Raw genomic sequence first — 576,716 nt, 5'->3', positions numbered from 1 at the left:
CCAGGGATGGGGACTCCAGCACCTCCCAAGGCAGCCATTCCAGAACTTTATCACTCTTTCTGTAAAAATCTTTTTCCTGATATCCAACCTGCATTTCTCTTGGTGCAGCTGGAGACAAGCTCAAGGTCAGAGCAGGTGAGCAGGCAGGGGTGTCTGTTTAGGAAATCTTTAACTTCCCATTAAGGTTGATTTATCCTTTTTTTCCCAGGCCCAGAAATTCCCATGCAAACACATCCTCTGCTATTGTATTTTCTGTCAAATTAACCCCTCTGCACCCCACCCTGGGGTACCGCTGGTGCTCCTGGGGCACTGTGGCACCACCTCTCAGGGAATGCATTGCCCCTGGGGCCACCAGGGCTTAGTTAAGCGCTATTTCTGCATGCTTGATTACCAATTGGAGTTAATTAATGGGCTGCATGTGATCTCTATTAATTAGAGCGTGCTCAAGCCTTGATAAAGTGTGTGTCCTCTTAGCAGAGCATAATGGCTTCACAAAACCCCTACAAACTGTGGTTAATTAGAAGTGCTTTAGGATTTCAGTGTTTAAGGGATGAGGAAAAAAAAGATAAAAAACCCTTTTTTAATGGTTTTTAAGTGGTTCTAAGAAAAGCTTTCCATGAAGTGAAGGTAAGGATGGGGTTTTTTTTAAAGATTAAACGATTTGGTGGAAACAATTTTTCCCTGATTTGACAGCTTTGCTCTGACTGTGTTATGTGTGGGAAGAGCAAGCTTAGGATGGAATAAAAAAAAGGCAGGGGGACACATTGCTTCAGCAGAGGAGAGGAAAGACAGTAATCTATAGTTGTTATTTCCTTAAATTTGATAGTCAGCTCTACCCAGCTGTGCAAACTCCAGGGAGGGCTCAGCTCCCACTTCTACCAGCCCCAGCTCCAGGCAGAAATCCTTTTTTGTCCTGTAATTAACATTTCCTGCTCATTGTCCTTGGTTTCAACCCATCTGATGCTGCACTTAGAGGCAAACCTGCCCAAACCTGACAGCAGGACACCACACATTTGAAAATAGGAACAGCTAATTAACCTTTCACTGGTGGAGTGTGTTTTCTTATTTTGATTTACCTGCCAGTAGAGCTGAGGGCAGGATTATCAGCTCAGTCTCTGTTCATGCCCTTTTGGCTCCTGCATTACCACAAAGCTCCTGTGATTGGTGTGGGGTCCAAGCAGCAGAATATTTGTGTTGCATCCATAGAAACTTCCACATTTTTTCTGTTTTTATTGACCCAAACCCTGAAGTTCTTTGCCCTTATTCTGGCACAGCTGCCCTTACAGCCTACAAGAGTTTAGGTCAAGCATACAGAAGGTCTTTGTTCCACTGGGTTCCATAAAACTCTTAAAAAAATAATAGCTCTGAGCACTAAAGATAAAGGTTAATATATTTATTATTTACACATATGTAAATTATACATGATATTTATTAAAATCAAAATTTCATGAGCTGTGTGGAACTGGCCATGTTTAAATGAGGGTTTTGCTCTTTCCCTCAGCTTTCTGGAGCACAGAGCCCTTCTGCACCATTGGGAATTGTGTGTTTACACTGATTCCCTGTGGCACCACTTGAACTCTTCAACTCCTCCTCTCCCAAGGATGAAATCCTGTGGCATGGAAACTCCAATGCAATGGTGAGCTCAAATATAGATGTGAAATTAATATCAAAGCAGATTAAGGAGTATTTGCTCAGCTGTTGTCTACCCAAGTCATTTTGCAGGACACAAAAAGCAATCAGCTTCATTTTTAGCAGGGCTGTTTCACTTAGCAAGCAGCTTGATTAAGGCAGATGCAAATGCAGCTCTGGCTATGTTTAAAATGGTGGCTGAGAATGATTCTTTTAATCTAGGCCCTCATCTCAAATGGCTGCAGGAAATGGAATGGTTGCTGGGGAAAAGTAACATGTGCTGTGTGGACAAAGTATTTGCCTGAGTAGACAAACAGCTTTTAGAAAAAGGAAAAAAAGAGGGGAAAATTAGAAAAAACAAAACCAAACAGCAAAAAGGAAGAAGTAATAAAAAGCTGGGGGTGTTTAGGCTGAAGAAAAGGAGGCTCAGAGGTGACCCTATCACTCTGTACAGCTCCTGAAAGGTGCCTGTGCTCAGGTGGGGTTGGGCTCTTTCTCCAGGCAGCACTGACAGAACCAGAGCTCACAACCTCAGGCTGTGCCAAGTGAAATACAGGTTGGATATTAGGAAAAAGTTTTTATAGAAAGGGTGATAAGGTTTTGGAACGGCTGCCTGGGGAGGTGCTGGAGTCCCCATCCCTGGGTGTGTTTAACAAAGCGTGGATGCCATTGTGCTGTGGTTTAGTTGAAGTGTTGGGGTTGGGTTGGACTTGATGTTGAAAGTCTCTTCCAACCTTGTGATTCTGTGGATTCTGTGAAAAAAGCCCCTGGCATCTCAGTAGCACCTAAGATTACCCAATATTTCTTCCAACAAAGCAGGAGGAATGATTCCCAGCACTGTTGACTCAAACCATCATAAAAGACATGTTTAGTGCATTGTAAAAGCAAGATCAACTTTTCCAGCTCCCTGCAGAAACAAGTGCCAGCCTCGAAGCACAGCAAATTCCTCCTGATGTGACTTCTTGTCCTCAAACCTCCCTGGAGGGTGGGCACACCTCCCTGCTCACAAAACTCAGGGGTGTTCAGAGGATCTCATTCCTCTGCAGACCCAGGTGGGACTGGGATTCCTCCCTTTTCCCTGGAATAGGAAGGTGGGAAGGGCCACGAATGGTTTGGAATTCACCTGCAGCACCAAGAGGGACAGCCAGGGGAGGTAGATGGGTAGGTGAGGATGCTTCCTCTGCTTTTTCTGACCTAAAAACAGAGGTCAGACAAAACTAAGAGGATAAAAAGGATTTTATTTATATTTATTGAAGGGCCTTCAGGTGCATTTAGGGCAGACAAAGCCCCCCAGAGCCTACACCCAAAAATGGAAGATGGGTCATGGGTTTGCACACTTTTATAAGTTTGGTCCATTTGCATACTGGGGGTTAATTGTCCAATTCCAGCTTCAGGTAATGAAGTAATTTACCCCAGTTTGCTCCCCCCAACTCACTTTTGTTTCCATCTCTGGGGCCTGAGGCAGTGAGGTGTCCTTGACTGCCAGGCCTGGAGAGGAATTGTTGTGTCTGCCCAAAATGGGAAAGCAGCAGCTCACACTGTGTGTGGAGTTCAGAGTTATACACTAAATAATTGCAGGATTACAAATATTGAAAAATCTAACAGCTAAAATCTTAAGGCATCAAGGAGGGGCTAATTCTGGGAGCTGAGAGCAGGAGGCAGGAGCACAGAGCTGCACTTCCCAGTAGATGGCTCCGTGGTATTCCAGACCTGGCTTGGCCTCCTTTAATCAAACCTTTCACTCCAAACAGATGCACCCAGCTCTGCCTTTTCTGTCGGGCACTGCTGCCATGTTGAGGTGTCTTTTTTTTTTTTTTTTTTTTTTTTGTTATGATTGCTGCTTTTCCCTCTGATCACAACACCAGAAACTTCCCCAGCGGCATCCCAGGGCATGGAATAGTCCAGCCCTGGGCTGAGTGGGGACCAACAGCTGATTCAGCCCTGTTGAATTATTGGCTGCACATCTAACCAGATAAAATTTAACAGAGCCAATTAAAGCCTTCAGTGTAACCCAAGGACACTTCACAAATGGTATTCCCAGATTCAGAATTTTTGTTGTTTTCTTGTTTGGATTTTTTTGTTTTTTTTACAAAGAGGACAATATGGGATTGATGAGTCTTGTTATTTTGCCTATAAAGAGAGGTCTTAAATGCTTACAAAAGCCTGCCAAGTGCAGCCATTCAGTTCTACACTACAGAACCAGATGAGTTTTGCTCGAGTTATAAAATGCATTAATTCAAGATTATACCCCTGTATGCTGTGGAACATATGTAGGTACAGCACAAAGCTGACAATTTGTCAGGCCCTTTTCCAAGCCCTTCTCATGAAGAATGAGGTCCCATTTGGATCAATTACAAGTGAATAGGCATTACACACTGAAAATCATGCCTTTGTTGCTTAACAGTGCAAAATATCGTTGGGATAATTATTTTTGTGTAGTCCTCTTGCCCTGTGGCATGGAGCCAAATGTGATTCCAGCTCCACCTGGCTCTAACCCAAAACCACTCCACATCAGGCCCTCAGGATCCTCATTCTCTCATCCAACTGACTATGACCAGTGTCTGTGTGGTTTTGGTTCAACACAGACTGGTACGTGCAGGGAAATCCAAACATTTTTCCAGTGGCAGTGGTGTTCTCCAAAAAATTTGCCACATTTCCTGTGCCATGCCAGGTCTTAATGAGTTTTGTATTTGGTGCTTTAAAGTTCTGTATTCCTGAGTCTTGTTATGTGCCACTATTTCTGCACTTTGGCCCCTGATATTTTTTAAGCTCTTTGATCATTCTGATTTTAAATCTCTGATTACATACAAGCAGCCAAACTGCCCAGCTTTGCTAAGAAATAACTTGCAAGAAATGCCTCTTCATGCTACACAACATAAACAATTGCTAAAATATGCAGATCAGGGAAACTAATGATGTGTAATGCTACAATGTTTAAAATGTCTTAATTTAGTTTATAGGCACTCCAAAAAAAAATCAAATAAAACAAAAAAACCAACCCACTTAGGGAGCCAAGCATCAATAACTTGAGTCTGCTCTAGCTGAGTAATCACCTCTCGGTGATGAATTCTTAAATATTAATTTGCTGGATGCTATTCATCATGTGCAACAGTGAAGGCAAGGCAGAATCAAGGCTCCAAAAGGAGAGAGAGGGTTTTTTTCAGCCAAGGTGCAGAGTTACCATTCTTTATGATGCCTCAGGTTTGAGCTTTTCTATTTTTCACACTCTGTGCTGCTTTAGTGTGTGGGTCTGGGCTCACATCAGGGGATGCTGAGCTCTGTGCACAGAGCAGGGACACAAAACAATTCCTGCTCCAGCTGGGCACCAAGGACAAATGACCCAAATCTCAGCCCCAGAGCACAAACACCGTGGGCTGGAGAGAGAAAAACAAGCAGGGTGGGATTGCAGGGGCTAAAGCTGCAATGGGACAATGAACTGCAAGGTGCAAATGGAGCAGAGCTGATCCCAGGGAGAGACCCCGGGAGCGCTCGAGCATTTTGGGGCCATTTTGGTTCATCCTGGGTTCATTTTGGGGCCATTTTGGTTCATCCTGGGTTCATTTTGGGGCCATTTTGGTTCATCTTGGGTTCATTTTGGGGCCATTTTGGTTCATCTTGGGTTCGTTTTGGAGCCATTTTGGTTCATCTTGGGTTCATTTTGGGGCCATTTTGGTTCATCTTGGTTGCAGCCCTGGCTGAGCTCTTGTGCTGTCCAAGGTGGATCCATGGAGGAGATCCTTTTAATAAGTCCCTTTAGCTCTGCTCAGCCTCTTCTCTGGCTCAGCCTTCCCAAGGCATCATTCAGGCTGGCCTGTCCCCCTCTTGCTGCCATCCATGGCTCTGACCCAGCTCCCAGAGGCTGTTTGCTGGCAGGGGAAAGCAGAGGTGACATCCCCGTGTCCCTTCTGAGGTGCAGGGACCACCTTGAGGTGCTGCAGGAGGTGTGAATGTCCCTCAGGTTTATCGCTGTGCTCCTGAATCACTGCCCATTCCCTGTGAGGTGGCCAAAGCCATGCTGAGGGGTTGAATTTCAACTTTTGAAAGAAGTGCAGCTCCTGTTGGAGGGATCAGGGAATATCTCTGGAATATCTCTGCAGAACAGCTCCTCTGTGATAGGGAGTGTTTGCAAATTGCCCCAGATTTTAGGTTTAGAGCCAGCTCAATTCAGCTGAGGAGGGTCAGGCTCTAAAGGTATTTCAGCTGTAACCCTGTACAACAACCCTGTCTTGTAGAATGTATGAAAAATACCCAAGATTTAACACTGACTTCTGAAATGTCATATTTTAAATGGATCTAAGGTGATTCCTCATGCTTTTCCTCTAGGAAATATTCACTCCTTGGACTTCATCCCTTCCTTGACCTATGAGAGAGGCACTTAGTACCTGAGACAGGTGAGCAGGAGGGAAAAGTGATTTATTTCATACCCCCTGAAAATAAAAGGAACTGATTTGGGGAATTTTCTCCTGTGCTGAGCAGTATTTTAATGCACAGCTGTGTTCTGCTGCTGTGGTAAAGGTTGTGCTGTGGTAACACTTTTTTAGGCTTTTGCTGTGGTTCCTGAGTTTTCAGATCTCTGGCTTGAGGGACAGAGAAAGGTCAAGCCTGGTGGAAATTTTTTGTTCTGCTATTAAGAAATTTTCTACAAGTAGCCCAATGTGCTTACTAGACAATGCCAGTACACACTGGGGTGGAAAACATACAGAATTCTGCTTTTGCTACTTATAGGTGTGGGATTATTGAGAAGTGATTTCAGCCACTCAGGGCCTCAAGGGTCTAATTAAAGTGACAAGTCTCCTCAGAGCCTGTGATGTTACAATACTTAGTGGCAGAAACAGGAATAAAAATCCCTCCCTTTTCATTGTCTTGCTGTTAAAATGTGTCATTTGACAGGAGAGAGGCATCAGGGTGGGCATTTTCACTCATTTGGGAAGCAGTGGACACCCAAAAGTGAGCAGAGAGAAGGATCAATCATTTTCTGTCTCTCACAAAGGTTTATCCAGCAGTAAAATAGAGATAATTCTAGCTGCATTCCAGCTGCATTCTAGTAGGATTTCTGTGGAGTGCAGGAGTTTTCCTGCAGTTTTCCATGGTTTATAGGCCTAGCTGTGAATCCATGGGTGGGGTTGTGCAGCTCTGTACCAGGTTTTGCCTCTCCTCCCTTTTGGGCTGCTGTGAAGTTGATAACAAAACTCCAAATAAAATCTGCTGGAAAAGCTTCTCCAGCTGGCCTCAGTTGTCCCATCTGTGGCCTTTTCTCAGAGCATTCCTGTCCCCTTTTCTCGTGCATTCCCTGCTCGTGCTTCCCACCCCCAGCAATGAGAGCACCCAACATTTGTGCCATAAATCCACTCCTTTATTAAGGACTTGCTGATGGAAGAGAAATCACATTCTGAATCATCAATTCCTCCAAGAGCAAAGCCTCTCAGGACCAAATATTGCAAAATGAGGCAGCACTCACACCTTTCTCTGCTCCTTGGGCTGCTCCCCCAGGGAACCACGTTTTCCAATCCTGCATCACCCACTTGGGGAGTTGTTTACTTTTCTTTAGCACAAATTTTTTTTTTAAATGATGCTTAATCACACCAAAGAGCTTTCTTTTCCTCAGACAAATTGTGTATTTACATACAATTCTCTAATTGCTTGCAACATGTTGTCTTCCAAGTGTAACACCTGCTTGGGGAGGCTGCTAATTTAGATATAACAAGATAGACAGTGGAGTTCTGGGTTTTGTAAGGAAGGCAGAAGAAAAGTAATTTTAAAAATATAATTAATTAAGATGACATAATAATTGGGATTATTTTTTTTCATATTCCATGGCAGCTTTCATAGAAAATTATTTATTTTCCTACTGAAGAAAGGAAAATTTATGTGAAAATTTGGCCTCATTATGGGACAGAAAAGAGAAAGAAAAATCATGCCTTCTGTTTAAAAATTAGGAGCCTTTAAAGTCAGTTTTAGAGCCAAAGAAGAGCCTATTTCTTGGCATAGGAGAATCAAGGAGGAAGAGTTCTCCTCTCCCATTTTCCCTTTGCCTTTCTTTCCAGCTGTGCCCACCAGAGGTGTGATGGAACTCACTGAGTTTTCCATCTTTGCTTTTTGCTTTCTGTCCCTTTCCCAGCCCTCGCTGCAGAGGCCTCTCCAAATCCATTTTTCTTCCATTTGAGGCCCCCTGTGCAGTGCAGTGGGGAGTAAATGTCCTTGGAGGCTGCAGGGGCAAGGCTGGGTAATTGCTGGCAGGTGGAGCTGTGTCTGTCCCAGTGAAATCTTGCTTCCCTTATTGACAAAAGTGGGTTTCTATTGCCCTGATTCTGCTCATCTCCTTCTGCTCTGTGTGTCATAAACTAAAGGGAAGATTTGCTTCTGCTTGCAAAAATGCTGGTGGAGATGGAGCACAGGGAAATGGCCTGGGCTGAGAAAATAACTTTGATTTTCACTAACCATGTCTTGTGTACTGTCTGAGAGCATTCGTAGGAAATAACTGTGTGGGGACTTTGTGTCATTTTTTTATTTCTACCATTCAATTTCATTTGTGGCTTTTCTCCCTCCCTAGGATGTAACTTTTCTCTTCTGAGTATCTAGATGGGCGCTTCATAAATTGTTTTTCTCTCAAGCTTGTATGCATTTAAATGCAGTTTGTCTCCTTTTTTAAAATGGAAGGAAAGCAGGATCCCACTCTGTCCAGGTAGATGGGTTCTCACCTCCAAGCTTAGTTCTGGTCCATTCCCAAATTTGGAAAGCCAGTTTCCTATGGCTCCAGAAATGTTTTTCCCTTTTAACTGTGGCCTCTATATCTGTTTTTCACATTCTTTATGTGGACATCCTTATCTGTTCTTCATATCCATGCCACAGCACGTTCCTGGCTGTGCTGCATATTTCAAAGGAAATATGATAAAACCTGATACCCAAACTCAGCCACCACAGAAAGGGTTCAACTGATATTTGGGGACTCAAATGAGTCTGAAGAGAAATCAGATCTGGTGTTTTCAGCATTTGCTTCCACCGTGGAGAACTCCCGTGTCTGTAAAGAGCAGAACTCAGATATTTTGTTTTCAGCATTTGCCCGTAAAGATGGCTCTGTTATTATTAAATTCACTGCAGTGCCTTTGATAACTGTGCTGTGACAAATTGTAGTTATGCCACACAATTCAGGGCTCTGATTGTATTTAAAAATATTTACAGAATTGTTTAAAGTCACTTCATATATATTTTATTTTTTTTTCCCCTTGAGGAAGGTATTTCATTTTACATCTGGGTCAGGCTACATCCTAAATGAATCCATATGGAAGGTGCAGGAGGGGGCTGTGGGATACCAGAGGCTTTTTCTTTGCACTTGGAGCCCATCCTGGGCTGTGAGAAGCAAACAGCTTTGCCACCTGCAGCTATTTGCAAGCCAAAATGAAATGAGCTGATGTTCTCTGTCCTTTTCCAAGCATCCAGGTGTCCACTGGATGGAAGTGTTATTGCCACTGTTAGAGCCCAGCACAGAACCCAAATGGCTCTGTCTGGAAATTGCCCTTTGCTCTGCTCTGGGGTGCCAGGCTCTGCCTCATTACCAGGGACACAATTCCTGTCTGAATGCTCCTGCTTCAGCCATGAATAGGATCCAAAGTTCATTAAATCACTGAGCTCTGGTTATTGAATTCAAAAGCATTTAAACAAGGTCTTGGACTCCTTTTTAGGGAAGATACATGTGGTGGCAGTGTTCACAGGGGTCCCAGGATGAGGGAAGAGACGAGGATCTGACTCCATGTTTCAGAAGGCTGATTTATTATTTTATGATATATATTACATTAAAACTATACTAAAAGAATAGAAGAAAGGATTTCATGAGAAGGCTAGCAAGCAAGAAGAATGATAACAAAATCTTGTGTCTGAGAGTCTGAGCCAGCTGACTGTGATTGGCCATTAATTAGAAACAACCCCATGAGACCAATCCCAGATGCACCTGTTGCATCCCACAGCAGCAGATAACCATTGTTTACATTTTGTTCCTGAGGCCTCTCAGCTTCTCAGGAGGAAAACTCCTCAGGAAAGGATTTTTCATAAAATGTGTCTGTGACAGATGCAGAGCTTCATTTGCAGGATACACCAGACTCCCTCCATCCTCACCCATCTTCTGGTCTCTGACAGTGTTGTTAAATACAATTTTTAGAATAATGGAGTGGCTTGGCCTGGAAGAGACTTTTAAACGTCCCAACTCCCTATAATCTTCCACTGGATCAGGCTGCTCAAGCCAACCTGACCTGGAATGTTCCCAGGGCTAGGGCACCCACCCCCTCTCTGAGCCTGTCTCCGGGCCTCACCACCCTCACAAAAAACTCACTCCTTATATCCACTCAGCACAGCCTGCTGGAATTTTGTGGAAAAAAATGCAGATGTTGAAATGAAAACTGTTTTTTGGGGGATGTATTTGCCAGTTTTGACAGGAAGCATTTCAGGCGTAATGCCGGGTTTTTTCTGTTTAGGTGACCTGGAAAGGCCCGGGGTGGCCTTGGACAACCTGCGCTTCAAAGGATGAGAAGAGGCTCCAAATCTTTTCTCAGTCTCGGTGTTTATTAATTGTTTATCTAAAAGATTTTCTCTCGGCCCGACAGAGGTCTGCACAGCAGTCAGCCATGAGCACATTGAGAGCCCCCGGGGCGGTCACCTATCTTTATACTCGAAGTTACGTGTACAATATTTATCATTTTTCCCCAATACCTTTTACCCTTATTAACCAGTGCACTTTTAGTAATAACCAATCCCAAAGTGCCACCATCACCACAGAAGATGGAGGCCAAGAAAAAGAAGAAGAACAACAGGACACGCCCCAATTCCTCCATCTTACTTCTTCAGACCCCCCCTGTACAGAAATCCTAAACCCTGTGTTTTACACTCTAATTAACTTATCCCTTCACCATTCACCCAGTGAAATCCTCCCATCCTCATACAGGTGTTGTCTCCTGTGTAGGATCAAAGTCCAGCCACCAGACACTTCTGGCAACGTTCCAGGACTCCCGAGCCCCCCAAGGGTGGTCTCGGTGCCTCTGCACCTCAGCCCTGAGGTGCTGAGATCCCACAAGCGTAAAGCTGAATTTCATTGCTGTGTTCAGCCTATTCAGAAAAGGAGGCAAGGCAGTGAACGTAGGAGGTTTCCATGCTGACAAGACACAAAGTTTTATTCGTGAGTGATTAATTATAAGCATATTCATGGACCAGAATAATCTGCCTTTCCTCCTTTCTGTTGCCTGCAAGATTCTAATTTTTTTTCCAATAATTTTGTGATTCCTGCCCTCTGCTTCATTCAAAAGTCTTGGACTCTTGCTACTGTTATTATTTTTTTTTTTTTGAAACTTCAGGTTAGTTACAAAATTCAGCTCTGAAAATGAGATTTTACAAGTCTTACAACTCTTCTCATGCTGTTATTAAATCTGGAGAAAGGTGACTTTAATTTCATCTGCTGCTCTTTTAGTTTTATTGTTGGCTTGTGAGCAGGACTGGAGAGAGAACACAGACAGAAAGCAGCAGCAGCTGAGAATCCCCTCCACCTGAAAGGTGATCCAGGTCAGAGGTGGGAGAATTGCAAGCAGAGGCAGAGCAGCAGCTGGGGAATCAGCAAAATAACAAAGCCTGGCTGAGGCAAGAGAGAAAAAACACCACCAGCCATGCAAATCAGGAGAGAAATGCAGGAGAAAAACACACATTGAGGAGCTAACAGAAAAATCATGTTATCGTTGGGTTGGGAACCCCATCAAATGCACTTGGCAGAAGGAATTTATTTAGATATAGCTTCAGAAATCCCACCAAGGATCCACTGTGGCACTCTGCATTGTTTCCCAGCACAGAGCTGGCTTTGGGGTGCCACATGCTGCACAGCAGATGTCCCTCTGTCCCTCTTGCTGTGCCCACTGTGACTCTGACAGTGCAACAGATCCAGGAAAGGCTGTTTGTCTGATGCTTGTGCTGTGAAGTGAGCGTTGCAAACAGAATATCTGGATTGTTTTCATTGCTCATTCGGGGGTAGTTCAGCTGGCTTCCTGCTTTTATTCCCATAAAACCACTTAATATAATTGTGGGGACTGAGCCATGGCCAAATGAGCCACTGTTCTGTTGACATCATTGCCCAGTTTTGGTCCTTGGTACAAATTTCATTAGCTCAGAATGCGCAAGCACAATCAGAAGCAGCAATCGATACTTGAGCAGTACTTCCTGAAGCCCCACATCAAATATTTCCATAAGTGATTAAAACTTGTGCTGTGCTAAATCACAATGTGCACCAACAATGCTGCACAGGGCATTTGTCAGCACTGCCTGAGCATTGCTGCAACTCAGACAGGGCTCAAGAAACTGCAACAAAACAGAGCCACTAAGCAGGAACTCCTGCCTGCAGTGACAGGGTTTTGCTTAGAGTTTCACTGGGTTTTGTGGTTGTTTTCTCTTTCCTTTTTTTTTTTTTTTTTTTTTTTTTTTAATGGATGACAGTGATTGTGAAACAAGCAACCCCCTTGTCAGCTGTACCCATTTCTGTACTCTGAGACTCTTAGAGTTTAGTTACTCAGAACAGCTCTTTTGGAAGATCATAACTGTGGTTGTTGAAATAACATAGTGAAATATATGAATAGATATAGAAATAATATCATTAAATATATGAAGCATGGTATATACAGTATAGTATATAGTGAAATAACTGTGGTTTTTTCAGTGGTTATTGAAATAGTATATTGAAATATATTAGTATATTAATATATATAGAAATCATATAGTGAAATAAATGATGTATAGTTTATAAACTATAATTCACTATACTATATGAATTATAGTATATATAGTATGGTATATCTAGTATAATATATAATGAAATACAGTGGTTATTGAAATAATATAGGGAAATATATTAGTATATTAATATATAGAGAAAATATCATGAAATATATGAAGTATAGTAGATATAGTATAGTATATAGTGAAATAACTGTGGTTATTTCAGTGGTTATTGAAATAATGTAGGGAATTATTAATATATATAGAAGTAATTTAGTGAAATATATGAAGTATAGTATATAGAGAAATAACTGTGATTTCAATCTCTGTGGGAAATGCCTGCTGTGCTCCTGACCCACACCAGGGTCTCAAACTTGCCCATTTGTGATGTGATTATCGTGGCCTCATGGTCCTGTGGTCTGGGTGACACTGGTGGGATGGATCACACAGGACATCACCAAATCCATGGGAACAGAACTACAGCTCTTTGCACAAATTTCAGCAGGATTTGGATCAGCTCCTCAATAAAAAAAGGAGTTTTTCCATTTCTCCATCTGCATGCAGAGTCCCCATCTCCCAAGCTGTGCAGCATCCTGTGGAAGGATTTGTAAACACTTGAGCACTTTCATTGCTATGCTGCTGCCTGTCCAGTCCTTCACAGAAATCCATTCTGATTTCCCATTTCTGCAGGGATATTTGCTTATCTTCTTTCAGCTGTCTTGGCCTTCAGGAAATTGAAACAGAAGGGCTCAGACCCCCTGCCAGAGATTTTGTTTCACAGTGCTCTGGTGCTCTTTATGGCTGAGTGATGAATACCAATTTAATTATACTTGGGAGCCCTGGCTGAGTTTTCTTTTGTTAAGTCAGAAGTGTGGAAATGAGTTCCAGCTACTGTTAAAGAATTGTTACAGTGCTACCACCATAAAATACAGAATTTCCACTGTACATAGCTTGTTCTACAGCCCTTCTAAATTGAACTCAATTAAGCTGCATGTCTGCTCCTCTGTCAGGGATATCAAACTGCTCCAGTCACGTGTGGCATGTGGGAATGCATTAAATCAGGAGATTGTCACCTCCACACCGTGTCCTAAGGTGCCCTTTGCTGAAGCTCCTTTTAAATTACTGTGAATGGCTGCAGGTGTAATAAACACATCTCTATATTCAGGGCATTTACTATGGAAAGGAACCATGGTTTTGCTGCTTTAAGGTTTGTGAGCAATGTTTGTGAGCAGAGGTGGATAAATGAGTATGATCACTGTGAAATTCCTGCTGTGGAAAGGGTGAGGATCCTTTATGTGGACAGACTTTGTTGGAATTTTTACTTTCTACAACATATGCTTCTGAAATAAGCTGGTGCATTTCCAGACATTTCAGTGGAGTTTCATCCCCTAACATTGGCAGAAAATTCGAACTTGTTTTAGGAAAAGAATAACAACAGAGCAGAACATGTAAGAACCTGATGCAAAATACCTTTAAATTCTCAGTGACCTCTATGGGCACTTCATGAAGCACTAACATTATTCATAATATCTGGTTTTGAGTACGTTTCTCTCTCTCATTGCTGCTTCTTTCCCCAGCCTTCTTAAAATTTACAAAGCAAGACTGGTACTGAAATGGTATTTCCTAATATATGTGTTCTGGCTGACAAAATGTCAGCAGACTGTTAAACACAAAAAACCAAAAAAGAGGAAATTTTATTTCTTTCTCCCTGCAGAAGTGGGAGGAGATGAAGAGCCCCATTGTCAGGCACCTCTCAGAGTAGGCAATTAAGGAGCAGCAGTGTACTATTCACATTCAGAGCATAATTCAATAAATACATACTGCATGCTCACATTCCACAACTGGTAATTACACACAGATGCAATCAACAGGTCTTTTCCAACATTTTTACAAACCTCATTGAACTGCTAAGAAACCTCAAAGGGCAGCACATCCATCCCACACACTCTCTGCTCTAAATCTAACCATAAATAAATTTATAAATAGAAAAAAAAAAAAAAAAAAAAACAGAAAAAACTGTGGTCAGAAAGGATTTATCCAAGGAGAGAATTAAAATATCAGCATGATTTTAATTATAGGCAAGTTCCTTAGATGTCACCTTTTAAAACAATGCCTATCACTTCCCATGGGGTGTGGGAATGTTTGGGGTTCTCTGCGATGCAGAGGTGTGAGGTGAGAAGGATGAGCCAGAACAGAGGCTGGACAGAGCTACAGAATACAGCAGGGATTTATTAAAAGGATCTCCTCCATGGATTGGGCAGCACAAGAGCCCAGCCAGGGCTGCACCCAAGGTGAACCAAAATGGTCCCAAAATGAACCCAAGATGAACCAAAATGGCCCCAAAATGAACCCAAGTTGACCCAAAATGGCCCCAAAATGAACCCAGGATGAACCAAAATGACCCCAAAATGAACCCAAGATGAACCAAAATGGCCCCAAAATGCTCAAGCGCTCCCGGGGTCTCTCCCTGGGATCAGCTCTGCTCCATTTGCACCTTGCAGTTCATTGTCCCATTCCAGCTTTAGCCCCTGCAGTCCCACCCTGCTTGTTTTTCTCTCTCCAGCCCACGGTGTTTGTGCTCCTGGGCTGAGATTTGGATCATTTGTCCTTGGTGCCCAGCTGGAGCAGGAATTGTTTTGTGTCCCTGCTCTGTGCACAGAGCTCAGCATCCCCTGATGTGAGCCCAGACCCACACACTAAAGCAGCACAGAATGTGAAAAATAGAAAAGCCAAACCCTGAGGCATGAAAGGCAGAGCATCGCTGTGCCCAGGCTGCTCTGCACTCCCAACACCCAGGGGATGGAGGTGCTGAGGAGGAGGACACATGCAAAAGGAGCTTTCCTTATTCCTCCTCTTGGCTTCAAAGGTGTCACTCAGAACTGCCATTATTTGCTTGAAGTGTGGGAGCAGCAATGCCTGTGCAAATCAAAATATTATTTTCATGCATTTTAACAGCTGTTGAAACACAACTGACACTTGTGGTTCCAGCCACAGTTTTCCCTCTGTGCTCTCAGACAGAATCAAACATGAAATTTTGATTACAAGATGTGTTGTTTGCTTTTCTGAGTGGTGCAGAGCTCTCAAATCCCTCATGATCAGGATAAAATGAAAGACCTAAGAAGTCCTGGTGACTCTGAGCAGACCATGAGGGAATGATCTGAGGGGGAATTAGTGTTTTGCTGCGGTTTTCTTTCCCATAGTTCTGAAAGTTTGCAGCTTCCTTATCACTTTCTTGGCTCCAAAGAGAGCAGGGAATTTTCTCACCCTCTACTTCATTTGCTGCAAAATTGATAAAAATTTGTAGCTAATGGGAGTGTGTGGAACACAGATGGATGAGGCACTGGGAGAGGCATCAGGAGCTATAACACTGATTTATGGGACAAGTGGCTTGGGCTCACTTGCAGTAAACCACTTGAGCATTGTTCACAATCTTTAAATTACATCCCCAAAGAATTCCAGCTGAGGGTTGCAGTCCCCAGGCTGTGCTTTCTGCTGCTCCCATTCCTCGCTGAATCCTAAACCCCTCAAGGCCCAGCTTTAAGAGGACATTTGGAGGGTAGTGTTCATTTTGTGACAGTCTTTCCTCCTCTGAAATCCACATTTCCAGACCCTTTCCAAGCCCCTAGGATATGATTTTTCTGGGAAAACTCACTGGACTACATTTTTAGGAGAAAAGCCCTTGGGGTGATCAGCTGGAATGTTGATGGACATCTCATTTCTGCACTTGGTCATGCTGGGTGTGAGTGGGAGCTGTTTCTAGGCCAGCAGATGGAAATTTTATTTTTCCCAAACTCTAGGTAATGGTGGTTTTAGAAACTCATGGGACATAATATATCCCACAGGGAAAAGCTGGTACCAACTAGTGATGAGCAGAATTACCACCCTCTGCGAGGCCCAGGAAAAGGGACCAGGTTGCACCAAGTAAAAAAATAGTGCTGAATGCTGTGTTTGTAATTGTGTGTAAGTTGTTCAGCCTGAACTAGGAGCAAGAAATGTGTTCCTCTCAAAAAAAAAAAAAAAAAAAAGAAAAAGAAAAAGAAAAAAAAGAGATGATTCGGCACCATATGCTATGAAATTGAATTTTCAGGTACTCAGTGAAATTTTGAGTAAAAGCTGCATTACCTCTGTGAAGGATGGTCCTGAAGGACAGCAGGAGGGAGCAGGAGTGCTCTTTGTGGTACTCACAGTCTGCTTCAGCTTCATTTCATAATCCCCTATAATTGGATGTCATTTTTCCCCACGTCTTGAGCGCTCGTTTACCTTTGGAAAGGGTTTTGTGCTCAATGGGTGGAAGGTGTTCATTAAGCACGAATTATCACTTTGTTTAGCTGCTGATTGAGCTGAGGGCTTTGCACAGGTTTGTAGCAGAGCATAAACCAAGGCAGAGAGAGAGAAACAATCCTTCAGTTCAATTAGAGATGGAGAGAGGAGCAGCTTTGCTGCTGAGTCACTCGAGCTCCATGAATTGCACCTCATTTTCCACCTCTCTGCTATCAGAGCAAGGACTGATGTTGTTTTCTTCACATCTCAAACACACCAGCCTCAGAGAACACACTAACCTCCTTCATCCCAGCCATCCCAAGGTGTTCAGAGGCTTTGTAGGGGAATCACTCCCTGTGGGACAGAGGGGGATGATTGCTCACTGGGAGCATTCTGGGCTGTCTGAGGTGGATGTGTGGCTCAGAATCTGTTACCCAAGGGCAAAACTGGGCCCACTGCTCAGATGTATCAGAACAGAACTTCTTTAGTGTTGTCTGAAGAGACCTTTGCAGGTGTGACAGGGATTTGTTTCTGGGTGATATCCCCCAGACCAGCCAGAAGGGTGTGAAACTCTCCAAGGTATTCGTGACACATAGTCTAGTTTCAAACTGGAGCACCAAGCCAGCAGTAGAACAAGGACAATTCCCTGAATTGCTGCAGGCCAGGCCCCAAATGGTTTTTCCATAATTTTTTTCTGAACTGAGCAGTGATCCTGATCTCCTCACCCTGGCTGTGTGGCCACTGAGCCACCAGCCTTTAATTTACCAGAGCTCATCCATCCTTGCCACATCTGTACCTTCATCTGATGCCCTGTGAAGGCTGGGCTGGAACAGAGGCTGGACAGAGCTACAGAATACAGCAGGCATTTATTAAAAGGATCTCCTCCATGGATCCACCTTGGACAGCACAAGAGCCCAGCCAAGGCTGCACCCAAGGTGAACCAAAATGAACCCAGGATGAACCAAAATGGCCCCAAAATGAACCCAGGATGAACCAAAATGGCCCCAAAATGAACCCAGGATGAACCAAAATGGTCCCAAAATGCTCGAGCGCTCCCGGGGTCTCTCCCTGGGATCAGCTCTGCTCCATTTGCACCTTGCAGTTCATTGTCCCATCCCAGCTTTAGCCCCTGCAGTCCCACCCTGCTTGTTTTTCTCTCTCCAGCCCACGGTGTTTGTGCTCCTGGGCTGAGATTTGGATCATTTGTCCTTGGTGCCCAGCTGGAGCAGGAATTGTTTTGTCTCCCTGCTCTGTGCAGAGCTCACCATCCCCTGATATGAAGCACAGAATGTGAAAATATAAAAGCCAAAACCTGAGGAATCACATGCAGCAGGCTGAAATTTCCTCATTTCTCATGTTTCCCCAAAAGCATCCATCCATGAGCTCACTGGCTGTCCCAGACTCTTTTAAGGCACCCCCACCTCTGCTGTCTCTGCATTCAGGCAGACACAAGGATCAGCAGTTTCCCACACCTCCATTTCCTCCTCATCTCCTGCTCTGCTTCTTCCAGCCTGGGCCAATTTTTCATTAAGGAGAGCTCAGCAGTGGAAAGAGCACACGAGGCAGCACAAGCAGAGTGGTTTATTCCCTTTCCCACTGCCATATGATTCTTTGTTTTGAAATGTAAGCACAACATGGGGCATGCTGTTCTTCAAGCCACTGAATTGGTGACTCTCCTCTCTGTGTGTTGTCACCAGCAATCAGGGATGGGGGAAAGGCAATCTCTCCCACTACTGATCCTTCCTGGGCAAAGGTAATGGAAACCTGAAAGATTATTCATCCTCTTCTACTCAGTCTCATATGGCGATTTTTTTTTTTTATTAAAATACAAAAATATTTAAAATTTGCACCATCAGGAGGCTGTCTAAGCACTGCAGTTTATTTCATGCTTTTAAATCAGAGCTGCATTAATCAAAATATTTGCCTTGGAATTGAACAACCACTTTACTGCTTAACCTGGGCTGTCCCTTGGAATGCTCACATGTGGATTAAATGAAAAGTAGAGCCCCAGGGTTTGATTTGTTCCTACTCATGTTGGGGTCCAGAGCTGAAAGCATTTAGTCCTGGGGTTCTAAAATGTCAGGTGTCACAATACAACATGAAATGAATGACACTCGCATGCTGAGATGTCCAAGGTAAAAAAGTGTGTTTATTTGGGGATTTTGATATTTATAGAATTCTAAACTCTATTTTGGATTTTGGTATTTATAGAATTCTAATTCTAAATCCAATCCATGGATTGGAGGATGAAATTGCCACCTCTCCCACCACACTGTTGTTGACTGTTGGTCAAACCAGCAGTCCATCGATTCTCTCCTCCTCCAGAAAGGAAAGCAGAACAATCATTATTTACATGAAAAGTGCACAAGAAACTCCATTGCAAAAATGTAATCATCAAAAAGCTTAGAAGAACTTTAGAAGAACAGAGTCAGGGGGGGAATTCTGGTTCTTTCCACACAGAGCAAGGGTCACTCTGGATTGTGGTGGGTGGCCACCCTCAGTCTGTGGCACAAGAGAGAGACTCATCTGGAGGGGATTGCAGTGGGATGAAGCCCTGAATTAACCACATTTTGGGAATGCACAGCTGGGAGGCAGCCCAGGGGCAGAGCCTGAACACCCTAATTTCAACCCAGGGATTTCAAATCACCCCTCACACCCTTTGCTGGGGCCTCCTGGAGAACACCCTCCCAGAAGGAGATGCTGCCATGGGAACAGCAAAAGGAGCCCTTTAATATTCCGTGCATTGAGCAGCCTTGCTATCAATATGCTTTTGGGATGGCAGCATTGCTGAGTTTAATGATTAAAGATGCAAAAGTGCAGTTCAGTTCTGTACTTCCCAATGAAAATTAGACCCTCCAGAGATTATGGATAAATGACTACATATCCCAGAAAGTAATTTGAGCAAGTTCCAGATCACTGACCAGAAGAAAATTCAACTACTGAACACAAAGACACGTTTGCAGCCGTGAACACTATCTGACAGGGTAACTAGATTATGTCAGATTCTGCTTACAGGCAACTGAAAATAAATAAACCTGAAAAATTACTTCACAGTGGGTGACTGTAGGTGGTGAAAAATACCACTCATGAAGAATTATGATCCAAACCAGAATTACCTTTATGCTCCTAATCTGCTCTCAAGGCTTTCTTTTTGTCTTTAAAATAATAATAATAATAATAATAATACTAAAAAAAAAAAAGCTACAACCTTAATATTTCTTACATGTCAGCTCAGACCCCCTTGGGTTAATACATTCTGCAGTCTTGTTGTTTACTTCTCATTAAGCTAAATGTTTTATGCAAATCATCTGACATAAAGCCAGACGACCAATCTAGAAAGGCTGTAATTCCATCTGATGAGTTCATTCAACTGAAATCTGTACTTAATTTCCATAATTATACTACCCTATTCTCATAATGTGAACTGATTGCTGCAAAAACACAAAATAACTGAAATGAGTTCAGATTTAAAATATGAAAATGATATGTCCCTTTGGGCACAAGAGTTATGTTTTACAAACAGTTTCTCTATTTTCTTTATTTTCTCCAACAAAATATCTCTTTATTTAAGGCTTTGCCAGCCTCATTTAAAGACTATTAAAACGATAAGAGCTATTTCTAATGCAGTGTTGCCTTGCTAGTAAGAAAAAAAAAAAAAGAAAATTAAAAATAAGAAAAAAGCAGGGGGAAAGAGAAGAAAATTGAGGGGAAAAAAACCCACCAAACCAACACAGCAGGACATTAATAATTATATTAATGCATTATGCTCAAAAGCCCGAAGATTGCTGTCTTGTCATGGAGCTTAAACTCAGAACAAACTGGCTGTGCTCTTGCTGACAAGTCTAAGTATCTTTTTAATTATAGAGTCAGACAAATGAAGTTGCTGCTGCACCAAGAGAAGTCTGAGAGTAGTTTGGCCTGAAGGAGCTGCCAAGGGACTGAACTTCCCTTGAGAAGCTCAAACCTTCCAAAAGTCGCTCAAATATCTCAGAACCAGAGAGGAAAGCTGTGCTCCAGCTTTGGGTTGGGTTTATAGAGGTAATTGAAGGAATCTAGTTTATAGAACAGTGATAATTTTCAGTATGCCCCTAAAAATGAAGTCACTAAATCACCAGAAGACCAGGATTTTTATGATTTTTGGTGTTTTTCTTCTGCCTGGTTGTATAACCACAGTTGTCTTATTGACAACAACGATTACAAAAAGTTGTAGTGAAATGGAGCAACACTCAGGACACCTGATGGGAAGGGCAGGGTGCACAAGAGGTGTTTGAAGAGGTTAAATGACATTAACCTGATGGTGTCACCAACCCCTCCCTCTCACCTGTAGAGAGGTGCTGTGACATTCAGAAATGTGAATTTCCATGCAAAAAAAAAAAAAAAAAGAAGTGCATTTTATTATTTTTCTGTCTCTTGCATAGAACAAACCAAATATTTCCTTGGAATACTCAGAAAAGCAGTGGCTATTTTTATGTAAAAATCACTGATCCCTGCCTCAGGTTGACCCAAGAATTGGAGTTTCCTTCTCCAGTGTTGTCCTGGAGAAGGAATTTCTACCAAAATTGCCCTGGGTTCAGGCAATTTTGGGAGAAAAACCTCCAGAGGAGTTTCCTCCAGAAAAGGAAATTCAAGTGGGCCCTCCCCCTGCTGGTTCAGGTAAAAGATTGGAGAAAAGTGGAAAAAATGTTTATTTAATGAGCAAAGCATTTACCAGCACAAAAAATTGAACAATATTAAATTGGGGGGTTCTTGAATATATCCCAATTTGTGACCAGCCATTTGTCTGTCCCCATGGATTGGTGTCAGCAAATAAATTTTTTTATCTAGGTGTAACTCTCTCTTTAGGAAGCTTGCAGCAATCCAGCTCTGCTAATGATAATTGCAACACTGCTTTGAAACCCTCCTTCCTTCTCTGTGGGGGGAAAAAGGCGAAGCTGCAGCACTTTTATTTCTGTTATTTTTTAATCACTTTTTCTGAGGAGTTTCTGAACTTTTCTGGGTGGTGGCTGGATTCAGGCTTGGCCTGAACTCTGTGTGCTCTTAACTTGAGAGGAGCTGAAAAATGCAGCTCGATTTCTTTTTTAAACCTTCCGGAGGTTGGAGTGTGCAGCAGACAGTTCTGGATGGTGAAACCAGTTTAATGTGCCACACTGCTGTGAGCCTGGGCAAAGAGACTGCTGCAGGAATTCCATGGGATGCAGATAATTCTGCTCTCACCATGATGACCTTCTGGGAAAAAAAAATAAATAAAAAAAAAAAAGATGGCAGAATCACTTTATAGCTTTCTAATAAAAATAAGAAGTAATCCTGTTAAATTCAAGCTCATCCAGCTAAATCACTTGAGCTTTCCCATATCCCTGCTTTAAATATCCTCAGCTGGCTTTGCTGAAATGAGAAACACTCCTGGGTACACAGCAGCTGTCCCCGGCACATCTGTCAGTGCTGGGAGATGCAGAATTACACTTTGGGGCCTGGAATTTGAGAATTTCTTGAAGAACTGGGGCAAAGTTGGGAGCTCTGTGAAGTTGCCCACATCTCCCGTCCATGGTTTGCTCTGTTTGTGCTCTCAGCCCCTTGCTGGGACTCTCAGAAGGAAGAGTGTCACTTGCTTAATTGCCACTATCACTTCCTGGAGCAACTGGTTGTTCTGGTGGAATGAATGCTCATTTGTTTAATTAGCTTAATGGCCTGGAAGTGTCTAAACCCAAAAAGCTCTGTTCCAGCTAACTGGAAAGATCTCTGTGCTGAAAACGAAGGTTGCTGACAGCCTCATGGATTATTAAGTTTACATTTTTTTAATCAGGAAAAGAAAAAATTATTCCATAAGCCAAGTCCTAGGAATTTTACAGTTGAGAGAAGTCCCTTTAAGAAATTAAACTGCATTTTGCTTTTCTGCAGGAAAGGCTAATGAGGCCAATTTAAAGGGATGTGATTTGTTCTGAAAGTGTTGGCCATTGTAGATTCCTCCATCTCTTGGAGGGAATGACCTGATTTTACTCCAGATGAGCCTGCTTTGGATCCAGCAGTTTGGATTTTTGTGCACTGAGTGATTCTGCTTTTACTGGGCTTATTTGCATGAAGCAATTTGGATGGAGTTTGGCCATAAAAAGACTCTTGCCTGTATTTTCCTGCAGTTTTTTAAGTGATAAACTGTAGTATTTACCTAATGAGGAGCATAAGATTATTTTTCATTGTCAGTGGCTCCCTGATATTTACCTGAATCAACCTCAGTGTTTTATTGAAACAGTGTTCACCAAATAGATATTTTTGTTTATATCTCTCCCCTATTCCATTTCCTGCCCCTCCAAATTACAATAATTCAGATAGGTTGGGTTTATATTAGACAAAATTTCCATCGGTTGCAGCATGGATTTGCACTCCAGGTGATCAGAGTAAACCATTAATGGTATTTTTATTGTGGTTACAGGTACTAACATTTCAATTTACCACACAAATAACATTGCTTTTATTTTTATCTTGAATTTTCCCTTACTGAGATATCTGTGTGCCTCCCAGAGCTGTTGGTTTGTGATCTGGGGAATGGAGGGGATGAAGCTGCTGGGATCATTCTCTTGTCACCACAGCTCTTCTCCTTCCAGTCCTGTTCCCACCTGGCTGCTCTGCCTGGAAATTCTTATTTCTTGTTTATTTAATGTTTATTCTTGTTTATGTAATTTGCAAAGTGCCTATTTAAAATAATATCCAACATATAATAACAGAGAACGTGGTTCTTAAGTCTTATCTGGAGATCTTCTAAATATCAGGCACTGGGAGCAGAGGGAGTTGAATAATCACCAAGAAAATGCCTCAGAGAAGGATTTTCAGAATTTCACTTAGGCACATGTTTCTGCCTCTTTACAGTCCAACAGGGCTTTAAACCCATCCCTTAAAAATGAGTTTTTAATGTTGTTTGCACCAGTGGAACCAAAATAGCTAGGATGAAATAAAGGGCTAAAGAGAGATTTGGGGGTTAGAGGGGTACCATTACATAGAGAGAAAATATTTAGTAGGACAATAAGTACTCAGGAATATCTGCTAATAGTATTGCATTTTACCTGAAGCTCCTCTGGTAACAGCTTGATGTTTTTCCAGGCTAAAGGGAAATTCACTGGTAGGATCTCTGCTTTGCTGGATGATCTTTCTGGAGAAGGAGGAGGGAGACGGAGCTGTCTCTGGGGAGGGAAAAGGGATTAAATTGAGGTGTGTGGGTGGAAATCTCCTCTGCAGCCTTACATCAGTTTTACAAACCCACAAATTAATTGAAGTGGTTCAGGACAGCTTAAACCATTGGAAGGTTTTACTCACTCCTGGTCTGAAAGGTTTCAATGAAAATTTACTCTGAATACTGGCTCAGTAATTGGAATTCATGTACTGGCTACCAACTGAATGCCTAATCAGAATCTATTACTGCAGCTCTTCCTAACAAAAAAAATATATGTTCTGGAGTGTAATTCCACTCAAATTATCTGCCATGTCTATAGATTCAGCCCCCCTAATCTTCAGAGGAACAATTGTGCAGAGCAAATATTGGCACATCTTGTGCACGTCAAGCTGCCATCTCCATTGTTCTGGGCATTGCGTTGCATTTGGAAAATAAACTTGATTTTCATTTTTCTCCAAACATCATGTGATAATCCCTGCACGTTTGCTTTACAAAGATGCTGTCTAATTAGTAGAATTCTAATTAAGTTCGTATGCAAAATGGTTCTATCAGGTGCCCATTTCAAGCGTGAGAACCTTTGGAACTCCCAGAGTTTCTCATGGCCTCGAGTGACATTCCCATTTGCATGAGGTGTTTTAAAGCCCTTTGAGTTCATGTGCTGCTGCTTGATGGATTCAGTAACAGATCTTGCAGTGCTGCTGCAAGCTGAACCTGGAGAAGCCTGATCAGGCTGAGCTGCCCAAGATCCTTGGGATCATCCCCAGCGTCTCCATTTGGCTGCAAATTAACTGACACAACCAACCCCACACACAGGATCCTAAAGCTTTGTTGTACAGGTGAAGGCAAACACTGGTGTGAGAAAGATGATTCAAAGAATTTTAAAAGGTTATTAAAACCTTATAAAAAAACACAACAGATGAATGAATAGAGAAAATATTACAGTGCCGGGGCAGAGGATCTTTCCCACCATGTGCTCACCCGCACAATGGAAGTTTTGCCTTTTAATTCTTTAGCCCCTCCCAAAGTTCTGTCCATCAAATCCTTCATTGTCCAGTGGTGGAAATCAGTTCCTTAAATCTTTTCAGGAGTGTGCCATTCACATTCTCTGAAAAAATCCCTTTGCCCGGGATTTTCCTCCTGGAAAGCCTCAGAGTAAAGGAAAACAATTCTGATCTCATTTGCTTCTCCTGTGTTTCGCTCCTTTGGAATGTGTTTGGAGATTTTTTACCCACAGGTGATTGTTCCACTGGGTTCTGCTGTGAGTTGTTTTCACTCTTTGGCCAATCAGGGCCAAGCTGTGTCAGGACTCTGGAGAGAGTCATGAGTTTTCATTATTATCTTTGTAATATTCTGTAAGTATCCTTTCTGTATTCTTTAGTATAGTATAGTATACTATATATTCTATATATACTATAGTATTCTTTAATATGTGTATAAAGTATGTATATGTTTTATATATATACTTTATATATATATTTATATATATATATATACTTTATATATTTACATATATACTTTATATATATATAGTATATATAAATAAAGTATATATATATATCTTTATGATATCTATATATAATATAGATATCATAAATTAATAAATTAGCCTTCTGAGACCATGGGGTCAAATTCATCACTCCTGCCTTCATCAGGGCATTCCCTGCAAATACAATACTGGAGGGCAGGTGCTGCCATAGTAATGAGCCAACCCAAATGTCCCAAACCCAGGCCACCCCTAATAACAACACAAGGGGGTAAAACAGCTATAAATCTATAAAACTTCTCTTAACATATACATGATATTTGCCTTTTAATTGTGAGAGCCAACCATCCCATTACTCACTCATCACACCTGCCCAAAAGTCACAGAACTAGGCACTGTGCTGTGAGGATGGGATGGGAATCAGGAATTCTCTGTTTTTCTGCTGCTGGGGCAGCACAAGGAGCAGTGCCCTGAGGTTCCTGTGCCCAGCAGAGCTATGCAGGGATCCCTAGGGCAGATCAGCATCCTGATATACCCTGCTGCTGCCATCCCTGTGCTGCTGCCCAATCCTGCCTGCTCCCCCTGCCCCTCTAAAACACCTCCCACAGCTTCCCAGGGCAGAGCTGGCTCTGCCTGCACTGCCTGCAGCTCTACACGAGCCTGCATTGTGCAGCGAGAGGAATAAACCCATTATCTGCTTAGTCCCACTGCTGACAGTGTGGCCATGAATAATGAGAGCAGAATTTGGTTGTTAATCCTTCATGTGCAATTAATTTCTCTTTCAAGTACATGTTCAGTGCCTCCTTGAGCCCGTGTAAATTACTGGCATCTGTAGCATCCTTTTGCAATTGTTTCCCAGCCCTGCTGTGTGTGGTGGGAGGAATTACCTCTTTTCAGGAGTGTGGAATTTGCTCCTGGCCATTTACTCCACGTTCCTGCTTTTCCATGGATGCAGGAGTGAACAGTTATGAGAAGTTATTGCCTCTCCATCCTTTCAAATTTGGCACACTTCTGTCACATCCCACCAAATGATTCTTTTCCTAGGCTGAGTAGTCCCAACTTATTCTATTATTGCTTTTATGGAGAGTTATTAGGCAGCCTAGTTTCCACTTTCTGAATTTTTTCCACTTGTAATGTACTCATTTTGAGATGAGAGAACCAGCCCTGTGCCCAGTATCCACAGTCTTTCTGGGATGTGGTGCACAGGATTCCTGTGGCTTCCCTTTCTTCAGGGCTGAGATATTCAGGTCTCTGGGATGTCCCTCCCAAGGGCTTTTAGACTTGCTTTGGCTTCTAAATAATCTTTTTTATTTTTCCTTTATTTCTTTGTCTTTTGTAGGCGTTCCAAGAATATTTCAGAAATATTGTTTTTCTCTCTACACAATTTGTCTGTATGTTTTTTGTGGTGTGCGCCCTTTACTAAATAATTATTATCAAGAGGAATCATGAAATAATTAGAGCCAGCACTTCCCCCCTTTTGGAATTGCTGAGGAACGTGGTTACTTGGAAGCCACTTGTGTCTCTGGAGCTTTCCTTATTCTTTTTATTCACTGAAGAGCAAAAAAAATTAATGAAAACACAAAATCTGAAATTTTGTTCTCAACATGAACCTTGGATCTCTCTCTATTGTTACCCAGTCATTGTTATGGATGAAATCCAATATCCTCAAAATTCCAGCTCATCTAAACTTGCAGCAGCAGATGGGTTGGGGGAACATTCTCCCTCATAGTTCCTGGATATTCAGCTGCCACTGGCACCCACAGTTGTGCACCAACATGTAAAACAGAAATGATTCCCTCCTTGTGAGCTCCAGATGAGCTTTGCTCTGTTCTCAGTGAGCCTCCCCCATTTTGTGCAGGAATGTTCACCTGTGAGGCCACAGTGAGCACGTTCAAAGCCAGGGATATTTCACTTGGATCCTCTGAAGGGATGAAAAGCTCTCTGTATAATCAGAATGGCTTGGCCAGCCAACCTCAGCAGGAGCTGATTTTCTACTTCTAGTTCATTTATAATCCATACAATATTTCACTGCTCTTCCTCTAAGGATATAGCTTCACTTTTATATATATTTTATATGGACTTTACATTATGGCTTCTTAGATGAGAGTCTTAATGTGAGATCATGCATACATTACCCACATGCAAATAAATTATACATGTTCTATTAATTCTCCTTTTCCTTCCTCACCTCTCATGTACAAGCTGAGTTACAAAAATGTCTGTTAAATGCCTGCTCAGGGTATTCCCAATTTTCTGACACATTGCTTACTTCTGTTTCTTGGTCTAGAATGGAGATTAAAATTGGAAAAGATATTTTCATAGTTTGTCTGCTTTGGGAGAGAAATCAAAGAGAACAAACTGATTACGGCATCAATGGAGACACAGATTTAGTGTTAGATTGCAGGAGGGACTGCTTGGAAAGAGGAATGAATTGGGTTGGTAGCTCACATTTATGATGGATTGTAAACCACAGTGATTTACTATTTAATGCAGGAGGAAGAACTGTGGCATTTCCAAGCTTTGATTCAGGGAAGAAGTGAAATATTCACACACAAGTGGCCCATGTTATTCTAATAAAAGTCCCCACAGGTTGTAAGTCAGGCTCCGGCCTTGGCAGCAGGCAGGGCTTTGTGGCAACCTGACTTTTTAATGGCAGCCACTGGAGGGAATGAAGGATGCTGGAGTGAATCATCTGCTGAATGGCTGGGTAATTAAGTGCCCTGTTTCTGAACACAATATTCTGGTGGACTTGGAGACATCAGGAGGGCTTGCTGCAAAAAGAAGAGTGGCAGAAATATCCAAGAGCTGTGATGAGCAGAACAGTGAGAATCTTGGGTTTTTCTACTGCTCAGGGAGAAAATTAAACAGGTAACTACCCAGAGATCCCAGGTCAGCCAGAGCAATCCTGCCAGAGCAATCCTCTCTCAGCAACAATTGGCCATCGTGGAATATGGCAAGTGCAGGATGACTGCCTCTCCCTGGAAGATGCATTTCAGGTTGTTAATTAGGATTCCTTGGTGAAGTACAGCTACACTGCAAAATATTTATCCTCTCAGTGCGTGTGCTGGGGTTTGGATCAAGGACTTTGGGGGAAATAGTATGATTTTTGAGGAAAATACAATGATTTCAGAGGAAAATACAATTATTTTTGAGGAAAATACAATGATTTTTGAGGAAAATAGCATGATTTTGGTGCCTCACTGTGCTGTGGCTGCACTGAAAGCTGGTAGAATACTTTTCATTTCCCACTCCCACCATCCCTCTTGAGATCTTATTTAAGTTCTGAATAGAACTTCCATCAAAATTGAGTTCAGTCCTTCTCCAGACTTCATTTCTTGTGAGTCTCCCACCAAGCAATTTTAATCACAATTGCCAACCTAAGAGTAATTTTAACAGAAGGCACATTTGTAACTGTCAGTGTTCATTCCAGAAACCTTGACCTGGATGTTAAATGTGGGGAAACACAAACATACAATAAATTCCATGCATGCAGCCAAAACAATTTATATTCTTCATACTGAACATTTGTAAGTGAGCACCCAGGCAATAACTATTCAAATGAATTTATTGGAGCTGAAATAACGTCAGAAACTCAGGAGCTGTTCATGTACAATTCAACACAAGGACAGAGGTGAAATAATGTACAATTGAAACCTGAAATTTCTACACCAAGACATTCTGGCTTGCTCTCATTTTCCCTGTCTGCCTCCATTAGTAGCAGAATCCTTTCTGGAGAGGTTTCCTCAGTGCCACAGTGCTGCGTGTGTGTGATAATGTGCTGAGACTTTACTCATAAGAGATCAAAATGACTCCTTAGATCCAATTCCTCAATGCTCCAACTGATCTGAGTCGTGTGCCTGCTGTAAATAAATTCATTTTCACTCCCTCCCTCTGGAGATGGCTTGGATCATTGTGGGAGAGGAAATCCAAAGCAGTGAGGGCTCCTCCTTGGTGGCTGTTTGCCATTCATTTTATTTAATTTCATTTCCAGCACCAGCTGTGGCTCAGAGGAGCAGGAGGTGTTTTGGGGGAACAGGTTCTGCTCCAAGCTCTCCCCCAGACCCATTGCCATTGGTGGGTCTGGGTTGTGCACAGCCAGGGTGGGGCTGGAGGCTCAAACCAGCCAAGTTCAAGGAGTTTCAAACACAACTTTCACTCCTTCTTTGGTTGGGACAGACACACCAGAGCAGCGCTTACCCCCTGTTCCTGCACTGCACCATGGCACTGTGGCTCTCCTCCAAATGCTCTGCCTCCAGAGGTTTTGGGAGTGAGCTCACACAGTGGTTATGGAACCGGGGAAAAAAATTGTACTTCCATGGAAAATGCTGCAGATAGAAAATGCATTTCCTTCTTGCAATGCTATCCAGTAAGAAAATGGTCTCCCAGTGATGCCTTGTGAGGGCTGAGCTGGAACAGAGGCTGGAGAGAGCTAAAGAATAAAGCAGGGATTTATTAAAAGGATCTCCTCCATGGATCCACCTTGGGCAGCACAAGAGCCCAGCCAGCGCTGCACCCAAGGTGAACCAAAATGGCCCCAAAATGAACCCAAGATGAACCAAAATGGCCCCAAAATGAACCCAAGATGAACAAAAATGGCCCCAAAATGAACCCAGGATGAACCAAAATGGCCCCAAAATAAACCCAAGATGAACAAAAATGGCCCCAAAATGAACCCAGGATGAACCAAAATGGCCCCAAAATGAACCCAAGATGAACAAAAATGGCCCCAAAATGCTCGAGCGCTCCCGGGGTCTCTCCCTGGGATCAGCTCTGCTCCATTTGCACCTTGCAGTTCATTGTCCCATTGCAGCTTTAGCCCCTGCAGTCCCACCCTGCTTGTTTTTCTCTCTCCAGCCCACGGTGTTTGTGCTCCTGGGCTGAGATTGGGATCATTTGTCCTTGGTGCCCAGCTGGAGCAGGAATTGTTTTGTGTCCCTGCTCTGTGCACAGAGCTCAGCATCCCCTGATGTGAGCCCAGACCCACACACTAAAGCAGTACAGAATGGGAAAAATATCAAAGCTAAAACCTGAGGCAGCACCAACAAATTCCATCATCCAGAAAGCAGCACAAAGCAGTCTGTGCTCTGCAGTCCTACATCCTTTTCCCTCACCCCATTATGTGAATGGCAGCACTCTAGAATTAAATTTGCAGCATTATAGAAATAGACTCTACTTCTTACACTGAGCATTCCTTTCCTGCAGAGTTGCTCAACACCTTTTCTTTCTTCTCTTTTTTTTCAGTTTTTTTTTTGTGCAGCAGCAGCTACAATCTGTCTGTTCACATCTGTTCATGCCATGGCCCTAATTTATGAAGACCCCTCTCCTTGCCAGTAGATTTTTTCCCCTTATATTCTCTTTTAAAATAATAATTCTCAATAAGGACCATGAAATAATCTGGTGTTAAACACAACATGGGATTCAGTGGCTTTATTACCAGCTGTGGAGTGGAGTCCATTGCAGATGTGTGGATCAGACAAGGTGCAAGGAAACCTCTGCATTTTCTTTGATTTCTACAACAAGCATGCATAAATAAATTCTTAAATGCTCCACTCCTCCCTCAGAAATGTAAAGATAGATGTCATTTAGCTCTGAGCTCCTTTTTGGTTGTTCCATCAATCATTAGCACAAATTGAGAGTCAGGTCAAGGGTGAGTAGAGCAAAGTTGTTGTGCTGCCTCCCTTTGGAAGCTGAAAAAAAGAAATTAAAGGGACCTGGGACAGTCTCATTTTGGATTCAGTGTCCAACAGCAAGATGTGAGCAGCCTTGGCAGGGAGAAGCATTCTTGTCTCCCCAAATTACAGCCCTGAGCCAAAAAGGGAGCACTGGAGAGCATTGGCAGAGCAGGAGTGGAAGCCACCTCATTGCTGTAGACAAGAAAAATCTTTAATTAGGAAAAGGAGACATTTATGGGATGAGAAAGTTGCAGAAGGCCTTGTAGAATATCTGAAGACAAAGAAAAAGATGCAGCCTTTGCTGTTTATGTGAAAATAGGTGTTTTTTGTGGTTGGAAATGTAATTTTTGGACTGTGTGGCACTAAACCATCACACTACCCACATCCTCCACTTCCAACACAGATATTGCAGGTGGGGTTTGTCTGCTGGAGCAGTGTCCAACCCTAAAGGGAAATATAGGAACAAAGGTGGGCAGGGTGGAAGTTCCTTCAGGGTTAGACCTGACTTGAGCCTGCACCTGGCCTCTGCTGATCTAAACCTTCCAAGAAAACAAAATTATCATGAATTTCCTCCACACTGCTCTTGCTGAGGAGTTTTTTACCCAAATCCTTTCTGTGCAGACACATCCAGACTGAATCTGAGAAAAAAAGAGTGTTTAACTTTTTTGGGCTTCTATTCCTTTTTCTTATCTTCCTGTCTTTTATTCCACCAGATGAAATAAAAACTGGAGGACATGGCATTTTTATCTCCTCCTTCATCCTGAGACACCTCTTTTCTTTGCCATGATAAGGTAAATGGAGTGAGCCTTTAAGCACCCCATTGTAAAGCATCTGCTTGACTGCAAGAGTTTCTCTATCACAGTGCTCAGGGGGAGATAAAAATCACATTTCTGCTCCTGCTCACATTGCCTCTGTTTATATAAAGATTTCATTGGTGCTTTTTGTTGCAGCATCATCCTGCAAAGTCATCCACGCAGCTCCAAAGCCACTTGGAGCAGCAAATCTTTTTGGAGTAATTCATTTCCAGGCTGTAAATCCTCTGTGGCATTGGGATAGGCATGGCCAGCATTCCTTGTTTGTTGCATTTCCCTGTCTCCTTTGCTTGGATTCCCCCAATTTACCAAGCAGTTCTGTGCAGGATTTTACCAAATTTCCTCTCAAGCAGCAGCTAGAGCAGCCTCCAATTTTGTCAGTAGTGATTTTATATTTAATTCTGGATCACTGATGAAAAGATTGAATTCCAGGAGGCAGCCATGCACTAAAATTCCATTTTTCCATGACAACTTTCCTTGAAAACAGGTTTGTAAAATCTGCCATATGGCTGGTTACTGATGTACTTAATGTTTATATGAAGATGGTGAAATACTAAATTTAAACGGAATATTGTAAATTGCACTGCTGTAACATTACATTTACAGGAAGTTAAGGGTTTTACCTCCATAAACTGCACTTGTAATTCTACCAGGATATGAAATTGGGTTAGTCTGGCAAATCTTTCCTCCACAGAACCACAGTGACTCACAGTCCCTTTTAATTCTTTATCAGATCAATTCCTTTTCATATTTTTGGTGCTAAGCAAACAAGCTCTGGCTGAGTCATTTCACTGAGTCAATCTTCCTGGCTCACCATTTCCACTCTTACATTTTTCCAAAATTTTTTGATGGTTTGCTTGAATAGTTGAGATATCTCCTGAGCCTGTTCTCATCAAACTCTTGCAAGATTTCTTTCTGATTTTTGATATTCTGACGGACTCTATTGAACATGCTCTTGGAAAGAATTTAATCCCTATGACTGGAAAGCACTTCCAAGTTTCTTTCACTACTGCATAAAAATATCATAAAAATAAGATTTAAATAAAAGCCAGTCACTTGTTGTTGGATCTCCCTTGCGCTTTGTTCCCTTTCTTTTTTCCTGACCAATTAAAGTAAAAATATAAGCATTTGTTTTGCTGAAAGAACCCTCCTGTCTCTCAGGCTTTCCTCCTGCTTGTAAAGTTCTGCAATACTTGTTTAGAAAGACTTTTGGGGCATGCTAATTTCAGTAAATTCAGTTTATATCTGTAGTCTTTGAGCTGAAGTCAGCTGGGCACTGGGAATTTAAAAGAAAAGCCATAGGAACAAAACAGTTTGTGAAGGAAGGGAGAAAAAAAATCTCCTTTACAAAGCAGAGAGTTCTTTTTCTGCTTTTCCCTGGATACATTTAATGAGAGGAAAAGGACTCTTGCAGTGACACCTAATTGCTTTTGTTCCTGTGTATTCCCCCTGCAAAATATTAGAAGCTGCAGATCTTTTGCTGGATTTGAGGACAGTTGTCAATCACTTTTACTGACAAAAAGACAAAGAAAGGATCATCAGCCCCCTTAGGCATCAAAAATCTTATATTTTCTGGATTTTTTGGCATGGCATTTTTTCATATTTCTGCACACAGGCTCATTTCAGAGCTCACATTCCCTCCATCACCTGTAGGACTTGCACCAGTGGGCCAAAAAATGTCACACCTTGGACATTTCTGTATTTGCACAATTCCATTTCTAACAGGGTGGAAAATATCACGCACATCATGCTTTTCCTTTTTAAGTAGAAGGGCAGTTTAGAGTACAGAAGTCCCCAAGCCTGTGTATTAGGGATGTGTGATCTGGTGGAGAAGATAAAATAGGAGTCAGATGTGGCCAAGGATGGCCTTGCCTGATCTAGAGCCCATCTCAGCTGAACATAGGGAGCACCCTGATGATAACAGGGTGCTCTGCCCCTAAATCTGAGCAGGCCATCAAAAATCTTATATTTTCTGGATTTTCTGGCATGGCATTTTTTCATATTTCTGCACACAGGCTCATTTCAGAGTTCACATTCCCTCCATCACCTGTAGGACTTGCACCAGTGGGCCAAAAAATGTCACACCTTGGACATTTCTGTATTTGCACAGTTCCATTTCTAACAGGGTGGAAAATATCACACATCATGCTTTTCCTTTTTAAGTAGAAGGGCAGTTTAGAGCACAGAAATCCCCAAGCCTGTGTATTAGGGATGTGTGACCTGGTGGAGAAGATGAAATAGGAGCCAGATGTGGCAGCAGATGTGGCAGAAGAGCAGCAAACCCTCTCAGCTCCCCTGATTACAGGGTGCTCTGCCCCAAATCTGAGCAGGGTGTTCCTACCAAAGCCTTCTTCCCACCTCAGTGCACAAAACCATCTTTTCAAGCTTTAGTGTTGGTCTGGGATTTTATTTGCGGGGTGCCCCGTGGCAGGAAGGAAATGATGAATCTGACTCCATGTGTTCAGAACGTTAGTTTATTATTTTGTGATATTATATTATATTAAATAATACTAAATTAAACTATACTAAAGAATACAGAAAGGATACAAACAGAAGGCTAAAAAGATAATGAAAACTTGTGACTCTTTCCAGAGTCCTGACACAGCTTGGCCCTGATTGGCCAAAGAGTGAAAACAAGTCACATGAAACCAATGAAACAATCACCTGTTGGATAAACAATCTCCAAACACATTCCACATGAGGAAAGCATAGGAGAAGCAAATCAGATAATTATTGTTTTCATTTTTCTCCGAGGCTTCTCAGCCTCCCAGGAGCAAAATCCTGAGTGAAAGGAATTTTTCCAGAAAATGTGAATGCCACAGTGGATGTTAGGAAGAAGTTTTTTACAGAAAGGTGATAAAGTTCTGGAATGTTCTGCCTGGGGAGGTGGTGGAGTCACCATCCCTGGGTGTGTTTAACAAAGCCTGGATGTGGCACTGGGTGCCAGGGTTGAATTGAGCTGTTGGGGCTGGGTTGGACTCGATGATCTTGAAGGTCTCTTCCAACCTGGTCATTCTGTGGTTGATCTTGCTTTTACAATGCACTAAAAATGTCTTTTGTGATGGTTTGAGTCAACAGTGCAGGGAACCATTCCTCCTGCTTTGTTGGAAGAAATATTGGGTAATCTTAGGTGCTACTGCGGTGCCAGGGGCTTTTTTCACAGCGCTGTTTTGGGTGTGCTGCAGGAACTGTGGAGTTCAAGTGGTTCTTTACCCCAGCCTGGCCTTGCCCAGCCCACTGTGCGTCATTCTGCCCTGCAGGCGGGTGGGTGAGAGTTTTCTGGAAGCTGGTTTCATTTCTGTGCCTCCATTTCAAGGATTCCGCTGCTGGCTGTCCCAACCCAGCTCTGTTTAACCTGATTTACACCCAGCTCGGTTTAACCTGATTTCCACCCAAGCACTCAGTCCTTGCCCAGCCCTGGGGATTGTAATGAACTCCTCCTTTCCTCCAGCTCCCACTCCTCAGCCCCTCCCTTCCCCAAACATTCCTTTTATTTTCAGAATTGAGTTGAAATGTCAGTGCTTCCCACTGACACGCTCCAGTCTCTGATGGATTCATTTCTCCTCTGCCTCTCTGTATTTCTTTTCATTTGTTCTGTGTGAGGAAAAGGTAATAACTAAATCAGATTTCCAGGGTTAACCTCTTGTGTGTAATTTATAATTTGAAGGACCTTATGTGGTGCTAAATGGGAATAACCCTTTGGGCAGTTTGAAAAGGTTCTCTCACAGAACTTTTTATGATTGTTTCCTTTGGTTGCTGTTGGGATTTCTTAGGCAATCACCTTTTTTCTTCTTTTTTCAACATATATTAGCAAGAGATACTGATTTTTCTGCTGAATCCTGTTTCCTGTTACTGAAACACATGCCCTTTTTTTAAAAGAAATCCCAAAACTGTTAGAATAATGAGAAACAAAAATAGTCCTTTTTGTTTGTGGTTTTTTTGGCCTTTTTTTTTTTTTTTTTTTTGTATTTTTAACTGCCTTCCAGCATCTCCACAGCTGTGCAGCCTCATTTCAATAATGGGCCTTGAAGCCATTCAGTGAAAGGTGCTCCAAGAGGGCAAATTATAAAGAAGCTGCAATTTGCAAAGCTACACTGACACCAAGTATTAATTCACAATTTGAAGAGTTGAGGCCTCAGCAAAATGAGATGAAGAACAATCCTCGTAAGTTTCTTTGTACTTTTAAAGTTATCTCTCCATTGTAAAATTTATTTTCCAATAGCATCATATGCATGTCTCAGAGTGCGTTGCCAGGGTCCTTTGTTTGCTGTTAGAAATTACCCAGGCTCAATTTTCCCCACAGTTCAGTTCCATGGAGCAGCTGTAGGAGGCATTGATTCTCTGTGATATACAGGAGAAAAGTTTGGGGGGTTTTTCAGCCAAAATTCTCCCACTGTTAATCAATAGGTAATAGCAAGGACAAAGCACTCTCATATTCCTCCAATTCCTTTAGAATTCTTCAGTGGTTCTGCCCTCCATTTCATTAAATCATTAAAACCCTGTAAATTTTAGGCATAATGGGGAGAAGAGAATATTTTTCTCATTTGCTCTGGGCCTGTCACATACAAATGATTTATTTGGGCTTGCACAGCTCCACTTCCAACAGGGTAAAAAATATCGACCACATTACACATTTCCCTTTCAAGCAGAAGGACAATTTAGATTACACAAATCCCCAGGCTTGTTTTATGGATATGTGACCTGGTGAGGAAGATAAAAGAGGAACCCAGCTCTTCCTGCAATGTGAGATGGATCTGGGAGAACAGGTTTAAAACTGCTCAAAGATTCACTCCCTCACAATCCTCTGCCTCCTCCTCCTGAGAAGGGCAAGGGATCTATTTCTGGGAGCTGCTTAGCACTTGTAACCTCCTCTGTATTCCCTGGGTTTGAAGCTGAATAGTGAAATTCACCTGTACACTGAAAGCAGCACTTCTTTTATCCTATTTAATGGGTCTCCTGTATAGGAGTAAGAAAAAAAAAAAAAAAGGCACAAAAATGTGTCAGATTAACTTTGCAGTAATGTGTATTAGAAATACCACAAGGAAATCTGCTTAAGGTAGAAAGGTCCAATTTCAAAATATTTTTACATTTTTAATGAGAATTCCAGCCAAGCTCAGTATGCTCAAGATTTCTGCCTAATTTCTCCACAGTCTAATGTTCTAAAAAGGGTAATTATAAAGATTTCATTAATATGATCCTATAGACTCCCTTAGCAGGGAGAGTAGACAGGACTCAGGCCATGATACAGAGATGGTTCTTCAAATCCTGTCATTCCATAAAATTCATCCTTAACTGGGCTGTGTGATGTTGTTATACCCATCAACCAAATAAACTGACGCATAGCCAGCTTGTCATAATTTAAAAAATTATTATTAATCTCCTTTTGTGCTGACTGAGCCCTGCAATCCTCGCTGCCCTCAGCAGCCTTCATACTTGGGCCCAGGGGAATTCAGGAATTCTTCATCCTTGGACATGGGAGCAGTCAGGAATTCTTCATCCTTGGACCCAGGAATTCTTCATCCTTGGACATGGGGGCAGTCAGGAATTCTTCATTCTTGGACATGGGAGCAGTCAGGAATTCTTCATCCTTGGGCCCAGGAATTCTTCATCCTTGGGCCCAAGGGCAGTCAGGAATTCTTCATCCTTGGACCCAGGAGTTCTTCATCCTTGGACATGGGGGCAGTCAGGAATTCTTCATTCTTGGACATGGGAGCAGTCAGGAATTCTTCATCCTTGGACATGGGAGCAGTCAGGAATTCTTCATTCTTGGGCCCAAGGGCAGTCAGGAATTCTGCTCTCCTGGCCGAAAAACGCTGGGGAATCTGGCTGATGGCTGCTAAAAACTGGCACTTTCAGTATTATTTCCTGCACAAACAGAGCACAAGGATGTGCCATCTTTGCCTGCCTTAAAATTTCATTCAGGCAATTTAAAAAAAAGGTGCAAAAATGTAATCAAGAGCTGCCAAGCCGCAGTAAGTTATTCAGGTTCTCGATTAGAAGGGGGATGTGAAGAAATAAGATTTGTTGGTGTTTCCAGTTTGTGTTGTCTTGCTGTGGCAATTATACTTTCAAACACGACGTGCAGGGATTCTGTGCATCCCTGATTGATTGGAGAGGCTGGGGATGAGCTGCCTGTGCTAATTTGGGGCAGGGAGAAGGTTCTGGAACAGCCCCATGGCTCATGTTTGGGGTGAGGGTAGAGCTCCGTGCCCTCTGACAGATTTGAATTTATTTTTATAAGCTCATCCTAAGGAGCTTCTTGCTGGTATTAAACCAGCTGGACTTCTTGAGGATTTTTTAAAAATTATTATTTTATTTCGTTACTTGTCATGAGAGGACAACCTCTGCCTTGGGTCCCTTGGCCTTTTGTCCTTCATGCAAATGCACCAAGAGAGCTCCAAAAGGGCTTTACAAATGCTGGATAGAAGGGAGCCTGGAGCTGAGAGCTTTTAGAAACTCTTAGAAAAAAGTCTGGATGAGACAGCAGCAAGGTGAAAAATTCACCCCTTGCATTCATACCTCATATAACTCGTGGCTTTTCAGGTACACTCTCAGCCCAGCAATCTCCAGTAGTTTCCTGGACTGTATTATATTATATTATATTATATTATATTATATTACTCCCAAAAAAAGGGAGTTTAGCCCCATCATCCCTTTCCTCAGAAACAAATCACACCCTGGCTCTTGCCCCTCCTTGATGGATTTATTTCCTTTTCTGGCAGGTAACGAGTAGAATTAGGATGAATACAATTACATATTGGGGTGCTGGACACAGACAGATTCCTTTTTTCCTCCTATCTATTCCAGCTGCCAGAAGGGCTGCACATGAATGCTCTGGTTTGTGTCAGCACCTGGATCATCCATCCTGGGGCAGCAGCCACACTTTCAGCTTCCTGGAGAATGTGGCTTGTCCCTTAGCATTGCCTGTTTGAGGGAATTTAGCATTTTACACTGTTTTGCTTTAGTTGTTTTTTTCCCCCCTTCTCTCAAACTGTCAGGGATCCTCTTAACAGAAGTGGGAAATTAATTTCTGCTTCAGGAGTTGCTTTGAAATAGACAATATACTGCAATTTGATTTTTTGGCATAACATCTTTCCTACATGCTGAACTTATACCTCTTCAGTAATTTTGCCATTATGAAAACAATGGATAGTACAGTTTATCCACCCCCCTCCTTCCCCCCACATCTATTTAAAACTTAGAAAATAGCCTAAGGAGTTTGTTCTTCATACCCAACATTTAGAATCATTATCATCGCATCTTTTACAGGCTGGACATTATCTTGTCTTAGCATCACTTCCCAAGATATAAAGCACTGGGGGGTTAAGGAATGACTTGCCAGAGCTCATGGCCAGAGCAGTTAAATGACTCTGTTACATCCCCCATAAAAAGAGATTTTCATGCATTACTCCCAGCACACTGAGACATGAATGTCTGCCTGTCTACATCTTAAGGTGTCCTTGAGAAATCTCCCTGTGACAAGAATGATTTGTTCCAAGAGCTTCAAAAATTCACTCCCAGGGAAAAAAAAAAAAAAAAAAAAGCAGCAGGGAGCACATCCCTGGCACTGAGACAGCAAATGGGGCTGGTGTTTTCAGGGGTGCTCCTTTGTCAAGGGGGTAAAGCAGAGAAGCCAGGGATGGAGAGTTTCCCCTTCAGGTATCACTCCTTCAGCCCTGAGCATTTCAAAGCCAAGGCTTACAGGAGCAACAGGATCTACATATTTTAAGGGCGAATGTAAATGGACCCTTCTCAAGGCTCCTGAGGAGCACTTGGTGGTGTGCACAGGAGGAGAATCATTATTGGTGCTTCTCAAGGCTCTGAGGAACTTCAAACACCCAGGAACTCTGTGGTAGCTCCTCTTCCCTTGAGACACAGGCAAGGATTTTCAGTGGTTGTGAGCAGGAGAGCCAGAAGTGATGGGGAAAGCAAAAGGAGCAAATCAAATCCAGGAGTTCATGTTCTGTAGCATCCCTGTGGTTGGGACAGCAGTGGAAAAGGATGCTCTGAAATCAGAGCTGCCCTTTAGGCTGTTTTGTAGGATTCATACCCAAAATGGGACAAATCCCAGGGGAAATCTGAGTTCTGTAGGAATTCTGTCGTTGCTGTTGTGGGTGGCCCTCAGTCAAAGCAGGCAGTTCCATGCAATGCCTTGGAAATTAATATTGTGGTGCTTGGAAAAAGAACAGGAACATGAGAGTCAAGCAATGACATTTTTGCCTTCAGTTTTAAAAGAGGACTAGTTGAAAACCTTAACCTCAGGAAAAAAAAAAAAAAAAGAAGTGGAATAAGGGAATCTAATTAAAGAGCTCAAACCTTGTAGTGGTAGAGCTAATGTCAGCATTATTCATACCTCAACGTGGAAAATTTGACAAAAGAGCACAAATGGAATTTAAATTGAAATAAAGACACAGGGGAGCATCTTCTCTGTCTGAAAGTAATAAATGTTTGGAGCGAGCTCCCTGTCAGGGTTTGGGAGGTGATGACACCCAGGGCATTTTCAGGAAGCTCCTGACTTCTGCTGTGTGGAAACAAGGCATGAATATGGATGGGCTCAGGTGAGCCCAGGGTTCTCAGGTGTTTGCTGCCAGCCCCTCCTGAGCACAGAGTGACAGTGCAACATCACCACCGAGGGATTGCAGAGGCTGGGGATGAGCTGCCCGTGCTGATCTGGGGCAGGGAGAAGGTTCTGGAACAGCCCTGGCCTGGGGCGCCCATGGCTCACGTTTGGGGTGCAGGTAGAACTCAAATCTCTGACGGATTTAAATTTATTTTTATCAGTTTAACCTAAGGAGCTTTTGATGGGAAAGAAGTATTAAACCAGTTGGACTTTGTGAGGCTTTTTAAAAAATTATTATTTTATTTCATGACAAGTCTCATGCTGCTGGCACAGGCCAGGCTCTGCAGTGGAGAGAATTTCTTTGGATTTTTGAGATCTTTGTGAAAATGCTTTTCTCCCTGGTGTTGGACTGTTTTCCAGCCCATAAATACACCCCAGAAATATTTGGCAGCCAAGGTAAAAATTATTTAATTTATTTCTGTTGCCACAGAGCTAAAATAGGTCATTTGTTATTTGTTCATAAAAATGAAGAAGGAAAGGGGACGAGAATGGTTTGGAGTCAGCTTTACAAAAAGATCATTTAAAGATGAGTTTTTACCTTTTGCTGGCCCTTATTGACACCTTTTCTCACACATTAGAGTTCATCACTGATCCCAGGTGAAATGCTGCCCATCTCCTGATTTACCATTTACCAATTGGGGCCATCTCCTGAATTACCTCTTGCATGGCTTAGTACTTCCCTGATTAATTCTCTTCTGCTTTAGACTGTTTTTATTCTCAAATTCAGGCCACTGCTAAAATTTTAGGAGCCTCAGAGAGGAGTTTAATTCCATGTAATGACACGATGGAGGTTGTTTTGACAGCTCTTTGTGGATTCTGTGTAAACACAGTTGTTCTGCAGGAATTGCAGCTTCATTTTCTTCCATTAATTCAGTGGAAATTTAAAAAAAAAATTAAAAAATCTTCAATCCATGATCACCCCCCATTATGAGCTTCCAAGATAAAAAGAATGCAAGGAGCATTTTTGGGATTTAGGGACTGAAGGCCAAGCCTGGTAAAGTCAAGTGGAGTCTTTCAATCTTCTTTCACAGTCTGAGAGTGGGACCTGTTTCCATTTGGATAAATTGATCCTTTTTTTTCATACACATCCAAATTAATGAAATTCCTTGTGTAAACATAGACTGATTGCAGCACTTTGAATTCCTCATTTATTTTTTGGAGGACTCTTGCATGCTTCAGTAAATATTTGCTCATTCACAGAAAGTTTTTTGAGAATCCCCAGAGTGATTATTTCAGGGCAATTGAGACATTCACAATAGCAGATTTTTTGCAAAAAAAATTAAAATAAAAATAAATTACCATACAAGTGGAATATACAAGGTTGTTTCCTCAGCTGCCATGAAAATCATCATTACATCCATCTGTGAGTGTTTGTCAACATGATTTGTTTCTAACAGGCCAATTTAGGGGCTGTTTGGAAGCCCAGACTCATCTGACACCCATCTGGTGAGGATGCACCCACACAAACACAGCTCAGGACTGTTCTTCATCCTTTCCCACAAAACCCAGCCAGGAATCTGCAGATCCCAAATCCAGAATCTCCTGCAGCTCCTGGAAGAAATTCAGGTGGGTTTTAGTTGCGCCATCAAGATTTATTTCATTGCTCATCGTGTTGGTGTCAGCTAAATTTCATTTTTGTGCTTTCAAATGATGTTCTATTATTGGAGAAATTCTCATTGTCCCTAAACACAAAGTTAGATTGTGTTTTTATCCTTACAGTTTATGGGAAATTTCTTTACTTCTATAAGTTTGGTCCTTTACAAATTCCTTTAGCTTGCTCAAGAGAGCAGGAGGCAAGATTGTTTAGAAAACAACATTTTTATTATTGTTATTTTTTATTTGTTGGGTTGGCAAAACATGCAGAAATCTACCTTCCAGAAAAAAACCAAATTAAGTACCTATAGAAAAATAAAATGTTGCAAAAAAGAAGCAGCAAGCACAACAGAAGAACAGCTTCCTATGGCTGAATGGTATTTTTAGTATTTTTTAGCAGATTCCTACTTTTAGTTAGCAACAATGGAACTGTCAGTTCAACTAATGCAGTGCTTCAAATTTAATCACCTGAATTTATTCACACTGACCAGAAACAGAAATACAGGGTCCTTTTAATTAAATAACAGTCCCTCAGAATACAGGGGAAAAATATATATCCATAGGGGATTATTATTCCAAGTTTCCTGCTTTCAGCAAGGACTTTCAAAACCCTCAAGAGTCACTTATGGTCCTTTCCTATTAATGAAATGATTAATAGAATATCATAATTACTCTTTAACAAGGCAAGACATACTTCCCTCAGAGTCAAGGGGAAAAGTGAAACAAGGATTATCCTAAAAAAGTTGGTCAAACAACTGAGAGGTAAAGAGAGGAAAATAAAAACCAAGTAAACAAACTAAAGCTAAAATCCCCCAAAACCCCAAAACTAGCCCAAAACCTGAGCCCTCTTTAACTGAAATATTGGATTCTTTGAATTCTTCCTTTGCAAATCCCACCTGAAGGCAACATCCTCATGCAAGTCCTATTTCTGCAGGGTGATAGGAGTTATATTGAGGAATTAAATTTTAGCATTTACTGGAAATTGAGACATTTCCCTGCTCTTTCACCTCCATTTTATTTGTTCCTTTTCTTATTAAAACCAGGCTATCAGAGTACTTAAACCTAGGAATGAGCAATGAATCAGAGCTTTCAAATGATGCTCAGACATCCCTGGAACAGGGTGCCAAGGGTTTGAAATCCCCTTTTTCTGGGCAGGGCAGGTCCTGGATCCAGCCTGGGCTCAGGGCAGCAGTGAGCAGCCTTCAGGAACCAGACAAATTCACTTTCAGACTCTCTGTGTAATTTCAGGGCAAGCCACTCAACCCCTTCTGGCTGCTTTTGTCACCTGCTGGCTGGTGGTTGATGGTGTAAAACAAAAAAATAATTCCAGTGAAAAGGAATATTGTTGAAAAGAACAAGGGGAGAGCCAGAAGCTCACACATTTCATGGCTCTGACTCCTGGGTGGTGCTCTCCAAAAATCCCAGGGTGTCTGCAGGAGTCACAAATTACTCCAGTTAGAATGGATTATAAATCTCAAGTAAAGCCCAGTCAATTCTACAAGTGATATATTTCTTTTATTACTGACCCTTTATTGCTTCTCTCTCTCACACACATCTATCTTTATCTATCTTTTGTTCCTGGGCACAGGGGGTGTTGTGCTGCATTAATATTCCTCTCTGCAGCTTTTCTAGCCAGCCCCATTTTCTCTCCTTCTTGCATCAAGAAATTTGAGTTTTTAAAAAAATATTTTAATTTTTTTTTTTTATGGATTTTTCTTGGCTATGGAACAAAATATAGGGATATGAGAATTGGGATGGGATGGGGATGGGGTGGAGACTGGGATGGGGATGGGGTGGAGACTGGGATGGGGATGGGGTGGAGATGGGGATGTGATGGGAATTGGGATGAGATGGAGACTGGGACTGGGATGGGATGGAGAGGAAAAGAAAAGAAAAGAAAAGAAAAGAAAAGAAAAGAAAAGAAAAGAAAAGAAAAGAAAAGGGCTCGGCTCTCTGGTAACTGCACTCATGAGCCATAACCCCAGAGTTCTGCAGAGCTGTTTAAAAGCCAGGTTGGACCTTCCAGCCTGAGCAACCAGAAAATGCCAAATTGAACCCACATGGACACTGAGAGAACATGTAAGGTCGAGTCTGTACCAGAGAGAAACAGGAGAGACAAACCTTCCATGCCATGTCCAGGATGGCACACCATGTTGTCCCTTTATTTTACACCAGAAATTCTTGCTCCACTCCTGGCAGCAGGAGAGGAAAGTTCAGCTCTCCAAGCCCACACCATTGTGATGCCTGAATGTGAAAATCTCTTGGAACAAATACACAGAACGGAGAGAGACAAATCTCTCATCTACCCTCGGGGACCAAATGCAACTTACAACTGCTGAGTGAATAATTAGTGTTAATTAGCAGTAGAAATTGATGCCTTTGGAGATAGTCTGCCAAGTTTTTAAGCACTTTAATACTAATGGATTTTTTTTTCTCTGGGATAAATCTTTATAGAGGAAGCGAGTGCAAATTGATTTTTAAAGAGCCTGTCCAATGCTGAATTTATCTTACGAAAACATTGGTTTTAAAAACAATTACATTTGCTTTCAGTGTATTTTAATGCTTTTTCCAATGGATTAATTTCTCTTTAAATATTTTTGCTATCATTTTTTTGCCTAGTTTCTTGGAAAAGGAGTCCGTGGAGTACATTTGCATGTTTGGAAGTTGTTAGGATAAAATATGCCACCATGTCAGGCTACTTAGTTCCTAAATCATTCTTCAATTATGAGGAAGTATTCAGCTGTAATGATAATGGCAGTCTAATGACACTTTGAATCACAAGAGTAAAGTTCACTGAGCAGAGGCAAAGACCTAAGAGTTAAGAAAATTTTCCAAGCAATTTCATGTTCTCTCTGTTCAAACACTTGCTGTCTGAACCCAGAATCCTGATTTAGGTTTCTTTTCACATCCTTCAAGCTAAAATCAAGTAATGGGGCCAATAGGATTTGGAGCAAGGGTTTGAAAGTGCCCTTCTGACTCAGATGGCATTTGGGATTTGGGCATTTCCATGGGGAAATCAATATTTCAGGGATTCAGGGCTGGCTGGCACACTGACAGTGACACACCAGTGGCACTGCCCTGCTGGGCCTGGGCAGGGGCAGCAGAATCTGACTGAAAAGTCAAGGATAAACAGAATATCTTGATTTCCAGAAGTTTTGGTCACCTTGGTTTCTCCCTGAAGTTTCTGAGAGAGGTGTTTATTCAGGACATCAAAACTCTGATGGAGAAAGCTTAGAGCTGTTTGCAGGCAGTTGATATGGAAAGCTCTAAACCAGCACAGAATAAAAGCTGTTTCTTGCATTATACTGCAGCCAGGAGTCAGAGAAGTAAATCAGTGCAGGAATTTCTTTGTTGTTATTGCCAGAAACACATTGAGGACTTTCTGGAGAAATCGGTGCTGAGGGGAAGGTTTGAAACAGATACATGTTCAATATTAAGCACATTAATTCCCATAAAACTGTGTAACTTTTCTAACAGGTGCTGTAGCAGTTCCAGGTTCTGTGAAAAGCTTGCTGTATTTCTTTCTAACACTGTGCAAAATGTGCAGGCAACATAAAAACCAAATTCATTTCCTGCAGCACGAAAGAAGTTTGCTTTCTCCGGTTTAGATTTAGAGGGGAAAATGGCTCTATTTTGCACTGCTTGAAACCTCAGAATATTTGTTCACAGAGGTACAAATATGAGAGTCACAAAATGAGCAATGGCAGCCAAGAGCATCTCTGCTTCTCCCTTTCTTCCACTTTTAGGATTATTTAGAATATTTTCTTATAGATCATGATCCAAAGCCAGCTCAAATCCATGAAGTACTACCAGTGGTTTCCATAACGTTTAGATGAGGCTTTATTTGAAAATCACTGGGTGCTCCACAAGAGCAGACAATTCTGTGACCCTCCAGGGAACTGCTGAAGTTACATTTGCCTTAATGACAAATTGAATTTTTGTTCATGATGTGCCTAAAAGGGAGACAAGGCACAGAATTGATCTGGTGCCTCACAGCAGTGGTGAATTAAAACCTTGAATTCAAACCTGTCACCAAAGCCCACAGACCATTTTTGCAGTCTAGTTTCTGATCGCAGTGCATAAATAAATTGGAGATTTTTTTTTTTTTTTTGAATAAACATGTTTTTGTGTTCGTCTTCCAGATGAATATGTGGTGCATGTGTTCTGCATGGGTTTCCATGCAAAATTAAAGAATTTGGGACACAAAGTGCCTGTGACAGAGAGGAAAGAGTGTGAGACCTGGCAGAACAGGTGATGTGGAGCTGGCCCAGCCTCTGTGGTTTCACTGCTGGAAAAACCCATTCAAGAACAAACTTTTCTCAAGAGAAGCCTTTCAAATATTTACAGAAAAGTAATTTTCAGGTACACTGAGATTCTGTACATTTTTAAATCCTGATACACCATAATCCTTTGAGAGAATAGGTGTTGTTTTGGGTTGTGTGTATACTTTAGAGCAGCACTTGTTAAGTTTATTTTCCCTCTTAATACTAGAGACAGCAGTGACTTGAGTTTAAAATAAAAATAAATCAAATTAAAAGTAATTGTTGCACAGGATATTTTACCCAAATACCCAAACACTCTGGTTTGTACACAGATTTTAGTGATTCAAAGCCTCCTCACACAGCCCTTGTCCCTCCTCTGTGATTTTATCAGGAATTTCAGACACACAGCTCTGAGGATGTGCATTTATGCTTGGCTGGGCTCAGGCTCTGGGAAGTTGTTTGGTTGTGAACAAAACATGAAAGGAAACAAGCAGTGGCCATGGAATTATTTCTGTTTGTACCAGCTAACACCAGAGGCTTTGGGGATCACAAATATGTTGTGTGCTGGTATTAGGGAATTCACCACTTTATCAAAATGTTGGGTTTACAGGCCCCTGGAGAGTGACAGCTTTTCCTGGCTTTCAGTGAAAATGAAAATGTTGGTGTGAGCCAACCCTCTGTGCTCACACCTTTCCCTGCCTGCACCTCCCCTGTTCAATAACATCCTTTGCCCTCTGGGTGTATTAAACACAGCTTGATTACTCTAGAGAATATTTTTCTCCTTTTTTTTTTTTTTTTTTAAATTGCTTTTGACTCTTTATTACTGCTCATTAGAATGTTATTAACTCGTTTTGGGCTGTGACAGTCCTCAACAGCTGCCTCACACAACAAAGCATTTCCTTCCCTGGGCCTTGGGTGCTTCCCTTTGGCTGGGCTGAGAGGAGCAGCAGAGAGCAGCAAACTTGGATTTTCTCACTACCCATCTCTTGCCCCTCTTCGTTCACAAAAATGTGATTATTGCTCACAAATAGGTGATTTTGAGTCACAACAAGGTGAGAGGTGTTTCATTTGTGCCGCATCAAGGATCCTGTTAATGACCTGAGGTGTGTTTTTGTGTTTGCCACCCTGACCCTGGCGATTATTTTGGGACAGTCGGTGATGTGAGTGGGGTTTCAGTGGGAAAAGCGGCAGGGTTGTGTCTGCTGTGAACTGAAATGGATTTTCCTGTGAAAAACCTCCCTGGAGAGAGCACAGACATTGGTTGGGCTTGACTGGAGTGTCCCAAAGGCCACCAGGGCTCTGCAAAAACCTGCTTGGGATTTGCTTCCACCACAGCTTGGCACAGAAGGGTCACTGCTCCTCTTGGCTCAGGGAAGGCCGAGCTAAAATCAGAATTTCTCTTTTTATGAGAGATTTATTTAAATTATTGCAAAGCAGAGAGCTGTAGGAGGAAAGGAAAAACATGAAAGAAATGAAGAGCATCAGGTGAGGCAATGCTGTGACAACACCTGGAACCTGAGAACTGAGGAAAGTTGCATTTTTGGGGACTGTAATTCACAGAAATGCTTCCCCACCTGTCTCTGTATAGCTCAAAAATTACGTTAATTTAATTAAATTATAAATAAAATTACATAAATTATGCATACATACCTTTATACATACCTTGTTACATAAAGTATGTATATACCTAGATATAATTTATAATTATATATTATACATATTATAAATATAATATATATAAATATAAAATACTATTATATTACATACTATGTATATGGCCACATATTATATATTATGCATATTACCACATAATATATGATATATTATGTGGTAAATTATATTATATTAATTTTACATATATTATAGTATATATTTATTTATATATTAAAATATATACATTAATTTTATATAGATAAATAAATATATATTTATATGATGTATATTTATTTTACATATATTGCAGTACATTACATAAAGTATGTTGATATACCATATTTTAATATGTAAATTATAAATCACTTAAATTATAAATTTAATTACAGCTCACAAATAAAGCCCACAAGTGTTTGCAGGCTTCCTCCTTTTCTCTTTAGTCAGAGTTTTTCATTTTTCAAAGCTGGAGTGAAAACACAGCAACATCCCCAGAGAGGACAGCAAGGGCAGGGGATCAGGGCAGGATATAAACGTATCCACACAATTTAGATTTTGTTTTTACTGAATTATGCAGTAGCAGAGCTCTCGAACCTCGTGCACTGATAATCCCAAACCAGTGCTGTGGGAATTGCCAGAATTTGTGAGGAAATATGACGATCTCGAAAGTCTATTTTTACCAAAACGAGATGCAGGCAGCTGGAGTGCAAAGTCGTAATAAAAAATAAACTTCATAGCCCTTTTTGTGCATTAAAATTAGCCATTAATGAAAGAGTTTTGGATCAGGTCTGACCTCCAGCATGTACAAAACTCCTGTGTCTTTTTATTTTTATTGTTGCTCTGTTCCTGAATTCTTTTGATCTGAGACCTATATTTATTCCCAGGCTTTCCACTGTGGGTTTGTCTCTTGTTTGCTTTTTGTTTTGCTTTGAGATAAAATATTGAATTGAGTTCAAATGTGCAAATAATGGATTTTAAATGTATTATTTGATATCATAAAATAGAAAGAAAAAGGGGATTTTTTATTGCCTTCTAAAAAGGCCATGTTAGAGGAAATTTGACATTTCCTTGGTAAACTGAAAATGTATCATTTAAAGTCATTGTAGTTTATCTGCTTTACCTCTAAGCAATTATACAAATCTTAACCAATCAACATTTCAAATGGAAAAATTGTGGAATTGAAAATTCACTCATATTTTCTGAAAAATGCAGCCACTGAATATGTATATTTTTTAGCATTCAGAGTGCAGTTTATGCAAGAAAAATTAGCTAAAAATTAATAGTTGCTGGATGTCTTTTTGCCAGTTTGTGCCCAACTGCAGGACTTGTTTATTGTTTGTCTGTTGGTGTCCTGGGAATGGGAGCACAAGGAATTCAGGGTTTCTTTCCCTGTGTGTGTACTGGGAGTGTAGGAGCCCTTTGGAGCAGAGAACTGCAAAATTTTGATTTTACAGCGAGTTCTGAGCAGCTTTTAAACATCCCACTGCTGGTGGATGCACTCATCGTGTAGAGATGATGATAAAAAAATCAGGGTTTTTATTGATAGCCTGAACTTTTGCACCCAATCTGCCCAGATGTTTTGGTGTCTGGAGGTGGGGAAATACTGAAGGCAGAATATTTCCAAGGCCAGCAGAATGTGACCTGGGGCAGAATGTGGCAGCTCTAAATGTCCCACGTGTCCCAGAATTCCAGAATAGCCCTGCACCATTTTCTGTTCCTTTCCAAAGGGAAAAGAGAGAGAATTTTCCAGTGCCCAGCCCTGGAGTCACCAACATCACCAATATATTTCAACCAATATTTGTCCATCTGAACTGAAAAGGAATTAACTTTCCAGCCTTTCAAACACAATTCTGTGCCCCATTTGATACTTTTTGGGGTTTATTTTTGGCATCCTTGATAGTAATGGATATTTCTGTGCCCAGTTTTCTTTGCATTGCTCACCACCCATCTCTTGCCCCTCTCCATTCACAATAATGTGATTATTAGTCACAATAATGTGATTTTTCGTCACAATGAGGGCTGGATCAAGTGATTGTGCTGCAGGAACTGAGGCTCCATCCATTTGTTTTTAATGAGCTGCTTTTTTGTCTTTTTTCTTCTCAAGGCTATAAGGCAGCCATGAAATAGCACTGAGACAGCAGAAGGTCATAATTTGGGAAGGCTTTTTATTTTTAAAGAAATATTGATACAGTGGAATTGATTGTTTTGAAGATAAATGAGGTGACAGGCACTTTTTGTTTCTTTTTCTATGAATTTTCTGTCTCAGCATAATAGTGACCCTTTTTTACCTTAGAAAATAAAAAGTGATGTTTTCAGCTTGGAATTCTATAATGGAGATGGCTTCAAAAATCAAATTGATGTCTGTGGAAGTAAATTTTTGTGGGGGGAGATGAATGGAATTATTATGTGATGTAATTAATAAGTAAATTTGGGAAAAGGAGAGATAACTGAATTTCAAATTGGGAACAGAACAAGAATTTGGCAGAGAAAGGTGGTGAATCCCAGAAAGCCCCAAGTGCCACATCCACGTGGATTTTAAATCCCTCCAGGAAAGGTGAATCCATTCTCTTTGGGCTGCCAGTTCCAGGTGAAGAAATTTGTCCAAATATCCAACTTAACCCTCCCCATGCACAACTTGAGGTTGTGGTTGTCATTATTAAGGATAATTCTGTGTCTCAGCACTGCTGAACCCCGCTGAGCTGCCCAGTAAAACAGAACTGATGATTTTTTTACTCACTTGAGCATGAACAGAAACCTTCAAGTAACAAAAATATCAAAAGGCCAGCTGGGAATTGTGTTTTTTCTCCATGACTAAACTGGCCAACAACAGGATGATAATTAGATGGAGAATAAGTCACACTTTTAAATCTCTTGTTGCTCTCCTTAGCAAAAGAGAAAAATCATGGACACACGGTGAGAGTAAGGCATTTAATCTGATAAATATCAGATTTTTCCCTTCAGCCACAGGGAAATGCAGCAATTGGCCAAAATAAACCTCATGTGTCCCTATGATTGATACAAGAAAGGCTGAAAGTCCCTAAATATTTCTTGAGAAAAGAGGAAAAACCCATTAAATTTGTGTTCTGTGGGGTGTGCAGTCCAGGCTGGACAATAAACAGCTGCCACTCCCAAGTGCTGCAGCACATTAAAGCCATATTTTATTGCCCTTCAGTTGGGATTGCATTGCACTTCTGCCTGTGTGTCCGGTTCCCATATTGACAGAGAGATTTGTGCTTGGTTCTGCTTTTCATTCCTGTTTTCATTCCTGGTTTTCATTCTGCTTTTCATTCTGCTTTTCATTCTGCTTTTCATTCTGCTTTTCATTCCTGGTTTTCATTCCTGTTTTCATTCCTGGTTTTCATTCTGTTTTCCATTCCTGGTTTTCATTCTGGTTCTCATTCCTGATTTTCATTCCTGATTTTCATTCCTGGTTTTCATTCCTGGTTTTCAATCCTGGTTTTCAATCCTGCTTTTCATTCTGGTTTTCAGTTCCTGTTTTTCAGTTCCTGGTTTTCATTCTGCTTTTCATTCTGGTTTTCATTCTTGGTTTTCATTCTGGTTTTCATTCTGGTTCTCATTCCTGATTTTCATTCCTGTTTTCATTCCTGGTTTTCATTCCTGGTTTTCATTCCTGTTTTCATTCCTGGTTTTCATTCTGCTTTTCATTCCTGGTTTTCATTCCTGGTTTTCAATCCTGGTTTTCAATCCTGCTTTTCATTCTGGTTTTCAGCTCCTGTTTTTCAGTTCCTAGTTTTCATTCCTGGTATTCATTCTGGTTTTCATTCCTGGTTTTCATTCCTGGTTTTCATTCTGGTTTTCATTCTGGTTCTCATTCCTGGTTTTCATTCTGGTTCTCATTCCTGGTTTTCATTCCTGGTTTTCATTCTGGTTTTCATTCCTGCTTTTCATTCTGCTTTTCATTCCTGCTTTTCATTCCTGTTTTCATTCCTGGTTTTCATTCCTGGTTTTCATTCCTGGTTTTCATTCCTGGTTTTCATTCTGGTATTCATTCTGCTTTTCATTCCTGGTTTTCATTCTGGTTTTCATTCCTGCTTTTCCCAAATGTCCTCCACCTCATGGCACATCAGAGCAACAAAAGGACGCCCAACAGATGCTGTTTCTTGCTATTTTTGTATTTTATCTTTGAGGGCTTTTTATCTGAGGGCTGTGTAATAAAGTGATGTTAATTTTTATTAATTTTTGATTGATTTTTAATTGGTTTCAATAATTACACTACACCATAAAACCATCCTGGTTTTCCTCACTGTCCTCCAATGAAATACTTGTTTTTGAAGTTCATTATTCTATCAGAGGTGAGTGATGCAGAAAGCCCAAATGCTCTTTTTTGGGCACAGACTTTAGTTGTTCATCCAGCATTTTTCCCACACTGTTCTCTCCTTCCTGGGCTTTCCAGACCCAAGAAATGAGTGCAGATTTCTGAGAGTTGCCAGCCCAAGATGACACAGAGCTGACCCCTTTTTTTCCATTCAGGACACTGCTGTCTTGTTTGTGCAGTTGCCATTTTTAATTTCATATTTCTGTGAGAAATAATTGGGTTTTTTTGCATATTTCTAAACCAAGCAAAGAGTTATCTGCAGACCAGAAGGCTTTGTTAATCAGTGTGGAATGTGCAGTGGAAAAGTGTTTGCCAGCTTTTGCTCCTGGAAAATCAGGAGCCTGACAGAATTATGCCATAACTACAGTCTGGACAATTTTATTTCTTCTCTTTTTTATGTGTTTCATTAGGCATCACATTTTACAGACATGCAGAACAAACCAGGGAAATGGGTGAAAAGAAGATAAATGTTCTCTTTATTCTCTACAAAGACACACAAAAAAGGAAGATCTTAAAAATTGGATTTTGTTAACATCTTCTTTCCCCTCACTTTTCCTTTGCTTCTTTGTTTCCCTTCTCATTCTATGAAGAAATTGATTTCTTTTGTTACCAATTTTTGGGGTGTTTCTTTTGTTTGCTCGATTTTTATGTTTTAACTAGAAATATGTTTGCACACAGCTTTGTGTTCTCACGCAGACAACTCCCCCCACACCTTCATAAAACCATTTTCTCCTGCCATGTGAATATTTCCTAATGCCATTGCTGCAGTGATCAGAGCACAATAATGCTCCCCCTGTAGAAATGTTTATGGCAAACTCTATTATTGTCACAGAAACAATCACTCTCTTTTGATTCCTGTGAAAAATTGACACATTTCCTGCAGACTTTATTTTCATTTCCCTCGGATATCATGGAAGTCAAATCAAATCAAATCAGCCCCAATTTATTACAGCATTTAACACCACTCACTTGTTGGGAGCTCTTTTTGAAACTCAGTCCTTTCCCCACCTCCTCCTTTAAATAATGCAGGAACCAGAAAAAACCCAAGGATTCCAGATAGGAGGATAATTTGGAATTCTGCTGCCTGAAAATTGGCTGGAATTTAAATTTAAATTTTAAAATTTTTAGTTTAATTTTTAAAATTTTAATTGCCTGAAAATTAGCAGGAGTTGGAGTCTTCCCAGTGCCATTGGGAGCTCTGGGTCACACCTGAATTTTCTGGAAAATGCCATTCCCAGTGAGCTGGATTTCCATGGCACAGCTTCATTTACTGCACCTTCACCATATTGTCAAGCTTGATGGTTTTTCTCCCCACATTTTGAAGCGTTTATCAGACAAAATTACAAATTAAGTTTTATCAGTCTTCCAAATGCCAAGACTTTTTGTGGTTTTTTCTGCACATGGATCCAGAATAAAACTACTGCAGAGAGCAGGGCTGGGAGAGGAGCCAGGATTTTGTTTGATTAATACTTTGGGCACATTCCTAGATTAAATATATATGTGTGTGTATAAATATATATATGAAAACATTTAATAATAACCTTTTTCCTGGCTGAGATGCTGTGCTTGGCATTTTATTCTCATCCATTTCTGAGGCTGCTGGTTTGATTCCTGAGTCAGGGTTGGTTTGGGTGCTGCATTTCTCAGGCCACACAAACATGGGCTTTTATTTGAGCTGGAAAATCTCTTTGCAGCTGCAGCAGGGTGGTTCTGGCAGCAGCACAGGTTATTATCCCTCAGGTGCTGAGGTGGTGAAATGACTTTAAATTAGTGGGCAGCAATCCTTTCTGCCAAGGCAGGTAGTTCAGAGACATTAAAAATTCCCTCCAAAAATAATATTAAACGTTTTGCAGCAACTAATCTGCCTTGTAGCAGCACTGCAGCTCATCTGGGCTGGGTTTGCAGCTGAAATTCTGATTTAATGTGGATTTGTACTGAGGGAACCGTGCTGTGTGTGGCTGGGTGAGGGAATTCCGGCACAGGAATCAGCTGCTGTGGGATGGATCCAAACAGGAGATCAGGTTGTTCTGTGAGAATGTCCTTTAGAGCAGAAATGATCCCATTTCCCGGGCACAGCTTGAGCAGGGAACCTGCAAATACAATGGGTTAAATACAGAGCAGGCATTGCCTCACACAGGGCCAGGGTGAGAGAATTCCCAGCTCCGAGTGCGGATCAGAGCCTTCCCTAGGGCTGGAATATCAGATATCAGATCTCAGCAGAATGACAGGGCAGCGAGGCCATCACCTGGAATATCCATATTTTCATCTATCTATTGCACAAGAATTTATAGTGAATTATAGAAGAATTATGAAGAAAATACCTTTCTTAGATATTCTGGCTGAGCAGTGTTGCTATTATTTAATAATTAATGCCACTGAGAGTTTGTGCACAGCTGTCCATCCAGCTGTGGCCCAGGGGATTTGGGGACATTGTGCTGGCAGCACACAGACTTTACACCTTTGCCAAGCGCTGCAACTTTGGAAATGTTAAAATATTGGACAAATCCAAGCAAACTCAAGGAGCTCACAGATTTATTAGGGAGCCTGAAACACTCAAAAGGAACCTTAACAATATTATTTCCTCACTGATAAGATCCCCAAATCCCTTGCAGTTCAAAAATTACAGAGGATTTAAAAGGCTCCATGCTGCAGGTTATAAAGTGCCAGTGAGCCAGTCAGAGCGAGGAGTTCTGGCTCACAGAGCCACTGTTACCTGGAGCTTTTAATTCTCTGCACCCTGAGCCTTGACAGGTGGCTGTGAAGAGCAGCCAGAAATGTCACCTGTCCCACCCCTATCCTGGCTGAGTTATTTACTTGAGTGCTTCCCACAGCATCCTCCCATAGAGGGTTGAAATCCAGAGGAAATCTGTCCAGAGAGCTCAGTGAGGGCTCCTGATCCACCAGGGGATTCCTGAGGGACACAAACACTCTGGATGCTGCAGGGGGAAATCACAACAGCAGCACAGGTTTGGGGAAGGGCAAACAGAGATTTATTCATTTATCCATCCATCTATCCAGGAATGGGCCACACTAAAACTTGGCACTAAAGGATAGATCCGTCAAGAGCTCCTGGTGCAATTCTGCCCATTAAACCTCGAGCTTTCTTTCTTTCTTTTCTTTCTTGTTTTGTTTTCTTCCTTTCCTTCTTCCTTTCCTTCTTCCTTTCCTTCTTCCTTTCCTTCTTCCTTTCCTTCTTCCTTTCCTTCTTCCTTTCCTTCTTCCTTTCCTTCTTCCTTTCCTTCTTCCTTTCCTTCTTCCTTTCCTTCTTCCTTTCCTTCTTCCTTCCTTCTTCCTTTCCTTCTTCCTTTCCTTCTTCCTTTCCTTCTTCCTTTCCTTCTTCCTTTCCTTCTTCCTTTCCTTCTTCCTTTCCTTCTTCCTTTCCTTCTTCCTTTCCTTCTTCCTTTCCTTCTTCCTTTCCTTCTTCCTTTCCTTCTTCCTTTCCTTCTTCCTTTCCTTCTTCCTTTCCTTCTTCCTTTCCTTCTTCCTTTCCTTCTTCCTTTCCTTCTTCCTTTCCTTCTTCCTTTCCTTCTTCCTTTCCTTCTTCCTTTCCTTCTTCCTTTCCTTCTTCCTTTCCTTCTTCCTTTCCTTCTTCCTTTCCTTCTTCCTTTCCTTCTTCCTTTCCTTCTTCCTTTCCTTCTTCCTTTCCTTCTTCCTTTCCTTCTTCCTTTCCTTCTTCCTTTCCTTCTTCCTTTCCTTCTTCCTTTCCTTCTTCCTTTCCTTTCCTTTCCTTTCCTTTCCTTTCCTTTCCTTTCCTTTCCTTTCCTTTCCTTTCCTTTCCTTTCCTTTCCTTTCCTTTCCTTTCCTTTCCTTTCCTTTCCTTTCCTTTCCTTTCCTGCTCTGTGCTGCTGGTAACTTTCTGGGTGCTGGTCCCAACAAAAAGGGGAGAGCAGGGGCAGAGAGGGCAGAGTTTTGTTGACTCCTGTGTGCAGGCGCATCCTCTGCCTGCTCCAGAATTGCCCAGAAAAGGCATTTTTCTCCCTGGCTCTGGAGTCCATTTATGCCATTCAGTCACAGTGCACAGAACCCAAAAGGAGCTCAGCTAACAGTGAACAAATGTTAGTTTGTTGGCTTTGATTAATATTTTTATTGCTTTAATTTTAATGTTTTATTTAATATATTTAACCTATCCCTAGGTTAAATATATTAAATACATTGTTATAGATACTTAATATAGAATTAGTTGTATATTATAGGTAATATTACTATATTTATTATATTTTATAATTATATTAATTATATATAATATATAGTTCATATATGTTATTATATACTCTATATTGCAAATATATAATATATAAATATATATAACTGTGTAAAATATATAATTAATATAGAATATATATTAATATAGATATATATTAATCTATAATATAATAATATGCTATATATGTAGCATAGATAATACATATTATTATGTTATATTATTATATAAGTAATATATATTAATACGTTGTATTATTATATAATTAATATATATTATATAATATATTAATTATATATTATATATTATACATATATAATTATGTATAAAATATATCTCAACATAAATATATATCTATTTCAAATATCTATATCTAATCTATATCTATATATAGATTAGATACATATATAATCTATATCTATAATAGATATCTGTATATATATAAGATATGTATATTATAATATATATAGATATCTCTATGTATTTATAATATCTATATCTAATATCTATCTATATCTATATATGCATTTAATCTTTGGCAATTTGACGTTAATGGGCAAGATCTGCCGTAAATTCAGAGGAGTTTTCTGGGAGCAAACATTCAGTGCAAGTTTGCTTTGTGCGTGTTTGCTTTGTTCTGAGCTGCAGTCCCCAAAGCACAGGCAGACCCCCGAGCCAACCCTGCAGAGCTCCTGGGTGTGCTCAGGAAGGAGCAACCTAATGGGGCAAAACTGCTGAATTCTGCTTTTCTGGAGAAGGGAATGCTGATTTAATGAGGGTGGGTGCCTTGGATAACTGGCTCCCTCCGTGGTTTTAGCTGTTGATATTAGTTACACTCCAGCTGCCTTCCTGAGCTCACTCTTTTTCCATCAGGATGGTTCTCCTCACAAATGTTTTGCATTTAACTGTTCCATAAGTATAGAGAAAACAAACACAGGCCTCCCCTGAGGAAAATAACTGAATTGTTTTGTCTAAAATAGTATTTTTCCACATGGATTACTACCCACAACAGCAGTTCATGGATTCCACACTTGGAGAAGGGTTTTCAGCACACTCCATGAGTGAAAGGGCTTTGTAGACCTTAATTAACGCCCCAAAAAGTGTTTTCCCCTAAGGGAGAACACCTGGGCCAGGCACCTGAGTCCAATGAATATTTTCTGCTGGGCAAAAGTTCTGGGGTAGTTCAGAGGCTGCAGGTAAAACTCCAGGATGGGAGAGCTGCAAACCTAATAAAACAAAAGGTTTGCTAAGGATTTTTTCTCATAAAAGCACTTTTTCTGAGCAGTTTCTGTGCTGTTCTGGGACTGCACACTCCTGGTTCCTGCAGCTGGGGTGTGGATTTCCTGCCCATCTCCCTGTTAGAGGTAAGGTGTGAACTCCTAAATTTTACATATTCCCATATTTGATCACCAAAATCAGAAATTTGGGAGTGAGGAACAAAATGCAGCTTAGTCCTTTAACTGCCTACAGGGCTTTTTTTTTCCTCTCATTTCCCTCATCTTTGTTTTTTTATTTTCTTTCCTTGAGAGTAGAGAAAATTAAGTTGCTTATGGGTAATTCATGAGCTAGAGACTGAAAATTTGGATTAAATATTTAAGATTTTTTCTAAACAGTTTAATGAAATGAGCAAATACTGTATAGGTATTTTTCTTCCACATGTCAATCATTCTCAAATTCTGTTAGCTCCTTAAATTCTTTTTCCATGTTAATGACATCTCATTATTCTATTAATGGTCTGCAGCAGGATTATCTGTATTTTTTTTCCATTAGTGCTTTTGCATCTTGGTATGCCTGAAAAAGCATTAAAAAGTCAAACTTTCCTTGGAAACCTGGGAGAGGTGAAATTTCTCACAGTATCGACATTGGAATGCTAATTTTTATTTTATTTGTTTTTTGTTTTTTGGGGGGTTTTTTTGGTTTTTTTTTTGGGTTTTTTTTTTGAGGAGTGAAGTCAGTAAGTTTGTTTGAGGCAGTGAAAAATGGAGCATTTGTCACTTTGGTGGTTTGGTTTATTTTTACATTTGCTGCTGAAGACAGCCTGGAATGAGTTCCAGTTTAGCACCAGTTTAATTTTGCTCTTGTGATTTCCTGAGCTTGGTCCAAGCTCTGACAAGACCAAAATCTTCTGGAATAGATGTATGGATTTTTTGAAAGAAACCGAATATATTTGATGATGCTGAGGTGTGTATGTCCAATTCTGCAGGTGAATGAAATTATTCCAGCAAGAGCACAGGCTGTAGGGTGAGAGTTTCCACATTTCATTTAAACTTTTATAAAAGTAAATTAATGGCTGATAAGGATTTGGTGGTGCCTCTACAGGACATGATTACAACACAGTTTTTCTTTTTAAATATTTCAGCTTTTTTTTTCCCTTTAAAATATTTCTCAGCTTGACCTCCTTTTCCCCTCTGTGTTGCTCTGCAGCACTCCCCACAAGCCATCTGGACAGAAATATTCTCTGACCAGGCTGATTTGCAGCATTCCCATGTTGGCTGTGGCTGGGGGCTCCTGGGACACCCTGGCAAAGCACACACCTTATTTATTCTGTACATTTATCAAATAAAGCTTGACATGAAGCCATTGGGTTTGACAGGAGATTTATGGGGGTCTCAGCTGGCTTTGCAGTAGCCCCATGACATTTTTTTGATAACCTGTTGAACAGAATTAGTTAAAAGCACTTTTTTTGGTTTTTTTTAAGGCCTTCTGTATAAGCAAAACAGCTCATGGACTCTCACACAGCTAACCCCTATTAAACTTATAAATGTAGCCCAATATTTTTTTAACATTATTTACAATTTTTGTGAATTCTATAGAATCTTATGTGCTGCTGGTCCCCATGCTCCCCATCTTGGCATTTGACCCCATGAGATGCTGTTTCCCCCTTCACTTTCTTTTCTCTAAAAATCATCTGAAGTCTTGGAGAAATGCATTTAAAATATGATTTTGGCTTTAATAAAGAGGAACAAGGTGTGGTAGAGAGAAGGATGGAAAAGAAACATAATGATAATTTTAAAAAACCTAAAACCCAATTCTAGAGCCCCTTCTGATCTTGCATGTAGACTTTGTGTGCAAAACCTTTCCATCAGAGAGCTGTTCACGTTGACTGTGATGATTACAACATTTCTGTGCTGTAAAACCACCTCTCTAATCCCACAGAACATCAAGATTCAGTCTTTCACTAAGTTCTGAATTTCCTTTCTACACACCAGGGTTAGATCAAGGCAAGCTGATGGATTTTCTGGTAATGTTTGCGTCCAATCTGTGGCTAATTTACCTGAAGAAAATGAATATTTCCTCCCCTGCAGCATTATATCAGGATGTTCTGAGGGCTTGAATTTTCCTGCCAGCTTGATTTGTACCAGAGTTTTGTTTGATATCTGATTAGAGACATAATTTGGTTTGGTGGTGGCTGCTTTGAAAACCCAACTCCCCACCATGAGGTGAGGTTTTGTGGGATTCAGTGGAAATGCTGAGAGAATGGAAATAAATGGAAATAAATGTCCCTGTGGGAGGTGTCAGCTGTGCCAGAATTTACAAATCTATCTCCTGAACTGTTCCAAAAATCTGCTGTTTTCCCAGGTTTGCTTCCCCCACCTGCCCACTTCCCTGTACGTGTTCAGCTGATGCAGCAGGAAGGTGTCAAAAATTCTCAAAAATTCAACTGCATCCAAACAAATTCTCAAAAATTCAGCTCCATCAAAACAAATTCTCAAAAATTCAGCTCCATCAAAACAGATTCTCAAAAATTCAGCTCCATCCAAACAAATTCTCAAAAACTGAGCTGCGTGAAAAACAAATTCTCAGAAATTCAGCTGCATCAAAAACAAATTCTTAAGAATTCAACTGCATCAAAACAAATTCTGCCACGAAAAGCTGCAAAACTTTGGTTTGCTCTGAGTCAGATTTTAAAGTCACCCAAATGTTGATTTGTTTGCTACAACCAGCACCTCCTGCATCCCAGAATGGTTTTAAAGAGAGGTGGCAACTATGAATGCACAGCCTGAGCTCCCTGAGCTCTCTTTAATTGCAATAAATCAGCAGAGGAAAAATAAATATGTATTTAACATAGAAATTTAAAAAATGCTTTCCTGGCCAAAAAAGATGACATTTTGTCACTGTCCCATACATGCACCAGCTGAGTTGCTGTTCCCAGGGATATCCAGAGAATTTTATATTTTTCCCTCTCCCAGGTGAATTTATAAACCTTGCTCCCAACCTCCTTATAGGAAACTGTGCTCAGAACCACAAGAAAGTCCCTGGAACTGCGTTCCCTTGGTGCCACATTTGAGTGACTTTTCTTGGCTACAGTGGAGAACAAACTCAGATTTATTGCACATTCCAGAAGCACTCCTCACATTGCTTTGCAGCATTCATTTTTTTCCAGCATCAGCAATCAGTTGCACCCCAAATTCATCAACAATTTTACTTTTTCTCTGGCTCTGCTCTACCTCCCTGCATGGCACTTGCTGAGAGGTGATTTTTACCCATCACTTTGCAGAAGGTCCCACGCAAGTTGTAAATAAGGAGCTGGCCAGAGGGAATTGTGGAATTATTCTACCTTGCAGCCTAATTAATGCCTTCCCTGCAATGGAGAGGTGCAGGGTGGTAATTTGGAGGTGGCAAAGCTGGGATTTATTGTCAGCTCAGGAGGCTGTGAGTGCCAGCTCTGCAGTTCTCTCCACCTCAGCTCACATCTGGGATCAATACTGCAGCTCCACGTGTATTTTTTATTTATGGAACACATATTTCGAAACTCCCTTTTTTCCCCCCTGTTGTTTTTAAAGAGTTACTGATGCTTTGGTTTAGGCTAGCCAGGATTTATTTTGCTTTTTTTGGGAAGTGGTACAACAGCTGCCAGTGCTGGTGTTTGGGGTTTGTGCACCTTTGCCTGGATGTTCCTGGAGGCACATGGAACCTGCCGCTCTCAAGTCCATTTAATTTAATTTCTCCTTCTGCCTCCCCCGGCAATGCTTTTGTCATGAGCACATCCCATGGCTAGCAGGATGGAATATGAAAAAAATATAATGATATATAAAAAATATAATGATAATTTAAAAAAACACAAAACCCAATTCTGGAACCTGTTTGGATCTTGTATTCAGACTTTGTGTGCAAAATGTTTCCATCAGAGAGCTGTTCATGTTGACTGTGATGATTACAGCATTGCTGTGCTATGAAACCACTTCTCTAATCCCACAGAACATCAAGATTCAGTCTGAGTAATTCAGTGTTTCACTAAGGTCTGAATTTCCTTTCCACACACAGGATTTGGATATGCTTTTTAATAAATTTCTCCATTAAATACGTATTTCTTTCTCCTCTGCTGATTTATTGCAGTCAGAGAGAGCTCAGGCTGTGCCTTCACACTTTTCCACCTCTCTGAAGCCATTCTGGGATGCAGGAGGTGCTGGTGTAGGACACATTAAAACCTTTGGTGTGTGTGAGAAATGTGCTTTGGCCGGATCTGGAGAATGGCAGTGAGCTTGGTGAGCAAGCGATGGCAGAGGTTTATTTAACCCAAACCTGCAGCTCCTCCTCCACGTGCTGGCACTCACAGCTGTGCTGGATCTTCTGTTTCCTGAGCAGGTATCAGGGAGTGAGCATTAAATGGGAATTGCTGCTTCCAAATTTTCCACACTACTCACTCTGTGCGTGAATATTTATAAAATATGCAGAAATAAACTTTGGGTAGATGCCGGAGTTGTCCAGGTTCAAGGCTTTTGGAGTTTTACACTTCTCAGCCTTAATTTTGCCTTTACAAAAAAGAATCATACAATTAATGATAATCTAATAAACCCATCTTGAGAAGGATTTTTTGAATTTTAACTTAGTTGCTTTTGTTCTGTATGCCCTGGTTATTGAGCTCTAATAAATCCCTGTGAATTTTAACTCTTTTCCTTCCTCTTTTTATTCCCCTTCCTCTGTTTTTTCCTCCTTCCTCTGTTTTTTCCTCCTTCCTCTGTTTTTTCCTCCTTCCTCTGTTTTTTCCTCCTTCCTCTTTTCTTTTTTTGTCCAGCAATATCACCTGGACAAAATGGAGATCAGGCAGTTCCAATTTTCCTCCTTTTCAGCTACTGCATTCCCACTCTCTGGATTTTGTGGCTCTGTTCAGGCCAGTTGTGAAATCCTTAAATCTCAGGGCTTCAGGAAAAAACTTAGGCCTTAAAAAAAACTTTAATTCAATCCCTCTTTTTGCCACCAGCCATGCACTCTGCCCCCACACCTGAGGGCTATATTTTGATTTTCTATCCTATAAAACCACAGCCTAACAGCTGAGCTGGTGCCTACAATGCACCAGGATGGAAGCCTGGCTGTAGCTTTGATATATTGCAGGAAGGCTGCACTCATGAATTGTGAATAAGAGCAACAATTCCTCAAATATATATTGTCAAAGCCATTTTCTCTCCAATAACACTGCCCATAAAATGTAACAAGTGTAATGGCTGTTTTACTCACACTTAAAAAGTGCATACAATTGTAATATATCAGTTGTTGTTAAAATGACATCTGGGAATACAGGGAGATTTTTCTTGCCCTTTTTCCAGCTTCTTTACTACCAGTGTTTCCTGGTAAAGGTATTAATATTAAAGAATTGCTAGAGAGGATGGCAGCTACATACCTAAGTGTATATTCACATAAATATATATATATATGTGTGTATTTGTTAAAATGGATATTATTGGCTGTGGAGTGACACAATAATTTCCCTGTGGGTCAAATAATGGGAATCTCTGTGTAATTTCACTCAAATCTGTCAATCCAGATTGAAAAGTTGGTTGTTCCCAATCTGAAAAGTTGGTTGTTCCCAAACCCCATGGGAGGAAAGGGTTGGTGCTCCAAAGATCACAAAACTGGAAGGGATGGTCTTGATTTTGACTGATTCATTTGCAGTCAAATTAATTCTTTAACTGCAGTTCAAAAGCTTTCCAAAGCAGTTTTTTAGAGCTCGGGAGGTCTGACAGAGGATGCAAAGTGCCTTGAGAAGGATTTCTGTGCTCAGCCTGCAATCCTCCAGCAGCTCGGGGCAAAGGCAAAGCTCCTTCTGCTGAGGCCAGGATTTCACCCACACCCTGGGATTTTGGGGTCCTTCTCAGCACAGATGTTTGAAACCTTTAACAGGTGTAGAAATGTTGAAAATCCCTCTCGGCTCCCAGAGCCTCGTGTTCTCCATTCCATATTTCCCAGATCCTCTCATAAATCACTGCTTAACCCAAACCCTCATTCCTGCCCTGTCCTCCATCCTGCAGGGGGTTTTACTCACAGAACTCATCCAGAATCAGCTCTAGGGACTCCTCTATGGACTGGGATGATTTATTTGTGGGGAATTTTAGAAGGAATTTGAGATGGGACTTTGGAATTGGTTTCGGTGATGTGGTTTATTTTTTTATTTTCTACATAGGTAGGAAAGGTGAATTCAGCTTACATTGTTATAGTAAGGTTAGAAGGTTACAAGACCCTTAGTTTTGAGATCTTTTAAGGATTTATCAACTAATAAAACACTTAATAGGATATTTATGGTTTTGATCTAATTCTTAAATAATTTGTTTTATGGACTTCTGCTACAGTGTAAGATTTTTTAGCTAATCATGTTATGATACACAAACTTGCATAGCAGCTTTTTTAGCTGTTTTCCCTGACGACCCTCTAGCAGCTTTTATTGATTCTCCAGAAAAGTCCTACCTGCTTATAGGATCAGGGCTCTCCAGTATTTAGTAATGAAGCAGAAAACCCTATTTATATATTTAATGATGTGTCCTGGACCATCTGAAAATAAATGTCAAAGTTTCCTGTTCGAGGTTTATTCAACTGTTGCTCGATGGAAAGTTTGGGCTCTGGGAAAAAAAAAAAAAAAAAAAAAAAAAAAAAAAAAAAAAAAAAAACCAAAATTCAAGGAGATGAGGGGAAGTATCTGAGCAGCTCTGAAATCACTGCTAGTGTGAAAAGAGGAACCACGAGAGCCTGGAGGGAAGAATTTGTGCTTTGAGCATTTGCAATGGCAGTAGAATAAGCAGCTCTTTCATATCTGCTTTCAGAAGCTGAGTGGTGAAGGGAGACACAGGAGTTTTGTTGAGCAGTGAATTAATGGATCATGGTCTGTTAATATGAATGTTGTTTGTTGTTATATTGCAGATTTAAAACAAGTTATTATTCTGCAATTTTTACTTCTTTGTGTGTGTGTGTGATTTCAATCCATCTTCTTTTCCGCTTTGCCATTTTGATACATGGTAGGAGAAAAAAAAAAAGGGCAAGGAAAATAACAAAAATCTTGAGGAAGAAATGAAACTTTTCAAAAGCTTTCCATAGGGAAAAAAAAATAAATTTCTTTTTCATCTTGCTGTAAGTAAAGCTGGTATGAAGCTGGCTCATCCTCGCTTTGCTCAGAATCCCTGCCATGGTATCAGGAGCTAATGACTCCTCTTTCCCTATTGAGATAGTGGGAAATTCTATTTACTGTTGTGCCTGGAACAGCGGGGGCAGCCGGGGATGAGAGAGGCCGGGATAATCTCGGAAAGGCAGCGTTTAACACCTGTCTGGGAGCAGATAATTGCTGCATCCCCGGGGATTAGCACAGGGAGCTTTTCCGAGGGGAGAGAATCCCCGCTCTGCTCCCTCTGCCCAGGTGGGTGTCAGGAAACGCCGAGCACGGAATGAATAAAAGCAACAAAGCACGGATGAAATGCGCCTCAAAACTGGGGAGAGGTTTTTCATTCTCAGCTGTCCCGGCTCAGAAGGGCTTGGGGAGCGCTTGGGAATGAGTGAAGTGGTGCCTGTGATGAGGAGGAAGGGGCTGGGCATGAGAAAAATGCTCTGCCACTCACTCACCCACAGCAGGGAACTGCAGGGTGGATTTGGGATGGATTGGCCACAAAAAAACAGCCTCAAGAGGAGCAAAAGCAGCAGTTTCATAACTTTGGGATGGATTGGCCCCAAAAAACAGCCTCAAGAGGAGCAAAAGCAGCAGTTTCATAACTTTGGGATGGATTGACCCCAAAAAACAGCCTCAAGAGCAGCAAAAGCTCCAGAGTTTCAGTTTTGGGATGGATTGGCCTCAAAACAGCCTCAAGAGTAACAAAAGTTGCAGAGTTTCTCAGCAGGGTGGATTTGGGATGGATTGACCCCAAAAAACAGCCTCAAGAGCAGCAAAAGCTCCAGAGTTTCAGTTTTGGGATGGATTGGCCTCAAAACAGCCTCAAGAGTAACAGAAGTTGCAGAGTTTCTCAGCAGGGTGGATTTGGGATGGATTGTCCCCAAAACCAGCCTCAACTGCAGCAAAAACTGCAGAATTTCACAATAGTGTGGCTTTTGGATAGAATGGCCCCAAAACCAGCTCAAGAGAAGCAAAAGCTGCAGAGTTTCATAGCTTTGGGATGGATTGGCCCCAAAACCCAACTTCAACTGCAGCAAAAGGTGCAGTTTCACATCTTTGGGGTGGATTGGCCCCAAAACCAACCTCAACTGCCCCAAAAGTTGCATTTTCACAGCACTATTGCTTTGGGATGGATTGGCCCCCAAAAATACCCTCAACATCAGCAAAAGCTGGAGAATTTCACAACAGTGTGGATTTGGGATGGATTGGCCCCAAAGAATAAGCTCAGTCAGAAGCCTTGGGTTTGGTTTTGACACTAAATTTGCAGTACAGAATTATTTTAACAATTTGATTTTAACTGTTTAATAACCTTCACTCTGCTCAACAGCCGAAAGTCACTGAGAGATTTGCGACAGACACAGGATTTTAGGAGAGAGGAAGAGCTGTTTGGTAGTTTTCTGAAGAACAATCCCAGAAAACCACATTGCCTGGCACAGCATTTTAATTTAGGAGTGAAATAAAGCCCCAGGGAGATTTGCAGCTCTGTTGCAGCCCTGTGACCACTGTCAGAATTTACAGCACTGTGTGAGCACAGGGTTCCTGACCTGCTGGGAGGGCACAGGACCCGAATTTCTGCATCGTTTGACCCTGCAAGGAGCAGGGCTGGACTCAGGGATCCTTGTGGGTCCCTTCCAAGATGGGATGTGGCACTCAGGGCCACGCTCTGGCTGTCAGGGGGGTGTTAGGTCATGGTCTTGATGGTCTCAAAGGTCTTTTGGTCTTGATGGTCTCAAAGGTCTTTTCCAACCTGATTAATTCTGTGATTGTCTTGATGGTCTCAAAGGTCTTTTCCAACCTGATTAATTCTGTGATTCTGGATATCCTGTGACTCTCTGCTGTTGTCTGTTTAATTGGAAGCCAACAGCCCAGCTTGGTGGGCTTTATCCTGATCTTCACCCACTCTGTTTTCCAATACAATGTATTTTATCATGCTGTGGTGATCCTTGTTGAATGACCACAAATCTCTGATTGTAACCAAATCTCAAAATGAGAAATTTCATTGTGTAATGTGGGTGTGTTGTTTCTAAATGCGCTGCCTCAGATGAAATTGCAAATATCGTTGGAAATGTCTCAGGAATGAGAATAATTCTGAATTCTCCTCATCCTGGCATCCTTTGAAAATTGTCTCCCCCCTTGCTGCTGTGCTGGGAATTACCTCTTGTTTGGCAGCTAAGTCGTGACCCAACAAACCACTGAGGTCTGATTGTAGAATAAAGATTTAATCAGAGCGTGGAGGCAGAAAATGAACTGTTTATGTTCCAGTTGCTTCCCTGTCACACCGTGTGAGTGGTGTTAATAGAGGGGGGACCTGGGCTACCCAAGGTGTCTGCAGCTCCTGTGTTCTGCTTTGCGTGTGGAACCGGCAGCAAAGAATGCTGATTGCATTCTGACTAAATACAGCTTTGTCTGTCTTGTCAAAAGGCAAAAACTGAGTTTTTTAGACTCACAGTTTTATGGACAGTTCCAAGAAGGTTGGACCTGCTTGGTCCTTAATCAACACCATTGGCTAATTAGGGACTGCACCCTTCTTGTAAACATCTTACAAGAAACAGCAAGTTCAAAACACCACCTGCAGAATTGTCTTAATTCTTTCTCTGAGCCTTCTCAAAACTTTCCAGGGTTTTTCCAGTTGCTTTCCTGTCCCACTGTGTGAGTGGTGTTAATAGAGAGGGGACATGGGCTACCCAAGGTGTCTGCAGCTCCTGTGTTCTGCTTTGCATTTGGAGCAGGCAGCAAAAATGCTGATTGCATCCTGACCAAATACAGCTTTGTCTGGGCATCAGCTGGGTTTGTCATTGTCAGAGGGGCACAGACAGGAAAAACCCTTTGTCTTTACCTGATTTGAATGTTTTTGTTTTTTTTTTTTTTTTTAATTTTAAAATCATTCCTTTCACACTGTAAATACAGCTTTGTCTGGGCATCAGCTGGGTTTATCATTGTCATTCTCACAAACAGAGAAAAGCCCATTGACTTTACCTGATTTGAATATTTGGGATTTTTCTTTAAATTTTAAAACCACTCCTTTCACTCTGTAAATAGATATTTGCCTTGGCATCAGCTGGGTTTGTCATTGTCATTCTCACAAACAGCGAAAAGCCCTTTGTCTTTACCAGATTTGAATATTTTGGTTTTGTTTTTAATTTTAAAACCACTCCTTCCACGCTGGAAGCATTCTGCACCAGCACTAATTTCTGGTGAAACCAAAGGATCAGAAAATGGGGACTGGCAATCAGAGGCAGGAGTGGAGTTTAATTCATTTTGCTGGAGAGCCCTTGCCAAGGCTGCCATGGAGAGCTCTCTGCCTCTCCAAAAGTCACTTGTGCTTATGATAATTAGAGTTCCAATGATCTGGAACTGCTTGATTCAGCTAAAGTTTTGGCAGGTGGTTGACACAAAGAAGACTATTGAAACACTGTGCTAGCCTTGAAAAAGTCGTTTCAAATTATTTGCATGCCTGTAATACTGTTACAGCATCAAAAAAAAAAAAAAAAACCAAACCCACAATGGTCAATCTATTAGCTATGGATGTGTGGTTATAGTTTTCTGTCACATAAAACACATGAATTACGGATTTTGGGGGATAAATGGATCGAGAAAGTTCACTTGGTTAGCTGCATTAAACATTGTGCTATTATAAATTAAATTGTTCCTCTCAATATTTTGATGTATGATAGCTCAAGCTCACTTGGCACTCTTAGTGAGCCTTCCTATCTGGAACTGTGCCTGATGAGCAGGTCTAAATGTGGAATTGCCCAAAAATGCATGAGAAGTGTGTCCTTCCTCTTCCAATTAAAAAAAAAAAAAAAAATCCACCTATGAAAAACTCATAATAAATCCTTTATTTCATGTTTGAACCTTTTGCAAAACCCCATATATCAGAAAATGCCAAATTTGCCACCAGATGTCAGCTAAGATTGAAGGAGCTGCTGTTTTCCTGGACCCAAAGGTACTTTTGAGATAGTGCAGCCCAAAAATCAGTTCCTAACAACTGCTAATGCACTTGCAGGGTTATTTTTAACTTGTCTTTTAAATGAAATCTAAGATAACACATCCTTTACCATCACTGGCCATTCAGTTACCTGCTTTTCTCTCTGTGCCTGTGTAAGGCTGTCTCACACAAGCTTTGAGGCTCTGCTTGACCTTTTCAGCTTTTTTTTTTTTGCTAATTTGGTGAAAAGATGAAACAAGGCTTTGTTCTTAATGTGCACCTCAGAACCTCCCTCAGAAGTTTGATCTGGGAATGTGAAATAGCCCCTGACCAGGATGAAATTCACATTTAAGTGTAGAAATTTATGGACATTACCTCACTGTCTGCTCAGAGTTCAGAGAGAATCAGATAAACTTTGCCAGGCATTGCCCTGGGAAGTTTTGAGGAAGAATTGAGACAATCCTGCAGGGGGTGTTTTGAACTTGTTGTTATTTATAAGATATTTACAAAAAGGGTGTAATTCTCAATTAGCCAATGGTGTGAGGGGTGTTGATTAAGGGCTGAGCAGGTCCAACCTTCTTGGAACTGTCCATAAAAATAAAAATTTAAAAGTGTCTATAAAAATATGAGATTCTAAAAAAGGGAGTGTAAAAATCTCAGTTTTATGCCTTCTTAGAAGACATAGGAGTCATGCCACTTCATTCAGCAGTGACAGATTCTACCTCCACTACTCTGAAAGAGAAGTCAGTTTTTCTCTGCCACCGGCATGCCCCAAAAAGGAAGGAAATGCAAATCAAATTTCAGTAATAAATAAGGTAGAACTTGGCCCAGGAAGAGCAATGAGGTTGAAAATGACGTTGGGAAATGTGCATTGTGTGGGTGTGTGGGGTGAGATCTGCACACATAAAATGTCAGGCTCCACCTTCCATGAGCCCCTTTTCAGCTTTCACCAATAAAGCACCAGCAGATTTCCAGTGTGAGGGAATGGGGCTGGGATCTGTCTCCTGCTGGGATCCATCTCAGCCTGGATATTCAGATGTGAGTGCAGCCCAGCCTCTCTGTGCACTCAGGTAGCTGCAGGAGAATCTCTTGGAATATTCAGCCCTTAATGTGTAACATTTAATCATAAAATCCTCAGTTTAGCTCTAACTGCTTTGATGATGATGGGATGATTAATAAAGTGGTCTGAAATGTAGTTCAGAGCTTCTCTCTGGGAAGTCTTCCTTTGCCAATTTTGGCAAGATGGCCTCCTGCAGCAGCAGCATCAGAAATGCCAATGGTAATTGAAATTTTTAATTACATTTCCTGCTTTATTTCAAGGCAACAAGCGTCTGGGTCGGTGGTATTTTTATTTTTCCTCCTCTTTGAGTGCTGATAGTGCTGAGCATGTGCAGGCTTCCTGTGAGCCCTTGGCTTTCTGAAGTTGATAAGGGATGAGTACAAAGGCAAAATGAGTCCCTTCCAGAGATAAACACAGCGTTTTGCAAGCCTTTTCAGAGCCCTGCCAGGCAAGTTTACTTAAATAAAGTCCTCAAATTTCACGTGGCATTAAAGGGAGAATTCAGAGAGTGGAATGAGCAGAGCAGTGTGCAGGGGCTCCAGCCCTCACAGCACGACCCATGCCTCAAACCATAAATCATGGCAAAAGGGTAGGAGGAGACAAAACCCAGTCAGGGATTTCTCAGTGAGACAATTTCTTTACTTCTTGCAGAAGGTGAACGCTGCCATCATCCTCATCAGCACAAAGGGGAGCACAGGGGCCTGGGAGGGCGGGTGGTGTCACCAGGGACAGGCCTGGGAGTGGATACAATAAAATAATTCACCCTGGAGATGAAGGAATCATGGTCAGGGAGAGGGTAAAATAATTCACCTTGGAGATGAAGGAATCATGGTCAGGGAGAGGGTAAAATAATTCACCCTGGAGATGAAGGAATCATGGTCAGAGAGAGGGTAAAATAATTCACCCTAGAGATGAAGGAATCATGGTCAGCAGGGGCTGCCCTCAGAGAGTGCCCTGGGCTGCTCTGTCATAACTTCCTGTTTATTCCAATTTATTCTTATTTGGGATTTTGCAGGCCTGGAATAGAAATAGTGCAGTACAACCTGAGACATCTCCCCAGATTGTTCTGCCTCCTGTTGCCTGTTTAGCCCACCTGCAGCTGAAGCTCTTTGGTTTCACACAGTTCCTTTTGGCCAGGATGGTTTTTTGTGTGTCTAACTACTTCTTTAATATTGTAATGATTTGGAAAGGTCAGCAGGTATCATTGTCACTGCTAGAAATGAAGGGATGGGACTGTTTTCAAGCTAAGAATGAAATTTATTGCTCAGATATCCTGAGATTTTAGAGGAGCAAGCATTCAGCCATAGCTCAAGAGCAGTCACGAGTTCTTTGTTACAAGGCAATATAGAACTTTCTAACCCAATAAATAGATGCCACAAGGTTTATTTTGCTTTTCTGACCTATCACCTTGACTTAATTTTGCTGCACTGTGGATACTTTTGTCCAATGGGCTTCTAACTCACAGGCACACACATGATTCGATTGTAAATTCTAAACTCTCACGTTATTCCATGCAACCACACCCGTACATTATAAACCCCTCATCATCCTATCAATACAGTTTTCTACATTGTAAATCATTCACCATCTTATCAATACAGTTTTTTGCTTTATAAACCCTTCACCATTTTATCAATGCAGTTTCTCACTTAAGGCATATTCTCACCTGCAACTAGAGAAACATAAGTTTATAGTTTTTCCGCTTAATATCTGTGAATTGTATTTTTACATTTTTCAATCCAAGCTTCTTCTAAGGCTGCACATCAGATCCTTCAGTGTCTGTAGAAGCTTCTGGTTTTCTGATTGCCACAAGCAGGGAGAAAATAAAGCAAGTTGGAGTTCTGCCATGGAGTGGGCATTCAGTATTTTCAGTGTGCTCCTCAGCAGAGCCTCAGCTGCCTGGGGGGATGTCATGGCATCACCCCAGAGACCCCAAAACACACAGACCCCAGTGGCTGTGGTTGCTGCTGGGATATTTTGCCTTTGAGATGGGTTTAGCTTTAATTTTCCTGCTGAAATATAGAGAGCTATGCTGAGGCTCCGGCCTCAGGACCTGCTGGTTGACATTTTTTACATTTTATTTTTAAACATAAATTTTTCTTCCTCCTCCTTCCTCCTCCTTCTCATTATTTTATATTTTTAATTATTAATAATATCCTTCTGACAGAACTTTTGGTGCATAAAGTTACTGCATGTCCTCCTGAAGAACTCCTGTTTGGTATTTCCATTGGCCACAGCTTTCAAACTTGAATATCTGATTTTTTTTTTCCTTCTGGAGATGCACTGCAAATTTTCACTTCTGTGCTGGTTTTGTCTGGTTTGTGATAAAGCTGATGGCAATATTTCTCAGACACAGCAGGGTCAAATTCCTCCTTCATGTGCCTTTTTACCTCAGAGATGTTGCAGCAGAAATCTCCTTCAGGCTGTGTTGTCAAAAGATCTCATCTCCTGCTTGAGAACCAAAGTTGCCCAGTTTTCAGAATATATCAACACATCAAGGACATTTTTGACACAGAGTTTCAGTGAAAACACTCAGAGTTTCTGAAATATTGTTCTTTTTTCCTTAGGTAGATAAATTTTATCTGAGCTGTTTACAAAAATCTCATCCTGGCAACAGAGCTGACAATGTTAAAGTCCAGGTTTGAGCATCCTAAAAATAAAGCTCTATTAATGTTAATCTAACCAAGATTATTAATGGTTATAACATTACAGGTTCCTGTAAATATATGCTAATTTTAAACATCTCATTTAGAAATAGAAATCAGGAATTTCAATAAACTATTAGTGTTCTTTTGCAGGCTTTCCCTAATACTGTATTTTTACATTTTTTCATTTCAAATTTAATGTTCCTAGTTAATTTTTACATTTCAAGAAACTGTCTAAAAATTGTTTGAGATTCAGAGAGAGAACTTCAAATTCTTAATTTTCACATCATGGGGAGAGAAAGCACAAATCCATTTTCAAATGGAAATCTTAATATGGAGGTAAAATTGACTTTTGAGCCATTAACTTGCTTTTAACTCTGCCATGTCTGAAAATAACTGTGGCAAAATTAGTGCTCATTTAAGAATGAATTTGTATGACCAGTATTTTAGTATGGCAAATATGTTGATTTTTTTTTTTTTCCCCCTGGAGACTTGAATTACAAAATTGTTTTGTTGGTTTTTGTTTTTTTTTTTTTTAGTAGAACTACAGCTTTTAATTAATTTATTTATTTATTCTGCATTGGTTTATGCTGTGGTTTTGGCTTCATTGAGATGCCAGCTGCAGCTGAGGCCCCGGGGTGCTCTCTCAGTGTTTTGTTGGTCCTTGTTTTACAAAAACTGCCTCTTGCACAGGGCTGGTTTGGGTTCAGGCAATGGAAATTCTGTCCCTGGAGAGGTGGGCACTGCGTCACTGAAAAACAAAAACCCTCCAACAACATTTTTAGTGTCAGAGAATTAAAGTATTGCTGCCTTGATGTTGTTCTGGCCAGGATGTGCCAAAGGAATAATTTCGTCCACAGAAATAATTTCGTCCACAGAAATAATTTCATCCACACACTGCCTGGGTTGTGCAGAGAGAATCATTCCATCCCACATGAAATTTATTTGATTTTTCCCATATTTCTACAGTCAAAACCCAGAGGAATTCCCTGGTTCCACATTCACTGGTCCCAGGTTATGCAGTCCTTTGGTTTCCTGCTGGTTATTGATCCCTTCACCTTTGATATGAATTATCTTCTCATTTTTCATTCCCTTGTGGATGGTTTCCCAGAGTCAGGTGTCTCTGACCATGACAGGGCTGATGTTTGGAGATGATGCTCATTAATGCTCATTAATGCTCATTAATGCTCATTATCTCCCAGTTTGCTGAAATGTTAAACTCCTCAGACCCCCAGTGCTGGAACAGTCCTGTGAGAAGGAACTTCACTCCCTTTCCATCTGGGCAAAGGAGAAACAACCCCCTGACCAAAGTTATATAAAAAATATTGATTTTGGTGTTGTTTCCAGCATTGCTGCTGTTCCTGCAGCTGGGCTGTGAAATCCCAGGGACGCTCAGGGCTGGCACTGCCCTGGCCTGGCACAACTGCCAATAATTTCAATAATTTCCCCTCCTTTTCTCCATTTCATCTTAGGAACATTGCTTTCTGCCTCTTTAATGAAGAATTTCCTATTTTCCAACGCCAATTTCCTTTGGAGATGAATGAGAGCTCAGCTACCACCAGCTTCATCCCTCCTTGATGATGCAGTACAGAAATATTCATCAGGCAGCCAGAATTGTCTTTATTTACTCCTGTTCTCCTTTCCCCAGAGCTTCTCCTGCCTCACTTGTGCTGGCTGCATAATTATTCTTCATATTGCAATGAAAAACTGACTTTAAGATGTTTTCTTCATGTGAACACAACCCTCCATCCCAAGGCAACACTTTGCAGATTCAAATTTAATTGTGAATTAATTTAAAAGGGAGAGAGAGAGGCTGCACATTGTAAGGGAAACTTAGTGCTTGTTGTAATAATGAATGTTTTAGACATTTCTTTTTGTATTTTTTCTTAATTCTTGTAGTCATGCTCAGCTTGAATGCTCAGATTCTTTCTCTGGAATAGACAGCTGTTCTTAAACATCCTTGCAGCCAACATTCATTCACAAGGAGATTTCTGCAGAATCTCCAGTAACATGCTTTTATTTTATTTTATTTAAGGGATTAACCCTTAAAAGCAGCAGCCTGTTGCACATTCATACACCTCATACATGATGCATAAATTCCATTCAAACACAGGATTCTGTCTGGGCAGTGTCAGCTTCTTTCTCTGAATCCTGACAGCATTTTCAGGACTAAATAAGGCAGCAAGAAGTTTGTTTTTTTCTGATAATGGAGCAATAAATTCTCTTTCTCTGAAAGATTCAGGTGTCCCGTGGCTGCTATTTCAGTGTATTTCATTCCTTTCTTAAAAAAATATCCCACATACATAGTTTCTATTTTAACATTATGTTATAACCTAAACCTATATTTAACACACTACTTAAAAAATTAATACAGCATCACTTTCTAACACAACACATGTAATATTCATTTTAATATTTGCAAAAAGCCAATCACAAAATACACATTTTTTCACAGCAAGAAACTTCCAGCTTTTTCCTCATCACTGGGGAAGAGATTTCCTGTTCTTACCACAGCTTGGTTCTCTATAAATTCCTCTTTTAAAGCAAATTTCTCTTCCAAAATTATATTTTCTTGCAATGCCTTCAGAGCTCCTGTGTGACTGCTGCTGCAGAGACAGCGGTTGCCATGGGATGTGGAGTTAGCACAGCCCTGCTCTTTATTTCTGCTCCTTTTTATCAGAGAAATCGTCTTGTGGAGGGTTAATTTATTTTCTTTATTTTGGTTGCATATGTAGGTCACCCAAAACAAGTCATAAATTAATATTGGATCTGTAAAAGTGTCTCTTGTCTTGACAGGGAAAAGGTTGAGATCAATTCTGAGAAATTGAGAGAAGATGTATTTTGACAGGTTTTAAATTTATATTTTTAAGTGACAGCTCTTGCAATAGATTTTCTTTTTTAAATGCAAGTGTAACAAGTGGGAAACAAAACCAAATCATATTTCAAACTGAATGATGCATGCTAGGAACTGCTCTGAGTTTGGGGCTCATTTAAGGGTAAGAGAAGTTCTTTGGCCTTTAGGAGATGTAAGGAAAACCTTCCCTCAATTAGAGAGGAAAACTTGTGGGAATTGAACAAATTTGATACAAAATCTTTGGCTGACAGTCCTCAAGCTGCTGGAAAGGGAAAATAGGATGTGTCTATGTAATTGTAGACCTTGACGAGTTTTTAAATATCCTGCTGTTCTATATTTTTTCTCTATCAGGGTCTATTCTCTTCTATTCTATTCTATTCTATTCTATTCTATTCTATTCTATTCTATTCTATTCTATTCTTCTATTTTTTCAAGTATATTATATTTCCAGGATCTATCAGACTCTGCAGCTTCCCATGTCACTTTTCTAGTACTTTCCTTAGTTTGGGAAGGTATTTTTTGGTGCCTAATGTGATTTTTCTTGCCTCAGTTTAAATACCTTTGTTTGCCACAGACAAACCCTTCCCTCCTCAATCAGTTTCTGATTTTTATCTCAGAATTCATAGCCACGTTTGTCTTCTAAGGAAAGCTGGGATGTATTTTTGAGACCTCTGAGCCACATCAGAAGTTCCTATAAATGTTTTTGGTTTTGGCTTTTCCTTCATCTCCTGAGCTCATATGAAACTTTCCTCTCTCTTTTCTGCTTTGAACACACAAACACACTTGAAATAATGTTCGGCTTTACAGAAATTTCCTTGTCTTCAGTGAAGTCTAAAGCTTTCATGAGAAGAACAAAATAAAGAAAAACAAACAAAAAAAAAAAGATAAAAATTTGATTTCAATAAGCAAACCCAAGGACTTTTGCAAGCCCTGCACTCCTGGATGGGGAGGATCGCAGAGGATGAGATTTTCTGCAGCAGGGCCAATGGGTGATTGAATAATTAGTGAGGAATTCAATCACTCCATGGATTCTCAGTGGGCCTTAATTACACTCCTCCATGCATGATCCCTCAAGCCTTGTGCAAGTGAATTTTCATTAAGGCTGAAGAGAGATTTCCATTGCCGGAGAATTACAAATTTAGGCTGTTGGCATGTTTGGATGAGCCTGTTCATTTGGTGTGCTTTGGATGGATACCCAAAACTGGACTTTTTTAATCTCAGTGTTTCAAACATCCAGATCTCTGTGGTGAAGAAGGACAAAGCTGTGCTTAGAAATTATCAGAATTATCATTAGAAATTAATAAATTCTGCTGAATATCTTTTTGTCTGCAGAAAAAAAGACTTTGTGTCTGCAGGGGAAAAAAAATCAACTTGGAAGCATATGGTTTCCTATTTTTCCAGAAAATTCCTCTGATGGACAGAGGCAGTAAAGCAGCCGCAGGAAAATAATGGGCAAGATTCTGCATGGGTATAAAGGCAATAAAATCCTAGCAGGAGGCTAAATCAGGTTGCAGGGCTGCAGCAGAATGTGTATATTTTTGGAAAATTCTTGCTGGTCTGTATCCAGGAGCCCTGGAGTGGTGGAAAACCTTGGTGAATATTCATCCCCAAAGGGATTCCCTGCCATGGATATCTGCAAGGAACCAGCTGACAAGATTTCTTTGCAGCTTTATATAAAGCTGGGGAAAAGCATTTGGAAAATATATTTTCAAGGGTGCTATGTTAAAAACCTCAAGTTTTCTGTGTTGTAGCACAGCTTCATTTTTTTTTTTCTGTCACAATGTAAAGGTGGCTTTATTTTCTTAAAATGCTGAGGAAAAAATATCAAAATTTCACTGAGCTCACTCTCCCTAGTGACAAAAGGGGATGTTCTGAATAATCCATACACAAGTGAGAAAGCTTGTGTGAGGGAGATGACATTTTTAGACTGAATTTCCAAATCTTCAGGCTCAGTGACTTGGCTCTGGGATTATTGCAGGGTGTGCAACCAGGACTGGAGGGAAAGGGTTAGATGTGAATGAGATGTTCCTGTTTCAGGTTTCTAATGCAGATATTTCGCTTTTCAGCAGTAATAAATGACATTCAAGTTTGTGGTGGTCTGGTCAGAGTTCACTGCCTGTTTTAGGGAATGGATTGCACATCCTGCAGCATTTGCAATGGAAATACTTTGGAAATTATTCACACAAATAATATTTGAATAATTGTGTATGATGGAATGGGTTCAGCAGGGCTGTGGTTGGGGTTGGGTGATTTGGGAAGGAGGAAGGAGAGGAAGAGGGATGAAGGTTTTTCTGTGAGATGTGTGATCCTCACACAGCTTTTCTTCATGGGAAGGAACCCAAGAAGAAAAGTGCAGATATTGGCCACACAAATGTGTGGTTCTGGATTCTGCACTGCTGAAGAACATGGTTCTGCTTTGGTGCCAGCACTGGGGGCTTGGCAAACACTTCTGTTCCCCAAACTGTGAGATTCCCCCTCACTTTCTGACAACAAAGCCTTCATGTGAGGAGGGAAAATTTCCTGCGCTCATTTTTAATTGATTTTCAAGCTAGATCTTTGGGGACAACAGAACAAATGTTTCTTATACACCAAGAACAAAATGCTTTTTTATTTTTTATCCATTAGTTCAAACATCAAAGGAGAGAACAAAACCTTGCTGTTTCTTTTCTCGTTATTTTTTCTGTTACTTTCCTGATCTTTGGGAAGGCTTTTCTGGGGACCCAGCTGCTTCTGTCCCAGAGCTCTGACATTTCCTAGGCTGTCACTGGTGCTTGTGCACAGGGATTTAAACCACAGAGCTCTGGGCACAAATGGACATTCCAAACGGTGCATGGCAAAACCTGGCTTCTTTTTTTGTTCTTACTACTCCTTGAAAAGACTGCAAGTAGGTGTAAAGTAGGTCACTGGTCTCTCTTGAGGTTTGTTCATTGATCCAACTCCTCTAAAATCTCAGGAGATGTTTGGCTCTGAGTGAAACCTTGTAGAGTATTTGCTCATTCCTGGAAAAGGTCCTGATCCAGTGTTAGATCAGGCTGGCTCTGACACATCTGCTTTATTTGTGGTTACAGCCATTGACAATTACTTTGGTAACTATAACTACAGACTAATTAGGAAAAAGCACTATTTAAATGCTAAATAGATAAGGGAACTAGAATTCTTTTAGCCTGTCAAATTGATCCATTAAATCTCTGTGTGTTGTACCTGTAATTTCAAATCTCCAATTATCATACACTTAGTGAAAGGAGTGATAACGTTTTCTGGAGCAGAAAGTGAAAAGAGATAAAAGTGAAAAGTTGCCTAATAATAACTTTCACTAAAAGCTATCAACAGCAAATGTATACCTCTGATAAGAGGCAGAAGGCAGGAACTTTAAATCCTGATAGCTGCAAGCAAACAAAGGGAGGGAGAGCAGGAGCTGGAGGGAAACGGCACCACTTTGTTCAGACAGGATTTCAAACAATGCCTGAGAGCCCCGCTCCTGTGAGAGGAGGAATTTGGTGTTCCATGTCATCCAGGAGAGTCATCTGCCAAAAAAAAAAAAGCCACCAGAGGATGGAGGATTTGAGCATTCCTGGCTTTCTGTGGGATTTTTGGGGTGAAACCATCCCTGGAGATGGCAGCAGCTCCTGAGGCTGCTCAAAGTTTGGGAATTGTGTTGCCTCACATCTTCTCTTGAAAATCTTGGAGGGTAAGGCGGAGAGGAGTGACCTAAATGCAGATGAAATTCAGGTGAAGGATGGAGTTTATGGAGAGGAGAGGAGAAATTGGAGGTGCTTCATTTCTAATCCACAATGGGGGGAAGCTGAAGGATGTCTGTCCTGTCTCTCTGCTTTTCTGTTGATCCAGATCTTTGAAGTGGGAGCTGGAGAGGCTTTTAGAAAGCCTGGAATCAATTTTTGAAAGGGCTTAAAGGTGAGAGATTGTGTGAGGGACAAATAATTTCGAGAAAAAGATAAAAGGAGGAGGAAGGTGGCCTTAAGGAATGGTGATGTAGAAAGGATTGGTCTTGTTAAGCAGAACTTCCCTCACAGGAAAACAATGCAGAGCTGGCTGCTGTTTGTGAGAAGGGGGAAAGAAAAAGGAATAATTCTTTTTTTGAGAACCCAAGAGGCTTCATTTCATTTTGAAACCAATTCTTTGTAATATAATGGCAAGAGAGCATATGTATTCTAAATGGGACTTCAGCCCCTCTTCAAAAAGAGTCATCAGAGTTAAAACACTCATCCTTACTTTGTGGTGTTGCTTGCTTGCTTTTTCTGTTGGTACATTCAAAATGCTAAGCCTAACTTCTAATTGGTTTTAGAGACACTGCTGCTGAAGTTTTGCATAGAAAGCTGAATTTTTTTCAGCTCCTACAACAGAGTAAAAAATGAGAAGCATGCAGGTAAAAGACAAGAAAAGGGTGATGTGTTTGCTTTTAGAGTCTCTTGGGAAGTTTGACTTTACATGAAAGAATGTTTTCATTTGAATGGTTGAGATGAAACAATTAAAAGGCTCTGCCTCTGAGAAACAAAAATGTTTGTTCCAGGAGAGGGAATGCTGATGCTTAGGGGGTGGAAATGCACTTTTAAAGCCTCCTTGAGCTGAAGTGAGTCCCCTGAGCAAGGTGACACGGGTTTGTAGGCAGGTGGCAGGAGAAAGGCAGCACTGGGGAAGAATATGTGGTGAGATTCTTGAATTTTCCAGATGTATGTAGGAATCAGCACAAGATTTCTTCAGGTTTGGTTTTGCAGAACCTTATTCTGAAAGAGATTTATTTTCTGAACCCTTTTATATTTTGTGATAAGGGTTAGAAGGAGGTAGGAATCAACATTGTCCTCCAGTCAATTAGAAATTCATCTGCCTTCATACCAGGAGCACTTCAACAGCAGCAGCCCTAAAACTGAGCTTCAGTTGTCACAATATTTGCCTTTCTTATAAATACACCAATTTCATCACAGGCTATTAGTAACAGAATAGGTTAAGAATGATTATTGATGGTGAGAACTGTGAAACCTCTAAATTTAGTTATGTTTCCTGAAGTGGTGGGAAGATGTGGTTGTGTTTGACAGACTGATGTCCAATCTGACAGGACAAAAGGAATGACTCAGATTTAAACATTTCATTAGACTTCTTCTGTGTCTTGGGACAACTTAACATCAATTTAATAAAGAAGGAAAATTCCTTATTTAAGTGCTGATAGAAGGGGTGGGTAGGTGAGAACTGGCTGAGTCTTTTTGGCTGTGTGAAAATCACCTCAAAGAACTCCTGGTGAAAATTGTCCAAATCCACACTCCCCAAAAAGCAGCTTGGCACTGGGGAAAGGTGCAGGGTGGAACTGCTCCAATATTGGCCTGACAGGGAGCTTTTCACATGGAACAATCTCTGAACAGAAATAATCAAGAAATATCTTAGCGCCTGCTGAAAGAGCACGAGTAATTTATTTTAGTAAATGTAAAATAAGGATTTTTGGTGTTTCCTTCCTCACTGTGGGCCTCAACACCTCAAAATTCTGAGCAGTTTATCAGCACCAGGGACTCTGTGCTGGTGGTTCATGGGATCTGAGAGCGCTGACTGCTCTTCCATCTGCAGGAAACCATTTATTTCTTTATATGTTCAGAAATTCAGTGGGACAAAATAACAATAATAATAACACCTGAGAGGCCACAAGTGTCACTGGGGACTTAGATTTTTATTAGCTAACAGGTATGAAGTGTGAATTAAAAACTAAACACTGCATCAAAGGTCTGCAGTGACACCTGCAACAAACCCTGGGAGGATAAAATAATCCAGCTTGACCAATATTAAAATTAAAGCAGCTTAGTTTAAATCTCAGCCCTTTGCACTTTTTTGAGAAACACTTTTTTTTTTCCTTTGGGATTGCGGATGACTATTGACAACATAAAGGAGTTTTTTGAGGGAAATCAGAGATTCTTGGAAAGCCACAAAATGCCTTTTTGGAACTGCAGGAGGAGAGCCCCGGCCCACTGTGTCTGCTGACTGCTCCCAGCTCTTCCATCTGTAGGAAATAATTTATTTCTTTATATGTTTAGAGATTCAGTGGGATAAAATGCAAGAACTTCATAATAACAATAATAATGACACCTGAGAGGCCACAAGTGTCACTGGGGACTTAGTTCAGATATTAATATTAAATAACAATATTAAATAACAATATTTAATTCACGAGTGTGAATTAAAAAACTAAGCACTGCATCAAAGGTTTGCAGTGAGTGCAGCAAACACTGGCAGGATAAAATAATCCATTTTGACCAATTTTAAATTAAGGCAGCTTAGATTTAAATCTCAGCCCTTGGGACTTTTTTGAGCAACACTTTTTCTTTGGGATTATGGATGACTATTGAAAGAATGTGGATGAATGTTGAAAGAAAGGGGTTTCCTTGGGGAAAGCAGAGGTTCTTGGAAAGCCACAAAATCCCATTTTGGAGCTGCAGAGGAGCCCCCTGTGTCGTGCTGAGCGTTCCCAGCAGGAGGAGAGCCAGGAACCTGAGCTGACATGATGGATCCCCCCTTCCCCTGCTGCCTCCCCCTCATTAGACCGCAGTGATTAAGGAGTTATCAAAATTTCATACCTCAAAATGACTGCACGAAAGCAACTCTTCCCCACGAGGAGGTGTCATTAGAGGCTGTCACTCCCCTGCACAGGATTCTCCCCACAAATCTCTTCCTCTGGGCACTCAGCCCTTAAATTTATGAGGAAGTGGTGAAACCTTTAGCCAGCAAGAGCCACTCCTGAGGATAAATATGGGCTCTAAATTATTTCAGCCCATCGGGCATATTGGTTATTGAACCTTGCCTGGTGCAAGGGGGCAGATGGATGTGCTGTGTCACTGCCAGCTGTATTAATTGCATGCTAAAGATTTTCAATTATTTAGGTGGAAATATGGATTGGAATTATACCAGGATTATTCAGGTGACTCTGACAAGCTGCAGCTTGAGAGATGTATGGAAACAAATTGGGTGCAGCTTGGTTTGATCAGGCATTGACTGCTATCCCCTTGGTGCTGTTAGTTTTCCTTCTTTTCCTCCTCCTTCTTTTCCTCCTCCTTCTTTTCCTCCTCCTTCTTTTCCTCCTCCTTTTTTTCCTCCTTCTTTTTTTCCTCCTTCTTTTTTTCCTCCTTCTTTTCCTTCTTCTTTTACTCCTTCATTTCCTTCTTTTCCATCACCTTTTCCATCTTCCCTTCTTCTTTCCTCTCTCCTTTTCCTCCTTCTCCTTTTCCTTCTTCCTTTTTTCCCTTCTTCTTTTTCTTCCTTCTTCTTGTTTTCCCCCCATCTTTTCCCCCACTTTTCTTCTTTTCCTTCTTTTCCATCATCTTTTCCATCTTTTTCTTCTTCTTTTCCGTCTTTTCCGTCTTTTCCGTCTTTTCCGTCTTTTCCGTCTTTTCCGTCTTTTCCATCATCTTTTCCATAATTTTCTTCTTCTCTTCTTCTGTTCCTTCTTCTTTTCCTTCTTTCTTTTCCTTCTTCTTCTTTTCCTTCTTCTTCTTTTCCTTCTTCTTTTCCTTCTTCTTTTCCTTCTTCTTTTCCTTCTTCTTTTCCTTCTTCTTTTCCTTCTTCTTCTCTTCCTTCTTTTCCATATTTTCTTCCTTTTTCTATTTTCTTTTCCTTCTTTCTTCTTTTCCTTCTTCTTCTTTCCCTCTTTCCCATGTACTCCATGCACAGATGAGATTAGTCCAGAGGAACACAAGCTGATACCAAACCAATCAATCCCTCCCCTTTTCCCATCAGTGTACCTGTGCAATAATCCCGTTCCCACCCTATTACTCAAGAAGAGATGCTAAGAACCTGAGTGACTTGCCCGAAGCCACCTGGAGGCAGGTGACAGCTTTACCCTGAGCCTGTTCATCTTGGATTCAGCCCATGGCAGTGTTCCCTGAGCTGTTTCCTTGGATAAAACCCCCTGACATGACCAAGAACATTTAGAGGGTGGTGCCTGGGCTGGGACCTGCACAGACCAAGCCCAGGCTCTGTGGACCCTGGACAGAGTTTGCTCCTGCCAGCCTGGAGCTCTCTGCACGAAGCTGCAAAAGGGGATGGAAAAGTGGGGCAAAAATAATCTTTGGAGCCTCTAATTCATCAAGCTTGCCTGTAGTTGACATAAAATGAATTTTCTGTTCTGGATAGCGACAGATGCTGTAGTGGATTGTGATAGGTTCTGTGGATTGTGATAGATTCTGTGGATTGTGATAGATTCTGTGGATTGTGATAGAGTGCCTGGCAAAATTCAGCTGTGCAACGTGGGTGCTGATGAGGCTGGCAGTCTGTGTGGAATGGGATCCCACAGTGTCTGTGTTTGGATATAAAACATTTTCATGAAGTTCCTTCACGTAAGAAGTTGAAAAACTTCATGCAGAAATCCAGAGGTAGACAAAAATCACAGCACAGGAAAGTCTGAACTGCTGGAAATCAGTTTAAAGTTCCACGAATTAATTACCTGATATGCTGCTGCTTTTGCTCCAGTTTATGCCCTGGTATAAAAAAATCCAAATTTTTGTGGTAATTTTTATATATGCACTGGCTCTATGTTCCTGCAGATTAACTTTAAGGAGAAAGAAGAACTTGTGTAATACATAACATTTGAATTTAGAGGGAAAGGAGTTTTTTAAAAAAAATAATCAATCTGCAATCTGTCTTCCATCAGAGACTTGGTATAGCAGTTCATTCTTCTGCATGAGGCAAAAAGGGTCATGCCTCTGCTTGTATATAGATTATTTACTCCCTAAATGTCACATTTAGCTCTTAATTTCCAGTGTATTAACATCTCCCCTTGGCTGCCCCTGTGAGTTACCTGTGTCAGAAGGTTTAGGGCCAGAGCACATAAATGTTAATTTAGGAGGTGCAGTAGCTTTTGCAGCACTGAGCTTGCATGTCAAAGGTTTCTAATGTAATTTTCAGAGCGTGGAAGTGTGTGAAAGATGCAGGAGTTCAGGGGTCAGCAGCAGCACAGGGTAGAAATGGCTGGGGGATGACTGAAGGATACAAAAACTCGTAGTGTGGTGTGGTTTTGGCCAGGTGGGTGTGACAGTGGTCACAGGGGTTCTTGGATGAGGGAGGAGATGAATATGTTGACTCCATGTTTCAGAAGGCTTGATTTATTATATATATATATATATAATATTATAACTATACAAAAAAGAAATAGAAGGAAAAAGTTCATCTCAGAAGGCTAGCTAAGCTAAGACTAGAAAAGAATGATAACAAAAGGCAGCTCTCTCAGACTCTGTCTGAGATAGCTCAGCCTTGATTGGCCATTAATTATAAACATCCAGCATGGGTCAATCAAAAATCCACCTGTTGCATTCCACAGCAGCAGATAATCATTGTTTACATTTTGTTCCTGAGGCCTCTCAGCTTCTCAGAAGGGAAAAAATCCTAAGAAAGGATTTTTCACAAAAGGATCTCTACGACAGGTGGGGATGGAAAAAATTCTCCCCAGCTTCAATACCCTATGTCAGCTTACACTGGAAAATGTAAATGCTAGCAGAGATGCAAACAGGGGGAATGGAGCTCATTGTGTTCTTCATCTCTCACCTAAACCACAGCTCTAAGCAGAGGTATTTGTAAGCAGTGGGAGGTGAAAAGCACTGGGGAGACGATAGTACTATGTAAAATAGCATCTGAGAGATGATGAGTTTATTTCCAGGCAAGCTCTTCAAATGGTTTTCATGATCTCTCCATATCACACAGTGGTTTATTATTATTTTTCTAACTGATTGCGCTTATTGCTGGTGCAGGTTTAAGTGGCCATTGGGACTAGATGCCCTTGCCCTTGCACTGGCCAGGTTCAGTTTCACACAGACCCACTCAAAGCAGGGCAGTTCACTTGCTGCAGCTGCAAAGAGGAAGAGTTTTACTGATTTGTGCATAAATCCCTTTAATGCTGCTCTGGAAGCAAAGGGGATCATTGGCCATGAGTATAAACAGCATTGCACTGCGCCAATGTGCAACCTCACCCTCAGAGAGGTGCAGCTTGTGGAGCTCCCAAGGCTGACATTTCTAAAGACAATCACAAGAGGTGCCCCAGGTGGCCACCAAGAGGTTTGTGCAGTTGCAATGCTGGAATTTCAGGCTGCCCACTTGTAATTTGTTTTTCTCTGGCCATACCCGAGGGTGTTTCTGCGAACTGGGCTTGCTGGTGCTCTCTGTTGGCTGCAGAGATGAGAATTGCAGCAATAAGGAGCTGCAGAGAAGCAGGAGTGGTAATGACAGCATGAATATGCAAGCAGTGCTCAGTGCCAGCACCATCAGCACAGATGTTCTCCTGCAGCTGGGGTCCTCACACCATTCACCCATTTTGCACATGTTCCCTCTCAACCAGCTACTCTGAACATTCCCACCCAACAGGGGATGGCTGCTCAGCCTTTGTCATATTCTCCTCAAGTTTACCCTGGTAACATCTGTGTGCAGCCACTACAGACCTGGCACTGCCTCTGTGTTGCTGCTGATTTCCTCTTCTGGTGACAGCAACACTCTCATTTTCCATCCCATTGAACGTGGGAAATAAAGCAACCAGGGCTGTCAGACACGTCAGGCTGTGCTTATCCCACCCAACCCTGGGGTGCTGAGCTCTCCCATCCCTTCTGGGATAAATATGGAGCTGATGGAAGCAGCTCTTCCACCAGGACACCTGGGCTGTGTCTCTGGGCATCACCCTGCAGCCAGAACGTTCAGCTCTGAGTGTGTGACACACTCCTCCATCCGCCCATCAGACTCTGCACCTTCCCTTCATTTTTGTCGTTTAAAAAACCCAAAAGAGTAACCAGCCTATTTATAGATGGTTACAGAGCCCTTCTGGGCTGTGGCTTTGGTGGAGTCAATCCCATTTTCAGTAAGAAAGGCCTAGAATCCTGTTGCCCTGTTTTGAATGTTGATTTGTGATTTATCTGTAAGGCAGCTGTTCAAAAATTATCTGCTGCTTCTTCCACATTAAAGTGAATGTAATAGCCGTCAGCTCAGCATGACTTTATCCTGCCCATATTTGAGTTTTCACCCGCCCATATTTGAGTTTTCATCACTTCCAGTCTGTTGTATTTAGCTTTTTTGAGCTAGGTCTAATAAGTTCTTGGAGGCTCATAACACCCTTAAGATAGCTCAGCTACTCTTGGAGGCATAAAAATCAGCAGGATGGCTTCTGTTGCAGTGTTGGAAACAAAAGGGTTTAATAAAAGGCAAAATAACAAACAGAGAAAAGCTGATCTAGGTGCAAGAGGTTCTTCTTGGTAAAACACCTCCCAAAAGCTATTAGTTTCTTTGTTTACTTCTTTTTCTACTAAATAACCCAGGCAGGACTTTTTGCTTCTGTCTAATTAGTTATCCTTGACTTTGAGGCGTAGTCTTCTGGGTTTTATGAGGTGTCTTTTCACTTAATCCAGGAGAGAAACTTCTGGGCTCCTTTCCTTTTAAGGGGACAGAGGAGAGTTTTGTCACTCCATCAACAAGGAGCTCACTGCTACACCAGTCACTTTACAGAAGTCTGTAAAAGCCCAGAACAGTTGGGTGGGAAAGGAACTCTCAGATCATCTCATTCCATCCCCTTGCCATGGACAGGGAACTTTCTACCAAACCAGGCTGCTCCAAGCCTTGTCCAACCTGGCCTTGAACATTTCAACTGGAATTAGTAAGTCGTGTTCTGAAAGTCCTTGTCCAACATGGCCTTGGATGTTTCAATTGGAGTTGATAAACCGTGTTCTGAAAGTAAATAATGTTTCATGCAAGTTCTGAACATGACCATAAACACAGAATTCGCTGCATTCCCTCGGGTGTTCACCGTGGTTCTTCCCCTTGGGAAACACAGAAATTGTTGCAATGAAGGACCAAACAGCTTTGTGAGTTCCCAATTCCTGGGAGCAGGGTTGGGGTGAGGTTATTAACATATTGCAGTTTAGTTATCAAATGTGCTTGCAGGAGTTGGGTTGTTCTTGGCTTGCTCGTTAGTGGTGTGTGCTTTCCGTGAGCAATAATTGAGATTAAACATCCTCTGGGGAAGGAAGCAATTTATTTTGTAGTAAACTGATATCTGTTGATATTTTAACGTTTCTTTACATTATTTATCAGTAGATTTGCATCCCTGAGCTGGAAAATATAATCTTTTATTGGGTAAGAAAAGTAATTTAATGTTAAAATTAAATAAAATATTAATTATATGTGAAAAGGCTTATGTAGCACAGACCACGTACTATATATTATTACAAATTGTTCATGCTGAATAAATTGCTTTGCAGAGGAAATGGGAATACGTTAGCAGAAAATAGAGGCACTGGAAGGTGGCTGTTCACTTTCCTAGATTGGTTGGTATGGTTGAGCTGGTTGCACATGTGGATTCATCTCCTGAGGGCAGGAAAGCAGGAGAGAAACTGGGGGTTGGCAGCTGTCTGTCCTTGGGTTAGAAAGGCACTAATATAATCAATAATAATAATAAATAAATTGCTTAAATAATAAATAAATTGCTTTGCAGAGGAAATGGGAATGCATCAGCAGAAAACAGAGGCACTGGAAGGTGGCTGTTCACTTTCCTAGATTGGTTGGTATGGTTGAGCAGGTTGCACATGTGGATTCATCTCCTGAGGGCAGGAAAGCAGGAGGGAAACTGGGGGATGGCAGCTGTCTGTCCTTGGGTTGGAAATGCACTATAATTCTGTGTGTGGAATTGGTTTATGTCTCCTTTCCCTCTCCTGTTTGAGAACCTGCAGCTGGAAAATTTGGGGCTTCCACATTGCAGTTTTCCACTCCATCAGAGCCCTAATGATTCAAGGAGCTATGTAATTGGGCAAAGAGCTGGATTAATGTTGTGACAATTAATTTAGGGCTTTAGTTCATGTCAGGCAGAGGACAAACTCGGGGAGAATGGTTAAATGGTGGTGGGGAAAGCATTTCATTTCATCCACAACATCAATATGCTCTATTAACACCAGATCTCAGTGCAGACCTGCAGCACACAATTATCCCTGGACTGTACATTAATTTCTGTGTTGAGTCTTGGCCTCATTTGGTGTTTTATGTCCTGAACCAACTGATGTCTGCAGCAGGGAACTGCTTGCTGAGATGGATAATGTCCTGGCAGCCAGGGCAGCACCTCTGGAAGTTGTTGGAACAACGTGCATGGTCTCAGGCTGGGAAACCTTCCTGAGCTTCACGTGGTTGGGAGAAGTCCTGGCTTTGAACTCGGTGTTGTTTTGGGTCAGGATGATTTATTGTGAGGAAACAGCCTTACCTGCTGCACCCCGACCTGGCAGAGCTGCTCCCACTGCACCTGCACAGCTGCAAGGTCACCTCTTTGTAGCATTTGTGACAAAGATGAAAGTTCTCTCCAAGCCTTTTTCCTCAGAGCTAAATCCACCACAAAACCAGGGCTTTCAAGACTTTTTCTAAGCACAGAAATGTTGAGCACTAAGATAAAAATCCCACTTTATTATTTTTTTCCCTTGCAGCCACCTCAAAAGGTATCTGTGTTAAATTCACACTCTGCACCCTTTTGGGAGTATCCTGCAACTCCCATCCCCTTTCTACAACCACTGTAATACTCAGCTAATTTGAGAAGTTTTTGCTTTTATGTAAGCTGTATGTTTCTGTGGGCTTGTTTTTGAGTGATTATTAATTAATACTTGTGTAATTTCACCTGAATATCTCAAAGCTCACAATTTCTTTTTCCTTCAGAGTGCTGGATTTTCAAATGCCAGCAAAACTTTGTGCACACAAATTAATTGCCAGATTTATGGAATGAGGCCTGAATACTTGGGTTGCAGCTATCTATATTTTAATAATATAGTTATTATATTTAGTTATAATAACTCCACCAAGTGATACAATAATCTAAATATTCAGTAGTAATACACTAATCTAAATATTCAGTGTGTGTAGCTGTCAGTGTGTGTTCATCCTTCATGTTTTCCTTATCTAAAGGCCTTTTCATCAAAGGTTCTCTTTGGTGCATGGAGTCACGCAGACATTTAAAATCACCACAGTGAGATGATTTTCCTGGCATTCCTTTGCAGATTTGATGATAAAATTCCAGTGTACTCCTCAGTTGTGATGCAGGATGATTCCTGCTCCGTTGTCTCTCGAGGCTATCAGCGTATTTCATCTGTATTTCCACCTTGTGTCTCTGAGCACACGAGAGCAGTGATGAATTCCACCCTTAAAAATGTGCAACACAGCCACAAAAAGCAGCATTAAGTACCCAGAACATCCAGAGTTTGAGGGGAGTGCTCAGGGCAGCTGTGCTGGAAGCACCATTTGCCCTTTTACAGCTGCTGGATGGATCCTGAGCTGGAAACAGGAATCCCTTCACTCTAACAGGTGCTCTCATGAACATATTAAATTAATATACAGCCCAGGATCAGGGTGTGGGGATGTTTCCTCACAGGAATGCTGCTGGGAGTCTATTGCCTGTCATAACATTGATGCAGGCAGTCAGCTCCAGTGGATTTGTTAAACGGGTTTTTACATCAGCACATAAAGCCAGGGATTTATGGCTTGCCATAAGGCACACCAAGTGAGATTTCAGCTCCCTGTGGCGCACAGAGCATCACACATCAGGAATGTCACTGCTCCTTTAGCATCTATTACTCCAACCTGCTGCTAAAATGCAATTCCAGGCTGTGCCTCATGCATTGCAGGAGATGGGCTGAGACAGGGAGATGGATAAATTGCTGCGGGGTGGAGGCACAGAGGTGGTAAAACCCATCCTTCTCTGGAACTTTCTGTGGTTTTATTTCTGAAGGTGATCCTTGCTAACCTCACTTTTGATAACCCTGACAGTTCAGGTGACCACTAACAGGACGGATTAATTGCAAACACAGAAAAATCAGAGTGATGGGACTAAAAAAGTGCCACAGCTAAATGGTGAATTGTCAGTCTGAAATGAACATTTTTAGGCCAACAAACTCCTCTGCAGGCTCCATTTGTGTACAGCAGCTGATTCTAATTTCTGCTAGCAGTGCTGCTCGGGCTCTCCTCCAGCGCCTCTCTGCTGAAGGGCCTCTCTCAGCTCTGAAGAGCAATTTTTGTCCCCCGTGCAGCCAGCAGCAGCTACCCAGCACGTCCTCATAGTGCTTCAAAAGCTGCTGCCAAGGCTTCACAGCTTCCTTTCCATCCCCTCATGATCTCCAGACTCCGTGTTCTCAGCGACAGCAGCAATCATCTCCAGAGAGGCACACTGGGGGTGAGTTTTGACTCTAGAAATAGCCCACACCTTAAAACAGTGATGTTCTTCACAGCAGCCACCAGCTTCCAACAACAGCAGCTGCTCCTGGTAGGATGAGGTGGAAGGGAACCTTTTGAGGCCCAAGTGAACCTTTTGAGGTGAAAGAGAACCTTTTGAGATGGCAAGGAACATTTTGAGGTCAAAGTAAACCTTTGGAGGTGGAAGGGAACCTTTTGAGGTCAAAGAGAACCTTTTGCGAAGTGAACCTTTTGAGGTCAAAAGGACCTTTGAAGGTTGAAGGGAACCTTTTGGGGTCAAAGGGAACCTTTTGGGGTCAAAGTGAACCTTTTGAGGTGAAAGGGAACTTTTTGAGTTGAAAAGGAACCCTTTGAGGCCAAAGGGAACCTTTTGAAATAGAAGGGAACCTTTTGGGGTCAAATTGAGTCTTTTGACATCAAAGGGAACCTTTTGAGTTGAAAGGGAACCTTTTGAGGTCAAAGGGAATCTTTTGTTCTCTTCAAAGAGGTGCAGAATCTACTGCTGGTGATACTTTGGTCTGACAGGCATAAACTCCCTCGTGCAGATTTTAATTACATGTGATCTTCTAAATTACCTGTGTTTTTCTGTGAGCTGAAGCTCCAAATGTCAGATGGATGCAGCAAGCCCCTGAGCTTTCTCCTGTTTTTTCTGGGTGAATTTCAGCCTTGTTTTATTTTCATTTCATGCACCAGTGTACAAATTTCTTATCAGCTTCTTGCCAGAGTAATGTGTGTGTCCCATGCTGGGCAGCTGGATGTCAGGGCAGTGTAAAAATAAAATTGTTTTCCATTGGCTGGGCTTTGGGAATGGAGAGTGAACTAAAAGCCAGCTCCATCCCAGCCTCCATTTCGTACATTTCTCAGGTAAATAGTGACCACAATCAAATAGTTGCTTGGTACCTGGTGTGAGGAGGGGTAACAGCACTGACAGCTGCCAGGTGCTGTGCCTTTCACAGATGGGATCATCCTGGGAGCCTGTCTTGGTTTGGAAAGACAGGTGTCTGCTAAGGAAGGCAGGAGCCTCCCCTGAAACGGAGAATGTAAACCCTCCCCACCCCTCCCAATTGCTGTAAACTTTAAAATAAAGGGCTCTCAGGCAAAAAATATGGGAGCAGGAAATAACAGTTCTTTAATAGGGAAGGAAAAATAAAAGGATAAAATAAACAATGCAGTACCCTAGACCAGCACTGCCAGAGTCAGAACCCAACCTGACACCCTGTGGGTCAGGCTGTTGGCAGCAGTCCCATTGGAAATGTGGCTCAGCCCTCCTGCAGTGTCAGGGGTGGCTCTGCTGGAGCAGGGATCCTGTAGAGAAGGATGGATTCTTCTTCTGAAGATCCAGTGGGAGAAGAGGCAGCTGCTGTTCCTCTGGGGAATCCCATGGAGAAAGCCGTGCTGGTGTCTCAGAACCTCTGGATTATATCTGGGTAGCAATGCTTGGCTCCTCCCTCTGGGTGGAGCATCTCACAATGGATGTTATAGTTCTTATCAGTCATGCAGGGACATTCCATAGCTGTTATCAGCAATGTCCCCTCCCGAGGGCGGTGTGATTGTGGTCACTCAAAGAGATAGATAAGGCAAACTGCCCACTTGACAAAGGTAATCTGCCATACAGATGGTAATGGAAAACAGCTTGCCTTGCAATCTGGAACAGAGCCACTGATCTGTGGGGGATGAGGGGTGTCAGCGCTCATCTGAGATGTGATTCTCACTCACACGGTGACACTGCTCCAGGAAATTGCCACTCAGCCCTCTCCCATCACATCCCACCTCAGGTTTTCAGTCTGCACTCCCTCCCTGTGCTCTGGAGCAGGGGGTGGTGGTGGATGGCCCTGGCTGGTGCTGTCAGAACTGCCTGTGCTCTCCTGCAGTAGCAGAAATCTGTTCTCTCTCTCTCAGGATGATCATAGCCATCCCCTTTGCTATGACAATCCAGATTTTACTGCATTGGAGGGAGGGCTGGACTTGTGCCCTCTCCTGGAGTGAGTCCTCTCAGCGAACAGACAGGGAAAGAGGGAAAAACTCCAGAGGGGATGTGCTGCTCAGAGGCAGACTCTCACAGGAACTCACACTGCTCTTTGCAAAAGTTTGACCAAAAACTCCAGCAGGGGCCTGCATGGGTAGAGAATATAGGGAATCCTGACTTCCCACGGGTTTGGGTCTGTGGTTCATTGATCTAGATGGCTTTCTTCTTCTATTTTAAGCGTTTCATTGTGGTCACAGCTCTGATCAGACATCAGAGTCTGCTTGGAGCACATTCTTGGGGTGCTTTAGATGCTCCATTGAGAGAAGCTTTAGGAGTAATGACCTGGAGTCCAGGAGAGGTCTGGCTCAGAGTGCAGCCTTTTTCTCAGTGGCTAACCTTAATAACCTCTCTCTCTCTTCTTGCTTCTTCTTACATAGCTTGCAGGTATTCTGTACCTTTTAAACTTTTCCTCCTCAAATTTGATTGAATCCTGATGGACAGGCTGAAAAGCTGATTAGTGAAAGAAAAACAAGCTGTACGCTCACTCATGCATCTTATTCCCTGATAAGATACCAGGCTGGTATCTATAAATTATAAAAGAGCTGCCCTAAATATCACAAGATAGGCTTTATCACAAGGAAGAAGAAAGGGAAAAAAAGAATAAATTTGTTTATTCCCTGGGTAATGTTTCAGCCATCATTATTCTTGGAACCCTGTAGCTTGCCACATCAAGCAAAACATCAGTTTCTAGACACCCTGCTGACCACAGGAGGAAGGATGCCAAGTCCTTCCCAAGCCCAGGACAAACAGATGTGCTGCCTGCAGTGCCGAGCCACGAGTAGAAAGGTTGGATCAGTTTCTAGGAAATTAACATTATTTAGCCTTTAGCAGAGAAATCCCATCTCGGGTACTCTTTTTAATAAATTTTTCTCATCGCCTCTGTTTCATTTGTACAAATTCCCCTGGTGCCACTGGTAATTCTTTTTTGTATCTGCACAGAATCCAGTGCACAGGATCAAACAGCAGAGGCTGAAAAAGCAAACACATGAGCCTGGTGATATGGCACAGGAGTGCTGCTCCTCACTCTGCTGGCTGCTGTGCCCAGCACAACAAAGAAAATGGCTTTCCAAATGCAGTGTCTGTCTGAAGGCCATCCACACCAGAGCAGGACAAACCTCAGAAGGGCCCCGGGTTCTGTTTGGCTCAGATAAGCTGCACAAAGGATCCAACTGTTTTGATGATTATCAGGAAATCTTGCATCTGCCAGGCTGGGCTGCAAAACTTGTCAGAAGCTCACAGGTTTCTTGTGGATTTTTTTTTTTTTTTTTTTTTTTTTTGCTGCTACCTTCTTTGAGGCAGGTGCACCTCTGGAAGGGGCTCAGTGCTGGGGATGAGTGGCACACAGAAAGAATTCAAAGGGACAGAAGTGTTCCAAGGAACGTGGAGCCTCATTCCCTGGTTCCAGCTGGGCAGGGATGACAGAGAAGTGGGTGCAAAGGAGGAACAGCCATTGCCTTTCAGATCCCAGCAGCAGCAAAATCATTTCTGCTCTTCTGCTTGCGAGAATTTTCATTTTTGGGCCAGTTTCCAATTCATTGTTGGAATTTTTCATTCTTTTGTACCTCTCATGCAGACCAGGACAGAGCGGGAGTGGCATGGCAGCCCTGAGAGAACCAGAGGACACAGTCTCAGGCTGTGTCAGGGGAAATATTGTGGTGGTGTTCACAGGGGTCCCAGGACGAGGGAAGAGATGAGAATCTTGACTCCACGTTTCAGAAGGCTGATTTATTATTTTATGATATATATTACATTAAAAGAAAATGATATACTAAAACTGTACTAAAATAATAAAAGAAAGGATTTCAGAAGGCTTGAAAGGAAAGGAATGGAATGATAATAAAGTCTTGTGACTGACCAGAGAGTCTGAGCCAGCTGACTGTGATTGGCTATTAATTAAAAACAACCACATGAGACCAATCCCAGATGCACCTGTTGCATTCCACAGCAGCAGATAACCATTGTTTGCATTTTGTTCCTGAGTCCTCCCAGCTTCTCAGGAGGAAAGATCCTAACAAAAGGATTTTTCCTAAAATATGTCCATGACAAAATATAGATTGGGCATTAGGAAAAAACGTTTCACAGAAAGGGTGATAAATTTCTGGAATGTTCTGCCCAGGGCGGTGGTGCAGTCCCCATCCCTGGGTGTGTGTATCACAGCCTGGATGTGGCACTGGGTGCCAGGGTTGAGTTGGGCTGTTGGGGCTGGGTTGGATTCGAGGACCTTGGAGGTCTCTTCCAACCTGGTCATTCTGTGATTCTGTGGATCTCCTCCTGCCATCTCTGTAATTTTAGGTGGAACCCTCAATGGATAAACTCCCAGTTTTCCTCAGCAGCTGTGTGTTACTCTCCTATTTCCACTGGATCAATCCTTTCTCCAGGAGCTGTTTTCACATTTGAGTCCAGGTTTGTCTGCAGCCAACTCAGGGTTCCTCTTTCTTTGGGCTGAAGAACTCTGTCTCTTGTTCTCTGTATCCTTTATTTTACTGGTGCAGCTGAACTTCAGCAAGAGGGGGCACTTTGCAAACTCTGCTTTTTGCCATCAGTTTAAAATATTTTGTTTCTTTTTGCAAAGAAAAGACTGAGAGTGTCAAGCATCTTAGATTTTCAGATTATAATTTCTATTCTTTCCCAGCTTGAAGAGCCCTTGACCACAGCTTCTTTCTTTGTTTCCCACAAGATCCATTGATTAAGTCAGAGGGAATAGTCAGGATTTAAAGAAAAAGTGCCATTTCTAAGCAAAAAATAATGACTCAAGTAGAAGGATTTCTCATGAATGCTTTTCTACTGTGATTTAAATGTATTTTGGGTATATGGGTTAAATGTATTATTCTCTTTGGTGATCTGCAATAATATCTTGCATCTCTAAGAAAATATTTTTTTAAAAAAGTTATATGCTTGCTTCAGAGCTGCGGCTGAATTAATTCTTAATATTATCAGGGTTAAAGCATCATCTTTATTTGAACGGCAAGGGAAAAACCTCAGGGTTATTCTATTTACATGGAAAAAATATCTCCAGCAATCTCACTCACCAGTGGGTCCCAGGTTGTCCTGAGGAGCTCCTGAGCACAGGGGGTACTCCTGAATCTCTCTGTGCACTTTCCTGATGGAATTACACTCCTTATTATTCCCATTATTATTCCCATTGTCTGCTTTGTGCTGCTGGAAGATGACACAGATGTGGTTTTGTTTTCTGGAGCAGCACATGTGTGACTTGGAGGCTTTGCAGTGTAGAAATGATGAGAAGAATCAGATTTATAAAGAGGAAGGCTAAGGTGTGGAATAGAAACATGAACACATGAACTCAGCAATTGCAATTTTAGCATTGCTAATTCTAAATCTGGCTTTTTAAAATCTTCTTCTTATTTTTTAAGCAGTTTCAACAGGCATTTCTGTAGAAGTTAAGAAAACCCAGCTATATATACACATATACATATATATATATACACATATACATACATATATATATGTGTATATATATGTATATATATGTATATTTATATGTGTATATGTATAAATATATATATATGTATATATATATATATATTTATAAATATACACAGCTTGGGAGCTGTGAAAAACACCAATCACTTGTTTTTAAAATTTTAAAAATTTAATAGTAAAAAAATGGTTATAAAAATAGTAATATAATTAGAGTAATGAAAATTTGGACAATTTTGATTAGGACAATGTGAGACAATAGAAACAAAGAGTTACAGACAGTCCAGGTACCTTTCTCTGGGCAAAATAAGCCCGAAAAAGGAGCCACATTAACAGAGGATTAACCTTAAAAGCAGTGGCCTGTTGTATATTCATACACTTCATACATGATGCATAAATTCCATTCAAACACAGGATTCTGTCTGGTCAGTGTCAGCTTCTTCCCCTTAATCCTGAAAGAGTCTTTATGGCTGGGCAAGGCAGAAAGAAGTTCATTTCTTCTGATAAGAGAGAATTCTGATAAATTCTCTTTCTCTGAAAGATTCAGGTGTCCTGTCCCTGCTATCTGGTGTGAGTACCTCGTTCCTTTCTTTAAAAAAATATCCCACATATATAGTTTCTATTTTAACTACAAAAGTTATATTTTAACTACAAAACTACATTTACCAGAGTATTAAAATGGTAATACAGAACTACTAATCAATACAACATAATACATGTAGTAAATATCTGCATAGAGCCATATAATGTCACTTTTCACAGGAGCTGTGGATGGTGAGGCCTCTTGATCTTGCTGTGGCATTGCATTAAATAATATTTCCCTTGCAAATGCTTCCCCATCGAATCACTTGGCTAAATTCAAATTAAGCCCCTGCTCAGAGTGAGGATGGCAGAATGGAACCATCAGAGAATTACAAAATTCCAGCACAATTTAAATTGTACTACCTACAACTTGCCCGCTTTTCTGCAGGAAAATGAGCGTCCCTGGTCACCAAGAACAGCATGTTCTGAGATATTCCAGCTGCAGCATGTAATGTGTGAGCCAGCCTGAGCCTGCCTTTCAACCAGAATTCTCATTAAACTCTACAAAGTGCTGCTGAGTTTCAAGCAAAAACCCAAGAAATGAAACACAGCAAAACTCTTGAGTTTTGATGAGTTCGACTTTGAATTTTGGTTGCATCTGTAGAGGTTTGGGTACAGGAAATCCGGCAAAAAATACCAAATTAATTTGAATCCAGTGATCTTAAATTTAAAAGTTTATCCAGAGGTAATTGGAGCTGCTTGGAGTTTTTCCCACTGACATGTGCAGGGTGAAGTGTCCAAGTTTAATCTGAAAATGTGATTATTTTATCTAAGTTTATCATGAGTTTAATTTGAAATATGTTTCAGTGAGGCACAAGCCATGTTTGCTAATACATACCAAGGAGCTTTTTACCTTGTTATTCTAATGAAATATTCAATTAGAACAATCGTTTAGTTTAATTGAGCAGTTACCTGATAATCTGCACGTGCTTAATGGGGTAAATGTGTGAGGCAGGTGCAAAAAAACCCCAACCTTTCAGTAAATTAAACTAATACAGCACTCAATGAACTAATGAGGTGTTGTGGGAGTTGCATCTCAATTAAAAATCTATGAGGGTGTATAAAGAACTTATGGAAGTTGTTTGTGAGTTTTGTCTGCTTTTCCATGGAAGGAGGAGCTGGTGAGAGGCTCCTTAAACACAAGGCCGAGCTGGAAATGAAAGCTGAAAATAAATTTTAATAAAAATATAACAGTAAAATCTATGAGGGTGTGAAGAACTTATGGAAGTTGTTTGTGAGTTTTGTTTGCTTTGCCATGGAAGGAAGAGTTGGTGAGAGGCTCCTTAACACAAGGCCGAGCTGGAAATGAAAGCTGAAAATAAGTTTTAATGAAAATATGACTGCATTTGGCAGCCCAAGTTTTTCTCAACCTGCCTGGCCTCACCTTCTGATTTTCTGGATTTTCTCCTCACCCTTTATGAAAGGGGCAGCCATGAGAATGACCATAAGTCTCATTTCCTACAGAGAATTCCAGCAGAGCTGGGCTGTGGGCCTGAGGAAAACGTGAGGTTTATGGACTTTGAGAATGAACAACCCCTGATATCCTGCAATAAGCCAAGGGGATGGATCCTTAATGCTTTTCCAGGTATGTTCAGAGTCATTCAGCAATTGGAGGCTCCAGGAGCAGATTTGATTGTCAGCCTTGCAGTGTCCCGGGGAGGATATAGATAATTTCTGGGAGCAGCAGGCTCCAAATTGGTCATTCCAGGGAAGAAAAGCAATTAGGACAAGATGCAGCAGAGGGAGGGTCATTGGCAGGGCTTCTGCCAGCCTGAACACAAGTTTTTTTGAGGTTTTTGAGGCTTTTTCCTGTTAATGTTGTGGCTGCTGAATCAGACATCTCCTCTCCTTCATGATGGTCTGACAATGCTTTATGAGTTGTAATTGCACATCTTGAATTGTGATTGCAAGAACATTTTCCACAAAGTCTCTCTTTTTCTGCATTGCTCACAGGAACGTTCAAGGGCAGGCAGAACTTTCCATGGGCTTCCTGTTCTCCTTATTTTGTAAATGGGGAAAGGTGTGACTGTTCTGTCAGAATTTGTGATGGGTTGTGTGAGCTGAAAGAGCACCAGGAGCAAAAGGTGTTTTTAATTTTGTTAACAAAATTAACAGCAGGATATGTCCCCCTGCACACAGGGGAGGCCTCACTGAGGAAAAGGGGTTGATGAGGAACTCAGGATTTTGGCTGATCTGCTGCTTTGCTGAGAGGCAGATCCCCATTAGCACGGAGATGCTGTTCCTGTCTGGTCTCATCACCTTGGCACACATCGACATCGCACCTGTAAGTTTAGATTACAGGTTTGTCCCCAAAATAAAGTAAAATTAATATTTTACCAGAATCTAATGAGGGGCTTTCCACAAAATGCTGCAAATAGGCTTCTAAATCCTCAAAAAGATAGGGACATCATTCTTTACTGGAGTAATTAGCAGCTACAGGATTAATGAGTTTGAAATGTGCTGTTATTTTGTTAGGATTATTCTTGACAGATGGACCTGTGATTTAGCGTAGCACTTCCTTTCTCTTGTTATAAAAATAATACTTTTAAACACTGGGAAATTATTTGTTATACTCAAAGCATTCAGAAATTTGCCCAGAACAGGAGTCAACCAAACACCATTCAAATGTGAGTTTTAATGTGAATTGCATTGGGTGCTCTATAAATCACACAGTGTTGTATTTGCCATTTGTGTATTTCCCATTTCTGGTTTATCCTGAGCACGAGGGCTGGGATTTGATGGTGCAGCAGATAAGTGATAGGAGATAAACAAAATCTGTGCTTTTGGAGAGGATCAGACTTTGGGTCCTACCCCATGGTCTGTGTGACCGTGTTCACAGGGGTCTGAGGATGAGGGAAGAGATGAGGATCTGACTCCATGTTTCAGAAGGCTGATTTATTATTTTATGATATATATTACATTAAAACTATACTAAAAGAATAGAAGAAAGGATTTCATCAGAAGGCTGGCTAAGAATAGAATAGGAAGGAATGATAACAAAGTTTTATGACCTGGACTCTCTGTCTGAGCCAGCTGACTGTGATTGGCCATTAATTAGAAGCAACCACATGAGACCAATCACAGATCTACCTGTGTCATTCCACAGCAGCAGATAATCAATGTTTACATTCTGCTCCTGAGGCCTCCCAGCTTCTCAGGAGGAAAAATCCTAAGGAAAGGATTTTCCATAGAAGATGTCTGTGACAGGTCTGCATGAGCCGATCTCCAAATCTGCTGAAACCAAAGGAAAAATCTGTGTTGGCTGAGCAGCCACTGAATCCATAGAACTTTCTGAAAATGGCTCAAACCCCTTCTTGTGAAATCTGTGGTAAAACCCTTCATTATGGGTGCTGTTTTGGACTCTGCTTTTGGGGATTTGTTCAGCTTCCATACAGAGCCAACCCAGGAGTGAATGAGGAGCTGATGCAGCACCAACACCTCCTGGCCTGTGCTGTTCAAGGGCTCAGGGCTGCATCCCCTTGTAGTTTTTCATTTATTTTACAGCTGCAGCTCCTTCTCTCAGCAAATTTTTAACATCAGGTGGGTGTTTGCATTGTTAGGCTTAGAACCAACATTTACCCTCAATACAACACAAGCCAAAACTAGAGCTTAAAATATTGATCAGTTTTTGGCATTGTCACTGTGGCAAAGTTAGAGATTCCTGCAAGCAGCTTGTGAAATTAGGTGTGCTGGAGGAGGTTAATTCCCTTTGATGAAGTGCTTATTTTAAAGCACAGACATTATCTGCATTGCAACCCTGTATGCTTTGGAGTTTTGCATAATTTCCAGCAATCTCTGTGCTGGAATTCTTCCCCATTATGTATTCTGCTGGTTAATTTATGAAGTATGAGGAATAAAGCTGGTTAAAAATAAATTTACTTTGGTGATACTTAATCTTTCTCCACAATACAGGCCGTAATTAACATATTAATCTGTAACAAATGCTAAAAGTTTCCTCCTAATCTCTTTGCCATACATTTCATTTGACATTTCAGTTATATTTCACTGCCTTGCCCCGTGAGCAGAAAGCAATAAAAAAATTCAATGAAATTGGGCATATTCATACAAAGAATCTGATTTTTATATAAGATTAATTTGATTTTTTTTTGTGAAAAGGCTCCGTGGCTGGGAAGAACGTGACTTACATGAACAAAAATGCCATTTGCTAAATGCCAGGGGGAAGGGGGGGATAGAATCAGAACTTGGAGATGATTATGTAACATTTTAGATGCACTCTGAGCTTTCCCAGTGTAAGTTAAGTGAAAAGCATGGCAGAGGCACATTAAGTTATGCTTTATGGGGAATAAAAACTTATAAACCCTGGAAATAAATGCAGAAATCTGCAACACCACAGCCTGCTGTGGGTCAAACTCCTCCCAGCACCTGAGCTTAACTTTGGGAGCAGCTGGAGGAATTTTAGGAGGTTGATGGAGTAATTTTTATTACAATGGCAGCAATATTTGGGGTTTTAATTTCTGGGAATTGAATATGGCAGCACTGAGCTTAATCTGGGAGAATTATGGAAAGAAAGTGGTTACAAAAATGCCTCCTTTGGTTCCATCAGGATTGTGAAAAAGCAGCTTTTTTGGTAGACAAATTATTATTGTTTTTATTGGAGTAGCAGCTTAATGTGCCAGTGGACAGGGATTGACAGAGTGACAAAGGATCATGAGCTGGGTCCTGCCTCAGGATCTAAGAAAAGAACTCTGGAAACCTCTTCAGAGCACTGAAATGATATTACGGGATAATATTCAACGTGGCACACCTAACTAAGCAAATTCGCTAATCTATTTGTTAATTTTGAATCAATTTCCCCAAAGCCTCTCTCACAGACTTTTCAATTATTGCAAAAGGGAAAACCCCTTTTTCCTGAGATTGCAGGAGAATGTTTCATTAAATAGGAGCAACTGAGGGATAAGGTGGGAAAATACAAATTTCCAGTGTTGGTCCTGCAGAAAAGCAAGTCCAAAACTCCGGATTCTCAAAATTGCTGTTCAGATTTGATTGTACACTGGGAGCCACCCATTACCTTTTCATCAGTAAACGATCCACAATTAAAAGTAATGATCCTGAGGAATGTAAATTACCCCACAAGATGAATTTGTTTCGTGTGGCCCCTTCTCTTTTCCGTTCCAGTATTTCTCCTGTCCTGCTGGATTTGCCTGTTTGAATTTTCCATCCAAAATGTTTGTCATTTTAACAAATTGATAAAATTTAACAAATTTGATCAACTTTGATAAACTTTGGAGTATTTCTCTATTTCACTAGTTCAATGGATACCCCTTTTTTCCCCAGAATTATTTATTTACCGGCTGATTTTGCACCATTTTTACAGTTTATGCCCAGACAAGCCCTGGCAGTGCCCAAGGCTGGGCTGGATGGGGTTTGGAGCCCCTTGGGACAGTGGGAGGTGTCCCTGCCATGGCTGGGACTGGGTGGGCTTTAAGGTCCAAACCATTGTGAAATGTCCTGAGCAGTTCTGCTCTGATAATTATATTACTATTTTTATAACAATTTTATTACTAAATTAATAATAATTATATTATAACTAAATTAACAGTCATTAAATTACTATTTTTATAACCATTTTATCGCTATTAAACTTTTGAAATTCCACCTGGGATGGTGGCACCTGGCTGTCACAGGGTGCCACATCCTGGGGCACCTCAAGCAGCCCCTGCAGCATCAATTCCTCAGGGACAGCTTTGAGCATTTGCTGCTGAGCAGGAATTGTTAATCTCACTTAGTCCTCCTGAATTTAAAATGTATGGCACCTCCTGCTCAAAGTACATTGCCAGAGATGGAAACCAGGCAATCCTGACGTGATGGATTCCTGAAAAACATCCCCATTCCTTGTCAGTTATTTATTCCCCTGCCACTGACGCATTCAGTCTCTAATATTTTATATTTTCTTCCAGATTTTTTCTGGGCACTGAAGATAAATTAGCTCATCTCCCGCTGTCTGTGTCTTCCTTTCCCACCTCTCTCTGTGGGTTTGGGTGTGGTATTTTGTGGAGAGCCTGGTTCAAGCATGGCTTAAAGAAAGAGGCCATGAAGGTATACAGCTGATGGGAAAGTAAAAGGCAGCTGTAAAGCAGCATTTCCCAAGCTTGATTCTGTAAATAATTAGGCTCTCAAGCACCAATTTATAAACAATAAGATTCTCAGAAAGTCTTCCCATAACAGGCAAAATATTCTGTCCTTGGGCTCTCTGGGAACAGATAGCTGCTCTGGGAACAGATATGAAAGTTTTGAGAACTTTTCATATCACAGTGAGAACGCTGGTCCTGTTTTCAATGAACAAACCACAGGTATTGTAAAACAAAAGGAGGGGTTAGAGTTTTCTCTGTAACCTATCGTGAGCTTGAATTTTGCAATATGCATGAAGTTAATTAACACTGTTATATAAAGTGGCTGATTTAATCAATAAATTGGAGTCGATGCCGATCAACAACAAGATGGGTCGTCTCCCTTCGCTTTCAGCAGTATTTGCCCTTCTCATCCTTGTGGGGCCTCCCCCGTGCTTTGCCAAACCAGGTTTGTCCTGAGAGCTGATCATCCATCCCCTCCTGGCTCTGCTGCCGTGGCTGGGTTTGGTTCAGCACTCTCTGAAATCAGCATCTGGCAGCAGCCAGCAAAAACTCCTTCCTCTCTTCCCCTAGTTAGCATTCAAGGAATGACTGGAGCAGGGGAGAGAGATGTCCAGGTTTAGAAGGGTTGTAATTAAAGAGGACAAAGAAATTGAGAGCAAAGGTGGAAAATAAGGGGAGGGGTGAGAAAGAAATGAAAAATAAAAGACTTGAAGTGTCACAGAGTAGCGAGAAGTGGATCTCTTGATTTAAATCTCTGATATGTTTTTAGGTAATTTTTAGCTTAAGATCTTCCTGTTTCTTCCCCCTTTTTTTTTTTTCCTTTTATTTTGTCTTGAACAAAAAAGGAAATTTTACAGCTGCTAAAAAATTCTGCCATTGGGATTTCCCTCTGCCAGACCATCAAAGCATTGTGCACCTGCCAGTATAAATGTGTATTTTATAAACAAATAAATATGTATCTATAACCCTCACTCAGCAGAATTGATGGTTGCCAGTGATGGTTCTAAGCCTCCAATCTAGGTAGAAATGGCTTTTACTTGAAATCCTGGCTGTAGCTCGAGGCACATGAGATCCCAGAGGTGCTGAATTGTCATTTGGGCCCTGAAAGAAAAATTGATGAGAGCTCAGCCCTGGACAGCTGGTGCAGCCCTTCCCTGGCAGGATGTTATTACAGATCTCCCCTGATATTCTGGGTGGGAGATTTCTGCCAGCAGACTCAGCATCAGCCCAGAGACCAAAACTGGGGCTGAACTCCTCGTGTCTGATGTGATATTTGTGTCTGTGATAACTCCTTTGGCTCTCTGTGCTCCAAAGGAAAACTGTTCTGTGCCTGCTGTACTTGTGATCCAAACAGTGCCAGGGAGTTCACCACTGAAATTCTGCTTTGTTCTTGCACTGAGAACACCAAACTGCTCATTTGGATGGATTTTGATTTGGGTTTTATTTATTTTTTTTTTTTTTTTCAGTTTGGTGACTCATTTTCTAGACCAGGTGAAGTAAATAGCTGATGTTTCATGGATGGGCAGTAGATGGACTCATTCTTCTAAAATATAGCAGCTTTTTTTTTTGGTTGTTCTTCAATAGTTCTTAAGAATTCTAAAACCTTTTCCTCACTCCTTTTTTCACTTATAGTACACTGCATTTAGCTGTTGAGGGGCACTTTTTTCACTGTGGTTTACAGGGAGTATGCTGCACACCTTCAAAAATCCCCACTAAAATAAAAAAAAAATCTTTTTTCAGATGGATTTTGAAAGAGGAGAGTGATGTTAAAAAATCACCAACTCACTGTGGACTCCTAGAGATTTTTACTGGAATGGGGTTAATTGAATGATGTATTGTAATGGGGTTAATTTACTGATGTCAGGTGCTTGTTTTCCTCCTTTGTGACATCACACATGACATTTCTGGAAGCAGCATAAAGGAACATACAGATTTCCTTCTGAAATATGCCTCACATATCTTCTAACCAGGCAATCTCAGCTCTGGAGATCTGTGGGCTCTTAGTGATTTTTACTGGAATGGGGTTAATTTAATGATGTATTAGAATGGGGTTAATTTAATGCTGTCAGGTGTTTCTGTTTTCCTCATTTGTGACATCACACATGACTTTTCTGGAAGCAGCATAAAGGAGCATACAGATTTCCTTCTGAAATATGCCTCACATATTTTCTAATCAAAGGATCTCAGGAGACCTGTGGGCTCCTGCTGATTTTATTTGAATGGGGTTAATTTAATGATGTATTGGAATGGGGTTAATTTAATGTTAGCTGTTTCTGTTTTCCTCATTTGTGACATCACACATGACTTTTCTGGAAGTAAAGGAACATACTCACATATTTCTTTCTGAAATGTGCCTCACATATCTTCTAACCAGAGAATCCCAGCTTTGGAGATCTGTGGGGTCCTGCTGATTTTTATTGGAATGGGGTTAATTTAATGACATCAGGTGTTTCTGTTTTTTGTGACATTACACATGACTTTTCTGGAATCAGCATAAAGGAATATACAAATTTCCTTCTGAAATATGCCTCACATATCTTCTAACCAGAGAATCCCAGCTTTGGAGACCTGGAGTGGCTGCTCTGCTCCTGGTTTGCTTCATCTGCAGAGGCATTTTCACCATGCTCAGGATGTGCCCTTTTGTGCTGAAGCCACTGAAAGTTCAGGAGGGGTTGGGGTGGGTTTTTTGGGAAAGGTGGGTAATCTGAGGTGAGCACAGGGAGGAGAGATGTCATGCCAAGAGTTCTGTGTGTTTGGGAATGAGTTTTTTTGGGGGGAAGGCAGCGGGCAGAGCTGGGTGCAGGGCACAGGCTCAGACAGCAGCACCCGTGGGGTTTGTGCTGGGGTTTGTGCCAAGGACTGCTCCTCTCCAGAGACAGCAGAAGGGCTGTGAAGGAGAAAATGCAGAGGTAAAAGGGCAGACAGAGGGCTGGGAGCTGGCTCAGAGGATGTCGAACCCACGCTGTGCTCTGCCTGCTCAGCCGTGCAGGGCTGGCCCTTCCCCAGGAGCTCTGCCAAGGTTTTGCTTGGAGCTCCTTCTCCTTCCTGGCTCCCAGAAGGAGATTTCCATTCAAATCTCCTGAGCTGTCCCTGTGGGAATCCACAAATTCAGAGGGTTTTGGGAAAGCTGCAAAAGGCAGGCCTCGGATACAGTAGAACTGTGATTGGAGCTAAGCAGTAGCCACGAGTTAGGTCAGCAGAAAAATTATCTAAACTGTAGAAAGGCAAGGACAAACAGAACAATGGTCTGTGTATTAATGCTTGTCTAGAATAGCTCTCTAAGCTGCAGAAAGTTTATCTAGCGAGATATTAGGAAGTTTGAAGCTTAATAATGGAGCTCTGTGTGTTGTGTTTTAAGGCTCACAAGCAGGTATTGCATTGGAAATAAGCAAACACCGTTTAACCAAAGGTACCTGTGCTTATAGTGGTTGGATGGAACTGCTGTCAGTGTGCTTTTGCTTTTGTGATTGGTCAAGAAGCTTATAAAGTGAGTTGTAATATTAAGTTCTTTGCCTGCTGCCTGGGATGTGAGCTGCTGGCATCTTCCCATTGTCATAACCATGGAATGAGGCTGAAGCTGAAATATAAAACAGCTCAAGGCACGTTCCAGCAGCCCTGTCCTGTTCATTATCTGTAAATACCCCACTGCCAGCCTCAGTCCCCACCTCTGTGCACTTCTGTCACCACCCTGTATTGCTGACTCCTTTGCTGAGCTGCTGATCCATGGCCTGCCCTGCTCTGGACATTCTGCCAAAAACAGGGCAGGAACCATCCTGGGACTCAGGAAGGGGAAGGGAAAGGGTTAATGACAGAATCTCACACCGTGGGTGCAGATATGGATGAAGAGTTTATGATCATAAAGACAAAGAGGCCAGAAGGAACCAGGTCTGGCATTGAAAAATGGGGTTTTCATGCAGCTGGAAGAACCCTTTAGCTTTGGGAGAAGTTCTCTAATGTCTCCTGGGTGGAGACAGAAAACGGAGAGAAATTGTAATGTGATCTGAATAAAAAGAAAAAAGCTGAAACTTTGCCATTGCACAGAAATGCAGTGAGAACTGGGTGTCATTCCTGAGTGCAGGAATATTGTTGTGCAACTCCTGGGAGGGAAGAAACAAAACTCCATTACCCTGTTGGATGTGTTTAGCATGCTAAAATATGTACAGCTGAGCAGAGATGGGCTTAGCAAAGTATTGCAATGCTTTCAGGGGCTCCTATTGATTAGGGACTTTATGGAAAAGCTGCTCTGCTACCAACAGGAAGGAATCTATAACACAAAATGCCAGAAAAATGAGTGGGCAAGCTTTTAAGGAAATGAGGTGCAAATTTATTGCAAAGAGGTGGAAATGAGGGGAGAATAAAGCAACCAAAATTTGGAGCAGGGAGAGGAGTAACCAGAGATGGGGTGTGCTGTTGCAGGGCTGCCTCTGGGGTTTGGGCAGGTGAATTCACCTCCCAAAGATGTTACAAAAATCCCTCAGGCAGTTTGTGAGAACAATTTTAGTGTTAGGGTTTGAGCCAGGGGTGCAGGACCCTCTGAGGTTGTGGATCCAGCAGGAGGAACCAGGATGCTCCACAGGGATTGCCACAAAGCAATTCCAGAAGTTGGAAAAAGCAGAGGAGAATGAAACAAGAAAAATCCTTTTTCAGGTGATGAAGGGTTCACGGGTAGTCCTTGAAGGATACTTTTAATAGTGGGTATTTTAAGCACAGCTCTATTTCTTTATTTCTCTGGTGTTTCTGGACAGCAAAGGGCCCTGCAATTCAGCAATTTGTCACGTGTGTGTTTGCAGGGAAGCAGGCCACGGATCTGTAGATGAGTTAATGCAGGAGAGAGTGGAAATGGAGAAAGGGCAGAATTTTCTAACAGGGAATTCCATCAGCAGAATGTACTCACCAGTGGGAGATTGGGGTGGTGTGGCATTTAGAGGTGGAGGCAGGTGAGCATCCAGAGTAATTTGAAAAAATACTGATGTGGTGATTGCAGTGTCTGATCTATTTTGTCTTAGAGAAAGCTCTTAAATGTGAAAAAGTGATGTCTTTGGGGCAAATTCATATCTAACACAGATTGCTGTAGCTCCAGTGTTTCAGAAAAATGATGACATCCTCTATCAGCTGGGGAATCTGTCTGAAATTGTACGGGAAGCAGCACCCGAAAAGAAAAATAAGACATCCTGGTGCACAAACACACCCAGAGCAAGGAGCTGCTATGATCAAATATTTACAAATTTAAACTTGCTGCCAAAGTGTAACTCATTAAAACAGTGATTAAAAACCTGTTCCATAGGTGATGCAAGACCATAAATTGATCTGATTTCCTAATTTGGTTATCTTTTATCACTTTAAAGGAACAATTTAATTAAATTGCATTAAAAATTAAAAAGCGCACATTAATTACTCTTTTTTATTTTGCCCAGAACAATGAAATTATAGTCAGTGTTATGAGTGACTGAAAAAATATATGTACACTCCTGCATAAGCCCCAGTATTGTGTTCTACAATGTTAAAATTCTGGAAAAAACTTTCTGATAACATAAAACTTTTAAAGCTGTTGCCTTTTCCACAAAATATCCAAAATAGTGTTCAAGGAAAAGCCGTTTATCGTAGAAAACACATTGTATAACAAAGTTACAATCTGTAATTAAAACAGGAGATTTTCACTGCGCATTGAATCCCAAATTTGGACTTATCAGCAAGCAAGGTAATTAAGGATAAAGCTGCTGGAGATAAGTAACTCTTCAGCCATCTTCTGGGTGACATATGAAAGCTTCTAAACACTCCTGTGAGCAATTAATCTTCTATAACCCACCCCATGTGCAGATTAAGAGCAGATCCAGTCCTGAGCCAACACAGCACACTCTGAAATTTCATTTTTGAGCATCACATTTGGGTTCAGCCTCAGTGGGTCCCCCATAAAAGGTTGATTCTTGAGACAAGAGGAGTGATATGTGCTGTTTAATTGTTTATTAGCACGAGAACTTCACACGGTGGAAGGAATGATTGTTTATTGAAACAAGACCTTCAAGGGACTCTTTAATTATAAAACAGCTTGATATTTTAAAGGAAACGACAGCAGCAACAGAAAGAACAATTTACTGTGGGTAGCAGGTTGAGTATAGCTTGGGGCCTGTTAATCAGTCATGCATAACAACTATCCCATAAAGAAACTGGAATTAAATGCAGGAAATGTTGTTTCTGCAGGAGGATCCAAAGAAATATAACTGGAAAATGGAATTAAGTTGGATCATATGACATAGAGAGCAGCAAAAGCAGTGTCTGCCTCACAGCTGGGGATGGATAAAATGAAGGCACCAGTTCCAAGGTTTGGAACCCTCCAAAAACAAAGCAGTGGCAGGTTCTGAGGAAAGGGGGAACACATTTGCTGCTCTTGGTGCTGAGACACAACCAAGGATTTGAAGCAGGTGGGTTTTTTTTTTTATTGGGCATCTCCAGTTTCACAGGCAGAGAGATGGAAAGGAGAATTTTGTCTTCTAGTTTTCTAGAAAGTAAACACAGACCAAAGCTGTTACCTTTTGAAAAACACAAGTTTATAAAGGTGCATAAATGCTTAACAACAGAAAGAGGATGTTTTCCCATTGTGAGGAAATCTGAAAGAATTCAAGACAGGACCTCTGAATTGTTTGAGATAATGTGGTTTATTTTTTAATCTTCTATATAAGCAGGAAGGGTGAGTTCAGCTCATATCTTCACTGCATGGTTCAGAAGATCACAAGACTTTTACTTACAAGACCTTTTAAGGATTTATTGACTAATAAAACACTGCTAACAAGGATACTCATATTTTTGACTTAATCTTTGACTATTTTGTCTTATAAACTCATGCTACAGTGTAAGCCTTCTTAGCTAATCGTGTTTTGACAGATAAACTTACAGTACTGTGCTCTAAACTTTTTTCTACTTAGCTTAACCTGTTTCTGCTTTAAACTATAAATCTACATTCTTGCTTCTAGCACCTAAGTTTAGAAACCTTTTCTTAAGTCTCAAATAAAATCTTGTGTTTAATTCTAGGATTTAATTTACAAGCCCAAAGTTCTAAGAATTCCCTATATTTTAGATTCCAACATCCCATCAGAACTGTGCAGGGGTGTCACAAGAAGAAGCACGGACTGGGGCAGTGAGCTGAGATGAACTTTGGGGCCAGCCTGGCACAGCAGTGAGGAAACCCTTTGGGAGACACCTGGGGAGTTTTTCTTTACCCTGATGCCTCAGGTTTGGCTTTTCTGTTTTTCCCATTCTGTGCTGCTTTAGTGTGTGGGTCTGGGCTCACATCAGGGGATGTTGAGCTCTGTGCACAGAGCAGGGACACAAAACAATTCCTGCTCCAGCTGGGCACCAAGGACAAATGATCCAAATCTCAGCCCAGGAGCACAAACACCGTGGGCTGGAGAGAGAAAAACAAGCAGGGTGGGACTGCAGGGGCTAAAGCTGGAATGGGACAATGAACTGCAAGGTGCAAATGGAGCAGAGCTGATCCCAGGGAGAGACCCCGGGAGCGCTCGAGCATTTTGGGGCCATTTTGGGTTCATCTTGGGTTCATTTTGGGGCCATTTTGGTTCATCTTGGGTTCATTTTGGGGCCATTTTGGTTCATCTTGGGTTCATTTTGGGACCGTTTTGGGTCATCTTGGGTTAATTTTGGGGCCATTTTGGTTCATCTTGGGTTCATTTTGGGACCATTTTGGTTCATCTTGGGTTCATTTTGGGACCACTTGGTTCATCCTGGGTTCATTTTGGGACCGTTTTGGTTCATCCTGGGTTCATTTTGGGGCCATTTTGGTTCATCTTGGGTTCATTTTGGGGCCATTTTGGTTCACCTTGGGTGCAGCGCTGGCTGGGCTCTTGTGCTGCCCAAGGTGGATCCATGGAGGAGATCTTTTCAATAAATCTCTGCTTTATTCTTTAGCTCTGTCCAGCCTCTGTTCCAGCTCAGCTTTCCCAAGGCATCAACCCCAGAGCCCTGTTCTGGTAATTCCAAGTCTGGCATTGAGTGGCAAATTCAGTGAGAGGGCTCCACATGAAACTCCAGTGCCAGGGCAGCTACACAGCTGCCTAAACCCTGCAATCCTGAAGGAAGATTTTACTTTTGTCTTCAGAAGGAAATTCCTTGTAGTGATGTTTCCTTTCCTGGTAGGTGTCAGGGAAAGAAAAGGCTGAGGGGTTCCATTCTGCTGCCCCATTTGCTCCTCAGTAAAAACAGATTTTGGGCATTTCATCTGGTGGCTTTTCTCAGAAGAGCTGAGATTCCTTGTGTGTAGACTTGGAGTTGGAAAATTCTGGTTAAGTTCTGAGGTTTCTTTTATTTTTTTTTTTTTTTTTTTTTTTTTTTTTTTTTTTTTTTTGTTTAATTTCACTGAGGGTTCTGTGCTTGTGGTATGTCAGGTAATTAGTTTTTAGGTAAATTAATCTCCGAGTGACACCAGGAGGTGGGAAGTTAATTCTCAAGCATTCCTGGTTCCTTTCTGACTATCTAATTATTGCTGAGTTGTAGGGGCTGTGTTCTAGAAAGGCAGCCCAGCACGGGGTTAAGCAGTGCCCAAACACAGGAAAAAGGGTAAAAAATTACCATTTTTGACAGGCCCACAGCTGCTTGGAGATTGCCATTCCCCAATTTTCATTTCTGTCCTGTTGCTGTCGTAAATTATTAATCAAACAGTGATTACCTGTGCAATCCTCTGAATTTCCAGAGAGCTTTCTTAATGGGAGCTAACACACCTGTCATGTGCTCAAAGACAAGTTGTGAACTCTGAGCCAAATTTTCCCTTTTATTCTGCTGCTGCATCTTGTTTATGAGTCAAAGAATTTGGCATGCAGGAAGGAGCAGGATTTTGCTGTGAATTAAACAGGAAAAGGAAAAACTTGTGCTACAGGTTGAAGAACAGAAGAAAATGCTGGCTTGAGTGCCAATGTAAAAATAAAGTGAAAATTCCGCAGGAACCATGGTTTAGAAGACAAAGCTGAAATAAAAAAAAATAAGGAAAGAATTTAAATAAAAGACTTGGAGAAAGCAAGGAGATACCTAGATAGCTTGGAAAAAATGGAGGCTGCAAGAATTTTATAAAATCTTATGAGAGTATAATTGAATTTTGGGGATGTTTAACTCAAGTAAATATAAGTGATGTCATCAGATCTCTAAATAAAGGAAGATAGGCTCAGCTGCAAGGCCTGAAATCTCTCTGGAAAAATGCAAGATGAGGTCAGACAGGTAGGATTGGGAAAGGTTTGCATTATTTTATCTTCTTCATGTGCAATTGCTGGAGTTGTGTTTGATTTTCCAGGAGTAGAGGTGATGAAACACATCAGTGATCAGGAGAAAGGAGGCCCCAACAGCACAGGTTCAGTACTCACACTCAGACTGGGGAGAGCATACAAAATAACCTTACTAATTTGGGAAAAAAATGTGGGATGTATTTTTTTCTTAGAGTTTTTACAGAGGAATTGTTGCTTTTCTAAACCCAGAAGGTCTCGGTTTAGTTTTGCTCCCCATCAGCCTTGGAGGAGTTCAGGACTGAAAGACTAAAAAAAGCAAATGTAAAAAATGTTTTCCCACCTTCTTCTTACCTTTTGACCTTTCCAGAGAAGAAAAGCAAAGTCTCGTGTGGAGGCACCGAAGAGAGGAGCTGAGGAAGGAAGGGGCACCAAGGTGAACAAAAGGAGCTGAACCTCAAATATCAGCTTTTATCTGAAGGCAAACTGGAACACTTGAGACAGAGAAAACTCAGCAAGATGGATTGAAATGACAGCTCAATCCCCATTGCCATGCAGGGTCCTTGGGCCTTTCCCAGTCCAACAAATTTCAGTGCATCCCTTGCTTGCAGCAGTTCCAATCCCCAGTCTTGCTGGAATGCTGTGGTGTTGTTGTGAGGGTCCCCAGGATGGGGTGAGAGATGAGAATTGACTCCAAGTTCTCAGAAGGCTGATATATTTATATTATATTATATTATATTATATTATATTATATTATATTATATTATATTATATTATATTATATTATATTATATTATATTATATTGTTTTATACTATACTATATGATATTATATTATACTATATTATATTAAATTTATATACTAAAACTATACTAAAGAACAAATATACTAAATATATAAATATTTATATAAATAAATAAATATTTAAAATAGATAAATACATTTAAATATATATATATATATATATATATATATATATATATATATATATATATATATATACTAAAGAAAGAGAAAGGAGATATCAGAAGGCCAGACAAGAATGAATAACAAAAACCTGTGACTGACCAGAGTCCCAACACAGCTGGACTGGAATTGGTCATTAAATTAAAACAATTCACCTGCTGGATAAACAATTCTTCAAATCACATTCCAGAGGTGCAAAACATGGAGAAGCAAATCAGATAATTAATATTTTAATTTTTCTCCGAAGCTTCTCGTCTTGCCAGGAGAAGAAATCCTGGTGAAGGGATTTTTCATAAAATATCCCAGTGACACTGAGATAATATAATATAATATAATATAATATAATATAATATAATATAATATAATATAATATAATATAATGTAATGTAATATAATATAATGTAATATAATATAATGTAATATAATATAATGTAATATAAGTGTTTATATATAAAAATATCTTTATTTTATTATATTATATATATATATTATAAAAGAAATGGGACTAAATGAATGTGTGATAAACCTTTCTGTTCTAGCTTGGGCAGAAAGCTGTAAAAGTGAACTGATTTATTTTATTCTATTTATTTATGTGGTGGTTTTGGAGCTCTGATTTATTCTGTTTATTTCTTTATTTATTTGTGGTTTTTTGGTTTATGTGGTGGTTTTGGAGCTGTGAGGATGCTGGGGAATGGCCACGTGCTGGTCACTGTGAAGAGGAGCTCACTGAAATCTCAGTTTGAGGAGCACTGGTGACATCTTTGTCTCTTGGTTCAGAGAGAAGGTCGCTGGATTTTCTCAGTGATTGCAGAAGAAGAGCTGAGCACCCAAATATAAGAAGGCAGCTTTAACTAAAACAGATGAAGAGGTAATTAACCTTCAGACTTGTCAGTGTTTCTAAGAACTGTAGGCAACCCAAACAGTGCCAGGTTCCTCTGGGTCATTCTATTGTGAATCACCCCAGGAAGATTTATTTTTCACATGGCCCATTTTGCTGCATCCTCCTCTTGTAAAAATCAAAGCGGGATAGCTTTCTTCAGGGGAAAAAATAAAAAAAAGCAGCATAATATCTTGATGGTTTCCTCAGAGATCTCTTCTCACAGTTATAGGTATCTTAGAAGGGAAATTGATGCATCTTCCTTTCTTCTTTGTGTGTTCTTGGTGCCACAAGCTGTGCACAGAATGCTTTCAATTAATTTAAACAAACTTTCCATCTGCTCCAACAAATGCAGGATTTGAGTGAGAGACAATGATGGAGTGACACGGAATGTGCTGATGGCCACTAATGTGGGAGCCAGTCTGCTGTGGAAAATGGAATATCCACAGTGGATATTCCCTTTCTGCTCCATGGAAAGGCTCACTTCAGTGATAAATGATTATTGTTTTCAATATTTGCCTAATCAGGACGGGAAGGGAAAGCTTTAGTGCTGGAGCTGGTGATTTACATTTTACAGAGCGTGGTAATGTGGAGAGCAGGATGTATCAGATCTATTCCCTTTTAATTGCCACTTTCATCAAGCTTTATGGTATGGAATTATTTCATTATGTTTCTGCACTTAAAACAAAACCACAGAAATGCTGAATATTATTGGAGCTTGGAAAGCTTTGGCTTTGCTATCAGCTTGATCAGAATACAGCGTGTGTTGCAAATATTCTGCTTTTCCCCAACAAATTCAATTCCAACAAAGGTATTTAAATGAGAAAAGCCAAGGCCACAGTAAAACAGCGACAATGGCAACATTCAAATAATGACACAGACTAAATTATGGTAAATGTGTACAAGAAAAGCCTTTTGCTATTAAATGTGTGCATTTACAGACATTAATTAGTCCTTTGTGTGTGGGGTTAAGAGGGGGGGTTGTGGTATTGGCTTTTTTTTGGGAACTTATGGTGGTTTTTCTTTTTTTTTTTAATATTATAAAATAGTAACTAACTGTGATTCTGGCATCAGCCCTTCAAGCAATAATGTCTAAAGCCATGTGGTAATTAAGGTTTACCTGCAGCCCAACCTTGTTCCCAATTGAACTCAGGAGAATAAGTTTATGGTTTCTTTTCCCCCCAATTTAAATTAGCACACGAATTTGCAAAGTGGAATTATTGGGGCCCTGCTTCCTGCTCCCTGTATTTTTTATTTTAAGTGCTGTGTTTTCAGCCCTGGTTGGCCTCTCCAACTGGTCAAACACACGGAAATCAGAATTCTGGGCCTGTGCAGGGAGCTGTGGTGGCAGCATTTCTGTGAGCAACAGCAGGGAGAAGATGAGAAACTGAATCCTCGTAATTCATTCAAACCCCACACCACTTGCACTTTGGAGTGGATTTCATGGGGAATAATTCTGTACAATCCTGTGTGGGTCCATGGAAATTGATGCTGTGTTTTCATGGCCATTATGTACCCACCTGTGGCACCTCCAGCCCTGGCAGGTCTGGGTTTGGGGTGGCTTTCTGTCTGTTTAGTTTGGGTTTTGTTTGGTTCTTTTTTTTTTTTTTTTTTTTTTTTTTTTAGATCTTATTCTTGGCAAGGCTGAGCAAGAGCTGAATTTCAGGTGACCTCATAGCCTACCTGTGGATCAAACAGGGCAAGATACCCAGTGAGTGGGAAAGATCCTCCCTTTTCCTTTTCCTTTCCCTTTCCCTTTTTTCCGTTTCCTTTTTTTCCCTTTCCCTTTTTTCCCTTTCCCTTTTTTCCCTTTCCCTTTTTCCCTTTTCCTTTTCCTTTTTTTTCTTTTCCTTTTTTCCTTTTCCTTTTTTCCTTTTCCTTTCCCCCTCCTCATCCTTTCATGACAATTTTGGGGTGATATTTATTCCTGTATCTGCTCCATTCTTCAGACCAGAATTACAGATTTCCCAGGGCAAGATGATATGTGAGTAGGAGCCATTTAATTTCCTTTATTTCCTTTCTCCCTTGCTGCAAACAGACCCAACAAAGTGGTTTCTTCATCTAAAATCTGCTTTTCCTCACTGGATATGTTTTATATGTAGCAGTGGTTCCAAACTTTGAAAAATACGAGGCAGAAAAGTTTTATCTGACCAGCTGAGAGAGTTAAAAAAGAAAAAAAAAATAAATAAAGGGACATTGTTTTGGACAAATGGTGAACTCATTCCTCACTGATATTTAGCATATTTTGGACCTGTGTGTCACATTCCCTAAAGAAAAGTGTTAACTTTCCCTCCAGACCTCTCCTCCCTGCTATTCTGCAGGACATTTTACACCTACAGCAGAGAATGGCCTCAGGAATTTATATGCTCAACCTGAAAGCCTTGTAAGAGAAGTAATTAGACAGGCTTAATTAGAGCTGGCATGGCAGAATTGATGTCAGTAAACGCGCCCAATTCTGCCCAGAAAGGCACTTTCAGAGGGCTCTGAGTGCTGAGGTAGTCGTGCTCATTTTTCAGGCCGTGTGTACAAGTGTGTAATATTTAACCACCATTAAATGCTGCTCCAGTTGGAACAGCTTCGTGCAGAACTCATCCATTCAATCAATCCATCACCTTCACCGTTAGCCTGCAACTGGTGTGGCTGCAAAGGGGGGAGAGCAGAGGAGAAAATGAGATGCTCCGTTAGAAAACACCATTTGGAAGTGACAGATGAAGCCGTTGGAAGTGAAGGAAAACGTGACGCATTTGGGGGACACTTTATTTTATGTGCAAATTGGATCATTGGCTGAGAAATAATCACTTGGTCCGTCAAAGACATAACCCAGAAATGAGGTGGAGAGAGGAGTTAACAGAGGATGAGTAATGGAGGTAAGAGAACAAGCATGGAGCAGGGAGGGAAGATAATACAAGTTATTTAACATGGCAAACAATGGCAGCTAATGGTAATTAACAGCTAAGTGAACACATTTTTTCCCCTTAAAAATCTGGTGTTGGTGTCAGTGGGACTTGCCTGACTGCAGATGTGGAGGGGGAACGTGGATCTGAGGTGCTAGCAAGAAAGCAGGGAAGGATCATTAGAGCTAAATCATTATTTATAATATTTTAATTATTATTAAATTTAAATTTTAACATTAAAAATAATATAATATTAAAAAAGTAATATTTCAGGGGAAAAGGGGAAGTCCAAGAAGAGGAATAAAAATTAAAAAAACGATATCAGGAAAAATGTGCAATCTTCTGGTTCGTGTTTCTAATATTATTTAGAAATATTACAATATTTCTAATTATTATATTATTATTATAATAAATTATTTACAATAATGTATAAATATTATAATATTTCTAATTTATTAATATATAATTATTCTGAAATATTATTTCTAATTATTCTGATATCAGAATAAAATTCCTTTATGAAGATCACTAAATATATGTTTACCTGGAGGTTCCAAGTGACACATTATTGTCAGAATAATTGCACTCCAAACCAGCCCCTTGCAGCTCTTTTAAGGTGAAATTGTGTCCTTAAACCATTGCTGGGTCTCCTCACACAGCCAAGGCCACAACAGCAGAGGGTTCTTCCTAATGTTTGGTAGCCAGAACTGTTCCCTGCTAAAATCTGTTCCAGCTACGATGGCATAATAATTTATTTAATGCAGTTCCAGCATTTTTTTTGTGTTAATACAAAGGTATATTTTCCTGCTGGAACAGGAGAAAACATTCTGATAATAGCTCAGGTATTATTTTCAATAATACTTTGGGGCATGCTACAGAATAATGTTTCTTTGTGGTTTAACCTGCGGGCTGGAGGCAAATTACCTGCTCCATTATCTGACTTTCCTGCTTGAGAAGCTTCATTTGAAACAAGGCAGCCCCAGATGGAGAATATCCATTTATTCACCATTTATAAAGGTGTGTGGGTGCTCAGCTCTGCAGCCCCCACCAGGGGAAGGGGTTTTCAGACACAGATTTCCCTGTGGATCATGCAGCAGACAATAATTCTATCAAAAATTCAGTATTCCTCACCCAGCCACGGTGCATTTTCCCTGTCCCATCCTCAGGAATGTTCATTCCTTGGAAGAAGCCTTTGTCCCAGCCATGAAGGATGTGAAGAACAGGATTTAAGGTTAAACACAGCAATGTGTGAATAGAAAGAGTCACTTTGGGGTTTCTGGGAGGTTCAGTTCGTCTGGCACGAACACAAAATCCAAACACCCCATCCTGCCCATGGAGCTCAATATCCGGGGAGAGAACCATGGTTAAAGGACATTAATCATTAACCATCATTCAGAGACAGTTTGCATCAGCTGCAGGAATTATAAAATTCTAAATTAATGCTGGAAAAAATCAGCTGAGTTTGAAATCACCTCCCTTCACAGCCCCTCTATGTACGTAGGTTTAAGAATTGGATTATTTTGCTTTTTCTGCACTCATTCCTGGGCCACTGGATGAATAGAGATGTCTTTTATTTTTATAGCAGGCTGTTGGAAAAACAAAATTATTTACAATGTAAGTAATGGTTGAAATGTAATGTAATACTTTAAAAATTATTTTAGACATTAAATTTTTAACTCCCAAGCCTAAAAATGTCGATGTATAATTTTTAAATGCTTAAGGTATTCCATGGTTACAAGGAATGCTTCTGGAGCACTATTTTCTTTTTTTCAACTTAATTTCTTTATTTTGGGAAGTTGGGAGTCTTTGTTCATATTTGCTGTGGTTGTTTTGGGTTTTAGGAGGTTTTGCTTTTGGGATTTTTTGGGATTTTTTGGGGGTTTTTTTGCCTTTTTTGGTTTGTTTGTTTGTTTTTGGTTTTGGGTTTTTTGGTTTCGTTTTGTTTGGTTTTTTAGGTTTTTTTTTTTTTTTTTCGTTTTCAAAGGAAATCTTTCTTGGATGTTCATGGTACCTTAGAGGTAATTAGTAAGATTAAGCACCTGTCTTCTACAAATTGTTATCTCAATTCACATCCAACTAAACCAGAACCGCAGCACATAAGAAAAATCTTTCTAGAATTCTCTTAAAATTCTGCGATTTTTGCGTACTCCCGTCCTTCACATTCTCATTTTTTTTTTTTTGTCTTGCTTCCTGTGAACCGCTTTTTAAATTAATGAGCAGGCTTTCAAGGCTCATGGTAGGTCCTAGATAAGGTGCAAAAATTATGCAGAAATATGCGGCGATAATTGGGTGTCAGTTTGGGAGCGCGTTTGAGCAGAGCAGGTGCCTCTTGCTTGCTGCGCTCCCGGGGTTATTGGGAATTCGTGCTCACAGCATCCCGTGTGCTCGTTTCACACCCGGACCTTGCGATGTTTGCAACGATTCTCAGCGTTTGTAGATTTTCTGTTTCTCCCGGCTGATTTATGACCGGAGATAGCTCAGGGACGCCACTTGTCGGTTTCTCGGCTGTTCAGGTGGCCTGGAAAGGCCCAGGGATGGCCTTGAAGAGCCGGCGCTTCAAAGGACGAGAAGAGACTTCTGATCTTGTCTCGGTCTCGGTGTTTATTAATTGTTTATCTAAAAGATTTTCTTTCAGCCCAACAGAGGTCTGCACAGCAAGTCAGCCATGAGCACACTGCGAGCCCCCGGGGTGGTCACCTATCTTTATACCCGAAGTTACGTGTACAATATTTATCATTTTTCCCCAATACCTTCTACCCTTATTAATCGGTGCACTTCTAGTAATAACCAATCCCAAAGTGCCACCATCACCACAGAAGATGGAGGCCAAGAAGAAGAAGAAGAAGGACAGGACACGCCCCAATTCCTCCATCTTACTTCTTTAGACCCCCCTGTACCAAAATCCTAAACCCTGTGTTTTACACTCTAATTAACTTATCCCTTCACCATTCACCCAGTGAAACCTTCCCAGTCCTCATACAGGCGTCGTCTCCTGTGTCGGATCAAAGTCCAGCCACCAGACACTTCTGGCAACATTCCAGGACTCCCGAGCCCCCCAAGGGTGTTCTCGGCCACTCTGCACCTCCATCCTGAGGTGCTGAGATCCCACAAGCGTTCAGAGATGTCCAGGGGGCTCTGGCGGGGACAGCCAAGCGAAATGTGAATAAGGAAAACAGAGCAGGAGCCCCAGCCAGGATTCAGCACTGCTGCCAGGCTCCATCAGCACTGCTGGCGTGGGGAAAACATGAGTTATTTCATCTCTCGCAGCCCCACACCAACGGGAATTTATTTATTTATTATCAGGGAAACAACAGAATGAAATGCAAGGGAGGGATGGGAAGCAGGAGCTGTGTTAGGCCAGTGACGCCTCTCGTGAACGAGTGCTGTGAATGGGATTTGCTCCTCACCGCAGCTCCAAAAATACAGTTTTTTTTTGGAGGACACTTTATTTATGTGCAAATTGGATCATTGGCTGAAAAATAATCACTTGGTCCATCAAAGACATAACCCAGAAATGAGGTGGGGCTGCTCCCACATCAGAGCACAGTGTGCCGTCCTGCGGAGGCATTTACACTCTGCAAACTGGGAGAAACATTCCAGCACCAAAGCTGAGCTCATTTTCCTCTCTCATGCTTTGGGGTAAATGTATAAATGTTGAGAAAAATGCGTATTTTATCATTGGCTTTTCACAAATATTAAGATGAATATTATATGTGTTGTGTTAGAAAGTAATGCTGTATTAATTCTCTTAAGTAGTGTGTTAAATATAGTTTTAGGTTATAGAAAATGTTAAAATAGAAACTATTTTAACATTTTGGGGGTAAATGTATAAATGTGAAAAATGCGTATTTTATCATTGGCTTTTCACAAATATTAAGATGAATATTATATGTGTTGTGTTAGAAAGTGATGCTGCATTAATTAAGTAGTGTGCTAAATATAGCTTTAGGTTATAACATAAGGTTAACATAGAAACTGTGTAGGATACTTTTTCTAAAGAAAGGATTTGCGCTGAGATAGCAGCCACAGAACACCTGAATCTTTCAGAGAAAGAGAATTTATTGCTCCATTATCAGAAGAAATGAACTTCTTCCCGCCTCGAAGGCGCTGTCAGGATTATGAGGAAGAAGCTGACACTGACCAGATAGAATCCTGTGTTTGAATGGAATTTATGCATCATGTATGAGATGTAGGAATGTGCAACAGGTTTGTGTTTTTAAGGGTTAATCCTCTGTTAATGTGGGTCCTTTTTCAGGTTTATTTTGCCAGAAAGAGGAACCTGGACTGTCTGTAACTCTTTGTTTTTATTGTCTCATATTGTCCTAATTCAAATTGTCCAAATTATTATTACTCTAATTGTATTACTATTTTTATAACCATTTTATTACTGTTAAACTTTTAAAATTTTAAAAACAAGCGATTGGCGTTTTTCACATGTAAATGTGCTCAGGTGTAAAGCAAGACTCAGGTGGGTTCCCAAATCCATGGCCCAGCCAAGCTGCAGGTGCTGGGAGCGCCTTTGGTTCTGGTGGGAGCAGCAAATTTGGAATTGTGTTCTGTAATGAAAGACTGACCTCCACAGGGCAGAAATCAGAGCTGGAGCTCCCACCAACCTGCACAACAAGGCTCAGAGTTCCAGGGGGGAGCACCAGCAGCAAACTTTGGCTTTCAGTCTGAATCCATCCTGGGTTTGGGTGTTCCCAGTAAATCCCCACTCTTCACCTCTCTGTGATGCTCATGCTATCAAAAATGAGGAGCAAATCTTCACTGTCTGTCCTGTGACATCCTGCTTCTAAACAGGAAAACTGCTGGATTGAGGACTTTAAAATAAATTTAAAAAGAAAAAAAAAAAAAAAAAAAAAGTTTAGCAGGCTCCCTCAGCGGTATTTGCTGAGAAATAGAGCATTCTTCTGTCATTTCAGTTATGAGAAAAGCAGCAAAATCCTTCCCCTGAAGGTCTGGGTTGAGCCTGGTGATTGTTTTCTGACTCTCAGGAAACTGGGAACAGCTTTGAACAGTGGCTCAGGGCACAGCAGCCTTTGGGAGGAGCAAACCTACAGGGATCTCCTAAGGGGAAAATGCTCCATGGCTGAGGGGCTGAGCAGGCTGAGAATTCTGTTCAGGTCAGTTTAAATTCATTTATTTAAAGGAAAGTGCAGAATGCCAAGAGAGGGTCTGCACAGAAACAAAGGGAGAGGTGTTTTATGGGGTAAGACGAATCTATTATCTTTTGTCTTTTATCCAGACTGTGTGAAGACCCACAGAAAACAATTCCCATTTGAGGGCCATCTATTTCCTCTGGAACTGAAACCAAGAAATAGAACCAAAAACCTTCTCAAAGCCCTGAAGTAGAAGGAAATGCATCTGCCAGGCCAACCAAGATGAGTGTACAAACCCAACTGTCCCCACTTCCACCTCTTTAAAGGTATCAGAATCACCCCAATTCCCATATTAATTAGGCTGCACTATAGTTTAATTGCATGTTATTTTTTTTCCTAATGAACCGAGGTTTTAATGAGCATTCACTGTTTAATAAGCAATTAAAAATAGCCTATTATTTTTATGTGTGCGTAATAACGAAGCTCATCACCTGAACACCTTACATTTATAGGTATACATATTTTATTGCTTTGATTTGAACAATAAATCCAGTGCACCTAACTATTTAGCTGTGTTTTGAATGAGCTATACCTTCACTAAATGATGGAGTTTAACTGCTCATAAGCTAGAAGAATGTAGAATTTGGTGGGTGATTGGTAGATGATTTATCATCATGGTTTGTATTTTTGTTTGGAGTTTTTTGGGTGGGGTTAGTTCTGGGGTTAATTCTATGTTTGGGTGTGGTTGTGGAGCGATGATGACAGCTGGTTATTGTATTTGATACTAGGAAATATAGAGGAAGGTTAATTGAAAGTGTATTGCTGACAAATGATTTGGATAATGTAGGCATATATGGTTTAATATATCTTCCACCTATTTAGGAAGAGCTGCAGTGGCAAGAGGAATTTGTCTGAAATTGAAGAAAGAGCTGAAGAAAACCAGCCTTGGATTGCATCCACTCCAGCCCAGAGGAGATGTGAGTACAGCACTCATTTACTTGTGCTTCAGGAGCTAAAGAACAAAGAGCCCAGTGCCAGAAAATGGGAATTAGGAGTGTGAGGAAGGGCTGAGCTCCCCAGGTGTGAGTGAAGAGAGATAACTGCATTAAAAGTGGATTTATTACAGAAGTGAGGAAAGAGAGAGCCCTGATGGGTCTTGCACAAGGTGCCAGGGCAGGAGTGATGGCAGAACATCAGTGCACAGAAAACTGAGGTGAGGCAGAGGGGAAAACCCAGCCAAAGGGGAAAACCTTCCATGAGGAGCTGTTGTTTCATTTCCTGGGTGTGCACTCACCCTGTGCCCGTGCTGAGTGCCAGCCCAGCTCACTGTGGGGCTCTGGAAGGTTCCAGCTCCCTGCCCAGGGCCTGGCAGAGGTTCTGGGGGGGTGTCCCTGCCCCGTGTCCCTGTGCCTGCCCTTGCAGGAGGGTGAATCTGCACTGCCAGGCTGGTTTGGGCAGGGCTGGGGTACAGAGGGTCCTGGCACCCTCTCAGCACCAAGGATTCCCCTCTAGAGTCATTTCTGCTTTGACTTCTCTGCGCAGGATCCAAGACCAAGCCATTGTCAGGTGGATTAATGCAGTTTCTGGCGTTGGTATCAGTGGCAGAACTTCCCAGGCACTGTGGCTGGGCTCCCCAGCACTGGGGTGGATCTGACATGATGCAGGGAGTGCTCACAGCTTGGACACGTGAGTTTAATGGCACAAAACCCCTGAATCTTTCCTTTGGACACTGTCTTGTAACAACAGTTTTTCTAATTACTGCAATATGTGGTTTCTACTGTGCTTTGTCCATGGACTCTGTCACATTGTCTGTGATCCCCACATGAATTACACATTCCCCATGTTCCTTTTTTTTCTTTTCAGCAATCAAGGATATGAAAGGCTGGGATCTGTTAATTGGGGCCCCTGTTCTCTGGAGGTTTTGCTGGTTTTGCTCAGTATGAAACATGATGCCAATTAAGTTACCTTGGAGATGTAGGAAAAAAAATTTAGTGCTGTATTAGCTCATGATGACTTAAAACCAAAGGAAACACTTTAGAGTTATAGAATTATTTTATCAGCTGGGGAAGGGGTCATTCAGCTCTTAATTTTAGGGTTTTATTGGTTCCAGTGGGATCCAGGTGCATAAATCCCACCAAAGGCCATTTGCCTTGGTGCCAGCTGAGCCAACACTGCACCCTGCCCCCTCAAGGCAGGTCATAATCACTGCTTTTAATTATGGGCACATTTAATTACAACTGTCCAGCTAGGCTTTGCTTTCTGAGTGTTCAGCATACCTGGCAGTGATCAAAGAGCCAAAATGCTTTTTTTTTTTGTTTTGGACAGGCTGTTTTGGGAAGTGCATCCAGCCACAGAGATGGGGGTGATGTCCAGGATGGATGTGGGAGAGTGAGTTGGAAAATGAGTGAGAAGAGTGACAGGAGTGAGCTGTGCTGCCTTACACACACAGCTGGATTTGGAGCAGTGGGTTGGAAATGGAGTCATAGCAGTGGGCTGAGCTGCCCTACACAGCTGGATGAGGGGCAGTGGGCTGGGAAATGAGTGAGAAGGGGGCTGAGCTGCCACACACAGCTGGATTTGGAGCAATGGGTTGGGAAATTGAATCAGAGGGGTGAGCTGTGCTGCCTTACACACACAGCTGGATTTGGAGCAATGGAAAGGAGACAGGGGAGTGGGTTGTGCTGCCCTACACAGCTGGATGTGGGGCAGTGGGTTGGGAAACCGAATCAGAGGAGTGAATTGTGCTGCCCTACACAGCTGGGCAGTGCTGGACTGTGTCACTCACTGCAGGAGCAGCCAAAGGTCAGCAGGAGGATGAGTGCAGTCCGGCCAGAGGTGAGGAGGTTGAGCCTCCCCAGAGCTTTGCAGCAGGAGCAGTGACCCTTGCTTTGCTCCTGCAGGTGAGGAGGCTGCACTGAGGGCAGGGGGACTGCTCTGATTCCCTGTGGCTGCAGAAAAGCCATGGCTGGGCTGAGCTGTGCAGAGTTCCCAGCTGACAGCAGCGAGCAGTGCAGAATGGGAGCTGTGAGATGAGACACGGGAGGGTTCAAAGGGCAGCACAAGACCTCCCCCAGCTGAAAACCATCCAGCATTTTCTCTCTCTGTTAACACTACGTTGCTCATGGTTTAACTTTGTGCTGTTTCCCAGCTTTGCTTTAGGACAACGAGCTCAGCTGGGACCAAAGGAGGTGACACAGGTTTGCTGTGGCTTTCAGGTAATGGATGACCTTTTGCTCAATTACACCACAAGCTTCACGTGGGCTCTTTCATCCTCTACTTATTATGGACCACATGAAAAAACCCCTTTAGATTCAAAGCCTGAAAAGCACCAGCAATGGGCAGGAGCTGGGGGTGGGTCTCGGTGGCACAAAGCTGCTGGGGCTTGTACTCAAATGTTTGCTTCAACTGCTGCCCTCCCTCCCCAGCTTCCTCTATTCTCACAGGTATTAAAAGGCTATTTTCAGAGATATTCCACCTTTGTGTGGCTCTGTCACTTTAGATAACTTCCTAGAAGATCTAAAGTACAACCTGCAGGAATTTCAGCGAGGCAGCAGGCTCTAGCTTTACACTGGAACAAGAATTCCCTGGCAAGGAGGCGTTTGTTCAGTTTTCTGTGTTGTTTGTGCAGCTCTTGTGCCTGGCTGCTCTCTCTGAGCTGAACTGGTGGTGGTGGGTGACCAGGTGAGGCAGAAGGAAATGCATAAAAATCCATGAGAGCTCCTGGCTGCAGCCCAGCCTGGGGACAGCTGGTTTGGGTTTGGCTCAAGGCAACCTCTTTAATGGAAATGGGGCTTTAGACAGCAAATTATTGTTACCTGAACATTCATTTCTGGTTTTTGTGTGAGCAAACCTTTTTCTTGTGTGGTCAAACCATCCCTGGGGTGTCCAGGTCCAGGCTGGATGGGGCCCTGCTCTGGTGGAAGGTGTTCCCTGATCTTTAGATCATTCAAAGATGATTCTTTAGGTCCCTCCCAACCCAAACCATTCTCAGTGATTCTATTTACCTCTCCAAGCTCATGATTCTCGTTCTCAAACCACGTAAAGGCTGCAATTTTTCTCCTTCCCTATGAACATCCTGGGGTTTCTGATGTTTGGCACAGGTGGTTCCATTCCTTTGCCAGTCTGGAGGTCCTTTTGTGGCCCTCCCTTCCTGAGGCAAGGTCTAGGTCCAGACAGAAGGTAAAAGCCCATACATCCTTTATTTGAGCATTTCACAAATAAATTACAAGTTTCTTTGCAACCACATCATAAATCAAAATGTTTATTTACACCTCAGAAACAGCAAGCGATTCAGCAACTAGGGCCCAAAGGAATGATTAACTGGAAAAGCAGCTGAATTAAGCATCTTGAAAATCAAACAAAATGTTTTCCTCCTTGCTTGGACTAACAAAAATGGAAAAAAAATTTAAAAAATAATCTTGATGGTAACTTCAGGGGACAGAGGTTGTTTGGGGTAGGTGTGTTTTTAAGGAGGGTTCTGGCTGAAATGGCAGTGACAACACAACTCACTGTGCTCAGTTCCCCATCTCAGCCCCCCAGACACGGATTTATTCCTCAGGCAGGGCTGTGTGCACCCAGCCTGGCTCAGGATTACATTTATTTCACCCCAAATCTCAGCGCGCAGCCACTTGCTGATGCAGAGGGGAGTGCAGGGCTCAAGGCTCGATGGAAGTTTCCCAACCAGCTGTCCCACAGGAAGCTCAGCAATGTCCCACACTGTCCCACTGAAAGCTCAGCAACGAGGAATTCTGGCTCTAAACCCTTCCCTTTGCTCTCCTGTGACCTGCTGATCCACAGACAACTGAAAATGAGGCAGAAAACAATGATGCATGCCTTCAGCTGATGGAATTGTGGTACAAGGGGACAGCCCAGGGTGGCAGAATTACAACAGGAGAGTTGAGATAAGCCTGGGGTTTGCTGTGTGGGCTTTTTGCCCTTTTAATTTGCTTTAAATCAGACTGGTTCACTACATGCAGCCCATGCTGTCCCTTATCTCATGAATTAAACTGCTCATTCCAAATCCCCCGTGTTGTATCCATCTCCTTCCACCTGCATATATAATATATATAAATTTATATGTGTATATCTCTATATATCTACATATATACACACATAGCAGTTGTGCAACCAGAAACCTTCCTCTGGGAGTGGGAGATGCATCCATCCCACTGGGACCAACCCCCAAAGCGTGCTGGGGTGAGGCAGGAAGGGCAGCCAGTGCCTCATGTGCTGTAAAACTCAGCTCTGTCTGCTCTGAAGGGAATATCTGTAATGATAATTACTGATGTGCCCTGCATGTGACTGCTGAAGAGCACAAGAGTTAACTGCAAGGAAGTAATTGTTATTTTATTTTTCTTTGTGTTAGCATTGGGTTGGATCTCAGACCAACAGAGTTTCTAGAGATGCAATAAAGGCAAGACAGGAGCAGAGTTTTGTTTTAGACTTGGTGGTCTCCAGCCAATGAGACTTTAATATAATTTTTTTTTTAATTAAATAAGACATTTTTAAACCTATTCCAAAAGCAACTTAGCCTTTGTAAGTTATTAAAATTATTTGTGTGCAGAATTCTGCTCTGAGTGGATTAATAACATTTGAGAGGAAAATTGGCAGCTTTCTCAGTGTTTCAGACAAGAGGCCTTTGCAAAGGAAAGACAAAAGTTGTCAGTATAGTAGATGTCTTTTTGTAGTGATAAGGCATTTAAGATAGGGCCCTACAAACTGCTTGTAAGTCCATAATTTAATAAATGAGATTTGCATTATAGTAATCTAAAAAATGACTATGCAAGAGAACAGAATGAATCATTTGACCCCATCCATTTGAAATAAAGGTAAAACCAAATTGTTCTGGCAGACCCCTCCAGGTGGTCAGGAAGGGCACCTGTGGGTGGCTGGATGTGGCAAAGCCCAGGCTTGGTAAGGTGTGAGCACTCAGCAATCCTGTGACAAACATTGCAGCTCCACTCTTCACAGCCAGCAACAAAAAGCCAGAGGTGGGGAGGGAAATTCTACCAAAACATGATGAACTGAACCCCAGTCCTGGTGATGGAGCTGCTGTTTGACTCCCAGCACGGTGAGAGCAGGGCTCAGGGACTCTGCTACCAGTGTTCCACCCTCACCTCATCTTCCTCCACACCCAGCAGGAAATTCAGCTCTTTGCCCTTATTTTTACTCTGAGCAAAATGAACATTAAGAAATGCACACAGGCACAGGGGAAAAGCACACACGAGGAGCACAGACCAGGGTTCAGTTAGCAAGCACACCAAAACTGAGACCTTTCCCTTGCTAATAAACCCCTCTCACTGATTGTTATTCCCAACTTTTGTTTCAACAGCACGGAGCCTTTCCAAGTGAAATGACTTTAACAAATAAAAAGTTTTGTGCATGTTACAAAATGATAATCAACAAGTTCACTGCCTTTCCAACTCCAGACAGAATTTATGTACCTACAAACACAGACTGAAATAACTGTTGGTGGGGCTAAAACAGCTGGGTAGGAATAAGGGGTGTGTTATAAAACAGAAAACTTGAATTCATGTTCAATCAATTAATTAAGCTGAATTAATGTTAAACAGAATCAACTATTTGAAAATAATACAACCAATTTTGTAAATCTTCTGCTTTTTCATGATATTGTAGGAAAATGGATAAATCATAGTTGTTCCTTTGTTGCAGGAAACGGACATTGGTTTTTGAGCCAGAGGTGACACCCTTTGTCCAGGTAGGAAAATTCAGATTCTGCTGTGGTTCCTCGCTTGTGTCACACCATGAACGTGCCACAGTCTGTGTTCAATGGGGAGAAACATGAAATGGCAGCTTCATCTTCTCCTGGCATGGCTGGGATGGAGCTGGGACACTTGGGAGAGGCTGGGAGGCTTTAATGTGGGAGCAGAAGTAAAGGGAAAATGGGGACGGAGGCTTGGATGCAGCTCAGGTCAGAGCTCCGGCCAGGCTCTGACCTCTCTGCACATCAAATTCTGCAGCGGATCCAAGAAGAAAGATCTTTTCCTTGGGCACAGGGTGTAGGAAGAGTCTTCCCCTTGCTGTGGAGCTCCAGGCAGAAGAGTTTTCTCTTTGCTCCTCACTTGGCTGCCCTTGGGATGGTTCACCAGACGCTCTGTGAGCCTGGGTGTAAAGCAGGGGAGGGCAGATTTTCCTGGCATTTGACAGAAATGACACCAAAATCAAGGGGGGTCTTTCCAGAGGTGGGTTTGGCTGGGTGGAGAGAGGAAAAAAGCAAGTAGAAAAGAGTATTTGTGGGGCAGGGTAATATAATTTCCTTTATTCAAGACAGAGGTTCTGTAGCTGAAAGCACAGGGTGCAGAATATCTTTGGGTGCATTCATTGAACATACACGTTGGAATGCCAGAGGTGCCATACAGTAGATAAATTGTTCCTTTTGGAAAAAAAAATTTGCTTGAAAATAATATATATATATATTTTTTTTTTTTTTTAATAAAAAAGATGTGATTGTTGATGGCAAAGCAGCAGTGAGGGATCCATACAAGGCATGGGCAGGGAGAGAGGGCCAGGAGTGTGCCCATGACAAGGGTTGGGATCAGGCAATTCCTGCTGGGATGGATGCCTGGAGCTGCCAGAGCCACTCCTGGGGTCCTTGGCCAGCTCCCAGTGACCCCCAAGTGCCACTTGGGTGACACAAGAGATCTCACTCGGTCAGGACTGCAAGAGTTAAGCTGGAAGAGAAAAACTGCTCTGAAGGCAGCTCATATCTTATCAAGAAATCTACAAGGTTAGGAAAGCTCACAACACAAACTCATTTTTCCTCTGTCTGTTGTTATTACTCCTTTTGATTAAAACAAAAAGGAAGGAAGAAAAATAAAACCTGTTTCATATTTGGTATAATACAGGAACTTGGAGAAAAGCTATTGTACAGCAAATTTTAACCACCAACACACATTTAATACCTAGTGTAGCATTATGGGAAACTAAATGTATGTCTGGACTTATTTTTAATGCTTCCAAAAATCTTTACTATTGAACCATAGATGTGGTGTGGAAGGTATGCTCATACCCTCACTGTAGTAAGGATGCCATCGAGTATGAGCCATAATTACTGTAAAAATGCTAACTAAAGAGTGCAGCTGCAAAGTTCTATTGCATAAGGAAGCTTTCTTGTTTAAACTTTAAATAAGCAAGTTTATTAAAATATTCTAAGACACTTACCTTACCCTAGTTACTGCCAAGCTCTAATAAAAGCCACAGTCTGTCACTAGTATACTTTTTTGTGTTAATTTTATAAAAATTTGGTGTGAGCTTTGATGGATCATTTACAGTTTATTAACAAGATGATCATCTTCATACAGTTAGAAGGATTTTTTTTGTTTGTTTTTTCTTGACCTTACATGCTCACAGAATAAAAAAAGGATCCATATTCATAGAGAACAAACACCCTTTTTTCCCCTGTCTGCAAACAGGTGTGGTAAGTTTACACACACAAAGAACTGCTCTTGTTACTCTTGACTGTGTGTACGTGTGTATGTATGTATATATATCTCCAAAAGGATGGACTGGTGTGGTTGTGAGGGTATTTCTGGAACAGGGCGCCAGAGGCACAGATCAGTGCTCTGCCAAGCTCTGAGCGTTGCTGTTGGATCAGCTTCTCACCTGCAGAGCTGATGAAAACATTTTGTCACCTGCCCCAGGCAACATTTCAGCCCTTTGGCCTCTCAGATCAGGCAGAGCTGCTCTCACCTGGCTGCTCCTGCATGCCCAGCTCCCCTGGGGCGGGGAGGGCAGCTCAGAGCAGGAACAAGCCCCGGGATTTGCGTTTCTCCTTTGCTGACCTGAGGTACGACAAGGGCCAGGGGCAGGTTTAAACACAGCAGGTTTAGCCACGCTGGCACAGCTCCCATTCACCTGTGGCGTTGTTCTTCTGCTCCCTCCCTTCTCTCACCCTCCAGATGAACATTTTATAAAAGCTAAACCTGTGGTAGAACTCTTCTCTCTATATAAATATATATATATACATACACTCATACATATACAAATACTAACCCACAGACAAAATATTTTCTGAACAGTTGAATAGCAACAAGTCAACAGATAGAAAAAAAAATGGAGTCAATCTGGTTTTGTGGTGTTGGTTTTTTTTTTTTTTTTTTCTTTTTTTCTGCTCACCCCAAGGTGGGGGTTTGGATGTCATGGTCTTTCAACATTCAGAGTAAATTTTGAGTAAACCTTGTGTCCTGCAGGAGGAATCCAGGGCCAAAGGGCAGAGGGGGGGAGGCTGTCAAACACCAAAGTACAGTTGGACAGATTGAGTGAGATTGCAAACTAAACTGGAGCAACTGAGGCTGAGGAGTGAAGAACAGTCCTTGTAAACTGCAATCTTCAGAGCTGATGGGGTTTTCTTTCCTTTATTCTTCTCGTTGCCGTGGCAACTCGGTAGGACAGCTTCAAATGGCAGAATTCTTACAGACCTAAAGAGGAGATGGGAGTGAGTATTGCCATGCAAATCACAGCATCTTTAAGGGTTTGGCGTTTATTTCCCCCCAGACAAATTGCTGGTTGGGTGCATGAACATTGCCAATAGTTAAATATCGATTATCTGGATCCAGAAAACAATTAATTGTGAGTGCAGAAATCTCCAAGAGGAAAGCCCAAAATGTCATGTGGGGCAGTCAGAGACCTTTGTGGTGCAGTTCTGGAAAATGTGGGGAGAGGATAAATCCTGAGCCAGGAGCTGATTCCCCCCTTGGGCACCTCCATCAGTTCCATTTGTGCCCAAGGAAATTCCAGCCCCTCCCTCCCTGCACACCCTGACAAGCAAACAAACAATATTGTTTTTGAAAAATATAATGTATATATTATATTATAATATATAATAATATAATACATATAATTTATTATAACAATATAATAATATAACAATAATATAATAACACCATTATATAATACTGTTATAAAATATAATATGAAGATTATATATTATATTATTATATTTCATTATAGTTTATATATTATAATATAATATAATATAATATAATATAATATAATATAATATAATATATTATAATATTATATTATATTATATTATATTATATTATATTATATTATATTATGGTATATTATAGTATAGTATATATAAAAATATAACACTCTAATAGAGCTTTATAGTTTGTGAATAAAAGGGAATAAAAGGGCTGGTGTATCATATTAATGTTGCTACATAAATATAAGGCTTTTATGTGGGGTTTCTATGAAATAAAGTGAATGAAATAAAGCACTTGAATTCTGTTTTAGATGGACACCCTGATAATACCAAGGCAGTAAAGAAATTCAGAAAGGAGAATTCAGGAGCAAATCTCACATCAGCTGTAGCTCACACTCAACCTATAAAACCAAGGGAAAGACACAGCAAAACTCAGGCAACAAATGTTTGTCTGATATTTATTGCATCTGTGCACTTCAAAGATTGCAATATTGCAATATTGGTAGTTTTGTCACCACCACAGAAATGTAATGGTCAATGTTAGATGCTGGTTTGTGCCCTTTAAAAATTTTAATGATCTGTTTGCCTTTTAGGGCAAATTAAATTTAATTTAATTATTGATAAGGCTGTTTTGTTTTATCTGTTTCTTTCTTGTTATCCTTTGAACTGATGTCAATATTGAATTCTGCAGCAATGCAGGCACCTGGATGCCAACACTGCCTGCCCCTTCCCTGCAGTGCCTCAGTTCTGCTAAACAAAGGTAAATAAAGCAAATTAAGGGTAAGAAATCCACAGAGGTGCTGGTGGATGGGGCTCACTGAGTGAGAAGTTTAACTGAGATTTCCAAATAGGACAAAATCTGGAATTGCTTGGCACGTGGATTACTATCCTGCTGCTGAAAGAAAAGGTCTGGCCACAAAATCAGGATCCAGACTCACATATAGGAGATTTATGGTCATGACTGCCAAAGTCTGGATGTATTTGGATTAGGGATGCCAGCTAGAACTAAATTCTCATAAACAACCGGATCTCCTGGGTGGTGAAAAGAAAGAATTTGAGACTGCTCTCGTAGACAACCTGAAAAATAGCATTTCCAGATCCCAATGAAGCTTAGTGTCATTAAAGGGCATTTGTTTAATCCTGCCTCAAAGGAGCTGACCCTGCTCTGAGATTGATGGAGCTGCTCTGAATCCTTGGGAGATCCTTGGGGGTCTCCCTGCCCAGGACAGGCACTTGGCCATGATGAATGGGCAGCAGCTGTGGTGCTGGGTTTGTGTGCAATGCACAGGCTGGGACCTCACCAGAGAAATCTGTCAGCACAGAATTTATCAATTCCCCACCAAGTGCAGCAGCCACTGAGCTGCTTCACCCACAGCCTGTAAATAAGGGGCAGGGTTTGTGATTTATGTGCACACCTGAAGAAAAGCTTGTATATTTTACATTATTTTGACAGGCATAATGAATGTGTGTGAACCTTTCATTCACATTGTGGGATGTACAAAAACTAGTTAGTTCGGCTTTAATTATGTCTCTTTCTCCTTTGCTATTTTTGTATCTATTGAAGGCCAGTTTGTCTCTCACAAGGAGTTTTTGACCCTCCCTGTTACCCCAGATGTCTCTGCCCATTCCTGCCTCCTTTCACCTCAAAGCTCTGCAATCCCTGCCCAGATTTTCTTTCACTGAAATTTCTTCTCAGCTCCATTCTTCCTTGCTTTTAATCCATTTAATCACATGCCTGAAAATGATGCTCCCTTGGCTCCTGGGACTATCTCCTCCCTTAGCTTAACCATGATTTCTCTAATCACTTCTCCAGCCTCTCCTTTGGTCTCATTCCTCCAGTTTATTTTTTTAGCAAACCTTTTTCCCCTCACTTTGGTTTCTTCCCCTTCTCAGTGCCACCATCCTTTCCTGCTCAGCAATGACATTGTTGCTGACAGTTCAGAGCTCTTACTCTCTTTTCCCACTTTTCCATTTAGTCTAAGATGTCAGCCTCTAGCTCTGATAACTTTTGGATGTTTTCCTGACAGCTCTGCACAGCTACAACTCAGCTCTTAAACCTTCCCCCTAAAGCTCTCCCTTCTTTGATTACTCAGGACAACCCCATCATCCTGCCTCTTGTTCAAGCCTGAAAGCACAAACAAACCAGAGGAGGTTTTTTGTCATGGAATCTCCTTTCTAGCTCTGTACATTTAGGTTGTGTCAGTCTGGAGGATTCTCTCTCACAGGTTGTCCCAAAGGGCTTTTTGTAGCCATTCAAAGAGCTAAATCCCCGACCAGGCTCTCACTCAGCAGCTTTGCAGCATCTTTCCTGAGCCCCTGACAAACTGAGCTGCTGTGTGCTCATCTCCTGCCAGCCCTGTGCTCCACAGAGCATTTTCCTGCTCTGCCACTTGGACAAAACCTCTGTGGCTGTGGCTCCTTCCCTGCCTCTTTCCCCCTGGGCATTCCTGGATTTTCCCTGCAGGAATTCCCTGGTTTTCCTCTCATTCACACCCCTGAGGTGTGTTCAGAGAAACCTGGGCCCCTTCCACAAAAAGCTGTGTCCCAACATCTGCTGGCACTTCCACAAACCCCTGGCATTGGCAGAGGGTGCCAGGACCACTCAGGATTCAGCTAAGCCTTGTGTGAAAAGAATTATTCCAATTTCACAGCCATGAATGGTGACTGAGTAGAAAGAAGGGTTTTTTCCATCTAATTTTCTATGTCATGAGTCTCCCTACCCTGAACTGTGCACTTAGACCTATACCCCCCCCAAAGTATAATAATTTTTATTTAATAATAATTATTGAGTAGAAAAGGAGAAACTTTTGCACAGGTGGATTATTTAGAGGAATAGTTTTTGCTTCTAGAAATCAGATTCAACACTCAAAATTATAATCTGTGAAGTTCCAGTAGACAACCTTTGGTAAATAAGAATATGCAAGATCAAATTTATCTTTGTTCTTTCTGTTGCACACAAAATTGATTGCAAATTGTTCTGTCCTAGAGAGCATCAGTCTTTTATTTTCTGCGGTTAATAACAAGTGTCAGTTACAAATTTAGTTTCTACAAAGAGTCTGATAAGGTCATGTAAGGTGTTAATTGGATAAACATCCTGGCCAGTAACTCCCTTAACACAAAATCTACAGGAATCAAAGATAACCAAAGTATTGGCTGGGAAATTCAATGTTTATCCTTAATCAAGGATAACCAAAGTATTGCCTGGAAAACTCAATGTTTATCCTCAATCAAAGATAACCAAAGGATTGACTGGGAAATTCATTGTTTATCCTCAATCAAGGATAACCAAAGTATTGCCTGGAAAACTCAATGTTTATCCTCAATCAAGGTTAACCAAAGGATTGCCTGGAAAATGTAATGTTTATCCTCAAGCACGGATAACCAAAGGATTGCCTGGAAAACTCAATGTTTATCCTCAATCAAAGATAACCAAAGTATTGCCTGGAAAACTCAATGTTTATTCCTAACCATGGATAACCAAAGGATTGCCTGGAAAACTCAACCTGAATGTGAGGAAATCATTGAAACCAACACAACCGCTCTGTTGCAAACTCACTGGGGATCTCTGAGCCTCTGGTCCATATTTGAAATCTCTCTGTTCTCCCAGCTGGATTTCCAGTGTTCATTACTGTTTCTTGTGTAGGAATTGTAGTTTTCTTGTTGGCTTTTCTTTTTATTTATTGTCCCCATAAAAAAGGAACAAATGAAACTTCCAGAAATGTTCACACAGAGCCAAATTTTAGAATCTACTTCTTATTTGAGCCCCAGCTCACCTGGTGACTTTTCCACTCACTTTGATGGGGTTGCATTGGTTTTTAGGTTTTTTTTTAATTCAATAAAATACATTATTATGTATTTTATAGCACAGATAATTTATAGTTTGCAGCTGGCAATAGCTCATAAAATTTATTAGTATTTAAGGAATATTGTGAGCATAAAATGTGCAAATAATGCACTCAGGGAGCACATTTGCTGATCAATGAGAACTATTTCTTTTAAGAACTTAATTCCCTGGCAAGCCTGTGCCTGGCAGGTTTAGATCTGCACACTAATGATAATTAGGCCTAGTAATTATTTTATTTTCTTTCTATCAGCTCTGTCTCTATATCTGGCTTCAGCACTCAGGGATTATTACCCACCCTGTGTTGTTTTAGATGTAATTTGACAGAAATTACCTACAATGAGTGATTTGCTGCCCAAAGCACTCAAGCCACAAGGGTGGGAAGGGAATTTTTATTCTTATTTTGTCACTTCCACCTTTCCCTTTGGGTATCCAGCAGCACTAAGCACAGCTGTAGAGAATGTATTTCTCCAGAAACCTCTCTCATTTCAGTCTCTAATGTGATCTTCACCAATTTTATCTCACAGTTTTACCTCTTTGATACTTGAGACACGTTCAGCCTTGTTCTTTCTGAGATAACAGTGAGACAGCACAGAATCCACAGAATGCCTAGGTTGGGAGAGACCTTAAAGATCCATAGCAGTGACAAAGGCAGGGTTACTGCCATGCGTTTCTGAATTATTGCATTTCTGTCAATGGGCTCAGGTAAGAAAGCACGGAACCTTCTCAACAGCAGCTGGTGGCTGTTGGCATCAGGAAAGTTTGGAAGTGAAGATTTTGATCCGCTGGTCAAGAAAACTGACAAACATTGTTGGAATTTGTCTGGATCTAATGTACTAATAGCATTAATAAAAATAATTATACTGTGGGGATACAGGTCTAAGTGCACAGGTCAGGGTAGGGAGACTCATGACATAGAAAATTAGATGGAAAAACCCCTTCTTTCAACTCAACCAAGGTCTACTGGCTGTACTTGGAGTTGATGATGGTGGCCAACTCCACAGGAAAGCTCTGAATTAGAGTTTCAAAAGTTGATTTCTTTTGAAAAGGTGTAATTTACCTAATTCAGCCCAAGTTCCTAATGCTGGCATCTTCAATGACTGCAGAGACATCTCCCTGCCTCTGTCACACTGGGCTAACTCAAGGTTTACTCCTCATGTTCAGCCACAAAACAGAAGAAAACTGAGAAAAAGACACACAGAATTTAAGACAAAGATTTCATGATCTGCATTCCAGGGAAGAAGCAACTGGTGGGATGTAAATTCATTCCCCGAGGTTCAGGCTGCCGAGAGCTCACATTCCAGCAGAGCCCTTCCCTCCAGCCAGCCAGCAGTGGGGTCTGCAGAACTTCTGACCTCAGAAAATGCTTTGGTGTCCCCCAGCTTTCCCTGCTGCAGCCAGAGCTTTCTCTGAACTCATTTACATTACATTAGTGACTCAGTTCCCTGCTTATTTTAAAGAAACAGGTCTAAACTGAGTAATTAAAAGCCTTTGAAAGATGTGCTCTTTATGAGCCCAAGATCACCCTCTATTTCACAGACTCTTCTTCTACACTGCAGTTAAAACCTCATAAAAATTGAAGGCATTTAAGTTTCTTGCTGACCCTGTGTACAGGAATGAGCTTTACCCAAAATGCATTCATCCTTTAATTCCCATTAAAAGAAGAGAGTTAACGCAGCTGGAGTTTGGAGTTCAGCTCATGCACGCTCCATTTCTTTCAATTACCCTTTCATCAGAAATATTGCATTAATCTGGCATAATTAAAAGGCTACATTACATCATGGACTTTATTGAAACCTCAGTAATGCTAAAGAGGTAACAAAAGTGATAGAAGAGATCAGCTCTGTGCTTCTGATTAGGCAGCTAATCAACATCCAGGTACTTCTTTCCTGGATTTACCATCTAGGAAAGGTCATTAATTAGAGGCATAGTTATTAGTTTAGCCTCCACGTAGAACTTTGAAAAATATAAATTATTTTCATGTGCATCAGTGGTTGATCTGTCACAGGAAGGTTTAAACAGCACAAGTTTCATAGTGTGCCTATAAATTATTATAAATTTTCCCCAAAATCTCATTGCATTTGAAGGACTATTCCCAGACAGATTCCCTGTGTTTTCATTCCTGCAATTAAGAAATCTGGGTTTAATATCAGCCAGAACAAACTGCTGATCTCACTGGCCACAACACCTTAGGGAAAAGTTTACAGAGACTCCAAAAGTAAATTAGTTTATCCTGAAAATCTGCAGCTTATACCATCACACACAATTTGTTTCTCATTTAAGTGAGAAATTATTTGAAATTACCCTGTTAAGGATGGGAGAAGCACTGTGTGAAATGAGAGGCTCATAATTGCCCTCAGAGCTTTGGTGGGCTCTGATAAATCAGAGCCAGGGTTTGACTGCAGAGCTGAAACTCTGCCAGGGGCTCTGAAATCAGCCCAGAGTGGCAGGGAGGGGAAATGTGCCAGTGCCAAGTCCCCAGCTGGCACTGGAGACACATTCCCCCTGCTGAGGTCATTTCACCCGCGGGACACCAGCATTAGTGGCTCTCACTCTGCTAATTTATTATAATACATTTATTTTTATTATATTAATTAATATTAATATATAGAAATATATCAATATATAAAATATATTGATATTATTATATAATAGAGTTATATAATATATATATTAGATAACCAATTTTATTTTTATTATATATAATTATTTATATATTTCTAGATAACTAATTTATAATATAGAATATTATATTACTATTTTTATAATTATATTTATTATAGTTATATAAAACTATATAATATAGTCATAATATAGTTATATAATATATAATACATAAATATAATATACAATATAGAATATATAATAATTAATAATCAATATATAATATTCAATGTATTATATATAAATATAAAAATATAGATATATATAAATATAAAAATATATAAAAAGAAATAAATATATATTTATTTTATATATGTATAAAATAAATATATTGTATATATAAAAAATATATATTTTGTTATTATAAATAATAAAATATATATTTTATATATTATATATAAAAATTATATATATATAATATATATAAATATATATAAATTATATATATTTTTATACATATATTAAAAATATATATATATATATAAAATTTATTATATTTTTTATTAGGAGACTGCAGTGGCAGATCCCAATCAGGGCTGGAGGAAACCAAAGTGCTCTTTCTTCCGACCCTGGCAAGGGCAGTGCTGAATCCTTGTTTGTGCCTCCCCTCTTTCCTGTCAGGTACTCACACACACTCCCTGTGTAATGAGCTGTTCTTAACAAGTGAATAAAAGAAACATTTTCTGAAAGAAACTTTGCTCAGACGAAGCAAAATTCCGACTCTCCTTGGTTAGAAATTCAGAGCCATGTGCTTCCCTGGGTTTATCAAATAAAAACCATTTTCTAATACAATTCCTGTTCTCCAGGGAGGTGAAGAATCTCACTGGGAGAGGGGGAGTTTCGGGGCAGAAAAGCCAAGATGTGCTCCATTATTATTTTTTTTAAAAACTGATGTGAATTTCAGTTGGATACTTTGTCAAAGCAGTGTTGCCTTCATTTGAGCAATAGGGAATAAATGCTTCCTTCATTTTTCACTGCTGTCAAAACTAAACAATTGCAGAGGAGGCTGCCTGCAGCCTGCCTGGATATTTCCCCACGCTCTAATCTGATAAATGGAATGGAATGGTTGGAAATATTCAACAAGTGAAATGCATAAGTACAGTTTGGAAATGGCAGCACTGAACAAGTCTGCTGGTTTTTTTTTTTTTTTCATAGGGATGCTGAAAATGAAATGCATCAGCTGTAGCAGGGAGCCAACCTTTTAAAGGGCTGGAAGCTGCTCAGGCACTCAGATCTCATCTCCCACAGCAGCACTGCACAGGTTACCAGCAGTTTTAAATAAGCAGAACATGAACGATCCAGACACATTCAGATCTGTAGGTACAGACTAAACCCAGCTTGAAATCCTAAATTAATCATCTGAAGAAATCCTTGTTGAGTAAGAATAAAAACCAGAGTGAAGGATTATGCTTAGAAGCCACAGAAAAGGAAAAAAAAACAAACTAGAAAATCCAAAACTAGAAAAAACCAAACTGTTGGTATCAACACCTGCTCATTTCAAATTTTTTGAAGAATTGCTCCTAAAGTGGCACTTACCTAACCACCAATTAATGACCTATCCCAATTAATTCTATTGATAAAGTGAGGCTTTAAGATCTCATCTAAAACACTCCAAACATTAATGGCCCTTTAAAAGGCTTTGTAAGTACCCACTGGGTATTGCAGAAGCAAAGGCAGCAGCATCAAACCTTCAGGCACCACAAATCTCCTCCTAATCTTTAATATCCTGCCCAAATCTGAACACAAAGCTGTTTACATTGAGTTATCTGGATGTTATAAAGGGAAAAGTATAAAAGGAATAGGAAAAACTGTTATGGGGTAAATAGCCAAGGATAGACATAGTGAAAAGAAACAAACATCTCACAATGTACAGTGACCATTAATGGCAGGAAAAAATACTTCAACTGGTCATGTATTCAGTGCCAGTTTTTAATCATGGGCCACTCCAGAGCAATCCTGACCATAAATATCTGAAATTCAATATTTATGCGGCTTTAAGAAGTTGTTCAGAGAAGAAACACAAAATATTATGTCCCAACAATTACTGTGGAGCACTGTTGAGAAAATGAAAACATAAAAGCGTTCACTTGAATTCCCAGCACTAAATGGGCCATCAAACCAATCTCTCTGAATGTCCCTTTCATCCTCCAGAATGACCATCAGCAATAACACTGCAGCTCCTGGGGAAGGAGCTGCATTTGCTCCCTCCTGCATTCCAAGCACACATCTCCCAAACCGCCCCCTCTGCTCACCTCTGCTCTCCTGCAACGTGTTTGGATGGTTTCAAATGTGTGCAAAATGCCATTTCCCACCTAACTGACTCCATCAAATGCAGTGTTATTGAGCACATTTCAATATGCTGATGTGTAATTTGGGGGCATTTCTATTTGTCTTGTCTGGTGTACAAACATCCTGTCCCCAATTATGGGCATCCATATGGATTTCTGGGCCATTTCAAGCCCCATTAATTTTAGGTGGGCTCCCAAACTGCACAATATGTTGCAGGACTGGAAAAAAACCTGCAGTGAAATCAGAAGAATGGACACAGCTCTGTGTTAAAATTGAGATTCAAATCAAGGCTGGCTCAAATTGAAGCAGTCTCTTAAGCTCAAACCATCCTTTCCTTAGAAATCAACCCAAATAAAAATGGTGTTTTTCTCATACAGGCACTTGAGAAAGCATCTATTTCAGTGATATTTAGCTGCAAAAACAATAATATTAATGTGGACCAAAGCATCTGTAAAAAGGCAGTGAGTGATAGTGGATATTGCTGCTGTTGTTTGGTTTGGGAGGTAAGATTTACATCACTGGAACTCACTAAATATCAGCAATCTCCAATTTCTTGGAGAGCAAAATTTAGGTGATATTTTAGGTACCTACATGGTTGTGGTCTAGCAAGAGAAGGCAACTCAAATTAGAGCAGTGCAAAAATAAATAAAATCCAAATAACCCCCTCAATAAAGCACCTTTCACAGCAAAACTCTCCAATTTTAATAGTTTCTGCAATTCTAGCCAAAATAGGGATATTTGATTTCTCAGAAATGGGAAAATGCATCTTGCAGACTTCCTTAATCTTTTTAATTAAACTGATTTTTTAAAATTTATTTAAAAATAAACTGCTCTGAAAAGTAGAAAATTGCTGTAGAAGATTGAAGTGTGCTAAAACAACCTAAAATATAAAAAGAGAACAACCAAACCCAACCAACAAAACAAAGAAACAAGAAGTGTTGGTTTTAGCAAATTCACCTATTGGGAACCCTTCCTCCGGAACTGGACGGAACAGGGATGAACTTTCCCCTTTTTTTCTTGGGAAAACCCAAAAACTCTACTGGAAAAAACCCAATTGTTGAGTCCTGAAGGAAAAAAAAACAGACAACCTGACAGTTTAAAACTCAGCCAAGAAATTCAAAATAAAGGCTGAAAAGTGGGAATGTGCAGGTAACAGATCTGCAGAGGGAATGGAAAGAGCAGTGACCTGGAAGGTCTGTTCCATTTGGAACCTGCTCTGATTTGTCTCATTCTGGTGCCTTTCAGGAATGCTCTGTTTCACTTTTCAGCCATTTGATGTTCCTGCACAAACAACACGGGGTAAACAAGAGATACAGGGGCTGCTGTGGCTTTGAAAAATGAGCTGGGCGAGAGATAACACTGCAGGATTAACTCTGCCTGTCCTGATCCATGGAAATTCAAACCTACCAGCTTCATATAATTCATTTTTTTACATTTTTTGGGGTGTTTTTTGGGTGTTTTTTTGTTTTGTTTTGTAGTTGTTTAATAATAAACACATCATTTTCAAGGGATAAAAAAAGCCACCTGTATTTTCTCTATTGGCCCCGTACCTTTATTCCTCAAATCAGAAAAAAAACCCCAATACAGAGAGGGACAGCCAACACTAAACAGGAAAAGTTTGTGGAAATTACTAGGAAATTAAATTCAAAGGCATCTCTAAGGCTTTTTTTTGCAATTGCAACACAGATATCTGTGCCAGTCTCTGTTTTTCAAACACACCTGAGGCCTTTCACCCTGACTTTAACAAATGAATTGCAATGTAGACACCTCCAGCTTATTTAATTTCTTTAAGGCAGCACTTCCCCCTGGTCTGGCACCTCACTTTCTGTTCAGAATAATGGAAGTTTTCACTTATTTCAGCTTAAGTCAACTTGCAGCTTTGTAGTCCATTGGTCAGGTGAACAAAATAAAGCTTCTTATTCATGGTTGATAGTAAAAAAAGATAAAAAATTGGGTTTTTTCAACATGAAGTTCAAATCCCAGTCTTTTTATAACAAGGAAATTTAAGTACAATATTAGTGACACAACCATTGTGCCTTTTATTCCCTTCATTCCACACATTTGAATCTAACGTGGTCTTTTATGTTGGTAGAATATAAAAGAAGATATGAAATGCAATTACCATTCTATGATTATGCAATTAAGTGAAATAGTTATTATAAAATCAAAAGCCCAGAATTCAAATACCCCTTTAAATAGTAATAATAATATAAATAATTTGTAATAGATCTAAAGCTTAGTTCTGCCAGCCACAGTGGTTCTTTCTCAGTATCCCACAGGGCTTGGGGCAGATTTTGTGCACAAATTTGTTTTTGGCTCGTTTTGCTTTGCCATCCCTCGCCCTTGTGGGATGCTGTAGGAGCTCTCTCAATGAAAACATTGAGGAGCCTGTTTGTGATTCTGGTGGTGAGGATCCCTTTTGTAGCTGAGTTCTGAGCAGAGCAGGGTTGGCTGTGTCACCTGGATTCGCTGCAGCGCTCAGGGACAATCCCAGAGCAGCCCCAGACATGCTCAGACAGATTTTCTCTTTCCTCACTCACTCTCTTCATCCAAGAACTGATTGCTGCTGCTCCCTCCCTGACCAGGAACCCAGGATGGTTTTTTCATGTTTTTTCCCTCAATCTGAACTACTAAAATCTGAATTTTGTCTGAACATTTGGTGCTTTCTTGTCTCCAGTAATGGCAAGGAAAAGCTGACAGAGGACAAAGTGTCACCACATGGAGTCTCATCTTAAACACAGAGTCTGCTTTAATGACAAGTGACAATATCCTTTCCAATATTTGTCACCATTACCTGTTGTAACTTTGGAAACTCCTCTGCCTGTCCTCTCTCCATCATTCCAGCTTGACCTCAGTAAAATTAGGTTAAATACAAAACATACAAAGATGCTCCAATTAACTCTGTGTTCATCATCCTTTAATCCCACCTCATTGTTTTGTTGTGCAAATCTGCTCATATATTTTGGCATCTCATATTTTCTATTTCTGGCTGCCAGGAACTCCTAATTTTTTCTTGTTCCAGCTCTGTCTCCCTTCCCAGGGGCTTCTGGGCAAGCGTGCAGTCTGTATCCCATTATGCCTCAATATAGTGAGCACAGTAGGAAGTCTCCAGAATGGGAGGAACTGCTGGGTTTTGCATCCATTTCAGTTTTAATCAGGCTCTTCACTTGTGTGCTCAGACACTTCAGAAATCTGCCACATCTGACTTCTTTCATGATTTACTGAGGAGGCACATATTCTAAGTATAGCTAATAATTGCGCCATTTAAATGATAATACCAAGATGTTTTCCACAGGAAAGATATTCATGCAGGGCTCTTGCACAGGGCTATCTATCCTCACACCAGATGTCAAATACAAAAAGAAATACTTTGGCATGAGTTACAAAGTTCATTTGACTGAAGGATTTACCTCCCAGGAACAAGAGCCCCATAAAATACAAACACTGGGAGCAAAGTCAGCCACGTAAGGGCTTTTGCTAAAATTAAACCCATAACTTGCCACTAGAAATGGGACGTTTCATCTGTTCAATAAGCACTAAAGTTCTCTTTGTTTTTATGGCATCATAATCTTTGATTACTCTGATAAATATTTGGACTATACAAAACATTGCAATGGAGCTAATCACAGTTATAAAAAATCTGTGTGTGGAAATGAGTTGGGAACGGGGCGATGGCAGCACATTTCAGAGGAGTTCAAACACAGAACCACATTATTTTAACTGGCTCCCAGTCTCTTTCCTTTCTGTGTCTGTGCAGTGCACACCTGAGGAGAATGCTCAGGGGACTTGTGGTGTTTGCTGGCTTTGCACAGACATGGATGGGAACAGTTCCAGAGGTGGAACAGCCATGGAATACCCTTGGGATGCCCTTGGGGTGTGTTCCACCCACAGCTGAGCTGGACAAGACCTGTAGCCAACAAGAGCAACTCAAAAAGTGCTTTCCAATACTTAAAACTGGTTTTATAATTCAACCTAAGGAAAATGATCAGGCTTCTTGGTGGGGGCTGTAAAGAACCAACATGAAAATGGCAACTTCCCAAAGCACAAAGCTTTTCTCTACCCCTTTGTATTTTGAGCAGATGAATTAATGTAAATAAAGTTCAAGTGCAAATCACATCAGATAAGAAAGCAATTCCAGTGGTGAAAGTCACGCCTAGTGTAGCAGCAGCAACATTTATGAAGTGGCAACAGGAATATATTTGAATCAATGGGCTGCACATTTATATCACTGCTGCAATGGTGTCACACCCTGTCAAATATTTTTAACTTATTACCCCTAACAGCTCAAGTTTGCATTTGGTTCCAGCAGACTGAGCCCAGCCCAGCTGAATCAGAGCCAAAACAGATCCTGTAGATGTCACTGGTTGAGACTAAGAACAGGAATTTGCACTTAGCATTTATACAGTCCTTTTCATCTTCAAAGAGCATCACAAACATCAGCTGCTAGCAGCTCACAACGACCTTCATGCCAAGCTTTTGGGATAAAAGGAGAAGGAAACGGGGCAGGATGTGTGCTCAAGCACACAGCAAGCCTCAGGTGCAGAAGGGATCCCTGCCTTGACCTCTCCCTGCCTCGTGGCACATGTTATCTCCTGGAGAATCCAAGGCCTTTCACCACGGCTCAGGTTTTAAGCCACTTTAAAATATATTCTGTTAATAGAAGATGAAGGTAACAGTGCTGAAATAACAGATTTACTGTCATAGTTGTAGGATACAGCTGTTCCTTTGGGTAGGAATTCAAAACTAACGCTGCATCAAAAAGTTTGCTGGCAGCTGTCACAGGACTACCCAGGGACATGTCCTGTTTAAATTTGTGCATTCCATGGCATTGAGTTCTTACTTTCAAATCATTCTGGGATTTTTTTCCCCACTTTCAAGTCAAGCTTTCCAAATGAGATTTACAAAATTCCTTTCTCATAAAGAGCAGAAATTCCTTTTACCTGGCAGTTTTCTCCACCCTCCAAGCCAGCCTGGCCATTTGATTATCAGCTCTGGGTGGTTCTAAGCCCAGAATCTCAAATAGGTTCCTCCTGTTCCAGTCACTTGCACATTTTATGTGGAGGAACAGATTGAAGCAGACAGGCCTCGTTTTCCTGGTGACCCAGAGCAGCCATTGTTACAGGAACACCTTTAATCTCCTCTTTCTGGGCTTGAATTGAATTCAAGTGGGGAGAGATGAAAGCAAGCATTGCACAAATCTGCTGCTACAGCTGGTACCTCTCAGTTTATCATATGGTAGCTCTGGTTCCCTTTGATTCCTCTTAGAATTATTGCTTCTACTTCTTAATTTGACAATCAGACATCCATTTATATATATATATATACATATATATTGATTATGAAAAATCCCTCTTCCCCCCATCTTTCTCACTCATGGGAAAAGAACCCAAAATTCTAGCATTATGATATCAATCTGTGAATTTAACTCCTCCCCTGGAGGGTTTTCTGATACAGGGTACAAATGAGCAGAAAAGCAACATTTCATTACTTAGAGCTCAGCAAAAGACTTACAAAATAAACTGAGGAGTGAAAGGAGGATTAGGGTCAGGCTGATGTGGAGAGCATCACTGGCACTGCAGTCCATTTTGGATTTCTTGCAGGTACACACTTGTAATCTCAGTTCTGTGGTGTTGGTCAGAGGAGGTTTCCCAGAATCTGTCACTGAGATGGGGATGTTGTAATTGGCCTTTTTCAGGTTCTGCAGCAGGATCACCTGGGCATGGGTATCTGCAAAGGATGAGGGCACAATCAACCAAATTGCTTGGGAGAGTGAAGGAGTCCGCAAGCAACATCAGACATGCCAGTCAGTCATGGAAATCAAGATGAAAATGAGAATACTCTAAGAAAAAAACCAAAATAATTGAATTGGAAGGAAAAGAGAGTCCTGAAATTCTTTCATGGGCTGAAATCTAATTACAAACTTATTCCAAACCCCACCAAAAGAAAGACTTGTAAGAACCCCTTTTATTTAAATACATTATTTGGTCTGTAAATTGCCTGTGCAAGCTAATGTCTAATGAAATGCATTTGAGGGCATGTCACCCCCAAAATGACAAAAAGAAATAATAAATTTACTTGCCAAAGGAAAAATAGCCCTTCTTGCTGGGAAATACAGGGAAAAACTGCTGAAACACTGGGAAGGGAAGGGAAGGGAAGGGAAGGGAAGGGAAGGGAAGGGAAGGGAAGGGAAGGGAAGGGAAGGGAAGGGAAGGGAAGGGAAATAAAGCTCTTTAGAAATCCACAGATCTTCTCCACCTGGAGAACTGAGGCCACAGCAGCTCCTGGCACGCAGGTGGGTGTGATAATTCTTTCAGATGTGACAAAAGGGTGGTTTGATGTTTGGAGAATAGCCAAGAAAACAGCTTTTTCCTCCAGCCAGTACAGCCATCACATCAATCTCTAGATATTTCTAAAGCTATGACATGAATTTAAAAATTGGAGAGTGGCAGAAAAAAATAAAACATTCCAGAAAAGAAACAAGAATAATTACATTATGAAGAAATGTTGTACTTTGTGTCCACAATTTGACACACAAACCTTCGGCAATCTCATGATCCTCTTACCAATTGTGCAAGGTTGCAGTGCATTGGGAGATTTTATTTGTGAAGAGTTTAAATACTTAAAATTAGGAAGTTTTTCAATTGCATTGCTAAAGCCCATGCAAAACTTCCATGCTGTCCTACAGCAAAGCCTTGTGCACCTTGTACAAAATAATTGTGTGCCATGAGATGCAGTAATCTTCACAAAATTATCAGTTATTAATAGCCCCTGATTAATGCAAAATAGAGGGAAGAAAATTCAGCCAATACAAGAGATTAATGCAAAACTGAGAGAGGAAAGTTCAGCCAACACAAGAAGAGAAGGAGCTGCAGGTTTCAGCTGGTCCAGCAGCCCCAGCACAGGGTAAAGCAGCAGCTTTAGGTATTTCCATCCTACAAAACTTTCATTCAAAACCCCTCCTAGATTCCCCCCGTGCCTCAGGGAGAGTGCCCTGGGATGGAGAATTGGGAAGAATAAATACACAAAAATCCAAGTTCCAGCCTTACTGTTGAGCCTGTTGATTCTCCACAACTTCTCTGGGCCGGATTGCTTGCTGAGCTCAAATTTGAATGGGTCTGTGTTGGGATGAAGGTCCTTGTCTGATGCTCCTAGAACCACGACCCTGAGATCTTTTGCATCATCACAAACTTTTGCCAGTGTTGGATAAAGGGATGGGACGTTGTCATTGACATCCTCCAAGGTGATGTGCAAAGTTCCTGTGCCCGTAGCAGGAGGGTTACCTAGAGGAAAAAAACAAACATCTGTTTATTAAATCACATTTCCATAAACTCTTGCTCCTATTTGCACCTGCAGGCTTGCAAAGGGGAAATAATTTTTTATTGTTCTTACCTCTTTTATATGGAAATTATTGCTTAAAAAACCTGATGAGTCACTCTTGTAAATTCATTGCTGATTTTCAGAATGAAGCCTGTCTGATTCTCTACAGTACGGAAAATTATTCTAAGGAAACCTCTGGGAGAGGAATATTTTGAAGTTAAAATGAGAGTAGGACATGAATAGATATCTGGAACAGAATCTGTTCATCAGCACATACTGAGAGAAACATACTGGGAACCATCCCCCAGATAGATAGCACAGTGTTCAAAGAATGAAGAATAAGAAGTGAGAGGAGAAAGAGGGAGGAATCGGATGCTGAGGTGGTGCCCAGAAGCAGAACAGCACCAGATCATCCCCAGCAGCCCTGAGGGCCACGAGCAGCTCTGTCAGCAGCACTGAAACGTGCCAGAGCAGCCCTGGGCAATGAGCTGGGTTATTCACCCTGAGCTTTAAGCCTTGCAGAGTGATTGCCAGCCTGCCCTGGGAGCCAGCTGCAGAGTGAGCCTGCTGTTTGCTCACCCTGCAGGGCTCAGCGCCAGGCTGGCAGTGACAAACCAGCCCTGGTGGCCCTGGGGGAGCTGGGCAGGCTGAGTTTGCCCGCTGGGAGCAGCACCTCACCTCCAGGGCTGAGCCAGGAGCTGACAGGCGGCAATAACCTGCAGAGGTGAGCCTGGCTGAGCCAGCCACACGCTGCCTGCAGCCCAGCAGCTCCTTTGGCACCTTGGGAAAATCACCTCAGACTTTTCTGAGTGCACATTTCGTCCTTTACTGTGCCTGGCACTGAAATGCTGCACTCATGGGTTGTTTATTCCTTTTTTTTTTTTTTCTGGTTTAGCACAGGGAAGTGTGATCCCTGCACTTCCCTGAGCAGAACAGTCTTACAAGTTGTGAGTTCTACAGAGCTCTACAACAAGGCAAAAATGGAGTTGCATCTCTTTCTTTATAAGGTTTCTTTAGGATAAACTGTTTATTTAAGAAATGACACCTAAATAATTTATATTTTAAACCTAATAACTAACTACTTGACACTCACCATGTGGACTTTTTTATTTAAACTATTCAAACCTATGAGAAAGAAGGTGAAGAAGAAGGTAAATATGAAGGATCAGTCTCTACTTTTAAACTCCTATTTTGTTTTATGTCTAATACTATATTCTAAAACTTTAAAGTTTTCTACTGTGTGATATTACACACTTCAATTCAAACTACACACTCATAATAGTTCTATTATTTAATTTTACGGCTTTAGGTCAAATGCAGTAGGGGGTCAGTGTCTGTCAGTACAGAAAGTCTAAAATTCTCAGTGACCAGGTGTCACAGACATCTTTTATGAAAAATCCTTTCCTTAAGATTTTTCCTCCTGAGAAGCTGGGAGGCCTCAGGAACAAAATGCAAACAATGGTTATCTGCTGCTGTGGAATGCAACAGGTGCATCTGGGATTGGTCTCATTTAATTGTTTTTAATTAATGGCCAATCACAGTCAGCTGGCTCAGACAGAGAGCCTGAGACAGAGCCTTTGTTATCATTCTTTCTTTTTCTATTCATAGCCAGCCTTCTGATGAAATCCTTTCTTCTATTATTTTAGTATAGTTTTAATATAATATCTATCATAAAATCATAAATCAAGCCTTCTGAAACAGGGAGTCAGATCCTCATTTCTTCCCTCATCCTCAGACCCCTGTGAACACGGTCCCAACCCACATAAACCCTTCCCAGATGGATTTGGGGGCTGCAGTTAACCCCTGCAGCACCAGGGCAGGGTCCCACAGCATTTCCAGCTCAGCCCTTCAGCACAGCCCACAGCAGCCCCATAACCCAGGCTTTTCAAAGGAAACCCACAGCACATTGTAATAAACTGAATTATTGCTGTGCTGGGAGAGCATCCCAAGGCAGAAACAAGCACCCCATGGTCTGGATCTGATAAACTGCTGCCTGCAGCAGAATGCAATTAGTCCTTTCAATAACAAATGTTACTGACGGTGACACTTCATCTGTTTCCTGAGAGCAGAAATGCATCACAAAGGCTGAATGTTCATCCTTCTCCAGCCCTGCCCTCCCTTCTCATCTCACACTTTGTCATCAGCAGGGTTAGGCTTGAGTTCTTTTCAATGAAAAAGAAACTATTTTTCACTTTTTATTGGACTAATTGAATTTACAGAAAGACTCCCATACGTTTTTTGTTCTTGATATATTATTAAGTAAAGTCATACTGCAGAATGGATGAAAAGACATTCTGGTATTTGAAATATGATCATAAAAGCCAGTCTTTCATGCACTTAATTAAACTGCTGTCTTTAATTTTGAATGCATTATTTCCACACTGGACTGATAATGTCTTATGTGCTGCCCTTCTTATCTTTCTCTGAAGTCAGTAATATTAAAATCTGCCTTTTGAAATGAAGAAGCCAACAGATTTATGGATGTCCTGCTACTTTGTCACACACAGATATGGCTGTGTTCTCCCTGTTGTGCAAATGTTTCACTCTTTGTATGGTTCAGAACTTGGGCAAATATTACAGATAAAAAAAAAAAGAGTGAAAGGAAATTGCTTCTGTCCATTTCAATGACTTATTCTCTGCTTGGTTTATTTATAATGATTTAAACAAAAATCTTTCATTGATTTATGAAGACCTCCAAAAGAAAAGCAAGCAAATGTCAGGGTCATAAACTGGAGCTTGTTAACACACGTCATAAAAATGTAACACGAAATGAATCAAGCAAAAATGGCCACAACTCATCCACTGGGAATATGTGACTTTCATAAATTTGATGGTATTATGCTGTTGAAATAATTTAAAATCCCATGATCTCCAGACGCCTTTGATTTTGAAAGGAAAGTTACCCATAGAATATTTTCATTCTGAAGTAAAACTGTTAATTTGCATTACCAAACCTTGTGGCTGAGAGCAGAATTAATGAGCAGAGCAGGACCTAAAGGGTCCAACAATCCTGGGGAGAAGCTTTTCCAGCGAGCTGTGATCCCAATTGCCACTGAGCAGAACTGGCCATCCCTCCTGAGGATGAACATTTAAATACTTGGGTGCCTTTCGAGCCCAAATAGAGAAAGAAAGAGAGAATTCCAAACTCCCAGAAGTGGCACATCTGGGAATACACCATGGCCATCATAGGAGTGAAACAGCATCACTGGTTTGGGTAAAAGCTGCTGAAACAGAGATTGAAGGATGGAGAATTTCACAGTGAAACAAAGTGGAAACTTGGTGGTGAACTGAGTCTCCAATGCAAGGGGCTGTAACCAGGAAATGTGGATTTTAAACTGGATTTTATTGCTGCCAGCATAAATGACCATGTTGCTACCACCAGTTGAAAAATTAGTTTGAAAATAAGTGTTATAGAAAAAGATACTTTGTTTACTTTTAATGATTGAATCCTAATGAAAAGATGCACAGAATAATATCAGAATTATTAAAGTCACACAAATTACACACTGCTCCTCAAACATGAACAGTGCTTCTCATGCTCTCTAGTGATGCTGCTCTGAGAAGCTCAACACAAATTTCTGTCTCATCCCTCACATGGGGTTTTTTCCCCGCCATATGGTGTTGCTGTGCTCAGAGAATCTGTGTGAGCTCGGAGCTTTGGCAGGGATCCCTGCAGACAGTTCTGTGCTCGGGGGGAGCTCAGCTCATGGCTCAGCCAGAGCAAACGGAACCAGGGCAGGGGAGACGCCAAAATTTGGGTGAGCTGCTCACACAACTGCTCTACTCAAACCATGTGCTGATATTTTGTCCCAAATTCCCCATGAATTCAAATTTCCTGTGCATTTTCCATCTATATTAACATATGGATGATTTGTAAAACATATAAAATAGAAAAATAAAATAAAATATTAATAATAAATAATATTTTAATATTTATATTAATATTAATATATCATAAATATATTATTAAATATAGATATTGACTATATAAAGTGAAATATAAAATATATAAAAGAAAAATTATATATTACACATTTATATATAATACATAAAAATATATTATCTATAGTAAATATATAAAAAGATAGTAAATATAATATATAACATAAAATAAATATAATATATAATATATATTATATAATATAATATATAATATATAATATATAATATATAATATATAATATATAATATATAATATATAATATATAATATATAATATATAATATATATTATATAATAGATAATATATATTATATAATAGATAATAGATAATTAAATATAATCGAAAAGAAATATAATATAGGAAATGTATAATGAATATATAAATATGTATTATATATTTTACATATAATATATAATACAGAATGTATATTTATATATTCATTAAAATGAATATATATGTATTATATATTTTATATACTATATATAGTAAATATAGAATATATATTATATATTCTATACTTCTTATATAATATATATTATATACTATATACTATATATAGTAAATATAGAATATATTTACTGAAAATATATAAATAAACAAATATTTATATATCTATATATAGTTTATATATATTATTATATATTATAATAGAAGTTTATATTTTATTTATATTATAATATGAGTTTATATATGTATATATTTAGATATAATCTATGAAATAGATATTATATAAATTATATAGAAAATATATAAAATAAAAAATATCTGCATGTTTAAAAAATATCAGGACACCTGTAATGCTGTTGGCTTCTTCTAAAGTTCCAACCCTTCATTTATCCCCTCAAATAAAACATGCAGCTCCTGTTTGTGAGTAATTACATTTCAGAAGAGCCCAGCTCTCTCAGCATCTCCAATTGCTACTGACATCTGCCATCCGTCTTAAATACTGTTTTCAGCATTCCCATTTCTTTTTCCAATCATGAGTCCATGATGACAAATTAAAACAATATTTTGTGTGCAATTCATATTTTACTGAAATGTAAAATGGCAAGAAAAGGATGAGTCTTCAATTTATTTTCTCTTCTCAATTAATACAGCAATTAAGATAAGGGGGATAAAACTGGCTTAATTGGGTTGCCATGGTAACTAATTGCCTGATTTCTTCAAAAATAGCGTGGTTTAGGTGGAATCAATCTGTGGTAATTGAATTATGTGCATCATGGAGAGAGGAGACAGGTTAGATACATGTCAGGAGAAGTTCTAATTGCACAGTGCCGCAATTCTCTTTGTTATCCAGCTTTTCCTGGGTGCTGTGTGTTACTGCTCATCACACAGAGGACAGAATACAAAGTTTTCTTTCCAATGATTAGCAGTGCCAAGACATGCACAATAAATTGGATTCAGGATTGCTTGGGTTCAGCTGCTCCTTGGAAACACAGGCAAAAGTGAGAAAAAACTAGACCCTGATTCACCATTTCTTCCTTTTGCTCAGGAAAAGTGAGGCAGTGCCACAGCTCACGAGTGCAGCTCGTGAGTGCAGCCCACAGCAAAGTCCAAGTTGCTTTTTGCTTAAACTGCCAGTGTAGCTCAAGGCAAACCCTGAACTCACAGCTAAAATTACTTCTAATGATATTTATTTCTTTGTTTAATGCAGCTGAAGTTCTATTCCCAAATTTTGCCTCAGTAGCTCCCTGGTGACAGGAATGACAGGGAGGGAATGTGGAATGCTCACACTGCATCAGACTCACTGGGAGAATATTTCTCTTTAGGTGGGGCCCCACTGGGATGGCATCCAACCACCCCCAAAAAAAGTGGAATCCAACCTCACTTTGCATTTAACCCAACCAGCAAGATTAGTGTGTCTTTATTTGTCACCAGGTGACAAATAATGGACTACATAGGTGGGTTTTCTATGGGTCAAGCAACCAAAAATACCCAAAGATTTTGTTTTTAAAGAGATAGAAAAAGGCTACACAATGGGATATTAATTGCACCAAAAAAAGAGTGATTCTTGTATAAATAAGATAAATCTGGGGATAAATTATTATTCATTCCTCTAAAAGGAAATGGAGAAATGAATTTTATCTTTTAAAGATTTCACAGATTTTCCAGGTATTTTTCAGCTTCACCTCCAGCCATGGTTTTCTCCTCCCTCACTTTTTCTAGATTGTGACTCAAACTCTCAGAATTCAGGGAAAAGGAAAAAAAAGACCTTTCCTGGAGAGGTGCTAGCATGGCGGAATGAGAAAAACACGCAGGTGCTCTGCTTTGTGATCCTCATCCCAAATTCAGTGAGCAATGGGCTCTGCAGGATGGCACCACAGAGCACATTCGGAAGCTCTGTTCCACACAGGTTTCTCAAACCCAAAAGATTTCTCCTCTCATGGAATGAGCAAAATCCCTTTTGGCAGAAAAGCTCCCAATAATGCTGTGATGCTGCATGGGGTTCAGGGATTGGAGTGCCAAATAAAATGATCACCATTGTTGGCACTTTTGTTAATTTAATGAAACCTCTGATGTTTCCCAAGTTTGCATATACCTGAATTTGCCCCATTATCAGCTCATTCTCAGATTAAACACAGTTCATGACACTTTAATGTGTTAACTCTGTTGCATGGTATTTCCTACCAGGGTTTAATTTCTTCTTTAATAGGCCAGAGACTCTGTGGTCACACAGGTCTTTAATAAAAAGTTTTCAAATTCTAAAGACACTAAGTTGACCTTTTACTGAAATCAAATGTACTGAGAAAATTGGGATATTTCTTCCAAAAAGTCCTTTTCAAAGTGTAATGCACCCCTATAAAAGGTCAAAATTTATTATCAATAAATTAACAGTGTTTCCATCAAATTTGCTGTTACACATTGTTTCAAGTGTGTTTGGGAAGATACAGGAACTGTTTGGATCAGGAATAACATAATTCATACTTTACCACCTTTAGCTGCAGTTAATTTGATAATGCTGAGAAATAATATCATAAAGGTCAGAAAGAATCTCATAAAGAGCCAGCTTATTTCCTGCAGTGGAGTGACTCCATTTTCTGTGTCCCTTTCATTGTTCCTGTCCTACTGGTAAAGTGATATCCCCAAAAAAGATAAAGATGTGACAGGTTTATACAAAGAAACACCAAGCACAAAGCTCCAGGTTTTACTTGTGACAGAAATATCCAACTCTTTACAGATAAAAAAGAAAAAATAAAATGCCCTGGCACTTGCTCCCTGCACTGAAGTGTAATAACTAGGAGTCAGATGGAACTGGTGATAGATTCTCCACTGACATCAGCAAAAGGGGATGGAAAAAGGAGAAAGGAGAAAGGAAAAGGGAGAAAGGAAAAAGGAAGAAGGAAAAAGGATCACTGTGGGGTTTGTTTGCAGCTGTCTGCACTCCTCCCCCAGGACAGCACTCAAATGTAAGGTTATTTTATAAAGGGGTGAGCATGGAACACAGGGGGACAACAGAACCTTTTCTGTAAGCAGGTAAATGCTATGAACTCTAATTAATATTTGTATTTATGTTTTAGAATATGGCTCATGCACTTCAGCAATGGCTAAGACAAAAGGTTTTAGATTATTTTAGAGTTATTCACTATAAATTCTGTTAAAGATGATCACACGTCTTGCAGTGCCTGGGAGCTGCTGTGTGTGCCAGTTCCCAGTGCTGGGCAGTGCCCTGGGCATCACCTGAGCTCTCTGGATTTCCAGGACAGGGAAGGAAAGCCTGATAAAATCAACTTTCCCATTGCCTGTGCCATCTCAGATTTGACTGAGAGATGAGCTGAGAGGCCAAAGGAAATAAAAACCTCCACTGAATGCTTTTGCAAAAAGAGTTTCTGCTAAAGTATTTCTTTTTTTCCTCTCCTTCCTTTTCACCACAAGTCAGTTAGCCCAAGCAAATGACTTGCTCTATTGGAAATGCCTCTAAATTTTCACTTTATTGCCCTGTTTCATTTGGCAGTTCTTAATCCTGCTCTTGGCTGCCCGCTCACTGAGAAGTCCCAGGCATTTTCACTGGCTTTAGACAGGCTCCACTTATTAACCTGAAGAGAGAGGTCTGCAGCCCATGGACAATGCTGCTCTAAGGAGGTGCAGATAGTTCTGTTCAATCTGATTTTTCCCCCTTTTCAGTTAACACAACCTTCTTTTAGAGTCCTGAACTAATTCTGTATTCATTTCATAGCATTTTCCCACAATTTGGTTTCTCATCTATTGAAATATTTCAAGTTGGACATTAGCCCTGATGGCTTCAGAGATAAAGTGGTTTCCCAGCAGTGCTAGATCAAAGTGCCAGCCTGGAAACAAATTTGGGAACACTTCCCAGGGATGCTGTCAGTCCCAGCTGTCCCTGCAGGGGCAAGGCAGAGCCCAACCTGCTGAGATCAACCCCCAGACCTCCCTGGCTGCTTTAGCCAGAGTCATTCATCCAGGCCAGCAGGAAATTTTCCCGCTTCCCAGCCCATCTCTAACTTGAATTTGCTCCCCAAGCTGCCTGGTAATTAATGCAGAGGTGATGCAGGGCACAAGGTTAATATCAGCTAATTAAGTTCTGCTGTTTATTCCCACTGCCACGTGTGGCAGGGCTGCTGATGGCAGGAAAAGATCATTATTAACCCCTTAGCATGACAGTCCTGAGTGCACACGTGTGGTTTGTGATCATTGCATTCACAGGAGTCAATAATGCTGGAGAAGATGAACTCCTGCACTGACAGAGTCACAAATAAACACAATTACAGGGGCTGCAATCAGGTGCTGCCTCAGAATCCCAAGTGAACAGGATTCCTTTGCTCTGCTGTCCAGCACAGCTTCCCTTTCTCTCATTTATCCTCAATAGAAAAAAAAAAATCTGAGAATTAAAAGCAGTGAAGTTCTGGGTTTAGAATAAACGAGCAAGGCCTAAGTTGTACATAAAGGTGTTCCCAAAAATCCACATTACTCAGGCTGGTTCCCACAGCCAAGAACACTCATGTCCTTTCTCCATCTATTCTCTGTGACAATATCTGACTTCACCTTTAAAACACAACTTTGTCCTTTGGGTAACCCCTCAGTAATACCCCAAATTTTTACTTTCATGGTGAGATGACATTTCCCAGTGCACCTGATTTTGAGATGCATTAAAAATAGAAAAAAAAAATCCAATAGCAAGCAAAAGACAGAAATATGTTTAGTGCTACATTTTCCCCCAGAAATTTCCTAAGGAAAATATGTATATTAATATATAAGTAAATCATCTCCTCAGCAGATTTTTTTTTTTCTCTTATACTTAAGGCGATATTTTCTTTCTCCTGTCAGGCCCTGCAAATGTTCCCGGAGTCATGTGCTTATAAAAATGTAGAATTACTCTCTCAAAAAGAGCATTTTACAATTCATCACCAGAGCTAAACCAGCTGCAGCTGTGAAAAAGTGTTAGCATATTAGCTGTTATATTACAGGCAAATCTTTTATTTATTTTGTGCCTTTAGCTCAGGAGATTTGAAACCTTCAAGATTTGCTCTTTCTTCCTCTGCTCCAGAGTCACTCTCTGGATTTTCCTTAGATAGCTCAATTTGGATTCTGTTTGACAGGAGGAACTTTAGTACACACAATATGCAAAAACTGTTCCTTTTTAACAAGGAGTTTAGTTGTGTTTTTATTGTCACTGTCATTGTAGTGAATAGATTATAATCCAGCATATCAAGGATGAGCTGTTATTGGTATTTAAGTGCCTCAGGCACGCTGACTGCTCAAATATTGTGAAGAAATTAACTCTGATTAGGAAGATTTATCACATTTCCAAGAATGTTTCTAGACTAATTACACCTAGCATTAAGACATCAGTGTAGGAATAAATCTGTAAGGTTTAAAGCTAAATTAAAGCTGTTATAAATTTGTAAGTTTCAAGTTAATTCCTCTTTGCAAGTTTCAAGTTAATTCCTCTTTCTTCTGGTTTCTAAAATGGTCTCCAATACATTTAGGTGGCCACAGAGAAGTGATGCAGAACCTGGTTAATTTTACACGTGTGATGCCTTGTGAGGGCTGAGCTGGAGCAGAGGCTGGGCAGAGTTAATGAATAAAGCAGGGATTTATTAAAAGGATCTCCTCAATGGATCCACCTTGGACAGCACAAGAGCTCAGCCAGGGCTGCACCCAAGGTGAACCAAAATGGCCCCAAAATGAACCCAGGATGAACCAAAATGGTCCCAAAATGAACCCAGGATGAACCAAAATGGCCCCAAAATGAACCCAGGATGACCCAAAATGGCCCCAAAATGAACCCAGGATGACCCAAAATGGCCCCAAAATGAACCCAGGATGAACCAAAATGGTCCCAAAATGAACCCAGGATGAACCAAAATGGCCCCAAAATGAACCCAGGATGACCCAAAATGGCCCCAAAATGCTCGAGCGCTCCCGGGGTCTCTCCCTGGGATCAGCTCTGCTCCATTTGCACCTTGCAGTTCATTGTCCCATTGCAGCTTTAGCCCCTGCAGTCCCACCCTGCTTGTTTTTCTCTCTCCAGCCCACGGTGTTTGTGCTCCTGGGCTGAGATTTGGATCATTTGTCCTTGGTGCCCAGCTGGAGCAGGAATTGTTTTGTGTCCCTGCTCTGTGCACAGAGCTCAGCATCCCCTGATGTGAGCCCAGACCCACACACTAAAGCAGCACAGAATGGGAAAAACAGAAAAGCCAAACCTGAGGCATCACTTGCAGCGTTCAGAACAGAGCATTTCAAGCAGGAAATTCAGGATTTTGCCCGAGGGGTCACTCACCACTGTCGATGGCCAGGAACAGAGCAGTGTAGATGTTGTTGTGCACGAAGGGAGATTCCCTGTCCAGCACTGCCGTGGTGCCAACGGTGCCGTTGGTGGGGTTGATTTCCAGCCACCCTGCTGGGTCCTTGTACACTGAATACCTGAACAAAAGGGCAGAAGTTGTTAGCAAATTATAGATCTGAACGTCAAAGAAATGCATTGCTGCAAAGGAATCTGTCTGGGCACTCACTGGCTTCCACAGTGGATCTCTTCATATTGCAAAAACACAATTTAAGCTTGTGCCCTGCCTTACAGACAGTTCAGTGTTGTTAGAGGTTTGAGTCAATTCCTTTGGATATATATATATTTGTCCCAAAGTTTAGCAGAGAAATCAATATTTAGGATATTATATAAGACCTGTTTCCTAGTGCTGTGTTATACAGCCAGAACACTTCCAACAGCCTCTGCACCCGCACTCACCTCATGAATCCTGTCCCAGGATCCTCTTTCCAGACTCCAAATTCCAGTTGGACTAGAAGCTGTATTTTTAATTTATGTTTGAGAGGTTCTATTTTCTTTTTTCTTACCATTATTTATTTTGGGTGAGCTGGAAATGCGCTAAATTGTGGGGAATGGTGGCAGAAGAGACAGACAATGAATTCACCAGGTCAGGGGGAGGTGGTTACACCCAGCCCTGTTTGCACACTCTTGTTCTGCACTCTGGGATCTGGAGCTTCCTCCTTCTGTTGATTAAATTCAGACATATCCACGTTGCCTCAGTCACAGTTTGGGAATGCTGTCTCCAAGATGCCCCAATATGAAATTCCCTGGTGTGCTTTTTTTCCTTTAATCAGCACAAATACTCAGCCCCCAAAACTGGAAATGTTTAGAGAGATTGGGGAGTGTACACACCAGGAACTTCCCTGAGCTTGACTGAAGCAATAAATATAAGAATGTTCATGATTAGGGCCTAACTCTATACAAAATTAAATATATTAAGTAAAGAACAATCCAGAGCTGAACTAACTGATACCAATTCCCTCTCCAATTAAATGTGTTTATATTTTAAACAAAAACTCCAATCATATAATCAATACCTGGGATAATAACCTGTTTATCTTTTTTGTAGTGAATTGTTATAGGTCATAAACCACCATACAACCTTTTATAGACATTTTAAATTACCAGTAATTGACATGGAACCTGTTATTGTTTAATGAGTCTGTGCCAAGGCAGTGCCTCACAGTTACATTCACCTGGAAGTGAATTCACCTGAAAGTTCTGTGTGATAATGTTGCAAAAAAATATTAAAATTATCACTGCAAATATGAGGGAATAAGAAAAAACAAGACATTATTGAGGGGGTAAAAAAAGGTACAATTAAATAAAATTTCAGCCTCTAACAAAGTGCTGACAGACAGCCCTGCCCAGGCTGCTGCTTTTTACCACAACTTTGCTTCAGGCTTGAAAAATGGAATTTCCTGGGGGCTGCTGAGCCTGACTGTGGTGCACAGGAATATTCAGGCAGAGTGAACATCAAAACTTCAGCATATACAGCCAGGAAAAATTACACACCTTTATGAGCTCTTATGATGTTAAAATAAGTTAAAGAGCAGATCTGGCAACCAGAAACTTTTGGAATTTATGCAGAAAAAGAGATAAATAAGGAAAATAGTTGGCTTATTTATGCTGGCATAAAAAAGTAACTCAGAGTTTCACCACTGGCTTCCCCAGGAGCAGAAATTATCCCCTAGGGAATGTGTGGGAAAGAATCAAAGGAAAGCATTAGTGCACAGTGAGATCTTCCATAAACCCAACACGTCCTTCCTCCTAATAGCCATTTAAACATTAATCAATACCTCAGCTTTATCTTCCACAAAAATGAGTGCCTGCAACAGGAACAATGCAGATCATTTCATTTCACTTCTTTGTTTCTTCTTTTATTGTTGTTTTTATAACTTTGCAACAAAGGTATGCACAGAAATATGGAACAAGGGCAGCCTAAACAATTCCTAGTCTATTGTAAAATTGCAAATTCTCAATTAACCCCGAAACCATTTCAGAAGATTCAACACTTCTAAAGTAATGAGAATGTAAAATGGATTGTATTATCTTCCCTGATTGCTCTACAAAGCACTGTTGGCTGTGCAAATAAAAACCTGGATTGTATAACCTGTGATTTGGCACAGGATATTGAGAAAGTAGCACTTCGTCTTTCCCACCACATTTTTACTTATTGTAAGAGCATATTGCAGCACATTTGATTGGTTTTTGTTCCATTTTTTGAGGGCTCTGCTAGCAAAGGTTTAGAATGGACCCATCATAAAAACTATGATAAAAATAGAAGTTTTGAATGCAAAGATTCACTTTTGACTTGGGTGGGATCTGATTGCACAGCAGCTTTTAAAATCAGACTATTTTTTAGGTGGTTAAACATGAACTTTTCTAGATGTACCTGCTGTATCTGCAGTCCTGAGCACAGTGATGTATCAGATGTACACAGAGCTGTGCTCTCTGCTGTGCCAATTACTCCTTGGTTTGCTTTTATTCTGCTTTGCAGCAGTGCTGCTCATGGAGTTTGTTTCATTTTGGGTTTTTTTTCCTTTTACTTTTAAACTGCGCCAACAGCTCCCAGCTCCCAAGGGCTTGTGTGACGAGATGGAAGGGAAAGAGGGTGTGACACATTCTGACTGTGACCTCCTTGCTCTGGGTTCACGTCCTGGGGCTGTCTCAGCCAGGTATTGCAAAGAGAGCAGCAAAAGCAGCTCCCTCAGCCTGGAAATTGTCTGCTCCAATGTTCCAGTGCACACCCGGAACACAGAGCTCCAAAGAGACACAGAGAGGTTGTGGACGCACAGCAGAGGACAAATCAAAATTTGTACTTGGTGCAGAACTAAAATAGAATAGCAGATATATGGAAATTATTTAAAATTTACGAACAGCTTTGCATCAAGGCTGGTTGAAAAATCATGAGGCACCACCCCTGGGAAAAGTTCAGTTTTTTGGGAGAGGCTGGTGCAGCAATTACAGCACAAATATCACACCCAGAGAAGCAGTGGTGCTTCTCAGAGAAAGATAAAAAACCATCCCAAAATATAAGTGCAACATTAAAAACCTGGATGAGAACTCTATTGTGCTCTACATAGGGATGACATAATGCAGAGTTTTAGAGATCAGCCTGCTTCCCATGGAGCTCCCTCTTCTCCACTGTGCTCTCATTACCTTTTGCCTGCACTAATTAGGGCAGCATATGGCACCAGGAGGAGCAGAAAGGGAACCTTATTGCAGCACAGCAATTCTCCAGCTGAACCACACTCCACACTCATTACTGGGGACACACTGCAGTTTTTCTGCTTTTTGGCCATGAGATAACAAAGGTGTTCCTGCTCCCAGGCTGGATTAAAAGCTCTGGGGAGGGCAAAAACCATATATATATACACATATACACATATACCTATATACATATATATATACACACAAACATATATATATATATATATATATATACACATATATATATATATATAAAAATAATATATGTATGTATGTATGCTGGGAATGTACATATATATGTATATATATTTCAAAATATATTTATGTATAATATATTTAGATATATTATACATATATATATATATATATATATATATATATATATATATATGTACATTCCCAGCCTTACACAGCTGGCTCTCAAATTCCTGTCCCATGTGAAAATAAAACAATAACAACAATTCTCTAATGTATATTATAGTAATGTCACTATGCTGACATTTGATTTTGTAAAGATCATTTTTATACAGTTTCCAAGATTTTGTTGTTTAGGGTTTTTATTTTTCTTGGGTGTTTTTTGGTGTGTGGTTTTTTTGGTTGGTTTTTTTTTTTTTGTTTTGTTTTGTTTTTTTGTTTTGGGGGTTTTTGGGTTTGTTTGTTTGTTTATTGTTTTTAATTTTAAAATGTTTGTAGCATTAAAGCCATTGGAAGAATGCTGTTGGAGCAGTTGGGGTGACATCCCTACCCATGGCAGGGGGGCTGCAATGAGATGATCTTTAAGAGCTCTTCCAACCCAAACCATTCTGTTATTCTGTGATTCATTTATTTTTTTTCCAGATACTGAAAACCAATGTGGATTAATCAAATGTATTAATTACGAGGTGCAGGTGAATACAGAGGTTTGGATTCCATTTATTACTCAGATATAAAACCACTGCCCAGATATAAAAACCCTTCCCAAACAGGGAACGGTGTGCAGGCTGTGTCTCTCTGCAGTCAAGGTTTGCTCCTGTTTGCATCTGCAGAAAACCATGCACCCATCTCCCCCATCTCACCTAAAATATTCCTCATCTCAGCTTTGTTTTGTTTGCCACATCAGGGATTTAACAGGCTGGCTTTCATCACAATCCTGAATCTCCAATGATACCATCAAAACAGATTGAAAAATCAGATGAAATTCAGTTTGCAGTCCCCCGCCACTGAGAAATGTCAAATGAGAAAATGGTCGACTAATTAGTTATTTGTGTGGAGAAATAATGGTGTAAACCCCTTGATGAGCATGAAGAAAGTAACAGGAGAGTCATTGCAACTCGAATAATAAAATAAATCCAATCACAAAACCAACAACAATTAATCAAATCAAAATAATAAAACTATTAATGAGGTGGTTAAATAAAATGTTCTGGAAATGAAAATATTTTTCATTATTGTTGAACAGTCTTTCAAACATTTCTCTGTGCTGAAACCTAATTTTCTCTCTTTTTTTTTTCCTTTGGGGCAAAAAACCCTCAAGAAGCTGAGGTGTAAAAAGAAAAAAAGTAAAAAATCCACAAACTCATTTATGTATGTTTTAATCAGAAGTGATTAGGGCTATGGTTAAATGAAGCCAGAGGCCATAACTATCAGAATTATTCCTAAAGCTAGGGAATAATACACCATATCTGGGACTAACACACTGGTATAATCAGGTTGTTACTGTTAGAATAATTGTCAACACATGCAAATCACTAAAAGTTTTCTCATTGTAGCAATTGTGCCTCCAAAGCTAATCAGCATCAGATGAGCTTCGGGGTCTTTTACAAACTACCCAGAGAAGGATTTTGGCAGCAAAACTCTATCAAAGTTTCTGCTCATCCCTGTTCTTTGTGCCTGTGCTCCCACTGCAAACCCATTTGCTGCCCAAGAACTGCCCTGGTAGCTCTTGAAAAATGGAGAAAGTTTTAAAATCCAGCAGTGAGATGTCAGTATTGAGCACAGCTGGGAAGCAGAGCATTTTCCAGCTTCTCCAGTTCTTTTTTTCCCCCTAAGAGATGGGCAGACAGGAGCTGGAAGTGGCTTGGGCTGGGAAGTTTTAATCGGTCAGGATCAATAGAGCTGTGCTGGACTGTGGCAAGGATTGCTCTGGCAGCTCCAGGGAGCCCGAGCTGTGCCCTGGATGATAGCAGAGTCCCACAGGAACCCCTGGCCTGGAAACAGCTCCCAAAACAGCTCCCAAAAGGGCAGGGCAGGGCAGAGCAGCACTGTCCACATCCTAATCCTGCAGCAAATATGGATCCAAACACATCCGAATGTGCACCCAAACATATCCCAGCCCTGGATACCCCTGACTCTGGAACTCATCTCTTCAAGAATATTGATCCAAATATGGATCCAAACATACCCAAATATGTACCCAAACTTATCCCAGCCCTGGGTGACTCTGGAACTCATCTCTTCAAGAATATGGATCCAAATATGGATCCAAACACACCCAAATGTGCACCCAAACACATCCCAGCCCTGGCCACATTGACTCTGGGACTCATCTCTTCAAGAATCCAAATATGGATCCAAATATGGATCCAAACGCACCCAAATGTGCACCCAAACATATCCCAGCCCTGGATACCCCTGACTCTGGAACTCACCTCTTCAAGAATCCAAATATGGACCCAAACACTCCCAAATATGTACCCAAACCTATCCCAGCCCCAGGAAGTACATAGTGTATTTGAAACAAGCTGGGGAAAAAAACCCTCAAAATCCTAATTTAAAACTTATTACTAGTCAGGACTAAATGTGCTTTTTCTTCACATTATCAGGTGGTAATATAATTTTTCCTTGGAAATGATGCACTCTCATTATTAACCATGTTACTGAATCTCTCACCTCCCCTTTCCTTTTCTTGTTATTGATGTTACAAGGCTGGAAAGTGGTTTTTTCTTGATGAGTATTAATTTTATTTTCTACTTGATATCCATTGCATTCAGTGCACACAATTACAGTGCCCTGGGAATTGAATGTATTTAATCTCCTAAAATTCTGTTATGCCCAAGTTACTTTGTGCTGTTTAACCCTGGTTGGATACCCAGGTGTTAAATTTCTCTCACCCTTTTCCCTCGTCTTTTGGGATCTGAATGTTTTGCCCGCCACCTTCAATGCAGTCCCAGAGCATCACTGTGAGGTGAATTTTAATGTTTCAATTTGACAGACAAAAAACTGGAAGCCTCAAAACCTGTAAAACTAAAAGAACCTGGGTTTTTTTCCTCCTTCTGAAATGACAGAAGTTTTAATGAAAAGGCTCACCTGGCTGCACAAAGAAGGACTTGTTCAAAAGCACAGTTATACAAAGATTAAAGCCATTAGGGGCTTTTCCTTCTTTTTCTTTTCCCTTGCACTTCAAAACCAAAATTCTGCAGCAGTTTCCATGAGTCAGCTGACTTAACACCCCTGACATGGACATGTACAAAACTGAGATAGAGCTGTTTTCTTTCTGGGCTAAAAATGTTTTTTAAACATTGGTTAATAGCTTAGAAGCTTCCAGGGCCAGAATCTGCACACCTTGTTCCCTTACTAATAGAAAAATTTATTATTTTAGTCCTGAAGCATGATCAGATGAAGGCTGGCACTTCATCTGATAAACATTTACATTTTTATGTAAAATGCTACCAAGGACCCAGGGCTGAATCTCCAGAAAAAGAAGGAAAAGGGATTTTCCTTCTTTTTCTTTTCCCTTGCACTTCAAAACCCAAACTCTGCAGCAGTTTCCATGAGTCAGCTGACTTAACACCCCTGACATGGACATGTACAAAACTGAGACTGTGCTGTTTGCTTTCTGGGCTAAAATGTTTTTAAAATATTGGTTAATGACTTACAAGCTTCCAGGACCAGAATCTGCACACCTTGCTCCCCTACTAATAGAAATATTTGTTATTTTAGTCCTGAAATATTACCAGATGAAGGCTGGGGCTGCATTTGTGTAAAATGCTACCAAGGAGCCAGGGTTGAATCTCCTGAGAGCTGGGCCTTAGGAAATGAGAATTCTTGTGGAAATTTCCCATGTGCAAAAGGAAACAGTTCTCTGCCAGACCCATTAAAACAGGGAATTGTGTACAAATTCAGGGTTTGGAGTATGCAGGGAAATCTGGGTGAGAAGGGTTGGTATCACCAAGGTGATGTGGAGCTGGACACTACCCAGAGGAGCTGCCCAAGGGATGCCATGGATAACAATTATCTGGCTCTGTGTAGAGCAGGCGTGCATGTCTCTTTAGGCATATTTACCCAGAGTATAATGGGCAGAAAATCAGGAAGAAGTCAGTCCCTAATGCAGTAATTCACATTTGAACCTAGACTGAATCTGCAGGCTTACTGCTGCTTAACAAAGTGCATAATTTCACTCTTACTCAGAAACTATTTTGCAGAAATTGGCATCCTTATTACAAAGTTAATAGAAAAAAAATTCCAATTGAACTCTACAAGGCATTTTTCCTATTACAGTAGCATTGCAGAGCTCCATTTAGTAAAAATGAGTGCTTAAACCTTCTGACAATTTCTTCAGTGAACTTCAATTCCACTCCAAGGATAACCAGCAGTGAGCCTGAAAGGAGATGGAGCCTTTGTACCTTGAAATGCACAGGCTGGGGCTGCCTTGCCACTGAGCTGTGGTGTGAAATCAGGACAGGAATTCTGTGTGTTGGGGAAGATTCTGTTCCCACATGGAAAACTCCTTCCAGATTAAGTAGGAATACAACAGGAATTCTGTGTATTTGGGAAAGGTCTTGATCCCATATGGAAACCTATTCCCAGATTCAGTAAGAATACAACAGAAATTCTCTGTACTTGGGAAAGCTCCTGCTCCCACATGGAAAACTATTCCCAGATTCAGCAGGAATAGGAATACAACAGGAATTTTGTGTATTGGGAAAGCTCCTGCTCCCATATGGAAAACAACTCCCAGATTCAGCAGGAATAGGAATACAACGGGAATTCTGTGCATTTGGGAAAGCTTCTGCTCCCACATAGAAAACAACTCCCAGATTCAGCAGGAATAGGAATACAACAGGAATTCTGTGTATTGGGAAAGCTCCTGCTCTGACATGGAAACTTACTCCCAGATTCAGTCAGAATAGGAATACAACAGAAATTCTGTACATTTGGGAAAGCTTCTGCTCCCACATAGAAAACAACTCCCAGATTCAGTGGGAATTTTGCCACTGAATTGGGGGTGTCCATGATTTATTCTATCCTTAGTCTGGAGATGTTAAATTAATAAAATATGGCCAGGATGTGCCAGACACCTGCTCAGTGCCATCCAAGATCTGTACTTGCTTTAAGGACACAAGAGCTGAATTGCTTAATTAGACACTTTCCTTCCATGGCACCAATCTCATTGGAAATCTTCGATTTCAGTGCTTGGTTTTGCAGCTTTTGCCATCATGTAAAACACCACTGGTCCCTGGAGCTCCAATCACACTTGCAACCAGCCCAAATAAATTTCCATCAAAGCACCACTGAAAGCTGTAACTACACACAGATGATCAAACCCAGCTGAGTGAGACTCCAGAATTCAATAGCTTTAAAATATTAAGAGAAATTCATCCCGCCCTTTTCCCCATCAACACAACTCAAACTCACACTTTGTCCTCAAACTTGATAGCTAACTTATTATAATCAAGATACTCTTTACTTCTTCCAGAGACAAAATCCTGCCTTTTCTGAGGCTACAAGAGAACAGTAATGACAAAGTGAGTTATTGTCTGGATCTGCCTTCCACTGCAAGCATAACTTGTGACTGATAGATCCTATTGTTATATTTCTCAAGAAGATCTGCAATATTGTTTAGGCAGTGACATGAAAAATGTGCCCTATAATTTCACAGTTCACAGCCATTCATTCTGAGTTCTGACACGGTTGAAATCATAATGTGGCATAATATTGTTATGCAGGATAAAGACAGAGGGTCTAATTAAACTCCCCTTAAATGCTACATTCATCCTTATTAATCAAGAATTCAGGATTCTAAAGGTAATATCAAGGCAAGTTGAAATAGGTGACTGGGGCTTATCTGACTTCATGGAAACACAGATTTTTCAATGCTATCATCCACAGCTTTAATATCAACATATTAAGTATGATTTATGCCAACAGAGTGGAGCAGTGGAAAATTTTAAGAACAGGATCTTTTGACAAGTATTGTCAGGAGTGATGAAGTTTAGCTTCAGGTAGCTGGGTTCTGGGCAAAGCTATGAATCATGGATTGAGAATTCTTGGGCCCCCTGCTTTAGGTAGCCTTTAATAATTTAATTCAGACATTTCTGCTATTTCAGAGACCAATCTAGGAGAGACAGGTTGATTTTTTTTTCCCTCCCCTTAGGAAAGAGACACTGTTTTCAGAACAGCCTCACTCAGTCTGGATGAAATTTCCCCCCCTGCTTCGTCTCCTTTTCTACCAGGAGAGGACAATGAAATAATGCTATACCAACCTATTTATGTACACAAACCTTTCCCCAAACCTTGGGAACTGCTAGGAAGAGCCAAGAGTCCAGAGAAGATAAGATATGAGCATAGACAAGGCAAGCAGGGAGGCTCCCTCCCCTCCCAGCAAGGCAAAAATGCTGGAACAAAGCTCAGCCCCAGCTGGGGAGATGGGGCTGGCCCCAAGCACTGAAAATTGAGATATACAACAGCAGAAGAAGAGGTCAGACATCTGTCCCAACACAGAGGCAGAGAATATCATAAAAAGAGGGCAAAAAGAAGCACCAGGGGAGCCTTGGAGGTGTCCCTGACAGAGATGGAACTGGCTCTCCTGGATGGTCAGCACCAGGTGCTGTCCACAGCTTTTACAGAGTCAGCTTTGGCAGATGTTTCAACTCTCTCAGCATTAATTCCAGTCATTTGTTCCCTTCTGTCCCACCTCTGTAGCTCCCACCTGAGAATTTTTATTTATTTTCTTATTTTAGATTTGTTTGTTTTAATCAGCTGCTTCCTCCACATTAGCTCAATGTTGGTGATAAATCCAGGTACAAATCACTTTCTGCACAGGGAAACTGGGGTTGATTTGGCTCCATTTCCCCCTTCCAGAGTTACCTCAGTGTGGTTCTGGGTGTGAGAGGAGAATAAAAGAGGTACAGTACAGCTCCAGAAACAATTTTGCTGCTTTCCCTAACGCTGTAGGCCTAAAGAGTTTGCTGTATGGGGGAAGAGGGGCCATTTAAATTTAAATGAAAAGTGGAAGTCAGTTTGGTCAAACTGCCAAAAAAAAAAAAAAGAAATCCAATGCAAGTTTTACAATTTTTTCCTTCAGGTATTAGTTCTATGATAGCAAAATACAAACATGACAATAATTACCCACTCAGATAGTGTTAACACCTTCAAGGAACAGTGTCAGAAAAAAGATTTCTGTGTAAAATGCACTTGAGCCAGCGGCCACTGAGAACCTGCAATTACAGCAGTGGGTGAGGGAACTGCCCAATTCCATCCTCTCAGAGCTGATTAAATCTCCTTTTCTGGCATTGTTAGCTGGACACCCCCATACCCACAGCTCTCCAGAGCTGGAGTTTCTGTGCTTCAGAGTTCACAAAGACAGAAGTGAAAAAACCTTTCATTGCTTCAAGCAGATTCTGTCTCTCCCTGCCTTTCCATCTAACTTAAAAAAGAGAAAGGAAGAGAAAAACAGTGTACACTGCTCAAAACACAGCAACTTCAGATCCAGAGATGCGCTACAAATTCCCAGTGGCTGGGTTCAGGCAGGCCATCAATAAAAACTGCAGAGCCAACTGGAGATGCTCCTGGGTATAACTTACAGTGAAAAACTCTGCTGCTGCATGCTGAGAGCATGGCTCAGCCATTCATTTGTAACAATGGAGCTATTCTCCTGTCTGCACAAGGAAAACAAATCTCCTGTTGTTAGGAATCAAAGACAAGTCCTTCAGACTCTAGGAGACATATTTAACCATGACTAAGTGTGTTGCTTCCTAAGCATTCACTCTTTAAGTCTTCCTATCCCTCTCTCATTATGGAGTACTTCTGGAAGTGATTGGAGTGTATCCCAAAAAAGCAAATTTATTGACCTCCACCAGCAACAAAAGTGCTTTAAAAAGGCTTGATGTGCAACAAAGTATGCAAAATTGATCCCTTAAGTGGCTGTGAGCAATGTGATGTGAAGCGTCATCCTTGTTCACAGGGGGTTCAGGATTTCTGGAAAAATCCTGGCAAGAGACACGAAAAAGGCTTTTTGAATTGTCTTTGTGATTCATGGCTTTTGCATTCTCTGTGTGGAAGGGTGGGGATCGGCAGGCAAGGAAAGGAGCAGAATAAAACTCACTTTTCCCAGAAAATTCTCCTTAGTTTTCTCAACCACTTGAGTTTTAGGAGAAGTTTACAGAGCTATGAATCCATTTCAGTGTAGTTTCAGCACTGTTTTATAGCATTTCAGGCAGCCATTTTATTTTATTTATACATTTTTTTGGATGAAGATCATGGCTGCCATCGATCAGAGGTTACAACATTTCCACTGATTCCCACCAGCTCCATAGCACCAACCCCAAAGTCGGGATGATCTCATCTAAAACAGAACAGCAAAATCTCCTGTTCCCAAAGGCATTGGCCAGTGCATGACCCAGAGGTTCTTGGTGAGAACACAAACCATGCACAGAATCATCCAGGCTGCAAGAGACCTTTGAGATCCAGCTGCAAACCAAGATCCAACTCATAAAGTGCATTTCCACATCCAGACACACTTTGACACTTCCAGACCTGTCTGCACCACCTCCCTGAGCAGATTATTCTGATACCTCACCACCCTTGCAGTGAATTTTTCATTTTTTCCAGTGCCTAATCTGAACCTCCTCTGGTTAAATGAAGATTCTCTCTTCTCTCATCCTTTCACTGGGGACTTTACAAAGAGACTCACTACAACTCCTCCAAGGCAGCAAAAACCACAATCACCCTTAATTCAGTTGGGCTCAGCCTCCTCCTTCCCCTGCTCTGATGCTCCAGCATGAAACCTCATTAATGCTTAGTTTGCAGCACAGAAAAATGCAATTTATATTAAGAAAAACAGAGTTTATCCCCTCCCAGACAGAGCAGTTGCTGTTATCTGGAAATGCTGACAATAATAAATGACTTTGCTCCTATTTCCAGATGTGGAAACATTGTCCCTGTGCTTCCAGGAGCCACCTGTACTATGTGGGGCAGCTTGCTATAAATATTATAAATAAATATTATACATAAATATATATCTTATTTGCATACAGAGCTTCAGATATCTCTGCAGCCTTTCATGTGCCCATGAAACTCGATGCAGTTTTGGGTTCTAAGTTCTCCAGCTTCAAATGCTGCATTTTAATTCTACTTAATGAATTAGATATGCTTTAGAGCTGTAATAAAGTTTTCTTATGAAGATATTTCTGAAGCATTGAGTCACATTGCTTACTGAGAATAAACAATATGTTTACATAAATAATTTAAAATCCAAGAGCACAGTAGGTAATAAAAATATATTGCCATGATAAGCCACGAAGCCAGAAAACAACACTGCTCTAATTAAAAATTACAAATACACTGCAGTAAACAACTTATTTACACGTAGTTAAAAGTTTAACTGTTGAATATTCTGCACTTGTTGAATCCTAAAAAGGGAAAAATACTGAAACCAATCTCGTCACACAGTCAAATATTGAGAACCATAACTGTGTTTAATTAAGATCTACTGTTAATAATGGGTTTCAGAGCGAGGTTCTTCTTTTAATTTCCCAAGGTAGAAAATGTTATTAAATTTGGCCTTTAACTTCTCATTGACATGTACACTTAAAAACTTCTGATTAAAATTTCAGAGGTTGGGAAGAAGTACCCAAAATTAAACTCTCAAATCTGGCACAAAAATAACAATGGTCCCTGATTAAGAAATCAAATTTCAGAAACTTCATTACTGTTCTATTAATAAATTGTTGGGTTATAATTAAAATGGGGCCTGCTGGATTTCTTTCATTTTTTTAATAGAAAAGATGGAAACTGGAGAGAGATTTAAATGCTTAAAAAAGAAGGAAAAAACGGAAAAAAGAAAGGTCAATGGATGTGAGAAATGTGACCCAGCTTGAACAAAAGAACCTTGAAAAAAAGGTTCTTTTTCTTTCTGGGAGCAAGGAGAGTGGAACAAACACTGATTTCCACCTCTTATTTCCAGGATGATGCTCTCACATCTGCCTGGAGTTCCTCTGGAATTTCAGTGCCAATGGAAAGGGAATTTTAGTGCCGATGCAAGTTCTGCCATTGGTGTGCAGACCAACAGCCACAGCCACAGCTCAGCCATTTGGGGCCTTATTTTTCTCACTGAAACACATTTTTTGCCAGCTTGTTTCAGCTTTCTAATGAAATTCTTCCTCAGCCTGCAAAAACACTTGAAGCTGAAGAATAAGAAGGAAAATTGCTTCAAAAGTACAGCTGTCTTCAGGAAATTTTACAAAGTGAGCCTCGTTTTTCAGAGATAAGTAATTCGATTCTGATTCAGATCTGCATTGTTCAAAGAATAAATTCAATCTAGTTGCAGACAATGGCAAAAATGCTTTCTCTACTCTTTTTTGTTGGTCTTGAAATGCATTTATCATGTTATATCTAGTAGAGTAACTAAATTTCCTGATTACAAATAATCAGCAGCTCCTTCTACAAGTTCTATACAGAAAATTAACTAAAAATATCCCTGCAATTGGATATATTTCAGTTGTAACAGGCTGAAAAAAGAACCAAAAGCCCACCAACATTACCAATTCTCTGCTGGTCTGCCCATTTTGAAGAGATTTGTACTTTGTTGGGGGTGATGTACACAATTCACACACACAAATCTGACATTCATTGCTTCTTACAGACAAAACATGCTTCACTCATGATTATTAATAATCAATTAAACCCCAGACTCATTTAGGAGCCTGTGCTGATCCTGCTTGGCCTTTATTTTACCATGTAGTCATAGCAAGGACTGACAGCACAATTATTGGAATTGGATTCCACAAATTATTGGAATTATTGTTATTATCCATTATCATTGGATTCTACAAATTTGGAATCAGTGCTCTATAAAAGTCCTGCACATTGTCCCAGACTCTGAACACACACCTGTCTGTGGGAATTGGAGATAAACATTTCAGCCAGAGCCCAACAGTGAGTGGTTTTGGCTTTTATACATGGAATTTCACCCTGTCCTTAATTGCAGATGCTGTTCTCATCCCAAGTCTGCCTTTTTCACTGCTGGCACCCAGGTGTTTCAACACCTGTCAGCATTAAAACATCTTTTAAAAATGCTGTTTTATGCTTTCATGTTATTTTAGCAATAGGACTGACAGGTCCTATTCAAATTAGCCTTTTCCTGATGCATTCTACCATTTCCCAGATTTCCATGACATTTGCATTATTTTCCTCTAACTTACACAACCATTTCCCTTTCCATGATCATTCCTCATTCTCAGCCCAGGCTAGCTTAATTCTGCTCTTCTTTTCTGCACATAAAAGGAAAAAAAAAAAAAATCTTGCTTTTGGCTATAAGCCTTCCCTGTTTGCTATGCAGATATAGAAAATCTTCTGGGAAAATTCTCTTTATCTTATGAGTTGGTCAAGATTTGGGGGTTCCTTGGCACCAGGTGTAGTGCACTGTAAAACATGTTTATGTTTCTTAACTGTTTACACCACCCTTAAAGCAAATTGAAGAGTATTCAGTGACTCACTGGGTGCCCTTTAAATTCAGGGTCAAAGTAGTTTGGAGAAATTCAGCAAAATCAGCAGGTCAAGAGGAAAATTTTGGGTAATAGCTCCTGGATTGTTGGCTTTGGTAATGAAATCCTTACATTTTCATTGCTTTTCTCTCACATAATCAGGTGTTATGATAATGAATGTTAGTTTTCCCATCTCCCATGAAAATACATAAATTATGGAGAGCACCAATAAATTCATTTCTTGAACTCAGTCCAAAACCCAGAGGAAATAAATACCTGCACAAGCCAGGTTCTGAGCAAAGCTGCTGAGGGTCTGACAAACAGAAATTCCATCCATAGACACAAATTTTTGTGTGTGAAATAAGAGGTCTTTGGAATAAAAGCTAAACTTAAGATTAAGGAATTATTCCATAAATAAATCCATTTAGAAAACAAGGGAAATTATGTGCTAAGAATCATTCTGCAGATAAACTAGTATTTCTATGATAGAAGTTGAAGGAGAAAAACTGAACTATTAATGTTATTAACAATGTTATCTTTGATGCAGAGAATTGAAACTTTTAATTATCTGCCTTGCCTTTTTCCTCCTTCCTCAAATATGCTTAAATTCACCTCCTCATCATTCAAACGCGAGTCCTTTGCAGTGATATTTTCCCCAAGACTTGCTGCTGACAGAGAACATCTCCAAGATCAGCAGCTTGCTTTATTGTGGAGCAGGACACGTGTCAAACCTTCTGCAAGGATTGCACAATCACTGCTAAATAACCCTGTGACAGCAGAGAGAGCTCTGCCTATGGCCTGGATTGACAGAGCCATTGTTCAGCTGCAGCTTTGAAGTCGTTCTCACGAGGAGTTTATCCCCTTTTATATACACTGACACCTGGGGGAAATGATACTTACAAGGAGAAATGAAAAATTAAACACAGCTGTAGGTTTTAGTGGTAGTGCCTAACCTGTAATTCTCAAATGCTGACAAAAGCTGTCTGGAAAGCCAATTTAGTTTTAGAGAACAAAGTGGTTGTTGTTTTTCATTTTTCATAGAATCTGAAGCCAAAGGAACAAATTAGGTCGATCAAAATATAAGATGATACCATGTAATACCCAAGTTTGTCCCTATGACATGGCACAAGTGTGGGATTGTATTATTACAGCACAGAAATAATAATTTATTTCCATTTATCAGGGCCAAGCCTTAGCTTCCTTTAGCTTCAGTCTTTCACTGGGAAATATTTTCTCAGCTCTTGAAAGCAGATGGACGGTCATTATTTTACTGAGGGATACTATAAATGATCATAAACTGATTTAAACCCTGTGTAAAACAGATGCATCACTTCTATAGACATTTTAAACTTTTATATATCTTCCCTGGCTGTCATGAAGGAAGAGTAATAAACTAAGCAGGTTAAAAGTAATTTTGAAAGAGTGCAATGTCAAGTCTATTCCTTGTGGCACTTGATTGTTCTACTCTAGGAACTTCACGGAGTGGAAAATTATTGTTTCCTGTGTCTTCAACAAACTGAATCTCTAATTGCAGGACAAAACGTAAATTGCAACTTCTTACTAAGTTAAACATAATTCTGCACTGGCAGGCAAATTCTTGGGCACATTCCCAGTTAGTGGAGGATGAAAATAAGGGGGCACTGTGGCATTCACATTTTCTGGAAAAATCCCTTTGCTCAGGATATTGCTCCTGGGAAGCTGAGAAGCCTCAGAGAAAAATGAAAACAATAATTATCTGTTTTGCTTCTCCTGTGCTTTGCTGCTTGGGAGATTGTTTACCCACAGGTGATTGTTTCATTGGTTTCATGTGAATTGTTTTGACTCTGGCCAGTCAGTGCCAAGCTGCGTTGGGACTCTGGAAAGAGTAATGAGTTTTTCATTATTATCTTTTTAGCATTGTATAAGTCTCCTTTCTGTATTCTTTAGTATAGTTTAGTATTCTTTAACATAATATAGTACCATAAAATAATAAATTAGCTTTCTGGGCACCTGGAGTCAGATTGACCATTCCTCCCTGCCCACAAACACCAGAGGCACTGCTCCCACCTGATGGTCTGGTGCTGCAGCGTGTCGGGGTCGGTGGCGTTCACCGTGAGCACCACGCTGCCCACGGGGATGTTCTCCTGCTTGGTCACTGCCATGGGGTTGGGGTGGAACACGGGGCCCTCGTTGACGTCCTCCACGGTGATCTGCACCGTGGCTGTGGAGCTGGGCCCGTAGGTGATGTCTGGGATCAGCGGGTCTTCGTTCTCCACTTTGATCAGCAGCGTGTGGAAGGCTGAAATCTCGTAGTCTAAAGGCTGCAAAGAAGAAGATTAGAGGGCAAAGGTTAGAGACAATGCTGAATGCTGTTTCCTTTAGCCCACGGCAAAACTTCAGACAGCAGAATTAGCCAGAAAGGGACAAGGACATTCCCTGCACCTGGTGGGAGTTCAGGATTACACACACTCTGTTCTAAAGGGCATTGGAGATAATAAATAATGGACTTAAAAACCCATGGAGACATCCCCCTGTCCAAGAGCTCTCATTTTGTTGCCATACCTCATAGACACAGCTCATCTATACATGTTTACTTATATGCAACATGTATTTAACAAACAAATGAGTCACACTCATGACAATAACACAAGCTGCTTTCTCAACTCTTGTCTTGAAACCAAAGACAAATACATGCACTTGTCTTAAGAACTGACAATGCCTCTTCTGAAGCCAAAAAGAGAACGTTCTGGCACAGGCAGCAAACAGGGCTATTTTCTTCATATTTTTTTATTTTTTATGTTTGAGACATAGGATTGTCTTCATACAAAGACAGGCAATAAATTTTTCTATGAGATTTTAGAAATGTGGGATAAATTCACTTCAGAACTGCGGACTCAGTCTGAATCCACTCCCCTTTCTTCCCTGCTACTTGCATGTGTTCTCTGAGTGAGAACAAAATGGGGCTCTTGAATTCTAATTGTACCTCCAGCAACAAACAAAACTTTGTTGTCAAATCTCACTATTAATTGTGATGCTTACAGCAACCCTGGCTGTTATTTAAGCACAACAGTTAGGACCAGGCAGTCCTTGTGACTAAAAAATAAGGTTACTGTGACAGAAGAAGGGGTTACACACATGGTTTGGACAAGGGCTGGCAGCCAATTTTATATCTCCTAATAACCCATCCCTGCTGTGCCTTGCTTTGTGCAGTGAACCCAGGGGATGAACCTGACAGCAGAAATACAGGGAAGGATGGGATTGTTCTTACCTTGACAACAGAGAGCATTCCCTCGTTAGTCTGGGGGTTGGTGTGGATCTCAAAGCTCTGCCCTGGGTTCCCATTGATGATGGAGTACACAGCTCTCCACGCCCCCGTGGCGGGGTCGTCACGGTCACCCACGGTTAAATTCACTATTACACCTGTGACCCCCTCCTTCACTGTGGCCTGGAACTGGAAAAAAAAACAAAAACACAGAGGAAATAGTTACTATTTCCACTTAATGACTACACACACACACAAAATATCCAAGGCAGCATTAATTATTTACCCCAGCAGGAGGAAGATGGAATCCTCGACCGAAACTTTAAATAATGCATTCTCACTTTATGAAATATGAGGCAGCACATTTCAGCTGCTCTCCATGAATAGATGGCAGATAAGCAGCGATGTGATGGGAATGGAGCTTGGGAAGGTTCTGATCACAAGAAGACAGTTCAGCCCATATTACTGAAGGTGAAGCATGAAGAGACTGCAGTGCTGCATAGCTGCATGTATTCCCAGAAAGGGAACTGAGGGAAGAGGAACCTGCCTTGTTCAGACCACTTTTGCCTCCAAATCCACTTTTATTTACAAATAAATCCAGTTTTGCATTTCATACTCCTCTTTTTTCATGAATTGTCCCCCACACCCATTCATTTTTCACTGCATTGTTATCAAGACACAAAACAGGTCTCACTAAAACCATTCCCAGAACATTTTTTTGAGGCCTTGCTCTAAGACACTCAGAAATAATTGGACCTCACGCTACCACTTTGTCTGCATAACTAAAAGTCAGTGCTGCTTTCTTTTTGCAGTGGAAGGATTTCTTTATCACCTTGTGAAATGAGTTGCTGAACGATTCAACCCTGTAAGAAAATTCTAGTTTATTCTCCATCATTCTTATTTATGTAGGAAAAAAAACATTAAGCAAACCATTGGAAAAGCTTGCAAGGGTCAAACTTAATAACACTCCTCACCTTTCAAGTGCTTGAGGCTGACGTGCTAAAAGCACTGTATGTGAGAGTGATAAGATAATACCTGCTTTGGAGGTGGATAAACCAGGCTGATAACAGACCTAATCCTGAGAAGTGCTGAACATCAGCACTGCCATTACAGATCATTAGGAAATCTTAGCATTTCTAGGGATTAAAGCCTTCAAAAGTCCAAAATTACAAACTTTAATGACACAAATTGGTTTTGCTGTACGTGTGCTCCTTAAAAGCTGCATCGTTGGTGACAAAGCATCACTCAAGGGCAAGAGTCACCCAAGTGGCTCCAAGACCTGAATAAACTAAATGTCTTTTCCTCTATTTTACACAAGTCATAACACTGCAGAAGAGTTTGGGGAAATAATACAGAAAGTGGTGTTTATTAATATATAGATTTCCCAGTCTGGACAAATAGTAGGTAAAGTGGATTTCCTCATATGAAAATAAAGAAAAGATGACAATGTCTTCCCCTGTGTTGTTATCTTTGTTTTTCTTCTTTTTCCAATAGATTTAATTTATCTTCCCAAACCCCTTTGTCAATTTTTCTGTATAATTTGAGTGCAGGCATTCAGTTCAAGCTTTCCAACCTGATTTCATAAAAGGATGACATTAATAACTGGCTATTTCTATCTTCCTTGGTGTATCTAACAAAGCATTTAAAGATTCTTTTGATTTTGATGGTTAATATGTAACAGGTTGTGATTGAGCTTTGTTTCAGACAGTTCATTAAGCTCATTTTCAGTTTAATTAACTCTAAATGATAATACAACAATATTTTCACTTGCTTTGAAACAAATTAAAAGGAAAACTCTATTAAGAATCTTGGAAATAACAGAAGAGTGATTACCAAGATTGTGTTCCAGCTCAGCCAAATGTTTTCACTGTCAAGCAGACTTGGATACCCTTTACTCTGATTGAAAACAACCAATTAGACTGATTGATATTTTTATATTATTTCATATTTTCCCAACTTGACCATGCATAATATGAGACACAGAACCATAAGGGTCAGAATTTTCCCCCACAAGTGTTCAGCACCCAGCAATTTCCCTTCAGCTGCATAAAAAGGTGACCAGACTTCAAGGAGCCTAATAGTAAAGAATCTAACCCTTAGATTTGACCAGGCATCTGCTCCTAATTCATATTGATCCTTGGGAAAAAAATCTTTTCCTTAATCCTCCAGTCTGATTCAATTAAGAGTTCAGTACTCCTTTCCTAGCTCACCTTGGGAACTGTGAGGGTAAGATATTAAAAGATATGGCTGTTTTATTCAGATACAATATTGTGAAATCTGTGCAAAAAATTTGTTATATTTACCCCACCAGTGCCAGACTGTGATGGAAAAGATTGCTATGGTCTAGTTCAAAAAATATGGAATTTCAGGCTAAGGATGTCTAAATCAAGGACATCTCAGCTGGGATTGGCTTTTTTTCTGCCTACCTGTTTTCCCCTTGTTTAGGAGGAGCTCTCAGTAGCTTGAGCTGCAGAGGGAAAGGGCACAAAGACCTGAGTTCTGCTGAGTTCTGACTCCTGCAGGTCAGGAAATGCCAACATCCCCAGGGAAAGGCTGTGCCAACCAAACGATTCCAGCCACAGTGGTACCCTCAGCCCCAGAGTCCTTCACATTTGGGAAACAACCATATAAACACAGATATTTGGAGCTGTCTGGGACTTCAGACTGAAACCTGTTCAAGATGGATGGAAAGGCAGAATGATCAGACCACAGAGGTTGTCACAGAGATCTACTCTAAATTTATAATGTGGAAAGTGTAATAAATCACAGATTTGTGATTGCAAAAGACACATATCTACTGTGAAACTGTGTGGCCTAGAAAAATACAGTGTATTTTATCTGGAAGGTGAACTCTTTTGTCTGTTCAGTCACCTTTATTTAAGGAATAAACCTCCCACAACTTAGAAAAATCTGTTACACTTATACTGAGTCCCTTTCAAAAACAAAAGTAAAAAAGGGAATTTAAAGACTAAGAAAGGGCAAAAATAGGAATTAGATTAGGAAACGGAGAAAAATAACCACAGGTTTCTCATATTTCACAGTGAAAGGTTTATATTCTCAAAGCTTAACTGGGAAAGTCTGAACCAGTGCTCTAAAATAAAACCCCACAGTGGCTAACACAAATAATTGGATCACAAGTTAATTGATTTTACTCATTTTAAATATCTGCACATCCCCTAAGCACCACTATAAATTAAGAATAAAGGAGATGAATTCAGTACTTTATTTAAGCTGCTATCATTTGCACCCATTTGAACACTAATAACTTAGAAGGAGAATACCCTGGGCCAGAGTGGGTTTGCTGAAGAAGCTGTGTGAATTTGCTGCTTCTGAGTGAAATGTGAGGTTAACCTGCTCTGTGATGTGCCATGCTGCCATTTTTTGTGCTTATCATCCATACAGCCCAGAGATTTTAGCAATTCTGTCATTTTTAAAGTTTTAGAATAGAAGGGAGAAAAAAGAGGCAGCTCTTCTATTTCTGTGTCCAAAATCTTGTGGCAAAATACACAGAAAATGGACTGATAGAAATTTAGAAGGAAACACTGAGTGAACAGCAGTTAATGGGGAACTGGAAGATTTTGAGGGAATAAAGTGATGGATGTAGAGGAAGAGAGTGAGGCTTGTGAGGGTGCATAAATAGGCTGGAAAATGGAACAAGCCAGCAATGTTTGCCACCATGGTGGACTGATGGGGAGCAGATAAGGACACTGGGATTCTTGTGAGGTGTCACCAGCCTGGTCCCACAGGCCATGGAGAGTGACAAGGAGCAGCTTTTGTTCTTGACAGCACAGGATCAGTGCAGGGATGGCAGGGAGAGCAGAAATGTTCAAACCAGCTGTGCCTGAGCAGAGGAGTCTCAGTCCTACAGACTGCTCCTCCCTTCCCAGGATCTTCCAAGCTGAATTTGTTTCCTGCTGGAGCCAGGAGGTGACACTGAGCCAAGTTCTCCACACTGAGCTCTGTACTGAGCTGATGGGACAGGGCACTGGCAGCTCCGAGGGGCAGGAAATTCCTCTGGATGGTCCCAGGACAAACCAGCCTTGTCAGATTCCCACCACACAGAGAGATCACTGTGCAAAATGTCATCACCTGAGAATCCGGGCACCGACCCCAGCCCCAGACATTGCTGGGAGGGGTACCCAGACCCTGTGAAAATCAGATTCTTATCTCACAGCCTCATTTAAAGCTTCTGTAGTGAATAAAATTCTGTTTACTGACTTCTCAGAGTGGATGAAGAGATGAACTTCAGTGCATCTGAATGTCTCCTGTCCAGCAGCGCCTGAGCACAAACAGCACCTTAAAAAACTCTCAGAGTGGGGCACTGGCACCCAAATAAAGAGCTGCCACAAGCAGCAAACACAAAGCAAGAGAAACGTGCCTGGGGTGGGTGATTAGCACCCAATGGCTCATTAAGATTCTGCACACTGTGACTCCCAATCAAGAATAAACAAATTAAAACTCTGTGTCAGTTTGCATTTATCAGGGTGATATTCCAGTGGAAGGTGTTCTGTGCTGCTATCACGTGTTTGTTTCCTCTCCTATCTATCATAAAAGATGGAAATAATGGGATGTATTAATTCATATGTCTGTGTTAGAAATTCCACAGAGAAATTTTATTATTGCAATTATCTCCCTCCACTGAAGCCCACTGCCTTTGTGATCATATTTTGTCTAATTTCTTGATAATGTGATGACAAGTTATAGAATCTCTTTCAACCTGCTTGCTCTTTTTGCCTTTTCCTTTGCATGCTGCCATTCAGTACAAATGCACCTGAGCTTCCAGGATTTATTTGCCAAGGAAACAAAGCATTTTCCATAGCTCTGTACCTGGAACATCTCCAAGCACAAATGAATTTTCAGAGTGGTCACAAAGGTCTTCATTCTGGATCAATCAGGAACGAGAGTCCCATAGATGTCAGAAATGAGCATTTCAGGTGGAATTCAGTGGGACACAGAGCCCAGTTTGCCAGAGAAGGATAACCCAAGTCACTGGTGCTTGAGGTAGGGGCACCACAAGGAGGAAATTGTATTTTTGCAGTGACCAAAGAGCTGCTGATCCTACACCTTCCTCCCATCCTTAGGCTTCAGGGTGCTGCCCTGCTGATCTGGGCTCCCCAAGGGCTGCAAAACTGCACCTGAGCAAAATCAATTTATGCCAAACACTCCACTGCAGCAACTGAATGGAAAATGGTGTGGTCGAAGCAAACTTGGTCAAAGCAAGCTTGGTGCTACATCTCCCTAATCTCTTCTGCAGATTTTAAAGGTATTTTACTTCTAAGACTGTGCACAGCCTTTGCTGTGTGGACACAAACAGCAGCTCTATTTCACTACAAAAATATCTGCATTAAAGTAATGGGTTAGGTGTAAGCTGCAAACCAAGCAACAACACATGAAACCCTTGGAAAGCCATTTAGATGAAAGACATCAAATAAATATAAAGCATTATCATGGTATGACAAGGATTTGATGGTGTAAACAAGATGCAAAGCAGAAATTATAGCTGTGAGTCACCTAAACAGGCTTTATTATTGTCATTGTCTTACTGCCATAATGCTGGCTCGTAGGCACTGCGTTATTTCTTGACTGAAAGTGTTTCTTTCAGCTTATTCTATATTTTTTCTGAGCACGTAATATTCTTCCACCTCCCTGGTGAAACTACAAAAAGAATTCAATCATAGTTTGGAAAAAAAAAAAAAACAAAAAAACCCCTTTCAAATATGTGAAATTGACCATAATAATTTTGGACGCATTTTCAGTTTTTACTTTTGGATCATTTTTCACAGCCTCTGCATTTTAAATGCTTTGTGATCTTTCAAGGCACACACCAGTTGCTTTAAAGAGTAAAAGCAGGACTCAGTAATGAAGGACTGAATGAATATTTTTGTCTGCAAATTCTTTGTCTGCAAGTCTGCAACAAGAGCAACCAAACTGAGAGATCAATTAGGTAAATGGAAGGCTAAGGATTCAGTTCTGCTCTCTGGAACATGGCTACAACGTCTGCAGGCTCTGAACTTCTGCCTTTTTATAGAAAAACACAAAGATGCTCAAAACCACTGATATTCATCATGAATGAGAAAAAGAAAGGAAAAAAAAAAAAAAGGAAGTTTCAGCATGGCTTCATTTTGTTTTGCTGCTCACCAGTCTGCTTGGAAAGGCACTCAAAGAAACAAAGAAAAAAGAACTTATTAATCAGGCTCCAGATAAAAGTCCCTCTGGAGGAGTTTTCCACCAGGTTAAAGCTAAACTGTTTATGGGACTGAGACCACTTCAGGTATTAGAATTCATTATTTTGTTGTAGTGGGTTAGAATGAGGAAATAATGGGGTAGAATGGATGGGGGGAAGAGGAAGAAAGAGAGGAGAGGGGAGGGGAGGGGAGGGGAGGGAAGGGAAGGGAAGGGAAGGGAAAGGAAAGGAAAGGAAAGGAAAGGAAAGGAAAGGAAAGGAATGGAAAGGAAAGGAAAGGAAAGGAAAGGAAAGGAAAGGAAAGGAAAGGAAAGGAAAGGAAAGGAAAGGAAAGGAAAGGAAAGGAAAGGAAAGGAAAGGAAAGGAAAGGAAAGGAAAGGAAAGGAAAGGAAAGGAAAGGAAAGGAAAGGAAAGGAAAGGAAAGGAAAGGAAAGGAAAGGAAAGGAAAGGAAAGGAAAGGAAAGGAAAGGAAAGGCCTGCTGAGTGCTGCAGAAGCTGCCTGTAAGGTTGCCATCATGAAGGGTCCTCCTGTCCCTCTTGCAGACACCACAAATCTTTAAAACTTTGGAAGATCTACAGAATAAGATCCTCACAAGAGCCATCAATTAATTTACAGAACTTTCTCCCTACTTCTTCCCCACAGCAGTACTGAAAGCCCACCCAGAGCTGGTGCTGGTTTCAATCCCGTCATTTATGTACTTGCACAAGGCTAAAAAGCCATTTTGGGGACTGTAAATCAGTGATGGTGAAGGTTCCTTGAAAACAGCTGCTTTTTGGAATTATTTTGAAGATTTTGTTTACACAAGATTACACTCTCCCTCAGCCTAGCTCAGGGCCTCACTGAGCAAAGGCAAAAAGATAATTCTAACATGTATTAATCATATGTTGAATGCCTGCTTCAAAGCCTGCTACCTCCAGGTGTACATCAAATATCTGAAGATGCAGAAGGCAGACAAAGATGCTCTCTATTTTTTTTTCCCTCCTGAATATATAAATAATTTAGAAATGATTAATTCTTTTTCACTTTTCCACCTATAAATGCAAGGTGCATTCAGTGGTTTCTGGAATAAATCAAGTACCCACCAATAACTGGACACCTCTAGAATGATGGTTGTATCAGAGAAAAACAAATTCTCCTTCTCCAGGTGGACAGTGGAAGGTCACTGTATTTATTACATTTAAGGAACTTTTGAGAAAACCTCAAATAATGACGTTATTTTCTGAGCTATAAAAAATTCCTTCACCACAGGTAGAACAAACCTTATGTTTAAAACAAGAGCATGAGAGAAAAGGATGCTGTGAGCAGGGCTGGAGGAGCAGCCTGCACCTATTCACCTGCCTGGGGAGCAGGCAGAGCTCTGCCTTTCACATTCATGAGGCTCCTTGTGCTGAATGCAGCCAGCCCAGCTCCCCTCATTTCCTCCTCTGTGCACTTCCAGGGCAGAGCTCTGTATTCTCCCTAAGATGCTGGATGTCTTCTTTAGATGGAGTCCACTTTAAATAAAATACACCTCTCTGGATTTTTCTTTCTTTTTTCACCCACCAGATTTGAGGAGCGCAAATATTTTACAGGATTTTTCCCCCCACTTATCCTAATGATGGTGACAAGGGAAGGAGCTCTTGTTCAATGGTCCTTTTCCATATTTAGCAGAGATTTTTCATACCCAAACCAACTTTTCTGGTGCTGAAGATGAAAATCTGAGCATAAATGGTGGAACTCACTGATCCTGCACTACTAAAAGGAAAAAGAGTGCACTTCCCATCCAGGGCAGAGTTAAGCCTGTATTCTTCCTGGATGTCTTCTTTAGATGGAATGAACTCTAAATAAATACACCCTTTCTGTATTTTTCTTTCTTTTTTCACCCACCGGATTTGAGGAGCGCAAATATTTTACAGGATTTTTCCCCCCACTTATCCTAATGATGGTGACAATGGAAGGAGCTCTTGCTCAATGGTCCTTTTCCATATTTAGCAGAGATTTTTCATACCCAAACCAACTTTTCTGGTGCTGAAGATGAACATCTGAGCATAAATGGTGGAACTCACTGATCCTGCACTACTAAAAGGAAAATCTGAAAGTCACCTGTTACTCATATTACAAGAAAGGAGGAGGAGTGAAGTTTATTCATCTCTGAATATTAAACTGGTAGAAAAAAGGAGAATTTTATGAAATACATGATTTTTTTTCTTAAAATTAGCATTAATGTATGGAGCGACCAGTTAATTTGCTAGAAATTTGGGGAGATTGAGGGAAGTGAAGGAGAAATCTCTCTAAGGGCTTTAGTCTCCTCCCAGGTATAAATAAATGCAATGGGCAGTGACAAGACCTTCAGCAGATTAAACCTATTGATGATTTTAAAATTATTATCATATTTACCTCTAGGAAGTAGACAAGGTATGAAAACTGTATTTTAGTGCTATACAAAAACACTAAACAAATAGAAGCTTAAAAAACCCAAACAACAACACAAAAAGAAAGGAATGCTTCATTCTAAATAGGTGAAGGAACAAAAATATTCTAAATAAAAATCTAGAGGCATCTTGTTCATCACCTTGATAAAGGTAACAGAGCCACATTCTCATTAGTTTGAGACTCCTGGTTTTGCAGAGAGGCAGAAGCTGCAATGAAAATGAGATTTTCTCTGTGTGGGAATCTTTGGCCTGGTTGAGAACAAGCAGCATATGCAGCCAGATGAGCAATCCTGCCTTTGCTGCCCCGGGAGGGCTCTGATTCCAGAGGATGGAGTTTTTCCTTGTGCCAGTTTACAGCTGATCAAGGCCCAGGCTGCCAAGAGCAGATGTTCTGACAGTGGCCCAAGCTCTTCATGGCAGTGCTGAGCAGCCCCAGTCCAGGCATTCACAGCAACTTGTATCTCCAGAATATTTCAGCTACAAATCTCAGCAATTCCCCAAACTTGTGGCATTTTGGATTGTGCCAGCTGATGGGGATGAGATGCCCTAGATTTACAAGCCCCTCCAGCTGAGAGCTGTCTGAAGTTATCCCAGTTTGAAAACTCTATTTTGGAAGCAGATAAGAACTCTGCAAGGTTTCACACTGTTCCAGTGGAGGCAGGAGGTACAGATGGAAGTTTACAGGCAGCATAATCTGCAGTGATACAGAATCTGTCTGAATTTTAAAAGTGAAATCTCGAGCCAGCGTTTTGTTTTCTGTGAAAAGCTGAGTGGGGAAAGGAGAATTTGGGCTGAATGCTCCATATTTCAATCCATCTGAACACAATAAGTCTTCCAAGTCTGCTGACAAAGTGATGAATGAACTCTACTGCACATAGTTTCTTCTACTGGATATACAAGATTTTTTTTTCCCCTCAAATTATCCAGTCTACATCCAGTTGGCTCAACATTCATTGAGCAAAACATTACTGCTCTATCAAAAAGCTATGATACAAGAATAATCATTTAGAGATCAGAGACATAAGTGAACTTTCATGATTAATGATCCCTTTCCTTTTCTTTTTCCCACTCATAGCAGAAAAAATCTTTATTATACCCTGAACATCCAGGTGAGCACTGAACTCTCGTTACCCAGGATGAGAAAAACAAAAACCTGGGGCCTCTAACCCTGTTAGCACAGAGAAATTCTGTTTCCAAGGTCAAGAATAAAGACAAATAGCTGTAAATTCAGTGTATTTGACTAATGACCAGGGTGATGTGAGCCTGCCCATCCTGCACTGTGAGAGGAGCATCCCAAAGGCAGGGTCAGGGCACCTCTCTGCCAGCTGGGGTGAACCTGCTTTGGAAACTCTGAGATTTCAGCATATATTGCAGCAACAGATGTATGGCTTGGCACTGCACAGCTGTGAAAAGGTCAGGAAAAATCTCAGCTATGTTAAATGGATTTATTGCTTTCTGCTTTAAGGCTTCTGATGGCCTCCCTCTCCCACCACCCAGCTCCTTTTGCCAGTGCTCATTTCATCTTTCCCTGAAAGAAAAATATTTGTGCTAAAGGAAAATGAAACATTCCTCTGGCAAGGGCCCGTTGTGTGCTTATTTCTTATCTAGAATGTCACAGAGGGAACGTTCAGGGCCCTTTCATTTTCTCACAGGTAATTTATGTTTTCCTACCCAAACACTCTCTGTACACACATCCCTCTGGAGCACCGACACCACTGCAGCCTCAGCTGGATCTGCTTTGTGCAAAGGGTTCAGCATTTGCTCCTTTGTGTTAATAAGGAAGATCAAAATGAGCTAAGGGTGTTTTTCTGTCCTGGTACTGAATTTTCTCTGAGCTGTTCAGGGTTGGTTGTTTAGGAGTGCCCAGCTGATGTGTCCGAGCACTGGGAATTAGCAGGGAGGTGAAAACAGCCCCAGGTTGTGTCAGAGAGCAGTGGTGCAAACACACAAACACGGGGAACAGCCTGTCACACCTGCCCCGTGTGGGCTCCATCTGAACAGGGTGCCTTAGAGCCCCCCAATACCTAAAAGGGATTTTTGGATAGGGATGAAGTGATAGGAAAGGGGGAATGGCTTTAAGGGTTGGATGGGATATTAGGAAGGAATTGTTCCCTGGTGCCCAGAGCAGTTGTGGCTGCCCCTGCACCCCTGGAATGTCCAAGGCCAGGTTGGACATTGGGGTTTGGAGTAGCCTGGGACAGTGAAGGTGTCCCTGTCATGGCAGGGTGGGATGGGATGAGCTTTAAGGTCCCTTCCTGTTGCAGTAAGGTAGAAAAATTATAAAAAAAGGCTTTATAAAATCAGGTCTGCTCTGTTAAATCAGTGATGGCTTGTCAAGCTGGCCTTTGCAGGTTCCCATGTGAAAGCAATCCTGGTGTGAGCAGGTCATTAACATCACAATCCATTCCTGGCTAGAAAACTACTTGAACCTGTCTAAATATTAAATCTTTCCCATGAGAATCGGTGAAGAAAATATGTAAACAGATGAAGAGTAGAGAGATTTGATTGACAAGTAAAATACAATTTAGTAACCAATAAAGTAATTGTTAAGAAAGCTCCTGACCAATTGGAGTCCCACACCAGGTCTGTAAAACTGTATAAAAGGAGTTATGTGAATAAAGAATGGGCTTTTTCCACCATAAAGAAAATGGAATCTGGGTGATTTATTCCAATACCTTCCCACCAAACCATCCTGTGATTTCAAGATTCTATGAACAGCAAAGGGGCTGTGCCAGGGGCACATGCTGGTTGTGGTTCCTGTGAGGGCCATCCCTGGAGGGAGAAGCATCACCGTGAGCACAGACGTTCCCCATGTGGGGCTGGGGGACAGCAGGCAGCACCAGGCACCTTCACAGCCACTGTCCCCCAGAGCTGCCACTGCTGGGATCCCCAGATTATGTGCAATTCCCTCGTCCTGATCCCAGCTGCCACTCTGGGATGCTGGAAATCCTTCAGCAGCAGCTTAGGAACCTTCTGATTCCAAGCACACCAAATGTCTCATACAAATAAAGGCAAGTCCCAGGAAATACAGGTGGCACCGGTGAGATAAATAAGAATTTGGTATCACCTTCAGTTTATATCAAAAAGCTTTTCCACAGGGTTGAATGTTTACTAAATCAGGATTTGTATGAAGAGTACGAGTTCATTAAAGACTGTGCCATTCCTCATTTAGGACTGGATCTCCCTCTCCTGTAGAACCCTCCATGTGATGTGCTCATACATCTGCATCACTATTGCCACACCGAGCTCTTCCCAAGGACAGCCAGAGCAGGAGGAATTAATTGGATCCTGACACACATTTCTAGATACAGATTTTTCACCTGAGCTTGCCAGTTCTAGGGGAAATCATTTTAAGGGATAATAAATACCACTTTATTTCTGTACACAGCAGTGTGATATAGTGGAAGCAGCCACCCTTCCTCCCCTTGGAAGGCAGGAAAATGCTGTGCTTGCAGCTACCTCAGAACTATCTCCTATTTCTTGCCTCTGAGTAAGCTCATAATTAGAGTAGAAACAGGAGGAACAATTTCAATGGAGCTGTAAAACTCCAACAGAAAGGAAAAAAAATCCATTTGAGGTTAGAATAAAATCTTTTTTTAATCTGGCTAATGCTGCTTTTGTGCTGAGGCTAATCATTATATTTATGACTGACTGTGGGATATTCCAAAGCATTGACACCTGACTTCACTTACCAGAAAAGCAATCACTTGCAGATATTCAACTTGGTGATTAATGTGTAGATACCTAATTTTGAGTGGATTAAACCATGTTGTATCAATTTGGTGGTTTTTAGGATTTATAATCAAACCCTGGTGACATCTGATTAATGCCAGCTCAGGCTCCCTGAACCTTACAATATTCTTGCTCCTTTGGAGCTCAGATCACAGCAGGCTGATTACCCCCTGATTATCCTGAGTAACTGGGGTCAGAGGTTCCCTGGCACCACAGAACACATTTAATTCAATCAATTCAGTGACTGAAGCAGTTGGGAAAAAAAAAAAAAAAAAAAAAAAAAAGATATTCCAATTGCTGTAATACAGCATTAGAAAAATTGCCCAGGATTTCTGTGCTCCAAATGATGAGCACTTCTGCTTAATTTCTAATTTAGTATTCAGCTGGGGTTTGCAACTTCGATTACTTGTGATATTTTCACTCAAAGTCAGGGGCACTGAGCTTGGAGGGAGGAGGGAAAACCAGAGGTAGAAAAGTTGCCTGCATTGAGCTGGATAATGACCTTTGTGCCAGGGCTGGCACAGCTCTGCTCTGCCTTTCCTGGTCACCCTCTCCACAGGTGACTCACAAACTCCTCCTGCTTCTCACTGCACGTCCCTTTTGTCACTGCCAGACTTTTGGCCTTACTTTCCCTTCTGGTGGATTTTTACTGTTGTTTAGCTGAGCACCATTTCATTTTCATGGCAAGCAGAGAGACTTTGATCAGCTGTGGCAGAGCACAGGGGTGATTTCAGACAGCCCAGTGCCCTCCTGGCTGCTCAGAGCACTTGGGGAGCTCATTAAAGGCTCCACTCTGTAGCTCAGCCTCCTTCAGCACCAGGGGCTGTGGCTGGGATGAAACACAAAAATCTCCTCTTATTCACCCTGAAACCTCGAGGCATTCACACAGCAGTGTCCAGCAGCTCAGATTGGCTCCTGAGAGGGAGCTTTGCATCCTGCACGAGGATCCTGAGCCTGCTGACACACAAATATTCCTTTCTGTGCATCCTGAGGCTGCAGCACAGCCAGACTCTGCCTCTGGGATGGGTGATGGTCACAGCTCCAGGCACTGCTCAGAGGGGATCTAACAAGGGTGAGGGACATCACAGACAGGAAATTTGGAGCTAACGTGGAGCTCCAGGCCGAGCAACACACAAAAACATGTTTTCAAAGACATAAACATGACCCCAAATGGTCCCAAGGGGAAATGTCAGTGTGAACATCCCCTTGGTCCTGGCAGAGCCCCCCAGGAGTTGCAGCTCCCCTCAACAGCCTGGCCACAAACACTGGCATGGAACCCAACCCAACGAGACCAAACCAAACCCAACCCAACCAATTCATGGCCCAGAGGAGCCAGGAAATGGTGAGAGAAACAGCAGGAAAAGGAGTAGGAGCTAAGAAAGGTGTCTACAACACTTTTACATCTGCCCTATTATCGCTATTGACAATTTTTCTAAGTTGAAGAATGTTTGTTTGTTTCAGTAATTCAATCAGGATTAATAATGATTCTTGGATTTGGATGAACTTGGATTACTTTTCAGTTTTATGAACATTAAATTCTTGGCTTTATATATAAGGCAGGCTTCCCTCTGCCCATCAACAAGGTTTTGAATGTAAAACTACAATATCAGGGTTAGCCATTACCTGCAATGCTTCATCAGAAATGAAGCAACTTTCTTGAGTAGAATTCTTTAATAAAGGAAATTAAGTTTTAGACCTCTGTTTTCTCTGCAAGCAGGAGAAAGTTGCAATTTAATTTTCTGCCTGCCCACAGAGAAGATGCATTTTCTGTATGTTCCTTTGGGGTTCTTTGGAATGAAGAATGCTATATGGTTATAAAACATTCTTTTAATGAAGCTCACTCTCAACTATCCCTGGATTGATGATTTTCCTCCTGAACCCCTGGGCACATTTGCCCACAGGATGAGCCCTGGCAGAGCTGTCAGCATTTTTTACCTTAAGAGAAGCCCAGAGTAGGAGCTGCAGGACAGAAGTTTGGTGTTTTAGAGAAGATCACAGTGTCCCTAAGTGGGACATAAAGCTGGAACCTATAGACAGTGCCTATAGAGCCCTGCAGGGTCTCCTTTGGGTGTGAAATATTCCCAGCCTGTCCTACTACAAAATCCAAAACAAATAAAAAGACAACACCCAAATGACTTAATCAATTCTCCACATCAAACACAAAACCACAGGTAGAGAGGAAAAACCACAGCAGCAAAATCCCATCACATCAAAGCCCTCAAAATCTATACATCCTTCTCCTCCTGTGCTGAGGATGAAAGAAGAAGACACCACAGACAGCAGATGTTGGTTTTGTCACTTATTCTGTGCTGGAAAAAAGAATTGTGGACAATAAAAGGGATTTGATGTTGTGCAAACAGCAGAACTCTGTGGAGAAGTGCAGGGAGTTGCTGCCCATGCAGGGCAGAGGCTGGAATTGTTCACTGGGTCACAGCCCCTGGTTCCTGCCCCCAGCAGGAAGGAAAGGAGCTCTGGGACAGGCAGAGGTCTGAACACATGGCCTGGGATAATTCTGGGTAGCAAAGGGGCTGCTGTGGATAAAAGGATTGTCTGGGTGTCACCTGCACAGGGACAAGGCCAAGAACTGCTGGGCTTCACTAGGAAATCCTCAGATATCATGTCCTTCAGAAATGAAGCAAAACCTGCAGGGAAGCTGAAGGACTGTACAGGATTTCTGGGAGACCACAGGCACTGTAACCTCAAAGCTCTTACAGGAAAAATAGACAAAATATAGGCAAATAATATAGGCAAAAAATAGGCAAAATATAGGCAAAAAATAGGAAAATAATGGAAATTACATAAATAGGAGGGAAGAATTTGAGGATATCTTGAGAACCCTTCCCTGAAAATTTCATGAGAAACAGAACAAAACACAGATCCCTGATTTTCTAACATTTTAAGGTTCATGATGCTCATGAACACCCAGGAAGTTCACTGGAGTGCCATGATTTTTTTTTTTCCGTGCCAAAACCAAGTGACAAGAAAGAATTTCCTGACTGAGATTCCAGTCTGAAACTCCCCACCATCCAAGACTCTTCATTCTGCTGGGTTTGGTGCTGACAGCTGGAGATACAGGGTGGAACTGCAAAATAACACCTGACCTCCTTCCTGCAGATAAAAATTGTGCCTGTGGCTTTCCTAGCTGGTCATGTCCTCTTTTGGTAACAGAATGTAAGGAAAAGGGAGAGGAAAATAACTCTGATCTCAGCCTGGGGAAGGATCCAAAGGAGACAAGAGTGGCAAAACTAGATATCAAAATTTAGGTGTTTTGAGGCTGCAGCATGGCCACTGTAGAAAAATTCCTGCTCAAATTAGAACTCCTCCATTTTATTAGTGAATTAAAACTCTTCCCTTGCAGTCCTGCAGGAGCAAACTGCTCCTGCCACACAGACGAGATTTCTGAAGGAAATCATGCTTTTAACAAATCTCAGCCATTACTTCATCATTTTCCTGAAATGTCTGGCAAAAAGGAATTCAAAGGCCTGGGTTTAAATTCTGGAGCCGTTATGAAATGAAGAAAACAGATTGATTTGCATTCTGTTCCACTCCTCTCTTTGCCAAAGTGATTTTTATAAAAAAAACCCTAAAAATTAAAAAGACTTAAACCCCACAATCTGAGCCTGAGAATTCAGTTTTTAACAGCAAACCACTGATTTTTTTTTTAAATTTCCTTACAATAAAAATCTTTAGAAATAGGGTTTACAGAAGAAATGCTGCCAGAACCCCTAGAACGTGTCATCCACTCATTCCTCACATGGAATTAAAGCAAAATGCCAGCCTTGCCTTGCCCACAAACCCTGCCAACAAATAAGGATTGTGACAGGCTGAGAGCACTGTCTGGGGTTTTTATGCTCATTTTTTTCCATGGCAACATCTCTGATTCACGTGCACGGTTTCATTCCCTCCAATCTCTGCATTGTCTTGTTTGGTTTATCCCTTCCAGGAGCACCTGCCACGTCTCCACTCTGCTGCAAGGCACAGAAATCACATTTGGAGGGTCTGGGGCCAGCTGATTCTTGTTCCTCAGTCATAAATTTCACTCCAATCACACCCAACCTTCTCACCTCTCCCACTTCCCATTATTTGTCCCTTCCTTGGTTTCCTCTAACATCCAGCTGAGTGTCCTGGATTGCCAAGAAAATTGTATTCTGTTTGCCATCTGTATGGCAGCTGTCTTTTGTTCAGTGGGCAGTTTTCCTTATCTCTCCCACTCCTCCCTCAGGGGATATATCTGCTGATAACAGCTATTGAATGTCACTGCATGGCTGATAAGAACTGCAGCATCCCATTGGGAGACGTGAGCCCAGAGGGAGGAGCCAAGCATTCCTGCCTGGATATAATCTGGAGATTCTGGAATAACTGCATGGCTTCTCCACTGGATTCCCCAGAGGAACAGCAGCTGCCTCTTGCCCTGGATCTTCAGAGGAAAAATACACCCTTCTCTACAGGATCCTGCTCCAGCAGAACCACCCCTGACACTGCAGGAGGGCTGAGCCACATTTCCAATGGCACTGCTGCCAACAGCCTGACCCACAGGGTGTCAGGTTGGGTTCTGACTCTGGCAGTGTTGTTTTAGTTCACTTAGTTTACTTTCTATATTTATTTTCTTCCCTAAGAAAGGACTGTTATTCCTGTTCCCATTTTTTTTTTTAACCTGAGAGCCCCTTAATTTAAAATTTATAACAATCTGAAGGAAGGAGGTTTACATTTTCCATTTCAGGGGAGGCTCCTGCCTTCCTTAGCAGACACCTGGCTTTCCAAACCAAGACACTGAGAAATTGCATCTCCTCCACTGGCACTGCAAATGCCAGCCCAAAAGATCAAGCACAGCTGCTCTGTGCCACCTTGTCCTGTTGGGGACAATGTTCTTGGAGGCCATCTGCACACACAGAAAGGGACATTTCCACTCAGATCCTGGGTGTCCCAGTGCCTGGGTTTTGAGAACAGCCTTGAAGAGATGGGATTTAAATTGTATTGAAGGCATTAGCCTGAAGTGAATGAAGAGGAGAGTATGCTTCTCGTTTCTTTTCCCAGAGTGATAAATGTGAGAGTGGAATATTTCTTTTTTTTTTTTTTTTTTTTTTTTCTAAGGCAAAGAAAATGGGAAACCAACATGGATTTCAGGCACATGAGAAACAGCTTATGAATTTAGATGATAGCTCAGCAGAAATAAATTGTACATCTGTTCATTCATTTTAATAAAGCAGGGAAATGACACACTGCTGGAGCCTTTGGAGAATGCTGAGATTTTTAAATGATGATCCTATAATAATAGCATTAACATTTGTAATGCTGCCCATACTTTAAGAATTTAAGAAAAATACATTGATGGGATAAGTGAGCTTCAACCTATAGTCTGGACTCCAGGCATTAAAAAGTGAATAAGGTGCTTCCTGAATACTCCCAAATTAGTTCAGCAAAGGCTCTACAATGGCCTTCCCATCTAACACAGAAAATCATCTCAGTGTGTGTTGATAAAGCTTATTATTTCTGAATAAATAATTCAAATGGGCAACATGCAGCTGAATTTCTGCTGACTAGAATCCCAGTCTTCATTTATAGGCAGTTAAAGTGGAGTGTTTACTTGAAAGTAATCTATGGAAGAAGCCAACAGGATGTTTTTCCTGGCTGTATGGATGCATGGAAACATGTCCCACCTTCTGCTGAATTCAGGCAGGAATAGAACCTTTCTCAGCCATCTCCCACAGCACAGAAGTTAGAAATGAAAAAAGTTTCATTGTTTCTATGCTGCCATTATTTACAAACCCAATGAGCAAATTTAAGAAGTAAACCAGTGAGACTGCAGGGGATGGTGCATTTTAAAAGCTATGTTTTGATTTTCCAAACTGATCTCCATGGGAAATAATAAATTAGGAGTTCAATAATAACTGCCGTGTTCCCTTTAAAAGCTCAATTATTAAGATCATTAAAATTTCCTTTTAATTGATTGCATTAGAGCAATTGCTGCTGGAGTAAGGAGCATCTAAAACTGATTAGCGCTCACATATTGCTCTTTGATCAACTGGGATAACCCTCACTCAAGGCAAGGGAAACAGGCAAGTCTGAAATCCTTGAGAAGTGGAGAAGTTCACCTAAAATTAGATCTCAGAACCCAAGATCTTTTAATAATGTCCTGACACTGTTCCCCACTGACACCAAAGGAGCTCAGGCTGAACTGTTGGATCTTCCCGGAGCAGAGATTCCCCAGAGGTGCTGCTGGGAGCCAGAAACTCCTCAGAGCTGCCATCCCTGATTGATCCAGCAGCACCTGAGAGTGCCCTGTGCTGTCTGTGCTCCCTGCAGCTCCAGCAGGCAGCCCAGGTAAACAAGGCTCTTTGTGGTTTGGTTCTCTCCTGAGTACAGGGGGATTGAAGCACAGAAACACCCCTGGGACACAGAGAACCCCTGGGTGAACACTGCCCACCACAGAACACTCAGTTATTGATTGGAGCTGCATTTTAAGCATTTGCCTGGAGGAAAGGAAACAGCTCCCAGGGATGTCAGGCAGCCCTGGCACAGGGCAGGATAAACCTGTTTGTGCCAGGAATGTCAGGCAGTGCCTGTGTCACAGCAAAAGGACATTAAAGAGTTCAACATCTGCAGGCAAAGTTGAATTTCTTTACTTATGGCTTCAATTATTGTTTAAGAAGGAAAATTTGAAAAGGTCAGAACTGCTAAATCAGAAAGCCTGCCCTTCATTTGTCTTCAAACATACACAGGTTTCTTAGCTTGCTTCAGCACTGGATCAATTAATCAGAAACAATGTTCTTTGTTTTCAAATGCCAGTTGTGTTATTTCTAAATATGGAAATACATTGTGTTATTGACCTGTTGATCTTAGAGCTCTTTCCCAACCTGAATGATTCTGTGGCTCTGTGAAACAAACAAGTAAACCCAAGTTCCATTTCTGTTTTAACCCATGTTAGAAAATGCAGCTTTAGAAAAACGAAATATCAGGTGTTCAGTTTAGGTAGGCAGAGACCTGTGGGCCTGTTTCTATTTATAAATATGCACAGAAATCCAGATTTACTTCCCAATCTAAAACTGCACTCCCATCTCCATTTGGATGGGAGCCACAGCTTGGATGCAGGCAGTTAAGAATATCAATACTACAGATAAATCTTCTTCCCTGATATTATTTCAGACAACTGTTGGCTTAGATTTAAGCTTATTTAGCAGGATTGATCTTCCTTATGTTTCTTTCAAAACTTCCTCACATAATTCCTTTGATTTTTCAAACTCTATATTTTTTTTCAGTTAAGAGATTGCTTTCAACCCTTTAAACTTCTTGAGAACAGCAGTGCTCTCCTCACCATCAGTCTTCTAAATGAAACAAAATCATTGATCTGAGAACATCTGACAGTACCAGGTAATGTATGGGCACTGCCAGCCTCGGTGGCTGGAGATGGGCAGAACAAATGAGCTGGGGAGGAGGAAATAAAGCCTAAAAGGAACAAATGAGGGGATGTGTGAGAGCCAGCATTTAGACCTGGCTGCATCTGGATTTAGAGAAGGCAGGCAAAGGGTGTGCACAGAATTCTGTGAGCCCTGGGCAAATAGTCAGCTTAAGGCACTGAAAACAAAAAAGTGGCTCCCAGGGGAAGCAGGGGATGAGGGCATGGGGAAGAGTTCACTGGGAGATGGGATCAAGGGATGGGAAAAGGAAGGTCTTCCAGAAATGAGAAAAAAGGGGGGAAATCATGGGGACAGAATGGGGATCGTGAGAGGACAAAGGTCAGAACCAGATTTTGGTGATATAGTAAAAAAAAGTTTTCCATGTAGAAAGAGAGGGGAGAAGTGATGAAAATAAGAGCAGAGAGAAAGGGAAGCCACTCAGCAAAAAGCAAAAATCCGTGAGCTCTGAGGCAGCAGCAGGAAATAGGAGCAGATGGGTTGAAGGAATGTGAGGTGATCAGCTCGAGGAGTTTGGAGAGAAAGGGAAATTTAAAGCTAATTATTAAAATTCCAAGAAGGCTCCTAACAGACTCCTGGCTAAAGAATAGAAGAGGGAAAACCCAAGAGTTTGCTCTTTGGTTAGTTAGAATGGGGAAGTTTGTTTTGTCTTAAAAAAGGGAACGATGCAACAGGCAGAAGGAACTTTGAAGGATAAATTTTAACGCTGGGCAAATTAAATATCAAGGAGAGGACACAAGTGATTAGGACAGGGAAGTGGAAAAAAACCTCTATAAAAGCTACATTAAGAGGAGGAGTGAGAATAGAAACTCCAAAGGACTGGCTGTAGAGCAATAGTGTTGGAGGGAAATATTGGGTGAAGGAAAAAACTGGGATTCATGGATTTTTCCTAATTTGGTCAAAGTCTAGAATGGGAAAGGGAAGATAACATCAATACTCTGTGTAGAGCTGGGCTTACACATTTTTGGTGACATATGGACTGAGAACACAGGGGAACACATTTGTAAAAACAAATAAATATTAAGTGACTGTTGGACAGACGGCTGGAGAAAGGGCTCCCCTTTCAGCAAATAAGCATCTGGAACTCTAAGGCAAACAAGTCCTGGAAACAAGCCAAAGTAGGAGCTACAAGAATATGAATAAATTCCACTTCTGAACCATTTTCCTCAAAAGAGACCATAACTACAAGGAGTCCTGTATGAACCCCCTAATCTGCTTTTCCTTACATGTAACAACACCATTTTCATTCCACTAAGTTCAAGACACAACCAGGCCTATATAATTTTATTTCTTCCCAAATGAATATCTTTCACAGGCATTTGCTAAAAATTTTATTTGAATAAACCTACAACTCCTTTTAGCATGGTGAGTTTTACCCATTGTCTATTTTAATGCTTCAGGGCAGAAAGAAAAAAGATATTTTGTCTAAATAAACCTGACACTTTGATTCATGTGCACAGATGGTTAGCAAATTTCAGAGTAGCCAAATCAGTTTTAGTGTCGCTGAGAAAAATCTTAAAATCTCACTTGTCAGTGAAGGAATTGATAAACTGATCACAAACTCATTGCACTCTAGTGGAATGACCCAGGCAGCCACATAAACTATTATTTTTGAATGAATAGACTTCAGCTTTACAAATTCCCTCTGCTCATATAAACTGCAGCTATGATACCAGCTCACACATATTCTGTAATTGGTATTAAATAGGGTTTTGTCTGCTGCAAATTGAATATGTTAAGATCTATAGTGTGTTATCATGTTTAATCCTGCTTTAAAACAGAACTCCCACAGATGCTGCAGGCATATTAACAGTGTGGGTTTCTGAACTCGTGGGATTACAGTGATATTTGCAACACATCTAACAATTCCTCTATTTGTTACTTCTCCAATCAGCTGCACTGTGTCAAACAAAGAGATTTAGAATTCTTGGTCTTTCTGTTGAAATTCTGCATTCCACAGGTGAGGAACTGAAATAATTTATACACGGAGTAAAAAGCCCTTCAAGTCCAAAAAGGTAATACTTGGTAATCTCTTCCTCACTGTAGGGAGGATTAGATTGGATATTAGGGAGAAATTGTTCCCTGTAAGGGTGAGGAGGCCCTGGCACAGCTGAGGGTGCCCCTGGATCCCTGGAAGTGTCCAAGGTCAGGCTGGACAGGGCTTGGAGCAGCCTGGGACGGTGGAGGGGTCCCTGACACAGTGATGCCTTGAGAAGGCTGCCCTAGAACAGAGGCTGGGCAGAACTAAAGAATAAAGCAGGGATTTATTGAAAGGATCTCCTCAATGGATCCACCTTGGGCAGCACAAGAGCCCAGCCAGGGCTGCAACCAAGATGATCCCAAATAGTCCCAAAATGAACCCAGGATGAACCAAAATGGCCCCAAAATGAACCCAGGATGAACCAAAATGGCCCCAAAATGCTCGAGCGCTCCCGGGGTCTCTCCCTGGGATCAGCTCTGCTCCATTTGCACCTTGCAGTTCATTGTCCCATTGCAGCCCCTGCAGTCCCACCCTGCTTGTTTTTCTCTCTCCAGCCCACGGTGTTTGTGCTCTGGGGCTGAGATTTGGATCATTTGTCCTTGGTGCCCAGCTGGAGCAGGAATTGTTTTGTGTCCCTGCTCTGTGCACAGAGCTCAGCATCCCCTGATGTGAGCCCAGACCCACACACTAAAGCAGCACAGAATGTGAAAAACAGAAAAGCCAAAACCTGAGGCATCAATGGCACATGGAATGAGATGATTTTAAGGTCCCTCACAACCCAAATCATTCTGGGATTCTATGAACAAGACAATGACGATTTAAGAGCCCTCTGCAATGAATACCATGTGTAGAAATCACTGTTTCCACACTAAGGTTTTTTTTCAGCTGGATTTCACACAGTCAAATGAGGTCTCCCAAAAGAGACCTCCAAAGTTAATTTCAGAAAAGATATTGGTGCATCATTTTATATCTTGATTTGAAAGCACCTGTGTGAAGCTTCTTGGAAGTCTCTGTGTCACCTGCCAGCACTCAGAGGTGAAGCTGGAATTCCTTGGACAGTTTATGAAGTTCAACATGCCATGAACGCTCTTGGAGAAGAGTGAAATCAAAGGACATTTCCATTGACTGCTCCACCAGTACATTTAGAGGAAAAAAAAGAATTATCGGGGAAAATAGTAAAATTTTAAAATGTCCAATTGAAATCAGTCGAAAACAGTTCTAATTTGATTTGAAGGCAACTGCAAAATTCCAGCTGGAGGTTTTTTTTTGGGATTTTTTTTTTGGTTTGTTGGTTTTAGGGGTTTTTTTATTTAATTGGAAAATCACATACTCACCCCTGGCAATGATTGTTAATAATTATGTTTATACAGCTTCCCTAAATAAGTGATCCAAGACTAGACCTGGAGACATTACATTATCTTTGTTTAGCTTGTGCTTCCCTCAAGAGCCTTTGTCTGAGCCTTCCTTCCTTTTTAATTTCTAATTTCTCCCCTCCAGCTCCTCACCCAAACGTGTTTGTGCTAGAGGTACTCCAAACTCTCACTGCTACCGTTTACTTTGTAATCCTGATCTTAATATCTGTTGTAAAGTTCACACTTGATGGACCACGTTGAGGAAGCACATTAACCTTCACTTCTTGGGGAAGAGAGCAGTAAATTGTGGGTTTTTATGGCTTTTCTGCTGCTCGCAGGGTTTGGGTATTTGCTGCCTGCAGAAGCAGATGGAAGAAGCCTTTAGAGGATAAGGCAGCACAGGATTTTTGGGTTTGTGGTGAGAATTTGCCAGCTGCAGTGAGAATTGCTGTTATTGCCACGGAGCTGCTGCTGACCTTCCAACACAACCCAAGGCTTGCAGAGGCAAAGGAGTTGGCATCAGGGTGGCTCAGATCAGCTGAGGACAGCAAATCAGGGCAGCTAAACAAAGGGCAGAGAAGGGACAGTGACAAAAAGGGGGGGGAAAGGGAAAAGGACTGGCAAAAAATGCAAGTTTGCTGTGTGAGCCTACTTGGAGAGCAAGAGTGTAGGGAGGAAAATCAGGTGTGGAGGAGCAGCACAGTGCCTTTGTGCTCCTCCCCAAATTCCCACTGTTTGAATGATCATTTCTATTCACAGACCCTTCCCTGCATTGTACAAGTGTTTCTCAGCTGCTCCCAGGTTACAAAGCAGGCACTCTGTTGTTTTATGCACCACTGAAATGTGTTTATCTGCAGATTAAATAGACAACTTCATGTATTTCCTGACCTTGGTGGAGAGAAACAAAGCAGCGAGCTCACCCCTCACGAGCAGAGATAAATGTGGGAATCTGCTGCCTCCTGCCAGGCAGCACATCCAGCCCTAATTATGTGATAAGTGCATGGACTCCGTGTTAAACATATTTTGCAAAAGTTCTTGAACAAAGTGCTTACACTGGTGATGCAGATAGCTTGCTGAAAGCCACATGAATACAGATTATTATGCGCACAGTGTGAATCTGGATGAGCCCAGGAACCACTGGTCTGCCAAACAATGTTATTTCATTTGGTCTTGGTTTCTTGCTGAAGAGTTCCCTGTCTCAGTCAATGCACAGAATAATCGTATTTGTTTTCCTTTCTCTGAATTTATTCTACTCTTGAAAATGCTGCAGCAGAGTATTTGTTGTTAAGGTTGTTGGTAATTCAATGCTGAGTGGCGCTGAGCATGTCTCATCACATGAGAATCCTCTAGCCAGCTAATTCTGAGAAAAACTGACACACAATATTCAAGAAAAAGTAAAATAACAAAAATAACAAAAAGCTTAATTTCATTATCCAGATAGCCAGATTGTTTAAATAAGTCTTCCAGATGTCCTTAGTTTGGTAGCACCACAAGACTATTGAGAAATATTAATAAACATTCTTCCTGATCATGGGCATTTTTCCAGGTTATTTGAAAGTTTCTAGAAGACAGACAGATATTTGGAATCCTAATTGCACTGAGAGACAAAGCAATCTATGCTCCTAAACCCAGATTTTTGAACTCCAGTGGGGAACAGATATCTTCACAGCTATTTAATTTAGTCCAATAATATTTTAAAAATTATTTTTGACACCTAAAATTATTTAAGGGGGAAAAAAAAAAGTCAGTGTCTACATGCCTGTTATTTAGATTTTACATTCCTGAACTGCTTATGTGATTTTGAAACCCGTTCTATAAGTCAGGACAGCTCAGAAAACTCTGGATGCCATAAACTGTACCATGGGTGAGACCAATGACCAATTATTAGCCATGAAGAAACGGTACAGTCAATGAAAATTAAATTTCATTTTGCAGAGACAACAGAATGCTCACAGTCTTCATTTAGAAAACAAAATATTTGCTGCTATTTAGATGTTTGTTTCCTTTCATAAATTCTGCCTCTCACACATGAAAAATACACCAGGTAAGATCCTTCATTTGCTTCCAAGGAGACTTTTGGGCACTTGGAGCTATGTCGAGTGTGTTAGTGAACTGCTGCAAGAGGATGAAGTGGAAATAAAGCTGAGTGAAAAGGTCAGTGCAAATATTTATCCAGTGTAGAGGTTTCTGAAGGTTAAGATGTGCTCCAGGAGCCTTTCCAGCTGTATCTACAACTCTAGAAAGCACAAGGGTGGCCCAGGAGCTGCTCTCTGGTGCTCCCCAGCCATGCTGAAGCTGCTCTTTGTGCCAAAGTTCACTGGCAGCTGGAGAGGCTTTGCCCTGCTCTGCTGAGTTCCTGCATGAATTCTGGTTTCTCTGCATGTAAATTGTCTCACAGCCCAAAAACGGGAGCCAAATGGAAATTCCAATATGCACTCTGCTCATGTGATTCTGCTGCAATGGTTTTATTCATCCCACAAAACTCTTTCTGCTGACAAATCAGCGCTGGGGGAGTTGGATCCAATTTGAGCAGGCTGCTGGAATTCCAGATTGGTTCCCATCACTTTCAGGCCATAATGAAACTCTGACTCTTGACTACCAGCCTGGCAGGGGTTTGTCATCTGCTTGGATCTGGTGCTGCTGCTCCAGCCCCTCAGCCCTGCCAAAATGCAGCAGCAGAGAGCAGGTTGTGGTGTGGGAGGAACCCAAACTGGTTTGTTCTCCCCAGCTCAGAGAGAACAAACTGGCAGCTGCTTTTGTGTCTGCTCAGCCTGGTATGCTCTGTGATTTCCACCCCAGCAGGGAATGGCAGAGGGCTGCAGCCCTGGCCTTGCTGCCCTGCTGGGCTTTAGCTCCTCTCTGGCTCTGTTTTCCACACACTTGTGGTGCTCTGTCATGGACATATTTAATGAAAAAGCTTTTCGTTAGGATCTTTCCTCCTGAGAAGCTGATAGGACTCAGAAATTAAATGCAAACATTGATTATCTGCTACTGTGGAATGCAGCAGGTGCATCTGTGATTGGTCTCATGTGGTTGTTTCTAATTAATGGCCAATCACAGTCAGCTGGCTCAGACTCTCTGGTCAGTCACAAGATTTTATTATCATTCCATTCCTTTCTAGTCCTTTCAAGCCTTCTGATGAAATCCTTTCTTCTATTCTTTTAGTACATCATTTTCTTTTAATATAATATATATATCATAAAATAATAAATCAGCCTTCTGAAACATGGAGTCAAGATTCTCCTCTGTTCTCTCATCCTGGGACCCCTGCGAACACCACCACAGTTCTCACTCAATAGCTCTCCCAGTCAGATGTAAAGAAAAATAAAGAAAAAAACCCTGTGGAAGGGGGTTGGAAGGGGAATCATCTACCATTAACATGATTGTGTCTAAAGGTGTGGTCCAGCTCACTGCACAGAAAAGAACAAAATCAGTTAAGAGTTCCAAAGGGCAAATTTTTCCCTGCAAGACAAGGTAAGGAGGACTCAGTCCACAGGAGAGGAGAGGTGAGATTATTTCACTTCAAACATGCAAAGTCAATGGGCCGATCTGCTCTGGGTTGCCAAGGTCTGTTTACCACAGAAAAGAAAAGTTTCATGTCCAAGAGAGACATTTTTGGAAAAGTATGGAAAAGTGATCCAAGAGGAACCTTAAAATTGCTTTTAAAACTCCCTGTTTGTTCCTCAGTAGAGTTTTTAACCAATACCAAGAGCTAAGGCAGGGACTCTCAGCAGCTTCAAGCCCGTTTCTCAGCAGCCTGAGCTGCACAATCCATCTGTCCAGATGGTGCTGTGGAATTCTCAGATCCTCTGTGAGCCACGAGCAGAAGGAGGTGCAGATTGTCCTCCAGGGGCTGCCTTCCCCATGGGTGACACAGGAGACAGCCCTGCAGGCCACCATCCATCATGGTCACAGGGCTACCACTCACAGCCTCCACAGGAACTGATGGATCACTTAATAAAGCTCCCATTAGTCATTTATTACTCTTTTATAAACCATTTATCAGCTGGCATTCAAAATGGGACCAAATCATGTTTTTCACTCAAGACTCCCAGCGCTGGTGTATCTCAAGTCTCACCACGGTGGGGTTTTGTCAAATCACACAAATTTTATTCTCTTCATAGGAGGCAAGATCTTTATTTTACTGGAAAATTCTTTTCTAAGAATATGTTTATTAAAAGTAAATTTATACCAGGCAAAATATTTTCCCCAATCTTGCTCTCCCTTGTGTGACAGAATTGTTTCTGTGTTACATTTCTTTGTCCCAGAATTGGATGGAGTTGAAGGCGAGGCTGGAAGTGGCAGAAAGAGGAATTGTGTGAGGAATGGTTGTTCCCTGGCCAAATGAAGTCTCTGTTTGTTATCTGCCAGTGAGAGCACTGTGACAAATCCCACTTTTCCAGGTTTGCCCAGGGATAGGCTGCAGCCCCAAAATCTGAGGAGGAGGAGAAAAGTGGGAACTGGGGGCACTGCAGGAAAATCATCCCCTTCAGCCACACCACTGCATTGGCAGGATTTACCAAGGAAGGACAAGATATCTGATATATAAGGAAAACAACCCATTAAAGAGCAGCAATGGAAGTTTTAAAAATTCAGGTCAGAAGATAAAGGCAAACAGAGGCAGAGGAATCTCATTTTTGAGCACACACTCTGCAGGCAGGAATGGAGTAAATAGGATTTGGTGGACTATTCTTTTGGAGAAGGAAGAAAAGACAGAAAGGGGTCAAGTCCATATCTTTCTTGTGTTAGAACTCGTTTTTTCCTTCTCCAGGTCTCAGGCAGAGCCAGGCCTCCAGGAACAGACACAAGAGGAGAATTTGCCAGCTGGAGTCTTTCAGCAGATGCCACATTGTTAATTTTTCATCACAACACAGCCACAGTGACATTAACTCTGGACCAAAATCCCCTTTTTGCAGGATACAATACTGCAGTGATCTGTCAGCCACTCTTACAGTGACACAAGAAAAGAATTCTCAATTTTGTTAATGTTCTAGGTATAAACACTCAGCACCCTCAGTGTTCACTCAGCCCAGCTCATTTCCACCCACTGGGAATATCCTGCAGGATACAAACCAGGTGTCAGATTTTCCAGAACAATCTGTGCCTGCTCCTTGCTTTGCTTCATTCCTTATTTTCTCATAAGCAATTCCTTACAGCTGAACAAAATTTGAGCCTAAGCCCTTTCCCTGCTGGAAACTCCAAAATCCTTTGTGACACAAAATAATAATTCATCAAATTAATTTTAAAACTTTTCTCATAATAGAAATAAGGTTGTAAATTTTACAAAGCAGCCACCAACTTTACAAGTATCTCTATTTTCAATCTCTGTAATTTAAATCTGGCACAATATCCCAGGCACCGTGACCTTTTAAAAGGCAGACCTTGCTACCTCACCTGGGAGTTTTGGAAGAACTCTTAAAATATTGCTGTATTTGGCATTAGAGATGAAATTATTAAAACCCCTGGAGGGAGCAGGGTACTGTTTGCACACCTGAATGGATTTTTACACTACTCAGAGCCCATCATTAGCAGGAAGGGTGGATGTGAGACAGAACAAGGCAGAGATTTTGGAACAGCGACAGGGCAATAAGCAAATAATGAAGTGGGCTGAAGCAAAGTCTCATTTATTGAGCCATCAAAGCTCCTGACACACTCCTGTGAGAGTCTGTCTGAAATATCCCTCATCTGCCTCACAATTGTCATTGGAAGACCACTGAAGAGAAGACCCCCCCGTCTAAAATCTCTGGCTCTGTAGGAGAAAGTCACACGCCAAAGGCCCTGAGACCTGAGAGCACAGTGCTAAGTTATTGTTTTCACAGGGGTTGTTTGCTGTGTGCTACACTGAGCCCAGTGAGAAGAAGAAGGGGGCACTGTGCCCTTTTTGCAACAACAGCCTTGGGAGCTGTCCCAGCTCTCGGCCTGGCTGGACTTCTCCTGAGTTCTGGGTGTTCCCCCCACAGAAGACCCTCACCTGTTTTACAAGCACAGTGACAGACAGACTGAGATGTAAGGAGCCTCTCCATCAGGGACTGAGACATGGAACCCCCATGTGAGAAGGCCCCTCTCCATCAAGGACTGAGACATGGAACCCCCATGTGCAAAGGCCCCTCTCCTTCAGGGACTGAGACATGGAACCCCCATGTGCAAAGGCCCCTCTGCTCCTCCCAAGGACTGAGACATGGAACCCCCATGTGGAAAGGCCCCTCTCCATCAGGGACTGAGACATGGAACCCCCATGTGGAAAGGCCCCTCTCCTTCAGGGACTGAGACATGGAACCCCCATGTGGAAAGGCCCCTCTCCTTCAGGGACTGAGACATGGAACCCCCATGTGCAAAGGCCCCTCTCCTTCAGGGACTGAGACATGGAACCCCCATGTGAGAAGGCCCCTCTGCTCCTCCCAAGGACTGGCACTGAAACCCCCAGCCCGGGGAGTTGTGTGGGGAAGGCAAGCTGACCAAAGCGAGATGTTTGCCTGCAGGTTGTGACCACTGGACCAAGAAAACCACGGCTCTCGTTTACTGCTGAGAACATGGACTACCTGTTACATCTATTCCTTTTTGGATCTGTTTCCCCCTTCACAATTTCCAATGGAGTTATCATAATAAAAACCTCTGAGTTAGCGAGAGACTCCAAAATCTCACAGACATAACAGGCGGGTCCTCGACTGGACTGGACCAAAGGATTTGGTCTCTACATTTGGTAGCTATATCCCTCTCTTTCTCTATATTTTTCTCTCCCTTAATCCCTCTATCACATTTTGCTGCAGTCACTCAATATAGGTGCATTTGTTTTGATTATCATTGCAAACCCCTTTGTACTGTGTCAGTTTTTTTGCACCCTTAGATCAAATCCACAAATCATCATAAACCCCCTTCACAAGGATGGATCCTGACAACACCCCAAGCCCCCAGGGTTGCATCTCTTGCTCTGCAGGCAGAGGAATTGCTGTGCTGGATCCCAGCCAGGATGCTCAGCTGCTCCTGGGGTACCTGGCACCCCTTGGGTGAATTTTCCTGGCCCAGGAGGGGATGCAGGGATGGGAAAAGAGAGAGCCAGGAGAGCAGAGTCACTGGGCAAGCACTGCCTCTGCCAGGACAGGGACTTTTCACAGCTATCAGGTAGGGATAGGACAAGTGGGAATGGGCTTTAGCTGTAGAAATGTGGATTTAAATTGGATATTTGAAGGAAATTCCTCCCTGTACGGGTGGTGAGGAACAGGTTGCCCAGAGAAGCTGGGGCTGCTCCATCCCTGGAAGTGTCCAAGGCCAGAAATAATTTAATTTATTACTATAATGTATTATTTATAATATTTATTCATTAAATTAAATATTTATTGAAATTGAAAATATTTATTCATTAAACTAAATAAAAGAAGCTACACTTTGTAATCAAAGCTTCAGATTTACTGAGCTTTCTCCTTCAGAAGTTACCTTGAAAAATATTGTCTTTTTCTTTCAGCTCTAATTCCAATCAATGGTATTGCAGCCTGTGGTATGCAACTGGTATTAAAATGCAATAACTAAGCACTTGCAGCAGAAAATCAAATAAAGTGGCATTAAATCAACTGATAGACACCTCCCTGCTCTTATTTTAACAGAGAATCTGCTCCTGCAGGGGGCTGGCACCATACATGAAAGGCTGATTTTTCCTGCCTTCTTCACGGAATATGAACATCACTTAGCAAGGCAGAGGAAGATTTCTGAGGTCATTAGCATCTCTAAATAATGAAAGGTTCAAACCCACAGCAAACCATTAAAAAGGACGAGAGATGTCACTATGGAAAAGAGAAAAAAATACAAGAAAAATATCTAAGAGCAGATTTTTTCAAAGAACACAAGATAATGCTGTCTCTTCACACCTATTTAATTTCCATGCTAAAAGCCACAAACTTTCCAGGGTATAAAGTAACTTTCACTGTCACTGAGAGAACTGAATTTATGAGCATTTCTGAATTTCCATAGAAATTGATACTAACAATGCATTTGTGGCTAAGCAGCCCAAGAATTTTTCTGTCCAAATTACCAAATTAAGTCAAACAAGAGTATAATTATAGAAAGACTTCTTCAAAAGAATTCAGTGTAGAAATATTTCTTCCAAGAAAGAATTCTCCAACTTTGGAAATTCAAGTAGGTAGGACTCTGACTGACATGACTTGCTATCAATATTGATTGATCCAATAAATTCTTATTTCTAAAAGCATCAAGCTGTCCTTGTACATTGTTATTTTCCAGAAGGTTAAAAAAAATACAGCTTTTCAAAGATATTTTAAGTATTGGTTGTCAGGAAATGGCTTTCAGAGCATTAAAAGCCTGATCTAAAAGGTAATTCTAAAGGAATTAATAGTTTGATCATTGTCACTAAATTGTCACCCATGAATTTAAGGGTTTGGATCAGTCTGTCCACGATAATTTTCAGGTGACTGAAACACTGCTGCCAAAGCATTTTACTGATGTAGTTATAGATATTCCCTTGCCACAATTGTCATTGTTTCTACTTTCTTCTTCTTTTTCCTTTTTTTAAAAAACCTTCTCTGTTGTCTTTGAATTATTTAATTTACTTTGCATTTTTAAAAGAAATAATTATTCAAGTCAAATAACAGCAATATAATATAATCCATTATATATCCATAGAATCAATATAATCCAATGGCAAATTACTAATATTAGGCCAGGAAACAAATTTTTAATAGGTAAAAATATACTTCAGGTTAAATAAAAAAACTCTACAGCAATAGGCTTTCCTTTCCTACTCCACAATTATCTTAAAATCAGATTTACTTCTCATATTTTGGGAATTTCTCCTTAAAAGTTTGCAGAGCCCCGGGAAACTTTAACAGCAAAATCCAACCTGGCTGTAATTAGGTAAAAATTTTAAAACTGTCTAATTCTCTCTAGATACCAAAAAGTAAATCAGACCTACAGTGAATGTAGGGGGTGGAAGAGAGCAGTGTCAGCAGGGCTGGAAGTGTGGTGGATTCAGGCAGGGAATTCCCTCCCCTTGGTTTTGGGGTTTATCAGAACTTCCAGCTGAATTCAATTTACAGGGAAAAAAACCTTTCCTTACAAATTCCACCTGTAGGCTAAATTGGGAGCTTTTAGGACTGGAGCTTTAATTCCAGACCCCCAAACTCTGCCTGCCTCACAGGGGAGGTGCTGCAGACAAGAAGAAAATGTTGTTTTCACCCACGGTCCCGGCCATCTAAAGCCTTAAGCTAGTTTTGCTATTTCCCCCCACAGGAGCAAAAGGAGAAAATTACCACCAGAAAATTGATTTTACAGGTTTGTACCCTGCTGGCCAAGCTCTAAATGACATCATTTTTTTTTAACCTTATGGTTGCACTGTGGTTTGGAGCTGGTTCATTACCGCGAAAAAAAGAAAAGAGCAGCTCCAGGAAAGTCTGCCAGATCGAGTTAAAACATTCTGTACCGTCTTCTTTCCTCAAAGAACATCTTTATATTTAGAAATGAGCTGATTAGGATTGCTTGCACGGTTTTGGAGAGAACAGATGGGCAGTTCTTACCTCCTTCTTGGTGAATTCTGGTGCGTGGTCATTTTTGTCATCAATAAGAATGGTGGCAGTGGCTGTGCCTGTCAGTCCCACGTCCATCCCACCCATGTCCTTGGCTTCTATCACCAGCTCATACTTTGGGCTTTCCATAGTCTGAAAAAAAAATAAAAAAAAGGTTAAGGGAAAAAACCCCACGGAGATAACATACTATTTTTAATTAACATTAAAATAATAAATTTTAAAAACCCCAAAACTTTATTTAGCCTAATAAAACATAGCAGAGAAACAGGTCTGTTATCAGAGTTTTACTGAAACACAAGCACAGCTTTCTATGAGATCAGCTGCTACCCTGGAAACCTCATTTGCAATCCAGCATGAAGGTGAATATTGGTAAACAGTACATAATTTATCCTGTTATTTAGGAAGATTAGGAAAGAGGTAAGAAATTAAAATATACTTGCTCTTTAAGAGTAAGCTCTACCTTCAGTGCACCAATATTTAGCAGCTTGCTTCATCAGTGTTATGATGGGTACATAATTAAATACTAATGTCACAATCTACATATAAATTCACTTTATTAAATCCCATTCATTCTGGGTATTAGCATTTAGACTGGTAATCTAAGTTTGCTCCGCTGCAAGAAACAAAAAAACAGTTTCCAAAACAGGCAGAGACTTCCAGTTATTGCCCAAAGCCAATGTGCAGGGTGATATTAATGATTTATATTGCTGATATCTGATTGCCATGTCATGGGTACTTCTCTAGCTGCCCACCTCTGCAGAACCAGACAGCAAAATCCAAATTAATTTCCTCTCATAAAACACAGCCTTAATCTGGGAAAAAAACCCATTTGTGGTCAGTTCTGGAATGGGAATGTGGCAGTTTTTGGAATTCTCATCTCTCCCATCAGGGATGAAAGCTGGAGCAGGGCTCAGCAGGAGCTCTGTCAAAGGTGATGTTCTGATGTTCTCAGCACCAGATCCTGCTCCCCTGGCACTCCTAGGGAATTCTGACATGGATCTCAGTGGAATTTCAATAAAATGAGGTTTTTGGGGCTGTCTCAGGTGGAAGCACCTGCCCAAAGCCCATGTGAGCACAGAGGCCACAGGTGGGCAGGGGCTGCAGCCACCCCTGGAGCCACACAGTGAGAACCTCACATTGCCCAGGAATGTTTATCCAAACCCTCCTGGGCAATAAACCTGCGTCCCACGGGGAAAACTGCAACAAAGCTGCTGCTTTTGGAGCCTCTTGGATCTGTGCCTGCAAGCGCCCAGGGTTCCCAGCCTTGACATCCCTCATCCATGTCCTTTATCCAGCATTTTTCCAGGGAATTGGAGACAGCCCAGCAAAGCAACCTCAGCCCCTTGGGTCACCCAGGCTCCTCTGCATCCAAGGGATTTGGAAGATTTTCCTAAATTGTGAATTTTGCACCTCTTGGAACTGTGCAAGAGCCCAAGGTTCCCAGCTTTGACATCCCTCATCCATGTCCTTAATCCAGCATTTTTCCACAGAATTGGACGCAGCCCACAAAGCAACCTCAGCCCCTTGGGTCACCCAGGCTCCTCTGCATCCGAGGGATTTGGAAGTTTTGCCCAAACTGTGAATTTTGCATTTTATATTTTCCTGGGCACATCCCACCATCTCTTTTTTTTGGAGCACCTTTTGGATCTCGTTTTGGAGAAGGAGATCCCAGCTCCTCAGCAGGTAAATTTTGAAGCATTTTTAGGCCAACAGAGAAGCAACCACCTCTGTTGCTCATCAGATCAGCTATTATGAAACAATAAATTTACATGTTAAATCAACAAGTGAAGCCAGAAGAGAAATTTTGTCCTAAAAACATATGGACTGCTAGGAAATCAGATGCCACTGCCACACAGGGGATCCTAAGAAATGTATTTGCTGTAGTCTTACAACATTATTCCATGAAATTCATCTCACAAGGTGGCAAAGCGAGACCAGGAGTTTGATTTATAACATCATAAAAACAAATGCAAAGAAGTATTACTGACATGTCTGCAACACAAACTCACACCATGGAGGGGAACTAAATTTATAGTTTTCATATATTTGTTTCCTAAAGTGCATTAAAACCTGAATGAGTCTTCTCTCCCCTCTCCTGGCTGTGACTTTTTCATTATTTTGATTAGAAAGTCGTTATTATTGTATGGAAAACTTACAAAGCCATTTATCACTTCATGTTTATAAGCCTCTTTGCTCAGAAAGCCCATTTCTACTCACAAATTGGCCTTTTTTCCTTTGAAAACCATCCCATTTTCTATTGAAAACAAGCCCATTTATGCTAGAAATTGCATCTACTGCAGCAGGAAATGTCTGTGACAGGAGCCCAATGTTTAAGCTCACGCAAAATGTGAGAAACACTGAATTTTGAGTAGTATTTCATATAATTATGAATACTTCACACTTCCCTGCTATGCAGCACTTCCTACAACTCGTTCTGACACCAAATATTTGCCTTGTTAGGGGAAGCAGCTGCTAACAGATGCAAACCCTGAGCAGAGCTTGTTCCCATCACAGGCTCTCTTTTTACACTCACTTGTAAAGGACGTCACAGATTTCTCCTGCCTCCAGCCCAGCAGAGTCAGGCAGCAGCAGGGATTGTCTGGAGCAGTGGGATTGACCAAAAACCTGGATTTCTGCAGGCAGGCAGGGATCCCTGTGCTCCCAGCAGCCCCGTTCTGCAGGGATGTGCTGGGGGCTCAGGGCTGCTCTGGGAGATCTCATGGCACCCCCTCAGCATCTCCCTCTTCTCAGGGCTCAGAGCCTTGACCCCGGGGTGTTCTCCCTCCTTTTCCTCCTATCCTGTGAGGAGTAAGTGCTCACAAGAAGGAAGGAAGGAAGGAGGCAGTGGGGGAGTGTGACCGTGTTCACAGGGGTGTGAGAATGAGGGAAGAGATGAGGATCTGACTCCATGTTTCAGAAGGCTGATTTATTATTTTATGATATATATTACATTAAAACTATACTAAAAGAATAGAAGAAAGGATTTCATCAGAAGGCTGGCTAAGAATGGAAGAAGAAAGAATGACAACAAAAGCTTCTGTCTCGGACAGAGAGTCTGAGCCAGCTGGCTGTGATTGGCCATTAATTAGAAACAACCACATGGGACAATCCCAGATGCACCTGTTGCATTCCACAGCAGCAGATAACCATTGCTTACATTTTGTTCCTGAGGCCTCCCAGCTTCTCAGGAGGAAAAATCCTAAGGAAAGAATTTTTCATAAAAGATGTCTGTGACAGGGGAGAACATCCTTCCTTCCCCATCTCCATCCCTGCCCAGCTTCAGGGATGCAGCACCCAAAATTTGATCATTTTGTGACCCCACAGAGACTCAAACACGTCCCACCAAGTCACTGCCTGTCACTAAACCCAATCCTGCTTCTAAGTGACCTAAGCACAGCCTTGCAAAAGCAATCCAGTGAGCGGACAGTGAGATGTCAGGAACAGAAACAAGCCCCAGCTCCACCAAGTGGGATCCCCAAAGGAAAATGGATTATTGTAATAAATGAACATCAAGTCACTGCTGGTGTGGTTTGTTATTTATCAGCTGTGACTCTGTGGAGTGTGGCACTGTTGAGAGGGTTTGTACAATTACAGCAGCAGAACCATTCCTTTGCCCATAAATTCTCCCTGCAGTCATTCCACACCAGCAGCAGGGACAGTCCAGCCCTGGTCTGGGCTGTGGGGCATCCAAATTCAGCTGGAATTGCAGCACCACCAGTGCAGCAGGACTCAAAATGCAAGGTGGGAACCAGTGGAAGCACTTGGGTGGTTCCAGGGAAGGTTTGGGGCCCTTGAGGCTGTGATTCCCTGCAGCAGCAACCAGCAGCAGGAAGCCCCAAGCCAATGTTCCTCCTGTGCCCCCCTGCAAGACACCCCTGGATTGCATATTTTGGTATTTTGGGCAGGGCACACGCAGTACCCAGCACCAACCTTCTTTTAGTGCTTCAGTTCTCATAAAAAAAATGATCAAAAATATTAGGGAGAAGAGAAATCCCCAAATTCCCAGAAAACTGCTGAAATCAAAACAAATTCTGTTTGTGAAGCAATCAACACACAGAACATTCAAAATGCTTACAAGTGTTTTAAGGATCCTTTCAATACTAATTATCAGACGAGAGTTTTCTGACTGTTCCATGGATATTTGTATTTCTGTAATGATGCAACATTGCCTCGACTCTTCTATTTATAAGTTTGTTTTTAAACTATGTAGTCATGCATAATTCTGTATCAGGAGTGTGCTGCAATATCATATTTGGTACTAATGACTTTATAATATAATGCTAACCAGAAAGAAAAAATCTTTGGATTGAAATAATTTCAGTTGGTGCTAAATAAACGCTTGTGTTCATTTAAGATGATAATTGCATATAATACATACTGAATGTGTCCTATTAAGACATAATCAATGTTCTTGTTGAGTAACAATATCAACATTGAATCTAACATTATCCCAGAGTATGCTTGTCAGGATTTTGACAAATGTAAAATTAAAAAAAAATGAAGCAAAGTGACTATTAGCAGCTCTAACAGACATAATGCTTTGATAATTATAATATCAGCATTTATTTTAAATGCCAGTTGCTGCTGCTTAAAAAGGGAGATATACACAGAGGCTTTGCATTTAGAGCTTGAATTACAGTTTGATGAATAGAAAAACCCAAACTCTTTTGTAACATAAATCCTCTTTAGTTCACCAATTTCCAATTTTTTATTTCATATCATAAAGGAAAGTCTCCAGTTTAATCACTGTAATAATGTACTTCTGCTATGAACAGAATCAATATCTATTTACTACCTGTGGGAGATGTGGATCCATGGGTGTATCTGGAAGCAAAAGGAAGACTAAATTTTCTCCTTCAGCAGTAACCATTAAGAAAGGAAAGAAGTTGCTCCAAAGTGTTGGAACCAAATTGGTTTCCTGGCCAGAGTTATTTGTCATTCATCATGATGAAATCTGTGACTATTTAATATATAGGATCAAGACTTTAATTCGTCATAACTCCCACATTTATTTTAAATTACACATAAATTTACACTTTTGATTCTTCATAATGCTGGCCTAAGCATTGGGCTTGTGTACATGGATGAGTTTGTTACATTTTACATGAAAATACAGGAATTTTATGGGCATACTTTCAACAGCCTCTGTAAAATGATAAATTTTGACTGAGGTACAAATTAGGATTTGGATACTGAGTTAATATCACTTTTTAGAAGGCTGTATGCACATGCATCTTGGCTGTTATATATATTAATAAAAATTTTAATATAAATATAAATATTTACACCATTTAAGGGAGTTTCCTTGCACAGATGATGATATTCATAAGAATTTCTCCTCAGGTAGAGATCAGCAATCTCGAGGACAAGCTCAGATTTAGTCTGAGATATTTCTCCTTAAATCATTATTGTTAGTTAGACTGCTCCTGAAAGTAAGGCCAGGGAAGAGACCAAATATTGAATATTGTAAATAAAAACTTCAATTGTTATAAAAGACACAACACCACTGAAGGTGGTGCCTCTACACTGGTTTTTACCAGGCAAAGACATTTCCCTTCATCACAGAGGATGCTGATCTGCAGCAGCTGCTCACTAGATACTCATGGTTTGGTTAGAAGATAATTTTCCATGTCAGCTGCTCTAGAAGTATAAAGTACTGTAATAATTTTTAATAGCTTCGGAGAATAAGAATCACAATGTTCCAAGGAAAATACTTGCTGTCAAATATACTGAAATCACTCTTTTCTTTTTAAAACACAAGCTATGTTTCTGCTTTCCTCTTGGACCAATGTGTGTAATTTCTCTTTTTTTTTTTTTTTTTTCTTTTTCAGGCAAAAATTTCAGCTGTTCCTCATAATTAAACAGTGCTGCAGAAATCTTTCACTCCAGAGTGAAAGCATCAATTATTATGTAACTTCTTGAGCTGATTTTAGACCATTTAATCACCCTTATTTTTGCACACTCAGAGGTGCCAGGAATACAGAGGCAGCACTCCTCACCCAAACCCTCTGTCAGCAGCAGAAGGGGCTGCAGTGAGGCTCTGCTCCCCAGGAATGGGCTTGGTTAGAGGAAAAACACAATTCCAGATGGTCTGTACACAATTACAGACCTGCTGTGTGCAAACATTCCCTGCCTGGGGGTGTCACTGACTGTGCCCCTCCAGGGGCTGTGAAGAACACACAGGGCCAGCCTTGATGGGACAGAGCTCCTCTGGGCTTAGAATTAATGGCAATTCCAGAGCTCACAATCCACTGCAATTCCAGAGCTCAGAATCCACGGCAATTCCAGAGCTCACAATCCACTGCAATTCCAGAGCTCACAATCCATGGCAATTCTAGAGCTCAGAATCCACTGCAATTCCAGAGCTCAGAATCCACTGCAATTCCAGAGCTCACAATCCATGGCAATTCTAGAGCTCAGAATCCACTGCGATTCCAGAGCTCAGAATCCACTGCAATTCCAGAGCTCAGAATCCACGGCAATTCCAGAGCTCAGAATCCACTTCAATTCCAGAGCTCACAATCCACGGCAATTCTAGAGTTCAGGACTCAGGAAAATCCAGAGCTCAGAGTTCAGCACAATCCAGAGCTCACAATTCAGGACAATTCCAGAACTCAGAATTCAGAACAATCCAGAACTCAGGATTCATGACCATTCCAGAGCTCAGAATTCATGGAAATTTCAGAGCCCAGTCTTCATGTCAGTTCCAGAAGTCAGAACCCATGGCAACTCCAGAGCTCACAATTCAGGACAATTCCAGAACTCAGAGTTCAGAACAATCCAGAGTTCAGAACCCATGGCAACTCCAGAGCTCACAATTTATGGAAATTCCAGAACTCAGAATTCAGGGCAATTCCAGAGCTCACTATTCAGGGCAATTCCAGAGCTCAGAATTCAGAACAATTCAGAGTTCAGGATTCAGGACAATCCAGAGCCCAGACTTCATGCCAGTTCCAGATGTCAGAATCCATGGCAACTCCAGAGCTCAGAATTCATGGAAATTCCAGAAATCACAATTCATGACAATTCCAGAGCTCAGAATTCATGGAAATTCCAGAAATCACAATTCATGACATTTCCAGAGCTCAGAATTAAGGACAATTCCAGAGCTCAGAGTTCAAGACAATGCAAAGCTCAGAACCCATGGCAGTTCCAGAGCTCATAATCTGGGACAATTCCAGAACTCAGAGTTCAGGAAAATCCAGAGCTCACAATTAATGGAAATTCCGGAGTCCAGACTTCATGTCAGTTCCAGAGCTCACAATTCCTGGTAATTCCAGAGCTCAGGATTCATGACAACCCATCTTGCTGGAGCTCCCCTGCCCTCCCTGCAGCCACAGGATTATTTTGGGAGAGGAACCATGGAAATCATGGCCCAGCTTCCCATGTGCTCCATCAGAATCCCCTTTTCACAGAGCCTGCACCCAGGAGAGCCTCCAACCCTCCTGTCCATGCAGCACTGAATATTCTGGTGCATTAAATGGCATCTGGCACTGCTCGTCCTCCTTACAGACTCTAATCCTACCACTGTTTATACTCCAGTTTTTGGTGCTGGATAGAAAACACTGTATGTCATCCACATACAGTACCCCAAAAATCCCCAAGGATGGACTTGGTTACCTTATTTCCCTGGTGCTTAACATTTTCCAAAGCTTCATATTGAACAATGCAACAACGCTAGAAAGCAAAAAATAATTCCAAGGGTTTCTCCATAAAAATCAGAATAAATTGTTGGAGACGTTAAGAGCCTGACTGACAAGTGTAGGAGGCAACATTCTCTCCTGTCCTGAGTATTACATTTCTAAAAAATGTTACAATTACTACACAATCTGCAAAGTTCTGCCTAATTACAATTTGGACAGAGCATATGAAAAGAGATGTGTCTCAGAATAAATAAATAAATATTTACATCAGGACATCAGGCTGGATGAGGGAAGGTAAGAAGCAGTTCAGCTTTTTCAACAGGACGTTCAATCTGGTTGTCTCCACCAGCAAAATCTCAAGTGAGCTGTCAGGAGCACTCAAGATAAGAATTCCCTTCTGTATTACAAATATTTACTTCAACAAAGCTTTTTTCCCCCCCAAATTGCTGTATTGCAAATGTTCATTTTGAAAAATCAGTATATTTCCATAAAAACTGGTCTCCTGCAATACCCAATCAGCTCTATTTGCAGTGTTAATTGTATATTTCATTTTAACAGTTGCAATTGGCAATTCAAATAATCCACAGGCCAAAAGGTATTTGCTGAAAAAACATGGTCAAATAATTTTCAGCTATTAACATATTAGAGTTGAACAATCTGTTTGCAGACAATTTGTGAGGAGAAAAGAGGGCAAAGTTGTTCTAATAAATTATTAGTTGCAAATTATTGAATCATTCCTTGTCCCTGCTGTAGGTAGGAATGAGACTATTTAAGTCCAAAAACATGAAAGGAGAGATAAGTTTCTCCTACACAGTAACCTCAAATGTTTTTTAGCAGAGAGAGCTTTTCAAATCTCTCTGCATAGAAATCCCAGTGCCAAGAGAATTCCCTGAGTGTGTGGAGTGTGTAAAGGTCAGAGAAAATGGATCAGGACAGAGATGAGCAGCTGAGTTCTGCTGCAGCTCAGAGAGAGGAGGAATCAGGAGCAGCCTCAAAAGCGTTCAAGCCTGAAAAGATTCTCGGGCTGGAATAAATCAGCACAGCTCCACTGACTTCAAATGGACTCCCCAAGTTTATTTGCACTTTTATTAAGCTTTAACTTGCCCAGTTTGTGAATGAAGAACTGGCAGGTTTCCATTCAAACCAAACCAGAGCTCAGGGGGAGAGGCTGCTTCCAAAACATCACAGCACTGAAACCATGAGAACCACAGGTCCCCTGGAAAAAAGTCCCCAAATTCCCCAAAACAGGAGGATGAAGGTAATTCTTCCTGCCTTGTTGCAGGTATAATCACATAAAAATTAGGGAACTTTGTGTTTTAAATTTTCCTAATAAAGAACTGCTGTTCCCACTCCCGTATCTTTGCCTGAGAGTGCCTTAATTTCAAAATTATGATAATTTGGAGGGGGAGTGTTTACATTTTCCATTTCAAGGGAGGCTCCTGCCCTCCTTAGCAGACTCCTGTCTGTCCAAACCAAAACACACCCACACAACCAGGATAAACCATGTGAAAGGGCCTTTTGCAGAGGCCTCCCAAGGAGGTTCTCCATCCTCAACCCCAACCAGCACCTCTCCATCCACCACAGCTCAGCATCATTCCTGGAGGATGTGGACAAGGCTGTTTCTTTGCTAAAACAATCCTGGGACAGGATCTTTGCCCAGCAGCTGAAGATAAAAGTTTTCCACAAGTTTCAATTTATAATCATCAAACCCAGTGTTTTCTGCCTAGGCAATAAAAGATAAGTTTTGTGATATCTGCCTAATGCCAATTTTTTAGATGATGTGTTATCAAATGAATCAAAATGCAGCTCACTGGGTTAACATCAGAAAGCACATTCTCTCACAAATTAGGCCCACTTAGATTATATTTCCCTCCCTAAACATTCCAATTCCCCCCACAGAAAGCAATGTGATAAAGGTCAGGATGGAAATTGTGATTCTGCTGTGTAATCTGCTTTGCAAACTTGTATCAGTGGTCAAAATGCCCAGAAAACTCAATTACTGACTTGTTACACAAACACACATCAGCAGACAGAGGTTATTTCTAAAATTAGTACCCAAATGCAAAAAACATGGTCTGTGATTCCAGATGTACAGCCTTTGCTTGATGTTTATATTGTTAAATATTAATGGAAGCACTGCCTATTATTTCAGGCAAATTATCAGGGACATAATAGTTTAGTTAAATAGGTGCATTGTCAGCTGGAGGGGAAAAAAAGCCTCTGTGTCTGTTTGAATACCACATTTCAACGTGGTGTTCTAATCAAAATAGTCATCAGATGTTACTTTTAATCACTATTATCATTTTTCCTTGAACTTTCATTTTTTATGCAAATCTTGTTTTAGAGCTTAGTGTTCTACTGCCAGCAATAATTCAGGTAGCTTTTGAAAGAGAGGACCCTGCTGAGAGTGTAATGAATCAGTAAATGATACCAGCTTTGCTCGTGGACAAAAACAATTCTGGTGGCTGCATTTACACTCTCATTGGGTTGTACCTGCAGAATATAAATTGGCCTAATTCTAAATCATCCAAGGGAAAATGATGCAAAATGGATTTCAATTACACTATTTCTGTTTTACCAAAAAGCTTATCACACTATGGGGTGAAAAATCAACCCCTCCATAGGATTTATGTTCTGATGAAAGACATAACAGTGGAATTTTACATTTAAAATTTCTCCAGTCGATTTCATTCTTTTCTTTCTTACTCCTATGTATCTTATCACTTCCTTTCATGATAAAAAAATTAAATGCCTTTTTTGCAAGTCTTGCATTTTCTGCTTCAGTTAAAAAGTTCTTTTTGCAAGACTTTTACAACCCTACTTTTATTTTCTAAGGGCATCTGCCAACCAAACATCTCCCCACCATCACCCTCAAGTCAGGCTTTGTCTTCTTGCAACCAAACCAACATTTGTAGGTTATTCTCACTTTCAGACTCAGCCTGTCACTGCCTAATGCAGATTTTGCACTGCAGTACAGCTGCTTTTGTGAAACAATAATTTACATGACAGAAAATATGGGACAGGTTGCTCAAATAAGAAGAAATAATGCTGCAGCATAAACTCTGCTTCCCTGCTGCGCTCATGCTACTCAATGTCAGAAATTTCTGGAGGCCTGGTGCTCTATAAAGCAGTTTTACATACAACTTTCCTTTAGGAGAACTCCCAAGGCACATTGGAAAGAAAAACAAATTCTTGGTAATGTGCAGAATTAAGGAAGAAATAAAGATAAGAGTTAATGACTGAGAGAAATCTACTGGTTTTGTATGAAAGGAAGACAAACTGCAATTAAGTGAGAAACATGAGCCAGGAGTGCAGGAGGTGGGGTACAGGAGGACATGGGGGTGAGCAGGGGTCAGGGAACTACAATGGACAGAGCTCAGACTTGCGCAAACTCCAAAATTTCCAGGCAGTTCTTGCAGAGTAAAAGCAGCAAAGCCAACAAAGGGGAGAACGGTATGGGAGGTACTGGAAGCAGGAGGAGAAGGCGGGAAAGAATACCTGAGCCCTTTGAAGGACTGGGCAGAGACATCCCAACGTTGTTGAAAGAGCTTTTCAAAGGCAGGAAAGCTGGGCTGTGGATCTGAGCAGCACTTCCACCCCCAGCCCAGCCCTGTGCTCTGGGCAGCTCTCAGATCCTCAGCCCTGTCGTGTTCCCCTTGCTCTGAGGGGATGTAACTCTGAAGGTGAAGGGTTTGGATTTTGCTGCTTGTCCAGGCTGTGCTCTCTGGGGGTGTGGAATGTTCTTAAACTGCTCAGTTTGGCTGCCTCAGCTCTGCCAAACCCACGTCCAGCTGCTCTGGAGAGAGAGCTGGGCATTCACAGAATCACTGGGTTGGAAGAGACCTTCAAGATCATCGAGTCCAACCCAGCCCCAACACCCCAACTAAACCCTGGCACCCAGTGCCACATCCAGGCTGTGTTAAACACACCCAGGGATGGGGACTCCACCACCTCCCTGGTCAGCCATTGAGAACTTTATCATTCTTTCTGTGAAAAACTTTCTCCTAATCTCCAGCCTGTATTTCCCTTGGTGCAGCCTGAGGCTGTGTGCTCTGGGTGTGTCAGTGCTGCTGCAGACAGAGCCCAGCCCCAGGTGAGCACAGGCACCTTTCAGGAGCTGTGCAGAGTGATGGGGGCAGCCCTGAGTCTCCTTTTCTCCAGGCTGAGCACCCCCAGCTCCCTCAGTCATTCCTCACAGGGTTTGTGTCCCCAGCCCCTCTGGATGTGCTCAGTGTCCCAAGGTCCTTCCCAAACTGATGGCCCAGAGCTGGACACAGCACTCAGGTGTGACCCCACTAGTGACAAGGACAGGGGCACAATGACCTCCCTGCTCCTGCTGGCCACACCATTCCTGACCCAGGCCAGCTGCATTGGCCTTCCTGGCCACCAGGGCGCTCTGCTGGCTCATGTCCAGCTGGCTGTGACCAGCACCTCCGGGTCCCTTTGTGCCTGGGCACTGCCCAGCCACTGTCCCCAGCCTGCAGGTGTTATTGTGGCCAAAATGCAGGACTCAGAACTTGGACTTATTAAACTTCATCTTGCTAGACTCTGCTCTTCTAACTCAGTCTCTGAGTGCCTGGAGGGATCCACACACCCCTGAATTCCCAGTGTGGCTCACACAGAGCTGCAGCACAGATAATTCTGCCCACACTCAGAATGGTTTGGTGAGCCAGCTCGGCCACAAGCAGGGCAAGAGCTCTGAAACCATGAAAGAACCTGGGTGAAAATCCAGCCCCTCTCAGACACACATAAACAAATGGGATTTTGTATTGCTGACAGTTCCTAAAGATCTGCAATTAAACCAAATAAATGACTGAGGCATATTTTCTATTCTTTGCATTTCCTGTCTGGAGTGTGCACAGTACAACCCAAAATTTGTGTTTCAAGGCACCCTCCAACACCCATTGGTCCAACAGGACATTTGGTGCTGACCACAAGCAGCTCAAGATCTAATTCCTGACATTGCAGCAGGCCACAGAGAGTGGGACATCCTGCAATGCCCTGCAACCTTTACTGAGCCCAGAAAACTTTTATTAACATAATTAATTTATATGCACAAATCTCCCGCTGAAACCAGCACTGAGCTGCAGGATCGGGTTCATGTGCTGGAACTGCTCCAAAACATTTCTGTAAAATGGGAATCAGAGCAGGCCCAGCAACCAGAGATCTAATGGGATTTAAATATAATTAATATTGAGTACTAAAAATTATGGTGTGTAATCATAATGACAATTCAAGCTTAACAAGTGCAGCACAGTAATGAATGAATTAAAAGCAATACACTTTCTCACTCTCAACAGAAGTGTTTGAAACTATGTTTTAATACAAATCCACTGTTTGAACTGAGATTAACAAATATTAGTCTCATTATAAATTTTAATATTATTTGCATAAACTTTATTGAGACCGAAAGAAAAGGAAGAAAGAAATTTCAATTTCACAAGAGAAGTAGAAAATTGAATTTTCTTAAAAGCCTATCTTAAAAGTCACTTTAAGTTAAACAGATTTCCAGAGGCAGGAAATGCTGAGTTAACACTACAACAAATTGGAAGGGAAGCTACAAGTGAAGCAATTAGCTTAATAAATGGAGAAGATGCTTCTAAAATTACTGCCTTTGTCAAATGTTCAGCATCTTAAGCCTGCTAAAATGCTGTTTATCAAAGCAGGAATGCAATTGCTGCTGAAAATGTGAAATAAAATTGATATTATTAGCTAGACAATGTTTTAGAGCAGGAATGTGGCACACAACTGGAAGTAAAGCAGAATAAATAGAAATCAGCCCTAGGTTTCCTCTCTGTGATTCAAAGGCTGGCCACAGATAATCAAGGAGGAATTCAGTTATCTCCCAGTGTTCTCCTTCTCCTTATCTACCCTTGTTTCAAAAATATTATTTGCCTAAAAATGTATGGTTTTTCTTGTGAAGGAGGACCTACAAGAACGTGTCAAAATATGATGAGTTTGGACTTCATTGATTTCCCTGGACCCGAGGTTTGACTTGGTTCTAGGCCAGGGTAGGTAAAATGGATTTACAATATCCATGGGATTTATCAGACACTTTTTCTTTTCCCCCAAGTGATTCCAGTTCCAGGTGGTGAAGAACAGCATCAAACAGCTCCCATTTGAGAGGTCATTCAGATCACTCATCATCTTGAATATTCCACTGAACCCTCCCTGCACAGAGATAACCAACACTTGGGTCATTATGGAAATTTTCCCTTACAACACACTTAGGAGAGGAGCACTTTAAAGGAAAATGTCACAGCACCAGGAAAGGAAAATATGCAGCTTTTAAAGTGCCCTCCAAACAGTGGCAAATTACAAAGCATTTTTTGATAATTCCTGGCAGATTGAAGGATTATGTTGAATTTAATCAATATTTTTGAAACATGGTTCTACAGAAGCCAAGCCTTTTAACCAGAATTTTACACAACTGGGACATTCCTCTATCAATATTGAGACCAGACAATTGATCCCTCTGTTGGACAGAATATAACATCTCCAAAAGCAGCCCTACATTAAAAAAGCATCACATTCTGCACTAAAAGATTATTTACAGATGCTCTGTTTACCAAAGGTCAACATACTTATTCCTGACAGCATCAGAATCTCTCCCTGCAGGGATCAAGGGAAATATTTTGGGATCCTTGACTGACATGGAACTGCTGGAATGTTCTCCAGCGATCCCAAAACCAACTGACAGTACCAGATCCTCTCCCTGCAGGGATCGAGGGAAATATTGTGGAATCTTTGACTGGCATGGAATCTTTTCCTGCAGTCCCAAAAACAACTGGCTGATAATGAAGGCATCTCTGAATACAATTCTGTGCTCAAAAGGATCTGTTGGGATGTGCAGTGGGCACTGGGCCAGGAGGGAAGGAAAAACCCCTCAGGTGCCCACTTTGTGTGTGCTGTTGGTATCCAGACTTGGGAATTCACATGCTGCCCTTCCAGTCACTCCTTTCCCCACACAGACAAGAACCAGGAATTCAATTTGGTTATAGAACCAGATCTCTTGGTTACAGGTGGAAAAGGGAGAAAAGGCACCCAGAAATCCACACTTACAGACAAGGGTACTGAACAACTCCCATGGCAGCATTCATGTCAATGAACATATTTAGGAAATATCAGTTTTGGTTAATTAACTTTAAAGAAAAAAAAAACATTGATCCTCACAGGAGCCTTTTTTAGCAGGACCTCTTCCCCCCAGCCTTGCACAACAGTGAGGATGCAGCTATCAAGGGACACACCATTTAAACTGACAGTGTCACTCTTGCTGTGCCAGCCATCAGTTTAGTGAGCAGCAGGACACCCAGAAGTAATGAAATGTGTCCTTACATGCAGATCCTGATGTCTTCCACAAACACCATTAGCTGGATGCAGCAACCCCCCAGGGGCAGGTTAATCGAGGCAGTGATAAATGGCATGGCTGGGGGTCCTGCTGAAAATCACTTCATCTACACATTGAGAGTGCTCCTGTTCTGATCTGGAGCTCTGAGCACTTCCTCCCTTTAGTTATGAATGAAAAGATCAAGACTCCCTTCCTGGTTTTATTTTATTTCCTTTTTTTACAACAACCTGCACAATTCCCTTGATGGCTGATGATGTGTCTGTCCCTCATGTCCCTCTCTCAGTCCCCACTTTGCCTGGCTGGCTCCAAATCTGTTTTTTGTGTCCCCCACAAACCCAACATCACAGGCCCAGAAAACATCCCATGTCCTCCTTGTTTCTGGCCTGGCTTCTGTGTCTCAGTGGTTTTCCTGTTGGAATATTTTCATCTCCACTGCCTGTTCCAGTGAAATCAAGAGTTTCATTACCTCGGGAGGCAGCAGGGGTGTCAGGGTTGTGGGTGAGGTCAGCTGCTCACTGCTTGTCACTGAGGGACTCTAATTGGAGCATTTGCCTGACAATTTTAAAGGTAATAAGCTTTATAAGAAGATATTTGCATTTCTAGTTTGGTTTAGGTGTATCTTTGCTTATTAGAGCTTCTGAGGGAACAGCATTCACATGCTGATTTTCCTGAGATTGACTTTAAGCCCTCTAAGCCTCCAGAAAATTTGTTTCTACCATTTAATTGCTATTTTGTGTTTGGTTCAATAGGGCTCTCTGATGCTCACACAAAGTTTGAGGCACAACTGTTCAGATGGAATTTTTACAGCTGAGCTTCACTGGGGAAAACAATAAGAAAAATAAAATCAAAGTTCTTAAGCCCTTTGCCCTAAATTTCTCAATGGCCAAGAGACACACAGCTATTCCCTGAAGAGGCAATAAAAATATTCTAAAATTAAAGAGATCGCCACACACAGTTAGGAAATATTCTGTGTGTGTCAACCTCTGAAGGCCTGAGGGAAGACCTCTGTTATTCATGCTATTGCAAGCTCTGTGTACCTTCCAATTCTTTATATAGAAAGCTTAATGGCCATGGATTATTTGCCTCATTGGTTATGGTGCTTGGAAATAAAACAATGGGAAATATTCATTATTATGCTCCCTTGTATTGAACTTCCACTTGGCTGAAGTATTAAAACAAGCTGCAAGGAAAATTAAACCTCAGAAGAAAATGGCAGGTTTATTTATGGATGCGAGAGACAAACTAACAGCTCTATTCCTCTTGGTTTGCAGTGGTTGTTCTGTGAGGGCTCTCTGCTCTGGGCTTACTCTGCCTATCCAACAGAGTTCACTTCCATTGCTAGGGGGCAGCCTAAGAACAGGAACTGGGGGCATATTGGAGGTGAAATTACAAAAAAAAACCCCCAAAATCCAGCAACAAAAAAGCCACCAAATGACTACAAAGAATTAAAATAAAAGAAACTCATTGTCATATTCAGTACTTCAAGAACAATCGTATGTGTTGTCAATTTGAAAGTCTTAATAACTAGAAAATCCAAAACAGACTGACTTAAGAGTAATCTCAGAAAAAGATATTAATGGAGCAAAGGTTTTGGCTGAGGCCTACTGAAGTGAAAATTTATCTATAATTTCTTCATCAGTTATTATAGATCATGGCAGATAATTTTTGAGAAACATCTGCAATATATTTTGACAAGGCCAATATCAAAATGCCATCTCAAATGGTACAGAAATATTCATTTTTATTATTTCATTGTGACTAAAGATCAGAGATTTATCCGTTGATTATAGTTTGCTGTGTGGAATCAATAACACCAAACAGGCAGAATGATCCCTAAAAGCTTTAAATTATGCTTAGCTGAGAAGTTAAATACAGGCTTTAAATGAATGCATGTGAAAAGTGTACATTGGGTATCTCTGGATATTGACAATTTATTAGCTGAATATTCACTAATTACCTTTCTTGACATCCTAATGGCCAGTGCTTTCTGCTGTCAATAACCTGTGCCTGTAATCCCAAAATGCTGCTGCAGCCCAACACTAAATGCACATCACTCAGTAAAAGTGGGAAATTATCCCCTGAAACTGGGATTCCTCAAGACCTGCTTAGTGCATTTGATTTGTCTCATTAATTATAGGGCAAAAAACACTTCAGGGATTTATGGTGGCCAGATCTGATGATTAAATCCTTTTTTAGACATGGAAGTGCCATCTGAGATCCAGGAAGAGCAAGAGGGATTTTGTCTTGCTTGCTTCTTCCTGAAGATAAGGTGACTTCTTTCCCAGAACTTTTACATTTCATCTCTAAAGTGAATTAATATTTTTAAAGGCCAAGCTTGTGGTTTCATTTTTCACTTTGACAGGTTCTGAAATGCAGATAGATTTGATATCATATGGAATATTTCTCTTGTTTTAGTCTAGTCATCTTTTGTTCTTATGCCACAGAACAAACCAGTGACTTTTCAAACGACCCTGCAAAAACACAAGATCCGAAAGCAAAGCTGTTCCTGTCCAGCTGGGAAATCACCTTCTCATCTTGAGGAAGCTGCTTTTTTGTTCTTATTTTTTTTTTCCCTTTTCCAGCAGTTTCTTTTTAATCTATCCTAGCAAGGGGTTTAACAACAAAGGATCTCTTTGAAAAACCCTGTTGAGATTTATAATGGTGAAAATTCCTAACACTGAGGTGCAAAGGTGGCACATCAACAAACTGCTTGTATCACCTGTGTCCTTTCATTTTCCTACTTGGAAATTATTTTGGTGGGGGGTTGCAATGCTGAAAAGAAGCATCACACAAGGAAATTTAAATAATTACAATATGTAGATATAGATATCTGTAGATAAAGCTATAATATAAGTGGAGAGGGAACCATGGACTGTAGGAATAACCTGTAGGAATATGTACATCAGCTCACAGGAGATGGAAAACATTTTCTAGAGAATACATTTGCTGTTTTGGGGAGAATATTGGTTTATTTGCCATGGAAAAAGACTCCTTGCTTTCACTTTGGGAAAGAACTGTCAATTTTAGAAACATTTTTGCCTCTCAAGTGCCTGGATCACCCTGGTGTGCCCAGGGGAAGGACTGATGAAATCCAAGCCTGTTGAGGTATTGAACTTGCACTTGTTTTTGCAGAGCTGCAGGTAAAGACTCTTTTCCAAAAATGGAAAAATTTGTTTATTAGAAAGTGGTGTGTTTAATGCATGCAGAAGTGCAAAGGAGGTGGCAGCAGGGTTTATCTCATACTTGCATTAAACCATTAGCATAAGTGTGCTGACTATGCAGAAGATATAATTTCTTGGTCTAGAAACTTGCTCTAAATGCTGCAATCTTGATTTTAAATTAGCTATTAAATTATAATATGTGGTTTACTAAACAGTAATTAAAACCTAATTCTTATTAATGCTGTGAATATTAATCCATCCCAGGTTCATTTGTTTAATATAATTTTTCTAAAGCAATGCATTGCTGCTCTTCTAAAATAATTTTTTTTGTAGCATTTCCTCCAAGAGGGACTGGAAAAGGTCCCTGTATGCATCCAACAGTTCTCAGTGTGATTTATTTTTGAGAAACTAACACCATATGGGCTCTCACAGCATCCACTGTAATGGTATTGGGCACTGGCTTATTTTTCTGTGCTGTTTTGTGGACTCTGAGGACATGAGGTGAATGCAAAACCTGCCTGGAAGGTATCAAAGTGATGGAGTATTAGGAGAAGGGAAAACTTCTCCAAGTGATGATTGACTAGGGATGTGTTTTCCTGCAGACATTTTCCATGGTATAATGAAGCCATAATACAAGCATGCATTATTCTGTGTCTTCATTAGAAATTTAAACAAGCTGTAAGAGCACCAAGCATGGACCCCAACGTGCACAGCAGAGCTCAGGGGGTGATTTATTATCATCTTAAACAGAAGCAGAATTGGACTTGACGTGGCAAACTTTGATTCACCTGCATCAAGACAACTGCATGTCACTAATTCCAGCATGAACCAACAGCCAGAATACAAATTAGTGTTGGACCAGTGTTTTCCAACTGCTTCAATTTGTTCTAAAACAACAGGCAAGTCATGACAAGATGGAAATTAATTTTAAAAATTCAAAAATATTTCCAGCCAGTGTCTGATATATCAATTGCAAAGTGATTTGGCTGCATTGTACAGCTCAAAGGCTGAAATTTTATATTACTTGATTAAACAGAAAACAGAAATCAGATGGTACAAGACACAACACTGAAAAATTTATGTAGCAGCAGGAGAAAAATGAAGCACAAAGTATTTAAATGTTTCCCCAGGTCACAGAGCAAATTTGTGTCAGCAAATGATTCTAGAATCCTCACTCCCAGGACAAAGCTGTAATTGCAAATCTGTGCATCTTGGAGCAGTGTCTGATTCCTAATACAAAACAGCTTTTTATTTAGCAAAGATATTCAGTCCTTTGCCCTGCCCTGTGCAGGGAAAAATATGATGCATGGACGGATTTCTGTTTGGGAATAGGAGGATGAGAGGAAAAGAGCTTTTTTTAAAGAAATGCCATGTATTTACTGATGAACACAGAGCTCAAACACCAACCTGCAAATCCCTTCAGCCATGGGCACCTTTAGAACTGAGCTGTGAGCCTGGGAATACAGAGCCCACCCAGGAGCACGCAGAGAAAGTTAGGAATGATGTTGGTATGGATGATAGGACATGTTGGGAGCATGTGTTCACTTTCACTCTTCAGATTAAGTGTCTTAGCTGAAGTGTCTTAGCTGAATTCTCCCTCTGGTCAAGGTATTCTGCTCAAATTGTAGGAGCAAAAGCCTGCCCTTCCTATTTCAACATGGCCAGAAAACAAGCTTGCTCTTCTCCTGTCCAGTTGTTCAACACCTTTGGAGATCTAGCTCAGATTTCTGGCCACACTCAAGGATTTACAACTTGAATCATCACGCTCAGAGTGAAGTGATGCACAGATGGCAAAGTCCAAAATCTCTCAGTGTGTGTCTGCAGCCTGACAAAGGCAATAACCACCCAGGACTGCCCTGCTCACAGGCTCACCCCACACAGCTGGGCAGGGCAGAGCACACTCCTTTCTGGATTTGTTTTATTGTTCCTCTGGCAGAGCCCTTTGCAATGAGGGGCTGCTGGCATGGGTCGGCGGCAGTGATCTCATACCTTGGCACTGGCAAGAAATGAGCAGTTCCCAATAAACGAACAATTTCTGACTGGAACTGATGGAAATTCTGTCTTAGCTGACTTTTGTGGCAGGCCAGATGCTGTTTGTGCAGAGCTTTGGATTGCTCCTGGTTTTAAAGTTCTTGCTCTTTGACTCTGTCAACCAGCACTGAATAATGGGTGACAGGCACCCTGATTTCACACAATGGGTTGGGTTGGAAGGGATCCCAAAGATCATAAATTTCCAGCTCCTCCACTAGACCAGGCTGCTCCAAGAACTTTGCCTTGAACACTTCCACAGCTTCTCTGGGCAATAAAGAAGTTTTTCCTCCCTTCCTCTTCCCTTCCTCAAATCCCACATTTGTACAAAAGTCAAGCATTAAGAATTAAATAGATTCACAAAATATCCTGTAATATAAGGGAAAATATCAAACTTAGGTGCTTATATTTTACAAATGGTATTTCCTTTCAGATTGGTGTGTCTGAATTTCAAAGCCCTGCTACCTCATTTCAATCTCCTGCTCCTATTTTCTTGCCTTCTACCCGAGCTCAGCAATATCTGTCACTGCCTCCTCTGATAACAAATCCCTCTGATTTAGTTTCTCTTAATTTATTCACTTTTTAAAAGGGCACAATAAACAATAATGGCCATTGAAAGACCAAAAGTGAGGATAATGAAAAATCCAGTCACCAGCAGTGCAAACTGCAGCCTATTATTAACCTAATGATGTGAGACTGTTTAAATATGATAAAGCTCTTGTTAGGAGTTAAAGCTAAGACTAAATAAATATAAAGCCTGCCTCATTTAGATCATTTGGCCTGTCATTTCATTTAAGTGAGAAATAAATTAAATATTTTATGATCTCTGCTGTCAGGAATTCCTTAATGTTACATATGACCATGCCCTCCTCCCTCTGCAAACACAAGTCTGAAGCTGCACTCCTCAGATGAGCCCACATTTATCATTTAGGGCAAAGGGATAAGTTCAATTTCAGTAACACCTGCACACAGGGGAAACATCTTGGTTGACAGCACAGCACAGGCAGCCAGAATGATGAATTTTTTATGTACCACCTACATTACAAACTCTTTGCAGAAGAACTGAGCATCAAAGTGCCCCTGAACTGCTTTGGCTCGTGCAGCCTCCAGGGCAGAGCCTCACCCTCATTATTGATCCTGGGCTGGATATTGCTCCTGTCTCTGCTGGTGCTGTTCTTGGAAATGAGTGTTTTTGTGCTCTGAGATGCACTCAGATGGCTCTGGCTCACCCAAGGCACCTCCAGCAGCAGCAAACCAGCACTGCCAGTGATCCCAGGGTGGAACAGGGAGCAGAGGGAGGGTGCTGGATGTGTCCTGTAATGAGCAGGGCCCTGCTGGACTCAGCACAGCTAATTAATGATTAATGCCACCTCACCCATGTGCTGGGGCAGCTACACTGGCTCCAGGCCAGCAGCAGCACGAATGATGCTGCAGCTCCATCTCCTCTGCCCTCCTCAGCTGCCTTCTTGTCCAGCTCCATCTCCACTGCTCCCTGCTCAGCTGCCTTCTTGTCCAGAATGTAGCCATCAACCCACACAAATTCTACTCTTATTTAGTTATTTATTTATGCTCTGCCTTGTCTTTCTAAATATATTTGAGTCAAGAGGCTTTACAATAGGTAATTGAACATGTTGTTTATAAATGGACAAAAAGGTACTCCAGAAAAGTCAAAGCAGCACAGATAAGACTTCTCCACCCCCCTCTCCACACACAACCACAGGGCAGGAGTTCATCTCCCAGCTCTGGTGGATAATGCAGACTCGTCTCAGGCTGTCCTGACCTACAAAACTTGCCACAAAAGTAAATTTTAGGTTACTATTTGCCATGATTTACCTACCACAGCTCCCTCTCTGCCCCTGCTGGACTCCTGTGACTCAGTCAGGAGGTGCCCTGGCCATCCCTGGTGGCTCAGGGTCTCCTCACCAGCTGCTGCTGCTGCTCTGGGCGCTCTCTCCCATCAGTCACTCCCTAAGTTTAATTGAATTATTAAGTTTAAATAATAAGCTTATATTGCCTTATAAACTTGGAATATATACTTGGTAAAAGTAATCTTGGTAAAAGCAATATAAAAAGCTTTTATCCAGAAAAGGAAAATGAGTGGAAAAATGAAGATATTTTTTAGGAGTTGATATTTGCCCACTCTACCAGCAGATACTCATCTACTGTGCTCAGATTAGCTTCTGTTCTGGGTTATTATTTATTATCCCTTTGCTTTTAAATGGTTGTGTGTGTGAATCCCTTGAACATAAAGTATGAATAGAAGCATTTGTTGCTACAAGGATGAACTGATTGAATGGCCAGGGCATCCAGAACTGATGAGAAATTATAACAACTCCAGGAAGAGAAGGATGGTTAAAGCAAAAGCTGCCTTTTCTCTCTGCCTGTTAGTTAATAAGACTTAATTCTTTACTTTCTGTGAGTTCTCTTTAAAGGATAGAGGTTACAGCTAAGTGCAAAGAAGGGTTCTCTTAAAAATGTGGCAAAAGAAGATAGAAGACAAAAAAATTAGAAGATAAAACAGAATTGCAGAGGGGTTTGAGTGCAAACACACCAGAGAGTTCTCCCAGTCACCAAAGGCACAAGACAGACCCTGGCTCCCCTGTGCAGTTTAATGCTCCATTTCTGTGCTTCCGAGCAGCTGCTCTGCACATCATCCCCAACATCTCTGAGGACACCCCATAAACCTCCCTGGTGCTGCAAGGGGCTGACTCCTGACTTAGGCATTTCTGAGAGACTGAAAGCAATCACAAATCAATTATTTTAGTGGAAAACAATCCAATTCTGAAGGCTGCCATGCAGAAAAGAGCGTGTGGGGGAGATCAGGGGGGACAAAGACTTCAAACTAGTGCATTAACTTCCTGAACTTCCTATCACTTACTCTTATGTCCCTCTCCATTTAAATGATTTCCTATTGAATTGCTCAGCAGTGCCTCCCCATTACACTCTGAATATGTATAGACACAGCAGGTGGTTTAAAAATAGATGCAAGTGTCTTGAAGAAAAAAAAAAAATCCCTGGAACATATTAGGTTGGTTAGGGAGAATTTTAATGACACCTACAGCAATTTACAGTTGACAAATTTTTATGTTTCTGCCGTGCAGGAAAACCCAAAATTAATTATCTTGTTTATCACTGGGAAAAGGACAGTAATGAAACATGCTAATTTGGGAAGCAAAATTAAATTGCAGCCAAGGCAGTGTTCAAACAGGTGCCATCCCAATCACATTTGTTCCACCTTGGACTAATACTCTGCAATATTAAAGGCAGAGAGGTGTCTCATGCTCACCCAAAGAGATGTGAGCAAGCCCTGCACTGTTCTGATGCTGCAGAAAGCTTCAGTCTGCCTGCATTACATCTCAGGAGCCTTTGCAAATTACATGGTGAAGGAATCTTTTCCATGGGATGTTAAGGAATAGCTGCATCACCAAATAAAAAGCTGCACATTCCCCAAAATACAGGCTTAAACTGGATCCCTTCAAATATATGTGTGGTAATGACAGTGACCTCTTCCTAAAATGCAATTTTATGGCAGAAACCGGAAAACAAAACAAAGAAAATTGAAACAAGCAAACAAAACCCCTGACCATTCTCAAAAGAGAATTTCTACTCTCACAGCAGCATTGATGCTCTTTTGGAAGATGCACTTTTGATGCCAACATTTGCTATCAGTCATGACTCAAATAAATTTCCACACACTCAACAATTTCACTTCTCTTTGATTAGGATCTCCCAGGTTTAATTCCAAGGAATTTAGTATGAAAGTATCTGCTGAGGAGGTGATGTGTCACTCTGTGGAGACACAGTTATTGCTTTGGATCTGCAGTCCCTCCTGTGGCCACCCACCATCGCTTCTAATTATCACTTCAAATCATACAAAGCACATCCCCTGCTAGGCACAGAAGGCAGGTGGGTGAGAGGAATTCTATTATAAAAACAGCCCTCCAGGGAAGGAGAATCACACTGGGCCGTTTTTCTTGGTTTTCAGAAAGCAGTCCTGTTAGTTACAGCCATTCTCCTGGAACAACTCAAAAAGCTTTGGGGTCATCCCCAGGACAGGAAGGATCTCCCAGCAAGAGGAGGTGGCTACAGCACAGGAAGAAGGTGGTTGGTGTGTGTTTCAAAGTAGTAAAACATGGAGAAAAACAGCAATTACAGGATGACATACAGGATAAAATGCCTCCAGGACAAACCAGTTGCATTTCTGTGAAGAAATCCTGAAAATATGCTGAGAGTATAATGGCTCACCAAGCATTTTCTGAGTCTGAAATGAGGATCTTGGTATCCAGAGGATAGAGCAGAGCTCAGTTTGGCACAAGGGTGAACATGTTTGCTAAAGCTGAGCTGGGAAATTAGGGAATACAAGGTAACCCTGGTTAAGAAACAAGCAGAGAGCTCTGTGTCAGCATATGCTTCTACCCATTCTAATCCAATTTTTTAACTCTCATTCAGCATAAACAGTGAACTCTTCCTGCTCCACAGCCCGAGCCACACGAGGTAAAACTCAGGGAAGGCGTTTCAGCATTCTCTTTCAAAATCCTCTTCAGTTTCCCCCACAGCCTGAGTGCAACAACAACTGCCCACCCTGCTGGGAAAGCCCAGGGTTTCACCTCTACCTGTATTTCCCAATGACTTTGCTTTTCCCATGCTTAAAATAACTGCTAACAAGGAGGATTAAGAAGTTTTTATCTCATGTTCACACAGGCATGTGATACATTGGGGTCCTGGTCCAAGACTGAAACTGTCATTTGTAATAAAAACGTCCCAAATGGGGAAGAATCACCTGAGACAGGGACCAGGTAAGACCTGGCAACAGCAGCTGCAATAAAAGAACCTCGAGATTTGCCTCAGTGAGGTGATGGAGATTTAAACTGCACAGGATGATTTTTGGCAGCCATCAATCAGGAGGCAGTGTCTTCTGAAGGGCTCTCCCATGGCTCAGCTGGATTCACCAGCTTGGCCAAAGAAGCTCTGCCGCTGCTTTTGAGCTGTTTTTGAGCTGTTCAGAACCCACATTTGAATCCTGCACATCTGGCTGGGAGGGAGCAGCCAAGCCCACTGCAGCAGAGTGTCTGCAAAGCTTCTCAATTTAACAATAATGAACATGACACACACAACTGAGATGGTTTAAATCTCACATTGCTCTTATTTAATTTATATTTTTTTATATAAAAGCCTCATCACAGAAGTGCTAGACTGTTTGGGTTTTTTTTGTTGTTGCCTGAAATGTTATTGTAGCACAATAAAAAGAAACTGCTTGGATCTTTTATGTAATCAAAGCTGTTCCCCCACATCACCCAAAAGGGTAAGACACCCATTTCTCAGTAAAGACATAGGAGGGCATACAAAGAACTCTCTCAGCTGTAGACATGATAACAGTGAGGTCAGGAGGATGCTATATTTTCACCAGACACTTACAAAACCAGGCTTTTAATGTACAAGTTTTATACAAAAGAGAAAAGGGAGACAGATGGTGAGCAGGAAAGAACGAACAAATACAGCATTCTACTTTTTATGGGTCAGAGATGGGAAGAGCCTAAGAAAACAAGGCTATTTCAATGTTTCTTTGAAAATCCTAGTGCCAGTTCCTCCACTCTCTCTTAAGGATAGGATTAAAATGCCAAGACTCCATGGGTGGGAAGCAAAAAAAGAAAAAAAAAAGAAAAAAAAAAAAAAAAGAAAAAGAAAGATATATGTGTCATTTCAGAGAATTTCTACTGGACCCTAAAGGGAAAAACCACCAAACAAAATCCAGGAGACTGCTCTGGAAAACAAACAGAAGCTATCACAGTGAATTAGGATGGGGATGGCTCAGTAGTGGCTGGAGCAAGGCTTGGAGGGTGTGCTAGGTGGGAACCTCAAGATTTTGCATTTTTTTTAAGGTGAAAATCCAGCTTTAGAGAGCAAAATGGATTTATAAAAAGCTTTGGTGAAAAAAACCCCAACATTCACTCCCTGAGCACTGTGCACTCTCAGTAGGGATCCATTTTGCTCTCCCTGCAGCAACTTTCACTGCCTTTTCCACCTGTAACAAACTGGTACAGCCCTCCCAGGAGCTCCTTTTTTCTCCATAATCACTCAGGCTTGGCTGGAGATCTGCTCCCTGCTCTTTCTGTGTGTCCTGTTGCTTCCTGCATGCGAGGCTCAGCTTGCTGCCCTCCTCCTGAGAGCTCTGCTCCCAGATTTACACCTTGCTGCTCTCCCCAGAGCAAGAAAAACCCTCCTGTCACTGCTCTGTTCCTTGTGCAGGAAACAAGACCAGACAATCACCATCCCTTCAGCTGCCAGCCTGTGTGGTGACAAACCATGCTGTGCCCACCCAAAAATGAGCAAATACTGCAAAAACACCTCCTGCCCCAAGGGGTTGCTACGAAGAACCTTAAAGTACTGGATAAAGGAACTAAGAATGAGAGAAAAGATAAAATAATCAGCAATGGGGTGAAAAGAAAATATGTGACAGCTGATGAGCTGTCCAAGCCACCAGTGACCTCTCTGAATCCTGCTCAAATACAATCCAGTGCGTTTGAGCAGGATTTATTATCTTCATGAAGTATTTTTTCCACTTTTAATGTAGGAGCTCCAGCATAGGACACAATCTTTATTCTCCTTTATAACCAGTTGTGCCAACTGTTGCTAATATCCAAACTAAACCTCCCTTGGCCTCAAGTTGTGCCAAGGGAGGTTTAGTTTGGATATTAGGAACAGTTTCTTCACCAAAAGGGTCATCAAGCATTGTAACAGGTTACCCAGGGAAATGTCCTGGAAGTGCTCACCAGCCCTGAAAATATTCAAAAAACCTGTGGATGGGGCACTTGAGGATATGGGTTAGTGGTGGCCTTGGCACTGCTGGGTTATTGATTGGACTCCATGACCTTGGAGGTCTTTTCCTGCTTAATGACTCTATGAGCATTAACAACACTTTTAATCAGGATCTTTGAGGACCATCATTTGTAACTGGAAAGAACCAGTTTCAATGAAACTTCATGAAAAATTTTCAGCACCCCTGTGGTCTGTTAAAAATAGACTGAGGTTACAGTTCTCATAGAGAAAACAATCTTTCCAGGTGCATATTTTGACCATGCCACTATTGCCTTTCATTTTTTAACAGTCTCCACTTCATCCTTGTGCTGATCCAGATCATCACTGAAAACCAAGCAGGAGATGCAACGCGTACTCTGTCCCAGGCTACTGAAACTTTTCCTAAAATTTATAAATTAAAATTTATTTTTTTTCCCTAATTAAACTTCTGTCTTTAAAGCTTCCAAGTGAGGGTCACAAAGTCTAAAAGCTGTTGTAGGAACCCCCGCATTCTGATGAGGTTCTTTAACCCTCCCACGCGGTAACACACGAGAGTCCAACACAAATCACACATGGAGTCACTGCTGCCAGATGGAACCCATTTGTTGAGTGCTTGGAAGACAAGGAGCCTCATGTCTCATCTGAGCATTGCTTCTCATCAGTGACAGGTCATTCAGGCACAAGGTGTTTCTCACACCCAGCACACGCTGGGCACGGCAGCACATTCTGTGCCCTCTCCAGTGCCAGGAGCTTCTCAGGGGGCTCTCGTTCATTTGCAATCTTGATCTGATTTGTGCAGAGCAGAGCAGCCCCAGCTCCAGCAGGCTGCACAATCCTTCCTGAGCTGCTCTCGTTCCTGAAAGGCACAGAATTGTGCCAGGCTCCAGAAAGGGAGAGCGCAGATTCCGTTTGATGTGCCGCCTTACGTCTCTTTTTAGTGCATTTAAAAATTCCCTTTCATTATGCTCATAAAAGCTGCATCCATCACGCTGCTGAGCCCAACAGCTGTGCTGCATATAGATCCTGATACCCACAGGCAAAACCCTTTTATGGGACACCTCATGGGATCAGAGACAGAGGCTCCAAATGTTTCAACTAAGCCGTAGCTGCGATGACAAATAAATATTTGAGACACACAGACATGTACTCAGGCTTCCCACTTTTGATTCCTAAATAAAGCCTATAAAATATGTAGTTATGCCTGGAATCAAATGCCTTGTGCCACACACACACTCGGAAACTTATTACCTGGGTTTTGCAGCAATGCTATCCTCCATTTAAGCAAACAACTTATCCTAAGATTGTATCAGTGATAAAGAATATTAAGTTTAATATTTATTGCCCCTCCTGACCCACATCTTAAGCAACCACAACTGTTGATTTCTGCTGCACAAGGGATTATCCGTGTGGGATTTCTAACCAAGTTAAAGCAGAAGCTGTCTAAAATTGCCCAAAAAGCTTTCTCTAGGGGGTTTTCAAGTCAAATTTTCCACTTATGAAATCTGACTTTCTGAATGGTGGCCTCACTTGTGAAAGTGAAACTTTTTCTGTCAGAAAAATGGAAAATATACTCCAAAGAACTGAGCTCCTCATTGCAGCTGACTCATTGCATTGCCCAAGTACAAAGCTGAACTGTAAATGTATAAGATAATGCAAAAAGTCATTAATTCCTTTCTATATTAATCACAACATTATTATGGACATCTGTAAGGGGTTTAAGAAGAGAAAATGAACATTCACAGGGTCTAATTTAGAAAAACATGTAAGTATATTCATGTTCAGCTTTACTTGCATATTTTACTCATATTTCAATAGTGAATCAAGTAAATTTTATCAATTCAAATTTCCTAGCTGATTTTGGCCTAGACATTCAATATTTCCATGCTTTATCCTTCACCTCCCCATTGCACGAAGCTGGTGCAATAAGAATTCATTTTGAGACATTGGAAGGGATCCTCACACCTGGAAAATCCTGAATAAAAGAGGGGCACAAAGAGCAGAATAATTTGGCAGCCACCGCCATTGCTGAGAGGCAGTTGTGCTCTCAGCCTGGCTGCTCTTTTTGTCCTTTGCTGTTTTAGTTTTAGTGGTTATTTCTTTCCTAATGGATTGCTGCAGCAAAGGACTAGGGATGAGTAATAAGAGTAATTTGCTGTTTCCATTGCAGGACAACACAAGTTATATTTCCTCGTGCTGGACAGAGAATATTGCGGGGAGAGCAGAGCCCAGGGAAGGTTAAAGGGAAATGCCAGGGCTGCAAGGGGCTCCCTCAGTCACACACAGACAGGCAGCAAAGCTCAGAGCCTGCAGAGGGTGAGGGCAGGGCAATGGTGACTCCAGGCTGGGCCAACCCAGGGCTGGGGCACAGCTGGAGCACAGGGACAACATCTGCACGTCCATGGGTGAATCCCCAATGAGGCGCTGAGGCTGCTGAGAATAGATCCTGAACTCAAAGCATTTCCACAGCGCTGGGGATTGGTGAGAGTGGCACTGTCCTGCTCACAGCAACCAAAATGTCACATTTCCCACACTCCCTGAACTGTAAAAGTATAAAATAATGCAAAAAGTCACTAATTCAATGCATTTCCACAGCGCTGGGGATTGGTGAGAGTGGCACTGTCCTGCTCACACCAACCAAAATGTCACATTTCCCACACTCCCTGAACTGTAAAAGTATAAAATAATGCAAAAAGTCACTAATTCAATGCATTCCCAGAGCACTGGGGTTGGTGAGAGTGGCACTGTCCTGCTCACAGCAACCAAAATGTCACATTTCCCACATCCCCTGAACTGTAAAAGTACAAAATAATGCAAAAAAAGTCACTAATTTGTTTCTATATTAATCACAACATTAATGTGGACAACTGTAAGGGGTTTAAGAAGAGAAAATGAACATTCACAGGGTCTGATTTAGAAAAACGTGTAGGTATATTCATGTTCAGCTTTACTTGCATATTTTACTCATATTTTAATAGTGATTCAAGTAAATTTTATCAATTCAAATTTCGTAGCTGATTTTGGCCTAGACATTCAATATTTCCATGCTTCATCCTTCACCACCCCCATGCTACTTCCCAAACCAAATTTTATAGTGTAGTTGTAATTAATTATGCCACAGTTATTCTAATTCTGCATAAAATTTTGCCTGCTGCAACTAAATGCCTTTAAAATATACAGCTGAAGACACAAATATTCCTAATGAAAGGAATATGCATGACACAAGCTCAATTGAAATGATTTTACAATGTTAATAAATTAAAATCAGTATCAATGAATAAGAAACAATATTCCTAGGTAAAACTCAAATGTTCAGATTCAGACACAGGGATTAATTTAAAGCAAATTATCATTGTCTAATGTGAGGAAATTGTGCTTCTTACTAATGACTGACTATAATTGAAATAATTTCACTTTGGGCCAGCACAAGATCAAGCAGCACCTCATGAGCAGCATTTGTGCTTTTAGGTCATGCAAGTTGTTCCAAATACATTAATATTGTTTATAGACTGCTGTACTAGACAGTGAAAAACTGGGATAATTTTATGTTCGGCATCAAATCTGTCTTGATTTTCATACACTGTGACACGTTTCAGATTTCATTCTTGTATTAAAAATTGTACAAAACTGGGTTAATTTATCAACAAGTGGAAGACAATCTGTAGAAGATGGGCAGTAACGCTCCTACATGGGACAGACATAGAATTTGTAAATATTTTACAGAGCAATTCAAACTGAGGTTTTGTTGAAGTGACATTGAAAGTCAGACCCTCAGATCAGCTGGTTTTGTACATTTTTTATACATCTATACATTTCCTAAAGGCCAGGAGGTAAAACAAGTACCAGGAAGCAAAACAAGTGCTATGATCATGCTGTTGAAGGAGTAAAGTGGATTTTTGCTGTTCACAAGCTAGATTTTGATTTCATTACACTGCTGTAAATCCAATTTAAATGGCGTTAAAAGATTCCAAAGGCTGGAAAGTGCATGTGAAAACAAGAATTGTGTAAAGCATCCCCTAGATGGAGCAGGTTGGCAAGGGCCCTGCATGTGAACAGGCGTCAGCTGTGCTGCCACACTCAGCTTTACAAAGAATTCATGACCAAATTTTGATGAAGGACACTCATTTTACACTCATTTTACACTCATTTTACACCCCTTCAGCACACGACTGGTTATGTTCAGTGTTGGTCACTCAGAAAAACCATCAGAACATTTCTGTGCTGAAAATACCACACCTGGTCAACACATCTGCAATCTTTCACTAAAATAAGCTCCAATCACCAAGACTTAATTTTTTAAAAATATATTTTCTTAAAGCCAAGTGCAGCTACCCAGGAGTGTGATGTGATCTCCCAAAGGCTCTTTTACCACATCAAAGGTCCAAGATGAAGGAAGGTTCAGAGACCCAGGTATCTCTTTCAGTTATAACTTTTCAAAGTTCTGAGGATTGAATATAAATTTTCCATGTCTATAGCACTTTGATCTACAGACAAAAAAATAATCATGGCTGTAAGGCAAGCAATTATATTTATTTGTCAATTATAAAATTAGATTTAGGATTCACTAGAGAACATCAATTCTGAATGCCCCATAAAGCTCTGCTAATAACTATAGATACCCATGATTTTGACCTTTCTATTATTTAGACTCATATTTCCTTCCATTTATATGGCTTGATAAAAATTAATGATGCTTCAACATTTAACTGAATTTCCCATGCTGGGAATGGCTTCTGAAAATGATTTTGTCTGTGTTTTGTTTGTTGTGCAGAGCAAAGCTGAGAGGAAATCACATGGCCCACTTCAAATCAGGCCACGCAGGAGAGGTTTTGGGAGGTAAAAAAGTATCTGGGACAAAGAATTCCCTCTTTTCCCACAGTTAAATAAAATCCCTTCAATAGGCACACCCATCTAACATTTTCTAAGAGATTTATATGAAAAGCCTCATGAGAATTTATAAGCTTGTAAAGTATTTCTCCTTAACTTGCCTCTTTTTTAATCTTTAAAAATAAAATACTCCAAACACAGCACACAGTCTCAGATGGCAAAAGGAAGGGATTAAAAATAGTAGCAGAGTATTTTAATGAAATGGGAACTGCTTCCCCCACTCGGGTGCAGGGAATGAGCATTTCTGACACCCTCATTAGCAGAATGCAATCAGAAAAGCAGCAGTTTCCACAGGGTGGAATATTTACTTCTGCCTCATTTTAATTATTTTCTACAAATGGGGCAAAATTTGAGTCATAACGAGGATTTTGTGGTTTTTACCTAGGTCAGGCCTGTAAAAGCAAGTTTGTGCCACCACCTTTAGAAATGCTCAAATCCTGAACTTTGGCAAAACTTTCAGAATAACTGGCTGCAGGGTGAGTTGCCTTGAAATGTGTTTTACCTTAAGCCACTCTGCAATGTTTTACATATTAATGAATCGTGAAGATTTGGTAGATTTAAGGGAAATTCTCTAAAGCTCTTATTCAACTGCTGTATGAGCATACCTGATTTTCCAGTATTTGCAACAATCAAAACCACATTTGCAACAATCAAAATTATTCCTTTTGCTAGCAACATGACTTTTTGAATCTGAGCAGCAAGGACAATGAGCAGAATATATGTACAGCATAAACAAACATAATAGAGCTGTACAATTATATAAAAGAGGATCTCAAATAATAGGGATCACTACTATTGTGTGTACAGTGTTTTAATTTAAGGTCACTCAACGGCAATGACTCAGTTCTGGAAAACAATATTAACCCTGAGTCTGGGAAAAAAAAAATTAAAATAACCCCTTTTGACAGCCAAATTGCATCTCAAGCTAAGATTCAGCCCAAAATAAGAATATCCCTGTGCAGAGCAGCCCTTTTGTGTGAGCTGCAAAGAAAATTTCATTTCTGCCTCCCATCTGAGAGCATCCTCCTGCACTGAGGACACAGAATTGCTCATTAACGTGTGAGGGATCTGGGTCCAGCCTGAGAGGGTTCTTATCTGGCTAAGTCTGAAACACAACCCAGTCTTGGCCTCTCTTTATGGTGTTTACAAAGAAATTGTAAATAAAGAAACAGCCACAGAAAAAGTTCTGTTCTCCCAGGACCTTGATCCATTTGATTTAATATCATTGTCTCATTAACAAACTTCCACCTTCCTGAGAAAGGAAAGATTTAAAAGCCTTTAGCTGGGGGTAAAATAAACACAGGGACACTCAGGCACACTGGTGCACACTCAGGCACACTCACTCACTCAGGCACACTCACTCACACTCCCTTCATGAAATCTCTCTTTAAAGCTGTGCTCTGTGTCCTGTATTTTTTCCCAGGTAAATTTTTTATTTCCCAGCCCTTTTCCATCTCCTGCTCTGCTGGTGCAGGTGAAAGGCACGGGGTGGGTGAACCCCAGGCTGGGCAGTGGGGCAGCTCCACAAGGAACACCTGTGAGAACCTGTGTGTCGCAGACATTTGTTCACAGGAACCCTTTCTTTCAGATTTCTGTGTCTTCTGGAGGGCAGAGGCCTCAGAAGAGAATGTAAACAATTGTTATCAGTTGCTGTGGAATGTAACAGGGGCACCTTGATTGGCTCATGTTCCCATGTTTATAATTAAGGGCCAATCACAAAGTGCAAGCTACGGACAGAGCCCTTGGACACAACTTTGTTAGAGATTCTTTCTTTCTATTCTTAGCCTAGCTTGAGCAGCTCTGCAACTTCTCTCTCTTTATTCTATTTAGTATAGTTATAATGTATTATATATCATAGATCAATAAATCCAGCCTTCTGACCAAGAAACAAGATTCACCGTCGCTCTCTCAGCAGCAGCGACCCGCTCAGGGCGCTGTAATACCTGTGAGAACCTCTCACTCTGCACATCAACAGCTGATGAGCTGGAAATACATCTCCCTGTGATTAAAGGGGATGTAATAAAGGGTTTTGCTGATTTCCTCCTCCTATTAGCTCATTTAAAATCTTTCATATCCTTTGTATTTGTAATACAGGCCTTTGAGAAACATTTTCATATAAATTATGTTTTAAAAGTATTACTTCCCCTCCGCTGGTACGTGGAATATTGATGTGATCGTTCCATTGCCATTTCCTTTCCAGCAGGCAGCTGAGATTAGGCCAGCACAATTGGATCTGACATTGTGGCTGTGTGAAATGAGATTCCCACCTCTTCCTTCCACCAGCCCTGTGGAAAACTGCCTCATTTCAAAGGTGTTGAGCAGCCCCACCTCTCAGCAAAGTCAGTGCCTTTGAATCCCTGACCCTGATTATTTAAGGGATTAAAAATACAAAATCATCCCATTTCGCCCATCTGGAGTGGAAATTTTGCCTCCAGTCTCTAATGCTCTGCATTCTATTGCCCCATGGTCTCACCCAGGCCAGGTAAATATTCACTATAGCCATCAACTTTCACTTGCATTGGGTAAATTTCATCTTTGCTACCAAGGGCTTTTCTTGGGCCAGAGATTTGCAGAGCTGCTGGAGAATTTTGCTTTTGGACACCTCCAGGGGTGATCAAGCTACCAGCCCATGCTTACAACAACAAAAACCAAAGGAATATTCAATGCAAATAATTAAATTCAGTACATTTAACACACACCCCCCCCCCCACCACTTTTGTTTGTTTTTTTGGGTTTTTTTTTCGCTATAAAAGCATCAAGGGTTTTCCACCAGATTAATCTCTTACACTGTGAAAGGCAAAGGAAATCTTTGCAGGGTGCCTTGGAACCAGAACCTCTTTGAGGAGAAGGAAATAACCCTGAACATGCAGCAAGGTTCTCCCAGCACTGGACGGGGCCATGGCACAGATGACAGGAGGTTTCTGTCTCCACTGAATCTCTCAAGGTGCACCACAGGCTTTTAGAAACATGAAATATTATTTATATTCTGGTTTTCTTTATGTGAGCCAAGCAAATCCTGAGTTCAGGCACTGGTTTTACCAGATTTTTACTTTTCAGTGAGATCACCATCATTTTTTTTTGCTGATTTGATGGTCACAAAAGGAGGTGCAGAAAGAAATCCTTAATGCAAGCCTCATGAATATTTACATTAAAGTTTATCCATAAACTGAAATAAATTATAATTTAGAAAAATAGAACTAAAATAATAATTCACGCCTATATATAATTATCATATCATTAAATAATCAATATATTATTAATATAGAATATTAGAAGCATTATATTGCTATTATATAATTTAATATTTTTATGCCCATATATAGTTTATGCCTAAATAATAATTTATTCCTAAAATGTCTTTAAAATTCATACTTCAGAAAACCTTGCACCTTGATTGAGTTCAAAAGCTGAACCCAAAGTAGTTTTTAAGTGTCCATTTCGAGTGAGCAGATGTGAGCAGGAGTTGTGAGTCTATGAACAAATGTGGAAACAGGATTTTTGAGCTAAATGCCTGGAGCAATTTCTGAAGCAATTTTCCACAGTAGAGAAGAATTTCAGATGACTCATAAACTCTAAAACAATGTGGCTAAAACCACATTTCAAACCCTTTCTTGTTTCTATTCTTCTGCCATGCTATATCTGTTGATTTGCATTTTTTCTGAAGAGCTCAATTTATATTTTTTTAAAAAACTCCCAGAGTCTGATGCTATCTAGAGAGACGGAGGGAAGTTTGTGCTAAATTTAAATAGCACCTTATTATGTGAACATCTGGATGTTCAGAAATGAACTGTTCCTCACAAAAGTCATCAGGGCCCTTCAGAAATACCAGGGATGTTTTTCACCTGTTTGCTTTTCCATTACAGCCACACCTCAGCTCTCACAGGCTGCTCTCTGCTCATCCATTTTTACTGCAGGGATTTTTCACTTTAATGGGTGATTTAAAATCAGGAAAGGTCTGGGTTGGAAGGGATCATCTCATTCCATGTCATGCCAGGCAGGGACACCTTCCACTGCTCCAAACCCTGCCCAACCTGGCCTTGAAAACTATATATAAGAAATAAATATTTTGAACCCCAAAATTTATTCTTCTGACTGGGACACTCTTGATAAATGGCTTTTTTTGATGGTTTGTTGTTTTTTTTTTTTTTTTTTTTTTTTTTGTTAAAGCACATACATTGAAGTTGTTTGGGTTTTTTTCCATTCTCCTCCAAAATATACCCATGAATATTCTTTTAGACAGGAATTCCATAGTTTAACCTTTGCTAGAAAAGATTCCTCAATATTTCCCTTCACCCAGTTCCATTCTGTTGTCCATAAACACAAGTGAATTAGCCAAAATTCCAATTTCACAGATTATATATTTGCACCTCATTGCCTTTTAAAATTTTCCCTCTCCTTGTTCTTCTTCTCTCTTTTCCCCAGTTTTGCTCTTATGTATTCCAAAGAAACAGAATTCCAGAGAAATTCTAGTGAAAAGTATGTTTGATATTTCAGTAACACATTTGTAGCTCCTCAGGTTAAAGAAAGAAGAAAAATAAAAAAAACATTTTCTCATGTTGAAAACTTTTTGAAAACACACCATTTACTTAAATAAACGTTTCTTTATAAAGAAGAAATTTGTCAAGAAGGTGGGAGCCACTGAAAAGGTATTATTTATCAGACAAGGACTGCAGAACAAAAAGGAATGCAGAACCAGATGAGAAACCAGCTTTATGACAAATAGTTCCAAACCAATGTTTTTGGTTTTTTTGTTTTTTTTTTCTGTCATCATCTACCCAGTTATTACCCCAAGACATAAATTCCTGCCATTCTGGCCACCCAGTGTTTGTTGTCACGCACACCAGGATTAGCAGAGGAGTAAATCAGTGCTCCAGCAGCCCCTGCTCCTCCCAAGGAGACGATTCCCCACAGCAAAGGCTGCTTCCAGAGATGGATTGCCCTGCAAAAGGTGCAGCGTGGAGAGGCCATCTGAGGCTTCCCCTGCTGCAGGAAAGGGCTGAACAAGGAGATAAATCTTAGTGGTGCTTTCCTTGGGCAGCCTCCACCAAAATCAGGATCTTGGGAAAGCAGAAATGGATGGGCCTGCATTAGCCTGGCACCCTGAGAAGTGTCCAGCAATAAAACTTGGAGCAGGGGCAGCAGCTGGGTGTGCTCTCCTTGATGCATGTGTTATTTAAGACCCAGTGGATGCCCACAGCAGCAGGAAAAGCATCCATGGTTGTTTTACAAGGAGACAAAACCAAAGCCATGGGCTCTGGTACTGGGTGAGTCTCTTTGCAGGTAAAGCCTTAAGGATGTTGTTATTCTTTTCTGCTCTGACAGAGATTGGTATTAAATAACCAAATCAGAACCACAGAAATAAATTCTTGAGCTTTTCTGATGTACGCTGAGCTCAAAGCCAAAACACAGAAATTTCTAGAATTATTTCCAATGGAATTCAAGTGACTGAAATTTTGAATTCACATCATTGTACGTCTCCAGATGTTTGCACAATAGCTAAAATCCACACAGCAGTATTGCAGAGAGAGGAAATGACCGTGCCAAACCAATTCTGTCCCGGGCTCTTTTGAGTTCCAACCCTTCCTGTGCTGCATTTTTCTTTTTTGCAGTAGTTGATGAATGCAGACACCCCTTGTGTATGCAAGGGGGAAGAAACATTTCACACCATTCCTGCCATGGAAAGTTTCTGAGCACAGTCTGGCCTGTGAGAGCTCAGTGCCATTTGTGGTGGACTGTGGAACCCAGGAGCCAAACACTCCTTTTCTCACGGAGTGCACAACTGCACATCTTGCTCAAAAACCTAAATTAAGTGCTCTGAACCCCTTCACCAGTTCTTGAGCATTTCTCATTTACTACTCATTTTTTTCTCTACTCTTTACTTTCTCCCAGAATTCTAACAAGAGATTAATCTCTTAGCCTTAACCCTCCATTTGCAGCAGATTCCTTTTTGCCTACAGGTTTTAAATCAGCTGTTGCATCTCTGAGTGGTTACTGGCAGGGCCATGTACAAACAGGAAATATATTTATATGCAAAATGCAATAACACTATCCCAGTGTTCTCCAATATTTATAACCAAGTGGAAGATATGTTTTAAGTGATATCAAATACTCCAGAATGTTTTCTGCAGTGCATTGTATGGTTTATTTTAGAGATACTGTCTAGTATTTTCTGAGATGGGCTGCACAGAAAATAGGAAAGTGTTCAGGAAGTTCCCATTCTCACTCCTGTTTATTGAAACTAAGAATGTTCTGTTTGATCCATTACACTTATCAGTAATAGTCTGAATTACACTACATAATTTATCTTCCCTGGATAGGATTGAAAAAGACAGGTTTTACTCAAACCAAAGTGCACAGCATCTTCTGCTTATCCATTTCCTCAAAATGTCATCTAAATTCTTAATTTATATTCCAAAATCTCTGTCAGTTTTCGGTCCTCCATCTTCATAAACCAAAAATTACATACTGCTTTCTATCATTTCTGGGATGAAAAAAGAAAACCTTATCTTGCTTTATCTATTGGAAATGAACATCCTCAGTTTAATTTAAACCCATCTCTTCAAGTAGGAGTAGCTCACCAAGTCACTGAGATCAAATCAGACTCCCTTTGCCTCCCAAAAATAACATTGACATGTCAGATCATGCAATCAAATCCTGTTTGCCTCATGTGGAGGCTGATAAACCAAAAATGATAAATAAACTTCAGGGGACCAGGAATAAGCTGATAGACCAATGCTCCTGTACAGCACCTGACAAGGCAGGAGTTTCTATTGAAACTTTTGGAGCTCAGGTATTCAGTGTTCTGCTCCTCCCACCCAAAAGGAGACAAGATCTGCTTTAAAAATGAAAATAAATTCTCATTTACACAATATAAATAATGATTTTTCTTTTTAATACTGCTTCCTTCCTCAAATCAAGCTGTGAGACTCCACTGGCAGCTGCTTTAGTAAAAGCTTTAACTCCATCCACACCTTTCCATGTGATGGGATGAACTTTTTATGCTGAGTTATGACATTCCCAGCAAAACCATATGAAATTCCATGTCCCATTTTCCAATTAAAGGCAAGCCAGTCATAAAATATCTTTCAAAGGACTTTCAAGCAAAAAAAAAAAAAAAAAAAAAAAAAAAAAAATCCAAAGAACAAACCACTTATACATATTTATATTTACATATATATATAAATCTATATGTTCACAATACTTCAAAGATCCTCTTTAGACAATAAATTTCAAATCCTCCCTACATCCAGTGCACCCAAAGACTGAAGTTTTGAAGAATTCCCCTTACCTGAAGGGTGTCTGAAAAACTCAGACAGCCCTTAACAAATTAGGCAAGATGGCAAATCCCCTGAAGGCTTGAGGATATTGCTAATGGAATTTTCTCCCATGAAAGATACAAAATCCTTCCCATGTTGGCTGGGGAAGAAGGGCCAGAAAACACTGGAAAACCCCAGAGTTTTGGGGTTTTTATTGGGTTTTTTGAGGGTAGGGGGTGCATGGGAAATTTTGGTGCAACATTGTTTAATGCAAATTTTATATTAGGTTAATAAATAAGCTGCCAGGCATTATATTTGCTTGAAAAAAGGAAAAATTAATATTGATCAAACTCAGTACAAAAGTGACAGGAAGCTGGGGGCTGGGAAGGGAATTACCCTGAGCAGATGGGGAAGGGAAGAGTTGACAAGAAAAGAATTCACATGCTCTGTTCAGCCCCATGGCTCCATCCCAGTGCAGGCACAGCCAGAGCCAAACTCACAACAGCTCCTAAAACTTTCTGATCAAACTTAGACCTTTTTATGTCTCACAGGAAAAAAAAATAAATAAAAAACCAAAAAAAAAAACCCAAAAACCCAAAAAACCCACACAAACCAGACACCTAAAACCCAATCTGTTTTAAAGTGCTGGACTTTGCTAAGTGAACCCCACTGTTTTCTCCTTGGCAGCTCTCAGGAGCATCTGCTCAATGCTCACCCTGCTAAAAGCAAAGCTTTTACCCATTGCTGGCACAGAGTGCTCCCCTCCAGCCTCAGCCTGCAGAACCTGGTGATTATTTCTCTTTTAAGGCAGGAACATGATGCCTTAATGTTATAATTAGGCCATGGTGAGAAGTCAAGAGTCCAGCAAAAAGCTCTGCTATCTCCAATTCCCCCCAGCAGCTGCCTTGGACCCGCTGCAAATTCCGAGGTGAAAATCAATGGCAACAACTTTCTGGTTAGCTCAGGAAAGCCTGAATCACACCATTAGTACCAGCAGCACAGATTTTCCTGCCTTCCCCTCGTTTTCTCAAGCAGTTAATCCCATTAGTGGAAATCTCTGAGCTTCCAGATGTTAGAAGTGCATTTTTGACAAATCCTCCCTCGTTTCAGCACTTTCCATCTCTCTCGTGGTTCACTGGAAAGGCAGAAATCGCCTGGGAAAACTCTGATCTCCCTTCAGTTTGTCTCTTCCACGAGTTATGCATTTTATCAAGGCTACATTAAAGTGCACAGAGACAATTCAGACATTTCCAAGACAAGAGAAATTAGAGTAAGGGAAGATAATGCAGCCAACACGATTTCTGTCACTTCTGCCTGAGACAGCCCTGCATGACAACATGACCCAGAGCATCATTTTTCCCTCAAGTCACCCTTTCTGCCAAAGATTTTAGTGCAGGCAGCAAGTGCCAGTGCTGAGGTAAATGTCAGAGCAGCAACTGCTTCAATCCTGGAATTTTTCTAATTAAACCACATATTCTTCTTTTATTATTCTGGAGATCCTTTCCTGCCTAACATGCAACTTCCCCTGAATTTCTGCCTGGATAGCCATTGGAAGCTGCATTCCTGAGCTGTGTGGGGCTCCACTGTCTGCTGTGGGATGAATCAGGTGTCAAAAGGGATTTTGGCAAACCAGAAATTATTCAGGAGTGAGAGATTAAGCCAAACCCCTGCATTTGACCTCTCACTGTTTCAGCACAAGAAGCCACCACCTGTGGTGGCCACGGAACGGCTCCTGTTGTCCTCTGTGAGATTTAGATGAAGATATTAATAAAAGTTCCCATTAGAAGAGGTCTGGCAACTGAAAATTGAGGTATGTTGGAAGAAAATTTAATTAGGATCTTTTAGTTCATCAGAGGGCTGTGGAATGAGTGTGAATGAACTTACAGGGCTACAGAGACTTGTAGCTCCCAGAGGAATATGACTCTACAACTTTCCTTCAACATTTTATAATGAAAATTCAGCTGAAAAAAAAAAAAGTGTGATAAACCTAAATTGAACTGAAGCAGCATAACTAATTTTTACAGTCTAGTTACTGCTACTATCAAATATTCATTTCTCTCAACAAGCAGGTAACTATGGCAACAAACACACCATATCTGTATGAAAAGGTGCCAAGAAACAAAAAAAAAAAGTGAGAATCTTTACATTTATCTCAGGTTTTTTAACCTTCCTTAGAATTACCATCACAGTTATCAACTATTTAAAATATCTGCAAAGATTAATTTAGTCAAATATTATGAAGACACTGAACAACACAATGGGAAGGATCCCATTCCTCTCTGAAAACTGCAATCAAAAGTGATTTCTAATTAAAATACTTTCTGACAAGAAGAAGAAAATTAATTTAAATTTTAGCTCTAGGACGAAAGGAGAACGAGCAACGTCATGTTTCATTTTCTTCAGCCTGTCACTTCAATTCTCTTTTGAGGAGGACTTATTTTCAGATGATATAATTACAATCCTGAAATGGCAGTTTTAAATATACAGGACAGATGTTTATTAAGTTGAAATACATTTGGAATAAAATTTACTATTTCTCTTTGCTGTGGAATCAAAGACCAGATTCTGGACCTTTTTTCTGTTGCAGTTCCTTAAAGCTGGAATATTTCCATTATTTTTTGAATTGGAATGGAGCTATTTCCCATTTATTAATTATTGCCAATTCCCATTAATTATTTTTGATTATTTCCTATCCCATTTCCATGATTTTTGGAAGTGGAATGGAATTATTTCCCATTTCAAAGACTGGAAGTCTCCCTGCCATGGCACTACCCCACATCTCACCTGCAGTGTGAGTGTTGCCTGGCCTAAATCTACTTTTAATGTTTATGCAGGGCAACATCCCAATATAAATACTATAAAGAAAAATTAATTGGCAAAAATATTGTGGTCCAGGGTTCTTAAAACATTAAATGAGCAGTGTCAGGTGAAGTATTCTGAAGATATCACATGTTGTTTGCCAAAGAAGAAAAGTCACCATTCATAAATGCTGCTCCCTGTAAAATCGGCCTGCAAGGGAGAATTCACATTTCAGTATTTTAATGCAGGCACCTATTTGGGGATGGTGGGATAATATGGCACAAACTTAAAATGTTTACAAATTACTTTTCTTAGTGAGAAATATCTTCCCTTAAAAGTGATTTATCTCTGGTCTCCAAGGAGTCAGCTCTTACTTGTTCTGCAGGGAGAATGATGCTTTATGGATTTCCTCTCAAGGAAATAAAGTTGGTTTTGAAGGGAAAAAAAAAAGAAAAAAAAAGGAAAAAAGAACATAAAAGCAATAGCACAAGACAGATCAAGTTAAAGATGTCACAAGCAAATGATGTCTCAGGTTTTGGCTTTTTTATTTTTCCCATTCTGTGCTGCTTTAGTGTGTGGGTCTGGGCTCACATCAGGGGATGCTGAGCTCTGTGCACAGAGCAGGGACACAAAACAATTCCTGCTCCAGCTGGGCACCAAGGACAAATGATCCCAATCTCAGCCCAAGAGCACAAACACCGTGGGCTGGAGAGAGAAAAACAAGCAGGGTGGGACTGCAGGGGCTAAAGCTGCAATGGGACAATGAACTGCAAGGTGCAAATGGAGCAGAGCTGATCCCAGGGAGAGACCCCGGGAGTGCTCGAGCATTTTGGGGCCATTTTGGTTCATCCTGGGTTCATTTTGGGGCCATTTTGGTTCATCCTGGGTTCATTTTGGGACCATTTTGGTTCATCTTGGGTTCATTTTGGGGCCATTTTGGTTCATCCTGGGTTCATTTTGGGGCCATTTTGGTTCATCCTGGGTTCATTTTGGGGCCATTTTGGTTCATCCTGGGTTCATTTTGGGGCCATTTTGGTTCATCCTGGGTTCATTTTGGGACCATTTTGGTTCATCTTGGGTGCAGCCCTGGCTGGGCTCTTGTGCTGCCCAAGGTGGATCCATGGAGGAGATCCTTTTAATAAATCCCTGCTTTATTCCTTAACTCTGTCCAGTCTCTTCTAGGGCAGCCTTCCCAAGGCATCACAAACTGTAAAAGTCTTCAAAAAATGGACTTGGGGCGCAAGGAGCAGCACTGGGATCACTGACAGGGGGCACAGGGATCCCCCAGAAAGGGGAAATTCATCACCTGGGGGGCTCCAGCTGCATCAAACAGCACAGAATGGACAGAAAGAACCAGGCTGGGCTAAAGGGAACATTTTGTCTACACTAAGGCACCACATCATTGAATGCCTTCATTTAAGCCTTAGGTTTGGAGCTTCTGAAGGGTTTCAGTGTACACAAAATGGGTTTAATGGACAACATTTACAAGTGTAAACAGACTCAGAGGCAGCCACTGTCTCACTAAGATGTTCCAGCTGTATTTTAATTAAGACTTCAATTTTTGAGATTTGTTTAATATACAAACATTTAAAACAATCAGGCCAAAAGTTCCCTGAATGTTTTACAAGTGGAACACCGGTGGATCCTCCAGTCCAGAAGAGAAGCAAAGGAGAACCTGATTTACATGACTCATTATATTTATTCACATTCTGCCTTCTCATATTACCTTTTAATTTATACACCGAGTATAGAAACAGAAAACTAAAAATCAATGTTCTCCATGCAGAATAAGAGGGGTTTATTTTAACCTTGAATAGAGTTTTGTAAAACTCTACAGTATAGGCTGAAAACTAAAAGTTGAACACACACACATTTAATTAATGTTATTGTAATTAGAGACTCCAGCACAAAAGAGAGCTAAATTTGGGTAGAATTTGGAGAAAAAGAAATTTCCCAATTGATGGTATTAAGATATAATCTCCTACCAACCAGCATATTTTAAATGATTTTTGCTACATGCACTCTAAAAATAGAAAGTCATAAGAAAACAGAAAAGATAAAAGAAAGTGGAAATAAAATGACAGAGATGTGTCTGTTGTCTGATGACATTTGGGGAATCAAAAATAAAACCCCATTGGTGCTAGAAGAATTATCCAAAAATAACACAGTGGGAAATTAGAATTATTCTAGTAGAACTAAAAATAACCACCTACATATTTGAAAATACTCTTTTCATGTTAAAATAAAATAAAAAAATCAGATCTTGTGCCTCTGGGATAACTCTTGTTGAGTCGCAAGTATTCCAAGCTGCAACTCCACCAAACTAAGCAATTATTCCTATAGTAACTTTGAAGTAATTCCATTTATTTTCAGTGCTAACCCTACTTGATTGGTGCTGGTTGTGAACTGACCCCTTCCAGATGTTCTCCTTTCTGCTCTCTTCAGCACTGAGCATCCTGAAGGTATTGATAGTTGTGTTAAAAAGCCAGTCTTTGAAGAGAAAATATCCAAAAGTTTTGTTTCCAAGCATTAACTGCGCTCCACACTGCTTCTGTAGCAGGAAGCTGATCTTTTCCAGCCAGCAAAAAATGTTTGGAAATGGGAAACGTCCAAGAAAAAAAATGGGATTAATCCATAGTGATGCATTTCTACATTTTAAAATCATATTCCTTGGCCCCAAGCAAGGGCTGATAAAACACTGCCAGTGAGAATCTGTCAGATTTTTCCACCTTTTGGCACCCCATGGATAGCATTAATTTTTTGCTTTCTGTTTATGTTCTCATCCACCTCTCCCTAAACTGAAAACATTGCCCCAAACATCTGCAAAATGTGTGGTGTGTCCTCAGCCTGGAATTTCTAAGTTTCACCATCTTTAGTCATAGATGAAAATTGAAGATTGTTGTGCTCTTATTTCCAGCAGAATATTTGCCAGCATTTAGCAATTAATCATTTAGCAATTAACCATTTAGCAATTAACCATTTAGCAATTAACCAGCTCCTCTGCAAAACTTACAACTGGAGGCTTTTTTTATTCTAAGTCCACTGCTTCTTTTCCCTTCTTAGACAGCCATTTGTCACAGTGGGATTTTCACCTCTCAACATCCATAAAACTAATATTCCTCTCTTTTTCTTTTTTTAATAAAGAAACTCTCACCAAAAAAAAAAAAAAAAAAAAAAAAAGACATTTCCATTATCAGCTTCTATTCAAAATATGTGGGCAGCTGATATCATGTTTTGTGTCACTCTTTGTAAGTGCCTTGAGGATGATATTTTTTAAATCTCTCTGCAATACATCAGTGTCAGAGAAACTCAGGATGTTTGGATGAGTGACATTTCTAGCGGATCAGCAAACTATCTGCCACAGGAGGCAGTGATACCCAAACTCCTAACCCAAAACATCAGAGGGAGAACATAAATATTGCTTAGTGCAGCCACAGAGAGCTGCAGGTTTGAAAAATCAGATTTGTGTCGTCTTGTGGGAAATGTGGAGATTTTCCAGGAAGCAAACTGTGAGAGTTAAAATGATGGTTGGGGCCACCAATAGATCAGAATCTCCTTGGGGAATGAAGGGCCAGTAGCCCACCTAAGAAACAAATCCAACATTCTAATGAATAACCAGAAATGCTCCTTCTTCCCTCCTTGTCAGAAGGAGACACAAAGAAATTAAAAGATTCTTTTGTGAGATATCTTGGGATTCTTGGAGAGGAAGGCAAAGTCCTTGCAGAAGCTCTGCCTTTAAATGGTAATTTATCACACCTGCAAGCTCCAGGTGAAAAGTTTGAGAAGGACATGCAGCAGATCTCCAGATTGTGTTGGGTGAAACCATAGAGGAGCACCTACAGGTGGGTGCTGGCCAGTAGAGCTGCAGGAATGCTCCTTTATGGATTTCCTCTGATGGAAATAAAGTCGGCTGTGATGACCAGAGGGCTCTACCTGCAAAGTTGTTTCCAACAAACCAGAGTTCAGGACTGCCACAGACACAGAGGGGCAAAGTGGGGATTTGGGGGCATCTCCAGAGGGTTTGGCTGCTCCAGGGGAAAAGGTGAAAACACAAAGTACAGGCAGCAGCTTCTGCAGGGAGCTGCCCATCCCCAAAGACAGCAAAAGTGTTTGCTCATCTTTGTTCCAGAAGTGGATTCTCACACTTGGTGTTCTGTGTTTGGAAGAAAAGCATCGAGTGATGTGTCTGCCCCAGGTCTGGGTGCTGCACTCCCTGCCCAGGAGGAGACAGGAATATTGGAATGGCTCCCTGATGGGATATGCTCATCCCTTATGGGTTTTTACAGAAGAGAAACTCTGGTCCTATTATGGTCAGAGAAGAAAAAGAGGAGAAGGAAGGAGAAGGAAGGAGAAGGAAGATGAAGGAAGGAGAAGGAAGGAGAAGGAAGGAAGGAGAAGGAAGGAGAAGGAAGGAAGGAGAAGGAAGGAAGGAGAAGGAAGGAAGGAGAAGGAAGGAAGGAGAAGGAAGGAAGGAGAAGGAAGAAAGGAGAAGGAAGAAAGGAGAAGGAAGGAAGGAGAAGGAAGGAAGGAGAAGGAAGGAAGGAGAAGGAAGGAAGGAGAAGGAAGGAAGGAGAAGGAAGGAAGGAGAAGGAAGGATTTTCTTTCTTTCTTTCTTTCTTTCTTTAGACTACCAAGCTACGTGTTAAATGAAATTAGAAATTATCTAACAACGTCATGAAAGATTTGTAGGAATTCTGCCACTGTAGCTTCAAACAGATCAGCTTTGTGTTTTTAATGAGCATACATATCCTCTCATGTTCTCTCAACAGGAGCTTTTCCTGTTTGTAACCTGAATCATACTGCTTGTATTTTGACACATTACTTTGACTTTTATTTGTCCTTTGCACAGCTTCTTTCAAGATTCAAGAACAGGTTAATGAGCTATCTCATCAAAAACATAATAGGAATCAAACTAAGATTTACTGGTAAACTAAGATTTTTTTTCCTCACTACAGGCATTTAAGCTCAAAGTTCATCACAAGATAAACTTTAAATATGATTTTACATTTCACTAAGAAGCACTTTCAATCCCTGTCCATATTTTCATAAATAACATTATAATTGGCAGATGTTTTTTCCTCCCCATTTATAATATTTTAGGTATAATGGGATATGGAGTATCCTCTAAAAAGACACCAAAGGCCCATGAGTTTTCCTCTGACTCAAGACCCTCTGCTGCTTATGTTTACAAGCATCAGAAACCAGAATGTAAGAAATGCATTAACCATGGGGAAATGGTGAACACCTTATCGTGTTTTTTAAGCAGAAAGAAATATGAGATATCGCTGTATCTATTACTAAAACCCCTTAAACCATAGAAACTGAGGTTCAGCTCTGGAATTTACCACACAGCAAAACAAGTTAAAGGTGTGCAAGTGGGAGTTCTGTCAGAGAAGACAAGACAAAATGATACAATTATTCCAACTTAGAGCTGATATGCTCCAAGGTATATGTTTTCCCACAATTGCTGTAAATATGAATATGTTAGAGGTTAATACCAAGATCAAATGTAGAATGCATTTGCTGAAAAGATTAATATCTTTTCATTAAAAATGAGAGTGCACTGTTGGTTCAGCATTTGCATTTAGATCGAGTAGGTAATAACTATATTGACTGCTAAGACACCTATCTCCAAAAGGGAAAATATGAATAAAAAGGGTGGTGTCCACATGCACAAGTGGAGGAGATTTTTCTATTTCTCCACTGAGAAATAAAAGTTCAGCCCTTTGGACCTGAGCCCTATGATTTACTCAGGCCAGCAGAGCTGCTCCACGCTGTAAAGAACATTTCTGCCCTGCTCCACACCAGCAGTGTGCTGCTGATTTGAAAATTGTACAGCCATGCATCCCTCCCAGCCAGAAGAGGCACTAGCTGGGTGTTGTACTCTGATTTTTGCTGCAGGTGTGGTTTAAACCCAGCACTGGCTGGGTGTTGTACTCTGATTTTTGCTGTAGGTTTGGTTTAAATCCCACTGCCTTTGGTTAAGAGGGAGGCTCAGCCAGCTGTTGCAGAGTCAGAATAGAGTTGGGACCTCTGGACATGACCCAGTCCAAGCCTCTCCAAGGCAGGAATGTTGTTTCATTCAATAAGAAAAGTGTCCAGGAGTGGCACATGGTGCTCCCTCCAGCCCATTACCCTTCCAGAAAGCCACAGATTCAAGTCTGGGGATGTGCAGACACTTTATTCCCCAAGCAGGAATCCAGTCAGACATTTCCTCCTCCTAAACTACTCAGACATTTCCTCCTACATGTTTTATTCCCCTCTATCCCCACCTCACACAGACAATTTTTTATAATAATTCAATTTCATGAGCCACACAGAACTACATGAGTTATTTATATAGCATCAATATTAAATTGGTACCCAGATTTTTTTTTCAGAATAAAAACTTGGTGCTGCTTGTCCAGGTGTGTTTGAGATGTCTCCAGAGGAGACTCCACACCCTCCCCGGGCAGCTGCTCCAGGGCTCTGCCGCCTCCAGGGAAAATTATTCCTCGTGTTGAGGTGCAACTTGTTCTGTTTAATTTTATGGCAATTGCTCCTTGTCCTGCAGCTGAACACCATCAAAAAGGGTCTGGGGCCATTCTCTTGGCACCCAGCTTGGAAATGTTTGTAAGGATTGATGGGATCCCCTCTCAGCCTCCCCTTCTCCGGAGTAACCAGGCCCAGCTCCCTCACCAGGGAGATGCTGCAGACCCCAAACCATCTCTGTTTTGTGGGCAGTCCACACAAACATGAACAGTGGGAGCTGGTGCAACTCCAGCTTTCTCACAGTTCATGGCAAAAAGCTTTCAGCTTCATTTTCCCAAGTCATAAAGAGAGGAACAAGTATTTATGAGATTGGTTCAAATGCTCACAGAACACAGAGCTTTTGTCAGCCCGCAGCAGAACTCACATTTCACTCACCCCAGTCCAGCCCAGGGTCTCTCACAACCACAGAACACTTGAACTGGATTTCTTGAGATGTTTAAAACCACCAGCACACAGATCAGCGTGCAGCAGACAGCTCAAACCATTTGTTAACCTGAACTCAAATTAAGCACAGCAGTTCCTATCAAAAGCAAAAGCAGGTTACCTCTCAAACTGTGAGAAGTAAATATTTCACTTAAGCAACTGTGGTGACAGCTTTCCTTTAGTACTTTAGCCATGACGTTTATACAAATCATAGTTGCTTTCCTATAGAGAACAGAGGTCTGTAACACTGGGAAAGCAGAATTGTGGGCAAGCAGAAAATCCATATCCTGACCCACGAAGGAAATTTCAGAGCTCATTCTACAAGACTACAAGTGTTTTCTTCACTTCATGAGGAGCATTATTTTCCTCTCACTGCAGGGAAGTGTCACTTTGAGCTGGACTCTCCATCCCTGAAATTTAGGACATTTCCTCAAGGTTTCCTTCCAACTTCTTCCCCTCCTCCTGTTTTTCTTGCTTTTTTACCCTCCTTCCCTGTTGTGCTCTATTTTGTGTCATTTAGACCATATATTTTGATGGAGGGCATCCTTCTCCTCTGAATTTATGAATCAAAATGCATTCTCCAACAGATACCTGGAGGTATAATTTGCCCCCTAACACTCTTCAATCTTTATTACTGACACATTCAAGGATGCCTAACTCCCACAAGAGGAAAAAAACCACAACCCACATTAATCTTCAAAAATGTGTCCTTACCTGCCTTCTGAAAATGAAAATGGATGTTCCGTGAGAAATTACCTGAGTTTTGCTTTAAACCCCCAGGATCATGCACTTCTGGAAACAATTTTGAATCTAAAAAAATTATAAATAAAAAATCTGCTGGTGTATAAACACAAATCCTTCACGGTGACTTTTCCTTGGAGGCAGGAAGCATTCCCTACATCCTGCTGGATGGAGACTGGGGGGCTCCTGCACTTTTTGTGCAGAAGGACAGAGGGATTTTTTTGTAGGGGATACTCCAATATGGAAACAGCTCCAAAGCAACTCCATCACCCATCCCTGCCCCATCAAACACCCAGACAATTCATAACAGGGAGCATTCCCATCTCCAAACTCTCCATTTAGAAACAGACTCAATAAATCAGAGTCACAGAAAAAAAAAATAAAATTGAAGACTTATAGGAATTTTTAAAAAATCTTTTCACATTGAGTTGGTCCTCCATAGTTAAGATGCACAGTTGGAGTTGACCAGAAACAAGTCAGTTCCTTTTCCTTTTACATTTGATTTATTTTCAAAGTATCTCCTTAGAAATAACTTTTTTCCCCAATAATACTTTAGAAATAAAAGTATTTCATTTTTGTCTCTTAATATTGTTAATATAGATCTTTACTAATGCAAATTAAGAATTGTCCATCTATATAATTTGATTAAAAAATTGAGCTGTCTAGATGTCCAAATTTTATTTAATTTTAATGTAAATGCCTCTATTTTGATACTTTGCTCTGGAACAAGAATTTCTAGCCATGGCATAGCTCCCTTTCTGAAAATGCTGAAGCATGGAGAAAAAATTTGGAATTTCCAGGTGGGCAAAGCCTGCCAGATGTTTTCCATGTCCACATCTCAGTCTCCCCCACTGGGCAACACCTCCAGTCTCCTGTTCCCTCTGATGCAGAAACATGAAATAAATCATACTTAAAATAAATAAAAACCAAAAAAAAACACCCAATAAAAGAGACCAAAACCACCCCTCAAACCATATTCAGCTAATTTTTCTTAAATGCAGTGAAGAGTTTCCCAAAAGCATCAAGGACCAAGCAGTGGTAAATGTTACAGAGATGGAAAATAGGAGTAATTTTAGTCAGTGCTTTAACATGCTCTGGAAGAGTTCATATAAACCTCTGGTGCACAATCACATTAATGATGAAAAATAGTTTTCTCCATGTCCATCCTAGAGAATTTTTTACTTTAATTCAGCTCCTTAATTGGTGTCTAGGGCTGCTTTAGCTTTAAAGAGCACACCTACAATCACAGCAGCTGTTGACCCAGTCAAAGGTTTCAGTAAAGCCTCGGAGAAGCTGCAGGTTGAACTGGAATTCACGAATAATCAGACTCACCAGGACCAGATTTTGCAGTGTCTGGGCTGTGGAATTCCCCAGCACAATCTCACTTTTCTCCACCCCTATACAAAGGCTGTGTGCACCTCCATGAGCTACACCTGCAAACGCTGCTGGCTCAAATTCCAGCTCAAACAGCGTCAGCTGAGCTGCTCTCAACATCCAACCTCCTTTCCAAGCAGTGGAAAAGCTGATGGGAGGGTTTGCTGCTTCCTCTGCGTGTCTACTACAGCACATTGTCCTCTGAGGTGCCCAGAACAGCAAGATAAGAATTGCTGAGATAAAACCATTCCTGACCACAAATTCTCCTTCATGAGGATTTTGTCCCCAACCTCCCGCTTGTGTTTCACACCTTCTAGCAAGGCTTTCAGGGGAAAGAACACTTCTTCCTCCCATGTTTCTACAACACATTTTTTGTGAGATTGTGACAAGGGGCCAAAACATTTAGGATTTGCTCAGGCTCCAATAAAAAGGCATTAATACCTGCAGAGGAATGGCACATGGGGCTCCCTCCAGCCCAACGCCCTTCCAGAAAGCCACTCTATCAAGCCTGGGGATGTGCAGACACTTTATTCCCCAAGCAGGAATCCACTCAGACATTTCTTCCTCCTAAACTACTCAGACATTTCCTCCTCCACATTTTACTCTCCTCTGTCCTCACCTCACACAGACAATTTCTTATAATAATTCAATTTCATGAGCCACACACGGATACATAAGAGTTATTTATATAGCATCAGTATTAAATTGGTACCCAGATTTTTTTTTTTCAGAATAAAAACCTTGAGACTGCTTGTCTCTAAAAGCTGCAATTATGGTTAAAACTAGAAGTAATTAATCTTTGACCATGAATGGCAACTCCACAGGTCTGAAAATGGAGGCCTGACCACCAGTTTCTACTCAAGACATATGGGCAGGAAAGGGAAGAGGCTGAACCCACAAAGATGACTGTGAAAAAATAAACATCCTTTTTCCCAAAGCCTTGCCTCTCACAAGACAAAGTGAGACTGGATTTTAACAGCAGACAATACTTAATTTTAGTGTTAAAATTCTACATAGCCACATGTTTTGGTTAGTAAACCACTCAGATTTGGAGCAACAAAAACTACTCTGGAATTTCAACAGATCCCAACTTGTCATGTCACCTTCAAACTGAAGGTGTAAAATTGGTGATTATTAAAATCATGAGGAATTCAGATCCAGCCATAACATCCATCTGACTGAGGCCAGGTTTCTTGCATGGAGGCAGCATCATTATTTCATGAATCACCAGTGACCTTTGGAAGGCACTGGGAAAAGCAGCCATGTTCATTCCCTTCCATTGATTTTCTAATTTTGAGTAAATTGGTTTAATCTGGGGAATGGTTATCTATGAGGAATAAAAATACTTAAAACTGTCTTTAGAAAACAGTAAAAAGCTGAACTGTTTGAACTGAAACAATGAATTTGGAAGGGAAACTTGAAGGTAGAAAAGGTAGGGATTTTGTAAACTTTAATTTGGGCATCATTCTGTGAGCAGGCACCCAAATATGAATAAAGTTAGAATCTCTTAAACTTAAAAACACAGGCATTCAGACCCAGACATTAGCTCTACTCCACTGTGTTTCTGGTATCTGTGACTGATTTACCCATGAAATATTTGCTGCTGGAAAAGCCTGTAGAAAGAAATTACCCACCTAGAAAAGGAAGTGCATTATCTGGTAACATGAAAAATAATGGGCTGAATATTGGGAACATTGGACAATCCTGAGTCTAATCAACTTAGAAGACAAGCTCAGTGACTCAGCACACACCTGAAACATCCTGCAGGAACAGAATTTGGATGTCTCCAGGAATCTAAGAGCACTCAGGGCTACTTCATCAAAGGAAACTGTGATTTATAGAGTAACTCTCTCTGGTGCCAAGATTTTATATATTCCGGTATCTAAACCTTTAGATTAACAGATTGCCTCTACTTTATTATCTTCTGAACATGAAATGATCATACCTAAGCCTTCTTTGCCATCAATTTATGCTCTCATAATATTAATGATCTGTTATAAGCATGGATTTTGGCACTGTGGCAATTCACCTTAAAGCCATCTGAGGATTACCTGTTCCTTCGCAACCCCTTTTTGTATTTTCTTTTTTTGGCTATGGGGTACCAAGTGAATTAGTTCATTAAGTCCACTCATAAAAACATTCTAGGAAAGATATAGAGCACTAAACTAATAATCTCAGAGTGAGCTATATGCACAGCTAGCTCTGGGTGTCAATTACTAACTCTAAGTTGACATCCACTTAATCCTGAGGTATTCTTTCTCACTACACAACACTAAATGTCTTGCACAGAAATTATGAACTACTAGATTTATAAACACTGATCAGAGCTTAGAACTTCAGTCCAAGTAAGAAATAAACAAAATTCTTAGAAGAAATGAGCATTCTCAAAAGTGAGTATCTGAATCCCCAAACAACAAGACCAAGAGCTTCTTTTCATGACCCAGAAGAAGATCAGGGACACAACCATTAAAACGTGAGACTGGAGATAGGAAAGTTGTCACCCACCTCCCGGTCCAGCAGCGCAGGGGACACCACTGTGACGATGTCTCCCTTCTCAGGGTCGATGTAGAACATGTTTGGGGAGGGTTTGGTGGGGGTCTGCCTGAGGATGTTGTAGCGGAGCAGGGCGTTGTCCGTGCTGGCGTCGTCGGCGTCGAACGCCGCCATGCGCATCACCGTGGTTCCTGGGGAGAGGGCACACGGCAGGCACTGAGCAAAAACCATCTCAAACTCAGTGCTTCCACCTTAGTTAGGTCCCATTTTTGTTCATGTTATCTTTACTTTTGTTTGTTTGCTTGTTTTTTTAACTAGGATGGAAGAGACCTTCAAGCTCATGGAGTCCAACCCAGCCCCAACACCTCAAACAAACCCTGGCACCCAGTGCCACATCCAGGCTTTGTTAAACACACCCAGGGATGGGGACTCCACCACCTCCCCAGGCAGAAAATTCCAGAACTTTATCACTCCTTCCATGAAAAGCTTTTTCCAACCTATATTTCCCCTTGTGTCCTCTGGTTCTGTCAGTGCTGCCTGGAGAAAGAGCCCAACCCCATCTAAGCACAGCCACCGTTCAGGAGTTGTAGAGAGTGAGTATTTGTTACTCAGCCAATAGAAGACTTATGTGCTCTAACACAAATTCCCTGTATCTCTGGGCTTTGAAGCCATCCACAGTAATTGCATTTCACTGAATGAATTACAGGTGTATCACTTCCACTTTTAATTCTGCAGGCAGAAAATCCACAGGTGGCTACAATGAAAACAACAATACTGAAATAACAAGTCTCTAATTGCATAGTGGAGTGTTGTAGTTCAAATTGTGTTCGATGTCATTTCTGTCAATAAGAAATGTTGTAATTATTAAAGCCTGCATTGTTCCAATTTCAATTTGTACAATTTTATGAGCTCATTTTATGAACACCAACAAGCCCCCATCTCTATTGCCCCACTGTCCTTCCAGTGCTGAAGGTTTCTCTGCAGGAAATTCCCTGGGCACACAGTTCTGCTGCAGAGTGCAATAAGGGAAATGCAATTCCCTGCACAGATTCCTAAATGCTGTGCAGAGGGAAAACCTCACTTTGTTTCTTGATCACAGTTAATAGAGAGAGCCCTGAGCTGCTGCCAGTCCTGTGCTTAGGATGGGAGCACATCCTGCATCCCTGGATCAAGGACTGTCCTCTCCCCAAGACAGGCAGCCCAGAGCAAAATTCTGTCAGCATTTTATCAGCTTTGTACAGTACAATGGGAAAAAAAGAAAGGGCATAATGAGGCACCTGGGCTGAACTGTGAGATGCTCACCCCTAGACCAAAATGATTTCCTCGTCAGTTCATCTATAATTGTAAGTGTAAGCATCAGTGTGAAAAGAAATCTAACTAAATAATATGTGGTCACAGCAAGATTAAATATTTCAGGTAATATTGAGCTGAAGACAGAATGAGATTCTACCAAATAACAAAAATACCAAATTCCACCAAATACCAAAAAAGCCATGATTGAATCAATAAATTCATTTCAATAGTATATCAATGTTAAGTAACAGATTCATGTGAGATATTAGCAAACTATAAAGTAAGAAATTTAAGAAGGGATCCAGTCTTTGGCCTAAAATCCCAACTGAAGCAATTTATCAGATTCCATGATCTACACCACTTCCATTGAAGTAACTTTGCACTGACATCATTATCTCCTGTGTGACTCAGTGTCAGAGTGAGCCAGAATTCTCTGTTACAGGTTAATTCCTATGTGGGAACTCACCCTTTCTTTTCCCCACAGACTGGGCAAGTATTATTTTAAAATGCTGTATTTAAAATGTTTTGACCATTTAAAATGGTCAACATATTTTAAATACAGCATTTAAATATATAAATTGAATATATATATATATACAGTATTAAATATACAGTATTAAATATATAAATATATAGAACATATATTATATGTAAAAATTAAATATATAAATTTAAATTCAGCATTTTCATTTCTTCATAGATCTGTAAGACCACAGGATCATTTTTCAGTATTCAGAGTGATTTCTGTGGCAAAATGACTACAAGAGAGTAAAACCTGATGCAGACAGAGCCTGAGACATTAGATTGCAAGTGCCTCAATAACAGAAATATGTATCATTCATGTACAGGGAGTTTGTTTTCTTTCTGAAGGTCTTGGATTTAAAAAATCAAATAAAAATGAAATATTGTGGTAAAAATAAAAACAAGCCCAGTCTCAGTTATAGACTGATATAACAACTGCCTGTTCACTGTTAAACAAACTCAACTGCCTTGTTTAGATACATTTATTCTTTTCTTTTTCCCTTTTTGTTGTATTTCCCAGAGTACAGTGTTGCCTCTTCTTGTAGTGACTTGAATATCAGCTCTCAGAGGTTTCATTTTATTGCTACTTGGGGCAGAGTTACCCCCTTGAGAAACGTAGCAGAGACCTGACAGCATGTTGGTTTTATTCAGCAGCGATTAAAGGTCAGACAGCTCAAAAAGAAGCTTACCACTGGATACCATGCCATGTTTTCCAGTGTTACAAGATGATCCCAGCCCTGATATTTTCACCCACTTTGTGTGAGACTGATTGAGAAGGAAAGAGAGAAAAGAACTGCTTTCTTTCTTGAAGAATTAAGATTCAACCAATGTGCTGTTTTTGGAAATTTATCACATTTTTGAGATTTTTAAATAGCGATGTTAGATAACATGTTTCACAAGGGTCTCCAAATCACAAGGTTTCAGTGAAATTAATAAGGACTAAGGCAAATCTTTAAGGGATCTTTAAGATTCCCAAGTTCATGTGAAATTAAATGGATTTCAGAACACAGTGGTTTCCTGAAGAAATCACAAGTACAGTAGAAAACATTTTGGATGAATACAAGGTTGCTATTATTATAAATCTATTAGATGAGTTGATGTTCAGCAGAGATTTAGAAACTTATTACAATATATATTCAACTAAAAATCCCATTTATACAGTTGTCCTACTGAAATATTTCTGATGGTAAAACAGTGGAAGGCACATGTACATTTTAAGATTTGATGTAAATCCCCTAATCCCTCATTACCCTGGCATGGGACTGGCTTAACACAATGCTGAGTCTGACTCTGTTTGCCAGCTGCAGTTCTTTAACCTTTCAACTCACTAGACTTTATCTTGTTCCCTGCAATCATTCCTTTGGTGCATACAGATAAGAATTGCAGCAACTCAGATGAGCAGAATTTTACATCCATTTTGCATAGAGATGCATTTTCCAGGAGGAAAGCTGAGAGAATTAGATACATCTTTTTTCTCTGCTTCTTCTCTCAAAAGTTTTGTGTCATTGATCCATGGCTACCATCAAAGTGGAATTTAAATTTAATTTTAAAGTATTCTATTCTCACAAGTTCTCGTTATGTGTAAAAAATGCACATAAAATGTGGGGTTGTCTTTAGATGTTGTTAGGTATTAGTAGAGGTTGTGTTTGGTTTTTGTTTGGGGATCAATACAGAAAACTGAACCCCATGTGCTTCATATTTGTGGCTGATGCCTTAAAAATCACTAGAGCTTTAATCCAGCAGTTAAAAATTAACCTGATATGTTTTAACTGCTTTGAAAAAGCCTAATGGCCACATTTCCAGGGAAGAAATTAATGTGTCCACAGAGGGAACACAATACAAACACAAAATTGGATTGGACCACCACAAGGGATAATGTTTATATAGAGATCTCCTTCTTAAAAGTACAGTGGCCCAAATGTAATTTTTGAAAGGCTCTGCAACAGACATCCAGTCCAAAAGAGCTTCATTAGAGATGTACATACACTTCTTCAGTTTCCTCCCTCATCATAAACTTTTATTCTTCATAAAGATTCATTTCCCCAAGCCCATAAACTGACTGCGTCTAATTCAGTGTCATTTTACAAATACTTCCATTCCTGGCATCAATCAAATGCAGCTGCCTTTTCAAACCACAAAACAACAGCTCGCTACATTATCATGTTAAACAATATATATAAACTGATCAGGCTGGGAAGGGATGTCTGCGAAATCAGCAGCTTCTTCCTTGTGCCAGTGACGCACGGAGATCCAGGGAGGAAACTCTCCCAGGGAAAGCTGCACTTGTGTCCTGGTGTGTCTCAATATTCAGGGTTTGTTTGCCACACTTTCTGGGCAGAATCACTCAGAACTCCCAGAATCACTCAGAAATCCCAGAGTCACGCCAGAAATCCCAGAATCACTCAGAACTCCCAGAATCACTCAGAAATCCAGAGTCACCCAGAAATCCCAGAGTCACTCAGAACTCCTAGAGTCACTCAGAACTCCCAGAATCACTCAGAAATCCAGAGTCACCCAGAAATCCCAGAGTCACTCAGAACTCCCAGAATCACTCAGAACTCCCAGAGTCACTCAGAACTCCCAGAGTCACTCAGAAATCCCAGAGTCACTCAGAACTCCAGAGTCACTCAGAACTCCCAGAGTCACATCAGAACTCCCAGAGTCACTCAGAAATCCCAGAGTCACTCAGAACCTCCCATTGCACCTCCCAGAGTTCCTCCTCGCTCACACCCAGATCCCAGGCCATTGCTCCAGAGGGTGCAGCTATCAATGTGTTGGTTATTTGAAAATATTGCAAAATCTCCCTTAGGCACCAAGAAGTAAAATCTAACAGATGCATGGTTTTGGAGTGGTTGGAACAGAGGATTTCTTGGAAAATCTCTTTGGTATTTTGTTAATAGAACTCCTATGATCTGTCTCACTCTTCTTCCTTCCCTTTTCCCTTTTCCTTTTCCTTTCCTTCCTTTCCTTTCTTTCCTTTCCTTTCCTTTCCTTCCTTTCCTTTCCTTTCCTTCCTTTCTTTCCTTTCCTTTCCTTTCCTTCCCTTTCCTTTCCTTTCCTTTCTTTCCTTTCCTTTTCCTTTCCTTTTCCTTCTTTCTTTCCTTTCCTTCTCCTTTCCTTTCCTTCTTTCTTTTCTTCCTTTCCTTTCCTTCTTCATTTTCCTTTCCTTTCTTCCTTTCCTTTTCCTTTCCTTTTCCTTTCCTTTCCTTTCCTTTTCCTTTCTTCCTTCTTTCCTTTCCTTTCCTTCCTTCCTTTCCTTTCCTTTTTCCTTTCCTTTCCTTTCCTTTTTTTCCTTTCCTTTCCTTTCCTTTCCTTTCCTTTCCTTTCCTTTCCTTTCCTTTCCTTTCCTTTCTTTTACTGCTAAGATGCCAAGAGAACATTACTTCTGAATTTTTATTTATTTATTTATTTACTATATGCAGCTGCTGGGTTTAAAAGAAGGACTGGAGCGGAGTGGAAGTGAGGCTTATCTCCAGCCTGGTGAAATACAAACAAATGTCTCAAGCCTAAAGGCTTAAGAGAAGACTGAATCTGAAGGCCGACAATAAAATATTAACCAGTTTAAGGACTGAAAAAAAATGAACTTTATGAGAACTACAGAGCTCAAGAACTTCACCATGGAGTTTTCCCAGCTGATTTTCATTCTTTCTGTGGTTCTCCACTGTATATTCAGTACATTAAATGTTTTCTGCATGTGTTACAGAAAGGGAAGGGCTTGTTCTCCTAATTAAATAACTGCACTGAAGAGTTGTGTTTCCACCTTCTCCACAAGTTGAGCTGTGTCTCTGTACATGATAACGATTGCACAATTGTTGCATCAGTTGCAAAATGTTACATTTTCCAGATGTACAGCTATTTTAACCCAAGAAGGACTACAAAGAGTAAAAAATGGGATGGAGAAAGAAGAAATCAGGAGGGTTACCTACATCCCTAGAGCTCAACTTTCAGAAACTGGAACAAAGCAGGAAGCCTTCCTGATAATGTTCTCATCATAACTAATTACATGTTTGATTATCATTTTGTAATTTCAGACAAATTTGCCCCAGAGGAGCAAAACAAATATAAGAAAAAAGGTGTATTTTGGTTCCAGTCAAGGGCATTTGAATTGCAATCATGTGTATCACTAAAAACTTCAAGGCCTTGCTCAATAAAGATATTTAGTGAGAATCATTGAGTTCAGGCTTTGAGCATATATTTGTACAGGGCAATAATTTTCTACCCTGTTCTCTATTTAAATTCTCTATTTAGATGTCTGGCAGGTTCTTTTAAACTCTAGATTAGATGGCATCAGTGAGCAGTGCCCTGGGAATGCCACTGCACTGCAGCCAGCAGGACTGGAAGGGTGAACTGCTGAACTGTCAGCTCTGGAATGAATAATAAACAAACTTCTCCCAGTACACAAAAGAAACTTCAGTAATATTAAGCAGAGATGAAGAACTGTCAAGAATTGTTACTATCTATAGAGAGCTAATGCAGTCAGAAGAATATAAATTGAGTAAGAAATAATGGGACATTCCCAGCTGAATGTTATGACAGAAGAGAGATGATGTATGGGCAGGTCAACCTTTAGCAATCCTGGTATTTAACCTTTTTTCCCCCAGGAACAGCAGAGTTGTTTTGGCAGAATGAATTATTCACTCCTGGGATGTTTGGAACATGACTTTTCCACAGTCCTGTCCCCAGCCACACTGCAGCCACTGTCACATTGTGAAGAGCTCTCAGGTACTCTCTGCTCCAGGCCAGACATTGATCCATGGCATGTCAGTAAGGGAATTTGCATTAGCTGCAGTTATGTGACATGGATCTTACTTTGGTGTGTTGTATTTTGTCTGCAGTGCTGTGGAGGTTTTCATCTTTAGGGTAAAACTGTGTGGTGAAAACATGGAAAATTGTTAGCCCCACCAAGGAGTCCCAAATTGTGTTTTTTGTCTGTGCACACCAGGTTATGACATTTTGTGGTAGATATTCCTACTGAAATTTACCTCTATCTGTGCAGACAGAAGAAACTGTAAAAAATGTAATTTATTCTTTTAGAACACCAGATCCCCTTCGCAGATTTTGTGTTGTACAAAACTCATTACCCCCAAACAAGATAACATTTCAGACTCTGTGCATCTTCCCAGACACAAGGAAACAAAGATTAAAAAAATGCATGAAGACTTTTGTCTTATAGACTACAGATAGCATGAAACAGGTATTTGCATGAGGAGTAAAATCAATGAAGTCTCATTTCCTATCTGGTACCAACCAAAAGTTCATCCCCTGAATGGAAAAGATGATGTCTTATAGAGGGATCACAAAACCAGGGCTACAACAGCTCAGCTTTCGCCTCAACAACTCCCCCAGTTCCACTCATCACTTCAGCAAACAATCCTTCCTTGCCCAGGCAAGGGGAATCCTTCATTCTTGCTCATTTACAGACTGGGAATTGCAAGTTTAGTAAAAGAGGACTTAGGACAATGAAGATGCAGCTGAAAAATCCAATATTCTTCCTTCAGATATCAACAGGCTGCAGGTTTAAGCAAATCACCGAAGATTTTTTCTTAACCAGGATTCTCCCTCAGTAAAAATGGCATACTCTCATGTGTTTCCCTTTTGACCAGCCAAGTTTATTAAGAAAAGTCATGAATTACTTCTTGGATCATGACCATAAACTATAAAACGTCCCACTGTTCTAATATTCTAAGAGCCAATTCATAACATAATCTTATATGTCAGATCCCATAATTCATAAAGCAATATAACACATTCTCTGGAAGTAAATGGTTTAATGGAAATGATGATATGCACTGAGCATCTCACAGCAGGCAAACATGACAGTGCAGTGATTTATGAGTGCAGGAACATCTATTCAACATACAAAGAGCAAGATTCAGCCCCAGGCATGACAAACACAAAGGGCCCACGTTCTCTCTGGAGTTTGACTAGCACTAGAAATCAACCAGGAAAATCACAGCAAATAGAGGCTGGATGAGACATTTAAATATCATGAAAATCAACCCTGTCAAAACAAGGCAGGAGCATTCTCAAAGAAGATACACGAGTTTCTTTCTTGAGAGGTCAGATGGAGAAATTTCCAGAGTGCCTGTGTAACTCATCACCACAGATGCCAACTCTGCAGGAAGGCAGCCCAAATCCCGAGAGGAGTTTGGTCAATGCCAGCTGAGCTCCAGCCCACTGGGGGGTGCTGAGCTCCTCCCTCTGCTTTTATCAAACCAGCCGAGGTAAAAAACCCAAAACTCAACATCCCTGCCCAAAGTGCCCTGCCCAGCCACTGAGCCCTTTGGTCTGAACTGCCTGATGATACCCCAGCTTTTGGCTTTTTTATTTTTCACACTCTGTGCTGCTTTAGTGTGTGGGGCTGGGCTCACATCAGGGGATGCTGAGCTCTGTGCACAGAGCAGGGACACAAAACAATTCCTGCTCCAGCTGGGCACCAAGGACAAATGATCCAAATCTCAGCCCCAGAGCACAAACACCGTGGGCTGGAGAGAGAAAAACAAGCAGGGTGGGACTGCAGGGGCTAAAGCTGCAATGGGACAATGAACTGCAAGGTGCAAATGGAGCAGAGCTGATCCCAGGGAGAGACCCCGGGAGCGCTCGAGCATTTTGGGGCCGTTTTGGTTCATCCTGGGTTCATTTTGGGGCCATTTTGGTTCATCCTGGGTTCATTTTGGGGCCATTTTGGTTCATCCTGGGTTCATTTTGGGACCAGTTTGGTTCATCTTGGGTTCATTTTGGGGCCGTTTTGGTTCATCCTGGGTTCATTTTGGGGCCATTTTGGTTCATCTTGGGTTCATTTTGGGGCCATTTTGGTTCATTTTGGGGCCATTTTGGTTCATCCTGGGTTCATTTTGGGGCCATTTTGGTTCATCCTGGGTTCATTTTGGGGCCATTTTGGTTCATCCTGGGTTCATTTTGGGACCATTTTTGTTCACCTTGGGTTCATTTTGGGACCATTTTGGTTCATCTTGGGTGCAGCCCTGGCTGGGCTCTTGTGCTGCCCAAGGTGGATCCATTGAGGAGATCCTTTTAATAAATCCCTGCTTTATTCTGTAACTCTGTCCAGCCTCTGTACCAGCTCAGCCTTCACCAGGCATCACTGACAGCTGGAGGTTTTTGTCAGAGATGCTCCCAGCTCACATGATGCACCGTGCTGTTTTCCCAGGTCCCATGTAAAATTGGAATTGCCTGCAATCATTCAAATTTGATTTTAGGCATATGCAAGCTGTTTAAATGCAGATGCAAACTTTATAGTCAAGGGTAAGCAGAGAGCTTACTAAAAATATATATTCTGCACTTATTTCTGTTTTATAATCCAAATGTTTTCTTTTAGCTTTTCTTTACCTTTTCCTTAATAGTTTCCCATTTTTTACCCTTTCCTCTTTTTCTGGGGGGGTTCTGGCCAGTCAATGCAAATTGTTAACAGACAGCAATTTTTAAAGTCATACAAATAAATATAACCTGATGCAATTTTCATATCCAGAAATACCCATGAGGAATTACCTCTTGAATGTGGTAGAAAGCTTCCCCTAAACTTCATGACGAAAAATAAACCAGGAAAAGTAGAATAATCATTTTAGTTTCTCCCCCAAAAATAAGTTAATATCCAGTTTCTCCCAGGCTCTAAGCAGGGTAGCATTCTTAATCAAGATAAATGTAGAAAATAAAATAGAGGTTTCAGAGACTTAATTTAGGTTAGTAAAAAAGATTGACAATTATTTGCATTCTGAACTTCTGGGAGGGAACTGACCATCTTTCACTTCAAAGCCACTTTCACCTTGTCTCCCTCCAGGCCAGCCGAGCAGAATTAGAATTTTGAATATTTACAGGAATGAGAACAGAACCAAGCACAGATCCTTCTCTTAGCCCTTACTAAACAAAACTCTGCTGGTCACCAAGTTCACATCCATCAAGCCAGGAAAGACTCTGAATTTGGAGATCAAACTGCAATTCCCAGTTCTCAAACAGTCCAGGTATAATTTATCCCACAGCCCCTTCACAGCAGCAGTGTCCTTTGGGAAGGAACCTTTGGGCACTGGTAGGGAGGGAGCAGCAGTGTGTTTAAATCAGGAGTATATTAAAATCTAACAATGCTTGATAATGAAAATGAGAAAAATATTTTTTATTTCATTCCAACAACAAATGATTCAAAATTGGGGAAAAAAACTCAAAATAAAACTGTGATGTATGGACACTAAGTCCCTATTTTTTTAAAAAACACTAAAAATTACAGTGAGTGAGAAATGAGTAATGAGAAGCCCAGGCTGCACTCTGTGTGTATGTTCTGCGTTAAGACTTGTTCCAGAACAACAACAGAAAGGAGATATTTTTCTAAGGAAACATTTTCACAGATTTCAATAATCTTTTGATCAGGGCCCCACTCACAGATGGAAGATCTCATGCCATAAATTTTGTAAAGGAATTGACTGACTTCCTACAAGTATAAGAAAGGCAGCAATTAAACTCCCCTGTCTCAGTGGGCTTTAATCAAAACCACGTCATTACTTCACAGAAATAATTTTGCACTATTCTTCTATGTCCAAGTAAGGTACCCTGGCATCCTTCCTGATTAAAAAGCAATAATATTACATTTTAAAAAGATCTATTAGTGCAAGGTCAATCTGCCCCATTTGGAGACACTTTTTGAGACAGTGGGCCAGAATTTCTGTTGATCTAATTCAGCCCAGCACTACTAAAGCAAAGATTTATTTTAGGTGAGGCTGTGGAATACAGGATTGACCTTGAAGGTCTGTATTAGGTATACACAGTATTAAATTGCCCCTATTCCCTTTTTATCTCCCTAATTTCTCACTTCAATATATGTGAAATGAAAGAGAAAACTAAAGGATGATCTAATATTTTTTTTGGTGATTTTTTGTTTGGTTTTTTGTTTGTTTGTTTTTTGTGCCTGTTTTACATTGAACTCTTTCACTTCTTGCTACCAGCAATTTACACAAGTATCCAATTTTTCATATGGATGTAGGATTATGAATGCACAGCACCACAGACTTCAGCAATTACTGCACCAGGGAAGTTCTCATTGTTACTCTTTGCCTGTTAACTAATATGAACTGGTGTGCTTTAATCTCAAATTACAAAGTGGAAATAGAAGTGAAACACCCAGCCCTGTTACCTGAGCCTGCCACTGGGCTCTCAGCACCTACATCAATCCAAAATTAACCCAGATGAGCTGAGGGTGCTTCAATATTACAAAAGCAGTGCTAATGAAAGGAGAATCAGATGTCCTAATGAGGAGCAAATCATCTCACAAGGTTTCTCTCTTCCTCTGCAGGAACAGAGCACACACTTAATTCTGATGTATTATTTCATCTCTGTATTGATTTCATCACCAAGTCCCAGGCATTTGATCTATTAAACATCTGAGGGTTTTTATCTGAGGGGTAAGTGTTTCCATCATAATACAAGATTTTTTTAGGTGAGTTTTGTTTTTCTTCGCCCCCTTCTGCAGCTGAAATCCTGGATGAATTATTTGGTTGGGCTTGTAGTGTCTGCCCTGTTGAACTTCTTTAAATTCACCCTGCCTGAGCAATATTTCATAATGGACTTCACTGCTGGACCCAATAAATAAACTGGGCAACTACTCCCTGTTCTTAATTCAGAGAATTGCATTAAGTCCATTGCACTTTTCTGGATAAATCATATCACAGATGCAGTAATTCCTATTAAAACTACAAACAGAAGTGGAAGATTTGATTTTAAGGTCTCAAAGTAAGCATGGAACAAATCCTTAGTGAGGATCAGAAGGCATGCCTTGGAAAGATATCCTTAAAAAGGATTCATTCTTCTCCCTTGCATCCTCCTGAACCCATTGAACAGCTTCCCACTGTAAAGGAGCCCACAGGAGGAAGGAGAAACACCTTCAGTTATTCTGGAAATCTGCACTTCAAACTGGGCAGCCTTTAAATCATTCCTCACAGCTCATTCCCTAAGAGCAATGACAGAAAATGGAATTGTTTTCTGCATTTTCCCCCATCTTGAGATTAAAGCATCTGCACGTAGAAATCTTTGCAGCCCTTCTTCAAATGATCTTTTTGGTTAAATTATATTTTAAAGCCACTGATAGCTGAATTTAATAAATGGTTCAGATGCTGCAAGAGTGTGCTCTGTGATTTTCATACAGGCCTCTGAAACTATCTTGTATAAATCACAGGTTTCAAAACTGTCCATATTTGTAACAAGAATACAATTTGGGGTGTGTGATAGATATTTTCAGTGGGGATCCTGATATTCTTTCCTGAATTAAGTCATTGATTAAATCACTCAGTTCAGCAAGTGGGATGACTTTCATTCAGCTGCAACCATTTTAGGCTCAGATATCCATCCAGTCTTTTGTTATAGCCACTAAAGAGGGACTGGCAATTTTGGATGCAGTTCATCCCATTCTAACATAAAAATTTAGGAAAGGTGAGATAGAACACCTTTGGAAGTGATTCATTCTGGGTGAAATCTGACTCTGAGAGGGCACTTAAAAGATGTGACACACTCCCATTAATTCTGCACATTACTACAGGTGTGTGGAAAGCAGGGTTAGAATAAAATATTTCACCAGTAATTTTGTTCTGGCACCTCCAGAACCCTTTCTCTCCCCATCTCACAACTGCTCAGGGCTGAAGGGATCTTTGTTCTGCACAACTTTTCAGCCTCAACCCCTGCAAAATGGAGCCCTGCAAGGATTACAAGCAGCCCAAGACATCCCCAGTTTTATTCCCTTAGAATTGATGCATCTTGTTGGGGAGGGACCTTAAGCAACAAATCAAGTTATTTTAACTCTGTGTGTAATTGATTTAGCACTGAAAGGGCTACATTATGTCCCTGCAAAGAAAATATGAGCATGGAAAAGCTTCTGTGTGTCATAAACCATCTAAATATTGACTATGAGACTCCTTAATGTAAAATTAATAATTAAACACAGAACAGGTCATGATATATCACTGCCAGCAATTGGGTACTTAGAGATCATAAAGATTTGTGGAGCTCTGTGCAAATTTGGGGTCATTAAGTCACAGGCTTGCTCAAGTACATTTATACTTTATAAATGCAGACATTCCTTCTTGGGCAAAAAGAAAACAAGCATCAGTCAGTGGCAAATCATCCTGAGAAAGGAGACTCAGAGAGAGATTTCTAATTTTCAATTTTCTAGCTTTCCACTGGGTGCTTTTCCACAACTCTCACCCTGAACACACTTAAAAGTCAAATTTTCAGCTCAGAGCTTCAGTGAAATCTCATCTCTTGGGGAGAAGGTGGCTCTGGCCCCTGTGAGGGTCCATCCCAGCCATCCCCTTTCCCTTTTTGGAGGAAACTGGAAGGCAAAAGGAGCAGACACAGGCGCTCCTGCCTTGGGCTCCCTGCTGACATTTGCCCTCACAATTTCCAGTGCTGAAAATGTCAATACCAAAATACCACAAAGTTCAAAGGCAATGTGTAAACACCATTTGTCAAACACAGTCACAGAGTTTCCTTCAACCTCAGTTCTTTTGTAATTGTGAGTAGAGCCCTGACTCAATGTATGGAAGAATGAAAATTCCAAACGATATCAACTTTCAGAGTACAAATCCCTGAGAGCTTGAGTGGATTTCTTCCATGCAAAACTTCAGTTAAATAATCAAGTAAGAAATATTTGACTTCAAACCCCTGTGATTTATTTGTTTGTTTTCCCAGTAACTTATATAAAATCCTACTTTCTAGGGATGTGAGCTGTAAATCTCCCCAGCAACCAGCAAGGTCAGGAATTGAGTCAGAGTTTTTGTCTCTGAGGTGTCTGCTCATATCCACCCCTGCCCCTGCCACACACTTCTTAATTAGATCATCAATAAATTATGGTATTTATATAAACAAAGGGTTGGGGATCACAGAATTCCCACCATATAAATTCCTTGACTTTTGGCAAGAGCAGTCCATCCCAACCTTAATAATGACTGTAGAAAAAAAAAGAAAAATCCAAGCAAACAAACTTATCAAATTTGATATCTTTACATTATAATTTTGGTAAAGATATATATATATATATATATATATATATATATATATATATATATATATATATAATTATTATTATATTTATTATAATATAATTACAATAAATAATAATTATTGATAACAACAATAATACAGTACATTACATTTTTATTAATTATATTTCTTAATGTATTATATTAATTAATATTTATAATAGAATTTGTAATATAAAGTAATATTTATTTATTTATAATATAATAATTATATAAATAATTATTATATATAGAACATATTTCTTATATATCTTAGAATTATTTTATATCTGTTTATCTACAGTAAAACCCCTATGACAGCTATAAATGAGCCACAATGATCTGTGCCTATGGATTATGTGTCAAACTGGGAAAATTCTATCGTAAATCACAGATCCATGACAGATCTGGAAAGCCCAAGAGGAAAGAGGCATTCCAGTGGCAGGGACCAATGTCAAGTGAAGTTATTCTGTATTTTTAGAGTACTACCAGGAAGATCCATTAAATAACTGGAAACTCTTTTGTTCTGAGAGTTCGCTTTGCTTTTTATCCCAACGTGCTGCTTTAAGGAGAGAAGAGTTTGTGATTTCCACTCCGCCTAAGAAGTGACCCAGGGATAGAAATCCCAGCAGATTTCTCCCAAGATTCTCTCACATTTTACTTTTTGTGCCTACAGGCAGATCTGACAATGATCTCTTTGCACTGAATATATCTGTTGGCACAGAACAACTACAAATTAAATCAAATGGGAAATAGAAAGCAAATAGAAAATGCACATTTTTAGAAGTTTCCCACTCACACAGAATACCAGCATAGCTTAAAAATGTAAAGAAAAAAATCCAGCTGTGTTTATCCATGCAAGCATTGACTTCTAGAACTACAGAACTGGTGGCAAGTTGGTTATGTTTTAAAAGCACAGAAATACAGGTGTCAATAAAACTGTTAAAAAATTGAGGTAGGGATAGGATGCTCTTAAAGAAATTGATCTTAAAAATGTCAGGAATGAGATTTTTTCTGTATATATTCTCTGAATTTTTCAGATTTCCCTGGTTAGTAACCTTTTAAATGCATTAAAATATACGTATAAACCCCAAAGAGAATATATTTAATAATGCATATTTAGACTTTATAGAGAAGCATTTATCTCTCTCTCTCTCTATCTAATACCAGGAATATCTTTTGTCCTTGAAGTGATCATGGATTAGGACTAAGTTTTACTTGAAACTTCTGAATGCATTCAGATCTAAAAATCTATGAAAAATCTCTAATGTTCCATATAAATTTTAATATTAAAATGAAATAATTTTATTTTTAAAATTATTAAAATAATTTCTTTTTTAACAAATAAAACACTTGTACCTTGTAAGCCTGCCATTCTCTCAGCTCCCTGCACCATGAAGCCCTGTGATTTCCTAACCAGTATTTTATTTATTTGTCACAGATGACAAATATGTGACAAATATATTTATATATTTATAAAATATATGTAAAATGTGATGTTTTGCATGCAACATAACACAGATCTGTTGTTAGCTGGATAACTCAGCTGCATGTATCCTGCAGGAATATTTCACTCTGGTGCCTGGAATGCAGCCTGGGCCAAAATTCCCTCCCTTGGCTGGGACCCTGCTGGGTGCTGGGGCAGGGAATGAGAGTTTTGCAACAAGCACTCTTCCCACCTGGGTTCTGTACTAGAGAAAATGGGAAATGCTGCCATTTTCTGCTTAGATTTCATCCATAAATAATTCTTTTGCAGAATTAGGAGGCAGTAGAAGCTGCAGCAAAGCACCATTGGAATTTCTATTCCAATTTAGCAAATTCAGCAGCATCACACCTGCAGAAGGACCTGGTTGTGCAAATTTCTGAGGGGTTTTAGCCCATTAATCCACAGGAAATAAATGGATGAATGTTCTGTGATGTGTCACTCATGGAATCTCCTGTGTGTGCCCCTGGAGCTCCACACACAGACATTTCCTGCTGCTTCCAAGCAAAAACATTCCCAAGCTCAGGAAAATGGGATATCCTGAATAATGCAATGTAATTGTATGGACTGCTACATTTGGCTTCCAAAAATCTTCTTTTTAAATAAAGCTTTGCTCACTGATCTGCCAAGGTCTGGGCAGTGGATAAAAATGTCTGTGAGACATCATGAGGGTGTTGCTCCACCAGGATTTGAGTGGGAATGTTGCAAAGTGGCCCCAGTGCCCAGGAATTGGAAATAAATTAACACAAAAAGAACATTTCTCATTCTCTGTTTTTGTGCCTCTTCCTACAGCAGTTAGATCTATGTACACATCCACAAATTGCATTATAAATTACCCATGCTACAGATGTTTATAAGCCATAATTAAAATCAACCCAGTGCCCCTCAATTAAACATTTATGACAGATTTATTCAAAAACTAGTTAACCATTTATAAGGCACTCACATGGAAACAGAGTATAAATGATGAGTTGCAATTTTCTGGGCAAACTTTATAAAGCATTTTCGTTTCATCTTCTGTTCTGGTTACTGCATGTGGAGCCTGTGCAATACTGGAAATAATTTCTGACAAGTTTGGATGGGATGACAAGCTGGGATGACTCTGAATAATAGCTCAGGAGCATTGCAGGCTTATAAAAGCAAATGAATGCTTTAAGAGCTGGCAGCACATTCTTAAAGCTGAGATCTATTGAAATGTACTGCTCTGAAGCAAAGAGAAATATTTTAATATACGTGTAATTGTGAGTGTCTGTGTATTTTTCTTTGATGTAATTTTATTTTGTATTCATGCAATGGAGTTAATTTCTATATAATATACACATATACATGGTATAACAGACAAAAATGTATAGATATAGAAAATATTATAAAATACATTGATTTAAATGAAGTTATTTTAAATTTATATCAGTGCAAATGTGTTTCAAATTTGGTGTTTTTTCATCGACACATTCACCTGCTGAATTTTCCACATTGATTTAGCTTGACTCAAATAATTCTGGAAGAGCCCCCTATGGAATAAACAGCTCAGCATCATCTCTTAGCTGCCAGTGCCCTTCCAGAAATCTGAACTCTTACCTGATCAGTAATTAAATATATAAATGCTTTAAAAAGTAATTAATGGAGACATAATATTCATATTGTTCATGTTTTTCTGCACACATCAAAAGTAATTAATGGTAATAAAAAGTTACAAGTGTTGGCAACTACACCACAACTATTACAGAGGGAAAAAAGCTCATTTCTGCTCCTGCTCTGAAAATATTTTCTTAAAAATCCCTGGGAACTGAAATGTGACACTACAATAAATATATCTGTTACTCTAGGAGGTATTTCTGCAGCCCTAATGTACCAAACTGCTTGTATTGATTCCTTCCCAGGCTTATTCAATTAGAACATTTGAAAAATACACAAATTGTGGGGCAAACAGCTGTAAATATTTACAGAATGTAAGCTATTGATTTTTATGTTCAGGAAGTATCATAAGCAAAATTTTAATTTAATGTTTCAGTTCTCAAATACAGTAAGAGAGAAGTAAGTACAGAAAACTAACCAGCACTGGAATTGAGAGACAAAAAAATCTGATTTCCCCAATTTGTTTCATGTAGGCAAACATACAAAACATAAACAATAGAAAATGTAAAGATTCCTCTCCCTCTGTAAGAAAACAGCTTCATTTGCATAATCTCCTACAAGTCTAATTTTCCTTTATGATATTTTGGAATGTTTTCCTGATCAGTGAATTCCCTATGGCTGTATAAAAAGTTCTCCACTCAGTAATGAAACACTTTTTCAAATCACAAAATAAGGATTTGCAGTACAAATATCCCTGGCATCCTGCCGCAAGACAAAACCATTTAATTCCTTCCTTTAAACAGAATCCATATAATCAGGAACAGATTTATGCCTCTGGAATACAGCAAAGGAGAGCTTCCCTGAGAGAGGGATACTCATGTTTATGACAAACCACATGAAAATGTTGTTTAGAGCAGCTGAAGCTGTGGCTCCTTGGAGGGACAGGCAGGAAGAATTTGAATGGGAATAAGAAAACACCAAACCAAGGTGTGGGCAGCCAATTAGTTCCAACCTGAGCAGCAGTGAGAGTGTGAAATACATTCCTAGAAATTCCTGCTACCCAAATCCCAGAAAATCCTGCCCAATTCACAGAATGACCACGTTAGCAGAGACCTTCAAGATCATGGAGTCCAACCCAGCCCCAACAGCTCAACTGAACCCTGGCACCCAGTGCCACATCCAGGCTTTGCTAAACACACCCAGGGATGGGGACGCCACCACCTCCCCAGGCAGCCACTCCAGATCTTTATCACCTTTCTGTAAAAAACTTTTCCCTGATATCCAATCTATATGTCCCTTGATGCAGCTTGAGACTGTGTCCTCTTGTTCAGTCAGCTGCTGCTTGGAGAAAGAAACAATTGTCCCAATTCCCAAATCCCAGAAATTCCTGCCCTAATTGTCCCATTTCCCAAATCCCAGAAACTCCGGCCCTAATTGTTCCAAATTGTTTCCCAAATCCAGAAATCCCTGCCCTAATTGTCCCATTTCCCAAATCCCAGAAACTCCTGCCCTAATTGTCCTGCTTCCCAAAATTCCTTCCCACCTGGCTCCTGCCCAATGATGTGAGGTCCAGGTTTGGGATATTCAAGAATCCATTCAAGAATCCTTGGGATGGCAGCAGCACAGGAAAAGATTCAGGAAAAAATCCATGGAGGTTCAGTGCTCCCCCAGCTGCAGCATCACCCAAAAAAGAGCAGGGCTGAAGGGAGCAAGGAGAGCTCTCCTGCTCGTGGCCAAGCCCTCCTCTGCTACAGGCAGAAATGTGAAATGAAATAGAAATATGAGCAGGGGAACTTAGACAGTTTAAGAAAATTATCCCTGGTGATTCTGAAAGGCAAAGTGATTTATTTTTGCATGCATTTCAGGGGTTGTTTCCTCACAAGGAAAAGGAGCAAATGCAAAAGTTCATGGTGGTGGGACCCAGGGCCATGCAGGGTCACAGCTTTGTGAGCCACCACACTCTGGTGTTCTGCACAGCTGCTTAGTGAAACCTTATTGTGCTGCTGGAGAGCTGCCTGAAATGAAAAATTATTATTTTGCTGTTTACAGCTCATGCAGAGAGGGTAGGCAGAGGTTTCAGAAGGAAACACAGACATCAAAATAAATCAGCACAAGACCAACATAAAGTGAAATTGTCATCATCTTCCCTGCCCTTGAATACACTGAAGGGATATTGCTTCAGCAGATTTCAACCTTCTTCAAATATTAAGTAACCATGGAAATTTAAGGTGCTAAATTTAAATCCACATTAGTGAGCAAACTGGTTCCCAGGTACTGCCCACACAAATATTTCCAGGGTAGTGACATTTCTCCTGCAGTGTAAAAGTCTTTCTCTGAATGGAGGATGACTTAACAGACATTCTGACATGGGATCAAGTTCTTTCAAAGATGGGCTAGATTTTATTACACATTTTATTATACAGACATCCCCATTAATGCAGAAGAATTGTTAAATAAATGTTACTACTACTGACAGCAGTAATACTAACATGATGGGCAGATCATTATTTATTTAGTTTCCACATTTCCAATTTGTTCCATTTATTTCATAACTACACAAGCTTGAAAGAGTTCTTAAAATGAATCACAGAAATGGGAGCATCAGAAAACCAATTAGATCAAGTCTCCATCATTATTCCTTTACTTTCTTACTCTCTACAAATTACACAATATGAAGGAACATTAATGTTGCCTTTTAAAGGCAATTCCAACAACTTTTTTTTTCTATCACTGAGTCAAGATTTTCCTTCCAACTCTCTCCAGAATGCAGAAGTGACCATAAATATATTTACAAATGCATTTATAAATAGCCTGAAACTAGTTAGAAATGTGGCAGTCCCACAGCACACAACAAATTGTGATTTATTCTCAGCTCCCACTTGAAACCAGGAGCAATGTTTATTGTTCTCTGTACTGGTATTTTTTTTCAGATCAATGATTTTCAGCTGCATTTTAATTACAGAACTGTAACACAATCTATTCTTCTTCTGTATACGTAACACAGAATGCTCCAAGAAGCGTGTATAAGAAATGAGGCTTGTTCTGAAATACCAACAGAAAAGGCTGATGCAGCTTTCCTTTCAAAACCAGGAGGAATGGACTTGGTTCTCAGCTCTGTCAAAGTTACAGTAATGCCTTTCAGGAATGAGGAAGGAGATGAAGATGCAATGTGTAAAGACACATTCCCAGCCTAAGGGATGAGCAAAGCCTGTCTAAAGGAGCCTCCCCACATCCAGATTTCCCCTCATTGCTCTTGTGGTGTTCCACACCTTCCCTTGCCTGCTGGTGCCACTAAAAACTCCCTTTCCCTGGCAGTGACAGTGGTGGCAATTCCAGAGAGCTTTGGGCTCTTCGGTTCACTGAACAACTCTGAGCACAAGACCAGGAACCTCTGAACCTCAACAGGCCTCTGCAGTATGTGCAGGAACTGAAATTCCCATTGAATTCCAAAGCAAACAAACCAATGTTCCCTGAAGAAATCCAGCACTGGTTCTCACTGCCTGAAAACTAAAACTTTGAGAAAAGGGAAAAGCTTTTGGGTACACCCTTTCTTATTCAAGGGCACCTTTCAGAAGGGATTGGTGCTCCAAAGGGAGCCTCTTCAATTCTGTTGTACGAGTAAACAACATCATTTCCCAGACGTTATTCACAAGCTTGGGCCATGACAATCACAAGAGTGTACAAAGTGGAGTTTACACCAAAACCTTTAACTGGAGGTGTCCTGTCCTTCAGCTGTAACCAGTCACAAAACATCCTCTGTGTTCCACCATTCCTGGGGTGGGATCTCAGCAGGAAAATCATTCCTGAGTGCTTCTGCTTCACATTGGATAATTGCATGTTTGTGCCACAGGGAAGATGGGCCTGGAGCCCAAACCCAGGCAGAGGAGGGAGTTTGAGCACGAGGCTGTCCCTGCCCAGCTCCTGATCCAGGCACTTCTCTCTCAACAAGAGCCCTCCAGCCTCTCGGTGCTGGGAGGGAGCAGCTCCTGCTCTGCCAGCAGCAGCTTCTGCCAGATCCTGGCTTTCCTTTCCCTCTCTCAGTGAAGGTTTGGGGATGCACAAGAGATCTCCCTGCACAGAACTGTCTGGTTTTTCTCTGGGCATCACCACTGATGCTAAAGTTTGATGTCAATCTATTTGTCTGGCTGCTTCTCTTGGTACCCTGCCAGTTTAGGTGTTTTAGGAGAATTTACCTGCATCTGCATGAAAGTTGTATAGAGTATAGGGCAGAGAGAAATGTTTTACAAATTTCATCCTTTTTTTTTTTGTCAGTTTAAAAAGAGGATCTGTACTGGGTGTTTGAGTGAGCAAATCTACATAATACCCGATGTGAGAAATTTTGAAGATGAAAATTGACTCCTGCTCCTGTTATGTTTCTTTCTTCGTCCTTGGCAAACCTGCCTGTATAATAAAACACAGAGTTTGTCTGAGGCTGATTAACTAGCTTGTTTCCAGTAAAATTACTTTCCCTTGAGAGGAACATTAAGATTCCTTTAATGCAATCTTCAGCCATTACCATTGATTATGGCTTCATTAAATATGAAAATGAGGATTTACTCTTTGCAGCAGATATCGTTTTCTGTGAACGTGAGTAAAGACTTTCCTCTGTGCTCTGCTCAGAGGGAAGCGTGAACAAATATTTTATTTATGTACAGTTTTGAAGGAAGACATTGCCTGTGGCAAGAACACAGCTCACTGGAAAAGATTTTGCCAACAGGATGAAATTCTGGGGCGCAAATCACGGCAGCCTGGGCAGCCTCTGAGGCACCAGGAAGTTAAATGCAATAAACATTCATTATTGAGATAAGCTGACGAATCACAGCAATCTTGTTTGTGAATGAATCTATACATTTATTAAAAGGCCAGTTGAAGACACAAAGATATTTCAAGTGTAAAGCCAGCTTGATAATAGGAATGGATCTCTGGCAGGTGCAATGGCTTCATCAAAAATGTTCATAAAATGGCCATGATTTGAGGAAAAAAGCAGAGAAATTCCATATTCATGTGCCAATAGCACTTGAGCAGCACTAAAGATTTTTTTTAAATTATCATTCTTGTTAAGTACTTTTTTGTAAATGTCTAACTTAATTCTGTCTTTGGAAGAAAAAGAGAAAAAAACAGCAACCTTGAAGAATCTCCTAGTACTGAGAGCACATCAGAGATTTCTCTAATTAGTACACTGTTCTATGATCAATATTCAGTCCAAGAAGCTTTGAAAAGTTAAATTCTGGGTAAAAACCAACTTTTCTGCCTTTCTATCTGGGTTACCCAGCACCAGATGAACAGGTCTTGTGCTCCCCTGGTGCAATGGGATATTTTGAAGATCACATTCAGATTCTATCTCTACACATTTTGCACAGGCTAAGTGGACAAATTCACCAAACGCTTGCTGTAAAGGATATCCCCAGTTTCCCCATTTATCAAGGAGATTTTTTCAAGGGCTGATCTATAACCTCAGGGATCAATTCAGACAAAAGTGCATCAGATCAATAAAGTAAGGAAGGAAAAGCAAAGTGAGCAAGGAGCTAGAGAGGAATAGGAAGGTTTTACGTTTAAGAGGATCTGTGTACACACCCTCACAAACAAGAGCTGTTCTCATGACTGATAATCTCACTCTTGGCCTCCCTCTAAACCAGTAAAAAGTGCATTTTAAGTTCTCATCCTCACATCCAAGTGCCAGACATTGGTTCTTCTCTTAGGGCCAAACACATTTCTATTGGTAGGAATTCAGCTGCTCTTAGTGAGGAAATACAATAAAATGGGTTAGGAAATGTGCCTCCCTCTCAGAAAAATAACATGATACAACACTGATATAATTAATATTCACCAATTCCTGGTGAGGGAGGTGTGTTCACCCGGAAAAATTGTAAATGAAAGTTATTCCTCATTTTAAATGTCACAAACTTTGTCCTGGGTTTTCTGTAGAATTTATTACCACAGCCAGAGAGAGAATTTCACTTTACTCTCATGTAAAAAGTTAATATTTCACATCCAGTACCTTATGGGATGAAGAAACAGTACAAACTTGAAAGCCTGAAGCAAGAAGTCAGTGTCTAAGAAAACTCAAGAGCTATAATTTCAATACCATGTAATAAAATGTACTTGAAATAAAATGAAATCATTCTGTCAAAGAGAATACAGCTTGTCAATCAACAGCATCTTTTTGAAAACAGACTAAAATAAACATAGCAAAAGGAGAGTCCCATCGAGAGGACTCTCTGCAATTAAAATGTTACAATGGCACCTTTTAAACTTCACTAAAGTCAGAGAAAAAGGGACCCTGGAGATTCCTAAATACCAATATCAGCAGGGAAAATACAGTAACACATTCTCTGTGCCTTGGACCAGTCCAGCTCCACTGTTTTCAGAGAAATTGCAATAATGGTGAAGAGTAAGAATCAAGCTCCAGTGCTCTGTGTGACAGGACTAAAACGGTGGACAAATATAAATTCAAAGCTTTCCTTCACCTCAAAACCTGCAAGGGAAGCCATTTGACACTGAAAGCATATGGATGCCCCCTAATTTTTTTTTTCCTTAAATATTCCATTAGAAAAATAAATAACATGCCAAAAAATACAAAAAGTGGATTTTTCTTATGGCAAGATGATAATCTCTTAGAGCAGTCTGTTTTCTGCACAGCTTTGGAGCAGCACAAAGGAAGAGCCAAATAACCAAAGATGATACCAAAAAAGGTATTAATGTCAGAACAAGGCATTTACTCCTGCATTTACTGCTCTGGGAACAGAACCCTAACCAAAAACCTTCAAGGTCTTTTAAAAGTACCTTTAAAAGGTGACAGCTAAACCCCAAATTAAAACAAAATTCAATGTAATACAGAAATGCCAGATAAGTGATCTGTCTCCTGAACTCTCCCAAATTCTGCTTTGATCCATCACAGAAATGAGGCAGGTCCAGAGTGAGGGATGGGCTCACTGGGTCCATCCGTGCAAGATTATCCTTCAATATAACTTATTTCCTGTGAATGCAGTGTGAACTTGGCAAAACACACCAGCACATTCCTAATTTATAACAGCTTTAATGGAGCACTGAAAAGCAGCTGCTTAAGTATTTATTTGTTTATGATGCTTTTTAATACTTTTTGTTTATTATATCCTTTTACAACGTGCTCGTCTCTGCCGTGAATCAACAATGATTAGCATTAAAAGCCATACAATATTTATCACAGCAATGTGTTTCCTGCCTAAGGGGAGAAGCTAAAGAAAATAAGGATTTCAGTTTTAAGAACAGACAGCACAACGTTTAAAGATACTTGGGCAAATATTTTTTCTCCATAAAGGTACAATGCTTTAAACTTCCCTTCGTAGTGAGTAAGATCAGAGCAGCTCTCATCTGACAAATGAAGACAGAACAGAAGCAAAAAGGACAGTTTTGAACTAAATATAGCTTTGAAATGGGAACACAGGGATCTTTGCAACTCTGCTAAACACCCATTGTGACCTAAAAAAAAGCCCTAAACCACTTCATAATATTTTTCATTTTTGTATGGTTCCTCATTTTTAAAATATGCTCAACCCACAGGAAGACAATAGAGGTGGTGGGCTGTAAATAAACATGTAGATAATGAAATTATTTATTTAAAATACTTTAAACAGTCAACTGAAAAGGTCAATAAACACACTGAATGCATGAATAAATTATGTATACGTATGCGAAAAGTCTAGCATTTACTTTACCAAAAGAACCCAAGACCAAAATAAAATAAATGTACACACATTTTAAAGATCACAGAGTATTTCTTATCTTCACTTCTTCAGCTAATGCAGAAGAAATACCAGCTCTGAACAAGTACGTGTGAAGGGTATCATAAGTTGCCATTAAGCTGAAAGAAACCATGAAGGTTCAAAAAGATTTACTGATCAGCTGGAGACTTGAGAGATCAAGGTAACGATGAATTTTAAGTGAAAACAACATAGCCAGATTTGAACTTCATTTTCTCATTTGCACTTCAATAAAATTACATTTTCTGTAAGAATACTTCTTAACAAAAAAACCCAAAACCTAGATACTTGATTCTTAGTAAAATATTGAGATGTTCAGGACAACACCTTAGACATCTCCAACTGGTGTTTTGAAACAGAACTAAAAATTAGTACAGAAAAATCACAGTCAGGGAATGGTTTGTGCTGGAAAGGACCTTAAATCATCCAGTTCCATCCCCTGCCATGGGCAGGGACAGGAAAAAAGAGCATTTAATATGAAATCATCCTCAGAGTGCTCACTGTATGACTTTTTGTAAATTAGAAGCCTCCAAATGTGGGAAATCCCCTCTTTTGGGAGGTTTAGTTTTGCTGAAAGTGCAGTCAGGTAACGTGGTGGAAGATGAAGATCATGATCACCAAAGCTTCCAACATCAAAGCTAAAACTCAAGTGTTTCAGGGATTCCAGCCACTCTTTTCTAAGTGATTTTGGCAAGTTTCCTATAGAACACCTGTCTGACCAGCCAAGTCATGAGCAATTACCAGATCAATCAAGGGCAGTAAAACACAATAGGAAAATTTCAGGATCTCTACTCAAAACAGTTTGTTCCTGTCCACCTCTCCTGCCTCGTGTCTCACCTGAGCAGAGACAGCCAAGTGAACCCAGCACTGATGGAAATTCCATAATTTTCTCAGCTTTAATCAGGGACGACTATTGCAGAAGTGTTGCTCAGGGTGATCTGTTCCCTTTAAACCTCCATGGTGAATGCTTTGCTGTTGGTGTTCTCCTCCCAGGCACAAATCCCTCAAGATTATCTCCCCCCCAAAAAAGAATCCAGAGAAAGGAAAATAATTTTGTATTACAGCAGCTTGAGAAGCCAATGGGAAAAATGAGAGAGAGTTATTGCAATGACTAATAGCACATTAAAAATATATTAAAAAGGTGTAGCGTAAAATGAGATAATAAAAAACAGGTTAGGAGAAATTCATCCCCAGTGACTCATAATTTTAAAATATTTGCAGAAACAAATGGAATTACAATATAAACCCCCAATTATTTAGAATTGACTCTGGTATCTTTCTGCCTTACATATTTACCAAAGAACTATAGAGATGCTGAAAAAGCTTTTTAAAATATAAAGTAATGAGAAATATAATTTTCTCACAATAAAATCTTTGACAAACATAACTGTATAACCAAAAAATCACTTATTATAACTTCCTAACTGCTCAAACTTCCTACAAATGCTCTGAAATCCAACCCTGTGAGAGGTGCAGAAAATCTCTTTGCTGCTAGGAGATTCCAGTAGGAAATTTGTACAGCAAGGTTGGTAATGGGAAGGTGTTGAATTCATGTTTTAACAGTTCACACCCTGTCCCACACTGACATTTTAACACAGGGCTTTGTGTTTCTTTTATTTCTATGGTAGCAAACATTTGGTGGCAGCTTTTTCCACTATTCCATACAACTGCAAGTTTGTTTGGGGTACTGCTGAACTTGGAGTTGACTGCAGATCTCACACTGCCAGACACAACCTACAGCTGGGAATGAAACCTACTTGGTTATTTCTCTATTGGTTGTTGCAGAAGGTCACAACATAAAGATAGACTCCTTCATTTGTCCTAGAAATGGGAAAAAGTATTTTTGTGTGTGTGTACTGTGTGTGTTTTCATCTCAAAGGCTGCAATTTTTTGCTGTGAAACCCATCCCAGAGTTCAAGGCTGGTTAAGAAAGGAATGGTTGAGTAGCTCAAATCACAGAATCAACACTCAGAAAATCCCTTTATGCCCACAAAGTCCAACCATCACCCCATGTTCACCACTAACCCCCATCCTCAGGTGCCACCTCCACGCACTGCCATGAATGGTGACTCCACTCCTGGCTCAGCTGGGCCAGCTGTGCAAATCCTAACAGCCCTCACTGCCTTTTTGCACCTTTCCCTCTGCTAAACAGCCCCTCCTGTGTGCTCTTTAAAACCCTCATCAATGGGGCAACACAGTCAGAATTCCCCTTTGCCATCATCATCATCATCATCATCCATGGCCTCCTGCCACCAGCAATTAGCACATTTGTGTCAAAATGACATTTCCCTATCACTCTTTATATACCCCATGTGATTGTCAGCTGGCTAAATGTGAGGAAGAATTTATTCTTGAATGCTTTGCATGCATGTAGTCATTTATGATATTGGCATATCAACTGGGTATATGTCATTAAAAAAGAAATTTACTAAATGGCAGGTGTGAATGGCTGTAATTTATTCATTCTTTCTGCAATTCAGTTGTCAAAATTGCAACCTAAAATTATATTGTAAAAATAATAATAAAAAATAAATCCAATAACAGAGAATTACTTTTTTTTCCCCACCTAAGGACTGGAGGCAGCAATCACATTCTGCCCTAAATAATTTATCCAATCTTAAAATTGTTGTTGAAATGACACTAAGAGAGCTCTAGGAAAACAGGAAGGGAAACATCACTGTTGAGACAAAGAGTTTTTCCCAGTGAACTCGGTATATGAATGCTGATTCTGTACTGCACTGATAACAGTGAGGATAATCAGAGAGGAACCTCAATACCAAGGTGGGACCCTCAGAGTCCTGCCACAGCAGTGCTACAGAAGCAGAGCTCTCAATATATTTTACTCTTTTTTGTGAGATCTGTCTCTAGTTTTCCCCCAGAGGGTTTTGGGGCATTCCCCAATGAATGGCCATGGCTCTAAGCCCCCCTGAGGTCAAAAAACCTCTGGACAAAGCTCTCAGGCATAGGTTGGGATTTTGGGGCTGGTCTGGATGACCCTGATGGGTGTATCCCAACTCTGGATATTCCATGATTCTGTGATAGTTTTGCACAGTGACTCCATCTCAGTTTAGTAAGGATTGAATTAATCTAATCAAATTATAGCCATGGCAAAATTAAACAATCTGATAACACAGCCCACAAAGGAAAGCAGGAGTTCCTTTGCTAGTGTGGTTCAACCGCTGCCCTAAAAACCGTGAGGATGAGATGAATGATCCTCAAGAGTAGATAACAACTGATTTTTATTCTGGCTGGAGTTTAGGCCCATTATTGTTGTCATCATTCTGACCTGGATCACCACCCTAATGCCAGGCAAGCCTGACCTTCACACCACCCACCCTCTCTCAATTCGGTGCCCATGTCTGGCCCAAGCTCCTGATTGCCTCCAATCCCTGCTGGATCACCTCCATCTCTGTCTCACCCAACAGTGAAGTCAATCTTGGGAGGTGCAAGGCAACCTCAGAGGAAAGCTGAGCTCTTTTCCTACCACAGAATGAAACGGAGGCACTTCAGCACCTTGAAGGATCTGAGCCTTCTGGGGAAAATGAGAAAATTGCAGGAAAATAAACTGTTGGGATTTGAGGTTATAAAGCCTCCTTTCAAAAGCAATGAAAAGATGTCACTCAACAGCAGGACAAGGCTTTGGACCTGGCTGATAATTTATATACCAGTGAACTTTGTCTGTTTACAAATCCCAAGAGAAACAGACACTAAATTCCATTAGCAATCCAGCAGCTTGAGGTTTCATTTTGAGGAAAAAAACAACCAAACATACAAAAAAAAAAAAAAGGCATGCATCCCCCAAACTTAAGGTCAAATCCTCTGGAGTCATGAGCAAGATTTAAACCCAGAAATCAGATCACTCACAGAGTACCACAGTGATTTGTTAATGAAACCATGTCTTAATGAAGGTGTGGAGCATAGACAGATCTCCTAAATGAAATTAAAATTCTCTTCTTGCCCCTGAAGTATCCTTCAGCTCTTTTTTTTTTCCTTGATCTATCAAAATTACTTACGAAGGCAACAGAGGCTGTGCCAAAACCAGAAAAACATCTGTACAGGCAGTCAGGAAAATGATGTGCCAAAAGTCCCACAAACCTCCAGTACATGTAGAAAGAAGCACATCATGAGAGAGATTGCCAAAACTCTACAAAAACCAGCCAGCTCTGGGTTCTGCAGGAATATTGAGGTAAAGAAATGAAACTACACTTGGCCTCTATTCAAATAATGAAGGTGAGATTCAGTGTTTGGCTTATTCTGGGTGAAAGAGTACCAGAAGCAAAGATTAATACAAGAGAGACAAAAAAGCAATTACTGTTTTATATATAAACCGTCATTCTGCACTTACATTTTATCTTTATATATTCTATTAAGTTATATATGCATCTTCAACCCCAAAAGCTGATATTTTCACAATTATCTGCTGTTATGGCTGAAAGTTTTTAACTCCCATTCTCAATAACTGGAGAAGGGCACTGTCCCTAAATGATGTCTACTATTAATCTTGTAACTTGAGTTAAATATGGATTTTTTCTCCAATGTTCAATAGGGGAACTGGAGCCCTACTGGAGGATATTACATGGAGGGCTTGCACAAAACTCACAGAGTAAAATAACTTTTTGTGCATTTCAAATCCAACCAATTCCCCAAAGAACACACAAGAGTCGTTTAGAGAAGGTCTCTACTTCCATTAAGGATCTATCAATGTTAATCCATTAATATTGTCCAAAAACTCAGTCACAGATATCTACTGATGACACCTGGACAGAACATGGCTTAGACCACACAAAATGCCACTGAAATCCACAGGGAGGGGATTTAATCAGGATTTGACCCTCTTCAAATGAGAACTGAAACATCAGTGTTGTGTGAGATGCATTTTTCTCTTGCTAAACCGACACAAAAAAGATCCATTAATTTTTTTTTTTAATTATTATTTGGCCACACTAATTTAAGGTATGTTAAATGCATGACTTGGATAGAATGGTGTTACAGTAAAACTGAAATAATTTAGCAGTAATTTCAGCATCTCAAATCACACATGCCAAGCAGACCGTGGAAAATGATCATTGTACTATTAAAAATAAAATATGCTCCAAAATGGTTTGAGTACTCTGGATGAAATACAGGTTTCAAAATAAACATACATCCAGAAGGAATATCCTTAAATCTTAAAAGCTGTTAAAAGCTCTGATATTACTTGTTATTAAAGGTGTTTCTCATGAGCCTAGATGATTTTGTGATTTATCTTTATTTTCCTACTGTAGTTCCAAGTTCAACCTACAATTTCATGCCAAAACGCTAAGCAATTAAGAAATTATTACAGCCTACTGCTTCTGAATTTCTCTATCCTTCAGAAAACTGCTAATTTTGCACCAAAATGGCACATTAGAGTGCTGGGCCCAGGGCTGTGGCTGCGTCTTGATTTACAGAGTCCTGGAAGGGAAGTGCAGTTGATGCTGTGACAGAGCTGCACAAATAATTCACTGCTCCCACTTGCAGAGAACATTTCTCTGGGACCATGAGGACAAAATATTTTAGGAATTATGTTTCCCCTTTCCAGAAAACATCTGTGCCCTGTCCTTGGCGAGGAGGTCCCACAGCTGTGGCTGGCAGGATGAACAGTGCAGGAGGGAGGGCTCTGTGCTTGGGCTGCTGGTGGAATCTGGGGAAGGAGGGTTGAACTGGGAGAACATTCCAGATGGGGAATGGGCCAATTCTCCATCTCTTGTCTATCAAAAATGGAAAAGGAATGGATCTGGTGTGACTCTGGAGACGATGTGGAAAAGTGATAGATCTGGTGTGACTTTGGAGATCACCTGGAAAAGCAGTGGATCTGGGGTGACTTTGGAGAACATGTGGAAAAGGAATGGATTGCTCTGACTCTGGAGACCACATTGAAAAGCAATGGATCTGGTGTGACCTTGGAGACCATGTGGCCTCAAAGCAATGGATCTGGTCTGACCTTGGAGACCATGTGACCTCCAAACAATGGATCTGGTCTGACTTTGGAGACCACCTTGAAAAGGAATGGATCTGCTGTGACCTTGGAGACCACATGGCCCCAAAGCACAGACTTGGAGCACCTCTCTGCTCTCCTGGAGGGAATGTGATCCTGTGTTTTCCACTCCTTGTGGCACTGTAGCTGTAGAGGGAATGATGCTGCTTTGGGGAAAAAAAAAACCACCAACTTGCTGTGATCATAATTTTTTCTGTACATTCTCCACTGCAGCTTTTGGCAATTGCCTGCTTGTTTGAATTACTTCCCAATTAACGAGTTTTCAGGGAACTACCAGCCAATATTTCATTTAATAGCTTCTCCTCTTAGTCCTTTTCCATTTTTTCCCCTATTCTCCAACAACTCGTTGTTTTTGTTAGATGTTCAACCTGGTGTGTATCGTTTTAGCTTTTATTTAATTGCTTTTGACTTTCAGTTGCCACAGTGCCCTTTTTCATGTAATAACAGGCAGCAAGGACTGCCAGCAAAGCTGTGAATATTCAAGGGTTACTGCAATTTTTTTCTCCTGTAAATCTACTCCTTATGATAAAAGGAGCAGCATACATCTGTTCTGCAATAGAGAACTCATTATCTTTTGGGGCTTCTATTAGCTACAAGCTGTGCAACATATTTTTTTTTAACAAAGAATGGTCATTTGCAAGTGAAGTAGAGAATCTGTTGGATGCATTTAGCAAGAGATTTCCTTTGTAATTTCTACCTTTGGAGCACAGCGTTGAAAAGTTAAGAAATTAATGAAAAAAACCCCACAAAAAATATCACAGCTAAAAACTTACGGAAGGTCCAAGTTGTCTGCAGCTCAACAGCTGCCATGAAGAAAAAAGTTACATGAGACAGAAACAAAGAAAAGTCAATGCTTGTATAAGGCAAACCCATAACCATAAGTGTGTAAATGTATATCTTTTTTCTTACTCTTATAATTTCTCACTTATAGCTTAAGTGAGGCGTTAGGAAAGGTACAAAGTTTCAGCACTACGGTTTTTCAGTAAATTTAATACAGTGGGATGATGTCACTTTCAGTAGTTCTTGAATATCATTAGTAGGTGACTCCCAGCCTCTCGAGAGGTCTATTTCAGAGATGCTTTAATTATTCCTAAACTATTCTTAACAGGAATTAGCACATCAAAGCAATGAGAAACCAATGAGAAAAAATTCCCTTTGTAGAAGAGCTCAAGTTCATGTATTGAGTCTGTGTGATTATAAAAGGTAACAATTCTGGAAAAGTGTTGTAAAAAGAGGACTTAGAGAGTGATGAAATTATTATTTTTTTCACTCCTAAAAATTCAGTTAAGTGAAACTCCTTCAAACTCTCATGTTTACAGACAGGCTGCTGGAATCTAGTTTTTCAGAATATGTACAAACATACATATATAAATATTTATATGCATAAATAAAATTCTTATTTAGGAAGGCGTACAAGACAGGCTTAACTTCGCTTTCTCTGTACATGATCCTCTTATTGATTTGGCTCTTAAAGAGCCAAAATCAATCCCTGCTGCTATTCAGTAGCATCAGCTTTGAATTCAGCTCTTTGACAAGAGCTTTGTCCACACAGCAGTGAAAGAACCTGGACACCTGACACTTTGATTTCGAAAATAATTCCAGGATGGATTATATAATACCTAAAAAATAACTTTGAGTTGTAATCAGTCATTTGATAACTCCACTCCATAAAGGAGAGGTCCCAATAATTCCTGTCCTCCACTGCCACAGCTGAAATTCTCGTTAACAGAGGTCCCAAGGCAAAGCAGTTCCAGATCATTGGGCATTTTATGTCACTTTAATGTCTAGGGAGGCAGCTGAGGAAATATATTGCCTTATACTCCTGTTCCAGCATTCATTATAGACAGAATTTATAGGCCAAATGAAGGACCAGGTTTGCTTTTTTAATAAATGCCTGCAATGTTATTTCCATGGTATAAAGTATAATTAAATTCAAATATTCATCCTATTAAACACTTCAACTTTAGTTTGCATCAAGCACAGAGATACATTTGCTGGCTTGCTCTGCCAAGCTGCCTGTCTGCAGAGAAGATTAACAAGGGAGACAGGCTGGGAAACAGATTCATTCCAGCATTTGTGGATTTTAAGATTTGATTGGCCATTTCTTTTTATGCAAAATGTAAACATATCTGCAATTACCTCTAAGAGAAAGCTGAGTACTTGTAAGTTATGATTGATGTGGCAGCTCCTGTGTAGAGACACACAGCAGTGCTCTTCCTCTTACTCGATATTCAAATTACTCCATGGTAACTTTGTCACAAATCAGATTTACCAGCAGGGCTGGCAAACGCTGCTTTCCTCACTCACATTCTCTTGAAACAAACCCACAATCCATAAACCAGATTTTGTCCCTTTCCTGAGAAGGAGCACGTGCTTGACAGCCACTGTCAGCTCTGCAGTCAGCACTGCTCTAAGTCCAGGAGTAAATAAATAAATAAATGTTAACGAGATGAGTGTGCTTGGATGTGCTTTGGCTCCTCATTGGGACTGATTTATGAAAAACTACAGCATTGACAAAACAACGATATCATCACGCAGGAAGATTTCTCGTTACCTGCTCTAAATTCACCAACTGAAATTTGAGCAATTTCATCAAAGCCAACTCCAAAAAGATCCACGTTTTCAACTGCACTGTCACAGCTCTGTGCCACAAGGCTGGGGACATGACCCAGCTCCTTCATGGCAGGAGAGAGCAGAAGTCACGACAACACAAAGCACAACAAGGACAATTCCTACACTCTCAAGTAGAGAAGGATAAAAACATAAAACAGAACCTGTTCTGCTCAGACTGCGCGGTTTTCACCCACAACCTTTTGCTGGCACAGAAATAAAAGCTCTAAGAACAACCAGGATTAGTAAGTCCAGCATTAAATAAATAAATGTTAATGAGATGGGTGTGCTTGGATGTGCTTTGGCTCCTCATTGGGACTGATGGATGAAAAACTACAGCAGTACTGACAAAACAGCGATATCATCATGCAGGAAGATTTGTTGTGCTGCTATTACATTTACTAACTGAAAGCTGAGAAATTTCATCAAAGAGAAGTCAAAAAAAAAAAAAATCTACATTTTCAACTGCACTGTCACAGCTCTGTGCCACAAGGCTGGGGACATGACCCAGCTCCTTCATGGCAGGAGAGAGCAGAAGTCACGACAACACAAAGCACAACAAGGACAATTCCTACACTCTCAAGTAGAGAAGGATAAAAACATAAAACAGAACCTGTTCTGCTCAGACTGTGCAGTTTTCACCCACAACCTTTTGCTGGCACAGTAATAAATGCCCTGAGAACAAGAATCAGGATTAGACTCTCAAATCCTACAAGCATTGCAAAACCATGTTTAAAATTGCATTTTGAGACTGAAATTGTGACCTCATGCAGAAAAGCTCATAGTGAGGGCTCTTCAAGGAAGGAATGTTCCCTGAGTTCCTTTTCAGTCCTTTCCCCATGGCTCAGTAGCATTAAAGATTATCAGGATTTCCTCCAAAATTGGTAGATATGGAAACTTTAATAAAGAAAATCTGCATATTTTTAAGCACCTTGGACCTGGCAGTGTTTCTGTCTGAAGAATCCAGATGAAACATCCTTCTGGAGAACATTTGCATCTTCCCCTCCTGAAAAAGGGAATTTCATGGCCCAGTGTCACCAGAGGAGACTGCAGAGAGACAGAATAAAGCTTGTGCAATTTCATGTCTCCTGTCTACAAGATCAGGTATTTCCTCCATCCTCAATGACTGCTCTGGATGTTTGGTGGTTTTTTGTTCTTCTTTTTGAAAATTGAATATCTTATCCAACCACAGCTACCCCTGCTCTATTTCAGACCCAGACTTTGCAGAATCTGAAGAGCAGCCTTTTGGAAAGCAGATTTAAGAGGACATGCAGAGCTGATTAAGTGACAACTGTTAAGTTACAGAACTTTAAGAATCGCAGCTTGAATTTTATATGAGTGTAAAGGACAGCATTAGCAACATAATTTTTAAAGAAGAAAATATCCAGAAGTAGTGCCAATCTGCCTGCAGATTACCAATTAAAATTTCTTCAGTCTGGCAGTGATAGTGCAAAGTTATCAAAGAACTTTTGAATTGAAGCTAGATAACCACCAGCCCTAAACAAAATTATCTTTATTCTAAGATAACAGAGCAGCATGCAGCACATGCAAATCCATGCCACTTGATCTGTGTCTGCTTTCCAATTCCTACTGAACACCCAGCATCCAGCAAATCCATAGGCTGGCTCCTTCTTCAGCCCTCTCCCACCTTTAGACCTTTGCTTATCTCTAGAATTATACATTACATGTACCTCTTTTGATCTTTGCTTATCTCTTTGGTATCAGAAAAAATGAAATTTTCTTGGGAAATCATGGACCTAAAAATGACACTGGGAGTTAGGAGATGTTACACTACACTGCTTTCAATATTCTAGGTTATAGTTTGGGGTGAAAATGAACTGTTTAAAGGTATCACATTAAAGGCCGTTGGAAGAAATGGGGACAGATCATTTTGCAGTTAATTTTATAGAATGGTTTACCGTGTTGTCCACAGAAGTCCCAAATAACTAAGTTTACAAGGAGAAGCCTGATACCGAATATAAATTAACTGTGACATCAACTTTGTTCTTATCAGATGTTTTTATTGAGACCACTAAAGGATGGGTTTTATATAAAGATATTGTAGATAGAAAAGAGCTTGAGTCAGTGCCAGACACGTTTCCAGTCTGCCATTAACTCATCTGTGGTAAATAACATAGGAAAAGATGTATATAAAGCAAAACCATGTGCTGAACCAAAAGCAAATAAATAACTTGTGCCAGTGCTGTTATTGGGACAAGAGCTGTGAATGGTAAGCAGCAAGCTTAATTAAGGCTTGTCAGTAAAACAAAAGTGAGTTTGTTGGGGTTCTTTGTTTTTAATTCTACTCTCAGCCCCTGGTTCATTCACTTCCCATGCAATAAATGAGATGTTTTCTAGAGGACCCAACTGCAGCACCTGGACAGCAAAGAAATGGAGCCACACACACACAAGGAATGGGACAGTGCCAGCAGTGACCAGTGAACCCTCACTGGGGCATTCCTGGTTTTCTTTTGAGCTGGATCATAAAAACCATTCAGGAAGGCTCTGTGACATTAATTAACCGAAGCCAAAACGCCTGAACAGGCTCTAACCTCTCTAATTTCATGGTGTATAAAACAGAAGCAACACAGACAATTATCTCATAGGGGGAAACTCAAGGCCTACAGAAGGTTTAGTAATTCTGAAATATTTATAGAGGCAGACACAGTGAATGTTATGTCACTGAGATCAGGAAAAGAGCAGCTTTTTGTGCTCACATGGAAACTGAATCTCTTCTCTGAGTTATATATTCTGCTTTCCTTCCTGTTTACCACTTCTCTTAATTCTATTTCGCCTTCCTTTACCCTACATAACAGGTGGCTATAATGTCAAAAACTTGTAAAAATTAAATGGAGTAAACTTGGCAATTTGTGCTGCATCTGACACGTTGGGATATTATATAAAGGTATTTTTGTAGAAGAAAACATTCATCTTGACTTTTATCTTTTCACCTCAGAACTGGGTGATGTTTATGGTATAAACATTCGTGCTTTTTACCTAGATTTGTGTTTAAAGAAAAAGTATGTTTGCTAAAAACAAGCAAATTAAAAGCATACACAAGTGAAGAGAAGATCAAGTGGAAACCAAATCTAATCTTCTTAAAGTAAGACTTAGTTTGTTCAGTAGATACAACTACAGAATATTTTTTTTCTGGTGGGTGAAACTAAAAAAGAGTATTCAAAACCGTAAGACCAATTATCATAATGAAATATAAGAATTAAAAGAGATAGATAGGTGCAAAGAAATGTTCCCTTTAAAATTTAAAAAATACTTTATAACCTCACAATGCTGTCATCCAAAACAGAATGGAAGATATTTGGTTTTCCCTTTTGCCTCTTTTAAGTTAAAAACATTTTTCAAATTTGATAAAAGTTTTGCAAAGTTTCAGGGTGCCAAAACTGCAGATTTGAGTTGTGCATACAGGTCAAGACTGAGCAGAGCTTCCAATAGAGTAAAACAATAAATAAATGAGCAGAGAGAATTTGAACTCTGAATTCCCATTCCTTCATTTCACTCCTCTGCAGCCCAACATGATCATTGCAAGAATTAGATATCCATGATTCCTAAATCCATCCATGAGTCATTCCTAATTCTATCTATGATTCAGTAGGACATGATTTAAAAGTCTGAGTAACCAACCAAACGTTTATCCTTCCTAAATAAATACATGCCAGACACCAAACCCAATTGCATGAAAAAAGTGGGTTTGGCTCCAGAATCGCCTTTCAGCTGATGGCACCCAGCTGAGACCCTCAGTTATGCCGGTGCCATTGATTCAGCGCTGAGCGAGCATTCTGCAGCTCCCAGGGGCTCCTGGTGAGGATTCATCCCCTCTGCAGTCACCGATTTCTTCCAGACTCCAGAGGGAAGCAGAGCGCCGAGCTGTGCGCGCATCTCGTGCCTCACATCAATCCTCCCCTCTCCAGCTCTGCTGCTCTGCTCTCCTTGGCAAGGTGGCTGCAGAGGTTTCTTGATGCACGACCCAGCATCCACCACATTCTAAATTCTTTCCTTCTTTTTGTCTTCTTTTCTTCTTTTGTTATTTTTAATTTTTTTTTTTTGTTTTATTTTTTGTAGGTATTGATTATACTTGGAAATTGGGCACTGTTCTTTAAGCATTTTTAAGGTTGAACTTTAGCCTTGAGCTTGATGGCAAAGCTCCCAAAGTATTCCCCAGAAGATGTATTTCACCTTGGAGTGAACAATATTTTTAAAGAATAAAATCACCCCAAACTTCTCTAAGCAGACTTTATATCTCAATATTGCCTCTATTATAATGCTAATGTGTGCCAATGTGACCATTTGAGTTTTGAGGGCCATTTAAAGAAAACATTAGTAACTCATAAAATATCACATTTAAAGTATTACATCTTCCTCCAGCAATTAGAGAGAACTATTAATTCCCTGTATATTTTTGCGAAATTCCACATGCTCTATTATAATAAATGCTATAAAGATAACACTGGGTTCAACATTATTCAGCATTTAACAATTAATTTACATAATGTAAATATTAATGTAGCCTTGAGCACTGTGGGACTGAGGAATTCTGAATATTGTGAATTTCATTACCTCTAAAATTGCAGCCAGTTACTTCCTGCAGGACACCTGGGAGATCCTTGGAGGGGCTCATATTGTGTGTTAAAGTAACAAAATATAGCATTGACTTTTCAAAACTCAGGATGTTCTTCTAGAACTACCTAAGAATCTCTTAATGATCCCTTTTCTAGAGATTTTTATTTTCATTGCCAAAGGATTTGGGACTACTCTTCACTGGAGTTCTCCCAAATGTGTTTTGGTTTATAAATCCCAAGGGTTTATGATTCTCTTCACAGGGTAACATGACTGATAGCAAGAAACAATGATTTTATTTGCCTTTTCCCCTCTATGCTGAGCACTGATTTTCAGACACAAATAAGAAAGATAATAATTTATACTCTACATACAAATCTACATACATACAAATATAATCTACATACAAAGGAGTCAATATTTCCTCACTAACAAATATACTCCAACCCCTAGTGAGGCCAAATTTCTCTCTCTGCTTTCTATCAGACCTACACACACCCAATGCACTTTTGTCATCCAACTCTGTTCACATCCCAAATGATAAATGAATTTGTTTCATCTACCAGAAGCAATTCTCATGTTTTTAATAATTTTAAAACTTGATACTGGTATTATTTGTCTGACTCTGGAAGGAACATTCAGAACTGGGAATATAAGCCATTTTACCTGACTATAATAAACATAAAATCTCAAGCACAGGGTGGAAATTTATGAATTAAGATGTGAATATACATCTACACACTCCAGGTATGTGATGAGCACATCCAACCATCATCATTCACCCTTTGAAGCCAACAGAAAATATCTCCATAGCAACTTGCAGTTGCCAACTGTGGCAGCCATTCCCAACCATGCACAAAAAGTTAATTGGCAAGCAAGGATTTATGTTCTTGACAATTAAAGTCAAAATAGGAGCAACAACTGCTGTGTCCTGTGTCAGTGTTCTCCAAAACTGGTCTGAAAAACTCAAGTGATTTGTTTAAAAGTAAACATATGAAGATATAAGTGGGAAGGAAAAATTAGGAATCCATACCTCAGAGCAGCTTTCTTGGGACACAATCCCAACAAAAGACACTGAATGTGTATTTACACGAGCATGAATGTATTTCAAAAGGTGCCATCTACTAACACATAGAAATATACATTTCTTGGCAGCTTATGGGCAATAAAGTTCTTACTGTGTCACAGATCACAAGGTCACAACTCACATCAAAGCTGAGATTATCAAAGCCACTCCAGAGATCCAAGATGCTCTCCTGAAAAGATCTCTTACACATTTAAAGAAAAAAAACAAAACCCAAATCAGTACCCTTTAAGAAATAAATTAAACAAAAAATAAAGTTGCAAAATCCGTCTTCTGGAGTTTGCAATTTAACATATGAGAAAACACACAGCATATGTGATGCAGAAGAGGTCAACAGTGCTGGAAGGCAAAATTATTTCAATTCCTGCCTTATCCCTACCAAGCTTTGCCCTCGCAGCTCCGAGGCACTCTGAGCCTGTTCCTCAGCACCAGGCAGGGTCAGAGAGGTGAGGAAATGCTGCTCTGGAAGGTGAGAGCACCCCAGATCTGCCACAGCCACAGGGAGAGAAAAGATTCTACACAGAGATCAGAGAGGAGCCACGGGACACGGCGTGGGTGGGATGGAACAAACACAGCCACCACCAGAGCCCCCAGCAGCTTCTCATGGCCAGCAGCCCCCAAAAACATTCCAGTGTTTGTTTCTCCACACTTCTGGTGAGTGGACAACACAGTGGAGTGTTGATCTTTTTAGTTTTTTTCTTTTTATTAACCCAGGAAAACAGAAACAATCAAAAAAACCCCACAAAACACCAAAGCAAAAAAAAAATAACCCAGGAAAAATAACACTTTTTTTCCCAGTCTATTTTCAGTGGGAAGACATATGCAGTTGCAATTTCTAACCAGGACTTTAATTTCTTGAAAGTATCTCCCCCTTTTCACTACAAAGCAAAGATGAAAGGTGTTAATTTTTTAGCTACTGGATAAAAGCAAATGCTGGATAATGGTGGAACAAGACTGCTGTAAATACATAAATACAAATATGGATGAAACCTAAATGGATCCACAGAGTAAATCCTGCATTTTGCAGGAAATCATTTAGAAATAAACTGTCTGGTTCTGGTTTTCTCAGAAATTTGACCTAAATTAGAATTTTGGGAGAGTGAGGAAGCATTATTCTCAGTGGTACATTCCCCTCAGCTTCCAGCTGTCCTGGGCCCTGGATGATGAGGAATGAAAGACAAAAGCTGGAAATTCATTTACAAAGATTTAAAACCAAAAAAGTGAGGAGAAAGGAAGATTCCCACCCCAAAAATCTTTGTTTCCCTTCTCTCCAAGCTCTGCCAGGAGTGAGAAGAAAACACTGACACATCCCACCAGGACAGCTGTCAAGGAGAGCAGGACTGAAGGACATCCCATGGCAATCCCACTTTGCTGCCAACACTGTGCAGCAGCCACATCCCTCTGCCTCTTGATCTCTGAAGTCCCCTCAGATCAGTCTGAGGAAAAATGTGCCTCAGGGCAGGCTTGAGACAACAGAATAAACCCAACAAGTATCTGGGAGAAAAGCTACAAAAAGTTTTACTGGAGCACAAGCCCTCGGTGCTTAGCATCAGGCCATTAAAATTCTTGGCAGCAGCTCCCAGTCCTGGCTTGCCAATGGCCCACTTTTCATGCAGCCTATTTTTGTTTAGGGAAAAAACCTGAATATTAAACCTTTCTTCAAGCTATAATGATCAGGGAGATTAGCTCTGATCAGCAGTTTTAGGCCATATGTAAATTCAGTGTCCCTAGGCAGAGAAGCAAACCATGAAATACCCTTCTCTTCTCCCTTTGGCTGCCAGGAACCAGGAGCTGCTCCACAGATCCTCATTAGTATTGGTCCACACCACCTATTTAGCATTCAACAGGTTGTAATTCCTGGGCCTGTGAGGGGCCAGCCTGCAGCTAAGGTACACCAGATTGGCAAGAGAAACACAGTAACAAAGAAACCTTTGCTTCTTTTGGTTTCTCCGAATTAACACTTTTTTTTTAAAATGTTTTCACTCCTTTGGCTGCTGCAGCTCAAGCAAATTTAGAAGTATTTAAGCAGCATCACCACTACCCATCCTCACAGCTTATGCAAAGGCTAAAATCCATAAACTAAGGAAGATTTTTTTTTTCCTCTACTCCAGCATACAGTGTTTAAACCCCTCAGGGCACACCAAAGTAATAGAAGGATGTACCAGCACTGAGCAAATATCACAACACTTTTTATGGAACAATCTATTTAATATAGAGCCATGGTGGGCATGAACAATCTCCCTGCTACAGCCTGGGCGGGAGAGCCTCTCTCCCTGGATGAGGGCTGAGAAAACAATCTCTGCCTTTATCAGGAGATTTGATTTTGTTTCATTTAGGAGAGAGACATCTCCATTCAGCAGCAAAAACACTCTGAACAAAGGTTCTTTGAGAAATGGTTTCCAAATTGTGGTGCCTGGCAGGAGGTGGCACAATCAGCAGCTGGTGATGTGTCTGTGCTGGGGCTGCTCTGAGCACTGCAAGGGCTCCTCTGCTCACTCCGCTTTGAAGAGAATGTTAATAATGCTCTAACTGCTGCTTTAATCTATAGAGCGAGCCAGGCAAACATTCAGAATTTTGATGTCCTTCCCCTACACTTTCCAGTTGGAGCAGCTACTTATAAAGGAACTGACAGACAAATTGTAATCTGCAAAGCAGGAAGAGGGGAAAAACAGAAGGCTTGCCTGCCTGCTTGCTTCCAAAAGGATTCTTCAGCTTGAAGAAAAAAAAAAAAATAAAAAAAAAGAGAGGAAAGAAAAATGAGTTAAAACTTTATTCAATAGCAATGAAGCCTGAAGCTGATAATTTCAGCTTTCTGGGATACAGCTGTAGCAATGAGAAAATAAGAGCCCAGAGGATGGATAAACTATATTATCTTAACTAGCAAAGGCAAGCCTTCAAAAAATGAGAATTGGAAAAGAAAAGCTATACTATTAACTTCTTTTTTCCCTGGCTAAGAAAATACGATCAAAATTTCAATTCTTTAGTTCTCTCCTGGTAAGCCTGGAGCACACACCAAGCCTGCTGAAAGTGTAACCTCCCCAAATGAAACTGCCAAATAAGCAAGATTACAACAAGCCCAAGAGGCATGTCTATCTTTTGGCCTTATAATTATTTTGAGTACTGTAGGTTTTTTTCTAACAGAAGCTATGATAGAGTTCAGCTTAAATTCAAGAAGGCAAAACTGTTTAAATTAAAAAAACCAAGAAGTTTGCAAAACAATGCTCGCCAGTGTGCCCAAACAGTAATGTCTGCAATTTCATGATCCATTACCCTGTCTGTTCAAACATGCTGATGTTTCTCCTGTGCCTCTGTTTTCCAGGGCCCCTCTCTGCCACAGCTGGGAACCCATCTCCTGTGTTAAACTTTGCCCAATCTCATTTGGGGGCTGCTCATCCCATCTGCACAAAACGTTGACAGAACAAGATCAGAAGTGGCCATGCTATGGTGATTGCATTTATTGCTAACTTTGCTTGCTAAACCTGCATCTGCTTTGATAACCTTGGACAGCAGTGATGGTAGGTAGTGCAAAATCCATTCACTCACTGCCACACCAGAGATATTTCAGTGTTTCAGGTCCCTCCATTAACAGAATTATGTTATTTTAGTGTTATGTCAATTTTTTTCTGTTTCTATCAATATTCTTTCAGTGTCTGGCCACTATTTACCAGAAATTCTCAGAGCAGTTTTAGGGTATGAGCTTTCTCTCCAACACAATTTATCTGAGTAGTCCTTCAACTTGTTCATAGTTTAGCAGAACTTGTCAGACCAAAACCTCAAAGCACTTTTACTTAGCTGCTGCTGGCACTGGAATTACTGTGACTCATGGAAAGCAGATCCCAGATCACAAGAACCCAGATCCCATTTTGCTGGGCCTTAAGACAATGAATTTTTTCTGCCTTAAGACAATGAACCCAAAGCAAGTTCAGCTGAAATCCATCACTCATTTTACATTCATCCTGGCCTCATCCCTATAAACAGGAGGAGTAGGGATTTTTATGGGGCAGAGTTTTAAACTGAAGAAGGGCAGGTTTGGTGGGATAATGGGAAGGAATTGTTCCCTGTGAGGGTGGGGAGCCCCTGGCACAAGTTGGAGAAGCTGTGGCTGCCCCTGGATCCCTGGAAGTGTCCAAGGCCAGGCTGCACAGGGCTTGGAGCAATCTGGGATAGTGGAAGCTGTCCCTGCCATGGCAAGGAATGGAATTTCACAATGTTTGATTAAAAAACTTTCCCAGAGATGGAATGGGATCAGCTTTAAGGTCCCCCAAACCATTCCATGACTGTGATTCCAGGGCTTGCCTCAACCCCAGCCCAACCCTGCAAAGTTTAAAATTCCTCTGACAGTGGCACTTCCAAAGCCTGTGGGAAGAAGAACCTATTCTTGCATACAGGAGGAAACTCTATATTGTTTAATAGTTTGATTTGCTATTATGTGCTACTGCATAAGTTTTATTTTAATATCATGTAACTGCTGTGATTGCATTTTTATAATTGGTGCTCTGCCCCAGAGGAGAACTTTTTGAAGAGTAAAAAATGCTACCTAGGTGCTGACTCAGAGAATTTACAGAGTGCTTTGGGTAGCAGTACTTAAGCATGAAGCTTTCCAGCAAAGGTACTGCAGGTGCTGAAGAATTCAAACTGCCAGATCAATGACGTTAATTAATGGTTCATGCAACAAAATGTAAAAGAAAATTAAGGTGGTGAATTAAATCCTGACAGCAAAGTCCCATACAGAGTCAAGCAGAGATGCTGACAACCTTCTGAAATTTTGTATATTCTAAGAATTCCTTCTGAAATTTTGTATATTCTAAGAAATCCAGGTCTACATTATGAATCAAAGAGCTGGGATGGTTTTTGCTGCCCTAAATAGGGATGGTTGCCAATTCCATCTCCAAAGCCTCAGATTTGTAGTACAGGGGCTTTTAGAAACAGTGAGCCTGTGTGAATTTCACTGACATTCCTACTGATTTCACAACATGCCAATCCCAGCTGACACAAGGAATTGTCATTTAAGAGAGATCTCTCACAGACACTCCCTTTAACTTCAGATGCCTTCCAAGCTTCTCAGACACACCACAGGCTTGATGGCAAGAAATGACAGATAAAAAACTTTCAAATAACACCTCTTTAAAAATTTAAAGCTCCTTTAAAGAAAGATACTGTGTTTATAACTGCTAATGGTAAAAGAGAATGACTGTTCAAGAGATTCCTTTTTAATCAAACATCATGAAATTCAGATTGTAAAAACACACTGAGACTGGCAATATTTTCAAAGACCAAAGGTTGTCACTATAGATGAGAGACTTCTGCTTGGAGCAACAAATAACACATCTTCATCTGAGAGAAGTGAAAAGGGTTTGATGGAATGAATGCACAGAGTTGGGGGTTTTGGTTGCTTTTTTATTTATTTTTTAACTTTGGTTTTGGGTGCTTTTTGCCCCCACCCAGCTGGGGAAACAAATCTTTCTTACCTCTCTCTGTGAGATCAGCTAAACTCTGCCGTTTTAGAGCCTAAATCAGCAAGGCCAAGAAATGCAGTTTCCATGTGTGCTTAATAAAATTACACCCTCGAGTAGACTGGAAGAAAATTCATAATATATTAATTGAGTGAGTAATCATATGGCCCCATGGACAAGACCTGCAGTGTATTGCTAATTATTTCATTAATTAAAGTAGCTTTGTCTTGAGGTGTGTCTCTCAATTTCAAAACCATGTTAAAAATAAATTTCCCTGCCAAGTTTCCTGACAATGCTTTTGATGATTAAAAGGAAATGATATTAAAAGTAGACTGCGCTCTTTACCTTTATAATGGAAATCATATTTTGTTTTTCTCTCGGAGATTCCACAGAGGAAATGGAAACATTTTCATCCAGCAATGTACATCTCCTTTCCTGGAGGTGCTGCCATAAGGTTTGCATGGAAAATATTGCTATTTTATACAAAATCACATTTTTTATAATATTCCTGTCTCTTGAAATTTTATTAAATCCTTCTACTACTCATAAGATCATGTTTTACCACTCTAATTTTAGACTAAAACATTCACACTGTTAAAACACAGATTTGAAGCTGGGACAGAGCTGTCCAAGAACACATCCACTATTGTCACCAACATAATTCTCAACACATAGTAATTTCCATTTTCAAACTACAAGTGGCGTTTAAGTATAATAAGTAAGCATTGAGGAAAAATCAGTTAAAATTCTTTATCCCAGTTATTTTTTTCTTTTACTTTGGAATCAAAATTTTTTGCCTTCAGAACTTTGACTCGTACAATAGAAACATGGACCTGAAGTTGTGTATTTTCCATCAAAAATATTCAAAGTATTTTCCTGCTCTGTGCTTAAATCATAGAAATGATGAGCTACATTTGTGTCCCCAAAAATCACTGTCTTGAACATGTATCTGTTAATATTTTCTTCAAACCACATTTAAAAGACATTTCTGCTGGAGTTTCCAACATGTACGAGCAGAAGATGGATTGAAAGCAGGAACTGTGAGATCTCACCTTCAACCTGTCTATCACATTCCCCAAGTGTGAATTGAGCTCAGTATCAGCTGACAGCACCTTTCCCCCTTTCCCTCCACAAGAAAGCCAATAATAAACTTTTCAACATTTCCAGAAAGTTCTTCAGGTACAAATGTGTCATTTTATGAAAGCCTCTCCTGCTTACTTTCAAGCATGTTAGTGGTGCTCTCCAGGAGAGCTTGACATCTAAAAATAAATGTAATTTCCCACCTATTTTTGGTGAACAGCCATGGAAAAGTGCTATAGAGGAATAGTGTAACTGTGTGTGGAAATGAATAGTGGTGAGCAAAGGGGATATTTTCTGTATTTAACAGATCTGATCTGAATGAAGAAGTCAAAGACTTCCTTTTTCTAGAAGTTGTGCTCAGTACCTGAAAGCCAAGTGAACTGTTTTGAATATTTCTATAAAATAACACAAAACTTTTATACTGCAAAAATAGGTTACTGTGGGGTCATTCTCACTAAGGTTTCCTTTCCTATTGCAATTGCTTTCACTCTTCCAAGGGTAATGTGCAACTCCTTTGTGACTTCATGGGATTGCAGACTGCAATTTAAACTCCCAATATTTAATGGTGGGGAAGGATGAAGAACTGTGAGGGCATGAAATAAAGGGAGAAATTGGAAAAAAAATAAAGAAAAATGTGAACCTACAGTTAAAATATAATTTTAAGGCACTATCTGATAATAGCTTTCAGTTAAAATTGAAATTAATCAGGTTAACCTGAAAGGGAATAAATAATCCTGCCATTGTGCAGTGCTGAGTTTTCCATTCATGTCTCCCACAATAAAAGTAGGATGGATGTGTCTATTGGCACACTGAGGCAAAGCCTGCCTGCACTGACAATTTACTGGGTTTTTTTGCTTTGGCACTTGGAGCACTGTCCCTGTTCCTGTCACCTGCCCTGGTGACACCAGCCTGGGATTTACACCCAGCTCAGTGTGAGCACAGGGTGGGTGGGATGGGGCTTCAATGCAGCATCCCTGCCACCAGCCTGGAACCACATCATCAATTTGTGGCACATCATTGCAGCTCCTGGGGATTTATCACCCTTTCCACGAGCCTTTAAAGGATCTGGGTGAAATATGGTGGAGTGGCTGCTGCCAGGCCCCTGACTCCTGGCCTGCAGAGGGGATGGCAAGGCAATACCCACAAAGGGTGATTTAGAAGTGAATAAACACAAACTGAGGGTTTATACCACGAATAAAGCCTGGCCAGAGGGCTGCATCATGCTCCTTCCCTGCAGGCTGCCACACAGCCATGAGATTTTTCACAGAATGCTTTCCTGCGACCGCAGGATCTTTCAATTTATTGATTACATGGATGAGTTTATCTCATGTGTCCAAAGTGCTCGGAGCTTTAAAGCTCATCCCTGGCTCTTCTGAGAGACAAGAAGGAGATGCACAAAACAGGTGCAAAAGCCCAGGTGCAAAAGGCACTGTTAAGTAAATTTGTACATAAATTTCCTTTTGCAAACAATTACATCCCAAACTGCACAAATTCATTTGAGCCCTTGTTTTCCAGTACCCAGCAAGAACTCCAGTATTTTTTTAAAAAATTCATTTGTTCTTTGATTAGGATGATACTCATTTTTATTTCATGAGCCTGGGCTATAACGCAAAAGGAGCCCAAACTCATCACTGCTCTGTGCAGGGAGCTGTGAGCACTTCACTCCATGAATTGCCCAAGGCTCAGAGACCATCATGCTTTTACAGCCTTAAACATCAGGCATCAATGCTGATCTGGCCATAAGGATGAATTTTGGTACATACATAGTGTGTAACTATGGAAAAAAAGAAGAAAGCTCATTTTAGCAGGAGAGGCAGTGAGCACACAGATCACTTGTGCAGAAAGGCAAAGGGGATTTTTTGTGCAAAGGGGATTTTCTGTCTGGGACTGAAGCTGGTGACTCATTTCCAGCCCTCCCAAGCAGTTCAGTAACTCCACCTGTGCACCTGCGCTGGTCTGGAGCCTTCCCTGGGTTTAACTCCATTCTGCTGGAAATCAGAACTAACTGAACCCTGGAGCCTCCTGCCCCCACACGCTCCCATCCCAGACCCAGCCCGAGGGATCTGCTAATTGCTACACACGAGATTATTTGAATTTCCTCCAAATGCACTGCTTCAACCACACTTGCATACCTGAGAACCTGTTAATTACTTGCTTTAATGGGTTATTCCTTTCCACTTCCAGCAGGCAGATTACAGTGGATGTACAGCTTTGTCTGCCATCATGCAACAAATTATTAGTAAATGCAAATCTGTACCTACACAGTAACTAAAATATCCCAGAATCCCTAATAAAAGATCAGATATGTGTCTATATAAGCTCATCTCTCTGCAATATATGCACATCATACATATTAAAAAAATAGATATATCTATACACACACAATAACCATATTCATATACAGCTGTATTTTATTCCACACAGATCTGTGAAAAATTTCCTACTGGGATATACAAAGCAGCTGTGCATAATTAGCCTGGCTGCTGCTTGGCTTCTGCTTGGAAATTCAAATATTGACATTACAGATGTTTCTACCTAGTTCCCATCCCTTACATTTACAGGCCAGATTACAAAGGGTTTTGAGGCAGCGAGCGGAGTTTTGCTGAAATGCAGATGATTAATCCCAAGAAAGGATGGCTGAAAGTTTGCCATCAGCAAGTTTTCAAGTTTGCCCAAGACTGAACATATCTGTAAGAAAAGGAACTTGGAAACTGCTCTGCTCAGTTATATCCAAAGCTGAGCATTCCATCTCCAGTAGGAAGGACTGGGGAAAAGATGTGAACCAGGCTGGTTTAACAAATAAATATTTATTCTTTAGCTTCCTTTGAGTCAGAGCTTCCTCCTCCACAGTTTCACTCCAATTTATTATTTTGTTTTCTACAAGAGCTCGTAGCAGTAAGTTTCATAATTAAATATGTAACATTTGACATTTCAAATCTCCTCTAAATCTGAATATTGCTGCGAGTAACAGTGCTAGGAATCAAAAAACTTCAGGTTCAAACTTTAATTTTGAGATAGTTTTGAGGTGAATTTTCTGAGATATTTCTGTTTGCAGGTCAGATCTGTAGATACTTCTGAGTTTATACTGCAAAAACCCAACTCAATAGAATACCAAGAAATAAACACTTATGCACAACACTGAAACTTCTGTGACAAAAATGACTCAAGTGTCACCCTAACCCTGGTGCAGACAGAATGAGAAGACTGGAAACTCCAGATTCTACTTTTACCTAAATAAAAAATATTATATCCTTTACTATCCTTTTCTAATTGTTCTTTGTGACTTGAAAAAAAAAAATAATCTTTCAGCAAAAAGATAGCTTGTAAAACACCCTTTGATTTCCCTCTGTCCCCTGGGATTTATAGGTCAAAAGAAAGAAGAAGACTTTGACATTTCACAATTTGATTCATTTTACAGCTTTGGCAACCTTCTTCTGCAACAGGCCAGCAAGGATTGCAGGGCACAAATAAAGAGAATCTGGAAAACAGTACCAGAATATTTGAAATGTATCAAAGCTGGCAACAGGTGTGTAAAAGTCAATGATGCCAAATTTATTTTTGTCACTTTGCTAAGCCAGCTGGGCTTTTGTTTCTCTTTTATGGACTCTTTTGACTCCATCTACCATATACAATCCCATTTGTATTAATCTGTGTATTAAACTTAGGGTAAGTATTAAAAAAATCAAAAACAACAGCCAATCAATGAACCTGGCAGGTTGTTCTAAATAAAAAGGCACCATTTCAGCACCAGTTTTCATTTACCTGAACCACTACACTATTTTCCAGAGTGAAATGATATTCAGCCCCTTCCTTTTTCCAGCTCCACAAATTACTATTTTATGATACTGCAGAACCCTCTAGGCTATTCTTCTTAATTCCTTCTGTTTCCTCTCTAAATGTCTCCAAGTGTCCCTTTATTTCCAGCAATTATTTATAGACATCTGTCAGTCCAGGCTCCTTGGCTGGGATGCAATGGATCCAGGCTATTTTTGCAGCACAGAAAACAAGTTACTTTCTTTAAATGCAATTCTCAAGCAATTTTGCTAAACCACTGCAGTTAAGATTTTACCCCACTGGGTTTGCAGCACACTGTTGTAAGTCACATCATGTCAGATGTGTTTAAAATAATTTCTGTCAAGTGCCTCCAGCAAGAGAAATGAGGTGGATGCCAGGTTCATTGAACCCTCCTCCAATTTCCAATCTCTAAAAGTGAGATATCCAAAGGTTTCTGCCTGCCTGTGGAATCCATGGGATTGGGGCCACCCTCATTAATGTGCTCAGGTGAGGCTGCTGACAACACAGCTCCTCAACCCTTGAGCAGGCAGCTGGGAAAATCAGAGATCTACAGGAAATAAACTGGGTCATAATTCAGGAAACAAAAACGTGAGAAATCAGCAGTGCAGCGAGCACAAAACCCATTACAGTCAGTCCAGAAATTGCCATCAGTGTCACTGAGCCAGGCTCTGCCATTATTTTCCTGGTACAAATGTGCTGACTGCAACCTCATCCAGGAATGGGAGCTGATATAAATATAAAAACAACAAATCAAACTGGTTCTCCTGTCTTCAAACAGTTTCTACTGGTCTTCCAATTCATTTATTTATGATAAAAAGCCTCCAAGTCTGCAGTCCCTGCAGGAAAAGGCCTAATAGAAATCTCAGCGCATCTGTGGTCACTTTAAGCACACATTTGAGTGTACTTTGTTAGGATTTAACTCTGGGCTATTTTCAGAACGATAACAATTTTCCCTGAAAAGAGCTAATTTACTGTAACTAACTATATTATTAAATTTCCCTAGGAATGATATATCAAGAAATAAATCTGTAGCAATATCACCTAGCAGTCACATATTTTATCATTAATTATAAGGTCTGGCAAGCCCTAGCTTGAAATTCAGCTGAATACTCATTGTAATGTAGTTTGTGCTCTCAGTAATTATAGGCAGGTTTTGCCTCTCCAGGAGTGTGATGGCACATAAATTGTAGGTGTCCAAATAACCAGTGGTGTTTACTGGGAGCTTAAAAGTCACACACACAAAAATGTGAATGGACTTAGCAACATAAAAAAAAAATTATTTAAACACCATCCAAGCCATCCTCACTGGGACTGTGCTCAAAAGGCTCTTTAATTATTCATAGATTAAATAAATACAAAAATCATACACTGTTTTCTCCAGTTTTGGTGGATTTATATCTATATCAGATAGAAGAGAAAAAAAGAGTCCTAAAAGGGGCTTGGCACAACTTTTCACTGTAATTTCTGTGTTTATGTAATTTCTGAGCAACAGAAGCAAGAATGTAGCTTTAAGACAGAAACACATTGAGTTAAAAACAAAGAAAGTTTGGAGTTTTAGAGTTTAAAATATCGAAAAAAATTAAAGTAGTTACAAAGGTAAACCAAAGTTCAAAATTCAGAATTTTAAGTTTGTGTATCATAACAAAATTAACTAATAAAGCTTACACTATGAATCCATAAAATGAAATATTTAAGTGTTGGACCAAAAATATAAATATCTTTATTAACAGCATTTTATTAATCAAAAAATCTTTAAAAGGTCTTATAACTAAGGATCTTATGACCTTCTGAAGCATGCTGTGAAGATGTGACTGAAGTCACCCTTCCTACCTATATAGAAGACAAGAAAAATAAACATCATCATCTAAAAACTCAGAGATCCCATCTCTAATTCATTCAAAATTCCTTCAAGATTCCCATCCAAATCCTTCCTTTTGCAGCTTCAGCAATGAAATGCAGCACAAGTGCAATGCAAAGGGAAGGACTCAGGAATTCCACTTGCCAACACATCAGGATTCCTCTCAAGCTGTGCAGTGCAACCTTTGACTTGGAGCAGCACGACAGCTGGGGGGGCCCTTCAAGCCCAGAATATTCTCTGGTAACCTCTGTGATAAAATAGCAGAGCATGATGAATAATTTGAAGATTTGTGCCAGAAGCTGGGAAGAACTATGGAAAACAAGGCCAGGAAATGGAGGCTGAGTGGGTGCCATCTGCACAGAGAGCTGTGACTGATTCCAGCCCACCCTGATTCCACAGGTTCCATCGTGCACAAAATAATTCTGCAAGCATTGGTGCTCTTGACACCAGGCAAATGAGGTTATGAAGTTTAATGTGATGAATACCTGGAGGGTAAGGGAGGGAAGGTAAGGGAGGGAAAGTTGAGAAAAATTATTCAAACTTTGGCCAACAGGAAAGACAATCAAAATGCTAAATGATACCTGAGTGAGTACCAAACAGCAATAGGAGAAAATGGATGAAACTATTACAGAAGAATTCACTGGAAGGTGGGCTGAGAAACATCTCTACTGAATCAGAAGTGTAAACTTCAATATAAGGAGTGGGAAGGAAAGGAAAACAAGGAGAGTTTATGGATAATAAAAATAGAGGATTGCCAGTTAAAAAATGTACTAGAGACCTACAAAAGAAAAGAGAGTTCTGCTGGCAGCTGTATTCTCAAATATGAAACATTTCTTGTTTGGCTGAAAGGATCATCAATATCTTCATTACGTGTTTATCACAAGTTAGGTAAATAAACATTTACCTCAAAAATTTAATCTGTTGAAGGAGCAGCTTGTAATGTATTTCATACCCACAGGTTTTTAGATATGAAGAATTCAATGTGAAAATGCAAAATTCACCAGAAAGCGCACAGAATATAAGGGAAGAGTTTAACTTGGATGGTTATACCCACATTAAAACTTGAAACCGTATCGTACTCTTGCAGAATTTCCTCATCAGACAAAATCAACAGGAAATTTAATCAGAACATTTTCCTTACTCACTTTAATTATCAATGTGTTTTTGTTTTGTTGCAACGGTTGTATCTGCATTTACAACATCTGTTTATCAGCATTGTTCAGTATTTCAATCTCCCTACAACATTAGTCTAATGTGCTTCCCATTTATTTGTGTTATTTACCAGACTCATGCTACATAAACAAATAAAAACAACCCTTCCAGTACCTAAACTTACAGGAAAAAAAAAGTGAAATTCCCACTCTGCACAGAAATTGCTCATGGTATTTGGTTTGAATTTTAATCATATCCTAGGGGCTGTCTTCCATGATTCCAGAGATGAAGAAAAAACATGAACCTAAATCAAAGCTCCTATTTCCAACTAATTTCTGGGTATATTCCTTTTACTTTTTGTTACTGCAGAGACTCATTTTTCAAAAAATTATTACCTGTTGTCCTTAAGTTGTACTGCTCTTGCTTCTTTTCACAGAGGAAGAATCCAATGAGCCACCAAATCAGCAAGAAATCTTGTACAGAGTGACAATAATGCATTTATCAACAGAGGATTTGTTCAGGCTCTGTCATATTCACATTCTCTGGAAAAATCCCTTTGCCCAGGATTTTTCTCCTGCGAAGCTGAGAAGCCTCAGAGGAAAAGAAAGCAATTCATTTTCTTCTCCTGTGCTGTGCTCACATGTGGAATGTGTTTGGAGATTGTTTACCCACAGGTGATTCTTCCATTTGATTCTGCTGTGAGTTGTTTTGACTCTTTGGCCAATCAGGGCCAAGCTGTGACTCTGGAAAGAGTTTTCATTATTATCTTTTTAGCCTTCTCTAAGTATCCTTTCTGTATTCTTTAATATCATATAATATCATAAAATAATAAATTAGCCTTCTGAAAACATGGAGTAAGATTGATCATTCCTCCCTGCCGTGGGGACTCCTGCAAACACAATAATTTCCAGAGCTGTGGGTGGCTGGCACTCACCTGTGGCAGATCCCTCCATGACGTGCCCAACGTAGGGGCCCTCCTTGAACATGGGCCTGTTGTCGTTCTGGTCGATGACCGAGACGTCCAAGCGCACCGGCCCGTCCAAGGTCTTCCCGTTCATATCCACCACCTCCACCTCCAGCTGTGGGAGCAGAAAAAGGAATCGAGTCATGAGGTCACTGTCACAGTGAGAGGAGATAGGAAAAAATGAGTTCTGGTGAGCGTTGGTGTGGCCAAACCCTGCCAAAGATGTCACTTGCAGCCCGGTCTTATGGACCAGGCTCAGGGAAGATTTCTCCTCCAAAGGAAGGGACAGATGTACATTCAAACTGAGATATCCCCTGGCAGCTTGAAGTTGCCACATTGCCCAAAGAATTAAAAAGCTTTAAAAAACCCCAAAGCTTTAAAAAACCCCAAAAAACAAGACCCCTTGCAAAGTTGATCCTACTCATGTGAAGATTTGGTTAGAATTTGTTTCTTTGCTTTTATCAAACACACTCCAGTGGACACACATAGAATTATCATGGTAGAATTGACATTAATGCTCACCCAAAAGCCTTATTGAAAACAAACAGAAAACAAAACCATGAAAACCAAACAAACAAACAAACAAAAAAGCAGGAATGCTGTAGACATTCAGACATTTTTTCAATGGTGACGGCATGAAGTGTTTGTCAGGCCATTTTCAGATTTCTCTGGGTCTTCTAATCAAGTGTGGAAGAATGAAAGAACATCTTCAGTCTCAATCAGGTGGGTGTATTCACAAGCTGAAGATTTGTTTGGACCTTCTTTACTTCCAAAAACTGGACAGAAACATCCTGTTGTACATCAAACCCCCAAACCATCTACAGTGCAAGGCCCCAGTGAGTCACCAGGGCAAACCACGCCAAAACTTCTTAAACAACAGAGAAATCAATTTAGATTGCAACTGTGTGCTATACCTGCAGTTCTCTCCCCTCACAAGAAATCAATAAAATACAGCAATAAACATGTCTGAGACACCACTGTCATTCTCACCTGCCCTCCCCATCCCCAGACTCTAATGGAGTTAAGCCAGCCAGAAAATGAACCTGAGCTCAGATGTTAATATCACTCTCTCCAGTCTTTCCTTGAGAAAATGGAGCCAGCAGGGGCTGGAAGTCTCTGAGCATTTTGTTTATACTGTTAATTTATTCTTCATTGCCCTGTCTTATACCTGTAAGTTATTTATAACTTAGTGATAAATCCTGCTGGGAAAGAAATAGGTCAGAATCCTAATTCCTTATTAAAATGGATGGCTTATTATCACCTTTCTCTGTTTTCTGTTATGCTTATAAATACCTTCCACTTTTTTAATTCAATGTGTTGGGTGTGAGTAGGAGTATTTGTTATGAGTGAGACACCTACTCACAGGCACTGTTTGTAAATAGTGTCACAGTCCATTTTAACATCTACACACTGCTTAGCCTCACATGCCTGGAAATTGTTCTTGCAAACCTTTCCCAAGCCTTATTTTTTATTATATGGATTAACATCTTAAAGGCAGACAAACATTCTGGTTGGAATGGTTCCAGCAGCTTTGGCACAGCTGAAGATTTCTGGAGCAGCTCCCCTTCAACTTTTGGGGTTGTTCAGCTCTGAGCTCCAAAGCCAATGCAGGAATCTTTGCCACGGGATGTGATGGGAAAGGAAAAGTGATTCCATTCCTGAACTACATTAAAGTCAGATACAGTTTTAGCTACAGCTGGAAACTACTGAAAAAAGAATCATAAAATAATTTAGCTTGGAAAGGACCTTAAAGTTCATCTATTTCCAGCCCCTGCCATGGGCAGGGAAACCTTTCACTGGAGCAGGTTGCTCCAAATCCCACCCAACCTGCCCTTGAAGCGTTCCAGGGATGGAACATCCACCTCATCTCTGGGCAAACCACATCAATATTTTACCATCCTTATTTTAATTTCCCTCTCCCAGTATCTAATTCAAATCTCTGTTTGTTCAAAACCATTTCTCTTTGTCCTATCAAAGCCCTGCTAAATGTTTATCCCCCACCCTCCTGTTATCCCCTGAAAAGGGCTCTAAGGTCTTCCTGGGGCCTTTTCTTCTCTTTACATGCAAACCACAAAGGATAATCAAGGCTTTAGGTGAAATTTTACACCTCACAGCACAAAACTCCGTGATCAGATTTGGGGCTGAGCACCCCAAGTCTCTGAGCTTGTCCTTAGAGGAGAAGTGTTCCTCTGCTCATTTTTGTGGCCTCCTCTGGACCCACATCTCCACATCATCCCTGTGCTGAAGACTCCAGAGCTGGAGACTTTATCACAGTAAAACTGACTCATCAAAACCATGTTAATTGCTTTGGGAAGTGAAAGAATAGCAATATTTCCCTGTGAAATTCCAGGAAATTAATTTTCAAATTCAAGATAATTTGCTCCTAATCTATCTCTCAGTATCAAGTGACTGTGCTGTTCATTGGAAAGAACAAAGACTTTGCTAAATTTAAAAAACTGCTTCAGCAGCTTTATCAGAATTGTAAGTCATTTAAAACAAAGGCTGATCTAACACCAGTTTTTGGGGTTTTTTCTCAGACTTGCACAGATTAAAGAAAAGAATAGAGGATTCTTTTTAATGACTGAAGTAGATTTACTTTATCTTTGCCAAGTCCACTGCATCTGAGAGCAACTGTCCAAAAAATTTGGCATGACAGGTCTGTAGGAACAGCTACATGATATCTTCTTCATTTTATTAAGATTGTTGAGGACTTTATTTTATTCATCTTTGTACAATAATTTTCAATCCTGTCCTAATCATTGAGTTAACTCACCAGCTCCTTTTAAACCCATTCTACAATTTTTTCAAAATAAAAACCTGCAGCACTGAAGTTATGGCCATCATTCTTTATATGACCAGTTTGTGAAAGAAGCTGTCTGATATTTTATGTAGCTTCCTCATGAAAATCTAACAAAACAACCCAAATTAAAACAAAACCAAAAAATCAATAAAACCTGCTCACAAAATAACAGCAGAAGTAAATTGTTATTTCCAAAAACACAACACATGCAAGTGAGAAAAGCATTCAAGTAAAAGACAATATTGGCACTTTGAACAGGCTGTAAATAAAACCAGGTGGGAAATGAGATTGTCCCAACTAACAGAACTGTGAGATTTCAGCCTTTCAATGCAGAAGGCAAGAAAGCTTCTCTGGTCTTAATGTAAAACTTGGCTGATGTAGGAAAAATACTGAATTAATTCTTTTGATAACAAGAAATTGGAATGGCACATTCAGAAAGGGTTTAAGTTCCTACCTGACTATAACAATGCAGCTCCAAGGACATGTGCTAAGCATAAAGACAGATTTGAAGAAATTGAAAGAAAAAGCCCCAGCCTGCAGAGTTCTGCAGCTGTTTATTTTGTGAAAAACTGATGCTTTCCCACTTAAAATTATGGAATTATGTTCATGGGGGTAGAAATGAACCCAAACCATGAATCGATGATGATGATGAAGTCATGCTCATCGTCATCTAACCTGTGATTTTCAGCAGCTCTTGAAGCTAAATCCCAATTTCATTTCTGACACAAGTGTACACGCAAACCACAAAAGATAATCAAGGCTTTGGGAGAGACTTTGCACCCCACAGCACAGAACTCCATGATCAGATGCAAAGCAGACTTTGGCTGGTGCCCCTGATCATTTGATCACTGATCAAATCAGGCACAGCAATGGGACAGGGAAAAGCATAAACCCCCAAACTGCAGGCAGGATAAAATCTATTCCTACCTGGCAAACTCCCACTGAACCCTCTCCCTTCTGAAAATGGATTATTTCAAGGCTTCCCATTCAATTTCCCTCAGCATATGCAAAGCAAGGATCTTTCATCACCCCAAATATAATGATCTCATCAGAAGTTAAGCTTATTCAAAGTTGCTCATTTTAAGCTTTCTGCTTTATTTTAAACAGTCTTGAATCCTTTCTACTCTGCAGTCAGCAATAACATTTACATGAAAAGATAACCAGTCTCGTTCTTACCATTACTTCAAGTAATTTCAAAGGTTTCTCTTCACAGAAGGGTTGTTTTCATTCATTTATTGCTTTTGGTGAAATGATTCTGGAGAGCCACCTTCCTTCTCTGCATATAAATGTCTATTTTCACTTTGCAGCCAGCCAGCCAATGGCCCACATAAAATTATATCATAAATTTGGAGATTTTTATAAGTAAATCTGGAATATCTTTTAGTGCTTAATTATCTTTAAAGCCTAAGACAGGTTATTTAGTCATTACCTGCCATCTAATTTTAATTTCCAATTTGTTGCCCACAGGAATGTTTCTCATGGAAGTTTTCCATTTGTTTCAACAGATGGTTTTTCTACTTGTTCCTTATTTCCAGATTCACAGGAGCACTGCACCATCCAAAATACTGCAACACCACCACGTGCCCCAACCTCAGTGATTCTAATCACTGCTAGATTTATTTATTGATCAGATTAATTATTGAAAATACTTGTTAGGTTTATTTATTATCAATTTTTTAAGTGTGGATTGACACTAAGGACTTATGGATCTTTCATTCAGGCAATTTCCTGGTAAGAAAAGAAAATTTGGCCACATCTAGGTCATAAAACGTAGTAAAGAAATTCTCTTTATAGTGCAAGGTTGTAGTAAAAACTTTATGCAATTACCTAACAAACACAACTCAGAGAAGACAATAATTCAGACAACTAGAAACTAATTACAAGTAAATTTTCCTGATTTAAGAGCATGAATAAAACATGAGCTAATTGTTATATTGCTCCATAAGAGATGGAGGGAGAGGATGCCAAACAAAAATAAACAGTTTTTCAGAGTTAAACAGAATTCTGTCGACCACCAGAGTAGAACTGTACAGATGATGGCAAACCCAGCACCATTACCTGCAATTAGAGAATTTCACCTGCACTCAGAGCCAGAGCCAAGGTGGAAAGGGATTAATTAGCCATGTAAATGCTCCAGGAAAATCTTCCACAGGCTTCATTGCTACTGCATCCATCTCAAACATTAATTATTACACAGTTCCTATTTTCTTAGCAGAACTATCTCTTAACTCTGTGCATTAATTAAACAACTTTTTTTAAAAGTCCAAGACTTCTATCTCTGCAAAGTGACAAGGAGTGAATTCTTCAGCAAGAGTCACTTCATATTTGATCACTTCAGATGTAAAGGTTTGTAAATGCATTAATAGAAATTTTAAGGAAAGAAAGAGGAATTTAATATTATAAACAGTCAAATATGTGCTTTTATTTCTGGTTTTTAAGGCAGTGGGCATAATATTTTAATAATTAGTCACGTCAGTGGACTCAAACGTCAGGGTCTAAATCATATTTTAATTTGTGAAGTATAACATAGCAAGTTCTGCCAAATTTATACACTTTTGACAAAAAGGACCTTTTGCCTTTCCAAAGCTCAAGTTGCATTTGAAACTGTCACCATGGGGATTTTTCTGTGACTGTCAAATCAACATTCCCAAGTTATTTCAACTGTTTTTTCTTTAAACAAAACCAGCCCAAGTCAGAAAGCTCTTAGAGCCTTAATTAAATTTAATTAAATAACAGCTTCCTGCACATTTTCCTCATGATTTTTCGTGCAGTAAATCTCTCCATTGTTCACCTTTCCTTTGTAGGGCAAAGCACAACAACATTTTCTTGGCCATTTTTCAATCAGCACAGGCCAGTTCCAAAATCTCCTTGTACCTGCAGCTCCTGCTGCCTTGAGATAAGATCACAAACTCTTTTTCAAGAGGAAAACCTGGCGCTGGCAATCCAGGAAAGCCACAATATTCCTGGGAAATTCCATCACTGGAATGTGCTCCTTGCTGAAAAATGAAGCCACAATGCCATGCATTTAATATTTTTTGGTTTTAATGTAGTAAATTGCTCCATAGCTGGAAACCAAGCAATTATGAACTCATTATCTAATTGAATGTATGCACTGTGCCACCATTAGTGTCACAGGAAATGCATTTTCTTCCCCAGCTGTGTCTCTGAATCACAATATTGTTTAAAAAAGTGTTGTTTTCTGTACAGCTTAAAGCCTGGAAATTTTTCTCTGTTCTAAGTATAAAATGGCCCCTTTTCCATGAAAAAAATCACAGAGGAGGAATATAAAAAACCCAAAATTGTAGAGAATGATGGCATAAAGTGCAGAAAAAATACATTAATTACATACTCATAAAAATCTTATACCGAAATGAACTGTGCCTTACGTTCAATTCTAAAAATTATTTTGATGTTTTTGTCTCATTAAAATATAAAATAAACAGTTTGGGATTTTATAGAAGATTTTTGTATATCAACTGAAAAAATAAACCCACAAAATGGATAACTTCATCTCATAGTTTTTACCACCTATTCCTGAGGCTGGTTTTAAGTTATAAGAACAAAAGGGTCAGCAAGCAGTAATTGGTATTTTCAGGGGTTTTTCAAGTCAGTTTGGGCCAGTCAAGATTTACTTGTGAGTTCTTGTGACTGTTAATTTAAGATTTCTTATTTTAAGGTTTAAATATTTTTAATAAACAATTCTTTGCAAGCATTATAAATATTTTATACATATATATATATAATATAAATATACTTTTGATATTCACAGAACATTTAAGATTTTATATAATATCAGGCACTAGTAACCAGCAGTTTTCCAAAGCTCCTGTCCATGTTTTGCCCCAGATGTGTCCCTGTGAACTCCAGTCCCCCTGAGAAATGTCACTTTCTAGGACACAGTCAGGCTGCATGAGGGAAAACTGGGTTTAATGTCATGCAAAAAGTCACAGGAACAAAGGAACTGGGAGCAGAGAAGGGAAGATTCTGACATTATCCCAAAATTCTCTCTTCTGTGGGCAGGAGATGGGATGGCAGGAGCTGCTCCAGGATCCTGCCCCCCTCACAGAGCAAATGGGTGCATTTACAAACCCTCCAAAACCCACAAAATCCCCATTTTGGGATGGACACAAAGCAGGTCTGAGGTGCTCAAACTGAACTATCCTGATTAATTATGATGGGACCAACAGCCCCAGAGTGTTTCAAAAGAGAATCAGTCGCAGAAATAAGATAAGCAAAGGGTGGGAGACAGAGATGAAATGACTTCGCCAAAGCCACAGACCAGACAAAATTTAAATCAAGCTTGAATCTGGGTTTTTGATCTCTGAACACAAGACTGATAGAGATATTCCATCTCTTGCTGAGCAAGTAATGTAAAATTAGATTTACAAAGATTATTAAGCTACCAACATGTGCACAGTGTGATTTTTCAAAGTGCCTTATGAGACTGGATAATGTATCCTATTAAAATCAAAACACCTTTGAAAGATCTTTGAAAACCCAGTTGTCCTCTCAGTATATAATTTTCCCCCCAGTTACACACTATTCTACAACTTTAAAGACACAAAAGCACAAGTGAAAATAATTTTATGCATCCTTACAAGAGAAAGCCTCAAAGAATCTCTCATATGGCTACAAAAATCAAATTAAAATAACTTCTGAAGCATCCATCCTGTTAAGTATTATCTAGGAGCTGAAATGAGAATGCCCACTCCAAAAATAACCTCAGTGAACAAATGGGAAGAACATCCCTCAAATCTGAGGAGCAGCACAGCTCTTCAAGCAGCCACGTGTACTTCACACAGAGCAGAAGTATTAAGGATGATCATGTAAATTAAAATCTAATTAAAATCTTCCCATATCACAAGAGAGCACATGTTGATCCCCTCAACAAAAAGGAAGAGGGGGTGAGGGAGACAGAGGAGGTATCAGGATTCACCAAAGCAATCAATTCTAATCACCACAAAAATATTCAAGAAATCAAAAAGAGACAAAGTAGTGCTGAAATAAAAGATTAAGACATAAGCTGGGGCAGAATTTTTAGACTCTATGCTGCGCCACAAAAGCAATAAAGACATTTAGCAAAGAAAAACTGAAAAAAAAATGGCTTTGCACTTTTAAATAGCTCCTGGCATTGTTTGACACTGCTTACCATTCTGGCTGCTCAAAAATAACTCCAAAAGTGGAGGAAGTGGCAAGAGTTGAACAGATGCAAGAAGCAACAGGGTCAGAGAGAGCCTGCAGTTAATCAGACCAAGAACTAAAATGCAAGATCCCAAATGCATCAGTGCCAAGGAAAAAACTTCTTTAGGCATTAGAAATAAAGGTCAGTGCAAATGCCAGGGATATATCACACGTACATGGATTTGGCTTTGTTGTTATTGGTAAAACATCTGTTCCTGCAAACGAGGAGGAAAAGGTCTCTGAAGTCAAGGATCACCCAGGCTGATAGCACAACAGAGGGAGCAGCTCAGGTGTCCCTGTGTTTGAGTAACAAAGCAAGTTACAAAAGCACCTGTACAGATTTTACAGGCTGCCCTGGAGGGCCTCCAGGTCGCTGCTGCCTTTTCCAGCCCTGTCACATTCCTGGGGTGACATCCTGGAGCTCATCCTCCCACCCTGTCGGAGCTCCAGGGCACAGCTGCAGCCAGGACTCCTTCAGAGCCCATCCAAGAGAAAAACAAGAGTGCTTGGGATCCAAGTGCCAATGAAGAAAACACTTCAGAGACAAGTGTTCTCCTGGTGGAGTTGCTGAAAAATTTGCTTTTATTGTAAATAAAATTGCTCTGCTATTCAAACTTTGAAATGCTATCACCATACTTTATACACTGCATTTGTCACAGCCTTGTAAGATGCATTCCATAGCATTCCTAAACTTCACCTTTTGGAAGGTTGGTCTTAGAAGGCAGGAAAAGAGAACCAGATGAGATTTATTTGTCTCTGCTCACACAGTTGAGATGACCAGGCTGCAAGGGCCATGCCTTACAAAGCCCATTAAAATTCCAGAGCTGCAAATCTCCCATCGCAGAAGGATTGGATTGTGACACAAGGTGTCTCCTCCAGCACATAGGATGGGGTGATAAACTGTTAAGACTTCTGTTTTTGTATCTATCATTTATGTATTTAATTTTATTCAGTAGTTATTTATTTTTATTCTGCTTCTAAACCTCCTTCTAAAACTCCTTTCCCAAGGCATCCTCTCCTTTACTCAGAGCACCCACTTTACCAACTGGAATCTGCCTGTTTGACCATGGAACAGCCCTCTCCTTCCTCCTCAAACCCTGTCTAGTAAACATTTGGCACTTTTTGCCTGTTTGTGAGCCAAAGCTGACACATTTCCATGCTGATGATAAAAGGTGTGGGAAGCATCATCACAACTCCCTCCCTGCCGGGTTTGGTTACACTCGTCAGTAAAAGTGAGTTTATTGATCTCCCTCAATAGCTTGGAAGCTGTTTTATTAAGAATTTTAACATGTGTGAGGGTAAATATTTCAAATATAGCCCAGAAGTATTCAGAGTTAGAGTCTGGCTTTCCCTGCTGCACTCCATGCTCTCAGCAGCTGTGATGATGAGCAAGCACTGGAGGTAACAAAACTCTCTTCATCCTGCCCTGTCATCCCAGCTAAAGGAGATTTTGCTGATTTTCTCTGCAGTCAGCTTTGAATTTCACATTATGCCCAGTAGTTTGGTTTTTTTCCAAAAGGGTGTTTGTGGCTGATATTTTTATAATTCAGACAGCTGATCTTCCTGGTAAGGGCAGCCAGACAGATCAGCACATCCCAGATCACACACAATGAGCAGTTTCTCTGTTTCATTCCAGCAGTGTAGTGGTTTTTCCCTATTAAATCTATATTTCATTCACAGAAAAAAAAAAGAAATTATCTGAGCAGTTTCCACATTATTATAGCAGAAAAGTAGTTTGCAGACATGGATGTAGAGGAAAGATATTCCCAGGGCAGCCTGATCCAAAATAAAATGTCATTTCAAATTACCTCTTCTCTCTCTCTTAACTGAGTCTTTGTCACTGTTAACATGTTGGGCCATCTCTTTGCATTAATTGTGAATAAAGGGAGATTTAGTCAATGAGTCTCAAATTAGGTGAATTAACACAGTAAAAGTCTTTTCTGAGTAGTCAAATAGCTCTAATGTGATTCCTGAAGGATCAGCAAGCATCTGCTGTGTAGTGAGACATGGAAAGACAGAATTTATTTCATGTTCTTTTATTTTCCTTGCTTACATTTCACCCAGGAACTTTCTGAAATGCTTCACTGGTCTTCAGCTTTTATGACAAAATTACCTGTTAAAACTATTAATCTTAAGGTGCAATTTGCAGTTCTAGCATGCCTCACTGGATTTATTTATTTATTTTAAATGTCTCAGTCAACCATAATTTACTTCATTTAACATGTTAGGAAGGCACTTCCTCAGTAAATTTTATGCTCCACCATCACTTTCCCTTAATTCTGAGATCTTAAAGATGTTTTACAACAACAATTCCTGTGCTGCACTTTTATAAAAGCAGATCTCAAACCAAATCCACAAACTTCTGCCTTACTGATTTGTCACCAACTTTCAGGACTTTATTTGTGCCACATTTCCACACCCATTTTGTTTCTGGAGAGAAAGATTTCTCTTTTTCTGTCCTTCATGCTCTTCCTAAACTCCAAATTATGACAACCTTATCTGAGCAATTTTCAGAATTCCAAGACCCACAATGTCATCTTTTGTCTTTTTTACCCTTCTCAAACCCTTTTCACTATCCACAAATACTGAGAGACACGATTTTCAGTCCAAAAATGCAACCAAAGCCTTTTTGTTTACAATGATTACATTGTAGATGTCTATTTTTTCACTGATTGCAGCAAGCTGCATCAGTTGTATCAACTGAAAAAAAAATTCCTATGTGGAATATTGCATTTGGCAAAGGGAGAATTGGAAAGTCTGCTATTCCAGCAAAATGTAAAGCCTGGATATTGTCAGTCAAAAAACTAATTAAATGCTCTAAGCACCAAAAATTGCAAGTGAAAAAAACCTTTTTGAATTACAGCAATCAGCAAGACCCTTTTTCATGCACCCACCAACCAAATGATGATAAAAGGAGTAAATTTTAAATTCCAGAACTCGTCCCAGCAAGTGTTGCAGGAAGATTTCCTTCTCCTATTGCAAGACTGCAACTCAAAAACCAAGAAAGGGATCTTAGGGACCCACAAAGATAATCACCAACAGAGTGCCAGGGGTCAATTAAAGGCAAAATAGAAAAAAAAGTATAAAGTAAACGGAATTAAATAAAGGCAACTAATTTCAAACACAGAGGATTTCTGTGGTAAGACTGGAGAATTAAACAAACAAATACACAAAGGAGGAGAAGTCTTGCAGTGTTTTGAGTTGTTCAAATCTACTGGGGTGCAGGAATTTTTTAAAATTTGCAATGTCCTAGAAGAGGAAGTCCTTGAAGAGACTTTTGAAGCTGATGCTCTAAATTAACAGAGGGACTTCTTGCACAAACCAGACTGTTCAAACTTAATGTATTTATTCCCAAAGTGGCATTGAAGTCACAAGGTGGTGGAAAATCATCCTGTGGTATTTTATTCCATTACACTCCCCTTGAGGAGTGCACACCCCTCTGTCAGTTAAGGGACTTTACATCCCAGCAGAGATATTTTCTAAAAATAACAGGTGTGTGTTAAAATCTGAACTTTTTTATGCATTAGGGAGCTATTTTAGCAGTACAGCATGATTTGCTTGAAATGTATTTAATAATTAAGTTTGAAGTGTCATTATTTCTGCCTGTGTAATTGCAACAGTCCCTTTGAGTACAGACAGTGTCTTATTTAGACACTTTAGACAGTGTCTAAAAAAAGGAAAACAAGATTTATTCACCAAATTCTGCTCTGTGACTAGGTGTAGTCCTGTCTCTATTCCATTGTTCCTGTCACCTTCTTGTTTTTAATTTAGACACAACAAACAGAATGATTGGATTTTACTGTTCAATAAAACAACAATTAATGGCAAATTGCAGGAGAGTTCCTCACTCAGCTCTGCTACATCACCAAAACAGGTTCTCCTTTGGCCTGGCAAGGTGACTTCTCATCAATATATTGCTGGTTCAAACATAAGATAATTTCTTTGATTTGGAGTAACCTATTTGTAAATCTGTCACTATTAAGTAACTTGCTGGGTCAATGCAGAACACACAGAGAAACTCAGTCCAATCAATGCCAAGGGTTTGATTTTGGAGCTGAAATCAGTAGCAATCCATCAACCCCATGGAGCCTATCAAAAAGAGCCTATTCTGGTTTTAACTGAGGTCTTTTGTAAAACTGAAGGTTTGCTGTTATTGCACCAAGTAAATCCCCTGGCGTGAAATAACAAAAGGCTCCTAAACCCACGTTTGGAAGGGACATGGAAGATTCCATGATTCTAAAAGGAAAGCAAAACCAACTGCAGAAAGAAACCAACTCAAAATTATTAGGTCTGCTTAGGAAGGCAGAAAGATCTCACAATCTTTCCTCAAAACTAAAGAATTATTTTAAAACTTCAGTGTTTGTTTCATTTTAGGCCAAAGAAAGAAACTGGAACAAAAGGAAACGCAGTAAAACCTCAGCTGGGCTGATCACTGGTGGGGACCCAGGACATTGCTCTGGCTGCCCTGGAGGGCTCCAGACCCTGGCAGGGGCTCAGAGACCTTGGCATGGAGTAAAAAACACCTGTGCCTTGGATTTTAGCCCATGGAAACAATTCCCAACTTTGTGCGAAGAGTTACAAGCCACAAGAGTTTGAGTAGAATGATAATGAATTTTTCACAGGGTGCAAAAGTAGAATTTTGGGGATTTGGAATGGGGGTTCAAGAGGCAGGATGGAGGAACCTGGGTGTGTCCTGTCCTCCTTCTTCTTCTTGTCCTCCATCTTCTGTTGTGATGGTGGCACTTTTGGATTGGTTTAGAGTGGAGACAGACTGTCTGACACAGGTGATGGGTATTGGAAAATTATAGTAAATAAAGTACAGGAAGTTTTTAGTATAAAAAGCCAACACCACCCCAAGGGCAGGGACTGTGCCACAACCCGACCTGCTGGACAGAGCTCAGCAGGTCAGAGAAAGAATGGAATAGATAGGAGAAAATAAACAACCTTGAAAAGCAGAACTGAGGAATCTCAACTTCTTCTTTGGTCGTGGGGCTGGGAAAAAAGAGACTTTGGGACACCTCGGAGTCATCTCAACAACAGAAACCCGAGGATCATTTTCTGGAGGATAAACGTTGTGTTCCCATGGCTGTGTGTCCCCTCCTTGCCCAGGCAGGGTGCTGGCTCTCAGTAGATGACACTCTGTGCTCTGCCAGCAGCTCTCACCATCCATGGAGCAGCCCATGACAGAGGCTGCTCTGGGCTCGCTCCGCTGCCCTGATTTCACTACAGACACCACTTAGAAATCATTGTTTTTTTATCAGGAGATAAATGAGCTCCATGCTGAACAATTCAGAGAAATTGGGAGTTTTAACCTCAGAAAAATATGCTTGCGAGAAATGTATTTGAAGTGATCAGACCTTCATCTCTCACTAAGAGGTCAAAAAATAAGCATGAATATGGATTGTCTCTTCAGCAAGGAACCCAAATTGTATAACAGGAACATTTTCCTGCAGAAAAATAAAAGACATTCAGAGAAGGATTCAGTGAGTGTTCAGTAGAATGTTGGGAAAAAAAACCTTTTAAAAATGCATGATACTAAACATAACATTCATAGCTCATCAAATCCTGACATGTTCTGGAATATGATAGCACCAAACTATGTCACTTAACTGGGTTTGACAGCAGGTAAATTATATCATGTAAGAGTTTAACTAAAATGAAGTTGTTCACTAAAAAAAAATCTTGATCTATACAGGATTTTCAATGTTTTAAAAATGTTCTATCTCTAATGAAACAACAGACAAGAAAAGTGACATTAAGTCTACTTTTCTGCTTCATGTTCTGCTTTACCCAGCAGAAGATCATAGAGAGCAGAACTGAATAAATAGATGGAATCATCTTTTTTTAAAACCTTTTTCTCTGAACAGGTTCCTTTTCAGAACCACATTTAGATTTTAGAATTACCCATCAAAGGCTGCCACTGAGCACATTTCAGCCTTTAGCTTTGAGCCCAGCCCTGAGTGGCTGTACTGCCTGATCCCTTCAGTGACATGGCATTGCTGCCACTCTCTGACTGCCTAATCAACATTTCTAGGGCTGGAATATGGAATTTCCAGCTCAAAGCTTCGTGGCAGCGCATGCTGGTATGCTTCTCCTATCCAAAAGCATTATAGATATTCCATAAATATCCAAATTTCTTAAACTCATACCTTTAGATGCACAAACAGCCACTTCTGCCATCACAGCAAACCTGGGGATTGCTGCACAAATAAATGTTTGACTTGCTGCTTTTTCAAAGTTCACATCATACAGCAACTTTTTGCTTTTTCATGGTATTTAATATTTGTATAAAATATTTATTCATTAATAGATGTAGCTGGGTGATTTAACAGACAGAACCCAGTAACCTAGAGACAGGCTCACACTGAAACCTACAGTGCAAAATCATATTTGCAGTTGCCAAAAGCTGTGAACACCCAAATTTAACCCAAAAGTGGCTGATTTTATTGATGGAACTGTCTTAAATTTTCACGGTTTCCTGGAAGAATGCAAACTGGTTTTCTGTGATCTTGCTTCTATACCTGTTGCAGTTTTATAACCTGATGACAGGAAATGAGATTAGGGATTAACATGAGGCTTGGCCAGCTGCAGATCTGGAGCTGGGTATTTTATAAAGTCCTTCCCACAGAGAGAAATTTGAAAATTTGGAAGTTGGTTTTTTTACCATCATACAACAAATATGGCTGGTTTAATTCTTGTCACAATGAAACCTTAATTTGTATAAGTTAACCTCTCAAGATCCAGAAAATTGCATCAAAAAAAATGAAAAAACAGGTAAATTCTGTAATTACCAAGGTAATAAACTATATAATTGTCTAAGAAATATTTCTCTAATGATCATTCAACCTTCATATCCCTTACTCTTTGCTGCCAAGAAACTTCACTTTTCTGATACCAAGGGAGGTTTCTGTGCATTCATGTTCCCTCAAGTAAATTTTACTCCAAATTTGTATATTATTAATGGCAACATTTCTCAGACTTATTTCTTGTTCCTTCCACGAACAACCACCAAAGCTCATTTACCTTATGCAGAATGCAATTAGTAGGTATCCTATTTATTTGACAGATTTCTCACTTTCTCAGTTCTGTGTGATTTGACAGGGACTATTACAGATCTGTAACTGGTCTTTCAGAATGACTTTCACAAGGTTAGTTCACTTATTAATTGACCCTTGGTAATGGTAATTTAAGAAGCATATTAATCTCATCTGTCAGTTCCAACACACACTAGATGTATAAAATAATTTGTCTTTTGCAAGGAGCCTTGCAACAGAAATGAAGTGTCTAAATTTTTAATTAATATACATTTTCTTTCAACGAATGAGAATTGGACTGGAAGGAGACTCCTTTTCAATGGTTTTCTTTATTCTCCTTTAGAGCTCCTGTTTTTTATCATTATGAAGATAAACACAGTTCCACCAGTAAATAGAGCCTATGATCTAAATAATCTTCTACAAAAGACATTCTGGTATTTTTACCAGATTCCTGAAACTTTAAAATGTGCAAACAAAGCATTTGGCACTTCAACAGGAATGTCTTATTGCATACACAGATTAAATGTTTCTGGAATTAAGGAGATTTAATACACAAAGAACATTAAACAAAAGATTACTATTCAGGAATTGAAAAACTTCAACCAGTAGCAGATGCTTGAAGTTGCTGTAATCTTATCAAATCTGGTTTTCTGATGCACCACATCTTGAGCAGAGCCTGCAGTTTATGTCTGAGAAACAAGCACTCAACATTCTTAATCCTAAGCAAGGGCCTTATGTAACTTCTACCCCTTCATTCCTTTCATTAATTAAATTATGGGACAGCAAGGGAACTGTAAGAATCCCTTCTGCCTTTAGTATGTGACCTGCACTTCATGGAGCACTGGGGAAATGCAGCTGCTCCCCTAAAAGCTCCAGAGGGCACAAAGTTCCCCTGATGAACCTGCAGAGCTCCCACTAAGGGCGGCACAGGTCTGAGCTGGGGCAGAACCCTGTGGAATCCACAGGTCTGGCCAATAGTTCATTAAGAAGTCACTTTTCATCAAATGAAGCAAATATTATAGAAGATAGAAGCAATAATACTCTGATCTCATGTTCACTGAAGCTAATCCCACTGCAATATTTAAGGTACTAACGAATTTGATCATTAAAAACTAGAGGCAGCTAGGCCAAAACCACAGCTTTAACTTTACAAAATTTCAGAGGCACATGAATATCCATTTCCTCACAACCATGACAGATTTTCACATGACAAATTTTGCTGGCAAGTATTTCAGATACTTAAAAAAAAAAAAAAACATAATCATTTTATTTATTGGCTGTATCATCGTAATGTCACCACCGCTGTTATTCTACAGCATAAACAGGTATTCAAGCAATTCTTTAAAAAAAACAAATTACTCACTCCACAGAATACAGTGTTTCTTTCAGAATCATTAGTGTCAATCATGTGAGTACAAGTTTTAAGTGCTGATAAAATTCAAGCTACATAAACAATTGATCATGATATGGAACCACTTCAGCACTTCCTACTGCCCATGAGTAAACCCAGTGTTAAAAACTCAGCTCTAAACCTCCATCTTTAATTTTAACAATACAGAAAAAACCAACAGCAAAAAACAATGACTATTTTTTCACTCAGTTTCTTAATTTTTACCCTTCTAAGCTTAGAAAACTATGATTTCTTATGAAGATCAGAGTTGGTAGTGCATGTACCTCAAGAAAGGATATGGACCCTTGTATGTGGCTGTTAGGAGGCAGGGAAATCACACCAGCCTGCCAAACTGATAACAAAATTAGCTTTTGATTTCTAGAATTCAGTGGTATCGTGCATTGATTTCTGCCAGCTGAACATTTGCATTTCATTGGAGGGTCTGAATCTAAAATTATTCTGGAGACTTGCAAGTGACAAAGAACTTTGCAGAGACAGAAGGAGAGTTTTGCTGTGTCCCAGGGCAGGCTCCTCCCAGCGTGGAACAAGGCAGCAAAGGCCAGAGGTGATGTGGGACATGTTTTGTGCTTCATCACCCTCATTGGCAATCCACACTGCAATCAGAAACAGTCCTACTGCTGAAAGAGCTATTGACAGCTGGAGAATCCCAACTGGTACAGGCTGTTTTCAACAGCAAGTGCAGAAGCTCATCATATTGTCAAATAAAATAAATCCTGAAAGCTTTCATTTATAACCTCTCGGTCCCTGACTTCCATCCAGTACCTTCACCTGAGTTACTGTGGATCTATCTACCAAAAAAATGAAAAATGGGGAAGTGGAAAGAAAGGAGGACTTGGACATTCAGTGAAATAATTTTTATGCATTGCAAGGTTTCTGACTAACAAACCCCCATATTTTACTGCTTGTTCATTTTTATACTCTGTTTTGCCTTATTTCCTGATGATCTTGTATATTTGACAGGAAACCTATATGCCCAAACAACTTTCTTGACTTCCTATTAGGGAGAACAGCACAAATATTCAGACACACACATAAAAAGAACATAAACAGCAATACATTAAGTGTTTACTTTCTGCTTTGGATAAAGTATAACCCTTTTAATACCCGAAGAAAAATCTCTCTCTTGAAAACAGGCTGAAAAACAGGTTTCTCTTTTGAAACTCAGAGGAGATGAATGCCCTGTTTAATACTTTTGAAAAGGCTGAATTACTGCACAGATGGTCATCACCTTAGCAGATCTTGCATAATTGTCAAAAAAACTTCACGCACACTTTTGCAGACCTAAGGGAATTTTAATGCATTTTATGGAACCCTTCAATAATATGAAAGGAATCCATGCTTCCTTTGCATGCATCTTTAATAAGAGAACAAACAATTCCTCCCAGTGGTGGATCTGTGGATTGAAGCAGCAGGAACACAGAGAGATGGATGGGCCAACAGGAGATCCCAGAGGCAGGGAGGGGGTGTCAGAACCCAGGACAACCCTGCCAGGGGGCTCAGAGACCCTGGCACACAGCCCAGAGCACCTGTGGGTTTGATTATGACCTGTGGAGCAAATTACCAGCTTTGTAGGAAAGCCACAGAAGTTTAAGTAATGTAATAATAAAATTATCACTAGGGGAAAAAGTAGATTTTGGGGTTTTTAGAATAGGGGTTTTGACCTATGGATGGAGGGACATGGGCGTGTCCAGCCTTTCTTTATCATCATCATCATCATCATCTTCTTCTTCTTCTTCTTCTTCTTCTTCTTCTTCTTCTTCTTCTTCTTCTTCTTCTTCTTCTTCTTCTTCTCTACCTCCATCTTCTGCTGTGATGTTGGCACTTTGGGATTGGTTTAGAGTACAATCTCACTGTTTAACACAGGTGGAAAGTAATTGTAAACATGTTATACATAGTTTGTAGTATAAAGAGATAACACCGCCCTGGGGGCAGGCAGAGTGCCTCTGTCGGTCCTGCTGGATGGACCTCGGCAGGGCAGGAGAAAAAATTTTTATAGATAAGACACAATAAACAACTCTGAGACCAAAAACTGAAGAACTCCAACTCATTCTTTGAATGTGCGGGTGAAACAGAAACTTTTCACGTGTCTCAGGGCTGCAATAAACTGCAACCTCCCGAGAAGGGGGAGCTGACCCCTGCACTCTGCTCTTCCTCCCCTCTGATGATGAGCTCCAGGAGGGGAGGTGAGCTCCTGAGCATGGCTGGCAGTTTGCTTCCATCCAAATGAGATCAGACCATCACCTCCAATCTGAACAAAAACACCCTCAGAGGAGGCAACAGGAAAATTCATTTCTAAAGCTCCCTCCCAATCTAAACTAAATTAAAGAAGAGACACCTCAGGTAGGTTTCAATCCCACCTGCTCGGCCCCGGCCCCTCAGATTTTCATGCAACTCCTCCCCGGCCGCCTCTCCAAAATCTGCCCAGCCTGGAAGGTGCCTCTTGCTGACCTTGCTTCCTCTGAGGATGGGATGAGCCTGTGGTGTGAAACGTTTGCATCCTGTCTGAGCAGCAGCTTTGCAGGAAACCTCACACATAAAGTTGTTTGTCCTTCATCAAGATGAAACCCGAATTGAAAATAGGGTCTTATGTGGAAAAGGCTTAATTTATGCCTCCCTGTGCAAGCTGGAATGAAAGCAGCCCACAGAAGAATCTAAACACTGAGCTTTATCTGTGGCCAAGTTGGAATTCAGGCTTTTAGTGTTCATTTTGCCTTCCTGTTTTTCAAACTCGCCAGCAGAAAAGGATAATAATGGAACAATTTTTCATATAAAATGTGCATTATGAATAGCCATTAGCTGACAAAAAAAAAAAAAAAAGTGAGAGGAAAAGCAGGTAACACACCATGTAAATCTTTGATGAGAATGGAAGCTTCAGGAAGATGTAAAAGTCAGAGCCTAATATACTGAGATTAAATGGAATTCTCAATTATGCCGCTGGAAAATGAAGTGGGTATAAATTTGATTTGTCTGCAGCTGCAATCCTGTAGGTTGCTTGGTAATGGACACTGAGAAATAAGTCTAAAATCAGTGAAATCTCTTCCACAGGTTGCAGGATAAGACTGTGTCAAGATATTGATGTAATGAGGAGTTTAAGAGCAGTTTTCTCTATAATTGGCATGGAATGCCATGCATATATGCAGAGATTAAAAATGAATAGGACAGAGGGAGGAATAGGCAGGGAGAAGGGACAAATTTGTAAATCCCAGCCACAAGTTTCTAATGAGCCAAACCAATTTTGTAAACTAAGCTTTGAAATGTAAATTGCCCTCATTCCTTCAGTAAACTGTCAGCATGGAATTTAAAAATGTGAAAGACATCATTTTTAAAGACTGCTGACTAAAACCTCTGCTCCCTATTTTCACATTATTTCACCTTATTGCTCTTATAATTTCTATTACGGTAATAGTGGGAATAAATCAGGATCCTGACTGAGATGAGGAGCGTAAAATAAACTACGTGGTTAGAGACAGGCCCTGCTCCAATATGCACAAAATCTGAATTTAAAAATACTCTTGTGACTACAAAAAAAGACATGACAATGTTTTTATTTCAAATTAGGATACAACCTCTGGGCCTAACTTTGGAGTAACCTCTCAGAGTCCACCTATGGATACTGTGCCATGAACTAAGCTGGGAAGAGTGAATGATAAAGTTCTGATTCTGTCAATTAATGTGAAAACTCATGGATAGGTTTTTTTAGATCTTGATAGATCCTCATTTAGGTGTTTCTTCATCCCTGCAGGAAGGTCTGAAGGCAATGAGAGAAACAGTCTTAGAGGTGATCAGTTGCTAAGAGAAAACTTGGAGCTCACATCGCTCTACCACTGCTTCAAAGTCAGCATAACATTCAAAATTTCATGATCACCTAGAAAAAGCCTGTGGGATTCTCTGATTTGGCATCAAGGAAACATAACAATAATTAAAGGATGGGAAGAAAGCAGCACAAGAAGGCTTCACTCAGATCCTTCCCCAAATTATGGTCATTCTGGTGTTGTTCTCATTCTTTCTGTGCTTCCTCTTCCCTTTGGCAGAGAAGTGTTGAAGCAGCCAAACACAAAGTGACATTGTTCCCCAGTTCATTAATAAAAATGGCAGGGTTTCATTCATGTTCCATTTGAAGTAATAAGCCAACAATTTTTCACCATATTCTGGCCACCGTATCCAGTAAAAGTTTCTGAGGCTTTGTCACTCAGAAACACTTTGTCACCTCTTGTCACTTCTGCTCTTTTTTTCCCTCTGAGAATCTTGATGAATTTTTGATCTATTGATAGGACTTTTCAAATTCAGAGAATTTGTTAAAGGTGGTAATAGTAGCTAAAATGCCAATGTTGTAAGTCTTTCCAAAACTAAGAGAAATTAATAGCTGAGACAACAAGCTGCCAACTGCAGTCACTGAAAGCAGTGAGGAATCTGGCTTGGGCTGCAGGACAGCCTGGATTTTACCTTGTGGGTGCCATCTGAAAATGCTCTGTTTGCCATATTTTGCTTGTACCATATGGAATGTAAATATAAAAACTTCCCTCCTACTCCAGAGCACTCAGCCTTGACTGCAGCCACACCTCACATCTTCTCACAAACAGATGGCAAGGCTCTTAATATTTCATGGCACTGCCCCTCACAGCTACAGGCTTTGCACAAATAAACAAAACACACGTTAGACAGCACTTTGCATCTTGCAGGGAGATACATCAGGGGAACATTTAGCACAAGTTTAGTACATGGAACAGAAGAGCAGAAAATTAGGATTTTTAATAAAAAAAAAATAATGCAACAGACATTCCCTGTCTCCATTAATTCTGTGAGTTTTCAGTAAAGAATGCCTTTGGTGAATACACTTTTAATATTATAAATGTATTACTGAATGGTAATTACCTCAGTAAAAACTATAATGTGTAATGCACTTCTTGTTAACATTTAGTAGTTGACCCTTTGATTTTTTAGTGCTCTCTCTGCACTGGAGTTATTTAATTACAAATGGATCCTGTTATCTTGTAATAGCCACCATATCAAGTATTATTATCCACTTAATGAAGAGCTATTATTTACAAAATATTAAAAGATAGCATTGAAAATGAACTAGTTGAATATTCAAAGCATATATTCATGCTCAGCAAACTCAGCTCAAGCAACACTGAAAGTCTATCCAAACAATCTCAAGTAATTGGATAGTAAAAGAGTAAATCACTGCCTGACTCTGGTAACTTCTCCCTTTTGGTTGACTTGAAAGACATTAAATAATTTCCCGGTGAAAGATTGTGTTCTGTATTTTAGAGATTTTGACATGAATTGTGGAAATGAAACTCAAAATGAACAACCATATTGATATCTCTTAATATTAACCATCCATAGGTGCATGTCTCAGCTAAGAGTCACATGTTTGGACAATAATCCAAAGATCAGAAAAGCCAAGAAAAGTCTCCCTTATTCCTTTTTTATTATTTTTCTAAGTTATTTGCTGATTTAAACTCCATGAAGACATGGAAATATGCCTAGGGATGTGTTTTATTTGCATGGTTGTGCCACAGGAACAAGCAGTAACAGGCACCAGGCAGGGTTCTCTAGGCACAAATTTGAGATTTCTGTCACCTATCCCATGGCATTTTGGGCACACAAAAGTCAATTGATCTGAGCAGACATTTTGCATAATTTCATGTGAAATTAAATCCTTCTGCTCCATTAAAAAAAAAAAAAAAGTGGAAGGACACTTTCTATTACTTATATTTAATTTCCTAAAGCCCTTTACATAGGCCTGGTATGTATTGATATGAAATGAACACCGCTGATGATTCAAACAGTAAGGAACCCTTCAAAAAGAAAAAAACCGACAATGAAATCTGGATCCAGGATGGAAATTTCTGCACAATACTGGGTTTGTTTATCCTTTTCACTGCTTTTTTCACCCCCAACACTGCTTTTCCCTTATTACCCAAGGAGCAAAAGCAGGAGTCTGTGAAAAACCCCTTGTCAGAAAATGCTCAACTTTCTTTAAAATTTCTTTAGTATCAGCAGCACTCAAAGCTATTGTTCCAAGCTGACACATAAGCACATTTTCCTTTCAGAGTGAAAGAATGTAGGTCTCTCTAAAACAAGCTGTGAGTAATTACTTCTCAAGATTCTATTCATAAAACACATCTGTTTTATAGTCAGGTCACATTTATCCCACATGGTTTTGTGTGCACTTCAAGTTGATTCACTCTATTCAACGAGAGGGAAAAGTTTTGTTGTTTTGTTGTTTTTTGGGGGGTTTTTTTGCCAGTATTTTTCAGGGGTGGGACAAGTGAAATTAGCCATCAGAAATCAGAAAGGCTTTGTTTCCCCTGTGAGCTCCCTGCTGATGGCAGCGCTGTGGTTCTGGAGCCCACACGTGGTGTGGCTCATCTAAGGATCACCAGCTCCTGAGCTCTTGTTGCTAAGAAACAGCACTCAGCTAGATTTGAAATATATATTATGAAAAGGTGCTGCTTTCCTTTGTGAAATAAATATGTTGCTAGATTGACAGCCAGGAAACAGGCTGAGGGATGTATTGTTTCATTCAGTGCTCCACAATACCAGCCATGTGCCCTGGTAAAAGCATTTTAAACTGTGAAACACTCGTTCAGCTGCTGGCATTGTACTAAACCAGCTCAGCAGTGCATTGTACAAATTAAATTCAGCCTTTATTGTAAAAGATATTTATTCCCATTGAGCTAGAACCTGAAACTTGGAGTCTTCATTATTTAACTAAACATGGAGCTGGTCCATGTCTGTGACATAAACTTGTGTGTGTCTCTCATTTCTGTGTCTGAATGTGACCTGACACATCCTCATGGTGTTTTCCTCACTGGAGGAAATTATTTCAACAGGACCTTGATGTTGTTTCTAAAGACAAAGGATTTAAAGTTTCACACCTTCCTCTCTCCTCCAGCTTTTTTCCTTTATCACTAAAGAAAATGGGCAAAATAACCCCAGATGACCATTAGAGGAAAAGGAGTTAAAGCAAAGTTTGTTAAAAGGCAATTTCTTCTCCTAAGTATATATTATTAAATAATTTAATAGAAAAATCCATAACATCTGAAAAGTGCTTCTCCTGACCTAAGATTTTATGGTTATTTTGTATTTCCTGCTTTGATAAGATTATTCTTTGCTAGCACGTTAACTGTAGCCATAAACAACAAAAATTAGGAAGATACAATTAATCTCAAAAAGACACAAAAGATGAATTTCTTTTTAACAATGCACTAAATTACCAAGAACAATTGAGAATTAAGACTGGCACCTCTTCAGTTCCATTGAATCCCTCTAAAAGTTTTTCAAGGGCATTCATCCTCTTACAAATTATTAAATCTCTTGTCCCTTTTATAACAGAGTTTAGGAGTTCAACAACCGCAATTTGCCACATCATGGTTGTTCCTGAGGCAACAGCATTTATAAAAGCCTTTTCCAATGGAAAGTTATTCAGCTCGTTACCTCTAATTAATTAGGGCTGAACTGCTGCCCTGATGAGCCAGTGATGATTTGGTAATTCAGAGGACATAAGTGGAGATCCCAATAAGGTCTGCAGAGGAGTTGAAAAACCTTTAGTGGTTTAAATCAGAAACACCCTCTGGTATTGTGGGATACATCATCTTCTGTGATCCTTTGACTTCAAATAATGGAAGTTTGAACAAATTAATGGTCTGAAGAATGATAATAGTAGCAGAAAATTGGACAAGAATAGGCTGACATGAGCAAATTGTAAGAGAAATAAACAAATTTTTGATGCATAGTCATTTCTGAGTCTTTTCTCATGAAACTTTGGTTCTGATTCTGTCTTACATTGGTGACCTTCTAAAGCAGATTTGAGATAAGAAGTGAAATAGAAGCAATAATTAACATAATCAAGATTTACTTTAGGAATCCTTGACATTGACCCTGTCACATGCAGGGGTTTCATTTTAAGTTGTGGTGCATATCAAAGCCCTTGCTATCCTTGCTGATGTGATACACAACCACAAAAAAAAAATTGCAATTTCTTATTTAATTTCCCTTTTAAAATATGTATATGTTTATGCAACTATATACATATGTATGTATATTTTTTCAATGCAAGGATGTGGCAGTGATCAGCAACAAAATAAAAAAGGAACTGTTCAAAAGAAAATAAAGCAAAAATCATTCAAAGTGCCAAATTTCAAATGCTTTCAAATTAGTTGATGAAATTACAAAAAGTGAAAAAGCAGAACTCACAAGAAATTCCTCACTGTTTTCTGCTTAAAAATACAAAGACAAAATTAGGACATAAAGTGAGTCCTAACAAAAGAATTGAGTCTAGATCCTGTAAATGTAGCTTTTATCATTTTCCATTAGACAAAAAAATTGAAAATGTTGCTCTAAGAATAAATTACTTGTCTCAACTTTTTATCTCTATCCATTTTATAAGAATACATTATTTTTTCATGTCAGTGACTTAATCCACACCTTCAACTTTGATTCACTTCTCCAAAGGTACAACCACCCTTCCAAAAACATGTGGAAGTCTCTTTAGCTACTCTTTATTTATGTTTTAACCAAACTCCGTTCCAGGGAAAGATCTCCAATGTGTAGCTCCCACAAAGGCTCAGCATGTTAATTAGGTTACCTAATGAGCTCAGAACCCTCAGCTTTGGTCCAAAGGATCAGCCTGGCTGAGGCAGACCTTAGCACACACACAAAATAATGATTTCATATCACAGTATGGTTTATCTGCAAGATGAAAAAAAAATTACAGATTAAGACAGAAAGAGAGCTCACCAGGACTCCCAAACAAGAGCTCAACAACAACAACAACAAAAAATCCCCAAGCTGAAAGAATAAGCTGATTACTGTCAAAGTCTATGTTCTTACAAGCTGCAGAGTTATAACCTGGGATTTCAGCGGTGCTTGAAACGTTGGGATGTCAGTCTCCAACTGCCTCAAAGGCTGCAGGCAAAACAAAAATGTGATGCCTTAGTTTCAGACTTGCCAGTGCAGAATTCCACTCCAAAGGTGAAACTTATATGTGCTGTTGTAGGTGATGAAAAAGCAAAACCGTGCAGAGAGAGAGGCTCTTATGTAGAAGATTCGGGAATTTTGAAACTTTGTGTTTTGACAAAGCCAAAACACAATTTCAATTCTGTGAAAGATAACTAAGACAAATTATTGAGGAAATTACTTAGATTGTTTTAAGACACAATAAGGAAGGAAATTATTATTTCTGAAATTTTTAAGAATGAGCTGAACTACATCTTCACAGAATTTTGATCCTTGTCTCCAATATATCAAATGGACTGGACTTAATTTAAACAACCTTGTGAATTTCCTGGATGGAATAATTTTTCAGACTGCATTTTAAAAGTTTGGGTTTTCATTTAAACTTGTCTTTAAGAAGGCACCAACACATCTTCTCTGGCCAAAGAATATATTTTCTTTTTGGAATATTTGATGTTCTGCAACAATCCATTCACACTGACATCAATTCTGTCTGTGGGACAAAAGTCCCAGGTCAATTTCCCTGGACATCTTCTATCAAGGATATTGGGGTGTTAATTCAGATTAAATTGAAGGTCAGGACACAGAAAACAGCTGCAGAAACTAGCTTCTCTTTTGAAGACGGAAATGCACTTCCATCTACAAATGACATTGAAATTCAGTTCCCCAAGGATGTAAAACTCTTTTTCCCTTAGAAAAGCTGGAGTTTTTTGTTTGTTTGGGATTTTCTTTTGTTGTTTTGAGGGGTTTTTGAGGGAGAGAGGGTGTTGGGCATGGTAGAGGGTTGGGTTTTCTTTTTAATTTTTGTAAATATTTAACCAAAAAGAGAAAAGACTTTTCGAGTAATTTACTGTCTATTCCTACCTCACAACTCTCTGAGGACAATTTATTTTAACCTGTTGGGATCAAAACTAAGGCTCTTTGATTGCAGAGGGTATTTTTATTTTTTTAAATAAATTTGAACACACAGAAGTAGAAGAGAGTAGAGTTCTGAAGAAAACCAATGCCAGGTTTGGCATGGCTACCTAAAACCAACATAATGTGTACTATAGAAAATTCTTTCAACCCTTCTTAATTGCTTCTCCTTTGAGAAAAACAGACAGGGGGAAAAAAAGCAAATTCAGTTCAAGGATTAATATTTGTATTACTAATATCTTATAAAGGACTTGGAATGGGTTGGACCAAAATAAAAGAAGGAATCCAAATCCATTTCAAAAAGACAATTTTGTTTTCATGCTGCTGTACATTTCTTCTGAGTGAGTAATAATAATATGCAAGATTGCAAGGAGAGGTTTGCTGTAGCTGAGGCTACAACTAAATGAGAATTGCAAAAGCCAACAAATAAGAGCAAAAGGACAATTTCCCAAGGCACAAATAAGAGCAAAAGGACAATTTCCCAAGCACAGGATGCTGCTGGCTGGCTGGCACAGCAGGAGCCACTCTGTGTCAATGAGACCATTACTCTCTCACAATCTGAGAGATAAATGATCCATGGGAGAATTCATTGCCTCTCCATCCAATTAAAAAACAAGTTACTAAACCAGAGAAATATGGCATTCACATTCTCTGAAAAAATCCCTTCTCCCAGGGCTTTTCTCCTGGGAAGCTGAGAAGCCTCTGAGAAAAAGGAAAACAGTTCTTATCTCATTTGCTTCTCCTGTGTTTTGCTCATGTGGAATGTGTTTGGAGATTGTTTACCCACAGGTGATTGTTCCATTGGATTCTGCTGGGAGTTGTTTTCACTCTTTGGCCAATCAGGGCCAGTCTGGAAAGAGTCACGAGTTTTCATTATTAGCTTTTAGAATTGATTAAGTATCCATTTTGTATTCTTTACTTAGTATAGTATAATATTCTTTAATATAATATAGTATCATAAAATAATAAATTTGCCTTCTGAAAACATGGAGTCAAATTCATCATTCTTCCCTGCCATGGGGGTCCCTGCAAACACAATAGAGAAACAAAACCAAACCAAACTGCAAAGTTAAACATGGCAACTAAACAAATACAATACAGAAATACAATAGAGAAACCAAACCAACTCAAATTCCAAAGTAAACATGGCAATCATTTTGGTGTTACATTCCCTGATAAAAGGAAGGTAGAGCCAGTGAAGCTGCAAAACCTCAGGACTTCACAGAGTCCCAAAACAGAGAAACCAAACCAAACCAAATCCCAAAGTTAAACATGGTGTTTTTTGGTGTTACATTCTCTGAATAAAGGAAGGTAGAGCCAGTGGAGCTGAAATGCCTCAGGACTTCACAGAGTCCCAAAATGTGGCAAAACGGAAATTTTAGTGCCTGGTAGAAGCAGATGGCAAAACATGGGAACTTCTTAGCAACCTCCTCTTCTTGGCTCAGTGGGATGTGAGCCAAGAAATTTCCTCATTCTCTTGAAGTTCACTGGAGATCTTCCCATCCGGGATTTATTGGCAGCTTGGATATTACTGCGAGCGTGTTGTAAACCACCTGGTTTAATCTTAACATCAAAGAGCTGGGGATTTAATTTATGAAAGTTTTTAAAGTTTTTCTGAGCCCCTAGCAGCTAAGTATATTTCACATCCCATCTGCTTTCATTCTTGTTTCCTCCTCACAAGAAGCTATTCTGGTAACAATCACACTTGGGCAGAAGTTAAAGCCAGAAAAATGCAATAAACGAATATTCTCAAAAATACCGAAATGAAGAGCATGTTCATATCTATTTCACTATAAAGAGAATTACACTCATAAAAATTTTTCTGAGAAAACTTATTATAGATTTTTTCCATAACCATGAAAAATACAAGTTTCAAGTAGTTTTGAGGGTGAGAGAAGAAAAGAGGAAAAATAAGTACCTGTTAATACAGAAAAATTCCACTGCAAGGATTATCAAGTATTTCCAATTCTTCATCAATAAAACACAATGGGTTAGTTCACAGTGTTATATTTTTTGGTGGTCCATTACTCCATCTTTTTGACAGCCACTTCCATTCACAATGTACAGAGCCATGTTAATATTCTCCAATGTTGTAATGAACATTAAATATCAAGCATTTTCCTTTCTCTAACAAGAGATATTCTATTTCCAGCACCACTCAAAATCTCTGAGTGCCTTTCTTCCTATTCAGACTCCTTGATATTTTCTTGAAAATGCCTTGTTAAAGGCATATTTTTCTGTAATGACTTAGTATTTAAGTCAAAGTTGAACTAAATTTTGGAGTAGGGAAAAAAAGTCTACAGCATACATCACATTGCCTTAGCACAAAACTGGATCACCCTTTGTGCCTTTAATATCTTAGGTTTTTACCCCCTTTCAGATATATTAAAAAACCATTAATAATTATTTTTCCCTGAGAAACTGGATGAGGTTGTGCAGTATAATCCACCCCAGTATCAGTTCAAAACTGCAGATTTACAGGCAGGAGATTCATCAGAGATGGTCACAGAACAGCCAGAGATTAGACACAATAAGAAAAAGGTGGATTCACAAAACATGAGGAAATCAAAGTTTCCTTACCCAAATTATGATGGACAACACCAAAAATACCATCATTCTCTTAAGATGAAATAGAATTTACTTCCCCACCCTTTCCTTACCAAGGTGGGTAGAAACATCCCATGTGAGATTTATATTGTAATACAAAGAACCAACCTAAATTTGGCCAAGCCTTTTTAACAAACACATTTCTTCAGGCCTCCTCAGAACAATAACTTTCAGTGATGTCAAAACAATTACAGCCCATTTCCAAAGTGCCAATACAAGGCACAGTAATTGAAAGCACCATTTTAACAACAATAATAAGGATATGAAACATGTACCCACAGTTTATAATAACACGATGTGCTCTATACCATTAACTTTTAATTAACTCCAATTTTGCCACAATTAAACTCAATTAGAGCAGAATGTCTGACATTGCAATTAGCTGTATATAAACACCCCAGTTGGTGTCACATTGAATTAATGTCTCCTGGTGGTGGCCTCTCTTTCCAAGGATAATGGATTTACCACCATCAGACTGTTAATTGGACCTGGCACCTCGTGTGTTGTGTGTTTCTCAGACAGAACACCAGATCTTTGCTTCCTGAGCAACTGTGCTTGTCACAGCCACACAGATTCCAAATGCAACCAGCCAAATTCTTTACTGCACTGTGCATTCTGTAACCATTCCCATATAGAAAAGCTCTTAAAAAATTGTGCATCTCTTTTTTTAAAAATACCAAATGTTACATTCAGTTTTCTTTTCAATTGCTTGTCAACAATGAAAATTATTAGTTAAAAATGCCACCACACACGTAGAAGAAGAAATCACATCTATTAGCCAGCACCATACTTAATGGAATAAACTGCTGCTTTTTAGCAGATTTCAGTTTGAATCATCTATTTTTTCTGTCCTTTTACATGTTAAAAGTTCCATCATGGCTCATGAACAATCCTGAAATTATTAGGGCTTGGCCTAATCCATTATAGTCTCAATGGGAAGCAGTTAGGCAATGGCTAGTCTTAGTTTAATTTTGGATGCTGATGTAATTATTCAGCTCCAAAGACAGATATTAAGACACCTCCCATGAGTTCATTGCCACCTCACCACTGCTGAGCTGTGTGTGACACCATTTCTCATTACTCATAGAGTAAATCAACATTTATTACTCCTAAGTGCAACGGTGCCCTGCCTTAAACAGCAAATCTGTGAGTCTGAGAGTGAGAGCACAAGGAAAGAAAGAAAGAAACCTGATCCTAACACCTTCAGGAAATGGTTCTTTAAGTCCTCTGGATTTCTAACTGTTAGAAAAAAGTTACAACCAAATTTGACTCAACAGACAGGTAAAATTCAAACACTGGCTTCCCAAGGAAAAATGAGCATTTAGTTCCTGTATATTTAACTCTAAAAAAATCTGTACAAAAAAAATTGCGCAAAGTCCTATAAAAATACAGAAAGTTGGGTGACAATCTACCACATCTTTTAAAGAGTTAAATCCTGTACCAAGAGATCCGAAGAGTCTAACACTGAAACCAATGGGCAGTAGAGTTACATAAAGGCTGATTGGCTGTTTGTGGGTATTTTTGAAAATTATACATTTAATCTCCAAATTCTATCGAACCTCTGCTTCCTTCCCATTTGTCCTAACACCTCCATTTCATCCCTCTTCAGAATAAAGAAAAGAGCTTGTGCAGAAGCTGTGAAATTCTTTGTACTACTCACACATGGCAAGTTTTGAGGTTTCAAAAGGAAAACATTCTCATTAATAAGCAGCTTTAATAAATCTAGTTTAAAATGATGCTTTATTAACTTCACACACATGTCCTGGAGTTCTCTGTGAACAGATAAGAGCGAATTGACCCAGTGGAAACGACTTTCCATAATTACATGCTTCTCCAAAGTTTGGGGATTTAGAGCAGAATGCATAATTGGTTCAAATCACACCTTTTACAGTGGCCATAAAATACTGTAATTTATGGTGCTGAATAGCAAAAATTAAGCCCAAGTAGCTCCTAGCAGCACATTTGCTTCTCACTTAACCAAGATGATAATATCAGCAGGAGCAAAGGATCCTCCAGCAGAGCTGCCGTTCAGTCAGTGCTGGTGCTGTGGGAGAAGCAGCAGATTAATAATTCCAAACGCTTCTGTGGAGTTGGAAAGTGCTCTGCATGGCCATGGGGTGAGGGGAGCAAAATACAGGAACTCGGCAGGGCCTGCTGGGGTCTAAAAGTCCTCTTCTGGGGCCATTTCCAACAACACGGGACAAGCTCACAGCCAGGTTGAGAAAGCTGGATGATGGAGATAGAATAGATCATGGAAATATGTGATGAAAGAAATTTTACACCAAGAGGAAGGAGGGAAGTGAAGGAAGGAAGTGGCGGAAGGAAGGAAGTGTCGGAAGGAAGTGTCGGAAGGAAGTGTCGGAAGGAAGGAAGGAAGTGTCGGAAGGAAGGAAGTGTCGGAAGGAAGGAAGTGTCGGAAGGAAGGAAGTGTCGGAAGGAAGGAAGGAAGGAAGGAAGGAAGGAAGGAAGGAAGGAAGGAAGGAAGGAAGGAAGGAAGGAAGGAAGGAAGGAAGGAAGGAAGGAAGGAAGGAAGGAAGGAAGGAAGGAAGGAAGGAAGGAAGGAAGGAAGGAAGGAAGGAAGGAAGGAAGGAAGGAAGGAAGGAAGGAAGGAATTTAGTTTTCACTGTCTCTGGCTCAGATGCAAAGGTTCATGCCTGACAAATGTCCCGAGTCTGTTATATCAAAATATATATCAATAACCTGCAAATAGTAACTGCAATTTAATATACAGTGCCCATATTGTCATTTTAAATATTTTGAACCTATTGGGGAAAAAAATCGTTATATGTTACTGATGGCATTTGGAGGTAATTATGTTCCCTGAATCACATCATCAGTATTTTCAAAAATCAATGGAATTCCCTCTTTACGCTGAAGAACTGAAAAAAAAATTACATCTTTTCTGTTTAGTAATTGCTAATAATCTAAGAGATTGATTTACAAGCAGAAAAAAAAAATGAAAGGTTATTGAAAACAGTTTTTTTTCATAATAGAAACCTGCTCTAATCCTGTAATCTGACTGTTACACTTTGAGCAAATGACTTGAATGCTAAGAGATATAATTTTGCCTTTAATTGTAATTTTAATTCAGAATTCAACTAATCAATTCACTAATCCCACTGACAGGAATTTAGGAGACAACTTGCCTTCCATATATCAGCCTGGCTAGATGAGCCAGGAATTGACATGGGAAATTATTTATATGCTTGCATCTACAAGTTCAAAGCACGTGGCAGAGGTAGTGAGCACAGCACTGATCAAAGCTCCCAGGGCAGAAATGAAATTAAATGCATATCCTCAAACACCTGCATCCCTTTAAAGCAAATCGCTAATAAATATATTGCACATATCAATTGCACACAGGCTGAACAGGAGCTGGAGATCACCATCATTGGATGACTCAGTACCTGGAAATTAATAGGGACTGCTAATTTTGCAATTTAGACCTGGCAGAATGCAGGTTGTCTTTCAAATTGAGGCACTACTGAGATGTTAAAGGGCACAAATGAGTTAGAGTCTCCCAATTGTGCAGTGCCATGTCTGTGTCCCAGCAAGCTGGGGGACAAGTGATGCCTTGGGAAGGCTGCCCTAGAACAGAGGCTGGGCAGAGCTAAAGAATCAAGCAGGGATTTTTTAAAAGGATCTCCTCCATGGAATCACCTTGGGCAGCACAAGAGCCCAGCCAGGGCTGCACCAAGGTGAACCAAAATGAACCCAGGATGAACCAAAATGGCCCCAAAATGAACCCAAGGTGAACCAAAATGGTCCCAAAATGAACCCAAAATGAACCAAAATGGCCCCAAGATGAACCCAGGATGAACCAAAATGGCCCCAAAATGAACCCAGGATGAACCAAAATGGCCCCAAAATGAACCCAGGATGAACCAAAATGGCCCCAAAATGAACCCAAGATGAACCAAAATGGCCCCAAAATGCTCGAGCGCTCCCGGGGTCTCTCCCTGGGATCAGCTCTGCTCCATTTGCACCTTGCAGTTCATTGTCCCATTCCAGCTTTAGCCCCTGCAGTCCCACCCTGCTTGTTTTTCTCTCTCCAGCCCACGGGGTTTGTGCTCTGGGGCTGAGATTTGGATCATTTGTTCTTGGTGCCCAGCTGGAGCAGGAATTGTTTTGTGTCCCTGCTCTGTGCACAGAGCTCAGCATCCCCTGATGTGAGCCCAGACCCACACACTAAAGCAGCACAGAGTGTGAAAAATATAAAAACTAAAACCTGAGGCACCACAAGGTAGTGACATGTCTGGAGAAGCAGGTCTCCTGAGGCCAGAACCACCACAGGCTGTGCTTTCCTTTGCTGGGTTTGTGGACAGCAATTCCACAATTCCTTCAGGTCATTGCCACTCACACTCAGCACAGCCATGAGCATCCCAAAATTCCAACTTAGGAACACTTCAGGCCCAATAAGTACCAAAATCGCTGATTTCCCACCAAATTTCTGTTGGAAGCTCTAGATTTTTGGCTGGACAAAGATTACAACTCTTTCTGAGGGAGAAGCTCAAGTTTCTGGGAATAAGAATCCCTGAGGGAAATCAGGCCGTCCTTGAGGGAGAGAACATCCCACTGACCACGGGGAAAGTAGAAGTTCATGAGAACTGGAAAGAGAGTAAGGCATTCTGCTACAGCAAATGTCCTCTTTAGAGGGGAAAATAAAAAATACAACAAAATTTCACAGCATTTGGGCAATATAAGTTATTTTTAGAACAATTTCTTTATCCATTTTTTTGTCCTCTCCACTATGTTTCCTTAGCAGCAATGAAAAAAAAAGGAAGTTTTTTACAGGTTGTTTTAGACAACAAGAAAAATTGGTAGTTTAAAACTGTCATGATTTTCCTCCCTCCCAGTAATTTCTAAATAGTAAATTTAATCCTGTTATTTTACATTATTATTACTCTATTAAATCTTCTGAATCTAACAGAAATGTGACTGTAGTACATTGCTTTATTTGTTCCCATCCACAAATAAAATCTGTACTCTGTATATGAAAAAGATCACCTGTTTTATGGATACATAATGCATTTAAGAAATATGTATAATAACAGAGCCTTAAATAGATAATAGGTATTTTCAATTCCTTACATTCAGATATCTGAATTGCCGGTATGTAAAATAAATATTAAGAATAATGTCGAGAACAGAGGTTGTGAAGAATTCTGCAAAGATGAACTCTCTGCTTTGCAAATTTTAACTGCAGATGCAGGTGGAGAGCAGGGTACAGCACATCACAGTTGTTAATAACAAAACTAGAAGAAATAATTTGTATTTCTCAAGGTTTTTCACGCACAGAACCATTTCAGATGGAGTTTTCTGGTTCCACACCACCTGCCCCAATATTTCCCCCCCTTTCCCACTCAGAAGCCCTCAGTCCCAACTGGACTCTGATGCTGTTTTATGTTTTAGTGTTGGACTTTAGAAGAGCTTGAAGCAGAGCATTTCCCAGCCCTGGCAGACAAAAAAAAAAGTTTGGACAAAATGTTCTAAAGATTACAAAAATCAGAGGAAACAATGTCCTTATGAGGTGACCTCAAAGGGTCAAGATTTCAGTGACTGTCCTTGAAACCTTCCAGTCTCACACCTGCACAAGAGGCTTTGCCAACAGCTACTGGGAATTATTCTTTTCTCTACAGAAAAAGTGCAAAACCCCTCAAAACAAAAAGTTCCACCACGAGTCTAAACATATGGTGCTCTACATGAACTCATATCAGCAAATTATCTCCTGAAAGTTCCTAAACTAAAGTCACGTCTCCTGTTAATGAGCTACTAGAGGAGGAAAAATAAAGTAAGACACTTACATAAATGTAGCTTAATTTTAAGGAATTTGTCTAATTAAGAAATAATTAGTTATGACCTGAGTAAACAAGGATAAATACAGCAAGGCTTTTATCATTTACATGCAAATAAAATCATGGCAAAGTAAAATTTCCATAATATTAGAAGACTCCTCATGAGTGTTCTCTAAATATTTATAACTAAATTCCTTCAACCTCTCTCACTCGTTTGCTCTTATGCAGTGAAACAGATCTAAAGAAAGAAAAATGTGAATACAGAGGAATCACTTGTTTCCATGAATGTTTCCATCAAAACAGATAATAAAGGAAAAAAGAGGAATTCTCACTGCTCTGCTTGCAGTGTGCAGTGTTGCAAACTTACATTTTTATGAGTTTCATCACAGTTGGTGATTTTTCTGAACTTCCACCTATCAAGTCCTGTCCTATTTCCATTTTAAAGAATTAAATAACTGACAAAAGGAATTACAGAGTTCAGATGCTGTGGATCAAAAATTCTCCCCCCAGAAACCAGGTTAGAAGGATGCACTTAGGGTTTCTGAAATCATACATTTGTGTTTGTGAAGCGGCATATATTTTGGAGGTATTTAGTCAAAGAATAGCAAAAAAGCAGCTGGAACACACAGATGTGCAGCAGAGGGATGTGCAGCTATATTTTCTTAAAATGGACAAGTATAGAAGTTAATCTCTTATTGCTTGCTTGGTGAATGCATCAGTCAGAACTATGTTAAAAAATCATTTTATTTCTTGCAAACACCTGTTCACCTGTGACACCAGGGGAAAATGGGTTTAATTTCTGCTCCTGCAGCATCTGTGGGCTGAGCTGCAGCTGCAGGGCCCAGTGGTGCCCCCGAGGCTCAGGGCTGCAGGAATTCCAGCAGGGTGGTGACAGCTGAGAGATTCTGGGCTGTGGGAGAGACAGCCCACAAAGGCTTCTAAATTCATTTCCACAGACCAAACTATGGAATGTCACTGTCACCCACCCACATCTGCCTCACCCTGGGCTGGGATGCAGATAAATCCCTGCAGTGGATTTAAAATACAGCAGTCAAAAACTTTGGAGGGCACCTGGCCAGTTGGATCCTAGACTCCAATCTTCTGTTACTTTTTAATTTCTTTTTCCAGCATACAGTAATTTTTGTATCATTTCAATAATGGAGATCCTCGGGGTCCAATGGGTTATTTTTCCTCACAATATCTTAGGGACATGTTAAAAATACTTAACAATGAACAAGCTGTGTTTGGGGTCCTATGAAAATGCTGAATTATATAAGGACTCTGAAAGCTTGGTGTATAAAAGATACCAAAAGATTGGATTTTGAAGATAACTGCACATTCAACTGGGCAAAGATATTTAAATTTTCTCACTTGAAGCCTAATTCCCTCTAATGATGTTACAGTAGCTCACTGAGTCCACAATTGCTTGAAGCATCCCTATTTCTTAGTTATATACAAATTTTTCTCACTAATTTTGCAAGAATATAGTATTAAATTAAAATTTACCTCTGTATTAAAATTAAAAACCTGGTTACTGCTTTTTCCCCAAACACATGCAGATACAGCTTTAAAATAATGACCCATTATCCTACAATAATTCTACAGAGATCAAGCATTAAACTCACAGTTCTGAAGCCACAGAACTAATTATTATATATCAGATGTTCTATGCTCACTTTTGAGATGTGAGAGCTGACAGAACTAGGTATCAGAATTACTTGAATAAACTAAATGTTGGCAATTTCCAGATAATCATACACTTCTTCAATTAATATCCATAAGTTGATGGAGAAGAGTGGAAGGTATTAACATGGGAACAAAGTTCAATTTTCCACTGAAATTTTCTTAACATCAGATATTTACAGCCTGGACTATTTCACCAAAATTGCAGAAATGTTTAAGTCCTGTAGTAAGCAAGAAGTCAAAGATTTTTGGAACAGAGGCTTCTAAAGGGATTTATTTATGAGTAATACAGCTGATCAGAATGGATAAAGCAGCACAGCTTTTGCAAAGACAGTGGAAAGATTCTGCACAAAAAACCAAACAAATTTGTGCTCAGATGATGGTTGTGTCCTCCCCTTGCAACTTGATTTCTAAAGGACAGAAAACAGGTCAGGGTGTGAAAAAGGAAATCCAGAGTGCAGGGAAAGTGGAAGTGAATGACATAAAACATCAAGAAAGATGGAGAGTAAAATGTTGTGGAATGAAGTTAAAAATACAAGGGAAAAAGAGCAAGAAGGTGGAAAATGAAGGAAGATGGCAGGAAAGGATAAGACAGATAATGTGATTTCCTTCAGGTCTGTAAGGAACAAGAGGTCAGAAAGGAGGAGCAGCTCCTCTTGCTGCACACAAGGAATTATTGACAAAAATATCGTGAATTCATTATATCAGTTAAAAAAGTAAAAACGAAAAGGAAAAAATAAACTTATCACAGACCACACCTGTCTTGTTTAGAAACAGAAGCTATAGATAGTCATGGACCCACATTTCCAGCTTTAGGCCATAGAAATCAAGGTCTTTGCAGCAATTAGGACATTAAGATTCTGAATTTTGAATGAATATCTAAATAAGACAGAATTGTTTCTATGTTGTGGGGAACAAGACGCATGGAGGTTTGAGCAGCCAACAAAAATGTCTGTATTACATTCTGAAGGTTATGATGGATGACAAAAAACTTATTATTAAATTAGCAAGGCCAAACCTTCAAGACTTTGTCTTGAGCCACAGGACAGATGCTCTGTGCCAAAATTCCCACTGCAGCATTTCTGCACTCTCTAGCAAAGGATCAGGAAACTCAGAACTTGTGCAGTTTTCCAGAAAAGAAACCAATAAAAATTTACACCTAATAAGAGATGAAAAAAGATCCTCCTTGCCATTCATAAAGACAATAGTAATAATAATTTCTATTTAACCCATTCTTGGCTGTGTGTCTGGCTGGTTTAAGAAAGGTTCATGAGCAGATAAAGATTTTCTACCCAAGTAGGAAAAACACCAACCAGAGAAAAGAGATGTTTCCATCTTTCCCATGAGCTCCTGATTCTTTCCTTTCCTGCAGGAAAACACAACTTCTGAGGAAAGGGCAAAATGTTTTTCTGGATGTTGTTGTTGTAACCAGAACAGTGAGGCCTCAGCAAGGTATTTTGAGGGTTTTTTTAATACTAACGGGGAAAAGAAACAAATAAACCAATCATGCTAAACAGAAAAGAAGCATTATGATTACTTTTGAATGCCTTAAAATGCAATTAATATATAATAACAAAACCAGCAAAGAAGTATCATGATGACTTTTAAATGTCTTGAAATGCAATTAATATAAAATAACAAAAGTGGTTTCATAGATAATTAACATATTATCACAAAAAAGTTATTAGTCTCCTTGTGTTTTACTGAACACATCATTATTCTTTCTGGGAGTGTTCTATTAGAAAATAATTAACAAAAAAAACCAAATCAACAAAAAAACAGACAAAAACCTACAAAACTTAACCACCATGCAAATAAATTTAATGTCATTTGTTACTATCTCAATAAACTCACATTTTCCCAAAGTTCCTACTGCATTTCCACTCTCCCACTCCTCAATAAGAAAATACTCATTTTTCCTGGTCTTTGGAGAGTGTGTTATTTCTAGGATGGAAATCCAAGCCCACTGCCTTGACAGTTATAGGTTATACCCAAAACTTTGCTGATTTCTCCTTTTTCCAGAATTCCTCTCTGTTCCTGCTACAAGTGACACGCCAGGGCTGCTGAACAGCAGGGATGGCAAAGCCAGGCAAGCAGTCAGAGCTCAGAATAAAGCAAATGCCCTCCAACAAAACCAACTGTTGACTTATGCAGGCTTTCCCCAGAAATAAAAATGAGGATGTTACTGCATTCTGAAAGGAATCACAGCTCCCTGCTGATATCTCATAACATTAGGAGGTATTGATTTACATACAGTATTTATTGAACAGAATATTGCCAGTAAAAATGAACAAGATATGGTAAATTACAGAGTTCGTATAGAATATTTTGTTCCCCCAAGACAAAATAAGTAACAATGATATGAATTTTAGCTTCACTTCTTGTCAAATTTCCTCTTTATGCCATAAACCAACTTTGGGAGAGAAATATTTCCAGTAGCTGGAAATCCCATTTCCATCCCAGCTGCACAAGCAATTCTTTAAATCATAATTTTAAGAAATGTGGCTCCACTTAAAATTTATGTGCTCAAATATTTGATTTATCCCCACAGTTCTGGTGATCACCTTGGCTCTGACCTTGTAAACAATCAGTGCCAGAAAGTTTCCCACTAATTCAGGAGTCTGCCCATATGGGTCTCACTGAAGGATCCAGGATTTTGCTTCTGCTGGGTTTGTTTCTGCCTCCAGGTTTTTTTGTTTTGAAGGGTCCTTTCTGAATTTACCTGCAGCCCCAACATGTGAGCACATTGATGAATATAAAATAAAAACTCAGCAATATGAAGGAATAAACATTTATCTCCTGCACTCCCTACATATAACATCCAAAACAGGCTACAGAGATCTTTTCCCCTGTCAGAATTTTCATCTGTATTTCAGTTGATCTGACTGCAGCTCATTTATATAAATAATTCTCTATCTGATTAATAATTATGTTTTATACTTCCACAATAACTCTTTTTTTTCTTTTTACAGTAAAATTTTCTTTCATTTCCCTTTGCTAAATAGTCAGGATTCCTCCCTGAAACTTCTAACTCTGCCATTACTCCATGATTTTTTGATGCAATTTGAAATCACCAGTATTTTAACAGGCTTGATCTGTGTATTAATGATTCTTTAATTAAATCAAGGACATTTTACTGCAAGTAACATCTCTACACGACCAAACTTCTTGCCATGAAAGACTGAGTGCCTTCCTTGTTTTGGGATATTAGTAGGAGATGACTGGGGTCTGACATTTCCCATCAGCTGGTTCCAGCTCAGAACAGAGCGGATCAGTTCCACTCCAGACAAATCTGCCTGTGCAGACAACCAGGATTAAATGCATTTTTACATTTTTATTGAAGTTAGAAGCAAAAGTGTGATTTTCCTTTTGAAAGAGCAGCATGTTTCTGTGTGCTGTCCATAGATCTCCAGCCAGCATCAGCAGAGATTCAGCATCAGGGGATGATAAATCATCCCAAAAAGGATGTGGCTGCACTAAAACGGACTTACACAGACGAGAAATTCCTTCTCCTGCACAGATAAATTACAGCCATTCACTCCCAGGCTTTTGCTACAGCAACACTTCCCTTATCTGCAAAAATGCATTAAAGCACTCACAAATCTTTCCCACAAAATGCTCCTCAGCACCTGACCAAGCTAGTTTTCCTCATCATTGTGAAGCATTTCCATTTTTTGTTGCTTATTAAACAGGGAAACTGAGCCCATTAGGGCTGCAGCCTCACCCTCAGCTGGGACTCAGTCCCTAAAGTGAGGCAGCTCAGAGCACAGAGCTCTGGATGGGTCTGGAATCTTCACCCTCGTCTCAGCCCACATGTCAGCCAACATATAGAAACAATTCTTCATAGAACTGCACACTCCCACTTTGCTTTTCAGCCCTGTTAACATAAGTTTTCTAAATATCTCAGTCTGTCGCTACCAGTTGCAAGGCATCCTTTCACAGAAGTGTCATCTGCCATTATGAAAAAAGCTGAGGGCTGATTTCACACCTCTGATTGTCAAGGGTTTTTTTAAAAAGCAAATAAAGCAATAAAGCTCTTTACTTAAAAAATAATTAAAACTAACTCTTCATTAGCAGTTCAAATTGCCTAGGTAAGTTTGGTCACAGCTCTAATTTGCACACAGTTTTATCAAGCTGCTTCATTTCATGCTTGCAGAGGATCACCTTCTGATTATTTCATTTCCACAGACATTTGTTGCCTTTCAATGATAGCAGCACCCTTTAAAAGCTCGAGTGCCAGCTGGAAAATCCCAATGGCACTTAGGCATTGATGCTTTAGGGGCTGCAGGACAGGATTTCACTGCTGCAGGGATTCTGAGCCGTGGGAAGTGATGGGGAACGAGCTGCTGCACCTGGAGGCTCTGTCCTGGACCCAGGGAATGCCTAACCCCAAATCTCATGCATGAACAATAAAAAAATAATGGAATTTTTTTTCCAGTTCTTCTGGACCCACCTAACTTGGAGTAAAGAACAGAGTTCTTGTAACTTGGAAACTTTTTGTCATCTTGGCAGTGGCAATCAACCTCCACAACTCTTCCCGCTTTTCTTTGCATTCTGCCTATAAATACATTACCCAGGTAAATGTGAGGTTTTAAAAATGAACCCAGGGGTTTTAAATAACAATTTTCCCCATAATGACTGGTTTTCAGACTTCTATTTTCACTGGCCCTCTGTCTGACCCTTTGTTTCCTAATTCATTGGGGTTTTATCAACACTGAGCACAAGTAGCCTTCCGGCCTCACTGCAATCCTTTTGCTGTTATCACATCTCTTTACAGAAGCACTTGATTTTTTTTTCCTTTTTTTTTTTTTTTTTGCTCAGGGAAAGAACTGAAAAGTCACTAATATTTCTGCTCTGCTGGAATCAGAAAAGGCTATGGGTCTGAAGTGGACTCTGAATTTCTATAAATTATGGGCAGGTTTTCGATGGCGTGCACCTCACTGATTTGGGTTAGAAAATCCATTTGGGCTAAAAAATCCCCACCAATGTCCTTCATCTGTTTTTCCACATCTGTATTTTCCAACAGCAAATAAACTATTAATTATAAAAAATAAACTATTTGTCATTGTCTGAAATGTCTGACTTAGTCTGATTTATTCAAATCTCAAGAGAAAACCAAATATGCTTGAGAGCATATTTATACAATGCAACACCTTTTGCTCCCACTAAATAGGGGCTCTGGGCTCCCTCTTATCTCAGCAGCCCAGAAGCAATTCCACAACGTGCCCAGAGCCTGCTTAAGCCCCTCCTCAGAGCATCATTTAGCAGTTTTGTCAACAAGCTCCAGCAAGCCCCAAAGTAAAACCATTCCATGTGTTGCCTGATTGATAAATGACACAAAACTCGGATAAGTTTTGTGGGTGCTTTATTAAGGGCCCGGGGAACTGGGGGACTCACGTCCCAAAGTCCAAGCCCCCAAATTCACGTATGGGTGCTTCCCTCTTATACATGCGATTCACAACAAAGTTTCTAAGAAACAGTTCCCTGTTCCCCTTGCCTGGTCACAGACCCCTTGTGATACATTCCTTGGTTCACAAATAAGATCATTAATCCTCTGCTTATCTTATTCTAAGAGCATTGTATGCTGCCTCTAGACAGTTTAGCATTCTTACCTTCTTGCACTAGTTTAATTATTTATTAAATCTCTAAGACTACCTGCTAGGTAACACACAAAACCCAACACACTTTCAACGGCTACAAAACTACTTTTTAACAAACCAGTTCACACACAACTCACTATAATTAAATATTTTGCTAAATTTCATTTCTTTTCCAACACGTGTAAATCCATGGGTGTACTCTGACCTGCAAAATTCCTATCAGGATGCTCTTTAACAAACCTCTCCAGGAGGAAAAGGAGTTGCTACACAATTTTCTAGCACATTCTAGCTTTGCTGGGTATAACAACATCCCTGACTCCTCCTGCTCCTCTTCACAAGCAGCTTTCACTTCAAACTGAAGCTGACTGACATTCCTTGGGCTTTAAGAACACAAATCACAAAGTTCCACAGGAAATAAACTCATAAACCAAGTGGATTAATAAATTTATTTCAGAGAGTGAGGGTGGTGTGGTAAATACGAGCTGCCTTACATTCTTCTTGCCAGTTGGAGTTCCTTTGCTAAAAACTAAATTTTAAACTCATCTGAAAACACAAATTCCACACAAATGAGCTCCACTGAAAAGACTGCCAGACCCTGACCATCAGACAGATGTTCTCACTCTATTTTAAAATATTTTCTAACTTTTACTAGAAATGAAATACTTAAACCATAGAAAGAAGGGATTAACACAAACAGTGAACAAAGTTGCCTGTGTAGAGTTTGATACTCTCTAATTTAATCATGTCCTCTAGTTATGAATCCAGACAACTCCTGCAAGTTTTTCAGCATTTCTCCAGGAGAAAGAGGGCAGCAAACCCAAATTTTCAAACATTCAGTGAAAAAAAAATAACAGAATAAATATTCTTAGCTACTTTAAAATATTCTGAGGAAATAAATCAGTGCTCAGGCAGAGCATCCCTTGGTGTAGCTGAATGACTCAAACAGATTTTATCTTTTCATCCTTCCCCCACCTCTGATTACACACTTGATATTCTGATGGTTTGCGAGGAACTTGTAATTATTCACAATGATCTCTTTACTTGTTTGCATTTTGTTTTGAATTTTTCCTTTCAGAACCACAGTGCTGGGCAGGGGGAAGGTCAAACAAAACCACAAAACACTTCTTTGAGAGAAATTCAAGGATATTTCAGATTACTCACCTTTCAGTGTACCAAGGAAATCAGGGAGAAAATCCTGTTGTCGCCCTGACTCCATGACACATGTTTTATTGGAAAATAATGGGCTGGGTTTGAGACAGAGTGATCAGGTTGAGGGTTCTCCTTCAGAATGTTCCAACCCCATTTTGGGTGAGCTGCTGAGCAGAGTGCAGGACAACATCTCAGGAAGCACCACCGCCTCTCAGTCTATACATTCACATTGCTCATTGCTCACCTGCTAAATGACATTTTTTGTGCATAACTTACATTGCTTCAAAGAGCCTCCTCCAGGGAAATGGGTTTGTCTTAATTTAAGTGTATCTTTTGCCAGATCAGATATGAGGGCCATTTGTGGTTTGCTGCATTAAGTTGAAAAGTCTACTATGATTTTCCAGCAGAAAAAATATTCAAGGTTTATACTCAACGCATTAAGGTGGAAATCCACTGATAAAATAAGAAACAGCTGGCAAATGAAGACAAGGAACAACGTTAAAAAGAGAAACTGCAATGTTTTTCTTGCAAGGAGGACGTCAGCAACTCCCATAAATCCTGTGCAAGTGCTTAGCACACATTTCACTGCAGCCCCAGATAGGAAGGAGATGTTTACGTGTTGAAAACCAGCATATGGTAAATTTTAGCAGCGCTGGTTGAGCAGTAGGACCCATCACCAAACTGGGAAACTCTCCCAGAGACGGAAGGAAACAGCACTGGAGGTAAAAATGGTGATAATTACACTGTAGGAGATGAAAGTGAGGGGTCAGGGATGGCAGCCAGGACTGTCCCCAAGCCTGTGTCCCACAGGGGGAGGGCACCTTGTGCTCCCTCTGCCAGAGGTGGGACACACTTCTACACAGAGGTCCATGAGCCAGGGACAAGTGCTGTGAGTGCACATTCCCAGGGCTGGATGGAAAACGTGAATTGACGGGTCCTCTATTTATTTTATGCATTTTTGGAAAAGGTGAGGCAGTTGTTTTGTGGGTTTAGCAGATCATTTGTTGGGTATTCAATGGAAAAAAACATTTCTATTGACAAGGAAAAGAATCTTTAGTAAGATGTACATTGTAGTTGATGTACATTTCATATGTAACATTTTCATATCATCAGAATCTTCTTTATCTCTATTAAAGACACCCACTACTAAAAATGGAGTTCAATGGTAGTTTCAATTGACCATTTGACAATAAAAATGTATAATTCTGTACTACCATAGTGACAACTTCCCCAAAAGATCTTCCTTTGTCCGAACAAAATTTTCTATTCAGAAATCAAATGCATACACAACATTCAGACAGCATTTCCACTGAAGATAAATGACAAAAAGTCCATGCAGAAAGCAGACAAATTTCAATTGCGTGAAAAACAAACACTTTTACCATTTCCAACAGTTCTTGAAATTTCCTAGCACAGTGGCTGCAATTGAGTCTTCAATTTAACTGCAGATCTTTCAGGAGCAAAGGCACGTTCAGAAAATGCATGCTATCAACACAGAGCAGAGATGTTATCTCTGAGCACTCACCTCATAATTGGCAATCGCTTCTCGATCGAGGGTTCGGGTCACCGAGACCTCCCCGTTCATCTCATTGATTCTAAAAATTCCTTTTGGGTCTTGATCTACTCCCTTCCCAGAGAGGCGAAACTTCACTCCCTCTGTCCCTTCACTTCTGATGACCTGCATGGCAGGAAACAAGAGATGGGCCACGTTGTAAAATCTTTTAAACTCATCCTAAAACCACATAAGTCATTTTGGTCTTTCAACTAATGCTGAGCTATGTTCCCTGCCAATAAAAAGTAAAATCATAAAATATTATTTCAATCATTCACAAGACACTGTGCAATTTCTGTGTTAAACCCTGGAAAAGCTACTCATGTTCTTGGCCAGTTCCTATCTTATCTTTAGTGTCTTCAATTTCACTACTTAAAGTTTCTGTTATTCCATCACTGAATTCACTCTATGCCTAGAATTTGACATTTCATTTAATGCTATTTCTTCTTTCTAGTTAAATTGATAGAACAGCTACAAACTTGCAAAAAAAGCATTTTGCATTGATTGCCAAGATGCACTGTTATTTCACAACAACCCTTACCATACTAGAGAACTATCACACAATATTTTATTAGTCACTGTGAAGTCATTACACACTACTTTCAGGTTGGGTTATTTTTCCCCCCCAGTTCACTTTCAAACCCTTCCTTTTCCAGGATTTTAAATCAAGGGAAAAATCTCTGCATGAAAATAACAGAATATCCTACCCAAAATAGTCCTGAATTAGCTGGAATTAGTCCACTTCCCAAATTCCTACTTATGTATGTACACACATCCATGAGTGCATGGCAACTCCTTGTTACTATCACCTTATTTTGCCATGAGAACAAAATCCCTAAAAATCCAATGTCATGGCAGCGTCCCATTAGTGACAGTAACATTCACCAACCTGCAGAGACACAAAACGTCACTTATAAGCTACGCACTTTGCAAATTTGTATTTGTACACCAGAATCTGAGGGATTATAAATTAATCTTGCCCTTTTAGGCTGACAATTTTGCCAAGCCATTTCTTCCCTCTGCTGTTCTATGTTCTTTTGTTTCTAGCAGTTTCATATTGCTGATTTCCGCAGAAATATTAAGTCAAAAATTTATATTCTGGTCTGAATTACAGCTCAGGAAGAGGAAGGGAGAAAGTGGCCTTAGAACTCTGGACCTTCTCCAATTTTGAGATGATAAATATGCAGGGTGTTTAATAATGTCCCTGAGGAAATAAATGTTTGCTGCCCTGTTGCTGTGGGTTGGGCAATGATGGTTTGCAGATTACTGGGCAGTGAGATTTTGACTTAACTCCATAATCATTGTTCCTTTATTTTAACTGAGAAAAAATTGCCACAAGTTATGAAATAGGAAATCAGCATTTTCACAGATAAAGTTTTGCTTTCCAAACCCTTTGGGGAAGGGAGACATTTCAAAGTAAAAACCCGTTTCACCTCTTTTTTTCTCCCTCCTTCCAACACTCAGAAACACTAATGGCTGAAGTTTTCTTCCTGTGTATTTTTGAGTAAGTCATGACAAAACACAGAGGCAGACAACACTGCAGGTGACAAAGGGGCAAAGTCACTTTGAGACTTCTGGTTTGGTGATGAAACTGAAACTTAATGGCTCCTACTGAAAAGCTACCTGCTGTTTAGGTCATTTTTGGACCAATTTCTGGTATTTTTTACATCAAGCCTAAAAATACGAGTTTTTCTTAACATAAAGCTATGTTTGAGATTTTGCAATGTCATGACCATTTCTCACTTTTGTAGGGAAAAGATGAATTGATTCTTTTCTGCCCTGATGTCTGAGACTTCTTATGAGGAAAATGCACCTTCCCCTATAAGAACAGTGGCTTGAAAGGCCTGAAATCAGCTCCAAGCAAGGACTAAATCTAACCCAAAGGTGTTTATACTACAGCCATTTCCACCAAACATTACTTGTTTATGACAAATTTAATATGCAGTATAAACACAATGCCCCAGTTGTAACAACCCACAATAAGAAAGAAAAATAAATATTGGGCTCTGAAAGGGAATTTGTCAAAAAAGCCCCAGATATTCATATGGAAATTTTTCTCCCGATTAGATAGAAAAACAAGAATGTGATACTAATAATAATAATAACGATACTACTACTAATAATAATAATAAATGGATAAATAACGATGATAACAGTAATAGTAATAGTGGTCTCTGCAAACCCAGCCAGCGGTAAAAATTCTTCTCCACATCAAATCTGGCAAAGTTCTTCCCCTTGAATTTGATGGTGAGACATCCCAATATGGTGCCTGACAGGTCTGGGCTCCTTGAAGCTGGCACATCCCATATCTCATCCCAACTCCAGCTGCAAACCCTTTTCACCCTCTAATGCATGGGAGGAAGAGCGACCAGAGAACAGAGCTTTTCTAAACAACTAGATGAACTCAGCTTTTTGGAGACTTCAGGGATCTGCCACATTCACAGTGCAACGCTTTGCAGAGCTTTTCCTGTTATCAGTTTATCCTTGTATCAATTTTCTGCCCAGCCCCTCCAGGCTGGTTTTGTGACCCAGAGCCCAGCCCAGCTCGGGGCACCACGGCAGCGTTTGCGCAGGAACTGAGGGCGGTTCACAAAAAGTCATTTTCAGAAGGTTCCTTAAAAAAGCTTAATTAGCCGCAAGAGGGAGCCGCGAACTGCCAGGAATGTCAGCGAGAACATTCCCAGCTCCTAATTAAGATGCTTATATAACGGCTGCATAGTTCAAAGAAAGTGCATTTCCCAGTTCACACGCAGCTCAGTACAATGAAAAGTTTAATAAAAATCAGGCTTAATTTGCCATATGGTTTGGTGCTTCAGCAAGAGCAAGGAAGAAAACAGGAGGGTTGTCTGACATCTCCTCTGGCAAGGCTGATTTGGAGCACTGGCTCAAACACAGCCCTGTTCACAGGAAAATTTCCTAGCTCACAATGCATTTGCAGAACAATGCTTTCCCAATATCCTGGCGGAGATAAAACAAGGCCAGGCTATTTCTGCTGCAATGTTTACTTGGGGATTTCATTTTTACTTTTCGAAAATACATAAATGAAATCCCACAGTCACTGCTACCTGGAGCCCAGTCAGAAACAGATATTTCCATAATTTTTTCACAGCTTCAGGAATTTCAGTGCAGGTTCTAATACTGAAAACGTCTGCACCATATGGCAGTGCTATGTGTTGCAGATAAAGGCTCTGCATTTAGGAAATGGTTTTTAAGGCAGCACAGGACCCCACCAGCCACCCACTGGGAATATGGATAAGGCAGGAATACTTCATCCAGCATCCCAATTTCTGCCTATTTCATTCTCCCTTGCTCTGAGCTCACAGGTCATTCTGTGGGCAGATGGCTCAGAATAGACACCAGCTGAGCATCCCACCACAACATGGGCTGGGGGAGGCTCTTTCCTCACCCAGGACACAAGGACAGCACTGGATGGATCTCAGGAGTTCTGCAGTTTATTGCAGCCCCGAGACACGTGAAAAGTCTCTGTTTCGGCCCGCACGTTCGAAGAATGACTCGGAGTTCTTCAGTTCTCGGTCTCAGAGTTGTTTATTGTATCTTATCTATTTTTCCTCCTGTCCAGCTGAAGTCTGCTCAGCAGGACAGACAGAGGCACTCTGACTGTGCCGGGGTGGTGTTATCTCTTTATACTACAAACTACATATAACAAGTTTACAATTACTTTGCAATACCCATCACCTGTGTTAGACAGGGAACTTCTATTATAAACCAATCCCAAAGTGCCAACATCACACCAGAAGGTGGAGGTAGAGAAGAAGGAGAAGGAGGAGGAGAAGCAGAAGAAGAAAAAGAAGCAGAAGCAGGAAGAAGAAGAAGAAAGAAGAAAGAAGAAAGAAGAAAGAAGAAGAAGAAAGAAGAAGAAAGAAGAAGAAGAAGAAGAAGAAGAAGAAGAAGAAGAAGAAGAAGAAGAAGAAGATGAAGAAGAAGAAGAAGAAGAAGATGAAGAAGAAGAAGAAGAAGAAGAAGAAGAAGAAGAAGAAGAAGAAGAAGAAGAAGAGAGTCCCAAGTCCATCCATCTTGCCCCAAAACCCCTATTCTAAAAACCCCAAAATCTATTTTTTCACCTAGTGATAATTTTATTATTACACTACTTAAACTTCTGTAGCTTTCAGGTCTTCATACAAAGCCAGGGGTCCCGGCAACTCTGGACACCCGGAGGGATGTGCTGAGTTCCGACAGATGGACACTCAGCCATCTCTCACTTCCCCATCTCAAGGGCACTTCAGAGAATAATTGGGAGTTGAAGTGATCCATCCCACAGAGCCCAGCAAAAGGCTCTGTGATCCTGCTCAGCTGAAAGACACTCCAAGCACCCAGAGCACCAGGGAGCTGACAGGAGCTGCTTGCTGCTGAACCATGGCCAGAACGTATTTCCCCAGTGCTGTTTTTGGGCTGACGTTATGGATCCCTCAGAGCCAAACTCATCTCAGCAATGTGATCCCCCTGTTGTTACGGGTTTATCACAAAAGCAAATCAGAGTGCTCTCAAGAGAGGAAGAGAAATAGAAGCACAACAACCCCACAGTGCCCCGAGAGAGAGAATTCACAGTTCTGCAGTGCCAGCAGATCTGTCCTAAGCAGCACCATCCCCAGTCACCAGCTTTGCTCTTTAAGAAGTGTTTGCCTCAACCACTCCTATAATTTCTTAGTTCTTGATGCCAGGTGAATTATAGGTGCATCATAACAGTTTCACTTTTTAATTAGAAAATTAATCCCACCCCAGAGAGGAATATTTGGTTCATGTTCCAGTTCTTTTCATATCAGAGCATTACAGTGTCTCCCTTGTGTTTTTTAGTTTTGTTTGGGATTTCTTTTTTAGTGGGTTGGGGTTTTTTGGGGTGATTTTTTGGGGTTTGGTTGGTTGGTTGGTTTTTGTTTGGGTTTTTTTTTTTTTTTTTTTTTAGGATTGTTTGGTTCTGAGATTTCCTGCTTCCCCTAAAATATTAGGAAGCAAATTTATTCATGGAATATTTAAAGGTGAACTATTTTTTCCCTTAAATCACTTTGCTCTACAAGAGCAAAACAATGGTTTAGGCCCATTGTTCAGATATTGTTTAAATAAACAGACACTTCCTGTCCTGCCATACTGAAAATTACTCTTTACACTCAGAGGCTCCATCTGCTCCACACTGACTCAAATATTCTTTCAACCAAAACAAATGCAAAATATTTCCATTGTTATTCGAAAGCATTAACCAACAGAAACTTCTTCATTACTGTCAGCTAAACCTACAAAACCCGTGGCTAGAAAGGAATTTATATACTTTGCTGACTTTAATAATTTATTATGTAAAAATTAGTACCTCTGGCTTCTTTAAAGAAATGTCAGATGAAGTGAAGCCAAACTGTGCTCTTTGATGAAGGCCAGACCTGACCCTGGCTTTCTCTCTGATTAGAACTTTCTCCAGATCCACTCCATGTGCAGGTGACAGGCAAGGAGATCCAGTGGATTCATTCCCATAAAATTAACAGGAATTCTAAAGCTTCTCTAAGTGATTGTGTCCTTTACTGGTGATAATTAGGGATAAAGCCAGGATGTTTTTCAGGCACCACTTTTTCTTGCTTGCATAATGGACCATTAACTTCACTCCATTGTCAATCAAAGCACATCTGGGCAGTGCCCTTTCAGGATGTTATCCAAAACATCCAAAACAATTTTGGATTCTGTATTTACTTCTGTGGATTATTTGTTATTTATTCTTACATCTTCATACACATTTAAACCTCAGTGGCACTGGGCAAAACTCTTATTACAAAAGTAGCAATTACTTCTCAGTCACGTTGTTTTGCACTTGTTCTCTTAAGAATTACAGGGAAAAAAGGAATGTGTATTATTACAATAGTGCATCTGTAAACTGAAGTGTTTTCATACCTGCATAAAATTCTGAAATACTCAGCATGGGGTGTACAAATACCTTGAACATGAAAACTTTTATATCACCTTTCAGAGAAAGAACATGGGAATAAAAAAGTCAGGCATTGAAATTAAATTAATTATGAAAACAAAAAAACCCAAAACACTAATATTTTCAAGAGAGTCCTTTTTAGCATTTTAACTCTGAGCTTTGTCATGCAAAACATTTCAGGAAGTGCCTGATTTAGGAACAAGCCTGGGAGAATTAAAGTGGTTTTAGCATATTTTTGATGCATTTTTGTAAGATTGATTAGGGGCTGCAAATGGTACCAGTGTTCCTGCCTGAAGGCATTCAGACAAAACTGTGAATGCTCTGATCCAGCACCACACTGAGGACTTCATGCACATGAAGGAAATAGAACTTGCACTGCTCAAAAAATGGGTGAAACATTGAAGGATTTTTTTGGACTGTGGCTTTACTTCCTATAAAATGTACTATACCAACTATTCTTTTCTAACATCAGTGCAAACACAATGTTTTACTAAGTAGAAACAACTGCAAATCTGAAATTTGACAAGGTTCATAAATTTGAGAGGCAAATGTTTTCAACAGAGTATCTCAATGTATGAAAATGACACAATATATTAAAAACCAGTGAAGTTGTTTCACCACCAGGGCTCCATTTCCCAGATCTTTTTAGAATAATCAAAACAAATAAGATATTTGATATTCAACCAAAAAATATCTTCTCAACATAATGGCTTTTTATCATAATTACGCATAAATGTTTGCAAAATTCAGATCAACTTTGTAGTGGGATGCACAGGTGTTGGAGTGAAGCAAAATGAATTTATACATGTGGGAGCCCTGGGCACTGGTGGATCCCTTCAGCCCCAGGTTCATTATTGTTGTTGTACACAGATGCAAGGATTCTCCCTGAAGAACCCTTTCCAGCAGTTGCAGGGATTTAAATTTGAGGATTTAACCAATATAAATAGCTAACAATGAGCATTTGCTCAGAGATCGAAGCAAAGTAATTCAATAAACACATCAAGATGTGCATTAGCTTTTGTAGCAGGTAATTCCTCAGCTTCCTTTTACTCCTAATTTATAAAGAGCAAGAAGATTCATTACAAATAATTTCCCCTCTCCCTGTTCCTAGCAGTCTGTTTCACAGCTATATCTGCAGACTCAGGATTCTGCACACAGCACCGTGTCCCTACAGCACAGAGGTCACAAACACAGATTTTTGTGGCCTCAAAGGAGAGGATTTAGAAATGTTCCTTGTCACAGGAGGCCTGTTTCACTGGCCTTTCAGGAGCCATTTCAGCACCATATTTGATTTGCTATTTCAGTGACTTGCAAACCCTGTCACTTGGAGGAATTGGAGCACCACTCTCTGCTGAGTGACAGCCAGACGGAGCAGCTCCAAGCTGGGCTCTGTTAGGGAAAACCTGACTGTGATTGACAACATCAAAAGAAGAACTCAAAAGATCCCCTTAAAAACAAACAAACAAATGAAGGGATTACTTGGATTTAAAGAGGAGCTTTACTGAAAGATTTTCATAGATCTAAAAAGGCAGAAATTAAGAGGTAACATTGCCACATTTGATGATTTGGAATTGCAACAATTCAGGACTTGGGACAAAATACACAATGTGCAATCACCACAGGTGTAGCTAAATGTGGAAGAAATGAGAGAAAAGAGGAGAACATAGCCAATTTACAGCGCCTCTTCCCAGGTATTTCACAGTGCTATTTATTCTGAATAAGATCAAAATCTTAATTCATCACTGAGAGCCTCTTGTGCAGCACCCAGACAGGCACAGGGCGCTGATCTGGCCCTGAGCTGGGGCAGCAGGGCAGCATTTGGGCTGGAATAATCTGCAGATGAGGGCTGGGCAGTACCAACCCTGCCTTGCCTGGGGAACACAGAGCCCGGGCTGCTTGCTCTCCCTGCAGCCACTTCTGCTGCCCCTGGGACCCAGCTACAAATGTTCTCTTCAGATCCATGCGTGCAGCAAAGAAAGGAAGCAAGACCTGGATTAAGTGGGACCCCCCAGCTGGGCAAAGCAATTGGAATTGCAGAATAAAGCACTGAACTTGCAGAGCCGACCTGAGGAGCTGAATGGGAGTAGTAAAGTGAGAAAATGGAGCTGATGAGAGTGTTGCACCTAAAATGCTCTTGAAAGTTAAGACTCAGCTGAAGCTGAAGAAATTTCTTGGAAGATTTTGACTAATTTTATTTTTCCTTTAGCTAGCAACCTGATGAGCCTTGAATGTAAAAATATTTTGCAATTAAAATGAACTTAGAGGAATAAGTACCCTATCAAAAGTACTTAATTTTTATAATTGAAGACATTAAAAAAGAAATATCATGATGAAGGGTATTTTTTTCTAAATTTGGTTCGATTACATGAAGTCTGTCTAATACTTGTGGATACTTTAGGAACCTGCTTAGCACCCAATTCCCACTTGTAGCAAACAACCCACAGATCTAATTATAGATTTTCCTCAGTCACTAGTTCCCTAGGAAACAAATCCATGGCTCATGTCTTGTTCATGGAAGGTCATAGGAGGAAGATAAATACTTTTCTGTGTATAGAAACTTATCTAGAGGTCACAGGTCTGCATCTCAGCAGCTGCTGGTGCTTCTGCCAAGGGCAGATGGCAGCTGTGTTTGACAGTTATCTGAGATATTTCAAATTTTCAAACATTTCAGTATGATGAAGCACTGGATACTTCTATTAGTAAGTTTGTGCTTTTTTAAAATTTTAATTGAGATTTTAATTTTGGTTCTCTACACACATTTCAATTTTTATCAGTGAATCCACCTCACTTTTCATGCAAAACCATCAGAGATCAATTCTAAACAGCTGTGAGTAGTCATAATTCTTTAAATATTGTAGGCAGAAATGTAACTTAAAGTTATTATTTTAAATGTAATTTGTGTTTTCTTCATATTGGCCCTTAAATTATCAATGCCATCACAAACCTGATCAAAAATTTTACCTACATGCTTGGAAAACCTTTTGTTAGCAATTCCACATGTGACTGTGTTTGAAGAGCTAGCATGGACTACATGGCAGAAACCTCTGATAATGTTACTCAAAATAAAGTTTTAATCACACCTTGATAAATTTTACTGCTTCTAATTTGAAGCAAAATCAGTCTATAGTGGCTAAATGTTAGCATTGATGTCTTTTTTTAATCTAATACCAGACACTCTTATTGTTATTAATCTACTGTATTAATAAAAATCCTAATCATACTAGCACTGAAAAGAGATTGAAAAAAAAAAAAAAAGTATTTACCAGAGTGACTTCTGCTTGGTTTTAGTAAAGCCCAGCACTCAGTTCATAAAGTGGAATCATTACTTGAGTAGTCAGAAGAAAATGAAGGGTGGATCTCTGATCCTGACATTTCCACTGCAGGATTTGCCGTTTCTTCAATGGCAGTTTTATCTCAAAATGGTGATTTGAATAAGAGCAGCCTGTACCTCCAGATCCAACATGCCAAACATGCAGCAATTCAAAACACAGAACATCTGCTCCTTCCAAGGTACCGCACAAAAATACAGGAGCTCTTTGGAGTGAACTTTTAAAGCTACTGATGCATTTCTAAAAACACAGGAATGGATGAGGTGTAAGCACAAAGTGCTGGCAGGCACCCTGAGATCAGGATGGTTCCTGTCACTGCTGCACTCCAAGGATTTATTTCATGTGTCCTCTGCAAACTGCTCTGCCCCTGTTTGTGCCTCTGTAAGGGCTCTCACCAATAAAATTGTAGACAATAACAAAATTATTCCTGTTTACTCACATCAAGATAACTCTGTGTACCTAATTCTGGACTAGCAAAACTATTTAATTCGATTTTGCAACAACACCAATTACCCAACCTGAATTTATGCAGAAAAGAGCTGCTCTAGGTTAGTGTGATAATTCATGCAAATTTTATAATTTCCTTCCTCAAAAACCTGGAAGCTGAGCCATAAAATTTAAATGCAGAGAGCATCTACACTTTGTGACTCAGCAAGCCAAAAGTTGTTGCTGTTCCAAGTGAGGGTGTCTTTGTTTTAGTCTCATCTCCTACTGACACAGATATTCGTATCAATATTTCTGCATAAACATTTGCATTTGTGTGTAAAGGTTGGCATCTATACCTGGAGAAACTGTGGAAAAGGCCAAATTTGGAAAGGAAAAACTTAAACTACCCTTCCTACATAGTGGAAGCTCTCAGAGTCCTTAGCAAGTGTTATCTGAAGTGAACCAGTTGCCACTGATTTTCTCTGCTGGCAAACAAATGTCAACCTGATTTAATCTAACTACTCATTTAGAATAAAAAACTCCACATAAAGCTAAAAATCTCCTACAGAAATAATCTGAAACGTTGAGGGGATTACAAGGGTATTGGAAAGAGCTGCACAGCTGCTGGCTTTGAGCTCCAACAGATTATTTTAAGAGTATAAGTAAGATTTTCTGGTATTTCTGAGAATAAATAACAAATAATCCACAGAATGCTGACTGATCAATTACACTGTGCTTAAAGTTTGAAGTAATCTCTTTTAAGAAGCCTTATTTCAGAATTCAGCCAAATCAGTGTCTTGTTGGCCATCATAAGAAAAAATGCCTTTGAGTCAGGTGACACAAAAATATTGCTCAAAATGTTTTCCTGGTTCTCAAAGTGCATTGATAAATACAGATATTTTCCTCAAATTTCACTAAGCAACAAATAAAACTGCAATTTAATAATGTGAAGCAATGATTCTCCACATTGTTCCAATGGTAGCATTGCCCACTCTTGTGGAAGATTCCAACCAAAAAATTAAAGCCAGAAATGCAAACTTAGTTAAAGCTTCAGTAAATAAGTTCTTTGAAGACTACACATGATAACCTTTGGATGTTTTAACCAATAATTATTAAATATGGGCTTAAAATATAAATGCTCTTTTAAAATATGAACCACTTCCAAAGTCTAGGATGACCTCTATGGAGAGCTGTACCCTGAAACTCTTAACACAACAATCTGTACTGAATTCTTTTTAGAAAATAACTTTCTAAGCTGCCTAAAGTGTGGTACTGTTATCTCACATATCACCAGCTACATAAATAAATAGGTAAATAAACAAAATTTTTAAATGCAGCTTCAAAGAAATTAATTTTGATCACTAAGCTCTGTTTTTATCCCATATGCAGTTGTGTTTTTCAATGTTCTGTGAAACCCAGTCCATCAAAGTCTAATTTAAGTATTTTCCTAATAAATATACCTTAAAAAACAATATTTCATGACATCTAAGACAGCAGGAAAGAAATGTTCCATATTGAGTCCAGAATGTAATAGTTGGTGGCTTCTATCAGCAACTATTAAGAATTAGAATATTAATGTTGAAGAACCCATATAACACACAAAGAACATAAATTCTGTTCTTGAATTACTGGAATAAAATTTACTTTTTAAAGGAAGGAACTAGAGGGTAAATACACACAAGTTTCTATAAGAAAAGGTTGGATTTTGCCCAATGGTGGCCTGAGGCCAAGAAAAAAATTGTAGGCAAGAGAAATAATGGATTGTCCTTTTCTTAACACTGCATTTCATAAACTTGAAAGTTAGTATCAGCCTCTGAATTTATAATTTATCTTTACTTAAATCTTAATTACAGTTTTTATACAATTAAAATCAAAAAATTGCTGAGATTTTTAATCCACTTGTGGCTAAATACAAGATATTTTTCCACTGCCTCTAGCAGTTTTATCTTTTTTAACTCTGACAAAATTAGATGCTTTCCAGTCACATACAATTGCTTTGCCATAACACTGTTCAAAGTCAAAAAATACTATTTAAAGCTAATAGTAAGATTTTGTGAAAGTTGGAGCTGTTAAATTACTAAAGTGTTACATACATAGGATTGGTGGATAATGGCTATCGTGTTCTTTATCTTGCAGAATGTAAATGTAGCTAATAGTGTGGAAAAAATCATTTTAATACTTAGCTGAGATTGAAGAAAATAAAGGAATAGAGAAAGACATTCAAGAAGTAAAATTCACACTGAATAAACCAGAGCAAAAAAAGAAAAAGGGGGATATTTTTATAAAGTATTCTAAATGTTAGAAAGAATTTCCCTCTTTTGTAACAACAAGATTTTTATTTAAATGAGCTCAGGAGTCATGGAGGTTCTGTTCCATCTACCAGAACAAGCTTAAGCAATTTGAACCTGACTTAAAAAGAACAGTTTAATGCTGTTTAATGGGAATGAATCTGACACAATCCAGTCCTGCTACTCTAAGGGATGTATTGGCTTCCAAGAGAAGAAGCCCCATTGATGTGTGCTCTGGAACAGGGTCTGGGAGGTGGATCCAGCCCAGGGGTGATCCTGATGCCAGAGCATCCTTGCAGTGCTGTCTCCCTGGTGTCCTTCTTAATTCAGTGCTAATAAACATGTCATCTGTCCTACAACGACAGAGTTAAAACAGGAGTCAAACAGAAACTCAGGTCTGCAGTGCCATTTTGAACTGGCAAAATGCAAATATCCAACCAGTCCTGCTGCCCTTCAGCGTGCAGAGAGAGGAGCCAGCTGGATTGTGCAGCAATATTGGAGGCACAGCCACTCTGGGCCTTGGCTTTGGCTCTGGATCAGCACCCAGCCAGCACTGGGGCTGGGATTTCCAGCCCACCAAGGCACTGACACACTGCCAGTGAGGGGAAAAGAGAAGGCACACCCAAAAAACACCACTGGATTTCATTCCATGGTGTTTACACTTCACGCTAACCACTCCTTACTGATAGTGGCATTATTAAGTGATAATCTATAATCCCCCATGGCCATATTTGACTTCAATTCCATCAGTGTGAATCCAGAATTCACCTGTTTTTCACAGACATTGCCTCAGCTCAGTGTTAACCTCAGCCCAGCCCGTTCTCACCAGTTCACACAGGCTCAGATCATTGTTCCAAAGACGCCCTTTGGCCTCTACATCTTGTGACAATACACAAAATATCTCAATGCTTGACAAAAATTACCAACCTAATCATTATTGCAATTCCCTTACTCAAAACAAATGAAAGCATTAACAGCTATTTCTGTTGCAATTAATTGCTGTTCCCTATATTTAACGGCAATTATAATAAGACTAAAACATCCAAAGATAACAAATATTACATTACATACTCTACTAAACCTGTTTTACTACAAATTTACTACACATTTTCATGTAAAGAGAACCTCCCTGAAATATTAGTGAGTCTCATATGGAAATAGAAAGATATGGAGAATAATAATGTGCTGACAGCTATAAAGAAGGAACAAGAGCACACCCATCCTCACAAAGAATTCAGCAATAAACTTAAAATAATGCCTTTCTCTCTTCTAATTTAAGGGAAATGCAGGTAAAACTGCAGCAATAATTAATGAGGCAAAAAGAGCCTTTAGATTAATGAAGCAAGTTAATTTCCCCAGGATCAGGTACTGTTGTTTAATTTTTACCAGAAGTTAAGGCTGCAGGCATATGATCACAATTCTCAAATAGAAGTAAAAAAATATTTAATGGAATTAGTAACTTTTTTGAAATGTAAATCAGTCAACAACCCATTGTAGAGGTACAAAAATAATTTAGCAACGTCTACCAAGTTTATTAATAATTAAAATCACCTTAATATGTATGTTTCTATGGTTACACTTAATGTGTTTCGAATACAGAAAGATCTTAAAACAGTCCCAGGATTTCCCAGCTAATATGAAGAGCAGAGATGGCTTTGAAATTGATCTTTAGAAAGAATAGCCAAGTCATTTCAACTGCAAATCATTCATTTCAATTTCAGCCACAGAAATCAATGGGCAAGAAAACAGATCTCTCATCAATTAGGACTGCTTCTCTACATCTATCACTTTGACCTATCCTGGGGATTTTCAATTGACAGCACAGTATATCAGCATTAAATTAAACCCACAGAAAAATAAATATTGGAGAAATTTATATTAGAAAATTTAGTTGCTAAATTTAACCCTTCTGCAGTATCTTGGAGAGGAAGCCTGGAACAATTCAATTAAAAACCCCAAGTTCAAATTACCCCAACCTCCAGGACAATTCCTGCATGTTGGACAAACAAGGGATGTGCCAGCCCAGCATCCCAGGGGGGACAGCAGCAAGGATCCAAACTAAAACCCTGTAGTAGACATTATAAAATCTCCTTTACAGGAGTACTGGAGATGCACAAATTCTCAGAAATGCCAGAAGAAATAGCTTTAATTCCATTTTAACTGCAGATTACACACACCGTGATGAAGGAAATGAGACACCTAAATTCACTGCAAATGTGGGCCTTGGAAACTTAAATCTCACTGTTTTCAGAAATAGCTTTTTGTTTCTACCATTGCCTACATGCTTTTGAAATGCAGAATGACTCTTTAAATAACAAAGCAATATTTGAAGACAAATAATGAGTCACACATTCCTCAGCCCTTCTCTCTGCTTTCCAGACATATTTGAATGATAGAAATTGTATTTAGAAGAACAAGAGCTTAACCCAGACATGGCTTGTGGAATTACAGAACTGCAAAGTAACTATTTATGCAGCCACCCTGAAATGTTCCTGCAGTGTGTTTTCTTTACAAAGAGAAGTACAAGTAATTCAAAAATGAACCAAAAATTACAGAGGAATGGTTGGGGGTCATTCCTGGATTCTCCCTGCAGTGGTGATCAATGTCATCCTGTGCCAGCACAACACCAAGGACACCCTTTCCTTTTGGCCTCCACATCTTGTGACAACACACAGAATTTCACAGTGCTTGACAAAAATTATCAACCAGTCCTAACCTTCAGTACTGTTAAATCACTCTGCAGCACTCCAATCTTCCCATTCCTTGTCAGTCTCATGACTCATTTTGGATGATCTGCAAACTCTGTCACTGCAATGTCTCCTTTCCCAGATAATTTCTGTTGTGTTAAACACAAATCACTTTATAAATCCTTGAAATATCTATTGGCAAAACCTTCCCTATGGAAATCTGTTTCCACACCAATGTTTCAATCACTTTTAGAAGAAGGAAGCATTTTCTCTCAGTAGAGAAACCCAAGTATGGTTTATTGATCAGATTTATCTACACTTTCAGCTTCTCCACAGATCTCAATACATTTAGGAAATATGAATTGCCTCAGAAAGATCCACGTTGACTGTTCACTTCATGATCTTCCAAAGTTTATCTGTTCCAGTGACTGCTGCATCTGGGTTTTGACTGCCTGGTGCAGGAGTGGGATTCGGTGGGCTGTAATTCCTAATGTTTCTCAAGGATTTTAGGGAGCTTTTTAAAAAGAATGGGAAGGATGTGACCCCACATTCCAGAGAAGCCAAGGTGCAGCAGTAGCTACCTGTCACAGTCAGGATTTAATTCCCAGTCTGAACTCCACAAACTTGCTCTTTGCTATTTTATAATATTTTTTCTCTTTAGCTCTGAATCCATTTCTTTTGACACTTCATTTTGAGATACTCCATCATATTCCTGTCCCTCCACTGAGAACATCTGCAGTGTGGCACAGCCTCCCTTCTTTCTAAAATAATTGAAATATTTACTGGTAGTTTATAGTTTTCCACTTTGACAGGAATTTCACTTTTGTGAGGGAGGTTGGGGATTTTGAAGAATCCTCTTACAGTCTTTTTGAATCTCCAGTAGAAGTAAAACTGCATGAACTGTTTGCCAGGTATTTGATTGTCACCCAGATCTATGAAACTCAAAATCTCCTGACTGTAAATTCATGACTGAAACAAATAGCAGGCCCTGTTCCTAAATTATGTGCAATGAGATAATTTCTCTCTCTCTTCAACATAATAATTTCTTTGAAAGCTGCTGCAGGAGGGTCCCCATGGTTCATTACACAAGCAACAGGGAGTCCCTCCTTGAGAGAATCAAGGACAAAAAATGACAGCTGAGCTGTATTTTCCCTCTAGTCTTTGATTTAAAAAGCTGATGAGAAAATTTCTGTCTAATTTTAAAAATCTAATTAACTCTGGTTGCCAATAAGAACTTTAGAAAGTAGTTGTTTTGAAAAGCCTGTGAAGAAGGATTTTTAATTTTTTTTATTTTTTGTTCTTGGCTCTGCTGCACTGGCCTGGGTTGTACCTGTCTTCATCTCCATAAATTATAAGCACCTATGCATACACATGAGTCATCATCAGGGAACATGTGCTTCATTTGTTCCCAGAATTAAAAGGCTGCTCAGGATGGGAGTTTTCAAGATGAAAAATGTGGTCAAAGCTTGTTTTCTAGCACATGAGGAAAGGAGCTGCTGGGTGCAAACAGCAGCAGCACGTCCTGAACCACATCTGTGCCTCCTTGGATAAAGAGTTTGGAACCACCAATCTCTGTGGAATCTTGGGGAAATAAATACCATCAATTTTCTGTTATTTACAAAATAACTTTCTAGTACTTACAAAGAATATCCTTCATCAGTCATGCCCAAAAGGAAACAATATGAAGTTTATATGATTTCTCATTAACAGATAATTACACTTTTTTTTCCAAAGCATTATTGTATCATTATTGAGTTGAAGTTTTTTTTAAGAAAAAATAATACAATTTATTGACAATTAGGATTCTCATAAGAAAATTACTTAATGCAGTAATGATAGTATAGGAGTTTGAAAAAATAAGCCATGCATAATAAATTCTATTAATTCAAGTTAATTTTGGTGTTCCGGTGACCCTTAGCAAATTCAGGTTTGCCCAACAGCACAGTGATACTGGAGGAAGTTGATTCCTTATGTTTCCCTATTTGCACACTTTAAGGGTGCTCTGCATTGCCCATTTTGCTGTATGAAATTCATACAGATCCTTACAGTTTTGCTTTTACACAATTAGCAATTTGCCCACTGCAGACTTTGCCCTTTCCATGTGTCTGATTTAACCATAATTCCAACCCTACAAGAGCTTTTTCAGGAACATTCAATGGCTTCTTTGTCAAGTAGAAAAGGATCTGTTGAGGAAAGCCTGTTTTGCTAATCATCGGATTTCTTAGTCTAATCTCCTGAAAAAGATAACATTTAACTGATCCAACTCAAGCCTTTTGGCTAGTTTTGACCAAATTTGATTGAAAAACATCCAACATGCAAAGTTCCTAGAAGTTCCACAAAAAATTGGAGCAATGCAGAGTGAAAAGACCTTTTGGCACTGGCAGACACAGAGAGGAAGGAAGAATTTCCATTTTTCACATGTATATTCATTGCCTGATCAGGTCAGCTGCAGGATTTGCTCCCTCTTATCCCAGTTTGAAATATCAGGAGGCAGAAAATAACCCCAGTGGTGCTGAGGGGATTATTTAGGATCATTGTGCAAAAAGTGCTACCATTGATAAGAGCAGCTGGGTTTGTTGCACGGAATTTTTATTTATTGGAAACCAGCTCTCATCACTTCTATTATCATAAAATACTTGTAATATAATGTAAATCAGGCTTGAACATGAATTCTATTAAATTAATATAGCCCCTGAATTCAAGTTTTCAAGTTGTAGCCAAGCTCAGCTACATCTACGCTACTTTTTTTTTTTCAATTCTAATAAGTAAAAAATATATTAAGACACATGTTATTGGATTATAGGGATCACTACTACTTTCAATTTCTGGACTTCATTGTTGAACAGATTCCTATTATCAAATCCATTCTCAAGCTCAATTGGAAATGTAAGCTTAATAGTTTTGTCCATGCTTTGTAGAAATAAAAACCTCCTGAAGCTGTTTGAACCTTGATGAAAATCCTATTTCCCAAGTGTACTTTAAAAATTTTCCCAAAAAACACATTGAATAAAGTGTTTTTAACTTGCTATGTACATGATCAGCTTAACCCACGCTTCCTCCAAGGGTCCTTTTTTCCCTCTGCAATCTCCCAGGAGGGTTGGCCTTATCAAAATTCCTTTTCCACTTTGATGGGAGGATTTCTGTCAGCTTCAGCATGCTCAGGGTCAGGCAGGGTACAGGAAAGTGAAATGTTTTAGTGTGTGCTTACAAGGCTCCATGGCACTGCTGAGGGATCAGCTCAAGCTTACAAAGACTTGGCTTAAACTGCAGCTCAAGTTAAATATTACTAAAATAACACCCTGGCAAAACTCTGCAAATGTTTTAACAGTCACTTCAACTCTTAAACAGAATGTGTATAAATATTTATGCCATGTTTTCCACCTGTTCTTCAGGAACATGAGGCAGATGGAAACATGGCAGGGAAATAAAGTGTGGAAGAGCAGCAGCGCAAGGGACGTTTTTGGATGGAAAAGCAGAATTTCCAATGACAGGGAGAAGAACTCACGACAGCAATTTATAGATTAAAATGGGAGGAAAACACCTACAAAGTCAACAGCACTGACCAAAATGAGAGCTGATGGAAGTCTGGATATGTTCTACAAGTCTGTAGTCATTTATTGCTGTGCACATCTGAAATGTGTGCATGCACATATGCATTTTACGTATATGTAAATAAATACAGCATGGAGGGTCTGAATCCTGTGTTTAAACACCAAATATATACATTCCAATAATCACCCTGACTTCATAAACAGCCTGAGAAAATTTAAGGAACATCATGGCCAAACCAAAAATCCACCCTCTTGCTAACTTAAACACAGAACTTTGGAAAGCAGGTTAATCCCAAAAAATTACAGTTCTCTGAATTCTTCATTTTTCTTTGTTTAAGCAAAGTGTCTGTGGCAGAAAGTGATTTTTCTCTTTGTGAGTCATTCCAGAGAAAGTAGAGTGGCCAAACTGAATTCTTCTTTTCCAAACACAAGCAAAGGGAAATTACTTGATATGTGGGATTTTTGTAATTGAAAGTTTTAGGTCAACAGTGGAACACTGATTAAAATAAAATAATTTACGTTTTTATATATTTGACCAGAAAGAAAAATAGGTCAATAGAGAAGAATAACATTAACTTCAAAATTAGGTATTGCAGAAACCTTTTCCAGCCTCAGCATTCCATGATTCTGCCCTATAGACCATACCTCACTTACTCCATTTCTGCATTCAGCCAACAGGGTTGCACAGTAAGTGGTAAAGATGATAAACCAGAAAGGTTAAAAAAATGTGCCTTTAGAGGGCAGCTGGAAAAGAGCACCAGATGTTTTGGAAATGAGAAGGGAAAATGTTTCCTGAATTAAAACACAGCTGTCATTATGGATAATGGCATCATACTCCTTTATTCACCCTATTGATCAGTTGCTGTACATCACCCTAAATTGTAAGTGGAAAAAAAACCCCAGGAATCATCCATGTATGATAAAAGCAAGGGCAAAACACAAAAAGGTTAAAATTCTCTTCAATTAATCACTGAAGAGAATCAGCAGTTAGGGAGGAGGAAGAAAATTACTGTTGTTCCCTGAGTGACAGCTATTTACTCCACCTTACAGATGAGCCATATATAATACATATAATTTTTCCTTCTGGAAATGCTCTGCCAACCATCTTTACTTAATTCCATTTTAACAAGCCACAGCTGGTAATATCAAATTTGTCGCCAGACCAGGCTGCAAAATGCCTTTATTAAAGTCTTTCATTAATGAAAGCACCAAGGTTGACAGTATGACAGTATCTAGTTTGTAAATTGGCAGGGATAAGTTAATTTTGTTCCTCAAATGTCATTCATTTGGATATTGCTTTATATTGTATTATAAACTTGCTAACAATTGACTGTATAACAAGAAACCAGGGGAATTATTTGGAAGGGAACAGGAAAACAATCATGTTTGAAGCAGTATGAATCAGTTCACAGCTATCAAATAAATATCTTAATTGATTTAAAGGAAGCTCTGTGGTTGTGTTCTCTCCCCGACTTTGATATTTTGCAGTTTTTATGTTAACATATTAACATATCACTCTACTAAATAAAGCTGGGTAAGTCTGTTGCATCTCTCATCCCACTTAAGATAAAGTGTTACTCTGAATAGATTTGTAGGAAGAAACTTGATAAATTAAAGGGATTAAACAAACAGAAATCCTGCATCCAAATATCCTGTTTTACCAATCCAAGAATACAGAATTAGGCTCTGCATCTTGTTAAGTTTAAAATTTGGCCCTGCTAAGAATGCAGAGACCAGTTTTTGCTCAAAACTGTACATTCAATAAGAAAATAGATTCTAGGAACTGGACAGATTGAGTGGGTATTCCAAAGAACTGAACTCAAACAAGACAGAAAGTCAAGGTGGAAAAAAACAACTTCCCATCAGTCAGCTCAGGATACAGGATCATTTTGGCAGACTTTAAAGATGAAAGTTAACAAAAAAAATCAGTCTGGTTCCATGAAAACCACAGAGATTGGGGTTAGGGAATGATAATTCTCATTCTCCATCCCTATTCATTAGATGGAATAGCTGTTATGTCTGAAAATAATCCAAACATTTTAAACTTGAGCCTACAATTAAGTTACTGTGCCAATGACAAATGACTTTCCAGGGTTTTATTTCATCTTAGTTACTTTCCATAGGCAATTTACTGGCAGGGACAGACTTTTTTCTCACCTCTACCTTAATTTGCAGCACAGTTTAAAATTATCAACGCCTGAAATCAAAGTTAACACAAGCAGTGTGGCAGTTAAACTGCAGCATACTTTGCTGAACAGCTTTAGAGCAGAAAATCTCTTCTGTTTGCTGCCTTCCTTCAGGTCATTAACATGATTTATTATGAAGCAGGAAATTAGGTACTGGATATATCAATATTGTTCAGAAAATTCGATTCCATCATTGCCACATAACTGCTTTATCTCCAACAATCTTGTAACCATAGTAACTAGATTAGAAAGTATTCCCCAAATGTTTTAAAATTCTTTTATTCTTATTAGCAACATCAAACATTGAAGAAATTACGGTAAATCATTGTTTTCCAGTTTTCCACGGCATTTACAACTTGTGTGATTCTTCTGAAAGTCTTAAGTAAACAGGTGTATTTTAGCAAATTTTTCCAATAAAATTCTATTAGCTGAAAGAAAACAAATGTGTTCTGTCGGAATTGTTTATGTGAATGTCAGTATTCTTTAAAAAGGGAGGGCTGAAGAGACACCTCTCAGACAAAGAGACAAATCTGAAGTGCTGTTTTCACTTAGTAGTTTGTTAGGACATCAAATACATATCCTTTAATGAGAATTAATGTGCTGTAGCTTAATAATTCATGGACATGCAGTGAAAGCCCTTTCATTTAATGGAGTGCTGCTCTTTTCATTGCTTCCATTGCTGAGGTAGGTTGCTGTTTTTCCCTGAAGGTCAGGAGTGTGCCATTCCTCCATGAATTTAATCAGATGTTAAACCCTGACACCTCCAACCATCCAGGCCCAGCTCAGCAGGGTTTTACACATTTCAGGAACACCAGAGTAGCAGGAAAACTGGAGGTGTCTGTTCTGTCAGGATCAGAAGCAGCTGTGTTATGCAACTGTGATCACATATTTATCAAATATTGTCTTCCCTCCTCAGTACTGCTGGTGGAAGTTAATTCCTCTTCTCTGGGTACCAGAAACTTTTCTTTTAATCTTATGCTAAAATTTATGTCCATTAGTTATTACACCAGTGTATTCCTTTCACTTAAATCATCTGGATTTACAGAAAATGCTTGTGCTAGGCAGAGCAAATTGAGCTCATATATATTTCTGCCCAGTCTTACTATACCTGGACTATAACTTGATTTTTTCTCTAAACCCAATCTTTGTTTCTTGATGGATTTCAAAGAGCTTTATTTATTGCCTAAGTGCTATTCATAAATAACACCCTTTTCCATTTGTTCACTTTTCTGCCTTGTTTGCTTCTTTTTTCTATATCCTTATCTGTGGATATGCCTTTCCCATGTGGAATTGTAGACGTATTTTAGAAGAATGCTCTCCTTTTATGCCATCAGACTTATTCAAGGAATCGAAATTCCTTGTGTCTCTGTAATTCCATCTCCTCTCTGAAAAAGGTCCTCACCCACTTCTTCAGCAGTCACCAAAAATATTTTTGTCTTCTGGACAAGCCAAAATTCTTGCTGATGACCATTTCCTGTTTTCTGACCATGCTCTGGCACAGCACAACCACTGCATTTATGTGGTGATGATTTGAAAACAAACAATGGGATATTAAAAAATTAATCCCTAAAAATCCAGTAAATGTTTCCTGTAGACCCCATGCCTAGTTCCATTATGAGAAATGCATTCTTTTTCTTCCACATCATTTTTAGTAACTGAAACAAAGATTCAGGCCAATTATTTGGATTCAGACCTTTCCCAGCCAAGCAGCTGATAAGCACTCACACAGATCCCTCTCGTGGCGTTGGAAAGGTTTTGGGGTTTCTGCACATCATTCTCTTCTCTGTGAGCACACACCGTTATCCTCCAGGCTTGGACATCCATCCTTGCCAGGTCCTTTCTTCCTCAGCTTTAGGCTCCCTCTCATTTTCTGCTTAATCTTCCAGTGGTACCAAAAAACTTCTTAATTCAGCTTTTGTTTCACTGTTGCTCCACTCTTATATCTTCCTCTAACCTACAAACCTTCTCTCTGGATTCTCTTCCCAGGCTGAGAGTTCATGATCATCTCTTTTGACACTTCAATTTTTTGCCTGAAGTTTGACATTTTTTTACAGCTGCTTTCTTAGTCCATGGAAATTCTCTTCTCTGAAGCATGCAATTTATGGTATATAAATAGTATAGCCACCAAAAATACCAGCTTGCAGCAGCTTTTTACATCCAGTTTTCTTCAGCTTCCTCCCTTCTTCAAGTGTTTTTCTACTGCTGCTTTAACAGGCAAGATGCATTTGCTCTTTGCCTTAAATTTACATCTCAGAAGAGGAAAAAACAAACCACTACCTCGTTGATCTTAAAGATTTTTTATTCTGTTTGCAAGCTTGGACCACTTCTAGTCTTGAGATTTTGTTGGGGTCAGTCCTGCCATGCAAGTGCAGCTAACAGCCAGATCAGGGGCAGGAAGTATAGAAAGTTTCTGATCAAAAATAACTGATCCAGCCCCACAACCCCTCCAAAAGACAAAACAGACAAATAACAGCAAAAAAATTCTTATGGGAAAAAAATAAAGTTTTGGGGTTGATTTATTCAATGATTTCCTGCAAAGACTCCGGTGTAACTCTCTCTGTGTTCTGCCCTTCACTGAGCATAAAATGTCCTGCCAATTTTCACCAGGCTTCCAGATTTTACCTGCCAACAATTGCAATATTCATTCTTATGCAGGACATCTCCTTTAAACTGGAGAATAGAATCCTTGATTCACCATTTGCCCATCCATAACACGAAGAGCAAATCCTCTGAGCCTGGATAAACACAGTCTCACTTTGCAGGTGTCCTTCTCTTCTGAAGTGTGGAAAAAGAGCTGGGACTTGTTGAGCATCTCCACAATTCCCTTTGTGCTCCTTGGGGTCAGCATTAGTGAGGATTAAATTTCAAAAAGCGCCATCCTCAGCTGAAGGGTGCCATTGTTTGCACATGCACAGAACCACCACTCTGAATTAGTCTTAGAAAACATTTCCATGGTGAAGTGGAGAATAATACAGTGGAAGTACAAAATAATCCTGCATCCCACTGCTTTGGATTTCATTTGACTTCATGTGGACAAATAAACCGGAAAAGCAGCATATGGAGAGAGACTAAAAATTGAATATCATATCCCAGTGCTCTATCAGCAAGAGCTAAACAAAACACATCAATAACAGCCAGGAGTTGTAGCCTGGGCCATCTGGTCACAAAGGTTGTATTAAAATGTTTTAATCTCAGGGTTCTCCCTCAGGCACAAAGGCACAATATGTAAAACCTTAAATCCTGCTTAAAGGTGAGATTTCTCCACCTACAAGCGCAGCAGGCCTAGGATAGTTATTTAATTAAGAGCTACCCTAGTGAAGGGTGTGGAAAAGGCAAGGCAATAATCCAGTTCCTGAGTGGGGATGCTGGAAAGCCAGGAACAGCACAGAGAACAGGCCTGACACATGTACCTCCTTGTTAACCTAAATACTAATTGAATTTTTTTTGTAATTAATTTGAGCAAAACACTGTTTTCACTTGTCCAGTGCAGTATCTCCTTCCTGATATACATATATCAAAAATTCATGACGGAAATCCTCTAAAATTCCTATTTTTTTTTCTTTTATGATGTGTTTCCTAACTGTGAAATAAAACTCAATTAATTGTCCTCCCTCTGCTCTCTTCTTTCCACACATCTGCCCAGCTCCCCACTAAGTGCTAATCAGCATTTCACCTGTTGGCTGCTGCAATCACTTCCAAACAACCTTGTGCAATTCCAGCCAGCACAGCATGAGGTGGAGAGCAAGAGGAAATCAGAACAAATTAATAAACCACACTGGTAATTTGCTAAAGCAGGGAAAAGTAAGGGAAAGTAAGAAAGAAAGGGAAAATAACACACTGGAAACCTGACTTCTATGTGAACACCCAGACAGGATCACGTGGTGGTACCACAAAAGTCAAAAATCTGAAATTACCCTTATCATCCATTCCATGCAGTCAGGACAGCTTCATATTCCTTCTCATTTTTGAAACTCTGTTATGACATGCAAATTACTCATTCTCTGGATGCTTTGCCTCTTCCCCAAAACACCATAGAAACCACACAAATCTGCAATGTCCTTCTGCAGGGATCACAGCAGAGCAGAGATGGCAAAGGGTTTTTTCATGAGGTTCAGGAAAAACCAACACCCAGCAGGAGCTGTGATCCATCAGTCCATGTGGCTTCTGAAGATGAGCCCCAAAATATTTTGGAAGAGGGAATAAACACGTTCCTCACACCTCACAGAAGTGAGCAACTAAGTGAATTTTTAAAAATTCATGGAGCTATGGAAAGCTGATGATAAATATCTAAATTTAAGGGAAGGATGAGCAGCTTTTTCTCCAACTTGTGCAGGATCTGACACAGGTACAGGAACCAGAACTCTGAGTTACTACAGACATTCATTGTGGTTACCAGAACCTCACAGCCTGTCTTGTGAAGATCTGTGAAAAGTCAGAAAGACCTGAAATAGCTGCTTTTCTTTTCTGCATTGATTTTGACAGAATTTCTTCCCTACAATCAGTAGGTCTGAGAGTCCAAACCTTTTTATTTATGCTTTGTTCAGCATTCAGTTGCAAATTACCACAGTTGACCTAGAATATGTCATTCCATTATCTTAAATATCTCTAAAACTTCTGTCTCCCCTGACACATGCATAATCTCTCTTTCTGTTTGCAATATATTCCAGCCAAATTAATCATCTGGATACCTAAATTGGAGCTAGGCTGAAAAAACCCCATAAAAGATTGTAAAAATTATAACACCTCCAGATATTTCAAGGTGCTGATCATTTGCAATTCCTGTGATTTGAACATTAGTTGAGGACAGGTTTCTCAGGGCCTTTGAAAAGCAGCCTGCCAGATGCTCTCACATTTCTGTCTTTGTGCATCCTCTAAGGCACTTGTGATGCCCAAGAAGCACTTCAGGAACAGGGACAAATCAGGATGACAAAATGCCAGAAAAACATTGCAGCACAAACAGGGCCTGGTTCGTCTCCTTGGGCCTGAGGAGCCCGGAACTCCCATCTTAAACTCCCCAAAAGAAATTCTTAATGAAGGAACTTCTACAGAGAGACTGCCTGAGATCCAAAAATTCAGTGTTCACAAGCAGAAGGGATGGAAGAGGGTAGGAAGAAATCTGGATTACTACCAATGTGATAGGCATTGCAAAACTGTAAGAGTAATAGATCAATTACTTAATATCAAAATTTGACCCAGTTTGTTGACTTACCTTGCCAACTAATCTGGGGAATGGAGGTCTTTGATTTTCAGGAATTAGTATTGGAGTTGCCAAAATAGCCCTTTTTTGTCTTGGAATTCCAAGGCTGCCTTCTAGTTTTAAGATTTCCTGAAAAAGAAAAAGACCAATGAGTAAAAATTCCAGATATTCAGGTGTCCTTCCCTTTCCCTGCACATTTAGGGAAAATTCCCATGAACCACCAGATTCCAAGTTTAGTATTGTATATTTTCCAGCAATTAGTGATAACATAATAAAGCATGTATTTCATCTTTCAGGTTACTGCACTTTTTCAGTGGCAGTAGACAGCCCATATTGATTTTGTACTCATGTAAACAAGTTATAAACCTAAGCAGTTGTGTCTACAACCCTAAACTGATAGCTGATTAAATCATAAACCTTTAGCAAGGTCTGATTTACCTCAAATACTTGCACAAGACCAGTAAAAGCCACATTTCAAATGTTTCTAGAGAATTTTCTCTAAAGATATAGATGATAATATCTCTGAAGACATAGATGAGGACAGACATCATCTTCACTCAGTCACTTCTCAGTCCAGGCATTCAATCAAACAGAACAAAGTGAATTTGCAAACACAGTCCACAGGAAATGAACACTCAATAAACACCAAAAGTTTATAACTTCAAATCAGACACCAAAGCCCAGGTGTAACTTCAAATATGAGCTGGTAGGTTGTTGGTGTTGGATGTTTTGCTGCGTTGGGGTTTGCTTTCTCTTAGAGAAAGCTTCATGCTATGCTCTCAGAAAGAACAAAAATAAAAGTTGTATGTACACATGACTCCTTTTCCTCTGTATTTTCTGGAGCCTTTCTTTCTGTCTGAGCTTCAGGCAGTTCAGCACGTTATGAGCTACACTGAACTCTCCACAGTGGCCTCTGGCCCCTGGAAAACTCTGCCCAGCACACCTTTGCTTTGTCTTCCCCTCTGTCTCTGATCTGCTCAGCGCTCTCCCTGCAGGAGCTGCAGCTTCCCAGAGACCACTCTCTTTCCCCTGCTTCCTCCCACAGCCTCTAAAGCTCTCCTTTCCAAGCACAGTTACTGCCAAGGTCAAAAACAGCCTCTCCCCATCTCCCAAAACTCTCCCTTGATCCTTTTTTGGAAGAGAAATAAACAACAAAAAACCCCCACAAAACAAACAAACACCCACAAACAAATGAAACAAAACAACCAAAACCTAACAACAAAAAAGGGCAGATTTGTAGTGTGCTGGGAACTGTGGAACTGAAAAATATTTCAATCACTTCTTTTCATTTGGGTTGCCATGGCAGTTTTATTAAAAAATTACTCTTTGAATTAAATGTCTCATCCCAGTAAGGCAGTTATATCCTACAGATAACACTTTGTTCTCTTAATGCACAAACTCCAAACCCCAAAGTTTTCAGCCAGTTCTGGAATCCATGTTGTTGTTTTAACAACTGATTCTTCATTACACAATGAAACCTCCATCCCTAGGCTGTGTTTTTATAAAATGGCAGGGCTGAATGAGTTTATTTCGGTGGCACAGTCTGGATCCATCAGCCAAGCTCTCCACAGCTGCTCCTGCCTCCATCTGTGACAACTCCTCCCATCCAACAAGCCTCTCACCACACAACTCTGCTCTACCTCTGCTGGCTTTAGCATCATTTCTCAAATTTGACAGCAAACATGAGCAAGGGAAACTCAAGTTTTCACCAGTTTGCTTTAGTCATGATAAAGTCAAAGAGCAGTGGGAACCACACAGAGAATCCCTTCTCACAATGCTGCCAATTTTCATAACATTTTGAGGCTCCCCCCAGTAGAGTTCCCAGCTCTCCCCAAGGCTTTGCCATTTCTCTCTAATCTTTCATTCTGAAGGCCACTCAGGTCCCTGCTTTTGTCTTTCAACTCCTCTCCCAAGAGTTTTCCTTAATAAAAATTCATGAGAAAGTTCAAGATAAAAACAGTTGAAGTGTCAAATGACAAGAGCTGAATCCTGTCCAAAGGCAAATGCACAGAGCAGTAAAGCTTTCAAAACCCCACTGTAAACACAGAGGGGCTGGCACATGCCTGGGATGATCCTGAGGAGCAGGAGTGACTCCCAGGATGGCCACAAGGAAACCCCAGATCCTCAGCTCAGCAGCAGCATTTATCTGATCACACCTTTCAGTCCTGCTCTACTCTCGTGGTTTAATTCAGCTCAGGGAGATGGAGGGATTTGAGACAAATCTGAATGTCAGAGACCTGGGAGTCTTTGGAAATGAACAAGGCACTCAGATTTGCTTATCTTTGTGTCATGGAAAGGTTTGGGTTGAAAGGGACCTTTAAAAGCCATCTGGTCCTACCTGCAGTAAGCAGGGACATCTTCCACCAGATCACTTTTCTCACAGTCCCATCCAACAAGACTTTGAATATGTCACAATTCTTTCTGTGACAGTTTGAGTAGGAAAAGCAATTTCCAGATTGTTCAACATCTAGGGCTCACAGTTTTGGTAACCATAGACCCATAAACAGTTAGCTCATCACTTTCCCATGACAGGTTATCCTTACACTTCCCAAAGGTTCTCAAATGGAAGAAAAACTCAAATTATCTACAGTTAGTCATTAATATAAAGCAGTGAAGTTCTAAAGGAAAGCACTATGATGGTAAGACTTAAGGCCTTTAAGTCCAGATTTCTAAGCAGAACTTCAGAACAACAAAAATTTGAATTATTGTCTTTTGTTTCTAACACAATTATTCTGTTTCATGGAGAAGGAGGTTCTGCAGATTAAGCACAGAAATGTAAACACTTCCCTAAGTGTGTTTCATATTCTTCATATCTCACTGTGTTTTTCTAAATAGTGATTTCTTCATGATTTCTGTCCTATCATCCCCTGGTGTCTAACAGCAATGACTGATTAAATAAGTGGCCAAAAGCACCTCTAGGGAGTGCAGGTAAGCAGAGGAGAAGAAAATGTCAAGAATACTTCACCAATTGAATAATTGACTGGTGTTTGTGGTTATCATGATTTCCACACTTGTAAAGAACTAAGAAAAGGGAAAAACATTTTGTTTAGTGCCAAGCAGCTGCAACTGCAGGTTTGATCCTCAGTGAGTGTAAAAGAAGGAATTTGCCAAGGAATCTGACATTACATGTGCACTTAACACCTGACTCAACAGCTGATAACTCTCATTCATAGATGGATATATTGGATATATAATAATTCTTACTGCATTCACCTATTTAATTTCCTGGAGAAGAACTCACAAGGGATATAAAATTACTCCAGGTAGAGTTGGTAATTTTGCTTCAAAAGTTCTTAAAATATCAGGCTGGCATTGTCACGGGAGTGCTCTTTTTGACCTTGCCATGAGTGAACCCACACAGGAGTTCTCCATCACCTTTGCTGGACCCAGCTGACCAAAACCACAGAGGTTACAACAACTCCAAATGAGGATTTCTGGCCTGTCCCAGGTGGCTGTGTCCAACCAGCACCCAGAGACATGATGGCTGTGCTCACATCTGCTTCTCTCACTGGTGCTACCTTGTATGAAATACAGGAATATAAAAGTGTCTGTCCACAGGCAAAATTTAATATAGGTACAATATAACGAATTCTTTCCTACCTAAAATGCACCAAAACAAAAAATTCAATATTTTTGATTGTTTTTAGTGGGTTTTTTTAAACAAAAATGGTAGGAGAGAAATCTCATCAGGTTCATTACTTTTACTGCTTAACTACGATTCCATATCTCACATGGTCAGTGAAATATACTTTTCATGGTCAATGGATTATGATCAGAATCCAACTATTACTTCACTGCCACCATTTCATGACCAACTTTTACACCCTATTTTTGAGTTCCTTAATTTCCTCTTCTAGGCATGGAATCAGCTCAACCATAGTTTAGCTGATTCAATGGCAATAAAGTTTGGTTATAAAGTTTGGCAATAAAGTTTGATTTCCTGTTCCCAATAAAAAAGCACCAAACACAAACTCCTCATTTTCCAGCATTTTGGCTAAACTTGAATTGAGAGATGCCAGCCTGCCCAAACTCCAGCATCATGCAAGCTGGAATTTCCCTGCATCTTTCAAGAACTCTCCTCTTTGTTTTGTTTTTCCTTCTTTTTACCAGGCCTTCTTGCAGTGCTTGAATATTTGAATGAATAGCCTGGTCACTCTCCAGCAGCACAAACCATTACTCTTGGCAAAGAAAATTTCATTAGAACTTGTCATGGGAATAGGGTGGCTGAATTCTGGGATCGATTTGTCACAATGAGGGTTGGAAACGCTGCTGGAGTGGCAATCTGTAATCCACTGTGCTGACCAGAAAAGTGCTTCAGTTTCTTGTCATTTAGTTGGTCTTATATACTGAGGTTGATGGTATAAAATAGGGTCAGCCCAAAATACAAAAAATAAAATTAATTGGATGCTGGTTGCAAGCAAAGTTTGTCTGAAATAGGGAATGGGGTGTGGTAGTCTGAGATATGTTGGTTTTCCTATATCACAAAAATACTGAAAAACTAGAACTCTTTACAGGTGAATTTAAGGATTAATTTTTATATAATTCTCAGTTGACATTTTAAATCATGCTGTAATACTTAATTTCTTTATGTGTGTTATTTCTATCATCAGAATATTGTTATCATCAGCCGTATTGAAGTTAATTATTTCTAAAATGTATTTTTCTGCCTAAACCAGAAAAATATTTTCACATGTTGGTAGTAATATAAAAAAATCTCAGAAATGTGCTGGAACTTTAAGTTAATGAACAACTATTTAAACAAATAATGAACTCAATGAATAAATTTAAGAAATTTAAAGGTCAATGGCATTCACACAAACATCTGCTCAAAAGCATTCTGTCCTCAATGCCCATAAATGTCACCCTAAAAATCACTTTTTGTGCTTGGGAAGAACAAACCCAGTAAAATACAGCTGGCTAAGGGAAATTGGATATTTCAGAGAAAAAAACTTCCAAGCTGGTGACGCATGGCCAGATACAATATCTAATGGAAATTGCTGGTGAAATTTGATTTAATTACTCTGGGTGCTCCTCCTCCTATAATTGTGCCATAAGTGGAGAGGCAGAGCCCCACAGTGCCCGTTTCTGATCCATCCATTAACTGCAGAGACACCTGGAGATCTCAGCTTTGCTCCTGGGCCCTCCATCTGCCTGGCCCAGGGGGGTTTTTATAGGATGGAGGCTCCTGTGATCTTCAGAGGAGTCAAAAACAGAGGTGAAAAAAATTATTCTGGTTCAAACCATTTGTTGATGTGTAAATCAGAACCATTTTAATGACAATATATTCTAGAGTGTTTTTGATACATAGGTGACAAAACTATGGTGGAGACACACCTGAATTTTTACTTTGTGAAATAATTAATTCCATTATTGCCCTGGACTTCTGCAGTATCTTTTTTGATGGAAAAATCCTGTTTCTATTGAAATGTAAGTTTCATTTATCTACACACCTGCCTTATTCTGTGACAGCAAAAAGTTTTTCTAAGATGAAAACAAAGTACCACTAACTTTGCTTTAGCCATGGGATTTACCTGCACTGAGAACAATACACTCTTCTTTTAAATTAACATTTCAGGCTTTTTTCTGGTCATCATTTAGAGAATGTTATTCTCATTTTGAAGCATATGTGAATCACCCCCTCTTACAGGAAAGCTCATATTGGTTCAACACTGCTCATTAAGTATAATGAGGTGTCCCTTATACACAAACAACCAAATATGCTCTGACTGCCTCATCTGTCAAACACAGCTGAAATACAGGCTTGAGGAGAAAGACAATGGCTGACCTTATGCTCTATCTTCACCAGGATGCATTAGCAACACATCACTGATCATGGGTAAAAATACCCTTTTCTCCATCCCTGCTGTGCTTACACTTGTAGCAAAGCAAATAAAACCAGACTGCTTTTAACAGCATGCCAGGAGAAATGAAAAATTCCTAAAGATGTCCCAAAACCTTCAGCACTTCAAATAAATGTAACTGAAATAAGGAAAGCAATTTTTGATGCCATTGCCTAGGTAAAAAAGCCTTAAGAAAAGTGTGCTGTAATAAAAATTTACATTAAAAATAGAGTGTTTTGGTTTGGTTTTTCTTTCACTTAATGAAATCATCTGCTTTTGGGTGAGATACCAAATTGCTACTGAAAACAGAAACACAGTGGAGATCTGAAGCAATTAAAATCTTTCAAAAATCTGATTCTTTTTAGATTTAACCAAAGCCATGTGTAAAATACATTGCACAGCATGGACACGAGGCCTTAACCTCTTACTCCCCATATTCCTGCTCTCAGTATTCCACTGAGTGGACTCATTTCTCTGCTCACATTGGAAGAACTCGAAAATCAAGAGTCCTTTTAATACTCAAAAAGGAGAAAGAACACATAGAACACAAATATCAGTTGTAGGGCTGATAAATGAGTTAAAGATGAGTTTTGGTGGGGCAATAACCAACATGAATCCACAAAATCTGTGGATCTGTAGCACACCAATGACAACTCCAAATGTGGGATAACACAAGCAGCCATGAACAAGCAGCTCCACATTTTCCTCCTGGGATATAAGGACAATTTCTAATAAATAAAGTTTATTTCTTATGTGAAATTAATATTTTTCATAGCAGAAGTTGTTTCACCTTGGAAAACCAGCTCTCTATGTCTTGCTGCAGGGCAGCCAGCTGTGAGAGTGTGCAGAAAATTAACACCCTTTGTACCTTTATTGTGGGCTCAAGTGCTGTGGAATCCACTGCGTTATAACAGTGCTGCACAAAAGCAATTCCATGGTACCCTCAAGAAAAAGAGTGTGTGCTAAAGCCATGTGTGCTGTTAAATGCAGTCCCAGACCCCTGCCTGAAAGGACACACAAGCCACATTTCTTGCCCTGTATTTTGTATTTTGGTTCCTTGAGCTGTGCAGGTGCATCAGTTTGGCACCTCCAGGTGAATCCTGCTCTGTGCACAGCATTAATCACATGGAGGACACCCAGCTATGGATCAATTTCCATGTACCTTATGCTGAAAAACAAAACAAAAAGACCACATTCGTTAAGAGTGTGAGAAGTGTGTTTCTAGCTGGAGCAATCCAGGTGAGCTTAACTGGGAGGGGTTTTGAATAATTCCCACTAGAACTAGTACTCTCTTGCATGTATAATATTGCAGTCATGTGCCTGCACAACTTCCTCCCTCCTTCCCTGCTCTACTAACTCCTAGCAAAAATAACTTTGCCCAAGAGTGCAGAGCAGGGCTGTGCTGTGTTTAGATCACAATAAAAACTCTGGGTGTTTTCTCCAAGGCCTGACAATGCATGCAGGGTGCTCCCCAGAGCTGCATTCCTGAGCTCTCCCGTGCAGGAGCTGCCAGGCTGACAAATGAAGCCGTGGTCTGTGATGAAGACAAAATGCCCACTTAGATCCAGGCTCCAGCAAAGCTCCTCAGTCACCAGGCTGGATTTCAAGTCTGGTTGAAAGAAGAAATGTTAGTGCATTAATCCACTTCACTGCTCGGTCCAGCTACTCGGAACAAATTAATTAACGGGCATTAACTGAGTCCAGAAAGCTGAAATCATAGTGAATTAATCCACTTCACAATTTGGGCTCTAGTTTTACTCTTCAACACAAATTAACAGGCAATAACTGCCCGACAGCAGCAGCTTGACTCTGTTGTGTGGCACAATAAAGAGACAGTGCTGCAGTGCCTTGTGGACAGCTTTTCATTATCACCTGAGTGCTGCCGGGCTTCCTGCTGCACTCTGGCTGCATTTTTCAAAGGTGAGAATACAAGACCTAAACATGCCCTGTGTTATTTGTTCCCACCACAGTGACCCAATTAAATTCACAGGACAATGCCTCTTAGTTCTACACCTTTCATTAGTCCGGACAGTCTCAAAGACCCACATAGTATTACTAAAGAGAGAGCACCCAGTTGAAACTCTGACTTGGATAAAAGGTGTCTAAAAATTCACATGCAATGATCCAAGTTTTAAAAAAATATTAATTCCAAGACACATTAAAAAAAAAAAAAACAAACCCAGTCATTCATTCAAATTTGACTTCTAGATTTGACTTCTGCTGAATTTATAAAATATGCTGGCTAGAAATAACAGCATTGTTTTGGTTTTGCTGTATCTGTTTTGGGTGGGAAATCAAAGCACAGCTTTTTTTGCAGAAGGCTTCCAAAAGAAAAGTGAAACATGCAAGATGGAGACCCAGACACAGGTTTGGACATCTTTGTGCATTCTCACATTTCTCCTTAATCACATGCTGGCAATTAAGTCTGCTTCAGGAAATTCAAAGAGTGTACCTGTCAGGAATCAGAGGCAAATTAATTGCTGTACTGGAACAGATCAATGATTCATGAGCTGTAACATCAAGCTGCTAACAATATTAATTGCCACATACTTCAGGGAGAAGAGCCTAAAATGGCAGGAGTCATAGTTTACAATGGTTTGAAGATGTTTTTTCTGGGTTATAACTGCAGAAACTAAAGCCAAGTACACTTTACAATACAAGAAATGTGACATGAGAGTTCCCAACTGTAAATCATTCCAGTTCATATGTTTGAATCTGAGCATCTTGCCCTAACAACCTGCAGCCAGAGGAGCACAGAAATATTTATATTCCTTAGTTCACACCTGCTGACCTTTAACTGAGCATCTCCATGGTATGAGAACAGTCCCCACCTACACAAGCACCAAGTAAACAGGTTTTATTAAAGTTTCCTGGCCAAGAGAAGGCAGATCCAGACTGTCATTTGCCTGGCAACTCCAGTGCTGCTTGTTTTTGTGGCATTGGCCATGGGCTTCCCACTCTGTGTTTCTGAGCAGTGGGGAGCAGAATCCAAGATTATTTAAAGGAAATGATGCTCTCAAAGCTGTCAGAGCAGGGCTGGAGCACTCCAGTGCTCCTTGTTAACTCCAGAGCAGGGACAGCCAGCCCAGCAGCCACAGGGGACAGAGCACACACAGGTTCTCTGTTGTTCTAATAATTGCTCCCACACACCTTCCAGTGAATGCTGTTATTTTAGCACTCCACAGATCTGAAAACCCTGCTCAGGTCTTGATTTCTAATCCCGTGTGTTTCTGAGAAAGAAATTATATATTCAAATGCATTCAAAGGCTCTGACCAAAGGAGATTATCCACCCCTTTATTTCCACTTTACCTTTTTGTTCATATTTCATATTTGTTCAGTTCTGTCAGATGAGTTCTATTTTTATCCATATGCATTTTCTTGCTCCCAAAGTAACTGAAGTCATTAAAGCAGACCTGTGATGTCTGCTGCTTCTACTGACACACTGGAATTTAAACAGGACAATTCTAGAACTGAAACCCTGTGTTCTCACAGCTTGAGCTAAATCAGCAATAATTCTCTACCCCTCATAATTATCCATCATGCCAGCCCCAGAAGAACCTCGAGTGGACTGGATTTAAATGTCTTTATGAATTTTTAAGAATGATTCTCCATTTCTCATTGCACATGTCAAGTACAAACTCCTGCCTCCAAACGAGGCAAACAACCAAAGACCCTGTGTGTGCCAGAGCAGGCACAGCATGCTGCCATTGCAAAGTGCAGAATTTCCAAGGAACGTGAGGAAATTAATTCAACTCTGCATTTTTCAACTTTGATCACACCATTCCCTTTGGTATCCCAGCTCCATACTCAAACCTTCAGCCCTCACTGTGCTCGAGGGTCTGGCTGCTCCTGCCTGATCATTGCACAGAGAGTGAAGTGCAGCATGACTTTCTTAGCCTAAAATAGCTTTATTTTCCTGGAGCCATCTAATAGAGACAAGTTAATAAATTGCAGCCCTCCTAATTTGATACATTTTTGGTCCTGTTTCAGTTTACAAACTGTCCATTAGCAGACCCTGAAATCTGTGAACAAATAGATTATCTACCATTGTACGCAAGTTTTTCAAATGAGTAATTTTTGATCTTCAGATTGCTCAGGCAGTTGCTTGGAAACATTTGTCTGTATTAGTTACACAAGTCATGTGGCATTATTTGTCTTTTCAGATTGGATGGCTTCTGTGAATAAGCAACAGAGCATGAAATGCAAATTTCATGATATAAAATTCAGAACTTGCTTTTGGCAAGGATTTGATTTATTACATTTAGAGCACAAGATGAAAACAAAAAGGTTATCTCTGTGATCTGAATGACTTTATGGGAAGTGATGCCTGTACCACTTGGAGGAGTAATGACATAAATTACAAAACCAAAAACAAAATGTAAAAGATGGAATGAGGTTTGGAATAGCTGTGCCGTGGAGAATGAACCCATGCAATGGAAATACTTCTGTTGATTAGTACTTTCCAGGGAATAATACTTTCCTGGATTAAAACATAGGTGGGTAGGTCAGAAAATTCATGGGAGCTCAAGTAAACTATTATTTTTCTTATTTTGGAATTTTGAGCAAGAAAAGAAAGAGAAGCAAGTGGTTTTGTTCATATTGATGGTAACAGCCTGGTATCATTCAATAAGGCTGAAAAAAGCATTCATTGGTATTTCACTGTACATTATATGAAATACAACAGAATCACTTTTCTACTGATTCTATCAGTGTGAGGGAATTGGAAACTCACACATTTTCACTTTTAACTTTGTAAAAGAGCCACTTGTATTTGCCTAAGTGTTTCTGCACTGATAGTAATGATTTTTCCTCTCTACTGGATGCAACAATTTATAAAAGTGAAATCATTGGTTAGAAACTAAATATGGGTTTTTACCAGCAGAGACTGGTCCTTTCAGTTGAAGAGAACCAAATATGGTCAAACAATGTTACTGAGCACACTCAGACTGTGATCCAGGCTACTTCCACCAACTATAAATCCCACATTTAAAACAGAGACAGAGTCCAGGAGACTGAACCTAACAAACCCTGAAGGAGGAAATAGTGCTAACACAGTGAAGAAAAAGTTAGAAAATAACAAGTTTGGGGTTTTTTTCCCCAATAAAAATTTAAATCCAGAGTGCAAGGGCAGTAAAAATCATTTGTAAAGAAGAAAATATCTCTGAGGTTTTGTCTGAATTCTAGTGCCACAAGAAAATATAAAAGTGTTGGGTCTGATTTTTAATGACACTTGTGATAATTGACAGAAACATATCCCACTGCTAATTAGGTAAAGTCTCTGACTAACTTTCCTGGCACTCCCAGGCTTTCCCTGGTGCTTTTCAGGCTGGCATCTTTGCCAGGAACAAATGCCAGGGTCCCAAACACAGCCAGTGCCTGGCAGCTGCAGCCTGACTCCAGAGCAAAATATTTGTGCCACCCATGATTTAAAACAGGCTCAGTTCTGAGAGGCCTGTGAGTAACCCATGATTAAGGTCAAATCCTTCTGCTGGCAGAGACAGCCCTGAGTGTGTGTGAAATATGGAAGCGCAGTCCTTGGGTGCTGTTTAATGCTCTGCCCCATAAATCCCAGAAAAGGAGCTCCACAGCCCCAGCCAGGAGCGCAGTCACACTCTGGGCACCTCTCAGATGCCAAGGGGTTATTAATGAACACTTCAAACACCAAATATGAACTTGTTTGGAAAACAAAGGTATCGGTTTGTGTTTTAACAAAACCAAATTTCTCCACTGCTTTCCATGTTTATATAAAAAGTCACACATTTCTTAAATGCCAAAGAATCACCTTTTTGTCTCCATCCTTTCTCCAGCACACATCTCAGCCAGATCTTGCTCATCCCTTTTCAACTGCATGTTGTTCCCTTCATAACTGCATACAGAAACTTCCTTTAAGGAATATGAGCTTATAAATCACCACCCTTTGCCTGTGCTTTAAATCAGGCATAAAAAAAAATAAAATAAAAGAACCAGCATGCAGGGCTAAGATTAAAAGTTGGATTCATACTAAAGAATGGTGCCTTTTTAGCATTGAAACTGAAGCTGTAGATTATTCTGTGCTGATTAAGTGCTACAGTGGGCAAAGGACTTTCTCATAATGAACACTGCTGTAAAACAATTTATCTACAAGAAAGGAAACAAGTTTGCATAATCCATTTATGGTTGATTCAGCTTTAGAGGAATTTGTTATATAAATATATCTCTCCCTGGGGAATTGTTTTGCCAAAATAACTAATGAAAGCTTTTGAACAACTTAGCACTGATAATTAATAGGATTTTTCAGTATCACAATGGAAAATGACACTTTCCCATGTACATTAACCATCACACCAGTGACAGACAAAAACTTGGCAAATTCCAACAGCCAAACACATCAGAAGGTGGAAAATGAATTAATGAATTGACTTAGCAGATGCAAAATTGCTAAGCTGGTGACATGTTTTAACTGAGCCTCAAAAGGTGTTTAACAATACTCCCTTAAAAAAAACATTCCATAGCTCAATAATTACCAATTTTAAAAACCCTTAATTAATAGTTCAATTGTTCAAGTGACATCACGAATATTCTGCTATCATGCTGGAATGTTTGAGTAAACACTATCTATGTTGTTATCCACTTTGCTGGCAATCTCAAGCAATGTTTTAAGTTTAGGTGTCAATACTTAATCACCAAGAAGGATCACAAGATCATCAATAATGCTTTGCCAACTGCAATTCCCCAGAGACTTCAAACTTACAGTGAACTTCACCTGCTTTTGTGGTCACATAATTATTTTTATTATGCTTTTTGGCAATGTTGGCTGCCAAAAAAGGTTGTCCTAAAATCCCAGTGTGACAAAAATCAATTTTCAGATGCAAATGAGGGTGCCATAGGTGACATTTTTCATACCCAATAAATTGCCTGTCTGTGGCTTTGAACTAATGGACACATAAACAAGAGAGATTGGTGCCAAGGTATTGCATTATAATCTTAGTGAAGTTTTATGAGACTCATGCCACAGGCTGCAGAGGGAAAATAAAACAGAGGGACGGGGCATGAACAATTTGAGGAAACCTGTAAGAATAGATTTATTTTTTATACAGTATTTTCTTTATTTTTTTCCTGACCTCTCATTTTCCACCCAGCTACTTCTGCCCTCCTCTCCTTTCTCCTTCTTTTATTTTTAATTTTAGGGCTCTTCATGACTCCTTCTGTCTGTCACAACTTTTATCTCATTTTGATCCTACACTTCTCTTCTGCTCTGTCCCTTACCTATCTTCCCAATTTCTCTCCTAGAAAATTTATGCCAACAAAACAAAATTTATTCCAGTCATTCATTTTTAATTCTGACAGCTGTGTGTCCATCTACCTCCACCTCCTTGAGGTGATATTTAAACTTTCCTAAGACAAGAAATACACTGCAACTCTCATTATCTTTAGAAACAACAAAGACTTTAAGTGAACTCTCTGCTCGTGTCAAGCACGGCTGCACTTCAATGAGGAAATCTGCATTTGCACCAAACAAATAGCTGGGACTTCATAGGCTGTCTGAAGCTTATCCTGAATTATCACAAAATTCTTATCCTGAATAATCAAAAAATTCTTGAGCCTGCAAATTTATATTGGAAGTCCTGTGAGATATTTACCCTTGCAAAACAAATAGAAACAAGATAAACCCAATATTTTTATGCTGTGTTGATAGTATTGTTTCCAGCTGTAGTTGAAATGAAAGATATGGTTGCATAATAGCTTCTCAAGCCTCTTCAAAAGATGTAAGTAAAGTTCAAATCTTAAGCTTTTGAAACTTTAATCTTGGAATAAAGAACAATCTTTTTGTTATTTCACATTTCTCTCCTGCTAGGAAAACATGAATGATACAGAAATGGCAAAGAAATGAATCCTTCCTCAGACTTATCCCCATGCAAGGGCTGAATAATAATTTTGGGGAAAGATCTGGAAAATACCCATTTCAAACGCTCATCCTCTCATATCTAATAAACAACATTTTTGCTGCTGATTCTCCATAGCTGTTTTGATTTCTGTTTGGAGTAGAAGAGAAGGAACTTTTTCTGCTGCACTTCTATTTCCCTCCTCCTGCAAAATCAGAGCCCTGTGAAGCCCAGAAACCACTGCTCCTTGTCTGTGCCCATCAGCATCATGTTCAGAAGTGTTGGGATAATGCTCCCAGGCACAGGGGGGATTGTTGGGGTGTCCTGTGCAGGGCCAGGAGCTGGATTTTGATGATCACAGTGGGTCCCTTCCAATTTAAGATATTCTGTGACCATCAGCACGACGGCAAGGCAGAGCTGGTGTCTCAAACTGTGCAGGCACAGCTCTTTAAATACAGCTTTAAACTTGTGTTTATGCCCCTGCTCTGGCTGGCCAAACAGCATCAGTGTATTCCCCAGAGCCAAGAGTTTGTTCCCATTGCCAGAGCAACCCTGGGCAAGGCTGGAACCCAGGGCAGAGAGCCACAGCCTTCCCCACCCTGCTCTTCTGAGAAGAGAACCATGGTGGGAAGTGTGGAACACCCTGTTCCCTGCCTTTTATGGTCACCACAGGCATCTGCTGCCCAAGGCAGGGAACGTCCACAGCTCCTCTCCCTTCCTCACTCCATTCCTGCGTGGCTTGTTAGTCCTGCAAACATTCAGAGAGTCTTTAATTCCAAAAGTCCACAAGTTACTTCAGTGGCCAAATTCCCTGGTCAGATTAATTATCTCTGTCACTGCTGGCAGTGCAGGGAGTGTCTGATAGAAAACTCCCAGGTGGTGGAGAATTTACCTTCTAGTAAATTTACACCACAGAGCAGTATCACAGTCTGCTCCTCCTCCAGAGCACCAAAGGTGATTCAGAGTTGCTCACATCACAGGTTGGTTTCAATGTAAAACTCAGTTTTACAGTTTTACAGTACTTCTGGAAGCAGCTTCAAGTTGTATGGATGAAAGAAATCTATCCTTAAGGCTACAAAATAGGATTTTATTTCTGAATGAGGTTTGACCAGCTCATATCTCTGAACAGCAGGACATACCAGCCAAAATACCAATTCAATCACATTCACCAATTTAGCCATGTAAAACAAGAAACTGAACTTGGAATAACTTCTTAGATGCCAGGTATATTAATTGAAAGTACATCAGGGGCAAAAGGGGTACAAATTTCAGGGAAATAAATGTTCTGAGAGCTGGTTCTACACTCCTGATCTCTACTGCCACTGTCCAAAGCTATTAATTTATACAAAATGTTAATTTAAAAATAGATTATATAAAGTAGCATAGTTTTATGAGTATTCAACACAGAGCTCTAGGACTCATTAATTTAAATTTTATTTCACCTGTAAATATTAAAGACTTAAAAATACTGGGATAAACTGATGTAGAGTTGCTTAAAGGTTCTATAAACAGCCCTGTACTATGTCACTTTTCCAAGTGTCTGCTTTGTTGACAGTCACTTTATTCCAGTTTCCCTGTAGTGAACATGAAACAGCCACCTAAAGAAAACCTCTCGTAATTAGAACAAGGCAGGTACTAAACCTATCCCATGGCTTATCTCTGTATTTGTAGCTGGAGTTCATTAACTTGTCAGCACTGATTCCTTTTGAATAGGAAAGTGAAATGAAAAAATGACGTGCAAATCAATATCAACTGTTAAGCCGTGTTCTCATTTAGCGCAGTGTCAGATATGAAATATTGAGAATCAAAATGAAAATTTCTGGTGGAAAAACATGCTTAGTGTGGCATTTTTATAAGACAATTATTACAGTGAATTAAGGTACTTGTCATCCCATGGTGAAAGTTACAGCATGGTGAAAGTTAAAATCTTCTAAACTTTTTTTTTTGGTTTTTTTCAGATTTTTTGAAACAACATTAAGCTTGATAAATGGAAGAAGCATTTAAGAATGTATAATTCATGCTTATTAGCTGAGATAAAATCCATGTAGCACATTCACATATATCTAGAGAGAAAGAGATATCTGCTTAAATGAGTCTCAAAGAACTCAGCATTCCATCACAGTTGCACTGATATTTTTGAAAAATACACTTCACACATACAAATCTGTTATCAGAAGATTACAAATTAGTCTCCTTGGACTAGATAACAATGATGTTAATGGAGTACAAAAGTGTGGATTTTTTGTTGTTGTTGTTGTTAAGGTTGGGATTAAATGTGTGAGATGGAATTTTTTTGTTTGGATTTCTTCCTTAGCAGACACCTTTCAAACCAAGACAAAACCCCACCTGTAATGTGCTTATTGCAGGAATCAGACACAGAGAGGCATCAAAGTGAAGATTGTCAATAGTAACACTTCTTCCTTTTGCCCAGCTTGGGCTTCCTTCTAGAAGCTCTTTGCTCTATTTCCTGCGTGTATCTCCTAAAGCCACAATTTTTGAACAGAAATGCCACTGCAGGACGTTCTTGCCCTCCCTCCATTCTCCTAAGCACACACCCTCACTGGAAACCAGACTTACCTTCCCACTGTCTAGACTTGAGGTTAATTCACGTTATTTTCTCATTTTATAGTTTTAAAGAATGAGTTTTAATCAAGCCACTTATCTAATTCACAATTGTTCAGAAACATATTTCCCATTAATAAAATGATCGTAAGCGCAGCCTAATGCACTGAGTGCCAACAAAAAGAAAAGACACAATAATTACCAGCACTGACAAGGAATTCGGAAAGCCATTAAATAAAACCAATAATTTCTCTCCCCCAGTCCTCCAACCATTACTCTCCCATATTTTTATACCACTAGAAGCTACAGTAATTATGTTCCTCAAGTAAGCCATCTACTTTTCTGTTTAGTAGACAAAAATTAAAGGAACCCTTTCCATTTTGTACATCTAATGTATTCCCCATGTTTTTCCTCTAATTGAATTAAATATGACATGTTAAAGAAGGAAACATTTTCATTTGGGATACAGATGATTGAACTTTTCTGGCAGATGTTAAATTTAATAGACATCATAGGGCTGAACAGAATCTCCTTTATGTTATTTACAAATTTGAGATATAATTTTAAAGTAATTACAGTCAGTACACAAAATCTGGGATTAAAAGCCACTGAAATAATGTGAAACTTCTGAGATCCTCTGAAGAGCTGCTTGATCAAAAAAACATTAATTTTGCAGGGATTCAGCTGAAGGCAGAAGCGACATTAAAAATAACTGAAGAGGTTTTTTTCCCTGTTTCACAGACACAAAATATAACTGGCAGACTGTGACTACCCACTAACATTATGCACAATTAATATTACATAGATCAACTTGATGCTAATAGTATCCAATAGAAGGGACCAGACCATATGATAGTCCCACTAATGCTTTCAGCTTTCCTGGCAATTAAACAACATGGAAGCACTAACAATTAACATCAAGGTCACCCCCAGATAAATTCTGATTTGGACACTCCTCACAGCAGATTTATGAGTGGATTCAAAGCTCATTAAAGCTGGTGGAATGACTCCTGTTGACTTAATGGGGATTGCATTTGGTGCACGCTTGCTGTGTTTTCCTATGACAGATTAATTACACGGTTTTGTGAATAACCAGGCCTAAAATCAGCCCTGTAACTTAAAACTCCAAGCCTTGCTCACACACTTGTGTAGCTTTGTCAGGGATGAGTCTGAGTGTTGTAGATGTGAGCCAAATTCAGTGCCAGATGTCCCCCAGCTTTGACTTTAAATCTTTAAACTAAAGTTTTAACATCCCCTCTCCTTACTTCTGCCTGAATTCCTGATTTGAGGGTCAATTTTGAGGGTCAAGTCTGGCTTTAATGACCAAATCAGCTTCAAAAAAAGGTAGGTGTTGGATGTGGAGAGAAGGAGAGAAAACAATGGTAGGACAACACAATACAGCAGCACAGAGAAAATGAAACCTTCTGCCAATAAAGTCAGAAAAGTTCTCAGGCTGCCCTGCACATCCACACGAGGGATGAGGCCCGAGAGCTCCAGTTTTGCCCTTGACCTGTTGCTGAAACAATTCATCTCCACTGAAAAATAAAAGTGGGACAAAAAAATTTTTAGCACCGAATTACAGTTGTTATTGAAGCAGAGTGGATAAAATAGCCAACTGTATCAATTTTAAGTTTTCAGTCATGCAGGAACATGACCTTGTTGAAAAATTGTCAAATATTTTTCCTCTTTTTTATCTCAACTTATATATATATTCCTATATCTGTATTATGTTTCTCAACCCGAAATTATAATGTCAGCACTTAACTGTGTTAAAGTCTCTCCTCAATATTCCACACTGATGTATCAGTCATGTTTGCACAGACATAGCTGGAAATAAAACACACCTGAGCAGTTCCAATGAACCTCTCAGTTTGGAGGTTCAGCTTTGATATAATCAATAACAGAACTGAATTAATCAATGACTCTTGACTGAGGTAGTACCACAACAAATCATGAAATCCCCATCTCCCAAACCAGAAACTCAATCTAAGTTGTTTGTTTTTTTTTCTAGCAGGCCATTCTGCTGCAAAGGACTGGCAGGATTAATGCAAACACAGAATATTTGTGTAATAATCATCTTAGTAGAGCAAGAGTTGAGAGTTTGCAGCAAGGGCAGCAATAAGAACAGATTTAGTGTGAATATTCTTGTTGATACCAGGCTGGAGTAAATCCCTGAGTGACCTGGGCCCTCCCACCAGGGGATTTGTCACCAGCACATCTTTCAGCAGCCAGGAGTGTCTTTTCAAGCAGAAGTAGCTGAATTTTTATTTCATCTTCAGGGAAAAGGAAAAATTTACAGGTATGAGAAAATTCTCTCTGTGCAGAGAAGAAACTGCAATGCATAGCGTTTGTCAGCCAATCAGGAATTTTGTATTTATTGGATTTTTTTTGTCCCTGAGTTCAACAATATCCAAATCAAAACGATCTGGCTCTGGAGAGCACTTGAGGCCCCTGCTGCAGGGAGGTGACGTGCTGCCTTATCACCACCCTGCTGGGCCTGAAGGGAGCCCTCTGCATTTTGATACAGCCTTTTCAGCTGCATTAGTAGTGCAAACATGAACTGATTTCTTGCTAGTATTCTTTCTGTGTAGGTCAAAAATTCAGGTAATACGAATGCACCCTAATATCAGTGCAAGTATAAAGCATCCATCATCTCCTAATTCTTCATGGGATCACACCCTTGAAATCCCTGGACAAAAAATTCTGTGCTAATATCTGAGAATAAAAGTTTGGTTTGGTCTTCCAGATTTTAAAAAAAACCCACAACTTATACTATCACCTTTTCCCTGGTGATTAGAGGATAAAACTTTCTACTATACAACAGTATTCAATACTGTAATAAAAGCCCAGCAAACATTTAGCATCAGATGGGTTCTAGAAGAATTAAAGAAAGATAATTGGGTTTTTATGGGTTTTAATAACTCACAGATTATCACCAATAGGTCTGCAAGCTGTAAATCGTCATCTAATGGAAATCGTCATCTAATGGTTGTATTTTGCACATTTGTTCTAGTAGTTCTGAAAATATTTTGTCCATCAGGAGAGTAGGAAAATGCTGAATTCTGTGATGCTCCTTATTAGCAGAGTCCTTAAAGCTCCATAAAATCTGATCATTTATACATTTATATTCACAGGAGATATGTCTAATCTGAAATTCACACACACACAAATAAGACTCCAAGCTTCCATTTACAAATACACAGGTCCTGTCACACGTTTGACCCTTTTTGAGACAAACCAAACCAAACCAGTCCATCCACACTGCCTTGACATCACCTGGCCACATCAAATATTCTGCAACACCATTGGTAACATTAGAGAGATTTTAGATTTGCACTTTCTCCCTGTGCAATCACAACCCCAGGTGCCCTCTCAGTGAGAAACTGTATAAACCAAGTAGCAAAACTGTTTTTTTTTTCCTCAGACAGATGAACTGCTTAATGCAAAGGTTATTCAGTTTGATTTGGTGGTGAAATAAGTGAGGGGATGGATGATTAATAACTCCAAGATGACTGCAAGCATTAGCAGAGTTGTTTATTATGAAGACACCAAGCTTTAACTCTGACATTCTTCAAGTTGCCGAGTTATTCTAGGTACTTGAAAAAAAAACCTAGCTGCAAAGTAGGATGCAAAGAAATAACCACAAAAGCATCAAAATTGTAATGATCAACAAATAAGGAATTTTAGGTCCAAAAGAAGCCATCTGTTTTTGCAATGACAGAATCAATTCTTGGGGGAGGACAAATGTAGATTTTTATCCTGTGATGCTCCATGAAATGTTTAAGATGTGTGCTGAGATAGGTGTTACTGTAATAACCATAATAAATGTTCCTTTAGGGTTGTGGAAATCAGCATGGAAACATTGGGACAATCATTAGAGATCCTTATTGATGTGTCCAATGAGAGAAATTGCTAAACTCTTACTCAGGGAATTATCTTTTCATGTCAATTATTTCTCTTATCATGGCTCTCTCAAATCCATGCTGCCTCTGGAAGCTGAGGGAGAAGCAGAGAGTGGGAAAACACCAGCAATATTTTGTGTGTCTGACCCAAAAAAAAACCAAAACCAAAAAATCCTTGAGCTTGGTTTTGGGCACAACTCAGTTTGAGTTCCTCTTGGAACTGTCTCTGTTCCTCAATAAATCTGTGAGCTCTCGGCTGGATCTGGGGTAGTTGTGGTGCACCAACTGCATCATTCCTGGTGCTGGATGAAAGAACAGCCATGGAATAAATGGACAATTTTTCTTCCTTACCCTCAGTTGCAGACATTCTCCTGGTTTCTGTAACATCTCTTTTTCAAGATGGATTTGAGGACATTAAGGCTGTCATGGCAATTCTGATATCATATCAAAATTGCCAGCTCCTTTTCCCTAATCCCTCATTTAAGAAGACTCTGTTCCTACTCTGATGTGAAAAACTAAGTATCAAAAATAAAGATATCTATGCAAATGCCTCTTTTTAGAGACGTTTGTATTAAGACAGGCACACACACATTCTGTCCCCATGTACTTAATAGTTGCTCTTTGAGGATCTTACAGGATGAAAGTCACTTTAGAAATGAAAGATATTACATATCCTAAGAGAAATCTACTTATCCTTTATGATCTCGCCCAATGTTCTGCGATATCATTCTTAGCCTCTTGCTTTCTTATTTATATCCTCATTTACTACATGAATTTTAAATTTAAACCTTTCACAAAGGGTTTCTTTAAACCTTCTTCTAAAGGTGTGTTGTTCCCCACATCTCTGTCATGAGTTTCCATAGAACTCCATCAGTCTCTGAAGATTGAAGCATAGGATTGGCACAGTTCTGTCTGTTCCAGAATACTTCCAGGCCAAACACAGAACAAAAAATACTGGAAAAATAATTATATGCCAATGCATGATGGTTTATCACTAATCCCCAACATTTAGTGGATTCTTTCTTTATATGGATAAAGGACAGTTAATGTAGAAATCATAAAGAGAAGCTAATTTAATTCAAAACATCCACAGATAATTAATCCATCATTCAAATTCTCATAAAATGTTTTAGTCACAAGAAGTAAATAGGTATTTTCTTGGCACTATGTGCCAGAATCCATTTTAGTTCAAATACAAGATTTTAACAACCCTTGAGCAAGTGCTCTCATTGAGGTTTGTGGAAACTTTGCCTTGAGATCTTATAGATGGAGGATAAGACCTCAGTGTGTTTTAAAATAAAAGAGAATAAAATTGGTGCATTCTAGAACTGTGTCTGGTTCTGAGTTTCCACAAAAACCTGAAGTTTCCACCAGAAGCACATCAAGCCACAGTGAAATGGTACCTGTTGCAGCAGGGAGAACCAACTGAGCAGCCTAAATGCAGCTCAGGGCTGAGAGGAAATCTGTTTGTAACTGGTTTTTAATAAAATACATTCATTGCAAAGAATTTTGACTGTCATTTCACATTAGTCTCTAAATAATTTGAAATCGTTAACAGGGTCTGTGTTTGTCTCAAAAATAATCTAATTTCACCTTTGAATCACTGCTAAACGCATTAAGTTCTTAGCCCTCCTTGCTACTGAGGAGCACAAAGTGCCTTTTCCTGGGTAACTACACCCTGGCTCACATGGAATCTGAATGTGGATTACTCACAGAGAGGCACTGAACACTCAGGGAAGTTAACACCTTCTTGTTTCACAGGCAATTATTCATGTTTCCAGTCTATAAGACCATTTTTCTCTCCTTAAATAACCAAGCACTTCTCATTTACATGCTGAAGTTGCACACTAAGGGAAAGAGGAGGAAAGGGAGCCCACACATTTGATCTAGGCACTTACACACACAGTGAATAAACTTATGAGTCACACTTTGTCCAAAAAAGGAACATTAAATTAATGAAAACCACCAGTGGCTCCTGTTCTTTATAGCATTTACTCTGGTATTCAACACAATATGTAATTGTTGCTATGGCAACTGCCACATCTTTGGCACCATAATAATTCTCAGATAAATAGATCTTTGTCAGAGCAAACTCCAAAGCCAGTGGATATGAAACCTGCATTTCCTTGGTGCTGGGGAAGGGGGAATTCAGAGCAGGCCTGAGGAAGCGCAAGCCTGGCACTGGAGGGGAGGGGAGGCTGCAGAATTGTGGGTGCCCATTAAATCAGAGCTGCTCTGGGGGGGATGCAGGGACACCCAAAAACTGCCCAGCAAAGGGGCAGGGGAGCCACAGCACTGCCAGGCACAGCTCCTGCTCCGGGGCTTCAGCTGAAACCCTCTGGAATCTGATCATTTCAGCAGGTTCTGGACCAGGCTGAGGCACAAAAAGGGAAAACAGGTGATTGGAATTTCTGCGGAAAAGAGGTTGAGGAAATTTCTGCTACAAAAGGAGCTCTTTGTTGTTTCTGCAACAGCAAGTGGTCTGCGCAGAGGATTTTTATAAAAATATCATTTAAAAGGCAGCTAAATGACACTAGAGAATGACCCATTGATGAGAACAAGCTCTTGCTTTCATTGACATAAATTGAGATGTATTTTGTGCAATCCTAAAAGTAGCATTGCATTTCTTTAAAAGAAAAAAAATCTATTCAGTGGTGATTATAGCACGGAAAAGTCATTTACGAAAATGCCACCAATACATAGGTATTAAATTCTAAGATCACTTTTACCTCAGCTTTTGATGCATGAATTCCAAGTCAATATGTGTTTACAGTGCGATAACAAAAGTAACAGGAGTGATAACAACTTAATAACTAGGAGAATGTTAATATGTTAAACTTTCTGCCAAACTGAACAGTGAGAAAATGACTTTTTTTGTTGTTTGATCTTTAAGAAAATCCTTCTTTATATGCCTGAAGGACACTTTCATATCTGAAGGGAAGGGATCTCCTCAGCTTTTCTTGAAATGGTATTCTGTACACAGTTTTGATCAGTATAATAACTCAAACGTATCATAGGTATTGATGCACCCCCTGTGACTTATTCAATTTTGTGCCTCTAAAATTAAATGCAAAACATGGTATTTTATTTATGCAGTGTATCCCTTTCTGCTGCAACTGCTATATGCAAAATCTAATAATCTAATGGAGCTCTTGGAGCCTGTTTGTCAATATCTCATATGAGAGTCCATCTCCATACCTCTGCACAGTCATTTTCAGCCTATTTGGAATTCTGTTCTAAACAGAAAAATGCTAATATACGTTAATGGGAATGATTGCCTGCTATATCAGAGAAGCTGATTCTTGATCTTATTTTCCAAATAACTTATTGAATTGCCAGATGACTAAACTCAACTATTCACACTTCCTCGCCTGAATATTTTCTGCTGTGAGAGAATCCTGATTCATAATAAGATTATTGATCCGTTATCATCTTTCTAAGGCATAAAGCCATACATGTAGGATTTAAGGCTCTAGGCACTTTTTATCTCATATCCATAATATTTGCAATCTCTATCCTGTGGGGATAAGCAGAGAGCAAGACACAAACAAGAAATGCTAAGGTTTAAATCCAAGGAGCTTAGTTTCATTATTTCTGTTTGATACTTTAGGAAACATGCACAGGCAGAAAGCAACTTGCACAAAAGGCAGAGGCTTGGTAGGAATGAGGATTTGGGTCTGCAGGGAAGTTTCCAGCCAGGCTGCTGAGGCTCTGTGACAAACGCAGTGAGTGCTGGCATTGGGGAAAGCAGTGATTTGACAAAGGGAAAAAAAGCAGCAGCTTCTGCCCAGCCCCTGGCTGGTACAAAGTGCACTGGACAAAGTAACAGCGCTGGGGCAACTTCATTTCCTTCAGTCTGAGCTGCTGCTGGAGATGGCTTTAAACTTTGTCTACAACATGCTGTCTCTGGGTGTGCTCCTCACCCTTATCTCTTCTTTTCTTTCTCCTGTTCCTTTTCTATCTAGTGCCTGAAACGTGTCCTGAGGGTTTGACAGTTTCTATTTAATCATTTCATCCTTCTGTATGGAATACTGCTGAGCACCATGCAGTGAAGTTACTACCAGCCTGGAATTTCTGAATATCTGCCTGCCCTCTTATCTGCTCTGGTGCCAGACTCTTGATATCTCACTCCCCTCCACCCCTCACCCTGTGTCTGTAATGGTGTAGCAAATAAAAGTTCTAAATAACTCCCTTTGCTGTGGGGAAGGAAAAAAAAAATAAAGGCTGCCAACACAGAGAGGCAGAGACAGATTGTGTCCCAAGGTTTCCTTTTAGCTCTCAGTACACTGAGGGTATGTTCATTAAAACCAGCACTAGATTTCAGAGGGGGACCAGGACCAGCAGACACCATTTTATTTAGCCTTGGAGGACAAAGTTCAAGTCTCAGCTTGCCACCTTTTGCAACTCACCATTTATTATGAGGCTCTATAAAAGCCTGGCAACGCTTTCTGCCTTCCACAAAACCTGACTCTTTCAATAAATACATAAATCCTCTAATGTCTGGACACATGTTCAGATAAGACGAAATTTCCAACTTTCAGTTGTCCTACTTTCTCCATAAAACAAAGCAGGGATCAAGCATTGGACAAGACACAAGTTTAAAAAAGAGGAGAATGCTGCCAGTCATTGGCTCAGCCATTTTCTCCTCAGCTAGGGTTTATGAGTGATTTATTTTTCCATTAGGGATTTGAGGCTTAGCAATTCTCTGAATTATTCAGAATGAATCCAAAGTTCATTTGGGGAATTCTGGGTGAATCAAGACATTTCCAGGTCTCTTTATTTCTTAATATCCCCAAGCACTCCAGTCCTGACTGTGTGAGAGGGCATCAAGCAAACACTGTCAGAGCAGGGCACAGGCAGGGCAAGGCACATCCCAACACTGGGATTCCATGGGGAATGTGATAGATGAGTGATTGGATGCTTGACTCTCACAATTAAAATGCAAATATCATGTATATATGTTAAGAGAAGTTTTATAGATTTATAATTGTGTTTTACACTCCTTGTGTTGTTATCAGGGACTGGACTGGGTTTGGGACATTTGGGAGGGTTGGCTTGTTACTATGGCAGCACCTGAGCTCCAAAAAAGATTCAAGGAAGTGATTTCCACCACTGGACAGGGAAGGAGGAGTCCATGGACAGAACTTTGGGAGAGGCTAAAGGGTTAAAAGGTGAAACCTCCATTGTGTGCGTGAGCGTATGGTGGGAAAAATCCTCTGCTCTCGGGGTCATAATTTTTTCTCTATTCAGTCTTCTGCTGTGTTTTTGATAAGGTTTTATTAAACCTTTCTAAATTTTTGGAAGTGAGTAGCATTCCTCACAGGAATGTTCCATTGTTCACCAGCACTGCTCCATGGGAAACGCATGTGGGATTCCTCTTTTTCACTGAGCACTGATTGCATCAGACTCCAAGGCTGTACAGACACAAAATCATTAAAGAGTTAACTGTTCCACCTGTCACAGGCTCTTCTGTACACTCACATTCAAAAGCCTCTTAGAAATGAAGGAAGATTTTTGGGAATATTCCTCTCTGTCAAGACAGACACCAGTGCATCTATCCAAAATCACAGGAGGGAGGAGGCACATCCAGCAGGCTGCAGAAACCAATTCCAGCTGGAGGCTGATCTGGAATCCAGTGTGGAATCTGATGGACAGATTTCTGCGTGTATGAATATCTGTAGCAGAGATTGATGGGGTTTAGGGTATGTTAGACATGCAGACATCAGGGAAAGCAGCAATGCAGTGTCTGCCCCTGTAGGAGATTGTGTGACCATGGCCAAGCTGTCTCGTGATTGAGGAACCACCTCTGCCCATATTGCAGCCATGGCACCCCTGGATGGAGAGCTGCAGGCTCTGCAGGTCTGTTATGCTTCTGGCAGAAGAGGAGGAAAACAGGCCTGTCACATGCAAATAACAGCTAAATACTAAGCGACATTCCGACAGCCACTGATTATACTCTGGCCATGAAGTTAATTTCATTAATCACATAGGACAGATCAGCGAGGCCAGCTGGAATCATCCCCCATCTTTCCAGGCAAGAACTGCACCCCTTCACCAGCAGAATACCAAAAGCTTTTCTGCACACTCCAGATTGCACCTCTAAATAATTTCCATATTCATCCAAAGTATGGTTGGTAGCAATCAGAAAGTTTAGGAGCTAGGAACTCTGTTCCTAGGCTCCAGTGCCAGTCAGCACATCAGAAATCATTGTTGAGAGCCATTCCCAAACACGTTGGGAATCTGCAATTAGCAACATTAACAATGGGATTTCACAGATGTAGGTTACATGCTTTCAGAAAAGAAATGGCAGTTGCTGGCAGTGGGGAAATACTTAAGAACTACTTATCCCCTAATTAGACAAGGTACAGTTCTCTAAGTACTGAATGCTAAACACTGCTCCAGCATGTGCTCATCTTAACCCCACAGAATTATGCTGAATTACTGAGGTTCCATCTGAGCATTTCTTAGCCAAGGCTCCTTGCATAAACAGATGGAGCAGTTCTGCGGTTTCCGTGCTGACACATTTAGACTGCAAAAGTACAGGATTAAGTTCAAATTTATCATAAAATCACTTTAGATAGGATGCTGCAGTCTTTATATCCTTCTCAAGTATGACAAACAGAAAGACAACACTGTCTGTGTGGTGTTTAAAACAGGCAAATAGATAAAAAGTTTGGGAAGAAATATTGGTTTAACAGCTACAGAGGACTGGGTGAGGCCAGAGCAGGACAGCCAGCCCCAGAGATTTTTATATTCCCTTGAAGGAAGGGTGATTCTCACTAGATGGATTTCCCAGGACACATTAAGGCATCATGTCACTCACAACAGCATTGCAGACACTAAATCCCACCTGAAATGGGTAATCAGCCGCTTATGGGCAGAATATTAAAATCCAGAAAGAGGTGATGAATGCAGGTTGAGATGATGTTGTGATATTGTCACCTGTGAGGAAAGGCTGGCAAGTGGCAGAATTTGCCTGATTTAGTCTGGTTTTCTCTCTTTGAAACAACACAAAGTAGTTGGAACAGAATCCAGGAGTGGGGCCAAAGCAACCCTGGCTTTCAAATGTAGTCTGGAGAGAGATTTCACCAATAGGCATCAATTGATATTGCTGGAACATTCTGAGGGGAGACTCCCCAGAATCCAAACAGAACGTAAAGACAACGGGTCACTGGCAGAGCTTTGTCATAATAAATACACATCCTGTAACTCCTGCTCATGAGACAAGATCTCCCCTAGACTGTAACTTCCATAGAATATCTGACAAGATCTCCCCTAGATTATAACTTCCATAGAATATCTGACAAGATCTCCCCTAGATTATAACTTCCATAGAATATCTGACAAGATCTCCCCTAGATTGTAACTTCCATAGAATATCTGACAAGATTTTCCCTAGATTGTAACTTCCATAGAATATCTCTCCTCACAGATCTGGAAGGGCTGCTTCTCTAAGAAAACCAGAATAAATCTTCAGAATGTGATTCTCAGAGAGTCAAATCTTCACACATAAACCAATCCCTTGAAGTTTAACTCCAGGCCTCCTGTCAGAGACGTCTCAAACTCCTCAGTGGTTTTAGTAACTTCTAACCAGAGAATGATCATCTCCATTTTCAAACTGCTCCTAAGGTTTCAAAATAAAACCGTTTGAACATTCTTGTGAATGCACCAGAAGGAGCAAGGCTTGCTAGTCTGAGGCACAGGACAGCCAAGTGCCCAGCTTGCTCCTCAAGTGTAGCTTTCCTACTCTGAATTTGGCAGTCTGTGGTCCTAAACTCACAGCTCCTCCACGTAAGAGACTCCCTTGAGTATGACTGCGTTAAAATTTAATTTTGTGAAGAAACGGCATATTTAAATCAAATTAAATTCCATTTCAGTGTTCTGATCAGCTTTCTGCAGTTACACATTCTGGTTCTTTCTCTCCTGCTGGCAATCCATATTCACATGGTGTGCTGCTTAAAGTGCAGAGCAAAACCTTTCCTCAGCCACGGACTTTCAGAAGGTTGTTCAACCTTTCTCCTCAGGATAATTTGTTTTTATAATGGAAGGCTTAAGTTATACTAATATATTGTTGGGAATATAAGGAGAATGCTGGCAATTGAATGTCTAAATACCAAATCAAGACAGCAGATCAGTCATTTTTATCAAAGTTTCTTTATACTTCTGTGAAATTATAGGTCTGGAAAGGTACCAGGCTTAATTGCCTAGTAAGCCACAACCTTGCCTGCCTCTCTCCTAAATGCCAGGACACAGAAGTGAAGCTATCTCACGTCTCCTTTTGTTACTTGCAGGGGTGTGAAGTAAATAATTCCATTTATAATAATTCAATTCAATTTCTGAAGTGCTTTATCCCCCTAAGGATGAGGTTTGTTTTACACTGAAATTCAGGAGAGGGAAAGAAAGGACAAAATATTCAGTGGACAGATCAGAACAAAAATCAGCAGGGTACAGAGACAGAGTGTAAATGTGTGCCACTGTGTACAGATGTTTAAGCAGTTTACCACCCAACAATGTCAGATAATCAGACCAATATAAAAATTTAAATTACACAGAATTCATTCCCATGCACTTAGACTAGGAGCAAGACGTGAAGGTTCTGTAAATTCTAAATTACACATTTAAACTATGATTTTCCATTTTTAGTTGTGGCCAAACTGTGATTACCTGGCATAACATACATTGGAAGAAGCAGTCAATTTTCATACTTGGGCTCTTTCATTTGAATAAAGTCTTTATGAATGTTTAGCATCCCCACCTGAAGATTTAATACATCTTCCTCAACCCGGGAAATTTGCATCACAAATTAAACCAAGAGCTAAAACGTTACAGCAATATCTGCATTGAAGACTGATTTTGATCTCTGCTAACAGATTAAAATTGCCTACAATCCTAGGCGACACATGTAAATATTTAGCAGCAGCATCTCCTTGGCACTTTTATTTATTTTTTTTTTTTTTAATCTTTGGTATTTCTCTTACCTTTAATGCCCCACGTTTTTCATTTGCTTCAAGGATAAAGATTTCTGCCATATCCTCGGCGTGCTCCGACCGCGCGTGCACAAACAAGGCTCTGCCAACTTCTGATACGTTCTTGAGTGCAACCAAATTCCCATCGAGTTCCACTCTAAAGTCTGGGTTAGAAACTTCAAAGTTCAATTTGTTGTTCCCCTGGCAGTCATCAAATTTCACTGGGGGTGAAAAGAAAAAAAGGAAAAAACACATTGTAAGTATCCACTTTGGAACACAAGCTTCAGATATCTTTATGTCATTAGGTTGTCTACAGATTTGGGAAGAAATGTCTCTCAAAGGAAAAAAACTTTCAAAGAAATTCTATATTTTTTTTTATTCTTCTTCATAAAGAAATGTATGAATGAAAGAAAGAAAGATGAAGAGACTTTGACCAGTCTAACTGGGTGGCAGATAAACAAAACACTTTGGACATTAGCCTTTTGGGATCAGACCTCCTTGTGCTCCTCATCCCAGCCCAGGACCTCCAAAGGCTCTTCTGTGGCAAAGTGCTTTTAGATATCCAGCACATCTTTAGGCTCAGCACTGGTTACTTACAGAATATTCAGCCCCAGGCTACTGCAAAAGTTTTATAAAACTGAAAAACTGAACTCTAACATTTCTTACTGCCAGGATTGTCACACAGTCCATGAGCTGCTCTGTATCTAAGGATTGTGAGAACTTTTAATTGAACAGCAGCTGTCAATAATCCTGTTTCACTTTACATGGAAAGTTTAAAATATTTAGGAAAGCTGGCATAAAGAGGAAAATATTCCTAAAGCACAAAGATTTGAGACTTTGTCTCAAATTTCTTCTCTGAGTAATTTTGCACAAAATACTGGATAAATTATTTGCGATTTAACTACCAGCTATATCAGTAAGAGATCTTCACCACAAACTTGCAATTGCTAAATGAACTTTTCAGGTTTTGACATCTCTGAACAATATATTTGCATGTGAAAGGTTTTTCTGCAGACAGCCTGTTTTGTATTCCCTACCTTCTCTTAGAGTTACTGCTGCTGCAGACTTTTCATTTACCTGTATGCTCTCACTATTTTTATTTTACATTTCACTTCCCCTGGATCTTTAAAAACTGCATTACAATTTCAGAAAAAACTACAGACAGTGATACCAGCTACATAAAATCAACAACAATGGAGTTTTACTACAAAATAAAGCACTTGACATAATTGTTTAAATTCACTGTATACACTTCTTGTAATGGGGCAATTTTTAAAGGAAGAGAAACAATGCCAGAGTCTCTTGTGGCCAATCCCTAAACTCTTCCTGGCTGTGGAATTTCTATAACTGGTCCTAAAGCACAGGAATAGTTTCATGGTGGGTGGCCACTCAACACTCCTGGCAAGTTACACAGAAATCCTCTTCATGCAATTCTGTATTTCTCTCCAGGCAGAACAACATGAAGGCAGGGCTGCCAGAGGACCTCATGGAGACCCTTCCTTTCTGAACATTCCTTGGGATCCAATCCCAAAGCAGAACACCACAGGGGAAAAGAACCGTCACCGATTCCAGAATTTACAACTTCAATTTATGATGAATATTGATGAGATGGGTTGAATTAACAATTAAACAATGCCAAAACCTCAAGCATTCAAGCAGAATAAGGCACAAAAAGAGATGTGAGGCACCGTTTACCAAAGAAAGAGTGGAGGGTTGGCCTTGGGCTGCTCCCAGCCACCCTGTCACTGCCCCACCTCAGCAGAACTGAGGAGAAGGATGGAAAAGATGAAGACAGGGAGGTCACTCACTAATTACCATCACTGGCCAAACAGAAACCACTTGGGGGAAATGAATTTAATTGCCAATTAGAAGAGACGTGGATGCTGAGAACAAGACAAAATTAAAACCACCCCATGAAGCCATGACCCTGTGAATTCACACCAGACAATTCCTTCCTGAGGAGAGCCCAAACTGTCTGACAGACACCGTGGGCTGTGGCAGAAAAACTCCCCCAGCAGCTGAGGGATCTGCTGCTGCACGAGGCTTCAGCTCAATTACATGTTTTTAACTAAAACTGCTGCCATTTCCTCCACTTTACTGTAGGGCAAGAGAACCATCCTTGGATTCACAGCGGGACATAAAACCAGAATTTCATCAGCTCATTTGGTGTTGCATTGAATTTTGCTGAAAGCAAGAGGGATTATAAATAAAAAAAGAAACAAAACCTCTTTTCCCTCAGACACTGCAGCGTCTCCAGACAAACCTATCTCAGGCTGTCAGGTGGCACATCCTGCCTGCAAAGTCTTGTACTGAAGGAGAACCAGGAGGGAAAACCACTGAATTTGGGAGCAGCAGCAGCTTAGAGCAATCTCAGAGTGCTCAGAGTGTGCTGGTGCCCACACTGCCAGGCTGGGAACTGCTTCCAGGAAGGGTCTGGTGCCCACAGCAGGGTTTAGAGGGTTTTGCTCCCTGAGAAAAATCTGCCTGGTGAAAAACCACCCTTTACAGTTGATGTTGGATTTATGGCAGGTGTTTTAATAGACTCACTTCAATTTCCTAAAGCTACCAACCAAAAAATGCAATATTTTCCTGTCACAACAAATGTGGGAAGTTGAAATTCTCTGTACAAACCACTGTATAGATACTGCTTGGATTGCAGCCTTTGTGAATTACAAGTCTCCTATTTTTTAATCCCCTAAAAAAACACACAACCCAACTAAATAATTTTAAAAAACCCAATGAAACAAGGTTTAGGAACTTGTTGTATTGGTGGCATCTCTTCCCACTGCAGAGGGTTTGGGACTGCATGACTCTTAGGGTCACTTCCAACCCAAGCCAGTCTGTGATTCTCTGAATAAATATATCTTTTCATAATCCAAAACTGCTGCTGATCAACTATTAATAGCTTACAATTGGAAAAATTTAGCATTGGCCTCTGAGAAATTATATCAGGAATAAAAAGTTCAAAAAAACTTATAAGTCAAAGACAACTATAATAAAATAATCCCTTAAAATCCAATGTCATGGTTCAGAGGTGTAGCATCACCCAGCCAAACAGTCCAGGCGCCTTTGAAGAAAAGGACAAACTTTTTTAAACACAAAGGGTTTTGTTTCTAAGGCAGGGAGGAGCTGCCTGGGGGTGCTCTGCTCCCACCTCTCTGCTCAGTGCTCACAAGCCCTGGGATCCCTGCATCGCTGCCATCTGCATGCTCTGGGGAAATTCAAAGGCCACCTGCAGGTTTAGCACATGGAATCAGGAGAAGCACTTGAATCTATTCTATATTCCCTTGGAAGTAAGAATTTGACACTTTTAAACCTTTTATACTTTGCTGTCTATTCATCTTGCTTCACAAAATCCTGCAACTTTTTCCAAAAAGGGCTGAGGCAGAGCTGTTTGAAAGTGGAAACTGGGGCTTTTTTACCATATCTCATCCAAAAGCACTGATGCTTTCAATTCCCAGTCCTACCACAGAAATGAGAGTATTTGGTGAGGTTAATAGCAAGGAGAAGGAAAGAAATTCAAAAGGCTCTGAGAAGTACTGATATGTAGGAGAGAAATTAGAAGTGGGAGGAGATGAAGTGATCACAGGGATAGAGAACACTGGAGATTATTTGGCCTCAGGGCCAACAGGGAGGAAACTGAAACCAATTGTTGAGAGAGTTGATGGGAACTGGAGCCTTAGATAAAATCCCTAGTCAAATGTGGACCTAATCAGGATGGTGCTGTCTGCTGGACTGGGCTGAGCAGGGAACATCGCCTGAGATTGAATACATCCCCAGGAAGCTCCTCACTGGAATGTTTGATCCCTCAGACTCATGTGGCTTCTGGGGAAGAGCCAAATACCCCAAATTTACAGTACTTGAACTGCCTCTGGCAGGTTCCAGGAGCAGCTACACAGCCCATGGAGCTGAGGCTGGCACTGACCACGCTGACCTTCCCTGCCAGGCACTCAGGAGAGCTCTGAGGAGTTTCAGCTGCGTCAGCTTCCTCAGATTTCCCATCCATGGCATCACATCTATCTCTTAACCAAACCTGTACATTGTAAATGCCCATTAAATACAAAGGAAATAGGATTTTTAGTTCCTTTCTCTGGTGAAAAAAAATCTTGCTCTGTACATAAAACCAATATAGAAATGTAAAAACTCTAAAGTGTTATTAATTAATTACTCCTTTTGTCGCCAAGTACCAACCAGTGCAACAAGAAATGAGACAGAAGTTGTGGATATCAGCTGTGGAAAGTGTCAGCCTGAGCTGCAAAGGTGCTCTCTGAATATCCAACACTTGGCTGCTTGGCAGCCCTGCTAACATATGGTCTGTGTGATGATGTTTGTGATGTTCATGCATTTGTCACAGAAATGAGGTGTGAGGAAAGCCCTGAGATGGATAATTGACGTTTTTCCCACTACCCACGTGCATTATAACAGGTTGGGTGAGTGGCAGCCTGATGAGAGGGGCCACAGACACACCCCAAAAGTTCCCATGTTCTCCTGCACACTCACTCTGCATTAGAGCTTGAGGACTTTAACTGGATTTTAAACTCCTCAGAGCAAAGGCCACCTGTTCACTCTGTGTTTGCACAGCACTTGCAACAAAATGATTCCTGTTTGGTGCTAAGGGTGCTACAAAAGTGCAAAAAATGAATAATAGCAACAGACCAGCTCTAGCCCCAAACTGAAACGTTGGTAATGCTGCACCAGGCATGACAAGCGAATGTCACTGACAGGAATTCAATGGGCAATTAAAACAGTGATCTAATATTTATGTGAGGGTGGAGTTCTTCATTTATTGACGCATCCATGACTCTTTTGATGTTCCTAGTCGTGCTCCAGCTGCCAAATGAACATCTTTATTGTGCCTAATGTGCCACATGCTATGAGGCAGGCTCCAAAACTCCATGCAAGCAAAATGAAAACACTGCCAAGCAGCTCCCAGTGAAAAACATGAGTGTCATTCATCGCCCTCTGCTCATTTCTCAGCCTCCTGTATTAGACTTCTACTCCTTTTTGTAAAATTCACATGTCAATTGTACAGAATATCTCTTTCCACTGAGCAATATTCATTATTAGCAATACCTACATGGATCCCAAGGATTTAATCACCGACTTTGAGCTTATAATCACCAAAAGACCTGATGGAAAAACTTGTGCAGGATCCCAAGTCCTCTAGTGCAATGATGGGAAAAGTTTTAACTGGAAATATTAACCTTTATAGATCTCAGCAAGGAAACTCATGTTCCTGGGATTCCTCCTCTCAGTGCATTCCATTTTCCCTGTTATGATACATCACAAATGTGAGGTTTCTACACCACTGTGATATTTATGATAATGACCCACAGATGTTTTAAAGGATACCATTTTAAAATATTGAAAGGTTAGCAGTTGCATTTCTTATAAACTAAAGTGAAAGAAACAAGCTGAAATAGGTTTGTATTCAAAAGCATATGTTGGTCTGATAGATTCCACTTCCAAAGTAATTTTTTTTCTGAGTTTAATTCTCAGCAGTTTAATTTGTTTTGAACAGAAATACTCAATCCATAATTTTCTCTCTGGTGAAATCTCCACAGAGGTATTCTGAATAAATAAATACACATATTTATCTATAAGCACACCAAAACTAACTCTGTATATCCCTGTGTACAGGTATTCATATATTTTCTGTTAGCTCATCATAACAAGCAACAAAATTACTCCTGAATGTGGAAATTTCACATTGAAAATACAGACTTAATTGCTCTGTCAATAAATATGAAGATGCTTTTTGGAAATATAACCTAGCCTTGCTCAAATCCGTGGGAATTACAACATCAAAGCAATATTATCCTCTGCATTTTTTTCCTTCTCCTTTCTAGCAAATAACTTTAGATCCTGTTGAAGGCACGAGTCAGAAGGTGTATCTGTGAGAGGTCTGGAGGTGCAAGAAAAGCACATTACAGCTGCACAAAGGCAACTTAACTTGCCTGCCCAGCAGGGATCCCCCAGCTCTGCTCAAAACAGGGAAGTGAGAGAGGCTGAGCCTCATTAACCACGGAGAAAAGGGATGGCTGAGGCAAATGGAAATGCTTCTGAGTGCTGTGGCTGTGTATAAAAATTCATAAAGCACCGTGACCTGGAGAGGCTCTTGTTAGGAATGAGAGTGAGTGAGGAAAGGGAGAGGGGCTGGGGAGGGAAGGGGTCCCAGCTCTGGGACAGCTCTGAGCTGCACAATCACCACGTGCAACCAGGCTCCAAGCGCTGAGCTATCCTGCCCGCACTGGATACCATAAATCCACCTGGAACGGCACATCTGGGCTACCTGAATCCACCCCAGAACAAGAGAGGAAGCTGCCAGAACAGCTACCAGCACAGGAGCTGGGAAACCAAACAAATCCTGCCTTTCAAGCCAACAAAAGGTCCACCAGGAGAAGCAGCTTCTTTCCCTGCCTTTGAGGTGCCTTCAAACCATCTCTTGAGCACGAGTTCTGGCAGTGAGCCCACAGCCTGTGTGGTTCTGCTGGTTTGCTGCAAAAATACCTGAGCAGCAGAAGGAAAAAGTGTTGCCCCATGAAAATTTGAGAGCAGAATAATGTCCAGACAAGACACTGTCAACAGTTAAATCAGACAGGTTGTTCCTGAAGTTATTATATTATCATTATTTTATATCTAAAAGTACTGCAGCAATAATGATTTCACAGATTAGAAACCTTCTAGCGTGACTGAAGTATTTACACAAAAAAACTTATTGAACATTTAATAAAATGAACAAAATTAATTTTATGAAAACCCTTTCTCAAGGTTTTTATACAGCTTAATGCTACCCTAACTCTGCAGTAGAATTGCTACAGAATTTTTTAACAAATCCAGCAAGCAACAGTGGGTTATTATCTTGCACTGCATGTTTATGATTTTCTTGCATTTATATAATTTCTTTATGTGCCCCTGAAGTAAATTACAGTGATGACTTATTTAGTATCCAGAGAGTCAGAAATTGAGGGAACATGAACAACAGTGAAATGTTCGTCACAACATAACAAGAATTGCTTAAGACAAATACACATTTATATTTGGATTCTTTGGAAGAACAAGTACTAAGCAACAAACTGCATCCCTGAGCACACTTTTCAAGTCTGAAAAAACAAACTGATTAGCTAAACTGGCAAACATCCCTGTGTGGTTTATGTGTGATGATTAGATTTGTGCAGAGCCCTGCTATGATACAAAAATTAGGCCAGCAGTTCATCCACAGGGCACAGGGTGTTCATTGCTGCCCTTTGGAGAACGCCCTTTCCACTGGAGAGATGGTGCCTATTAATAGGCACAGCTTTCCCTGTGCTGTCAGAATTCATTGCACGTATCACAGAGAGGAGAAAAGCTCCCTTAGATGGTGGAAGACAAGGGATTTCACCCAGGAGCCAGCTGCAGCCAAGGGAAGGTGTGATGTTCTACAAAAAGCCACACTGATCTCTCTCCTGCATATCCTCTACCACCTACAGTCATAGCAGAGCTGGAAAATTGCTAAAAACCTGAGATTCTGCAGCACAGATCACTGAGTGATACCTGACTGAAGGTTCCCTCCTGGGTGATGGGTTTGGTGTGTGATTCCAGAGCCGGGGACTCCATCACACCAAACCCCAGCTCAGCCATGCCCTGCTCTGCCCCTCTCCTCACCTCCTGCCCTGCCCAACACTGGGCTCTGGCATCTTCACATCTCACTGGGCTCTGCCTCCTTCCTCATCTCACAGGGCTCTGGCATCTTCACATCTCACTGGGCTCTGCCTCCTTCCACATCTCACTGGGCTCTGGCATCTTCACATCTCACTGAGCTCTGCCTCCTTCCACATCTCACTGGGCTTTGGCATCTTCACATCTTACTGAGCTCTGCCTCCTTCCACATCTCACTGAGCTCTGGCATCTTTACATCTCACTGAGCTCTGCCTCCTTCCTCATCTCACTGAGCTCTGCCTCCTTCCTCATCTCACTGAGCTCTGCCTCCTTCCTCATCTCACTGAGCTCTGCCTCCTTCCACATCTCACTGGGCTCTGTCTCTCTGCTCCTGGCACATGACAGCACCACTTGGCTTGATCTGAGTATCACATCTGGTACCCTGAGCTAGAAGTGATCAGCCCTAAAACCAGAGGCCTCACAAATTGTATCACCCCAGGTCTGGAGCAAAATGTCCTTGCCCTGCAGCACTGGGGTTGCTGTTTGGTTTTCCAGAACAGAGCACAAGTGAGCAAGACAGCTCCATCAGCACCAAAGTCAAGGATTCCTGACTTTTTCCATGCCACTGCTACTTGGCTTTTCCCACCACGCTCCCTCTTTCCCTTCTGCTAGAAAGGAAGATCCCTGAGCAGCATCTCGTGCTCTTCAACAAATTTATTCTGCCAACAGGGCTCCATCAGCTGTCTGTGACTGCTTGAAATTACAGCAAAACACAACCACTGCAATCAAAACTGAAGGCATTCCCTCCTCCTCCTCCAGCAGACTTCATCAGCTCACATTACATGATATCTTCACACATCATTTTGCTGCCCATTGTTTTATTTAGGGCAAAAATTTAATCAGGTGGAAGGAGCTGTAATGAGTTGTTCTCAGTTGGAAGTTATCTTGACTTATTCATTACAACACAGAGGTGTTATTGACTGATCTCCTGGGTCAGTGGCTGCATTATAAGGCACGAAAATACTGTAGCTGCTGTTCTAAACCCTAGAGAAAAATTACTGTTCAACAAAAATATTATGTCAGGGAGTGTGTCTGAAGAGAAAAAAAGAATAAAACCTTCAGAAGTTATATCACAGTCATTGATCTTCTGAGCACAACACAGAGTTCAGTTTAACCAGAGCTGTTTTCTCTCTGTAAATGCAGAGGACATGAACTGACACCACATTTGTGGAGCTCCAGTCTCAAAGGAGCTGTCACATCTGGGGAGGAAAGTGACATTTCCCTGTTAATGCTGCATCGATTGTGAGCAGCCCAAATAACCCCAGAGCCAGCAGTGATATGTAGAAAAGATACTTTTAAACTTTGTTGGTGTGTGTGAAAGGCTTTCCCATTGCAATGCAAATGATCAATAATTTTCCATTTTAGCAGATTTACACAACATTGTGCTAAGATCCCCAGGAGAACATAAGAGGAAATTAACTTTAGATTCCTACAGTGTCTTCGCTGGCTGGGCCTGAGACACGAGCAGACAGAATCAAAGACACTCAGATGCATTCAATATGCTCATGGCTCTGCAGATGGCTGTGGAAGTTTGTCAATATGAAATTAATCGTGTCTATAGAGGAAGGAGAAGGGACAGAAGTCTGAGTTTGTACAAGAATTCCCAGTGGGATATAATGGATTATTTCCTCTGAATGCTGCCTGAATAAAGCTTGGAGAGGCAGTGTGCTACTGACCATGAATTTCCTTGTCTTCTGCACATCTAATCTTTGTTCAGTCACCCTAAGTGCTAACAAATCCAAATTTCTTGATATTTGTAATTTATTGAAAATTAATCAGTGGAGATTGAATTCAGGAAAAACCCAAAAACAGTGTCCCAGGAGTTTTAACTGTAGAAAAAAAGACTGCCAACAGACGTCAAAAAGTACCAACAAGCAATCACTCACAGGAAACACCTACAGTAAAACCAGCCCAGAAAGTACCGTATTGACACCAGTATATGTTTCAAATGCCTCCAAAGCCACAAATTTATTTAGCAAAGGTTTTTCATTAGCTAGACAATTAGTCAAAGGTCATGGGGATATTTTCCCTCAAGTTGACAATTAAAACTGTTTATCTTCTAGGTCAGTATGTTATAATTACAGTGATCTGTCACTTCTTAATGTGATCTGTCAAAACTTTTTCAATTTTTTTTTTTATTTTTTAAACGCACAAGGTTCTGCCAGCACTCAACTAATTTTCTATGAGTGTTAATTAAGAAAAACTATGATATTCTCTTGGATGAACAGAAGATGCACTGGGTTACACACACATTTCCATTTGCCTGAGGTTGGCCATTAGTAGGAAAGGTAAATTATAGAAGTGAAATATGGAGCCTCACTGAAGGAATGGAAACTTTGTCTGCTCCTACAGTGGCAAGTTCAAATAATCTGGTGATTTGAGGCTGGAAGAAGAAATGACTATTGTAAAAAATATCTTTTGTTCTATACCAAGTCCATGGCAGCTACTCACAGCCTTATACACTTGCTTTTATCGGAGATGGAAGAAAAATATTGCTTGAGATATCTCTCCTGCCGTGGCAGTAACTTGGAGACAAGAAGTCAAAGGGCAGGAGCTTTTCATTAAATAAGGCATCACTACAAAGTGCTTTTTTGCACATTACCCACAGTTGCTGTGCAAGGCAATATTGCCTCCACCTCCTCAGTCTTGGGTCTTGGTTTCACCTTCTGTGCAGAATGACAACTAATCTGTAACTCAGCTCACTGCTTCCTCACCTCAACACTCCAACAAAACCCAAACTCCTGATCAGTACACGCTAGCAAATGTTAAAAACCCCAAATACATGGACATCTACAAAGAGCTGCCTTTCTTTTGTAGTGATAGTAATTATGAAATTATAATAATGTTTCCTTAGAAGACATCCCCAGGAATAAAGCCTTCAACTTGTGCCCTGTGAAATAATTTCCAAACAGCACTCAGGGGTAGGAGTTTGTTTCAGAAACAGAGGATGACGCATCATTTACAATACATAAAAGGGAATGAGAGTGAGTAATAAATCCACTGTGCAATATTTTCCTTTCAAAATGGATACTGTAGGTTGCTGGCCTATTTTCCCAGCTGCTGAATGAGTAATGCCATGCCTGAAAATCTGCTCAAACAATTTATTCTGTAGATTGTTCAGCTTTCCCAGTGAAAAAATAAATCAAAGGCCCTCCCAGTTCCAGGGAAATCTTTTGGTTTCTCATCTTCTCCATCAATGAGCCTGACAGAGGAATAGCAATTCCTCTTAGTGGTTTTCCAAGTTCTCTCACGAGAGTTCCCTCAAACTCTCATGAAGGAAGTTGATTTCTCCAGACTGATCTGATGAATGTGCAAATGACTGACCTGTACTCCTTTTCAGCCCTCAGTCTAAAAATCAGGTTAATAAAATTGAGCCCTTGGACACAGTTTACTAATAACTTTTCAGAAGGCCTTCAGAATCTAAACTGCATTTAGTTTTGCAAACTGATTTGGTAGTTAAGCTTTTGTTTTACTCAAGTAACCATCCAATTCTAACACAGAGATAATTCTATAAGCCACACAAAAATCACCCTGCTAAAATACAACATTTCTGAGAATGAGGAAAGCCACTTCTGAGAACTGTGCTAGATTTTAAACTTGTTAAACTTATTCAAACAATATCAGTGCTTGACTAACTGTTACAGAACCAAATAACCTTGGTTTGAATTTTGACTCTCACACTAAGATTAGACAAGTTGCACTGCTGAGAACAATGTAATTAAAATTGCACCATGTAATCTTGCTCTGCACAGTCATTCCCAGAACAGTTTCTATTCACATCAAACACAGGCTTTTATACTTTAAAGAAAGACAGGCTTTGGTATCTTCCACAAAAGAACTGACCTGAGGGAAAGTATATTCTGTCAGTCAGGATCATTTATAAATAACCTTAAATTTGTTTACACAGATAAACCAAGGGAAGAACATCAAGCTACTGAAGTTTGTGCCTCTTTTAATAACTAAGGAACAATGGGGAAAAAAAAAAAAAAAAAGAAGAGAAAACACAAACAGCTCAATAGTGATTATTTGATGATCCTGGTTGTGTTGTTATTCACGTTTGCTGCTGAAATGGGTGGAATTGCTCCACGTTTAAACAAGTACTGCACATGAAGCAAATGACAATGAAAACTTGTGTCAATTGCTTCACACAATCTGTATTTCAGGTGTAAGCTCTGCTCCTCTGGGCCATTTGCTGCTGGCTGGTTGTCACAGGTGGATGTCCCACCTTCCTCTGGCACCATGTGGGTAACGCTGCCAACCTTGAGTTGGCACCACTGGAACAGCAGCTGAGACCGGGATCAAGGCAGTGCTGGATTCCAAACCTTTTTGGAACATGGATCAGGCCCATAACTGACAGTTTCCACAGAAAGTTGTGATCAGTAAATAAAATTGTGTCTTGAATTAAACTTCACAGTTGACAAAAGAGTACATTGAAAAGCTATCTGAGAATTTTATTACCAGATACTCTCTCAGATTTAATGAATTACAGTTGTCCCTAAAGTTACATGAATTCCAGCTGCCATCATAGCTGTCAATTCAACTAAACTTGTGTCAAAGTCAAATAAAGGAATAAAAAATTTGATTTCTCCTTAGGCTTTGTATAGGTCCCACTAATGACAAATGCTCTGATGGCTGCACTGAGAATTACTCATAAAGATTTCCTACACTCTCACCTCACTTTGCAGCATTAGAATGCAGAAACCTCAGCACATCTGTTTGAATAAGTGCCTCTTTTCCTTCACATTAGAATAACTATAATGATTATAATGCTTATGAAGTTTAAAGAGGTAAGATAATAATCAGTCAATCTTTACTTTGCTTCTGGTTATAAAGCCATTAAAAAAGAAAAGAATGCAAAAAAAAAAACCCAAACCACTAAATCTGTGCATTTTTCCAGCTCACATCCCCTCCCAGAGCATTAGTCTCTTGTGACAAATAAAGCTCTGTCCTTGTGTACATTGATATCGTCATTTGTGTTCCACTTGGTTAATGGCTACAACCATGACAAACAGAGAATTCATCTGGTAAATGTGAGTTGCCAAAAGTTTTCAAGTGACACAATGTTATATATTTATACACACGGCTGCTTAGCAACTTTGTAGTAGTTCCACCCAGGAACTGAGGCATAAATAAGTAATTATGCTATAGCAGAGAGTGCATGAGACATTTATAAATGTAGGAACAGAAAGGTTATCAGAATTCATCACCTAGCAACAAATATAATATCATCAGCTCTCCTGTCTAGCAGGCATCTAGCAAGACATGCATTATAAACTCTGCTGCCTAGCAAGTTAACTTGGGAGTTTGAAGCTGAAATGAACTCTACAGCTAATTAAACTTAGCTCAGTGCTTCTGTAGGCTGCTTGTTTGTGTTTCAGCACTTGCTTTATTCTGGAATAAACGGTTGCCATTCACTCATCCACAGATGGGTCACACTCAAACACTGACAGAAGCCAAGAAAATGAGAATACAGAGACATCCTGCACTTTCTCATGGCTCCCAAGAAATCGAGACTGGCGGGTTGATGCCTGTAAATACAATGCACAGGAGCAATTCTGGGAACGTGCTGAGATCCCTCAGACTCAGAACATGATCAAACTGTAGAGTCAACATGGCTCCCACAACGCAATTTTGGGGATGACTCCAACACAAAAGAATGGTTTTACAACTCCACACTTGTCTTAAACATTTCAAAGTGATGGATGTAATTATTCACCAGATTCACTTAATAATAGACTAGATCTTGTATCAATGAATATTAACTAAAAATAAAATTAGTTTTGAAGTACCAAATGCTTTGTGTATTCAGCCTGATAGACAACCTTCACTCCCTCCCTCCATCCTCTTTCCCCTCAGTGTTTTACATAAATACTCTGTTATTACAAAATCTGCTGTCTGGAAACTGATGAGCCTCATTATTGCACAGGCAGTGGCTGCTATTGTACTGCAATGTAGAGTGATAGAGGTGCACTGGTGCCACCACACTTCATTTTACTTTGTTCATCTCATATTATTTTTGGAAAGCAGTTCCTGATCATCACCTCCAAGCTCTTTTATTTCGCAAGTGTCTTCATTAAAATTTCCTTCCAAAGCTGAACAAAACCAGATTTCATTACAACCCTGAAAGATGTCTGTCAATGCTTTGAAGTTCTGCCAGAGACAAGTCTGGATTGGGAATATTCTACACCAGGGAAGCTTTCATAGAAGAGTAAATTACAGACAGAGAAATGGATCCTGAACTGGCAAAGACCACACAGTCATTCTATCCATTTCCTAGACATGGAACAGTTCTCTCAGATGAATCCCAACTCAACAAGAGATGAGAACATTTCCTTGCAGGAGGAGCTGGAGCCCAGCAGCCCTGGTTTAGTGCAAGTAGATTACCTGGCCAACCATGACAAGCAATCAAGAAATAAAATACAGACTCTTTACATCCCCCCACATCTGCTCCTGCCTTTGCAGACCAATCCTCCCTAGTTGGTACACTCAGTCTCTGGGCTCCTCCTGACTCACATGTCAGGAGCATCTCTCATCCCAAGCAAGCACGAGGAGGAACGTGCTCAGCTCCTGGGGAAGTGTTTCTCTCACTGTGATTCCCGTGCCTGCCTCCCACCCCCTCTCCTGCTGACACAACCTTTCCCTACAACATTCCCATACAGGAATTGGCACTAAGTTGTACTGCTCAACTTAGCTGCACTTGCAGACTTGTTTCCCAATTATTCATTCGTCCTCCAGATTTCCAAACCAACAAAGGAGTAAACATTATTTTACTACTGCATTCACTTGCTGTTCCAGGAGGAGATGCTGCATTTCTCCCCCTTTTCCTTTTGAAGTGTCTAGAATACCCTCCTTTATAGGCATGGAAAATAACCCAACTTTAACCTGTGTTAACATGTTGGGAGCTCCAGATGAATTGCTCATGTGAGGTCACACAGCAGGCACTTCCATAGAAACACGGAACAGTTGAGGCTGGAAATTACCCAGGAGATCAAGTCCAACTTCCAGCCCAGTACAGCCACCATGTTCATCATTAAGCCATGTCCTCAGGTGACATATCCATAGGTTTTTTCCAGGGATGGTGACTCCATCACTTCCCTGAGCAGGAACTTCCCTGAGTTCCAATGTTTTAAAGCATTCCTGTGAAGGAATTGTTCCAGAGCTCAGCATGGCTCTCTCCAGTGCAGAGAGCTCCACTGCCCATAGCTCTGCAGGCCACTGCTCCTCTATAAAAAAGTTGGAATCACCGCACAGGGTGGAGGTGCAAATATTCCAGAAAAACAGCATTTGGACACAAGCATCAAGACTTGCCTAGGAAGAAACCTGGAAGTGCCAGAACAGTCAATCAGCACACACAAAATAAATAGAAAGTTACCACCTGAGAGCACCAATTGACAATAGACAGTGTCACAAAACCTGCCACTCTCAGGAACTGAAAAGCTTTTCATAGGCCAAGAATGTTAAATTAATTTCATTGTCTCCATCCACAGAAGCCATCAGGTTTTTATTTCCACTGAAATGGGGTTTGGCTACAAGTATTGAAGAATTCATTTGCTCAAAATGCATCCTGTGACCTGCAGGGACCAGGGACAGCCATGGAAACTCCCTCAGGAAGTTCATCTCAATGACAAGCACATGTACAAAGTGTTGAAAATGTCAGACAGGGGTGAGCAAATTGATAGTTAGGATTAAATAAGGATGCTTAAAGTACCAACACAAGCATGCACATGCTGAATGTGGGCAATAATATTTTGAAATACAAATTTGTGCATTTAATTGTTATTAGGAATGGGAGAAAATCCACCTAAGAAGATTCAAATACCAGATCTCTATTCCCATTCCAGACAGGCAGTGTTCACAAACATGGACCAGCCTCTTAACAGGCAGACACCAGTTCTTCCCAGGTAGCACAAGTGACACAGCATGGAACAACATCAGCAGGGAAAATCAAGAACCAAAAATCAGATTCTGCAAAAAGTTACAAGATTATGGATAGGAGACAAATGGAAAGGAAATGCAGATATTCCAGAGGGAATGCTACTGGTCATTTGAGCAAGTTCTATAATTCTTAGGCCTCAGGACAGCAGGAGAGTTCACTACTGGTGAGAGTGTTTGATCCTGTGTGATGGAAAAGCTGCACCCAAATGAGTGTCCCAATTTCTGAGCTGGTGGAGAAAGAGAATACCAGCACTAGACTTTGGTAAAAGGATCACGTGGGATTTATTTAATTCTGGCTTCACCAGTTATTCCAAACTAACACTTTATTCTAGGTCAAACAAAATAAATGTTAATATTAAGAGATTTTTAAAAAATATTTTTAATTTGAGCAAGGAGGAAAAAAAATAATCAAAAAAAGTCCCACAAATTTCCAAATTTAAACAAATGTCTGGGCAAAAAACAATTGTTCTCACACTTGCATGAGGTGAATTATGAGGCATTATTCCAATTAACTGATGTGTAACACTGCTCAAGATTTACGTCAGAAACAGAATTTCATTATGGAAAAAAAAATTAATAGATTTACAAAATAATCATAACTTATTAAAAAACCATCACCTTCCAACTAGTAAACATATTTACTGTTCTTTAGCTTGTTTCAAGCAAAGTCAAGGCAAACCAGATAAACAATTTTTCTATTTTAACTACCTATTGTAAGTTTTTTTTTACACAGATTCAATATCCATTCTATGTGGAAACAAATGTTGGTGCTGTGTAAATTAATTTCTTGTTTATTAAAATAATATCACATTCCCACAGGCACAGAAGGGAATTAGGAATTTCTCTTTTCAGATTTTACCTCCTCTATAAATCTTAAAACTTTATACATAGTTAATTAAAAACAGTTGCAGTGTATAACTCATCATTACATATATCAGCTAACATTTCTCATTAAGGCCAAAGATTTTGGAATTGCAGCTGCTGCCTGGAAAATAAGTCCTTTTTATACATATCCTTCATAAAACAATCTCTGTTGCACATTCCTATTGTTTTGTTATTTTTTCCCCTGGTAGATATGTACTTTTCTGCTATTGCTTTAAAACTGCATTTACTTGAGAAGCAGGAGTTTAAATCCAGGACTTTATGAAGCTCAAAAAAAAGACACTTCTTAGCAAACATCAGAGCAGAGCAAATAATTCACAACAATCATTTATTTATTGGATTTGCCATTTATTTTTCTATTCACCACAGATTGCTAAATTCTTATATGTAAATTATTCATGAATTTCTGCCAATGCTCCTGCCATTTAAATTACTGTGAAAATGGAGTTGCAATTATTCTGATTTCAACATTGGCTCTGTCAGGTTTTTGGAGCACTGGTTCTGCTCCATGATTGGTTGCAACTTGCCAATTTGGAATATGTTTCAAGCATTACACTTGAGTACACTGTTCAAAATTTACTTTGTCAGTTCTATACTTGCAATTTGTGCTCTGAATATAATGTTTTCTGACATTTCCATACTGACAAAAGCTCGAGTGTAGACACAGCTATATCTTGCTTCAATGGACATTTCAGTGGCATTATTTCAGTCATTTTCAGTGCCAAAGCCATTACCAAAATACATGAGACTGACAGAGGAGGTTTTTGACATTGACTGCCTCTGTGTTTTCTGCTGTTTATAAAGGTGCCTGAGTCAGGAGGGCTCTTGATGGCAATCCCAGCTGGTTCCTGCTCAGGCCATCCATGAAGTGTGCAGCCAGCACTCAAGGGAGGAGCACAAGAGATCCCACCCCAAGATCCCAAAAGAAAGGGAAAGGAATGGCAAGGAGCAATCTTTCCATGCAGGAGGAGCCCACCTTGGCTCATTGGCTGATCCTTTCCACCCAGGAGGGAGAACTCTGCCAGGGAGTTGTTGATCACTTCAGCTAAAACATCCTGGCATCCCAACAGGGCAGCTCCAGCCAGGAGTCCCCAACTTCTCCAGCACCTGGGAGAAGCTCTCATACTGCCCCTCCAAACCTCTGCCAAAAAATAACAGCTGGGAAACAGGGACTTTGAGACAGTTCAGTATCAAAACACAACCAGAGCTCCCCTAGGGTCAGATGAGGCTGAGGGATTCCCATCCTTCAATTTCAAAGCCAATGTGTAAAGAGATTCCCTTCAGTGTTAGCATTACTGCAGAACATCCCATTTTCATCTCAGAATCTCCCGAGCTGCCTGTGCTGGGGATCTGCATTTGCACCTTTGCTATTAAAACTTGGCATTGTACCCATTGTACTCCTGACAACAGACAAATGGCCTGAGGTTACACACAGATCAGGAGGGACAGAAAATACTCCAAGTTTCAAAGAGGTAACTCACCATCCTCTCAAACTTTCAACACTTTACTTTTTCCCATCACTTTTCAGAAGATAAACCTTGCAAGGGGACGGTTATAATTGAATTTCCCAGTGTTAGCAGCAATGCATTTTACATGAGAGAGCCTGATCTTGCTTCACAGGGTTGAAGAGTGTTTGCAAGCCAGTAAAGCCCCATCAGTTACTGTAATACATCCCTCTCTCCTCAAAACACTAAGCTCCAGCAGTGATGGAGGAGGCACTGAGTCGAAAAGCTCCGAATTTGAAAGTCTCACCATGTGAAATGAGGATAGATTATGTACAACACTCAGCCTGCTCATTTCAGGAGTGAAGTTTACCTAAGAAATGCACCTTTATATCACTACAGACAAAATGCAGCCAAAGAAATAATATCATAATCTAAAATTAAATCAAATGTAATCTAAAAAGTCAACCTACATTACATTAATAATTGTAGCTGGGATTTGGAAACAAAGCAATTTTTAAGAGGATGTATTTTGTATAAGTTTTTCTTTGAAGTCCCTGGGCAGCACATCAAAGAGGGAATGTAGCATGCCTATTCTCTAGGGATGGTTCTTAAAAAATCACAAAAACTCTATTGGGGACACACTTTGTCACTGCCCTCAGCAGAACAAACACAGAGAAGAAGTTTCTGTGTGTTGCCTCCGATGGAGATTTGAGCTGATTATCCCATTTTGGTACAAAGAGCAGCAAATTTGGGAATTGGTCACCTCTCTGCACAAAGTCAGGAATTACCCAGTGAGCCACCTCACTAGGACCACCACCAAAGTGAAGAGTCTCAAGTTCTGCTCCCAGTTTTTGGTGGAAAGCACTCTTGAGCCACGATCTCTGAAGGAAGAAATGTGCATCTCATGTGATTCCTTTCAACAGCATCAAGATTTTACTTTTTATTTCCCAACAAGTGTTTCAATACCATTCCAACAGTACTTGGAGGAGTAACCTGAATGCCTTTGCAGCCTGGATATTTGTTAGAGGAAGAGAAGTAAATCAGTTAAATTAAAAAAAAATCTAGATGGGGCACTGCAAAATTTTGTGCGAGCCACTTATGCCGCAGAAAATTGATTTTCCCGCAGGTTCTGCAGCTCTGCACTGCCTTTTGAAGTAGAGAAGCTAGATATATTTTTCTACATATATTTCTCTGAGCTAGAGCCCAGAACAGTTTTATATTTTGCTGAACATTTTCCAGCTGATTAATGTTGTGTTTACCAAACTATAAATATAGGATGATGCCTCCTTGAAGAAGTGATTTAACTTTTCTCCTTTAGTTTTGTAAATTGTTTTTCCTGTGTGTCTTTAAATGAATAGTGTAAACATAAAACTGAAACTGGATCCCTACATTCTACATTACATTTTCTAGAGAGATTTTTCTTTTTAATAATGAGCAATATCAAAATACCAGTACCCATCCCGGGCACAAACACAACTCAGATCTTTAACATACAGCATGTGCTGAAGTTTAATATAACCTCAATAAGTTATTCAATAAAACAGAAAATTATTTCATTTTTAATGAGTTGATTTTTTTAAGAGGGTTTTTAAGTAGAGTTTGACATCTGGTGGCTTCTTCATGTCCTTTCTAGGAAACCTCTCTGATGCCATAAACACAGCCTGGCTTTTTTGATTACTTTTTTTGGCTTCAGAGAGATTTGGGACATAGAGTTCTTTGTCTGGCTTCATCTGTTCACAGGAATATTTCTGCTTTTACCTTCCCACATGAAGGGGACACTCATTCCTGCCTGCTGTTTGTACCCACTAACAGCACTGGCTCAAGCTCAGATCCTGGTGACAAAGAGGCTTTGCACTGATCCCAGAAGGTTCTGATTAAGCTGCAACAGGAAATATTATTGTTGAGATGTAACTGTACAGACATTCCTCTCTCACAGGGTGGGCAGGCCCTGGCACAGGTGCCCAGAGCAGCTGTGGCTGCCCCTGGATCCCTGGCAGTGCCCAAGGCCAGGCTGGACGGGGCTGGGAGCAGCCTGGGATAGAGGGAGGTGTCCCTGCCATGGCAGGGGTGGGACAAAATCTTTCAGGTCCCTTCCAGCCCAAGCCAGTCTGTGATTCTGTGATACACCAATCTTCACAAAAATTATAGGTTTTTTTCTCACCTTCCTTCATTTTCACCATAATATATTGGCAGTATCTAGAAGTGCTGGACCAAGTGGAGATATTTCAGTGCCACCCACAGCAGATGACATTTCCCCCCTGCCACACTGGGATTCATCAGCACTGGGAGTGCCACACCTCTAATTGCCCCCATTATCCTGGTGCTAGGAAATGTTTTTGGTAATGATTTCACCAATCCAGCCAGGGGTTCTTTCCAAAACTCCTTAGGTAACAACTCATTTCCCACCTCTCATTTTGACATTTCTTACAGAGCTCAGTACTTTTTCCCCCCGTGCTAAGCACTCCTGATTTTGTGTAGTGTACAGATTATAAACAATGCTAAAATTAATTTGTGTCTCATGCTTTCAGCTTCACCCTGACTTAATCATTCTGCTGTGTGTTTACTTAGATAAATGCCTGACAATGCTATTGACACTTCAAAGAAAATAAGCCATTTTCTTTATGCATGTACATCAGCACTGCTCAGATTCACCAAAAAAAAAGAAAAAAAAAAAGAAGCAGAGAGGGATAAAATCAAAAATAATCCTGGCTTAATCCAAATTCCATTTCCCCAAATTTGCAAGCATTGTAGTGCAAATATTTCACTAAATTATGCTATTCTGTCCTCTAAACAGCAAGAAGCCATGAACAACAATCTGATTAGTCAGGGCCCCTTCTGAATGGCATTAAAATTATTTGTTTTTCTCCCACCTCTCAATTCTCTCATTTGAGATCTCTGTTCATTTCAGCCCTTGAATAAACTCTGTTCCAAATACACTGACAGCTCCTGACACTTATTGGGGAAAACAAATTGTTTCCATCAGAAATAAAGAATCTAGCTAGTAGTAAATAATACTTTTTTTCACTAAATGAATTGATTTTTTCTGCATCAATAAGTTTAGGTCTCAGGTTTAACAGGGTAAAGGAAATCTTCATGTTTCTATAACACTGTTAAGCAATGCTTCCTTACCTTATTTAAGGCCCTGAACTACAACTGGGGAAAAAACCCCAGACTAAAGAATTTTATTTCATTTTCAGAATACAAATACTTGACAGAAGCATATTATGTTTAATTTAAAAATTTGGAATAAAAGAATGCTTTGTTTTCCTCTTTTTTGATTGCTAGCATTCATTTCACTCTCCTCTTCCCTTCAATTCATGTCAAAAAGCTCTTAGGAGCTCTAAATTGAGCTTTAGAAAATTTATTATTTTGTAAACTTATTTCATAGGCTTGCTGTTGAGAGTCTGGTAAATTTGTAAACCAAATGTTTTGTTATTAGAATGCTTTGCTGTCTTTACAGTAATGTTTCTACTTCAACATTTTTCCTTTCTTGTTTCACAGCTTTGAAGTCTTGTCCAGATCTAAAAGAAAGTAATTTGCTTTGGGGTTTGTTTTTTTTTTTTTTTTTTGGTTTTGTCTGTTTGGTTGGGTTTTTTTACAAAATTTGAAAATTTCTGTTGGACACGGATTTTTTTTCCAGAGTAGGTTCAGTTTGTGTAATGGCCCCTTAGAGCACTGCAAGGCTACAACAGGGTAAAATAGGAAGGATAAGTATTGATGAGGGCAGAAAAAGGAACAAAACTGAGTGTTAAAAGACAAAGCAGCTTCTTAGCCTTTAAATCTGACATCCAGGGCAGAAACAACAGCATTGTAAAAGCCAACTTCTGTAATACAACTTAGGCTGACAGGTAAAGAAAACAAATGGTTATTTTGCTAATGTTGATGTATAGGTACATTCTTCTGGTTGCTAACAATTTTAGTCACTAAATTGTACAGCTACTGGGTTCCCTAAAAATGAGGGGCATTGATCATTTCAGTGCTTGATGTGATACTGAAACCTTTAGCAATAAACTGGGGAATTCAAAATCAGTTTGTCGTGTTTGGCTTTGCAGTTTCACCTGTGGCTCCGTGGGCTGTTCCTGAATTGTGCCTCTCTCTGCAGTCAGGGAGGCCTCTCTGTCACAGGGAGAGTCATTTGAGCTGGAACATCCCAAAAATGGTGCCCAGGTTCACAGGGACATCTGCCAAGGGTTAGATCCAGGTTTAATGCCTCACCTTTGGTGCAGAGCCCGCAGTGAAGAGTCTCAATCAGATTCCAGTGTCACTCTAAACTTTGGGGACTCAGATTGCAACATCAGAGGTGCATTTCTCTTGGGTGAACCCAGAAAATTGGTGAAACTGGGATTTCTCTCTCATTACCAAGGTTAGTTCACTCAAAACAAGTGGCTGAAGCACTTCCAGTCCTATCTCCTATTTTTCCATCATCCTGTGCTTACAGTTCTACATAGGTACCACCTTCACATGAAGGAATTTCATTTAGTGTTTGCTTAAAAATATTTTGTAATTTAAAAAATGAGAGCACAGGGTTGTCAGCAGCCATCCCAACCTGACAATACATCCCACCTACTTTGGGCATTGATTTCAGCAAGGCATTGCACAACCTCTGGAGCCAGAGAACACTGCAGGAATAGGTCATTAATATGGGCTGTGCAGGTCATATGCTGTTCTCTTTATTTGGTAGAGTACTCTTTTTGAAAAGACCTTCTCAATAAAAAGTATGATTTTAAACTATGTTATTTAAAACTTTGTTGGAAATTGTAGGTGGAACTCCCAGTAGTGGAACACACTTCTAAAAAAGATATGTAAACCACTTAATTCTGAATATCAATATTCACAGTAAGTTTCTGAAATTATTTCCCATTTTTCTGTGCATGGATCGCTTTGAAATCTCTTCTGCCAAGACATTCAGAAGTACAATTTCAAAGTTTACACTGGTTATTCTATGTCCTGCCATTCGTTTTGTGATCTCATATAAATTTGCAGAAAAAAATAATTATTCAGTAGAGATGCTACAAAATGTGGATTGTGTCTGCAACTATCTCCTTTATAATAAATATTAACAATGTCGGATCCACCTGAAACCCTTCCCCAGTGCTTATCAAATATTTAACGAATTTTGAGTGAGGAGTTTGTGATGTTGCCACAAATCTGTGGCCAGGAAGACCGGCAGTCACAGCTCACCTGCGTGGCTCCATGACTGTAACCCACCACTGAGAGCACCCAGGAGTTCTGCTCCGTGCTCTGATTGCCAGCTGCACAATGTGACAGCCACCAGCCCCAACCTGAGCACCTCACAAATCACAGCTCCTCTGGAAACCCTCGAGCCACCTGATAAGATGCTGATAGCTGTCAGTGGCCCTGGAGCAGCTGTGCAGGTGCTCCCCTCAGCAGCAGGGACAGGTGAGGATTTGCACACCTAATGGATCATCGTTGTGATTACCCACCATAACTACTTGTGTCCCTTTGAGAGCTGCACACGCTTCAGAGCGCATGGAGCTCTGAAAAACCTGGGTCTGTTTGCTTTTATCAAAGAGAAGCTTTTCTCTGTCTTAGTTGAATGGCACAACCAGGATCTCAGATAAGGCTGGAAGATGTTTATCTCCCAACAATGCTGCTGTGGGTGTTAATTTGGGGAGTAAAAATACACAACTCACTGCATTTATGTAACTCTTTCAACAGGTGATCAAGTGTTATTACAACCTAAAACACAAACACAATTCAGATGTTAAAGATTCATACAAATCTGCCTAATTAATAACTAAAGAAAAAATACCTTGTGTAATTTCTAAGAGAAATTATATCACAGATTCTGAGAAACTACAGCAAAACAAAAAACCCCAGGCTCTGAGCTGTCAATTAGTTATTCTGTTCTTCCCTGTGAGCTTTTCCATAGGTTATGCATTAAGGAAGTGTAAATGATGTCTGCCTGACTGTATTTTCTATACCCCTGACAGCTGCTTTCAACACAGTGTTGTTAACTTGAACTTGCATTCAATAAAGGCTCTTTCTCCATTATTGTCAGCAGCACATTGTAGCCTCTTTTAGGCAGCACCTTTCTTTCCTTGCTGACTGCTCCTCACTGATAGCTCAGGCTTTATCAGCAGAGTTTGCTTTGTCAGGTGTTCCTGATGCCTGCAGGCTGACCATGGAATCCTGGTGGGATGTAGAAGATCCTCCCCCAAAGAAACACGATTGTGGTCTCTGCAGTGGGGATGATTCCAGCAGAATTCCAAGCCAGCTCACCACACACGGTGTAGGAATAAATACCACAGCCGTGCTGGAGAGTGTTAAAGCCTTATTTGTCATGGAGCATTCAGCACAACTCCTACTGCTCCGTGCAGTCACCAGTCAGCACCCACAGCATCCCTCTGCCAAGAAGGGAAAATCCTTGAGGAGGAGGAGGGGGAAGGAGATTTCTCATCAAATATCTCCAGTGGGACTGAAACAGCAGCACCTCAGTGACCAGAATGGATCACCCTGCTCTGTGGGCTTTTCCACTGGCCATCCTCCAAGGAATGGTGGGAAGGGCCCTTCCTCCTCCAGCCCTCTGGGACATGGAAGGAGTCACTGCCTTGGGAGCTGCTCCTGCCACGCTTGGTTTTATTGTAATTTGTTAAAATTTTGTGTGAAGGGAAGGGGAGGGATGGCTTGGCAATACCAGGGAATGGAAAACAAAGAAGACCTTTGAGGTAGCATCATTTTCCACTGAGGCACAGGGAACACACAGCACTGCATAATATATCCTGAGTTCATCACAAACTGTGGGAAAAGTACAAGCTCAGAAACAAGATATTTTATGTGTTAATAACACATTTTGCATGTTATAGTATCATTTCACTCATTCTGCTACAATCAAGGTCACACATAAGTGAAATTCTGGAGTAACATCAAGGCCACTTTTCCCTTGAAGTATTATCACAACTGAGCAATAAATTATTTAATGACATTTTCAAAAATGTCTAAAAAGACACTGAAACTTTCCTTCTATTCTGAATAACTGTTTAAAGAGATGGGAGAACAGAACTTTGGGAGCCAGTTTAAGCAAAACAGAAAGAAACTTCAGGATTATGGAAACAGAAAATGAGTCAACGGAATAGCTCAGGAGTTCATAAGGAATCACATTACCAGGCTGGGGCACTCACAAATCCCCCTCAGTACCAAGAGCCAATTTTGGCCCTTACACACTTTTTGTCATGGCCTGTCAAATTTTGATTCCCTAAAGCAAGGAAATAACCTCGGGGTCAGATCTTCCTGCCCTTTGCCAGGTAAATCATTCTCTTAACACCAAGAACATGAAGGTTGGGATTCCCAGCTTTTCTCTTCCTATTGCTGAAAAAAATATACAACTAGAACAAATAAATCACTCCATCTGCCTTTTTTAATCTTGGAAGAAGAACAATTCTGTCTTTGGGGAGAGGTGTGTTATAAAGTAGAGCAAGAAAGCAAAATCAAATATTTGAATAGTTAATTTCATTCTGTCCTAAGCAATAATTCCATAAAATACATTGGTACAGAACAGCATAAAAGTCAACATTCAGCAAAAGGTAGCACAAATATCTATAAATTAGTAACTACTAATAGCTCCCTTTATGAACATTATTATTCTTGCTATAGATATTTAAGCTGAAAGTGACCAGGAGATGCTGCCAAATGAAGGGAGAGGTAGTGGGGAAGATCATAAATACACTGATTTTTGTTTTGTAGTAGAAAAATGCTGATCAGTTTTGCCTCAGTGATGTTGAGAGGTGCTCATCCTGCTGGGAGACAGAGGAGCAAGGGAACACCTGGAGGAGCTGCACTGCCCCCACTTTCCTACCCTCCATTTCCTATTGATGAAAGATCTTTACATTTCTGAGGTTAAAGAGAAAAAAACCACAAAGGGAAAACCCAACAAAAATCCCCTGTGTTTTCCATCAATGCTTCTCCCCATGAATGCTTCATTTTATCAAGCAAAACTGTCACTCTCCAGCCAGACTTTCCTTTCTCATTAAGCCTTGAAATTATGTTACATCCCAATATATATATATTTTTTTAAAGGTCTTTTTTTCAGTACAAGGAATTTGCAATGATTAAAAGGCTGATCTGCTTGTGTGATCAACCACAGGAATAGCAGTAACACACAATGCCATTCCCCAGCTTAGCCTAAAAAACAGATACAGAGCTGTTTATGAGGGAACTTTCTCCACTTTTACTCCTTATAGAAACCTATAAGTTACTACAAACAATTCAATTTCATTCCACTCTAAATTTCATTTCAAATGCTTTGGGTTTTTTTTCTATTTGTTTATTTTCCCATCTCTAGAACAACTTGAAATATAAAAAGCTTAGCAGATTTACAAATACATGAGAATCCAAAGGGCAAAAAAAATCATTTACAGTATATCTTGGTGTTAAAGAGTAGAAAAATTAGTTTTCTAAGGAGCTGAGTGTGGAGTTGTGATGGTCTTCTACTCTTGGGTACTAAATAGTGCCAAGGACAAAGTTTTGAGATACTTCTGAGACTTCCATTATGGATTCCAAAACAGCTATTCCAAACAAACTCATTAAACCCCCTTATACTCTGGCAGAAAGCACACAACACTCAGGTCTATAAAATCTCCAGAATAGAACCAAACTAAAAGAAAATTAGGCAAACAATTTAAAGGAAAAATTCTGGTTAAACTCTCCATCTTTTAAAGAATGCCAACACCTTCAGTTGAAGTTAGGCAGAACTGTAGTATTTGTGGACTTCTGAACAAAGACCTCCAATAGCCAGGATTTAAAAATAAAAGGAGTACATTTCATAAAAATAGAGATGCAGCATGGCCACATTGAGCCACTGCACCAGATCTGCATCCTAGTCCCCAAGTGGGGAGAAAATCTGCAAAACCTAACACAGGAATGACTTGAAATGCCTGAGAACCACTAATGAATCCCATCCTGCTCCAAAAAGCCCAAACAAACAAACAGAAAAGGAGCTGGCACTGCTGGGGTAGTGCTTGAATGCAGCCATTATTCCATTCAGTATTTGCTAAGTAGATTCCCAGGGCTGCAATCCTGAAACAGACAGTGCTCAGCAGAAAGAGAATTGAAGGTATTTTATGAAAATGAGATTGCTCCAGTGGCCAGTCTTTAAAGCCTCCTACATTTGTATTAGACAAAACAGAAGTAGAGCTCAGTGTTTTAGAGCTATTTAAATTCAAACCAAGACATGCCTGAATGGCAACACTTGCTGAGGCAAAGTATTTTTTCTGAAAGGCAGCCTATGGAGCAGTTAATCTTGGAAATCCTGGGAATTGTTTACACATTTGCCACATTCTTGAGGACTTTTTAAAACAGAAGTCAAAATATAGGTACAAAAAAATTGTACCCTCCAAGATGAAGACAAAAAATTCACAAAGGTCCACTGAGCACATTTTCTGCCCTGAGCATCTTACATGGTCCTAAATCATGGACATAGTACAAGCCCGGACTTAAAGCTTTTCCAGTGAAGAAATTATTTTACATCCACAGGAATTAAAAGGCAAAAAAAACTCTATACATCAGGAAAAATTCTTACTCTTTTTTGTCAAGTCTAAACCTGATGTACACAGAGATGCAAGTGAGCCAGTTGGCACAGCATTCCCTAAAAAGCCAGCTAAAGAACAGATCCAATGATGCCTGACACCGTCCTTCTCCTGAAGTTTTCAGGAGCAGCTGCACCACTTGAGCACACAGATTTGAGACAGCAAAAGAATCACAAAAGTTTTAAAGTCTTTCCTTGTTTTGTGGTCATTTGCTCAAACCCCTTTGATGTTACCTCGGCCTTTACCTGGACCTTTCCTGCAAAATGAGCTGCACAGCAGGGACAGCTCCCAAGGCAGCCCTGGAATGTCCCTGCTGAGCTCTCACCAGGGAGCAGCTCTGGCTTTTCTCACTGCCATTCCCTGGGGATTTGTGTTACCAAAGGCAGAAATTCCTTGGCAGAGGTGGGAGGGTACAGGAGACCCAGAGGCTGGGAGCAGAGTCCTGTGGGGCTGCTCCTTGGAGCTCTGTTAATGCTTTCTGTAACTAGACAGGGCATTCCCCAATCTAGATAAAGGCAGGAAAAAACCAAAAACAACAAACAAACAAATAAACAAACAAACAAAACCAAAACCCAACAATATCTGCTTTTTTTTACTTTCAGAAATGGTTACAACATCAGAAGATCCGTAAGAGGAACCACCACTGCAAGCAAATCAAGAACAAATTAGGAAAATGTGGCAAAGCTGAATCCCCAGCATCCACAGCCTGTCTAGCACAGGCTCTCCATGGCTGAGGAGCCCCAGGACCTGCAGCCCCTGCTGCATCCCTGAAGGAAGAGCAGCAGCAGAGAGGAGCAGCAGTGAATGCAGCTGTTGAGCAGTTGGCCTTTTTATCACCAGCCAGGGAGCACTAAAAACACCACAGCAGAGATCAGAGCATGGAGATCTTTACTATAACACAAACAAGCTGCCCTGGCAGCATTAATCAGCCTATACAAGGATTGAGAGCTCATTAGACTAACAATTCCTCTCTGAGGCTCCATGATTAAAGCAGAATGAAAATAACATACAGCCCAAGACACACCAGAGAATACTGAATACAATGTAGGTGTCAGCACTGCTAAAACTATATTTTGTAGCAGTTATAACAGCAGCTATTGAGCCATTCTGTAACTCTGGGCAGTTGTCTGAATACAAATATAAGGCTCAGAAACTCCAAAGTCTTTCCTATGAGGTTTGAGGGAAACTGTGTAAACCTTACATATGTGCAAGGCCATATTGAAACTAATTTCCTTCCATTGCACCCAAACCCAGCCTTGCTCTCACACTGTAGCAAACGCTACTTTCTAGAAGTAAAGTGACATTTTCTGGTGCTCACCCCTAGTAAACAGAACTCCAAGCAGCATTTGCTCCTTTTTCACCCAGCTGTCCCAGCCACATTTCCCAAAAGAGCTCGTTGTCCAGGAACTCTGAGTTTGTGATTTTGAGAATTAAATAGCAAAGCAAATGTCAGCTTGCAAGGTGCTCTAAGTCACCATCTCCTGTTTGGTAGGTGTTAAAATGCACCTCAATTACTAGAAAACTCTACAAAACTGTTGACTTTTTAATCTCCAATTCAGTAACTAGGTTTTTGTTTTGTTTTTTTTTTTTTTTTTTGATAAATCCCATAACTATTAACAGAAGAATGATAGAATGATAGTGGAACATTCTGTTCAGAGACAGACTATTAGCTTGGCATTATCTAGCACAATATATTGTTCTGGTTTACTTTGCAGCGGGGAAGAAAAGAAAAAAATGAAATAAAAATATAAATCTGTTCCTGGTTTATCTTTTTTGTGTTTGATCCCATTTTCCTAATTGGTTCTTGTGATCTGGCAAAGCCTGTCCAGGTGACAGAGCAGCCAGAGGGAGATGAAAACCACAGTGGACTTCAAGCTCCACAAGTACCCTCAGACATAATGCAGGGATGTTCTTCCAATCTCATCAAACTCAGGATTCATGCAGATTTTCCCTGTGCCTCTCCATACCACACTGGATGTCTCACTCCATGGACAAGGCTTTTGTTCTTTTCCAGCTTTCTCCTGGTACGTCTCTCTGACCTCTTCCAGAAATGTTTGTTCCAAAGCTTTGTTTCCCCACAGTTGGAGCTACTCTCATCTTGCACCACTTTCCCTCTCTCATGCATTAGGTGCTTTTACCCCCGCCCCAAGCCTTTGCTAAAAATTTCTTTCTCTCAATTCCTTTTAAAGTTTTCTCTCCTGCTGTTACTAGCCAAATGACAGACTTTCAAATTTCATTCAGAACCGAATATCTTTAAATTGCAATAACCTGCAATTTCTATTGTGCTGCCTTTCCCTTGTCCCATTTAATTCCAGAATGTGTTCTGGCATACAGACAATGCATTAGGGAGGTGGAAATGGAAGTGGGGACAGCAAATGGCAAATAGAAAGTCTGGAATTTTGTGTTTGCATTGAAATGTATGTATGTGAGACACAGTTAATGGCTACTGCAATATTGTCTTCATCAACTTATACAATACCAGTGAAAAAATAAGCATATGAACACGATTTTTTAAGCATGCATAAACCAATGAAACACTATAACAATAAAAGTAATTTTCAGTATTTTTAGAAAGTGGAAGAAGTTTTAAAACTTTGACATCTTTTCCTGACTTTTTTATGACACTGGAAGTACACCATTTGACAGGGAGAGGAAATTAAATTAGCCTTGAATCTTGTACAAGTTATGCCTTTTTAAAGTATTTTTCTCTCACTGGCTTTGATCGTATAATCCTAGCAAAAATAAATGTGCATTTGGTTTGGGGTTTCGTTTTTTTAATGCAAGTTTTGTGCTTTAAATTATTTTCAGGCTCATTTTGAAATTGTGAAAAAACAGGTTCCTAGACAGAATTGTCTGTTTAAAAGTCTCATAATAGGCCTGCAATTTTTTAAAAGCCCTGGCTCTTTTCTGCTCTTACATATAATTTCTCCTCTGCTCAAAAGAGATGGATTATCAGAATGCAATGGATTCCATGTCATTAACATGTCATGTACAGTATTTCATGTAAGTGCAACCATCCTGGAAATGAGAATGAGGGTGGCAGGTTCTGGCTGTGACTCCTCCGCAGCCCTTGGGCAGGGAAGTTCTTGTCTGTCAAAATGTGCACAGCAGGAGAAACTCAGAGAATCAAAGCCAAGAGCAGCTAAGATTTGCAGTAGATGGAGCAAAAAGAGCATGTGGCTCTCTGGAGAAACAGACTTTTCAGGAAAATTTAAATTGTTCGTGTTTTGTTGTTCCCGTGTATCTGAATATTTCCTCAGAAGTCTCCAGGATTTTGATGGAAACCTAAAGTACACTCAAGTGGGAAATCTGACCAGGAAGGAATTCAGTCTTACTGGACCTCATCAGCTAAACATCCAGCACATCAAGGTCTTTCTATGTAATTCTTGAAATTTGTGTGTCCTGCACAGTATGAAATACAAGCAACTCCCAATGAGAAACCTGGAAGAACATCTGGGATATATCCAGCTGAAATAAATCAGTGGAAATTTAACTCAATTCACCTTACTGGCATATGAGGAGGATTACATAGGATTTCAGAAGAAATCCTATCTCTTTTTTCCCTAAAAAAGGACATATAATATTAGTTAATCCTCTTCAGATTAACCTGACCAAACCAATGCGCATGAAAAGAAAACCATCACTAACTGCTTTAATTCATCTTGGTCATACAAACAGTACCTGGATTGGTTCTCAGCTGAAATTCAATGGACTTAAAACAATTTCACTTGCAAAGAATGTGTGGACATTGCCAATGACATCAATTGAAATGTCCCTGATGATGTCAATAGAAATTCAAAGTGTTTTTCTGAGGAGGGACACAGTACATGTATATATATAATTATTCCAGAGTTTGCTAAGTACAGCTGAGAAGAACCTGGCCTAAACCTGAGCTTGAATATGTGCAGTACAACACAGCACACCTGAAAAACATTAAATGATTCTTTCAGAAATGTGTTTTTTCTGTGTCCTTCTATTAAGCAACCAAATTACAACAAAAACCTGCTACAAATCCTCCACTTTAACTCTTGCACGTGGAACTGAAGATGACTCCAAAATATTTATGGAAATACAACTTCCTTAATGCTATGAGTAAATGGGAAAAAATGCAAAGGAAATCTATTTTGGTATATAGATCTGGAATTAAAATTATTTGTGTTTTAAAATAATGTCAGTGAGGTATGCTGTGATATTGATTTTTTTTAAGCAGAAGTCTCTGTTTAATTCAACAGGGAAGTTCTGCTGGAAACAAAAGGCTTCTGCATGCCTGCTGTATTTAGTGCCAGCTGATGTATCTCAGATCAACACTGATTATTATAGACACATCCTGATTCCTTTCAGCTGAAAATCTGGCTTTTAGAAGCTGATGGAAAGCATTTGTCTGCTCCCCAGAAGGATGAGAACAGAAGCAATGGTATTATTTGGATGCCAGCAGGCAAGACATTGCTGTAGAAGACATTTGCTTCTAAACCAAATTAACAGTGGATAAAAGCCGCCTTTTCCAAAAGCTTTACCTGAAGCTGCCACTGGGGCTGCTTGCTTACATGTGGATTTGATCTGACCTGGCTTTAGGAGTCTGCCTGTGGTCAGAGCAGCCCAGGAACCTGTGTTCTGCTCCCGGGTTTTCAGCTTCAACTGCTGCCAATAGAGCAGGTCAACCTGACCACACACGCAATCACGGAAAACAGGGAGCATGAGGGACACCCCAATTTGCTTCAAAAGATAAAATAAAGTACTATTTGCAAAAGGTGAAATTTAATTTCTTCTCAGTTCTCCAATATAGGTCAATTTTTTATTTCATTTTCTTCTGGTTTTCTCCCCATAGAACTGCTCAGAAGAACCAGTTCAGGGAAACCACCTGAGCCATAAGTACAGGGGGTAGAGTGAAGTGGCCACAGGGGTTCTCTGTGGATATTTAAGTTTTGAGTCCTCTCCAGAGCATGTTAATTACTGAAAGCAGACATATTTGTCGGCATCACAATGTAATGGAAGGCACTTACTCACTGTAAAAAAACCCATTATGGTATTTTCAAAATCATACCAACATTCTTAGTCAAAGCTTGTATCATAATTCACTTTAAAACAGAAATTCTGTATATTTAAGCTAAGGTACTAAGAAAATACAAATACAAAATAAATTAGATTAGAAAATATTAGGGTTAATTTTCTTCTTCTCCAGTAATATCTCTCAACTGTCCCAGTAGCTGAAGTCACTTTTTAAATGCATTCTGTGATATTACAAGTCACAGTTTGAAAGAGAGATCAAAGCCTTCTGTAGACTAAATGGTTTCACAGTACGTGATACAATGATTAGAACTGATTGGGACTTAATTAAAGACTGTTACTGGTTGATTATTGATTCACTATTGGGAGGTTTCACATCTCTGGTTCTTATTTTAATGTGAAATTATACCCTTGAACAAGGTTATCTGCACTACATATCTCAGATACAAAACTCTATTTTAATTAAACACAACTAGTCAATACAACGTTATATTAGAATTATTCAACAGCAGCACAGCCCTGCTTCTTTTATATTCTGATTCAAAGAGATGATGCAGATCTCTATTGAGATAACAGATTTTCTGAGCTTCTGAATCAGAGAGAGATAAAAATGAAAAGGAAAAACACAATGAACAAGATTCATGGTTTTGCTATTCCATTTGACTCTGTCAGTCTATTGCCATGACTTTGCCGAATCCAGCACCTCCACTGCTTTCAGAGGCATTTACCCACATGCACCATTTAAAACAGGATGAGGAAAAGTCTCAGAAATTGATGAGTGGGGACTTGGACTTTGAATTAATCTGGGAAGGGATCAGAGCTGCTTCTCCTCTCATCTGGAGCATGAAGGAAGTGTGGTCTGTGCTCTGGTACCTCTCCCTTACGCTCATGGACATCACAAATGTCGATCTCTGAGCAGAGCCCCACAAACACAAATGCTCACAGTGAGGTAAAAATGATCCTGCTCTTCTTGAACCTCTCCACTAAACCCAGGATCCCTCACCATTAATCCAGCTAAATAAAGGATAACACAATTAAGATAATTATCCCCTGTGCATTCATGGTGTATTTGTGGCACGACATGCCTCCTTAGTCACTCTGAAATTACTTTATTTATTGAGAACAACAATTATAGCACCAAAACAAATTATAGCCCAGAAATGTTCTTTCCACCTGGCTGAGGGAAAAATGATGCTGGGAGCCAGAAGGGCTCTGTTATTTATTCTGAGCTGTGCCTAACAGAATTTTCAGAGTCAAGCAAAAGGACCACAAACCACCTGGTTTGGAGGTGGTGTTAGAGAGGAGAGAATGAGAAACTTATTCAGAGCTTCTTTAAACTCTGAGATTCCTGCAAGTATAAGTGAAACTATTTCCCCTTATTTCTGCACATGCAACAAATTTAATTTTAAAATATACTTTTAAATAAATTACAAAATAAAATCCTCCTCCTTTTCACTAGAAAATTGCCCACAAATGGAGCAGGAGAAAAATTATTACTAACTGTTTTGACCCAATAATTCCTCAGCATAAAGTGAAATAGATACATTGATGGAATTGAAAATTTGGTGGAATATAAACTTGTCCCAAAAGCAGGAGGGAAGATGTCCCACACTCACTGCAGTATCACGTGCTGCTTTAGCAAGTGAAATGCCAGATTTGGACCTGATCCTCTACAAGGCAACCAAGCATCATTTGCCCAATTTAATAGAACACCCAAACCCTTGTATTTTGACAACTCACTAATAATCCTGAAGTCAGAGGATCTGACCATGCAGGGAATATTTAACAGGGAGTGAGGCACTCAAGCACACGTTTAACATTAAATACAATCTAAAAAGGCCTGCTCAATTAGCCTGGGTGTTCTGGTGAGTTAAATGATGGATTAAGCACTCATTCCCAGCCAAGGATCCAGCCTTCCAATTTTATTGTCTCATTCTCTTACAGGCACTCATTTGTGCAAACAGAGGTGAGTCTCTGCTCAGTTTAGTTTGTTGGGCATAGTGTCATCCTTACCTGGCTTTCCAATTTGTAATTCCCTTAATTAAAAAGCAGTGTTTCTGCCATGGGAACTTCCACAATGAAGCTATTTCTCCATTTTATTTATTCCATCACAAACCCTACACACTTTGCAATTTTCTGCTGGATTTCATCAGCTATTCATGACAATAAACAACATTAACTAGGTCAGCTTTATATACTGCTTTATATAAGATCCTGCTTTCTTGAGCATCAGGTTGGCCACCAAATTATTTCAAGAAACACTTTGGCAAAAAAGTTTGGGTCCTGTATCAGATAAGCACCTGACAGAAATGGAAACAATACCAAACCTGTCAGGGGGTCACTAATAAATTTTTCCTTAATTATATATTCTAAAATCACAATTGAGAAATTCTTTTTCTCTCTCCTATCTTTCAAAATAAAACCTACATTTTGACAAAAAATATCTCCTTCACTCTTCCTCAACTCTTTCCTTGTCTTTGATCTTTGAAGAACCCTGAAATAATGACTTGTCTGGAAAAACTTCTTCCCCAAGGATGAAGGGTAAATTCATTTTTCTATGTTATATTCAATAGCACAAACAGAAGTCAAGAATAGATGTAACTTCTGTACATGTTGTTTTTGACATTTGAACATGTTAGACCCAAAATATGCATCTTAATCCAAGATGAAAGAGCAACTGCTACCAAGAGAAAGACAACGATTTACAGAACAATTACTTGACAATGATACCTGAAATGTTTCAGTGGGGGCCTGACTGAAATGCCTCTGAAGTCAAAGGGAATTCCTTCCATTATTCCAAGCAGAATTTAGGCAAGGACTTTGTTTCCTGAAGAATGTTTATTCATCGGGTAGTGATGCATAAATGCAAATAAAACTCTCTCATAACAAGCTGCTCGGTGGTTACAGGAAAGTGTCCAGAATAGAGCCAGCACAGGGGGAGAACACACTGTGATGTTCACGGGGTCTGAGGATGAGGGAAGAGATGAGGATCTGACTCCATGTTTCACAAGGCTGATTTATTATTTTTATTATATATATTATATTAAAACTATACTAAAAGAATAGAAGAAAGGATTTCCTCAGAAGGCTGGCTAAGAATAGAAAAGAACGATAACAAATGTTTGTGGCTAGGACAGAGAGTCTGAGCCAGCTGACTGTGATTGGCCATTAATTAGAAACAACCACATGAGACCAATCACAGATGCACCTGTTGCATTCCACAGCAGCAGATAATCAATATTTACATATTGTCTGAGGCCTCTCAGCTTCTCAGAAAAAATCCTCAGGAAAGGATTTTTCATGAAATATGGCTACAAACACAGCCCAGCCTGGCACAGGGACAGGGGAGAGGTGTTTGGGACACCTGCAGTGACATCACTCCCTGGCACAGGGAGCAGCACTGACGCCTTTCACAGCCCTGATGGCATCTGCAATATTGCACTGCCCTGCAGAAAGGCATTGACGAGGCACTGGAGTGAAGTACAAATAATCAGAGGGTGAGAAATATTGATCTGAGGTAATGACAGAGAGAGCCAGGCTGATCCAGCTGGGCTAAGGGAAAACAAAAGGTGGGACCTGAGAGCTCTGTACAAACACAAGAAAAGGGCAGCTTTCAGCAGAGAAAGGAATTATTTAGGGTCTTTCACAGAAGAATCAGCAGCAGTAATGGAAAAAAGGGGAGGGGGCGCTCTTATCTCGTTCCTCACAAAAGCAGATCTAGTCCTCTATGAATAACAGAAGTTGGTGCACTGAGAATTCAGGGGAAAGCTTGGTAGTAACTCACAAATAAGTGACCCAGAACCGATTGGGCACCCACAGAGCTGTCCTGTGGCTTATTCCATGTTTGCAAAACCTACTTGACTCTGTAATTAGGCTGAAACCCCTTCCAGGCAGGGCACAGAGCAGTGGAGTCTTTATCTTAACTGATGTTCTGGTTATAAATAATACACTCAGCTGGTTAACAACAGACTAAACTTGTTAGAAAGGTTTAGGCTGGGAGCCTGCAAGTGTGGTGCAGTTTGGGCTCTAAATAACTGCACACTCCAACCCAGCAGAGCTGAAACATCAGGGATGTTGTAAGGAGAAAGTCTAATTTGGGGAGGTTTCGAAATCTATATGAACATCTGTTTTATTACTGTCCTGGCAATCTGTAAACCCTCCAACTCAGAAAATTCCCTTGCAGCAAGAACATTAGTGAAGGAAAATCAACAAAAAGAATTCCCCAAATTGCCTTCTTCAAGAAAACCAACATCTTTCTTCATATTTTTGAACTATGAGTGGAATTTAGGTTATGAAATCAAGGCAATATAATGCAGTAGGAACTAAATTTTCCAGCACTCGTTCATAGCACTTGATACAATATCTAAGGTATATATTTTAAAATACAACAAAAGCAAAAGGTCATCTGAACTGAATATAAAAAATACTAATGCAATAAATAACACCAGAATCACAATGCAGGAAATGGCTCTTTTCCCATTGCACTCCAAAACTCCATTATGAGGATGTGAATATTCTTATTTCTGCCTTGTTTTTAGCTCTGTGTGGTGACAGATGGGCTTTCGACCGGAGTTCTGGGACTTACATTAGGCAAAGGACTTGTGAGATGGAATATTTATACTCTTTCTAGTTTCTGTAATATTGCAGAACTTGTTTCTTTTCAAACAAGGAGAAATAAAGTGTAGGTTCTCATAACTCGGGGATGTAGGGTTTTAAAGACATACAAAAATTCACATTCCTTGAATTTGAAATTCTGTGCTCTGGATGTCGTAGAACCTAGTCACAAGCCCCCTTCCAGAAACCACAGAACTACTAAGATTGCAAATTCCACATCAACAAGAAAATAGCATCCATGTAAACCACCCCGTGTAAACCACCACCATGTTAAACACTGGATGTCTTTAGACCTCCAGTGTCTAAAGACATTGATATTCAAATAAATCTATAATGGAACTGTGAGTTTTTAGTTTGAGTTGAGTGAGAGCAACACCCAAACTTTCCAGCTCTGGGTGAGACATGAACCATTCCTGTCTGAGGTTCATCCTCTTGTTTAATAAATCAGACCAAACCAGAAACTTCAGTCAATATAAAGATTTTTCCTTTGAGGTGACTAATCCCAATTTAAAAGAAAACAAATAACAATCCTATATCCCCTTCATGCACTGCCCAAATCCTTGCGGGCTTCCTGGGGCACATGACTGTACTCAGAGCCCTACAGGCACACACCATGGTTGTTTGTGTCCTCAATAAAGTAAAGAAAAATAGAAAACACAAAGACCTACAAGTCCTCCCTATCCCCTTCAACACCATCCCTTATATTTCCACAAGGCCAAAGTAAATAGCTCGAGTTCCCTGGCATAATTCACCTCACTAACACTTATTTACATCATAAAACCCAGCTCATGTTTTTAGTGGGATAATTAAATACAGAAAGGAGAAAACAAAATATCCTTCCAGTCCAGACAGTCAAGGTGTTTTCTGCAGCCTGAGCATGGTCCTTGGCCAGGGCACAAAATAAAGAGCCCAAATGAGCAGAGATTATGTCCAACCTCAGCCCAGCTGTGCTCAGACCTGGTGTGCTCCACAGAAAGAGCTGGGCTTTTACCTGTAATACATAAACCCTACACACTTCATCTTGAAAGCTTATTTTCCTGAAGCATGAGGTTTAGTCCTAAAAAAAGGGTTGTCTTTAATTGCACTACAATGGACGGATTTGAAGCAAAGCTCTGAATAATGGAACTTTATCCCCCTGCAAACAAGAGAGCTGACACAATGTATTCAATATTATAAATCCTGCTGTGTTGCCAAACTTATAATGAGGCATTCTTAGAGGAAAGTCTAATGATGGAAGAAAAAAATACACTTTTTTTTTTTTCCTTACATGAGATCATAAATTTCCTCAGAATCACATCTAAACAGTAAGGTACTACCTGCAGGAAAACAAATTACCATAAAGCTGTTATGTTGGTTTAAGGTGGGGCTTTTTTTTGTATCCTGATACAGATTAGGGGTTTTTTCCCCCTGAATATTGCATTAAAGGTTGGGTATTAGAGCAGAGCTTTTAACACAAGCAGTTTGAAACATGTGGAAAACAGCTTTGGTGAAAGATTCCTCTCATCTCCTGCCTGTTTATTTATTTTCAAATAAATTCATATCTGCTTAACTCTGAAGTCTACAAATACATAATGACACTGTGTTGTACAAATTTGAAGGTTAAGCTTTATCTGCCAGGAATAAACTCAGTGCATTAAGAGATCATGCTGAAAAAAATTCAGTTTCCTATTTCCCTTTCTAGATAAGAGAGTGTGTTTTGGTTTTTTGGTGGGGAGAAGAAACCCTTTGTTTTCTTTTTATAAGTATAAAGCCTTTGGACACCAATGCAATTCTTAATAGTGGAACAACTAGCAAGAAGAAAGTGCTCCACGGCAACATTATTTTTATCTTGTGGAACCCAGTGTGTCCCTTTTTCTCACCATCCAGGAAGAGATAAACACAACGATTTGCAGCATGTTCACAAATATTCCTAGGGATTACTAAATCCCTCACCTTCAGTTTGCCATTTAATTACACACAAAAAGTGTTTATTGACTAATGTACTTCTCTGTTATGAGCAATTAATTGATGTGACTATTCCAGCTAGGGCTCAGCACGCTCGGACAGATCCCCCTGCACTGAGGCACACAGAATATTAATGGCTCAGGCAGATCCACGTGGAGGTTAAACTGATTTTGGTGTATCTTATGCTACCTTTGCTAGTCCATAGAATTGCACAACCAATTCTGTTTGCAGATAAAACAGAATTCATGAGAGCATGAGGTTTCCAAACGGTGTGTTGTACAGAAATCCTCCATTCATCACTAAAAGCTACCCAGCAGATTTCTCATGCCACAGCAGGAATCAGGTACTGCACACCAAGATAAAGAGTATTGGGCAGGCTCATCACCAGTCCTGATCTGGGAAAAAAGGTGAGCACTGTCAGTGCTTCTCTGAGCTCTAATGAGCAAATTATCCTCTGCTGTAATGACACTAATGAATTAAATCACACTTTGGTAATGAATTGCTCCTTTCTAGATCTGAGGGATAAATCACATTTCCTCCGACCCTCCCAGTGCCACAGACAGTGCCATCCAGGCTGGCAGGGCTCAGCAGCCTGAGGGTGCAGAACTGAACATGACTGGGGTTCTTGTTTCATGCCGTGGAATTTGTGTTTTTCACAGTTCCGAGGCACTCAGGATGGGGCCCATGGGAGTTACAGAGCAGAGCTTTCACCAGAGCCTGACACTGACACAAAATCTCATTTCTTGACAGAAAATCTTGTTTCACTTAGTGACCTTCCAAACAAGATATGGGACAGATCAAATTTGAAGTAATAGCTGTGAAAACAAGAACTTGCATTCTTTGAGTGCATTTTGTCAGCGATCACTGTGCAAGACATCAGGTTAAGAGGAATTCAGCAAATTCCCATTACCCAATCCTGAGGAGTCACCTTATTCTTGACTTCAAAGAATTTAACTGGACTTTGCAATATTTTCCAAAAGAACAGGATTAGAATCCTAAAAACATGAGTACAGATGGAAGCCTGTGTAGGAATAATCCAAGAGCTCTAAAATGAGAGAACAACTGCAGTCAGTGCAATGCCACCACACCCTGACATTCCTCACAAAGAACATGTTTTGGTAGGGAAGGATGTGTATGAAATGAGTTCACCACAATAGAAAGGAAACAATAATTCAAGAATGAGCGATTCTGTCCTAAGCCTTTTTATGGGCAGAAATAAAAATACAAGAAAAAAAGCATAAAATATTTAAAGAAAACTTTCTTATTCTGATTATTTTGACAGAGCAAGCCCCAAACCAGTATTTCAATCAAAAAATAAAATATTCTTAATAATTATTGGAAAAAAATATTAGAATAATTATTAGAAAAAGCATGATTCTGAATAATGCATTAGATCAAATTGGAGTAGTTATAAACAGTTTGTGTTTCAGGGTCATATGTTTCACTTATGCCATTTTAATAAGATCAGGGGGTTGAGCTTTTGTTTTCTACCAAGAGAAAGGACAACATCTCCATGAAAAAAAATAATTGAAAAAGGATGTAAATGTTACAAATTTGTGGGTTTTTTGCAATAATCACACTAATAACGATGTGTTAGTTCCATGACACATTGGACTATTAACTTAATCTATAATTATATTGTTTAAAAGACTTGGATAAACAAAAGCTATAATCATGACACAACTCTATGCCATGGTATTATTCCAAACCAGTAAGTCAAACATTTAACTCCTAAATGCAAAATCTTTGTTATCAATCAGATTGGGTATTAAAGGAAGCAGCAGCATCAGGAGGATCAAAGGATTTCTTGCAATCATAACCAGATTGATAAACTGTTTGTTCTGCTTTCACAAAGCATTCATGTCTGATACATCTGACTCTGACATTTTAGATAAACACAGAGATAAGGAACAGAGACCTCATTTTGTATAAAAATACCTTTTACCTTAATCTCACTTCAGGAGCTGATGCAGGAGACAAAAGAGCACCGGTCTATCGTGTATTCCTTTAGAGCATGTTTTAATTTGGAGATGTGGAATTGAATGCCTGTGGACAGACACTTGGGAAGCCTTTCCACAGGAAGATAAGGAAATAGGCTGCACTTCACAAAGGGGTTTGTGAGCAGCTGTCGGGAACTTTTGAAGCACTGATGTGATAAAGGTGAAGGCCCCTGTGGAGCAGATCTCAGCCACCTTCCATGTGCTAATCTTGTTATAAAGGATTGCTCTAATAAAAAAAGACTAAATAAAAAGCCAGACTGACGAAACCCTGCTTTCTAAAGTTCAAAACAGGCTTCTTTGTTATTAAAGTCCAATGAGAAACACTGAATCCTTCGGTAATATAATCAAGAAGAAAGCCTTCAATAATGAAATGATGCTGTGAGGAAGGGTTGTAAGCACGTCTGTGTCAAAGAAATCAATCCCACAAAAATCTACTCCTTTATGGACCTGAAGCAGAAGAATCTTCTAGCACCTAAAACTTTTCTTCCTGTAGCTTTCCAGCTTTGCCTTTGCTTTTTCATTTCTGGTGGACAAGAGAAGTTGGAAGGTTGTAGGAAGCAGCATTAGAAAAACATACTGAAGTATAAAAAAATATGCTGCTTCAAAACTAAAATCAAGCCCCACCAAATCTGGCTTCTTTCACATTAGCCACTTTCAAAAGAACATCTGATTACATTTTAAAATTCTGCTGCTCCATCGCAGCAGTTTTGAAACATTTATAAGCTCAGGCTGTGTGTGTTCTAATCCCAGCGGCGGGTGTAACAACGGCCTGAGGATCCGAGGTTGTCAGGAACAACAAATTGCCAACAAGAAACACATCCTGTAAAACACTGCCTGGGTAGTTCATTTAAATTTGAATCTGTACGTCTGTTGTTGGCACATAGCATTAGTCATGACTTAAACCATTAGTAACAGAATACTCTCCCCTACCCAGCGCCCCGTGCAACAACAAACGCCACTGCCGTATCAGCAGAGAGCAGGCTTTTTATCAGTTTCCTTTAAAATGCTAGTTATTTGTAAAAATAAAACGAAATCACAAAAACCAAGTGGAGTGTGCAGCAATCCTCAAGTGGTTATCGAGCTCTCAGAGCAAGGACAGAAATCAGAGCACTGAAGGTGCTGCTGTGCCTGTTGCAGTGATTTTCATGCTGGCACACCTGGCACGGTGCAGGAGCATCAACACATGATAAACTACAAAGTGTTCTCTAATGGGGTGGTTTGCATTAAAAAGGGAAAACCACCGAGTTTTGCTGGGTGTGGGCCACACAATGCAGGTTTTACTGTCTTGGAGCAGCATGATTTATGGTGCTCCAGCACACACCAGTTTATATCTGCTCCAGCAGCTGTGTTTAACAACCTTCATTTCCCTTTTGCCAAGAAGAAAACATCACCAGCCAGAAATGCAGCCAGCAGGGGACTGCTGTGCTCATACCCACACAAAACTGAGGCAAACCAGCTTAAAACACTGGGAGAACACACTCTCCTAAGGAGACACCAAAAAACCCAACCAAAATGGACAGAAATGCAGTTTTCCACTTAATTCTGGCTTATAAAACACTTCATCAGGGACTCAGTCAGCTCAAGGTCCCTCCAGAGATGATCGCTGTGGCTCTCAGGATGGCTAAAATCACTCCCTGACAGTACCCACATTTTCTCCATTGATATCACAATCACAGTGTTCTGGTGCATCTCAATTTGGTATCCGAAATAAATTCCAGTGAAATCTGTCCACTTCTTTTATTGATTTTTTATTTCCCCAGTACCAATGGCTAAAGTCTCACTCACACTGTCAGGTGCAGACATGGGAAAATTAGGAGCACATGGGAAGCTTGTGTCTCAATGAGAAGACATCCAACACCTTTCCAAAAAATATACACTCTCCTGATTTATCACAATTTTAGTGCCTGTGACACAATAATTTACAAAAGAATGCAGTATAATCTCTGGCAAGGCAGCCAGCCCCAAACAGTGATCCTAAAAGAGCATTAATACAAAACTGTAGCAAAGCTACTAGATGGATGAGTTGGATTGAAATGACAAAACCACAATGACACATTTTTAATGGCAAACCCACAACTTGCAGTTTTATCAGGGGATGAACTCACTCTGCATTTTTAACATCTTTCACCCTTTTAAGCAAGTACTCCAGAATTTTGTCCAAGCCCAACTGATTGGAGGTTCATAACAATTCTCCACCCAGAAGGTGATGGCAGCCTACATTTGTTGATGTCACAGAGATAAACTCTTCAAAGCAAATTTTTCATTCTTCCATTCAAAAGAAAAGATGAATTTCATGGAAGTTTGAGTTATGATTTCCTCCTCTCACTTTGTCTTTTCCTGCTCTTGGAGCACATTTCACCCAACCCAATTTCTCCATCTCTGCCCTACAGAAGTGCCAAACCTGCTGCTTTGACAGGGTAACTCTGCAGCTTGTCAGGGCTTTGCCACCCTGCAGGAAATTCAGAGGAGGCAGATAAACCCTGAGATGTGCTCAGATAAACTCCCTGTGCCTCCCTCCTGCTCAGCTCCTGGTTTAGCTCCAGTTTTTCCTTTGAACCTGGCCTTAACCTTGCAAACACAAAGCGCTCACAGCCTGAGTGCGACCATAACTGTGGCTCTGACAACAAACACTTTCTCTGCTCTTTTCTCAAGGTCCCCAGTGGTCACACTTTTGTCTTTTCAGCTTTCAATAAACACCTCTGATTTAGCATTATGAAGTCAGAAAAGATAATAATATGCCAGAAAAACCAGGAGGCATAATGCATAAACAAATCATTCATAAGGACAGGAATTTTGCCAGTTGTTTGGAGGTGTTTGGTTATTTAATGGAGATCCATGAAGTTTTATCCATGCTCAAATATTTACAAGCAAAACAAGTTAAAATAGAGAGGGAATTAATATAGCAAAACTTTGATTATTTGGGCTTTAGAGACAGCAGATATTGGAAGCTGAAAAGATTTTTATAAATAAAATTAAGAGTTGATTAAGAATAAAAACTATCTCCTAAAGTCTGTTGAATGATAACAAGCGAAAGGGTGTTGGTAAACAAATAACAAATTTGATCACAACAGACCTGTTAATTTGGAATGGACTCAAATTCACAGCCAAATGCATACATATTCTCAGGCTGAATTTTCTTTTAAGTGTCCTGAGATTTTTATTAATTGCTCTGCAAGCAGTGTATGTTTCCCCTAAGGTTTTTCATGTACTTCTCACTCTGTTTATTAGAGAATAATTACCAGCTGCCTCTTACTAGCTTACATTGGTAGCTTTGAAGAAACACACTTTCATATAGTATCAAAATGAAAACTGCAACTGTGTCCTCCAAAAGCAGTTGTTATAATTGCTTCAGAAACCTTGATCAATTTAAAATATGTAGCTCTGCTTTGAACTAATAAGAGTCAGTCTAAGCAGAAATATTGAAAGTGTGGTTCAGATCTGCAGCAAAGGTGATGGACAGAGAAAACAGAAAAAGCTGCAAGAAAGAAAATCTACTCCATGAAAATGGGATTAAAGAATGAATCTTAAAATAAACATAAAGAAATAAGATATTAAGCTCTAATCCACCACAACTGAGCTGAAAAACACCCTGCACTACGTTCACAATCATCTCTTTTGTCAAAAATTCACTGTGGTGACTGTTTAATATGCACAGTGTATATTCAAACTCTTTTTGCAAATAAAAAAGTAAATCTGTGACTATAATTGCCTTCAGTATTGGAAGCAGCAATTAAGGAGAAAAAACAAGGTAGGAATGGGCGTTAAAACAAAACTACAACAACCTGAAACTTAGGAGTTTGATTCCCAGTTTTACAATTTCTCCAGATTAGTTCTGTGCCCCTCCATTACATATTTTCTGGAGAGCCATCTGCAGAGGGCTGCATGCAGCACACACTGCCCTGTGAGCCCGGCTGTTCTCTGTGTCTCAGGGCAGGCTGATCTCCTTGTTCCAGAGAGCTGCCTCCTGCCTGTGTCACTCTGAAATGTAGGACACCTCCCTTCTCTGTCTCACAAGTTTCCCAACTTTGCTCACCCTTGAGAATCTCTCGAGCCTTTTAATAACTGCACTTTATCCATGCACTGGCCTTGGAACAATTTTGCCATGCATTCTCAAGAGTTGTTTCCCAAGCATAAGAAATTCTGCACTCCAGAGCTGCTGGGCTGTCCCTGCTGTCCCAGCAGCAGATGAGGATTTGATCCAGTGGCCTGGGTGGATTATGGCATTTGTTTGTGTCACACAGCCATTGGAATGCTTGGGATATGACAGAACATTTATCATCATCATCCTCCTCCTCCAGCAGAATCCTTTTTCAATTACTGCACATTGCAGCTTTTCTTCCTTCTATGGCAAAATAGGATTCTGATCCCTCTAAAGTTCCCCCAGAGTTGTCCATTCCCATCTCTCCTGTGCCATGAAGGCCAGATTCCCACGTCTCTGCCACATTCTCTCTTCAGCTTGGACTCACTCTATAACCCTCAACCACCACTGGGTTTATCTCTTTCTCAAGCTGCTGAGAGAGTACCCCAGAACATGTTAGCTGTTCTAATATTCCAGGCAGCACTGTTCCCCTAACTCCTCTTTTCCCTTCAGAAAGCAAAGCAATGATCACGCTGTTGGCATCCCCTTCCTTTCCAGGTCAGATGAGTGCATGGTCTTGCAGCAGCTGCACAGCTTTTGGAATTTATGTTGTCTTGTAATCCAAAACCCTCAAAGGTCCATAAGCCAGCACACATTGTGTTACCTGCATGTTCAGCCCATCCCTTCTCTTCAGTGGGTTGTGCTGGGCTGATTTCTGCCCTGCGATACACAGGCACAATGCTCTGAGTTTCTAACACAGAATTCTTTATCATCAAAACTCCTCCAGGAGGCACCACATTCCAGCCTGGTTTCTCAGTGCTCCCAGTCTCACACTCTCTGCTCTCCTGCTGCCTCTGGTTTGTGTTCACCTTCCTCCTCAGCAATCCAGGTAAAAGTCCAAAGCACTCATCACACCCAAACTCAACCTGTGCTGGAAAACTACAAACAGGAAAATGATGTGCCAAGAAAAGCCATGGTGTGGGAGCAGTGAAGGTGGTCCTGGGCCAGTCAGAAGCATCTTTTCCAAAAGCAATTCCATCCTCTAGATAGGCACGTGTTGCAGTGTTTCCTTTCATTGCCTTCCACTCCACAGCCCAGGTCAGTGAGGATGAGGAGGAATGGGTTCCCTGGACAAACTACCCCTCAAAGTATGGCTTGGAATAAATTCTGGTATTCACCCCCAAGTATTTGGTTGCAAAAGATGCCTTTGAGTTGACTGTGCAATGTCAGATTGCCTCACTTGAATTGCAGAGGAAATATTAAACATGACCTTTATCCTTCTGCTCAGTGTTCTCTGTCCTGAAGCTTTTTAATACAATTTAGCACAATTACTTAGAATGATTTCACAGCAACACAGTGGCAACAATTTTTCCTGCAACCTTCTAAAAGGCTTCTAAGATATAAATTAATTTCATGGACACTAATTCTGCTGAGTTCTCAAAAGAAAACATAACTAAGAAAGTTCAACTGACAAAGAGGATGGAGCTGTGCAATTACAGAACATTCTTACAGGGGGAAAAAAAGCTGAGTTTTCATGTGAACTTAACTTTAGCATTTTGCATTTTCATTGGAAGAATTTACTCTTCACTTAATAGAGAATTTTCTATTTTAGAATCCTACATTATTGAAAGAGAAGAACTCAAGACACACTTTTGGGACAGATATCATATCATGTATGAAGAAAATAAAGTGATTTTGCCTGAGCCTTCATCTTATAAAAATACTGAATCCTCAAGAAGGCTCAGCTCATGCTGCCCAATAAAGCAAACACACAGAATATACTATTTTATTTATTTAAACAAAGTCCTCTACCCCTACCAAATCAAAACCAATTTTCACACAAATAAAAACATTTCCTAACAATGAGTAATTCTGTGTTACTGAATTTCAGCTGTCCTCCTACACACCTTGAACTGTGAGCTGCACAAAATTTGTTTTTACAGCAAGAAAACGGGCATTCTTCTTCCTGCTGCATATAAAAATACCTGTTTTCCTTTCTGAGTTGAAAACTGTCTTGCTTGTTTTGGTTGAGTTTTTTTTTTCCAAGATAAAATAAAACTGAAATTCAATAAAATTACAGACAACAACTGCTTGATGCTGTTTCCAACAACCGAGGAAAAATGTCTCAGATATGAGAGGTTAAGAAAACTAAAAAGTTTTCTTGCAAATGCAAAATGCTTGGGCAACCTTCATTGTACATGCCTTTTTTTCCACCTATATTAAGTCCATTAAGGTACATTAACTTCAATAATAGCAGACTCTAATCATAAATCATTTAGGAATATTTTACAGAATTGTTTTTCCAGCAAAACTTTAAATGCTGGTGTTTGGCTGGTGGGGTTTTTTTAAGGTTAATACTATTCAAAAGCTCCAGAGGGGCAGAGACATTTATCACAATCTGAAATTTAGAAATGTAGAATTTAGCATTCTCATAAGTGCAATAAACATCCCAGTACATGAGGAAGACAGAGGAAAGTAATTCACTCTTGTAGAGAGGAAAGTAATTCTTGAAAGGTTTGCAGTGTGCATAAAATAAATTTTCCTGATATACAGTAATAATTTCTGTAACTTACTAACTTTTAATGAGGATAAATGATGAAATAATTAAGATGGTGCACAAGAGATTATATTGATAGGAAAAAGCTCTCTGGATTAGAAACACATCTTTGAGCTTCTACTAAGTCTAATTTTTCTCCCTCCAAATATCCATCACTCTCAACATCATCCTTTAGAAAGAATTTAGTTTTAGCCTGACAGATAATTACTATGATTCTTCCAAATAAAAGAAAAATGGATAAAAAACATTCTTTGTGGCTTTGAAATTTTGTTACATGTTCCATGTCAGCAGTTCTTCCCTGTGTGCTTTGAAATAAAGTGCCAATTTAGACAGAAAAACCTTACAAAATCTTTGCCTTCAGTTCTGCTGACCCTGAGTTTGTATCTCCCTGCTCTGAGGTGCCCAGAGTTACCACAGATGGCAAACACCTCACAGAGGTCAGAAAACAAATGGATGCTTTGAAACTTGACTTAGTTTTCCTAAGCTTTGAAAGGAAATGAGAACAAGAAATGCTGAACATTCCACTCATCAGTTTGCAAACATGCCCCAAATGGGGGTTTTGGTTAAAAAAGTCAAACCAGCAAGAGCAGTTTATCTTGTATGAGATTTCTGAGAGAAGAGAGAGTTATAGAGAGTTCCACACCCTGAACTGAAAAAGAGCCCTCAGATACAAACAAAGCAGTCAGACACAGAACCAACTCTCACTCAGAGAGATTCCAAATTAAACTCTGGCTCAGATACTGCCAAATTTACAGAGAGTAACAACAGAGACTCCTCCAGGAGAAAGATTGACTTTGGAGAATTGCAGAACAGACTCATGAATGGGCAAAGGGCACGTAAACTTTGCACACTTGTAATGACTGATCAAGAGGTTTGGTCAGCAAATTCAGCTGTTGACAGAGCAGGAATTACACAGTGTTTCACTGTAATTCACTGCTTCTGTAGTGCAGCTAGCTCAGACTGAGTAGCCTTAACCTTACAAACACAGATCAGCTCTTAAAAATTGCTACAAGCTTTTAAACTTATTAATACAGGGGTCAGGGCCTGCTGGGCACACACTGCAGCCCAGGAAAGTTCAGCTGGCCAAGGCTACTCACATGCTAAATATCCTTGCCAGGCAGGGACAACAGCCTTGCTCATCTCCAGCAGCTCTGACTGCTCAGAGCATCAATATTGCTGATCCTCACATGAGGAACCTGCCAGAAACTTGCCTGGCACATGCTGGCATGGCCATATGTGCTCAAATCCAGCGCCAGGCACACAAACAAAGCTCTGACCTGAAATGTTGCTAATCACAGTGGTCAGTTTGGGCTCAGCAGCAGCTACCACGGGATCCACAGAATCACCCCTAGGTGATTAAACAATGCTGAGAGGCTTCATTGGGATGTTAAAAGAAAGAGTTTGCTCAGGAGTTTTGGGAGGTTTGAGGGCTGTAAATATGAAAAGGCTCTGGAGAACAAATTTCAAAGGACTTCTCCAGACATACCAAGCTGGAAGTGAGGCTGGGAGCCTTTGGAAGGGAGCAGCCCAAGGAAGGGGCTCATTTTCAAAGGAAGGGATTCAACATCTCCTGCTGACTACAGTGACAAAGCACTGCTTTTAATTAGCATTGGCTGGAGGGAGGAACACAGAATATTCTAAACATGACTTTGGTCTAAGTCTTCAAACACTGAGTGATTTATATCCAGCAATGTATTTCACACAACATTGTCCATTACTCGTAAATTAATGTTTTCTGCTGCAGAGCCTGGTGGGTTTTTGTTAATAGACACCAACAAGAATGGTAATTAAAGGAGGCACTGATGGGTACTCATTACAAACAAAATGCTCCCTTTGATCGTACAGGTTCAGGGCCTTCTGAAAAACCTTTATCTCAAGAGGAGATAAACACAATGTTTGAGAACCTTTTGACTTCTCTGCTACCAGCCTTGAAACTTTTTTTAGCTGTTTTTTAATGTTTCCCTATGCAATTAGCAGCACCAATGGAGAAGGTGATTGACAAGCTACCAGCAGCTGTTTATACAGCGGGAAAACCAGAAAATTATAACAGTGTGAGATGTTTATTTAACTCCCTGTGCAAACACAACACATCTCCCATTCCCCGTGCTGCCTCAGAGCCCCTTGCAAGTGCTGTGGCACTGAGAGACCTGCTGAGCTCAGGAAGCAAATTCCCCTCCCTGCTGGCTCTGCAGAGAGCATTCCAGCACACACACACACCGAGGAATGGGAAATTGCTGCACCAGTGCCAAGACCTGGGCTCCTGCTCCTGGCTGTAGCCACCACAGAGTCCAACCCAGCTCTGAGTTCCACTGGGATCAAAACTCAAAACTGGTGTTTGGAGAACAGCTGTATCCAACTTGTAAAATCTTATATTCCTCCCTCCAAAGTAAAGCAGATCACAGTTATGTCATCTCCAGGTTGCGAAGCAAAGCCTTCTTCTCTTAAATAGAGCTTCTTAAAGATCAAAAATATTTAGTTCTGTTTGTCTATGCCCATTCTATTAGGAAAGAGCCAAATAGAAGAAAGTTTCCTTTTTTTTCCTGCAGACAACAGAAAATTTTAAAAACCAAATTTTCTAAGTGGATAAACTGGTAGAAAAGGTTTTGGAAAAACAGCCTTAGGAATTAAATCCTATTTCTCCAGCAAGTATCTAGAACACAAGTAGAATTGACTCAGCACCTGCAGGTACTTAATAACTTGCAAATGTGATTTTAATCAACCCCAGAACACACTTGTAAAGAAAGAAGAGTTCTGATTCTGCATCTCTGCAATGGACATGTGAATATCTGGGTACAGATCACCAAAAGTACTTTACCACTTTTCAGGGGTCTCTGCTAAGATAACTACTCAAATAACTCACTCCTCAAAATAACTACTCAATCTGAGCTTCTGAGGAGTAAATGGAAATCTTCTTAGCTCTGAGCAAATGCTTCTCATTTTTAATGCTCTGACCATGATGAGGGTAGAAAAGGACCCTGCTTATCTTTCTCTGCAGTTCTGCTCATTTTTGCTATTGAACAACAGCTTTTGGTCATTGTGATTTTGATCCAACTCATCAAAATGCAGCAGGATATAATGTTCCAAAATGCTATCGTGTATTTGATCCATCTCTGTGTTTTATGGTTTCAAGAAGAGCATGACTGAATACAGGAGAAAAAAAAGAATGTGCCTATCAGAACAGCAAAGAAAGGCAAAATATATTATTTCCACTCCATTTCTCCCACTGTTTAATAGCTTGACTTTTGCATACCAGCATTCCACAGGTTTAATACAAAGACAGCTCCAGCATAATGTGTTTTCCTTTAAAAGGTCATCATTATATTAGCAGTGTTTGATGCATTGTGACCAGAGCACACATTTTTAGAGATTGCAGTCTAATATTTTCCTTTAATTTATTGGTATCAAGAAATTCTATTTAATTTCTGCTTTCAGAAAAACATCTGCAAGTGATTGGCATAACTCAAGGGACCTTTGCAGCTGCAACTTTCTCCAAGAGCAGAGCAAAAAGCCATGTTTGTCAATATGCCTGAGTAGGATTAAAAAAGAACAAAAAGGAATAAAAAATAAAAAGCCCCAAACTACAAAACAGCTAATTATTGGAAGTAAATGTTTCATGATCTGTGTATGGCACCCAGAGCTGAATAGATCATTAGCTAAACTTCCAGTCAGCATTTCACACAAGCATATGTTTTCCTCCTAAGTTTGCCAGCAGCCTCAGTGACTTAACTAGGAGTAGTTATGTACATTGTGCAATAAGCAGGGCCAAGGAAAAGCAGGGTTTTTTTAGGATCTTAACTGCTTTGTCATATGCACTTCCAACAGTCCTAAGCAATTTTTACAGCTCCTAAATTTTCCCTCCCTATTGAATGCTCAAGGTGAAGCTGCTCCATCTGGTAACATCAATGCCATTTAGTGCAGCCCCTTCTCTTTTCCATTTGTGCTTCCTTGTGGCAGCCTAATTGCCCTCCCAGCTTCCAGGGGTCCAGGATCATGCACAGGGTGCAGTTTGCATGCAGCCACTCTGGTTTGGAGTGAGAGAATGGAAATTTGGGCATGGGCAGCTTGGGGGCCATTGAGCAGTCCTGGGCACTCTCCCTTTAGCACCGCAATAAAAGTGGCTGCACGGCATTGATGAGCACCACGGGCAGGACTTGGTGAATTTCTGTTTCCTCTCCTCACTGTGTACACACTGTGCTGGGTGAATGCTGCCTGTAAATTAGCTGGCAGCTCAAGATCAATACACAGAGCAACCAGCTAAACAAAGCAATTCCAGGTAGAAAACACTGCAAAGATCCTGGGGGAGCCCATAAAGGAATCAGTCAGCAGGTGCTGACAATCACTCCTGCCAGTCCAGATCTGACCCACAACTATTCTGGAGTGAGGAGTTCAAAGTGACCATCTGGGTGTAAAGATCTCTTCGGCATCAGGTTCCCTGCTTGGCAGCAACACCCTCTGCACAGCAAAGTGCCCTCAAACAACCCAAAGAAATTTCATTACCCCAAAAGCCCAAACCCCCCCCTGCCCTATTTGTGTTTATCTTCCAAGAACATATTGAATTGTTTTAATATTTTCAACATTTTATGATGTACTGTGTAAAGCCAGGAAAACTTACTAATCTCCATTTATTTCCAGCAGTGGTCTACTAAGATTCTCACTAACTGAAAATAGATGAAGATATTCCCTGCCTCAGAGGTCATATTACTTCTGGCAGTTAGAACATTCACCAGCTACAGGATGCTGCTGTATGTGGTGTAAATAGGATGCAACTTCAATATGGACCTCCCCTCTCCACTACCCCTCAAACAGGCTGTTTGGAGACAGGTTCTGCATCTCATTTAATTTTAGAACAAGAGGTACACGCTGATTGCTGAAACCTTCTGGCCAGAGCTGTTTGTTTGCTTATTTCTGGTCTGTAGGTGGGCTGGTGCTGGAGAGTTTGAGCTCAAGGAAGCAGGTGGGTGGCAGGGACCTCACTTTCCCACTGCACCAATTTCCAAAGACAGAAATAAACATAAAAGAAATAAGCACAGCTCACAAAAGGTGTTGAAGCACATCAAATGAGTTCAAAAGCCTCCTGGAGGTAGAGGCTTCCTGAACCGAGAAGTTGCAGCAGTAAAGGTGCAATATTAATTAAACATATGTCATAGTATCTGCTGGGAGACACTTAAACAGACCCTGGCTTGTCCTGGAATTCTCCAAATGCAGACATAGAAAGAGACTGGGTAAGAAGTGACAAACTTTTGAATTTCTGTCTTAGAAAAGAATTTAAAAAAAATAAAGAAATAAAAATTGTTTTAGTGGTATAGCACATAAGACATATGGTAAGAGAGAAGAACTTTCCCCAGAGCTTTATTACACTGTGAGTTGCACACCTCCAAAGAAATATGATTCCTCTAAATAAAATCAGGAGAGGAGACACAAGGTGCTGAATTTCATCTTAAAAGCCCAGTGTCTTCCTCTCTGATCCCCTTTTCATAAGTTTCATTATAGAATTAATGATTTCAATTATTGGTGCTGACCAGACCTTGTATGGATTTTGCTCTAAACTCACATTCCACTGCTGTCAGCCTCCCTGGGTCTGCTGGCTGCTCACAGGTACAGCTGGGCAGGGACTTGAAAGGCACCAGAAAGATTCCAAACCACAGAGCAGAGCTAAGGGAACTAAATACTCTACATGTGAAATGAGTAAATAAAATCCCAAGAAATTGAATTAAGATGAGCATTAATCAGGAGAGGGTTGAGCATGGCCCATGCATGGCCCAGTTCATAGGAATCTTGCTAATTGCCTTTCAGAGACACTTTATCCTCTTAAGATTATCCTCAGGAGACCCCCAAGACTCTGGGGGCAGTGGGGAACACCAAAAAAACCTGGTCACATTTATCATGTTTAGAAACAAACAGGAATTGGTTTTTATTTATCTTCTGCAGCAAAACCTCCGTTATCTTCCTCTCCCGGTATTTAATCCCATTTTTTTCTTAGCAAAACAAATAATGAGAAAGACCAATTAAGCTCAGGGCAGCCTTCTGGGTAGGGAGAGATAAATAATTAATACCTCAAGACCAACTGCAGTGAGCAGCACGTGCCATTCCTCTTGTGCACAAGTGTTGGTGCAGATTACGAGACAGTTTCAGACTTATTGCTGGGCCAGGTATAAATTATGACAGGTCCACATGGATTACAGATGATTTGGAGGAAACCAAAGGCATGAATTTTAATATGGTGCTTTGTCTCTCTTAAATGCCACTTGTACTTTCTGTAACGGCAACCACTAAAAATCAATGGCCAGAGACCCCTGTGTGCTCCAGAGCTGTGAACCCTGGAATTTCAGCCAAAGGAACAGAGCCACACACCCAGCTTCCACACTCCTCTGTCACACACAGCATCTGCAGGAGCTCCATCAACAAAATTTGCAATTAAAAAAAGTGTAAATATTTTTTACTTTCAAAGTCTGTTCTAAAGTTGTCCTAATGTAGAGTTCCCAGTGCCCTGCATATTGGGAGAGGTACAAGACAGATATTGAGGTGCTGGAGTGTGACCAAAGGGCAGCAGAGCTGGGAAGGGTCTGGAGCCTAAATGTGAGGAGAATCAGCTGAGGATGGATTTGTTTTGGCCCAGGGGACACCTTATTGTTCTCTACAACTCCCTGAGAGGAGGTTGTAGCCAGTTAGGATCAATCTCAAAATTAACAAGAGATGGGAAAAGAGTAAATGGCCTTAAATTGTATCAGGGGAGGTTTAGATTGGCTATTAGGAAAAATTTCTTTAATGAAAGGGTTATTAAGCATTGAAACAGGATTCCCAGGGCAGTGGCTGGGTTCCCATCCTTGAAGGTGACACTTGGATTTAGTACTGGGGTGATGGTTGGGCTCCATGATCTTAGGGGGCTTTTCCAACCCAACAATCCATCATTCTGTGTGGCAGGACCACATGCACAGCACAGCTAACATGTAAGACTTGAAAGAGATGGAAAATTGAATCAAAATGCTGATTATACTTTCAATAACACAGCAATAGCTCAAGCCAAGCCTCAGCCAGCTCTCAGGGAAGTCAATGAGAGTTGTTTCATTGAATTCAAACATTGTGTGATTAGGTCCTCACAGAATTATGTGTAATACCATATTCAAAATTGTGAAGAGTTTCAGGTTGACATCTAAAAGCCCATTTTCCATCTGGAATTCTGTAATGAAGCTACTGCGAAAGAAGAATCAATACATAATTCAGTATAGTGGAAAGATTGTTATAAAGGGTTATTGAATATAGCTCCACAATTGTGGATAAAAAGAATGAAATCCCTCATTGTTTCAATCATGCTGTACTGACTTCTACCAAACACATTGTTTCAAGAAAAAAATAGCTGTTCCAGATTTCAAAGGGGAAAGAAATCAGCAAAAGCAATAACAGCAGGGTTTTTTACTAAAAGGGGGTAGAGCAGGGGAAAAAAATGTTCCTAAATCTCAAGATAAATTTTAGTTTTGTACACTAATAACAACTTCTAATTTAGTTTTTTGTGAAGTGTGCCAGGACAAGGCAGGAAAGTGTTTCTTAACTTAGTTTGCCAATTTTCCTTTCAGGCTAGCACTGTTATTGATAATATCCATCACAATTCTTTGTCTTCCCAACAGGCTGGCAGAAATATCTGAGAAAGTGCTGACTCACACACCTCAACACCTCCCTGTCAAAGTTAATCTGAAATTGATTTTACTTTCCAGAGGTAAAACAGAACTGCACAAAGCCAGCTACAAATGGCATTTGCAGATCAGTGTTCAGCATTTTTTCTAATTCCTGTAAGATTTCATCACTACACCTCCACAGTTTTCAACCAAAACCTTCAGATCAAAATTGTCAATTTTATGTCTATATTTTTGGGAGGAAAATTAATGTCTATTTCCCCGATTATGTTCCAGTCCCTGTATCATAAGAATGGTACTCTAGCACATGACTTTGAAATCCAGTAAATAAAGCACTTTTTTCTCTGCTGAAAGCTAAGTTAAAATGTTCCTACATACTTTGTAATCACGACATCCAAATATTCTTGTGCACAAATCACAAGCAAGTTCAAGTTCCAGTTCCAGCTCTCTGAATAGCTATTAAAATACCTAGAAAAATACTTATTTTGAAATCACTGATGCTTCTCATGGTTTTATCTATCCATTGATTGATTTAAATCATTAAAAATAAAAACACTCAGGTGAGTAGGGATTGAAACAACCACTTTAACGTGTGGAAATGGGGAAACTACTGGGCTGTGGAGTCACTCATTTAATCCATGTGTAATTAATCCATCTAAAGTAAAACTCTTTCAACAGAAAGAGGCAACAAGATGGATAAAGAACAAGATTATGTGCACAGCTAAGATTTCAGTCTCCTGGGATTATGGCAGGTGTAGGTTCAAGTAAAAACTCTGCTCCTCAGGAAAGCCTCAACAAGAAAACACTGTGTAAAAACTCAAAGACTGGGACAAAGATTCTCACAGGGAGGGGAGAGGACAGGACAAGAAGCAGAGGTCGCTGTATTTGCCTGAATGTTGCTTTGAGGGCTCTGTTCTGTGTTTGTATTTGTTTTGGTGGGGTTTGGTTGATTTTGGTGGTTTTTTGGTTGATTTTGGTGATGTTTTTAAGCCCATAAAGGCAGGAGGTCCCATTCTCCCCTCTCAGCACTACCCAACCACACAGTTGAGTCCTGCCTGGTGCTGGCTCAGTGTGTGCCACCCCCTGGCACATCCCACGCCCAAATAGTAAAGCTGGACAGAGAACAACTTTACCACCTTTACCCATAAACTATCACTTTCAATCTGGCCACATTAAATCCAGTCCTTAATCTAATTTAGCAAATAGTTATCTCTTTATTAAACTATTAAATCTGCCAGTTCTCCTGAGGGCAGTGCCAGCTGCTCCCCAGCATCCTGAGGCTCTCACCCACTCACTGCCAGCAGCAGGTGCAGCACCAGCCCCTGCCCCTATTTCCAGAGCTCAGCCCTATCCAGATCTGTTACATTTAAGAAGTCGTTAAGGGAGCATTCAAAAGACCAGCCTAGACTTGTTTGATCAGTAACCTAAAATCCAGTAGCCCTTGCAGACAGGAAGGATGAGAGTTTTGGCACAGGCTTGTGCAGAAAAACCCAATTCATCAGTAGCAGCATTCACCCGTGGAAATTGAACTCCTTGCTGTATTTATGGTTCTGAGCATAATCAGCCCAAATCATCTGCTTCAGCACAGAAAATTCCTGTGCTGGGAGCTCTCCCACCTTTCCTTTTGCATGGGGAGCAGCCTGAGCCTTTCCCAAAGGACATTCTGAGCAAGAAAATCTGGGGTTGAAACTGAGAGAATCTGGGCTCTGCTGCAAAGTTCTGGAGAGTGGGAAGGACTTGAAATTCAGGCGCTGCTTAAATTCCATCTAAATCAGGATCTAGAGCACCAGAAAGAGTTAAGTCCAACATGTCCAGCTCTCATTCATCATTCCAGTAATTTCATTTCAATTAATTACCAGCGCTAACTCCAGTCAGTATCAGACAGTTCTGGGAAGGGATGCTGACTTATAAAAACAGCAGTAAGTAGTCAATGCCCAATGTTTTCAGCAGCATTACAATTAATAGATTTATTTTGGAAGTGTTACAGCTTCTATATTTCAGCTGCTTTGAAATTTATTGGAGAAGCTATTAAAGGCAGTGTCTCAAAGAATAAAAGTAGTGCCAGAAGTAATAATATAATTTTAAATAAAATTTCTTATTTTGATTTACATTTAATTGACAGAGGATGCTATTCTATTATGTCAAAAACTTTCTGCCTACCTGCATGAGATCTGACTGATTTCTCAGAAGAAATACCAAATCTTACAGAACATTTGGAGAGTTGCATTTTCTTATTAATCGGAAGAATGAACTCATCAGCTCTGTTATTAAAGATAATTTTAGACCCTTTCCTCTGTCACAAATGTAACTTTTAAAAATTTAAATGAAATGAGCTCTCTGGTTGCAAATTACTCTGTGTAACTCCCACAATACTGCTTTCATTGCTCTAGAAAAATATTATAAAATCACTATTTCCTATATTTTTTATGATGCACTTGAGTGGTTCCTCCATAAATACAAATCAGGCTGAATAAAAATTCCAGCTAGAAGAGCCTGGATTAAAAACATCAAAAAATCCCCAAAAACCAGAGCAATAGTAACTGGACAGCCAAACACCAAATTATTGTCAGCTGAGCTCATGGTTTTTCATTCAACCAAAATGAACCCTGGAAAACTGTTGACCACAATATTGAATAACTGCCTTCCTACCCCCATAATTTTTTTTTATGCAGCATCACCTTTGAACACAGATATAGCATGGTGTGAAGCATCACATCAAAAGTTAGGGAAGAAGAGATTTTAGCAACTGATGCTTCAGCTGTCAGCAAACAGCAAAAGAAAAATGTTTCAGGTCACATGAAGGCAACCTGTAACCTTGGCATTCGGACAACTTCAAATTTTCCTTTTATCATGGGACATTTAAAGTATCCTTGTGTTTACAGCTTCAAGTCCATTTCATAAAAAAGCAAAGGTGACATTTATTAACTATGCTTATTATATATTAAATTAACAACAAGAGAAGACCTGGAGCACACTATTCATCATCTTTGAGTGATGACAGAACTAGAAAATACTGTGAGCTGTCACACTACAACTCAGGGACTATTTCAGCCAGAATTAAGCAGAAAATGCATTTGGATTTATGACCATTTCTGGTGTTTCTACACCTTGGTTCCAGTCCTGCTGCCCCTTTCAGCAGTGCTGAAAACAATTTTTGTGTAAGGTTTTTGCTTTTATATATATGAGCTGGCATTGAAATAACAAAATAATAGCTTTCAAGGTGAATTTCAGTTCAGAATATCAATAAAGATGGTTACTGGTCCATAAAAACATAGGATATAAGATTGCTCCTAAAAATCACATTTATTTAGGCCTAGCTGAATACAGCTGGACCTAAATATATGCTGAAATTAAGCATATGCACATTGGTTTGAAAAAGTGATAAATTAAGAGCTGCATTGACATTCCCATCCAACACAGAACAATGTTCTGCTCCGTTCCTCCTCTTCCCCACCTCATTCTGCTCTGACCTTCAACAGGAGAAAGGAGCCCTTGGTGCAACTCAGCACAGGGACTGCCACAAACACTTCAGCAAAGAGGAGATGCAAAGGGGTTGGGCGGGCACCTGGAATTTCCTGAATTGGCTTTTCTGGGGAAAGAAATCTAGATTTTATCCATCAGCATTTCCTGTGGGGTTTGGGCAGCATCCTTTACCCCAAGCCTCACAGCAGCACTGATTTCCCCAAGACATGAAACATTCCAACAATGCACTATTTCTCTCCTAGGACCATAAGATTCAGGGAACCAAACACACCAATATCACACATTTGCTACCCACATTGCTGTGCTTTTTCCAAAAGTTAAAGTATCGTAACTACACTGCTTTCATAATTTCTTGAATTCTGCCTCCCACTGTATTCTTTTAAGCTGAAGTTTTGTTTTTGTATAGGTTGGTGTTAATGTTTTATAAAGGTCAAATTATAGTTGTCTCCCTACTGTTTTATTGTAAGTGTTGAGAGCTGGCACTGTAATTAAAATTCCAGCTAAATAAAGACTGCAGGGGTTCTACTTGTAACCAGGCAATTTGGGTTTTTAGCAGACCAGAGCACATTTTGTGTTTCCTCTGTTTCACTGCCACACAAAGGAAGGTAAACAAAACCCACGTGCCTCAATACATTAACATAAACAATATTCCCTATCAGTGTGGTTAGTAGAGAATAATATATTTAATTATAGAATACAATAACAAATTTAAAAATGCACCCATTTCCTACAACCTTGCTTTACACTATTTCAGGAAAAGTCCAAGGCCAGACAATCCAGTTTATAGATAAAGCCAGATCCAAAGCACTCACAACACAGTTGATAAGGGAGAAAAGATTCACAATCTGCTGTTCAGTAAAACAAACCTGACTGCCTGGCAGCACAACGGTGCTGTGCATCAAGGAGATTATCACTTACTTCAGTCTAACCTGCTTTTAGGTTCTGGTACCTGCCAGCAAGTGTTTCAAAGCGTCAGAGATTTACCAGAGCTGGCTCCAACTTCAGGGAGGAATTTCTCTTCTGCTATTGACTACCTGTAAAGCTGCTCCAGCAGTGCCTCCCTTTTGCTGCCTTATTAAAGGCCCTCAGTTCTGCTTCAGTTCTCTCCACAGCTGAGAGACGAAGGCTGCACTGGGTTTTTTATTGCTTTTCCTTTTTTAAAGAAAGTAAACAAATCAAAGTGAGTATTGTAAGTGGAATTCTTGTCTTAAAAGCAACATCCCAGATCACTATAGGAATGTTTTAGGCCTTCCTCAGGTTCCTAGTTTTGTTTTAAAGGAATTCCTTGGTAAAGGAATTCCAAATTTTGTTGAAGATAATCCCTTACAGGCAGGGATTCTTATTTGAGCAAATCCTACCCTTTGCCTAGGCTGATATTTTTTCAGGGATTTGAAAAACACAAGGCAAACATTTTAGTTAATATTCACATCACAGAATATGACATGCACTTGCTCCCCTATCTACAGGTTCACTTGTCTGCCCCAGAAGCAGCAGGTACAAGGCATACAAATATGCACAAAGTCATCCCAGACAGACCAGACTTTCCAGAATCAATCCATTAAAAGTTACTTTTTCTTTCCCTTCTCTAGAGGAAAAATTTCAGGTGGATAGGCTGAAGAGAGGCATAAAACAAAATCAGAGGATTAGCCTCTGGCTAGAAAAATCCCCCAATCTAAGAAATTTCTGAAAGACTCGCTGAGTTTACAGCCAGTGGTACTTATTCTCAAGGCAAGACTGAGCAATGACATGGCACAGGAAAGCTGTGTGAAAAGGAGATGTGTCCATTAAAGCAGGCAGACTGCTCTGTCTGAAAAGGACTGATTTAAATAAGCAAAGGGAAAGAAAAACTGCAAGTTGAGGCATGACCATAATTACATTAGAAAAGTTATAATTTGATTTGGATTAACAGAGAGAAATCCTAAAAGCTCAGAATTAATTGTGAACTACATCTACAATTATTTTCAAGAATACTTGCATGCTTTAAGATATCATTAACTTAAATGAGATTCTATGTTTAAAGGAAGATTTAACCTCACATACTCCCATTAATTCTCGCTAAATGTCCACACTGCACTTTGAAATGTAATGGAAAAGGTTAGCTAGCCATGATTCTTTTGAATGGTGCTTTGCTAAGATCCTCAAATTAAAAGTCTTGTCAGAAAGGCAGTCTGTGAAAATACCAAGAAATGTTCTACAGAAATGCATTAATGTCTCAGTGTGGGGTGATTTGCATCTCTTTGTCACACATGGACAAAGTTTGCTCCTGACAAAGCTGGGCTGGTGCTGGACCCTCTCCAGAGTGACCCCAGCTCTGACCTATAACCAGAAATTCACCTCCCTACCTCCCATTTCCTCAGCAAGACGACCCTGCTAAAACGTTGCCAGCCATAAGCAATCAGTGTCAGGTTATTTGCTGATGGAGTTGGCCTAGGCTGAGCCACCTACACTTTCCTAAAAGAGATTTTGGCCTTCCAACACATTTCTACTCCTGCAGAGAAGGAGCTGCCTCGTGGCCTGTGTGGGTAATCAGTTCAGGAGTAATAGCTTGGTTAATTTGATTTTTTTTGTTGTTGTTCTGAAATTGCCAACTGGAAATGAGCAGAGAAGTCTTCCACTGAAGCACCTGGGGACATTATTAATACAAGGTTTGCACTGCACTGAGCAAGAGACCCAACCTGCTAATACTGAGCAGTTGGCCATTGATTTAGATTATTAGGAGAACAGCTGGCATGTTTCAGCCAACCAAAGCCCACACGTATTTCAAAAAAGTATTAGCTGTGAAGCATTATGGTTTTTGGACAGTCTCCAGAAACAAATTAAATCTCAAACCAAGTAATCTGCTACTTTTATCTTCCTAAATCCAGACCAAGCTGCTAACAGAGCATTCACTGTCACTGCAAAGATGCTCACCCACATTTCATGTGGGTATGCTTGCTTTGGTTTGTTTTTTAAACAGGATTGTGTGGCTTTTCTCAACCAAACAGACAAGAAACTTTGGGTTTAGATCCTCATTTCCTCCACCCTGGAATTAAAATGCAGGGAAGAGGTTTCACCAACACATATGCCTTTCTCTCTGTTATTCCACAAGAGCTGACTGCACCCCTGAGGGGTTTTGATTCAGCCCTGAAGATGTTTTCCAGAGACTAAACAATTCTTTTATTCTGCTCAGTGTAATGTCCTACCTTTGGAAACACTAGTTTAATTTAATGTATATGCATAAAAATCAAACAATATATTTTTGACTCCTTCCCCCTCGGGTCCTGGAAGCTTTTGGGAGGGAATTGTCTGACCACCTGGCACTCAACAACTATTCTCTCCTATTTTGTTCTCTTTCAATCATGTGTGAAAGCAGCTAAACAGATGATGTGATACTGTTGTGCTGCAACACCAATCTGCATGTATCTATTCAGAGGCACATTTGAGATATTCTGTATTATTTAGTTATAAATTGTGTTCCCAGAAAACGTTCTCCCTCCAAGGGGGAGGAGTAGGAGTGCAACATCTAACTTGTGGGAGTTCAGCATCAAACTTCAATTAAAAGGCAACGCATCAAGTATTTAGGTGCAAAAGGATCTTCCTCACCCTGCCTCCACAAGCATGTAGTAAAGTTCCCAACCTCCCACTTTAAAATTCCACAACTTTACAACCATTTTGCACAGAGCCCCAGGTATTTCCTGGAACTTTACTTACATGAGTTTGGCTTTCTATAACCATTTAAATAGGAATAGTGTGCTTAAGATGTGTTACTTCAAATCCTGACCAATATTTCTGTCAACATGGAATAAGAGTTCCAGGTACCTTATCTTAACCATGCACCCAAGTGTCAGATTGAAGCTCTAGTATTCACATTCTATCCATGCATATGAGCCCATTAAGAGATATATTTTAGGATATAACAAGCACTTCCCTGCCTGGGTAGGAAAGTTGAGATGCCTTTCCACTGAACCTGTTCCCTTCATGCCAAGTAATGGGAACCAAGTCATTTTTCAATATCTTCTGAAGCATGTTCTTAATACACTGAGTGATTTACGTGAATTGAAAGAAAATTGAAGATGTTTGTAAAACTCAAAATGCATTAAAAACTTCTTCATTTTGAAAAGCCACAACACTGTTTCAGCAAGGACACACTGAATAGGTGGAAAATCCCCAGTTATCTCCCTATTACCCAGAAGCTCAGACAGTTTTCCCTGCAAGAAATTGCTAAGCGTAAAATCTTACCTTGCTTGAACATGTTCTTTTGCAAGCTACAACTACCATGTGCAATCCCAATTACCCAAACCCTGCAGTATTCAGCATGAAGAGGTAACAGCCACATCCAAACCCTGTGTCAGAACCCTGGAGAGGCTTTGGCAGACCACAGGGGGCTGAATGAGGCTGGCTCTGCTCAGGGTGTGGGGAGAGGGAAGAAGGGGAGATGAACAAAGTGGGTGTGATAACTCCAGGATCTGGATGAGCAGGAGAGGAACAGCACCACTTTTGGGAGCATGGAACAGGCACAGGAAGAGGCCATCTGTGCAGTCAACTGGCATGGAATGAGTGGGAAGGGTGGGTGTGATAAATCACAGCTCTCACAGGGCATCAGCTCAGAATCAACAGGAAATATTTGGACGTGGGCACGACCAGGGCCATGATCCATGTGCACACAAGGCTGCAGTAGGAGGAATGGTCTTCTCTGATCTTTCCACAGGCTTTATTTGGTTTGAACAAAGTAAATCTTGTTAGAGGTCACAGCTTTGCCAGACAATTTAAAACCTGCTTTTAAGCATTAATAAGCACACTAAGATATTTCACATCATATGAGTAAGCAATGATTTTGATATGGTTGAATAGAAAAGCTCTTTGTTAAAATCCACATAACAAAAAGTACCCAAGTGCAGACAGACAACACCTTGATCTTGAAGCAGGCCAGGCTCTGAACAGGCAATCTATCACGTAATAGACACAAGAGGTCAGCCATTAATTAACATCCAAATTAGAGCTTTTCAAGTAAGGGTCAAATCTTCCTCTGTTTTGACATTTAAAGCACTGGCAATGCCTTCCCCAGTTTAGCATGCACAATGCATCACCTTGTGCTTTATGTTAATTGCCTCCATTATTCAAGTGCACTATTTGATTCATTGTCAATTAAAAGTACCCCCAAAAGCCAAGCCCGATGTGTGTTAAGTATAAATGTGATTAATGTAACACAATTACATTCCCACGTTTGTTGAGTCTGATTAGGAACTTTCCCTCAGCCCAGCGTGACAGAGCCCTGTCACTGCCAGTGACCTGCCAGCCTTGGCAGGGACAGGCATTTCCTGGCCACAAGTGCTTCTGACAGGTGTAAAACCTGTAATTAAATGCTGTCAATTAGCACTTCATCAAGAATGTGGAAATCTTGATGATCTTCACTATTGGATTGCAAAGATGGTCCTAAATGTAATGCAAAGATGGTCCTAAATGTAAAGTAAAAAAAAAAAAAAAAAAGCTATAAGGAAGGAAAAAACCAGTGACACAAGTGTCTGTTAGAATAATAATTATGTGAATATAATTACTATTTCCAGAAAGCGACTCCGTGGATTTTTTTCCTACTACATCAAGGGAACATCTGGTTCTGCACACAGAGGAAAAAATTAGGCAGACCAAAAGTAAAAGTGCAATGTCTTATTTTGTTTATGGTTATAGAAAACACAAGTTATAAGGAGATCTGAAGGGGTCTGAGGGGAAAAAAAATTAATGACCAAACAGGGACAAAGAAATGGTCAAAGTCTGGAGTTACTACTTAATGAGATGCAAGAGTAAATAAGTAAATAAGAATTGAAAAGCCAGTTCAGCCTGAGCACAATGACAGAAAAACTAATAGTAACTGAATACCAGTGAAACTGATAGGAAGGACAATATGCACGCACAGGTGGACTTGTCATGGCCAGCTTATAAGCAGGCTTTAATAAAAATTGCTACAAATCACAACAAGAAATAAGAGAAAATTCTGTACCCTCAATATGGTCTACTCTTCATTCTTCTCATCAGTATATAAATAAAAAATATAATTAACACTGCCATAGGTAGAAGTAATAAATACAGAGGAACCAGATACAACCTAAATTTAATTACAAGGGAGATGCTAGCAATGAAACGTACAGTAGGTTCTTGTTTAAATTGAAAAAGAAAAAAAAGAAAAGGACTGTATTATTGCACTTCAGAAAAGAATTAAGGAGCTGCTTGGCTTATTGAGGACTACAAAAACAATCACTGCTATAGGCCTGGTTTACATATTTGCTCTATTAATTTACACAGCGCTGGTAAGCCTCACATTGCAATGCAACTGCTAAATTACACTGCTCTTGGTAATGGGCATAAAAAGATGCAAGAGCATGCAAAGTGTATTCAAACAGACAATTAAAATTATCAATTCTGTTGACAGCTAAAATGAAGGAACTGTGCTGAGGTTTAATGGTGCTGCATGAAGGACACCCTGTTTGTGGGTGATTGAATTAACCAGGACCACGCATCGACAGTCTGCCTCTGTCCAACACTGCACATTAGACCAATTTACTGTCTGCTTATTAAAATAATTTAATTCCACAGACTGTTCCCAGGCATTTCTGAGTCTCTTCCTGCTCTTTCCTCCTCTTCTCACTAATGATGGCATCTTAATTATTTGTGTTCATTTTACGCCACTGCAAGTGGCTGGGTCACCCCAGAGCAGCCCAGTCAGTTTGGCTGAACCAACCCATCCTTGGGGTGATCCTCTCCAAATCAGCAGGAGATCTGGCCAGACACACTACAGCCTCAAAGTTCTGAAGCAAAAAAGTATTCAACAAAGTTGTTTGTATTCAATTTAGCTGATCCATATTAATATAGTTTATCATATTGCTTCTTTTAATAGGTCTTCAAACCAGCTTGCATATTAAATCTATTATATTCTTAGAATTTCAACTTCTAGCCATGTAAGAATAATGTGTTTGACAAGTCCAAAATAAGAATTCCGGAGAAAATGAAATTTCATAAAGAAATAAGAAACTTGAAGCCTCTTTTCCAAGCTGAACAACAATCTCACATCTCTGACTAGTACTACTACTCATGATCTAAAGTTCCTGTGAAAAAGCAACTCAGACTAAGCAACATATCAAAATGCTGAGACTAAAAATGTTATCCTAGAGGTTTATTTTAGTATCTCCAAAGGCTGGGTGACTTAAGTTTAAGAGATTTATTTCAATAGACTTTGGCAACTAATTCTGACATTTCGTTTTGAGAAGTCAATGCTATTTTAAAGTGAATGAGCACAGATTACACCTTCATCTGAAGTGAAAATACATCAGTGTGTAGCAGGATGGAACTGAGTTGGAAATGTGTGCATTTGGTGAGTAATGTTGGTTTGCATTTCTTGGTTCCACCTAGCTATGGGATGCATCCCACTGTGGGATTCAGATATTGCACATGGGATATTGCCCATTGCTGGACACCCAGAAAAACTCCTGGTTCAGCACCAGCAGCTAAGCACAACAAAGAAATCATTGGTAATAAATATCACACACAAAAATGCAGGTGTGCTTGGAAGCTATGAAAATGGCAGCACTTAAATCCTTTTTTAAGTCTTTAAAGACATCAATAAGGCGCTACTTCTGTTTGACAGGGCTGAAATCCCAAAGCCCCAGAATGGAATGAGCAATTTGTAACCCTGAAGTATTGGAATGAACTGACTCCAGAACTGAAAAACTGTTAAATCTCCTTCTGTTTAATGCTTTGGGTGTACAGTGTCAGATTGGGTTTTATAATGTGATACCTGCTCTATGGAAATATACTGAATATTCCAGTTGTGTGACACTTTGCCATCATTGATAATCCCAAACTTCTTCCAGCCTTTGAATTTCATGTCAAGACTTGGACTTGTATCACCTATGAGTGCTTTCAAAATATTAACTTCTAAATCTCAGTTGCAGAGATAATTTAATAGGCATGTTGATGTGCAAGTCCTGATTTCAGGCTCATAGGTAAGACTATAAAAGAAATTCAGAGTAAATTTAATTTTTAAGAAATGGCTGATTCTAGGTTTCCACAATATTCACATAGCCCTAAATGATTATATATTGTGTTTTGCCATTTCTAATATATGAAACATAGTCAAGCCTGTAGAGACATAGGATTAATACAGGGGAACTCAGACTGAATCATGGCAATATCCAAAATCTTAGGTACAAAACAAAAAAAAGCTTTCTGATAAATGGCAGGAATGAAATAAATCCATAAACAATTCTGATTTTTGCACAATAGTAATATATGAAAACAACATACGGTTCAGAATCAGCTGGTCCTCTCTGAATTCAAATGGCTTTTCTATATAAAAAACCTTCTGCTGGAATCCAGGGACACATTCTAAATCTTCTGCACATGCAAGCAGCAGAACCTGAGGGAAAAAAAAACCAAAAAAACAGAAATATACTTTTAACATCCACTCCTTCATCCATCATGTTGGCTTCTGGGAACCATAGCGGGTTTAGGCTCAGTGCTCATAAAACAAAACATTGGGGTCCATACTCATAAAACAAAATATCCATCACATCACACTTCCCCTTCAAATCTTGCTAAAAAAGGTTTATGTAAGGTTTTTGCTTTTATATATGTGGGCTGGCATTGAAATTACAAAATAGTAGCTTTCAAGGTGAATTTCAGTTCAGAATATCAATAAAGATTGTTACTGGTCCATAAACACATAGGATGTAATATTGCTCCTAAAAATCACATTTATTTAGGCCTAGTTGAATACAGGTGGACCTAAATATATGCTGACATTAAGCATAAGCAAATAAATTTGAAAAGTGATAAATTAAGAGCTGCAAATCTGTCTCAAAGTTGATCACCAAGTTGCAGAAGAAATTCTGTATTCATGGGTAAAGTTTCACATACAGAAGTTTCATTTCTAGAATAAATTCTCTGCTAGCAAGTATAAACTGCTTCTTTTCTTTCTGTCCAAGCCACAGTTTGCCCATTCTCCCTACAATCAAAAGCTTGTTTACACCAGGGGAGGACTGAAAAAGAAAAGTGTGCATCATAGTGGAGGTGGATCTGGAGGCTCCAGTTGAATACAGTCTGTGTCACTGTCAGAACACAGTCACCCAAGCTCTGTGTCACCACAGGAACATCAAAGGAGGAAGCTTACAAGCAAAATAAAATTGCTTGGGAATAGGTACAATTCTAATCTCAGACTCTGAAGCATTTTATCCCTGAATAGAGAAAAAACCTGAAGGGCTATTTTTCTTGGCAGCTCTTAAATGAGAGCATGGAAGTAAGAATGGTCAAGAAAGAAGCAGCAAGCAAAAAGAAATTACTAAAAAGTTTAAAAGGCTAAAGAGAGAGGCAAAAGGAGGCAAGGTTAAGAGCAGGAAAAGCCAAATTGCATTTTCCAACCCATATGTGCGTAAGTGCATTTTCAGAAGTACTTTCTGCTTTAGAACATCTAAAGGTGTTTTACAAAGCCTGACTTTCAGGTGGTGCACTGACCACTGATCTCAAAATTGTTATGGGCAATCTGCTGCTTGTCAGGCAGCCCCAGCACAATCAGTGAGAGAGGGCACGTGTGGCAACCAACAAAACAAACACAGGGGTTCTGAAAGGCATTTACAACTAAATTCAAGTGGCTCTGCACAATGGATCTATTTACTGAAGACATCCTCAACACAAAATTACAGTTTTGGAAATAAAGTTCTTCAGGGTTAAAGTGAAGACAATTTCTCCCTAATGCCACACCAGTGAACGCTGAGGGTTCTTTTCTCCTTCACCAGCTCAGGTGACAGCAGCACTCTCACTTCTCCCAAAGCACCAGCAGCATCTCCCAGTCCCACCTCCACTCCTTTATCATCCCAGCCTGCTGATCCTGATCTTAGAGAGATGTCCTGCAATATTTTAACAGCTGCACATTTCCCTACCCCCCACCACTCACACTCCATTTGCTAAACCACAGTGATACATGATCTGCTCTCTCTCTTCTTGCATTTCCCACTCATTTAAAGTCCAGTGTGATCCCACTTACAAAACCCAAAGGCACCTGCTCTGCATTAGTTGTTCTTATGGAACCAACTGCTGGATCATTTGTTTCATGTCAGGCCATTGCTATAAAAGCTTGGCCAGAAGTGCCACCAGACTGCAAGGAGCAGCCAGAATATTTCATGTTAATTAATCTGGTGGAAGGCAAACACAACAGATGGACACCTTTGCTTTCCATCCTGTCCTGCTGCACAATGGTCCCTTGGAAGGATTAACCAAGAAAGAAGAGAAAGATTTAAAGTAACACACCAAGAAAAGTGCAACACACTTGACTTGTAATAATTTCAGTATCATCACACTATTCCTGCCTTTCTTAAAAAGGTTTAAAACCACATCTTCCAATCCCTCATTCTCTTAATGACATTGATATATTGATTTTATTGGAGATTTTGGGGCTGAGAATTGGATGTATCCCCTTCAAGTCTTCCAGCAGGAGATATCTGCAAATGTGCACTGAGGTATTCAGAGCCTGCCCTGAAAATTGTGCATAAAGCTTGATTACTGATTGTTAAAAAACCTGCCTTATATGCATTTCAATGGGCATATGCACAGGAAGAAAGGCACACATGCATCTTCTGCACTCATTTTCTGTGTGCACAGGTGCAGGTTTAAAGTACCTGTCTTTCTGACTCAGTGTTCCTGGATGAATATGCATTAAAATGCAATCACAGCAGGAGAAAACCTCTTCCCATCTCAAGATGCAAGCAAAGTTATATAATGAGTCCTCACCAGAAAAACAGTCCAAGCCATATATCCTGAAATTTATCTACAAACAGCTCTTCTCCTAAAGGATTAACACAGCAAGTGAGAGGCAAATCATGTTCTGATCTCCCAGCTACTCCAGCCTTAAAGCTGGAACTCTTGTCTTACAGAGCTATAAATAAAAAGCCTCTTTGGACATCATCTGTAGCAGTACTTAGAGATGGGAATATGTCAACTTTATCAGATTTGTGACAGTCTAAGTTGACTTTGAAATCTGGGCAATCTAAATGGGTCATGAGTTAACTTCTGTAAGCCTGGTACAGAAGGCTCACATAATAGAGATGCAGCAAATAGAAAATGACCTTTACTCCCTTTGAAATAATTACAAGACTAAAGCTTGGCCTTGCTGTGAAATGGAACATTTTATTCCACTTGTGCAATTCCAGGCTCTTTCTTCTTCTCTACATGTCAGACAAAATGTTAAATCTGTCATCACACGGACAGTTTTTAATTAATTGTATTTAAAAAAGAAAATTATTCTTTTAATTTATTTTTCTATGAAGAAACTTCTGTTGAACTAAATATCTAGCTCATTAAAATAATTTCTGTAAAGGTTCTTCACATTGGAGACAGCAGTCTTTAAAAATATCTTGAAAAATTAAGTCAGGCAGATGTATGTGTAAGGCAAAGAGGCTTGTTCAAAGCAGAATATATTCTGAATTTAAACACCATGTAGATTTCATATTTTTGGATATAATAAAAGGTTCTATGGACTGATAGCTGCCTATATGAAGACTTCAGCTAAATAGACTGTAAATAATATTTAAATATCATATGTAGAACTCCGAATAAACAAATATTGTTCACCCAGCTAGTCAAGTGCTGCGCAAGTAGTACAAAAGGATCCTTCACCTGCTCCCAAGGAAAAAGACAAAATTCTTGAACAAAAATGACAGTTATGCAGCAAACAATTTGCTCATGAAAATCTAAAAGGGTAGAAGTCTGAAAAGCAAAGCAGAGTTGTGACTACTCAGACCTACCAATCCTATGTTCATCAACAAGCAAAATCAAAGTTCCTCATAACCTCACGCTTTTCAGAAATGCACAGAGCCCAGACTCAGTTTTAATATTATGACAATTTTCCTTTCAGAATTTATTGCCAGTTGGTGTAAGGAAATGTCATAGTTCAGATAACTCCTGTGCTAGTTGGGCCCCTGTGCTGGAACTGTACTCCTGGTGAGATATCAAGCCTAAGAAACACCATTTTTTTTTTAGTTAATAAACCAGCACGCACATGCTGGTGACCTTTACTGACCTCTACATTTGCACTGGAAGCTGCTAATACACAGAATATGGCTGGACAGCAAAAAAAGAGAGCAATTTAATACTGTACTGCAGAGGAAATGAATAAACTCCCTGATGCTAAGGCACCTTTGGGTATCACAGCGCCTCAGAATAGCAGGGTCCTTCTACCTCCTCTTCTGGTGACTGAAAGTCATCTCAGAAAGGTCTTTCTAAAGAATTTCAGGTTCTTTGTGTTCTTTTCAACTTGCACAGTTTCAGTTTGGCCACAGGCTCGCTCTGCAAATGAATTTTCTCACCTTTTGCTGTGCACACCCTCATATCTTCATTAGCCCTACCTTGAGGAGATCACCTAGCACACAAACACAAGCTGCAGAATATTAATTGCATTTCACACAAATTCTTATGGTGTGAAATTCATCCTTGTGTAAGGCTTTACTTAAGTAGAAACGTAAATGGTGCAGACACCTGTGAAAGCCATCTGCCCAGACAGGAATCCTGCACGCAGTAAAGGTAAACAAATCTCTCTCCAGAGGAAAATATTCTGTAGGACCACATTCTACCTTTGACTTCAGGAGAGTAATCTGAAATAAAAACAAATCAACATAGAGCACAAGGAGGAGGAGCTAAAATTCAAATAATGCTCATTTTTACTAAGAGCAATAACTTCAAGAGTTCAAACATTGTGAATTTTCACTTCCTGAGAAATGAGTTTTTAGTTCTGGTTGTTTTGTTTGGCATTTCTGGTAGGATTGGGGGTTTTTTTATGTTTTGAAGCATGGCTTGGGGGCTTCTTTTTTATTTGACTCATTTACTTGGAAGTGGGTATTGAAAATTTATGCTTCTGAGCTTTTCTGTGGAAATATGAGAAAGAGAAATTTGCTTTTTGCATATGAAAACTTCAGATTTTCATAAGAAACATGGTATTCCTTAGAGCTGAGAATGAAGAGAAAAAAGTAATCAGAATAATGAGAACTGCCAACACCGAATTAAATTGCTCATGACAAAATATTTTTATCATGCAGATTGAGATTTTTGAATCTTAAAACCTTTTCCATGTTCAGGTGCTGCAGCACCAGACCCACAAAAATGGAAAATGAGGAGGCCATCAGAGAAGGAAACAAGTGATAAACAGCACACAGTCATGGGGAGATGATGAAATGATGAAATTTGAATTCTTCTCTCAGATTTAAATGAGGGAGTTATTCAAATGAAATTAACAGAGGGATACTTAAAATAAAGAGTGTAGCTCTAAGTAAGGTTTTGATTCTGCATTACACAGACTCCAATTAGAGTGTCAGCAGGTCCTAAGGCAATTATTTCATCAAATCACACACACAGACTGGACATGAAGTTCTCTGTGTCTTCTGTGTTTTTTAATATCAACTAGAACAAAAAAAAAAAAAAACACCTGAATAAATTATCCTCTGATTGGCATAATTAACAAAGGCATTTTAACTTTACAGAAAGGTATGTTGAATTATTTCTCTCTGAATGTGACTGAATTAATTAAATGCAGTTCTTTCAAATTAATTTGATTTCTAGAATATTATTATTTGGGGCATTTATTAATGCAATATTTTCATTTTGGGAGGAAGTTTTCACTGTTTCAGGCTTTAACAGCTCTTCTATCAGGAAAGAAGTTAAAAAAAAAGAAGACTGTTCCCTATCTCTACAGCTCTACCTCTATATCTGATGGAGAGCTCCAGTCATTTTTGTAAGAAATGCTATTAAGATTTGGCACTAAGATTCTTCAAGGATGATAAATATCCTCTTAAAGGGCCTACCTATCCATTTACTGCACAGCTCTGTCCTAAAAGGGAAAGTCACACTCGGAGTACTGAAGAGTGGGCTATGAAAATGCAAATTAGAATGACTTTATTGGCTTAAATGAATTCAGTTCTCCTGTCACTGAAGCTGTGTGACTGCGGTAGGCATCCATTAACTGGAAACAAAATGTGACAAACTCTTTTGTGAGACTATCTACCACAGGAGCTCCCCTTTTATGGGCACTTTCCTTACGTACTTATGTTTATTATGAGGATTTTATTGCATATCCAGTAAAAGGTGTGCATCTTTCTTGGCACTGGGAGTCTCATTAAGTTGTTCAAGGAGTGATGTGCCAGTGGCGGTGTCAGAACAGGGAGTATCAAACAGCCACTTGCCTTCTGAAGTTGAGGAGCTCTGCAAGAGGCTCCATCATTTTCTTCAGAAATGATTTATTCATTTATTATTGCTCCCAGGGGCTGTTCAGAGATCAAAGCGACCAGGGAGCCCAAACTGTGCAGGGTGAAGAAGGATAATATGGGCAGTGCCTGCAAAGTACAGGAGCACCTGGACAGCATCCTCATTTCAAGGCAGAGTTGGGCCAATCCTCTCTCCCCAGTCACTTTTCCTGCTCTCCCATCCCACCTGCTCCCTGAGCCCAGTCACCACAAAGTTCTGTGAATCTCGTGTCCACAGGATGATGTGGCTGGAAAAACAGGGCCTGGTGTGAGACACCCACAGTCTGCACCCCAATCTGGGGCAGCTGCCATGAAACTGCACCCTAAAATAAGATTTTTAAATTATTTTTACTAACATATTTTCCATACTTCAGAACTAGAGCTAGCTTAGATTTCCCTTGACTTCAGAATCCAGGAAAAACTTGGGAAGTCCAGGGAAATCCTATCGATATTCCAAACCCATCTGGACACATTCCTGTGTCACCTGAACCAGGTAACCCATCTTGGCAGGAAGGCTGATCTGGATGATCTCCAGAAGTCCCTTCCTACCCCAACAATCCCGTGATTCTGTGAAACCCTCACACAGGAACCCCCTCTGGTGTCACAAGCAGGCACAGTGATCTGCTGGCCAGACCACTTGATCCCAATCAGAAATAATTCCTACATTTCACAATTCCTGACCCTTATTCTGATGGTCATTTCATATCTCCCAGAGTAAATTTGTTCACAGTCAATTTATAGCCATTTATTCCTGCACAAGTCTTGTCTCATAACTAAATTAACCTTTGTCCCCTCTAAATCTTCCATTGATTGAGCTAGACAAACCAAACTCCTTCCATCTCCTTCTATCTGGATACATCCCTGTGACCATCTCAGTAACATTTCTTTGTGCCTCCTTAAGCTCCACCTGGGCAAAATACGTAAAGAATTCCAGATAAATCTTCTCCACAGTCTGGATATTTCCTTAAGCCCAAAACATGTTGCCTAATGCTTCCTAAAATTCCTTTTGAGGTCTTGTCATGCTGGTGGCTCACAGTCATTCTAAAATTAACCAGCACACAAAGAGCTGTGAAATTTGACATCAGTGGAGGAGTGACCACCATTTACCTTCAACAATGTTAAGCAGCTTCTGCAAACAGAGCCAGGATTAATCTTTATGAATATAAACACAGATGCAAACCCTCATGCATTGTTAAATCCATGCCCTTTCTGACCACATGGGGACCAGCTCTGCCCATGGCCAGCAGAGATCTTCCAGCCCCTTCCCTCTCCATACAGATTCCTAGCTGAGGTTCAGGATCTGCCCACAGATCCAACAGAGCTCCCAGCTCAGAATTATCTGTACCCACAAGTGCAAATCAGAATGCAGGATGAACTCCCACTTCCAGCCATGCAGATGTATCTGATCATTGTTCAGATTTTTTAATCCTGGGAATGGCCCTCATCCCGCTTCATTAAGTATTTTGATGATTAATAACAGATCAAGAGCAGTTACTTGTGCACAAAATAGGTAATATTTTAAATTACTCAAGTATTTAACAAGTAAATAACTACCCATCATGATTAATAGCACCATTTAACACACTAGACTCGAGCAAAAGGACAGGTTGGGCTCCAAGGTTATTTTTTGTTTATTTTTAGGCATTATGAAGGAAGTAATCATGTTTTGTTGAAACCCATACACCACTGGAATGAGATTACAACTGGTTAGCCTATTTAGAGAAGCTGCATAATAAATTCATTTTACAGGGTACCGAGTAATGCAAATGAGCCATTCCTGTACCAGTGAAAGGGGCATAAAGAAAAAACATTGAAAGTCAGTTCTGGACTGGTTGTGCTGCAAGGTGGGGAATTGCTGAAACCTGAACTGCCTTACAACAATAACCTTTGTGAAGATCTGCTCACACCAAACATTTTAGTTATTTATTGACTAATGGAATAAACAGGTTGATCCTCTTTTCCTGCAGTAATGACTTCATGAAGCATTTAGATGAATGAAAATATGGATCTCTGGTTTACTAAAAGGGAAATAAATTAAAAATTGTTTAAACTTATTTAAAACCCTTCACATGAAGTTGCATGGGACAAAGTCATTATTCCACATAGGAAAACACTGATGTGGCAAAAGCTGTTAAAGAAAAAATTAAAATAATATTTCTTAGAGCAGATAGTGGGTTTTGGATAGGATGGCTGGAAACTCTAAGGAACATGATGCATGTTTAATTTCCCAGCAGTGTGATAGTTATCAAAAAGAAAAACAAACCTTCCACCTATTATTTTCCTCATATTCCACAAAGTTAGAGTCTAAAGCAATTATTACTGCAGCACAAACTGAACTCGGTGTAACACTGAACATCTGTCTTTTGCACTGCTAAGCTAAAACTGAAAATGAGCTTGCTGAAAACAATCTTTGAAAGTATAACATGGATTTAAGGATTAAACACAAACACACTTCTATCACCTTCAAACATTACAAAAACAGAAACAACCCCCCAGAACTCATAAAAGTATAAGGACAAGTGAAAATATCTGGTTTTCAACTTCAAAAAAAGAATTGCTGAACATTTACTGACCTTCTCCTGAACACTCACAAACGAAAGATTTTTTAAAAATTAATACTTTCAAGTAGAATCCCTTGATTCCAGCAAGGTTATTGGAGAAAAAACAAGTCTAACATCCAAAGACTCTTAATAAAAACTGAGAAATTTCTGCAAGGAGCCCAACACAAACATCTCTGCCAGTTTTGACAAGATTTTATTCGACATCCACATGAAGAGGACCATCCAGTCTGTAAAACAAGCTATAGAAAACTTTTTCATTAAGGTATCTGCATATCACATGGTTGCTTTTTCTTTACAGCAAATAATACAGAGCAATAATAGTATGATAGTATTAAAATAAACAGATTGGCTTCCTATGGGTTTCTATTTAAAAACCAAGCTCAGAGGTGAACTCTTAGTAAGGACAGGGCTGTAAATCACCTTAATCTTTTTTAGTGGGTCAAGACATTCTCTATCTTCTCATCTGTTTCTAATTTGCACAAAAATCATGTAAGCTGAGTAAAGTCTTCTTCAGTGCTGGTTTTTAAGTGATTTTACTTTCTTTTCCTGAAGAGCAGTAACTGTACCCTAGTAGCAGTACAGTATTAACCATACATGGATTTACTTCATTTTGACCAAAGTTCTTGCATTACTTCTCATTTTATAAGTCCAGACCTTATGTATTTACGTACAACGAGTAGTAATTCTCAAGCTCATGGAGTCATCTTGAAATAAATATAAAAGGATTAAAAAAAAAAAAACACACAATGTCACAATGTATTTTTGGCTATGTCAGCTGCTCATTGGAGAATGCTTTTAATGCATTGCAAGAACACAGTCAAAAAATGAAAAAGAACTTGTACTAACTCTTCTGAGTGAAAACAATCCCCAGGGGAAAGATAGCAAGTAGTTCAGTATCTTTGAGCTCATCACAATCAAGCAAAATGTCTAAAACTTACAGGCTCCCTCGTGTTAACAGTGGCATTACATCAAGAATGACCTTTCCAAAGAAATAAAACCCATTAATGCTAGGAACAGATAACTATTAAAGATCAACACTTAGTAGGCAAAGTGGGGGGGGGGGAAATTCAGTCTGGTAAGTTAATTAGAACATAAATAATGTGAAACCAAGACCCTGGTCTATAACCCTCTCTCTTATAATTGCTTGCAATTTAAAAGCTGAATGAAATCTTCTATGCAAAAGATACAACTATTGACCTCACATGTATTAGGTAGTCAAAGAAAACCCTGACACGCTGAGAATGAGATCTCAGGAGTATTGCAGAAAGCCTCAGTAACACCCTGTGAAATACTTATTTCTTATTTCTCTACAGAAGAACTTTTTTTCAGCTATCAAGGAATGGTGTTTCTGGGAAATGTTGGATGTTAATTGGCAAAAATGTCAAGGGGTTGCTTTTTAGGGTTTCTTTTTGTTTATTGTAGAAACAATAATCATAGAAAATGATCTGTACCCATGAGAACAACGTTTTCCTCAGGTGGAGGAACAGCTGCCAGTCCTGAGGCACAAGAACAGATTTTGTATCCCACAAATTCCGCATGGAACCTCCACAATAAACTATCATTTGCTTTTGGAAGCCATTGTTTAAATCAACTCCAGTGGTCAGGAAGCCACTGCAGCCTCCCCACTAAACCTTGTGGATGGCACTTCCAGTACTTTTAATTGTTTTATAATTATCTGTATTTACCAGACAAATCAGCTGTGACATCCAACAGGCAGCAGACACAAACAATAAGAATTAAACACATGAGAAGTTGGGAAAAATGTAAATTTCTGCCCTGGATCCTGCTTTAATAACAATAGTACTGAGAATTCCCACAGCAGGATATGAGACATTCAGTTGTGGAATGTCCCATCATCACTACATGGAGCAGAGGTTAATGTAATATTTTGCAAGTTTATAAAATCAGATTGTTTGGCTCATCTTGACAAAGTTAAACTCTTTGGGTTGTACCTAAAAATAGGGAAATTTAAAGAAAAAAATTGAGTATCCAATAATTTCAAGCCCTTTTCCTTGTATATAGCAATTTAAATTTACTGGAGCACTTCAATCATTTTTTCTTGTATGTGCTTCAGCCTGAAAGTGATTGGGGTTCTGTGCTTGCACAGTATAAAGCAATTTAAAATTATTCATCTGCTTCAATTTTTATAGGTACATTTATTTGAAAATGATTGGGGTGCTGATCATGCTCAGCATTGAACAATTTTAAATTATTTAAATGCCTTTTTTAAATCAATGCCTAATGTTTAGGCCTGAATTCTAGGAGGCTATAGCACATTATCAGGCAGTTTAAATTATACAAGAATATTATATTTTGCACAATCTTTCATCTCCTAAATAAGAATCAGTTTCCAAGGGTGAAAGCATAAAGCATTACACTTCAAAATAAATCAGCATTATGCAAAACCAGAAACCTAATTTTTTCTTTTTTAAATATTGTAAGAGACCCTTTTTCCATAATCAAATTCCTGTGCCTTCCTACATCCTATGAAGCAGGAGCATTTCAGCAGCTACATATATTCCTACTTCCCTAAACTGATATAAACCATTTCAAAGGAGGAGAACAAAGTTTTAATGAAGTCTGAGTCCGTGAAAAAAATGAGAATGATTTATTCCCACAACATTTGTCTTATCAGATGTTTTATCAACCAAGCATTCAAGTCCTCTATTGTGAATATACAGAATTTCAAACACTTCTGGGGCAAGTTTATGGTAAATACTAAGTATGTCAAAATTCAGGTTGGACTTTGAGGACATCATCCCAGATTTAACAGGACTGATGCACAAAAATCTGTTGGGTTTTGGGTTTTAATTGATAATTTATTGTTATCAATAGTAAAGAATACACTTTGCTTTTAAGTATTTTTCTGTAAAACAACAGGAAATGGAGATGTGAGGTTTGCAAATGGTGCTGGAGATGTACAAATGGAGAGCTGAGAACTGCAGGTGCCAGGCCACATTTTTTAGTGAGTCCTCCACTTTTTTCATGCCTGCTCTCCTTCATCAATGCTATGCCAAGGTGCTCACATTTCTACAAAAATCCAGTCCAAGAATTTTGTACTTCCCACCAAGATATTCAACAAATATCAATGTGGACTACACCTCCACTTGAAAATGGGATATCCTGGAAATAAAAACTTATTGACTAACTTCCTCCAGGGTCTTATCTCCATATTTCACCTTTTGCTTTTCAACACAAATGACACAGAAGAAATAGGACAATTTCTCACCAAGAAAAACAATCCCATGTTCCTCTGCACGTTTGAAAAGATAGGAGCTAGCCCTCAAAGGTATTGGCATGCCTTACTAATCACAAGCTTTTAATTCAGCCTCTCCAATTTCAATTAGTGAGTAAACACTGACATCCTCAATTGCACTACACAGAGCTCCCCTTTATCCAGTTAATCATGTTCACCACAGCTATTCCCCAGGCTGAGGTTTCAGAGTTCCCAGATTCTGTAAATCCTCAGCATTACATCTTTTGATTCAGGAGCAAAAATACTGACACATCTTATCATTTAAAAACACGTGTCCTGGCCCAGGAAGGAGTGTGTTCTCCTCTCTCCCAGTAGTCAGCTGCCACGCTCCCATGTACAGAATTAAGTTGCAAAGCATCACTAAACTCATCTGGAATATTTTGCTTAAGCTAAACCTCATATTATAGTAATTAAAGTAGCTGTGAGAAACTGTAATTAGACTAAGTGTCCAACAAATATTAATCAGTAAAGTAATATTCTATTATCAAGAAGAAGCTATTTGCAGTAGGAGTTTCTCTTGTGAGAAACTAGATTAGGAACTGAGCCAAAATCAAACCAGAAGGCAGAGCAAATTGGGTCATTTGGAGCTTCATTTTAATGTATAAATGTTTTCACCTATATTTCACTCATTTGTAATGCCATTTCAGTGCAGAAAGCATAATCAGGCTCCAGGTTTCACTCCTGGACCTGTTGGTTATTCCCAATGCTCCCAGTCACTGTGACCAGGATTTCCCTTCCTCAATTCTAATCCATGCCAAGAGACAAACTCAGGCCACACCACAGGAAAACCATTTAACCTCCCCATGTTCCCCCATCTGTAAATTAAAATAATGCAATTAACACACAAAGCAGGGAGGCTCTGTGATTTGCTTCAGTAAACTAATAAAATTTAAATAAAGAGACACTTTCTGTAGAGGGCAGAAGGAAGAAATATCTACAAAATGTAAGAATTAAAAAGCTGAAACTCCAAATTATTTTCTTTTTTAATTAGGCTAAGTAGGTGTATTTATAGGTATATATTTAGGGCAAACATACAAGTGTTGTGTCCTTTTCAGCACCATGGAAAATTATAACAAGCTTTCAGTTCTGTGATTTCCAGGACTGGTAGAAAGTTGTTTATTACTGAAGAAGCAACAAGAGAACAAAGCACACCACCCGTGGCTTCCAGAAGGCTCACATTTTCTAAATGGTGAACTGCAACCCATCAATTAAAACCCATTCTCTAAGTTCACACATCCCACAATGTTGTCTTTTCCCTTTTGCACTCATTAGTGCCTTAACAACAGCAAAGGCTTTATTAGCAACTAACAAAGAAATCAGGTTTAATACACAAGACTGAAGAATAAAGCCCTTGAAAGATGTTTATGCTGTGACAGTGGCTTTCAAATCCACACAGGAGATAATTTTACAATTCTAATTCAAAGTAGAGATCTGCATTGTAAGAGACAAAGGAAATTTTGAAAAGCAAAGCCAAAGTGCAAATGAGAAGATCATCTTAACCTCTGCCAACAGTTAAATTACAATCCCTTATTGCATCCATTGGCCACAGAAATAAATACCAAGTAGCAAAAGGAGCAAATATTATATGGAGCAGATGGAGAATGGGAAATTTTTTGATCAGATGTCTGGGAAACCACTCATTTTTTACTCTCCATTTTAAAAAAAGAGTCAGATCCAGAAAAGTAGACACAATGGATGGGGTAATAGGTATCCACTGGCAGAAAAGTTCCTGAAAAGTGAGAGTTTGCTGCTATAATTTATTCTCGTGTAGTGAGATAAGAAGGCACTTGTAGGTTGGCTCTGGTTTTTTCTAATCAACTGATAAAAAACTAGGGGAAAAACTCAGTGAAAATCAATTAGCCCAAGGGGGAAGAACCACAACAGAGATGACCTGAAGGAGAAATGAGGGGGAGGACCTGGAAAAATTGCCCTGTTTGCTCTGAAAGCTCACAGGAGTTCCCACAGAAAGTGTTCTGTAGTTCTGCATTCAGCCCCCACCAGCTCACACACTTCTCAGACTGTGCTTTTCTATCCTATGTAAGGGCTCCAGTGTTTCTTGGCATCCAATTTGTTTCACTAACATAGTTCATATTGTTTCCATGCTTACCAAGAACTGTTAAAAGCAGGCATGGAAGAAGAAATAATTGCTCTTTTTTCATAGCTTGCTCTAGCCAGCTTAGAGGATGGAGAATTCCATCAAGCAGCAAGGGCAAAATCCATCCTAACCCCTAAGGAAAGTCTCATGTGTGACAGAGCCAGAATCCCATCACATTCATTTTTATTTAATCTCCATGCCTTTTCACTTAGCAATTTTCTTTTTGTCATTAGCTACCCCTCTGTCCTAGAATCCTTTCATTTCTGCTTCCTTATCCTCCATCCCAGAGGCTGCCAGGATTATGGGAGTGCTGGAAGGGGCTGGTGTCCCTGAATTCCCTCCACAGCCATGACAGACAGGAGCATCCACCTCACTCCTAGGAGTGTCCAGGTGCCAGCCCTAAAGATGCAGGCGGTCTGTGTGCTCACAGGCAGAATTTTCAGGGAATTTTTCATCCCCTTGCACACACAATCATATATTCCATTTAATTCCAGTTTCCCCTGGAAATTGCACTGCAGCTGCCAGACCAGACCAGCACCCTTTATAACCTTCACCTCCACAAGAATATAACTCCTGCTGAAGCACACTAAACACAGTAAGAGCTAGAAATTATTAGCTTGGTTAACTCATTAATAGACAGTGAGTTCTAAGCTGAAAGGATTCAAGAAATCAGTGTGTGAGCAGGGCTGTGCTCAGTTGAGATATCAAGGGGAAGTTTTGTCAGGGAGAAGATTTCTACTGAATAATTGATCTGCACCTTTCTGCCTATGAAAGCTCAGGGAACAAAGTCCGTGTCTTTGAGGGAGGTCACTATCAGAGCACTGCAGTGGGAGACCAGAAGACCATCTGAGATGAGCAAACAGTAAATAGAGGAACAGAAATCACATTAAACTGTTTTTTTACCCCGGGATCCAAGCATGAAGAAAAATAGGACTTCACAAAGCATAAATTAAACAAAACTTTTCCATTCTGTTAATATTAATCATATTTGTTGTCATCTGTTGAGCATAACTTAAAACAATATCCTAAGAATTGAAATGTGGTTTTTCCCCCCTCTCCTGGGCAATATCTGTTTCATGGAAGTAACTCTGGAACCACAAAAACCAACAAAACATTTTTTAAATTTAGAAGTGTGTGGGAAAAAAACCATCCTGTAAGTGTTGAATCACTTTGTTTTACCATTTTTGAAGAAAATGAGCAGTTAAGATTCCCAAATCATTTTGCTTCATTTTTTGTTTAAGAGCCAAATTACATGAATGAATTCATGTTAGCTGAACATTATTCTTCAGCTGCTGTGGAATGTCCTGGAAGCCAGGAGTTTTGTGTCTCTCGTTGTGTGTGACAGGATCTCCACCTGAGTGGCCCCTCTGGATGTGTTCCTGGACCAATTCCTGCCCTGCAGCCAAACAGGGTCTGTGGATGAGGCACCTTGAGGCCACCAAGCCTCACCACAAATCATTTTTAAACTGGCACCAAAGACAGACTTCTTGTTTAATCTTTCAAAACTGAAGAGTCTCAACTAGAGGTGACACAATCTAAAATACACCCCCACTTCTGATTTCTAAATGGAGGAGAAAAGGCAAAATTCTATAGAAGAAATCAGAAAGGATTTGTTGCCTGTGTGGCTCCACATCACTGGCTCATTGAAAAAGGAGTTTCTAATTAATTTTGTCAATGTTTGTCATCATTGTAGTGGCAAATAACCCCTGAGTTAGTTCAGCACAGTGTTCTATAGATAGACCAAGGTGGCACAAACAAGACATAACATTACTGAGGTGGCCAAGGACGGGCTGGACAACCCTATGAGGAAGGAGGATCAAACTTTAGCACAAAGAAAGATGCATAAGTGCAATAGATTTGTTTAGTGCCCAAACTCCCTGAGTGAGGCAGACAAAGCCACTGTGCATCTTCATCTCCAGCTATGGAGATGCTTTTCCAGCCCCCAAACGAGGTGTGAAACTGGTATTGTTTTTTCTTACAGAGTAATTTGAAACAAACAGAGGAATAAATATTGAGGGAGAAACAGTAATCTTAAAGACCAAAGACAAGCATTTCTAAGTCAGGACCACATTTTGAAGTATATATATATGATCAACAGCTGCCTATATAACTTCCTAAAGTGTTACAAGCCAGACCTGTGGTCTTTGTCTAGTTTTAATGTCCTGAATGACACAAGAGTTTTGTGATGGACACTACTGAAATCTACCCTTTTAAACTTTTTTATTAGAACTATTTGATCTATAGTTTAAAGATGAATAAAGCTATAACAGCATCTCAAATTTACTTGACCCAGATTCTACAAAGCCACATGGTAAGCTACGCTTTCATTATGCTGAGTGAATGCTCACCAAAGTGGGTTCTGGCAAACAGGAATAACTCATGAACTCTAAAAGCATTGAAAGATGCTTTCCCTCTCCATTATCTTCCTTAGTTTGTATTCCCCATTATATTTGGGCCCCCTGTTGTGATATAAAGAATGGTGAATCTCTCTTGAGCATAAATTAACGCAAAGCTTCTGCAGCAGTTTCTTGCTCTCCCCGTTCTTGCCACAACACGCCTGCTTTAAGCCTGCAATAATTGTTTTGCTGTTACCTGCTCCTAGAAGAAAGGAAGCTTGATAGCAATGAATTGAACTTGGCCTTTGTCCCCTTTCATTGTATCTGCCTACAGCAGACAGCAGCAAAATGCAGCTCAATTAAACACAGACCTCTTGTCATCACAGAAACAGAAGCTCTTCTCACAGCAGAAGCAGGAAAGTTTTGCCATGACACCCCTTGTTGCATTTGACAAGTTTATTCAAAAGCAAATATTTCAGTGGGGAGGTCTGTCATTCTAATCCTGTCCTTTATGCCAGAGCAGCTAATGCAATTTCAGCTACCTGAATAGGAGGGCTCTCGCTTCCAGATGTTCTATTGTGCCTTGCAGACAACAGCTGACACCAAAAGACAGGTATTATGAGCACTTTTTCCATCGTTAGCTTGCTCCCAGCGCAGGGTTTACAGCTGCTTTGTTGATTCCTGTAATTCTGATAGGCACAGTAGGAGCCAGTGTAATGTTATCCCTCTGTGGCTCTGCCATTACAGCAGCAGAGAGAGGGCAAATGTACTGAGCAAGGTGGCAAACTTAAACAGCCCTTCAATAGCTCTGGAACAACTTAAGAGATGAAAAACAGGCTGGTACACTGAATAAAGGCTTGAAGGAATTGTAGAAATGGTCGTGTTTGTGCTTCCAGGACTCAAAGCTCAAACTGCAGTGTCACAGGAGAGCTGCACCTCCCCTGTCTGGAGCCAGGCAGGGACAGCCCTGCAGGGGACACCAGGGCAGGGCAAGGACCAGAGCAGCCAGGGCAGTCTGGACACTGCAGCTGGCTGAGAAACACCTGGAGAGAGACAGCCTTAACTTCAGCCTCAGAAGCCACTCCAGCCATTCCAAAATCAGTTCAGACCTAAGTCCTGTCAGGTCAATAAAAAGTCCATTAAATTAACCATGGCAAAAGTTGTATTTACTAGGCTGTGAAGGATAACTGTTTGTTGCGCAGATTCTGGTTTCTGCCCTCCATTCATATGTTCCATTGGCCAAAGGACAAGAGAAAATGGGTAGAGAAAACAGTGGGGATCAACTCCGGCTTCAAAACAGCTCCAATACAGAAGGTGTAGACTGTTATCACAATTCTTTGTACTAGAATTATGTAGTAGTTTCTAAAATAAAAAAAAAATTAAATCTCCTCTTTCAGATCTTGCTCTTATAATATTTCAGACACTTCTACTTATTTTATTTTTATTTCCAGCATATTTCCTGCCCACTGCCATGCAACAAAGCTAAGAGTAAAAGAAAATACACACAAAATGCAATTAAAAAACCAGGCCTCAGCTTTTCCTGTCACATCTTGCACCACTGGCTAACAAATAAACTGGTTTGATTTCATTAATTATGTACCAGTGTTTATAATCAGCAGAATAGGCTTTTTCCATGCAGCATCTTCAAGTATGAAAGAAATAAACCTCACCATGAAGCTGTTGAACTTTTTAATCCCATTGGGAAATAGCAACTAAATGCAAATAAAAAGGCAGGGATGGAAAAAAAGGATAGTTTTAACAGAGTAATATTTGCACTTGTCTTTGGTTCTTAATATTAATCTACATTATTTGAACATGCTGTTTATTGTCCAACAGCAACATATTTCTCTCCCCACCTGTGATTTGTGGTGGATAAGCTACATCTGTTTGCCATGAGCTTCTGCTAGGAAATAAAGTGCTTTCCTTATAGAATTTCATTCTCCATACTCAGGCATGAGCAGTCACTACATTATCACTTCACAAATGTTTTCTAGTTGCCAAAACCTTATGGAAAACAATCTGTTCCACTCATTTTCTCCTTCAGCATAGAGGATGTGTTATAAAGATCAAAAGCAGATCCAACTGGATCAGGAGTCAGTGATATTTAAGAAGTGACATCACCACAGCCTATCCAATCTATTTCCTAAGTGCAGAGATGCATTCAGACACCACGCATGGCTCACACTCAGTGAGACTGAAAGAGATGACAGTGTCTCAGCTTACACAGAGAACGAATATTATTCTCCAGGGGGAAAAAAATAAATCTTATTTTGAAGTACTGTAAGCGATCCTCTTTTCTCTGAAAGAAAAAAGTAATTGCTCCTGATTTGCTTGTTATCAAAGCATGATGATACATCCTCTTCTTCTGTACCAATTCATGTAACAGACACACAGAGTTGTTCAGATATGCCACTTCTCGTCCATATGCTATTTTCTTTGCCCAGTGTTTTGGGGGGGAAAGAGCTCCAGCACAAAGGAAAGCAGGCAAAAATTCAAATCTGTGCAGCAATGCTAAATTGCAATAGAGATGTTCTTCCAGAGACTTTAATGCAGACTTCACCCTCCCTTGTTAAACATACTAACTAATGGGAGAAAATTAGCCACCTGGTCTGTATTCAAATTCCTTTTCCAACAGCAATTCTTTTGTAATTCTTCCCCCTGTTAATTTAGTGTTGAAGTAAGAGAAAAATCTGTAGAGCCTTAGAATACAAATGGCTATTAGATAGTAATGTGGTGCTCCATCTATATGAGTTATATTGTTTTTCTAACTGCAGAAGGAGAGGAGAAGTGGATTGTAAGGAAGGCACTGTCCTCTAGCTCAGCAAAGCCAGTCAAACCTCCAGCTTTTGTTTTCAAATGTCTTTCAGACTGGCTGGCAGGGTTCTGAGTGACATCCATGAGGTTTGGCTCGGGTCCTTCACAACTTTCAGGAAATGTGTCTAACACAGCTGCCCTCTCTGCCTGTCTGATCCCCAGCCCCTTCATTTACCCCATAATTTGGAGGGACAGATTTATCAGTCACAGCTCCTGGCACCACATTGCCTTGTGCTTCCCAATCCCAGCCAAGCAAGACCTAAGAAATCCTCGAGGCCAGGTCTGGATTTCCTCCCTCTCTCCAGCACAGAGCACACAGCCCCTGTTACAATAAATCATCCCCTGAAATGGGAAGTGACAGAGTAAAAACACTCTGAATAGGAGCATATTTACACCAGATGCGAACATAGGTCACCAGAAAGATGCTCAGGGTAAAACAGATGGAGAATCAATGAGGCAGAGAGCTATAGGAAAGCACTTCTGGATGGCAGGAGCAGCAAAGGAGGCTGTGACTTGACTCTAGGAAAGGAGAGAGACTCTGAGGAAATCCAGGGAGAAAGCTGCCAAGGTCCCTATGATGATCTTTTTTTCTACACTGCCACAAGCTGCTTTTGAACTGAAAGATCTTAAGAAATGTTCCAAAACTAATGAAAATCAATTAAAATCTGTCCAGAAATCATAATGGGGTTGGGATCAGATAAGCAACAAAATATTTCTTTATAATAAAAAGAGATCACATTTCTCAGACCATGAAGTGAGAGTAATAAGTATCCAAACATCTGCCAATGTTTGCCAGGGGACAGCAGCACGCACATAACAAGGGCTGTTCAATTTTACATCAATGCACAATCAAAGGGAGAATTTATGGTATCTCCTGCATAGAAACAAAAAAGAATAAATTGATAGAAAAGATAAAATACTGTAGGACCTGACAAAAAAAAGGCAGAGTATCTTAATATAAGTCATAGATGATATGGTGAAAAGACTATCACATATATATTTTATAATACTCATATGAATATTCCTTTACCATAGAAAACTTCTTTCTATATTTCTTATTTCTTGTTATCTTAGGTTTCACCTCAGCAAGTCAGAGCCCAGAGCAAAAAAAGAAAAAACCTGTATTATCATGTTCTTCCTCCGAGACTTTGAAAACTTCATTGACTGACATTGGTTTGTGTCCTTCCTTTTCCTCTTTGCAGTTCTGCTTTAGTTGCCTACTCTCTAAATCAACAGTAGATGCTTCAAAACACTTTTTTCATCATGGAATAGGTTTTCATATTTTTGGTGCAATTTTCCAAGGGCCAGGGAGGATGTAAAGCATGAGAACTAGATCACCCAATTGATCTTTTTATGTCTAGAATATATTTGCACAGTGGAGAGACGCACCACTGATACAGGCCATGTTAGTCCTTGAAATTATCTTCTTTTTCACGTTTCTTATTTCAAAGCCACACAAACCATATCTGATTTGACCCAATGTCTACTGGAAGTCTCTCCTTGGATCATGTCGCAGATAAGAATTCTTCCCCTTGGCAGCATATTTACACCCAGCAATTTCCTCTGTAAAAGTTCCCTAACCTCTCTGCTGTCCCAGTCCCCTCAGTTTGCAGTCATAGCCTCAAAAATGGGATTTGAGAAAAGCCTCTATTTCCATGATAGTAATCAATCCAAAACAAATCCAGAGCAATTAAGGAATAAAGCAAAGGTGTCACAGATATGCTTGCTACTATATTCAGTGTTGAAAAAAACCCAAGACTCACTGAGTTTTTGACTTTTAAATTACTTGGCTCAGTGAGGGTCCCACAGTGTGAGGACAGGCTGACAGAAATGGAGAATAATCATTTGCAAGAACAGTCTTTAAAACAAGGCGCTGTACTCTGTTGAATAATGAACCACCAGCAGCTCCACAGGCAGTATTTTTCACTTCTATAAAGAACAAATTTACAGGATTTTTCATTTAGAAGGATTAATAAAAAATAAAAAAAAAAAAAGGAGGGGGAAAAGAAAAAGACTCCAGCTCTAAGCATTTTCTTCTCTACTATTACACCTTTGTACTAAGTCCTTTTGGAGACTGTTTTATAAAAATGCCCTACATCAATATAATTCAATGATAAATTTCTTACTCTTTTCCTCACTGCCTCAAAAACATGTCCTGGATGGACACAGGAGATGTTCAGGAAGATATCCTGCTGCCCAAAGGTTTCTTTTCCACTCAAGCACACGTTCCCACTCCCAGAGATGCCAGCCTGCTGGGCCAGTGTGGAGTGAGCAAACAACAACCATCAAGTAGATCCATCCTTTCTACACCCCTGTGCTTCTATCCCGGGACACTTAGCCAGGTTTGTTCACCAATCCACAATTCCTCCTGGTGCCCACTTGCGCAGAGCAGATTTCCCTTTCCCACTTTGCTTTCAGAGCCCATTCAGTACAAATTCTACCTGTGTGGCAAACAAAAGCCACATGTCCCAGGGAGGAGCTGCCTCTGCCAGCTGAGATCTCGGTCCCACAGCTGTGATCCCATTGGAGTGCCCGAGACTTTTGTGAAAGAAGCCAGGAAATGGGGATGAAAAAGTGGATCAGACTGGTAACTTTACTCCTGAGGCAGCTTTCCCAGCCTTTCAGAAGAGAAACCCATCCTACAGTGCTGCTGTACTTTGGATTCATGATCACAAGAAGAAGTCATAATAGCAAGCAGGGAATTGGGTTCTCCTAAAGAGGAACTCCTTGAAGGGTTGTGATAAATGAGAAAGATACAGCAAGAGAAGGTAGACTTGGAAGTCCTGCTGCTTTTGCAAACTCTGTGGTAAATCACTGCAGTGTTTCAGACTGCATTTTTAATATCCCTCCCCTGAAATCTCCACATAGGGGGCTCTTCAATAGACTGAAACCTTACATGACATATGAAGCTTGTGGCTTCCAGAATGCTTTGGCTCCTTCACAGCATGTTATTGATACTCTCCCTGGGACTATTTCCAAGGAAACAATTATAAATCTTAGAATTCTACCATTCCTAAGGTGACATAGATTTGTAAAGTCAAAAAGAAACACAGCAATCACCCAGGTCCAAACTAGTACATTGGAAATGCCAAATCTTTCCCTCAGTAATTCTTCCTTTGAGTTCAATGACTTTAGTTCTGTGCACCAAGGACAAGAGGATGCTCTATCTCACTGAAATAGCCTGCTTAGGGACTTTGCTTCAGCAAGGGATGTAAAAGTATTAGGTCAGAATTCTCATGTGATGGAAACCCTAAAAATGGAGCAGAGCCTGTGTCACAGGGTACTGAAATTCCCAAAACTGCTAAAATATTAACATCTTTCCACTCCCCAGAAATGAGATTTACCTGCCTCAGCCTAGAGAGGCTTTCCTTGCTGTGGGGCATCAGGAGGTGGCCCACAATAGCTCAAAAGGGGTCTCTGTGATGACTGAATCACATTGTGTATTTTAACAAGAATCATCTTAGTTTTAATCTGTACCACATTAAGTCATATCAAGAGAGGAAGTAATAAACAGAGCCTTTAACAGATATTTATCATTATTTCGTTTTTTACACAGCATGCATGAAGATATGCATGCCAAAAACTTTTACCCTCTCTGCAGATGAGAAAACAGAAATTGAGTTCTGGTAGCAGAAACAGTTTAGGAGAGAGCCAGAGAGACACAAATGGGATAATTTTTGCTGAAACAGAGCTGACCAGTTAGTTCTCAACACAGGAGCTTTTTATTAAAGAAGGCAGTTTTACCAAGAATAAAACAGTTCAAGGGCATCTATTTCTGTTTAAACCTGATTTCAGTGATGCTGAAAGAATTAATGTTCTGATCTGCATAATATTGAGTTACATAATGCCAAAGAATTAAATATTAAATTTCAAAACACAGTGGTTCAGTAATGAGAAAATACAGCATTTAGACAATTCCAGTGGGCTGTCTGTTTTGGCATTTGAGGTCTACAGTAATTTTTACTGGGGAAATATTCAAATGTTTCCTTGAAGTGTTTTCCTTTCCTTCAGAATATCAAATCCACTTCCCAGCCAGTGCTAATCCACTGCACTTAATTGAAATTTTGTTTCTCTCCATCTCAGAAGTCCCAACCCAGATGCTCTAGACTTGTCTTTTTCCTTAGGGTGTCATCTATAATTATAACCCTGGGAAGGAACATGCATCACACCTCTGTTAATTCAGCAAGCAGGGGGAAGCTTGCTCAGCTTGCAGCATCCTGGCCAGAACAGACCTTGCTTAAAGCCTCGGGGGGACTTTGCACATGTGCACACTTGTGTTTGTTACATGCTTCTTGGGCATATTTATTTCTGATTTTCAAAAGCAGACACACTATTTCTCTAAAGACACTGAGTTTTTTTTTATAATCAGCTGTAAATGACTTATGGTAATAAACCTTCATAGAATCACAGAATTGTTTGGATTGCAAGGACCTTAAAGCTCATCCAGTCCCACCCCTGTCATGGCAGGGACACCTCCCACTGTCCCAGGGTGCTCCAAGCCCTGTCCAACCTGGCCTGGACACTACCAGGGATCCAGGGGCAGCCACAGCTGTGCCAGGGTTTCCCCACCCTCATATGGGAGAATTTCCCCCTGAAATCTAATCTACCCTCCTTCAGCTTCAGGCTATTCCTCCCTGTCCTATCATAACCTGCCCTTGTGTGAACACATTTCTACAGCTGGGGCTTATTCCCCAAAGGTATTAAGGTTTTTACCACTGCCTACATTGGTTTTGACTTAATGTGATTCCATGGGTTAAAAAATATGCAGAAAATCCTGGTTTTAACAGGCAACACTTGCATGCAAGCAGTGCATTCCTGCAGGGCTGGGTCTGACCCAGGAGAGAGCAGTTCTGCTGATACAGCTGAGCTGGCACAACTTTAGTTGTAAGAAAAAACATTACATGAAAGCAGAATTAGGCCAAGAATGACCACTTGTGGAAAAGCCCACTTGCCAGTGCTGAGGTGGGAGCTCAGATATAGCATTCACATTTTCTGAAAAATTCTTTTTGCCCAGGATTTTTCTCCTGGGAAGCTGAGACGCCTCAGAGAAAAGGAAAACAATTCTTATCTCATTTACTTCTCCTCACTTTTGCTCATGTAAAGTGTGTTTGGGAAGTAGTCACCCACAAGTTGTTTCATTGGATTTTGGTGTGAGTTGTTTTCACTCTTTGGCCAATCAGAGCTAAGCTGTGTTGAGACTCTGGAAAGAGTCATGAGTTTTCATTATAAACATTTTAGCATTTAGTAAGTATCCTTTCTGTATTCTTTAGTATGGTATAGTATTCTTTATTACAATATAGTACTATAAATTAACCTTCTAAAATAAAGTCAAATTCATCATTCCTACCTCCATTGAAACATTTCCCAACAATACAATACCCATGCAGTGGCACTGGGGAAGGGAATGCAGGGCCACAATGGGAAACGTCAATACCTGCTCTGCAATCAAGTGAAAAGCAGCACAGAGCAGGCACACACAGAGCTCTCAGAAGCACCAGGGTTGCTCCAGCCCTCTGCAAAGTGCAGGCTCACCTTTTTCCCCAGCAGAGCCCACCCTGAGCTCCGACACAAACACCCAGCACATCACAAGTGATGCACGGGAGCATCTTCTGCAGCAGCACTCTGGTAATGTGATACAAACGATGGCACCTGGGTGCCACATATGAAAATCAGCATGACTTCCCTCAAGCCTTAATTGCCATGCAGCATCTAATGCACCTTACTCTGATATTCCTGGCAGGAGACAACAATATTAGCTATGAAATCTGTGGGCTTCTGCCAAATTCACAAATACTGGCAGCGAAACCTAAGGAAGGGGCAGATAGGGCTGGGAAAATGAGGAGTAATTTAATGCAAATGTTCTGTACAGCTCCCCAGGTTCCATGATTAGGGATGTCAAAAAAATTTAAGTGCTCCTTCTTTAATATTATGGAGAACCGATTATTACTCACTGTATACAAGGTTTTCTAAAATGATTGTATTTTTCATAAGTAAATCTCTCATTATTTCCTTCACTAAAATGTATTTTGCTTTGTGCTCAATAATTTCCCCCCCAAAGTGAAAGCTAATTGTTGAGTTGTGATTTTAACCATGATTTCCTTTTACTTAACTTATTTTACTCCCTGGTGTAGTAGATAATGGTATATGTTGAAAAAAATAGAAAGAAGGTAAAAAAAGAGAAGAAAAGAGAAATAGTTTTGCTAAGGCAGGTAGGCATAACTAACTTGCATTGAGGGCTAGATTGTTTCAAACTCATACCATCTAATTTTCTGAGGGAAAAGAATGTTTAAAAATCCAATTCAGAGATTGCTTTGGAAGGTGAAAGTCCTTCTGTGTACAAGGTGAGTGGAAGTTTTATTTTTTGCCCACAGTTTCAGATGAGGAAGATCACATTTGTACAGGTCACTTTGATTCATGGAGCTGCATGCACCTTACAGTCACTTTTGCATTACACAAATAGTCCTGATTAATTACTGAAAATTTCTGGATTAATAGCTATGCTCTCATACACAGCTGAATTGTTCATTAGAGAATTTAACTTCACTGCAATATGTCTAAAGAAGAATAAAATATATTGAGTAAGAACTGTACCAAGATAAGAATAGTCTGCAGTCACCTGTGAAAACCAAAGCAGACTTTTACTTGCACTATTTCATTTTTTGCTTCAAGTAGGGCTGAAGGTTTGTTTCTTGAATCAACATAGAAAAAACTGCCAGTGAAAATTCATCATGTCTGATTTACAAGCATCCTATTCCCAGTGGGCAAAGACTTAAGTGGAAGCATCCATGAGTTAATTCTCCACAGAAATAATAATCTGCTATCTTCAAAAATTAATGTTTTCATGGGAATACAGCCTGAACTTCATCAAGGTCTTTGCTTTGGCATAACTTTGATATTCAAGCTGTGTTCCTGAACCAGAGATCAGTCTTGCTCAGTGGTGAAGGGATTCCACTGTACAGATAAACCCTTGTGGAGAAACTCTGCAGAGAGGCAGAGTGAAACCCTGTGGATCCTTCCTGCAAAGCACCACTTTGGAGCCTCAGTATTGAACTAACACAATTTGGCATTCCATGATCCAGCAGTTATCCACAAGTTAACATCCCAAAATGTGATCTCCACATTGTTACTCTTCTGATCCATGGAAAGTGACATGTGTCTTTAATTTGACTATTCAGACCAGTTTTATGATGGTATAGAAAGAAAATATCAAATATATAAGTAAAAAGTGCTTGATCTTCTTCACTGACTATTAAAATAGCCAGGAAAATGAGGTCAGAGCCACAGACAGCCAAAGGCTGAACTAAGATGGGATGCATGTAATGAACTAAGATGGGATGCGTGTAATGAAGCACCCAAAAAAGGGGCATTTGTGAGAACCGGGCTCTCTCTCTACACAGATTAATATACTTAGTCTGATTTAACTATCAGTTCCCTTAACTGATAAAAGCCACCTTCTTTTATTCAAGGAAATCCAGTTCTTTAGTTCTCACTACAGCCACAAAACTATCTTCAACTACTTTTAAAAGGTATATATCTTTACCCTTTTTATTTACTGAAAACAGTCATAATCAAATCAAAGTATTTGCTAAAATATTTCATTTCCAACAACAACATAGTCAAGGTAGAGCCACTGCTGGAAAGTTGATGGAAAGGGTTCATAAATAACTAAAGTGTAAGTCCATACTTACACTTCATTTGAGAGATGCAACTTTCTTTTGGTTGAGAAAGAGATAATTTAAAGTTTCCCACATTCCTCAGAATCAATCTGAATTCTTTAAGAGATGCATAGCAAATTAGTCTATAATCAAATGTTCTCTAATAAGATTAAAACTTTTTTAAAGTCAATCCACAGGCAATGGGAGGTTTGTTTATTACCCAGTCTAAAACTGAATGTGAAATTAAGGAGATGGGATTCACCACACTAAGACAGTATCTCTTATTGGAATTCAAAGTGCAATTAATTAAACTCTGAGTAAGAGTGATTTATCCTACTCCTGTCTCCACTGGTGATCCAAATGCCTGCTGTGAACATCAGGTGCATTACTCTGCTTTACAGATTAGTCTGATTTGAGAACTGGGTACTAAACACTGAATTCAAGATTTACTAGAATTCTCCAAAATTTCATAATTACTAATATTGCCAGCCAAAGACATTAGTATCTACAGATATGCCCAAACTCAATACCATTACAATACACCCCCAAAATGTACAGAACCCAAGGATAAACACAACCACCCAGCTACAGAAAGAAGCTCCTGAGATCACACAAAATCACACAAATTTGAATGCCCAGAGACTAAAACAGATGCAGCCTAACACACACAAGTGCAGCTTTCCAGCTGGAAAGGCTCTGCAGAAGTTGCTGATATTATGGCTTCAAACCATCCCTTAAATGTGTCTTTATATCTCTCTTCCATGCCCACACTAAGCTGCAGTTTCTTACACTTGGATGCTCATTGGGTCAATAAAAGGAGAAAAATAAGAAAGAGCAAGATGATATTTTGACAAACATCTGGCAGCTAAAGGTGCTAAGCTGCAATGCAGAAGATAACATTGAAAAGATTAAAGGAGATAAAAATAAATGAAAACAACATAAAAAAATAAGAGCCAACCTTTTTCTATGACACCTACTTTGGAGCTGAGAAGCACCAAAAGGATAAAAAAATGATTAAAAATATGTACTCAATAGACCCAGAATGCCCCACTTCATTCTGCTGGCCTTATAAACATGAATTGTTCTGACTCATGAACCAGAAGAACACAAAACTTTCCTGCTTAGCGGTAAAGATGTTTAGAAAGTTGTTTTACATTTCGTTTTTGCTTCATCAACTTCCCACCCCTCAGGGGATTCAGTCTGAATTGCATGAGTATGGAAAATGGGTTAGCCAGACTGCAAAGTCAAGGCTGCATATAAATGCAAGCTCTTCCAGCCATTTTTGACTGGTGTCTGGATTGTCTCATTCAAGAAAAGGATATTTGGGTAACAGAGCACAAACATTGCTAAGATTAACAACCTCCTGCAAAACTGTCAGTGTGTCTAAACAGACCTACTCCCCCAGAGATAAAAATCTCAGGTTGGTCAATTTTCATGTCTGGACCATATAAAGTAATGATGTTGTTTTGCATCTTTTTTTTCCCAGGCATTTGGAAAGGAAAACCAGATCTTTACAGGAACTGATCAAAAGGGAACATCAATTTCTGAACCAACCCAAGCAGTCAAAACACATGGTCTTTGCTCTCTGCCAAAAGTATAACATCCAGATTTGTGTCCATTTGGAACCCATCATAATGCAATCATTAATCAGTCTGATTTAGGATAATGTTTGCAACAACTGATTACCACTGCACACAACCATTTATCCTGTAAATCTGAAAACCTTTCCCCTGCCATCTGAAACAAAGCAAACTAATTCTCCCAGTGTGCTGGGGCTGGGCAGAAATGCCAGTGACTCATGTCAAAAGGATGGAGCCTTGCTTAAAATAAATAGCACATACTTCCAGTAAACCCAAAGGCTAAAAGGCACTGTTCTACTGGGGACACTCATGGTAGATATCTGCACCCAGTGACACTGTGACCTGGGACTTTCAACATCCCTGCTCCCAGGTCACGTGCTGGCAGGATGCAGCTTCACTGCTCTCGTTACCAGATCAAGTTTCTGTCTGTCAAAGTTGGATATAAGAGAAACAATTTCATGCCACACAATAGCAGGAGCTCTGGAAATAGCTGTCACACGTATTACAGAGTTAGAATTGCTCTTGCTGAGTGTCACTTGAGATAGGAGCTGATCAGACTTTATAATAGGTTCATTCCAGACAGATTTTTGTTGATCTTTCCCAATGTATACAAATGAACTGTTGTTGTTCAAGTTCAGACATCACTGGGAGATTTCAATCTGGAGATGGCCATTTAACATGGGAGCAGGTATCCCTGGTGAACCCAAAGGGAACTCTGGGAGGAGAAGGGGAAGCAAGCAGCTTGATGGGGAGCATTTTTTTGCTGGTGAAGATGCCTGTGCCAAATAAAAGCAGATTCCAGTCACAGGGAGCTTGCAGCATAGCCCTGTCTTTTGGGGAAGGGTTTTGGTTTGGTGGGGGGAAAGTTTTTTTTGGTTCTTAGGGGATCATGCAGTACTTCCTTACAGAGAAATTCTCAGTGAGACTTTTTATGTGTAGATAGTGGAACGCAACTCCAAAATACCTGTACCCCTAAAACAGCAACAAAATCAGTGGAGATCCTTCTCTTTTGGTGTCCACAAAGCACCCCAGAGGAAAACTCCCAATTCAGCTGGCTATTAGCAATTACCTTGGAAAACTCCCTGAGAAGGGTTCTCATTACTCAGCATCACATTTAGCATGATAGGGGCTCAGGGAAATATTAAGACACAGCCAGAGTGTAATTAAATAATTATTTTAAAGGCTAAAGGACCTTCATTCCTCTTTCTAAGGAAAAGAACATCTTCTACCAAAAAAAAAAAACAACCCAGTACAAAAGGAGAGAGAAACACCGTGAAAAGTACAGAGCTCACAAGAAAACAGATTAAAATGGTGATAGGAAAAATTTTATCTCCCACTTTAGAGACATGTTTGGAAACTGGTATCCTTATGTGCTAGGAAAAGTAATAATAAAGCCTTTCCTTAGACTCTGAATTAACACTAATTTACTGGCAAGGAAATGTAATCATTTTTTATAAGGAAAAAATAAACTGCTAATCAACAGAGCAATGTGTGTAAGCGTGTGTTGTCTTGACAAAAAAATCACACATTAGTAGCTGTGCTGCAGAAGTAATGAAAAAAATCAAAGTGATATTGCCATACAAAAATACAAGAGGATCCTGATATTTAGTACAGAATATACACATTTTGCATTTCAATAATTAATTATCAGTGTTGAAAGATGAGAATCAGCTATACAACAGTCTGATTACATTCTTAATCAAATTAGGAGATATTAAAAAAAGTTTCTGGAATACCTTTGAAGCAATATCAGGAATAAGAAATAGCATAAGCACTTTGGTATTAGTCTGGCTAATTAAAGGCAAAAAAAATACCTATAGTTAGCTAAAAAAGAGCCTTTATTCAAGGCCATTCTAACACCAAGCAGAATTAACTTCTCTTTATACAGATCTTTATAAAAGGTTCAATTCTGCCCCCAAACTCTTCCCAAGCAATGAAAATGTGGATACAAAGGAGGGCAAGAACAGGATAATGACAGAATCACAACCCAGAGCTGTTCCCTCTCAATATCCTCTGCAAGTCTCTAAAAGATCACAAGGCTTAAGTGGTTTTGTATTATGAAAACAATAAATTACATATAAAGCTGTAATTTAAATAAGCTCCAAATAAAACCAGGTTAAGGCCACATAACCTGCACCTTCTCCATGGATTCACACTGGTCATTAACTCCACCACCATTCCAACACCTGTGGCAGCAGATTTTGCCTAAGCTATTTTCAGAGCTGGTGCAGTCAAAGCAGCATTTCAAATCATTGTTTCATATCACATTTCCTTGCTCAGTGACACAGGTAAAAGGAAACCATCTGTCTGTGTGTTTTTTGTGTAAACTCATTTGCATGCTATTAATAAAATTATTATTTAGACATTTATACCAAAGAATTTCTGATTCTTCTAGCTCAAAATACTTCAATTTGTAGACTGGAAGGCAATTTCAAACCTAAGTGAACTTGAGGTCAACGAAATTGGGAAGGGGGAGAAAAAGCAAACTGAACAAATGTGTTCTTTATGAACTGGCAGGTGACTTGGCTCATGACAAGATTGTATCAAAAGCCAGTTGCATTTTAGTCTGAATACAAGAATCACTCAAGGCAACACAATAACACTAATGAAAAAAGATATTTTACAAGAACCTGTTTCGTTCTAATCATGTTTCTAATTTTGGCAATACCACGCATTGAGAGGCAATTAAAGCAGCTCTAATGTAGTGGGGACTTTTGTTTTGTCTTTGCAATGACACAATTTGTTTCAGAAGCAAATCCAATAAGCCATCTAAAATCATCTTTGAAATTGTGTTTGTGACAGTTACTTAAAGCTGCAGAAACATAACAGCTTCACTGACATCATTCTTTTCTGAAATGTGAAGGGAACCTTGATTTTCTGCAGGGGCACAGGGAGGCTGATGTTATCCTCTGATTAATTCAGAGGGCAGGACTCATCTGGCTTGCTGGATGTGCTGCTTCAGACACTGGAAAGCAACTGCCCACAACCCCATAGCATCCCTTTGTTCATTATAACTATGCTACAAATATGGGGCCAACTCACATTTAGCTACAATTAGAATTTTCAGTATAATTTAGCCACAAATGTGAAGCCAACTCACTGCCTGAGCCACACATACCTACACCACACAGCAAATATTTTCTTGCCATAAAATCTCTCAGGGATCTACACCCAGACAAGTCACAGAAGCATCAGCCTGTGCTTGGATCTGGGGCACAGCAGAGCAAGGACAAGTTCCCAACATTGCAGGAACCATAACATTTTACAGGAATGGTGGCAAATGATGTGCATGAAGCAGTGTCAGTGTAATTAGTCTGTGGTAAGTGTCTTGCCAGAGAGGTGATAATTTGGCAAACCATTGTGCTATAAATGTTTTTTAAAAAATGACTGTTCTACTGAGAGAATTAATCAGGTTAGAGACATGACCAAAAATGTTCCAGCTTAGGAAATAAAGTCATGGTGCTTTTAGACTATGTTTAAATTGCTGTAAAGTGAAAAACCTACTAAAGAAGAAAGATCAGTTTGCTGGTAGTAGAGGAGCCCGCTGTAAGCTGGAACAGCAGCTGTGCCATGGTGATAAAACAGAGAACATCTCTGTGGCTGCTTAATCTGACAAATTAACAGGGAAAATCTGTAGTGGCCATACCAGTGTGAGTCAGCCTGGCTGCTTTATCAGCAGCTCTGGGTCTCCTCTTCTATCAGCTATTTCCAGTGCAGAGCTCAGTGAACTGATTGACCAGGATCCAGTCCACTGCCTGCCCCACCATCACTGCAAGGGCCTGGAGAGATTAACTGGGTTTAAGTTTTAGCTTCCATATTTTTCACATTCTGTGCTGCCTAGCTGTGTAGGTCTGAGCCTCATATTAAGGGATGGTAAGCTCTCTTCACAGAGTAGGTAGACAAAAAAAATTCCTTTTCCAGCTTGAGACCAAGGACATTACAAAAATCATAAACAACATGGACTGAAGAGAGGAAAACAGGGTGGGACTTCATAAGCTAAAGCTGGAATGGGACAATGAACTGCAAGATGCAAATGGAGCAGAACTGATCGAAGTGAGAGATCCTATGAGTGGTTGAGCATTTTGGGACCATTTTGGTTCATCTTGGGTGCATTTTGGGACCATTTTGGTTCATCTTGGGTGCAGCCCTGGCTGGGCTCTTGTGCTGCCCAAGGTGGAAGCATTGAGGAGATCCTTTTAATAAATCTCTGCTTTATTCTGTAACTCTGTCCAGCCTCTGTAGGCATCAGGTGGATGAAATGAGCATGGGCAGGTTCTGCATCCATCAGACACAGCAGATTCCTGACAGGGCTCCCAAATCGGGGCACTGCAGGAGAGTCAGGAGTGAGAGCTGCCCAGTCCCAGCCCCAAACTGCTGAGCTGCAGTCAGGCTCAGTCCAAAGCACCATTTAGAGTCTATTAAAGAACCTTTTATAATCACATTTACCACCAATATACTTCTTTAGCCTTCATAGATAGTCCAAATACTTAAAAATTTCATGCATTAAGGAATCATATTTCAGGTGAAACAAGGTTAAAAACTGGTGCCAAAAAGAATGAGAAGGAACAATTTCCCTTTTATGGAGAGTAGATAACACTTAGAGGCAATCAATCTAATGCTCCTGAGCTACTCCTGCTCGAGGAACTGTGGCTGGGACAGAGATTGTCCTTGTGCACATCAGGCTGATGGGCTCCAATCAGCCTCATGATAAATAAACTAATCTCTTCTGATATCTTTTTTCTAATCTATGTTCATTCCAATTTTTTTCCAATGCCTGAAATTAGACGTATTTTAAGTATTTTCTGACTTTCTCATGAGGACGTTTTCCAAACAATCTATTTGTTGTCCTGCCTTTTATTTTTTCTCCACACTAAAAATGATAGAATTGTCCAAATTTCTTTAAAATGTTTGAAAAATAAATAAAGGAGTCCTTGGGCAACTGAGATTTGAATGTGAAAGAAGGTTGTGTAAGCAGCTGGGCTGTGAAAAAAAAATTTGAGAGAGGGAAGAGTTGATAGACAACATTTCTACAGATATTTACATACCATAAGCCAAGATCTACCATCTTCCCATGCCTTGGTCTCCCACATTTATTTAAACATAGAGCTATAATTCAAGTCAGCCAGGACTATTTGGATTATAAATGTTTTGAAGTAGAAGCCATGCTAGACTGTGTCCAGGCACAGAAAAAGAATGAAAACTGACATATGAGGTAGAGCTGAAGGAGAATCTCTCTAAACACAAATCAATTATAACAACTTTATAAAGAAATAGGTCTTGAGTGGGCTCGATTTCCTTTTCCTGAATGTTGGGATGACATTTTTATACACATATATATAAAATATATATTTAAATATATATATAAATGTGTCCAGTAAAGGCAATCCTGTATCCCTGAGGGACATTGTGCCTCTGTCCCAGATCCTGGAGATGACATTCAGCACTCAGGAGCAGCTCAGGAGAGCAGGCCCTGCTGGCTCCCAGCTGCAGAGCATTCTGTCTTCATTAGCATCTGATCCTCTCCACTTAGTCAGAGGGGACCCTGTTAGTGCACATAGCAATGATCATTCCAGCTAATTAATTTTAGCTAAGATGCTCAAGCTGATAATTTCTAAACTTGTGCATCTGTGACTTGGGATGTGCTACCCCCAGGAGAGATTTATTTATTCTGAGAAGCCTTGCACCAAAGAGAAAATTCCATTAGTTTGTTTCCTCCCCTTCCACTAGCACTGATAAAAGTCTTGGGGCATTCAGGCATTATTGTGTCACCCATCCCCACACCCACAGCTGAATTATTTTCTCCTGGTTGGTGCCCTGCAATGCAGCTGCTCCCCTCTCCTTCCCACTCCAGTTTGTTTTTCAGCTCAAGATCAGCCTGCCTAGACAGGAGAATTTTAGAACCCATTCATTATTTTGTGTTTTACTTATCCACGTGAAATGTTTCAATCAGGAAATTAAGTTTTGATGGAAGATAAAGAAATGGGTCTCATTCACTCAGTTTTATGTACTATTGTTCAATGTATTTTTCCATTGTTCTAGAAGGGAGCCAGGGGCAGAAATGAGTCATTTGTAACATTAAAGTTTAATATAAATTCCATATCTACATAACTGAATATTGATGAATGGTGGCCAGTTCATTACCAACAAGAAGCACACTTTCCAATACTGCAAACTCAATTCAATCATTTTTGGTTGGAAAGCAAGGTGAGGAACTGCTTCTACACCAAACACTTTCTGACAGTGTTCTTGAGCTCTTGAAGCATTTCTTGCTACAAGCTCTGGCTCTACAAGGCTCCCTCTGGCCACACCTTTCCACCTTGGAGAATCTCCAGCTTCTCCAGGATTCTTTGCATGCTCCTATCTCACCTCCTAAAAGTCTTTCCCATCCTTCTTGTATTTTATTGTGGACTTGGAAGATTTGGGGATTTATTTACTTTTTACTTCCATGGAAAAAACATTATGATATCTTGACTTAGAAAATCCATTTCTTTAATATTGTGGTTCTTGTTAAAGTCCTGTTCCAGAGCCTTGTTCAGCTTCTCCTCATCTCAAGCTCAGGCACTTGGAGGCAGCAAATCAAGGCACACAAGATGCTCCCATTTCCTAGACTAAGAACTAAATAAAATGACATGCAAAACTGCTCAGAATCAGTGAATTCAGTAGAAAACTCACTTTTTTTTTAGTAGTATCTCACCTTATCTATTTTATCAAAATATTGCTGGAGTAATGCATGTGAAAATAGCACAGAAGAAGGAATACACCAGCCTGGAAAAGAAAGTTCTGATCTCTAACTGTATCTTGGACTTTTGTGTTCAAAACCACATAAGGAGCCAGCAGTTTTCCACTTTAATAAACACCCTCACTACCAAGTAACTTCCTGACCATGACAAAAAACATCCACAACTTCAAATTTATCACAGCTTTATCCAGAAATCATCCTGTGATGGAAAATAGTCCATTTTTACATTGCTGAGGAGCATTTATAGGCTTTATCTATGATTGCATTTGTAATTTGGGTAATTGTGCATGCACAACTGGCCAGCTGCATGCAGAATCACCCAATTTGCACATGTTGCCATAATTGCCACTTGAATTATGACATTTTACAGTTGTGTGCATGCAAATATGAGCAGAACAAGACTCATTTGATAAACAAAGCACTTTGCACTGGTTTTCAGTCCTTCCTAATCAGTCAGAGTACTTGAGGCCGTTTCTGCTGACACTTGAAAGAGAAGCTGAATCCTGAATTTAGTACTGAAGAAGCTTCTCTGACCTTATGTAAGCAAGGAAAACAGAGCAATGCAACATGGCTGGAACTGCAAGGCAAATCACTTGGCCCAAAAAGGAGCAGCAAATCCCACCATGTATCCCTCACTGACATCCTGGGTGCCAAATTTTTATTGATAGTTAAAATAAGTATCTTTGTTGCTTTGTGGTTCTATGAAATTTCACCTTCTCCAAGTAGAACAAATACTGAAGGTCAAATAGCAAAGCAGCACCCTGAAATTCCACAGAAGTGAAGTTATTCTGCCTTGTTCTGCTTTGGAGAGTCTCAGTTATGCTGAGACCAAAGCAGCAGAGCTGGATCTCCCACTTCAGCAAAGTTTGTTATGCCAGAGAAAGAGATGAAGGTTCAGGATCAGCACCTGGAGTCTGACAGTGATGCACAGGTTGGGTCAGTTACAGCACCCCTAAGAGCACCTTTTAAAGGCCAGGAAAATGAGCTCTATGATATACTGTATCTGAATCAGGGAATACTGGAATTTTAAAAGGTTAAATTAATTTTTAAAAAATGCTGCCCAAATTTTCCTTCTTCACAGCTCATCTTGCATTCATCTGTGCAGTGTGATGAGGCTGAGGAGGGCTATTTCCTCAAATATAAAAGTATGACTGGACAGAGGCACAGTGGAGATTACATCATCTTCAATAAAGTCCCAGTTTCATTTCCATTAAATAAACCTTCCTGCTTAGAGAAAAGTGAGCCTTCCTGTTTACACTGAGAGACAGAGAGAAAAGCTTTCAGCATAAAAATATGTTCAGCCTTGGGAGTACAAAGTGAAGATTAAAAAATGCATTTTCAAGTATCACTACAGGTTGGGCAAGAAATGTTCTGAACTTAATTCCAACCTGAGCATTTGTCTCTGGAATGTGTTGTTTAATAAAGTCTGAAATGCCTTACATCTTTCTTTTCTCCACACAGACTAAATCCCTGCAGAATCTGGAAGTCTTCTCGAGTTATGAATTTATTCTCACTGAAGCTGGGAAGAAAGTTTGACACTTTGTTTAAAAGAGAGTGAAGAAAGGAGAACAGGGCCACAGATCCCCATGGCCTGCTGAGAGTGACAGAGGGAGTCTGGAGCAGCTGTGACACATTTCACTGCTGCCTCCAGTAAGAGCCCAATAAAGGCAGGTTGACAACTCAATAGCCTCAAAAGGGGCCATTCCCTAAAAAAGCTCTCCAGTCTGTGACAGGGGACACCAGGACTGCCTCTAGTCTCAGCTCCCACTTGGTTACAGCTCTCCTGCATCACTCCCACCACATTAAAGCCACTTAGCACTGCAATTACCACAGCAAAGCCTCCCTCCCTCCCTGCTGCACCCAGCAGAACGCAGGGGTGGATAATGGATGCTCATTGTTGAGCCTGCAGGTCAGGTGTTTCACATCTACTAATGCCAATTGTAAACACATTAAGGAAAGAAGGATGAAACTTTGGGTTCCTCACTACGAACATAATCAGCACCTTACACTTCTTTTCTACACGCGGCAAGCAATTAATATTCAGAGAGAGTTAAGCATGTATAAAGGTATCACACAGGACATGAATTCTAAAAAAATAATTTTTGAGCTACATAGCCTGGTTCTCATGTGAGACATAATTCTATTTTTATTCTTTATGTATTACACACAGGTAGCTGAAGAACAAAGTTTCAGGCTCGGGCAGTCATCTGCCAAAAAATATGGGATAGTGAGCCAGTACTCAGTTCTAATCAAAAATTGTTTCTTCTTCAAAACTTCCCACAGGAAAACTAATTAAACAAATATTCCACACCCTTCCAATCATCTCATCCAAACCGGAGTTTCTTCCTGTCTCTTGAATTTCTCAGGTTTTGTTTAGCCTTGTTCCAAATACAAGTTTTTTCCTACTGAGTCATGGCAGACTGAAACATTTCATTGGTGTTACTAACAACCACCTCAACAAATAATCTTTGCAGTTTGGTAAAGCTAAGGGCCAGTAAGGACACAGGAAATTTCAGCCCACAATAGGGCTGGGTAGGTGTTTCTGAAGGTTGTAGCTGTACTCTCCACTTTTTTATTAAAGTGAACTGGAGATCAGGAAACTTGTTAAATTCCTTCAGGCAAAGGTAAAACCAAAAGACAAAACCCTCTTCCATCACCTTCTACCTCTCAAGAACGAAGTCAGCATTCACAGAAGTCAGGCCCCTGGAGTTTTATTTTTGAGCCACTCACTTGGGGGGGGGACAGTAGATTTCATTTTCTCTCTTTGCAGGGATTGGAGATTAAAGAAATATTTCACACCCCATTGAAATATTACAGCCTGTACTCTGTCTGCCAAAGCATTGCTGACACTTTAAAGGTCAAATTCTTCCTCCTTATATTCCTCTCTGGACCAAAGCAAAGTTTTCAGTGTTTCACACTGGCTTTACAAATGTTCTTTGTTAATAAGAGTACAAGAGCAGGAATCACACTTTATTTTTACACACCCCCTCCATCTTCCACACGCTAGCAGTTTTCAGAACCATTTCCCCCTCTTTCTTCCAAGTGTTTCAATGGACTCAAACTGGCTGCATCAAAAGAACGTTTCTTAAGCAGCATTAAGGAGGCCCTATTAAAAATACCTCAAGCAGTGTCACAAAATAGAAAACAGTTTCCAGAAAAAACAGCAGAACTCAAAGTCACTCAAGTTAAGGGCAAAATGTTGATGGAAGCCAACTGAGAGATTGACTCAAGACTGTTTCTTTTTAAATACGTAAATTTTGGTTCAAAATTACAGGCTACCTTCTAGATGTCCTTGCAGACAAGGAGTAGGGAGCAAGGTCTCTCGAGATAACAAAGTGAGCTTGTTGAAAAGCTTGCCATATTCCAGCAGATCATGGAGGGTGTGAGGCACCTGATATACAGAATCTCCCCCTTTTTTGTATTCAAACACGTCTAAAGAGGAAGGGAGAACAAACCCATAAATTCCTGGATGCCATCCTTCCCCTTCCATAATGTGCAGAGGTCTCTGCACATTTTCAAGTATTCCAAATTGTAGGAAACAAACAAAAAAGAAAGAAAAAAAACACAAAAAAAAACCCACAAAAAACACCACCACTTCAACTGAGAAACAACATTTAGATGGGGACAGACCTTTTATTTCCTTGGTTTTTAAGGCCCCCATAGTGAGACATTTCCCTCAGTGTACACTGCATATTTCTAAAACCTCCACCTCCTCTGGTGATGTGCATCAGCCCAAGCTAAAGTCAGCAGGATGCCATGGTCCCTTCCTCTGTGAAACCTCACCATTTTGGATTAAAAAGGGAACTACAAAAAAAGTGGTTTTCTACTCTTCAGGAAGTCTTCATTGAAAGCCATAAAATGTACACATGCACTGCTGAATTATCTATGAGCTTAAAAGGATTTAATATGCATATTTCCTATTTTTAGAGAAACACTACAAAGCCTAGATACACAAGTTTTCTACTGCCAGTTTCCATGCTTTGGCTTTCACTATTAAAACTTACTGTGCTGCTATAAATTTAACACCCACTGGAATAAAAACCTAAATTAAATATCAGGTATTTTTACCAATGTCATTTAAAAATGCACTAATTATTTCCTAAAATGAAGGCTTTATCAATTATAGAATAGGAATCACTTCTGATTATTCTGTACAATTGCTGTCCACCAAGTTTGTGACTATTGCTTTACACACCGTGAGGAGGGAACATACATGTATCTGTCACTTACAATTTATAACAATGTCCTAAAAGCAAGTCCATCAATTTATTTTTTAATGGACTCCTAAAAGAATTTTTAAGTACATCCCTTAGACTTATTGTAGTTCACCAACACTTTCTCTCAATACATGATGGATAGTTTCCATTTTAAAATATGACATTTGTTATAATGCAGTTTAAATTACTTTTCATGGAGCATGTGTTATTCAGAGTTACCATTATGCACTAAGAAATTGTACATTATGTTGCTGCTTTATCTCCTTTTATGGCACATGTTACAGTTGCATCTATTCAGGTGCAATTACACTGGGGGAAAATGATTTAACATTTGTATTAAGAACAGTTATGTTCAGCAAATTTATTTCAGCCTTTGGTTAATTACTAAAGAGTACTGAGGATAGTCCAAAACAACAAGAGCATGCAGATTTTAAATTAAGTAAATAAAACATATTCACCCCAAGATATGTACTTGCAGCACAGCTGATTTATGATACTGAGTCTAAAGTTGTAGTAACTTCTGCTTATCCCATAAATTCCTTGTAACAGGGGCTAAAGAAATTTTTCTCAACTGAATTAACTTTTAAGTATTAGATCATTTTATGTCTGAGCTCTCTCAGGTTTCACTGAGGGGAGCATCACAAGATGAACTTCATTGAAAAACAAAGTAATCATGGTGTATACTTGCAGTAAGGTATGAATTAAGAGTGCAATTTTCTCAGATTCTGAGCATTATTTTATATTATAAAACTCCAAATATAATAATTAATACCTGCTCAAAATGATACTGTTTCTCTCTTCTGCTTCCAAAGAAAATTCAAAACATTTCCCTATCAGTTTTTACATCTATGGATACAAACAATAAAATTTGTGCTGTAAATTAGAATCTGTTTTGTTCACATTGCCAGCAAGATGGTGAAATGATATTTTTATATATACAGAGTGTAACCTGTTGGACAAGTACAAAGACATTTTAATCAGGCTATAATAGGTATACTTTTTCTGTTCATTAAGATAAAGAAATGTTTGGCAGGCAAATGTTTCATTAGGTTGTAATTTGCTTTGATATGCAAATTAAGATGTAATTAGTTTTGCATTTCTGAAGAGGTAGAGTCTATGTGCTACACATTTTTATGTGTAGAGTAGAGGCAGCTCAAGTAAATCCCTTCCTTCATCCCCAAAACCAACCTCCAAACCCCACTCCATCCTCTTTGTAAATATCCTTAAAACCAAGAGCCACCCACATCTTTCTCTCAGATGAGTTCTTAAAAATTTACTTCTAAAAAGAAATTACCTCAGAGGATGCCTGCTCAAGTTATTTTATTTTTTGTTTGGTTTCAACTCTATCCTGCAATATTGGAAATTGTGGGGCAGAATGAGGAGCTGCTGTAAATAAACACAACTACAGCATCCTAGGACAGTTAGAGCAACTTAGGTTGTAAACCCAACACTGGGAGCAGAGCCTGAGGTTAAGCAGGGCTGCAAATCTGAAATGAGAGAATTAAGCACAGGACACAGAGGTATCTGGGGTTATTAACAAGCAGTGAAGGAGAGCATGATTAATTCTAATTCTTCTTTTTAACAAGGCAAGTAGGAAGCACAAAGATAGATTATTTTAAATTTCAAATCTATTTGGCTCAGCCCACTACAATAGATCAGTAGGAATTAGTGGAGTAAACTATTAAACAAGGCATGACATCACAGCTTTTGGGACACATGAAAATTTATGAGCCACCTATCCATGGTTAGGACCTGTCAGTGTTGTATCTTTTGAAAGTCATTTTGTTGGAAGAAAATAACTTTGTCTCTTCATTTAGCCATAAAACCTGGAACTGTGGTAGCTATTGAAAAGCTGAAATATTTTAGTTAAAGGTCTCAGGTAACTTCTAATGTGATCCAAACAGCAACTGATGTCTATCAGTTTCATCACTGCTGTTAAGGACTTCCTGATTTTAAGAAGAAAACACACATTTTTTGGTGTTTTAAGAAAGTCTCAATAGGAAAAAAATACACAAAAATTGTGAAAGACCTTTGTCCAAAGCTATTTGGATAGGAACTTCCCTTCTCACTTTTTTTTTTTATTTCTTCATCCGTTCATAAGGGTCTCATCACTTCAGTGTATCCACACATTCATTTCAATAAAAAGACAGAACTACATGTTGGCTATAATGCCAGTAGGAACATGTCACAAACCCTCACAATTTCATATAAGTATTTTAAGGTACACATTATTAGATGGATTTATTTTCATTCCAAGCCAGGCTGAAAGCTGTCTAAAATAATTCACCCAACAGAGAAACCAAGACTTTTAACCAGGTTCCACCCTGAAAGTGAGGGACTGACTGCTTTTCACCTCAGAAAGGTTCAACACACCTGGATATCACTGTGGAATTATTGTATAATTCTGTATTCTCATTCCAACACTCCAAGCCAGTGTGAAGTTTGCCAGTGTTGTCCTACTGAATGTCTGAGTGCCACTCCAGCAAAGCAAACATTTTGCTTCAGCATGAGTTGCCCCTGCAGGACTTTTGGGTTTTTACAGGTAAAAACACACTTGCTGTTTCTGAATTGGGTTAAATCCACGTGTTAAGGACAGCAGGAGCACTAAAAGGTTGAACCTGTACATCAGATGAGCTCTATCATGCTGCCAGGTGACAGACATGCATTTGTGATTTTTTCACTCAGTTTTAACCTTGCTCATCTTCATACAGGCTGACTGGACAGTATCGTGCACGCAGTGCAATTATTGAGGACTAAAATTACAGTATAGTTTTCAATATGACCACCAGTGTGGCATTAGCATATATTTAAATCAATTTTATCCACTTCTTTTATTTTGTGATCTGATAAAATAGGGAAATTTGGAGATCACCAAAAGAGCCAAAGCTGGACAGGAAGCATCCAGAAATCCAGGCAGTGAGGAGCCCTCCCAGAGGCCAGGCTTCTGCTCAGTTTGGCTGAGCTGTTCATCTTTCAAGAGATAAGGAGGAAGTAGGAAATTATTTGGTAATGAAACAGCAGGTCTGAATTTGAGAGAGGTGAAGAGGGACAATAAAAACTGATATTAGTCCATAAAAGTGAGGAACTCGTTATTTCTAGGTGATAATTTTGGCTCAACACACTCAGAGCAAGCACAAATGTGAAGTAGCAACACCATGAGCTGGAGATGAGGATGTGCTCAGCCCATGGTGGCAGCAGTCACTGCTCTGAAATTGAACTGACATTTCCCAATTTCTTGCATTCACTTCCTCCCTAAAAAGCAGCACCTGCCAGAAATCTGCCCAATGTACTCACATACTTCCAAATGACAGCTTCAAAACAGGTAACAGATGTCACTGGAGAGTAACAAGAACTCTCTTTAGATAGAATCAGTGCAATAGAGGCTTTCAAATGCATTAGTGGCACTTACAGAGCATCTAGAGCTTTTGGGGTTTAAGATAAATCATTCTTCAGAACACATGCATCTTTAATCCCACAAGCCTGAAGTGCTGAGATCTATCACACTGAGAACTTACTATGCTTATAAACAGAAGCACAACGTTCAAAAAACAAGAGTTTACAAGGATCTTTTATCCTGACACTCCATATTGAATGTAGCAAAACATTCAGTTCCCCTCTGGTTTTATTTTCCTTGCCTGAAATAGGAAGATGACATAAATTTAATGAAATTGCATATGTTCTATCAAGACACAACACAAGAGAAGAGGGCTGAAAATGAAAAGCTTCAAGTTTTGACAATGGAAATAATGAGGAGACATTCACAAGAGATAAGGAATGAATGATACTGATCTACAAAGATTTACAAGTGTGATTTGTCATGTTCTGAGCAGGTCTGATTTTATGCCTGTCAAACTCAATAGAAATACTCCCCTGAACTCTATTGTGTTTAGGTGCAAGCCCTTAATCTGTAATCTTAACAAGATCTGCAGGCTGGAATTTCAAGCTAGAAATTCTGGACTTGAAATGGGATCACAGTTTAAGTGAGTTGGTCTCCAACTTTCCAAGATATAGATTGGCCAGAATATCAGTGCAGTCTTTAAAAAGACATTGAATATTGATTTAAACATAAGTTGTATTTCAGTCACAAGACTGAGACACAAAACCCCATTTCAGATCTACAGAGACACCACTGAGGTCACCAGCTGAACTAAGGAACCAGGTTTCATTCTCACCTGGACACTCCTTGAGGCTGTGACTGAAATAAAAATGTTGATCGAACTTCTTTGTTTGTTTGCAACAACAAAAGGAGAAAAAGGAATCAGATCAGCGTTGCTGCGAGGCGTTTGGTGCTGTCAGTGCTGCTGCAAGGGAGCACAGCTGAATCTCATTTGCAAGGGAAGAGCTGGGTGAGAGCACTGGGCCGGCGCTCGCTGCAATGACAACTGAAGTGTTGTGCTCAAAGCAAACAGCACCAAACCCCAGCACAGCCACAGCTCACGGGCTCTGCCAGCGGTCTGGAATAAAAATAAAATTGTTTCTTCTGTCGCCCTTTCCCTTTAATAAGCTTTCAAGCACATTGCAAACATGAATTAATCAGTTCTTGGATCACTCATGGCACGGAAAGATGGCTTCACAGACAGGGGAAACAAGATAAAAGAGTCCTGGCTGCTGTGCTGGATGAGCCATCAGCTGCCACTGCACCTGTACCTTACCCCAGTTTGCCATGGAAGAGCTTGGGACAGTCCCCAAGAAATCAAGGTACAACATATTAAAGGATGCTATTTAACAGATCATCCCACATCAGCCTACATTGTGTATTTATTATCAACAGAAACATTTAGGACCTTTATTACAGGCTCCCACAGCTGCACAGGAAGGCCAGTGACACATCCTTTGTGCAATGTCACCCTCAGGCTCTGCTCAAATTTATTAAAAAGTGCTGTATAGAAATTCTCACTCTTTGGTCACTAGCTTGAGAGTTTTATTACTGCTTCAAAACACCCACACAACAGACTGGCTTCAAACTAACTCCAGTAAAGCAAGAGATCTCCTTAGCTTTGTGGTGAATTCTTCATTTCATAGCTCTAACACAAGTAGCAATAATGTGACTTTTTGCTGTTTAACCTTAGCAAACATATTTTAGCTTTAATGCACCTGTCAAGCCCATGATTTTTTCAAACACAATCATTATAATACAAATTTGCAAAAGACTCTGTCAGACACTAACTGATAATGATTTAACTTCCCTTTTATGAGTTTTTTGTAACAGAAGCAATGCTGCAGACAGATGTAGACAAGGTCTTGAAGTGCAATTCAAACAACCACGATTAGTGATGAGAAACTGCACAATCTGAGTTACAGATGTGACCCACTTCACCAGCACAGCAATCTTAACTGCTGTCAGGAGACTAAAAAAAATACCTTTGCAATAGTGGATTTCAGCAGCCCCACAGAAAATATTCTTTTTTTTTTGTATTATTACTAAATTACTTTTGAATATCTGCACTAAAGCATGAATTAATATTTTTTTAAGTTATGCATTTTTCAGTTGAAATGAGACTCTTAATTGGTTTTGTTATTGGTAATGGATAGCAGAAAGAGTCAAGCTTCACTTCATACATTAAGCAGGAAAAGCAAATCTGAAAGAGAGGAGCATGCAAATTTACACCATGCTCTAGTCTACTTCAAACTTGTAGCACAACATAATTGTAAAGGAAAATAGATCCCAATGAGATTCCAAGTTTTTAATCAGCAGGTCTAAGTATGGGCAGATGGGATTCTCTCATCCTTTCAGCTCTTCAAATGAAGGTTCAACATCTTCATAAAAAAAAAAGAAAACTTAAACAAGAGAACAACTGGATACCATGATAAAAATATGGAATTCCTAAGGCAATTTAATTTTGTCTCAATGCAAATGCTCTCAGAAACTCCTTTATTTACACATCTCTTACACCTCACCATCAGTGTCCCCATCACTCTACTTTAGAAAGTGCTTCAACTGCTGGCTTGGGCAAAAGAAAGTCACTACAAGCCCCTCCATTCTTTTCTGGGTGCTATGAAAATAGGTTTATAAATCTCATCGACTCAAAAATTTTAACTCTATGCACTTGACAAAATGGAATTTCAACTCACTCATCTTGACAAAGTGGAAAAATACATATATGCAGCAGTCACACGAATCTGGTATTTGCTATGCTTGCTGCTCACACTGTATTAATATATAATAAAAAGGATGTTCTGCCTTATTGATCTTCAGACCACAGCTAAGAGCTCTAATGCTTGAAGCATACCAAAGATGTTTTGTTCTTTTCCTCATTCTCTCCCTTTTCCTTGGTTACATTATGCTAACCTCTGCAAAGTGGCTTTTATTACTTGATATGTTGTTGGTCTTTTCACCTTGAAATTGTTGACAGGAGAATAGAATGCTCTGTGTTGTATTTTTAATCTCTATTCAAATATACATCTTGCTGTTTTTCACCCTGTCAAGTTAATCCCTTGGAAGTATCATGAAGCAGCAGTGAGGTATAAAACTGTGGAAGTGCTCAGTGTGGGACAGAGCTCAAACGTGCCAGGCATCAGCACAGGAGCCTTGTCTCTCCCTCAGAATGGGCACAGAATTCCTTTGGGCCTTTTGTTTGTCATCTTAAACTGAAAGCTGTCTTGGTGATAAGGTGACTTGAAATAGAAAGCCTTGCATACAGAGCAGCCTCCCTTTGTGCTTTCCAGGATCAAGTGGAGTTTTTTTGTTTGCTTGCTTTTATTCTACTTTTCTTTACTCACTTCAGAGCTCCTGCTCTCTAGGATTTTAATTATAAGCTGCATAGAGCCTAATATTCCTTTTTCTGCCTCTCACTCGTGTTCTGAAATGTTCATAACCACCTTATTACAAGAGAGATGACAAAAAAGCCTTTGAAAGAGCTGGCACACAGAGCAGATTCTATCACAGGGCAGTGATCAGCTGCTCTGTTCCCAGCAGCACACGCTCAGGAGATCAAAGGCAGCGCTCAGATTGTGATTCCTCCACGGATCCATAGGCAGAGCAGATGAAGGTCACTCTTTCATCAGGCGTGCACAGGATACCACCACACTCTCATCCATTCAAATCACACACACAGAATTTGCTGTGAGGATTTCCTCACTGCAGAGCAAGGAGATTCTTCTCAGATCTGTGAGGGGCATTGTGCTTTTTGATGTACAGGGTTTGAAGGGCAACTGGAGCAACTCCTGTCAAAGAAAATGAATTGCTTTGGTTTCCACAGCCACCCTCACCCTTCTGTAAAATACAGGGAATTTTCTTAGATGTTACAAAGCCACATTAATCAAAGTTTCATAAAGTATAAGTCAGGAAACAAAGAAAGATACTTTAGTTTCTTGTTTAAGATTGTTCATCCCTGGTGCTATATTATTTATCTTTGTTTATGTTATTTTAAGTTAGATGCAATCTATGCCAAAAATACAACATGTAACTTCTAAATAGTAAGCATGGAAAGGGAATCATGAAATTTTAATGATCTTTCCCCCTTGGACATGCTGCTTGTGTTCTCAAGAAAAAGGGAGCTATTCACAAATTTCTGTCCCACATAACGGGCTTGGCAGTGTGAGCAAGCCTTGTGACAAAAGTAACAAAACCAAAAAAAAAAAAAAAAAACAAAAAACCCAAACAAATCCTAATCTAGCAATCTCAGAATTCTTGTTGTGCAGTCTCAACTGTGACCTGAGGTTTCATGACAGTGAGAGTCCTCCATCACCTGGACTCAAATTCCACTTCAGCACTTTCCTATTCACTGATATGAAAGCTTCAGCAAGAGCAGTTTTAACAGAATAATAGTTTCTATGTCCTTTGAATCAAGACCAAGATTTTGTAATGGTTGAAGCAATCCTGCAGCTATTGTCTCCATTTGAAACTGATGTTTAAAAAAAGACAAAAGTTGAACTCTTCAAACAGATTGTCTCCTTGATTTTCACTACAGGCTGTCACTCTGTTCCCCTCTTCAAGGAAGAGCAGTAGGATAAAATTGAAATTGAATTAATTGCAGGTATTATGTGCTAATGCAATCACACTGATATTAACTGGACACTGAGCACTGGAATATATTTTATGTTAGGTTTTAATCCATTCCTGTGACACATTTTAATGCTTCCTTCTCTCATTTACTGGCATATTATTTTCATGAATTCACATTCAGTAAAACACTAAAATCTAGAGAAAGCAGCATCCTAAGGGTTAAAGTGCCTACTGGGGTACAAGCATTTAAATCCTTCTACAGGAGATAATTAGCTGGGCTTCTGAAATAAAAAAAAAGCGTGGTAGGGTTCCTACTGACACAGGGATTGGCTCACAATGACAAAAATGATGGACCAAGTCTGGCTCAAATGGGCTGCAATTCCTCAGCCAACCAAGCAATATTAGCATTTTCCTATGATATCTAAATTAAAGGAAGAAATGTTTTGGACTGCATGTTTTGAATGAACCCACAGGGAAGGTCATGGGGATGCTCCATCTGTGCTATCTTCATCTAAGCAACCACTTACATCCATCATATACCATGCAATTATAATTGCCATTAGCTTTTCATTTCCTTTTGAATGATCTACAGCTGTTAAAATGCAGCCCTTTTGAGGGAATATGCTGATTTGATTAAGGTTTTGTCAGAAAAACGTTCCTTAGCTCTACATCTTAGGAAGGTACAAATCAGAATTTCCAGGCAGCCAACAGATCAAAACTTAGAGCAGTTCAGCTCAAGATCTCCAAATTTTCTTTGCCTGCTGGCTATTCAAGAGTGTCTGTATTGATTGCTTAAGAAAAAAAGTTTTAAAAAATCTTCAGGGCTTGGGATCATAACAGAAAGCCAAAGTAAAACCAATAAATTCTCAATGTTTTCCTGAGAAAATTATTTCCTATGAAACCTCATGTTAAAAGTTCTTTGACCCAAGCTTTAAAATTTACAATCAAATGCTCTTTGCTGAATCTTGTGAGAAGTTACACTTCCCACTGCTAGCAATTATGAGAAAAACATAAAATATGTTTGTTTCATTTAAACCCTAAGGTTAAATCTGCATCAAGAATACAGAAATTGAAGATCAGGATTCCCTTTAAGCCTGACATCACTTCTGTTGAGTCAATAAAATTTTCATTGCTGTCTTAGTTATAACTTCCCATTCCCAGACAGATAAAAATACTTATGATTCCCATTCCCAGACAGAAAAATACTTATGGTTTTACAAAGTGTGTTTTACTGCCAGCTCTGTTTATTGCTATATCAAGCATGGATGATGCATTAAGATTGTACAGTATGAACACCTACAGGAATTTAAAAAGACAAATTCAGGCAATACAGCAAATTGCAGTCAGAATGCAATTCTGAATAATCAATCCTCTCCTCCAGATGATATTTTAGTTACCAAAGCTGCAATTTTACTTTGAAATTCTAGTGGTCAGTCAACAATCCCTTTGTTAATTGTCCATTAGAATTATTAATTCTTATTTGTCACAAAAGAGATATTGTGAAAGAACCCTTTAATTCCTGATGGCCCAGAATGAATGATCTAAGGAACATTTTCTGGTTTAAATATGCACACATTGCAAACACTGTGTGCATGGCACCAGGGCAAACTGGGAATGAAATGTTCACCATTTTTCCCTCTGTTTCACACAGATCTTCGAACCTTCAGAGCAGTGTAAGTTCATCTGGATTTTGGCATCCCAAGGGTGAAAGAACAAACCTTGCTTTCTGCAGGGCTGCAGTTGCAAACCCTGCTCCAGGCAGGTAAAAAAAAAAAAAAAAAAAAATAAAAAAAAAGAGGAGCAGAGCAAGGAAGAAGAAATGAGTGCCCATGAAATGAGGTGCCACAGCTGCTCTGAGAGCCACCAGCAGCCCTGCAGAGATCAGATCAAGCTCCTGAGAGAGCCCAGGAGCCCCATTCTCCTCTACCTCAGCCCAGAGGCCATAGTCACACTTTTGTGGAGTCTCCTTGCCCCTAGCAGCCCTCTGGCATGGTAGAAAATCACCTCCTTATCCTCAGGGTGACTCCAGTGCTGGCACTAAGGTGGGCTCACACCTCAAGTGGGAAAAACAGCAAAGAAACTCTCAAAATATGGACACAGTGCTTGCAAAAGTTGTCTTTGTTCATTCTTTCATTAAAGGTGTTTCTCACTCTCTGAATTATGCTGTACACAGTGATGCATCTCTTAGCATAGAGTAGCAATGGTTATCAATTTTTGTAGCTCTGTAAAACAAGATTTGCCTGTCCCCAGGTTAATTTGTACAATAGTGTAGGAAGAAAGCTCTCTGCAATGAACATGGTCACCTGTATTGTAAAAGGCAGCTCAAAAAATGAGCCATGAATTGGCATTGAGATACACAGGAGAAAGCACTGCCAAAATGAGAATAGACAAAACTGCATCTAATGCTAATGTCATGCTAATACATGACACAAGGAATATGACACAAAAAGTCTTTTAAAATAAAATACATACAGTTTGACCATTTCTTACGGAGAAGAAAGAAATAAACATTTCTCTAGAATTATAGGGAAGGACAACAAACACAGGTATTTACAGCTTTTAGTCAGTTGCTGAATGTCTAGGGAAATTTACTGTAATATAAAATTAGCCTGCTGTATTCCTGCCCTTCACCCTAAATCTTAGAGCATCTTTTGTCACATTCAATGTGTGTTCAAGGCACACACTGTCAGCTTCAAATGATCAAATAAATTTAACCAAAAACTAACTGCATTGTCAGAATGTGCTCTTCCAGTCACAGTACACTTGAAGTTTTTGTTTAACTGCTGAATGAGTACAAAGAATAGAGAAATCAACAACACACCATGAAAAGGGAAATTCGGAAGCCCAGCTAAAGAGGAACCACAATGCATAGATGAGGTCTAAAAAGTGCACAGATGCATGAGAAATTTGTAGGGCTAAATAGCATAGCACTCATGGAATGTACATATTCCAACTCCTTTGACATCAGTACAAGTCATCCCTAACTCTGGAAGGCAAGGGGACCTGAAGAAGGGAAGAACAGAAAGAAAACTTGAGACAGATGGCAGCAAGAAAACTCAAAGCTTTTCTCAGCTCCAAATGCATCAGCTGAACAAAGGCAGGTAATGACAACAAAAAGGGGTGCAAACAGAAGTTTCATGTCAGCCCATATCACTTCAATTCCTTTTTCCAAATCAACTGTTTGACAAGCTTTGAAATAAGCTGGGTAACTACAAACATGAGTATCAATGAAAATGTAACCAAAGAGAAAAAACATCCCTACATTACAGTTTTCAAGAGGCATCTGAACATTTCCAACCTATTCATACTCTGAAAAGAAAGGATTGTCAGTGCATGTTTTGATTTTTCAGAAGAATCACAGTGATATGTTCACACACTGCATTGCATTTTAAATTACTGAGCAACATAAGCGTGTAGAGTCCTGATTGCTCTAAACTGAGTACAGGCACAGGCAAGCCAGAGAGATATTTCTCTGAAGTTCACCTTTACTATTTTTACTATGGCTAAGCCTGGAAAGCTGCTCTTTCTCTCAAGAAATATTAACACCTTGAATTACAGTCACCAGAACAAGTAAAACCCAGTTAAATTAAAATGAATAAGTCAGCAAAAGTGACTCTGCGTGTCTGTAAAACTTCAGTATCTGTCATCACAGATGAGTCAGCAGAAGATCAATGCTCTCACTGCAGAGCCCTGGGATTTCACAGCTTAGCTCACACTGAGACTGTACAGGAACAGTTTCACATCCTCAGTTACAAACAGGTACAAGGAGAAGGTGAGAGACAGGACACGACAGCAAAGTTGCTGGTAGGAGTTGTTTATGAGAGCCATAAACTACATGGGGAAACATTGCCCTTCTACAGCAGCAGAAGGTAATTTTCCAGCAAGACAATGGAGATGATATCATAAGTCACAGGGTGCTAGTCACATATCCATGAATCATGTCACACAACATGCCCTGGTGTCCTGTTTTCCCTGCTGGAGTGGCAGGGATAACCTTCCAAGGATGACTACACCTGTAAGAGACTCAGTACATCACCTAAGGAGCAAACCCTTCACTCTGTGTGCAGTTGGTCAAGGTGTGATAATTGCTGAATACACACCTCAATAATGTGCCCAAACCACAGCACAGATGGTGACAAGGGCCAGATCAAGAGTAATTCCTAACTTGTTGAAAATGTGAATTGCATTCAGACTAATTGTGTTTGGGAACAGCAATCAGAATAGTCTGTCACATCCCAGAAGTGGATCCCATTTAGAATCTGATGACAAGGCTGGTGCAGTTGCAAGTTCAAATGAAATGAGGAGAAATCAGCTCAAGGTTCATTCCTCAAGTCTAAAATGAAAAATTTCTGGCTATTCTCTAGCAGCACAGGAATGGCTCTTCACCCCCTTTTGGCACATTCCCCCTGGCTTTGCATGCCAGCTCTGTGCTTGATGACACAGGGATTTCCAGAAGGCTCCTGAAGCACCAGTGTCCTGCATCCATAGAGCAATTGCTATGGGCACAAAACTGCCTGGGCCAAAACCCCTCTGTCTTGGGGGAATCAACAGCACATGGGAAGATATGAGGGTATGAAAGCTGTCCCTCTCCTCACAAGCTCTTTCCTCCTTGGTGACAGGGAAACAAAAGGCTTGTTTGAGAGCTAAAGAAACCTTTTTCATGTCTCAAACCTGTTCCATTTGCAACACCTTCAGTTCATATTTAACCAACCGTTCGCTCCTGTTAGACTGTAGACATCTGTTCTGAGGTGTTCAGGGTGTTCCAAGGGCACAGGCATCACCAGCCTTTCCAAAAGCACGTTCTTAATTGCACACTTAATGACTGGTAAAAGTACAGAATTGATGCATAAACAAGCAGCTGCTTCATCTATCTGGAACCTATTACATTGTAGCAATCAGAGAAGTCATCTGTTGTGCCAATCCCTGTGCTGAAAGCACAGAACTACAAGTGCAAGCCAATAGGACCACCAGTGTTGACATGCAAGGAGCACCAGAGGAGGTTATGAATGGAAGGATTTTGGCCATGTCTCAGTAAGGGCTGCTCAAGCAGAACCATTCTGTCTCATATGCCTAATCCAAGGGGCTTTTCCTTCAGGTCTATAGTAAGTAAAAGTGCAAATTTTGCTTTTAATTGATGATTGGAAGAGAGAAGTCTCTAGGGGAAGGAATCATGTGCAATCAATAATTAATAAAAATTCACACTGAAGAGAAGAATTAATAGTCACCAACTCTCAGGTGAATGTCCCACTATGAAGCCAAAATGCCTCTACCTCTTAACCTCACCACAGCAGTCAAATCCTCTGCAAAACTGCTCAGGTCATATCTCCTGTGTCTTAAAGAGGGTCAGATTAGGACAGCACCAGTCTGTGGTCCAGGTGTGATGAAGTGTGTGCACAGGGGGAATGAAGCTCCAGTGTCTGAGAGCAAATGCTTATCTCTATATTTAAAAGTAATTTGCTAAGCAATAGTGAATGCCACAGCTAGGTGTTGATAATTCAGACATAATCTACCTCAGGCAATAGCAAGGCTGAGAAATCACTTTTTCCATGCCAGTCAGCCCTAATTATGTTTTGTACAAAAATGCTTTCTCACCTGTATATCTAAAATACAGATACATTCTTTATTGCAGTGTTCACTATAAAACCAGAGAGGAGGCTTAAATCAAGTACTGATGCCAAGGCACATTTTGAAACAGAACCTCAAAGTCAGAAAAGTGAAAAAATGCAAATATAAGTAGTTTGATTAAATGTTCAATGAGTAACTTCAGAAGGACAAGAGAGGGGAAAAGCTCATTTGTTTCCATATTAGATGAAGAGAGAAAATTCATAATCCATGGGCAACAGACTACATATCACACAGCCAGAAGAACTGTACTTGCACAGGCTAAAGGACACCAGCCTTTCCATAGAAAAGACCAATTTGTCATATCTAATCCAATTTTTTCTTCTGAAAAAGACAGTCAAGAGGGCACTGCCAAGGTGTTTTGGCACAGTGATTGATATCTCCTGACAGCAGCTGCTCAGCCTGGAAGATGTGGCCTCCTGGAGCACAAGGATTCAGCTTTCCCACCAGCTGCCACACATTTCTTTCTCATATGCAAGAGCTTTGAATTAGCATAAATAAACCAATCTGTTGTTAAACTGACAGAGTCAAGTGTCTCTTTTTTTACTCAAAATTCAGAGGAAAAACTGGCAGGTTGGAAGCAATAAGGACATCCTGGGGCTCCTGTTGGGGAACGGTCACAGCTGGTCAGGGTGTGTGACATGGTGAATAAAGAGCATGGTTGGGATCAAACTCTAAGTTGTACATCTTTCTTCATGCATGAAGTGGCTGTTCATCATGTAAGCATCAATCCTTAGCAATAAATATTAAAGATTTGTGTACATGAATTCTGCCCAAATCCCAAAAGCCTCATTCCAGCAAAATCTCATGGACTTTTTGGTCAGCTTTTAACTGAACACTAAAAGAAAAGCCCTTATGTGCTTTCTGAGATGAATGTGCAGCCAGCCTGGAATGAAGCGTGCATGAACATTTCATTAACAAATTTTCACTCGATTCATAAATATGCATAAATATTTGGGGCTCGTTCTTTGTCATTTAAAACCTGACATAAAGTCCTCTGAAGTCAGTATTGAGATTTCCATTAACTTCTCTGGAAGCTGAACATGTCACCTAAGCTGGGAAGATAATGACAATGAAAATAAATTATATGCACTGAATATTTTTAAGGTATGATAAAGTTAACAGGGAAGAAATGTTATTCTGTCAGCTCTAATCTTTATCCTCATCTGGGTACATATTTTTCCTTGGGAAATCTGTAATGTTAGTAATTATCTGTATTTATTTATTTTTTTAATTCAAATCCACTGGTTCCATGACACATTACAAGGTCACAAAAGAAAGGAGCTGCTTGCTGCAAGGTCCTGCACGTTTGGTTGATGTGCTCCTCTTGCTGTGTCAATCAAGAAATTACACTGAATAAATTCAGCTCTCTTGGAAAAACAGCTTAAGAGCACTTAAAGACTAAGGGTAGTAAAGTAAACAGTCTGCTAATCCTCCAAATGCAAATAAAGGCTCAACATCCAAACAGCCTTTTTCTCCAGGCAATTATATGGCAAATGCACGCACAGGCCTTTGAAGTGCCAGCTCTTATGACATTTTATTTGCATAACAAATCTCTCAATAAACTTCTCTTTGCACAGACTTCAGTAAAGCACGATGTATGGCTGTGTGATTTGTGCTCTAGCACGCCAGCCATTCTTAGATTTACCCATCTTTTAGTCCACTCAGCATTTATTTACTCCAGCTCTACCTGATTTTCATGGAGCCTCAGAGTAGCATCCATAGGACTTGCCCACAGCTGGAACATCTCTGCTCCAAACTGGTGAGCTCTGAAATCTGTCACACTTTACAAGCACTTAGACAAAACATTCCAATTGCAACCATCTGAAACAGCAGCAGAGAAACCAGTCAATTATTTCAGTTGTAAGGAATTATGAAAATTACTGATCCTGGTAGGTTTTGGGCATATATATACAAGTTTATTGCCCAGCCTATTAGAAGATACAAGTGATGCCACTTCCAGAGTTGTAAGTGGTATTACCAAGGAGTTATACTCAACTAAACCAAGCTTGCTTTAATAAGTTCTTCCAGGAGGAAGGTGAATTTTAATTAAATGAGCAGAAAAGCCTTTGGAAAGAGCATCTGGTACTTTCAATTATTTCAAAGTTAATATATGACAAGTATTCCTATTGAAACTTTTCCTTGACTAAAAAAACCAGAAGTTAGCTTACAATGGTTGACAATTCATGAGATTGCAGCTAAATAAAAATGTCACAGCTGGTTTGGTTCAGTGTAACCTCAACCCTTTCATAACCACCATGAACAGAACATTATGCACACCACACTGAAGACAGCAGAGAGACCACCAGCAGTTTTTGTAGCCTTTTTATCAACTATTTACCAAATTAACTCACATTGTGTGTATGCTGGGTGATCTCATTGCTCAGAGTCAGAAAGAGCCACAGAGCAAGTTTTTATATGGTCTGTCAGTCCCTGCTATGAAAGATGCTGGATGTTTCCCTGATGGTTCTGAGGAACCACATCTCATAGTATTTCTGTACTCTTTAATGATGCTAAAATATCTTAATTTTAAATTGCTACGTGGTTATCTCACCATACCTCAAATCTGCGTAGCAGATACCTTTTGGGGAGGAATGAAGAAATGTCCTTTAATTACTTACATTCTAGAGCCTGAATAAATTGTAGCTAAAGAAGCTCCAATAATTTCATAGCAGCAGTGCTTTTTCACTTTAGTTACATTAATATTATATTCAGATGTAGGAACAATACTTGCATTTCACAGCAGAAGCTGAAGTTTCATTTTCATGCTAAAGGAGAAGCCTTTTTTCCCTATACAACCAGGTTACCTGCACAGAGACGAGCAGGCTGAAAATAACAGCATCAAGAGACACAGCAAGGAAAGAAAAAAGGGCATAACCAGCTTTATTCTCTCTGAAAACAGACGACTAAAATAGAAGAAGAGAAAGCAGCAGAGACAGCTTTCAGCTTCTGATTGTCTTTCTACAAGACCATAAACTTCTATAAACTGCTGGGACCAGCAGCACAGCTCTACAAGCAGCAAGGAATTCAGCAGGTTCCCTCCTTTATCCCAGCTTTCCCTTCCAGCATAAGTGTGCCCATGACAGGGAAGGGACAATCTGTCCAGCATTTCATTCTGAGGATATGGGAATCCAGCAAAGAGGAAAGGCTTGACCTTCCCAGAGCAGGCAGCAAGATAGGAAGGGAACTCAGATCATCCCACAGTCTGTTTCTGATCTCACCACTGGAACTGGCTCCTAGAGCTCACTGAAAAGGCAGAGGAATTCATCACTTGCTCCTCCTTTGCCCTACAGACTTTAATTTTAGATTTACCAAATTTAACATGGCACACTTGTATTTATGGATTCCCAGAGAAAGGTTTACAATTTAAAACTGCAAAGGATTGCTGCAAGAAGGAACCTAAAAATGTCTTCAAGTGCATGGCAGAGATTTAATAACTGAAAGTTAATAAAACTTGACAGACATTCCTAAGTTGTTGAAAAGTTTGGCAATTGGTATGTGAAGTTTTAAGATGAAATGAATTATGATTTCTAGAAAGAATTAAGTTATTAAAGGAGTGTTCTTGGATAATAGAATGAACTACAAACTGTTTGAACATGGTAGTCTGACTGCTCCTGCTTCAGCACTGAAAAAGAAAACCCCTCAAAAACGAGATCAAAGGCTGTGTCTGTCAGTGCTTTCAACAATCATGTCAGTCTGAGAATGGCCACTGATCTTCCTCTGTCCTTAAGTCTCCCTTTCTCTCATTAAAAGAATTCTCAACTATATTAAAACATTTTTCAGAGGACAAAAGTACAGAGACTGTAGATCACTGCAGCAAGTGATCAGTGTCATGCACAGAGACAGTGAAGAAAACAGGACAGAAACTAAGCTTGTTACAGTGACAAGTTTTACAAAATTTAATTTAAAAAGGCAAGGACTAATCTTGCACTTTGCTGATTCCAGCTGATCACATGTGTTGGAACCAATATAAAAATTCATATAAAACGAGGAATTGTAGCAGATATTTAAGACATTTCTCCTTTGGATATTCCCACCCTCAAAGGGGAGCACTTGGAATCATTTGAAGGGCTGGAATAATTTCTACTTGTCTCATATCCAAGCCACAAAACTAATGAAGGTGTTTTTTCCCATTTAAAGTTACCATAGCTGGGTATTTTCATGACACTCCATTTGTAGAAACCTTTTACTACAAAACACTGTAAAAAGTTTACTTATTTGAGAGCCACTATTACCTTGACACCAACATCAGCAGTCCAGATGTTTTGTTTTACAGTTAAGGTTATAGAACAGACAGCAAGTTCTTGTATAGAGCTACAATAGTGCCTTGCTAGAGCTTAACATGATTTACAAGAGATCTCAGTATCACTTTTCACATCTTGATATGTGGGAATGTGAAATAACAAAACACCACAGGCAGTCTTTCCTAACTCCTAGGACAAACATTATACATCAACAGCAATTTAATGAAACGGCTGATTAAACAGCTCAAAACTCTGACAATAGGGAACAAAACTCTGACAATAGGGAACACTGTCTGGATTTTTAAACTATTTTTTAATTCAGACTTCAGTTTTTAAACCAGGTGGTGCTTATATCAGCAACACCTTGCTCCATCTCAGCCAAGCAAGCAGAACAGAAAACAGCAACCCATCCTCCCCAGCTGCTGTGCCCTCCCTACCTTTCCATCCATGACAAGCAGAATTACACCAGCTTGGCTGCCATGGACTCGCTGCAGCGTGCACTGACATTCACACCTGGTACCCAGAATTCCATTACTCATCCATAGATGCTGAATTTGTGGCAGCAAGGTCAAAAGCCAACTTTTAGCAGGTATTAGTAGATTTGGCATGAGAACTGAGCAAAGATGCCAAGAAACCATTGAGATAAATTGTCAAATGAGCAGTTAGACAGGGGGAAAAGCCCATTAAGTTCTTGCTAGTGAGAGCAGAGCAGAGCCCAGTATTCCTGGTGGGAGCATCAGAAGCAGGCCTGGAGAAGGATTTGTGGTTTGTCAGTGTTTGTTAATAGATGTCTCACTGTCACAGGAGAGCCAGGCAAGCCCCAGGCTCTGCCCTGAGGGTGTGCCCTGCACTCAGCACAAGAATTCCCATTTCCTCAGGCACCCCCAGCCTGTCCTGGGCAATAGCAGTCACCACTTCTGCCAGGGTAAGTGGGTGATATAAAAGCAGAGAGAGCATGGCATTCATCTCTGGATTGTAAGGAAGAATTGGAATGAACCCTTGACCCAGAGCTGCCTCTGGATCTTTATTCTTTCAAGCATTGGACCCTTTTTGTTGTATAAAAGGTATTTTTATTGAATACCTGCCCTCCTCCCCCCACTCATCTTTGCTATGTTCTAACCTCTTTCACACCAGTTCCTGAACATCTTTTTGTCCAAGTGCACCTCTGGCTTGGCACTAGGAATTATAAGAGGAAGAGGATGCACTCTATAGTGGGACAAGTTTTGAAAAGCAGCTTTCCTTGAGAACCTCTTCTAGCAAAATAATCAAGAGGACATGGACCAAAGATTGCAACACCCTGAGCACTTGAAGAGGCAGGTACCTAAACCTGTGGGTAACAGGGCTGTGACAGAGCTCTGCCAGCACTGCAGAACGCTCCAATGGCTCAATAAATCAGTGTACAGGCTGTATAAGCACTGGTATTTTTAATCCAGCAGCTGGTTGTGCAGTAGAAGAGACACCACCATCATCACTGTTGAAGTCTGAAGTCCAGTTTAATTTGTCTCTGCAGATCATGAGCACATGGCCTAATTAGCTGTTTTCAGAAGGATGAAGTGACTGGAAAAGCATGGATAACCAGAACCACCCCTTTACTTGGCAGCTTTACTGTTGGCTCAGCTACAAGCGCTGTGTGTGGCTGTGTCTCACCATTATTGTGCACCTGAATACTCTGTCATCATCATCATCCTCTCCAAGAACAAACTGCATTGCAACAACCTGTGATGTTTGCTTAACCTCTGCATTAAAAGGGCAAAAGGTGCTGCACCAAAACAGTCACAGAGTCAACCTTTCTCTTTTTGGGGAAAAAATAATCTCAGTTAACAGAGAAAAAACAAGGACATCACCAAATCCTTCAGGTCTATTGAATCAACTTAAGAACTTCTTAAGGCTCCACCAGGAGCACCTACCACAACCAGCTGAGAATTATCATACATTGCCCTGTTCCTTCAATGCTTTCTCTTTTCCCCTGTTTGCATGCATCCTCTGATATGAGTTTGCACCCCATGCCAAAGCTCAGCACCTGCCAACACTCACATCCCAAGGCTTTAGCTCAGCCCATTCTTGTCCAGGTGCCAGGATTTGTCCCTTTTTAAGCTGCTAAAACAGACACCTTCCTAAACACAGACCCACAGAGAATGAAGATGGAAGAAGCTTTTTGGACTAATAGTAAAATTGTGCATTTTGTATGTTGAGAAACAAATGTTTGAATATCAACATATCATTAGTCTAAATTAAGAATATTCTGAGAAAATGAGACCCTTTCATAAGGCAAGTTCTAAAGCACAGTGTTGCTCCTTTCTTCACTGAGGGAAGGATACTGGGTACATAACTCCACTATGGATGGTGGTGATCTCTTTTTTTTAACTCCTTTCTGCATAGATCCAGTAACTCAGCACCAGAAGCTGCTGATGACGACACTGATAAAAAACACTGAAGCTGATGGCCCAAGCTGAATTACAAAAAACATTCTGCTAAACATTCAAATCTCTACAGGGAGAGACAACTTGTATTTCACTTATGGATTTCAGCAGCTCTTTCCCAGGAAGAACCACCTGAGCGCTCAGAGATTTCATGGGCATTTCTGTAGAATTATCCTTAAAAAGACACAGACTTCCGATTTGTAAGCAAAACATTCCAGCAAAGACCAGTTGTCTCCACTTTCCTTGCTCACAAAGCATATTGTTGCTTCTGAATAAGATATTTGGATTTAATTGTTAATAAATAACTGTCAGCTTGTAGAAGACAAGCTGTGGGATTTGACATTATTTTGCCACTTGAGTTATTCATCCCATGTCTCACTTGGCCAGTATTTATTGAGGTGCTAAGTTAATGCAGGCTGACAGCATTAAAGCAGCCTGGCCTCCAGTATATCAGCCAGAGATGCATCCTGTGTCATAAAACAGAATAAAGTGCCATGCCTCTAAGTTCCATGGAATAACATGTAAACAGAAAAAAAAACCCCTACAGGTCCCATTTTTGCACCAGATTTAGAATGTTATCTCAAAATATCTTCTCTTTTTTATCTCTGCCATAAGTAGTGGCACAGGGTCAAAAAATCCCCACATTGCAAAGGTTTACTAAGTGAAATCATTAAAATGCACAGGGTATTTGTGTAATGATTGCAAGGAGAATAAGGTAAATTATGCTCACTCTCCTCATACAGTTCAGAGGCCTGCAAACCAATTAGCAAAACTCTTACTTCTTTCCTATTCATTAACTGAACCCATCCAGTGAGCTATTTGCCCAGTTCTCACAAAAAGGGAAACAAAACAAAGAGTGTAGAGAATTCTGTTAACATTCTCATCCAGCATAACCAGCCCCTTGGGTCTTTCACTGCAGACTAATCCCTCCTCTTTCACAACTTGCATGCAGATGGGGACACTCTAAAGTCCCCAGTGAAGGAGTTTACAGGTCTGTTACAGCCCAGTCTTCCCATTTGATGCTCACAGGGCCTTGAAAAATAAATGAGACAGCAGCTTAGATTATTCACGTTACAGAACTTGTCAAAATCAGGCACACAGCTTCACTGTACTGGCAGAAGAAAGAAGCAGATTCCTAATTTAGATGCTTTCATTTGCCTACTAAAGGCTGAATTACCATTGGAAAGCCTAGGTATCTAACTTGGGCTCTTAAATCTGCATAGGATGAATACATTTCCTTCTCCAAGCTCACTCTCAAAGCTGCCTTTTATTCATTAATTGGTGAGTGTCAGAAGGGAGCAAAACAGGAAACACCATTAGGAAATCTGCCTGTGAATTCATAGCAGTGTCACAAGCACATTCAAGAGATTCAGGTGCAGAGTCAATACCTTGAATGTTTCATGCTAAGCTTGCTCAGATTGATCTAATGCCTTGACAAGTCCTCTGGATTTACATCAGTGTTTGTTATTTACACACACCGTGGAAGGATTCCCCAGGTCAGGGCCAGTACACACACAAATTCAGAAGCAAAAATCTCATGCCCCAGGCATCCAGCCTAGGACACAACAAATAATTCAGAGAGGAGTGGAAGATATCCCAATTGCTATTGCTTGCCAATAACTCCAGAGTGAAGTTATGTCGCAGACATTTCTCCACAGAAATCCTTTCTTTCAGATTTCTGCGTCTTTGGGAGGCCAGAGGCCCCCGAAGAGAAGGTAAACAATTATTATCAGCTGCTGGGGAATGCAACAGGAACACCTTGATTGGCTCATTTTCTATGTTTATAATTAAGGGCCAATCACCAGTGCAAGCCAGGGGACTGAGTCCTTGGCCACAGCTTTGTTGTAGATTCTTTTCTATCTCAGCTTAGCTAGGAGCTCTGCAAACCTCTCTCTATATTCTATTTAGTATAGTCATAATGTATAATATATAATATATTAATAAATCAAGCCTTCTGATTCAAGAAACAAGATTCACCGTCTCTCTCTCACCAGCTGCGACCCACACAGGTCGCAGTAATAAAGTTACTGATTCCTTACAACAGAGAAGAATTTTAAAAGAGTTAAATGAGGATAATAAAGTGATCTTGCAAATGGCTGCAGGTAGCTCCTCCCAGGTCAGAGTGGCAGCACAGGAGAAAGAAATTGAATCACTGTTCTCATCACAGGTAGAGGAGAGAGCTGACATTTCAATAAGTAGGAGCAGATATCATAAAGGAACAAAAAAGAGCCCAATACCCAATGGAAATCTTTCTACTTCCTCCAAATAAATACAAGAACTGCTCTAAAAAGATAAGCAATATACTGGATCTCTGATACAGAACACCCAGATTCTGCTGTAATGCAACAAAACAAGCAAATGCTGGAATTATAAATATCTCCACCCCTGACTTTGTGACATTAAAACTTTCTTTTAAAAAAGCCATTAAATTTCTTAGAATACAGGCACAATTCAAGCCCAGCTCACTTGCTACAGCCAAATTCATGAAGTTCAGAATTGCTTTAATGGTGAGATGAAAAGGTCTCCTTCTCTGTTGCACTTGTACACTGAAATAACTTTTTTTTTTCAGAAAATAAATATAATGTAGAATGCCCTCCACAGTAGCAGTCCTCTTACTGGGGCACAGATACAGCAAAATAGAAAACCTGTATTAACTTCCCGATACAGAAAGCCACATTCAAAGCCCATCAACTGTAAGTTGCATGATGACACAAGCTACAAACAGCACTTGGGAAATTATTGAAGTTGCACTCAATATGGTTTGCCATCAAAAAGCCAGAATGAATTACAGGGAATGAAAGACATAAGGAGAAATAATCACAGTTTAAGAAAAATTTCCACCTATTTAGAAGATATCAAGCCCCTACTTTCATTTGTGGTTGCACAAGGGAGTTATTTCCCTTGCAATGTACAGATTTCATCCTGCTCATTTTCCAAGGGTACAGTGAGACCACAAACCAATTCAGTCTGTAACATAAATATGTCCATAAGGAGCAAGGAGAACATTTGGCAAGAAGGACATTGCAAATAACAAGATCACCACAGACTCACAGAATACCTGAGGTTGGAAGAGGGCTCTGGAGGTCAATTAGTCCAACCTCCTCCTCAAAACTTCAAAGTCAGACCACATCCTTCAGGGCCTCCTCCAGTTGAGTTCTGAAGTCTCAAAATATCTTTCTCTAGTAGAGAGGCACTGAAATATCTTCACCAGAGATCTCCCAAAGGAAGTGAATTAACATTGTACAAGGGGCAGTTTTGCTTACTTTGGTTAAAAGAGATTTTAAAAAGCAGCCATAAAAAGTTCTGGATGTGACTACCCTTGGCATATGTGCCCTACACCAAATAAATCTTGGCCATGTTAACCAGTTTGAGATGAAAGAACCTAAGGTAAAGCACCTGCTGCCTTTTAGACTCTTATTGAGTACAAGGGACTAAAAGGGCCCCATTAACTTTCAGATTCATAGCTCCAGGACCCAGGAACCCCAGAGATGCCCATGGTCTCCAGTTCCTACACAGGGACCATTGGAGACAAACACAAAGATCGTAAATAAAAAGTCCTCATGGTGTCTAAATTCTTAGAGGCAACTGGATCTATGCAGAGCTGTTGGGTTTGCTCTCAGTAATGTACCCTGGCACATTTGGGAATTAACACAGGGCAGAGAGAATTTTTAACAGGCATTCTGCATGCAGGGGAAGACAATTTAATAGAACAGACAGAAAGAGCAGGATAGCTGGCCAGTGCTGGGGCAGTCCCAATCACATCTGACAACAGCTTGTGTCACCTCAAGAGGATGTAGGACAAAGTTCCTTCTATTGAGATACTGAACATTTCATTTTGACCTACTCCTCCTCATCCAGGCAACCCATCCTTCCAAGTGACAGAGGATGATGACAAGGTAACAGGTTTGTATCCTCTTATTTTCTTGTCTAATGCCAAGAGCATTCATCCACACTCTGCTTCATTCTCTGTCCAAAGATGACTCAAATCCACACTTTGCTCTTTCTCAGAAGAACCTCATTTGCCAGAGTGAGCAGGCCCAGTGCCAGCACAACCCACAGTGGAACATTTCAGGAAAGTGCCCAGGGCAGTCCCAAACCACAGCAAACTCCACAGAAGCTGAGAAAGCTTTCAGGACCCACAGATCACAGGGCCAGGAGCATCAGTGGCCCAGAACCTCCATCCACATAAGGTCCAGGAGCACCAACCAGCCCAACAGGCCACAGCAAAGCAGCTGATGCACAAATGGGGTGCTCTTAAGGACAGGGTCTGGGGCTGGACTTGGCTGTGCTGGGTACAGATTTGGACTTGACCCTAAAGGTCTTTCCAACCTAAAGGATTCTCAGACTCCAATTTGTTGATGCAGAATGAAAAGGCCCCTGTTCCAGCTGTAACCTGGTGACAATTTGTTGCATTTGCTGCTTGAAAGAGCATCATGTTCCAGACAGCACCAGCCCAGGTCTGGTTCCAAGGGAATATCCTGTGTACACAACCAAGCTAAGATCCTGTAAGCAGCTAAAAATGACTACAGCTACCCTGTGCATGCACAAAAAACCCTCCTATTTCATAGACAAGTTAAAAACTGCAGGATCTAGGTCACAGATTTTGATGCACTTCCAAGCTTTTCAAATAAGATTACATTTTAAGTTATTATGCAATTAATGGAGATTAATTGGATTTAGTAAGAAGTGAAATGTCATCATTTTATTTTTTAGGTAACACTTATGGTGAAACCCTGACATTACTGAGGCCAAGGGAGTTTTACAAACAGCCCCCTGGGAGCCCAAATGTCATCCTTAATGAGTTATAATACAAAATTACTGATATTTAGCATCCTCAAGCATGAGGCTGTGATTATAAATTATTTACTCTTGAACATCCCTACTGCATAATGGGTTTAAAATCAACTTATAGGTAAAGGACCTGAATGCTCCAGTAAAATTGTAATTTCACTGTAAGAGAAAATTGGGAATTTTTCTGGTTACAAATGCACAGAATGAATTAAAAATCATGCCTACACAGTCAGAGGTTTGCTTGTTCTGCCACACAGATGTACAGACTCATGGTAGGCACAGATCAAGGTGCTGGATGGGTGACTTTCAATCACTGTTGGAAATAGGCAAGCATCAAAAGAAACTCAATGCCCTAGACAGAAATAAACTTCATTGGGCTCACATTCTTAAAGAGTCCTCTTTCATCCTTACTAAGTGAAAAGGAAAAATAGACATCCAGCATCAGAGTTAACCATTTGTACTCCTCAGGGAACAGTATACAGAGTGAAAAAAATTTATTCAAGCTTCAAATATCGACATTATTCCACCCTTAAAGTGATATTATTCTGTACAGGTAGTTTACATGTGACTGGATAAAAGGATTGCTAGAATATTGGTGCCCTAAATAGAATTCACATCCAGAGGAACCTGGAAAGAACCATCAAAGGAGAAGGAAAATGTGCTAGTGGCACATGAACGGCTTTTGATGCTCTGCAATATTCTGAGATCTTATTCTGCTTCTCCATAAATCCCACCAACAACTCCAGAATGACCAGAGCCTGTTACAAGCAACACTTAAGTCAGATTACTTGGCAAACCTCTCTGCTTCTTAAAGGGGCGAGATGTAAAAGGAACAGTTTATAGAGACATAGCACAGGAAATAGTGCTTGATTGTGCACATTCAGTCCTCCCATAAACCACATTCCCATCACTGGGCGTGCCTGAAATGGGTTTTGCTCATCCACAGCATGTCAGAAAACCAAGCTGAGTTCCCAGGGTCAAGGGGAGCCTCAGCAGGTGCAGCATCATCTCCTCAAAGAGCAATCCCATCTGATGGATGCCCTGGGACAGAGGGAGAAACTCTGCAATGTGACACTGCAGAGTGAGCCCAGGGGAGGGATCACAGGTGCAGCTCAAACTGCAGCAGCCCAAAGGCTCCTCTGCTCTGCGCTCCGTGTCACAATGCAGCCCCCTCTGCTCTCCTGCTCTGTGCTCCGTGTCACCATGCAGCCCCCTCTGCTCTCTGCTCTGCGCTCCGTGTCACCATGCAGCCCCCTCTGCTCTCCTGCTCTGCGCTCCGTGTCACCATGCAGCCCCCTCTGCTCTCCTGCTCTGTGCTCCGTGTCACAATGCAGCCCCCTCTGCTCTCTGCTCCGTGTCACAAGGCAGCCCCCTCTGCTCTGTGCTCCGTGTCACAATGCAGCCCCCTCTGCTCTCTGCTCCGTGTCACAATGCAGCCCCCTCTGCTCCTCTGCTCTGTGCTCCGTGTCACAATGCAGCCCCCTCTGCTCTCCTGCTCCGTGTCACAATGCAGCCCCCTCTGCTCTCCTGCTCCGTGTCACAATGCAGCCCCCTCTGCTCTCCTGCTCCGTGTCACAATGCAGCCCCCTCTGCTCTGCGCTCCGTGTCACAATGCAGCCCCCTCTGCTCTCCTGCTCTGTGCTCCGTGTCACAAGGCAGCCCCCTCTGCTCCGTGTCACAATGCAGCCCCCACACTTCCTGAGGGTGCCAAGACACAACCAGACAGGAAAAACAGCAAGTGAGCTGCTGTCACCTCATTTTCAGTTTGTTTTTTTTTTTTCCTTTTAATGTTCAAGCACCAGGAATAGAGCTCTAAGTATATCACCACAGTCAAAGCACTGGGTAACTTTCCTCAGAGGAAGAGGGATTGGAAAAAAAGAAACAATATGAACACAATTATAACAGATCATAAATTTTAATGGGATGCACTTCACTAGAAAGAATGTAGTTAAGGGTTATCAGTCATTTTAGGATTTCTTCTAAAGTTTTTTCCTTCATTTCAATAGAAAACAAAATCTTTTTAGAAACACAGCCGTTTTCCTAGTCAACATTTTATGCAGACCTGTCCTATTTGCTCAGGTTTTGAACAATATCCTAATTTTCACTCTTTCTCCTGAACAGATCTATTGCATAGTGCATCTACTCCAAAACTTCCAGGAAAATTAACTATAACAGCTATGGATAAAATCATGTTTTGTTTATATTTCAGGTACTAAACAGCTGCTACTAGATATTGGTACCAGATGCTTTAGAATTATATGCAACATTATGCTCAATCTTAACTTTACAAAATTGCAAGCTAATAAAAGATGACACTTCTGTAGTCAAATGATTTATTAAAGGAAAAAATCATTAAGCTCCTCTTAAGCTTCACACCCCACTACCCCAAATAACTCGTCATTATATACATCAGTGAACAGATGCAAATGTCTGCAGCATTTTGAAGTTTCAGTACTATCCCATACACCAATTCTGTATCCAGATGCCTCTAACAGCCCTGTGCACATCTGTCCACCTGAACCTGTGATGATTGTTCATTTTGTGCTTGAACTACCTGCAGGATGACACAGATCTGGCTTTCACACAGTTCACACAAAGAGCAGCTTTTTCTGCCACCCAAGTGAGCTCTTACAGAGCCTAGGTAAGAATTTACACATTGGAAACACCTGGGATATAAACCCTGAGACTGCTGAGCAACAGAACAGGCAAGATTTGGTGTGTTATATTCAATTTAATTTACACCTCACTCTGCAAATAAACTTTAAAAATTAGCACATTTGCTGTGTGATTTTAAGGGGTGTAGGGGGTGACTTTTTAAACAAAATCTTACAACCTGATGGAAATCAAAGTCCAGCTCAACCTTTCCCATCCCCAATCACAAACATCAAACAGGAGTCCCAGTAATTACAGACCTGAACACTGCCATGGGTTCCTCTGTGCTAACAGAGCCAGGCACAAATACAATAAACCTAAATAGCTCTTTTAAATCTTCCAACAGGAAAATACCACATTAACTGGTCTGCAGAGTACTTTAAAAGTTTGTGCAAACCTGTGTCTGGGCAAGCAAATAAAACATTCCACCTAATTTTCCCCTCACATGTAGCAGCAGCAGGTCCTCACCAAGCAGAGGAAATTGCCACAACCTGGAGCCTGTAACAGATCCCATTAGAGTGGAAGGTACAGGGAAAAGGTCCTTGAACTGTGTTCTAAATCAGGAGCAGGTTCACTTAAGTCAGGAAAATCCCCCCAGGACAACAGAGGGGAAGAGAAATACAAAGTGTAGACTGGCTTTAGTTAAGTTTTAAGTACTTAAACAGCCTATCCTGGAGCAGGAACATGGGAATGTGTTACTTCATCAGCTTATTCTACCATGGAGAGCAAAAATAAGCTAAATACGAGAAAGAAAAAGAAAATAGTGAGGGAGATGAGCCAGAAACGATTGTTTATAGCTTTAGATAGCAAATCCCCAGTTAATGCACACTAGTCTAGCTCCACTGAGGCCACAGTAGCCACACAATTTACACAGCTGAGCATCTGGCTCCAAATATTTAACTGTTAGGAATTCTAGTGTGCAACCTTGCATAGCAGAGCTTCTCTGACTAATCACACCAGAGGTAACCACATCTTAAGTGTGTAGTTCTAAATTGAGTAATATTACCATTAATAACAGTGCCTAATTAAGACATCTATAATGTTTTTAATGAGAAAAATTGAAAGTCCTTCTGGAATTTTTCCAGTCAAATTAATTCTGAGGACTTTAGGCATTATTACAAGCAATGTTACAGGAATGAAAATTAGGTCTAAATTAGGACACGTCACTGTACTTAAAAGCAGGAGGGAAAAAAAAGGAAACACATTCCATTTTCTGCTCCACACACCATCCTCTGCTATAACATCACACCACAGGGGAAAATAAAAACACCATTTTGTGGTTTGCTCTAAGTTGCCCTGCATATAGTTATACCTGATGTATCTCTAAGGTCTGATCATATTTTGACACTTGCTTTAAGGCTCTTTTTAAATATCACATCAGTATTCTCTTGTGAGCAACTATTTCCAGAATTTTAAAACGGACAATTCCTATTGGGTTGATAGAGGCCCAAATCCTTGTGGATATAATGCATATGAATTACGCTTGTCCAAAGAAACCCTTCTGTGAAGCTGCATGTTTAGGCAGGGAAGCACTTGTGGTTAAAAACTGTCAGATCCAGCCTGCCAAAACCACACAGGAAGGAAGGATCCACATGGTCCTGAATGAAGCTCTTGAGGATAACAACCAGATATTTCAAAAATCCATCAAACCTGGCAAATTTTTATTTGAAATTCTTCTAATAGATCAGTCCTTCAAACTACTCCATGCACACTTCTGGTTTGCAGCTGCTGTTGCTTTGTCACTGCTCCCATTGTAAGAATTTAGCAAGCATAAACCCATGAGTGTAGTGCACAGCTGGACCAGGTTACTTTGAAGTAAAAATACTCAGTCTTTGCTCTTCAAAACAGCCGATTTGAGCACCTGCTTTCATACCACTGATGTGAGTTTGAGTGTGTTCAAAAATACACACAGGTTCAAAACCTGAGAGCAAGAGTCAGACTGGGCTCTGGCTGGATTTTATATGAATATCTCAGACTCAATCAAAGAAACTTGAGCTGAATATCTAAAGTTCAGAAGCTTCAATCTTAAGGCAAGAACACAATTCAAAACAATAATGAGTTACAAACCAAGTATTAACTTTAGGGATAAAAAAAAAAAAGTCATTGTAGCTGAGCAAAACACAGGCTTTTGCCTGCCCTAGATTGTGTGTAGGATCCTAAATCTAGTCCCACATTTTCACATATATATGGAGACACACAACATGGATATACTTAACATTCTCCTCACTGTGGTACTTCATGCCTTCACATTTTCCCACTCTCTGCCATGAAATGCTTCCCTCAGATCATTCTGACTCAAAAAAACAACTTTGAGTTCTGCAATTCATTATGTCTTAATAAAGACAAACACATCAGTGTGTGTTTCAGGCTGGTCTGTTAATTAGGTGGCTTGTCCTTGAGACAGAGATTGCACAAAAGGCTTTTTTTCTAATGCATTGTACTAACACTGAGGATGTTGTCAGGCTTAGATAATACTTTGAATGGGTTTGCAGCTTACAATGATTAAAGTTATGATAATAGCAAGGACATTCAGGCATATACAAGTTCCCTAATAGCTCAGGGAGGTTTATCCTCTTTCAAATCATAGTGTTGTTTACCTCATCCCAGCTAAATTGAATTTAAGGACTCATCAGAGAAAGAAAATCTGATTTCTATCTTCTGTTAATACCACTATATATTAAATGCAGAAAACAAACAAAATGTTTATCTCTTATTAATACTTGACAGATAAACCTCTCGGACTTTAGAAACAACACCACAATTACTGCTCTCAAGTGTAATGTCAAAATGATGAAAAACTTTAAAAAGCAAGCATTTCTTTTCAAGATCTTGTCACTCAAATGCTGCATTACCCCTACAAAAGTCTAAGAAAAAAGTGCTAGGACAGAACTTATATACAAGTGAATGTCATAATGCAATTTTGTATTTAAATTGTAGCGCTCATACTGGCTATCATTGTTTTCTTACCAAATGTTTCACTTACAGCAATCTGATCAATTATTATTCAAACAACTCACTCTTAGCTATTAGGTTTAACCTCTAGTTTGAATTAATTGTGTTATAAAGAAAAAAAAATCCATTTGCAGCAGTCAGCTGCCAGTTGTTTTGTGTAGGACTTCAAGCCAGCACTTCACCAGGGACATGAAGGATTGTCACATCTTATTTTTGTGCAGCACAGATGTTACACATAGAAAGGAAATCACCAACTTGGCCATGTGGGAAGTTTGGGCAGGTCTCAGTGCTCCCCTCCTCAGACCAGCTCAGAGCAAAGCCACAAACACTGGCAAGAGTGACAAATGTGGCACTTGCAGCCACCCAAGGAGCAGCCGGTGCCTGCACCAATATCTCACAAAGAGCTGCTGGCTGCTCTGAAGTAGGAAGATGAACACATTATTCCATGAAGGGGAAACCTGCAGTAATTTGTTCTCTCATGCAGAAGGAGAGGAGCATTCCTAGCACAGCACCTCCACTCCTTTCTCTGATCACAGCAAACTGCAGACAGCACATGGAGACAATGGGAACCCAATTCTTTCAGCAAGTTTAAACAGAAACACAGATCCAGCAACTGGCACGTGTTCCAGACATTGCTGCTCTAGGAATACCAGCAATTTCATGTCTGAATTCCCCAGTGCCTATCAGGATGCCAGAGGATGAAGTTGAAATGAAGCCTGATGACTTTTGTGAGTCAGTGCAGGATGGGGTTTATGCAGCAATGGCAAAGAGCAGCTGAGAGTAACCCATTATCCATCTGCCAGGACTCAAATGGATCCTCATAGAAAATATGTTTTCCAGTGCCTGACTGTCATGATTTAGAGGGTAGAGGGGAGAAGGTACAATATTGCAAGAGGAATAAAAGCTTACTGTGAGATAAATATTTTCTGCTTTTATTCTCAGATTTGTAAGCACAAAATTTGCTTTAAATGCTCACAAGCAAGTTAATTTAAGTTGCAAAGCAAAGAAAATGACAGAGTACTTCTGGAAAAGAAAAGAAACCTTGGGAAAAGAGGATAATATTCTTAAACCCCATTGACTCTAACCTTATTTTTCTTGAAGTAAAGCATTGATGCTGATGATGTATTTCAAATTATTGAACAAGAACTCCCCTTCAGGTGAAGTCATTCTGTGAACCACAATTCTCCAAGTGCTCTGAAAATACATCTTCACTGGCACAAAAGCCTGCAACATATCTAAGATGAGGACTGGCAGCACTGCACAAATAGAGGGATGGATTGCTCATTAAGGTACAAATTAATTACTATAATTAAAGTAATTAGTTCAAATAAACAGATTGAGTACAAGACTCTTTTCCAAGATCCCCCACAAGCCACGTTCCTCTGGGTTCTCACTACCAGGGTCAATGTGTACTGATGGGTGATTTGGGAATCCTCAGCTGTGACTGCAAAAAAAGCCTAATTGATAAAGTCTTCCTACAGGATTTTTCACAAGCTCCTCCTTTGATTTCAACTTGATTTTTTTTGCTCTTAAGAGTTCCTATCCTCAAAATGCTGTAAGAAGTCAGCAAAATAAAATCAGAAATACAGTAGCATGCAGGAATTGAGGTCCCTTCATTACATCCTGTTAATCCTGGTCCCCAGTAATGCAATTCTGCCTTGAAAAACACATCCAGGTGTTTGTAACTGTAATAAACAGCTGGAAAACACAACTGAGAAGAGTCACTTGGAACACAGGCCGTCTGTCTGTCCCCACATTTGCATTATCCTCCATTGCAATGGAGGCTCTGTGCAATTCCCATGCAGCTCTGCACTTGCAAGGAGCAGGTGCCCCAGTTAATCCAAACCCCAGCAGACAGCAAGAGTCCAACATCTCCTAAAACTCAGCTCACCTGCTCAGAACTAGGATTTCAGTTATCATCTAACAAAAGCTTACTGCTCAACTTCTCACTCTTCTAAATGCTGGCACCTTTTGACTAAGAATTTAGTCTTCATAGTGGTGTACGTATCAGTTTCTGCCACTGCAGCCAACATGTGAAAATCCCTGCCTGGTCTCCAGCAGTCCATAAAAATCTTACAGTAAATCCTGCAGCTGGAGATTTACTGCTGGTTCCTTGCTGGGTGCACTAGACAGCAAAAAGAAATAAACAGCTAATGTAAGAAAGAGCATTAACTTAATTCCACAGAACATTTAGAGATTTTATTATTATTACTTTCTGTTTTCTCTTGGTTCATAAAAAATTGGAAAACTTTGGAAGTTCTGTGAAAAGCAGAGTTATTTTTCTCCATCAGAAAAACCAGTTCTAGGGCAAAGATATCCTCAGAAACTCCAAAAACCCTGGAGACCTGACTGCAGGACAGTCTGTCAGGCAGCAGCTGACCCCTTTAAAGAAAGCTGAGTTACTGCTTTATGTTATAAAACCTTTTTTTCTTTAGTACACCAGAGATTTCTCACTGTTATGTTTCCAAGTCCCTTCCAGAGGCATGCTCATTACAGCTTAGGAATCTCTGGACAGGAAAAGCTCAGAGAGGACACAGTCCTGGGCCCCCAGACTGAAGCTGCAATTCTGAGATCTTGACACAGGTCAATGCACAGACAGATGGATTAAGGTTCTTGATTTCCAATATACTTTTCTCTGTTACAAGCATAATGCAGCATTGAGCATGTCAGGGACTACTCTTAGTGGCAAAAAAAACCCAAAAAAACAAACCAAGTTAATGGTTTCCAAAGTGCAGTTACCCACCAGACCACTGTGACATTTCAGGAGTCAAGAGGAACTATTATTAGCTGTGTCTAAGAATATTGCAAGTTCCCACCCATGGAATCTGTGTGCAATCCTCCATTGAACTGGCAGCCGCTGCCTGTATCACTGCCACATGATTTGAAGCAGACAAGTCTCAAAAAAACTGCCACAGCTCTGTGTAGCCAGCCTGAAAATACCCTCACTGCTCTAGGGAGATGAGTGATCCCTTTGGAATTGGTTTCTGGAACAGCAAACTAATGAATCACTAACAGCTCTAAAGTAGACAGAATGTATTGCAACACAGCATGTAGTGCTGCAGAGCTGAAGGAAATCTGTTTACAGTGCTTCAACAGACACTTGAAATCAAGATGCTCAACAAGGATGAGGCTGTTAAGAGAGAATTGAGGCTCCAAGTGCTGAAGCTCCAAGTGAAGTTATCCCCAGCAGGAGCAGCAGCCCTTCCCTGGTGCCAGGGGTGGGCTCTGACCCAAGAACAGCAAAGGCACAGCCCAAGGGAGGGCACCCACATGGAAACAGGGCAAGGGATGGAGCAAGGAGCAGCCCTGCTGGAGCCTTCAGTGCTGACAGAGATCAGAAATCACTTCTGTCTCTCAGACACAGTGCCAGCCTGCCCCCAGCCACAGCAGCCTGGAAACCTTGTCACTATGATTTATGTGATCTTTGCTAATGGGGCAGGGTTGACACCAAACTTGGCATTCAAGCCAAAGGCCAGCCTGATGCATATGGTTGGTAGAATGGGAAAAGGCAATGCTTTACAGTTCAGATTCTTAGTGAAGCAGCTGTGTGAAAAAAGAAGCTAAAACACAGAAATAAGATCAAAGTCCACACAGAGTTTGCTGGGCTAGGAGAAAACCAAAGCTCAAAAAAACCCACTTCAAACTAAGGACACTCAAAGTCACAACTTTGAGTACACTCACTGCCCTGTTTTTTTCCCAGCCAAAGCTGGGCTGTTACACAAATGTGATGCTTTGGCCAAAAGGCCAGAAATGTAGTCCCAAAAGTATGCAGAAAAGAGCACAACTTTGAAGGGGGCAGTTAGAGCTTTATCTGAAAAAGACAAATTTCAATTTCAATTCACTAGTGCTGATTATCCAGTGACTAGTTACATATTTTACAGCAGAGAATTACTTAAGGCAGAATATCAGTTTATCCCTTCCTTTTCTACCTCTCTTTTTAAATGCACAAATTGTATAACCCTCCCAGTCCAGCAGCCTTGTTTCAGCATAAAGCCTTGCCAGTAGCCCTGAACAGAACCAGAGAGAGCTTTCATTACAGGTGCTAAGGAAGCTGATCAGATATTTTATCCATTCACATAAAAATATGGAAAAAGAGGCAATTTAAAAGAAAAATTGATTATTACTTAGGCAGATTCCTCAAGATCTGTTGTCAGTGAAATTCATGTAAACACAGCCACAGGAGGTGACTACACAATGAACCAAGAAATAAGAAAGTGGAATAAGGAAGAAATGTTTCTCTCTGCTGCACAAGACTTGACCAGCATATGACAGGCAGCAGGGTAGTACAAATAAATTAAAGATGGACTATCATTAATAGCTAAGAAGCTTCAGACCAAAAAACCATCCAAATTCTACTGCAGTTACTGGAAAGTAGTTTTAGAAATATCAAAAACAGCTGTGGCAATGCCAGATCAGAGCCCTACCCAGGTGCTGCATAGTCTTCCTTCCCTTCCCCAAAGAGGTTCAAGATGAAAGTTTAACCTGGTCACCTCATTTAAAACCTACCCCTGACCCAGAACCTGGCACACAATTCTGCACACCCTGTACATCTCTTTAGGCTGGGACAGTTGGATTGCACATCCCTCCTCTGCTTGTAAAGCAAAGGAATGTTCTCACAAATCAACCACAGTTTTACAAGGAACAGAAGGGAGGATCTTCAGTTCCCACGATGTTTGGAGCATTGCTCAGAGCTGCACACCCTCCCCAGGAGCAGGGATGCCATGGGGAGTGGCACAAGGCTGATGTGCCCCCACCACAGTTCTGTTTCCATGCCCTGCCCCTCCAGGAGAGATCCAGTGAGACTGAACCCCGACACCACAGAGCACCAATGGAGTCTTTCCCTTTTGAAAGCAGCTCACAGCACAGATATGAGGTGTGTGCATCCAAGCTATGGCTGCAGCTGGCTGAGGAGTTTGGCAGGAACTCCCCACAGGTGCCCCAGCCTTAGTTCTGTGTCAGTGCTGCTGATTTAAAGTGGCACTTCCAGGGAAACTTTACACTTGGAATACAGACACCTGCCCACCAGGCAAGTCAGTCAAGACCAGAGTGCCAATTACACAAACATAGCATGCCAGACAGTAAAGATTTTTGGCTGCAGCAGACATGAGGCCAATCCCTGACCTGGGGAAATCAAAGTTGACCTGCACCTCTACATCAATACCAGACTAACTCACACACAGTGGAACAAGAGGAGCAACAGTGGCGCTCAGGCCTGGAGGCCTCTGTGCTCCCAAGGCAGGAATCAGAATGCTGCTCTGCTTGCAGTCATTACACATGTACAAGGAAAAACTGCAAAGTAACTATTTTTCCTATTTTTGTTTTCTATTCAATGTTTTGAAAGGTCAAATGTATTTGCACTCTGCTGTGTTGCCTTTATCAGTGCTTAAACTCAAGCACTGCCAGATGAATCACGAGTGGTACAAACGCCCCAGAAATACAATGTCAGAAGCAGATCCATTGTACATGAATTGTATGCTCAGTTGTCAGGGGAGGATTGTTTCTATTTGAAGGACCTGCAGAAAATCAACAGCTAGTTTGGAAATGTGCCTGAAGCCAGGTTCTCTTCCTTTTAATCTCTTGCTCTTTAGCTAGCCTCCAAGAGTTGTCAGAAAAATAAGAGAAATGGATAAATCTGTGAAATTATATTAGGAAAAGCGGTAGGAGAGGGGAAGTCACATAATGTCTGACAAAACTTTGGAGCATTTCTCTTTCCTAGGAGTTGCCCCTTTTCAGCAAGACATCACCCAGTTGTTCCTGGTAGCTGCCTTACGTCATATTTATTGCTAGAAAACCATAACAGAGTTGTACTTCCCCTCTGAGGTTCTCTGACCCTTTCCTATTTCCCATTTTCTTTGGGACATACATCCATCAGTAAACAGTTAAAATCCTGCTGGTGTCACACAGGGAGCATGTGGCAAGTCACCTTCCTGATCCACATAATCCAGCTTCAGACAATTAAAGAAGTGACATGCAAACAGCTCCAAAAGAAATTGCAAAGTGCTGTCCTGCAATGAAGGCTGCTTTGGCCTCATAATTTATACCCAGTTGTCTTCTGTTCTCTCCACTCCCATTCCTTCCCCATCCAATTAGTCAATTAGAGGACGGGAAATTCTACATTTATTTCATCTGTGTGATAACAAGCTTGCCAAAGAATCAGTAGAATGGATTTAATGAATACAACGTCAAAGCAGTGGGGATAAATGTTGTCCATCAGGATAATAAAGCTCCACCAAAATATGAAATGTAAGAGAGGAGAGTTCTGTGGCAGCTAATGAATGCTGGAAATGGATAAAGAGTTTTACAAAGGATTAAATTTCCTGCCTCTCATAAACCAGCATGTTGATATACACAAACATGGATAAAACAGCATCACCATTTCCTGGTGCCAACAACTTCAGATGGAGATATGAGCAAGAGCTCTGGATATGGGTGTCAGCCTAAGCTCTGAGGCAAGGCTGTGCAAATGGAGATGTGGAAATCAGGCAAAATCAGACTGTGCTCCATTCCTGTATACATCTGTTGACTGCATCATAAACACAAAAGGCTGCTTTCCAAATCCTAACAGCTGCAAAGTGACAGAGCATTGAATACCATTTTTTCTTTTTCCCTTTGTTTTGCTTTCCTTTCCATTTTTATGCTTTAAGGTTTGCTCTTCTTTCTTGTACTCCTCAGTCAACCAGGGGAAAGGAGAAGAAATTCAGCAGCTATGTCAGCATGTTTATTAACAAATTACTACCCCAGCACTTCTGACTCCAGGAGATCACCAACCTAACACCATTATTGGGGAGGATAAATGAAATTCTCTTTTCCACATGAAAAGAACTAAGGGAGAAAGGAATAGGGTGATATGAACATACCAGGAAAAGCACAAGTACTGACATTACAAAATTTTGAGTTCCCTACCACATGAGCCAAAGGTTAGAACACTGCACTAACTCTGGGGAAACTTCAGATTACCCAGTGAAAACATGACCCATGTGAAATGTTGAAGGAAAACAACTCCTTAAGTGTGTCTGGTTCTCTTCATAGTGCACGAAAACCTCCATCCTCTTCTATCACCAAATAAAAACATCTTTAAGCACCACAAACAGGGATGGATTTTCCAGCAGAGCCTGCTGAACCTCATCTAAGTTAAACCACAGTAGTAAAAATTATTCATAGCAATAAAAATTATTCACCCTTTCCCCCAACACTAGGGGTTCTGGAGGAAAGTTTGAGTAGAAAAACTAAAAGCACTCAGACAATCTGAATTATTTTAACCATATGGAGGAGAAAAGAGAAAAAAGCAATTTGAACAAGGAAATTACAGGAATGCTGATGCTTCCAGTCAGCCTGGAGGTAAGGCAGAGAGAACCATTCATGCTGTGCACGATGGCTTTTTATTCCTACGTATCCCAGCTAGACTCCACAAACACACAGCATGCAGAAATCAGAAGTCAAGAACAAGTTGGAGAAACAATTCAGTTCAGGTTCAACACGAGTTATTGCAGCCAAGCAAGTCAGTTTGTTTTACACAAACGCCTTCCCCCACCCCATAATCAATGTTTAGCTCCCATGCACAGCAAGAAACAGGTTCTGTGCTTGTGTGCCTTTGAATCCTGAAGGAGGAAAAACTTTGAAAATTCTATTATTGGGAAGCAAGTGCAAGACTAAATCCTCATTTCAGAGAGACAAACACACAGGAAGAAACAGCTCTTCTGAAAAATAAGACTTTGTGGATTTGTGGGGACTGTTGAAAGCCAGAGTCTCATGTTTTGGGCATGTAACAAATGGTGCCTACCTAGTGCTCCCAGGAATTCAAACATTTGGGTGCATCTCTCTAACAGTGACACTTTACACTGGCAACATCTCACTTCCAGCAGCTAAACCTGGGGGGGAAACAGCCACAACCAGCAGCTCACCTCCTGCCAGAGCAGCCCAAGGTTTTGGCAGCTCTGCCTCCTCCAAACTGAGGAAAGGAAGGAAGAGAGGAACCCCTGTCAGTGAGCAGATGGCAGAAGTATTCTGAGACTGTCGCCTGTTGCAATGGCAAGATGCAGAACCTCTGCCCTACCCAAGTTGGTTGTGCATTACCTGACCCCATTTTCTACCCCAAACTGCTGTGGTCTGAAATGCCTGGAGTGCCAGCCTCATCCTCCTCCTCTGCTCCACCTGGTCACTGTGCCAGCAGCCCTCACAAGCAGCAGCTATGAGCAAGCATTCTCCATTTCCTTATGCCTAAAGAGCTCTGTGCAGCTATGATTATATTTTATCTTATTAGTTTCCTCTCTGTGCAAGTATGGAGATATGCAGTTCCTTGGCAAATCATAACTAATTACATTCTCAAAAGTTGAGCTGGATTATTAAAATACTACTGGAAACACCACCTTCTGATTGGCCTAGAAACTGAATTTATTCTGGGCTCCCTCCAATCAGAATTAATCTTTCTGGAGTGGAATGAAGTGCCACCACTGAATCAACACCAGCAGCCCAAGTGACAGCAGGCGACATCATTACTCACCTAAGATAACAGACCTCAAGTCATTGAAACAGGCAGATGTTGGAGGCTGTCTCCCATTTCAGAATAATGCTCCTGTCGTAACTGAGCAGTTATTTTAGGGAAGCAAATATAAATTCATTACCGTTGGTAAGGTGCTCAGCCATCACAGCAATAGAAGCTGTGTAAGCATCCTGGTACATGCACAGCAAGAATGCACGTGGCACTGACACCACCCATCCTTCACCCAGATAACAAAAGGAGGGCAATGCAATCAATCCACATCCTCTGGAGACTTGCTCCTGTGTTGGTGTGAGCAGTAATGCTTTGCTATGGCAAACACACACAAGTGAAGTTGAGAGATGTGCAAGACCAGAAGTAATTTCCAGAAAATTTCATTATTTATCCCCAGCATCCTTATCTTACTTCCTGGTAACACATAGTATGTGAACTTATCAGCTGCTTTTTTTCCAGATTACAATAATCAATACTCTCACCACACAAAGCACCAAATTTCTGCATTGATAACCAAACTGCAGAGATCAACAATTCAGGAAAACCATTGGTGACATTTAACACTGGATATTGCATTCTTGTTTATTATTTTTAAATAAGACATTGTTGCTTAAAACATTAGAAGAAAACAGTAATTTCAAAACTAGATGGTTTATCCATTCCCAAAAAGCAGGGAATATGGGTGCAAGACAGTATGCTCCCTTTACTTCAGGCTTTCCTGACCATCCCTACAGCTTTGTTCCCTAAATAATGCCTCTTGCAATGATATTGCCACATTCCACACAGAATCAGGTCCAGAAGCCCAAGTCCAAGACAGAGAATGGATTGAGAGTGCTCAAGGTCAGGCTGGACAGGGCTGGGAGCAATTGGTCTAGTGGAAGGTGTCCTTGCCCATGGCAGAATGGCTGGAATGAGATGCTCTTTAAGGTCCCTGCCAACTCAAACCATTTTATGATCCATTATTAAGGAGAGATTATCAAATATGCACCTGACTAGTTTAGTGTTCAAGTCAGAGCTGTGTATTCATAAATTGACAGGAATATCAATATCCATAAATCACGATTTATAGAGTTCAGAGTCCACTTAGTTCAATCTGATCATGAATTATGAAAACAAACATTTTAGAAAACAATAAATTCACTTTGCCTGGCACAAAATACAACCTTCAGGTAACAAGCTAAACAATATACCCAAAAACCAAGACAGAATTTTATGTATTGTTCTATTTCATATCATTCCCATTTGTCTTTACCCACAGGGATTTCATTTTGCAATTCACCTGGATTATAACCAAGACTTCCTGGCACTTGCAAGACCAGTTATCTTGGCAGAAGGTCAAGCTGAACACCTTTAATTTGGCTGGTTATTTAACTGTACAGATCAACTCAAACCCGCAGCTGAGATGTCCATTCTTGCTGAAAGCACAGTTGGAGCTGCTCAGCTTCCTCTGACAGAGCTCTGAAACAATGGGTTTGATGGGGAAGGAAATGCCCATCCAATTCTAAGGCCTAAATCCATCTCCTTTCACTCAGGAGCAAAGTACCAGATGCTCTGGATTTCCTGCTTTGTCAACTCTAGAGCAGTGCTATGTTCAGTTCTCACATTTTGTTATAGCTGTTTGTTGTCTGATAAAACGCAGCTCCTCAGGGACAGCACTGGGCTGTCTCAATAGAAGTGTATAAATACACCTTATTTGGCAGCAGAGGAACGCAAAGCAAGAAGGTTTGTCTATGGGACAATGCCAGATCCTGGGGAAAACCATTTCTGGGGTTTTCTCTTCTCCCAAGCAGTTACCTCCTGCTGAAATTGCAACTATACACAAGAACACTGTAACAGGCTAAGGAAAGGGAAATTTTACAACATACTCCCCTGCCTCTATCCTTTTATGCTGTCTCTACAAGCTGTGGATCATCCTCCTATTTCAGGCAGCTGAGATAATTCCCTTTATACAGTGACCCCATGGACAACTGCCAGCTTTTGTTTTACACTTACAGGTTCAAAATCCCCTGCGTTTGACTCCAGGACTCTTTACTGACAACTTGTACAGAAGCCCAACTCCAAGTTATGCCAAGAAGATGAAAAGAAGGAGATTGAGTGTCTATAAAGTAGATGAGCCAATTATCAGCATGATAAGTGCTTTGTAACACGTTTGGGGTTTTTTGCTCCGTGGCAGTTTGAACAAAACTCAACGTGTCAATGCTTTTATTGATTTGAAGCAATATAAGCAGTTATCCACGCTCTTTCTACGTGTGCCACAGCTGTGTTCCTGCCCATGTGGCAGCCAGCCATTAATGCAGGAATCAGGACTCCCTCAGCTGTGTCCAGCCAAGTTTGTCAGCCCTGCCTTGGAGCAGGGAAGGAGCTCTCACACCCAGCCCTGGGAAGGGAGAGGGGTAACAAACACCCAAACAGTAACAGCTGAGGTAACCTGAGCTTACAGGTACAGATGTTTGTAAGTGAGCAACTCCTGTCCTGGATTCCAGTTTTGGGTATAAATATTTCTTTGCATACAGCCACATTTACAGCACTGTGACACCTTAATGACCTAGTACCTGAGGTCTCAAGCATTTTGAGTCCTTGTTACACACAAGTTCCACAAGGCCCATCTGCCATGATTACTCAAAATCCTAAATAGTCTGCAAACTTTTAGAAACACACTTGCTGTCTGCACTGTTAACACAGACTTCATACACACAAGAATTATTTGTTCTTCATTACATACCAGGCTGCAAAGTCCCTGGGAATTTAATATTAACTTTTAGAAATATATACATTGCCATTACTAGTAAGGAATTAAGTATTAGTTGTTCACAGCAAGAGAATTAAATAATTTAGACCAAAATAAATAGCTATTATTAGTGGTTTGCTAGGTATTTTTATCTATTTAAATTAATATTTTGGAAGTAAAACCTTTCTAAAATGGAGTCTAAGGAATGCTAGGTAATAAAATCTTATTAATTTCAGGAAACTGTGTAAGGGTGTCTAATTTTGAGACATTTCAAAAGCTTGAAGATGGATGTTCAGTTTCCTAAGAACAAGGCCCCTAAAGATACCAAATTAGACATCCATACATGGACATTCAGAGATATCAGAAGTTATTTAAACACCTTAATCAGCTTTTCCAAGTGGTTAGAGATACTGAAAACTGCTGTGTGCTGAAGAGATTCACCCCACTCTTAATACCTCATATGTATTTTAGTCTGTTCATAGAACTGTTCTAACCAGCTCCATCGAACCAAATCTTAAAATCCTTCTTTTTTTCCTCTAGCCAAGAAAATTAATGGTGCAAAACAGTAGAATATTGGATAAGATAGGAGCAGAATGAGTTCCCTTCATATGAAACAGTAAGGCTTTCAAAGAATTAAATTCTTCCATTTGACAGAGAATACAGTCTACATCACACACACCAAAAAAAAAAAAAAATTAAAAAGCAGTAGTGGGAAAATTTCCAAGACCTCCAAGTAATGAAACAGTGGCTAATAAAGCAAGTCTTATTTTTCTCTCCTCTTTGGCATTTAATATCCTCCTAATTTGTGTACACTAACATTGTGTTAGCTGCAGGACACATGAAGTGACAGAAAAACACAGCCTCCCCTCTGGGCTGGTCCCTTCCATCTGGTGATCAGGACAGGGCACAGTGCAACCATATGGCCATGATCAAGAACCCACTAATATCATCCAGAGTTAGCTGGGAAATGCAATAGCCCACTTAGTCTCCTAAGGATGATAAATGCCTCTCATTCTGCTTCTCCTCCCCAGTGGACATTGCAGATTTGTCTTCTTGCCTGCACAGATGAACCTCTAGTTAGAATCACAGAATATGTGGAATTGGAAGGGACTCACAAGGGTTATCGAGTCCAACTCCCAGCCCTGCACAGGACCATCCTCCAGAGTCACCCCATGTGCCCAAGAGCATTGCCCAAACTCTTCTTGAGCTCTCTCAGGCTCAGTGGTGCAACCCACTGCCCTGGGGAGACGATTGCATACTCTGGGTGAAAAACTTTTCCCAATATCAAATCCAAACCTCCCATGACACAACTTCAGGCCATTCCCTGGTGTCCTGCACTGGTCACACAGAGCAGAAATCAGTGCCTGCTCCTCCTCTTCTCACAATGAAGTTGTGACTGCAGTGAGGTCTCCCCTCAGTCTCCTCTTCTCCAGATGAAGAAGTGCCCTCAGACACTCCTCACACCACTTCCCCTCAAGGCCCCTCACAATCTTCATTGCCCTGCTTTGGACACTCTAAGAGTTTAATACCTTTGTTATATTGTGGTGACCAAAACTGCCCTCAGCACTCGAGCTGAGGCCACCTCAGTGGAGAGCAGAGCAGGACAATCCTCTCCCAGATGGCAAAGCTGAACCTGAGGCCCCCTTGTAACACTTGCCCCTGCTGGCTGGAACACCAGTGATTCACACCAAAACAGTGAATTCTGCCCCGTAACTGTCCATGAAACAAAAAAAAAAAACAAAAAAAAACCCTGCTAACCTGACCTTTGTACTCAAAGTCCTGAATGAAGCCTCCATCCTCCAGAAAGGTTTGCTTTATCACAGGTTCCCAGCCAGGTAATAATTAGCGTTGACTCCATGCTTCTCAGAAGGCTGATTAATCACTTTACCACACTACACTTACTAAGAAACCAATCCCCCTTACAAACAGCCAGAACACAGGTGGAACCAATGGGCCCTCCAATGCAAACACCATCAGCACTGGCCAATCATAAACCATCCTTTGGTGAACAAATCTCCACAACACATTCCACCTGTTCACAACAGGTGCAGCCAGTTAAGGTCATAATGGTTTATTCATTCTTTTCTCTGATCTTCTCACAGCCTTCCCCAGGCCAATCCTGAGAAAGTTGTGCCTGTTGCTCTCTGTGGCCAGAGAGCTGCTGCCACAGGTTTGTGCTGTCACATGAACTCTGAAACCTGAGGCCAAAGTCCTGACATGCAGCACACTGGTGCAACCCAGCAGCTGAAGATTGGAGATGCAGCTCCAGCAGTGATGCTGCAAGAGTGGAACACAGAGCTCTGTTATCTGCCTTGCTTTTACATATTGATAGAATGGGAAGAACCTGCTTATCTTGCAGCAAACAGGAAGAAAAAGAAGCCAGAACTTCACAACTCCTTGAAGGGGCACCACTGTTGCCATCTAAGTGGTTCTCATAGAACCTGCTGCACTGAGACAGCTTTTAGGAATACCCATTTCTTAGCTGCCAAGTCACTAAAAGTCAAGTCAATAATCCCAGTGGATCACAGCACAAATATTACATGTGCTAAGAAAACCTTTTTGTCTTCTATAACAAACCCCCCTTGCTTAGCAGTCAGGGCTGTGGTCAGGTCCTGTGTAAGGACATTTTTAGAGGTTAGAGCTGTAGCCAAAAGCCATTGTAATTCACCAGTGCCAACCTTCCCTCCAAGGTAATATTTGAGAAATAGGACAGCACAACTGCTGGAATGGCTCTGTGTTTTGGGAGACACCATCTTGTGAATGAGATAAGCAACTGGAAGATGGGTTTTGATTGCATAGCCAAAAATGATGGCCTGAAACTGTGGGGAGCAAACATCAGCCTGCTCACAAAGTGCTCATCAGTAGAAATAATTATACAGAGTAATTGACAATTGAGTTTCTCTAACATTTTTAAAGTATTTTTACAACTTTGATATGGCAAAATAACCACAGGACTTCTCTAGAACTCTCAAATAACAAGACCAACATGACAGAACAGGGAGATACTTGGTCAGAATTTGAGCACAATCTGCAATGTTCTATCAACACACTTCTGTGAGCAAGACTTGTCTTTTTTCCTGAAGCTGTTAAATTCCTTTTGCTTTCAATACCTGGGTGCTGCCTTTCAAGCTGTGCATGGAGCCCTCTTCTGGAGAAATTTGAACAAATGAAAGCTTAAAAATGCAGCAGTGTGAGCTCTGCATTAGGGGGAAGAGTTTGAGGACTAATTTTCTCTATTCACTCTAATGACAAGCTTGTAAAATCTACACATTTTTCCAATTTACTTGGTTGCAACCCAGTGAAACGTGACAGTTATTGTTAAAATTATAAAAAATATGGGACTTTTTCCTCACTCTGTAAGCCTTACTTACAAATTTTGAGTCATCTCTCTGCATGAAATGCATAACACAATAAGGGAAGCCTGTGAACAACTTTTGTCTTAAAACAAATATTTTGTATATAGGTTTTAGAAAATACCCTTTGGGGAAAATATAAAACACACAGATTTGTAATTCTATCAGATCAGAGTATGCATTTACTGTTTACTGTACCCTGTATAGTGAACTGCATAAGCTACCAGAGTACATTTACTTTTTATTGTCAGCTTCAGATCAATAAAGCTGTATATTATAGTTATGCTTTGGAGCTTTAAAGGTGAATCTGAATTAAAGATTACTTGAAACATCTCTTTCATTTATTCCAGCTAATGCTCAGTTTTCCTCTTGGTGAAAATAGAACAGTTGGTAGTAGTGTAGACTAAATCTTTGCAAAAGGAAAAATTAATTTATTGCTCACCTGTTTACCTCAGTTTTTACATACATACTTAATGAGCTGCTTTGATATGAAAAAGTGCTTCCCCATTTTTATCCTTTTAAAGCCTCAAAAGGCAAAGTTTTTGTACTTTAAAAACACAGTTGAATTAGAGGCAGACCAAGAAAACACGAAAACCAAGTTACTAAATTTACAAATGGGCTTTTCATTAAAAATAAGCCTTTTACAGTCCATGTTCCTATTGACATAAAAGAATTTCCTCAAACTTTTTTCTCTACACTGCAAACTTTGCTATCATTACTTTGAAACTAAGTTATCACTATCTTCTGCCTCCACAGAAAGATTACTAGATTGCACCTGCTTAGAAAGGATTCCATCAAACTTGGTCCCTTTCTGGTTCCACTAGCATGGCATTACATGAGACATTCTTGCTACTCCTAAGGGAGAAAAAAAGAAAACGTGCAGAAAAAGATCCCCAAATGTGTTACAACCACCACACAAGCAGATGGCTGCATTTGTTTAATATGTTGTTTCTCACATTCTTCTGTTTACTTTTCCTGTCACATGGAAGTTGTGTATGTGGGGTGTCAAAGAGAAAAGCCAAACAGTGTTTCAGTAAATTCCATCTCTTTCCCTAGCATGGCACCCACTCCAATTCATGCTTTAACCTGCCAATACTCAACAGCCTAGACCTGCAGACAGAATTACATACACTTCCATATTACAGTCTGATTCATTCCCCAATTCATTAACTCTTAGACTTGATCTGGAAAGTGAACTTGGACATGCACTAGCTCACATGGTGGAGAGAGACATGGCCAGATAGAGCTGTACAAGCTGAGAAAGGAGGCAGAGGGCAATTTGAGCAATTAAGCTGGAAGTAAGGGTAAAGCACCACAAGCTCAACCCTGCAGTACTCATCTCAGCCCAGCCTGGGGAGAAACTCTGAAGTATCACTGAAAGTCATCAATAAAGAGCAGAGGGTGTTTTCAGAATCAGGTGTCTGCACCTATCACATTTTAAGTAATCATTACTGTTAAAAAAATGCCAGCTATGTTGCATAGACCCTAGAAGTCCATCCTCTTGTATCATACACATTCTGCTTTCTTACAAGCGACCACTAAAGAAAATCCAAACTCAAGCTGATTAATTCAGTGGTATATTGGAGAAGCACAACAAAAAAAAAAAAAAAAAAAAAAAAAAAAAAAAAAACAGAGAGAAAGCCAAGCAAAGCAGATGGGAGGTCTCAAAGCCAAGAGGAGAGCACCAGTTCAGTACATCCACAGGTTACCCTTCCACTGCCTGCACCCTCTCTCTCCCCTCTGCTCCCTGAGCATTGCCTCCCCCTGCCAGCCCAGGCTGGATCTCAGCCCACTTGTGACAACTTCTTGTCCCCAGGAGCCCTCTGGGTTTCCCCAGCCCACAGGGCAGAGCTCAGCCCTCCCTGGGCAGCAGCTGAGCCAGTCCCAGCAGAGCCAGAGCCTGCCCTCGGATGGTGCCAGGGAGCCCAGCCCTGGCTGGCAGAGTGGCCCTGCCAGGAACTCTCCATGTGGCACCAGCACACGCTGCTCGGCACCAAACCCATGGCCCCAGGCAGCTGCTTTCATTTGTTCCACTCCTCGGAGCAGGGCTGGTATCCCGAACCCACCCAGATGCCTTTGTGCTTGCTCACTCCCAACCCAGCCGCGGAGCCTCCTGCTGTCCCACAGCTCCGACCACCCAGGTCCCTGCCCTGACTCCCGAGCAGGTTAAACCAGGACCTGAGTGCCCTAACCTTGTGGATCACCCTACTGCCTCCTCCTCCTCACACTCTGTGCAGCTGCTCTAGCAATAAAGCTCTCCCAGTGGTGATCCCTCACCGTTTGTCTCCTTACTGCCCTGTTTGGGATTAGCAGACCAAATGCCTGCTGGAGGTCGCAGTTACACAAACGCAGGGGGTCAAGCTCAGTGTCCCAAGCACTTGTTTGACACTAAACCCCACCAACCCTCCAAGGGTTAACAAACCCACTCGATTCAAAAAGGAATTAACTTTCATCCCTGCTCGGTGCAGAGGATCTCAGCCCACTGACACTAAACGCAAGTTTACGGAGCCCCCGAGACAAAAGGAGGGAGAATGCACTGAAGCTGGACAACAACAAAGGATTTCCAGCCCTGCTCTGAGCTGCCCAAGAGTGAGCCCTGTGACAGCGGCGAGGGGAAAAGAGAGTGACCAGCTGAGAAGCGAAAGCCCAGCGAGTCCCTGTGCTTTGACAGGCAGCAGCAGCGGGGCTCCGGCAGCTCCGTGTTTTTAAGGCTGGGTGTTTTTTCCTCTCCTTTCTGGCAGAGGGGGATCTATTACATTTAATAAGAGAAAGGCTACACAGCAAGTCACTGACGGAGTGTTGCACATCTATCAGGAGAGTACGGCGAAGGGAGCCTTTTGCAAGGTCTGATTTTATTTTTCCTCCATATTCCCCCCCTCTAATTCTTTTATTTAAAAAAAAAGGCAATAAATAACGTGAGGTGCCTGTAACAGTCTATAAACCTACTACCCAGCACAAGGCACAGAGGAAAAGAGGCAAATCAAAGTTGCAGCATTTGATATGACAGAAAATATTGCCGCTGCAGCTGCAACCGAGACACTTGAAAGATTCCCCCCCGCCACCCTTCCTGAAGGGAAACAAAAAAATGCTATATATCACACGGCAAATTGGTTGTAATTGTAAATCAGGGGACTATGAGATCCTGCATTCCTAGCAACTGCCTCAGAGCAGAGATCCTGCATCTTTAAACAGTAATTCAAGAAATGTATAATTACTCAGAAATCAGAGCTGAATTACAAATACTTTCAAATCCAAATGCACAAAAGCAGTAAGATGAAAGAAAGCAAGGAAAAAAACCACACATTTCTTACCTGGGACAGCAGAAAAGACAGAGTAAGTTGAGTTTTGTGCTGCATTTTGCCAGACTAGAAGGTACCAGAGGCTTTTTCATTCATGCACTCGGCTGCACTGAGCATATTTTCACTGTGAAACAGCCTTTGAGAAGAGACTCTGCCTTGAGAGCCAGCCAACTTCCCAAATAGATCAGCAGCATCATCACTAAAGCATTGGATAGAGTCTGATGACCAGAACCAATGGCTTTACAAGGATGATTTCTTCACAAAGCATCCCCATTTTGCATCACACATATTGAGCAAGCACCTCTACAAACACAGCACCTTTAGAAAGCATTTTTGCTTTGGTGTATTTCTGTTTAGTTTCCACCTAACATCATGCTTTACATATCTCAATAGTATTTTCCCTTTTAGAGAATGGAATTGAACAGAGGGAAATAAGAGCAACTCTGAGCACCACTGCAAAGAGATTCTCTTTATTAAAATGTTAATAAGGTAAACTTATTTTTAATAATTAAAAAAAATGACCTCTGCTGTTTTGGTTACTTCCAAGCCTTAGAAGGAGAACACACAGAGATTTTTCAGTGCAGTGGAAATATAGGTTATATTTTGTATTTTCCCCTCAATCTCACAAATCACAACCCAGACAGATCCATTCTAGCCTGCAGAAAAAATGCATCATAAAGCAATAGATTTTATTAACTGCTCAGGCAATGGCAGAATTGGCTTTTAATTCAACAAACTAGAATCTAGGACAGAGTTTCAAAGGTGCATGTCCTCCAATTAGAAAAAGTTTTCCTGTTTGAAAGACGGGACCTGCTTTCCCTGGATTGGTTACGTTGCAGCCCAGCAAGCACCACAGGCAGATGGACCAAAGATTAGGAATGAATTCCCCTGAGTGCATTTCCAACTCCACCTCCCTTGCCACTCCCCAGTATCACAACACTCCAGTTCTGTTCTGAGTTGTCTCCTGGCAGTCACGAAGGTTACTTAGCAGTACCCTTCCCCCATTTCTAGAAGGATCAAAAGTCTCCTCAGCTCTCATCAGTGATGTTTTTCCCTCACTTGCTCATCCAGCAGAACCAGCTGCCATCACTTTCTGCTCTGCCCCACCACAGGTGGCTGCTGTGCTGGTGAAGATGAGAGGAAACGTGGGGAGGGAAAGGCAGGTAGCAGATAGAAGGGATAAAGGAGCTTCCAGCCACTTTGAGCTCCCCAGCATCAGCAGGAGCTCCCAGCTGTGAATAATGTTGTTTGATGCAACCACTGCTAGTCTACAGCTCAGAGCTTACATCTTCCTTTATATACCCCTGGACCAAAACTGAGGGAAAACACTGTCCTTCCAAGTCTAAGCCCTCACAGGCAGCAATAACTCTGTTCCAGTACCTCCATTAAACACGAGTTTAAATTAATACTCAAGTTGGAATAGAATCCAAACAAAACCTAGCAGGAACTATCAGCAGCAATAATAATGCTCCACATAACCACGAAAGGTTCACTACTTAGACATAAAAAGGAAAAACAAAAAGCAGGTAGGTTGCTTTCTTTTTCTTTTTGACATAGGCAGAAAGCCAGTTCAGCAGAGCAAAATGAAAAACCTTAGAGCTCTTTATGACTAGAAATACATGATTGGCCACCTCCCATTTTTTCTTTCAGGGAGTCAGTTTGCCACCAAGAAGAATTCCCAGCCTCAAGAGGAGCACCCAGGAATTTATAAGCCAGGCTGGGTGGGGTCTATAGGGCAAATCCCACAGAAAACAGCACCAGCCATTCCACAGCGTGCACAGCCTTTGTGTGGGGGCACTGGGATTTGGACATTGCTAACCCCACCACAGGTGCCAAACAGCTGAGTGAGTTGCCAGACCCACCAGAAGTAGGTGGTGGCTGAAAGAAACAAAGGCATATCTGCATCCTGTTTTACAGGAAAGGGACTCATTTAAAAAAAAAATAGAAGTCAAGTCATGGGGTAGATGATTCACTGCAGGATAATGTGACATAAGATTTGAGCCAACATGAGCAGTTTTTTTCTGTACATGGCAACAAGTGGCTATGGGGCCATCCCAGCACAGGGGCAGGGAGGGGACTGAGGAGGGTGAGGTTTTCCTGTTGGTTCTGCAGGAGCATTGCCATCAGGGGCAGAGAGGGGAACAGGGAGGTTGAAGTGTTCCCAATGGTCCTGCAGGAGTATGGCCATCCCTACAGCCATGGCCCCCTTCACATCCTGAGGATCCAGGTACCACGGCCTGGCACAGGGCAGGACTTGCCTCCCCAATGGGCTCTCCCTGGCAAAAGAAGCCATATAACACAGCCCTTTACCTCCATAAACAGCCAAGAGCCTCTAGCAACAATTAAGAGAAAAACATTTAATAAAAACCAAATTTACCAACCTTTTATCTCCAGTTCCACAGAGCTTCCTCCTCCTGTTGCAGCCCATCCCTCCTGCTTTGGCCTCTACTCACAGCTGCTCTTATTTACCCACTCAAAGGGCAACTATTGATTCCTGGAGGGGTGGTAACATTCCTACAGGGGTAATTAACCATTCCTGGAGGAATAATTAACCATTCCTGGGGGTGTTAACCTTTCACAAACCACTGCCAAGGCCTAGCAGAACATGGTACCCAAGCCCGTCCCTCCTGCCTTGGTCTCTACTCACAGCTGCTCTTATTTATCCACTCAAAGGGCAACTATTGATTCCTGGAGGGGTGATAACCATTCCTACAGGGGTAATTAACCATTCCTGGAGGAATAATTAACCATTCCTGGGGGGGTTAACCCTTCACAAACCACAGCCAAAGCCTGGCGCAACATGGCGCCCAGGCGTGAGGGCAGCGGGGCTCAAGCGTGAGGGCGGCTGTGCCCACCGGCAGCGCTCACCCTCAGGGCCCAGCCACACTGGGAAATGGCTTTTGGCACTGCTCACCTGAGGGAATTCCAGCACACACAGCCCTGGCTGCTGGGGAGCCCAGCAGAGAAAGGAGGGCAGCTGCTGCAATCAGGTGTTTGACCCCATGCAGGTGGGCCCCCAGCCTAGCTGTGTCTTCTGGGATTAGGTGCAGAGTCTTCTCCGCTAATTAGCTTATTAATGAAGAGCTGGTAGGTTATTAATTAGAAATTAATCGTTGGTGCCTCTGTCTCAGCTAGGTAACGGGAGGAGGTTTAAACCCTACAGAGCTTTATTGAGGAGCTGGACAGGAGGCAAGAGTGCAGGTGATGGAGGGTGGGCTCTCTCTAAACCCCAGCCTGGGGCAACATTGCTTCACAAATGGAATAAAGCTGAGGTGCCATGGAGCAACAGTAATAGAAATAACAGCTTCAGGTTTAAAGCATAGTTAATGAGAGGGTCCAGACCTCCCCTTTTACAGTGAGCTGTACTTCTCCTTGCTGCCAACACAAAATGTATAGTAAGCTTAGGCAGTGACTGAGAGGGTCCTGGTTTGTGACAAGGAGAGCTCCTGCCAAGACCTTTTCTGATCCAAAACCATGCTAACTGATGGGTGTAATATGGTCTGTAGTCTTTAGACACAAAATGCCATCTTCTTCGCTTATAAAATGTGGAGCAACTTGACACGTCAGCTCAGTCCCTCTCCCTGACAGTCTCTGGCCACAGGGGCCAATGCTGAGCTAATGTGAACAGTAGTAATTGCCTGCAACACACGAGGAGTTTTCAGAGACAGACCCATTAGCAGATGAGGGAGTGACTGCATGCTGCCAGAAATGCCTTTTGACCTTCAGAAGATTTGCCCTATTTTGTAAAAGCTGAGGATCAGCTTCTATGAATCTATCAGAACAAGGGAAGTTTAATTTCTCATTAAAGTGGGTCACATGAGAAACCTGGATGTGAGAGAGAGGGACTAATTTCCCCTGCCATGGTACTGGCAATCTACACTCCTGGCTGCTTCACAAGGTTGCATTTTCTTTGAGCCTGGGAAAAGGTTTTAGCCCTGAGCAACAACTGAGGGTGTGACTGTAGGACAAGAAACTGTGGTAAACGTACCTGGATTGAGCTGGAATCCATAGAGGAGAAAAATCCCATCTTCCTGCCTGAGGTTCTCCAGCAGGAATAAGTGAGGCCACTGGTTGTAATAATGTTTTATTCTGGAGGACAGATACTCAGAAGTCTGCAACAGAGCTGAAGAGTTGCAGAGTTAGTGAGAGTTGAGGAACACATTTGCAGGTACTCTGGTTTTCTGCTTGCCAGCTCCATCAAAATAGGTCTGGGTACAGATTTCCAGTCTTAGTGCAGCTGAATTTTCTTTGGGAAAGATTCACAGAAACACCAGAAAAAGGGGGGTTGACGTTTGAATTTGAGCCCACAGCTTTTCCTTTTGTACCCAACCCAAGGCTTCTATAATACCCCAAACTCCTACAAGACTTTCTTACATGAAGGACTCTGTGGTAACAGAAAGTTTGCCATTAGTTCTTCTTTCTATAAAACCTGTAGAACTTCTGGATGCTTTGTCTACTGTTTCCCAACATCCCAGCCCAAGTTCTGGGATAGTAGAAGGGTTTTGTTTTCATACTTTCTAACAGGCAAGTCACAAGCAACACAACAAACTGATACTTCAGTGGAAAGAAGTAGGGTGTGCTCCATTGTCAGAACAGGACTAAAAATGGTTAGTCAAACAGGAATTTTGCATTTTAAAATCCTTAAGGGACCATCACACCCTTTTCTGTAGAAGTAATAATAATAATAATCAAAGAAATCCCTGTTCTTGTGAACACAGGATCCAGTTTTTCAGTTCTTATAGGAATAAAACCTATTGTTGTTTGGGTTTCGCATGCTTTTGGATCCCTGAGCGCTTTAAGCATAAACAAAATTTAGGTTGAACTTCTAAAACAGAGCTATTGTAAATCATTCTGGAGTAACAATTTGCAGCAGTGTACATCTAGATTTCTAACCCTTACTTGAACCAGAAGTAAACTGTTCCTTAATTCAGCCTTCATCTGAACCAAGATAGGAAAGGAGTGAGATGAGCCTTAGGTATGTGGTGGGTTGGGTTTTCCACAGCATCTTGTCTGTGGAAAAAAAGTTTGGTTTTATTTCCTTTCTCTCTCTGGGCCTCTTTGTGGAAGAAGTTCTTGCTCCTCAGCTGACTTCCAGCATCTAAGAGTTTCCTGGAATAGTGCAGGTATTTTTCCAGATCTCTTATTAATTTGTACCTTTCAGCTGAATCACAGCAATTTATTGTCCTGTGAGCTTGCCCCAACTGCAAAATTCCCAGGTTTAGTGACAGTCTGCAGTAATTCAGCCACTTGTAATCCTACACCTCTATCCATGTTGAATTCTGCCTCTTTATTTACCCCCTTTTCAGTAATCCAAAGGCACTGGAAAGGGCTGAAGTCACTGATCCTGGAGGTGCTCTAAAACAGACTGCATGTGGCACTTGGTGCCATTGTTTAGTTGATAAGGTGGCTTTGGGTCATAGCTTGGACTTCATGACCTCAAAGATTTTTTCCAACACAATTAATTCTGTGATCTCACAAGCCATCAGCATAGGTGTCCTTCCCACAGCATATGGGTATAGAAAAATATTCTTGCAGTGTTCCAGAAGGAAAACTCAGGCACACAACACAAAGGGACCCCATTAAGACCATAAAGATGGTCAAACCCAGAGCTGTAAATTGCTGAATGCCTCAGGCACTGGCTCTTTTGCGCACTGAAAGAACCTGTGGCCTTTCTGAGGGACCCTCAGTTATTGTGCCAACCCCAAACTGAGCCGCAGCTTCATTGAGCATCTCCTCCTTGGCTGGGCTATCTGTTCCCATTCCTCACATGTGCCTCTCCCTCCTTGTTTTAACACTGCTGCTCCTTTGCCCTCCCTCCTACTCATGATTGTATCTGGCCTCAATACAGGTGTTCTGGAAGCAATTACAGCTTCATGCAAGGAGAATATGATGCACGGCAGCTCATTAGTTGTTTGCCATTATTATGGGAATGACTCCTTGTTTCCCTTCTGACCTCACCTATTGTCTAGGAAATGAATGGATATAGGAGTGAGAAAATTTGTTTTGGCAATGGGATCTGTATTTTCCAAGACTGGGTAATATTGAATTCTGCCCAGAAATACAAATCAGAATAATTAACCAAACAAATGCACAAAAGACCTTATCATTGCCTATTTTGGTAGCAACTATACTAAATCAAAGTCATTATTTAAAATTCACTGTGCAAGTTTATTAGAAAAGTTACTCTTTAATACATAAAAAAAGTAACATTTCCACAGGAAATGGGAGAAAAAGCAAGTTATCACTGTCAAAAGTTCTTCTAAGACATATCCAAACTTAAGATATCCATCATGAGTAATGGGAAAGTTAATACTGCAGGAATAAATTAACCACAGAATTTTAATGGCTTTATTGTGTGACAGTTTCTAAAGCCCAACCAAATATCAGCTAGGGGAAATTCAAATGTGAGAGATATGCTCTTAAATCTCACAGTTATGGATTTTTTTTTAAATCCCTTCTTATGATATAAGGGTCATTTAAAATACTCTACCATGAATATACAGCTTACTTATGGGTAGAACATTTCACCATTCTTACCCAGGCACAAGCCAGCTTAATCTTTCATCTTTTCACAGAGGAACAGCAGATACATAAGTATATTTTAGGGGGAATAAAATAGTTGAGAGAGAGAGGGAGAA

General features: G+C 40.2%; 1 protein-coding gene across 2 annotated transcripts; it reads right to left on the bottom strand.

Moving 5' to 3' along the window:
• Window positions 1-129,042: 129,042 nt before the first annotated feature.
• CDH13 (cadherin 13) lies at window positions 129,043-570,229 on the bottom strand. 2 transcript variants are annotated; one of them, XM_058813426.1, is made up of 14 exons: window positions 570,091-570,229; window positions 482,351-482,462; window positions 415,276-415,484; window positions 386,143-386,259; window positions 360,517-360,669; window positions 315,823-315,967; window positions 262,658-262,836; window positions 209,161-209,301; window positions 176,573-176,755; window positions 175,372-175,625; window positions 158,390-158,532; window positions 147,437-147,670; window positions 145,902-146,117; window positions 129,043-131,084 (listed from the first exon to the last, which is right to left on the bottom strand). In XM_058813426.1, exons 1-14 carry the CDS (start codon window positions 570,133-570,135, stop codon window positions 131,077-131,079), a joined length of 2,139 nt encoding a protein of 712 aa, XP_058669409.1. In that variant the 5' UTR covers window positions 570,136-570,229; the 3' UTR covers window positions 129,043-131,076. The 2 variants fall into 2 exon arrangements, with proteins under 2 accessions (XP_058669409.1, XP_058669408.1); XM_058813425.1 differs by lacking the exon at window positions 129,043-131,084 and having other exon boundaries at window positions 145,879-146,117.
• Between the last annotated feature and the right edge of the window lie 6,487 nt (window positions 570,230-576,716).

The sequence above is a fragment of the Ammospiza caudacuta genome, chromosome 13 (assembly GCF_027887145.1).
Source record: "Ammospiza caudacuta isolate bAmmCau1 chromosome 13, bAmmCau1.pri, whole genome shotgun sequence".
NCBI lineage: Eukaryota > Metazoa > Chordata > Aves > Passeriformes > Passerellidae > Ammospiza > Ammospiza caudacuta.
This window is presented reverse-complemented; position numbering and strand designations above follow the sequence as displayed.

Excerpts from the sequence above, each read along its gene's own strand:
- CDH13 (XM_058813425.1), bottom strand. The coding sequence starts at position 570,135 with ATGCAGCACAAAACTCAACTTACTCTGTCTTTTCTGCTGTCCCAG. Across the intron at positions 415,485-482,350 it reads GGACCAGCTGATTCTGAACC|TGAAATTTGATGACTGCCAG; the intron begins GTATGTTGTTTT and ends TTTCACCCCCAG. Across the intron at positions 175,626-176,572 it reads GAATGCTCTCTGTTGTCAAG|CCTTTAGACTACGAGATTTC; the intron begins GTAAGAACAATC and ends TCTTCTTTGCAG.